Source organism: Nuphar pumila, chromosome 13 (assembly GCF_984573655.1).
Source record: "Nuphar pumila chromosome 13, dmNupPumi1.hap1.1, whole genome shotgun sequence".
Taxonomy (NCBI): Eukaryota; Viridiplantae; Streptophyta; class Magnoliopsida; order Nymphaeales; family Nymphaeaceae; genus Nuphar; species Nuphar pumila.
Genome location: NC_143261.1, coordinates 78,340,176 through 78,803,123, shown reverse-complemented (window position 1 = coordinate 78,803,123; position 462,948 = coordinate 78,340,176). Strand labels below are relative to the sequence as shown.

The 462,948-nt window shown below is 37.2% G+C and overlaps 4 protein-coding genes and 1 non-coding gene across 15 annotated transcripts; 3 read left to right on the top strand and 2 right to left on the bottom strand.

Moving 5' to 3' along the window:
• The first annotated feature begins 63,806 nt into the window (after positions 1-63,806).
• LOC149818818 (U5 small nuclear ribonucleoprotein helicase) lies at positions 63,807-328,006 on the top strand. 4 transcript variants are annotated; one of them, XM_089985540.1, is made up of 49 exons: positions 63,807-64,036; positions 90,917-90,978; positions 93,531-93,699; positions 110,854-111,274; positions 111,382-111,447; positions 112,076-112,180; positions 112,260-112,556; positions 112,966-113,082; positions 113,213-113,272; positions 113,470-113,541; positions 113,621-113,737; positions 113,821-113,982; positions 114,301-114,366; positions 114,479-114,631; positions 114,756-114,839; positions 123,650-123,724; positions 123,808-123,924; positions 124,011-124,076; positions 168,250-168,315; positions 168,394-168,516; positions 178,944-179,093; positions 197,476-197,688; positions 197,771-197,926; positions 199,587-199,811; positions 199,881-199,982; positions 200,077-200,157; positions 200,241-200,321; positions 200,815-201,018; positions 201,153-201,269; positions 201,391-201,513; positions 201,587-201,676; positions 201,767-201,892; positions 202,020-202,082; positions 242,984-243,072; positions 243,464-243,554; positions 278,515-278,664; positions 278,748-278,939; positions 279,037-279,102; positions 279,185-279,340; positions 279,416-279,559; positions 281,654-281,721; positions 281,799-281,964; positions 282,059-282,121; positions 298,129-298,224; positions 298,356-298,523; positions 298,729-298,899; positions 326,614-326,763; positions 326,831-326,962; positions 327,486-328,006. In XM_089985540.1, exons 1-49 carry the CDS (start codon positions 63,930-63,932, stop codon positions 327,558-327,560), a joined length of 6,213 nt encoding a protein of 2,070 aa, XP_089841666.1. In that variant the 5' UTR covers positions 63,807-63,929; the 3' UTR covers positions 327,561-328,006. The 4 variants fall into 4 exon arrangements, with proteins under 4 accessions (XP_089841666.1, XP_089841665.1, XP_089841664.1 ...); XM_089985539.1 differs by having other exon boundaries at positions 123,796-123,924; XM_089985538.1 differs by having other exon boundaries at positions 123,793-123,924.
• On the top strand, positions 202,771-202,851 carry LOC149818819 (small nucleolar RNA Z195/SNORD33/SNORD32 family). Its single transcript, XR_016427513.1, has one exon. It is a non-coding gene; the product is annotated as a small nucleolar RNA Z195/SNORD33/SNORD32 family (small nucleolar RNA).
• A 35,114-nt stretch (positions 328,007-363,120) lies between the features above and the next one.
• LOC149818817 (uncharacterized) lies at positions 363,121-380,668 on the bottom strand. 5 transcript variants are annotated; one of them, XM_089985288.1, is made up of 11 exons: positions 380,571-380,668; positions 379,407-379,515; positions 378,151-378,322; positions 377,804-378,053; positions 374,808-377,695; positions 374,560-374,705; positions 372,244-374,406; positions 372,028-372,076; positions 371,678-371,925; positions 371,445-371,552; positions 363,121-363,418 (listed from the first exon to the last, which is right to left on the bottom strand). In XM_089985288.1, exons 4-11 carry the CDS (start codon positions 378,000-378,002, stop codon positions 363,151-363,153), a joined length of 6,069 nt encoding a protein of 2,022 aa, XP_089841414.1. In that variant the 5' UTR covers positions 378,003-378,053; positions 378,151-378,322; positions 379,407-379,515; positions 380,571-380,668; the 3' UTR covers positions 363,121-363,150. The 5 variants fall into 5 exon arrangements, with proteins under 5 accessions (XP_089841414.1, XP_089841415.1, XP_089841412.1 ...); XM_089985289.1 differs by having other exon boundaries at positions 378,157-378,322; XM_089985286.1 differs by having other exon boundaries at positions 378,249-378,322.
• A 24,419-nt stretch (positions 380,669-405,087) lies between these two features.
• LOC149818816 (chromatin modification-like protein) lies at positions 405,088-414,689 on the top strand. Its single transcript, XM_089984052.1, has 5 exons — positions 405,088-405,277; positions 405,462-405,534; positions 413,156-413,207; positions 413,307-413,376; positions 414,491-414,689. The coding sequence occupies exons 1-5, from the start codon at positions 405,164-405,166 to the stop codon at positions 414,572-414,574; spliced, it is 393 nt and encodes a 130-aa protein (XP_089840178.1). The 5' UTR covers positions 405,088-405,163; the 3' UTR covers positions 414,575-414,689.
• On the bottom strand, positions 414,598-429,626 carry LOC149818815 (14-3-3-like protein GF14 iota). 4 transcript variants are annotated; one of them, XR_016426984.1, is made up of 8 exons: positions 429,482-429,626; positions 427,776-428,082; positions 427,444-427,531; positions 427,097-427,206; positions 426,827-426,975; positions 426,663-426,706; positions 414,970-415,238; positions 414,598-414,864 (listed from the first exon to the last, which is right to left on the bottom strand). XR_016426984.1 is itself a non-coding variant. In XM_089984049.1 (7 exons), the coding sequence occupies exons 1-7, from the start codon at positions 429,552-429,554 to the stop codon at positions 421,401-421,403; spliced, it is 1,017 nt and encodes a 338-aa protein (XP_089840175.1). In that variant the 5' UTR covers positions 429,555-429,626; the 3' UTR covers positions 421,378-421,400. The 4 variants fall into 4 exon arrangements, 3 of the variants coding, with proteins under 3 accessions (XP_089840175.1, XP_089840176.1, XP_089840177.1); XM_089984049.1 differs by lacking the exons at positions 414,598-414,864; positions 414,970-415,238 and adding an exon at positions 421,378-421,646; XM_089984050.1 differs by lacking the exons at positions 414,598-414,864; positions 414,970-415,238 and adding an exon at positions 424,588-424,886.
• Between the last annotated feature and the right edge of the window lie 33,322 nt (positions 429,627-462,948).

Below are 462,948 nucleotides of genomic sequence, written 5' to 3'. Positions count from 1 at the left end.
TCATGAATGTATTATATCTTCAATCTTATTTCAATTCCCTTAAAAAATGAAATATGTTTTTCAATATCCAATTTTCAAAATTCTTTTAACTCATTCATCATTTGGGATAAAATTACATCATTTTTCAAATTATTTCAAGTTATCTTAAAAAATCAAAGTGATTTTGAGATAAATTTCCAAATGTTTTCCTCATTTCTCAAATCAATCTTTAATTCTTATTCAAATTCATCTTTTTTTTATCTTATTTCAAAATTCAAACTTTAATAATCAAATTTCAGAGTTCAATTCAACTTTGAAATTTCAAGTTCATCTCCAAGTTTAAAATTCAATATTCCAAATCAAATTTCAAAGTTCAATTCAACTTTGAAATTCCAAATTCATTTCTGAGTTCAAGATTCAATTCCAAAATCAATTCAATATTCCAAATCAAATTTCAAAGTTTAATTTAAACTTTAAAATTCCAAGTTCAACTCCTAATTTCAAAATTCAAGTTTAAAATCAAGTGTTATTCTCTATTCTCCATTTCAAATTCCAAAAATCTCCAAGTTCTATCTATGATTAGAGTTTGATTCTCAATCCAATTCATTTTTTCCAAAATCAAAGTTTTGAGATTGATTCTGAATCTCAAAAATTGGTTTTCTCTAAATTCAAGGCAGATTTCAAGATTGATTCAGGATTCTCAAATCTAATTCCAACTTTAAAATTCTATTTTGATTTCTCAAATCCAATTCCAATTTCAAATTCTATTTCCAATTCCAGAATTCAACTACATTTCTACATCCCATCCTGATTTTCAATTCCAAATCCATTTTCCATTTCTAAATCAAAATTCAAATTCGAAATCAATTCAAAGTTTCAAATTGAATCTCCAATTCAATTTCCAAAGTCTGAGTTCAAATATCAAATTCAAAGATCTAATCACTATTTCAAAATCAAAAATCGATTTTGAACTCCAGAATCAGATTTTATTCAGACTCCAAGTCTGAAATCTCAAAATCAATATTTTCCCTCAATCAGACTCTAAACCTAGTCTTTCTCCTTCAATTCAACTTATTTTCCAGCCTCTGATTATTTCAAGACTTAGAAACTTCAAAGTCTTTTCTCTCAAAACTATTTCAAATCTTAAGCTTAGATTCAAAGCTTAACTCTTCCAAATCGATTTCAACTTTGTAAAAACCATTTCTTCAAAATATTTTCAAACTTATTTCAAAATCACTTGGAAAATCTCAAAATTTTTGAATTGTTCTTCTCAAAAGCATACATCCTTGCATTTGCATTACACAAGCATGATTCTTTGTGCATTTTAGACTTAGAATAATTTCTTAGGTATTATTTAGGCAAAAAAAAAAGCGTAACTTCGATCCTTGGTTCAATTACCTCCGGTAAAGGCGCCAGGAACGATTGAACCTCGTACCAACGAGTGAATCCCATCTCTCCATTTTTCTCACAAATTTTCAAAAAATGGAGGTAAGTAATTTCAAAATATTTTTAAAAGGTCAAGTGAGACCTTGCAAAAGAGTTCCTCTCTTCTTTCTTTCTTTCTTTCTCCCTCTTCTCTCTTTTTTCTATCTTTTATCCTCTTCAAAAGGGGAAAGAGGGTAGAAATGAAAGAGAAGGAAGAGGAAAAGGGAACAGAGGAAAATTTTTGCAATGATCATAGGAACACAAGACATTTCCTTTAAGAGCATGGAACAAGTGATGCTTCGTTTAAAGAAGAAAAAGAGCATTTCCTATAGCCTGCTTCGTGAGCAAAGAACAAAAAAAATGGCGTTTCCTCTAACCTGCTTCCTTGCAAAAGATGTATCGATGTCGAAGAAGGACGCTACGATTCAGTCGAACGTCCACAAAAAAGAGTACCTTCGATTCCTATAATCTGCTTTATCTTTTTTACGTCATTTACAGTTAGTTTACTGAATATAATGCTACAGATATTTCACTGAATATTCAGCTAATTTTAGTGCAACATCTACAAAACAAGGTGCCAGAAAACTCAGCAAATTGCTCGAAGAGAACATCGACCGGATACGAGATGAATTTGTAGGACTCACTATCAGAAATTGTGTACGTATAAAACCACTACCAGTTATACATTTACGTATGCCATGGGTATGTATATTAACAAGTGCATATTTGTTGTAAACAGACTATACACGATTTCATCATGTATATTCAAAATAAGGGAACAACCTTGTCAGTCCGCGTTGTCACCCCTTATTTTATGGTATATCAGTTTTTATGGCATCAGTACGCATTTCTATATCCAGTTATTAAGATATTTTATAATCGATTTGTAGATATTGATTTCTACATTGTGGCAATCGAAAAAGCATTGGGTCTTATACATGTTGGATGTATGAGAATAAAAAATATGGTTATACAACTCCTTGGACTGTGACATTGGTGTAGATTGTGACATTGTGCATTTGGTAAGTTTCTATCTTTAAGATTATTGTATCCTGTACCGTGGCCCGAAATTTACTTGCTTTTGCATAAACCACAGGTTGGATTTTTCTGAGACATGTTGGGTGTCGTCATTGGCCCGTGGAGGCTTCACGCCGTAGAGGATGCTCCTTTACAAAATAATGTCATTGATTGTGGCATCTTTGTAAGGAAGTATATTGAAGCAATATACTATGGATGAGGATCAGAATTCACCGTTGTATGTTATACACTTAAACATGTTTTATTATCCTATATTATTGGTGACTACATTTTTATATTGGTCTGACTTTCGAGTTTTTTCAGGATGATATATCTGAATTCTGCTGAGAACTATGCAAAAAATTGAAGGATTTTCTAGTTGAAGAAGATACAAAAACCCAGACTAAAGGATTACCTAGAAAGCTACGAAAGACGAGAGGCCCCCAGAAGTAAGAGGAAGTTATTTTAAATGTCTATCTGTTCTCAAGGATAACGTGAAGAGGGTTATGTTCTACTGCTGAGAGAGAGAGAGAGCGATTTTTTGTTCAACTTTCAATTTTCAAATTTTTTGTGTACAGACATTTGTAACAAATTTTTTAAGACTGTGTACAAAATTAACATTGATCCATAAACCAAAATTACAAACCTGGCACGTGTGTTGAATACACAAATCGCCACCTCAAGTGCCCAAATCGCAATAATGCAAATTCTGCAGGCACACGTTTCAAAATCATAATTTAAATATCTTGCAAATTGACACATCTTATAATTTGTAGGATATTATATCAATTTTTATGAGATATTGTTTTATTTGTTAATATCGATTTGTAACATATTATGTTGAATTTCCGTATATCGATTTGTAAGATATTATGTATTTTCTAGTGTCGATTTGTGAGATATTGTTTTGTTTATTATTATCGATTTTTAACATATTATGCTGAATTGTCGTATATCGATTTGTAAGATATTATGTGTTTTCTAGTGTCGATTTGTGAGATATTGTTTTGGTTGTAAAAATCGATTTGTAATATATTATGCTAAATTGTTGTATATCGATTTGTAAGATATTATGTGTTTTCTAGTGTCATTTTGTGAGATATTGTTTTGTTTGTTAATATCAATTTGTAATATAGTGTGCTGAATTATCGTATATCGATTTGTAGGATATTATGCTGAATTGAAGTATATCGATTTGTAATATATTATGTTAAATTGTCATATATCGATTTGTAAGATAATATGTATTTTCCAATATCGATTTGTGAGATATTGTTTTGGTTGTTAATATCGATTTGTAATATATTATGCTAAATTGTTGTATATTGATTTGTAAGATATTATGCTGAATTGCTTAATATCGATTTGTAATATATTATGCTGAATTGCGGTATATTGATTTGTAAGAAATTATGTGTTTTCTAGTGTCGTTTTGTGAGATATTGTTTTATTTGTTAATATCGATTTGTAATATATTTTGCTGAATTGTCGTATATCGATTTATAGGATATTATGCTGAATTGACGTATACCAATTTGTAATATATTATGTTGAATTGTTGTATATCGATTTGTAAGATAATATGTGTTTTCTAGTATCAATTTGTGAGATATTGTTTTGGTTGTTAATAACGAATTGTAATATATTATGTTGAATTGCCGTATATCGATTTGTAAGATATTATGTTGAATTGCTTAATATCGATTTTTAATATATTAAGTTGAATTGTCATATATCGATTTACAATAAAGAATTATAGAATTATAATAAATAATTATCGATTTATAACAAAGAATTAGTGATATGGCAAGCACATAAGAGATGTTGATGGTGAAAGTGAGGGCTCCTGCAATCTCATAGACCACCTTCTTAGAGGCTCCTCCAACACGGGTCTCCTCGACAATGAGGCTTCATGGTACGACAATCTTGGAGGAGAAGACTGAAGTGGGGAAGATGCTGGCTCCAATTTCAACTGCAACCGCCTTCTTGGTGGGTTTGGTTTCTCCAGCATGGGTTTTTCGACGATGTTGGTGTGTCGTGATAAGACAACAGCGAAACAGAGGGTGGAGAAGATGGAGGTTCCTCGATTCTTACATGTGATCGCGTCAATGACACTTCGTATTCAAAAACACCATCTTCCCTCTGTCTCAAATTGAACATTAGCTAAATCAAAAGATAGAAAAGATTGACGATACACTATAGACTAAAAACCACGCAGATAAACAAATGCATTGGGCAGACCACGTTTTAATTCACTATACCTCACATAAATTGCTTAGTATCGATTTGTAATATATTATGTTGAATTATCGTATCTTGATTTGTAAGATATTTTGTGTTTTCTATTATCAATTTGTGAGATATTGTTTTATTTGTTACTATCGATTTGTGATATATTTTGTTGAATTGCCGTATATCGATTTCTAGGATATTTTGCTGAATTACAAAATACCAATTTGTAATATATTATGTTGAATTATCGTATATCGATTTGTAAGATATTATGTATTTTCTATTGCTGATTTGTGAGATATTGTTTTGTTTGTTAATATCGATTTGTAATATATTATGTTACATTTTCATATATTGATTTGTGAGATATTATGTGTTTTCTATTATCGATTTGTGAGATATTTTTTGTTTGTTACTATCGATTTGTAATATATTTTGTTGAATTATCTTATATCGATTTATAGGATAATATGTTGAATTGCCGTATATCGATTTGTAAGATATTATGCTGAATTGTCGTATATCAATTTGTAATATATTATGTTGAATTGTCGTATATCAATTTGTAAGATATTATGTATTTTCTATTGTCAATTTGTGAGATATTATTTTGTTTGTTAATATCAATTTGTAATATATTATATTGAATTGCCATATATCGATTTGTAAGATATTTTGTGTTTTCTATTGTCGATTTGTGAGATATTATATTTTTTGTTTCTATCGATTTGTAATATATTTTGTTGAATTGTCGTATATCAATTTGTAGGATATTATGCTGAATTATCGTATATCATTTTATAATATATTATGTTGAATTGTCGTATATCGATTTGTAAGATATTATGTGTTTTTTAGTATCAATTTGTGAGATATGGTTTTGTTTGTTAAAATTGATTTGTAAGCTATTATGATGAATTTCTGTATATCGATTTGTAATATATTATGCTCAATTGTTGTATATCGATTTGTAAGATATTTTGTGTTTTCTAGTATCAATTTTTATGATATTTGTAGTATGATTTCTATTATAGAATTACAATAAAGAATTATAACATTACACCACAAAATTATCGATTTACAATAAAGAATTATCGATTTACAATAAAAAATTATAGAACTACGTACAACAAAGAATTATAGAATGCTAAACATTATAACGATTTGTAAGATATGAAAGTTAAATGCTACAACCATTTTGTAGCTGAAGAATCCACACGTGATTCTTGTGTTGCAATGCTCACTTTTGAATTGAATAGAGCTTGTCATGAAACAGAACAATGCCAGACACTACATTAAGTTCAACAAGAAATGCAAACATCCTTCCAAAAATGTTACATACCAAAAGACTTGTCAAACTCATGCCATCGTTCCACTCAAATAGGTTGAGTGGATTGCAGGTTTCAACATTGTAGTGCACGTCTGTCTGGTATTGTTGCATGTTGGAAATTACACAAGTTAGATATTGATAGGTTGCACGTAATACAATTTACATGGGAAGCAATATACTGTATTACATACTTGTTCATGCAAAGGGCTTGGTTGCTTAGGGGTTGGTTGTTTCTTAGACATTTTCTTCCCAACCAATTCTAGTGCACCCTTTGTCCTTCGACGACTGCAATCAGAGGCAGATTTCCTTTTGATACCCTTCACTAGGTGAATATTTTCATCATAATCTACAATGTTTACTCCTGACTTGTCAAAGATGATGTTTACGCTTTGATGCAACTTCTCACAAGGGTTAGGGGAAGGGTGATTTTCACCTACATTGTTCAATCTTGTTTTCTTAAATTGGTCTTCACAAGCTGCAACAGACTCATGGTAAATTAACTGCACTTTTTCAAGTAATTCTCTTGACACTTTTCTCATACATACATAGGCTTCTTCATTTTTTGATGCCAAATCTGCAACATGCATAAGTGACCTACATAGTTGTTGGTAACGGGAGGTTATCTGACACTTCTTATCAATACTAGATCTACTAACATTATTTGTATCTAGCAGTTCAATCTTTGCTTGTCTCGTCCATCTTCGCATTATATATGACTCAGGTATTTCTTGTATCTTCTCTTGATTAAGTGTCTTTAATGCATGACGACATGAAATACCTTTGAATTCAAATATTTTGTACGTATATTCAACTGTTTCCTTGTCAACATTGTACGTAACATGTGTTTCTTGCCTTTTTGGATGCTCTCTGCCCTCCCATACAACATGGTATTTGTGCATAGTACATATGTCCTTCTATGTTGCATTTCATGACCTGTATAACCTCCTTCTTAGTCCATTCAAATACAGTTAGTGTATACAGATCTGCAGGTCGCATCAATATTTTCATGCCCAAAGTTACAGGGCGGGTGTTGAAGCATTTCACATCTTGTTCAAGCTCATTCTTTTTAAGACCATCTACAAATAATTCATATTGTTTCATAAAATGAAATATTGTTAAACATGAATACAAGGTTTTTTTTAGTGTGACATGCATAGATTCAGCTCTTTGTGTGCTTATCATACCTACACAAAAGTATTGTCTTCCATATGCCAATGCCCATTTCTCTTTGTCTACATATAAATGTTGTAACTACACACAGTCTTCAAAGTTGTACATCTGAATCATTTGCTCTCAAACAGATATAAAGGTGACCTCGTCTATGCTCTCAAGTACACACTGTCTAAACTTTTTATCAAACCTTGTCTTTTGATTAAAAATGTGTCCTATGTTCTTTACTGTATTTTGAAATATATGCCACAAACACAGGCGATGATGTGCATATAGCCATACATGAGTCACTGCAACTGCAATTGCAATTGCATGATCATCATCTATAAGTATAACTTCCGGGTGTTTCCTATTCATTGCCTGTGTAAATACTCTGAACAACCACTCAAAAGGTTTCTTTGGTCTGGTCATACAAAAAAACAACGCCTAATATGCAACTCCGTGAGTGATGGTTCACTCCGACAAACTACGCAAATGGCCACTATTCTCTATTAATCTTCATTGTCATATAAAAAAAAGCACATCATCGAAGCATTCATAATCCACTCTTGACTTTGAATCTGCCCAAAACATATTCACAACATACTTATCTTCATCCAGTTGCATTGCACTAAAGAAACCAGGGTCAATGTTTGATTTTTTCTGTAGGTAATCAACTAAAGAACATATTCCTTCATTTTTCATATTGTCTGACCTCTTTCTTTCAAATGGTTTCTTAGATCCATATGTGTGAATGGTACATTCTCGCGACCACCATCTATGAGTGCGCATAAATTGTATGTCTTCCTTGGTGCAATGTCGGCGCTATCAGCTATTTCAGCAACTACAACATTTACTCCGGTTACTTTACAATGTGACCTTAACATAGGAGTCATAAAATAAGGGGCTAATTCATGATTATGATCATTGATTAAAGTATGAGCTAGATATTTCCCATTCAGAAGTCTTCTTAACACCATTCTTGTTGGACAACCGCATCTTAAATCTTGCTTGCTCCTTGTTGGATTTCCACTTGACTTCTTTCAACCTTGCTTAGAACAAATATATGCTTTCTCACCACGACACCCTGTGCATGTTTTGCCCAAGAATACCTTCTAACACTGAAGCCAAGTTTTAAGGCATAATCATTGTAAAATTTCTATGCAGTTTCCTCATTATTAAATTGCATTTCCTTTACGGAAACATAGTCGAGTGTACTATCATGTAGACTTGAGGTGCCTGCACCTTTGTCAAGTACACTGTCATGATCGTCTACCTCATTATCGAATTGCATTTCGTCTGCTGGAATATTCAAGTCAAGAATGAATCTAATGTCTGCACCCTTCTTATCATGTGCATCATTAGTGCACATATTCAATTCTTCAGGTGCGTTGATAGTACGGATGTTCGTTGCTCCCTGACTTCCCAATGATTGAGATACATCATCTTCACTGCAACTAGTTGATATGCTCAACACTGTCATGAGCAAAATATCAATTTGCGTTAGCCAGCGCATACGTTTACTACGATTTATTCAGGATGCATATAACAACGGCCACCGATTAGTTAAGCAAAATAACTTACAAATCAATATTAACACACAAAATCACATCTTACAAATTGACACAACAAAACACATAATATCTTACAAATCGATATACGACAATTCAGCATAATATATTACAAACCGGTATACGGCAATTCAGCATAATATCTTACAAATCGATATACGACAATTCAACATAATATATTACAAATCGATATTAACAAACAAAATAATATCTCACAAATCGATAATAGAAAACACATAATATTTTTCAAATCGATATACAGCAATTCAACAAAATATATTACAAATCGATTGTAACAAACAAAACAATATCTCACAAATCGACAGTAGAAAACGCATAATATCTTACAAATCGATATACGACAATTCAGCATAATATATTATAAATCGATATTAACAAACAAAACAATATCTCACAAATCGACAATAGAAAACACATAATATCTTACAAATCGATATACGACAATTCAGCATAATATATTACAAGTCGATATTAACAAACAAAACAATATCTCACAAATCGTCACTAGAAAACACATAATAGCTTACAAATCGATATACGACAATTCAACATAATATATTACAAATCGTTATCAACAAACAAAATAATATCTCACAAATCGATATTAGAAAACACATAATATCTGACAAATCGATATACGGCAATTCAGCATAATATATTATAAATCAATATTAACAAATAAAACAATATCTCACAAATCAATATACATGTTATTATAACCGCGATTTGGTTACATTGCATATACTGAGTGAATGGACGATACCGAATGGGGTAGAGACCCTTGCTCGCATCTGTAACCAAGTATTCTTGTCAGGAGATCCCACCGCCTTACAAATGTCTTCCAGTTTCGAATCGTTGAAACAATATAATCTACCTGCAATAACAAAACAACGCCTTAATGACACTCACGATGACATACGTTCTTCAACAATAACATGATGACATGAAAATGTACTCACGACGCTTTAATGGCACTTGTTGGAATGTTTGTGTGTCATTGCTTTTTTTCATATTGCCTAACGAAAACGAAGAAGAAGAGAAGACTGTAAAAAGAGATGGTTGACAAATCTCCCTTTGACGCCCACCAATGATCGAACCAGTCGTTCGATTTATAATTATCTCCACGAGGTAGGAACGAACCAGGAAAAGTTTTCTATCTAACATAAGGCAGGAACGAGAAGGCGGTCATGTGTTATAGCACAAGCTAAAAACAAAGGCGGAACGTGCAAATCTATATACGGGGAGCGAGAAGACATTTTCGTCCAACGCATATTTATCTTACGGGAGGACATTTCGTCAAAAGCATATCTACCTTTTTATATGTTATTTTATTATAAAGTCATCATAGGCAACATTGGCATATGAATTATTGCGGGTCCCAAGATATTCCTTCGTACACACCAGAACATGCGAATTTGTGTTCCGGGGATAACACACAACACCCTCTCGTTTTTGGAGCACTTGATTCTCATGCATGGATAAGTTTTTACAAGGCTTAAAAAATCAATGGCTTACAAATTTCATAAATTTTTGAGACTCCAAATATCATTTTTTTTCATCCAAAATGCATAATCCAAGTGTCAGTTTCTAGTAAATCAATCATGCTTCTGGAAGGTCAAAAATTTGAAAGCATAAAATCTAATAAAATATTTTTTAGTGAGTAGGTTTGGTAGGTTTTCATTTCCCATATGTGCCGTAACAAGAATTTGTATACATGCATGCATGTTTAATGAGGTTATGCTGGCCTCACCAAGCTGATCGTGTATAGGCATACGAAATTGCAAGCCTAAACAAGCTCTAGACTAGTCGAAACAAGACAGGGGCTGGGAAAGGAGAATCAGCTGCTTTTGGTTATGCTGGAAGCTCATCATGACTTGTAAAATAGGCTCGGCAAGCTGAATGGCTCCATGAGTATACAGATTAGGCATATATAGTGCAGAATATTTTTTTCAAAGTGTTCGGCTTGCAGGTTGAGAGTTAAAATCTTATTGCTTCCAACTTTAAAACAAAGTATTTTCTCTTCTTTGTAAACAAGCCAGCTCAAGCTCCGCTCGACTTGCAGCAAAAATTGAGCAAGTTTAAACACCTCACGTTCAGTTAATTCAACACGTTTACCAGCCCTAAACAAGCCACTGATGTGCTCGTCTCATTTTGCAAACCCTTGGTATCATCTGCTGAGGCAGCAAAATGATCACAATGGATTAATGGATTGTAACTGTGCGGACTTTGAATCCGGTGGATCTCTTGTATTTGGATCCAAAGACAGCACAATGGTAGATGTTTTATTTTGAGACTTGATCTGTTGGTATATGGACAGAGATCCTTGTATTTGGACCCAAGTTGGTAAAGCTGATTCTAGCTCAATCAGAACTGGATCCACAGTAACCTGAGAACCAATAAGACCCGGAAAGCAACCTGAGTGGCATCGCAGTTATAGGGACCATAAATTCATCGAATAAAGATTTTGGTTGAAGGAATTCGTTAGAACCAGATCCCATTCAACTGAGGCTTTGACTGGAAATTTTAAGTAGTAAATCAGAATTCTATTTAATTAGCTTTTTAAGAAAATAGAACTCATAGAGCTCACCTGTTTAGTGGACTTCATAATTTATGTAATTCAAATTATCACATAAATAGGCAATAAAAGTTCCTTTGAAAAAGAATGGGTTAGTTTTTTTTATTTTGTGAAAGGCAAGCTGGGGTTAGGCAGACCCCTACCAGTTATACAAAGATACCATTGGGATTTGAACTTACAATGTCCCAACACAAGGCGACGTGCAGTGGGTGCTCCTACCAGACAAGTGGAGCCCCCGTCGGTGGGTTAGATTTGTTTTTGTTTTAGAGAAAAATGAGCTTTTCCAGTTCTTTTCTCACTTTATTTAAAATAACATAACCACACCCACCTGGGTTGCTCGAGTGGTAGGCCTGTGGAGAAAGTGCTGACCCCTCGGCTCAAGTTCGACTCCCACTGGCTGTGCCGATACCTTTAACTTGAGGGCTCTGCAAGGGCTTGAGTGCCAGTGACCCCACCTAGGGTTTAGTGTTTACCTATCAGGGGCGGGCCAATTAAGTGAAAACATACCTTAAATTCTTCTTTGTGGGTGGATGATGGCCAGAGGAGCTGGTGCTTCGTGGCCTTGGATACCAGTTCTACTAAATTCTTTGCACTTCTGTTCAACTTTGAGGGAAAACGCTTATAGGAATCTAACTCAGTTTTGTGTAGGTGGATTTGGACATAGATCCAGAATTGGATTGCATGATCCAGATTGACATTGCAGGCAGTACAGATCTTGGTATCAAGATATTCTTGGCAAGGTAGAATCTTTTGAATTCCCAAACCAATATTTAGAAAAATGTTGGCATTTTTTAAATAAAATGTTAAAATAAATCTAAATATGAGGAAGCAAATGAAGTAACTGGATCTTGAGGTCGTCATAACCAAGGAGCCTTAGGTTTGAATTCAACAGGGCTAAATCCCCAGTTTCGCTCTCAAAAAAAAGAAAAGAAAAGAATTAACCTGTAAAAATCCCCATTAAACTCACAATATAATAATATTTTGAATTTATGACAATATTATATAAACTTTGTCATATAGTGAAATTCAAATTATTGACGATATTTGTGATATAGGTTGCCGGAAAAGTGGGCCTGGACCAAGTCAAAAGCAATGGCACAAACATAGCCGGCATTTTAAAAATATCACAATTTTATCGCGTTCAAAGACCGATATTATACTGAAATATGTAATATTTTCAAAATATCACTGATTTTGAAACTATTGTGCCTTGCTTTTGTCATGATATGAACCAATAAAAGCTTTTTTCAGAGTTTTAACATTACTCATAGAGTTATTTATATTTTTATAGTATATATGTCGTAAAACTGTGAGGGTCTCTTCCCCTCCTCATTTATTTATTCGTAGGAAGAGGGAGAGGCCCCCACATGGAATAACTCCCTCCCCCCCCCCCCATTTTTTCAAGAGAGGGAGAGGTGTGAGATAAAAAGAAGGAAAGAGGGAGTTCGGGTGAGGTTATATGCCCCCCCCCTCGAACACGCACTGTAGCTACAATGCATGTTCGGGGGTTCCGACTGAGCATCGTGTGGCACTCAGTCGGGTGTACGGAACCCCCCGTACACCATGGTACACCCGCAGGCGAGTGTACGGGGGGGTACCATACACCCAACTGAGCACCACGTGGCGCTCAGTCGGGACCCCCAAACACACACTGTAGCTACAGTGCGTGTTCGGGGGAGAAGACGCAACACCCTCTTGAGGTCGAAGCACCAATGGAGAGCGATCAACAAATAAGTTGATCTCTCTTTCGCATTCCTCTTACATAAGGAGAGAGAGAGGACACAACACCCTCTATCTAGACCTTTGACATCATCGACGTCGTTGTGGGAAAAAAAATAAAAAGAGGGTGAGATAGCCACCAGCGATGGTGCCAAGAGAGAGAGCAAGGGACAGAGGGTGCTGCCCACAGTAAGGAAGAAAGGGGGCAGAGGGTGGCCCTCTGTCCTTGCCACCCACCGTGAAGAGGAGAAGGGGGGGGGGGGGGGCGGGTACAGAGGGAATTCCTCTGACTACGCCGAGCACCATCATCGTAAAGAGGAGCGAGGCAAGGGGGGGCGCCCTTGCCTCAACCACTGGCAATCATGAGGTTGTCGCCTGCCCATAGGCAAGAGAGAGGCCACGAGCGAAGGTCATGGCCTCTGTCTCGGACACTTAAAAGCGGTCTAAACCGAACCAAGTCGGGTAAGAGCCTCAGTCTGGATGCAACCCAGACTAGGTCTCGTGGGTCTGCACTGAAGCCAACTCGGTTTGGGTGTGACCTAGACCGAGTGTGGTCGAAGATATATATATATATACATGTGTGTGTGTGGGTGTGTGTGTGTGTGGGGGGGGGGGGGGACCGAGACAACAATTCTCTAGGTTTTCTATCTCAAACCGAACCAAATAGATCATGTATGGGTTTGGGTCTATTTTGGACCAAACTCAGACTGAATCAAGTTTGGCTTCAGTTTAGTCCAAACCCAAACTGGATTAGGATTGGGTCCATTTAAAGGATCCAGTTTGATTAACATGTGTAAAAGACATAGATTGGATCTTTGCCTCGGGTTTAGTTTGGATCTAAATCAAACCATATTGGATATGGATCTGGTCTATTTAATTGGAAAGAGAATCTAAACCCTTTTATAGGTTTAGTGAATTCAAGAAAAAATATGTGTGTGTAAGGGTGGGGTGAGATTTGAACACCCAACCTCTTATACATAGGGAACTATCTCTAACCAATAGGTCATCATGACTTAGTTGGTTAAGAGTAGTAAACAAATTACACATACTTGTTTTGGGGTTTTACTTATAGGATACAGATCTAGGTTGAATCCAATCCATAATAGAAAATCAGACTCTGAGGATCAGGTGGATCTCCCGTAATTCTGTTATCTAGATCTAAACTCACTTGAGAGGTAAAATGATCGTTTTGCCCTAGTTTTTGTTTACTTTGGTAAAACGAGCATAACTCTTCACCTCGAACTCAGAATCGAGTGAGGTTTAGTGTTTTGGAACCAACACAGAGCCAACTTTGTTTGTCATGTTTTCATGACTAAATATACAACACAAAAAACAAGGACTGACAAAAAAAAATATCACTTTGGTAAATTCAGTGAGTCTCTGTGTACTGAACAGATCTGACTACTCCTACGAGAAACTTGACTGCAGGGTGAAGGATAAATTCTTGCATTCAAGGTAGGTGAACATTTGCAAATAACTTCCTAGATAGTAAGATACAAGTTTGTTCATAATGCATCTTGTTATGTGATTTCATATGCTTTAAAAGTATGTGTATGTTGATTATTTCATGTATGTGAATAGATCGACTCAATTGCATGCTTAGTAATCTATATATTTTTTATTTTTAATAATACACATGTGGATTATGGTGCATATTACATGTTTATCCTAGTACTTGATCATGTCAGTTAGTAGATAATATGATCCATATCATGTATTTGCATGTTGTGAAAGTAGGAATAATGGTTTGACACATGTAATATGTTGCAGGAAAAAGGAAAAGAATGCTAGGCATTAAGAAAATTAAGAATATGGGTTTATTCTGGGAATGACATACTTATACTTTGGGAGGGGTATCATTATCATGATGTGATTAATCATGATGTATCTCTATGATAGATTGTTATCCCTAAACTTGATATTGTGTTCATGTGATTACATGTTGAAAACTAATTAGTGAATTTACACTTAAAATGGTATAATACAATAACATTGAGAAAGAAAATAATAAAAAAAGAATAATGCATTTATGGTAACAACACAGACAGAGATAAGAACTCTACCGGGAATGATATGGTTTAGGGCTTTGTTAGAGGTATGTATACCTAATTTGTGCCTAGGAACTTGAGAAAATCCTAGGTAGCCCTTAGGGGTTAAAAACATTGCCTATTAAACACATATAGGAAGTAGCATGACCTAGAAACCTTGACAACATGTATAGCTCCTTGGACACCTTGGGGCAAGTATAGCTTCTCGGGCTCTTTGGCTAGCTATCAATGAGCATATTGGGCTCTCCAGCTTGCAACCGGTGAGCAAAGCTATAGCGATTGAAAGTCTATATTCTAGACCAATTTGAACTATGTTATTTGTGGAGTGGTTCATATGTTTGGCCAACACCATAGACTTTGAAGTTGTCTACGTGAGTTGCTACGCTCATGAAGCTATTTTTAGAATAATCGCTTTGTTTAGAGGACAACATTGAGAAATGTCTACTCTAAAAATAAATAATGGTTTCAAAAAAGGTTAAGAAAAAGGTAAGAGGGGGATAAAATGTACAAACAAGATATGTGAGAGTTAGATAACTAAACTAGGAATAGGAGATTAGAATTCACTGTAGTTATAATGGTCGTGTATCTTATATTTGTAAATGGAACCTTATTGAGTTTTATACTTACCCCCATTTGAGTATAACTCTAGGATTAGGGAGCGTTGCTAGAGGAAGAAAACAATTCAGTGGACTCAAATACTGGCCACTTGAAGTACTTTATTTTATCTCAGCATTTTTATTATTTTGGACCTGTATTTGGATCTTTATCTTAGATGGACATAGATGGTTTGGTATTTTTGTTAGTATAGATGGACCTGTTGATTATTTAGACCTTGTTATGGCATTGTATTAAACAAATGGCTTAGTTTTGAGGTTGTTTTGGTAAATTTTCTCTGGAGAAGTGACGTCCATAAACCTGGACTCGAGAGGTCTCGGTTTGGGCTGTTACATATACACCGATATTTTCTTGAGACTTTCCTAAGAAAAACTAGATTTTTTAAAATATTGCAAGATTTCCCCTAGCTGGTATTTTCTTGAGTCCTATTTGTGACTATGGTCAACAACACCCAAGATGGGACATGAAGTAGACAGGACCAGATCCCATAGATTCAACATTACGAGACTTTGGATATTAGAATGCAGTAGGTGGGTCCAGGCCCAGATATGGCAGGGGCCAACCTAATGACAGTCATACACTCATACTTTCTTAATTTAACAAGCTTTGTTGCTTTGGCATTTGCATCACTGTGAAAGCGTAAAAAATTGCCATTTTTGTTTTTTTTTTTGTTTTGGGTGAAAGTTACCATTCATCATTGCACCGCACTTAAGTTTCAATGTCATGAAGCATATTGCATAAATCCTTTGCATAATTCATTGGGGGAACTCCAATATCCATTGTGTATGCTTGCTTGTGCCCCGTACCCATATACCTAGTACGAGTGTTGTAACTCAACCATTGATCTTGGAAATTGAGAGCCCAGACTAAGGCTGCAAACGGATCAGATAAGTCTGGATATATAATCTAAATATGACACATTATATCCAGATTCAATCCTTATAGTAAGATATGAATGCAAATTTGAATTAGTATTCTAGGTCAAATAATTTAGATATACATTAAAATCCAATCCAATCTCAATTTTTTTTAACATGTAAAGAGGTCCTTCGAAGTGACGAGCGAGGAAGAGTGTGAGATCACGTAAGTCTGACGAGTATCATCTTTGTTGCATTGATCACTCTCCTTTGCAATATCACACTCTTTCTCACCCGTCGCTTCAAAGGACCTCCTTCCTCCATTACCTGCGCAGAGGATTTAATCCAGAAATCCCCTTCTTTTTCTTTCTCTCACTCCCTTTTCTTCCTTTTATTTGTTACAGGAAAATGAGACGATGCTCGTTGGGTCTCCACTCTTTCTTGTGTGATAACGGTGGAAGCCGAGAGAGGAATGATAGGACAGAAGACGACGTTGCAAAATGAGGGACAAAGAGATCGAGACAGAGAGTGAAGGGGAGAAATGGAGAGAGAGAGTGTGTGTGGGAAGAGGGGACTCGCCCTCGCATGTGGAAGTGGTGAAGACGATGCTCTAGTCGTCTATGCGTGATAATGGTGGAAGCAGAGAAAGAGGAGGTCACTCTCATAGGTGAAAGTGGCAAGACGATGGTCTAACCATCATTTGTGTACAGTAATGGTGGAAGCAGAGAGAGGAAGTTACTCTCACATGTGGAAGTGGCCAAGATGATGCTCCAGACGTCTCCTATGCACAATATTGGACTCTCTAGTTTGCAATCAGTGAGCAAAGTTGTAGCGACTGAAAGTCTATAGTCAGGACCATTTTAAACTACATTGTTTGTGTAGTGGTTCATATATTTCGCCAGCACCATAGACTTTGAAGTTATCTGCATGGGTTGCTATGCCACGAAAGCTATTTTTAGAATAGTCGCATAGTTTAGAGGACAACATTGAGAAATATCTATTATAGAAATAAAAAATGGTTTCAAGAATGATCAAGAAAAAGATAAGAGGGAGATGAAATATGCAAACATGTGTGCTAATTAGAGAACTAAACTTATAATAGGAACTTATAACTCACTACAGTTATAATGGTAGTCTTAAATATAACCTTAATGAGTTTTAGACTCACCCCCATTTGGCTACAATTGTAGGATCAGAGAGCACTGCAAGAGGAAGGAAGTAATTCAGTGGACTCGGCTACTGGCGAATTGAAGTACTTGGAGTATTTTATTTTATCTCTACATTTTTATATTTTGGACATGCATTTGAATCTTTATCTTGGATGGATATAAATGGTTTGGTATTTTTTGTCAGTATGGATGGACCTGTTGGTTATGTAGACCTTGTTATGACAAAAAAAATTGGCTTAGTTTTGAGGTTGTTTTGGTAATCTTTCTCTGAAAAGTGACATCCATGAACCCAGTCTTGAGAGGTTTCAATTTGGGTCATTATAATTGGTATCAAAGTCAGGTTAACAAAAAAAAAATAAGGGTGATAAAAAACTATTAGGAGTAGGGGTGGCAATTGGGTCGGGTCGGTGGGTCAACATACATCAACACGAACTTGACCCGTTTATTAAACGGGTCGGCTGTGGCAAACACGAACCCGACCCATTTATTAAACGGGTAACCCGACACGATACGGTTAACCGTTTAATAAACGGGTCGGGTCGGGTAAACGGGTTGGCAAGCGGGCTGGTGGGTCGGGTTCGAGTAAACGGATAAACGGGTTGGCGGGTGGGTCGGGTCGGGTAAACGGGATGACCCGCCCGCCTAACCCGTATATTAAATGTGTCAGCCGGGTTGGCGGGTTGGCATACCCCTAACACGAACCCGACCCGTTTAATAAACAGGTTAGGCGGGTCGACCCGTTTATGACATGAACCCATTTAAGCCAAACCCAAACCCGGCTAAGAAGCAGGTTGGCGGGTCGTGTCAGATTTTGCCACCCCTAATTAGGAGTACAAGGTCTCATAAAAAAGAAATTATATCATTTAAGTATGGTCCAATAGCCTAAAGTCTTAGGAAAGTCCACATAGTTAGTTAAATTGTATATTTATAAGTTGACCCATGTTAGCATGTATAGATGCTAACGATACCAACGGGAACGACTATGAAGAGGACAAGAACGATGAGAGGTTTAAGCACCTGAAAACAATACAAGCGGATCAGATGATGATAATTTTGGCATTCTTCTTGACAACCCTAATGGATATGACTAGAGTGTTTATACTCATGATGCTTCATATTCCTTCCTCGACTCATCGTAGTGGTTAATGATGACTATTATGAGAGACAAAGGTTTACACCTAGCTACTTAACATCACCCCTTTGACCAACTAGAGGGTTACCAGTGTCACGGGGATGTCCCCCACTTGGACCCTTTAAAAAAAGACCAGTGAGGCATCAAGGACATAGGGGTAAGATGGTTGGTTGTGGAAAATTATGGTAGACCCCGTTACAATCGCTTCACGGTTGGGCAAAGGATAGAAGCAACACCCAAAATTGGTGATGGACAGGAACAACCTTTGGGACGGGGTCATCAACATGCATTTTTTAATCTAGAGGCTACAACGAAGCAAGACAAATGCGTTGCAGGTTCGGATGAGGGGCATGATAGAGGGATAGCACAGCCTGCGCGGGCTACACCTCTACCTAGGAGAGGTAAAGACCATATGAACAAACATCAATATTTTCTTGCCCTTCATGCTGCAACAGTGGCAGCCCAGAGATAGGTTGGAGGTCGAGCAACATGACTTTCAGCTACACCAACACAGGCAAGGGTTCCTTCAATTTTTTAGGATGAAGAGGAACCCATGTACATCGTGAGTACTCGTTAGTTGTCTAATGGGGTTTTAAAACATATATAGTAGTGTGTTCTTTTCTTTTCTTTTCTGGTGTTTATATATAATAAAAGTTATTTTGTAGTCTTATTGTTATTGTGATTCCTGGGTTATATTATGGAAGAATCCGTGAAAAAACTTTATTTGGTTTATCGATTTTTTTTCCTGATGTACTGCATTTATAGAAATAAAATAATATTTTTGTGATGGATGCATTTTGCTTATATATTATGGAATGAATGATATATATATATATATATATGTGTGTGTGTGTGTGTGTGTGTCTACGTGCATGTGTAAGCTTACATATATTATAAATGCAGTATGAGGACCTGACAAGACACATCTTACGAGACAAATGGTTCTTAGAAAAGTAGGAGTCGAGTTACACCCTCACATATGGGACGAGTTGAGGATGCCCTAGTGGTGGTAACTTTTAGCAATGGTATTTTTAAACCATTATTTTGTCGTTGAAAGCGTTTGGAAAATCACCAATCAAGTAATAAAACCGACTTTCCACGAATGTGGCAAGTACGGGTCGATCCACAGGGAACGAGATACACTCAAATTAAATCTAAACTTTGCATTTTATTGATATTGAACTTGTTCAATTACAGAAACTATTACAATGAAATCAAAATTGAACAAGCACAGAAAAAAGACATGCAGTGACTTAAGCTTGCGAACACAAGGGCATTTTCGTCAGTTCACTTGATGCAACACTTGATCACTGGGATAAGATGCTCTTAACTTGCAACTTAATATCACATGCACGATAACAACGAAGTTAGTAAAACTATTTACAGCAATTAAAAACAACTATTTCTATATTAATGCTAAAATTAATTGCTACCCTAATTTTACGTAAAATGAGAAATTACCAGAGTTAATTTTCTACTAATTATCCTAACACTACAATTAACTCTGGACTAATATTAGGAACCTAGAAAGACACTAAAAATTGCAGTTGGAAAACTACGCAAAATGGTTAATGACTATTTTGCCCCCGCGCTATCGAAAATAAATCCTAAAACACTAATTATCGAGCAAACATACATACAGACTAATTATAAACCTACGTAAACTATATAAAGAAATCAAAACATAGAAAGATAATATGAACGAAATGAAATGACAAATTCAAATGAAATCTAATGACAAATAAAACTATATTAAACCTACAATGTGAATATATGCAAACTAACTATAAACTATATAAACCTAATGACAATTCACTAAGTAATTTTAAGAGCTAAATGGAATATCAAAAACAACTAATAGCAATTTGCAACTAAGTAAAACTAACTACAAATTAACTAAGTATTTCTAACTACAAAACAACTATGCAATCTAATTACAAAACACTAAGTGAATTTAGTATCAAAATACTACATTCATCTAATTACAAAGATGCTAATTAGGTGTAACTACTAACTAACTACTAACTAATGACAAAGCACTTAACAATACAAATTAATTATCTTAACAACTAACTAATTGCTTAATTAATCACTAATTGTTCATGAACTAACACTAACTAATCGATTAACTAAAACTAACTAATGATATAACACTAAGATCTAATACTATTATTCACTCAAAATACTTAGTAAAAATTAGTAATGAAAACACTTAGTAAAAATCATTTAACAAATAATACTCAAAACATTAAAATCAAGTGTGAAGACTAATCAATGAAACAACAAACATCAAATAAAACTAAAGTATAGACATTGCAGTGAAACTCGGTTTCCTTCAAACAGTGGAACTTAGCAGTTAGGAGCAATTAACATTTTTCAGTGAAGTTCAGCTAATTCCAACAGTGAAGTTCAGAAAAGAGTTTCAATAAAAAAAATCAATAAAATTGACACATTGAAAATCGCAGCAAAACATATACTAAAAAACGCAGCCACATTCATAAAAACAAACACTAAAACAGTAAAAAAACTAAAGCACAGTAAAGCAAACACTAAAACATGAATCACTATGCTTAAACAAACGGTGAAAAAAGAAAAACAATATATAACACTAAAACACTAAGTAACACAGTAAAAAAAAAACACGCAGCTACTACACTTACTCTCTGCTTAACACACTATTATCACACACACAACACTCTGAACCATACGCACACTCACACAACACTGGTCATATTCACCCATCACTGCTCACATTCACTCTCTACTTAACACTCACACTGCACTATACTTAATACACACACTTAACACTAACTCACACCGCTACTACACTCTCACACACACAGCACTAACTCACTCACAACACCAGTAAGCAACCAGCAAACACAGTAAAACACTATAACTTAGCAAAAACCGTAAAAACAGTAACAAATAAAAACAGACAGTAAAAACAATCAGTAAAAACTCAGCAAAAACTTAACGATACTTTCAAGCAATCAGTAAAAACAAACATAAAACAATAAAGCAATCAGTAAAACAAGAAAGAACAGGGAACAAAAATGAAAAATGAACTCAGTAATAGGAAAATGAAATTTGCTTATCAACTGTAATAGAAATGCTAAAAGAACGAAGCAACTTGCGATGGAAATGCGAATTAGAAACAGATGTTAACTAGAAAGTTAGAATCCAACTACAGGAATCAGAAAGAAACGTATGATTTCAATCAACTATCATAAAGAAACTATCAAATGTTATATGAATGCACAAACAAGAAAGAAAGGCTTGAATCAACGACAGGAAACAGAAATTTGAAATGAAAAAAAAAACAAGAAAAAAAAACATGAATCAAAATAAAAACAAAATTTGTAGAAATAAAAAACAAACATAATTAAAAACAAAACAAACATCGAAATCAAAATAAGAACAAGAAAGAAATCGAACCAAACACAGGAATCAAACTAAAATAGAACACTAAACAAAAATCAACACTAAACAAAACAGGAAAGAACAAGCAAACAGGGAAGAACAAGAATCAACATTTAAACAAAATAAGCATCTATGCAAATCAAACCAGAAAAACAATCAAATCGAATCGTAGCTCAATGACCTCTAAATGCATCTATGTGAGGGTTCTAAACCCATAAGTGATGTGTTTTTGTAATAAAAATATATTCTAATTATGAGTAATTTATGCATCATCAAATACCACCATGCTAGAATATTTGCTAGTCCCATGCAATATACCCTACCCTTGTGATCCAAGGCCCAAATAGTCGTTTTGGATCCGTTTTGACCCGAGGTCCGACCCGCTACACTGTAAATGCGATAACTTTCTCGTTTTAAGTCTGATTCGAACAAAATTCAAATTGTAGTTCAATGACTTCTAAATGCATCTACGTGGGGGTTTTAAACCTATAAGTGATACATTTTTGCAATAAAAACTATTATAATTATGAGTAATTTACGCATCATCAAGGGTAGGGTAAATTACCCTTGTGTTTGCAGGCTTAAGTCATTGCGTGTCTCTTTTCTGTACTTGTTCAATTTTGATTTCATTTTAATAGTTTCTATAATTGAACAAGTTCAATATCAATAAAATACAAAGTTTAGATTTAATTTGAGTGTATCTCGTTCCCTATGGATCGACCCGTACTTGCCACATTCATGAAAAGTCGGTTTTGTTACTTGATTGGTGATTTTTCAAACACTTTCAATGACAAAATAATGTTTTAAAAATACCATTGCTAAAAGTTACCACCAAGTTTTCAGCGCCGTTGCCGGGGATTTTGCTGCAAATATTATTGAAATTCAAATTTGGGGATGGAGTGGGTTGGATTATGGAGTTTTTGCTCAGATCAAAGGCCCAAATGGCCGTTTTGGATCCGTTTTGACCCGAGGTCCGACCCGCTACACTGTAAGTGCGATAATTTTCTCATTTTTAATCTAATTCGAACGAAATTCAAACTGTAGCTCAATGACCTTTAAATGCATTTATGTGAGGGTTCTAAACATATAAGTGATGCATTTTTTTAATAAAAATATATTATAATTATGAGTAATTTACGCATCATCACCTAGCAACAGGGGGTATTACAAGCCCCAATGCTCCAGTCAACCTGCAAGCTTCTAGGAGCATGTCTTATCATAGTGTTGGAGCCGAGGGTGGAGGAGTACCACTAGCATCGCAAGAACGAGAGCAAGCTAGTGTAGAGAGTGGCATGCCACCAGATATAACACTGAAAGAATTTTGTATAAGTTGTTACAAAATTTGAAGCATTAAAGTTAGAGTCAAATGGTGACAGAAAGTAGCTCTTCGACTGAAAAGTTGAAGAACATGAGGGTACTGACCAATGTTATTAAAAACGCGCCTCAAGGTGCAAAGAGCATGCCTCGCCTCAAGGCGAGGGCCTTTGTGCCTTGAGACGCAGGCTTGAAACGCAAATTCATAGAGGCGTACGCCCTGAGGTGAGGCGCGCCTCACGGTGAGGCATGCACGCCTCATGTTTTTGGTCAAATGAGGGTCAAAGCTCTCATTTGACCATAATTAAAATCTTGCCCCCGACCCTAATGAAGGTCTAGGGCCCTAATTAGTCTCTCGCAGCCCCTCCCTCTCTCGTTTCTCGCAATCTCTCTCTCTCTTTGACAGTCTCTCCCTCTCCCTCCCTCTCGCAGCCCCTCTCCCTCTCTCTCACAGTCTCTCCCTCTCTTTGGCGTCTCTCACAGTCCCTCTCTATCGTCTCTCATAGTCTTTCCCTTCTCGGCTTCCTCCTTCTTGCTGGAAGCAACTGCGACGCCGGAAGCAGCCTGACCTCAGGTAACCCCAACCCCCTTCATTCTTTTTCCTTCGTGTCTGCCTCCCTCTCTCCAGCAGGCAGGGGCATGACCCTTGTCGTGCGATTTATTCTGGCAGGCAGGGCCCTTGGCTCCTGCCGATTGTGTCCCTTGCCAGGTAGGGGCCTTGGCCAATTGTTATTTTTTAATCACTACCATCTCTTGTTCAACTGTGTTAAACTAAATTGCTAAGACTTAAAACTGCCTTCTACTTCCATGATACAAAAGCAATTCTAGTTGTTTGACTCAATATTTAGCATCTGTTATTAATGAAGCATACCAATATTGTCTTATCTTTCAGAGTATTAGGACTCGTAATGTTTTAGAAAGATTGGGCATTAGGCAACTATTTTTTTCAATCCATAAATGGTAAGATGGTTATGTTTCTTATCAAATTTTGAGATGTTTTTAGGGGTTCACTGTTGCCAAACATATTAAAATTTCTGCTCATGTTACTGACAAACTGAAGATTTTTGAAAGTAGATTATTAATATACTTGTTATGAGGAAAAATTTGTTGTTGATATCATTCACTATGTTAGATTTTAGTCATTAACAAGATATGGTAGGGGCCTTGGCCGATTGCTAAGTCGTTTATATCGTGGAGCTGCCCATTGTTATTTTTTTAATGTTACTTTTACATGTTAATCTCATATTTTTTCTGTATTTATTTGAGATTTTTTATTTTTTATTGGTTGTTGCTTCATCAAAAAAGAATTTCTTATTTATTTAGAATTTTAGATCATTTTTATAGTTTTTTTAAGTTACAAAAAAATTAATTTGAGGCTTACGCTTTGCGCCTTGAGGCTTATGCCTCGCCTCGGATTTTGGTGGAGCGCCTCGCTACGCCTCAACGCTTTTCACAACACTGGTACTGACGTTCGATGAAACTTCAAGTGGAGAGGTAGCAGAAAAATGGATTATGCAAGATAATAAGGCATTGGATGCAATTCAGTGCCCGAAAGATCAGAAGGCATGGATCACGACATTTAACCTAGTGGGAGATATGACACAGAGTTTGTTTTTTGTACTATTTTTAGGAATAAATTTTATCAATAATTTTTCTCAAGAATGCAGAGGATAGAGAAGGAAGAGAAATTTCAAAAGTTGAGACAAGGGAGTATGAATGTGGCAACCTACACAACCAAATTCAACTCCTTGTCTAGGTTTGCTAAGGCTTCAATATCTATAGAGAATAAAAAATGCAAGTTGTATGAGCAGGGACTAAGGCTTGAGATCCTGAAGTTAGTGGGACCATTATAAATAAGAAAGTCTGATAAGCTAGTGTAGACGGCATCCTGCTATGAGTTTTGGGATACATATATAATGAAAGTGAGGACAAAGGATAAACTGAAGTCGTCCCAATATGGACAATTTAGTTCATCTTCTCGAGGTTTCTTTAAGAACAAGCAAAAAAATAGGAAGTTTTGGAAGTCACAGGAAGAAAATAACATTAAGTAGCAGGTGAAGAGGTCTGATCGCCAAGAAGCTAAGAGGCCTCGACACCAGAGACCAATGCCCAAGGACAGTGGCAATTGTCAGACATAAAGGTCGTTATGAAGACAAGAATGTTCGGTGCTATAACTGCAAACAAACTAGGTGCATCATCAAGAAGTGCCCTCAGTCAATGCGAGGAGATACGCAAGACCCAAGGATAAACCAGTTGCTCTAGGTCGAGTGTATGTGGACACTCTTCAGGAGGCTCTGGTGTAAAACCTGAGATTTTTCTTTGGTAATTAAAATGAATAAATGATGAACTTTATCTGCATCTATGACATGAGTGCAATTTCTTGATTTTTTTTATTTTCTTTATTTTGAATTATTATAAAATTAGGTCTCAAGTTATGAAGAACATTATAAGAATAATTATAAAATTTAAAATATGTGGACTAAATAAGAAAGTAAACGATTTATATATGTTTAGATTATGGATATTGGATTTCGATATAAATCCTAGCATTTGGGTCCAATATGGATTTGACCTTAAATTAGGTAGTAGATTTAATTAATCATATTTGGATCTAACCCAATTAAGTTGGATATAATTCATGACATTTGAATCTAATTAGGGATTAATTGGATTGGATATAACTCAAGATTTTTTAGATTTAATCTGATTTGATTGGACCCATAGGATCAAATACTTTGAACAACATTATTATTGTTTCAACAAAGAATTTAGGCCGATCAGTGACTCACCTATTTAATCATAGCCGACCTTGACGTTCCTCATTTTAAGGGCATTGAAATTGACTATCTACACACCCAAATTGGTGTTGATTTGAGCTTTTTATTATCGATCGAAGTTCATGCTTAATTGTATATCAAAATTTAACAATTTTTGTGTTGACTACATTCTTTTGCCAATTTGTGTATGTACAATTAAATCTAAGACTACCATGATGATGTACATTTCAAGGGCTATCAAATCAACTATTTAAAATTTAAATTATGTTTAGTCTTTGACTATGTAGGCCTCCCGAAAGGTTACCATGTCGTTGAAACTCAAGTCAGGGTAAGAAGTCCCCATCTTTCTACTTTAGCTTAATTAATTTCAAAATTTAATGAATTAGGACCCATAATTTATTTTATTAATAAAGAAAATTAATATACATTAGCCTCTTATATTAGAGATGAGACTCTTGTCTAAGGTATTTAAACCTTATTTAGATAAGTTTATAGTGGTATTTATTGATGATATTCTCATTTATTCAATCAAAAAGGAACACGCAGAATATTTGCAGATAGTGTTGCAAATACTTGTGGAACATAAGTTAAATACTAAGTTTTCTAAATGTGTATTTTGGCTGGATCAAGTCTCTTTTCTATGACACATCATCAATAAAGATGGTGTAATGATGGATCAAGTCTCTTGTCGAAGCTGTAACTAACTGGCCTAGACCCAAGAATGCCATTGAAGTGCAGAGTTTCTTGAGTTTAGCAGAGTATTGTAGTCAATCTGTGGAAGCATTCTCTTTTTTGGCATATCCAATTATCAAACTTACAAAAAAAGAAGCAAAGTTTGAGTAAAATGAGAAGTGCGAATAAAGCTTCAAAGAGATCAAGAAGTGATTGACCACTACACTAGTAGTAATTTCATATTTTGGCACTAACAGATTTACTCTTTAGAGCGATACATCGCACAAGAGATTGAGATGTGCCTTGATGCAAAATGACAGGGTTATCACTTATACATCTCAACAGTTGAAAGTGCACGAGATGAATTACTCAACTCATGACCTTGAGCTGCAGTAATAATGCTTGCACTCAAGATTTGGCAACACTACTTGTATGGAGAATAGTTTAAGGTGTTCAGTGACCACTGGAGCTTGAAATACTTGTTTTTCTATAAGGAGTTAAATATGAGATAGAGGCGGTGACTTGAGTTAATCAAAGACTATGATTTAGAATTGAAATACCATTCAAAAAAGGCTAATTATAGTGGCAGATGTATTGAACCTTATTATCGTCATCGTAGATAAAAAAACAGAAGTCGTGTTTGGTCGACTAATGTTTGTGCAGACAATCTTAAGATCAGAAATTTGGGATAAGATTAAGGAGAAACAACCCTTAGATTCGAAATTGGAGGAGATCAGATTAACAGTATCTAAGGGAGAAATTTTAGACTTTAAAGTGGCGATCAAGGAATTTTGAGATTTCGAGATTTCAAGATCGTGAATGGATTTCTAATGATATAAGAATTAGAAAATTACTACTATATGAGGCTTACACCCTAGCAATATGTAGTATGAAGATGTACACGGATCTGATGGACAAATTTTTGTCTTGTAGAATAAAGAGAAATATTGTTGTGTTTGTCAACAGATGTCTAGTGTGTCAACAACTGAAAATCGAACGCCAAAGACCAGGAGGATTGTTGCAACCGCTATCCATTCCAACATGAAAATGGATGGATATCAGGATGAATTTTATCAATGGATTTTCAAAAGCTGAGGGAATGCAATTGGGATAATTGTTGATAGGTTGACTAAATCTGCACATTTTCTTGCATGCAAGACAACAAGCACTTTTGAGCAGTTGGCTCGCCTCTTTATTAGAGAAATAGTGAGATTACATGAAGTGTCAACTTTAAATTAGGGATTAATTGGATTGGATATAACTCAAGATTTTTTAGATTTAATCTGATTTGATTGGACCCATAGGATCAAATACTTTGAACAACATTATTATTGTTTCAACAAAGAATTTTGGCCGATCAATGACTCACCTATTTAATCATAGTCGACCTTGACGTTCCTCATTTTAAGGGCATTGAAATTGACTATATACACACCCAAATTGGTGTTGATTTGAGCTTTTTATTATCGATCGAAGTTCATGCTTAATTGTGTATAAAAAATTAACAATTTTTGTGTTGACTACATTCTTTTGCCAATTTGTGTGTGTACAATTAAATCTAAGACTACCATGATGATGTACATTTCAAGGGCTATCAAATCAACTATTTAAAATTTAAATTATGTTTAGTCTTTGACTATGTAGGCCTCCCGAAAGGTTACCATGTCGTTGAAACTCAAGTCAGGGTAAGAAGTCCTCATCTTTCTACTTTAGCTTAATTAATTTCAAAATTTAATGAATTAGGACCCATAATTTATTTTATTAATAAAGAAAATTAATATACATTAGCTTCTTATATTAGAGATGAGACTCTTGTCTAAGGTATTTAAACCTTATTTAGATAAGTTTATAGTGGTATTTATTGATGATATTCTCATTTATTCAATCAAGAAGGAACACGCAGAATATTTGCATATAGTGTTGCAAATACTTGTGGAACATAAGTTAAATACTAAGTTTTCTAAATGTGTATTTTGGCTGGATCAAGTCTCTTTTCTATGACACATCATCAATAAAGATGGTGTAATGATGGACCCAGTTAAGGTCAAAGCTGTAACTAACTGGCCTAGACCCAAGAATGCCATTGAAGTGCAAAGTTTCTTGAGTTTAGCAGAGTATTGTGGTCAATCTGTGGAAGCATTCTCTTTTTTGGCATATCCAATTATCAAACTTACAAAAAAAGAAGCAAAGTTTGAGTAAAATGAGAAGTGCGAATAAAGCTTCAAAGAGATCAAGAAGTGATTGACCACTACACTAGTAGTAATTTCATATTTTGGCACTAACAGATTTACTCTTTAGAGCGATACATCGCACAAGGGATTGAGATGTGCCTTGATGCAAAATGACAGGGTTATCGCTTATACATCTCAACAGTTGAAAGTGCACGAGATGAATTTCCCAACTCATGACCTTGAGCTGCAGTAATAATGCTTGCACTCAAGATTTGGCAACACTACTTGTATGGAGAATAGTTTAAGGTGTTCAGTGACCACTGGAGCTTGAAATACTTGTTTTTCTATAAGGAGTTAAATATGAGATAGAGGCGGTGACTTGAGTTAATCAAAGACTATGATTTAGAATTGAAATACCATTCAAAAAAGGCTAATTATAGTGGCAGATGTATTGAACCTTATTATCGTCATCGTAGATAAAAAAACAGAAGTCGTGTTTGGTCGACTAATGTTTGTGCAGACAATCTTAGGATCAGAAATTTGGGATAAGATTAAGGAGAAACAACCCTTAGATTCGAAATTGGAGGAGATTAGATTAACAATATCTAAGGGAGAAATTTTAGACTTTAAAGTGGCGATCAAGGAATTTTGAGATTTCGAGATTTCAAGATCGTGAATGGATTCCTAATGATATGAGAATTAGAAAATTATTAATATATGAGGCTTACACCCTAACAATATGTAGTATGAAGATGTACACGGATCTGATGGACAAATTTTTGTGTTGTAGAATAAAGAGAAATATTGTTGAGTTTGTCAACAGATGTCTAGTGTGTCAACAATTGAAAATCGAACGCCAAAGACCAGGAGGATTGTTGCAACCGCTATCCATTCCAACATGAAAATGGATGGATATCACGATGAATTTTATCAATGGATTTTTAAAAACTGAGGGAATGCAATTGGGATAATTGTTGATAGGTTGACTAAATCTGCACATTTTCTTGCATGCAGGACAATAAGCACTTTTGAGCAGTTGGCTCGCCTCTTTATTAGAGAAATAGTGAGATTACATGAAGTGTCAACTTTAATCATTTCTCACAAAGGTTCAAAATTTACCTCGAAGTTCTAGCGGAGCTTTTAAGAGCTAATGGAAACACAATTGAGGATGAGTATAATTTTTCGTCCTTCAATAGATGGACAGTAAAAAAGAATCATCCAAACGCTGAAACATATGCGAGCTTATGCACTAGAGTATCAAGATTTATGGCATGAGATTCTCTTATCGATGGAGTTTACATATCATAAAAATTTTCAAACTAGTATTTGTATGGATCCCTATAAAGCTTTGTACGAGAGACGTTATAGGACATCTCTATGTCAGGATGAGGTAGGCGATAGAAAGTTGTTAGGCTAGAATTAGTTCAAAAGATGACAAAATAAGTCAGATTCATTCGTGAGAAACTAATGACAACTCTAAGTCACCATAAAAGTTAAGCAAATTGAAGGCAACGAAGTATGAGTTCCAGAAGGGTGAACACATTTTCTTGAAAATGTCATCCATCAAACGAGTAATGAGATTTAAAAAAAAAGGAAAATTGAGTTCAAGGTATACTAGACCCTTTGAAATTTTGCAACGAGTAGGCCCTATTACCTACAGTTTGGCATTACCCGCATTATTGTCAAGGGTACATAATGCGTTTCACTTAACTATGTTACAAAAATATATATCAAACCCCTTGCACATATTAGATACGATCGAGTCAGTGTTAGACATTCAAAATGAATCTTCTTTTAAAGTAAGTTTAAAGACGAATCTTCTTTTAATGAAGGTAAAATTATAAAATCACGAGGGTCTTTTCTGCTCCCTACATCTTTATATGGAGAGGCCCCAACATTAATGGAGAATAACTCCCCTAACCCCATGTATGGAGAAGTGGGGCGAGATGGAAGGCCCCCATTATGAGAGGGGAGGTGAGAGAGACCCTCATGTGATCTATATAAACCCATGAGCCTCACTAATTCCCTTCATTTTTTTGAGAGAGGGAGAGGTGTGAGATAGAAGGAAAGAGAGAAGGGGGGGTTGAAGCATCAATGGGAAGTGACCAACACGTAAGCTCCCTCCCTTTCCCATTTCTTTTACATAAGGAGAGAGAGAGAGAGCAAGTAAAAGGGAGGGCATGACACCCTCTATCTCGAACTCCGACATCGTTGACACTATCGTAAGAAAAAAATAAAAAAAAGGCAGGATAGAGGGTGGGTACTCTTTGTCCCAGCCACCACTAACCTCTGGGTTGCCGATGATGGTGCCAAGAGGAAGAGCAAGGGGCGGGGATAGAGGGTGACCCTCTATCCCTATCGCCCATAATGAGGAAGAGAGGGGGGGGGGGGGAACAGAGGGTGTTCCTATGTCTCCTCCTGACACCACCATCGTAAAGAAGAGGAGCGAGGCAAGGGGGGGTGCCCTGCCTCAACCACCGACAACCATGAGGTTGTTGCCAGTCCTCAGCCAAGAGAGAGGGATAGAGAAGCCACGAGCGAAGGCCTTGGCCTCTATCTCGATCATAGAACGACTTAGTCTGGGTATAACCCAGACTGAGATTGGTGGGTTTGCTCCCAGACTCAGTCTGGTGGTCAGAGAATATATATATATATATATATATATATATATATATATATATATATATATATATATATATATGGAAAATCGAGACAACAAGTGTCTCAGTTTTCTATCTAAAACTGATCTAAGCATATCGGGTTTGGGTTTGAGCCCATTTTGGACCAAACCCAAACTGAATCAAGTTGACCAAACCCAAACAGGGTTGGGCCCATTTATAATGAGACTGGTCTAGTTTGTACCAAACTATATCTGGATCCAGTTTGATTAACCCATGTATAGGACAAAGACAAGATCTTTGTCTCGAGTCTAGTTTAGATCCAAACCAAACCAAATTAGATCTCGATCCAGTCTGTCTAATTAAAAAAAGAATCAAAGACTCGACCTTTTTAGGTTCAATTTGGGATAAACACAAACTAAGTTAGGTCCGTGTTAGGTTTAGTAAATTCAATAAAAAATATATATGCATACGTGAGAGGGTGAGGTGGGATTTAAATCCCCAACCTCTCGCATGTAGGGAATTACCCCTATCCAATAAGCCTTCATGGCTTAATTGGTTAAAAGTAGCAAACAAATTACACATATACCTGTTTTACAATTTTACTTGTAGAATACGAATTCGGGCTAGATTCAATCCAAAATTGAAAATCAGACTTAGAGGGTCGGATGAATCTCTTACAATTTTGTTATCGAGATCCAAACCCACTTGAGAGGTAAAATGATAGTTTTGCCCTAGTTTTTAACCTACTTTGGTAAAATGGGCATAACTCTTCACCTCGAACTCAAAATTCGGCGAGGTTTAGTGCATTGAAACCGGGATGCATAGAGTCATCTATTTACCTATTTTTATGACCAAATATACAACACAAAAAAAGGGGTCAGACAAACCATCTATGAGAAGTGTAGTTTGGTGATTTTATAAAGAAAAAAAATATCAATTTGGTAAATTAAGTGAGTTTTTGTATAGTCAACAGATCTTACTACATCTACGAGAGACTTGATCGCAGGGTCAAGGATAAATTCTTACATTAGTGGTAGGTGAACATATGTAAATAACTTCCTAGATAAGAAGATATAGACTTGGGTCCAGCACCACTTCACCAGCATGCTTGATGGATCAGATCACACATCAAATCTCAAAGTTTTGGGTCGATCTTGGAACCATTCAGGTAGTGTGTAACAATGGTGACGCAGCCCCTAACACGATGAGGGTGACAACATGACGATGGCATCCAACTTGACCTTGGATTTTTCGCTGTCCGCACGACGACTGTTGGTATGGCAAGCTGAGCCAGTGCAACCAGGTTTTGGTGGCTGGTGCGGTTTTTTAGGGTTATAAAAAAAAAAAAAATCTTAATCTGACCTCACGTGTCCCGCCCAGTATTAATTGGACCCGTTCCTTTATTACCAAACCCTAACACTACTGGATCTGGTACATGTCGGGTCAGGGTCATGTCCGACCAGGTGACACCCCGGGGGGATAGGGCCCACCGGCCCAGTACCCAACACCGCCATTTGAGTCGGATCCAGATCAGTTACGAAAAGATCCGAAGAAAACCTGACCCGCTTACTAAGTTGATACAAAGAGGGGAGGATGCAGCCTCATGCAGGAGACGAAGCGGAAGAGCCGTTCCCTTCCCGCCCGCCCTATAAAAGAAAGTCCGGCCTCTCTCTCTCTCTCTAGCACTGAGCGTTTCTACTTTCTAGGGTTTCTCTCCGAGGGCGGGAGGTATGAAGGTCCAGCTTCCACGGCTCACCACATCTCTCAGAGACCACTACGACGTCGATCGGGCCTACCTCGATCGGAAGCGAATCCTTCAGAGCATCGACCTCCGGAGGTACTCCCCGACGCCCTTCTCTCTTCCGATTTTTCTCGATCGGAAAGGGAGAACTGTTGTTGTCAATTCGTTTGTTTGATTGTGCGGCGGAGTTCTCGTTTTCCTCGACGGAATCGGGCGGGACTCTTGTTATCTCTTTCCTGTTTAACAGTTTGGATATTTTTCCAGAGTCTATTTTAGGCTGTGAAAACCGAAATAGTGGTGAATTTCATGAGATTTATGGTGTTTTTTTTGTTTAGGAAGTCAGCAGTTTTGGTCTTTGACGTCGAAATGTGCGATACTTTCTTTCTTTCTTCATTTTAATTTGTGGGGTTGTGATGGATGAATGATTCCATTATTACGTAAATGCACCCTGGAAAGTTGCAGAATTGTTTTGTTGTTAATGTAAGGGTGACACTAATGGGATTGAGCATAGTTTGAGTTCTTATTTCTTTACTCAGAAAATTGATTTGTATTTATTTGCAGTTTGTTTGTTCTTTAGTTGTGTGAAGTTTTCTCGGGGTCTTGATATTGGTAGTCAATGTTGGTGCCTCTCTTTTTGGAGATTGGGTCCCTTGGTGATGTGGATCTTTACTTGAATTTGAGGCAGTTTTTTATTTCAATGGAGATATGTAGTGGTAGGCCTCTCCAGCGTGACCTTGGTATAAAGCTTACTTGGCTGTGTTTGAATCTACCTCTACGGTTTGAAAACTTGTTGTGTTGTTAACTATAAAAGCCATGATCGTGCGATTGTGAGGTCATTTGCATAATGATGTATTTCTATTGTTTAGATAATAATGTGATCTCTGTATGTCATAAAAAAAGTGGGTGCTGCTAGGTGCCAAACCCCTAGAAGGTTTAGTTAGCACCTAGGTGAGACTTGTTGGTCACTTAGTACCTAGCTTTTATTAAGAAAAATAGGTTGCTTTGCTTTATATATATATTAGTGTTAATATAAGGCGCACAGAGAGAGAGAGAGAGAGAGAGAGAGAGAGAGAGAGAGAGAGAGAGAGAGAGAGAGCAAAATGTGTCTTCAGACATTTTTTCCCTTTTTTGCAATTCTGACTCTGCAGATGTGTTCAACATGGTTGATTTGTTAGAAATCAACAATCTGAATCATGTTTTTTATGATTTTTTTTTTTGATTCTCGAAAATTTATGAAGATTCCTAATAAAAACCGAACCATAAGTAGGAAGCGGGGGATCCTGTTGGTTTTGGGTTGGGTCCATTCTCGTTTGCGTGGCCCACCTCCTTTTGAGTCTTTTGTAAAGAGTCAAACTTGGTTGGAATTATGTAAGCTTATTTTTGTCCAGGCTTTAAGTTGTAAGTCTATTAGTCTTGAGTCCTCAATTCTAGTAGAGAGGCAGTGAGAAAGAAAAAGACAGTGTTTGTTCAAGCGGGGATTTTTGTAAGCAAGAGCAATGTTGTAAGTATCGTACGATCTATGTCACACGGACTCGGCTAGGGAGGCGCCGCACCCGAGTCGACATATCCTGACACGGGTGCGGCTTCGGACACGGCCCAGACTCGGTCAACGTCGAGTCAGACTCAGTCAACGAGTTGAGGCCGTCCTTGTTTTGGACTTGGTCAACGTTGACTGAGTCCAAAAATGCTCATTTTTAGGGCAAAAAAAATATTATATATATATATATATTTAAAAAAAATATATAACCAGACTATGCAATGCAGTTCCACAGTCACAGACTATGCAATGCAGTTGCACAGTGACAGACTGTGCAACTGCAACTGCATAGTCACTGCATTGCACTGTCTGTGCAACTGTTAATGTATAGAGCAAGATATTTGGTACTCACTTGGAATGTTATCAACATCAAGACACATGATCTTAGCCGTGTCCCCTAATGGGCTATAGCCGACTTATTATTGATATATATATATATATATATATATATATATATATATATATATATATATATATATATATATATATATATATATATATATATATATATATATATATATATATATATATAGCCGAGCCCCCATGTCCAAAATTTTTGAAATTGCGCCGCACCCGCACCCATGTGACATAGCGTACGATACAGAACGATACATATCGTAACTTTGGAGAAAACAATATGATACACACTCATATCGTGATACGAGTGTATTTCATATCCGTATCGGGTGTATAGTATGATACACCCTTGTACCATACGACACACCTTTGACGCAATTTAAAATGTCCGAAAGTGTTATTTTTCATTTTGGGTTTTAAAGACCTCTTGAGGGCCGACTCCTTCATCTCTGTAGATGCCATTAGAGGACAACCCACATACCCTAGGAGTCGTGAGAACGATTTGTGGCCGATCCATGCTCAAGGGAGAGAGATTTTGTGAATTTCTCAAGTAAGAGTGCATTTCCTTTGCTGGTGCTAGTAGTAGTGCTGCCGCATACACAAAAAGAAGAGGTGGAAAAGGAGGAGGAGGAGTCATCCAGAGGAGGTAGAGCTAGATGCTCTATTAGCAGTTGGATGCAACAATGAAGACTTTTTGTCCTATAGGACTTAGATAGTTTAATTTTAGGATCTTTATAGTTTAGAGATGAAGATTGACATATAAGACATTAGTTAAATGTGATGTTTTTAGTTATCATGAACTCCTAGTAGTTTAGTTATGACTTATGACATCTTAATATGGCTTGATTGTGAATTTAATAATGTTAAGGCTTTAATTGTGTTTAAATTACGTAGTTGCCTTTTATTTACATTGTCAGTTATCTGTTGCATGGTTTGTTTATTAAATTGTTCATTTCTTCTTCTTATAAGTCTATTGTTGCTATTTTTTTTGTTTACATGACTTTATTTTGTGCAATTCATCATTGTTTCATGTGTGATGATTTTTTTAGAACTTTTGCTAATTTTCTTGATTTTTTGGAAATTTTGAGATTTTTTTATTAAAAAATTATAATTATTTATGATACGATATGTATCTTATTTTGGGCCAAACCGATATGGGTAACGATATAATACTTACAACCTTGAGCAATAGAGTGTATCTTCAAGCTTGTGACCTTGAGAAGAAAGCATTGTAACCCGATTTCATATATTGGATTTGTTGTGGTGGCCTTGTAGTTTTTTCCTCTTCTTTTGGATAGGGTTTTCCACGTAAATCAGTGTATTCTTCCCTTTGCTTTGATTTCTTTGTGCCTTGATATTCATATTGCATTGTTTGCATTATACGTTTGCGTTGGTGGAGGTGGTTGCACACTATTTTTTTGTAGATGGGATTTATGTGATTGTGCATACCAAGTGTTTGTTGAATTTCCTATTAGATTCACATAGAGAAGTGCTTTCGCTTATTTTTGCTACTCTTGGTTTCTCCCCAACAGACCCAAGAGCCAATACCCATGAAAACAAGCATATACATCACATTTGTTGGTAGAACTAATAAAGAAACCCCAAAAAACTCATTCTTTTTGTATGCTCCCATTGTAACGCCCCGAAAGGTTAACCCAAAAATTTGAGGATTTTTTTTATACAGCGAAACCATTGTACATTTCGAGGTTAAGCATTCAGAACGGTACAGGAAAGTAAAGACCAAACAACAACACTTTATTTATTTCATTTATGAACATCAGAGTTTTCATATGAATGTTTCCATTTACAAGTCAAATAAAGAAGATTGACAACAAAATATCCCAGGAACCAGTAGATCAAGTCGATAGTCGACGCCCCTCCTGTAGCCGCTTGTGATGACTACTCATGTCCTGAAAAACAGTAAATATATAGGAATTAGATTACACAGTCTAAGTAGAAAAACCGTAACTTTTATTGCAGGTATATTATGAATCTAGTATATGATGTGAGTGTCAAGTGTAATTCTTTAGTATAGGCAAAAACAAGCAAAGCAGATGAATTAACAACAATAATAGATATATCAGTTCTAACATCTACACATTTCAGGATTTAATTATATCACAAGCTCAAAACATAAAGCATGCTGAAAGTATATGATTCCCTTCTGAAAGACTATGAAACTATCTCCCTAACAAATTCTACTAAGTGTGATACCTAAACTGTTCTAATTAGTATTTATCTTATCTTATCCCGCGGGTACACACGGGCCAAGGCAACCATCACAGAAGAGAACGTTCAGGGGTATATTATTCAAGGGTGTTTATTAACCCGAATGTTCTAACTTAGACTGAAATCCCAAGGGAGGGTGAAAACACGTGATTTGTCCTTCTTTTGGATCAGATCTGAACTACATCAGATCTGGTAAGATTTCTTCTGTTCTTCTTTTGGATCATATCTGGCACAAGAGCTTTTGTTTCAGACAACTTTCATTATAAATCCTACAGCCACCACTTGTATACTCGATTGGAGCAGCTCACACTGTTTGGGAACAACCATGAAAGAACAACTTACGCTGTTTGGGAACGTCTGATATCACGCATCAGACTAATTTGTTGGGAATCGTCTGTTATAAAAAAAAGGCATATACAACTACTAATTTGGGTGAACTGCGGGGCAAGTTTCTCATTCATCTTTGCTTTCGTTTCCGTTCTTAATATGGTTTTTTCTTCTTCCCATACTGGTCTTTCTTCAAATTTTCTCAGTCAGCTTGTGTTTGAAAAATTAAACCATTCTAATTTTCTGACTTGGAAAAGACAAATCGTTCCTTTTATAAGGAGTCAGGCTCTGTCTGGGCATCTGGATGGACCAATCCTACCCCACCACAATTTATTTCACAGGAAACAAAGGATGACAAAGGGAATGCATCGATTCAGTTAACACGAAATCCGGAGTTCACAGCTTGGATGAAGCGGGATCAGGCCTTAGTGGCCTACATTACTTCGACCTTGTCACAAGAGGTCTTGATATCGATTCCTGATCATTGCAATGCCGCAGAGTTATGGAATCAGCTTGTTCAAACATATTCCCAAATATCAAAGGCTAGAGTCTTGTTCTTGAAGCGGGAGTTCCAAACTCTCCAAAAGGGCACCATGTCCATTACGGAGTACTTGAACAAAATGAAGGCAATAACGGATCAACTTGCTATTGTTGGAAGTATAGTATCAGACAAGGAGATAATACAACAAACTTTGAATGGCCTCGGGGAAGAATACCCTGCTCTTACCACATCGTTGTTGTGCCGACCAAAATTACCATGTTTTAAAGACTTTCGAGCTAAGCTTTTACAATATGAGATGAGTCTGAACAGATTGACTACCAGGAAAGAACAATCCAATACACAAAATGTTTTGGTTACAAATATATATCAAGGTGATGCTCGTGGTGGGAATAATTTTCGAGGTGGAAGAGGTCATGGTCGTCATGGACAACGAGGTCGTGGGCTTCTTCCTACTACAAATATGTCAGGAAACTCTACAGTGGGAAATCGAAATATTCCTATATGCTTTCTCTACAACAAAAATGGACATATCAAAGCAAATTGTTTGTTCAACCCTCAAAACAAAGGCAGAAATAACATAGCAGAGGGAAAAAGGGAAACTGAGGGATCGAAGCTTTCTGGAGATGTATAACAACTCTTACTTGCAGCCTTTTCACAGATGAATATTAATTAAAACGATCAGGGAGAGTGGTATATAGACTCTGGAGCAGCCACCCACATGACAGGTAATTTGGGTAAGCTCACTAACTTATCTCCTTATTTTAGAAAATGCAGTATTGTTACTTGCGATGGAACATATCACCCTATTACTCACACTGGAAATGCACAAATTCCATTGTCATCTTCTAACCTTAATTTGTTTCATGTTCTTCTTGCTCCTAATATCAAAAAGAATATTATTTTTGTATCTAAACTTGTCGATGATACAAATTTTGCAGTCGAATTTACTCCCTCTTCTGTGCATGTCAAGGATCTTCAAACGAACGAGACGTTTGTTAGAGGGGAGCGATGAAGGAATATGTACGTCTTCAACGAGGATCCTTCTACTGCTATCTTGAAGCCATCTTTTGTCTCAAAGTCGCCGTCACAACTTCTAGAGTCGAGTTCTTCGAATGTTTTGAGTATAAGTCAATGCAATAAGCCATATATATGGCATGGTCGTCTTGGTCATTGTAGTCGTACTTTCATTGAAAAGCTTGTGTCGAATAATCTTATTCCAGAGTCTAGTCTACTTTCTGAGTCCGATGTTAAGAAGTGTTCCAGTTGTGAGTTATGCAAGATGAAATGAAATGGGGATCTTCAAAACACGAGCTTAGATTCACAAGGGCAAGTGTCAAAAATGACACTAAAGCATAACGCTTAAAAAGGGTATAACTGGAAACAAAATAAAATAAAAATGTATTCTTTATTGATATGAAAAACCAATTGCTTAAGAAGCATTGTAATTAAAATACAAGAGGGGCTGCACCCCTTTATATACACAGCTGAAAGAGGACTCAATAGAGCTGTTGGACACAGTCCAACAACTCTATTTAGAGTTGTTGGGCTGTGTCAGTCCAACAACTCTATTAAGAGCTGTTGGACTGTGTCAGTCCAACCGCTCTATTGCTAGTCAAGTCTGGACAGGGCTTGACTAGCAACAGTCATTCTAGTTCAAACTGAACTAGATGACATAAAGACAAAAAAAAAATAAAGGAAAAAAAATACAGAAAAGAAAGAAATGAAAAATATATTTATATATATATATAGTTTTACATTTTAACACTCCCCCTCAAACTTACGGTACATTGAGCGAAAGTTTGTCTAAGAGAAAGTGAAATCGGGGAGCAGCGAGAGGCTTTGTAAAGAAGTCTGCTAACTGATATTCTGAAGTGACATATGGCAGATCAATTATTCCGTGTAGATATTCCTCTCTGACGTAGTGACAATCCATTTCAATGTGTTTGGTGCGTTCGTGGAATGTTCTGTTACTGACAATGTAGATCGCATTTTGTTGTCACAACACATTTGTGAAGCCTTTGTTGCTTCGGCTCCTATGTTAGCAAGCAGTCGTCGGAGCCAAACTACTTTTATGGTCGTGGTTGCCATGGCTCTGTATTCAGCTTCGGTGGATGAGAAAGATACCTTCTGCTGCTTTTTACACCTCCACGAGATCAGTAATTCCCCTAAAAAGACACAAAAGCCAGTGATTGAGTGTTTGTTATTTGGATCACCTCCCCAATCAACATCAGTATATGCAATTAAATCAAGAGAAGAGGAGAAAGATAAGAAAAGTCCTCGTAAAAGAGAGGACTTGATGTATTTGATAATACACATGACTACTCCCATATGAACAGAAGTAGGAGCATGTTGAAATTAACTTGCTGTGTGAACAACATGTGCTATATCTGGTCTGACAATGGATAGATAGGAAAGTGCCCCGACAAGCTGTCTCTAAGGAGTATGGTTTGCAAGAAGTTCTCCGTCATCAATCTTCATTTTAACATTAACAACTTCTAGAGTGTCAACTTTCTTATCATCAGTAATACCAGACCTGAAAATAATATCAAAAGCAAATTTAGTCTGAGATAATAAATATCATCTAGGAGAATAAGCAACTTCAATGCCTAAAAAATATCTCAACAGACCTGAATATATGCAAACTAACTATAAACTATATAAACCTAATGACAATTCACTAAGTAATTTTAAGAGCTAAATGGAATATCAAAAACAACTAATAGCAATTTGCAACTAAGTAAAACTAACTACAAATTAACTAAGTATTTCTAACTACAAAACAACTATGCAATCTAATTACAAAACACTAAGTGAATTTAGTATCAAAATACTACATTCATCTAATTACAAAGATGCTAATTAGGTGTAACTACTAACTAACTACTAACTAATGACAAAGCACTTAACAATACAAATTAATTATCTTAACAACTAACTAATTGTTTAATTAATCACTAATTGTTCATGAACTAACACTAACTAATCGATTAACTAAAACTAACTAATGATATAACACTAAGATCTAATACTATTATTCACTCAAAATACTTAGTAAAAATTAGTAATGAAAACACTTAGTAAAAATCATTTAACAAATAATACTCAAAACATTAAAATCAAGTGTGAAGACTAATCAATGAAACAACAAACATCAAATAAAACTAAAGTATAGACATTGCAGTGAAACTCGGTTTCCTTCAAACAGTGGAACTTAGCAGTTAGGAGCAATTAACATTTTTCAGTGAAGTTCAGCTAATTCCAACAGTGAAGTTCAGAAAAGAGTTTCAATAAAAAAAATCAATAAAATTGACACATTGAAAATCGCAGCAAAACATATACTAAAAAACGCAGCCACATTCATAAAAACAAACACTAAAACAGTAAAAAAACTAAAGCACAGTAAAGCAAACACTAAAACATGAATCACTATGCTTAAACAAACGGTGAAAAAAGAAAAACAATATATAACACTAAAACACTAAGTAACACAGTAAAAAAAAAACACGCAGCTACTACACTTACTCTCTGCTTAACACACTATTATCACACACACAACACTCTGAACCATACGCACACTCACACAACACTGGTCATATTCACCCATCACTGCTCACATTCACTCTCTACTTAACACTCACACTGCACTATACTTAATACACACACTTAACACTAACTCACACCGCTACTACACTCTCACACACACAGCACTAACTCACTCACAACACCAGTAAGCAACCAGCAAACACAGTAAAACACTATAACTTAGCAAAAACCGTAAAAACAGTAACAAATAAAAACAGACAGTAAAAACAATCAGTAAAAACTCAGCAAAAACTTAACGATACTTTCAAGCAATCAGTAAAAACAAACATAAAACAATAAAGCAATCAGTAAAACAAGAAAGAACAGGGAACAAAAATGAAAAATGAACTCAGTAATAGGAAAATGAAATTTGCTTATCAACTGTAATAGAAATGCTAAAAGAACGAAGCAACTTGCGATGGAAATGCGAATTAGAAACAGATGTTAACTAGAAAGTTAGAATCCAACTACAGGAATCAGAAAGAAACGTATGATTTCAATCAACTATCATAAAGAAACTATCAAATGTTATATGAATGCACAAACAAGAAAGAAAGGCTTGAATCAACGACAGGAAACAGAAATTTGAAATGAAAAAAAAAACAAGAAAAAAAAACATGAATCAAAATAAAAACAAAATTTGTAGAAATAAAAAACAAACATAATTAAAAACAAAACAAACATCGAAATCAAAATAAGAACAAGAAAGAAATCGAACCAAACACAGGAATCAAACTAAAATAGAACACTAAACAAAAATCAACACTAAACAAAACAGGAAAGAACAAGCAAACAGGGAAGAACAAGAATCAACATTTAAACAAAATAAGCATCTATGCAAATCAAACCAGAAAAACAATCAAATCGAATCGTAGCTCAATGACCTCTAAATGCATCTATGTGAGGGTTCTAAACCCATAAGTGATGTGTTTTTGTAATAAAAATATATTCTAATTATGAGTAATTTATGCATCATCAAATACCACCATGCTAGAATATTTGCTAGTCCCATGCAATATACCCTACCCTTGTGATCCAAGGCCCAAATAGTCGTTTTGGATCCGTTTTGACCCGAGGTCCGACCCGCTACACTGTAAATGCGATAACTTTCTCGTTTTAAGTCTGATTCGAACAAAATTCAAATTGTAGTTCAATGACTTCTAAATGCATCTACGTGGGGGTTTTAAACCTATAAGTGATACATTTTTGCAATAAAAACTATTATAATTATGAGTAATTTACGCATCATCAAGGGTAGGGTAAATTACCCTTGTGTTTGCAGGCTTAAGTCATTGCGTGTCTCTTTTCTGTACTTGTTCAATTTTGATTTCATTTTAATAGTTTCTATAATTGAACAAGTTCAATATCAATAAAATACAAAGTTTAGATTTAATTTGAGTGTATCTCGTTCCCTATGGATCGACCCGTACTTGCCACATTCATGAAAAGTCGGTTTTGTTACTTGATTGGTGATTTTTCAAACACTTTCAATGACAAAATAATGTTTTAAAAATACCATTGCTAAAAGTTACCACCAAGTTTTCAGCGCCGTTGCCGGGGATTTTGCTGCAAATATTATTGAAATTCAAATTTGGGGATGGAGTGGGTTGGATTATGGAGTTTTTGCTCAGATCAAAGGCCCAAATGGCCGTTTTGGATCCGTTTTGACCCGAGGTCCGACCCGCTACACTGTAAGTGCGATAATTTTCTCATTTTTAATCTAATTCGAACGAAATTCGAACTGTAGCTCAATGACCTTTAAATGCATTTATGTGAGGGTTCTAAACATATAAGTGATGCATTTTTTTAATAAAAATATATTATAATTATGAGTAATTTACGCATCATCACCTAGCAACAGGGGGTATTACAAGCCCCAATGCTCCAGTCAACCTGCAAGCTTCTAGGAGCATGTCTTATCATAGTGTTGGAGCCGAGGGTGGAGGAGTACCACTAGCATCGCAAGAACGAGAGCAAGCTAGTGTAGAGAGTGGCATGCCACCAGATATAACACTGAAAGAATTTTGTATAAGTTGTTACAAAATTTGAAGCATTAAAGTTAGAGTCAAATGGTGACAGAAAGTAGCTCTTCGACTGAAAAGTTGAAGAACATGAGGGTACTGACCAATGTTATTAAAAACGCGCCTCAAGGTGCAAAGAGCATGCCTCGCCTCAAGGCGAGGGCCTTTGTGCCTTGAGACGCAGGCTTGAAACGCAAATTCATAGAGGCGTACGCCCTGAGGTGAGGCGCGCCTCACGGTGAGGCATGCACGCCTCATGTTTTTGGTCAAATGAGGGTCAAAGCTCTCATTTGACCATAATTAAAATCTTGCCCCCGACCCTAATGAAGGTCTAGGGCCCTAATTAGTCTCTCGCAGCCCCTCCCTCTCTCGTTTCTCGCAATCTCTCTCTCTCTTTGACAGTCTCTCCCTCTCCCTCCCTCTCGCAGCCCCTCTCCCTCTCTCTCACAGTCTCTCCCTCTCTTTGGCGTCTCTCACAGTCCCTCTCTATCGTCTCTCATAGTCTTTCCCTTCTCGGCTTCCTCCTTCTTGCTGGAAGCAACTGCGACGCCGGAAGCAGCCTGACCTCAGGTAACCCCAACCCCCTTCATTCTTTTTCCTTCGTGTCTGCCTCCCTCTCTCCAGCAGGCAGGGGCATGACCCTTGTCGTGCGATTTATTCTGGCAGGCAGGGCCCTTGGCTCCTGCCGATTGTGTCCCTTGCCAGGTAGGGGCCTTGGCCAATTGTTATTTTTTAATCACTACCATCTCTTGTTCAACTGTGTTAAACTAAATTGCTAAGACTTAAAACTGCCTTCTACTTCCATGATACAAAAGCAATTCTAGTTGTTTGACTCAATATTTAGCATCTGTTATTAATGAAGCATACCAATATTGTCTTATCTTTCAGAGTATTAGGACTCGTAATGTTTTAGAAAGATTGGGCATTAGGCAACTATTTTTTTCAATCCATAAATGGTAAGATGGTTATGTTTCTTATCAAATTTTGAGATGTTTTTAGGGGTTCACTGTTGCCAAACATATTAAAATTTCTGCTCATGTTACTGACAAACTGAAGATTTTTGAAAGTAGATTATTAATATACTTGTTATGAGGAAAAATTTGTTGTTGATATCATTCACTATGTTAGATTTTAGTCATTAACAAGATATGGTAGGGGCCTTGGCCGATTGCTAAGTCGTTTATATCGTGGAGCTGCCCATTGTTATTTTTTTAATGTTACTTTTACATGTTAATCTCATATTTTTTCTGTATTTATTTGAGATTTTTTATTTTTTATTGGTTGTTGCTTCATCAAAAAAGAATTTCTTATTTATTTAGAATTTTAGATCATTTTTATAGTTTTTTTAAGTTACAAAAAAATTAATTTGAGGCTTACGCTTTGCGCCTTGAGGCTTATGCCTCGCCTCGGATTTTGGTGGAGCGCCTCGCTACGCCTCAACGCTTTTCACAACACTGGTACTGACGTTCGATGAAACTTCAAGTGGAGAGGTAGCAGAAAAATGGATTATGCAAGATAATAAGGCATTGGATGCAATTCAGTGCCCGAAAGATCAGAAGGCATGGATCACGACATTTAACCTAGTGGGAGATATGACACAGAGTTTGTTTTTTGTACTATTTTTAGGAATAAATTTTATCAATAATTTTTCTCAAGAATGCAGAGGATAGAGAAGGAAGAGAAATTTCAAAAGTTGAGACAAGGGAGTATGAATGTGGCAACCTACACAACCAAATTCAACTCCTTGTCTAGGTTTGCTAAGGCTTCAATATCTATAGAGAATAAAAAATGCAAGTTGTATGAGCAGGGACTAAGGCTTGAGATCCTGAAGTTAGTGGGACCATTATAAATAAGAAAGTCTGATAAGCTAGTGTAGACGGCATCCTGCTATGAGTTTTGGGATACATATATAATGAAAGTGAGGACAAAGGATAAACTGAAGTCGTCCCAATATGGACAATTTAGTTCATCTTCTCGAGGTTTCTTTAAGAACAAGCAAAAAAATAGGAAGTTTTGGAAGTCACAGGAAGAAAATAACATTAAGTAGCAGGTGAAGAGGTCTGATCGCCAAGAAGCTAAGAGGCCTCGACACCAGAGACCAATGCCCAAGGACAGTGGCAATTGTCAGACATAAAGGTCGTTATGAAGACAAGAATGTTTGGTGCTATAACTGCAAACAAACTAGGTGCATCATCAAGAAGTGCCCTCAGTCAATGCGAGGAGATACGCAAGACCCAAGGATAAACCAGTTGCTCTAGGTCGAGTGTATGTGGACACTCTTCAGGAGGCTCTGGTGTAAAACCTGAGATTTTTCTTTGGTAATTAAAATGAATAAATGATGAACTTTATCTGCATCTATGACATGAGTGCAATTTCTTGATTTTTTTTATTTTCTTTATTTTGAATTATTATAAAATTAGGTCTCAAGTTATGAAGAACATTATAAGAATAATTATAAAATTTAAAATATGTGGACTAAATAAGAAAGTAAACGATTTATATATGTTTAGATTATGGATATTGGATTTCGATATAAATCCTAGCATTTGGGTCCAATATGGATTTGACCTTAAATTAGGTAGTAGATTTAATTAATCATATTTGGATCTAACCCAATTAAGTTGGATATAATTCATGACATTTGAATCTAATTAGGGATTAATTGGATTGGATATAACTCAAGATTTTTTAGATTTAATCTGATTTGATTGGACCCATAGGATCAAATACTTTGAACAACATTATTATTGTTTCAACAAAGAATTTTGGCCGATCAGTGACTCACCTATTTAATCATAGTCGACCTTGACGTTCCTCATTTTAAGGGCATTGAAATTGACTATCTACACACCCAAATTGGTGTTGATTTGAGCTTTTTATTATCGATCGAAGTTCATGCTTAATTGTATATCAAAATTTAACAATTTTTGTGTTGACTACATTCTTTTGCCAATTTGTGTATGTACAATTAAATCTAAGACTACCATGATGATGTACATTTCAAGGGCTATCAAATCAACTATTTAAAATTTAAATTATGTTTAGTCTTTGACTATGTAGGCCTCCCGAAAGGTTACCATGTCGTTGAAACTCAAGTCAGGGTAAGAAGTCCCCATCTTTCTACTTTAGCTTAATTAATTTCAAAATTTAATGAATTAGGACCCATAATTTATTTTATTAATAAAGAAAATTAATATACATTAGCCTCTTATATTAGAGATGAGACTCTTGTCTAAGGTATTTAAACCTTATTTAGATAAGTTTATAGTGGTATTTATTGATGATATTCTCATTTATTCAATCAAAAAGGAACACGCAGAATATTTGCAGATAGTGTTGCAAATACTTGTGGAACATAAGTTAAATACTAAGTTTTCTAAATGTGTATTTTGGCTGGATCAAGTCTCTTTTCTATGACACATCATCAATAAAGATGGTGTAATGATGGATCAAGTCTCTTGTCGAAGCTGTAACTAACTGGCCTAGACCCAAGAATGCCATTGAAGTGCAGAGTTTCTTGAGTTTAGCAGAGTATTGTAGTCAATCTGTGGAAGCATTCTCTTTTTTGGCATATCCAATTATCAAACTTACAAAAAAAGAAGCAAAGTTTGAGTAAAATGAGAAGTGCGAATAAAGCTTCAAAGAGATCAAGAAGTGATTGACCACTACACTAGTAGTAATTTCATATTTTGGCACTAACAGATTTACTCTTTAGAGCGATACATCGCACAAGAGATTGAGATGTGCCTTGATGCAAAATGACAGGGTTATCGCTTATACATCTCAACAGTTGAAAGTGCACGAGATGAATTACTCAACTCATGACCTTGAGCTGCAGTAATAATGCTTGCACTCAAGATTTGGCAACACTACTTGTATGGAGAATAGTTTAAGGTGTTCAGTGACCACTGGAGCTTGAAATACTTGTTTTTCTATAAGGAGTTAAATATGAGATAGAGGCGGTGACTTGAGTTAATCAAAGACTATGATTTAGAATTGAAATACCATTCAAAAAAGGCTAATTATAGTGGCAGATGTATTGAACCTTATTATCGTCATCGTAGATAAAAAAACAGAAGTCGTGTTTGGTCGACTAATGTTTGTGCAGACAATCTTAAGATCAGAAATTTGGGATAAGATTAAGGAGAAACAACCCTTAGATTCGAAATTGGAGGAGATCAGATTAACAGTATCTAAGGGAGAAATTTTAGACTTTAAAGTGGCGATCAAGGAATTTTGAGATTTCGAGATTTCAAGATCGTGAATGGATTTATAATGATATAAGAATTAGAAAATTACTACTATATGAGGCTTACACCCTAGCAATATGTAGTATGAAGATGTACACGGATCTGATGGACAAATTTTTGTCTTGTAGAATAAAGAGAAATATTGTTGTGTTTGTCAACAGATGTCTAGTGTGTCAACAACTGAAAATCGAACGCCAAAGACCAGGAGGATTGTTGCAACCGCTATCCATTCCAACATGAAAATGGATGGATATCAGGATGAATTTTATCAATGGATTTTCAAAAGCTGAGGGAATGCAATTGGGATAATTGTTGATAGGTTGACTAAATCTGCACATTTTCTTGCATGCAAGACAACAAGCACTTTTGAGCAGTTGGCTCGCCTCTTTATTAGAGAAATAGTGAGATTACATGAAGTGTCAACTTTAAATTAGGGATTAATTGGATTGGATATAACTCAAGATTTTTTAGATTTAATCTGATTTGATTGGACCCATAGGATCAAATACTTTGAACAACATTATTATTGTTTCAACAAAGAATTTTGGCCGATCAATGACTCACCTATTTAATCATAGTCGACCTTGACGTTCCTCATTTTAAGGGCATTGAAATTGACTATATACACACCCAAATTGGTGTTGATTTGAGCTTTTTATTATCGATCGAAGTTCATGCTTAATTGTGTATAAAAAATTAACAATTTTTGTGTTGACTACATTCTTTTGCCAATTTGTGTGTGTACAATTAAATCTAAGACTACCATGATGATGTACATTTCAAGGGCTATCAAATCAACTATTTAAAATTTAAATTATGTTTAGTCTTTGACTATGTAGGCCTCCCGAAAGGTTACCATGTCGTTGAAACTCAAGTCAGGGTAAGAAGTCCTCATCTTTCTACTTTAGCTTAATTAATTTCAAAATTTAATGAATTAGGACCCATAATTTATTTTATTAATAAAGAAAATTAATATACATTAGCTTCTTATATTAGAGATGAGACTCTTGTCTAAGGTATTTAAACCTTATTTAGATAAGTTCATAGTGGTATTTATTGATGATATTCTCATTTATTCAATCAAGAAGGAACACGCAGAATATTTGCATATAGTGTTGCAAATACTTGTGGAACATAAGTTAAATACTAAGTTTTCTAAATGTGTATTTTGGCTGGATCAAGTCTCTTTTCTATGACACATCATCAATAAAGATGGTGTAATGATGGACCCAGTTAAGGTCAAAGCTGTAACTAACTGGCCTAGACCCAAGAATGCCATTGAAGTGCAAAGTTTCTTGAGTTTAGCAGAGTATTGTGGTCAATCTGTGGAAGCATTCTCTTTTTTGGCATATCCAATTATCAAACTTACAAAAAAAGAAGCAAAGTTTGAGTAAAATGAGAAGTGCGAATAAAGCTTCAAAGAGATCAAGAAGTGATTGACCACTACACTAGTAGTAATTTCATATTTTGGCACTAACAGATTTACTCTTTAGAGCGATACATCGCACAAGGGATTGAGATGTGCCTTGATGCAAAATGACAGGGTTATCGCTTATACATCTCAACAGTTGAAAGTGCACGAGATGAATTTCCCAACTCATGACCTTGAGCTGCAGTAATAATGCTTGCACTCAAGATTTGGCAACACTACTTGTATGGAGAATAGTTTAAGGTGTTCAGTGACCACTGGAGCTTGAAATACTTGTTTTTCTATAAGGAGTTAAATATGAGATAGAGGCGGTGACTTGAGTTAATCAAAGACTATGATTTAGAATTGAAATACCATTCAAAAAAGGCTAATTATAGTGGCAGATGTATTGAACCTTATTATCGTCATCGTAGATAAAAAAACAGAAGTCGTGTTTGGTCGACTAATGTTTGTGCAGACAATCTTAGGATCAGAAATTTGGGATAAGATTAAGGAGAAACAACCCTTAGATTCGAAATTGGAGGAGATTAGATTAACAATATCTAAGGGAGAAATTTTAGACTTTAAAGTGGCGATCAAGGAATTTTGAGATTTCGAGATTTCAAGATCGTGAATGGATTCCTAATGATATGAGAATTAGAAAATTATTAATATATGAGGCTTACACCCTAACAATATGTAGTATGAAGATGTACACGGATCTGATGGACAAATTTTTGTGTTGTAGAATAAAGAGAAATATTGTTGAGTTTGTCAACAGATGTCTAGTGTGTCAACAATTGAAAATCGAACGCCAAAGACCAGGAGGATTGTTGCAACCGCTATCCATTCCAACATGAAAATGGATGGATATCACGATGAATTTTATCAATGGATTTTTAAAAACTGAGGGAATGCAATTGGGATAATTGTTGATAGGTTGACTAAATCTGCACATTTTCTTGCATGCAGGACAATAAGCACTTTTGAGCAGTTGGCTCGCCTCTTTATTAGAGAAATAGTGAGATTACATGAAGTGTCAACTTTAATCATTTCTCACAAAGGTTCAAAATTTACCTCGAAGTTCTAGCGGAGCTTTTAAGAGCTAATGGAAACACAATTGAGGATGAGTATAATTTTTCGTCCTTCAATAGATGGACAGTAAAAAAGAATCATCCAAACGCTGAAACATATGCGAGCTTATGCACTAGAGTATCAAGATTTATGGCATGAGATTCTCTTATCGATGGAGTTTACATATCATAAAAATTTTCAAACTAGTATTTGTATGGATCCCTATAAAGCTTTGTACGAGAGACGTTATAGGACATCTCTATGTCAGGATGAGGTAGGCGATAGAAAGTTGTTAGGCTAGAATTAGTTCAAAAGATGACAAAATAAGTCAGATTCATTCGTGAGAAACTAATGACAACTCTAAGTCACCATAAAAGTTAAGCAAATTGAAGGCAACGAAGTATGAGTTCCAGAAGGGTGAACACATTTTCTTGAAAATGTCATCCATCAAACGAGTAATGAGATTTAAAAAAAAAGGAAAATTGAGTTCAAGGTATACTAGACCCTTTGAAATTTTGCAACGAGTAGGCCCTATTACCTACAGTTTGGCATTACCCGCATTATTGTCAAGGGTACATAATGCGTTTCACTTAACTATGTTACAAAAATATATATCAAACCCCTTGCACATATTAGATACGATCGAGTCAGTGTTAGACATTCAAAATGAATCTTCTTTTAAAGTAAGTTTAAAGACGAATCTTCTTTTAATGAAGGTAAAATTATAAAATCACGAGGGTCTTTTCTGCTCCCTACATCTTTATATGGAGAGGCCCCAACATTAATGGAGAATAACTCCCCTAACCCCATGTATGGAGAAGTGGGGCGAGATGGAAGGCCCCCATTATGAGAGGGGAGGTGAGAGAGACCCTCATGTGATCTATATAAACCCATGAGCCTCACTAATTCCCTTCATTTTTTTGAGAGAGGGAGAGGTGTGAGATAGAAGGAAAGAGAGAAGGGGGGGTTGAAGCATCAATGGGAAGTGACCAACACGTAAGCTCCCTCCCTTTCCCATTTCTTTTACATAAGGAGAGAGAGAGAGAGCAAGTAAAAGGGAGGGCATGACACCCTCTATCTCGAACTCCGACATCGTTGACACTATCGTAAGAAAAAAATAAAAAAAAGGCAGGATAGAGGGTGGGTACTCTTTGTCCCAGCCACCACTAACCTCTGGGTTGCCGATGATGGTGCCAAGAGGAAGAGCAAGGGGCGGGGATAGAGGGTGACCCTCTATCCCTATCGCCCATAATGAGGAAGAGAGGGGGGGGGGGGGGAACAGAGGGTGTTCCTATGTCTCCTCCTGACACCACCATCGTAAAGAAGAGGAGCGAGGCAAGGGGGGGTGCCCTGCCTCAACCACCGACAACCATGAGGTTGTTGCCAGTCCTCAGCCAAGAGAGAGGGATAGAGAAGCCACGAGCGAAGGCCTTGGCCTCTATCTCGATCATAGAACGACTTAGTCTGGGTATAACCCAGACTGAGATTGGTGGGTTTGCTCCCAGACTCAGTCTGGTGGTCAGAGAATATATATATATATATATATATATATATATATATATATATATATATATATATATATATATATATATATATATATATATATATATATATATATATGGAAAATCGAGACAACAAGTGTCTCAGTTTTCTATCTAAAACTGATCTAAGCATATCGGGTTTGGGTTTGAGCCCATTTTGGACCAAACCCAAACTGAATCAAGTTGACCAAACCCAAACAGGGTTGGGCCCATTTATAATGAGACTGGTCTAGTTTGTACCAAACTATATCTGGATCCAGTTTGATTAACCCATGTATAGGACAAAGACAAGATCTTTGTCTCGAGTCTAGTTTAGATCCAAACCAAACCAAATTAGATCTCGATCCAGTCTGTCTAATTAAAAAAAGAATCAAAGACTCGACCTTTTTAGGTTCAATTTGGGATAAACACAAACTAAGTTAGGTCCGTGTTAGGTTTAGTAAATTCAATAAAAAATATATATGCATACGTGAGAGGGTGAGGTGGGATTTAAATCCCCAACCTCTCGCATGTAGGGAATTACCCCTATCCAATAAGCCTTCATGGCTTAATTGGTTAAAAGTAGCAAACAAATTACACATATACCTGTTTTACAATTTTACTTGTAGAATACCGGGCTAGATTCAATCCAAAATTGAAAATCAGACTTAGAGGGTCGGATGAATCTCTTACAATTTTGTTATCGAGATCCAAACCCACTTGAGAGGTAAAATGATAGTTTTGCCCTAGTTTTTAACCTACTTTGGTAAAATGGGCATAACTCTTCACCTCGAACTCAAAATTCGGCGAGGTTTAGTGCATTGAAACCGGGATGCATAGAGTCATCTATTTACCTATTTTTATGACCAAATATACAACACAAAAAAAGGGGTCAGACAAACCATCTATGAGAAGTGTAGTTTGGTGATTTTATAAAGAAAAAAAATATCAATTTGGTAAATTAAGTGAGTTTTTGTATAGTCAACAGATCTTACTACATCTACGAGAGACTTGATCGCAGGGTCAAGGATAAATTCTTACATTAGTGGTAGGTGAACATATGTAAATAACTTCCTAGATAAGAAGATATAGACTTGGGTCCAGCACCACTTCACCAGCATGCTTGATGGATCAGATCACACATCAAATCTCAAAGTTTTGGGTCGATCTTGGAACCATTCAGGTAGTGTGTAACAATGGTGACGCAGCCCCTAACACGATGAGGGTGACAACATGACGATGGCATCCAACTTGACCTTGGATTTTTCGCTGTCCGCACGACGACTGTTGGTATGGCAAGCTGAGCCAGTGCAACCAGGTTTTGGTGGCTGGTGCGGTTTTTTAGGGTTATAAAAAAAAAAAAAATCTTAATCTGACCTCACGTGTCCCGCCCAGTATTAATTGGACCCGTTCCTTTATTACCAAACCCTAACACTACTGGATCTGGTACATGTCGGGTCAGGGTCATGTCCGACCAGGTGACACCCCGGGGGGATAGGGCCCACCGGCCCAGTACCCAACACCGCCATTTGAGTCGGATCCAGATCAGTTACGAAAAGATCCGAAGAAAACCTGACCCGCTTACTAAGTTGATACAAAGAGGGGAGGATGCAGCCTCATGCAGGAGACGAAGCGGAAGAGCCGTTCCCTTCCCGCCCGCCCTATAAAAGAAAGTCCGGCCTCTCTCTCTCTCTCTAGCACTGAGCGTTTCTACTTTCTAGGGTTTCTCTCCGAGGGCGGGAGGTATGAAGGTCCAGCTTCCACGGCTCACCACATCTCTCAGAGACCACTACGACGTCGATCGGGCCTACCTCGATCGGAAGCGAATCCTTCAGAGCATCGACCTCCGGAGGTACTCCCCGACGCCCTTCTCTCTTCCGATTTTTCTCGATCGGAAAGGGAGAACTGTTGTTGTCAATTCGTTTGTTTGATTGTGCGGCGGAGTTCTCGTTTTCCTCGACGGAATCGGGCGGGACTCTTGTTATCTCTTTCCTGTTTAACAGTTTGGATATTTTTCCAGAGTCTATTTTAGGCTGTGAAAACCGAAATAGTGGTGAATTTCATGAGATTTATGGTGTTTTTTTTGTTTAGGAAGTCAGCAGTTTTGGTCTTTGACGTCGAAATGTGCGATACTTTCTTTCTTTCTTCATTTTAATTTGTGGGGTTGTGATGGATGAATGATTCCATTATTACGTAAATGCACCCTGGAAAGTTGCAGAATTGTTTTGTTGTTAATGTAAGGGTGACACTAATGGGATTGAGCATAGTTTGAGTTCTTATTTCTTTACTCAGAAAATTGATTTGTATTTATTTGCAGTTTGTTTGTTCTTTAGTTGTGTGAAGTTTTCTCGGGGTCTTGATATTGGTAGTCAATGTTGGTGCCTCTCTTTTTGGAGATTGGGTCCCTTGGTGATGTGGATCTTTACTTGAATTTGAGGCAGTTTTTTATTTCAATGGAGATATGTAGTGGTAGGCCTCTCCAGCGTGACCTTGGTATAAAGCTTACTTGGCTGTGTTTGAATCTACCTCTACGGTTTGAAAACTTGTTGTGTTGTTAACTATAAAAGCCATGATCGTGCGATTGTGAGGTCATTTGCATAATGATGTATTTCTATTGTTTAGATAATAATGTGATCTCTGTATGTCATAAAAAAAGTGGGTGCTGCTAGGTGCCAAACCCCTAGAAGGTTTAGTTAGCACCTAGGTGAGACTTGTTGGTCACTTAGTACCTAGCTTTTATTAAGAAAAATAGGTTGCTTTGCTTTATATATATATTAGTGTTAATATAAGGCGCACAAGAGAGAGAGAGAGAGAGAGAGAGAGAGAGAGAGAGAGAGAGAGAGAGAGAGAGAGAGAGAGAGCAAAATGTGTCTTCAGACATTTTTTCCCTTTTTTGCAATTCTGACTCTGCAGATGTGTTCAACATGGTTGATTTGTTAGAAATCAACAATCTGAATCATGTTTTTTATGATTTTTTTTTTTGATTCTCGAAAATTTATGAAGATTCCTAATAAAAACCGAACCATAAGTAGGAAGCGGGGGATCCTGTTGGTTTTGGGTTGGGTCCATTCTCGTTTGCGTGGCCCACCTCCTTTTGAGTCTTTTGTAAAGAGTCAAACTTGGTTGGAATTATGTAAGCTTATTTTTGTCCAGGCTTTAAGTTGTAAGTCTATTAGTCTTGAGTCCTCAATTCTAGTAGAGAGGCAGTGAGAAAGAAAAAGACAGTGTTTGTTCAAGCGGGGATTTTTGTAAGCAAGAGCAATGTTGTAAGTATCGTACGATCTATGTCACACGGACTCGGCTAGGGAGGCGCCGCACCCGAGTCGACATATCCTGACACGGGTGCGGCTTCGGACACGGCCCAGACTCGGTCAACGTCGAGTCAGACTCAGTCAACGAGTTGAGGCCGTCCTTGTTTTGGACTTGGTCAACGTTGACTGAGTCCAAAAATGGAAACACAATTGAGGATGAGTATAATTTTTCGTCCTTCAATAGATGGACAGTAAAAAAGAATCATCCAAACGCTGAAACATATGCGAGCTTATGCACTAGAGTATCAAGATTTATGGCATGAGATTCTCTTATCGATGGAGTTTACATATCATAAAAATTTTCAAACTAGTATTTGTATGGATCCCTATAAAGCTTTGTACGAGAGACGTTATAGGACATCTCTATGTCAGGATGAGGTAGGCGATAGAAAGTTGTTAGGCTAGAATTAGTTCAAAAGATGACAAAATAAGTCAGATTCATTCGTGAGAAACTAATGACAACTCTAAGTCACCATAAAAGTTAAGCAAATTGAAGGCAACGAAGTATGAGTTCCAGAAGGGTGAACACATTTTCTTGAAAATGTCATCCATCAAACGAGTAATGAGATTTAAAAAAAAAGGAAAATTGAGTTCAAGGTATACTAGACCCTTTGAAATTTTGCAACGAGTAGGCCCTATTACCTACAGTTTGGCATTACCCGCATTATTGTCAAGGGTACATAATGCGTTTCACTTAACTATGTTACAAAAATATATATCAAACCCCTTGCACATATTAGATACGATCGAGTCAGTGTTAGACATTCAAAATGAATCTTCTTTTAAAGTAAGTTTAAAGACGAATCTTCTTTTAATGAAGGTAAAATTATAAAATCACGAGGGTCTTTTCTGCTCCCTACATCTTTATATGGAGAGGCCCCAACATTAATGGAGAATAACTCCCCTAACCCCATGTATGGAGAAGTGGGGCGAGATGGAAGGCCCCCATTATGAGAGGGGAGGTGAGAGAGACCCTCATGTGATCTATATAAACCCATGAGCCTCACTAATTCCCTTCATTTTTTTGAGAGAGGGAGAGGTGTGAGATAGAAGGAAAGAGAGAAGGGGGGGTTGAAGCATCAATGGGAAGTGACCAACACGTAAGCTCCCTCCCTTTCCCATTTCTTTTACATAAGGAGAGAGAGAGAGAGCAAGTAAAAGGGAGGGCATGACACCCTCTATCTCGAACTCCGACATCGTTGACACTATCGTAAGAAAAAAATAAAAAAAAGGCAGGATAGAGGGTGGGTACTCTTTGTCCCAGCCACCACTAACCTCTGGGTTGCCGATGATGGTGCCAAGAGGAAGAGCAAGGGGCGGGGATAGAGGGTGACCCTCTATCCCTATCGCCCATAATGAGGAAGAGAGGGGGGGGGGGGGAACAGAGGGTGTTCCTATGTCTCCTCCTGACACCACCATCGTAAAGAAGAGGAGCGAGGCAAGGGGGGGTGCCCTGCCTCAACCACCGACAACCATGAGGTTGTTGCCAGTCCTCAGCCAAGAGAGAGGGATAGAGAAGCCACGAGCGAAGGCCTTGGCCTCTATCTCGATCATAGAACGACTTAGTCTGGGTATAACCCAGACTGAGATTGGTGGGTTTGCTCCCAGACTCAGTCTGGTGGTCAGAGAATATATATATATATATATATATATATATATATATATATATATATATATATATATATATATATATATATATATATATATATATATATATATATATATATATATATATATATATGGAAAATCGAGACAACAAGTGTCTCAGTTTTCTATCTAAAACTGATCTAAGCATATCGGGTTTGGGTTTGAGCCCATTTTGGACCAAACCCAAACTGAATCAAGTTGACCAAACCCAAACAGGGTTGGGCCCATTTATAATGAGACTGGTCTAGTTTGTACCAAACTATATCTGGATCCAGTTTGATTAACCCATGTATAGGACAAAGACAAGATCTTTGTCTCGAGTCTAGTTTAGATCCAAACCAAACCAAATTAGATCTCGATCCAGTCTGTCTAATTAAAAAAAGAATCAATGGGATAAACACAAACTAAGTTAGGTCCGTGTTAGGTTTAGTAAATTCAATAAAAAATATATATGCATACGTGAGAGGGTGAGGTGGGATTTAAATCCCCAACCTCTCGCATGTAGGGAATTACCCCTATCCAATAAGCCTTCATGGCTTAATTGGTTAAAAGTAGCAAACAAATTACACATATACCTGTTTTACAATTTTACTTGTAGAATACCGGGCTAGATTCAATCCAAAATTGAAAATCAGACTTAGAGGGTCGGATGAATCTCTTACAATTTTGTTATCGAGATCCAAACCCACTTGAGAGGTAAAATGATAGTTTTGCCCTAGTTTTTAACCTACTTTGGTAAAATGGGCATAACTCTTCACCTCGAACTCAAAATTCAGCGAGGTTTAGTGCATTGAAACCGGGATGCATAGAGTCATCTATTTACCTATTTTTATGACCAAATATACAACACAAAAAAAGGGGTCAGACAAACCATCTATGAGAAGTGTAGTTTGGTGATTTTATAAAGAAAAAAAATATCAATTTGGTAAATTAAGTGAGTTTTTGTATAGTCAACAGATCTTACTACATCTACGAGAGACTTGATCGCAGGGTCAAGGATAAATTCTTACATTAGTGGTAGGTGAACATATGTAAATAACTTCCTAGATAAGAAGATATAGACTTGGGTCCAGCACCACTTCACCAGCATGCTTGATGGATCAGATCACACATCAAATCTCAAAGTTTTGGGTCGATCTTGGAACCATTCAGGTAGTGTGTAACAATGGTGACGCAGCCCCTAACACGATGAGGGTGACAACATGACGATGGCATCCAACTTGACCTTGGATTTTTCGCTGTCCGCACGACGACTGTTGGTATGGCAAGCTGAGCCAGTGCAACCAGGTTTTGGTGGCTGGTGCGGTTTTTTAGGGTTATAAAAAAAAAAAAAATCTTAATCTGACCTCACGTGTCCCGCCCAGTATTAATTGGACCCGTTCCTTTATTACCAAACCCTAACACTACTGGATCTGGTACATGTCGGGTCAGGGTCATGTCCGACCAGGTGACACCCCGGGGGGATAGGGCCCACCGGCCCAGTACCCAACACCGCCATTTGAGTCGGATCCAGATCAGTTACGAAAAGATCCGAAGAAAACCTGACCCGCTTACTAAGTTGATACAAAGAGGGGAGGATGCAGCCTCATGCAGGAGACGAAGCGGAAGAGCCGTTCCCTTCCCGCCCGCCCTATAAAAGAAAGTCCGGCCTCTCTCTCTCTCTCTAGCACTGAGCGTTTCTACTTTCTAGGGTTTCTCTCCGAGGGCGGGAGGTATGAAGGTCCAGCTTCCACGGCTCACCACATCTCTCAGAGACCACTACGACGTCGATCGGGCCTACCTCGATCGGAAGCGAATCCTTCAGAGCATCGACCTCCGGAGGTACTCCCCGACGCCCTTCTCTCTTCCGATTTTTCTCGATCGGAAAGGGAGAACTGTTGTTGTCAATTCGTTTGTTTGATTGTGCGGCGGAGTTCTCGTTTTCCTCGACGGAATCGGGCGGGACTCTTGTTATCTCTTTCCTGTTTAACAGTTTGGATATTTTTCCAGAGTCTATTTTAGGCTGTGAAAACCGAAATAGTGGTGAATTTCATGAGATTTATGGTGTTTTTTTTGTTTAGGAAGTCAGCAGTTTTGGTCTTTGACGTCGAAATGTGCGATACTTTCTTTCTTTCTTCATTTTAATTTGTGGGGTTGTGATGGATGAATGATTCCATTATTACGTAAATGCACCCTGGAAAGTTGCAGAATTGTTTTGTTGTTAATGTAAGGGTGACACTAATGGGATTGAGCATAGTTTGAGTTCTTATTTCTTTACTCAGAAAATTGATTTGTATTTATTTGCAGTTTGTTTGTTCTTTAGTTGTGTGAAGTTTTCTCGGGGTCTTGATATTGGTAGTCAATGTTGGTGCCTCTCTTTTTGGAGATTGGGTCCCTTGGTGATGTGGATCTTTACTTGAATTTGAGGCAGTTTTTTATTTCAATGGAGATATGTAGTGGTAGGCCTCTCCAGCGTGACCTTGGTATAAAGCTTACTTGGCTGTGTTTGAATCTACCTCTACGGTTTGAAAACTTGTTGTGTTGTTAACTATAAAAGCCATGATCGTGCGATTGTGAGGTCATTTGCATAATGATGTATTTCTATTGTTTAGATAATAATGTGATCTCTGTATGTCATAAAAAAAGTGGGTGCTGCTAGGTGCCAAACCCCTAGAAGGTTTAGTTAGCACCTAGGTGAGACTTGTTGGTCACTTAGTACCTAGCTTTTATTAAGAAAAATAGGTTGCTTTGCTTTATATATATATTAGTGTTAATATAAGGCGCACAAGAGAGAGAGAGAGAGAGAGAGAGAGAGAGAGAGAGAGAGAGAGAGAGAGAGAGCAAAATGTGTCTTCAGACATTTTTTCCCTTTTTTGCAATTCTGACTCTGCAGATGTGTTCAACATGGTTGATTTGTTAGAAATCAACAATCTGAATCATGTTTTTTATGATTTTTTTTTTTGATTCTCGAAAATTTATGAAGATTCCTAATAAAAACCGAACCATAAGTAGGAAGCGGGGGATCCTGTTGGTTTTGGGTTGGGTCCATTCTCGTTTGCGTGGCCCACCTCCTTTTGAGTCTTTTGTAAAGAGTCAAACTTGGTTGGAATTATGTAAGCTTATTTTTGTCCAGGCTTTAAGTTGTAAGTCTATTAGTCTTGAGTCCTCAATTCTAGTAGAGAGGCAGTGAGAAAGAAAAAGACAGTGTTTGTTCAAGCGGGGATTTTTGTAAGCAAGAGCAATGTTGTAAGTATCGTACGATCTATGTCACACGGACTCGGCTAGGGAGGCGCCGCACCCGAGTCGACATATCCTGACACGGGTGCGGCTTCGGACACGGCCCAGACTCGGTCAACGTCGAGTCAGACTCAGTCAACGAGTTGAGGCCGTCCTTGTTTTGGACTTGGTCAACGTTGACTGAGTCCAAAAATGGAAACACAATTGAGGATGAGTATAATTTTTCGTCCTTCAATAGATGGACAGTAAAAAAGAATCATCCAAACGCTGAAACATATGCGAGCTTATGCACTAGAGTATCAAGATTTATGGCATGAGATTCTCTTATCGATGGAGTTTACATATCATAAAAATTTTCAAACTAGTATTTGTATGGATCCCTATAAAGCTTTGTACGAGAGACGTTATAGGACATCTCTATGTCAGGATGAGGTAGGCGATAGAAAGTTGTTAGGCTAGAATTAGTTCAAAAGATGACAAAATAAGTCAGATTCATTCGTGAGAAACTAATGACAACTCTAAGTCACCATAAAAGTTAAGCAAATTGAAGGCAACGAAGTATGAGTTCCAGAAGGGTGAACACATTTTCTTGAAAATGTCATCCATCAAACGAGTAATGAGATTTAAAAAAAAAGGAAAATTGAGTTCAAGGTATACTAGACCCTTTGAAATTTTGCAACGAGTAGGCCCTATTACCTACAGTTTGGCATTACCCGCATTATTGTCAAGGGTACATAATGCGTTTCACTTAACTATGTTACAAAAATATATATCAAACCCCTTGCACATATTAGATACGATCGAGTCAGTGTTAGACATTCAAAATGAATCTTCTTTTAAAGTAAGTTTAAAGACGAATCTTCTTTTAATGAAGGTAAAATTATAAAATCACGAGGGTCTTTTCTGCTCCCTACATCTTTATATGGAGAGGCCCCAACATTAATGGAGAATAACTCCCCTAACCCCATGTATGGAGAAGTGGGGCGAGATGGAAGGCCCCCATTATGAGAGGGGAGGTGAGAGAGACCCTCATGTGATCTATATAAACCCATGAGCCTCACTAATTCCCTTCATTTTTTTGAGAGAGGGAGAGGTGTGAGATAGAAGGAAAGAGAGAAGGGGGGGTTGAAGCATCAATGGGAAGTGACCAACACGTAAGCTCCCTCCCTTTCCCATTTCTTTTACATAAGGAGAGAGAGAGAGAGCAAGTAAAAGGGAGGGCATGACACCCTCTATCTCGAACTCCGACATCGTTGACACTATCGTAAGAAAAAAATAAAAAAAAGGCAGGATAGAGGGTGGGTACTCTTTGTCCCAGCCACCACTAACCTCTGGGTTGCCGATGATGGTGCCAAGAGGAAGAGCAAGGGGCGGGGATAGAGGGTGACCCTCTATCCCTATCGCCCATAATGAGGAAGAGAGGGGGGGGGGAACAGAGGGTGTTCCTATGTCTCCTCCTGACACCACCATCGTAAAGAAGAGGAGCGAGGCAAGGGGGGGTGCCCTGCCTCAACCACCGACAACCATGAGGTTGTTGCCAGTCCTCAGCCAAGAGAGAGGGATAGAGAAGCCACGAGCGAAGGCCTTGGCCTCTATCTCGATCATAGAACGACTTAGTCTGGGTATAACCCAGACTGAGATTGGTGGGTTTGCTCCCAGACTCAGTCTGGTGGTCAGAGAATATATATATATATATATATATATATATATATATATATATATATATATATATATATATATGGAAAATCGAGACAACAAGTGTCTCAGTTTTCTATCTAAAACTGATCTAAGCATATCGGGTTTGGGTTTGAGCCCATTTTGGACCAAACCCAAACTGAATCAAGTTGACCAAACCCAAACAGGGTTGGGCCCATTTATAATGAGACTGGTCTAGTTTGTACCAAACTATATCTGGATCCAGTTTGATTAACCCATGTATAGGACAAAGACAAGATCTTTGTCTCGAGTCTAGTTTAGATCCAAACCAAACCAAATTAGATCTCGATCCAGTCTGTCTAATTAAAAAAAGAATCAAAGACTCGACCTTTTTAGGTTCAATTTGGGATAAACACAAACTAAGTTAGGTCCGTGTTAGGTTTAGTAAATTCAATAAAAAATATATATGCATACGTGAGAGGGTGAGGTGGGATTTAAATCCCCAACCTCTCGCATGTAGGGAATTACCCCTATCCAATAAGCCTTCATGGCTTAATTGGTTAAAAGTAGCAAACAAATTACACATATACCTGTTTTACAATTTTACTTGTAGAATACGAATTCGGGCTAGATTCAATCCAAAATTGAAAATCAGACTTAGAGGGTCGGATGAATCTCTTACAATTTTGTTATCGAGATCCAAACCCACTTGAGAGGTAAAATGATAGTTTTGCCCTAGTTTTTAACCTACTTTGGTAAAATGGGCATAACTCTTCACCTCGAACTCAAAATTCGGCGAGGTTTAGTGCATTGAAACCGGGATGCATAGAGTCATCTATTTACCTATTTTTATGACCAAATATACAACACAAAAAAAGGGGTCAGACAAACCATCTATGAGAAGTGTAGTTTGGTGATTTTATAAAGAAAAAAAATATCAATTTGGTAAATTAAGTGAGTTTTTGTATAGTCAACAGATCTTACTACATCTACGAGAGACTTGATCGCAGGGTCAAGGATAAATTCTTACATTAGTGGTAGGTGAACATATGTAAATAACTTCCTAGATAAGAAGATATAGACTTGGGTCCAGCACCACTTCACCAGCATGCTTGATGGATCAGATCACACATCAAATCTCAAAGTTTTGGGTCGATCTTGGAACCATTCAGGTAGTGTGTAACAATGGTGACGCAGCCCCTAACACGATGAGGGTGACAACATGACGATGGCATCCAACTTGACCTTGGATTTTTCGCTGTCCGCACGACGACTGTTGGTATGGCAAGCTGAGCCAGTGCAACCAGGTTTTGGTGGCTGGTGCGGTTTTTTAGGGTTATAAAAAAAAAAAAAATCTTAATCTGACCTCACGTGTCCCGCCCAGTATTAATTGGACCCGTTCCTTTATTACCAAACCCTAACACTACTGGATCTGGTACATGTCGGGTCAGGGTCATGTCCGACCAGGTGACACCCCGGGGGGATAGGGCCCACCGGCCCAGTACCCAACACCGCCATTTGAGTCGGATCCAGATCAGTTACGAAAAGATCCGAAGAAAACCTGACCCGCTTACTAAGTTGATACAAAGAGGGGAGGATGCAGCCTCATGCAGGAGACGAAGCGGAAGAGCCGTTCCCTTCCCGCCCGCCCTATAAAAGAAAGTCCGGCCTCTCTCTCTCTCTCTAGCACTGAGCGTTTCTACTTTCTAGGGTTTCTCTCCGAGGGCGGGAGGTATGAAGGTCCAGCTTCCACGGCTCACCACATCTCTCAGAGACCACTACGACGTCGATCGGGCCTACCTCGATCGGAAGCGAATCCTTCAGAGCATCGACCTCCGGAGGTACTCCCCGACGCCCTTCTCTCTTCCGATTTTTCTCGATCGGAAAGGGAGAACTGTTGTTGTCAATTCGTTTGTTTGATTGTGCGGCGGAGTTCTCGTTTTCCTCGACGGAATCGGGCGGGACTCTTGTTATCTCTTTCCTGTTTAACAGTTTGGATATTTTTCCAGAGTCTATTTTAGGCTGTGAAAACCGAAATAGTGGTGAATTTCATGAGATTTATGGTGTTTTTTTTGTTTAGGAAGTCAGCAGTTTTGGTCTTTGACGTCGAAATGTGCGATACTTTCTTTCTTTCTTCATTTTAATTTGTGGGGTTGTGATGGATGAATGATTCCATTATTACGTAAATGCACCCTGGAAAGTTGCAGAATTGTTTTGTTGTTAATGTAAGGGTGACACTAATGGGATTGAGCATAGTTTGAGTTCTTATTTCTTTACTCAGAAAATTGATTTGTATTTATTTGCAGTTTGTTTGTTCTTTAGTTGTGTGAAGTTTTCTCGGGGTCTTGATATTGGTAGTCAATGTTGGTGCCTCTCTTTTTGGAGATTGGGTCCCTTGGTGATGTGGATCTTTACTTGAATTTGAGGCAGTTTTTTATTTCAATGGAGATATGTAGTGGTAGGCCTCTCCAGCGTGACCTTGGTATAAAGCTTACTTGGCTGTGTTTGAATCTACCTCTACGGTTTGAAAACTTGTTGTGTTGTTAACTATAAAAGCCATGATCGTGCGATTGTGAGGTCATTTGCATAATGATGTATTTCTATTGTTTAGATAATAATGTGATCTCTGTATGTCATAAAAAAAGTGGGTGCTGCTAGGTGCCAAACCCCTAGAAGGTTTAGTTAGCACCTAGGTGAGACTTGTTGGTCACTTAGTACCTAGCTTTTATTAAGAAAAATAGGTTGCTTTGCTTTATATATATATTAGTGTTAATATAAGGCGCACAAGAGAGAGAGAGAGAGAGAGAGAGAGAGAGAGAGAGAGAGAGAGAGAGAGAGAGAGAGAGAGAGCAAAATGTGTCTTCAGACATTTTTTCCCTTTTTTGCAATTCTGACTCTGCAGATGTGTTCAACATGGTTGATTTGTTAGAAATCAACAATCTGAATCATGTTTTTTATGATTTTTTTTTTTGATTCTCGAAAATTTATGAAGATTCCTAATAAAAACCGAACCATAAGTAGGAAGCGGGGGATCCTGTTGGTTTTGGGTTGGGTCCATTCTCGTTTGCGTGGCCCACCTCCTTTTGAGTCTTTTGTAAAGAGTCAAACTTGGTTGGAATTATGTAAGCTTATTTTTGTCCAGGCTTTAAGTTGTAAGTCTATTAGTCTTGAGTCCTCAATTCTAGTAGAGAGGCAGTGAGAAAGAAAAAGACAGTGTTTGTTCAAGCGGGGATTTTTGTAAGCAAGAGCAATGTTGTAAGTATCGTACGATCTATGTCACACGGACTCGGCTAGGGAGGCGCCGCACCCGAGTCGACATATCCTGACACGGGTGCGGCTTCGGACACGGCCCAGACTCGGTCAACGTCGAGTCAGACTCAGTCAACGAGTTGAGGCCGTCCTTGTTTTGGACTTGGTCAACGTTGACTGAGTCCAAAAATGCTCATTTTTAGGGCAAAAAAAATATTATATATATATATATATTTAAAAAAAATATATAACCAGACTATGCAATGCAGTTCCACAGTCACAGACTATGCAATGCAGTTGCACAGTGACAGACTGTGCAACTGCAACTGCATAGTCACTGCATTGCACTGTCTGTGCAACTGTTAATGTATAGAGCAAGATATTTGGTACTCACTTGGAATGTTATCAACATCAAGACACATGATCTTAGCCGTGTCCCCTAATGGGCTATAGCCGACTTATTATTGATATATATATATATATATATATATATATATATATATATATATATATATATATATATATATATATATATATATATATATATATATATATATATATATATATATATATATAGCCGAGCCCCCATGTCCAAAATTTTTGAAATTGCGCCGCACCCGCACCCATGTGACATAGCGTACGATACAGAACGATACATATCGTAACTTTGGAGAAAACAATATGATACACACTCATATCGTGATACGAGTGTATTTCATATCCGTATCGGGTGTATAGTATGATACACCCTTGTACCATACGACACACCTTTGACGCAATTTAAAATGTCCGAAAGTGTTATTTTTCATTTTGGGTTTTAAAGACCTCTTGAGGGCCGACTCCTTCATCTCTGTAGATGCCATTAGAGGACAACCCACATACCCTAGGAGTCGTGAGAACGATTTGTGGCCGATCCATGCTCAAGGGAGAGAGATTTTGTGAATTTCTCAAGTAAGAGTGCATTTCCTTTGCTGGTGCTAGTAGTAGTGCTGCCGCATACACAAAAAGAAGAGGTGGAAAAGGAGGAGGAGGAGTCATCCAGAGGAGGTAGAGCTAGATGCTCTATTAGCAGTTGGATGCAACAATGAAGACTTTTTGTCCTATAGGACTTAGATAGTTTAATTTTAGGATCTTTATAGTTTAGAGATGAAGATTGACATATAAGACATTAGTTAAATGTGATGTTTTTAGTTATCATGAACTCCTAGTAGTTTAGTTATGACTTATGACATCTTAATATGGCTTGATTGTGAATTTAATAATGTTAAGGCTTTAATTGTGTTTAAATTACGTAGTTGCCTTTTATTTACATTGTCAGTTATCTGTTGCATGGTTTGTTTATTAAATTGTTCATTTCTTCTTCTTATAAGTCTATTGTTGCTATTTTTTTTGTTTACATGACTTTATTTTGTGCAATTCATCATTGTTTCATGTGTGATGATTTTTTTAGAACTTTTGCTAATTTTCTTGATTTTTTGGAAATTTTGAGATTTTTTTATTAAAAAATTATAATTATTTATGATACGATATGTATCTTATTTTGGGCCAAACCGATATGGGTAACGATATAATACTTACAACCTTGAGCAATAGAGTGTATCTTCAAGCTTGTGACCTTGAGAAGAAAGCATTGTAACCCGATTTCATATATTGGATTTGTTGTGGTGGCCTTGTAGTTTTTTCCTCTTCTTTTGGATAGGGTTTTCCACGTAAATCAGTGTATTCTTCCCTTTGCTTTGATTTCTTTGTGCCTTGATATTCATATTGCATTGTTTGCATTATACGTTTGCGTTGGTGGAGGTGGTTGCACACTATTTTTTTGTAGATGGGATTTATGTGATTGTGCATACCAAGTGTTTGTTGAATTTCCTATTAGATTCACATAGAGAAGTGCTTTCGCTTATTTTTGCTACTCTTGGTTTCTCCCCAACAGACCCAAGAGCCAATACCCATGAAAACAAGCATATACATCACATTTGTTGGTAGAACTAATAAAGAAACCCCAAAAAACTCATTCTTTTTGTATGCTCCCATTGTAACGCCCCGAAAGGTTAACCCAAAAATTTGAGGATTTTTTTTATACAGCGAAACCATTGTACATTTCGAGGTTAAGCATTCAGAACGGTACAGGAAAGTAAAGACCAAACAACAACACTTTATTTATTTCATTTATGAACATCAGAGTTTTCATATGAATGTTTCCATTTACAAGTCAAATAAAGAAGATTGACAACAAAATATCCCAGGAACCAGTAGATCAAGTCGATAGTCGACGCCCCTCCTGTAGCCGCTTGTGATGACTACTCATGTCCTGAAAAACAGTAAATATATAGGAATTAGATTACACAGTCTAAGTAGAAAAACCGTAACTTTTATTGCAGGTATATTATGAATCTAGTATATGATGTGAGTGTCAAGTGTAATTCTTTAGTATAGGCAAAAACAAGCAAAGCAGATGAATTAACAACAATAATAGATATATCAGTTCTAACATCTACACATTTCAGGATTTAATTATATCACAAGCTCAAAACATAAAGCATGCTGAAAGTATATGATTCCCTTCTGAAAGACTATGAAACTATCTCCCTAACAAATTCTACTAAGTGTGATACCTAAACTGTTCTAATTAGTATTTATCTTATCTTATCCCGCGGGTACACACGGGCCAAGGCAACCATCACAGAAGAGAACGTTCAGGGGTATATTATTCAAGGGTGTTTATTAACCCGAATGTTCTAACTTAGACTGAAATCCCAAGGGAGGGTGAAAACACGTGATTTGTCCTTCTTTTGGATCAGATCTGAACTACATCAGATCTGGTAAGATTTCTTCTGTTCTTCTTTTGGATCATATCTGGCACAAGAGCTTTTGTTTCAGACAACTTTCATTATAAATCCTACAGCCACCACTTGTATACTCGATTGGAGCAGCTCACACTGTTTGGGAACAACCATGAAAGAACAACTTACGCTGTTTGGGAACGTCTGATATCACGCATCAGACTAATTTGTTGGGAATCGTCTGTTATAAAAAAAAGGCATATACAACTACTAATTTGGGTGAACTGCGGGGCAAGTTTCTCATTCATCTTTGCTTTCGTTTCCGTTCTTAATATGGTTTTTTCTTCTTCCCATACTGGTCTTTCTTCAAATTTTCTCAGTCAGCTTGTGTTTGAAAAATTAAACCATTCTAATTTTCTGACTTGGAAAAGACAAATCGTTCCTTTTATAAGGAGTCAGGCTCTGTCTGGGCATCTGGATGGACCAATCCTACCCCACCACAATTTATTTCACAGGAAACAAAGGATGACAAAGGGAATGCATCGATTCAGTTAACACGAAATCCGGAGTTCACAGCTTGGATGAAGCGGGATCAGGCCTTAGTGGCCTACATTACTTCGACCTTGTCACAAGAGGTCTTGATATCGATTCCTGATCATTGCAATGCCGCAGAGTTATGGAATCAGCTTGTTCAAACATATTCCCAAATATCAAAGGCTAGAGTCTTGTTCTTGAAGCGGGAGTTCCAAACTCTCCAAAAGGGCACCATGTCCATTACGGAGTACTTGAACAAAATGAAGGCAATAACGGATCAACTTGCTATTGTTGGAAGTATAGTATCAGACAAGGAGATAATACAACAAACTTTGAATGGCCTCGGGGAAGAATACCCTGCTCTTACCACATCGTTGTTGTGCCGACCAAAATTACCATGTTTTAAAGACTTTCGAGCTAAGCTTTTACAATATGAGATGAGTCTGAACAGATTGACTACCAGGAAAGAACAATCCAATACACAAAATGTTTTGGTTACAAATATATATCAAGGTGATGCTCGTGGTGGGAATAATTTTCGAGGTGGAAGAGGTCATGGTCGTCATGGACAACGAGGTCGTGGGCTTCTTCCTACTACAAATATGTCAGGAAACTCTACAGTGGGAAATCGAAATATTCCTATATGCTTTCTCTACAACAAAAATGGACATATCAAAGCAAATTGTTTGTTCAACCCTCAAAACAAAGGCAGAAATAACATAGCAGAGGGAAAAAGGGAAACTGAGGGATCGAAGCTTTCTGGAGATGTATAACAACTCTTACTTGCAGCCTTTTCACAGATGAATATTAATTAAAACGATCAGGGAGAGTGGTATATAGACTCTGGAGCAGCCACCCACATGACAGGTAATTTGGGTAAGCTCACTAACTTATCTCCTTATTTTAGAAAATGCAGTATTGTTACTTGCGATGGAACATATCACCCTATTACTCACACTGGAAATGCACAAATTCCATTGTCATCTTCTAACCTTAATTTGTTTCATGTTCTTCTTGCTCCTAATATCAAAAAGAATATTATTTTTGTATCTAAACTTGTCGATGATACAAATTTTGCAGTCGAATTTACTCCCTCTTCTGTGCATGTCAAGGATCTTCAAACGAACGAGACGTTTGTTAGAGGGGAGCGATGAAGGAATATGTACGTCTTCAACGAGGATCCTTCTACTGCTATCTTGAAGCCATCTTTTGTCTCAAAGTCGCCGTCACAACTTCTAGAGTCGAGTTCTTCGAATGTTTTGAGTATAAGTCAATGCAATAAGCCATATATATGGCATGGTCGTCTTGGTCATTGTAGTCGTACTTTCATTGAAAAGCTTGTGTCGAATAATCTTATTCCAGAGTCTAGTCTACTTTCTGAGTCCGATGTTAAGAAGTGTTCCAGTTGTGAGTTATGCAAGATGAAATGAAATGGGGATCTTCAAAACACGAGCTTAGATTCATAAGGGCAAGTGTCAAAAATGACACTAAAGCATAACGCTTAAAAAGGGTATAACTGGAAACAAAATAAAATAAAAATGTATTCTTTATTGATATGAAAAACCAATTGCTTAAGAAGCATTGTAATTAAAATACAAGAGGGGCTGCACCCCTTTATATACACAGCTGAAAGAGGACTCAATAGAGCTGTTGGACACAGTCCAACAACTCTATTTAGAGTTGTTGGGCTGTGTCAGTCCAACAACTCTATTAAGAGCTGTTGGACTGTGTCAGTCCAACCGCTCTATTGCTAGTCAAGTCTGGACAAGGCTTGACTAGCAACAGTCATTCTAGTTCAAACTGAACTAGATGACATAAAGACAAAAAAAAAAAATAAAGGAAAAAAAATACAGAAAAGAAAGAAATGAAAAATATATTTATATATATATATATAGTTTTACATTTTAACACTCCCCCTCAAACTTACGGTACATTGAGCGAAAGTTTGTCTAAGAGAAAGTGAAATCGGGGAGCAGCGAGAGGCTTTGTAAAGAAGTCTGCTAACTGATATTCTGAAGTGACATATGGCAGATCAATTATTCCGTGTAGATATTCCTCTCTGACGTAGTGACAATCCATTTCAATGTGTTTGGTGCGTTCGTGGAATGTTCTGTTACTGACAATGTAGATCGCATTTTTGTTGTCACAACACATTTGTGAAGCCTTTGTTGCTTCGGCTCCTATGTTAGCAAGCAGTCGTCGGAGCCAAACTACTTTTATGGTCGTGGTTGCCATGGCTCTGTATTCAGCTTCGGTGGATGAGAAAGATACCTTCTGCTGCTTTTTACACCTCCACGAGATCAGTAATTCCCCTAAAAAGACACAAAAGCCAGTGATTGAGTGTTTGTTATTTGGATCACCTCCCCAATCAACATCAGTATATGCAATTAAATCAAGAGAAGAGGAGAAAGATAAGAAAAGTCCTCGTAAAAGAGAGGACTTGATGTATTTGATAATACACATGACTACTCCCATATGAACAGAAGTAGGAGCATGTTGAAATTAACTTGCTGTGTGAACAACATGTGCTATATCTGGTCTGACAATGGATAGATAGGAAAGTGCCCCGACAAGCTGTCTCTAAGGAGTATGGTTTGCAAGAAGTTCTCCGTCATCAATCTTCATTTTAACATTAACAACTTCTAGAGTGTCAACTTTCTTATCATCAGTAATACCAGACCTGAAAATAATATCAAAAGCAAATTTAGTCTGAGATAATAAATATCATCTAGGAGAATAAGCAACTTCAATGCCTAAAAAATATCTCAACAGACCTGAATATATGCAAACTAACTATAAACTATATAAACCTAATGACAATTCACTAAGTAATTTTAAGAGCTAAATGGAATATCAAAAACAACTAATAGCAATTTGCAACTAAGTAAAACTAACTACAAATTAACTAAGTATTTCTAACTACAAAACAACTATGCAATCTAATTACAAAACACTAAGTGAATTTAGTATCAAAATACTACATTCATCTAATTACAAAGATGCTAATTAGGTGTAACTACTAACTAACTACTAACTAATGACAAAGCACTTAACAATACAAATTAATTATCTTAACAACTAACTAATTGCTTAATTAATCACTAATTGTTCATGAACTAACACTAACTAATCGATTAACTAAAACTAACTAATGATATAACACTAAGATCTAATACTATTATTCACTCAAAATACTTAGTAAAAATTAGTAATGAAAACACTTAGTAAAAATCATTTAACAAATAATACTCAAAACATTAAAATCAAGTGTGAAGACTAATCAATGAAACAACAAACATCAAATAAAACTAAAGTATAGACATTGCAGTGAAACTCGGTTTCCTTCAAACAGTGGAACTTAGCAGTTAGGAGCAATTAACATTTTTCAGTGAAGTTCAGCTAATTCCAACAGTGAAGTTCAGAAAAGAGTTTCAATAAAAAAAATCAATAAAATTGACACATTGAAAATCGCAGCAAAACATATACTAAAAAACGCAGCCACATTCATAAAAACAAACACTAAAACAGTAAAAAAACTAAAGCACAGTAAAGCAAACACTAAAACATGAATCACTATGCTTAAACAAACGGTGAAAAAAGAAAAACAATATATAACACTAAAACACTAAGTAACACAGTAAAAAAAAAACACGCAGCTACTACACTTACTCTCTGCTTAACACACTATTATCACACACACAACACTCTGAACCATACGCACACTCACACAACACTGGTCATATTCACCCATCACTGCTCACATTCACTCTCTACTTAACACTCACACTGCACTATACTTAATACACACACTTAACACTAACTCACACCGCTACTACACTCTCACACACACAGCACTAACTCACTCACAACACCAGTAAGCAACCAGCAAACACAGTAAAACACTATAACTTAGCAAAAACCGTAAAAACAGTAACAAATAAAAACAGACAGTAAAAACAATCAGTAAAAACTCAGCAAAAACTTAACGATACTTTCAAGCAATCAGTAAAAACAAACATAAAACAATAAAGCAATCAGTAAAACAAGAAAGAACAGGGAACAAAAATGAAAAATGAACTCAGTAATAGGAAAATGAAATTTGCTTATCAACTGTAATAGAAATGCTAAAAGAACGAAGCAACTTGCGATGGAAATGCGAATTAGAAACAGATGTTAACTAGAAAGTTAGAATCCAACTACAGGAATCAGAAAGAAACGTATGATTTCAATCAACTATCATAAAGAAACTATCAAATGTTATATGAATGCACAAACAAGAAAGAAAGGCTTGAATCAACGACAGGAAACAGAAATTTGAAATGAAAAAAAAAACAAGAAAAAAAAACATGAATCAAAATAAAAACAAAATTTGTAGAAATAAAAAACAAACATAATTAAAAACAAAACAAACATCGAAATCAAAATAAGAACAAGAAAGAAATCGAACCAAACACAGGAATCAAACTAAAATAGAACACTAAACAAAAATCAACACTAAACAAAACAGGAAAGAACAAGCAAACAGGGAAGAACAAGAATCAACATTTAAACAAAATAAGCATCTATGCAAATCAAACCAGAAAAACAATCAAATCGAATCGTAGCTCAATGACCTCTAAATGCATCTATGTGAGGGTTCTAAACCCATAAGTGATGTGTTTTTGTAATAAAAATATATTCTAATTATGAGTAATTTATGCATCATCAAATACCACCATGCTAGAATATTTGCTAGTCCCATGCAATATACCCTACCCTTGTGATCCAAGGCCCAAATAGTCGTTTTGGATCCGTTTTGACCCGAGGTCCGACCCGCTACACTGTAAATGCGATAACTTTCTCGTTTTAAGTCTGATTCGAACAAAATTCAAATTGTAGTTCAATGACTTCTAAATGCATCTACGTGGGGGTTTTAAACCTATAAGTGATACATTTTTGCAATAAAAACTATTATAATTATGAGTAATTTACGCATCATCAAGGGTAGGGTAAATTACCCTTGTGTTTGCAGGCTTAAGTCATTGCGTGTCTCTTTTCTGTACTTGTTCAATTTTGATTTCATTTTAATAGTTTCTATAATTGAACAAGTTCAATATCAATAAAATACAAAGTTTAGATTTAATTTGAGTGTATCTCGTTCCCTATGGATCGACCCGTACTTGCCACATTCATGAAAAGTCGGTTTTGTTACTTGATTGGTGATTTTTCAAACACTTTCAATGACAAAATAATGTTTTAAAAATACCATTGCTAAAAGTTACCACCAAGTTTTCAGCGCCGTTGCCGGGGATTTTGCTGCAAATATTATTGAAATTCAAATTTGGGGATGGAGTGGGTTGGATTATGGAGTTTTTGCTCAGATCAAAGGCCCAAATGGCCGTTTTGGATCCGTTTTGACCCGAGGTCCGACCCGCTACACTGTAAGTGCGATAATTTTCTCATTTTTAATCTAATTCGAACGAAATTCGAACTGTAGCTCAATGACCTTTAAATGCATTTATGTGAGGGTTCTAAACATATAAGTGATGCATTTTTTTAATAAAAATATATTATAAATTTCTGTGAGAGCTTATGAAGTTTGGTTTTTATCAAGGGTATGTTTACCCAAAAGGATCTTGCAAGAGCTTATTTTTTGCAAGAAAAAGTGAGAACCACAAAACAAGGCGACATGAGCATACAAGACTATTATAGTGCTCTAAATCCTTTGTGGGATGAATTGGCTCTTTTAGAGCCTAAATGGGTGGCTATGGAGGATGTGGAACTAAGACAAAAAACAAATGGAATAAGATAGATTGTTTCAATTTTTATTTGGGCTTCGTCCCGAATTTGAACAAGTTAGATCCTCACTTCTCCATAGATCTACGTTTCCTCCTTTAGAAGAGGCTATTGCCGAGATTACTCAAGAAGAGACTAGGCATAGCATGGGTAAAAGTATAGATGAAGTTCTTGCCGTATCTAAACCCGACAATCATGTTAAAACATACAAACTACCTCATTTTGGTAAGCAAGGGAGTGGTGGAAGAAAAATGATTATATGTCATCATTGTTATGAGCCGGGACATATTAAACCCGTTTGCCCAAAGCTAAATGGGGCATTCAAGCCAAAGGTGGCTTCCGTTGAGGAATCATCCACCAAAGAAGATGATGGCAAGAACGGGGATCTCAAAGATATTCTTGGTCAAATCTCCTTCGCTCTCCAACAAATTCTAAAGGCTACTTCTTCCACCTCCGCTGCCGCCATTGCCTCATCATCACCTCTCTGTACGTACTCTTGGATTTTAGATTCCGGAGGCTCTTTTCACATGACTCATCATGAAAATGCATTAACCAACGTGCACACCAATTCAAAAATATCTTGTGTCTCTACGGCCGATGGAACTTTTCTCAAAATAAATGGTATTGGAACTCTTGATTCTAAAAATGTTTAAAATTTTCTTGTTCCAAAAGTTAGAATAGTTCATAAATTAATTTTAACCTCTTTTCCGTTTCTCAAATTGCCGACCATGGATGTGAAATATCTTTCTCATCCCAAGGGTGCTTTGTGCAGGATCTCCGGTCCGGGAAGCGGATTGGGCAAGGCCATATGAAGGGAGATCTTTATTTTATGGATAACTTAATGCTTCCAAATACCTCATTTTGTAATTATGTCCAAGACAAAAATATTGAAACTTGGCATAAAAGGCTTGGACATCCAAGTTACTCTAAAATGTATCTTTTTCCTTTTGGAAACAAGTTTTGTAAAGAAAAAGATATCAATTGCAAAGATTGCATTTTTGGAAAAATGAAGTCTATTCTTTTCCCTATTAGAACCTTTGTGACAACAAGACCTTTTGAATTGGTGCATTCCGATGTATGGGGACCATCTTCGGTTCTATCCAAAGGTGGTTATTCATATTATGTTACCTTTATTGATGATTATACTAGATATATATGGATTTATTTTCTTAACCTTAAATCAGAAGTTTTTAACTTCAAAGAATTTCATGCAAAAGTTCAAAATCAATTTCAAAGTCAAGTATCCATTCTTAGATCCGATTCGGGTGGAGAATACTTATCAAATGAGTTTCAATCATATTTAAAACAACATGGCATTTGTTATCAAAAATCTTGTCCAAGAACTCCTCAACAAAACGACCTAGCGGAAAGAAAACATAGACATATTTTAGAAACCACTAGATCTTTACTCATTTCTAAAAATATTCCTAAAAGTTTTTGGGCCGAACCCGTGTTAACATCCACCTATTTAATCAATAGAATGCCATCTTCAAAATTGAACAATATCTCTCCTTATGAAAAACTTTTCAATATGACACCCGACTACAATCGTCTTCGTATTTTTGGATGTAAATGCTTTGTTCTTTTACATAAAAGAGATAAATTGTCCCCTAAAGCAATAGAATGCGTATTTTTAGGATATGGTGAAAATCAAAAGGGCTATAGATGCTTTGACTATAAAAACAATAAGTTATTTGTCTCCAAAGATGTAACCTTTTTAGAAGATGAAAATGGATTTGAAATATTGGAAAAACCAAATGAAATTGATTATATGTTTATCAATGATCTTTTAGAAGATTCAAATGATGACTCTTTGAGTCATCCAGAATTTTTAGAAAATACTCATGATTCTCATGATAATGATGTATCACCAACTAATGGTGACAATCTCCAAGTATACACTCGGCGTGAGGAAGCACAACCTATTAGTGCTTTAGAAAAATTCTTGCGGCTTAATGAACCCCTAGAAGAAACCTCCCTTAGGCGATCTTCTAGAGAATCAATTCCACCTAATAGGTTTGTCTCATATGAAACTCTCTCACCTAACTATAGAGCTTGTCTAATAGCTTTGCATTCTTACTATGAACCTTCCCATTATAATCAAGCAAAAAATATTCCTCATTGGGTTGAAGCAATGAAAGTTAAACTAGATGCTTTAAATAAGGCTAAAACTTGGGAAATAGTTCAACTTCCTCCAAATAAAAAAGCTATAGGATGTCGGTGGGTCTACAAAGTCAAAACAAAAAGTGATGGTTCCCTAGAACGTTATAAAGCTAGATTAGTTGCTAAGGGATATTCACAAGAATATGACATCGTTTATGAGAAGACTTTTGCCCCCGTGGCTCGCATGACAAGCGTTAGAACTCTAATTGCTGTAGCATCATCTAAGAAATGACCTATATTTCAATTAGATGTTAAAAATGCCTTTCTTAATGGTCAGTTGAATGAAGAAGTATATATGGACCCTCCGCCGGGAATTAGTGTTAACCAAGGTCAAACTCTTCGATTATTAAAAGCTTTATATGGCCTTAAACAAGCCCCTAAGGCTTGGTATGATAGATTTAGTGCTATCATGTTACAATTGGGATTTCGTTCATGTTATACTGACACTGCTCTTTTTGTTAAACGTGCAGGTAATAGTATCATCATCCTTCTGCTTTATGTTGATGATATGATCATCACTGGCAATGATGAAAGTGGTATTCTTAATGTTAAAAATATGTTAAAACATAATTTTGATATGTCTGATCTGAGTTTTCTCAAGTACTTTCTTGGTATAGAAGTAGCATACTCTCCTCGAGGGTATATATTGTCACAAATGAAGCTTGCTGCAGACATATGTTCTAAATCTGGAATTTCAGATGACAAAAAGGTGGAGACTCCCGAGATTATCAATGCTAAACTACGACTGGAGGATGGAGTTCTGCTGGATGATCCTACGCCCTACAGGCAATTCATTGGCTCTCTCACCTATCTGATGATCACCAGGCCTGATATTGCTCATGCTGTGCACTCTGCAAGCCAATTTCAGCATGCCCCTACATCTGTGCATATGAGTGCTGTGCTTCGGATCATTCGATACATCAAAAATACTTTGACTAAAGGGCTATTCCTATTTTCACTCTCTTCCTTAGATTTACTGGCTTATACTGATGGTGACTGGAGAGGAAACCCAAATGATCGAGTCTCAACTACTGGTTTTGTATTTTCTTAGGAGATTCGCTAATTGCTTGGAGGTGCAAGAAACAACAGAAAGTCTCATTGTCTTCTACTGAAACAGAATACAGGGCTATGACAACTAGTACAATGGAGCTTGTGTGGCTTCGAAGTCTTCTTCAAGATATGAGAATCGAAATTACCGGTGCTTCGAAGCTTTGTTGCGACAACAAAAGTGCCATCTATATTGCCAGCAACCACACCTTTCATGAGAGGACTAAACATATTGAAATGGACTGTCACTATGTACGTGATGAATATCTTCGTGGGACAGTTATACTGCCATATGTCACTTCAGAATATCAACTTGCAGATTTCTTTACCAAAGCTCTGCATGCTCCTCGCTTCTTGTTCCTTCTTGGCAAACTTTCGGTCATCTCCCCGTAAAGTTTGAGGGAGGGTGTTAAGACATATGTAATAATACATCTATATATATATAAATATAGATGTATTCACCACAATACCCGATAGGGGTATTATGGTCTTTTCACAAGTACCCAATAAGGGTATTGTTTTATTTCTTTTATTTTCTTGTTTTTTTATTTTTTGTTTTTTTATTTTCTAAAATGTATTTTGGAATACCAAAAGGGGCCCCACAATGGAGTCGTTGGGGCCCCCAACGGTCACAATTGTGACCATTGGGGGCTCCCAACGACTCTATTGGGAGCTCCCTTTGGTCTTCCTTTTCTTATAAATTGGGGGAACCCCCCTTGTATTTGGTATTGCTTTAGAGAGCTCCTCTCCAATAAAAGAGATTCTTTTTATGTGTGTAGCCTTATTATAAGGCCCTTCGTATATCCCTTGGTGGATTTCCTCTCATATGCTTGTTTCATTTGTCCGTGTTGGACATAGTGAATGCTTTGGCATTCTTGGATTCTTCCGCATACTTCATTACAGTATAAGGACAAGATCTTTGACGTGTGATGCTATGCAATTTAAGATAATTTTGAAAATCTGTGGATAAAAACTCTCCCCCTGAATCTGTGCGAAAAATAGTAATATCATTTTGAAACTTGTTTTTAACCATATTATGAAAAGTTTGAAAGTATGAAAATACTTTAGACTTATGTTTGAGAAAGTAAATCCACGTATGTCGAGAGAAATCATCGACAAAAATAACATAATAAACAAATACTCCTTTAGAACTTACTGGTGCAACACCACAAACATCCGAGTGTATTAATTCAAGTGGTCTTGAAGAGAAAAAGGTTCTGTTCTGAAATGTTAATCTTTTCATTTTGCCGAGAATACAATCTTTACAATCAAACGATTCTGTAACGCCCCGAAATTTTTACCCAAATTTTGAGAACTTTTATATATATATATAACAACGGAAAATAAAAATTCTAAGGTTAAGCATTTCGGAACGATACAGGAAGGTAAAAGCAAACCACACCATTTATTTTTATTTCAGTAATAATAGAATCAATCATCAGAGTTTCTACATTATAAGTCTCAAACAGAATCACATCTGAAAGTAAGTAGGACCGCCCAGGAACAAGTAAATCAAGTCTCGATCGATGCCCAATCCCGCAGTCGCTCATAAACTCTACTCTTCTCCTAAAAATGATAAAAATTATAGGAATTAGACTACCACGTCTAAGTAGGAATTCCTGTAACTTTTCTTTCAGATATATCATGTGTCAAGCATGTGATGTGGTGTCGTGGGTGATTTTTCAGCATATACAAGATCAAATAAAGAAACTATACAACAATAGTAACATGTATTTCATTTAACCAACAACTACAACATTTCCAGGGATAACATTTAGCTACACATCAACAAGATTCAAACATCTCACATATTACAATTTCTAAAGAATTACATTCAGGAAGAGATATTGAACTGTAACTACAAGTTTCAATCATACTACTCAGTGTGATACCCAAATTGTGTTAATTAATGTTTATCTTTATTTATCCCGCGGGTACTCGTTGGCCAAGGTGACCATCACAGAAGAGAACGTTCGGGGGTATATTATTTAAGGGTGTTTTATTAACCCGAACATTCTAACTGAGACTGAAATCCCAAGAGAGCGGCCAGTGACCGAGAGAACCTCCCAAAGGCTAAAACCAAAACAGGATGCATCCCTAACTTCTGTAGAAGAACAAAGAGCTACCACCTAGGACATATTAGTAGTCCGGGTCCCCCCAACTCCGATGACTGGGGACCAAGACATTTTAGCTCGAAACAGGAAAACATGTCCCGGAGTTTTGTACCACCTACCCTCTCTAAGGTAAGCCCGAATCTGAGTGAGTTAATTCTTTCATTTAATTATTTTCCCGAAGTATGGGGCGTTTCCCCATCTACCTCCTACTACCATAGTAGTAAGTTCCCAACCTTAGTCTTTTTGCCAATGTACACGTACATCCATTTTTTTTCATATTGATTGCACAAACCCACTCAGAGTGCTCCGGTGCTTTAAACCAATCAAGCACACAAAATTAACCTTAAATTTTCTAACCAGTGTTATTGACATTGAGTGCAAGCTCATTAACTAAAGTACCTGCATCAGGTACCCAATTCATATTGCCCAATTAGGCCAGATTACCAAACTCCCTATCATTCATTTTGAATTCACAGTGGACAAAGAAAAGCAATTCACATAACTTGACTGCATGCAAATAATTGACATTTCATTAATATGTCTCATAGCTCTTCTACAGCAAGCAGTCAAAACTCAGACATTTCCAGATTTGAATGTCAACTGTTTACAAGACAAAATTTCAAATATAACCAAATTGCACCTACGCCCATTTCTATATCAAGTTACAATTAAAACATAGTGTTTCACAAATGGGTAGCATCACATATTTGTAACTACGAGTAGAATGCTCATATGCAATTTTCATAGTGAATCAAAATTCTTAATGGCAGTAAAGATCTAAACACAGTTTTTCACTGATGTATAATATCACCCGGTTTCAGCTATAAGCATAATGCCCAAACACGGGCAACCAAGGACTGACTCATGTTATGCCAATGTTGACTCTCTGGTCTTTCAGGTATGACATAATGCACTATGGGTCAGCTTCCTGAGAAAGGGTTCGTTTCCCATGCGCAGGGTATGGGCACATGTATAGTCATGACAGCAATGGGAAAGCACATATTTAATTATCTATGTATGTGCAGCAGAACATATCAAAGAGGGAGTCCATTCTGTTACTAATGTCACAACAGAAAACATATACATATTTCTGTGGGTGCACAGTAATGTGTGCAGCAAAATGCATACCAACAGAGTGTGTACTGCAACAATACAATATGGATACAATTGAAGATTGGACAAAATTTTTTTTTGATGCATTCCAGAGCAAGTAACTATTGTTATCAATGTTCTACTTTCTACCATCAAATTGCATACAATATCAATTGCTAACCAGATTAATAAATAGAATACAAAGGTTTCTAGTGCACCTCAAATAATAGCAAAACATTTTGAAAGCAGTAATAAGATTCTTGACTTCAGTGTATGACCACCAGGGTTAACAGAACAGAACGACTGGTCAAGGACATCCTTAAACACTGCTATAATTCTAAAGGAAATTACATGAGAGTTAACCACCATATTACAAGTGATGTTAGCACTAATATCATTAAGACTAATCATCATTCAAATTGGTTGTAATTGAAGCCCTAGAGGCTCTGCTAGGTAGGATTAGCTCGTCTAAGAGCCCCCCCCCCCCTTTTTTTTTCAAACATCATTAACGCCAACTATTTCACCAGTTAACCCTACTAACCGAAGTCTGAAATCCCCAAATCGAAGGTATGGGATTTTCGGCAAACCCACATCGACTGCTCGAACACACTTAATACACAAGACAAGTAAAAATGGCAGTAAGACCTACAACACGAAAAGAAGAACTTACCGACACCCCCCCCCCCCCCCCTCTCCATATCAAAGATCTGAATTCCCCAAATCATGAACTTGGGGTTTTCGGTTTAGGGTTTGACAACACTGTATTAAGAATCCGAAACCCCCAAATCATGGGTTTGGGGTTTTCAATTTAGGGTGTATTAAAAATCCGAAACCCCCAAATCATGGGTTTGGGGTTTTCGGTTTAGGGTTTACTGACACCCATCATCGGTATCTCAATCTGAAGAATAGAGAGAAAAAGGACTTTCATCTGATTTGGGGTTCTTGGACTCCCACACCCATACGTGCACACTCAATCACCCGAAAACGAAGGTACAAAATCCTACCATTTTCCGGCGAAGAGGTTGCGGCACCCACGAGGGAAAGTCGGTCGGCCTTGACAGCACCACCACTGGAGAAGAGGTCGGCGTCTCCGATGAGGGATTCGAGCAGCAGGCCGCAGCTCGGAGGGCGATCCGAAGGATAGAGAGGCAGAGGAGAGTGAGGGAGGATGAGGGATTCGGGACCCCGTTTGTAGAAGGGTGGCCCGAAAAAGGAGGAACCCTCCCTGGCGGCTGCGCAACTCTCCCTCACCCCAGCAGCGTCGTGGACTCCCGCTAGGGTTCTGAAAGAACCCTAGCAGGATTTTATCGGGAAGCCCTCTTATCGGGCTTTTTTTTTCTTGTTTCACAGGGTGCAGCCCGGACCCGGACCCGAAATCCGAAAGCCCCTTTGAGTTGGATCCGTGATGGCTTACTGAAGTGGGTCCGCAGGTCGGATCCAAATGGATCCAACGCGGATCCACACGTTAGCTTTCATTTATGTACTATATTATATATATATATATGTGATATTCTATATGGATCCTTTTATGGGTCCTGGATCCGAAACTTGGATCCCCGGATCTAAATTAAGAATTTCGCATAAAAATTTGATTAGAATGAAGGAATAATGTGGGTTTTACAGATTCAGAGTTACAAAATTTTCCTAGATTTGAAAAATGTTGGATTTTGGCTATATGTGCGTGACCAAGTCTCTTATGCCACAGTTCCAACTCTATTTTTTGAATATTATAACAAAAAGCTTTCTTCGGCATTTCCAAAAAATCCATGTAATAGAGTCCTGTTTCTCTATGGCCTTCCCCAATCAGCTTGCCTGACTGGCGATCCTGTACCCAAAAACCACGAGAAGAAAAAGAAATATTACACCCATAATCAGAAATTTGAGATACAAATAAAAGATTTAAATTTAATTTGGGAACATGTCTAATTTCTAGAATAGAAAATTTCTTTGTTTTATAAAATTTTTCAAAATTTCCTGTTCTTTCTATTTTAATTGAAGTCCCATCAGCAGTAAAGACCTTTGACACACTTGCTTTATTTTTAACACATTTGGATAGACTTTGATTATTTGGGGTCATATGAAAAGATGCACCAGAGTCAATGAGCCAAGAAATTTTACCTGGATCAGAAAAAGATGAGGCTGTTGCGTCGGTTGAAGCTTCAGATGAGGAAGAGGCACCTTTGATGAGAGCCTGAAAAAATCTCCATTAGTTGGGTCAGGAAAACTGGTGCATTTGCAGCAATTGCAGCTCTTTTTTCTCTCAACTCCTTAAGTTTGAGACAAATTGGCTTGTAGTGTCCTGGTTCATGACAGTGATGACAAATAACTTTCTTCTTATCATAGTCACCATTTTGTCGGTTAAAGTGAGGAGGCCTATATGATCAAACATGATTCCCTGGTTAAAACAGAATCATCTTCAATTTTTGAAGAACCATTCCGGAGACGATTTTCATCCATTGTTAACTCTTCAATAGTTTCAACAATCGAAGGAATTTTTCCCCGGTGAAGTAGGGCCGATTTAGTGGTTTCAAATTCCGGCCTTAATCCAGTGATAAACTTGTAAAAATGTTCAGCATCGAGTTGTTTCTGACGAAGCTCGATGTCTTCGACACAATGCCACTTTGGTTCTAAAAGGGAAAGTTCTTCCCAAAGTTCGGACAACCCATTGTAATATTCACGAATAGTTTTGTCTCCTTGTGTCATCATTCGAACTTTTTCTTGGAGGTTGCACATGTGTGCAATATCTTTAAGGGAATACATATTTTTAAGGTATTCCCATGCCTTATCGTCATGATCAAATTTGGCAAGACTTGAGCATTTTTTAATTTCAATGTTATTGATAAGCCATGACATTATCTTCGCATGAGATATTCTCCATTTTTTCCATTTCTTCTCGTATGAGGCAATAACCTTGATTTTCTCTTCTTCCGATAGAGGGACTTCTTTATCTCCCTCATTTTTAGCAAGAGATAACTTAGGTTCCGAATCAGAACCATCCACAATCCCTCATAGGCCTTTTCCCCATATATGGTGCTTCATGATTGAAGCCCATGTTACCTAGTTCGTATCACTTAGTTTCATAGGCATGATGGTGACTTTATCATTGTCATCCATCGATTACAAGGAGAGAAAGAATAGGGATAGAAGAGAAACAAGAAGGAAAATGAAAAAGAAAGAAGAAAAAACAATACAACAAGATGTGAAATCTTCCCCAATGAAGTGATAAAACACTTCTCTTCAAGTGACGAACACTTTTGCAAACGGACATGAAAACCGAGGCAACTTTTCCTCAAAATTTAGTACTTCCGCGGCTCTGATACCATGAAATGAAATGGGGATCTTCGAAACACAAGCTTAGATTCACAAGGGCAAGTGTCAAGAATGACACTAAAGCATAACCCTTAAAAAGGGTATAACTGGAAACAAAATAAAAAAATGTATTCTTTATTGATATGAAAAACCAATTGCTTAAGAAGCATTGGAACTAAAATACAAGAGGGGCTGCACCCCTTTATATACACAGCTGAAAGAGGACTCAATAGAGCACAATCCAACAACTCTATTGCTAGTCAAGTTTGGACAAGACTTGACTAGCAACAGTCATTCTAGTTCAAACTGAACTAGATGACATAAAGACAAAAAATAAAAATAAAGGAAAAAAATTACAGAAAAGAAAGAAATGAAAAATATATTTATATATATATAATAATAATATAATATAATATATATATATATGTACAATTTTACATTTTAACACAAGAGTCATGTTCTTCCATTTTCTTCTATAAATAAAAGAACTTCAAGACCTTTTGAAATTGTGTACTCTGATGTATGGGGGGGACCTGTACTCTGATGTATGGGGACCTGCTCCTGTATGTTCCTCTTCTGGACGTCGATATTATGTTCTTTTTATAGATAACTTTTCCCCTATACTTGGATACACTTCATAAAACACAAATCTGTCTTTAAGTTATTCCAACATTTTTGTGCAATGGTTAGAAATCAATTTTCCACCAATATCATGCATTTCCAATGCGATGGTGGTGGGGGGGGGGTGAGTATTCCTCAACCGACTTTATTGACTTTCTTCAAAATAATGGGATAAGTCGGCGAGTATCTTGCCCCCATACACTTCAACAAAATGGAGTGGCTGAACGAAAACATCGCCATATTGTTGAGAGTGCCATGAGCATGCTCCATGACAACAATGTTTCTACTAGTCTTTGGACAAAAGCCTTTCACACTACTATACATGTTATCAATCACCTGCCTATGACAGTTCTTGCAGATAAATCTCCTTATTCTGTTCTTTTTGAGCATCATCCTAACTATAATGATTTGCGAGTCTTTGGTTGTGTTTACTATGTGCACATTGATAAATCTCTAAGAAACAAATTCCAGGATAAGGCCTCCAAATGCAGATTTGTGGGGTATGCAGAAGACTACAAGGGTTATAGATGCTATGATCCCATTACCAAACGTGTTAAAATCTCGAGAAATGTTATTTTTGATAAACAAGATTTTGAAGGTGAGTTTTCATCTCAGCAAAGTCAGCCTTGCAATATAGAAGTCTACGATCCCTGGATGAGTGCAAAACTTATTTGCCAGTGAAAGAGAGTTTAGCCAATCTTCTTGTGACAGAACTGAGATAAGAGAGGAAAATCATCAAGAACAACTCATATCAGAAGAAGTGGCGCCTGCTGTATCTGAAGGTTTTAAAAAAAATTTCAGGCCAAGTATATACTAGAAGAGACAAGAATCCTTTTTCCGACAATGTAGAAGAGAGCATGAACCAACTCACTACAAGGTCTGTAAGGAATCACCATCCAATCTAGAGATGGGTTTGCTATGATAACTTTTCTTTGGATTTTCAGTTATTCATGTCACAGGTTGAGAATCTAGTCGAACCTATTGCATTTCATCAAGCCATCAAGTCACGTAAGTGGATTGAAGCAATGAATGAAGAAATGAAAGCTCTACATGAGTGCCAAACTTGGGTGATTGTTCATAGACCTGAAGACAAAAATGTTGTAGGATCAAAGTGGGTTTACAAAATTAAATACAAGCCGGATGGAAGTATAGAATGTCATAAAGCAAGGCTCGTTGCTCGAGGCTTTACTCAAGAGTATGGACAAGACTATGATGAGACTTTTAGTCTTGTTGTTAAGATGGGAACTACTCGTATCATCCTTTCCCTAGCAGCTGAACATAGATGGACATTGAGTCGGTTAGATGTAAAGAATGCATTTTTGCATGGAGATTTGAAGGAAGAGGTATATATGGAGCAACCTCCCGGCTATGCTGAAGGAGATCCACAAGCATATGTGTGTAGGCTGAAAAGAGCCCTTTATGGGTTAAAGCAAGCATCTAGATCTTGGTTTGAAAGCTTCTCATTCAAAATACAAAATCATGGTTTTCGTAGGTGTTTTTTTGACCATTCTTTGTTCATTTACAGAAATGAAGATGTGACTACTTTGTTGCTCATATATGTTGATGATATAGTCATCACTGAAAATTCTGACGATCACATACAGGTGGTGAAAGGTTTGCTAATGCAAGATTTTAAGATGAAAGATCTAGGGGAATTAAGATATTTTCTTGGTGTTGAAGTGGATAAGAAAGGCGATGTTTTGACTCTTATACAACACAAGTACACCCTTGACTTATTGAGTAAAGTTGGGATGACAGATTGCAAACCCTTGACTGCTCCCAGTGCTATAAACCAAAGGTTAAGTTCGCAAGATGGAGAAATATACCATGACCCCACTAGATATCGAAGCATTGTTGGAATGTTACAATATCTAACAATTACCAGACCAGACATTGTATATGCTGTGAATCAAGTATCTCAGTTCATGCATGAGCCGAGAACTAGACATGTTGAAATTGTGAAGAGAATCTTGAGGTACTTGAAGGGAACCATTGGAGATAGACTTGCTTATCAAAGGAGTTGGTCAAGCAAGAAGGGTCATGAAATACTTATACTGATGCAGACTGGTCAGGTGATCCAGATGAAAGAAGGTCTGTTTCTGGTTATTGCATCTTCATAGGAAATAACCTAATATCATGGAGTAGTAAGAAACAAAAGACTGTTGCTAGATCTAGCACAAAAGCAGAGTATCAGTCCATGCCAGCTGGAACAACAGAAGCAACTTGGGTGAGGCACCTACTACATAATCTAGGAGAAGTTATCACAGACTTATTATTGTTATGTGACAACCAGAGCGCCATCAATATCTCTTTTAATCCGATTCACCACAGCCGCACGAAGCACATTGAGATTGATCAACATTTCATCCGACAAAAGGTGGAGGAAAAAGAAATCATGCCTCCGCATGTTAGGACTGAAAATCAAGTAGTTGACTCGTTTACAAAAGGTCTAACAAAACACCATTATTGGTTCTTAAAGAACAAGTTGTCCATGATTCAAGATCATGCACAACTTGAGGGAGGGTGAAAACACGTGATTTATTCTTGTATTGGATCGGGTCTGAAATAGATCCAAATCCATGTTATCGTGTAAACTTATGTACTGCGTAGGTGTAGGATATACTTTGTAATTTAGTCCTTTTACCAAAGGGCCTTTATGCCTTTTGTAACATAATGTAATATAAAATCATTAGGGCACGCCAAACACGGTGTAGCTGCCGTCAAGTTTCTGTTCTTCTTTCTCTCCTTTCTCATATTCTCCTGCTGGATAAATCTGTGGTGCCACATCGATTTCTGACACCTCCCAAGGGCCGAACCAAAATATGATGCATTCCTAACTTCTGCAGAAGAACGAAGAACTACCACCTAGGACACATAGGTAGTCCGGGTCCCCCAACTCCGAGGACTGGGGACCAACGAGCCATTTTTGCTCAAAGCGCAAAACACATGTCCCCTGAGTTTTGTACCACCTACCCTCTCCAAGGTAAGCCTATGAACTGAGTGGGTTGATCTTTTCATTGAATCAGTTTCCCGTAGTGCAGGGGCATTTTCCGCCAACTACCCTCTACTACCATAGTAGTAGATTCCCAGCCTTAGTCGTTTTAACAAAGTTTATAAGCAATCCCAATCTTTTTTCATATTGATTGCATAAAACCCACACAGACTGCTCCGATGCCTTTAAACCAGTCAAGCATATGACCATTTAGGTTAAGTTTCTCTCCAGATTTATTTTTCATTGTGCACAAGTTATTAGCCTCAAGTACCCGCATCGGGTATCCAATCCATCTTGCTCATTAGGCAAGGCACATGTCTAAATATCGCAGAGTGCACAAGATTACGTGCTGAGTGTGTTGAGACAACCTCTAGTATATACCATCTTTTGTGTATGTTCAACATAGTTTATTGTCATATAGGGCTCAATGTTGAAATGAAAATTTCCCACAAACATGGTAATTACCCGTATCCTCAACAACTAACATGAATTATCGTAGGCATGCTATATCTCACAACATAAAACAAACACAATCGGCTAACAGGAATTTACATAAACAGGTTATGTTTTACAAAATGAAATAGATACAATCGACCAACATAAACATGCTATGTTTTCCAGAATGAAACAATCAAGATCGGCTAATGGAAATTAACATAATCAGGTTATAGAATGAAACAGATGCAATCGGTCAACATAGATTAACACAAGCATGATATATGTTTCAGAATGAAATAGGTATGATCTGCCAACAGAAAATTTACATAAGCATAATTTTTGTTACAGAATTAAACATACAGAAAAATCAACATTCACCCAAACAAATTTGGAAGTAAACCCCCAAATCTGGGGTTATCCAATGCTACATCCAAAAATCCCCAGATCTGGGTTATCTAACACCAAAAATCGGAAACCCCTCCCAAATCTGGGTTTATCAAATCCAAGAATCAGTAAACCCCCACCCCAAACCTGGGGTTTCTTTTTTTTTTCTCACAGATGGGGTTATCCATTGCTTCAGCCGAAAAACTCTCAAATCGAATAGATTTGGGGTTTTTCTTTTTTTTTGAGTTACGGTTAATCAAGAAAATCCCCAAATCGAAATGTCGCAGCTACCGAAAACCCCATCTCACCGACTTGGGTTTTCTCGGCAGCCAAGACTCCCACCAGAGGCTTGAAACAAACGTGAATCAGAGTTTCCCCCTTGACCGATCCAAACACAACCAGACTGAGTCCATACCCAACAATAAAAGGTAAAAAATCCTACCTTTTTTCGGCGGAAAAATGGTTGTTGGCGACAACAGCAGTTGGTGGTTGGGGAGCTCTCTGACGTCGGTGACCTTGCCGGCGTGCGCGAAATCGAAAGAGAGGGAGTGATACTGGGGGACGAGTGGCAGAGGGGAGAGAGAAGTGATTTTAACAGAATGAAGAGGGGCGAGACCCCTCTCCATCCCCTTTTATCGAGCCGAACCCCTACCCCTTCCGAGAAAAGTGGTGGGAGTAACCCTCCGGTGGTTACGCCTTCTGCAACCCCCTTCTTGCAAGAATCGTGCCGTAGGCACGATTCTTGTTTTCATTTTAATATCGTGTAGCCTGGTCCGGGTCCAAACCCCGCGACTCTGGATCCATCTTTAACGTGGATCCGGGTCAGCAAATTAATGATGGATCCACAATTTGGATCCAATTTGGTCCAACTGTGGATCAAACCCTAAAAATGTTAGTTTTGTTCATTTCCTTTTTGTTTTAAATTAATTTTATTTATTTCTTTAGTTTTATTAATATATATATATATATATATTAATAGTATTCCTATGTATGATTCTTATGGATCCGGGAAACGGATCCTAGGCCCAAAATGTATAAAAACCACATAATTTTTTTTGATTATTACACCCATCAATCTCTCTATCTCTAAATAAATAAATAAAACACACACATATATATTATACATGATAATGTTTCACAATTTAAAGAATCTTCACTTATGATGGAGCATTTAAGATATTATCTATGTTTTACTCTTCACAAATTAATGAATCTTCACTTATTTGATGGATGTTTAAGAGATTATCTATGATTAAACTCTTCACAAGTCATCGATTGATATAATCATTTTGGTATGAATATACCTTCTGGTGTGGATGTTTTTCACCAGGCATCTTGTGTGGCCTATTGTATGCATATTCTTAATTTCATGCTATAGATATAGAAATTGGTAGGAATTGATTGAAACTTTAACATCGGCTTATGAACACCTAATCGGCTATAATTTGATTCATTGGATGGATAAACCGATGGTTGTTTCCATTATACATGCAAGATTGATAATTAAGTCCTTTTCTTTTCTTTCTTTTTTTACCATGATAATGTTTTTTAGATGGTTTGGTTCTCGAGTTACACAATTCTGAGGAATTTCAGTTTTGAAAAGGGTTCTCTCCCAGCTTTTATATCAGAATAAAGAAAAAGAAAAAATATTTGACCTCAGTAAGTTGCTAATTCCGACCAGTTCTACAGGTCGGTAAGGTCCTAAGCTATCTGGTGTGACTTGGACCAATTGTTGTTTTCAATCCCAGGAGGTTCCCATCTTGAGTCATTCTGAAAAGTATTTTCTGAAACACTACTGTCGATTTAATTAGTAAATTTCCATTTTTTGTAATTCCACTGTGTTACTCTTTTAGGGGGTTTATTTGAGTATTCAAGATTTGAAGTTTTCGGTGGTGCATAAGATGCTGCTGAATTATGATATTTTGCTTTGAATATTTTGTTTCACATTTTTTTGGTCAATGTGTGGTGCTGTAGTGGCTAAGAGATATGCCTAATTTATGTAATTTTAGTTTCTAGATAAGTAGGTGTCGTGAATTTAGTCACAACCTCAATTTTCTTTTCATACCAAATATCATTTTGTTTTAGTTGCCTGCTGCTGTTATTACATAATTCTTCTACACCAAGTAATGTGACTTCTATCCGTTGAAAAGTGTTTCAATGAGTTCTGAACTGCCATACTTTTTTCGTGTATTAAAGCTTGACATCCAGTTTTTCAAGCAGGTTAGGAAACTCATCTAATGATTCTGAACGTGGACGTAAAATTTTTCATCAATGGGATGAAGGTATGCCAACTATGCAAATTGTGTTGCTTATTACTGGAGATTACAATAATTTTTCTTAAATCACTTGAAAATGTTAGTTTTTTTTTTCTATTTACACGGAGAAACTGCCCCCAGGAACAGAGGCCTAGCCGCGCTGGCTCTGCCTGCCGTGCTTACGCTCACTGTCCTTGTAGCATAAAACTCTGTGGGCTTACCCCTTGCCCCCAGGTTGTCGCCACGCTCTGGCTTGCGCAAGGGGTGACACACATGAGATTTGAATCTAGACCGCCTGCCTAGCGGCCTAGGCTCCATCCCACTATGCCAAACCCCTTTGGGGCTTGAAAATGCTAGTTGACTTTGCTATTTTTAATGTTGATTTTTTTTTTGACAAATGAATGATCAAAATTGAGATTTGATTGGTAATGGACTGCCTAGCCATCTCTGTTAGGTTCCTTCATTTTTCGAGTTGATACCTTTGATACCTTTTTGTCCCAAAGCACAACTTGCCTTTTTCCCTTGGTAACTAGAGGCTTAAGCTGCTTGGAGCTTAGAAACCCTGGTATGCCACAGTACACTCCTGTGTGCAAGTTGCAGCCTGAAATAGGTTACCTAACATTCGAAGTGGGATTGGCCTGGCTTGGCCCAAACATCCCATCATTGGGCTGATGTCCAGGTAGAATTGGCCTGTCAAAAGAACAGGTTAGGCTCAAGACCACAGCCTAGTCCTTCCTCAAGTATGCAGGGGCTTGCAACCTAGCCCAAACCTGGCTGAAGAAAGGAAGGCCACAGCTGGCCAATGCAAGTCCATATTTGTACTGGGTTGATCAGCCTGTTGATGGGCCATAGAAAAGTTGAGTGACCATGGGCCATCAATGGTTATTCCATAAGCCAGGTTTGGGCAGGGTGAGTGTCGAGCTCAGGACTAGTCGTAATAGGCCAGGCCACAAGCGGTTTTTAGGCAATTGGCTTGATGTTTGGCTATAACTAAGGCTGGTAAAGGAGCCAAATGTGTGCCAAGCTTGAGGCGTTTAAAGTTTTAAACTCAGTCATGCTTGTGGTTGTTGCGCAGTGGAAATCCCAACAACTTGGCATAAGATGTCTTTGGACAAGGTAGAGTATATCCATCAATCAGCCCTTGGTCTTTGACTACCCACTCTTAATGCACCGGATTGAGAACCATAAACACTTTCTTTGAGCCATCTTCCTTTGTTTCTTCATGAGTGATGATGGATGTAAGAACATTGTAACACCCATCAATGTGGCCCAATAGCCTAAAAAACTTGATATGTGGGATAATTACACCCTTCCATGTGAAGTAATTGCTATCATTCATCTTAATGGCAATTTTTGGCAAGGAGAGTTGACCGGAATTTAGATAAAGGTGGCTAGGATTAGCGTTTGGGGTATGATGCTTGGATTGGGAATAATATTCACTTTAGGGAATGTGGACATATTGTTTGAGATAGAACCAGATAGGGTTTGCATGGGGAATTTGGGGGTTTTCACCTTCCATTGATAAGACTCAATAATATTGGAAGAGAAAGAGAGAATAAGGGAAGAGGTTGGAAGGCACTCTATTGGGGTATTGTAGGATGTGACCAAAGGGAATACTGAAGGAGACAGCAAGGATGTAGATTTCAGGCAGAAACAAGGAGGAAACTGGCTTAAAGAAGGCAGCAAGAAGAAGAACTAGAGTAGCGTCACACTGCTGATGTCAGAATGTGCAGAGAAGCAGGACTGAGGCTAGGTATTGGACCCAAGGCTAAAGATGCTTAGAAGAGGTTAAAGAAACGTATGATGAATAGGAAGTGAAAGAAGGGGGAAAAGACGAGAGAGGAGAGGTATGGAGCAAAGGAAAATGAAGGGAAGGATAAGAACTTACCTTAGATGATCAGTATAGGGATGTGGTGATACTCTGGTACCATAATAACTTGCTGAAATATGAGAGGGAAGTGCAGGAGATGAGAGACAATAGTGAAGCCTCAAAACCCAATATGTTCCTTATTTATCTTTTAGTGTGTAGAGGCTGCACACTCTTCTTCTCTTTTATTAATGTGGGAGCCCTATGGGGCAGTACGTAAAAGTCAACACAATGACTCCAATTACAACAAGGCCACTAAAGTGGTGTAAAACGGGAAAACAGTGAAGTATACAAGTAGCAAACAATATACTGCAACACAACAAACTAAAAGCAGTAATACTTAATTGTGACAGGTGGCAGCTGAATGTGGGATGAGTCATGATGATAATGTCCTTGGACTAGTACACAAGTTTAGTTTAATAATCTTGACATTGTCTTGATAATATATCAATATAAATTGAAAGCATTGTGTTTTTTAAACATCACATAAAATACTTTACTACTGATTTTAAAAAATATCATCATTATCGTACACATTTTGATACTTTAAAATCATGGTGATATTTGTGTCCATGGTCTAAATTAATTAATTTTCTTGTTGAGGAGAAGGCATCTGATATTGCATCTAATAACATAGCTTATGAGGTTCTTTGTTCCGTAAGTCTGTAAATTCAGTACAATCATTTATATAGTGACTTCTCCATTAATGCAGCCTCTGGTGATGTGAGACAAGCTTACATGCAATTTCTTGGAGCAGTATCTGAGTTGATCAATGGTGATGTAAACTCTGACGAATTTCGAGAAGTTGCCAAAGCAACTTATGAGATTTTCTCTGCCTCAGACATCAATAGTGATATAAAGAAGTGCATTGCTGAGAAGAAGTATTGTTTTAACTTGAATTAGCTATACAATAGTGATATAACAAGTGTCTTCAGTGTCATTGTAAATCATCAATATTGCATTTCTGTGTGCTTAAATGATGATCTCTCTTCTACATGCCATGAACTTGTTTTAAATTTCTATTGCAATGTTTACTTAGGAAAGTTGAGCATCCAATCAAAATATTTATATTCTTTGTGAAGGCATTGTTTATTCAATAATTTATTGATTGTCAGAATGTAACCAGATTTTTGTTTTCTTTTTTTTCCAGTTTAAAATTGTGGTCTTTGTTTCTGTGAAGGTTGTTCTAGATGTATGGGGTTACACCTTCCTTGGTGAGAAATGCTAAGTGCAGGGATTTTAATTATAGCCAGAAACTGTTGGCTCAATGTTTATAGTGATTGCTATATTAGTTTGTGAAACTACTGTAGAAAAGCAACAATAGTTTGACAAGTGAGAACAGTGAAGCAAACATCCATGTTTCAACTTACCTTGCATGAAGATTGTAGCCAATACTAATGTTTGAGCTCTCATCTCGGTCGCTAGAGATGATTTAATATGGTTGAGCTCATGATGCCATAGACCACTTAAATGACCAATAGATATAGTAAGAGTATTGCTAATAGGTTGATTCACGACAGTGAAATAATGTTATATGGTAGGAGTGTTAAATTGTGTCTCTATTTTTTGTATACATATATTTATATATATAAATATATGTATACAAAAAATAGAGACACAATTTAACACCCTCCCTTAAACTTAGGGCGCAATGATCGAGAGTTTGCCGAGAAGAAAGTTGAATCTTGGAGAGCAGAGTGCCTTGGTGAATAAATCTGCCAACTGATACTCTGAGGTCACGTAAGGAAGATCTATAACTTTTCACAAATATGCTTCTCTAACGTAGTGGCAGTCCATCTCAATATGCTTTGTGTGTTCATGGAATGTGTTATTTTTAGCAACGTAGATTGCACTTTTATTATCACAGCATAACTTTGTGGGTCCTTGAACCTGAATCCCAATGTCTTGTAGTAGTTGATGAATCTACACAATTTCCATGGTTGTAGAAGCCATGACTCGATATTCTGCTTCGGTGGATGATAGAGACACCTTCTGTTGTTTCTTACATCTCCATGAGATCAGGGATTCACCTAAAAAAATACAAAAACCTGTAGTGGAGTAACGATTATTTGGGTCACCTCCCCAATCAGAGTTAGTATATGCAATTAAATTTAACTCAAAAGATGAGGAAAAAAAACTCTCTTGTTTAAGGTTCCCCTTATGTATCTGACAATTCAGAGAATGACGTCCATATGGACCTTAGTTACCGGAAGCTTCTTAGATAGGTGGGAAGCTCGCTTCCCGAAAACTTGCATCGGAAGCACGATACTCCACGCTTCCAAAACTTGATGAGAACCTCGATTCCCCCACGCTTCTCCTATGCTTTCTACATGCTTCATCTATTCTTCTTATATGATCTCCTACTCAACTTTTCATGTTTTTTTATGTGTTTTCTCTCACTCTTCTCACTCACTTTCATGTGTTTTCTCTAAATTGGTAGTCATCATTTTTGGATTTTGTTACATTTTTAATTCGTACACTAAAAAAACCATGAAATTTAATATTAGTCACTTTATTTTAGTTTTTATTTGTGTTTCATTTTGATTCTCATTCAATTCTTATATTTCTTTTTTAATATTTCTCGCTTCTCGCTTCCTATACATTTTAAAATACATTGCTTCTCGCTTCCGCTTCCCGTTTTCGCTTCCTAGTCTGGCAACCTTGATATGGACAGATGTAGGAGCATGCTGGAATTGGCTTACAGTGTGCACGACATGCGAGATGTCTGGCCTTGTGATGCTAAGATACATTAGAGACCCCACAAGTTGCTGATAGGGAGTAGGATCCTTCAAAGGAATCCCATCATTGATCTTCATTTTTGATCCCACAATTTCAGGGGTCTCACAGATTTTATTGTCAAAAATACCTGATTTGTCAAGAATCTCACACGCAAGTTTAGTTTGAGACAAGAAATATACCAAGAAAGTATGTCAAATACCCCAAATCTGACATTTCAAACCTTTCTTTTAAAGTGGTTTTAATACTTTTGATGCCCTTTATGTCACTACCTGTTATCAACATGTCATCAACGTACAACAGTGAAGTCATATATCTTGCATTAGACTTTTTGACAAACAGAGCAGTGTCAGTTTAGCATGAAGTAAAACCATCTTGAATCATAACTTCATTAAATCGATCATACCAAGCCTTAGGGGTTTGTTTTAAACCATAGAGCGCTTTTTGCAAACGAAGGATTTTTCCCTTCGGTACGTCCATGCCAGGAGGAGCATCCATGTGAACTCCTTCATTAAGATCTCCATTTAAAAAAATATTTTTAACATCCATTTGGTAAATATTCTTTTTTTTAATAGATGCAATGATGATCAAACATCTTACAATGACTATTCGAGCAACGAGGGCAAAGGTTTCTTCGTAATCAATGCCGTATTCTTGACTATATCCTTTTGCGACAAGACGGGCTTTATATCTTTCAAGAGTGCCATCACTCTTCGTTTTGACTTTAAAAACCCATCTACATCCTATTGATTTCTTTCCTTTTCGAAGATATTGAAAGATCCAAGTTTTGGCTTTGTTGAGGGCTCTAAGTTCGTTATCCATGGCGTCCCTCCATTTTATCATTTTTTTAGCTTCTTTAAAATTCCTAGGTTCTTGACATGAGTGAATGACACTAAGACATGCCCTATGTTTTGGAGAAAAAGACTCATAGGATATAAATCTAGAAGGATTTTTCCTAGATCTTTCAGTTCTTCGAGAGTGGTTGGAAGGTTCACTAGAGTCACTATCCTTCTCTATTGCACTTCTAAAGGTACTTTTATCTCTATGTATAGGTAATTGGTTCAACTATCATTTCTTCTTCATGTTGGATGGGTTGTGGAATACTTTCACTTATGTCCTCATCATCATTTAATTCATCATCGTTAAAAAAATCCTCGTTTCTAGATAATAACTCAAACAAAAAAGAGTAATCGACATTATCTTCATGAGTTTTATGTTCTTCAAAACTACTCATATTTTCTAAAAAGGTTACGTTTCTTGAAACATATAGTTTGTCATTTTTAATATCATAACACCTAAATCCTTTTTGTGTTTTTGAATATCCCCAAAACACACGAGGAATAGCTTTAGGAGATAGTTTTTCATTCTTGTCGGTGAGAACAAAACATTTACAAAAAAAATTCTTAGTCTATTGTAGTCGGGTTCCTTTTTATACAAGGTTTTAAAATGGGTTATTTGATTCAAATTTTTGGATGGAAGTCGATTTATGAGGTAAACCGATGCAAGAGCCGCTTCGGCCCAAAATCTTTTTGGAATTTTTTGAGAAATGAGTAAGATCCTTGTAGTTTCTATTATATGTCTATGTTTTCGTTCGACTAATTAATTTTGTTGAGGTGTTTTTGGGCAAGACCTTTGATGAACAATTCCATTATTTTCAATGTAACTTTTGAAATCATTTAAAAGATATTCTCCCCCGGAATCGGTTCTATATGCATATGTATCTATCATTATATATATAAATATATATATTTTTCACATCATGTAACCCCCAAGGGCATTTAAGTATTTCCCTCTTTTTGCGCATATTCACATTAGTGAGTATGTTTGTAAACTTTTTTCCTTTTTTCTTTTTCTTTCTTTTCTTTTCCTTTTTTCTTCTTTTTCTTTTCTTTCTTGTTGGCTTAGTCAACCCTTGGAGGGGGTCCAACACTAGACGTTGGACCCCTCCAATGGTTAGATTTCTAATCGTTGGAGGGGCTCCAACGTCTAGTGGGGCCCCTCTTTAGTATAAATAGGGGTGAACCTCCCTCATAAATGTATTCAATGCTTGTGCATTATTCTCCAATGGTTCAATAAAATTCTTTATATTTTGACATTTGTGTTCTCCATTTGTACCTTGTGTACATTTTATTCTAAGTGTTCTTGTGCCTTTGTGCACATATTCTTTCATGGAGGTGGTGCTTATTTTGCACATTATCTCTTTTGAGATATTTTCACAAGGAGGGCTATTGCTTGGTGTAGTAGTGTAGCTCTTGGGCTATCACTACGGAGACATTGGTTTGAGTCCAAAGGGTGTCCATTTCTTGCAAAAAGCAGAAAGTTAACATCACTCCTGGTACACCCCTCTCCAGCACCCTGGAGTAGACCACACTAAATGTGGTCCTAGATTATATGATACACAAAAAAAGTTATTAAAAAAATGTTATGAAATGGATATGCACATGCACACAAACTGGATTTAATGGCACACTGGCTGTGAGTTCCTTGTTATATTTTCAAATTTCCTTAGAGGTTTCGGAGAATGTAGGTATGGAGATAAACCAGTGTATGCGAAGGAAAACAAAAATCAAGGTAAAATGAACAGAAAAGGTTGTGAAACTAAACATAGTTAAATAGATAGAAAGAAGCAGGGCACGAAGTGAAGGATTGCAACATGCTAGCTACCAGAGTATAGATACACATCTTTCTTCTAGAAACAAAGAAAAACTATCAGTTGTCCAACAATCAGTGAATAAATCAACAAATTATCAAGTAAAAACTGGCATCTTGTCTATCTGAAGGATGAACTATTTGGCATCATTCAAGACAGAGGGTCAAGTAAACTAATTTCATTCTCAAGCAAAAAAATAGTTAATTAACAAATTTTGGGTAATTTCATGGGGTGGAGGTTGATAATCATTTATATTCATATACTGCATAAGCTAGCCTCTAACAAATATAATTGTGCGGGTCATTGATATAGCAATAGAAAATGGAAGAATATAGACATATGCTGAATATCTCTGATAACCAACAAAAACTTAAAATATGATCCATACAGGTTCAACCTTGAATCCTGAAAGCTGAGGAGATTCAACTTCTCAAGTTCCTAGCATATGATTCCCATCATGCCAAAATTTATCCTTCTCAGGTTCCCGTGTCCAAACACAGGTCATCTTTAACTGTAACGACCCCAACTTATCATCGTAAAAAAAGTGATTTTTTTTAAAACAATTACAGAAACCAAACCTAAGGATTCGAGGTCTCACAAATTTATTATATATACCAAACCACAAGAGATAGTGCATTGAATCAACGAGAAAATAATCAACTTTATTAATCAATAAATAATATGAATGTTAAGTAAGTTGAAATAGAAAATTGTCTATGTCAAGGAGCCACTCTGTCAAGAACCCAGAACATGTCACTCAAAACTCGCAATCTTCATATGGTAAGTCATCCCATCACTGTGTACCCGGTCCTATAAAACAGTTTTAAAAACGAGTAAGAACCAAAGTCCTTTGTACGAATTCCTTTAAAAATCCAAACAGAAAAACTAGCATAAACCAAATTTATGCGTAATTTTAGAGGAATTACACAACAACAATTTGCATAATCAACTTACCATTCAAGCATTTAAATAAGTATCATGCGACATCAAATATCATGCGAAATAGAATAAGCATGAATGCATGAACTAATGCAGAATAATAAAGAACTTGAAATTTATTTAAAAAGGTAAAAGAGACCAAACAATATAATTAATATATTTCTTGATGTCCCCTCTACAGTGTGGAAATCTTGGATAACGGTCATGGGGGACCGTGGGGATACTAAAACTCCGTGTGCGATTGTGCCCCTGAACCCGATATGGTAGTTCACCTGTAACGACCCCAACTCATACCCTTTAAAAAAGTGCAGAATTTTTTTTGAAACAAATGTGAAAACAATCCTAGAGACTCGAGGCCTTCCAGTTGAAATACAACCACCACCACAAGAGATCTTATACTCATCTTTCGTACCAAAACAAATCAAACCAATCTTTATTTATTCAAATGTAAAGAGTCTGAGACATAATTAATTAAAGGTAAAGAAAACAAAAAGAAAGAGCCACGCCGTCCCAAGAACTTGCCATGTAGTCGTGTAGTCCCCTCGTGACTTTTCTCAAAAGCAGGTCACCTCACTAGGCATCTGAGGCTGCGAAAAACACAAAAATTAGATTGTCAGAATCCAAAGAATTCTGCGTACAAGTCTCTCTAATGAGTCAAATAAGAACAAAGAACATAAATAAGATTGATGCAATATTTTAGAGGGACATAAATATATTACATTCATAATTCAAATAACCATACAATTAAATAAAAAGAGGGATCACAGTTTAAGCATTAAAGACATTTAGCATGCATTAAGGAACAACATTAGACATTCACCAATATATTTCAGTTAAAGGAACAAGTGAATATGCGTGATCTAATGTGTAATAGGAATATGTATGATTTCAATGCAATGCATGAATAATTTACTATCTTTAATCAAGTTCTCTTTCATATGCATATCCCTATTAGGATGCACACGCATTTAAGTTTCACTTTTTATTATTATCATTGCCCGCAGATACTCAAAACATGTAAAATCCCCGAGGTCAAGTTAGGTTCCCAGGGTAACTTAGCACACAAGTTGTATTTTATTACTGGGTTCCAAACTTAGCCCTCGACCGATATCAGGAAACATCACCATCCATCGAAACATTGGAAACTAACATCCAATGTTGGGGACACTATGAAAATCAGCATCCACTGGCGCCACTTTCTTGGTGTACCAAAACAACAACTGTGTCTATACACCACTCCCAGGTAAAATGACAAACTCTCCTTAAAACCGTAGTCAGGAGAAGAACCTCAATATTGGGTTTAGGGGCAACAACAACGCACGTTGAGTTTTTGTATCCTCACGGTTTTTTCAAACCGCAATATTTAAGATTCTCACACTAAAGAAGAGATATCAAGAAAACATAAATTACACTGTTCTTTACTTCTTTTTATCTTGTTATTAATTCATCTTTTTTACATTTGCAAATTAGCATGCAAAATTAATAACATAAGCTTGCAAATCAACATACCAAGCTCTTCACGGGACCACAACCCGTGACTTCATGAAACAGTGCAATACAAACAATAATATCACAGTTGATTTTTGCAATGTATAGGACAACCAAAGTAAAGAGCAACACATGCTCAAGGCTCACACAACCCAGGATGATCCATTTGATCATCAATGCATTCATATGCAAAAATCTTGCATAACATGCCATCATGCATACCTTTCTATGTCTCTCAATGCACACTCATTTGTGACAACTTAAAGTTATGCATGAATAATATACATTTACATATGCACGAGTTCACCAATTCATACATATTATTATGATCAATTCCATGCACAAACACCCAAATGTGCACATGATCATATTTATGCAAATACCAAACAAATTTCAGTTTTCATGCGTATGATATGCACAACTGCAAGTTGATCAAATCAAAATCATGTGTATCATTTCAGAAAGAATGCATACATCAATCTTAAACGTGTATATGATCAAATTCATGTACTAACTCAACTATTCGGAAATTTCTCATCGAGCCAACAATTGGGGCTGATCCATGCACATGATCAAATTCCTGTACATACATATTTTCAGCATGCTGGCTAATCTATGTACATGATCAAAATCATGTACATGGGTCGACCAAACTCAAAATTATGTTTATAACAGCATGTACCGGGTGCCGGCTGATTCATTTACATGATCAAGAGCATGTACATGGGTTGGCCAGACCATAAAGCATGTATATATTACCCTACTCATCATGATATATACATCAATGAAACCAAACTAATAGCACTATGCAAGTGCTTGAGCATGTAATTCAAAAATATGGCATTCTGATGCATGAACATAATCAACCAAGTCTGAATCAAGACCACAAATATTCAGATGTATATGCATGTAACGGGACTAATTTGAATCAAACATAGAAAGATCACTTGGCAGATCTGGTACAGATCTGCCTGAGTATCCACTCGACAGATTTGAACCATATTTGCGTATTCACATGAACAGATCTGACCAGATTTGTACACTATGCACACGATAGAATCTGGTCTGATTTGTCAACATATACAAGTCAGCATATCTGCCCCGGTCTGTCTACATGCATGAGCCAACAAATCTGATCCATAACTTCATTCAAGAACATGATAAAAAATATATATTCGTTGACCATCGCAAACATGGCAGATTTGAACCAGATTTGTCATGTTTGAGAAACTGGCAGATCTGTCCAGATCTGCCAACACATGAGAATCGGCAGATCTGACTAGAACTACATGTTGTTGGGTAGATCTGATCCGAAGTAGCATATACATGCTGTTCGACAGATCTGATCTGAAACAGCATATGCATGCTGTTCGATAGATCTGATCCGAAACAGCATATGCATGCTGTTCCACAAATCTGATCCAGAACAACATACCGACAAATCCAAAATCAAGATATTCAGGTACACCAAAATATAATTCAACAAATATGAAATCAGAAAGTATCTCTCAGATGCATGTATATGCGAAACAAACAAATCAAAGACAACAAAATAGGACCAGCTGTATGCATGTGAACTCGACAACCTAAATCAATCAAACATAATCAGATTATCGAATACATATATAACTCGACAAATGTGGTATGAAATAGGCATATTCCATTGCATGAACATAAGACACAACACAAATTGAATATGAACATGCAACTCGTTAAAACTAAAACACACACACATATGTCCAGTTTTGTAGAAATCAACCATCCTGAAATGTGTATATATATATATATATATATATATATATATATATATATATATATATATATATATATATATATAGCTTGCGTGGGCAAGAAAGCTTCACAAGCCTGAATATATGTATATATATATATTCGGATTTGTGTGAGCATGAAATATCACAAAAACTGACCTGCACCAATATATATATATATTCATTAAGTCAAAAATCGACAAAGCTGAATTTATGTTCATATATATATATGTACTCAATGAACAACAACAGAAAAAACAATCATTAACATGTATTACATGCATGTTCCATTTCAAATCAAGAAAAATCAACATATATGAAATTGAAATCATACATATTTTCAGAATTTGATACTCTAGGGAAATCAACAATCTCAAGCGACGAACATATATATGAATATATATATATATATATATATATATATAATTGTCACTTTCTATAAGTATATACATTCTTTTAAGTTAGATTTCCCTTTTCCATCTAATATTTTACATGAACCTGATTTAAAACTTTTTATTCCCGTATGAATCTATAGAGGAACCCGTACCTTAGTTTGGAAATGGAAAAGACCGAAAAAAATGGACGATCGGTGAGAAAGATGAATCTCTTCCTCTCTCTCTTCTTCTTTCTTTTTTTTTTCTCTTTCTTTCTTTTCTTTCTTTTCCCTTTTTCCTTCTCTCTCTCTCTTACTTTAGAAAACGAGATCTAGAGAGAGAGACGAGTTAGACCTTTATATATATATATATACATATGGGGTAGGGTTCTACCCCAAGTAGAACTCTACCTCATCCTTATTTTATTTTAAAGTTGTTTTTAAACTTTAAATGCAAAGTAGTTTTAAAATTGCCATGAATGAATTTTGAATCTAGATTTGAATTCAAGATCCAAATCCGTATTGATCCAACCTGGACCAGATCCATATTTAATATGGGTCTTGGACTAGGTCCAAATTCATATTAACTTGGATTAAACAAAGCGGATCCAGTCCGATCCAATCTGGAAAAGGTAAAAATAGAGGCGGGTCATTTTTGAAAAATGCGATTTTCGGGCCAATCGTAACTCGATTTCAGAAAAACAAGGTACCAACATTCTCAGAATTACGAGACACATCTAACAATATACTTACTTGATTTTCACCTCTGAATTTTGCCTGAATTTAACCTGAATTTTGCTCGATTTTAAATGTTAAAGACAAAAAATCACCCAGCCTCTTTTTGGTAATTCACTTTTAATTTTTAGCATACAAGCCTTAAATTCTTTTAGGATTTTCCATTATTTTTTATAGAAATCAAGGATTTTTCACGTGTTTGAATTCATGTACACAAACACACTCGTGTGTGTGACCAGCTCTTGAATCATCCGATTATGATGCATAAACAAGATTTTTTAGGGCTTTAAAATCAATAACTTATAATCTTCATAAATATTGAAGCATCCTAAAATTTTATTTTTCATTGAAAATACATGATCTAACAGTTGATTCCTAGCAAATTCACCACGCCGAACACATCTTCATGGTTGGATTTGCAAAAATAGTGTTGAAAATGCCGAGTTCACACAGTAGTTCTCATCTATATATATGTCAAAATTGTAAAGTGCACATAGTAACTCGTATAGTAAGAGGGCATTTGATTCACGAATTGCTCTGGACAAGGACACCATATCTTGTCCAGTCAATGAATCAAAGGTGTCCAGGGGGTGTTTTTTTTTTCTAAGGTGTCCAGGGGTGTCTTGTCCTCCCCTGTCCCTTATGGAAGGCTAAACTGCCCTGAACACCAAAACGAGTCCCAGAGGGATGTGCAGGAGGCAGTGTCCCATGTGTCTTGCATTTATGTGGATGCGTGGGCCCCACACAATGTGCGAATGGCGGACACCGCTGTCTGCACATTCAAATGCACCCTAATTGTAAGGAAAAAGTATTTAATCATGACTTATTGTAAAAATCATACATTTGCGTGATAATATAAGTAAAAAATAAAAAAATAAAAAATTCACATAATAATGATTATGAATGAAGCTAAATAAAATGTAATAAATAGGATCAACAAACACAATCATAAATAATTAGAACACAATCTTAACATTCCAGCCGATCTGAAAGATCATAGTTCATGACACAAAATATAAAATATTTGATCTAATCCTAAATGCCTAATATTCTGGTTTTCCAAATTTAACTCTAACTAGTCCAAGACTAACACTAAACTATTTTAAACTTAGAATGTAGATCTCCAACAATTCTTTCAAGAAATTCAAAAGGTCCCCTTGTGGTGGGAATGATAATGGACCTTCATCTACCATTTCATCGTTAGAATCCAGAGAATGACCTCTTGCAGTAGCTATGCTGTGTGTGCATCTGACTGTGGGTTGCGCACACTGCACCTCTGGCAATGCCAGTGCAGTCTAAGCTCTTCTCCCATCTACTTTTAAATTGGTAGCTATTTTAGCATGAATATTGTCTATCTAATATACAGAGAGAGACATGATTGTACAAACTCATTGTGTCTTATGGTACGACATTTGAAATTATTGAGACTGTTGAGACCAATGAGAATCTTTTGCCAACAAAGCTAATGCTTTATAAACCTTCCAAGATCAACTATTAAGATTTTCTATATTATAAGGTATCGTAACATATCATATCTTACACTAAGATACATATTGTATCTATCAGGTAAAACGATATGATACACACCCAAAACCCGATTGAGTTTTTTGTTTTATAGCTAATGCCATTATTTGTTGCATTATGATTTCTTTTGAATTTCTTGATTTTTTATTAAAAACTAAAATTTTGTATGATATAATACGATACGATAGGAAACCTATCTTATTTTGGGCCTACTTGTATGAGCACTGATACAATACGTATCTTATATTTCAATGCAAGGCCTTTTCTTTTTTATATGGCCCTCCATTGATAAATCTTGATTAAAAAAAGACAAACCATTGCCATACTAAATAATTTGAGGCTATCTCACTCCAAAATCTGAAAAATAAGGCAAAAAGAGGGATTTTTACTTCAAATGATTAAACAAAGTGAGGACGTCTTTGTTAAAATATGATGTATATTTATATATATAGATTACGACACATACACATATATATTATATATATATGTCTATGTGTCTATCTATATATAAATATATATATATATATATCTATTTTTGTAAAACCCGATAGGGGTATTTCTGTCATTTCACCTGTACACGCATATCTTTGATATGCTTTCTTTTTTCTTTCTTTTTCCTTTTAGTCTTTTTCTTTTTTGTTTTTTAATTTCTTTTTTTATTCATTGGAGAGGGGTCCACATAGAGTCGTTGGACCCCTCCAACGGTCCACATAGTGCCCTATCCTCTTTATGGGATGAACTTGTTCTTCTCGAACCGCAATGGGAAGGAAGTGCTATTGCCATGAGACAAGAGCAAATGGAAAAAGAGAGGTTCTTTCAATTTATTCATGGGCTTCGTCCCGAATTTGAGCAACTTAGAGGATCTCTTCTTCATACAGCCTCTACTCCTCTAAGCGATATTTTGGCCGATTTATGTCAAGAAGAAACCCGCTTGGCCTTGAAAAGAGATGTTGATGAAGTGCATGCCGTGTCTAGACCCGGCAACAATGTAAGACCATATAAACCACCACATTTTTGGAAGAATAATGGTGGTGGAGGAAGAAAAATCATTTGTCATAATTGTAATGAACCGGGTCATATTCGTCCCGATTGCCCTAAAATTCAAGAAGAAGGTGGCTTCCGTGGGAGAAACTCCTCCAATCATCAATGAAGATTCTAAGAAGGATGGTGACATAAAGGATTCCATCGCTCATCTAGCCGAAACTCTTCAACAATTTATGAAGATGAACGCCTCTACATCATCATCCTCACCTTCCACTTCCGGTGCCGCCATCTCTTCTTTCCCAGGTCTGACTTCTTGGATTCTTGATTCGGGTGCCTCTTTCCATATGACTCCAAATGCATCGTTTTTATCAAAACCAAGTCTCAATAAATTTAAATCATATGTATCCACCGCCGATGGAACATCTTTAAATGTTGAGGGTGTTGGAAACCTAGAGAAAATTTATGACCAAAACAAAGAATTTTTTGTTCCCAAAATCCGGATCATCCCAAAACTTAATTTAAATCTTTTTTCTGTCTCTCAAATTACCGATTTTGAATGTAATGTCTCGTTTTCACCAACCCATTGCTATGTGCAGGATCTCCGGTCCGGGAAGCGGATTGGGCAAGGCCATAGAAGAGGGGACCTTTACTATATGGATTTTTTGTCTTTGCCATCCAAATCATTTTGTAATCATGTTCAATCCAAAGATATTGAGACTTGGCATAAGAGACTCGGACACCCTAGTATTTCCAAATTGTACCTTTTTCCATTTTTGGAAAATTTTTGTAATACAAATACATTTACATGCAATGATTGTATTCTTGGGAAAATTCACTCTCTTCCATATTCTCATAGCAATTTTGTGTCAAAAAGGCCTTTTGAACTTGTGCATTCCGATGTATGGGGACCGTTTCCCGTTATGTCCAAAGGAGGCTTCTCTTACTATGTTTCTTTTATTGATGATTTTTCTAGATACACATGGATTTATATTATCAAAAATAAATCCGATGTCTTCACTAATTTTAAAGAGTTTCAGGCTCTTGTTCAAAATCAATTCCATCACAATATAGCCATTTTTAGATCCGACTCAGGAGGAGAATACATGTCTAAAGATTTTCAAAATTATTTTAAAACAAATGGAATTTTACACCAACGATCTTGTCCTAAAATTCCGCAACAAAATGGTCTTGCGGAAAGGAAACATAGGCATTTAATCGAAACCACAAGAACTCTTCTTGTGTCAAAATGTTCCTAAATTTTTTTGGGCCGAAGCTCTTCTTACCGCAACATATCTTGTGAATCGTATGCCCTCTTCTTCTTTGAAAAATGTTTCGCCCTTTGAAAAATTATTTAAAATTACTCCCGATTTTAATAGACTAAGAATCTTTGGATGCAAATGTTTTGTGCTTAGTCAAGGACAAGATAAGTTGTCACCTAAAGCTATTGAATGTGTGTTCATTGGCTATGGTGAGAATCAAAAAGGCTATAGATGCTATGATATTCGAAACAATAAATTATATGTGTCAAGAAATGTAAACTTTATTGAAGAACAAAATGGTTTTGATATCCACACATCTAAGGAAGACATCGATTATTCTTTTCTATTTGACTTAGCTCCTAGAATCGAGTCTCCTAAGGATATTACTTGTGATACTAGTTGTGATGGAATTTCACATTATAATGATATACCACAACATGATAATATTTCCCAAAATGAAAATCTTAATGATATAAATGTTTATACCCGGCGGATAGGAAATAAACATCAACCTGCTATTGACAGATACTCTCAAGACTTCTCTTTAGAAGAATCTACTGACAACAATCTACCTAGGAGATCTTCTCGTACTAGTAGGCCACCACAAAAATTTGTGTCCTATGAATCCTTTTCTCCGAATTATAGGGCCTGTCTCATGTTAATACATTCGTATCACGAACCTACCTCATTCAAGGAAGCTAAAGATCACCCACATTGGGTTGAAGCTATGAAAATCGAATTAGAGGCTCTTAACAAGGCCCAAACCTGGAGCATTATTCCTCAACCTTTAGGAAAAAAAGCAATTGGGTGTAGATGGGTATATAAAGTCAAAACCAAATGTGATGGGTCTCTTGAGAGATACAAAGCACGTCTGGTTGCAAAAGGCTATGCCCAAGAATATGGGATTGATTATGAAGAAACCTTTGCTCCTTTGGCCAGAATGACTAGTGTACGAACCTTAATTGCTTTAGCATCCATCAAACAATGGCCTATATACCAACTTGATGTTAAAAATGCATTCTTAAATGAAACTTTATGTGAAGAAGTTCTTATGGATCCTCCGCCGGGTCTTGAAATTGGGAAAGGTAATATTCTAAAATTAAACAAAGCTCTTTATGGGTTAAAACAAGCACCAAAAGCTTGGTATGATCTTTTTAGTAAAGTAGTTCTTGATAATGGCTTCTCCTCATGTTACACTGATACTGCTTTGTTTGTTAAATCTTCTAATGAGTATATAACAATTCTGTTATTATATATTGATGATATGATTATCACAGGTAATGATAAGAAAGGTATTGATCTTATTAAAAATATTCTTAAGAAAAATTTTGATATGTCTGACCTGGGTTTTCTAAGGTATTTCTTAGGAATTGAAGTTGCATACTCCCCCAAGGGGTATGTCCTATCTCAAATGAAGCTTGCCTCTGACATTATTGCTAGGTCTGGGCTGACTGATGACAAAAGGGTGGAGACTCCAGAAGTGATTAATGCCAAGATGAGAGCCAATGATGGCACTCCTTTAGCAGATCCCACGCCTTATCGTCAATTGATTGGATCCTTAACATATTTATCTATCACCAGGCCTGACATTTCTCATGCTGTTCATAGTGCTAGCAAATTTCAAACTGCCCCTACCACTACTCACATGGCAGCAGTTATGAGAATTATCAGATATCTAAAAAATTCCATAACTAAGGGAGTGTTCTTATCCTCTTCTTCACCTCTTACTTTACTTGCGTATACTGACTCTGATTGGGGGGGGTAACCCCGATGATCGTATTTCTACCACAGGTTATTGTGTGTTCCTTGGGGAATCGCTTATCTCCTGGAGGTGTAAGAAGCAGCGTAAAGTTTCTCTCTCGTCTACCGAAGCAGAATATCGTGCGATGGCCACTACCACAACTGAGATTATATGGTTAAGAAGTCTGCTTAAAGATATGGGTGTCTCACTCTCAACTCCTTCAAAGCTGTGTTGTGACAACAAGAGCTCCATTTATATTGCTAGCAATCACACTTTTCATGAACGGACAAAGCATATTGAGATGGACTGTCATTATGTTCGAGATGAGTTCTTACGAGGCACCATTCAACTCCCATATGTTTCTACCGAATATCAGTTGGCGGACTTCTTCACCAAAGCTTTGCCTTCGCCTCGCTTCTACTTCCTCCTTAGCAAACTCTCGGTGATTTCACCGTGCGTTTGAGGGGGGGTGTTAAAATATGATGTATATTTATATATATATATATATATATATAGATTACGACACATACACATATATATTATATATATATATGTCTATGTGTCTATCTATATATATATATATATATATATATATATATCTATTTTTGTAAAACCCGATAGGGGTATTTCTGTCATTTCACCTGTACACGCATATCTTTGATATGCTTTCTTTTTTCTTTCTTTTTCCTTTTAGTCTTTTTCTTTTTTGTTTTTTAATTTCTTTTTTTATTCATTGGAGAGGGGTCCACATAGAGTCGTTGGACCCCTCCAACGGTCATAAATATGACCGTTGGAGGGGCTCCAACGACTCTATGGGAGCCCCTCCTTGGGTCCCTTGCTGTGTATAAATAAGGGGCACAGCCCCATGTATTTGTTAAGCTTCTAGTGAAGCATTCAATGAAGTGAAATATATTTTTTTTTATCTCTTTTTGTGCTTGACCACTTTTGTGGTTTATTTTGCCCTTTAGAGGCCTCTTGTGTATGTGCGTGCTTCCGTGCTTTCGCTTGGAGACGTTGCTTTTTTCATTTGGCACTTCATTACAGTCTTGAAGATCACTTTTTTTTGCTTCACTAATTGGAAATAAGGCTCTTTCCCACACAAAATCACTTACATACAAAACTCCAAAAAACCCTAAAATTTGTCACTGCTGGAACCATCAAAACCCTCACACAAAATCCTCTTAAATACACAAATGTGTAAAGGGATAAAAATGAACCCTACGTATTTATAGGCTTATACCAAAAAGGGCCAGACCTCTTAAAAACGATTAAAATTGGCACAGCTTAAGAAAAAAACCATATAGTTATTGTGGCATACAATGTTGTATTGTACAGTACATATGATACGAGTACCATACATCCTGAAACTATTTTCAAGGGTATATTGTGTCGGATCTGAACCGATACAGATCCATATCGTAATGTATTATATAATATGTCACAATTTTTCTAACCATTATATACATCTCCATAATCTTACTTTTAGAAATTCGTGTATTGTACCAGCACCCATACTTGTATCTATGTAACATTGGTTGCAGTATGTAAATGTGTAGGTGGAGTATTGATGTGCAGTTTTGCTTGCTTATAGAAACTATCAGTCTCCAACAGATACACAAACTGATGGTGATGTTGATTTCTTTTTGTGATTTGTGAATGCACCATGTTATGATTGCTATGCAATGTTTTAGCTATGTGCATGTTTGAAGTCATATTATTATTATTATTGATGTTGTAGCTTTCTGTTATCTTCTTTTTCTCTTATGTATAGGACTTGTATTTTGCTGTTGAGATGCTAGCTGTAGCTTGTAATATTCTCATTTAATTGTACATTTAGAGGGATGATGCAGAAACTGTTGGGCTTTACACCTTCTGATGCTAGCATTGAAAAAGTAGCCTTACTAGTACAGAAGCTTTATGCTTTGCAACCAAGTAACATTGGAGATATGCTCAATGCGGAAGATCTGTTGGTTGGACATGGTGAATTTGTAATGGAGTTTGGCAATGGCTTAGATTTTCAAGTGCCTAAGCGCTTTGAAGTTGAGCCCATCTTTACACATAACTTGTTATTACCAGCCAACGAGTCCATTCATCTTGCTCAACAGTACGATTTTATGCATAATGATGGAGCTGTGAGTTTAAGATGGTTGAAGGAAGCATGCGATAATATAGTCAAGAGCGGTTGTTCTCAGCTTTCTGGTGATGAATTAGCCATGACCCTTTGTCGGGTACTTGAGTCAGACAAAGCAGGGGATGAGGTATTGTGAAAATATTCTGGGTTGAGGTTGCTACATTGTTCTCTTGATTGCAAGATTCACTTTGTTCCTGAAATTTTTACTTAAAGATCTTTGCTTTTGGAATGAAGATAGCTGGGGATTTGTTGGATCTTATTGGTGATAGCGCCTTTGAGACAGTCCAAGAACTATTGATGGTAAGAAATCTGAATCTTCCAATGCCAATTTAGATTACTACAAGTTTCGGACTTAGATATCCTAAAATAAAGTAGCTAACTTTTGTAGATATTTTCATTTCAATATCTCAGCAGGTTTATGGATGCATTGATTTCAAATTTTTTTCCATTATCATGCATATAATTTTGTGGTGATTATGAATAATGATGATAAGTTACTGTACTTGCCCATTCTTTTTTTATTTTAATATTTCCTGAATATCTCTAATATTTTGAAATATCACGATATTTTCACAGCAAGGTTTTGGCAAAAAAAAGAGCAAATTATTATTATCTTGACATTCTCTACATTTTATTCTTTTCTACTTTTTCATATTTTTGCAAGAAATCAATTATCTTTTTTCCTTTTTTTTCTTTTTGGAAAAACTTTTCCTCCCTGCAAGATTGCTGAGATCTTCTTTGAGTTTTACTGACATTAACCGAAATTCTCTCTGAACTCAAGGATTGGCTGATACTAAAATTGCTTGATGATTTTTCTTGGGAAACATTGTTTGCTGATTGCTGGAATTCTGTTGGAACCACGTATGACTGTTTTTAAGCAATGTTTTCTGGTTATGGCTTAAATTTCATTGAAACTTTTTGGTTGCAGCACCGAAAGGAGCTGGTTGATTCCATTCGTCATGGGGTCCTTATATTGAAAGCCGAGAAAGCAAATCCAAATGCTCAACCAAGGATGCCTAGCTATGGCACACAAGTAAGCGTCTTGGACTTCAGTTATTGTCAGATACGTTACCTTTTATTTGCATATGTTGAAACATTTTTCAAATGTCTAGGTCACCATTCAAACAGAATCTGAAAGACTAATAGACAAACTTCGTCGCAAGGAAGAGAAAAAGCAGAAACGTGGTGCTGAGAGTGACTTTCTGTTTGGAGTTGGAAGCTTTGCATGTTTACTGCAAGCCAGTGAAAGAAAAAGGCCTTGTGACGATTTAATTGGGAAGGGAGATGATAGCCTCCCTTTATCCATTACTGCTCTTCCTCAAGGAACGATCAGAAATTACTGTAAGGGTTATGAAGAAGTCATAATACCCCCAACCCCGACAGCTCAGATGAAGCCTGGGGAGAAACTGGTATTAGTTTGGGTGTATACTATTCCTACAATTTCATTTTGTGTAAATGTTCTTTGAAAGAACTTATGCAACAAATCTGCTGATTGTTCTATTGTTCCCTTTTGAACTTTGAAGTATTTTGGAGGGATCTAGCATGCATCCTCCTGTTTCGAACTGCTTGACATTGCTTCTAATAACTGACTTTTTATCACTTTCTGAATGACACCTGCTAATATTGGGTTTTAGGCATGGGTTGTTAGTATCATAAAACTGTTTTTTCTTTGTCTGTTTAATTTAATGGTCTGGTAGTTGCTGATTAATGTTTTGTTGTCATTTAATTGTCAGTTATGTAAGTTGTCTACTTTAATACCTCCTGGAAGGTTTATGTTGCTTCCTAACTCTTTTGACTGTATTGTATCCTTCATACCAGATTGAAATTTCAGAGCTAGATGATTTTGCTCAAGCTGCATTTCACGGTTATAAAACTCTAAACCGTATTCAAAGCCGCATATTTCAAACAGCGTATGACACAAATGAGAACATACTTGTAAGTCTGCCTTCTTAAGCAATCAGTCTCTATTTTCATGTACGACTGTTACAGGGTTTGCTATCATGGTAGTTGCTTGGCTCAAGCATATCACTATAACTAACTACTTGTTTACGCTATGTATTTGCAGGTCTGTGCGCCGACTGGAGCTGGGAAAACCAATATAGCAATGATTACTATTTTGCATGAAGTAAATGATCCATTAACATACAGAGTCCTTCAATATTAATGAAATGAGTTGTTTACCATTGGTTCTCTTGCCTGTAGAAAAAACTGTCATGATATAGCTTGTGCTTTGTCATTGAAAAAGAAAACTAATTCCAGCTTTGTTTACAGATTTTATTGCTATTTATTTTTAATGAAACCTAATATAATATTGTGGTGCAGATCAAGCAACATTTTAAGAATGGGATTTTGCATAAATCTGAATTCAAAATTGTTTATGTTGCTCCAATGAAGGTATTGCCTTAAATCTGTTTTTTCGTTGGCCCTGACTTTATCGTATTTTTGATAAATCCATTTTCTTGCCATTTTATAGGCTTTAGCTGCCGAGGTGGCCTCAACTTTCAGCCATCGCTTGGCTCCTTTGAATATGACTGTAAAGGAGCTTACAGGTGATATGCAGCTTTCGAAGAATGAACTTGAAGAGACTCAGGTTTGTGTTGCACCTTTTACTGCAACTGTTGCTTCACCATGGAGTTTTTTTGAATTTGAAGTAATTGATCATTTAACATTCAGATGATTGTTACAACACCTGAGAAATGGGATGTTATTACTCGCAAAAGCAGTGATATGTCAATGTCAATGCTTGTGAAGCTTTTAATCATTGATGAAGTACACTTGCTGAATGATGATAGGGGTCCTGTAATAGAAGCATTAGTTGCTCGGACACTTCGTCAGGTTAGTGTTGAATAGCCATTCTCATATCCAGGCTCCTAGAATCCATAATTTTTGTAGTCATGTGTTGGGCACAAGATTCTTCCTTTTTTTCTTTAAGTTGTTTGACTCTCATAGGTGGGGGCATGTCGACCGTGGGATGTGAAGATTTCCACATCAAATTTGTCTTCCTTTGTCCCAGCTTCTCATGTCTTGTCAACTTGAGAAGTTCAAATTATGAAAATGATTTGCAGCTTATTCTTAAGTCTATTTCTCAATTGCATTAATTGATGCTTGTTTCTTTTCACTGTTTTGATGCTATGCTGTAATTGCATGCATCAGGTTGAGTCAACACAGAGTATGATCAGAATTGTGGGCCTCTCAGCCACGCTTCCAAATTATATGGAGGTATACTGTGTTGTTTTATTCTAAAATCATGCTTAAGGTATTTTTCTGTAAGATTCTGTTTGTTTTTCAGAGATGTAATTGAAATGTAAACTATCTCATTCTTATCATCCAGGTGGCTCAATTTTTGAGGGTTAATCGTGAAACTGGGTTATTCTTTTTTGATTCTAGCTATCGACCAGTGCCTCTTGCACAGCAGTATATTGGAATAAGTGAACGCAATTTTGTTACTCGAAACCACTTGCTAAATGAGATATGCTATAACAAGGTTTTCTAGTTAACAGCTATATCACTGATGAACCATTTCCTTATCACCCAACTTCTTTCCACCTTGTGTATCATTGCTTTTGTTTGTAGCCCTTCAATTTGACATCATACATATGTTTTACTAGGTTGTTGAATCATTGAAGCATGGGAATCAGGTGATGGTTTTCGTCCACTCGAGGAAGGATACTGGGAAAACAGCAAGAACTTTGGTATTGATTCAAAATTATAAGCAATACTGGTTATTTTGATTTCACATTCTATAAAGATTCTGAAAACAGCATAGTCTGACATTGATTTGAAAAAGTGCATCGAAAGAATTGCCCTTTCTGCCATTGGTTATTTTGCTTTGGTGACATTCACCATCCTCGATCTTTGCATGCAATGGTATGAATAGAAGTATATGAGATTGATTATCTGATTGTCGATTCCATTTAGCAATCAACTGTCACGTTATGCTTGCATTTGGAACTCATCGACTATTGACTCCTGTGTGAGACAGAACCACATAATGCTAAATTTCAGTCTTGGGATCAATTTCTTTTCTTCATGTTGCTTATATTTGTGCGTGATTATAATACCATTATGGAGTAGTGTCTCAAATATTAAGTTATTGACCAGTACCTAGAATCCTGATTCTGAAGCAGTTGAAAAATTTTGCTTCCTAATTTGTCATATACGTCAGTTGATAATGTCCATATATATAAATGGAAAAAATCTTGTTAACATCATGATATTTCTAAAATATTCAGTTATTTCAAAATCTTCATCACTATTACCTTTTTAAAAGTACCTAAGGTTTTCATGAGAAAATTCACTTATTTTGAGTTCTCCTGAGACAACCTTGCTGATATTATTGTGATACCGACATTTGTGACCACACATGCATGGATACACACAGACGTTCATATCTGTATGACTTGATCTACAAAAGAATCAATAATTTTGAAAAAAATGGGTGGCTTCTGCTAGAGGGCATGGTACTAATGAGTGTAGAAATGTCAGCTCTCTCTCTCTCTCTCTCTATATATATATATATATATAGGGATAACATTTGGTAGTGGCACCATTACATGCAAATGCCTCTTTTCCCCCCTTTTCTTTGGGTTTTTCATGAAACTAACCTTACAGATGCGATCCACATGTTTTTCTTAGTGGAACTTGGCTCTTAGATCGTCCGATTACGACATGTAGGCAGGTTTTTATAAGGCATCAAAATCAATAGCCTACAATGTGTGATACTTTCCCGGGTCATAAAATCATGTTTTTTTGTTGAAAAAACATGATCTAAAAGCCGGTCTCCACTATATTGAACATGCTGAATCCAGCCATGAGCTTGGAGTGGATCACAACCTGTGCCGTGGAGATCCAAAGGTGTTCGTATAGAATGGCATGATTACCAAATGTTATTCCACACACACACACACACACATATATGATTTTCACCGATATAGGCTTAGTTGTCAAAGGTGCTAGGCGGAGCCCCTAAAAAGACTAGGCGGGGCCTAGGCGGTACCCTAAATAAAAAATTAAAACACACAAAATATGCAAGCAAACTGTTAAAATTAATAACAAACATAAAATCAATCAACAATAAGCAATAGACAAAACATAACATGTTGTCGAACATTGTAAAACAATTATATTAAATAAACCAACCGTACAACTAACAATGTGAATGAACAATATACAAAAAATAAAATCATGTATGCAAACAAATTAACAACAATAGAGATAAAATAGGAAATAGACAACAACAACAACTACGCCTTCATCCCAAAACAATTGGGGTCGACGATATGAACCAACAAAGAAAATCATTCTGGGTCTTCCACATGAATCCTTCTCCTCCAATCATTTCTATCCAATGCCATGTCCTCGGTGAGGTTCAAAGCATTCATATCCTTTCCTATCATCTCCATCCAATTCTTCCTAGGCGTACCCGACCTCTTTTAACCAATATATTTTCCCATTTCTCCATCCTTCTAACTGAGCACCATTAGGCCTTCGTCGAATATGTCCAAACCACCGTAAACGATTCTCTCTCATCTTATTTTCAATAGGTGCAACACCTACCTTCTTACGTATCTCCTAATTTCGAATATTATCTTTTATTGTATTTCCACACATCCATCTAAGCATACGCATCTCAGCTACACTCATTTTTTGAATATGATGTCTCTTGGCAGCCCAACATTCCATACCATATAGTAAAGCGAGCCTAATAGTCGTCCTATAAAACTTTCCCTTCAACCACAATGGCATTCTACGATCGCACAACACTCCAGTTGCACTTTTCCATTTCATCCACCCAACCTTTATCCTATGATTTACATCTCCATCAATTTCTCCATACTTTTGAATGATAGATCCCATATATTTGAAACAATCATCCACCAGTATTTCTTGCTCACCAAGCTTCACTACACTCCCATCACTACTTCGTTGCTTACTAAACCGACATTCCATATATTTTGTCTTACTCTTACTCAACTTGAAACCTCTTGCTTCCAATGTCTGTCTCCATAATTCTAACTTAGCATTAACCCCAGCGCTAGACTCATCAATCAAAACAATATCATCAGCAAACAACATACACCACGACACATTTTCTTGAATTGATCTCGTAAGCTCATCCATCACTATAGCAAATAGGAAAGGGCTTAAAGCAGATCCTTGATGTAACCCAACCGTTATAGGAAAATTGGTTGTCACCCCTCCACAAGTGCGGACATTGGTTACTACTCCTTCATACATATCTTTAATTATACTAATGTACTTGAGAGAAACACCTTTCTTCATCATTGTCCACAAGAGAACATCTCTAGGTACTCTATCGTATGCCTTCTCCAAATCAATAAAAACCATATGCAAATCTTTGTTCCTCTCTATATATCTCTCAATAAGTTGTCTAAGAAGATGTATAGCTTTCATAGTTGATCTTCCAGGCATAAAACCAAATTGATTCTCCGATATCATGACAACCTTCCTCAACCTAGACTCAATCACCCTCTCCCAAAGTTTCATAGTATGACTCATGAGTTTTATACCACGATAGTTTGTGCAATCTTGTATATCACCCTTATTCTTATATAGAGGCACCAACGTACTCTTCCTCCGCTCATTAGGCATCTTATTTGTCCGCCAAATCTTGTTAAAAAGATTTGTCAACCATTCTAAACCTTTCTCTCCCAAGCATTTCCAAGCCTCGATAGGTATACCATCTGGGCCAACTGCCCTTTTTGATTTCATTTTCTTCAAAGCCCCTGCAATTTCTTTCTTTTGAATCTTGCGCATGAAGTCACGATTCATCTCATAAAAAAGAATGGACAAGTCTCCAAGATCTTGAGCATGATTTCCATTAAATAGCTTATCAAAATAATCTTTTCATCTCTCCTTAATCTCCTCATCTTTGACTAAAACCCTTTGTGTTTAATCTTTGATACATCTAACCATATCCAGATCCTTCGATTTCCTATCTCTCATCTTTGCAAGCCTATAAATATCCTTCTCGCCCTCTTTGGTATTCAACTTGTCATAAACTTCCTTATATACCTTATCTCTCGTGTTTCGAACTACTTTTTTAGCTTCCTTCTTTGCTTTCATATACTTCTCCAAATTCTCATTATCACGACTCTTACTTAGATTTCTATAACACTCTCTTTTAACCTTAATAGCTAATTTGACATCCTCGTTCCACCATGATGTATCCTTACCTAGCGGTGCACCGCCTTTAGACTCACTCAATACCTCCTTAGCCACCTTTCTCATGCCACCCGCTATCTTATTCCACATTGATTCTGAATCCTCCTCGAGACACCAATCAACTTCCTTAACTACCTGCTCTATAAACATTCCTTGTTTAGCTCCTTTCAGTGCCCACCACTTAATTCTAGGATCTATCCCTTTTGCGGTATTGTCTAATTGTAAGATCTAAAATGAAGACTCTATGTTGTGTAGCTACACTTTTTCCCGGTATAACCTTACAATCTATGCAACAACCCCTATCTCTCTTTCTAATTAGGAAAAAATCTATCTGACTCATATTAACCCCACTTTTAAATGTTACTAGGTGAGACTCCCTCTTCCTAAACCAAGTGTTTGCTATGATCATATTATAGGGCAAACCAAAATCTAAAATCCTTTCTTCACTTTCGTTTCTTTCTCCTATACCATAGCCTCCACGGATACTCTGAAATTCATCCCTACTAATGCCTACATGTCCATTAAGGTCACCTTCGATGAAAAGCTTTTCTCCATAAGATATCCCTTGTACTACTCCATCCAAATCTTCCCAAAATTGACGCTTAATGGAATCATCTAAACCTACTTGAGGTGAATAAACACTAATAATATTAATAATATCCGTACCTAATACTAATTTAATAAGTAAAATCCTATCACTCTTCTTACGGACCTCAACTATATTATCTATAAACTCACGACTCATAACAATCCCTACTCCATTCCTATTTCTATTTATTCTTGTATACCAAATCTTATATCCCCAAGGTTCTATCACTTTTGCCTTCTCACCTACTCATTTGGTCTCTTGTAGACATAAAATATCAATCTTTCTCCTACACATAACATCTACTAACTCTACCAGCTTACCAGTTAAAGACCCTATGATCCAAGTGGCTAACCTAATTTTATGGTCTTGGACTAACTTCTTTACCCCCACTCGTCCAACAAAGTGAGGGAACCCTTGCCTATTTGACACCACACCCGGGTGCCGGTGTGACGCGTCGCTTCCGGGCGACGACCTAGCAACCCTTGCCCATTTATCACTGCCTCCGGGCCTATAGAGTACAGCGCGTCGCTTAGTAGGGAACGTCCCAACGAAATTCTCATATTGGTTCATATTCATAGGGTATGACTAAGTTTTTATGCTGGCTGTCACTGGCCTACAACAACCCTCCTCCTTTATCCGGGCTTGGGACCGGCGGTGTATAACTAAATAGTTATACACATGCGAAGTTAAAATAGGAAATAGACAAATAAGAAAAAATAACAATTGAATAAACAAATCATGCAACTGATAACCTGCTCAAAAAAATTAAGAGTATGAGCAATTGAATAACCAAACCAGGCAACTACAAAATTTAAACACAATTAAAGCCTATATATGTATGTGAAACTGCACCTATAGATTCTATAAGAATTACGTACACAAATATGTATATATGGCAGTAGATCCTTTAGATTCAATGTCAACTATGCTCCAACCTCGGACCGTTGGCGAAGAACATTACGAAACTACGCAAAGAGTTAAGCAAACTTTACAATGTTACAAATAACTTCATGACATTATAACTATTCTTAGACTGGACGAATTATCCAAAGAGGATCATTTAACCGTAGCAAGAGTGCGAAAAATTGAACGTTTCATATATATAATTATATATAATATAAACACAAAATATTATAAATTCATAATATATATTTATGATATTTACACAGAAAACATATATATGTGGGTGCAACTGCACATCAAAATCAAAGGCTCAAGCCATCAAGAGCTAATAGTAAATGCAAATAAGACAATGCAAAAATCATTGTATGAATATATCTTTTTATATACAATGCATATTTATTTCCACAAAAAAATACCCAACAGTAAATTCATAAGCAGCAGCACATAGCTAACTGATAGTTCGACATAAAACACATATAAGAACTATAATACAAGTATAAATCATCTACATTGTACATACAAACAATAAATAAAAGTATGAAATAAACTAATTCAGTAAAATAAAACTATAAAAATCTAGAACAAACACATAAAATAAATCAGATGAAGGAAATAACAGAAAAATATAAGAACAAATGAAGCATAGAAATGCAAACGCTAGGAATATGATAAAGAGAGGAGCGAGAGAGACGAGAGAAAGAGACCGAGAGAGAATACGAGAGAGGGAGACCATTTTGTTGTGGAGTTTTTGGGCAACAACTTTGATGCAAAATTCCATCATCTATCAAATAGTTTTCAATTTTTGTGTGTTACAATGTATTTAATTCATATATATATATATTCATATATGAATGTATATATTTATATATGTGTGTATATGTATATTATATATTATATAATTTTAAATTGTTTTTCTTCCCTTTGTAATAGGTAATACCCTTTAGGGGTATGATGGTAATTTTATACATGTAATAGGCTCTGCCCATTAGGGGAAAAATGGTAATTCTGTACGTGTAATGTAATAGGTTCTTTCCTTTAGGGGCAGAACTGACCTCTTTTTTATTTTATCCTTTACACTTTTGTAAAGGGGAGTTTTGTCTTTTAGTCAATATAGTTGTTGGGAATCTCTAACCGCTATATTCAATTTTGTATTTTAGTGGACTGTTGAAAATTTCTAAGAACTATATTTCTAGCTGTTGGAGCCTTTCCCAACAGCTGTATACGTCCTCTTGGCCCTCTTGTTTGTATATAAATAGGGACCTTTTGTTCCATTAGATGTAATGCTTCTATTGAGGAACTATCAACATATTCCTACATGCCTTTTCTGATTAGGATTCTTTTGATGGCGGTGGCCCATAGGTTAGTTATTTCCATCAAACTTAATAGGGACCACCGTCACCGCTTCCTTGTTGGCCATTTAAGAGAGAAGAGAAACAAAAAACAAAGTATATAGAACCAAGAAAATTAGAAGGTACTTGGTTTGACAATGCTCCACAAATTTAATATGATGAAGAAAACAGATTTAAATCCAGTTTTAGAATAACCCTCACTTTTGGAACAAAGATTTTTTTTTTTTTGAAATATTGTTGAGGTTTTCTATACTTTTAACTTTTAAAGAGGTACTATTAGCGGTTGATACACATGAAAAATATGAATTAGTGCAATCGGATAATAAAGACTCATTATGAGTCATGTGAAAACAGGCACTCGAATCCAAAATCTATCTCATTTAAAATTATTATTATTTTTTATGTTTTTTGTGTTCTTTTGTGTATGCTCTTTGGTGCCTCTTCTGATCTCATGTATTTGTCATTAATTGGCTTGTGTATTGTCTCTTTGTGGACTTGTGCTTGTGCACATTTAGGCTCTTTGTAGTCATTGTATGCACTTTGGTGCTTTTGTATTGTCTCTTATAGGACTTGTTCTTGTGCTTATGCACATTATGGTTTTCTTACTGCTTGATTTCATTACACTTTGGACATAAATTCCCCTCCCGAATCAAAACAAAATATGGGGATGTTGGTTTAACTCTCTCTCTCTCTCTCTATATATATATATTATATCTTCGAATCATGGTTGGCATTCTAGGAACTCACTCTTGGTTCGACCATGCTTGACTCGGTGACTCGGTTGAGTAAAGATTATTTTATTTAATTTGTTATAAGCAATAAATATATTTTGTTTATATACAAAAATATTTTTTGAAGAGTATATTCATTTGAAATATGAATTTTTCATATATATATAGTACCACCATTATATATTATATATATAATTGTTTCTCACATCCAATTAAGTATGTTGTCTTCAACTAGATATTTAATGATGCACCTAAAACGGTATGAATTTATTAACTTAATTCTTCGAGTTGCATGTAGTTAACATTTCCCCAAAGGGTTTCATTTTCTAATTAAGTCTAACTTGACTAATTCCTATTAAAAAGTGTAGCCGCCATAAACTCATGCTCAATCAAGTAAACCTTCTTTAATTTGGCAATTAATGTTCCTGCTATGTTACATGGACACTTCACCTAAGCTGAAGTGTCAGACACTTCCTGACCGACACTCTTGGACACACCATTTTTACAATTAGTAGTGTCCCAAAATTTGGACATGCGTGTTGAGTGTCCGACACCTTAAAAGCTGTCTCGACATGCTGTGTCCAACCAGTGTCATACCCGTGTCCAGTGTTGGGTATCATATACACGGGTGTCCAGCTTTGTGGACAGTTAAATTATCAAGTATTTTAGAGTTGGAAGATACTTACCTGGGAAGTATCCATCACACATCGAGCATTCGACAGTCCCATTAGTCTTGATGATTTGTTTTGACTTTTTTGCACTCAAAATCTTATATGTTCATATTGCATCATTGACATTTGTGTAAATCATCAAGGATCAGAATGCAAATGAGAAAGAAATGTGCATTTTATATTTTATGGTTTTCTTGCATAATTCTTTAAATCTTTCTTTTCTCTCTCTCTCTCATATATATAGTCGTGTCCAAGTGTCTAGTTTTTTAAGACCCACCATGTCCGACACCGACGCTTGTGTAAGTGTCCAACTAATATAGATGTTCCACTTTTCATCTCACAATTACTTATGGCTCCTTAAAATTCAAAACCTACCCAATTTATACTATATAACGTCTCTCTCTCTCTCTCAAAAGAGATGATGAGACTCGTCTGGCTCAGCCTGAGTCTCGGTAAAACTTGGGCTGACTTGGCCGAGTTTAGGCCCTAACTGAGCCATACCACTTTTTTGACTCTGTTAGGGGCCGATATGATACAATTCGACCGAGTCACGATCCGACTTGTCGAGTTTTCCAACTATGCTTAGAATGTATTTTAGGTTTCAATTTGTATTTTCTTTTCTTTCTTTTATTTATCTTATTTTTGTATTTAGTAATGTCCATTTGAGGCACTTTTGTCATTTTGATTCTAGCCATTTAGGCTGGCTTATGGCTAGTCAATCTAGCCATTAGACTGGCATACTGACTAACTCAACTAGACGTTAGGCTCATTTCATGGTTAGTTGAGCTCTCTCTTTATGTATATATATGGGGCTTCCATTCCCCTTTTGTTTATGTTTCTCTTGATGATTTTTACCATTATCTATCTTGTGTCCTTTGTGGCTTGTGATTGAGTGCAGTTTGTGCATTTGGTAGCTTATTTTTTTTGCTCTTAGTGGCTTTATTATTTTGTATTCTTCAAGGCATCTCATTATATATATATATATATATATATATTGTGCTCATGTGTACATGTATATTTAAATGCAAGATTGAATGCACACAATGTAACTACTGTGTAAAATCTTGGTTACAGATTGAATTTGCCCAGAGGCATGATGATTTATCATTGTTCAGTAATGATGAACATCCACAAATTTCTTTGATAAAGGTAATGTATATTTTTCAGTATGTAATTACTCTTAAATATTGGCCATTATCCATTTTTACTAAATGCAGAAGGAAGTTCAAAAGTCAAGAAACAAGGAACTTGTTGAGCTGTTTAATTCAGGTTTTGGTATTCATCACGCTGGGATGTTACGTGCTGATCGAAGTCTCACTGAGCGACTATTCTCTGAAGGCCTCTTGAAGGTATCCACTTTCAGATTATTTTTATTTGCAGACTGATATTTTACTGCACTTGTAAAAGATTATAATTATGTGGTTTGTCATTTCAGGTACTTGTATGCACGGCAACATTGGCATGGGGAGTTAATCTACCTGCTCATACTGTTGTGATAAAGGTTAGTTTGTGTGTGGATACTGGCTTTCAAACCATACTAAAGCATCACTTTGCCATTAGATAAATAAGTATATATAATGTAGTACGAGGTTATGATTTCATGCTTCCTCCTATAATCTTCATGTTCTGTATTCTATTCATCTATGAATTTCTCTTGAAAAAGCTATCTTTATGGTGCACAAAATGTCAGTGATTTCAAGTCAAACCACACTTTAAATGGAAATAGTTGTATCGAAATTAGAGAAGGAACGAAGACAAGAAATGGTTGGGATATCCAGTTAAAGGTTTAAATTAAGTTTTGGAATAATTCTAATATTTAGAAAAAAAAATTCTTTTGAGTTGCTAAAAATTTTATCGAGGTTCCTTATACCTTTGACATATAAGGATGTATCATCTGCAACGCCCTGAAATTTTACCGTTTTTTTTTTTTTTGAATATTGACAACGAAAAACAATTTAATGTTGAGCCTGGTTTTGATAATTTCGAGCGAGCCACACAAGTGAAGTAACACAAAGATTTTATTAGAGTACAACCAAAATATTATTTACATCGTTTTTTGACAAAATGTACAAAAGGTTCAAAACTTGAGAACGCAAAATATTATGAACCAAAAAGTCTCAAGCTGTGCCCTGCATCCTCGAGAGTGTGCTAGTCCTCGATGCCGCCTGCCTCGTTGCATTCACTGTCCTCTTTTGAACAAAACCCATTAAAGGGTCAAACTTCTGACAATTTGGTAAGCCTATACAATTCTGATAATTCAGAATATTAAACATATTTAGATAATTTAGATAGAGCATTTTTATCGAAAAGTTAGACATAATACATAACATAACTGTTTGCAAAATTAAGGCATATTTTTATTTCAAACTGTGTTTTAAAAGGTCTTTGTTTCAAGAATTAACCATCCAACTTGGTATGTGGAGGATGACAATCGTTGTCAGTCGAAGCATTCTAGGGGTATATTATTCTCAAATGTTTTAAACCCAGGTACTTGACTGTAGTTGACTCAAAGCGGGCGGTCTGTGATCGGAAGAATCACCGCTAAGGCAGAACAGAAAGTAAGATGCATCTTGGACTATTGCGTAAGTTTGGGATCTATCACCTAGGACACGTGAATAGCCCCAATCTTCGAAGACCTACGAGTGAGTGGAGACCACTGGGACACCTCGCTTCGCAAAATTAGAACATAATCACTCGAGGTTGTACCATCTACCTTCTCCAAGGTAAAGATCATAACAGAATGAGTCAGAAGGGTTATCTTTATTACAAGGATTATTTTATGTGCCTTACACTGTATAGGCCAAGATAGGATTCACTATCCCAAGTACCCGTTTTTAGGGTAAAAACCTGAGTCCTGTATGTGTACCCGACCCAATCAGTACTTGCTCTGTATATATAAGCACATCGCCAATGTGGCGGATCTATGTCTTAAGTTTTGTGTGTAGGCATGTTTTATTTATTAGATAGTGCTTTATTTTGCACTTTGAGAGTTAATTTATTTCAAGCTCGTACACAAGCCAATCCCAGAACGGAAGCATGCCCTACACACTACCGTGTACTTGTGACACTAGAAAGGTCTCTCAGAACCTTGGCCTCTTTTGGGCTACAACTATGTACTTGTGACACTAGAAAGGTCTCTCAGAACCTTGACTTCTTTTGGGCTGCAACTATGTTCTTTTTATTCAGTGCAAAATTTTCTATTGTCAGTAGGGTTTTTTGAACCCAGAGCTCTATTCTTGAGCTAAGCAGAGATGCATGTTGTTCTATGCATGCTTCAAATATTTTATCTTTGAAGAGGCGAGTATACAAAAAGTATTATTTTATCCGAAGTATAATAGGTGAATCTTCAAAATATTTTATTCGGAGTATGATGCGTACCAAACTATTATTTTATTCAAAATCTGATTTGCATATGCTATTTTATTCGGAAAGGGTGTATGCAAAAACAATTTTATTTGGAAAGGGTGTGCAAAAACTATTATTTTATTCAGAGAAGTGTATGAAAAACTATTAATTTATTTGGAAAGGTGTAATCAAAACTATTATTTTATTCAGAAACCATGGATATATATTTATATTTATATGATTCAATCATAAGCGAGCATGTACGTATCAAAGATATATTTAACTATTCGGAATTTACACGCATTTGGCGATAGAACTTTGGAAGCACGTTTGTAAGAGACGAAAAAATTTCCAAAAGTCTCAGGGGGAATTTTTCCTCCAAAATAAATCCTTGATATGCGAAGATGAAGCGAGCTGCGTTGCGGACTTCGGTAGAACTGGATCGTGATGATAGCGATTGAACCAGATCGATTTTGCTTTGAAGGAACCGGTGAGGGAACTGGGTCAGCTGTGGTATGAACCGGGTCAGGTAGGTGTAATGACTGGGCTGGGCTAGGTGCACAACGCTGGGTCACCCAACAAGGTGCAGCTGAACTGGTATGAGAAGGGAGGCGAGTTCGGTAAGGTGCAGGCCGGGTGAGAGTGCAAACCGGTGTGAGCCTAAGTGGGTGCAGACAAGTAGGTTTAAACTTTAAACCTAAGTAGGTGCAGACTAGTCTGAGCCTAAGTAGGTGCAGACTGGTTTAAACCTATGTGGCTGCAGACTGGTCTGAGCCTAAGTAGGTGCAGGCTGTATTACCACCACTCTTGGTGGTGGGAGGTGGGAGGAAAGGAAGTGGGAGTGAGGAGAGGGGAGAAGAGATGTGAAGTGGGAAGGGAGGGGCTGACCCCTTTAAACAGGGAAGAGAGGAGGGGCATCGCATGGTTCCCTCTGTTTTTAAGTGTTGAACAAAAATTGCAAAACATAGGGTGCCCCCTAGCTCTTGTATAAATGTGCCTTGGGTTTTTGGGTTGGATCTTGGTGATCCAACCTTAGGTCCAGCTGGCCCTGCTAGTTCAGTTGGCTAAACTAGTTGGTCAGCTACTTAGTTACACTAACTAAGTGAGAACTTAGTTAATGTAACTAAGCCTAAATAGCTTAAATTATATATATATATATATATATATAATACATTTATTTATGCCCCCTTTAATTCATAAAACATGGTTGACTGACTCAGTCAGCTAGGGGATGGATGAAAATGACCCTACTGGTCATAAATGTCCCACGATATTTACAGAAATGATGATTTTACCCTTGAACTTGCTGGGTGAGTTTTGAGAGCACTACAACTCCGATTTCAACGAAATCAAGATCGTCTTTCTTAGAATTTCTATACGAATGCAACAATGCGTTTGAAACTTATAAAATAGATCTTAAAAATTATGATTTTGCCCTTGGGGTTGTCAGGCATGTTTTGTGAGCTTACGAGCTCCGTTTTTTGACGAAATCACTTTCGTTCTTCTCAAAATTTCAATGTGGTCGCAACCGTGCATTAAAAAATCATAAAACAGGTTGTAAAAAATATCCATTACTTTTAATATTTATATTCAGTCATAAATTTTTGAAAATTGTCGGATCTTACATCATCGGTGGTAGAAATAAGAGCTTAAAAGAGTTGATGCGTTGTTTAGATACAGGGAGACATTAAGAGTCATGTGAAAAGAAACACCTGAGTTAAGAATCCCAGAAGTCATACCGAGAGGAGATGAGACCGCGACACCGGATATGTATGGGATAGAAGAGTTTGTCTTAAAAAATTATTGGAGGGCTTCCGTTAATAAATTTTCCTCCCCTTCCATTGTTAGGCCTCCAAAAGTGAGGATGCTTATATGTCTTCAAGTTGTTTCTCGGTCTTGAAACAACATGAACTTCATCAACCTCTTTCGTAGTATCTTCTTGACATATTTCATTATGAGCTTTATTTAAAGGTGGTGGGGATGCCCTATGTATTAAGGATGACTGAACTTGCTCGAATTCCAGGCGAAGGCCATGAAGAAATTGAAAAAAAAAATCTTCTCCATTTGTTTCTGCCTTAGTTCAACATCCGCGGTAGATATCCATTTGCGTTTAAGATGGAAAAGTTCATCCCACAAAGGGGATAATGTTCTAAAGTAGGCACGCACATTCATATCCCTTTGTTTAGTAGCTCTTACTTTTTCTTTAAAAAATATTGCCTTGCTAAGTTTCTTTGGTTTTACATACCCTTTTTGAAATTCCATGCCTTATTGGCTTTTCTAAATTTTGCAATATTGGCACAAATTTGGAGCTTAACATTGCTCATAAACCACACCCAAATTTTGGCATGTTGACTTTCTTAATCTTCAACTTTGGATTGATATTCAATTATGACTTGTTCTTTTTCTTCTTCATCAAGAACCTTTTCTTGATCTCCTTCCTTGGTGAGTTTAAGAATAGGCTCGGGTATGGTACCATAAACATAACCCCAAAGTTTTTTTTTCTTTGAGGTGATTTTTCATGGCGGCCACCCACATTAAATAATTGGAGCCATTTAATTTGAAGGGGAGATCGATCTTTGAATCTTTCTCGGCCATGACGAAGAAAAGAGATAAGAGAGACAAAAATGCGAATTGTTTCACCACCAACACAACCATGACGAGCACTACAAACACTTTCATTAGCACAATCACCAATGCCCAATAGTGAGAACACCGGGGGGGGGGGCTCTGATACCATGTAATGAAACCAATTGTGCTCAAATACAATGTCACTCAGGGTTACAAAGAGTGCACAAACACAAAAGCCCCTAATGGGCAAAATACAATAAGCCACAAGGGCTAGCACAAACAACTCACAAAGAGTATTAGAGAGAGAACACAAAATATAAAGAATATTTTATATTGAAATCAATGTTATGAAAAGTGTTGAGGCATAGTGTAGCACTCCACCAAAAACTGAAGTGAAACGTAAGCCTTTGAGGCGAAAAGTGTAAGCCTCAATTTAAAAAAAAAATTAAAAACACCTTTAAAAATATCTACAAATACAAATAAATAAAAGAAATACTTTATTAATGAAACAACTAATAAAAAATAAAGATCTCAAATAAATGCCGAAAGATATGAGATTAACATGTAAAAGTAACACTAAGAAATAAAATATGAGCATTCAATAATCAACAAAATTAACTATGCATGCTTTTATTGAAAAATAAAAATTTAGATTATATTGTAGAATATACATAATTACATATATATAACTGTATATACGTATATATTAAATTACTCATAACATATCCGTATAATCAACAAAATATGAATTCAGCCTTTCATATAAAAAATCATAGAAGTACAATAACTATGCATATATCAACAAAATTAACATGCTTTCACAATTTTATATATTAATCAACAAAATTAACTACGCACGATTTCACACAAAAATAAAAATTCAACTAATTAAAAAAAAAACATACAAATAAAAAAAAAGAGGCCGGAGGCGAGCAAAAGGGAGGAAGAACAAGGGAGAAGGAAAGGGAAGAAGAGGAGGAAACAATGGGGGAAGAAGCGACAGAGGAAGAAGAAGAAGAGAAAAATGAATAGGGGGAGAAAGAAGAAAGAAGCGGAAGAAGAGAGAGCGAGAAGAAGGGGAAAGAATGGAGCGAAGGGGAGGAAGAAAGTGGTAGAAGAAGTAGAAGAGAGAGGCATACAATACCTGCCTTGATCTTCTTCTTCTTCTTCTTTTTAGAGACGAGATACAAGAAAGAGGTAGAGTCGAGGGGGGAGAGAGAAGATGCAGAGAGAAGGAGAATCGAAAGGCGAGATGTAGAGAGAGAGAGAGGTAGAAGAAGAAGTAGAAGAGAGAGTCATACAATACCTGCCTTGATCTTCTTCTTCTTCTTCTTCTTTTTAGAGACGAGATACAAGAGAGAGGTAGAGTCGAGGGGGGAGAGAGAAGATGCAGAGAGAAGGAGAATCGAAAGGCGAGATGTAGAGAGAGAAAGAGAGGCAGAGACAAGATGCATACAAAGAGAGGGAGAGTCCGAGAGGCGAGAGAGGAGAGTCGGGAGGCGGGAGAAGGGAGAGTGAGAGGCCCGACCCTAATTAGGGTTGGGCTCAACCCCAAATAATGGTCAAATTGGGGTCAAACCCTCATTTGACTAGAGTTAATGAGGCGCGGGCCTCGCCCATAACCCATGAGGCGTGCGCCTTAGGGCCTTTATGAAATTTACTTGCGCCTACAAAGGGCCTCGCCTTGGGGTAAGGCGTTCCTTTTTCGTATAGGCACGTTTTTAACATCACAGTTTGAAATGCTTGAGACAAGCATAAAATGAGAAGGCACGCCTTTTGTGCCTTGAGGAGCATTTTTAACAACATTGATTGAAATGCTTGAGACAAGCATAAAATGAGAGAAGGGGGAGATCCTATTTATATACAAGAGAGGGGCTCACATGGAGCCGTTGGGAGCTCCCAATAGCTCTATTTGGTCAAAAGACCAAATAGCCCTTTAAAAAAGAAAAAAACATAAAAAAGAAAAAAGAAAAAAAGACAAATGTACCCCTAATGGGTACAACCTATTACAGAGACTGAAAATGCCAAAATACCTCTAATGGGTATAACCCAAAGTTGCAAGTCGAGGAAGCGAGAGTGGGAAGCGATACGGGAAGCAGAAGCAGGAAGTGAGGTACTTCTAAAATTTTAGGAAGCGGGAAACGCGGGACGACTTAGGAACGAACTAGGAAGCGTCTTGAAAGCGAACCGAAAGCGACCTAAGCAGCGATGAAGGAAGCGGCATAGGATTCGAATGAGAAGAGAAAGGAAAGCAAATAAGAATCGAAAGGGAAGCGAAAATGTAATTATATTATTTTATTTTATCAAAAAATAAGATTTATGTCATCATTGACAAAATAAAACATGTATCTAAGACAATAAATAATATAAATTGCAATTATCTAACAAATGCATCATTTGCAACTTTCAAGCATTTTAAAAATAATACATCAAAAGAAGATCATAATTCACATTTCTGTTGCAACCATTTAATAAATGCATGCAAGCACTAAATAATACATTAAGAAAACTAATAAATTTGATTAAAAAGCGTACATTTTTCAATGAAAGAATCAAATGACTTAATTGTTGTAAATCTTGTGATCTCTGCAACATAGAAAATGAGAAATCAATAAACTCAAAGATTACATAGAGATATGGTTAAATTTTGAAGCTATAAAGTTCTAAACTGTAAATTATAAGCTATAAAACTATAAATTTAAAATTAACATAATCCACTACTTCACTTTATCATGCAAGGTTCAAAATAAAAATACATATCAAACCAAAAAAATATTACAAGACCATGACAAAAAAAGTAACATAAAAGTTTTTAAGTTGGACTACTCCAACTACATCATCAAAAGAATAATTAAGAATTTAAAAGTTCATTAACCTGTCATCTTTTTCTTTCCCTTTAAGTCAGCAATAGATCGAGAACTTTCGGCATCATCACGTGCTTCTTGTCCTCCACGACCATGCTTTCTGCTCCTTCCTTCATTTCCTATAATGAATATGTTAAAAAATGAAAATGTTCAAAAACCTTAATTTAAAATATAAAAAATACATATATAAAAAAAGTAAAAATAAAAAACACAAGATCAACATACCTTGCCTAGGTCTCTCGCTAAAGAAACGATCAATCCGGCCATGACGAACTGATGGTCACTCTTGTATATCTGCAGTTCTACTAGATCTGTTGGATTGATTTGTATCCTCTTCAACTTCATTTGTACGTATGATTATTGGAGGTAATAGAGCTCTTGGTTGTGCATATTTGGGTTTAGATTTAGAAATAATGCTTGATTGTTGTGCGCTATCATCCAAATCTCTCCAACGCATGTCCTCTAATCTCAACGTATTTTTTTTCTATAATAGGAAGTTCTTGATTGATATCCCATTTTCGATTAGGTCCTTCTTTGTAGCGATCGTTGCACATTTTTATAACAAAAATATAAAATATGAATGCTAATAAACAATCAATGATAGAAAAAGAGAAAAAAAATACCAAAACAAAAGTACAACACAGTTTAATTATACCTGTCAATCAATCGAAGATTGGAATGAATATACATGAAGGTATCAACACGATCTTCACTGAGCCTATTTCTTTTAACATTATGAATATAACTATAGATGCTCCACACTCTTTCTACAGAAGATATGGTAATAGGTTGAGATAAAACCTTAATGGCTAATGCTCTCAATTTAGGTGTATTACCACCATAAAAATGTCACCAATAAATGTCACCAATTAAGCACTGACATTGTAGGATTAAATGCATCTATTCTTGCTGTATTTCGGCTAAATCTTTCACTTCTTGATGCAAAAGCCACAAGTTGTGACCTATAAAGTGTAGAAAGCTCTTCATTTCCAGCACATATGACTTCAAGCACGAGCATTGCACCGTCTAAGATATCATTATCTTTTTCTTCAAAAAAAAAATTTAATAACTATAACAAGAAAATGCAAATGAAATAATAAAATAATTAAATAATTAAACTTTAAACTTTATTAAATAGATAGAATAAAATTTTTACCCGGAGAAACTCGTTTGATCCCTCCTACCGTTGGGATCTTGAGATACTCTGACTCGTAATATTTTGGAGTAAGCATAAGGGCTAGACTATGGAGAGGCACATTCATTCTATCCCATCTATTTGAGACAATCTTATGAATCTTTTCATACAAATCTGGTTGTCCTCTTAGATTCTCTTTGACTTCTCCCAACATGTTGTCCATGCCTTCATACACTTAACCAATTATAAGGCCTTTCTAATCACAAAATTTAATCATCTTATATATGGGTTTTGTTATCAATAATGCTAAACGTACAAAATCCCAATATTCTTCATCAAGAACAGTTGTTTCTGTTGTAACAACTCTTTTTTTCATAGTTTTATCCGTGCATAATTGCTTCCACTCGCTCCATCTATCTGAAATTACTGTGAGCTTCAAGCTCTCCCTCACATTAAGCAAGCGCTTCAAAGTAGTATAATGTGGAGCAAACCTTGTTTTTGCAATCTTTATTAGTTTTAATTTTTCATTGCTTCTAAAGATTGCTAGTGCTTTTGAATGATTTGTGATATACTTCACAATTTTTTTACTCTGCAAATATGTTTCTCCCAACCAATGAAACTCATGTGCCAAATCCTTAAAGATCAAATTAAGTGTGTGCACAACATAAGGTGACCAAAAAATATACTTATACGTTTGTTTTAATTTTTCACCTGCTTACTTGCAATTTGCTGCATTGTCTGTAATCACTTGCACTACATTAGAAAATCCCACAAGTTTAAATCCCGTCTTCAAAAACTCGACAATGTTTGCAGCTGACTGTTGCACATTAGAAAAATCGCTTGCATATAAGAATATCGAGCCAAAATAGTTTGATGCAAGTATATTTTTCAAGTGTTTGTTCTTGATATTTGTCCAACCGTCTGAGACAATGGAAACTCCAAACTCTTCAAACTTTTTTCGAAATTCATTTAACTCCCTGCGAACACACTCTTTTTCACAGTCAAGCAATGTTGTTCGCGCTTTTTCATATGATGGGGTTTATATCCAGGCACTTTACTAACTGCAGATGTCATCTCTTCCCAATATGGTGATCGAAGCACATTGAAGGTATGCCATTTGCACACAAAAATTTGATAATTTTATGATGTACATCATCGCTTTCTACCTTTTTAAAGGTACTACGAATATCAACTGTCTTTCGGCTTCCACTAGATGATGTAGTCATACTAATAGGCTTCTTCGGTTTATCAATTCTTGATTTCCTCAACTCAAATGCACTTGATGAAACCTCCACTCGTCGAACTTGCCTCTTAATTTTTCTTGCCAATTCTGCATTTTTTGCAACTACATGACAAAAGGCAATTCTAACACTTTGTCCCTTTGAAGATCCCATGAGATGTGCAAAAACTCGAGTATATGACCCATGATAAACATTTTTGCAGTGCCTGCATATAAAAACCTGGGTTCCACCTTGCTTTCCTTGCCCACTCTTCTTTTGTTTCAATACATGGCGCCATAAGACGATTGTTTTATGCATGTTAGGTGGTTCATCATTTTGGTCATCTTCAGAATAGTAGTTATCCAAGTCATATTCTTCTTATCTTACTCATCAAAACAATTTTCTTTTCTGTCCACAAATTGATATGGACAATCAGAAGACCCCTTGCCCTTTCTTGCATTGTCATTCCCAACAACACTAGATGATTTATGCTCCAAATTGCAAAAATAATCATCGTCATCATAATTGTCATGATCGTAGTTTGTGATGGTCATTAGTGAAGCAAAAAACAAACAAATATACTTGCATCATAAAAGTATAAGAATCAGTGAAAAGTTGAACAATATTTTTGCATTATTGCATATATGAGATAAGTATAAATTCGACCATTTGCATATGGATAATTTTGATGTTAAGAATTAAGTGCATGTAAACCAATTTCTAAAAGCAAGTGATACCGGTAACAGGTTGCAATTTGCTAACGCATTGATATCCATAATTTCGTTGCCAAATCGTCTGGCATGGGCTTGGAAGAAATTTCGGGATATGATTCCCATTTTTTATTGTTTTTTATTTATTTTATGTTGATGTGCATTGCCAGAGATCGTATACATGAATTTAGTGTTCATCATTGTATATAATTGGCTGAGCATTGGAGATTCAAGATATTGTATTTGTTGTTAATGTCCCTGCACACAAATAGAACACCAAGAAAAAATATGCAGAATATATCTAAAACTCGGCACGCTAACACCAATAAAATATCACACAACTAGCTAGAAAAAATATGCAAAATATATCTAAAACTCGGCACGATAACACCAATAAAATATCACACAACTAGCTTCTTATGAATATGAATACTCAACTATAGACACCAAAAGTAAGCGAGAACTAACAATAAGTTCACATCCAAACTGAGTATATCACAGCCATACTACCACAAATATCATACATGATGATATCCAAGCCATCAATACAATGAGATGAACTTATCTCACAATGCCGATAAGAGCATCAAGCCAAATTCAGGTTATCGCCTCTAGTACCACTTCATAAGCATCATGAGAACTCAGCCAAACATGAATAATATCAACCCAAATCACGTCTGACTGATGGTATACATCAAAACGACCAAAATACAATCCATCCGAGACTCAAACACTCACCGATTGGATTACATTAAACAAAAAAACTAAATCTGGACATAAGAAACCTCAATATCCAAAAATCACCAGAAAATTGATAGAAAATCAACCACTCAACTGATTGCCAAGATTTTTATTACAAAATCTTCTAAAAATGAGGGCTAACAAATCCACATCTTAATCAATAACAGGATAAGAGTTGGGTTGGGGTTATTGTCAACAACGTGGCCTTTTGAAGTGCACTTGGTGCACTTTCATTGGTTGCAGATAACAGGATAAGAGCTAACATGCAGAGCTCTTGAAAAAATCGTGAATCGCTGGTCGGTGGAGAGAAGAGATGGAGAGAGGAGAGAAGAGATGGAGAGAGGAGAGAACGTACCTGAACATCCTCATCGCAGGTCGGTGGAGGTCGCCGAACGTCGGTGAAAGTCACTGGAAGTTCTGGAGGTCGTCGGTCGGTGGCCAAATCTTGAGAGAGAGGGAGGAGGAGACTGGGATGAAGCTTGAAAAAGAAACCCTAAAGCCCTCTTTTGCATTTTGTTTTTCATGAGTTTTTTAAAATCTCCATTTTGTCCTTATTAAAAAAACTCTTATAATTTTTTTGGTAAAAAAAAGTTAACAAAAGGGGCACACTTGTCCATCAAGTAAATCATACCCCTTTAAAGGGATAAAAAACCCCCAAAACAAAAATTTTGTTTTGCTATTCACGGTAACCCACACACACATCGCTTGACATATGGGAACCCTTAAGAAAGGAAACAGGAAATCCTACCTGTTTCGGCGAGGAGGAGGAGGAGGAGGCTGTCGCGGTTGGAAGGTCGCTGGCGCTGGTGGTCTTGCAGTCGTGCATGAAAACGAGAGAGAGAGAGGGATGAGATCAGAGGTCGAGGGGAAGAGAGAGATCTACCGTGGGAGGAAGAGCGAGAAGGTGGGAGAGAAGGGGTTTGGGGTTCCCTTTTCTAGAGGGGTGCCCGAAAAGGGAGGAGTCTCCTCCTGGCGGCTGCGCATACCCCCCTTTCGATTTTTGCACAGCGTTAGGGTTTTGAACCCTAACGCCTCCCCCATCTTTCCATTATCGGGTTCAGCACTGTAGCGGCTGAACCCTTTAACCTATGTCACAGGGATTCAGCTAGCAGGGTGCCGCACCCGCATCGACGCGACTCGACGCGGGTGCGGCACCGGGTGCGGTCAACCCGATCCTGGGTGCGTTGACCGCACCCAGGATCATTTAGGTCCATTTTATTTTTTGAATTTTTTTTTTAAATTTGCCCAAATGGGCTGCGATTTTTTTTTAAAAAAAAATATGCTGACAGCAGCTGTCTGTCAGTTGTTGACAGCAGCTGACAGCTGTGAAATTTGAAAAAAACCCGCCGACCCCCTTTATATATATATATTTACAATTTTGCCCCTACCGCACCCCCGCACCCGGGTTTTTTGGAAGTGCCGAATCCCCGCACCCGCACCCGCACCCGCACCCGCGCCCGCACCCACACCCATGTGACGTAGCCTTTAACATATCATTTTGTTTTACGTATGTGGGACGGGGCTTGGGTCCGGGTCCGATACCCAGGATCCAACCGCATGTTGGATCGGTGTCTCTCAAACGATGTGGATCCACAACAACTTTGCAGAGTGGATTCGAAGGTCAGATCCAAATAGATCCAACTACGGATCCACGCGTTATATTTATTTTATATATATATATATTTGTATAGTTATATATATATATATTTATATATGGTTCTTTTGTAGATCCTTACTTGACTTATCTGGATCCGTTCATGGATACAGATCTCTTTCTTAGGTGTTAAAGTATTATATTTTAAATTTTCGAATGTAACCCCAATTAAATTTTTATTTGGGTGCAATGACCTTGTTATGGATCCCCCATAATTTACTATGGATCCCCCCATCCATCTTGCTCATGAAACCCTTTAAGAAATCCAGATCTAAGGATCTGAAGTTTTCTTCCCACTATGGATCCGAATTAAGATACATGGATCCAGACAAAGCTAGTATGGATCCACACATAAAATTTTTGATTGGATTCTACCCTATTTACCTCTTCGATGTCCAGGATCCAAATGTGGATCCAACCATCGCCTGTGCTACTTCAGATCCCTCTAAAGTGTTATAGATCTGATCAAGAAATATTCTCATTAACGTCTAATTTAAACTTCGCGGATCCATTGAGTTCTGCCTAGATCCAGTATCCAAATATGACCCTGATATTGAGGATCCAATATCAGAGATCCGAAACAAGAGTTTGAAATTTACTATTTGGTATCCACATAATAGGTTTGTGGTCCGATATCTACGATTCAAATAGCATATTAGGGTTTTGACATTGAAGATCCAAACATGATATCCGAGATCCAAATACGTATTAAACACATAAAACAAAAATATCCTGGTACCACCTTAAGGACATAAATTTCAAGTTTATTTCTTTGATAAAAATTACGGGTATTACATTAATGCCTAAAAAGTATCTCAGTAAACCTAAATCAGTCATTTCAAAGTGAGATTTGAGAAGTGTTTTGATGTTTTCAACTCCCTGTTTATCGCTTCCGGTGATGATCATATCATCCACATATAGAAGAAGCACAATAATTCCTGCATCAGAATTCTTAATAAACAAAACAGTGTCAGTCAACCATAATTGAAAACCAATATCAAGCATCACACTACTAAACCTATCATACCAAGCTTTTGGTGCTTGTTTAAGGTCATAAAGAGCTTTTTCTAAGCGAAGAGTTTTACCCTTAGGAATACTAAGACCTGGAGGGGTTTTCATTTAGAAATCCATTTTTGTTATCCATCTGAAATATGAACCATTTCTTGATGAAAGCTAAGACAATTAAGGTTCTGATTGTTGTCATACGAGCAACAGGGCAAAGGTTTCTTCATAATCAATGCCATATTCTTGGCATAACCTTTGGCCACTAATCGGGCTTTATATCTTTCAAGAGTGCCATAACTCTTGGTTTTAACCTTATAAACCTATCAACATCCTAAGGTTTCTTGTCTAGAGGAAGGTCTTGAGTAGTCCATGTAGAAGCGTTTTCAAGTGTATCTAACTCACCTTTCATGGCTTCTATCCATTTGTTGTCATTTCTGGCTTGAAAGTATGAAGATGGTAATTCATATGAGTGAATTAATGCAATGACTGCCCTATATGTAGGTGAGAAGGATTCGTATGACACATTTTCCCGGAGGCCTCGGGGCTCGGGATGACCTTCTGGTTGGAATGTCAGAATATCTTTTAAGTGCACATGGAAGATTAGACTCTCTTCGTCTGGAATATTGTGTACTAGTGTCTCTGTGGATTTCTTCATTGTCAACATTATCAACAAGATCAATAATACTTTGATCATTATCAAAGCTATAGTCGAGATCATATTCATCAGATTTTGATGTCAGATCTAACAAAAAGGAGTACTCAGTAACTTCCTTTGGTTTTTTCAAAATCAAATAAGCTCTCTTTTTCTAAAAAGGAGACATTTCTTGATACATATAATCTATCATTCTTGAAGTCAAAACACCTGTAACCTTTTTGATTTTCAGCATATCCTAAAAAGGCACAAGAAATCATACGAGGAGAAAGTTTATCATTTTTGTCTGTAAATATAAAACACTTGCATCCAAATACTCTCAGCCTACAGTAATCTGGAGAAAGGTTCACCCGTTTTTCGATTGGAGTTATATTTTGCAAAGAAGAGGATGGCATTCGATTAATCAGATAGGTGGCAGTTAAGGTTGCTTCTTCCCAAAAATCTTTTGGGACTTGATTTGCTATTAATAAAGTCCTAGTGGTTTCCATAATATGGCGATGTTTACATTCTGCCAGCCCATTTTGTTGAGGTGTGTATGGGCAAAACCTTTGATGTGTGATGCCATGTAAGTTAAGGTAATTTTTAAAATTTGTGGACAAAAATTCTCCCCCTGAATCTGTGCGAAACATGGTAATATCATTTTGAAATTTGTTTTTAACCATATTATGAAATGTTTGAAAGTATGAAAGTACTTCGGACTTATGTTTAACAAAGTAAATCCAAGTATGTCTAGAAAAATCATCGGCAAAGATAACATAATAGGCAAATCCACCTTTAGAAATTATTGGTGCAGGACCCCAAACATCCGAGTGTACTAATTCAAGTGGTCTTGAAGAAACAAAAGTTCTGTTCTCAAATGGTAATCTTTTCATTTTGCCAAAAATACAATCTTTACAAGTAAATTTTTTAGAATTACAAAATTTCCCTGGATTTGGAAAATTTGGATTTTGGCTATATGTGGATGACCAAGTCTTTTGTGCCACAACTCCAACTCGATTTTTTGAATGTTATAACAAAAAACATTCTTTGGCATTTCCAAAAAATCCATGTAATAGAGTCCTCCCTTTCTATGTCCTTCCCCAATCAGCTTTCCTGACTGGCGATCCTGTAGCCAACAATCATGAACAAAAAAATAAATATTACAATCATGGTCAGATATTTGAAAATTAGATAAAAGATTTATATTTAATTTGGGAATATATCAAACTTCTGTTAAAATATGATGTATATTTATATATATATATCTATATATATAGATTACGACACATACACATATATATGATATATATATGTCTATGTGTCTATCTATATATATATAAATATATATATATATATATTTATTTTGTAATACCCGATAGGGGTAATTCTATCATTTCACCTGTACACGCATATCGTTGATATGCTTTTCTTTCTTTTTTCTTTGTTCTTTTTCTTTTTACTTTTTACTTTTTCTTTTTATTCATTTGAGAGGGGTCCACATAGAGTCGTTGGACCCCTCCAACGGTCATAAATATGATCGTTGGAGGGGCTCCAACGACTCTATGGGAGCCCCTCCTTGGGTCCCTTGCTGTGTATAAATAAGGGGCATGGCCCCATGTATTTCTTAAGCTTCTTGTGAAGCATTCTATGAGTGAAATATATTTTTTTACCTCTTTGTGTGCTTAACCACTTTTTGTGGTTTATTTTGCCCATTTGTGGCCTCTTGTGTATGTGCGTGCTTCCGTGCTTTCGCTTGGAGACTTTGCCTCTTTCATTTGGCACTTCATTACATGGTATCAGAGCCTTGGTTAAGAAGGCTTCATCGAATCCTCTCTTGACAAGTAATACCTCTCCTCTCTCTTGTCTTAAAAATTCTTTTTCTATAAATGGCCAACAAAGATGCAAAAATCGATCTCTCATTCAAATTGGATGGGACCAATTACCGCATGTGGGCGGCTGCTATGGAAAATAATCTCAAAGGTAAAAAGCTTTGGGGTTACGTATGTGGAACCATTTCGAAACCACAATTTAAGTTAACTAAGTTTGAAGGAGATGAGGAAAAAGCATTGAACGAAGAAGAAAAAGAAAAAACTATTCTTGATTACTATTCTAAAATGGAAGATTGGGAAAGTGAGCATGCTAAAATCTTAACATGGTTCATGAACAATGTTGAATTGAAGATTTGTGCAAATCTTGCAAAATTCAAAAAGGCTAATGAAGCATGGTTTTTTATGAAAGACATGTACACCCAAAGAGACCTTGCTAGGCATTTTTTTCTACAAGAAAAGGTAAGAGCTACCAAGCAAGGTGATATGAGTATTAGGGACTACTATAGTGCCCTATCCTCTTTATGGGATGAACTTGTCCTTCTCGAACCGCAATGGGAAGGAAGTGCTATTGCCATGAGACAAGAGCAAATGGAAAAAGAGAGGTTCTTTCAATTTATTCATGGGCTTGGTCCCGAATTTGAGCAACTTAGAGGATCTCTTCTTCATACGGCCTCTACTCCTCTAAGCGATATTTTGGCCGACTTATGTAAAGAAGAAACCCGTTTGGCTTTGAAAAGAGATGTTGATGAAGTGCATGCCGTGTCTAGACCCGGTAACAATGTAAGATCATATAAACCACCACATTTTTAGAAGAATAATGGTGGTGGAGGAAGAAAAATCATTTGTCATAATTGTAATGAACCGGGCCATATTCGTCCCGATTGCCCTAAATTCAAAAAGAAGGTGGCTTCCGTGGGGGAAACTCCTCCAATCATCAATGAAGATTCAAAGAACGATGGTGACATAAAGGAGTCCATCGCTCATCTAACCGAAACTCTTCAACAATTTATAAAGATGAACGCCTCTACAGCATCCTCTTCACCTTCTACTTCCGGTGCCGCCATCTCCTCCTTTCCAGGTATGACTTCTTGGATTCTTGACTCGGGTGCCTCTTTCCATATGACTCCAAATGCATCACTTTTGTCAAAACCAAGTCTCAATAAATTCAAATCATATGTATCCACCGCCGATGGAACATCTTTGAATGTTGAAGGCATTGGAAATCTTGAGAAAACTTATGACCAAAACAAAGAATTTTTTGTTCTCAAAATCCGAATTATTCCAAAACTTAATCTAAATCTTTTTTCCGTCTCTCAAATTACCGATTTTGAATGTAATGTCTCGTTTTCACCAACCCATTGCTATGTGCATGATCTCCGGTCCGGGAAGCGGATTGGGCAAGGCCATAGAAGAGGGGACCTTTAGTATATGGATTTTTTGTCTTTGCCATCCAAATCATTTTGTAATCATGTTTAATCCAAAGATATTGAAACTTGGACACCCTAGTATTTCCAAGTTGTACCTTTTTCCATTTTTGGAAAATTTTTGTAATACAAATACATTTACATGTAATGATTGTATTCTTGGGAAAATTCACTCTCTTATTCACATAGTAATTTTGTGTCAAAAAGGCCTTTTGAACTTATGCATTCCGATGTATGGGGACCGACACACGTTATGTCCAAAGGGGGCTATTCTTATTATGTTTCTTTTATTGATGATTTTACTAGGTACACATGGGTTTACATTATCAAGAATAAATCCGATGTCTTCACTAATTTTAAAGAATTTCACGCTCTTGTTCAAAATCAATTCCAACATAATATAGCCATTCTTAGATCTGACTCGGGAGGTGAGTACATGTTTAAAGATTTTCAAAATTATTTTAAAACAAATGGAATTTTGCACCAACGATCTTGTCCTAAAACTCCGCAACAAAATGGTCTTGCGGAAAGGAAACATAGGCATTTAATTGAAACCACAAGAACTCTTCTTGTGTCTAAAAATGTTCCTAAAAACTTTTGGGCCGAAGCTCTTCTTACCGCAACATATCTTGTAAATCGTATGCCCTCTTCTTCTTTAAAAAATGTTTCACCCTTTGAAAAATTATTTAAAATTACTCCAGATTTTAATAGACTAAGAATCTTTGGATGCAAATGTTTGGTACTTAGTCAAGGACAAGATAAGTTGTCACCTAAAGCTCTTGAATGTGTGTTCATTGGCTATGGTGAGAATAAAAAAGGCTATAGATGCTATGATATTCGAAACAATAAACTGTATGTGTCGAGAAATGTAAACTTCATTGAAGAACAAAATGGTTTCGATATCCACACATCTAGGGAAGACATCAATTATTCTTTTTTTATTCGACTTAGCTCCTAGAATTGAGTCCCCTGAGGCAATTATTTGTGATACTACTTGTGATGACACTTTACATGATATACCACAACATGATAATGTTTCCCAAAATGAAAACCTTAATAATATAAATGTATATACCCGGCGGTTAGGAAATGAACATCAACCTGCTATTGACAGATACTCTCAAGACTTCTCTTTAGAAGAATCTATGGACAACAATCCACCTAGGAGATCTTCTCGTACTAGTAGGCCACCACAAAAATTTGTGTCTTATGAATCTTTCTCTCCGAATTATAGGGCTTGTCTCATGTTAATACATTCGTATCATGAGCCTACCTCATTCAAGGAAGCTAAAGATCATCCACATTGGATTGAGGCTATGAAAATCGAATTAGAGGCTCTGAACAAAGCTCAAACCTGGAGCATTATTCCTCAACCTTTAGGAAAAAAAGCAATTGGGTGTAGATGGGTATATAAAGTCAAAACCAAATGTGATGGGTCTCTTGAGAGATACAAAGCACGTCTGGTTGCAAAAGGCTATGCCCAAGAATATGGGATTGATTATGAAGAAACCTTTGCTCCTTTGGCCAGAATGACTAGTGTACGAACCCTAATTGCTTTAGCATCCATCAAACAATAGCCGATATATCAACTTGATGTTAAAAATGCGTTCTTAAATGGAACTCTATGTGAAGAAGTTCTTATGGACCCTTCGCCGGGTCTTGAAATTGGGAAAGACAATATTCTAAAATTAAACAAAGCTCTCTATGGTCTTAAACAAGCACCAAAAGTTTGGTATGATCTTTTTAGCAAAGTAGTTCTTGATAATGGGTTTTCCTCATGTTACACAGATACTGCTTTGTTTGTTAAATCTTCTAATGAATACATAACAATTTTGTTGTTATATGTTGATGACATGATTATCACAGGTAATGATAAGAAAGGTATTGACCTTATTAAAAATATTCTTAAGAAAAATTTTGATATGTCTGATCTGAGTTTTCTAAGGTATTTCTTAGGAATTGAAGTTGCATACTCCCCCAAGGGGTATGTCCTATCTCAGATGAAGCTTGCCTCTGACATTATTGCTAAATCTAGGCTGACAGATGACAAAAGGTGGAGACTCCAGAAGTGATCAATGCCAAGATGAGAGCCAGTGATGACACTCTTTTAGCAGACCCCACGCCTTACCGTCAATTGATTGGATCTCTAACATATTTATCTATCACCAGACCTGACATTTTACATGCAGTTCATAGTGCAAGCCAATTTCAGACTGCTTCTACTACTACTCACATGGCAGCAGTAATGAAGATTATCAGATACTTAAAAAATTCCATAACTAAGGGAGTATTCTTATCCTCTTCTTCACCTCTTACTTTACTTGTGTATACTGACTCCGATTGGGTGGGTAACCCCGATGATCGTATTTCTACCACAGGTTATTGTGTGTTTTTTGGTGAGTCACTTATCTCCTGGAGGTGTAAGAAGCAGCATAAAATTTATCTCTTATCTACCGAAGTAGAATATCGTGCGATGGCCACTACCACAACTGAGATTATATGACTAAGAAGCTTACTTAAAGATATGGGTGTCTCATTCTCAACTCCTCAAAGCTGTGTTGTGACAACAAGAGCTCCATTTATATTGCTAGCAATCACACTTTTCATGAATGAACGAAGCATATTGAGATGGACTGTCATTATGTTCGTGATGAGTTCTTACGGGGCACCATTCAACTCCCATATGTTCCTACCGAATATCAGTTGGCGGACTTCTTCACCAAAGCTTTGCCATCGCCTCGCTTCTACTTCCTCCTTAGCAAACTCTCGGTGATTTTACCGTGTGTTTGAAGGGGGTGTTAAAATATGATGTATATTTATATATATATCTATATATATAGATTACGACACATACACATATATATATATGATATATATATGTCTATGTGTCTATCTATATGTATAAAAATATATATATATTTATTTTGTAATACCCGATAGGGGTAATTCTGTCATTTCACCTGTACACACATATCATTGATATGCTTTTCTTTCTTTTCTTTCTTTTTTCTTTATTCTTTTTCTTTTTACTTTTTAGTTTTTCTTTTTATTCATTTGAGAGGGGTCCACATAGAGTCGTTGGACCCCTCCAACGGTCATAAATATGACCGTTGGAGGGGCTCCAACGACTCTATGGGAGCCCCTCATTGGGTCCCTTGCTGTGTATAAATAAGGGGCTTTTTTTACCTCTTTGTGTGCTTAACCACTTTTTGTGGTTTATTTTGCCATTTGTGGCCTCTTGTGTATGTGCGTGCTTCCGTGCTTTCGCTTGGAGACTTCGCCTCTTTCATTTGACACTTCATTACAACTTCTGGGATAAAACATTTCTTGGTTTTATGGATTTTATCAAAATTTCCTATTTCTTCTATTTCTACAGAAGTTCCATCAGCTGTAAATACTTTTGACACACTTGTTTTATTTTAACACATTCGGATAAACTTTTATCATTTGAAGTCATATGGAATGAAGCATCAGAGTCAAGAAGCCAAGGGAAGTTAACTGGATCGGAAAAAGATGAAGCAGCTGCCCCAGTCGAAGCTTTAGATGAAGAAGATGCTCCTTTGATGAGTGGTTTGGGAATTTTCATTAGCTGGGCAATAGCAACTGGTGCATCTTGATCTTTGGGCTCAAATCCAGCAATCGCAACTCTTTTTTCTCTGAGTTCTTTAAGCTTGGAACATTGAGGCCTGTAGTGTCCTGGTTTATGACAATGATGGCAAATAACCCTTTTCTTGTCATAGTCACTACTTTGTCGGTTAAAGTTAGCTTTTCTGTATGAACGTACATGATTACGCGGTCTAGATACCGTTAGAACGAAATCATCTTCGGATTTTGGAGTATTTTTCTTGATTCTCTTTTCCTCCATAGTCAGTTCCTCTATATATCGACAATAAAGGAAACTTTTCCCCGATGAAAAAGCGCCGATTTAATTGGCTCGAATTCCGGTCTTAAACCGTTTACAATTTGGTAAAAATGCTCCATATCAAATTGCCTTTGACGAAGCTCAATGTCCTCGGGACAATGCCATTTTGGCTTCAAAAGGGCCAATTCTCCCCAAAGTTCGGACAATTCATTGTAATACTCTCGTATGGTTTTGTCACTTTGGGTCATAGTTCTAACTTTTTCTTGAAGATTGCACACATGTGCAATATCTTTGAGGGAATACATATTTTTGAGGTATTCCCAAGCCTTATCGGCATGCTCAAACTTAGCAAGACTAGATCATTTTTTGATGTCAACACTATTGATTAGCCATGACATGATTTTTGCATGCCCTATCCGCCATTCCTTCAAACTCTTTTCATAGTTGGCCAAAGCTTTGCTTTTCTCTCCTTCGGTTAGGAGAACCTGTTTATCACCTTCCATTTTGGTGAGGACTAGTTTAGGTTCAGAATCGGAACCATCTACTATTCCCCAAAGCCCCTTTCCCCATATGTGATGCTTTATTATCGAAGCCCATGTTACATAATTTGTGTCATTTAGTTTTATGAGTATGATGGTGATTTTATCATGATCATCCATCTCGTACAAAAGGTGATAAAGAGAGAGAGAAAGATAAAAAATAAGACAAAGAGAGAAGAAAAGGGAGAGTAAGAGAAAGCAAACTCAATATTTTGTTGCAACGAATCTTCCTTTCTTCAAAAAGAACTTTACGAGCCTCAACCAAGGTGATGAAACACCTTTGCAATCTTGGCACGGAAAACGAGGCAAGAAATATTTACGATATAGGATTAACCTTGCTTTGATACCATGAAATGAAGTAAAGATCTTCCACAAAAGTACTTAGATCCGCAAGAGAGTGTCTAGAGAGACACTTGAACATAACCCTTAAAAAGGGTATAATAAAAAAGAAATAGAAAATAATCTTTATTGAAAAATGATAAAATGCTTAAGAAGCATTTAGTACATATTACAAGAGGGGATGCACCCCTTTATATACAAGTGAGAAAAGGAGAACTCTTAATGAGCTCTCCTTGTAACCGTTGGACTAGTCCAACGGTTAGAAATGTATACTAGTTAAGTTCCAAGTGGAACTTAACTAGATAGAGTTATCTAGTTCTATTAGAACTAGACACTAAAAAAACTAAAAAGAAAAAATAGAAAAATACAGAAAAAATAAAAGATAAAATTACATAAATATATATATATATATATAATAATAATATGAATATCATTATTATATATATATTTTACATTTTAACACCCATCACATATCCCTAAAGCTTCTTGCCTTTGAGGTTATTTTCCATGGCGGATGCCCACGTCATGTAATTGGTACCATTCAATTTGAAAGAGAGATCAATGTTTTGCTTAATCTTCATTTTGGCTTAGTAGAAGAGGAAAGAAGGATTATGGAAGAACATGGAAGTGTCCCTCCACTTGACTTACCGCAAGCACCACAATCCCCGAGTTACGATCCTTTAATGGTCACTTTTCAAGAGACCAATGGTCACTTTTCAAGAGACCAAGACCTTTATGGCTCTGATACCATATAATGAAGTATGGGGAATTACAAGAACAAAGTACAAAAGCACATACAAGTCTAAGAGTGGACAATTACAAAGGTACAATACAAGCACAAAAGTAAATAAGCAAAAGTCCACTATGGAACAATACAAAGATCCAACAAAGGGCAACACCAACAAGTAAAAGAATAAGATGTTATTAATAATATCTTTGAAAAGCATAGAAAAATATAGGAGAACATCTCCCTTATTTATATTCAACAATCCATGAGGGAGGCCATTTGGAGCTCCCTTCATAGAGACGTTGGGGAGCTCCCTGAAACGAAATGAGGATCTTCCAAAAATGAACTAAGATCCGCTAGAGAGAGTGTCTAAAAAGACATTAAAGCATAACCCTTAAAAAGAATAAAATATATTCTTTATTGAAGTGGGAACTCACAATGCTTAATAAGCATTTTCATATCTTTACAAGAGGGGCCACACCGCTATATATACAAGTGGGAAGAGGGGAGAAGAGGAGAGCTCTTAAGGAGCTCTCATTGTAGCCCTTGGAATAGTCCAACGATTAGAAATGTAACCGTTGGACTTAAGTTCCAAGTGGAACTTAACTAGATAAGGTATGTCTAGTTCTATTAGAACTAGACACTAAAAAGTGCTAAAATAAAATAAAGAAAAATACAAAAAAATATGATAAAAATAAACAAATATATATATATAATAATATAAGTATATATATATATATTTTACATTTTAACACTCCCCCTCAGACTTACGGTACAATGAGCGAAAGTTTGTGTAAATGGAAGTGAAACCGGGGAGCAACGAGAGGCTTTGTAAAGAAGTCTACTAACTGATATTCTGAAGTAACATATGGCAGATCAATTGTCCCATGTAAATATTTCTCTCTGACGTAGTGACAGTCCATTTCGATGTGTTTGGTGCGTTCGTGGAATTTTTGTTGCTTGCAATGTAGATCGCATTCTTGTTGTCACAGCACATTCGTGAAGCTTTTGTTGCTTCAACTCCCATGTCAGCAAGCAGACGTTGGAGCCAAACTACTTCCATGGTCTTGGTTGCCATGGCTCGGTATTCAGCTTCAGTGGATGATAGAGACACCATTTGTTACTTTTTGGACCTCCACGAGATTAAGGATTCACCTAAGAAGACACAAAAACCAGTGGTTGAGTGTTTGTTATTGGGATCACTTTCCCAATCAGTATCAGTATATGCAATTAAATCAAAGGAGGCGGAGAAAGACAGGAAAAGTTCCCGTGAAAGAGATAACTGAATGTATCTGATAATATGCATATGACTGATCCCATGTGAACAGAGGTGGGGACATGTTGAAACTGGCTTGCTGTGTGAATAACATGTGCTATGTCTGGTCTAGTAATGGATAGATAGGAAGTGCCCCGACAAACTGTCTGCAAGGAGTAGGATCTTCAAGAAGTTCTCTATCATCAATTTTCCTTTTAATATTGACAACTTCTTGAGTGTCTACATTCTTATCATCGGTAATGCCTGACCTAAAAACAATGTCAAAAGCAAATTTAGTTTGAGATTATAAATATCTTTTAGGAGAATAGGAGACTTCAATGCCTAAAAAATATCTCAATAAGCTTAAATCAGTCATTTCAAAGTGAGATTTAAGAAGTGTTTTGATGTTTTCAACTCCCTGTTTATCGCTTCCGGTAATGATCATATCATCCACATAGAGAACAAGCACAATAATTCCTGTATCAGAATTCTTAATAAACAAAGCAGTGTCAGTCAAACAGAATTGAAAACCAATATCAAGCCTAACATGACTACACTTGTCATACCAAGCTTTTGATGCTTGTTTAAGTCCATAAAGGACTTTTTCTAAGCGAAGGGCTTTACCCGTAGGAATACTGAGACCTGAAGGGACTTCCATGTATACTTCTTCAACTAGCTTTCCATTTAGAAATGCATTTTTGACATCCATTTAAAAGATGAACCATTGATTGATGGAGGCTAAGGCAATTAAGGTTCTGACTGTTGTCATACGAGCAACAGGGGCAAAAGTTTCTTCATAATCAATGCCATATTCTTGAGCATAACCTTTGGCTACTAATCGAGCTTTATATCTTTCAAGAGTGCCATCACTCTTGGTTTTAACCTTATAAATCCATCGACATCCTATAGGTTTCTTTCCTGGAGGAAGGTCTTGAATAATCCATGTAAAAGCTGTTAAAATACACGTAATCCATATATATATATATTGTCTAATATACCCAATAGGGGTATTTTAGTCATTTCACAAGTACCCGATCGGGGTACTTGTTATTTTCCCTTTCTTTTGTATTTATTTTTGCACTTTATTTTCTTCTTTTTTATTTTGTTTTTTACCCACATAAGGGGCCCCACCATGGAGTCGATGGGGCCCCCAACGACTCCTTGGGGAGCCCCCTATGTGGCTCTTCTTTTAAGGCCATAAGGCCACCCCTCACTCTCCTTTTTTGTGTATATATAGGGGTGAACCCCTCTTGTATTCTTTACTCTTGAGAGCTCTCTCTCTTTTCAATAAGAGACATTTATATTTTTATGTCGTGTTGTCCCTTTGTGGATTTGGGTGTCATCCATTTTGTTTGTCCATTGGTGGACATTGTAAGTGCTTATCGCACTCTTTGTTTTTTCGCATATCTCATTACATAGTATCAGAGCCTTGTGTATGCTCTTGATTCTTAATATAGCTAGTTGAGTAGTTATATATTGTTTTTCTTTTTTTTGTATCTCTCTTTGTTTGTCTTATCGTGAGAGATTAAATGGAAGGGGGAACAAAAGATTGATCTCTCCTTCAAGCTTAATGGCTCCAACTATATGATGTGGGCCGCCGCCATGGAGAACAACCTCAAAGGTAAAAAGCTTTGGGGATACGTTAAGGGCACCGTTCCGGAACCACAACTCTAACTCACCAAGATGGATGGTGATCAAGAAAAAGCTCTTGAAGGAAATGCCCACATGAAGGCCATTGAAGATCACCAATCTAAAGTGAAAGATTGGGAAAGTAAGCATGCGAAGATTCTTGCTTGGTTCATGAACAATGTGAAGCTCAAAATTTGCGCCAACATTGCTAAATTTCGGATGGCTAATGAAGCATGGTTCTTTATGAAAGGTATGTTTACTCAAAAAGACCTTGCTCGTCAATTCTTCCTCCAAGAAAAAATCTGGACTATCAAGCAAGGAGAAATGAGTGTAAGGGATTACGTTAACACTCTTGGACCCTTATGGGACGAGGTATCTTTACTAGAACCAAAGTGGGTTTCTAGTGTGGATGTGGAACTAAGAAGAGAACAAATGGAAAAATAACATTTTTTCCAATTTCTACATAGGCTTAGGCCCGAATATGAACAAGTTAGGTCTTCCCTTCTTCATAGATCTAAGCTTCTTCCCTTGGAAGATGCCATAGCCAAAATATGCCAAGAAGAAACTCGTCTTGGCATGATTAAAGGAGGAGATGACGTTTTGGTCATATCTAAACCCGACAATCATGTGAAAGCCTATAAGCCTCCACACTTTGGGAGGCAAAATAATTATAATGACAACTATAGAAAAGCCATTTGCCATCATTGCCAAGAACCGGGTCATATAAGACCTAATTGCCCTAAGTTGAATGAAGCACCTAAAAATGAGGTTGCCTCCATTGAAGAAGCTACTCAAAAGGAGGAGGAAACTATCAAAGGGAAGGAGTCTTTTTCTCTTGCTCAACTATCGGAAGCACTACAAACTCTACTCAAGATACCATCAACCTCGGGTGCCGCCATAGCTTCTTCCTCTCCTCCAGGTATGTTTTCTTGGATCCTTGTTTCTGGAGCCTCCTTTCATATGACCCCTCTTGAAAATGAGCTTTCCGATTTGTGTAATAACTCAAAAAACTTCTATGTTTCAACTGCCGATGGTACATCTTTACAAGTAAAAAGTTTTGGAACTTTAAATTTTTCCAAAGATTTCTTTGTGCCAAACGTGAGAGTGGTACCTCAACTTAATTTAAATCTCTTCTCTATTGCTCAAATTTGTGATCATGGATGTGAAATCTCCTTCTCAACTAAGGATTGCTCTATACAGGATCTCCGGTCCGGGAAGCAGATTGGGCAAGGCCATAGGAGGGGAAATCTCTATTACATGAGCAACTTGAAACTTCCCACTAACTCTTTTTATAACCATGTCCAAGGTAAAAATATTGAAATTTGGCATCAAAGACTTGCACATCCAAGTTTCTCAAAAATGTACTCCTTTCTATTTGGAAATAAATTTTGTAATGAGAAACATTTTGTTTGCAAGAATTGTATTTTTGGCAAAATGAAATCCACTCCTTTTCCAAATCGAACTTTTGTGTCCAAAAGACCATTTGAGTTAGTCTATTCGGACGTTTGGGGTCCTTCTTCGGTCATGTCTAAAGGAGGATACTCCTATTACGTTACTTTCATTGATGATTACACTAGGTATGTGTGGATCTACTTTCTCAATTTAAAATCCGAAGCCTTTGACTTCTTCAAGAAATTTCACATGATAGTCAAAAATCAATTTTCAAGTAATATCTCTACTTTTAGATCCGATTCGGGTGGAGAATATCTATCAAATGAATTTCAAAATTATTTAGAAATAAATGGAATTTGTCATCAAAGATCGTGTCCTAGGACTCCTCAACAAAATGGTTTAGCCGAAAGAAATCATAGACACATCATGAAAGCCACTAAGACACTCCTTATTTCCAAGGAAATTCCAAAGAGTTTTTGGGCCGAAGCCGCCTTAACCTCAACTTGATAAATAGAATGATATCTTCATCCTTACTAAATACATCTCCATATGAAAAACTATTTGAAAGAACACCCAATTTCAATAGATTAAGAATTTTTGAGTGTAAATGTTTTGTCCTTACACATAAAAGAGACAAATTATCTCCTAAAGCTATTGAATGCGTTTTCTTAGGATATGGAGAAAATCAAAAGGGTTTTAGATGTTTTGACCTTAAAAATAACAAACTCTATGTATCCAAAGATGTAACCTTTTTGAAAAATGTAAATGGTTTTGTGAAAACTAAAGATATTGACGAAAGCGAATATGCTTTCTTATTTGATCTTCTCTCTCAAGAAGATGAGACTCCTCAAGAAGAGGAAATCTCTAATGAGTCGTTGAATGACCTAAATGATATTCCTCTTAACAATGTTGAAAATGAAAGTGATAGACCAATCCAAACCTATGTTAGGCGTGGTCAACAAGCTCAAATGAGCGTCTTAGAAAAATACTCTCAAGGTTCCAACTTAGAAGAAACCTCTTTAAGGAGATCCGACCGAATCTCCAATCCTCCTAATAGGTTTGTTTCCTATGAGTCTCTAACTCCAAGGTATAGAGAATGTCTAATTGCGTTACACCCATTTCATGAACCTTCACATTATAATGAAGCAAAAAACATTCCCTAATGGGTTGAAGCCATGAACTTAAAGCTTAGTGCCCTTGAAAAGGCGAAAACTTGAGAAATAACTTCATTATCCACTGGTAAGAGATCGATTTGATGTAGATGGGTTTTTCAAAATTAAAACTATAACGCCCTATTAGTAGCAAAAGGATACACTCAAGAATACAGTATAGACTATGAAGAAACTTTCACACCCGTAGCTAGGATGACTAGTGTTAGGACTCTTATCGCCGTTGCGTCATTGAAAAAATGACCTATCTATCAACTAGATGTTAAGACTGCATTCCTAAATGGTGAATTAAATGAAGAGGTTTACGTGGATCCTCTACCAGGAGTATGTATTGGTAAAAATAAAATTCTCAAACTTAAAAAAGGCATTATATGGTTTGAAACAAGCCCCAAAGGCTTGGCATGATAGATTTAGTAATGTAATGACAAGTTTGAATTTTCGTTCATGCTATACTGACACTGCTCACGCTTCATCGGCCCTCTCAAATTCCAATATATTTTCACAAGGTTCTTCACACATACTCCCCATTAATAGGGATAAAACTTTGGCATACCAACATCCCATGTTTTAATAATTTTTTCGTAGTCTAAGAGAGCTTTTTCTCTCTTTGTTTTTAAGAGTGTCCTCTTTGATTTCACCATCTTCCCCACAAATATATTTTGTGAGAATAGGTTGAGGTTCCGATATAGGGCCATCAACATAGTCCCACAAGTCTTTGCCAACAAAGATTCTTTTCATGACGGTGACCCACATATTATAGTTTTTTCCATCAAATTTGATGGAAACAACCGTAACTACTTTTTCAGCCATTGTACAAAGAAAAGAAAGAGTAGATAAAGATAAAAGATAGAGAGAAAAGAAGAGAAGAGGAATGCAAAAAATGTGTTGAAGAAGTTTGATGGCATGCTTCTCGAGGCAACAACCAATGAATCAAAGCTTCACTGCTCTTTATGATATTCCTCTTGATCTTCACATATGAGATACAACACAAGAGCACCAATGCTCTGATACCATGTAATGAAAATACAAAAAGAGTACAAGTGGGTGCCTCTTACGAGCATACAAGAACACCAACATACACAATCAAGATCACTTATGGGTCAATACAAGAGCACAACCACACAAGCCACTTAGGGGTTAAAACACAAGTAAAAAAATATAGGAATATTATTAAGAAAATGCTTGTGAACAAGCTTAGCATGCAAGAGGGGTTACACCCCCTATTTATACACAAAAGGAAGCAGAAAAGAGCCATTTGGAAGTGCTCTTGTTGGGAGTACTTCCCAACAACTAGAAACATAGCTATTGAGCGCACTCCCAACAACTCTATTTCAAGGGTATTGTAAGGACTATAATGCTCTTGAGAAAAAAATAAAATACATTAAAAAGGAAAACCCTATAGTGCCCTCTAGGAACACCACTAATTACATAATGTGTAATGACCACAATACCCCTAATGGGTTTCACTTATTATATAAATAAATATATAGGGATGGCAGTGGAGCGGGGTGGGGGCGGGGACAAGGTCTCCACCCCTGCCCCGTCTCAAAATCCTGCCCTCCATCCCTCTACAGGTCTTGATTTTAACCTCCATCCCCATTTCGTGTCCTTCATCCAAACGGGGTGAAGCGGGGCCCCGTTTCCCCTTGGTCCATTGCCATCCCTAAAAATGGATCGGGGACTGAGCAGGGCTAGCCAAGGCAGGGATTGGAGACGGTGCAGGATGGGAAAAAGCGTAAGTCCATCCTGGCCTCCATCCCCACACGATTTCGATTTTAACCTACATCCCCGTTTCATGTCCTCTATCCTCGGTCCAAACGGGGCGAGGTGGGGTCCCATTTCCCCCCGGTCCACTGCCATCCCTAGAAATATATATATATATACACACACTTTAACAATATCTTATTTTATTTTATTTTGGATGCGAGTCACAATGTGATACAAATCTTTCTGGAACCGTATATGAATCCATCGAGCAAGGCCCATCTGGGCCCTTCACCACAATACTCAGATCCAAATTCATATGCAATACACCTAGGGTCTTGGTTGGATCCAATTGATGTTACAAATCCCGAAGAACTCAAATCCAAAATGACATTGAACAGAGCGGATTAGGAAGGTTCCGACCCTCACTTGACATGACATGGATCCAAGGTGAGCTTGGAAGGGGCCAGCTGGCCCTAGTGGGGCCCACATGGAGGTCGATCTCCCCTTGAGAGGAGCCTAGATGGACGTGCAAAGAAGGTCTCTAGGTGTTACTTTGACTCAAGGAAAGTCTTATCTAGAATTAGATTGAGTCCAAGAGGTTTTACTTGAAAAAGCTTTGGGCTTGGGAGGTGTTTACTATAATTGGCTTTGGGGATTATCCATGGTTGAGAGACTAGGAAGCGGAAGCAGGAAACGATACGGGAAGCAGAAGCGAGAAGTGATTGCATCATAAAATGTATAAGAAGCGAGACTTGTGAAAAGTGCAGGGTCTTCAGCAGTTATTCTACTACTTTATGTTGATGATATGATCATCACTGGTAGTGATGAGCAAGGAATTAATGATATTAAGAAAGTGTTAAAAGAAAATTTTGACATGTCTGACCTTGGTTTCTTAAGATATTTTTTAGGAATTGAAGTAGCGTACTCTCCTCGAGGGTACATTCTCTCTCAGATGAAACTTGCCGCTGACATTTGTTCCAAGTCTGGTATCTCCGATGATAAGAAGACAGAAACCCCTGAAGTCATCAATGCAAAGTTAAGGTTGGAAGATGGAACACCTCTCGAGGATCCTACTCCCTACCGTCAACTTGTTGGGTCTCTAGCCTTATCCATTACTCGGCCAGACATAGCTCATGCCGTCCACTCTGTCAGTCAGTTTCAACATGCACCTACAACCGTGCACATGAGTGCAGTCTTAAGGATCGTCAGATACATCAAAAATACCATAACTAAGGGAGTTTTTTTTCCTTCTCTTCATCACTTGATTTAATTGCTTATACTGATGCTGATTGGGGAGAAAATCCAAATGACAGAGTCTTAACTACAGGTTTTTGTGTTTTCTTAGGTGACTATGATTTCTTGGAGATGCAAGAAGCAACACAAAGTGTCTTTGTCCTCAACAGAAGCGGAATATCGTGCTATGACCACTACAACCATGAAGCTTGTATGGCTAAGAAGTCTCCTCAGTGATATGGGCATTGTCATCTCTACTCCTTCGAAGATGTGTTGTGACAACAAAAGCGCAATTTATATTGCAAGTAATCACACCTTCCATGAGCGTACTAAGTACATCGAGATGGACTGTCATTACGTACGTGATGAATACCTAAGAGGAACAATATCACTACCTTACGTCACATCCGAGTACCAGTTGACGGACTTCTTCACTAAAGCCCTTGCCGCTTCTCGTTTTTTGTTTCTCCTTAACAATTTTTCAGCTATATCCCCGTAAGGCTTGAGGGAGGTTGTTAAAATACATGTAATCCATATATATATATATTTATATATATATTGTCTAATATACCCAATATGGGTATTTTAGTCATTTCACAAGTACCTGATAAGGGTACTTGTTATTTTCCCTTTTGTGTTTATTTTTGCACTTTATTTTTTTCTTTTTTATTTTGTTTTTTACCCACATAAGGGGCCCCACCATGGAGTCGATGGCCCCCCCAACGATCACATTTGTGACCGTTGGGGGCTCCCAACGACTCCATGGGGAGCCCCCTATGTGGCTCTTCTTTTAAGGCCATAAGGCCACCCCTCACTCTCCTTTTTTGTGTATATATAGGGGTGAACCCCTCTTGTATTCTTTACTCTTGAGAGCTCTCTCTCTTTTCAACAAGAGACATTTATATTTTTATGTTGTGTTGTCCCTTTGTGGATTTGGGTGTCATCCATTTTGTTTGTCCATTGGTGGACATTGTAAGTGCTTATCGCACTCTTTTTTTTTTCCGCATATCTCATTACAAAAGCCTTTTCGAGTGCATCTAACTCAACTTTCATGGCTTCTAACCATTTGACATCATTTTTTGCTTGAAAGTATGTAGATGGTTCATCGTATGAGTGAATTAATGCAATAACTGCCCTATATTAAGGTGAAAAGGATTCATATGACACAAATTTGCCTGGAGGTCTCGAGACTCGGGATGACCGTCTGGTTGGAATGTCAGAATATCTTTCAAGTGCACATGGAAGATTAGGCTCTCGTCGTCTCGAATATTGTATACTGGTGTCTCTATGAACTTCTTCGTCGTTAACATTATCATCAAGATCTATAATTCCTTGATCATTATCAAAGATATAGTCAAGATCATATTCATCAGATTTTGATGTCAGATCTAACAAAAAGGAGTACTCATTAACTTCCTTTGGTTTTTCAAAATCAAAGAAGCTCTCTTTTTCTAAAAAAGAGACATTTCTTGATACATATAATCTATCATTCTTGAAGTCAAAACACCTATAATCTTTTTTATTTTCAGCATATCCTAAAAAGGCACAAGAAATCATACGAGGAGAAAGTTTATCATTTTTGTTTGTAAATATAAAACACTTGCATCCAAATATTCTAAGTTAAGAGTAATCTGGAGAAACGTTCATAAGTTTTTCAATTGGAGTTGTGTTTTGCAAAGAAGAGGATGACATCCTATTAATCAGATAGGTGACAGTTAAGGTATGGACAAGACCTTTGATGTGTGATGCCATGTAAATTAAGGTAATTTTTAAAATATGTGGATAAAAATTCTCCCTCTGAATCTGTGCGAAACATGGTAATATCATTTTGAAATTTGTTTTTAAGCATATTATGAAATGTCTGAAAGTATGAAAATACTTCAGACTTATGTTTAAGAAAGTAAATCCATGTATGCCGGAAAAAATCATCGACAAAAATAACGTAATAGGCAAATCCTCCTTTAGAAATTACTGGTGCAGGACCCCAAACATCCATGTGTACTAATTCAAGTGGTCTTGAAGAGATAAAATGGTAATCTTTTCATTTTGCCAAGAATACAATCTTTACAGGTAAATGTTTCCGAGCTACAAAATTTTCCTAGATTTTATAAATGTTGGATTTTGGCTATATGTGAATGACTAAGTCTTTTGTGCCACAACTCCAACTCATTTTTCTGAATGTTATAACAAAAGGCATTCTTCAGCATTTCCAAAAAATCCATATAATAGAGTTCTCCCTCTCTATGGCCTTCCCCAATCAACTTTTTCTGTCTGGCGATCCTGTACCCAAAAACCATGAGAAAAAAAAGAAATATTACACCCATGATCAGATATTTGAGAAACGGATAAAAGACTTAAATTTAATTTGGGAATATATCTAACTTTTGGGATAAAAAAATTCTTGTATTTTTTAAAAATTTCTTATTCCTTCTATTTCAAGAGAAGTTTCATCAGCTGTAAAAACTTTTGACACACTTGTTTTATTTTTAATACATTCGGATAAACTTTTATCATTTGGAGTCATATGGAAAGAAGCACCAGAGTCAAGAAGCCAAGGGAAGTTACCTGGATTGAAAAAAGATGAAGCAATTGCCCCACTTAAAGCTTCAGATGAAGAGGAAGCTCCTTTGATGAGAGGTTGGAGAATCTTCATTAGTTGGGCAATGAAAACTGGTGCATCCTGATCTTTGAGCTTCGATCCATCAATCGTAACCCTCTTCTCTCTGAGCTCCTTGAGCTTTGGACACTGTGGCTTGTAGTGTCCAAGTTCATGCAATGATGGCAAATAGCTTTTTTCTTGTCATTGTCACCACTTTGTCAGTTAAAATGAGGTGGTCTATAAGATCGTGCATGATTCTCCGGTCTAGATACAGCTAGAACGGAATCATCTTCAGTCTTTGGAGTATTCTTCTTGATTCTGTTTTCCTCCATAGTTAGTTCTTCTGTAGTATCAACAATAGAGAGAACTTTTCTCCGATGAAGAAGAGCCGATTTAGTCGACTCGAATTTCAGTCTTAGACCATTTACAAATTGGTAAAAATGCTCTATGTCAAGTTGCTTTTGCCGGAGCTCAATATCCTCGGGACAATGCCATTTTGGCTCTAAAATAGCCAATTCACCTCAAAGTTCGGATAATTCATTATAGTATTCTCGTATAGTTTTATCACCTTGGGTCATTGATCTAACCCTTTCTTGAAGACTGCACACATATGCAATATCTCATATTTTTGAGATATTCCCATGTCTTATCAGCATGCTCAAACTTGGCGAGACTAGAGCATTTCTTTATGTCAACTGTATTGATTAGCCATGACATAATTTTAGCATGCGCTATTCTCCATTCTTTCCACTTTTTTTCAAAGTTGGGTAAGACTTTACTTTTCTCTCCTTCGGTTAAAAGAACTTCTTTATTACCTTCCATTTTGGTGAGAACAAGTTTAGGTTCCGAATCAGAACCATCTACTTGTTAAAATATTATGTCTCTTTTATATATAATGAGATGTCACATGGGGTATTTCTCATGTATATATACTTCACTGTAAACTGAAATACCCAATAGGGGTATTTCAGTCCTTTTACTCAATAGGCGCCAGCCACCCTAATGGGCTAACATTTTTACTTTTTCTCTTTTATTTACTTTTGTCTTTTACACCTTTTTCTTTTTGACTGTTGTGAAAGGGATAGCTCCATATAGCTGTTGGAGCTGCCCCAACGGTCATAAATGTGACCGTTGGGTGCAACTCCAACAGTCATATAAAGCTGCACCCTATAGCTTCTCTTTGTATTATAAATAGGCCTTAGTGGCCCTTGTAAACATAATGCTTTTGTGTGAGTGTATATGCAATAACAAATTTTTTTTGTAAAGCCCCTTTTGGGACTCAAGTAATTAAAGTTGATATTTTTTATGCCCTTGTGCATGTGTATCCGTGCCTTTGTGCACTTGTGAGAGTTCTCCTTTATGCCTTTGTGCACACTTCGTGGTTCCGACATTGTGTTTATATACAAAATCTCTTTTTATAGAGATTTTCACATGGTATCAAAGCCTCGTTGAAGAAGGAGGATCGTGCGTATCCTCATTTTCGAGTGCCTCAAAAATTGTGCCTTCAAGATTTTGAAGATTAAAGTGAGTCATCCTTCTTGGGCAATATTTTTGAAGCTTCTCTTGTCAAGAAAGACGTGAAAAACTTTTGAGGTACGTGGTTTTCCTCATCTTCTATCCTCTCTAATGGGCGAAAAAGACTCCCACTTCTCCCTTAGTTTTATACTTAGTGGTTCGAACTATCATCTTTGTGCCGGCAATATAGAAGCCCACATCAAAGGAAAAGGCCTTTGGGGTTACGTTCAAGGTTCGATTCCAGAATCAGAGCCTAAAATCACTTTGGTCGAAAGAGGCGAAAAAAAAATTGTTAAGGGAGATAATCGAACCAGGGCTCTTGAAGAATATAACAAAAAACATGAGTGGGAAATGAAGAATTTCAAAATCTTGTCATCGATCTTCTCCTCCGTTGAGACGAGAATCAATGCCAATATTATAAAGTTCAAAAAAGCATCTCAAGCATGAGAGTATCTTGAAAAGATGTATACCTCTAGGGACTTGTCCCATAAGTATTATCTTCAAAAGAGGGCGTTAACTATTTTCCAAGGAGAAATGACTATAAGGGAGTATTTTACCGAACTCTCTTCCGTTTGAGATGAGTTTGCTATGCTCAAACCAAAGTGGAGTGGAGAGGCTATAGAGCTTCGTCATAAGCAATTAGAAGAAGATCAATTTTTTAATTTTTTGAATGGGCTGAAGCCCGAGTTCGAGCAAATTAGATCATCTCTTATATCCTCCTTCACCTCTCCTTCTCTAGAAGATGCCATTACAAAATTAAGTGGAGAGGAAACTCGGATGGGCATTAGCAAGCAAAGTCCAAGTGTTCTTGCAATGCCCACAAATCAAGAAGAATGTGATGGGGTGAATGTGGTTTCTAGGCCCATAACAACTTGAGGACATATAAGCCTCCACATTTTAAAAATCAAAAGCAAAATCAAGGATCCAATGGAGGACAAGGCGGTAGAAGGGACTATAGCAAAATTGTGTATCACTTTTGCAAGGAACCGGGACATATCAAACTGGTTTGTCCCAAATGGAAGAAATTATTGGCTATGGCTACCACATCCCAACCTCAAAAAGAAGAAGAGCATCTACTTTCACAAATGAAGCTCTCCCTTTGAATCAAATTATGGAAGCTCTTCAACCTCTTCTTAAGGGAGCCATTTCCAGTGCCGCCGTATCTACCCCTTCCCCTCCAGGTAAAACTTCTTGGCTTTTAGAGTCGGGTGCTTCATTTCATATGTCTCCAAACTTTTCTTCTCTTTCCGAATATTCTAAAAGTTTGTCACCATCTTTTGTTTCAACCGCGGATGACACTTCTCTTGAAATTAAGGGGATTGGAAACTTTGAAACTCAAAATTTTTTTATTCCCAAAATTAGATTTATACCTAAATTGAATTTGAACTTACTTTCCGTCTCTCAACTCCAGGACCTTGGATGTGACATTCAATTTTCATCTAATAAATGTTTAATACAGGATTACCGGTCCAGGAAGTTGATTGGGGAAGGCTTTAGGAAGGGAGACTAGTACTATGTAGATTCTCTTCAAATCCCTAAAACCCCTTTTTGTAATGTGGCCCAACATAAAGACTTAAATGTTTGGCACAAAAGACTTGGCCATCCCAACATCACCAAGTTATCCTATTTGCATTTTATTAAAAACCTTTGTAAAAGTACTTTCTCTTGTAATAATTGTATTCTTGGAAAAATGAGAAGTATGCCTTTTGAACAAAGATATATATTTACCACAAAACCTTTTGAAATTGTTCATTTGGATGTTTGGGGACCGGCACCCGTCATATCTAAGGGAGGTTTTGCCTATTATGTGATTTTTGTGAATGATTTTTCTCGATATTGTTGGATATATTTCCTTAAACATAAGCATGAAGTGTTTTCATGTTTTAAATCATATCATATGATAATTAAAAATCAATTTAATAATAATTTAAAGATATTTAGGACCTATTCTGGAGGCGAATATCTTTCCAATGAATTTAAGAAATATCTTGAAGACTATGGTATTGTCCATCAAAGATAACAAAATGGGTTAGCCGAAAGGAAGCATAGACATATCATTGAAACCACTAGAACCCTTCTTATTTCCCAAAGTATTCCATTTTTTTTTGGGCAGAAGCGGCTCTTGCTTCAGTTTATCTTATTAATCATCTCCCATCCAAAAATTTAGATAAAATCTCTCCTTTTGAAACTCTACATGAAAAGGAACCCGATTATAATAGATTGAGACTTTTTTGTTGTAAGTGCTTTATCCTTACAGATAAGAGTGATAAACTCTCACCTAAAGGCATTCCTTGTGCCTTTCTTGGATACTCCGAAACCCAAAAAGGGTTTCGATGTTATGATACTAAAAATGATAAGTTATATGTCTCAAGTAATGTAACTTTTTTGGAAAATGATAGTAGTTTTGAAAAGAATGAATCTCATTTAGAAAATGCCAACTATTTCTTTCTCTTTGATCTTTTATCTAAAGATGATGATATTTCTAGTGACGATGAATAAAGATATAACAGTGACAATGAAGTGGTTGAAATCAATAATAACTCTAACCCTACTACCTCTCAAGAAGAAAATATAACTAAAGACCTTATCACCTATACTCATAGAGATAGACACACTTTTAGAAGTGCTATTGAGCAGTATAGTGAACCTAGCGAATCTATCCCCTCACATGATTCAAACCCTAGAAGAACCGAGAGAACTAGACGAACTCCCTCTAGATTCGTGTCTTTTGACTCTTTCTCTCCTAAATATTGGGCTTGCTTAAGTGCCATTCACTCATATTTTGAACCAAATTTTTTTGAAGATGCCAAACGATGTATTGAATGAAGAGAAACCATGTAAAGTGAACTTAAAGCGCTTAGAAAAGCCAACACTTGGGAATTTCAAACGCTTTCCAGTGGAAAGAAAACTATAGGATGTCGATGGGTGTTCAAAGTCAAAACCAAGAGTGATGGATCTCTTGAGAGGTTTAAAGCTCGTCTTTTAGCTAAAGGATATAGTCAAGAATACAAGATTGACTATGAAGAGACATTTGCTCCAGTAGCTTGCATGGTTATTGTCAGATGCCTCATCACCATTGCTTCCAATAAAAAATTGAATATTTACCAAATGGATGTCAAACATGCCTTTCTAAATGGTGATCTTAATGAAAAAGTCTACATGGATGCTCTGCCTGGTATGGAAATTCCTAAAAATAAAGTTATTCGTCTTCGTAAAGCTCTTTATGGCTTGAAACAAGCTTCCAAGGCTTGACACGATAGGTTTAACAATGTAATGACTGAAAATGGTTTCACTTCATGCTATACTGACACTGCATTGTTTGTTAAGAAATCTAATGCTGGGATTGTTATATTATTGTTATATGTTGATGATATGTTAATAACAGGTGATGATATCAAAGAAATCAAGAACATTAAATCTATTTTGACTTCAAGATTTGAAATGTCAGACTTAGGATTTTTGACATATTTTTTGGGAATTGAGGTTGCCTATTCTCACAGAGGCTATTTTCTGTCTCAAACTAAACTTGCTTGTGAGATTCTTGACAGATCAGGAATCACATATGATAAGGTCTGCGAAACTCTTGAAATAGTAGGTTCAAAGATGAAGATTGATGATGGGATTCTCCTAAAAGATCTCACACCTTACCAACAACTGGTTGGATCCTTAACGTATCTCAGCATTACCTGTCCTGATATTTCTCATGCAGTACATGTTGCTAGTCAATTTCAACATGCACCTACTACAGTCCATATGAGCGCTATTCTTCGCTTCATGAGATCCATAAAGGGTACAATAAACAAGGGTGTATTTTTATCTTCTATGTCTGAATTAAGTTTAATTGCTTATACTGAATCTGATTGGGGAGGTGACCCAAATAACCGTTACTCCACCACTGGTTTATGTATTTTTTTATGTGAATCATTAATCTCTTGGAGATGTAAGAAGCAACAAAAAATATCGCTTTCATCCACCGAAGCTGAGTATAGAGCCATGGCATCTACTACCATGGAGATTGTTTGGATGCACAGCTTTGTGGAAGATATGAATATTCAAGTTTAAGGGCCCACACAATTATGTTGTGATAATAAAAGTGCAATCTACATTGCCAAAAATCACACATTTCATGAGCGCACGAAGTATATCAAGATGGATTGCCACTATGTTCGTAAAGAATATTTAAGAAGAATCATTGACCTTCCTTATATTACATCAGAATATCAACTGGCAGACTTCTTCACTAAGGCGCTGTGTTCTCCAAGATTTAACTTCCTTCTTGGCAAACTTTCAGTTATGTCACCCTAAGTTTGAGGGGGGGGGATGTTAAAATATTATGTCTCTTTTATATATAATGAGATGTCACATGGGGTATTTCTCATGTATATATACTCCACCGTAAACTGAAATACCCATCATGGGTATTTCAATCCTTTTACTCAATAAGCGTCAACCATCCTAATGGGCTAACATTTTTACTTTTTCTTTTTGACTGTTGTGAAAGGGATAACTCCATATAGCTGTTGGAGCTGCCCCAACGGTCACAAATGTGACCGTTGGGTGCAACTCCAACAGTCATATAGAGCTGCACCCTATGGCTTCTCTTTGTATTATAAATAGGCCTTAGTGGCCCTTGTAAACATAATACTTTTTTGTGAGTGTATATGCAATAACAATTCTTTTTGTAAAGCCCCTTTTGGGACTCAAGTTATTAAAGTTGATATTTTTTTGTGCATGTGTATCCGTGTTTTTGTGCACTTGTGAGAGTTCGATTCGGGTTCATGTTGGATCTTGTCAGGCCTATTTTCTAATTGGGTCTGAAAATTAGATATGCACATGACCCAAGTTAGTTCGGGTCTGATTCCATGTTTGGCTATCACTAAAAAAATACCCGCATGGGTTTACTGGTTTGGGTGCAAACGGGTTAGGTCCTAAATACACCTATTTTTTAATTCAATTTTAAAAATTATACCCAAACCCGAGATTGTGATCTGGGTGTAGATCTAGGCATGGCTAAAAACTGAAGACCCATTTGGGTCAACAACTTCAGAGTGGTTCGGGCATCGTGGATACCTACATTCTTCATACCTAAGAACTGACCCAATTTTTAATCTCTCTCTCTCTCTCTCTCACACAGATGGGAAAATAAAAGGCTTGTTCTTTGTGCTCCATGTTGGGGGATTAACGTTGCAAGAAATCACTCAAAAAGTTCAAAACAATGCAATGCTATAATGGATACTTCTTTAATGAAAACGAAAGAGAGGCGACACCTTAAGGCCGCAAAAGCCAAAAGTAAAATTTAATGGGTATGCCTATGAGAGAGAGAGAGAGAGAGAGAGAGAGAGAGAGAGAGAGAGAGAGAGAGATTGCAAACTAGGCAAGTCCCCTATCAAACATCCAACATAAGTGTCGTTGGGAGGTAAATTAGCTTATTGATTGGAGCATAATACACTCATCATTAGTAGTTCCTTATAAACATGGATCTTGGTATGTTTCGGCTAGGGGTGGGCATTGGTCCGTGCTGTGCCGCTAATGGACCGGGCTGTTGACCAGGTCAGTCAGGTCAATAGCCCGACCCGTTTACTAACTGGTCGGGTTTTGGCCTGTTTCTTAAGGGGCTTGGGTTTGAAGATAAGCTCTTTGACTGAAATTATGGGTTAATGAGAGAATAACAAGTTTCTATGCAACTAATTGCTAATTAGTGCAACTAATTAGGCAAATAGTAATAATTAACAAATAGCAAGTTTTCATGCAACTAATTAGGTAAATCATTACAAGAAAAATGTTAATTAGCGACGGAAATTTGCGACGGATTTTTTCCGTCGTAAATTTGCGACGGATTAGCTAGAGAAAACTATCTGTCACTAACATTCGAATGATTTGTGAAATTAGCGACGGAAAAAATTTAGTCATGAATCTGTCGCTACTTAGCGACGGATTCGCGACGAAAAAATTATGTCTCAAACTCCGTTGCAACTTAGCGACAGAGAGGTTTCCATTGCGAATTCGTTGCTAATTAGCGACGGATTAGCGACGACAGTTTTTCGTGGTTCCGGTATTGTGTTTATACACAAAATCTCTTTTTATAGAGATTTTCACACTACTATGCCCCCACAACCCTTTTCCCCATGTGTGGTGCTTCATTATTGAAGCCCACGTTACATAATTTGTGTCGTTTAGCTTCATGGGTATGATGGTGATTTTATCTTGATCACCCATATTTTACAAAAGTGATAAAATGAGGAGAAAAAAGAAATAAAGAAAGAGAAAGAGAAGGTAAAAGAGAGCAAACACGATATTTTGATGCAACGAGCCTTTCTTTTCTCTCCTTCCTTCAAACGAGGCTTTAAAAACCTCAACCAAGGTGATAAAACACCTTTGCAAGCTTGGCATGGAAAACGAGGCAAGAAATCTTCACGATTTTGGATGAACCTTGCTCTGATACCATGAAACGAAACAAGGATCTTTCAAAAACAAACTAAGATATGCAAGAGAGAGTGTCTAAAAAGACATTAAAGCATAACCCTTAAAAAGGGTATAATGGGAAACACAAAAAAAAGAATAAAATATATTCTTTATTGAAGTGGAAACTCACAATGCTTAAGGAGCATTTTCATATCTTTACAAGAGGGGCTGCACCCCTATATATACAAGTGGGAAGAGGGGAGAAGAGGAGAGCTCTTAAGGAGCTCTCCTTGTAGCCGTTGGAATAGTCCAACGGTTAGAAATGTAACCGTTGGACTATTCGAACAGTTACCTTTCTAGTTAAGTTCCAAGTGGAACTTAACTAGATAAGGTATGTCTAGTTCTATTAGAACTAGACACTAAAAAGTGCCAAAATAAAATAAAGAAAATATAGAAAAATAAGATAAAAATAGCAAATATATATATATAATAATATAAATATTATTATATATATATTATATTTTAACACTCCCAACGGTCATATTTATGACCGTTGGGGCCCCTATGCCTCTATGGAGTGCCCCCCCCCCCCAATGGCATGGTAAAAACAAAAGAGAAAAGGAAAAAAATAAGAAAATAAGGAAAAGTAAAATATAACTGTTTATAATAAACAACTATAATTACATGTGAAAAGACTAAAATACCCTGTCAGGCAAACTATTACAGTATATATATATATATATACATGAGTATATAATGCATACATATATATTTTAACAATAGAGTCATTTCGAGTTGGCAGGATAGAGCAACTACCAAGTCAAGCGAGGTGGTATGGTCTGGAGGATGAGGAAAAGGAGTTTCCCCATCTTCATCCTGATTTAGCAGGTGTTTAATCTCCTAAACAGGGTGAGCCATGATCTAGGTAGTTCTAGGGGTAATCCGGATCATTCGGATCATCATTTGGGTCCATAAAGAGTGCAAATTAACACATGCAACTTCATCCGACCATAATTGTGTCATCCAATATGGCATTGGACGATTCTTGAGTCGTTGGAAATCTTATTTTGAGGGTTACCACTGGCAAACGGTCGGAGATCATTTGCCACCTTTTTCGGGCCCATTCGAGCTCATTTAGTGGGTCAAATGGGCAAGTCAAAGTTTTACATATCTATATAGAGTAAAGTTTGATCGGATTTATTTCCTTATTTGATAAGAGTTTGAGGGTGATTCAAAAAGCAAAGTTGATGTAGTCAACAAGCTCTACACATATATGGACTCGTGTAATTTGATTATGTAACTTGCCTAATTGGGTAAGAATTCTCTTTTGTAATTTGTAGCAGGATCCAACCCTAATTAGGAAAGAAATGCATAACCTAATTAGGAAATGGATTCCCACTAGTATAAATAGGGGTACTATGTGTCAAAGCAAACACAGTGTGAGTTTTGGAAGTTAATGAAAGCAAAGAGGGTCTCAATTCAATGCCGTAGTTTCGTTTCTCCCTAATTTTCTTGTGAATCATGTTAATTTTTTCTAATTTTTTGTGATCCGGTTCGAGAGGATTGGAGGAAGGGATTTCTCCTCTCCTAGTTTTGGATCAATGCATTAAGAAAGGTACGCCTGTTTTGACTAGGAGTTTGGATTTTAGTCAATGAAACCCATCAAAGGGTTTTCACCATGGTGGATAATTCTAAAATTATAAGGTACCAACTTCTGCTTCATTGGAAAATCTTCGTCTTAACCATTAAACTTGACCAGTAGGTGGATGTTTATGGAACAAACTCAACTAGGACCTACATCTTGGTTCATAGTGGATTTATGGTTTGCCCCAAAAGTTGTAAGTTTTAGTTCCCTTGTAGCCGCAGGTAGGTTCATTTCCACATATTTTAACTCTTAAAATACATTGTACTAATTGAATTGTTTAATAACATTACATGTTAAGTTCAACCTGCCTTTCATGGTTTGTTCATGTGCATGGATCAATATCAAATATCTGCATATATGTTCAAAAGAATAGCCAAATATGTGTGGAATGAAATTTGCTAATAAGGCAAAATTGAGATTGCAGATTATGGAAAGTGTGAAAATCCTACAAAGTTTAGCCACACACTATTCTGGTTACTCTGTCTACTATTTTCATTTGGTTGCATGTTGTTATTCTTTTGACATGGGATACCAGGGGACTCAGCTATATGATCCGAAGGCTGGTGGGTGGCGTGAGCTGGGGATGCTTGATGTTATGCAGGTTAGGTGTCATCTTGAGAAGATCAGTTCAGCGTTATCATAAGTTTGTAATGTTGTTGCTCATGATTTTCCTTTGCAGATATTTGGACGTGCTGGAAGGCCACAATTTGATAAAAGTGGTGAAGGCATTATAATCACATCACATGATAAGTTGGCCCATTATTTGCGATTGTTGACAAGCCAGCTTCCGATAGAAAGTCAGGTGAGTATGTTTTCCTACTGGATACTTAGAAAAGTGCATCTTGAGATCATTATATTTCTTGATCTTTGTGTTACTTGGCTCTCCATAATTTGATCAATATCACTTCTCTTGCATAGTTTGCAGTGCTCAGGTGTGTAGCTAAAACCATGCTTATGCCTGGATGACTAGGTGCTAGGTAACTGTTTGGAAGGCGCAGCTAGAAAAAAACTTTTATCTCTTTGTTATAATGTTGAAAAAATTAAAAATTGTAATTACATTTTGCATTCTTAGATTTTTCTTATCTGTGGTATTTTATTGGAATTATAGGCTCCTAGGCACTAAATGGCTGGCACTAGGCATTTGATTGGTACATTTGACTGGAGGTTGAAATTACTGTAACCTGTTATATTCATGTTCACAGTGAAAGTTGGCAGTGCATCTGTCTTCGTAGAATTTACAGTCAAATGAAAGATCCTCTTATTCTTGCTTTTTCATCTTCTTTCTTCTAAATCAGCTTTCAAGTTCTGCATGTCGATCTTTTTTGTGCAGGTTTGCCACTCTGAATGATTACAAGAAGGAAAATTAAATTATTTTAATCATAAATATAATTCACAGTGCTTGCCATTGATACTGTGATTGCTTGGTGTAACGACCCCAACTCACCCCTTGAAAATGCAGAATATTTTTTTTTAAACCATTGCGAAAATCTTCTCAGAAATCCGGGGCCTTTACCGTTCCACTCTCAATTGGATAAAACAAACAACCACAATAGAGCTTATAATTATCATTCATACCAAACCAAACCTTTATTAAAAGAATAAGTGATAAGTCTCGAGACAATTGTATAAAGAAAATTCAGAGTGCATAGACAATTAAATATAAAAGAAAAATAATAAAGAAGAATGAACCACGCTGTCTCTCCGTGAACTGTCTAGCAAAAACGTGACACCCGTAGCTCTCCCAGAAGCTAGTCGCTTCACTGGTCTCTTGCGGCTACGAAAAACCACAAAAAGAGAGTGTCAAAAATCAAAAAAATTGTGCGTACGAATCTCTTTAATGAAATAAACGAGCATAAAGAACACAAATAAGATTTCATGCAATAATTTAGAGGAATGCAATTATGACAATTACATAATTCAATTAAGCATTCATGCAACATGGAGCATTTATTAAGCATGAAGGAACATGAATCAATAACATGGATCACAAATTTAGCAATACGATCATTTAATATGCTTTACAGAACAATATTATGCATTCACCAACACTTAACAATTAAAAGAACAGGTAAACATACATGATCTAATGCATAACATGAATATACATGATTTATGTGCAATGCATGAACACTTTATTATATTTTCTTAAAGTTTTCTTTTTCATATGCATGCCCTATTAAATGCATATAGTTTAAGTTTTTCTTTTTAATTACCGTTGCCCGTGGATACACCAAACGAGTAAGATTTTCCGAGGTCAAGTAGGGTTCCCAGGGTAACTTAGCACATAAGTTGTATTTTATTTACTGGGTTTCAAACTTAGCCCTCGACCAAATCACCTTTGGAACATTAGACCTCCACATCTAATGTCGGGACACCAGGGACCTCCACGCCCACAAGTGCCACTTTCTTGGTATACTAAAACAACAACTGTGTCAAACATACCACTCCCAGGTAAAGTGGCAGACTCTCCTTAAAATCGTGGCCATGAGAAAGAACCTCAATATCGGGTTCAGGGGTAATAAATAAAGCACATGGAGTTTTTGTATCCTTTTGGTCCCCCAAAACTGAATCTCTAAGATTCTCATTATTCCGATGGGAGATCTCAAAACGTATATTACACTGTTCTTACTCATTATCTTTTTATTAAAAGCCACTTATCAAGTTTTGCAATTTAGCATTCAAAAGCAAGGGCAAAAGCTCACATCTATCCATGCGAAAACCATCACGGGACTCCTGCCCGTAGAAACACATAGAACAATGCAATATAGTGCAATCAAAATAAATGTGTTTTTTGCGATGCATTTATAATAAATAAAGAATGAGCAAACCAAAACTCGAGGCTCTCCAGGCCCACGATGATTTGTTTTGATCATCGATGCACCATATGAAAAAAAATCGTATCAACGTGCAATATATGCCATGATGCCAACATGCCTCCAAATGCATATTCATATATACCAATTTAACCCATTAACAATGTGCATGAAATATAACGTTCATATGCATATACTCACAACATTCATGTGCATGTGCTTTATGTGTAACCACCCACATATACACTTTCATTCAGGAGAGTCCAAATCAGTGTTATTAAAAGTGCGCCTCAAGGCGCAAAAAGCGCGCCTCGCCTCAAGGCGAGGGCCTTTGTGCCTTGAGGCTCAAGCATAAAGCGCAAATGCCCCAAGGCGTGCGCCTCATACGCCTTGAGGCGCACGCCTCAAGGTAAGGCATCTACGCTTCGAATTTTTAATAACAGGGCCCGATAAATCAAGAATTTGGGCAAGTTTGATCGCCTACCCAAACCCGGTGATCTTCGACAAGTCTGCGATGAGATACATTGTTATGTATGAGTATCAGACTGCTGATGGGAAGACTACCCATTTGTATATAAATGGCAACCGTTTAGAGGATCCAACACAGGAACAATGGGGAGGAGGAGAGCCAGTACACGGTTGACATCTCCGGTTGCCGCGACGATGTCGACGATTCTGTCAGTCGTGGAGGCGGCGTCGCCGAAGGCGAGCGACGAGAGGAGGGAGGTGGCAATTGCTGCACCTGTTGCTGTTTTCAAGCTGATAGAGTTGGTTAAGGACTTGGGGAGGCTTTGGAGGGAGAGAGTTAGCCGACGACGACAATGGGGCTGGGAACCTGAGCTCTACTCGGGCCAGTTCAGATCGGCAGCTGTAGCTAGGCTCGTCCAGAAGACCCTCCGGAGAGGGAGGTATGACGGAAGGGCGGAGAAGGCACCCGAGCTCGGGGGCATCCGGCCAACCCCCTTTCGCCTGGCCGTTGGCATCAACAGGTTTGCTGTTGCTGGCGCTGCCGGGCTGGGGGTGGCGGAGGGGACAAAGAAGAAAACAGAAGATGAAAAGGAAAGGACGAGGACTCACCGGAGTCTGACGGGTGGCGATGCACGAAGGAGAGGCGGTGAGGAAGAACCCCGGTAAGGGGTTTTTTCTAGAAAAAATTTGGGGGGTCCGGTGGGTGTTGGATCCGGGTTGGGTTAAAGAACCCCAAGTTTGAGAGAGAGAGAGAGAGAGAGAGAGAGAGAGAGAGAGAGAGAGAGAGAGAGAGAGAGAGAGATTTGGTATTGCTGACAAGATGTATGACCAAAATTGTTTAATTTACATCCTTAACATACTCATCGTTCGTTACATAGCCCCGAGCCAATTCACGCTATACATTTCTAGTTAAAGGAGGGCCTTAAATAACATAGGCAATCAAAGCTTTCCCTGTGCCACAGGATTTGCTCATGAGACCTATGTCCAAAATTTCTTCACCTTAGCCTCTGCCAGTTTGCTCCCTAAGGTGTGAAAATGTCTCATTTGATCATGTCATGTTACATAAGTTGAAGCCAAGGGTTTTACATGTAGATATGGAAACAGATCGGATTTGCTCCGTATCCAATTAAGTGTATATTTGGTAGAAAGTTTTGATCCAGTTCTAAAGAGAATCTGATAATGTAAGTTCAAATCTGATCCACATATATTCATATCTCCATGTTTGGTAATAATTTATCAGATTGGATTATGGATCCAACTTTGCACCATATCCATTTGAACCCCTAGAATCATTGGTCAGGCACTTGTGGATCGGACTTGAGCAGCACTCGACTTGGAATGACTATTAACCAGATCCAACTACCGATTGGAACATACATGATACTGAGTCTGGACTATCTGGGGCCTTGGGGAGCCCAATGTTGTCGGTCGATATGTATCGTATCTGCAGAAAATCACTATGCATCACCCTGAATCAGCTATTTTTTAATAAATATAAAAAATATGAAAATTCAAAATTTTCATATTTTAAATATCATTTTAATAGTTTTAACACATGTCATGTTCTGTTGGACGCATAATATTTTTTATTATCTTTTGGCTGATAAAAAATGGCTCCCAAGATTTTACCGTTTTTAACTTTTGTCACTATGCATTGGGGGAGCGAAAATCGATACTGGCTTCTATTTTTGGTGTTCTTTAAAGGAATGAAGTGTTGGTGCAGGAAAGATGCATCATGTTTTTCATGCATATTATTTTTATTTATTTATAATTTTAAATATTTTTTATAGTTTTTTTTTAATTTAATTTTTTTTGAGGCTTACGCTTTACGCCTCGTCTTAGATTTTGGTGGAGCGCCTCGCTACGCCTCAACGCTTTTCACAACACTGGTCCAAATAAAAAAATGTGAACATTTATACATCTTCAAAACGTAAACATTTCTTGTATGCACGTGTACTTAAAACAAGTTGCATATGGCGTAATGCTCAATGACGTCACATCAATTTAGACACAAAACTCTTTCATTCACGATGTGTTTCAAAACCAACTCTTTCATTCACGATGTGTTTCAAAACCCCAAACAAGCCACAACATGAACATGATCCATATCTATGTATTTTTGTAAACTGGGCCAATGCCATGGAAATACAATATTTAAATATATATATTTCGAAACCAGATGCAGCCCCAGCCGAGCCCATTCGGCTGGGACCTGCGGGTCCAAGTCACGCCTGTCAAAAACAGGCCTGACGAGGCCTGGCTGCACCTGGACAGGTCTGTCCAGGCATGGCCAGTCGAGCTGGGCTCGACTGGCCTGCCAGCCAGTCTTTTTTTTTTTTTTTTGAATAACCTGCTGCCCATCAGGTCTGGCAGAACCGACCTGCTGGGCTCGGTTCTGCCAGCCTGGTAGGCCCAGCAGGTATCTCCGACAGCGGGTCACGGTCTGGCTCCAGTTTGCCACTGCTGACTCGCTGACCCCTTAATTTTTTTTCAGCTGGAAGTACACAGATTTAACAAGTTTGAATGCCCAATTTAAAACTGTGTTCATAACTAAGTGCATGGTTCATATTCACATGTAGGCATATAAACTTCTCTCTTTTTTTTTCCGGAACTCAAGCATTTATACCGACATCGATTTACAGCCGTTCATAACCATGCTTCCGATTAGGTCAGCCTATGAAAACAAATTTAACTTACAAGTAGGTATGCATATGCTGATTTAAATATGTGCAAATTTGTATACTTATGCACATACCAATATTTTTATTTGAGAGGCATGAATAACCAAATTCTTTCTACTGTATAAGATGCATGCACAACATGATTATGCATCTATTAAAGACAAACACAAACACATGCTAAAAACAGAAATATAGTGCATGCATGCTACGATTTCTACATGGGTATTATTCCATCTTAAATAAGCACTCCATGTACTTTTTTTTCTTATGATATAAAAATCTGTTTCAACATAAAGACATACAGTTTTTTTTTTGTTGAGAAAAGATTAAAAAGGATCACAAATACATTCATGGAAGAGGATCCATGAATCCTCCTCCATGTATTTTAGTGTAACCATCTATATTTACACTTCCACCATGGATTTCCATCAAAACATTACATGGAATCCAACCTACATTCAATTTCTCACATGATTTCAAGAGAGGACACCCATACCATTGATAAAAATAAAAAAATAGGGAAAAACAATAGTGGAAAAGGTGTTGTTGGAGAAGAGAAACCCTCTTCATCTTTTTCTTCTTCTCTTTCCCTTTCTTTCTTCTTCTCTCTCTCTCTCTTTCTTTCCCTTTTTTTTTTTCTTTTATAAAGTGATGGAGAGGGGGTGACTTTCCCCCTTCTCCGGCCCTTTTAGAAAGGGCTGGAGAGTCTCTAATGGGGGAAACTCTCCTCTAGCTTCCTAATTTTCTTGAACTCTTCAAAAAAGTTTACTTTTCCAAGTTTTATGTTTTTAAAAGTCTTTCTTAAAACCACTAAGCCTAGACATGGCTCTATAAAGAGTCCTAATCAACTATCAAAAATAGAATTTCGGAATTGAATTCAATTAATTAATTAATTAATTAATTAGTAATAAATTAGAAATAATTTTCTGAAAATTACCAAAAATTACCAAATTAATAGGAGATGCTTTTTAACACAAATAAACCCCAAATTAAGGCTTTAAATTGAATTTAAAGCTGGAAAACATTGGGCTTGGATTTGGATCCGGATCTAGATCCAAAATCCAAACTCATACCCAAAAAAAATTTGGAACAAGACTTGGATCGAATCCAGATTTGAGTAGGACCTAAATAGAACCAAAATCCATAAAAATTAGGATCCTAGTCCTTGGATCCAATCCAACTCCGGATCCATTTCGACAAACTGCTTACTTTTCAGAAAAATGCGATTTTCAGGCAAACCAGAACTCGAAATCAGGAAAACAAGATATCATGGCTCTCATAATTTCGATATGCATCCAATGATATATTACACGCATATAAAATTCAGCATTTTGCCTGAAAATAACCCGAATTTCGCTTTAATTTAAAGGTCGAAATTAAAATTCTTTCTCATGTTTCGTTTGGCTCGCCTCAACCTTGTCGATGAGACCTGGGTCAAGCCCAGACTCAAAGACATCAGTCTAAAAATCAAGCCTCAAACAATTTTCGACAAAAAATCAAATTTAACTAAGTATAAAAATATGCGATGTTACACTTGATTTGGTATAATAAATCTTAGAAGAAAAGTTTGATATAGGACAGAGTTCCTTGCCATTTGAGCATCTTCCCGTGTAATGATTGATATGGAATTCCATATGTTCTCATGGTAGTCTAATATTCCAGTACCTGTTTCCGTGATATTCCTTTCATGTTTCCAGTGGTAATACTTGAATGCACTTGCTGTATATTGTTCAGATGCTTCTTTTTTAGTTATCCATGGATTTTTTTTTTTGTGTTTTTTGCTCTACTGACATGATGAAAAGAAAATCTGTTACTCATTATAAAAATTTATATTGAATCCATTTCATGGTGTCTGGTTTATCATGGTTTTACAATTTTGTGGTTAATATCTTGGTATTCCATTCATTTTAGTAAAACGTGCTGTTATTAGCTTTCTTTGTAGGATGCGAGATTTTGTTTTAAATTTTAGTAATTCCAACTAGAGGATGCAAGTGTTGTTCCAACTAGAGATTGCAAGAGTAGCTGTGCCTCATAATCTTTTGTCATGTAATCATATGCCCTATTTTAATTTGATAATGCATGTGATGTGATCCTAAACACCAGTGTCTCCTCCAAAGGTGGGGGACAAGAAGTATATCTGGCTGAAGCTCCAGGCTTTGAAGTGATTAACTAATAGTCTGTTAATCTGCCTTTGATGCATGTCATGGTTTTCAATCAGGTTTTGTGGGTTGAGCTCATTAAGGACTTCATGGGTAGTAGCGCAGATGAACTATGAAGTAGATAAGATCTTACATGCTCAAACTCAGTTCTAAAACGTTTAAAAACTGAAAAAACCATTCTTCTTAAAATTGGTTTTGTTTCAAAGAAATATCATGTGCAAATTTCTGCTTAGGCTGAGATCAGCAAATTTATTCCCCCTCACAACATAAGATTCACTAATAGTTTAGACTTCTCGTTTGGTTGTCCTAATATTTTCTTGGATACAAAATTTATTGCCAAATTCACATTTGAAAAATTTTCATGAATCATTAGACCTTCTTTAATTTGGCAAAGCTAACACATATCGAATCACATCCACACTGCTTATTATCCATGATGAAACTCAAGCATTACCAACTCTCCAATATAGTTTGTTGTGCTCAGTCTAATGGGAATACAGTAATCAAATATTTATCTCATTCTCCCAGTCTTTAAGTTCCTCGCCATTACAGAACAAGAGTAGAAGAATCACTAAGGAGCAGACACAACAGTCCCAGCATCTCAACAAATTTTAAGTATAACAGCATTCAACAACCAGCAGGAACTGTTTGAGCAGATATTAAAGTAAGAAACATAAATCCGATTCAGTTAACGGGCAACAGACTTCATAACCCTCACTTATTCACTGTTGCATGGGCGTAGATCACCTGATTTGGGGGGCATGTGTAAAATTAATTTGGTTAATATTTTGTAGGGAACACAAAAGGGAAAATGTGATCCAATATATTTATTGCTGCCATAAGTTATTCTCAATGACCCCAGAAATAAGTTAGTCTCAATGACCCCAGAAATCACAAATCTCAGCATTCACCAGCCAAGATTAGAAAGAAGTCGACCTCAGATATAGAACATCTTCAGACAGAGTCCAATGAAAGCTGAAATGACCAGAGGCAGTACCGTGGGTAAACATATAGCATAAAACATTACTCTATGATTGGCCGAACTTAAAAATAATAGAAGAGGGTGAGGGTAGCAAAGTAGAATTTATGATACCAACTTGATCCAGTAAGAAGTCATACCAGAACATTAACAGATGGGAACAATAGTTATGGTACCAGATTTACTTCAAACACCTTAGGTGTAAGGGAGCCTAAATCATGATTGATGGCATAAAAAAAAAGTGAGAAATTAGTCCAGGTTTGATGAAATACGCAAGCTAGGGATCTGATGCGATCTGCCTACTCTTTGATACCATTTTATCGAGTCTGAGGGCAAGAGAGCAATACTTGTAAAACCATTATTTTATTACATTCAATGGTCAGTAAAACTCTCATATAACTGGACACAAGTAACAATGGTCAATAGAATGAATAGCCCTTGCACACCAGGGTATTTACAAAAGAAAGAGATAAATAAAATGATGAAACTACCCCCTACAAAAATGAAGATATTTACACAGGATGGATAAATACATACAACTTAAAACAAAAGCTTTTTGTTTTAGATACTATCATTGACGGTTCTGCAGATCTCCAAAAAGTGGAAGGAGAACTGGTTCTTAGAGAGAGATTTAAGTAACCACACCACCAGATGTCATCTTAGTTGGAAAATTTGTAATTAGATTAGAGTTTTTCTTCATGTTTGGACATGATCTTCAAAAAAAATCTGAAAAATTGTTTGGCATATGTTGCACCATATTTTGCAATAAAACTATGGCACCTTCTCTTTTCATCCATACGACTGTTTAAGAATAAAGTTGATAGGATCCATTTTGATGCAGAAATTTTTGAATGGATTTATAGTTTGAAATACTGGTGATGTTTTGTAAATCCGACCCTCGATATGTGATCTCTATAGCTGGAAAACTTGTATTGGAGTTTTTAATGTTTGGATAGGACTTCAAAGAAACCTAAAAACTGATGGCATATATTGCACCAAACTTTACAATAACAGTAGCACAGTTTATCTGCTCATCCATATGATTGTTCTCTAGGACAATCAGACTGTTAGGGACATTTTTGATAGAGATTTTAGAAGAGTTTTGTAGTAAAATATTTTAAAAAATTATTGGCTAGAGCATGTGAATATGCTAAAGATTTGGGGCAAAATAAGTTGAAAATTCCAATAACTATCTCCTCAAATATCATGTTGTTTTGAAAAAATTGTAAAGCAAATAACTTTATGTCACGAGTACCCTTGCTTCTCCTTTGTCTATTTTTTATAAAAAAATTGTTTCTTTTGTTCAAATAATTGATCTAAAACATGTTATTTTAGTAAAGAAGCAGTGGTAAACACACCTGCTGGTTCAAATTAAGAAAAAAAACAAAGAAACTGAGGTTTTGAGCTGGTTAGGATTGGTTAGTCACAGAGTGCTTAGGGCCTCTCTCTCTCTCTCTTTTCTCTATCTATATATATTGTGTCCAAAGATGCCTTGATGTTATCACAGTAATATTGTGATTCTTATATTTAACTTTGTTTTGTTCTAAATTTCAAGAAAGTTTTTCTTTTTCTGCATATTTCTTAACAAGATCTATCCTATCTTTTAAACTAATATGTCTGTATCAATGATGTGAGATTTTCTTGTTATTTTTCTAAGTTCTATGGGACCCAACTACCCAAGAAAATGCCTTGTTGAGATATTACTGAAACTGGTATTCGTGACTGTGACATGTACACACACTCGCCCACAAACAAACATATACATGCACACAATCATGCACACACTCTCATGCATACATTATAGATATGTATATATTTATGTATGCATTTTTGTATATAATTGTTACAGATATAGATTTTTGTCCAGAATGATTGTAGAAATGAGAAGGCCAACAAATATTCATTATCGAGATGCACATTTGATTATGATATGTTGTGGGTCTATCTAAAACAATGAGAAAAAAAGAAAATAGGGGAAAAAATAAAAATAGACAAGAGGCTAACCAATAATATATAATTTGTTTTAACTGTTTAGCATGTGTGTGTGTGCACGTGTATGCATGTGTACATGTGTTGATCTTTATCAATTTGTATTTTTCTGTACCTATCTTTACTGTTTTGTTTTGCAGTTTGTGAGTTCCTTGAAGGATAACTTGAATGCAGAGGTGGTCTTAGGAACTGTTACCAATGTTAAGGAAGCATGTGCTTGGCTTGGATACACGTATCTTTTTATCAGAATTAAAGCTAACCCCCTTGCATATGGAGTAGGATGGGAAGAGGTATTTCTAAAATGTTCTGTTCAGCCTACATCAACTTATTGTTATCTTCCAATCTTGGTATAGGGAATTCATCTTGATCGGCGCTGCTTATATCTGGATTGTATGATAATTCATGTATTTTGTTTGTTTTCTGTTACATATATTGTGGTTTCTCAGGATTAATGCTCCATCAGTGTTACTGGTCTTTCAGTATTTACTATCAATAGTTTTTACCTTTAAAGTTTTATATCTGGGATTACTGTGGCATCTTGTTGCTTATATTTCAGATGGATTTTGTGCTTATGTTCTAATATTTAAATATGCAATTTTATGAGCAATCTTGTCCATTCAAATGGATTTTTTCTGTGACTTATTGTAAAGAATGGAGAGCTTTAAGGGCTTGTTTGATGTCTTGTCCAAGATTGGATGGAATGAACTAATAAAACAGACAAAACACACGTTCTGTAACAACTGTAGCAAGTCCAATGCTTTTTTTTTTGCTGTGCGGACTATTGAAAGTCTATAAAATATAGTGTTGTGAAAATCTCTATAAAAAAGGATTTTGTGTATAAACACAATACTAGAAACACAAAGTGTGCACAAAGGCATAAAAGGAGAACTCTCACAAGTGCACAAAGGCACGGATACAAATGCACAAAGGCATAAAAGGAGAACTCTCACAAGTGCACAAAAGCACGGATACAAATGCACAAACGTAAAAAAATATCAACTTCAACATGTTGGGTCCCAAAAGAGGGCTTTACAAAAGTGTAAGTTACAAGGGGGTAACACCCCATATTTATAATACAAGGGAGAGAGGGAATGAGGGAGTGTTGGGCTCCCAACGGCTCTAAATAGAGCTGTTGGGAGTCCAACAGCTCTCTCTACTTTATGCTTTTTGACTTTGGTCAAAAAAGCATAAAGCCAAATAAGTCCAAAAACTAAACTAAAAAAGAAAAAGAAACCTAACCTAGTTAAATAAACTAACCTAATCCTAACTAAACTTAAAAGTAAACTAAAACTATGAAATTACATATTGAATTATGTTACATTATTTAACACCCCCCCTCAAACTTAGGGTGACATAACCGAAAGTTTGCCAAGAAGGAAGTTAAATCTTGGAGAGCACAACGCTTTGGCGAAGAAGTCTGCTAGTTGGTATTCTGATGTAACATATGGAAGGTCTATAGTTCTTCTTAAGTATTCTTCACGAACATAGTGGCAGTCCATCTCAATGTGCTTCGTGCACTCATGAAATGTGTGATTTTTGGCAATATAAATTGCACTTTTATTATCACAACATAGTTTTGTGGGCCCTTGAACTTGAATATTCATATCTTTCAGCAAGTTGCGAATCCAAACAATCTCCATGGTAGTAGATGCCATGGCTCTATATTCGGCTTCTGTGGATGAAAGTGAGACCTTATGTTGTTTCTTGCATCTCCAAGAAATTAAAGATTCCCCTAAAAAAATACAAAAACCAGTAGTGGAGTGACGGTTATTTGGGTCACCTCCCCAATCAGAGTCAGTATAAGCAATTAAATTCAATTAAGAAGAAGAAGATAGAAATACCCCATTGTTTACTGTACCCTTTATGTATCTGATGATGCGGAGAATGACACTCATATGAACTGAAGTAGGTGCATGTTGAAACTGACTAGCAACATGTAGAGCATGAGAAATATCAGGCCTCGTAATGCTGAGATACGTTAAAGATCCAACCAGTTGCCGGTAAGGTGTGGGATCTTTTAAGAGAATCCCATCATCAATCTTCATCTTTGAACCTACTATTTCAGGAGTTTCACAGACCTTGTCATCTGTGATTCCTGATCTGTCAAGAATCTCACAAGCAAGTTTAGTTTGAGACAAAAAATAGCCTCTGTGAGAATAGGCAACCTCAATTCCCAAAAAATATGTCAGAAATCCTAAGTCTGACATTTCAAATCTTGAAGCCAGGATAGATTTAATGCTCTTGATTCCTTTGACATCATCACCTGTTATTAACATATCATCAACATATAACAGTAATATAACAATCCCTGCATCAGATTTCTTAACAAACAATGAAGTGTCAGTATAACATGAAGTAAAACCATTTCCAGTCATTACATTGTTAAACCTATCGTGCCAAGTCATGGGAGCTTGTTTCAAGCCATAAAGAGCTTTATGAAGATGAAGAACTTTATTTTTAGGAATTTCCATACCAGGTGGAGCATCCATGTAGACTTCTTCATTAAGATCACCATTTAGAAATGCATTTTTGACATCCATTTGGTAAATATTCCATTTTCTAATGGAAGCAATGGTGACGAGACATCTAACAGTAACCATACGAGCTACTGGAGCAAATGTCTCTTCATAGTCAATCCCGTATTCTTGACTATACCCTTTAGCTACAAGACGAGCTTTATACCTCTCAAGAGAACCATCACTCTTTGTTTTGACTTTGAACACCCATCGGCATCCTATAGTTTTCTTTCCACTGGGAAGCGTTTGAAATTCCCAAGTGTTGGCTTTCCTAAGCGCTTTGAGTTCATTCTCCATGGCTTCTCTCCATTCAATACATCGTTTGACATCTTCAAAAATTTTTGGTTCAAAATATGAGTGAATGGCACTTAAGCAAGCCCGATATTTAGGAGAGAAAGAATCAAAAGATACGAATCTAGAGGGAGTTCTTCTAGTTCTCTCGGTTCTTCTAGGGTTTGAAATCATGTGAGGGGATAGATTCGCTAGGTTCACTATATTGCTCAATAGCACTTCTAAAGAGGAGTCTATCTCTATGAGTATAGGTGATAGGGTCTCTAGTTATATTTTCTTCTTGAGAGGTAGTAGGGTTAGAGTTATTGTTGATTTCAACCACTTCATTGTCACTGTTATATGTTGATTCATCATCACTAGAGATATCATCATCTTTAGATAAAAGATCAAAGAGAAATGAATAGTCAGCAATTTCTAAATGAGATTCATTCTTTTCAAAACCACTATCATTTTCTAAAAATGTGACATTCCTTGAGACATATAACTTATCATTTTTAGTATCATAACATCGAAACCCTTTTTGGGTTTCGGAGTAGCCAAGAAAAGCATAAGGAATGACTTTAGGTGGGAGTTTATCATTCTTATCTGTAAGGACAAAACACTTACAACCAAAAACTCTCAATCTATTATAATCGGGTTCTTTTTCATATAGAGTTTCGAAAGGAGAGATTTTATCTAAATTTTTGGATGGAAGACGATTAATAAGATAAACTGAAGCAAGAGCCGCTTCGGCCCAAATTTTTTTTGGAATACTTTGGTAAATAAGAAGGGTTCTAGTGGTTTCAATGATATGCCTATGCTTTCTTTCGGCTAACCCATTTTGTTGTGGGGTCTTAGGACATGATCTTTGATGGACAATATCATAGTCTTCAAGATATTTCTTAAATTCATTGGAAAGATATTCGCCTCCGGAATCGGTCCTAAAAATCTTTAAATTACTATTAAATTGATTCTTAATTATCATATGATATGATTTAAAACATGAAAACACTTCGTGCTTATGTTTAAGGAAATATATCCAACAATATCGAGAAAAATCTTCTACAAAAATCACATAATAGGTAAACCTCCCTTGGATATGACGGGTGTCGGTCCCCAAACATCCGAATGAACAATTTCAAAAGGTTTTGTTGTAAACATAGATCTTTGTTCAAAAGGCATACTTCTCATTTTTCCAAGAATACAATCATTACAAGAGAAAGTATTTTTACAAATATTTTTAATAAAATGCAAATAGGATAACTTGGTGATGTTGGGATGACCAAGTCTTTTGTGCCAAACATTTATGTCTTTATGTTGGGCCACATTACAAAAAGGGGTTTTAGGGATTTGGAGAGAATCCACATAGTACAAGTCTCCCTTCCTACAGCCTTCCCCAATCAACTTCCCGGACCGGTGATCCTGTATTAAACACTTATTAGATGAAAATTGAATGTCACATCCAAGGTTCGAGAGTTGAGAGACGGAAAGTAAGTTCAAATTCAATTTAGGTATAAATCTAATTTTGGGAATAAAAAAATTTTGAGTTTCAAAGTTTCCAATCCCCTTAATTTCAAGAGAAGTGCCATCCGCAGTTGAAACAAACGATAGTGATAAACTTTTAGAATATTCAGAAAGAGAAGAGATGTTTGGAGACATATGAAAAGATGCACCCGAATCTAAAAGCCAAGAAGTTTTACCTGGAGGAGAAGGAGTGGATACGGCGGCACCGGAAATAGGTCCCTTAAGAAGAGGTTGAAGTGCTTCCATAATTTGATTTAGAGAGAGAGCTCCACTTGTAGATTCCTCTTTTTGTGATTGAGATGTGGTTGCCATTGCAAGTAGTTTCTTCCATTTAGGACAAACCGGTTTGATGTGACCGAGTTCCTTGCAAAAGTGGCACACAATTTTGCTATTGTCCCTTCTTCCGCCTTGACCACCATTGTATCCTTGATTTTGTTTTTTAAAGTGAGGAGGTTTATATGTCCTCATGTTGTTGCCAGGCCTAGACACGACATTAGCTCCATCACATTCATCTTGATTTGTGGGCATTGCAAGAACACTTGGATTTTGCTTGCTAATGCCCATACAAGTTTCCTCTCCACTTAACTTGGTAATAACATCTTCAATGGAAGGAGATGTGAAAGCAGATAGAAGAGAGGACCGAATTTGTTCAAATTCGGGTCGAAGACCATTTAGGAAGTTAAAGAAGTGATCTTCCTCTAATTGCTTGTATCTAAGTTCAATAGCTTCGCCACTCCACTTGGGCTCAAGCATGGCAAGCTCATCCCAAATAGAGGATAATTCAGCCAAGTACTCACGAATAGACATCTCATTTTGTTGTAGGGTCAAGGCCCTCTTTTGAAGATAGTACTTGTGAGATAAGTCTCGTGAAGTATACATCTTTTCAAGATAATGCCAAGCTTCGGAGGCTTTCTTGAATTTGATGATATTGGCATTGATCTTGGTTTCAACGGATGAGAAGATCCAAGATAGGATCTTGAAGTTTCTCATTTCCCATTCCTCATGTTTCTTTAAATATTCTTCAAAAGCTTTTTGTCTTTCTTCTCCTTCAAGAATTTTGATTTCTCCTCTTTCAACCATCGTAATTTTTGGTTCGGGTTCCGTTATGGAACCTTGAACATATCCCCAAAGCCCCTTTCCTTTAATATGAGCTTCCATATTTTCGGCCCATACATGATAATTGGAACCATTGAGCTTAAAGCCAAGAGAGAAATGAGAGTCTTTTTCACCTATTAGAGAGATAAGATGAACGAGAAAAATACGTACCACAAAGAGATTTTAACTCTTACTTGTTGTAGTAATCTTTCAAAATATTTGATGAAGAGAAGCCTTCACGCCAATCTCGAAAAAATTGAAGGCACACTTTTCGAGGCACTCAATATTGCGAAGAATCACAAGACTTTCCTTCTCAAGCAACCTTGCTCTGATACCATGTGAAAATCTCTATAAAAAAGGATTTTGTGTATAAACACAATACTAGAAACACAAAGTGTGCACAAAGGCATAAAAGGAGAACTCTCACAAGTGCACAAAGGCACGGATACAAATGCACAAAGGCATAAAAGGAGAACTCTCACAAGTGCACAAAAGCACGGATACAAATGCACAAACGTAAAAAAATATCAACTTCAACATGTTGGGTCCCAAAAGAGGGCTTTACAAAAGTGTAAGTTACAAGGGGGTAACACCCCATATTTATAATACAAGGGAGAGAGGGAATGAGGGAGTGTTGGGCTCCCAACGGCTCTAAATAGAGCTGTTGGGAGTCCAACAGCTCTCTCTACTTTATGCTTTTTGACTTTGGTCAAAAAAGCATAAAGCCAAATAAGTCCAAAAACTAAACTAAAAAAGAAAAAGAAACCTAACCTAGTTAAATAAACTAACCTAATCCTAACTAAACTTAAAAGTAAACTAAAACTATGAGATTACATATTGAATTATGTTACATTATTTAACAAGTGTATCATAATTTTATGTAAATTTACTTGTTAGACTAATGTGTACATACCCTGTAAAGAAGGGGTATACTAGCCTTTTTGATTTCTTTTCCTTTTGATGTCTCTAGTAGGGCCGATCCCTTATTTTTGTAACGAGCTCTCATTTTACGAGCGCTATGGAATAGAACATTCTATTCTCTCCTTCGTATTACCTTCTCCACTAACCCTATTCTCTCTCCCTCAATTTTCTGCACATTTAAACATGGTATCAGAGCCTGTTCGAGGTCGTGAGAGGAGGGTTCATCCTGAAGCTGCGCAAAGGCCTGCTGACATCATCTTTGAAGGGTTGGGCTGTATGGACGTTTGAGATTTGTCACATCTGAAGGCAACACCGGGTAGATCATGATTTTAGATGATTTGTGTGTAAAAATCATCTTCGTTGGAGGCATGGTTGATTTAATATGTTTTTGCTTCTGATTTTTCAAAAGTGGCATGAACAATAACCAGATTTGGTTTTTTTGCTCAATCTGTGTGAATCGGTGGGTATTTAAGGCCCATATTGGATGCTTCTAGGTCGTTTTGACCTTGAATCATTATTGTGGTTGTGTGGTGCTCTTGTTTTTCATTTTGGGAGCGCTCTATCGAAGTTTTGGCTTGCTCTAGCTTGCAATAACCCATTTTTCTGCAGTTTTGGTTCAGATTCACTGTGGTACAATGTTGGGTCATTGTTATTTGGTGTAAAATCTGTGTGAAAGTGGTTTGTGAAGGGTCTTGGTGATATTGGTTGTGGTTGTAGTGTTTTTTTAAAAGATTTGAATAAGATTTGGGGCATTTTAGCTTGCAGTAGGCTATTCTTGGGTTTTTTTTCAAGGTGTCTACTGCATGTATATTGGTGAGGTTGTGCTGCATTTGTGTGGAATCAGAATTTTTATGCATAAATCAGCATATTGAGGGGTTCATTTGTGCCGTGTGTTATCCATTTGACTCTTGAAGTGCCTCTAGTTCTTTCTTTTGTTGGTAAACTCAATCCCTTCGACTTTCTTGGTAATATTTATTGTGAGTGGTATCATAGATAAGGAAGAGATTCAAATCATCCCAGTTAAATGGGACCAACTATGCATATTGGGCTGATTTTTTGGAAGTGGTGGTGGTTGGAATAAGGTTGAGAGACTATTTAGATGGTTTAAAAGTAAAACCTGAAGCCTCTCATGAGGGCTTTGATAAATCTATAGAGGAATGGGTTATGAACAATACAAGAGTCAAAGTTTGAATTCTTGGGTTCGTGGAACCAAGAATTACCATGAATATTTCAAAATTTCATGTGGCAAAAAAAACTTGAACATATCTCGGGCAAGTCTATAAACAAGAGAATTGGCCAAGACATTATTAACTCACTCAAGAGTTGATAAGTATGCGACAGGGGAGTAAGTCAATTGAAGAATTCTACTTTGATATGTAGAGAATTTGGGATGCACTTGCATTGATGGAGGGACAAAAGAAATGTGAGAAGTGTACAAAATGTGTATCTTGCACTTCATGTCAAACTTGTTTGGGGATCATTAATCAACACAGGGAGATTGACAGAGTTATTGAGTTTCTCGTGGCTCTTAGACCAGAATTTGATGGGACAATGAGCGCTATCTTGTATCGTTCTCACTTACCACCTATGACCCAAGTCATTGCTCAGTCAATTGCAGAAAGGGCTAATATAGTTTCTTGATTCATTATCTTCTGGGGATAATGTCATGGTAGTCCCTAGGCAGATAGGTGGCAGAATGGGTGGAAGAGGCAGTGGCAGGACTGGAGGACGAGGGGAGATGAGATTTGGTGTAAGATGTGACCTTAGCTTTGTTCAGTGTCACTATTGCAAGGGTTTTGGTTGTACGAAGAATTACTGTCCCATTCTCAGGAAGAAGAATGATGGTGTATATGCGGCTTCTACTGAGAGTGATTATGTAATTCTCAAGGAGGAGCAATCAGGTGGTTCTTCATCAATTGGTGGTAAAGTGATGGATAGTGTGCAACTTTAGAGATTAGAGCAGGTTCAACAGAAAATTCAACATCAAATCCAACAATTGTAGCTTCTTGCTCAATCCGTCGTTTGTCCTTCCTCTGCCACTCCTGCTTCCTCCTCAAGTACTGCTTTCTCAGGTATATTAGGTTCTTCCTCTGGTTGGCTAATAGACTCTGAGCCTTCATGCCATATGATACCTCATGAGTCTGTCTTAGTCGACTGCTGTCCCTGCAGTGACACCTTTCACACTGCAGATGATTCTTCTATGTCTGTTTCAAAAGTAGGTTCTATTACTTATGATTCTTATCCTGATAGTAAATTCAATATTTCTCAAGTTAATCATGTTCCATCTCTTGCCATGAATCTCATTTCTATGGGTCAAATTACCAAACTTAACTGTAATGTCATCTCTTCTGTTGGTTATGCTGTGCATGATCAATCGTCAGGGAAGAAGATTGAGATTGACTATAGAAAAAGAGATTTGTACTATCTGGATTTGATTGATATGAGGAAACATAAGAGAGTTCAAACCAGATATGGAGCTTCAATTTTGGATGAATTTGTTTTGTGGTACCTGAGACAGGGTGCATATTTCTAGCTCTAGGTTGCAAAGTTTACTGTCCTCAAGAAGTTTTGAAAAATACAAGCTAGTTATGTCAAATCATGTTAAGGTTTATGTGTGTTGTAAATTGGCCAAGAGTCATGCTTTGCCATTCAAGTCTAGTGATAGAGAATCAGAAAGTCCTTTTGATTTGGTACATTCAGATGTATGGGGTCCTTCTGTTATGTCAAAAGGAGGATCATCCTATTTTGTGACTTTTGTAGATGATTGCAGAAGGTTTGCATGGATATATTTTATGAAAAATAGAAGTGTTTTTTTGAAATCTTTAAAAATTGTTGTGTGATGGTTGAGAATCAAGTTGTAGCTAAGATCAAAACACTAGTAATGACTCTGGGGTGAATATATTAGTTATGTGTTTGAAAAATTCCTGCAAGAGAGAGGTGTGATTCATCAAAATTATCATCCTTATACTCCTGAGCAAAATGGTGTAGTTGAGAGGAAAACAAACATATGTTGGAAACAACAAGAGCTCTTCTGTTTGGTGGAGAGATACCTAAAGTGCTTTGGGTAGATGCAGTTCAACTAAGCATTTATCAAATAAATCGTATGCCGTATAGCGTACTTAAAAACATCTCCTTTTCAGAAACTGTATGAAAAAGTTTCAAATTATGATATGTTAAAGGTATGTGGTTGTGTATGTTTTGTTTTGTTAGCTGTAAGATACAAGGACAAGTTATCTCCTAAAGCTATCAAATGTTGTTTTCTTGGTTTTGCATAGTGTCAAAAAAGGATACAAGTGCTATTATCCGGTTGGAAAGAGAGTATGGGTATCGAGAATGTCCTATACTTTTGTCAGTATGGAGAAAAGTTGGAAAATGAGACTGACATGTCTTTTTTGGTTCCTTTTAAAGAACGAGAAGGTGAGAGAGAGAGAGGCTAGAGAGTCAAGGGGAGCAAGTTCTAGCTGAAGAAGATAAGTTGGGTTAAACATATTCAAGAAGACGTGAAGGTGTGATTGAAATTCCATTTTTTGATCAAGTGGAAGAGCAGGGAAGTTAAGAGGCCAATCTTGATCCAATTCCTATGACAACTTATTTGGGACATCAGCAACAAAACTTAGAGTTACCATCTTCTTCTTCCACGTCTTCTCAGGTACATAAAATTTCTAGACCTTCTATACTTCTGTCTCATTTGATGTCTTATGAGTCCTTTGCTCCTCATCATCATGTTTTCTTAGCCTTAATCAATTCTTATGTTGAGCCTCAGTCCTATGCAGAGGCAACGGGAAAGGAGTGACAAAAAGCCATGGTTGATGAAATGAATGCACTTAAAACAATGCAGGCATGAGAACTAGTAAAACCTCTAAAGAAAAATATCATTGGTAGCAAATGGGTGTACTAGGTAAAGACAAAGGCAGATGGGTCAGTCGAGAGATACAAAGCTAGATTGGTAGCCAAGGGGTACAATCAGCGTTTTGGCATTGATGTTGCAGAAACTTTTGCTCCTTTGGCTCATATGACCACAATTTGTATACTATCAGCAGTAGCTACAATGCATCAGTGAGATCTTTGGCAGTTAGATGTCAAGAATGCATTCTTCAATGATGATTTACAAGAAGTATATATGGAATTACCACAAGGATACTCAGATCTAGAAGACAGAGTGTGCAAGCTTCGCAGGGCTCTATATGGTCTCAAATAAGCACCTCGAGCTTGGTTTGAGAAGCTTAGTTCAACAATAAAGTCACTTGGTTTTGAGCAGAGTCATCATGATTCTGCCTTATTTGTGTCTTTCTTTGCTCTTTGAAGATGTATATTGCTTCTTTATATAGATGATATGGTTCTTACTAGAGATGATATAAAGAAGACTGAAGAGACCAAAAAGAAGTTGGCCAATATATTTGAGATGAAAGACTTGGGGCGTTTAAAGTATTTTTTTGGCCTTGAGATAACCTACTCTCCTAGGAGACTGTACTTGTCTTAACATAAATATGCTACAGATTTGGTTGTGAAAGCAAGATTGACTGATGACTCCAAACAAGTAAATTCTCCCATAGAGGCAGACTTGAAGATGAGAGCTGTTGATGGTGTTGGGCTAGCGGATCCTGTAGTATACATATTGTTAGTTGGGAGCCTTATATGTTTGACTATATCCCGACCAGATATAATTCATGCAGTTCATGTAGTGAGTCAATTTATGAATACTCCCAAATCAGTTCACTTGGCAGCCGTACTTAGGATTATCATGTATGTCAGAGATTCTATGCACTATGGCATGTTTTTCTCGTCTTCGTCTGACAAAGAGTTGAGAGCTTTCTGTGATGCTGACTTTGGAGGTTGAGCTAGAGATCAACTTTTCACTACGGGATTTTGTGTTTTTCTGGGAAGCTCTCTGATCTCATGGAAGAGCAAGAAACAACAAAGAGTTGCATTTCCACTGCAGAAGCTAAATACAGAGCGATGGTTCAACTTGTAGCTGAGAAGTTCCCAACTAGTACAAACTTCGGATATCCAAAGGAAAATCCGTGACAAAACCCAAAAACATTCAGGATGCGAGCTAAGAGCAGGAAAAAGGAATCTTGAAGTCATTTTGCAATCGCGCCATCGCCCGTGGTGTACCTAATCATCACCTGTATCCATAGAATGTGTTAGTTTTACGAAAAACTAGTAGGTGCACAAGAGAGACTACAAGAAACTGAATTAAGTACATTTAATTAAGCATGGTAAGCAGTTTAAAGCAGATATACAGTTAAACAGGTAAGCAGTTCAAAGATCGATTGAACAAAACGTATGTGTGATTAAACTTTTGTCTTCGCAAGAGTTTATATAGAACCATAAAAGGGTTTAGCAGAAGACTATAAGAAATGTTATCTTCTACTTGATTTGACACAGATGAAGAGACACAATGAGACATTGCTCTAGCTTGTTTTCATTCCTTGAACGGGGTCTCTGTATTTAATCATTATCAGGTCATCGTTTGTCGCTCTCACTATTTCTAACAAACTCTTTGTCCTGAACAACCTTAATTTATTCCCATCTCTCAAGGACTTACGCGACTAACTGTCACCTGTTATGACTCACTTAAGGCGTCATACTTTCTCAAAAAAAATCCGCCCTTCTATAAAAGGTCCAAAACATGATTTTATATCATGATAAAAAATCAACAAAGATCTGATTCTCACATCTGAGTCCAACATGTAATCATGCTAAAACAGAAAGCCAAATCTATAGATTCATAACTGGCTATTTCAATCAATCTCAGAAGATCATCACAACTCACCATAACTTTTTATGGTAATAAAAAATCACAAGTTCCACGTCGGATCACTTGGTTTAAAAAATGTACGACCTCACAAGAAAATTACCGCTTTAGATGGTATACCTGGTCTTGGACAATACACTTCCTCACAGGAGTTCACCGTCCTTGCGGCCACCCGCTCTTGGACAATATGCATCCTCACAGAGAATCTACCACTCTAGCCGATTACCAGATCTTGATCATATATACCCTCACAGAGAATCCTTTGGAAACCCGGTCCTCAACAAATGCCATATCCAATAAAAATTATTGTGATACACGCATCAACACAAATGACCGCTCTCAGGGTCAATAGCCACTATTATAATTAACAAGATTAACGCCGGATCACCTGGTCTGGGAAATGTACAACCTCACAAGGAATTACCGCCCTAGATGGTATACTTGGTCTGGACCATACACTTCCTCACAGGAGTTCACCGTCTTTGCGGCTACCCGCTCTTGGACAATGTACATCCTCACAGAGAATCTACGACTCTAGGCGGTTACCAGATCTTGATCATACATACCCTCGCAGATAATTCTTTGGAGATCAAGTCTTCAACATATACCATACTCAGTGATATATGCATCAATACAATCGATTGCTCTGAACAATTGACTACTCTTGGGGTCAGTAACCATCAATATGGGCACAAGCATGTATACCAGCAATATGCATCGTATCACTTTACATGGTAAAACAAATCACAAGATCACACATTCCTCCAATAAAGTTCCATGAACCATGAACATTTATCGCATGCTTTCAACATTTCTTATCACGTGGCATTTCAATCACATCATACAGAAGCATATAATTCTACGTATCGTATCATTGCCACAAGGAACATTGCATTCCTCAAATAGGACCTCAAAGAATGCATAAACAAAGCATGAGTTTTATACACATGAGAACACACAGATTACATAATATGAATCAACTAAACATCAACATATATAACTCTTACGTAGTTTAATAAATTTACATAGGATTCAAGTTATATGTGCAAATATTCAAGTCAGTGCATCATCATATGCATTCACAATTCTTATCTCAAAGCACATCACATTCGACTTTTCTAGCGTGTAACTCACGCACATATCTTCAAGACATTTTAATCAAATATTTATGATACTTATCAATCATGTTATACATGTATGAGCAATGTTATTAAAAACGCGCCTCAAGGCGCAAAAAGCTTGCCTCGCCTCAAGGCGAGGGCCTTTGTGCCTTCAGGCGTAGCATAAAAGCGTAAATACCCTAAGGCGTACGCCTCAGGGCGAGGCGCGCCTCAAAGTGAGGCATAGACGCCTCAAATTTTTTGGTCAAATGGGGGTCAAAGCACCTGTTTGACTGAAAATTAGGGTTAATATATCGAGGGCCCTCATTCTCTGCTCGTTTCTCTGTGAGGCAAACAGTCTGCGTAAGCTCACCCAACAGGGGGGCATTTAGCCAATCCCTTCCGCCTGGCTTGTGGCAGCAGCAATAGGGTTGCTGCAGTTGTCGCCAATGGCAAAAAAAAGAAAAGCAGAATAAGAAGAAGAAGAAGGGGAGGAGGGCACTCACCTGCGCAGTGGGCAGCGACGACGACTTTCTTGGTGGTGGTAGTGGAGTAGGCAGAGCAGAGAGAGAGGGATCTGAGAGGGAGCGTGGGGGTAAACATAGAGAGGAGTGAACGAGAGAGAGACTATCATGAAGAGGAAGAGTCGGGGGTGGAGGTCGGAGCGTGGGGGTAAACCTCGATCTAAACCCTTTGTTTTAAGAGGGTCAGTTAGAGTGTTTGGATCTGGGTTGAATCTAAGTGGGTCGAACCTTGATCCAAACCATCTTAAGAGAGGGGAAATCAGTTAATGAGGTCGGATTGGGTTGGGCCCATTTGGACCCAACTCAATCTAATTACATATTTATTTAATATATATATATATATCATTTGGGTGTTGTTATTTTAGATTGGATTGGTCATGTTGGATCCAAGATCCGAACAAAACCAAAAATGAGTCTCACATTGAATAGCTTTGGGTTTGGGTCCAAACGGACCCAGCCAAATTCTAAATACAACACAATTGCATTGAATTGGAATTGGATCCAATCCAATCTCAATCCAATGCAATATAACGTAGAGATAGATTTTTAAAATGGATTTGGATTTGTATCCAAATCCAAAACCACACCTACACTATATATATATATATATCATCTACAGTTAGGTCTTTGCATGTCTTGACAATGAGTCCATATCCAATTCTAGACCCATAGTTCTTATCAATATGGACCTAGCTTGGATCCAACCTGTTTTAGAGATTAGATCTATCAAATGGATATGGTTTTATGACATTAAAGGTTTTTTGAGCGGTTCGGGTATCTTAAGAGATCTGGCTATATATATTCTTCTAAACCCGGATAGGGTTCATTGACAGGATCCAAGTCCTTGTTACGATGTTTCACAATTTTGGGCCTATTACTGGATCCCAACACATTTAAATTTTTTTATTCATAATTTTAGATATTTTTTAGTCTTTTTTAAGTTCAATTTTTTTTTTAGGCTTACGCTTTACGCCTCGAGGCTTACGCCTCGCCTCAAATTTTGGTGGAGCGCCTCAACGCTTTTCACAACACTGGGTATGATATATTCACACAAACAATCATAATGCAATCTTCTCTAATACAACTATGTAGGCTTGACGTGTCATTTATCAGAATAAGCATCATCATCATAAGTATCTCGGAGACACCAAAGTCATACGTAATTTCATCAATAAGCTTTTACTTGACAAAAAAATACGTACCCAAAACACACGAAAGTCTTATGACCTATCAACCAGTGTGGACAGACTTATGTTTCATTATTACTGGCCTGCAGGTACGCGCAGACAAATCGTAGAAGCAACTGAGACTAGTTCGAGCGTTTGTTATTCTATGTATTTTCAATAACCCAAATAGCTAGTTGAGTCCGCTCTTAAGGGGACGACTTTAGCCAAGAGAGGATTCAGCAAAGGCAGGTACTTGGCAACGGATGCATCCAACTTCTGCAGAAGTCCATGAGATCTACCACCTAGGATAATGTCTGGTAGTCCCTTCCCCTAACTCCAATGACTGGGGAGGCCGGATCTTTACCCGTGGGGTGGTTGTTAACAACCTGTCCATTGGAGTGTGTACCACTCTGTCCTCTCCCTTGACAGACTACAAGAAGCGAATGAGTGTATCATGGGTAAGTTAACTGACGACTCATTCTATATGCTCTGGTCTTTTGACCAAATGAGCATCTTACCTGTGAAGGCGATCCCATTTTTATGTGTTTACAACATTGTGCATCTGTTACTGTTCGAGGTCGCACGACCGTCTCATCCGATCATCGCAGTACTAGCGTGTAGTGCACAACTACAAGTATTCTAGGATGAAAGGGGTATAGTTCCTCAATAGGAGTCTCAACAAAAGTGTTTCTCAAAGATATAATGTTTCTCAAACTTTACTTTTGACATTCTTTATCTTTTGAAACAACCAACAACTTATGCCAACATTTGACATGTGATTTTCTAGAATCTCATCCGCTATCGGGGTATCTACATGCCTCACATGACTCGATACCGGCCTCGATGAACGAGATACAGGTTTCTCAATAGAACCCCCGCTAAGAAGTTCGCTCAAGCCCCAATTCGGGGTTACCCGAGATATGTCGAATAAATGAACAAAACCAGCAATTCACATCCTTCTAAATACTTCGATTTGGGCAGTCTTGATGCTTTTGCGCAGCTCCTTAAATTCTCAAGTCTACTTTGCAGGACTGCTCACTTGAAAAGACAGGATCCCTGCTAGGGACCCCTCTCCTTCGAAGAGGATGTATCGTTAAGCTCTCGACTCAACTCTTGTCGCAAGAGGAAGAGTGGTAAATGCTTCTTGCATCCTCCACGAGGATGTCTTTGTAGCACATGCAATGAGCGAAAACCTGAGTGTCATCTGCAATGGCAAGGCAGTAATGAAACATTTGCAAAAGCAAGAGCCTGGGCACAAAGTGCGACGACAAAGTAAAGACATGACAGAAAGTAAAGGACAAGGATCGTGAAACCGCGTCCTTGAGTTAAATGTGTACTCGTATAAATATATATGATATATATTTATTTAATTACCCTTTTTAGTTAATTGAACTCAATTCAATTGTCCAAGTCCTTCGTGCAATCTTCCCCTACCTTGGGGAGTTGCAAGCTTGCTGGCGCCTGCGGGTGTAAACAATTGATGGTTCGGGTCGCGGAGCGCGAGTGGGATCCGCCGTACGAGCTGCAAAAGCGACGATCTTAGCAAGCTAATACAAAAAATAGAAGGTCACGAGCATTGTCGCTGTCCTGATGTGAAGGAAGCAGAGACAGGGGTATCGTGCCCTTGCGCATTTGCTATAAGCGCAAGAAGCAGGGGCAGGGGCAGCGAGTCTCTGCTGACCTGCTGTCAGCAAACAACGGGGAGACAGGGTTGCGCCCCTGCCTGACAAAGTAGAAGAGAGGCAACTGTCAACAACAACGGGGAGGCAGGGGGCTTCACCCCTATCTATCGAGCATGCAAGGAGGCAGGGGCGAGGCCCCTGCTCGTCGATCAAAAAGGGGGAGGCAAGGGGCTTTGCCCTTGCCTACCGAATACGCAAAGAGGCAGGGGCCGAAGCCCCCGCCTGACGACAGAGAAGAGGGAGCAGGGAGGGGGATCAACCCCTCCCCTGAACAACGGGGGTGCAGGGAAAAGGAGAAGAAGATCGAGGGGAAAGGGTGCGTACCTGGAGGTCGCCGGAGGGGAGGAGGGTCGTCGGTGGTGGGATGCCGGTGGCCGTGCTCGTCAAAAGCAAGATCGGTAGAGGGGTCGGTCGGGAGAGAGACAAGAGAGCAAAGAGGGGAAAGGGGTTTCGTAACCCCTCTTCTGTCTCGCTATCTTTAAAAGGCACGAGGGAGGCGGTGCCTCCATTGGGTCCGGGTCGGGTCTGGGTCCGGATCCGACCCGAATCCAAGTTGTATTTTTTTCGAGTTTTACACACATGGTCCTTGGGTTGTTTGTTGAGGTTTCTGGATGCAAAGGCTCAAAGGCCATTTTAACCAAAACGGGATGTGCACAATACTTGGAATGCTAGGTTGTTGGCCACAGTCGCTGCTCAAAGTACAGAATCCAGTTACTATGCCTTTAATAAGAATGAAGAAATAGGAGTCCCAAAGTTGATGCCCTATAAATGACTTTCAGCTTCGTTTTGTTGATGGTGATGGTGATGGCATTTGTAGTAATCATTCGTTTTGTTGTTGGTGATGGTGATGGTATTTGTAGTAATCATGTACTCTTGAATGGATTCAACAAAAGAAAACATGTATGAAAGCCATATGCTGCCTTGACAATTGTTTTCTATAGTAGCCTCTTTTGAGCCATTAAAATATGTCCAGAAAATTTCCTTTTTTATGTAGTCTTACTGTTTCCTTTCAGCAAAAGGCACATTATAAGTTACTCTTTTAACCCATCATTTTAAAAGCACTGAAATTGAAAAATCCAGTCCGATATAAGATGTTCTCTGTTTCCATTGTCACTTTCTGTTGTATTTATGAAAGTAAAAAAAGAACTTTATATTAGTCTGATTATAGTCTACTAGCATTTGTCTGTGCTTTAGACAAGCTTAGACCTGGGTGGCCAGTGACCATATGTTTTATATACAAAGAGGTGATGGCAAACAATAAAAAGATGAATACAAGCATACAACAACAACAACAACAACTACGCCTTCATCCCAAAACAATTGGGGTCGGCGATATGAACCAAAAAAGAAAATCATTCTAGGTCTTCCACATGAATCCTTCTCCTCCAATCATTTCTATCCAATGCCATGTCCTCGGTGAGGTTCAAAGCATTCATATCCTTTCCTATCACCTCCATCCATGTCTTCCTAGGCCTACCTCGACCTTTTTTAACTAATATATTTTCCCATTTCTCCATCCTTCTAACTGGAGCATCATTAGGCCTTCGCCGAATATGTCCAAACCACCGTAAACGATTCTCTCTCATCTTATTTTCAATGGGTGCAACACCTACCTTCTTACGTATCTCCTCGTTCCGAATCTTATCTTTTATTGTATTTCCACACATCCATCTCAGCATACGCATCTCAGCTACACTCATTTTTATATTATGAGTTTGTAGCCGAGATGAATACAAGCATGCCACCCTAATATTTATATTATGTTTCTGCATGCATCTGTATGTGCATGTGTCAGTGTGCGTGCGTGGCTTCATGCACACATGTATGTGTGTGAAAAAAAATCATTGAAGTGTGTGTGTGTGAAATATAATTATTTCAATGAAAATGACATTGTTACTCTCCCATTATTACTATCCAGAGGGAGCATAAATATGTATAGCCACATAATATCAAAGATTTCAGAAACTGAATTTATGAAGTTGGTCATATAATTTTTGATCTTCTTTTTTTCCAATTTTCTGTGAGTTCATGTGATACTGCCTTTTTTACTCCCCTATTTTGTGATACCTATATTTGTTTATTTCTGCTGATATATGTTTTTGTAATGTTCCTATAGGTTATTGCTGATCCTTTATTGCTTTCCAAGCAAAGGTCTCTGATAATAGATGCTGCACGAGCTCTTGATACAGCCAAAATGATGAGGTTTGATGAGAAGAGTGGAAATTTTTATTGCACCGAGCTTGGTCGTACAGCTAGTCATTTTTACATTCGATACTCTAGCGTCGAGACTTACAATGAAATGTTGAGGCGCCACATGAATGATACCGAGGTTTCAATATTATCTTAATTTTACTGTTTTTTTTTCTATACATTAGTTGTGGAGACTGATTATGATATGTCTATTTCTTTAGATAATCAAAATGGTGGCACATTCTTCTGAGTTTGAGAATATTGCTGTTAGAGAAGAGGAGCAGCAGGAGTTGGAAACATTGGTTAGAACATCATGTCCCTTAGAAGTTCGAGGTGGGCCAAGTGATAAATATGGGAAAATCTCTATTCTTATTCAGGTACGTGTATTTCTTTTCTACAAGGCTTCTGCCTATTCTGATTATAATTTATTCATGTTATAGGGGCTTGTCTATAGGATTTTAAACCTGCTTTAACAGAGATTTGATTTTATTAAGTCTGGTTTTAATCTTCGATACCTTATTTTGGTTTCATCGTCAAATTTGTTGTTTTATGATGATCATGTCCAACAATAAACATCTCCCAGTAGATTTACTTGTAGCAGTCAACATTGTTCTGTCACAGAGACACATGGACATGAGGACGTGTGGCACATTTTCAACTTGCAAGTTCAATTTTTTTTTGGAAAATAGATGAGGATATGAAGATTTTAAATTTTTTTAATCAATAAAAAGCTATTTTTTTGATATTTTAATGTTAAAAATACATTTTTATTGAAATAAAGCCTTCAAACATAAACAATATTAAAATAATGTCTGTCCACGTGTCTGAGTGTGTGTGCTCATGTCATTAGGGACATGCCACCAAAATGGCGTGTCCCTATGGCATGGATTGTTCTAGGAAACTCCTGTGCAGTTTTGGATTAAAAGTGATTCTTGTACAAGGTCTCTGTGGCTGGCTATGTTTAACAATGCTAACCAGGACTGTTAAGAAAACATCAAAACAAAAATCTTATAAATTATTTTATTTCTGCTGCTTTATACTATTTCCAAAGCTGGTATTTTGTTGCTAAGTTTTGCTGGAATTGATCTTCATTTACTCTTTCCACTGGAAATAGTTAAGCCTTTGAAATTGGCTCATTAGTATTTTCCACCAGATACATTTTCATTGTCAATGTTACTAATTTTTGCTCATTGGTTTTCTTATCTATTTTTGGTGTTATTTTGCATGTTTTAGCTTTGTCATTGCCCATGAACTTGAGAAAAACCATTTTAATTTTTAAAGATAATTCACGATTAGCTTCTTTGGGTCCTGTGATCACCAAACTTGGCAAGGGATTCAAACTTTTCAGCAAAAATAGAAAAACCATCCATATGCCACTTCATATGGACTCAACATAATAATCTTATGACGATCATTTAAACTTTGTGATGACATGGATGCTTTTAGGCTTTATAGTTCCAACATAAAAGTATATGAAAATCATTCATATCATTGTTTATAGAATTTATAGCCTGTAGCATCAAAGTTCCGTTGCTTGGAATTTGCTTGAGAGGTTATTATTATTTATTTTGTACTCTGTAGCAGGAAATTAGTTAACATGCAACCTCCAAGTGCTACAAAAATGCAAATAGAACTCTCGATTATGCATTAAGATGCTTTTGACTTATCTCCAAATTCTGTTTCATGATGGGGTGGTGGTGCTTACTCTGTTTAAGTAGCACTTCAGTTAGTATGTTTAAGAAGCTCTTAGTCCTTTAGCATGGATCTATTCCTCTTCACTTATCACACCTAATTTTTTTTTGGTTGAAAACCAATATTCATATTTATTGTCAAAAACTTGCATCGTTAAGAATTTGCAAAGTTTTGGCACGAGGGTGGGGGCTGTCCATTGGTTTTCCATGTTATCTATGAGACCATGTAGCTTTCTTATATTAGTCTTGGGCTTTTTTCGGTGGTCCACTATGGCAACATGAGTTCTTTATTTCTTGATGTACTTTTTTTTTTCAAAATCTAAAGTGATATTTGATTACTTTTCAGGTCTTTATATCAAGGGGGACACTGGAGAGTTTTTCCTTAATTGCTGATGCTTCATACATCAGTGCAAGTCTGGCCCGTATTATGCGTGCTCTTTTTGAAATTTGTTTGCACCGGGGTTGGTGTGAAATGTCTTCTCTATTGTTGGAATATTGCAAGGCAGTCGATCGCCAGATTTGGCCTCATCAGCATCCTCTCAGACAGTTTGACAAAGACATTTCACAAGATGTCTGTCAGTGGTATATAATTTCTGGTGACTTGAAATTGTCTGTAACATTTTGTATTCTCTCTTCCCAGATATTGAGGAGGCTTGAAGATAGAGAAGCAGACTTGGACCGCCTCCATGAAATGGATGAGAGGGACATTGGTGCATTGATTCGTTACTTTCCTGGGGGGAAGGTAAAACTTTTGTTGGGCCTAGTATGTCGGAAATACATTTATTTATTGTGCAGTTTGGTTGTGTTGTTAATATATTTATCTTCTACACTGGAAGGTGATTAAGCAATATCTTGGATACTTAACATGGATGCAGTTGTCTGCTACTGTCAGTCCAATAACGAGGACAGTTTTAAAGGTGAAACTTTGTGTTTCATAGTTTGTTTTTATTTGCCTGTTTAAAGTTTAGATTCATGAGTATTCATCAAACTCTTTTGACAGGTTGATTTGCTCATAACACCTGACTTCATATGGAAGGATCGTTTTCATGGTGCTGCTGAACGATGGTGGATTCTTGTTGAGGTCTGTTCCTTTTTTTGTTCCACAATTCATCATTATGGCTATCTCGATAGATTTGACATGCAAGACTACTTCAAATATGTATCTGTTGATTGGGAGTGTTTTACACATTTGATTGATATAATGTACCAAAGATTAAATGCGATCTAACATGATTCATACAACAGGAAATTGTGATTTTTATCTTCATTTTGAACATAAAACAACTATCATTTTTTTTCTATAATGAAAAAATAAGTGCATTTATAATTTTTTTTGCCAGTTGGGTTGCAAGGTTTTGGACTTGATGTCAAACTGTTTTGGATTTTAACCTTTAGACTGTTAGGAGGGGATCTTGGACTGAGTTGCCCATAAAATAAGTGGATATATGGGCATCAGTCAACCTTGAACATGCACATTGTTTGTCTGCATATATGAGTGGGATTAAGGTTCGGTTGCTTGTGTGCATATGCACTTTTTATGTGTTATTGTTGATTCTTCTCTTTTCTTTCTGCAGGACTCTGAGAATGACCACATTTATCATTCTGAGCTCTTCACCTTGACCAAGCGGATGGCAAGAGGAGAGTCTCAGAAGCTTTCTTTTACTGTACCAATTTTTGAACCACATCCAGCACAATATTATATCCGTGCCATTTCAGATTCTTGGTTGCATGCAGAGGCTGTTCATGCTATTTCCTTCATAAATCTAACCTTGCCTGAGGTGATATGCAAAAGTGTACTGTTGAATAAAATGTATTTAGTTAACTAGCTTATTCCATCTTTAGTATTGCCAGTAGCTAAGAGTTTTTTTTAGTGCCAGTCATTCTTTCTAAAAGTACTTCATGGTTACTGCAGACATACACTGCACATACAGAGCTCCTGGATTTGAAACCTCTACCTGTAACTGCTGTTGGAAATGAGATTTATGAAGAATTGTTCAGATTCTCACATTTTAACCCCATCCAAACACAGGTGTGCTTGCAGTGCTTTATATTTATCTCTTTCACTGCAGGTTTTGTAAGGCTTGTTATGCTATCTGTACAAGTCTAACCATTTCTGAAGTTGCTAATAAGTTTTGGTCTGTAACCTACAGGTTTTTCATGTATTGTACCACACAGATAACAATGTTTTATTAGGAGCTCCTACTGGAAGTGGGAAAACTGTATCAGCTGAACTTGCAATGCTTCATCTCTTTAATACTCAACCTGATTTGAAGGTCACCAACACTTCTGTTCATCTACCAAATTTGGTTTGCATTACCCTGAGATAGAATAACTGGCTTTGTGCAGGTGGTTTACATTGCACCTTTGAAAGCTATTGTCCGTGAGAGAATGAATGAATGGCAAAATAGACTTGTTTCTGTCCTTGGAAAGAAGATGGTATTTTTGCATACTCATTCCCTCCTTTTGAGGACGTGCCAGTACAAGTTTGGATGCTATTCTATTGTCACTAACACATGTTTCTTTTAGGTTGAGATGACGGGGGATTTTACACCAGATCTAATGGCCTTACTGTCGGCAGATATCATTATTTCTACACCAGAAAAGTGGGATGGCATTAGCCGTAATTGGCACAGTCGAAGCTATGTCACGAAGGTTTACTTTTTTCTTTTTCCCTTCATTGTTTTAACTTTCATAATGATTTGTTTATCCATTTTATGTTAAATCATCTTTTGTGCAAGGCATTTCTACATGTTTGTGGTTACAATGGTTTAGTCCACAGGTAGGGCTGATAATACTGGATGAGATCCACTTACTTGGAGCTGATCGTGGGCCTATTCTTGAGGTATTACTTGTATATTTTTCATTTTATTGGAATGATTTGAGTTTTTAGATCTTTTTGTTTAGTACTGTATTAATCTAGATGACATCGTAAGAGGTGTTAAGTGGTCACCCTTTAGAGAGGATTCCTTGAGCATAATGCTTCTATTTAGGGATGGCAGTGGACCGGGGGACAACGGGGCTCCGCCCCACCTCACCCCGTTTGGACTGGGGATGAAGGGAATGAAACAGGGATGAAGGTTAAAATTCATCCCTGTGCGGGGATGGACTTACACTTTCCCCCGCCCCGCCCCATCCCCGCCCCACTCCATCCCCGCCCCATTAATAATATTACTAAAATACCCTAAGTTAAGTAATAAAATTACAAAACAACCATGCTTATATATACTAGTAACTTACTAACCCTAACCCTAAATCTTATTAGACAAAATAGTGTATCATCCCTACTCACCGTCGCCGCCCAAAGGAGAGAGAGAAGGTAAATTTTCGTTTTCTTCTTTTATACCATCTTTGAGAAGCTGCAGCTAGAAGCCCTTTTTGTTCTGTAGAAGTAGAAAATCTAGCCTTGAGTTCTATACATTTGAAAGGATTACCGTATCTCACTCTTTTTTTGTTTCGCCCTTTTCTATTTCTTTGTGCGAGTTTCTTCATTTCGTACGTTAAATCTTTTTTCAATTTGGGGTACTGAATTGGGGAGACGTGATGATGGTTAAACCCAATCAAATTTGTAACAGAGTGATGAATCTATAACATGCACTACCATCTGATCTCTCTCTCTGCGTTAATTTGTTTTTGTTGCTTCTGTGGGATTTTGAAGGGTCTATTTTGGGTGCGCCCATTTTCTTTAAAATTGCATTGGATCAAGATTTCTATTTGTTGGTACGATAAATGTGTGCAACCAACTGCGACCTAAAGTTTTCTTGTCTGATTTTTTATGTTGGTGTAATCAATGATATCGAGTTTTGTTATTGAGCGTGACAATGATTATTCATTAACCATTCACCATCTTTTGGCTGAGGTTGCACATAAAATTTCTTTTTTTTTTTGGATCTGATTATTATCTGTTCTAGGTTCAGATTATGGTGGAACTACTACTGTTTTGCTTTTCCCGTTAATTGCTTCAACCAAGTCAGCATAGTTTGTTAGATAATCTTTTTCTTGACATAAATATACAGATTTTCAAGTAATGAAATTCTGGTATTTTGTGGGTTGTTTTTCACTGAAAATCTTAAAAAGCTTTCATAAAGTCATGATCACATTATTTAAAATTTGTTTTCTACTCTAAATTAGCAAATATTGTAGCGTTTGATTAAAAATAAACTCAATTTTTTTGAAAAAATTATCTGAGAAAGTTGTGCAGAGTACCGATGGGCTACCATTAACACTTGAAGTATTAGGCTCACTTTTTTTTGATAAGAACAATATAGAGGAATGTGAAAGCATCTTGAAGACCTTAAAGAATCAACATAAAGATATTCATCGGAGTTTAAAAACAAGTTATGATGGACTTGATCAAACAAAGAAGCAAATATTTTTGGACATTGCATATTTTTTTATTAAAAATGGCAAGGAAAATGCAATCTTCATGTGGACGGAGACGGAGACGGGGACGGGGACGGGGACGGGGACGGGGACGGGGATGGGGACGGGGACGGGGACGGGGATGGGGCAGGGCGTGGCGTGGCGGGGACAGGACGGGGTGGGGGCGGGGTGGGGGTGGGGACGGGGATTATTATTTTGAGACGGGGTGGGGGTGGAGGTCCAAAGTCTCCCCCGCCACGGGGTTGGACCGGGGATGAAGGTTAAATTTTTGAAACGGGGCGGGGGTGGAGACCTTGTCCCCCGTCCCTGCCCCGGTCCACTGCCATCCCTACTTCTATTGTCTGGGAATTGAATCTCAACTACGTTTTACAGAAGTGTTGAAAAAATGGAGTATGGACAGGTATGCCAAATCTGGGTGTTAACTCTGCATCATAAGTTTTTAGTCTAGGATAAAATTGCTAGAATTTCCTGCAATAAGAAGAAATAGCAGGTTAGAATCCCTTGCCGTTGCCTCAGATATTTTTAGGATGAAGTTCTGGTTGCCCTTTCTTTGAACCTCGTAAATGATTGAACTTACAGATATGAACCGAGTGCCATTTTATGAGTCATTGAGAACAAGGGAGAGAGATGAAAAGGATGAAGCGATGAAAAGAGGATGTCATTATGGGGGGGGGGGGAATATCAAACCACAATTTATGAAATGAAAATATGATTCAAGGGGAATAGGATTCACGAAGAAATCTAGAAAGCTAGAGTTATATAATAGTAAGTTGGTGATTTGTGAAAGATTGTGAAAAGATTTTGAAAGCAAGCACAAAATAATCTTCGTCATACGACACTTGCACATAACTTGGAGGATGTTCCACATAGACTTCATGCAACTCCTAGATGGAAGTACATTCTTACATCTAATTGGAATAAATGGCAACAAGTAGTCACAACCAATAATGATGCCACACTAATTGTAACCAATGTTGTAATAATCATATCGGGAGCTATATCGGAAGGGCTGACAACATGAGTGTATCATATCATACAAAAAAATCATTTTAAAATTCACAAAAGCATAAAAAATATACAAAAATCAAGATTTTTTTCAAAAACTCAGAGAATACAACAACTACGCGTTCATCCAAAACAATTGGGGTCGGTGATATGAACCAAAAAAGAAAATCATTCTGGGTCTTCCACATGAATCCTTCTCCAATCATTTCTATCCAATGCCATGTCCTTGGTGAGGTTCAAAGCATTCATATCCTTTCCTATCATCTCCATCCAAGTCTTCTTAGGCCTACCCCAACCTCTTTTAACTAATATATTTTCCCATTTCTCCATCCTTCTAACTGGAGCATCATTAGGCCTTCGCCAAATATGACCAAACCACCGTAAACGATTCTCTCTCATCATTAGGCCTTCGCCTACGTTCTTACGTATCTCCTCGTTTCGAATCTTAGAGAATGAACTAAAAAAAAGAAATCAAATTTAAGCATTATGAACAATTTAAACATACACATGTACTACTATAACATGGGAAACATTATTGTAATTAAACTAACAACTAACAAAACAAAAGTTTTATTATTAGTCACATTTGAGAACAAACATAAGAAAAAAATTTTGAGTAAACAAATTATAACAATCACATAATTCAAAAATAAAATAAAATTTAGAATAACTATAAAAATTAATAAAATATGACCACAATAGTAATCATTAAACAAAGGAGTTTCATAATGCATTTCATTAATTAGTTTCACTAATTGCAATAAGCACAAATGTTGAATAATGTGTGCTCTTCCAGAATAATACTTATCTTCTTTCATGTCTTCATTAATCACAATAAATTAAAGCAGAAATTTCTACTTTCTGTTGTCATAGCTTATAAAATAGGTGAATAGGACTCTACTAAAGCCTTATTTATGTAAAAAGTGTTAAAATATATATACATATATTGTATATATATGCATGTATATGTATTATGTACATATATACATATGTATACATATATGTATCTATATATATGATATATATATGTAACTAGGTTAGGTTTTTAGTTTCTTTTATTTTATTTTTTTAGTTCTAGTTGGAGTAGTCAACACAAGGTTGACTTGTCAAAAGGAGTCATTGGAGTAGAGGTCCAACGACTCTATTTAGAGCCGTTGGGCCTACTCCAACATCTCTTTGGAAACTCTACATTGTATATAAATAGGGGTGAAATCCCCTCTCAAAAGCAATGCTTCTTGCATGGATTCCTTTTGAATAAAGTAATATTTTTATATTTGTGAGTGTTCCTTGTGTGCCCATTGAGTGGGTTTTGTATGTGAGCCTATTTTGTGATTCTTTGTGGTGTTTTTGGTGGATCTTATTGTGGCTCTTTTGTGCATCTATTTTCGTGATTTGGAGAACATTGCTGGAGGTTCTCATTTCTTTACATGGTATCAGAGCTTGGTGATCAAGTTGAATTTGTTTTCGGTGCATTGGGAAGCTTGCTACTCAATTTAAAAGAGTTGAAGCTCTTTTGCAATTCCTATTCTAGTGCTTGTGAGATCGTGCTTGTGTTTAAAGTAAAACATTGGTGGCACAATGTTCATGCTCTTTATCGGTGGTGAAGTACTCGTGATTTTCACCTTGCTTTCCTCCTCCTTCCTCTTCTTTATTCTTTTTTTCTCGTTCTATATTCTTTAGCCCTTTAAAAATGGATGACAATGAAAATGTCACCATAAAACCCATCAAACTCAATGAATCAAATTATGTAACATGGGCGTTAATTATAAAGCACCTCATATGGAGAAAAGGGTTGTGGGGACTAGTGGTTGGGACCGATCCGAAACCCAAACTAATCCTTACTAAAATAGAATGTGAGAAAGAAGTACTTTGAAAAAAATAACGCAATGACTACCTATGACAAAAAATGAAAGAAATGAAGAATGAGGCATTTCAAGATTCTGTCTTGGCTTATTAGTAGTGTTGACATTAAGAAGTGCTCTAGTCTTGCTAAATTCGAACATGCAAATAAGGCATAGGATTATCTTAAGAGAATGTATTTTCTTAAAGATATTGCACGCGTGTGTAATTTACAAGACAAAATTAGTACTATGACCCATGGAGGAAGAAGTATTAGAGAATACTTTTGTTAATTATTCGATTTTTACAATGAGTTGACTCTTCTTGAGCCTAGATGGCATTGTTCCGAAGATATAGAACTCTGCCAAAAACAAATAGATTCAAAGCACTTTTATCAATTCGTGAATAACTTAAGACCGGAGTTTGAGTCCACAAAATCGACTATCCTCTATAAAGGAAAAGTTTCCTCTATTGAAGACACGATTGAAGAGCTAAGTATAAAGGAAAATAGGCTTAAAAAAAAAGACTTTTAAGAGTGATGATGACTCGGTTTCAGCCGTATCTAGGCTGAGAAATTATGTTCATACTTACAAACCACCACACTACCTATGTCACAGGGATTCAGCTAGCAGGGTGCCGCACCCGCGTCGACGCGACTCGACGCAGGAGCGGGTGCAGGTGCGGCACCGGGTGTGGTCAACCTGATCCTGGGTGCGTTGACCGCACCTAGGATCATTTAGGTCCATTTTTTTTTTGGATTTTTTTTTTTTAAAATTTGCCCTATGAAATGGGCTGCAGAATTCTTTAAAAAAAAATTTCTGCTGACCGCTGCTGCTGCTTCTGCCTTTTCAAAATCCTTCTTTTTCGTAAAGGATTTTCTCTCTCCATAATAAATGATAATGATGGTGGTAGCCTTGCTCTCTCTCCATAATAAATGATAATGATGGTGGTAGCCTTGCTAATCCTTCTTTTTCGTAAAGGATTTTCTCTCTCCATAATACATGATAATATGATGGTGGTAGCCTTGCTGGCTATTAGCATTCACTGTTCTCCTGACAAACTCTTCTCATGACGAGATGGGTGTGCTATCGTGCAGCTATATATAAAATGAAATTTGAAAAAACCCGCGTCGGGGGAACCCCCAGACCCCCTTATATATATTTTACATTTTTGCCCCTGCCGCACCCCCGCACCCGGGTTTTTTGGAAGTGCCGAATCCCTGCACCCGCACCCATGTGACATAGCACACTACTAAAGGCCAAATGAAAAGAATAGAAAATTTTGAAAATATTTTTCAAAATTCCAAAAGGTTTTCTATTCCAAAAATTAGATATATTCTTAAATAAATTTAAATCTTTTGTCTGTTTCTCAATTATCACCATGGGTGCAATGTTTCCTTCTCTGTTGGTTGTCGAGTGCAGGATCGCCAGTCAGAGAAGCTGATTGGGGCAGGTCATAGTAAAGGACGTTTATACTACATAATTTTTTTGAAAATACCCAAGAATACCTTTTGTTATAATGTTTAGAAACTAGATTTGGATTTATGGCATAAAAGGCTTGGCCATCCTAATGTATCCAAAATTCAGTATTTTTCAAAGATGAAAAACTTTTGTGATTCTGAAAATTTTACATGTGAAGATTGTATTTTTAGCAAAATGAAGAAATTACCATTTTAAGAAAGAACCTTTGTCTCTACATGATCGCTTGAGTTAATACATTCGGATGTTTGGGGCCCAACACCTGTTGTATCTAAGGGTGAGTTTGCATATTATGTATCTTTATTGATGACTTTACTTGTAAAACCCTCGTTTTCGAAAAAAATTCGGAGTCGGGTCGGACTCGGGTCTGACCCGGACCCACTAGGGTTATCGGGGATGAGGATTTCTTTTAAACCCTCTTCTCCCCCCTGCGTCGCACTTCCCCCTACCTCTGCGTTTCACTCTCCAGGCGACGAAACAGGAAACTCTTCGGGGTTTTCCTGTTGGGCTCCTCCCCGATCCCCGTTAAAGGCACGTCGAGGGGAGGGAGGGCTTCCATTGCCTGCGCCTTCCTCCTCCTCTCTCTCTCGCTCCCGGCGTGCGACATCACCCCGGCACCGACGACCTCGCGTCCGACGCCTCTCAAGGGAACCCGATGATGATGCTCGCCGACTCTCAGGTAACCCCCTTACCCTCTCTTCTTCTATTCTTCTTTTGTTTCTTCGTCTTCTTCCATCTTTCCTCTATCTGTCAGAGGGTCGACAAGAGGCCGATAGCCCCCCCTGCCGCACCCTCCTTTTCTCTCTGTGTCGCCAGAGGACCGACAATCCCCTGCCATGGCCCCCTTCTCTCTCGTTGTACGCCGGAAGGCCGATAGGGAGCCGACGACCCCCCTGCTGCGCCCTTCCCTCTTGCCTTGGGTATGCCGGAAGGTCGACAGGAGGCCGACGTTCCCTGCCGAGCCTTTCCCCTCTTCGTTTGGGTCGGCAGGAGGCCAATGGTCCCTGCCACATCCTCCTTCTTCCTCTGCTTATTGTCGGAGGGCCGACAACCTTGTCGTGCCCTCCGTCTCCCTTTGTTTGCCGGAAGGCCGACAGGAGGTCGGCAGCCCCCTGTTGCGCCTTCCCCCTCTCTCTGGTTGCCGGAAGGTCGACAAGAGGCCGACGGCCCCCTGCCGTGCCTTCTCCCTCTCTCTCTCATTCACCCCTCTTTCCCTTTCTGTTGCCGGCAGGCAGGGGTTCGTCCCCTGCCGCCTCTGATTCCAGCAGACAGGGGTGATGCCCTGGCGCTTCTCTGTTTTCGGTAGGCAGGAGCTTGCCTCTTGCCACCTCTGATTCCGGCAGGCAGGGGTGGTGCCCCTGTCGCCTCTTTGTTCTTGGCAGGCAGGGGCTCGCCCTCCTACCACCTCTCTTTTTCGGCCGCCAGGCAGGGGCGATGCCTCTACCTGATTCTCTTCTGGTGGAACCAGCGAGGGTTCCGCTTGTCTGGCAAGAGCAGTTAGTGCACGTTACCTTGTGTTGGGACGTTGCAAGTTCAAACCCCAACTTCGTCAATGCTTGCGGGGTGTTAATAATCACGTTGGTTTGTTTGCAGTTCACACGACGGATCCCGCTTATGCCCCGCAGCCCGTGTCCTACATCGCCTACAGTCGTACGCACACACGACAACACAACCTCCAGAGAGAGAGAGAGAGAGAGAGAGAGAGAGAGAGAGAGAGAGAGAGAGAGAGGGTTCCTCTTCTCCAACAACCCTTGTTCCACCATCATTCTTCTCTATTTTTCGATTTTTATCAAAGGTATGGGTCTTCTCTATTGATTTCAAGTGAGAAATCGAATGCCGGTTCGATTCCATGTAATATTTTGGTTGGAAAATCCATGGAAAAAACGTGTAGAGTATGTGTTCTTAAAGATCCCATGGAGGATGACCCATGGATCGTCCTCCATGGCTGTGTTTTTTTTTGTATACTTTACCCTTTTTATGAAATAGAAATTCTGTACTAGTATAACAGAATTTTTATTCTTGATGGGAGGGGTTCTTTTAGGAGCCCTTTACCTGTTATCGATTTCCAACGGTGGGTTTTGATATGGCTATGTAAAAGCATGAAAGTATGCATTTGAAATCATGTTGTATGCATGTGTTTTTCAGAAAATATTTGTGTAATGGTGTACTTATTGAAACCATTGAATATATATGTATTGTTGAATAAGTATACACAAATAGGCTTAATGTTCATGTTAGATTCTTTTGAACACACACATGATTTGATTTGTTTATGATCATACGTGAATGTGAGCATGTTCGAATCTGCATGTTTGAGTCTTAAAATCTGTACATACATGTTTGAACAAGCCTGAGAATGTTTACAGTAGGTTTCCTTTATGGAAACGTGCATCATTCGGGTATAGTTGGTGTAAAAAAAAATTCTAGATTATATTTTTTTTGTGGACTAGTATAGGCCTCAAGGTCTGGCCGACAGACCAGCCGAGTTTGGCTCGGCTGGCCAGGTCTGGTCAGACCTATGATGTATTGTCAGGCCTGCCAGGACCGGCTGAGCAGTCTCAGGTAAAAAAAAATACATATATATGAAATAAATATATTTATTTGTTTTTTTTTATTGTGGTTGGCGATTCCAGCCCTGACAGCACTCACACAGGCCCGGGCTGGGCCTGTGCATGAGCTGGCTCGGCTAACCCGGGCTGGCTAGGGTCTTCCCAAACCAGACCCAGTCGATCCTGGTCGGCTGGGCCTGTTTTGGTCTTCATTTTTTTTGGGTATTCAGTTATGCTTTTTATTTAAAGACTTGTTAATTAAACTAAAGCTGTCTTGTTGTGTATAAAAGAATAGAGTTTGGTTTCATATGCTCGGAATTGATACGATACACATTAGCAATATACTATTTCAAGTGATTCCACGTGCTCGTGTACACTTAAAAAGAACATGCCTAGTCATGTGATTACTTTCCAGATTATTTGCTAAAGTACGGTGGACTTAATTTGATGAATGAAATTATTCTTAGGCTTTAGTTTGATTTTAGCATATTGCATATGAATGCATGTCTGTTAACATGTTATTGCAAAGTTTGTTTTGGTACAGGTGCATACATGATATGAATGTGTGCAGCCCTGAAATTCAATTTTTAGATTCAGGTTATGTTCATGTGTGTGGATGCTAACACATTTTATGAATGAAAAGTTTCATGTGCCTACATTTATGGGACATGTTTAATTATCATGCATTTATGGATTAGTTTCAAGTGCATGTGCGTTCATGAAATCGATGTGTGTTTAGCATGCATAATCCTGCATAAATGTTCTCATGTACTTATGAATCATGAATGAATGCATGTGTGAAGTGATTATATGAACGCAACTTCACATGGATGGTGAACACATGCATATGACTGTGGTAGCTCATGCCCATTGTTAAATTGGTATGAATGAATGTGCATTTGGAATCATGTTGGTATCATTACATAAATTGTATATTGTTATGATTTTTGCATACGATGCATCGATGATCGAAACGAATCATCATGGGCCTGGTGGGCCTCGAGCGTTGGTTTGCTCTTTCTTTATATATTTTAAATGCATCACAAAAATCACATTTATTTTGATTTCACTATATTGCACTATTCTATGTGTTTCTTCGGGCGGGAGTCCCGTGATGGTTCTCGCAGAAGTAGATGCGAGTTTTTGCATGCTAAATTGCAAAACTCAATAATTGACTTTTAATAAAAAGATAATGAATAAGAACAATGTAATATACTTTCTAGGATCTCCCATCAAAAGAATGAGAATCTTAGAGATTCGGTTTTGGAGGACCACGAAGATACAAAAACTCCGTGTGCTTTACTTTTACCCCTGAACCCCGATATTGAGGTTCTTTCTCCCCGCCAAGGTTTTAGGGAGAGTCCGTCACTTTACCTGGGGTGGTGTGTTCGACACAACTGTTGTTTTGGTATACCAAGAAAATGACACTTGTGGGCGTAAAGGGTCTCTGGTGTCCCGATATTAGATGTGTAGGTCTAATGTTCCGAAGGTGATTCGATCGAGGGCTAAGTTTGGAACCCAGTAATAAAATACAACTTGTGTGCTAAGTTATCTTGTGAATCCTACTTGATCTCGGGAAATTTTACCCGTTTGGTATATCCGAAGGCAACAGTAATTAAAAAGAGAAACTTAAATTGTATGCATTTAATATGGCATGCATATGGAAAGAAAAACTTTAATGAAAAATAATAAAGTGTTCATGTATTGCACATAAATCATGCATAATCCTGCTATGCATTAGAACATGCATATTTTACCTGGTCTCTTAATTGTTACGTGTTGATGGATGTTTGATGTTTAATTTCTAATGCATGTTAAATGTCTTGCTTACTTAAATTGTGATCCCTGTTCTTGATTAATGTTTTTTCATGCTTAATAAATGTTTCATGTTGCATGAACGCTTAATTGAGTTATGTAAGTGTCATAATTGTACTCTTTTGAACTATTGCATGAAATCGTATCTGTGATCTTTAACTCACTTGTTTCATTAGAAGTATCTGTGCTCAGGATTTCAGTTCTGACACCCTATTTCTATGTTTTTTCGCAGTCGCAGGTGATCAGTGAAGCGACTGACTTTTGGGGGAGTTACGAGTGTCACACACTTGCTAGACAGATCACAGATGGACAACGTGACTCAGTCTTCTTTATTTTTCTATAAATTCATAACTAGCTATCTCAATTAACCTTAGAAGATTATCATAACTCACCATAACTTTTTACGTAATCAAAATTCATAAGATCCACGCCGGATCACCTGGTCTAGAAAATGTACGACCTCACAAGGAATTTCTGCCCTAGATGGTTTACCTGGTCTTGGATAATACACTTTCTCATAGGAATTTACCGTATTTGCGGCTACTTGCTCTTGGACAGTGTACTTCCTCATAGAGATTTACCGCTATAGTCGGATTACCTGATCTTGATCATACATACCCTCATAGAGAATCCTTTGGGGACAGGTCCTCAACAAGTACCACATTCAGTGATACATGCATCAATACAATTGACCGCTCTCGGGGTCGGTAGCCACCAATATGGGCACAAGCATGTATACTATCAATATGCATTACATCACTTTATATGACCCTTTAATCATAAAAATCACACATTTCACCAATAAGGTTTCATGAACCATAGTTCACTATTGAACTTAAACATTTATCACATGCATTCAATATTTCATATCACGTGGCATTTGCACCACATCATACAAAAACATAATATCCTATACATTATATCATTGCCACAAGGAATATGAATGTCGAAAATTGAACCTCGAAGCATATGTAACCAAAGTATGAGTTCTATGCATACGTGATCATACACATTTCATAATATGAAGGAACTAAACCTCAACATACGCAACTCCTACGTAGTTCGAGTTATGCACGTATGATTCAAGTTTATATATCTCTAAGACATTCAGTGTATGAATCTCGCTTGTATTGCGCTTGATCTTCTTTGGCTCAAGTCTCTTCTCACTGAGTTTGGCTTTGCTCCTCCACCCATTTTTTGGTGTGATAATATTAGAGCCTTACATCTCGCAGCGAATCTGGTTTTTCATGCTCGTACCAAACATGTTGAAATTGATTTTCATTTTGTTCAGGATCATATGCAAAAGGGTCATCTTCAAGTTCACTTTATCACCTCCTCTAACCAGCTGGCTAACAATCTCACTAAACATCTTCCGTTTTTGAGGTTTGTTTTTATTAGTGACAAGCTCAACATCTTTGAGCTCGCAGGGGCATGATAAGGGTAACGCTCACACGACTTTCTCATAAACCAAAAACGATAAAGGTGTTCAAGATAACTCAAATGCAGCTACAAGAAATTCAGCTCAATCAGGAGGCTCATGAGCCAACACTCCATTTGATAATATGATAATATCGAATTATCAAAAACTATAATTGATAAACCGGTGTTACCGTTTTTGATAGAATTATGGAAAACGATAATTCATGAATGTTCTAAAACAAGGTATTGTAAACGTTGTAAAACTCGAACTCTGTTATTCCATATATTGTAAAACTCGGTTATGATTATAAATAAAGTGCCCGACCTCTCAGTGAAAGAGAGAGTCAACAATCGAGCTTTCCACCCGCCCATCACATGCATTATTAGACAGGGTCCACAATTATAGATCAAAATACTGCAGCAATCTCCAATTCCCATCTTTTGGTTTTCTTACCAACCAATTTCCACTGAAAGAAAAGCAATCGTACCTTGAGATTACGCAGAGAATCTGCAGCCTTCGAATCTCTCTTGACTCCTTCCGCAAGATCCACCCCTCCAGCCTCAGCACCCTCACAAGATACTACCAAACCTCCCATGGCTGATGTTGGTTTTCTCCTTTCACCTGAATTTCTGGTGTTAGTACACTCACATGGGCTCTGAGAGAGAATGAGCGTGGACCCAACATCGAACGTGATAGTGGTGAAAAGATTGCCACCACCATCGTTACCAAAAGGCTGCGAGACAAGAGAGAAGCCAGAAATGGAACCAATAGCCAACATTGCGCTCTCTCCCTCTCTCTCACATCAGACACACACATACGCAACTCCTACGTAGTTCGAGTTATGCACGTATGATTCAATTTTATATATCTCTAAGTCATTCAGATCATTGCATCATCTTCATAAGCATTCACAATTCTTACATCAAATCACATTCGGTTATATTCAGCGTGAATACACACACACATACTTCTTAAGTAATTTTAGTTAGATATTCATGATACTCATCAATCATGCTATACATATTTGATATACTTACTCAGACAATCATAATGTGATCATTTGCAATGAAACTATGTAGGCGTAATATATCATTCACCTAATAAGGAAAATCTAATCATTTGTAGGCGCGATATGCCATCCACCTAATAAGTCGAAACTAATCATTTGTAGGCGTGAGGTGTCATTCACCTAAATGCTAATATAAGCATCACTATCATAAGAATCTGGTGGACACAAAATTCATACGTGATTTTATTGATAACTTTTGCCTAACAAAATTCACACTGAATCACAAAAAGTCTTAACCTAAGACTATCAGAGTCTCTAATCGCTATCCTCTATTTGTTCGGTCATGGTGGCATAGACGTGACCAGACCCTTCCTTTTTGTAGTTATTGTTACTGCTGACCTTCAACTGCGGTTCGTCACAGCCAATCTGTTGCCTTGCAACAATTTTGAGCATAATGCCCCATCTTACCACAATATAGACAACCTCCAATGTCTCGAGGGCACAGTTGTCCAGGATGGACATAATTGCACTTTGGACAAATCTGATTTGGCGGTTGTTGCGACTCAATTCCTCTATCATCATTTTGCTTCTTGAATGGAGGCTTTTGTGTTTTGCTGTCAGTACGTTGCCATTTGTGGTTTCTACCATTCCCATCAGACCTTCTATCCTGTCCACCCTTAACTCGCTCCCAATCGTCATTTAATAGGGTGACTGTTGCAACTGCTGCGGAAAAAGTTGAGGGCATACTGGTCAGGACCCGGTGTCTGAGCCCCTCCTTCAATTCATGAATAAACTTCCCAGCCCACTCGTGGTCATCCCCAAACAGATTGGGACACTAGCGCTCCAACCGCTGGAATTTGACGATGTACTCGCCCAAACTCAAGCTGCTCTGACACAGCTCGAGGAATTTCACCTTCTTTTCCCTCACATGAGGATGAAAGTAGTCCCTTAGGAAAGCCCTCTTGAAGGCCTCCCAAGGAATCACCTCAGAACTCGGAAATTGCTCATCCCGAGCCGTGTCTCACCACTCGCGTGCATCCTCCTTCAGTCGGAAGGACCCAAACATGGTCTTCTTATCGTCTGGTACTGACAGAACTTGAAACACTCGCTCTACCTCCTTGACCCAACTTTCAGCCAAGTCTGGATCAACCTTGCCTGTGAAGGCTGGAGGATCGAGCGTTAGAAACTTTTCGTAAGTCACGATTGGGGTCATCTCTGAAAGGGGAGTTAGGTCTCGCTGTGGGCGAACCTGGCTCCAAATCGCCTCTGCCAAAGTACTAAGAGAATTCATAACGAATCATCGTTGCTCAAACCATTCGCCAGACGGATCACCATTTGTGTTCTTTGCCATCCTTTATTTGCATTAAGTCGAGATTTAATAATGATCATGGAAATAAAACAACATTTATATATTTTATGAAGCATTTACCAAAAACACAAGTATCAATGGACATGGGTGGGGGTGGCCTGCTAGCCCAAAAGTCTGATCAGGACAAATGTCTGCCTCTTTACAGGACAAGACCCCTACCCCCGACTGAGCGGCCATGCGTCCCACGCATGCCCTCACCGTGACTACCATTTGGTCAAGCAGACGGAAGAAGCAAGGATATTAATTTTAGTTTAAGCATGCAAATCAAATACAAAAGACTTACAACGCGATGGGATGCTCGACGGTCAAGATTCACCTCTATCTGAACAACTCTAATACCAAGTTGTAACACCCAAAAAATTTCAACTTGTAAATTTTGAAAACATTTAGAGAGAACCTTTCAAATTTCAAGGTTTGGTTTTAAAGACGTCAGCGGAAGCAATTTCTTTTTAGAAAGGAAAACAAGTTGACAATTCTGGGCACGTTAGCTTACAAACCAACCTTATCCACAAAGAATAGCCAAGACGCCAGCAGAAAGAGGGTGATCTTGAGCCATGTTTGTAACTCCTCAAAAATTTTAGCCTTAATTATAGTTCAAATATTGAAATTTTGAGACCATTTTTTTTATAAGTATAAATAAATCAGATCTTATAATACGACAACAATTTTTAAAAACGGTTAAGACTTTGGGAGTGGTTACACTAAAGATAACAATCAAATCAAAATGTATGAGATATACACATTTCAAACCACGTACAATATAAGACTGCAATATGAAGAACTTTAATTTCATTTCAAATCAGATTATGAAAACAATACTTCAGTCTCTACATGATCAAGTACTTAAAACAAAAAAATCATGAATACCAAGATCGCAAGGTAAGAGTAGACCCTCGAGGATGCAGCTCGACCAACCCTTCGCTCCAACTACTCATCATACTTTACCTGTATTACCTGTCTCTCATAAAATGGGACCAGACTCGTTAAAGTTTGCTAAAGCAACCCAAACTCAAACTTAAAGAAAACATATCAAGCATTTAAAGGTAAAGATATATTATTCATCCATCGTCAAGTGATAGACAAGGGAACAACGTCCTATGAGTCATTCATTTCAAGCATTTGAATATAAATCATTTAAAAGCATTTCATCACTTAATATTCTATTCAACCTTAACTCACGTAATAAAGCATAATCTACATGCATTCAAGTCATACAAGTCATCGCATAAATAGTGCCTAAACATGCTCACTACAAGTTCAGTTAAGGTATCTTACCTTAATAATGTGAAGAACAATGAATCGAAACTCAAAAGACCGAGGAGTTTCGAAGTCCGCAAAGACCGCTACCCAAGTAATACAACGAATCCTTCGTGTGCGATCACACATGCCAAAAACTCAAAAAATGCCAATTATAACAAGCTTAGCCAAAAATAGCAAATTACCCTATAAATCATTACCAAGAGCCAAATAACACACAAATACACTCGAATAATTTACAAACTCCATCAAAAATATATTTAAATACAATATATATAAAGAGTGATTTATAGCCCAAAATAGTTCTATAAATACAAATTATACCCTGATTGACTTGAATGAACAAATGAATATGTAATAAATAAATAAATGAAATTCAAAAGCTAGAAACACATTTCTAATTTGGATATAAAAAAAATGAGTCCTTTATTTATTAATAATCCTTAAAAATTACGGGTTTTACAATGTTGCATCGCGCCATCGGTCGTCAGTAAAGTCCTACTAGCCACCTGCCCATGAAATTGGTCAGTTTAATAACAAACTAGTAGGTGCACAAATAGACAATGTAGAATAAATAAAGTAGAACATCACAAGATGAGTAATTTATTTCATTGAAAGCAGTAGTAGCATTTGTAATTTCGAGAAATTAATTCTGAGCAACATATGCAAAGAACATCTAAACTTAAGGAAAGAGACAACACAAGATGTAAGCAACTTTATGTACAGTTAACTAGCATGGTTAGCTAATTAATACAAGTAAATAACTACATAAGTAGTTTAACTAATAAGTGTAATGCCATAACAAACATGAACAATTCAACTAGCAATGAGAACATGTTAATTTATGTTTCGATATTAGATAACTTTGCGGGTACGCATAAGGCACAAATCGTAGAAACAACTGAGACTAGTGCAGGGGTTCTATTATGCCATGTATTTTCAGTACCCCGAATAGCTAGTTGAGTCCGCTCCTAAGGGGATGGTCGGTGACCGAGAGAGAATTCTCCAAAGGGCACTTGTTTCACTTGTTCCAAAGGATGCATCTAACTTCTGCAGAAGTGCTTAAAAACTATCTTTTGTAGCCCATTTTCCCTAACTTCGATGACTGGGGAAGCCGAGTCTTTTGCTCGTAACTGCCATTAATGGCCTGTTTATCGGAGTTTTGTACCTTTCCGTCCTCTTTTTTGACGGGAGTCAGCGGTTCGAATGAGTGCGTCAGGTGTTAGTTAGCTGAAGATCCATTCTGCATGCTCTAGTCTCTCAACCAACTCGAGCATCTTGCCTGCGAATCATCACCATTTATGTGATCTCAACATTGTATTATTTGCACGCATCGAGGTTGCTACAACCCCACCATCCAATCATCCTAACACCAGTATGACGTACTTGTCTAAAAGTATGGTCATACCTTTTTAAAAGTACGATTACGACGAAAGGGGAACTTTCAATATGTTGCAGTTCATTTAGTTCAAACTTGACATGCATTGCTCTTTGAGCATTTGGCCTGTAGAGGCGAACATCCTTATCTTTATTTATTTCAATAGAGTGCTTATTGCACAGCTTGAGGTGCCCAACGACCTCTCATACTACTCATTATAGTGAATATGCCGTACCTGTCAAAAAAAAAGTTCAGCGATAATAGTAGGTCATGGGTTTCTCGAAGGACAACCCCACACAATGTTTCGTATTACTTAAAAGCTGTAATATACTTGGCATGCTCAATCACTACAAAACAAGAAATCTCAAACAAGTCTTGGGATCGTCGTAGATCCAATGCTCAATCACTATGAAACATGAAATCTCAAACAAGTCTTGGGATCGCCGTAGATCCAATCATTCCCTTCGAGTAACAGACTCAGGGTACAAATAGTTGTATCTAGCAACACACAGATGAAACACAAGCTTTATAGAAAGGATTTGTGCTCAAGAAGTCGGGCCTTGCACAAAGAAGATCCTCTTCTAGAGCTTGTAGTGCCTGGATGCAATTTCACACTTTTTTGAAAGGCGCGAAATGTGGTACGCGCACCTGCACTTTTCGTTGGGCTTGCCTGAGGGCGACAACTAGAACAAAAATGTAATAGCCAATCTAATCACATGCGGTGCAACGACAACAATAAGCAAGTGAAGGAAATTAACGACAGGAACTAACTACAAAACTAAATAAGCATGCAAAATATGTCTGCTACAGGAAGCATATGATTTCAAGGATATAAAGACAAGCACGAAATAGTAAATCACGAGTCATATAAGTATCATATGTCATTATCTCAATTTCCAAAATCTTTATTTAATTCATCCAAAGTCCCTGTGCGACTTTCCCCTACCTCGGGAGGTTGCGTCACTGCGAGCGTAGGTGATGTAGGGCTCGGGCCGTGGGCAAGAGCGGGATCCGTTGCATAAATTTAGAAGGGGGCCGACATTGCCGATGCTGTCTCATGCAGGGAGTGAGAGGGAGAGAGAGCATGATCAAGAGGGGGACTGGAGGAGAGGATGAGGATGAGCAGGGGAGAGGGGGCTACGAGGTGAAGGCCTCCTCTCCCCTTGCGTGTTTTTAAAGCACGAGGGAGGTGAGCAAAACGGGAAACCCTCAAAGGGTTTCCCTTTTCTGTAAGGGAGGAGGTATGCAACGACGCGAGGGAGAGGGTTTTAAAAGAAACCCTCGGCCCTGCGAGTTTTAACTCTAACAGGTTGGTGGATCTGGGTTGGATCCGACCTGTGTCCAAATGTGTTTTTTTAGTGGGTTTTACCTTCTCCAGTCAACTTCCCTGACTGGTGATCCTGCACTTGACATCCACGAGAGGAGAAGAAAACATTACATCCATGGTCAAATAATTGTGAAACAAATAGAAGATTTAGATTAAGTTTAGGAATATATTTAATTTGTGGAATGAAAAATCTTTTTGAATTTTGGAAATCTTTTTCAAAATTTTTTATTTTTTTAATTTAAAGAGATGTTCCATCAACATTTAACACATTTGACCCGCTTGAGTTATGACATTCAGATAACATATCAATGTTTGGTGTCATATGAAAAGAAGCATTGGAATCAAGGAGCCAAAGAGATTTACGAGGATCGGAGATGCCCACGGAAGAGACGACGTCTCCGGTGGATGAAGAAGCTCCTTTGAGCAATGGTTGAAGTGCTTCCATCAATTGCGTTAAGGACATACTTCCGTTGGATGGTTCACTAGATTCTTGAGAAGGTTCGACAGAGGCAACCTTCCTTTCATATGGTTTCTTTAATTTTGGACAATAAGTTTTCACGTGTCCTGATTCTCGATAATAGTAACAAATTACTTTCCTTTTTTCAAACTCATTTCCATGCTTCTCATCATTCGTCTGTTAAAATGTATCTCTCTTTATGTAAATATTTACATATATATATATATAAAGAGATACATATACATATATATATCACGTATATATGTATATGTATCTATCTTTATATATATATGTAAATATGTATGTTTCTTTTTGTTTCTTTTCTTTTCTTGTAAAACCTGCAAGGGTATTTTAGTCATTCAACTTTTGCGCATATTCATAATTATGAATATGCTGTAATTCTTTTTGCTTTTTCACTTTTATTCTTTTTCTTTTTTCTTTTTCATTTTTTGTCTTTTTTTGTGTTGACTCAAAGTCAACTTGGAGGGCTCAACACTAGCTGTTGAGCCTCTCCAACGGTTAGAATTCTAACCGTTGGAGGGGCTCCAACAGCTAGTGGAGCCCCTCCAAGGCTTCCTTTCTCATTATAAATAGGGGAGTTCCCCCTTTGTAATACTTACTTCTTGGAGCTTTTGTTCTTCAAGCTTCTCAATAAAATTCTTTATATTTTGTATGCCTTTGTGCATTTGAGTTTCTTCATTGTACCTTTGTGTACATTTGTTCTAAGTGTTCTTGTGCATTTGTGCACATTGGTGGTGTTGTGCTTATCGCACACTTTATCTCTTTTTGAGATATTTTCACATGGTATCAGAGCTAGGCTTAAAGGAAAAGAAGATCGTGCTCTTTTTTCTCTTCGTTGGAATACCTCGTAAAGCGTGCCATTAAGTTGTGCTGGTTGAAGTGAAGACGCGACTCTTCATTCTATATTTTGGAAGCTTCCTACATCAAGAAAGGACTCATTTCGCATTGTGGTACGCATTTATTTCTCTTTGTATCCTCTCTAATGGGCGAAAAGGATTCTCACTTCTCTCTTGGCTTCAAATTGAATGGAACGAATTATCATGTATGGGCCGGGAATATGGAGGCCCATATAAAAGGAAAGGGTCTTTGGGGATATGTTCAAGGAACTATTCCCGAACCCGTACCAAAAATTACTACCCTTGACAAAGGGGAGATCAAGGTTCTTGAGGGAGAAGAAAGAGAAAAGGCTTTTGAAGATTACAATAAGAAGCATGAAGAATGGGAAATGAAAAACTACAAAATACTCTCATGGTTCTTCTCTTCGGTTGAGACCAAAATTAATGCCAATATTCTAAAGTTCAAAAAGACATGTCAAGTATGAGAATATCTTGAAAGAATGTATACTTCAAGAGATTTGTCCCATAAATACTATCTCCAAAAGAAGGCCTTAACCCTTCAACAAGGAGAAATGTCCGTTAGAGAGTATTTCGCCGAGTTATCCACTATTTGGGATGAGCTTGCCCTCCAAGAACCTAAATGGAGTGGTGAGGCTATTGAATTGAGAGCCAAACAATTAGAAGACGATCATTTCTTCAATTTTTTAAATGGGCTTAGACCTGAGTTTGAACAAACTAGATCCTCTCTCTTATCTTCTTTCTCTTCCCCTCCGTTGGAAGATGTGCTTACCAAATTAAGTGGAGAAGAAACTAGATTGGGAATGAATAAAACTAATCTAAGTGTGTTGGCCGTCCCCTCTAAATATGAGGATGAGGGTGCTTATGCCGTCTCAAGACCGGAGAATAATGTTAAAATCTATAAACCCCCTCATTTTAACAAAAATCAAGGAGGAAGAGAAAATGGTGGGCATTATGGAAGGAGAGATTATAGTAAGATCATATGCCATTTTTGCAAAGAACCGGGTCACATTAAACCGGTATGCCCTAAATGGAAGAAGATGGTGGCTATGTCTACTACTTTCCAATCAACCAAGGAGGAAGGTCCTTCTACTTCCAATCATGCTACTTTGGCTCTCAATCAAATCATGGAAGCTCTTCAACCACTCCTCAAGGGATCCGTTTCCGGAGCCGCCATGACCACCTTCTCTCCTCCCGGTAAGACTCTTTGGCTCTTAGACTCGGGTGCATCCTTTCATATGACTCCAAATGTTTTTTCACTTTCTAAATACTCAAAAAATTTGTCACCCTCTTTTGTCTCCACCGCGGATGGGGCTTCTCTTGAAATAAAAGGAATTGGTGATTTTGAAAGACAAGGTTTTTTTATTCCAAAAGTTAAATTTATACCAAAACTAAATTTAAATTTGCTTTCCGTCTCTCAACTATCGGATCATGGGTGTGATATCAAATTCTCATCAAATAAATGTTGGATACAGGATCGTCGGTCCGGGAAGTTGATTTGGGAAGGCTCTAGGAAGGGAGATCTTTATCTCATGGAGTTTCTTCAAATTCCAAAAACCTCTTTTTGTAATGTTGCCCAACATAAGGATATAAATGTTTGGCATAAACGCCTTGGGCATCCAAATATTGTCAAACTTTCGTATTTACATTTTGCTAAAACCTTATGTAAAGACAATTTCAATTGTAATGATTGCATTCTTGGTAAAATGAGAAGCTTACCTTTTGGACAAAGAACTATGTTTTCAACCAAACCTTTCGAAATTGTGCATTCGGATGTATGGGGATCGGCACCCGTTGTGTCTAAGGGAGGTTTTTCATATTATGTTATTTATGTGGATGATTTTTCAAGGTATAGTTGGATATACTTCCTCAAACATAAACATGAGGTTTTTTCTACTTTCAAGATCTTTCACATGTTAATACAAAATCAATTCAATAGTAAGTTACAAATTTTTAGAACCGATTCCGGGGGAGAATATCTCTCAAATGATTTCAAAAGTTATATTGAAAATAATGGGATTGTTCATCAAAGGTCTTGTCCCAAAACTCCCCAACAAAATGGGTTGGCCGAATGTAAACATAGACACATAATTGAAACTACAAGAACTTTACTAATTTCTCAAAAAATTCCAAAAAGATTTTGGGCCGAAGCGGCTCTTGCATCGGTTTATCTCATCAACCGACTTCCATCCAAAAACTTGAATTAAATATCTCCATATGAAATCTTGTATAAAAAAGAACCCGACTACAATAGGTTAAGAATTTTTGGTTGTAAATGTTTTGTTCTCACCGATAAGAATGATAAATTATCTCCCAAAGCTATTCCTTGTGCTTTTTTGGGATATTCGGAAACTCAAAAAGGGTTTAGATGTTATGATATTAAGAATGATAAACTATATGTTTCAAGAAATGTAACCTTTTTAGAAAACATAAGTGGTTTTGAATAACACAAAAATCATGAAGATAATGCCGATTATTCTTTTTTGTTTGAACTATTATCTAGAAATGAAGATTTTTTTAGCGATGATGAATTAAAAGAGAATGAGGATATAAGTGAAAGCATTCCTCAAACCATTCATGATGAAGAAGAAATGATAAATGAACCCATTACCTATACTCATAGAGATAAAGACACTTTTAGAAGTGCAATAGAGAAATATAGTGATCTTAGTGAATCTTCCAACAATTCTCGAAGAACTGAAAGATCTAGGAAAAATCCTTCTAGATTTATATCCTATGAATCTTTTTCTCCAAAACATAGGGCATGCCTTAGTGCCATTCACTCATATCAAGAACCTAGAAATTTTAAAGAAGCTAAGGAAATGATTGAATGGAGGGATGCCATGGACAACGAACTTAGAGCCCTCAACAAAGCCAAAACGTGGGTTTTTCAATGTCTTCCAGAAGGAAAGAAAACAATAGGATGTAGATGGGTTTTTAAAGTCAAAACCAAGAGTGATGGCACTCTCGAAAGATATAAAGCCCGTCTTGTCGCAAAAGGATATAGTCAAGAATACGACATCGATTACGAAGAAACCTTTGCTCCTGTTGCACGAATGGTTACTGTAAGGTGTTTGATCACCATTGCATCTATTAAAAAATGGAATATTTATCAAATGGATGTTAAAAATGCATTTTTAATGGGGATCTCAATGAAGAAGTCTACATGGATGCTCCTCCTGGTATGAACGTACCAAAGGGGAAAGTCCTTCGTTTGCAAAAAGCGCTTTATGGTTTAAAACAAGCCCCTAAGGCTTGGTATGATCGATTTAATGATGTAATGGTTCAAAATGGTTTTTCCTCATGCTACACTGACACTGCTCTGTTTGTTAAAAAGTCTGATGCAGGAATTGTGATTTTACTGTTGTATGTTGATGATATGTTGATAACAGGTAGTGACATAAAGAGAATCAGAAACATTAAAACCACTTTAAAAGAAAGGTTTGAAATGTCAGACCTAGGGTATCTGACTTACTTTCTTGGTATCGAGGTAGCCTACTCTCATAGAGGCTATTTTTTTGTCTCAAACTAAACTTGCCTGTGAGTTTCTTGACAGATCAGGTATTACTGATGATAAAATCTGTGAGACCCCTGAAGTTGTGGGATAAAAAATGAAGATCGATGATGGGAAACCTTTGGAGGATCCTACCCCCTACCGGCAACTTGTAGGATCTCTAATGTATCTTAGCATCACAAGGCCGGACATCTCTCATGCCGTGCATACTGCAAGCCAATTTCAGCATGCTCCTACATCCGTTCATATGAGTGCCGTTCTCCGAGTTGTCAGATACTTAAAGGGAACTTTAAACAAGGGAGTTTTCCTTTCCTCTTCTTCTGAGTTGAATTTAATTGCATATACTGACTCTGATTGAGGAGGTGACCCAAATAACCGTCACTCCACTACAGGCTTTTGCATTTTCTTAGGTGAATCCCTGATCTCATGGAGATGTAAGAAACAACAGAAGGTGTCTCTATCATCCACCGAAGTAGAATATCGAGCCATGACGTCTACAACTATGGAGATTGTCTGGATTCATCAGTTGTTGCAAGACATGGGGATTCTAATTCAATAACCCACAAAGTTGTGTTGTGATAATAAGAGTGCAATTTATATTGCTAAGAATCACATGTTTCATGAGCGGACAAAGCATATTGAGATGGACTGCCATTATGTCCGAGAGGCATATCTACAAAAAGTCATCGACCTTCCTTATGTAACGTCAGAATATCAGTTGGCAGATTTCTTCACCAAGGCGCTTTGCTCTCCAAGATTCAACTTTCTCCTTAGCAAACTTTCGGTCATTGTGCCCTAAGTTTGAGGGAGGGTGTTAAAATGTATCTCTCTTTATGTAAATATTTACATATATATATAAAGAGAGATACATATACATATATATATCACGTATATATGTATATGTATCTATCTTTATATATATATGTAAATATGTATGTTTCTTTTTGTTTCTTTTCTTTTCTTGTAAAACCCGCAAGGGTATTTTAGTCATTCAACTTTTGCACATATTCATAATTATGAATATGCTGTAATTCTTTTTGCTTTTTCACTTGTATTCTTTTTCTTTTTTCTTTTTTATTTTTTGTCTTTTTTTGTGTTGACTCAAAGTCAACTTGGAGGGCTCAACACTAGCTGTTGAGCCTCTCCAACGGTTAGAATTCTAACCGTTGGAGGGGCTCCAACAGCTAGTGGAGCCCCTCCAAGGCTTCCTTTCTCATTATAAATAGGGGAGTTCCCCCTTTGTAATACTTACTTCTTGGAGCTTTTGTTCTCCAAGCTTCTCAATAAAATTCTTTATATTTTGTATGCCTTTGTGCATTTGAGTTTCTTCATTGTACCTTTGTGTACATTTGTTCTAAGTGTTCTTGTGCATTTGTGCACATTGGTGGTGGTGTGCTTATCGCACACTTTATCTCTTTTTGAGATATTTTCACATCGTCCTCCCATAATTTGGAGGTTTGTATGTGCGAATATGGTTTCTCGGTCTAGATACGGCTAGAACCGAGTCATTATCACTCTTGATGATTCTATTTTTGAGCATATTCTCCTCTATATGCTTAATTCCTCTATAGTGTCTTCTATAGATGGAACCTTTCCTCGATGAAGAAGAATCGACTTGGTAGATTCAAATTCCGATCTTAGTCCATTAATAAATTGGAAAAAGTGCTCTGCATTTATTTGATTTTGGCAGAGTTCTATGTCTTATGGGTAATGCCACTTTGGTTTGAGAAGAGCCAACTCTTCCCATAATTCCGACAAGCTATTGTAGTACTCTCTAATGCTTTTGTCCCCGAACTATATTTCGAACTTGATTTTGTAGATTGCATACATGTGCAATGTCTTTAAGAGAATATATTCTCTTAAGATAGTCCCAAGCGTCATTAGTATGTTTAAATTTTGCAAGACTTTAACACTTCTTGATATCCATGCTACTTATGAGCCAAGACATAATCTTGGCATGCCCCATTCTCCATTCCTTATACTTTTTCTCGTAAGTGGTAATAACTTTAGTTTTTTCTACCTCCGTAAGAGGTATTTCTTTCTCACCTTCAATCTTTGTAAGAATTAACTTAGTTTCCAGATCGGTCCCGTCCACTAATCTCCACAATCCTTTTTCCCATATAAGGTGCTTCATAATTGAAGCCCATGTAACATAGTTTGAATCATTGAGTTTAATGGGTTTAACAGGGACATTATCATTGTCATCCATTTTATAAGGTTTGAAAGAAATAATAAAGAGGAGAAAAAAAGTGAGTAAAAAAAGAAGCAAAGAAGCGAGAATATGTAATCTACCACGGATGGTAGATACGAATGCTCCGCCAAGCTTTTGCATAATCACACTTTCACATAAACTTGAAGAAGAACGTCACTTCTTTTCCAAACTTGAGTTCACTGAAAAAATCGCTTAATCACAACCGAGCTCTGATACCATGTAAGAAGATGAGATCAACAATCGAATCTTGAAATCATACACACAAAAGACTTCTCATAAGAACCAAGAATGGTTCATAAACAAATATCCACAAGAACCACTAAGGTTCATACAATATACCTGAAAAAGGGTATGCAAAGCAAAATAAAAAAATATCTTTTCATTCAAATGGAAAAAAACCCCTAAAAAATAATGCTTTACAAGGGGGAACAAAGCCCATATTTATACTACACAAAAAGGGGCTTTAGAGGGAGTCGTTGGGCTCCCAACGGCTCCAAATGGAGCCGTTGGAAGCCCAACGACTCTCTTAGTAATGATGTCTAAAAAGGTCCAAAAAATGTCTAACCTAATTAGATTCTAACCTAACCTAACTAGAATATATAAGTATACTAAAAAGACAAAAAAAAGATTACATATTTTAATATAAAAGACCAGAGCATATTGAATGGTTTGTTAGATAAAATAAGACCTGACATACCCATTTATTCTTTGGTTTCGTCAAAGGCGAGGATAAGATAATACAAAAACTTCGATGGAAAAGTTGTTAACAACTATGCTCTACGAGTAGCAATGACTCAGTGTCCCTGATCATCGGAGTTAGGGGACTGGGCTACCAAATATTGTCCTAAGTAGTAGATTTCAATGACTTTTGCAGAAGTTTGAATGCATCCCAGAGTAACAAGTGGCCTCTGGGGAATTCTCTCTCGATCATTAGGTCGTTCCTTTAGGAGTGGACTCAGCTAGTTGTCCAGGGTATCAAAATACATAGGATAACACACCCTAGGACTGTTTCAGTTGTTTCTATGTTTATCCTATGCGTACCCACAAGGCAATAATTATCAAAATAAGATTACCATGCTCATTTTACTTATTATTAAAGTGCATATCGCGAAAGGAATAATTCATATATTAGTCTTTCATAAGTCTGACCCATTTTATGGGATACAGGTGATGATTAGGTTGATGCAACAAGCAATGACACGTTGACGTGATGATATCAAGAACCCACTCTCTCTTTGTTGTTGCACTCTTGAGCACGTTTTGTAAATTTGTATAAGGGTTTCTTTTGTAATACCTCATTTTGTGTAAACTTTAATTATCAAAAACCTCGTTTTAAATCTATGTGGTTTCAATGATTATATAGAGATACAAATCCATTGTGTAAAGGAAAGTTCGCCTGTAATGCGCCCAAGGTCCGTTGACTTGTTCTTTCAAATACTATTTTCCGTTGAACTACCATTTTAAACTTTGAAAAAAAATTAATTGCAAAGCTTCAAACTTTTTCCTAAAAAGTTTACAAGTTCGAGATTTTGGGGCATTACAACATGGGTTTCTCTCTAATGACTTCTAAACTAGGGAATTGACCTTAGAGGCTCTTTGAAACCCAAAACCCCAAAAAATAAAATTGGCCTTTTAATTTTTTGGTACAAGTGTATCATATGATACAAGAGTGTATTGTATGATACACTTGATATGGATACAATACACACTCATATTGCGATACGAGTGTGTATTGTATCGTTACTGTAATGAAGTAGATTGAATCCGATACACATGCAAGAACACACTTTCAATCAAGTAAAAATACTTGATTGAATGACGAAACCACCCACACAAGGGTCTACAAACCTGTTATTGCATAGAAGCACTCAAGAATGAGTTGGGAATACAAGGCCACAAGAGGCCAATATATAATACAATGGAGCCAATAGGGTGCAACTCCATATGGCTGTTGGGGCTGCACCCAACAGTCATAAATATAGCTGTTGGGGCAGCTCCAACAGCTATATGGAGCCCCTAATGTGCTGACGCCTATTATAGAGAAAAGACCGAAATACCCCTAATGGGTATTTCAGTTAACAATAAACACATATACATATATGTATATGTATATATACATATATATATATATACACATATATATATATATATATATCTTAACACCCCCCTCAAACTCATGGTGCAACAATCGAGAGTTTGCCAAGGAAATGAAATCTGGGTGAAGAAAGTGCTTTGGTGAAGAAGTCCGCGAGTTGATACTCTGATGGAACATAAGGCAGTGTGAGTCTTCCGCAAAAATTCTTCCCGAACATAGTGGCAATCCATTTCAATGTGTTTTGTCCTCTTATGAAACATATGATTGCTCGTGATATATACAACACTCTTGTTGTCACAGCATAATCTGAAAGGTTTTGTGGTGTGAATTCTCAAATCCTCTAATAGTTGTCGCAACCATACTAACTCAGACGTAGTCGTTGCCATAGCGCGATACTCAGCTTCAGTTGAGGAGAAAGACACCTTTTGTTGCTTCTTGCATCGCCAGGAGATTAGGGAGTCACCTACAAAAACACACAAACCAGTGGTTAAGAGTCTATCATTTACATCCCCTCCCCAATCAGAATCTGAGTATACAATGACTTCTAATAAGGAAGAAGATGATAAAAACAATCCATGACTTATAGAATTCTTAATATATCTAATAATTCTCATTACAACACTCATATGTACTGTAGTGGGAGCATGCTGAAATTGACTGATAGAATGAATAGCATGAGAGATATCAGGACGAGTAATAGAAAGGTAGGACAAAGCTCCAACCATTTGTCTATATGGGGTTGGATCTTGCAGAGGTTCTCCATCATCCTTCTTCATTTTTGCATTTATGACCTTTGGAGTGTCAACCCGTTTTTCATCTGAGAGTCCTGATCTCTTTATGATCTCTGCGACATACTTAGTCTGTGACAAAAAATAACCACGAGGTGAGTAAGCTACTTCAATTCTAAGGAAATAACGTAAAAAGCCAAGATCTGTCATATCAAAGTTGCCTTTAAGCACATCTTTGATATGGTTTACTCCCTGCTTATCACTTCCTGTGATTATCATATCATCTACGTAAAGCAGCAATATAACCATCCTTGCATTGGAAGACTTAACAAATAATGCAGTGTCAGTAAAACAAGATTTAAAATGCAGTTGAGTCATCAAATTACTAAATCTATCATACCAAACTTTGAGAGTTTGTTTTAACCCATACAAGGCTTTTCGTAGACGAAGAGTTTTCCCATGTGCTAAATTCAAACCTGGTGGAGGATCCATGTCGACCTCCTTATCCAGATTACCATTTAAAAAGGCATTTTCACATCCATTTAAAAAATTGGCCATTTTTGGATTGATGCATTTTTGGATTGATGCTATAGAGATGAGAGTTCTGACAGTATCCCTTAGCTACTAGTATAGCTTTATATCTTTCTAATGTTCCATCTCATTTGGTTTTAATTTTATAAACCCATCTACATCCTATAGTTTTCCTTCCTTTAGGTAATGTTTGAATTTTTCAAGTTTTTGCCTTTTTTAATGCTTCTGATTTATCGTTCATGGCTTTAATCCATTCTTGATGATTTTTAGCTTCATAGTAGGATAATGATTCAGAATATGAGTGTATGGCCATTAAGCATGCTCAATATCTTGGTTCAAAGGAATCATGGGATACAAATCTACTAGGGGCTTTTAAAATTCCTACCGATTTTCTAATACTAACATAATCAATATCTTGATTTTGAGAATATCTTTCTAAAGCACATGGTGGGTTCCCTTTGGTCCGCCTAGTATATGTTTATATGTTACTATGGGATGGGTCAACATTGTTAAGTTTGTTGTCTATATTTTCACTTGCATCATGAGAGTCTTCATGTTCACTCTCATGCTCATTATGAAGATTTTCATACCCTTCATGTTCATTGATGAGATAAAAAAGAAACGAATAATCATACTTTTCTTATTTTTTTTGCTTGCTAAAACCATATTCATTTTCAAGAAATATAACATTTCGTGAAACATATAATTTGTTCATTTTCCTGTCATAACATCTATACCCTTTTGATTTTCGGCATAACCCAAAAAAACACAAGGGATTGCTTTTGTGGAAAGTTTGTCGTTCTTATGGGTAAGAACAAAACACTTGCATCCAAAGACTCTCAATCTTTTATAATCGGGGGGAATTTTAAGCAATTTTTCAATAGGGGATATATTTTTAATTGCTTTTGAGGCCATTCTATTTATCAAATAGATTGCCGTAAGAGCTGCTTCGGCCCAAAACATTTTTAGAACATTTCTTGATACAAGAAGTGTTCTAGTGGTCTCAACAATATGTTTATGCTTTCTTTCAGCTAGTTCATTTTGTTGAGGAGTGTAAGGGCAAGATTTTTGATGAATAATGTCATTTGAATCAAGAAATTTTTTAAATTCGTTTGATACAAATTTTCCCCCAGAATCAAATCTAAAAAATTGAATATTGGTTTTGAATTGAGTCTTTACGTAGTAAAAAAATCTTTTAAAACAATCAAATGCTTTTGACTTTTGCTTAAGAAAAAAAATCCAAGAATGTCTACTATAATCATCTACGAATATAACATAGTATAGTCTTTTGTGCCAATTTTCTATATCTTTCTTTTCCACAAAATTACAAAAAGATTGTTTTGATAACTCAAGATTGTCCATTACATAGAGATCTCCTTTTCTATGGCCTTGCCCAATCGGCTTTCCGGACTGGAGATCCTGTATTAAACAATCATTAGAAGAGAATAAAACTTTACAACCATAATCTGTAATTTGTGAAACCGATAAAATGTTCAAATTTAATTTTGGCACAACCCTAATATTTGGTATGTGAAAGTTTGGTTGTTTTTGAAAGATTCCAAAACTTTTGATTTTTAAGGATGTTCCGTCGACGGTTGAAACATAAGAATCATTTGAGTTAGAATGACATTCGGATAATATTGACTCATTTGGAGTCATATGAAAAGAGGCACCGAAGTTCAAGATCCAAGAAGTCTTACCAGAGTCACCACTTGTGGATACGACCGCCCCCGAAAAGGAAGAAGCTTGAGTTTTGAACAATGGTTGTAGCACCTCCATTAATTGAGCTAAAGATAAGGAGCTAATGCATTTGGAGTCGTCAACATCATTCATTTCCACCGAAGCAAGTCTCTTATCATCTCGATGATCTTCTTTCTTTATTTTTGGACAAAACGGCTTGATGTGTCCTGGTTCATAACAATGATAGCATATGATTTTGTCATCTTTTTTGTCATTCCTCTCACAATTGTTAGGATTTCTCCCATTCCTCATTTTTCACAAAGTGAAGAGGTTTATAACTCCTAGTATGATTACCGGGCTTTGACATAGCAAGCAACGTTTCTTCATCCTTTGAAGCGGATGGCTTCTTCAATCTATTTTCTTCCATAGTCAATTTTTCAAGAGTTTCGACTATGGATGACATACCTCCTCTATAAAGGAGAGCCGATTTAGTTCCCTCAAATTCGGGCCTAAGCCCATTTACAAATTGATAGAAATGCTATGTTTTAATTTGATTTTCACAGAGTTCTACATCTTGAGGACAATGTCATTTTGGTTCAAGAAGAGCCAATTCATCCCAAAGGAGAGAAAGTGCATTGTAATATTCTTTAATACTCATTTCTCCTTGGGTCATGGTTCTCACCTTGTTTTGGACATTGCATATGTGTGCAATATCTTTAAGACTATACATGTCTTTAAGATATTTTCATGCATCACTAGCGAAATCAAATTTCGCTAAGATAGAACATTTGTGGATGTCTACACTATTGATGAGCCTGAAAAGAAGACATTATTATCTTCATTGTATGTCTGACCCGATCCATTTGTATAATGGATCGGGTCCAGATCCAGATCATGTATTGTAAATTATCATTTTGTAAAAGGGTATTTTCGTACCCTAATGTTTACACTTTATGTTAAATAGAATGAGAGGGCAGTCACGATGGACTGAACCCTCCTTTCATCTAGAATTTCTCTCTCCCTCTCGTCTCTTCTCTCACTGTAGATTAGGGTTTCATTCTTTCATGGTATCAGAGCAGGGCGTGGATCTGCGTGAAGAAAGCAAGGCGTGGATCTGCGTGAAGAAAGCACAGCGTGCATCTGCGTGTGAATACCCAGCGTGAATACCCAGTGGAGAACGTCTGGTCGTGAATCAGCGTGATTCTGGAAGTTGCATCAGCTATCTGTCTCTTCTCTAACGAAGGTGAAGAAAGCAAGGCGTGGATCTGCGTGAATCTGCGTGAAGAAAGCACAACGTGCATCTGCGTGAATCTGGGTGTGAATACCCAGTGGAGAATGTCTGGTCGTGAATCAGCGTGATTTCAGCATGGATCTGCATCAGCGTGGATCTGCATAGCTATCTGCGTGAATCTGGGTGTGAATACCCAGCGTGAATACCAGCCTTTGTCACCAATCAGCGTGAATCAGCGTGAATACCCTGCGTGATTCTGGAACCTTCATCTGTGTGTTTTTGTCAACAAAATCTGTGTCTAATAAAATTAGGTTCCCCCTTTCCTTTGTGAAAATTCGATCATCTCTCTATCCGTGGTTAATTTCTGCTGTTCTCTTGTTGTTTTTCCTACAGTTAATTTCTGCTAATCATTGCCAATCTACCTCTCTTGATCTGTGATTTCCTCCTGCTGTTTTTCTTACTGATTTTCCCTACATTGAATATGTGTTTTCCTGCTACCTGCTAATCCCTGTCAATCTGTAATTTTCTTTCTTCTACTTTGCATCTTTTGTTGAATCTAAAGAGAATTGTCTGCTAGCAGCCATCTGTCTTTCCTAATCTGAAGAAGTTAGTTGAGTTCTTTGTTTTACCTAAGTGTCAGTTCAATCATATTCATCAAATGGAATTCACTCACGGGCAATCATGCCTGTCCTCAAGTTTTCTTGGTCAACTAGTTTCTGAAAAATTGAATAACTGCAATTTCTTAACCTGGAAAAGACCGATTATTCCGTTTATAAAGAGTCAGGACCTCTCTGGTCACTTGGATGGATCAGTCCCATCGCCTCCAGAATTTCTTTCGCAAGAAAAGGCGGACGATAAAGGAGAACAATCTGTTGTTCTTCACAAGAATCCAGAATATGTTGCTTGGATGAAGAGAGATCAATCGCTAGTGGCATACATCACTTCAACTCTTTCACAGGAGGTCCTTATTGCTCTTCCTGATGATTGTTCGGCAAAGGAACTGTGGGATATGTTAGTTCAAACATATTCACAAATTTCTGAGGCAAGAATCATGTTTCTTAAGCGAGAATTTCAAATGCTGAAGAAAGATTCCATGTCTATTATGGAATACCTGAATAAAATGAAAGGCATCACAGATCAGTTGGCGGTTGTTGGGTGTCTTGTCAGTGAAAAAGATAAAGTACAACAAACCTTGAGTGGATTGGGGCCAGACTATCATGTTATAACGACAACCTTACTATGTCTACCAGAACTTCTAAAGTTTGAAGATCTTCGTGCAAAATTATTGCAATATGAGATGAATCTGAAAGGTTCCTCTGAAACCTCCCATGGGAATTCCGGGACACAAGATGTGTTGGCTATGGGAATGAGTGATGGTCGAGGTAGAGGAAGTTCCTTTCGAGGAAAAGGAGGCCAAGGGAGAAATAACTATGGAGGTCGTGGCATTCTTTCAACACCCAATGTCCAGGGACAACGACCCATTCCCACCTGTTTCCTATGCAACAAGAAAGGGCACATTAAAGCGAATTGTTGGTTTAATCTCCAAAACAAAGGGAAAGCTCCACAAGCAGAGGCTAAAAGGGATGGAGAAGTAAAAGAGTTACTGTTGGCAGCTTTGGCAGGATTAAATATGAAGCAAAATGACAAAGGAATTTGGTATGTTGACTCCGGAGCAGCTACTCATGTTACAGGTGATGTAGGTAAGCTCTTGACTCTTACACCTTATGTTGGAAAGAATAGCATAGTCACAGGAGATGGATTCCATCATGCCATCTCACACACTGGAAATGCCATTATACACATGTCAAAATCCTCTCTTAAACTTCCAAGTGTCATCCATGCTCCTAATATTCAAAAGAACATTGTTTCTGTCTCAAAACTTGTTGATGATGCTAATGCTTCAGTCGAATTTACTCCCTCTTCTGTTTATGTCAAGGATCTTCGCACGAGGAGGATATTCGCTGAAGGACAACGATGGGGCAACATGTACATCTTCCAAGAAGATCCTTCCTTCATTCATTCCAACTATTCATCCTTGAAGCCTCACCAACGTCAAGTCTTTGATTCTGATTTTATATTTAATGTTTCTGAAAGTAATAAGCCAAGACTTTGGCATAGTCGTCTTGGCCATTGTGGTCGTCATTTCATTGAAAAACTTGTCATGAATAATCTTATTCCTAAGTCCAGTCTGAGTTCAGAAGTCGTTGATACAAAATGTTCTAGTTGTCATCTATGTAAGAGTCATGTTTTACCTTTTGCTTCCATTAATAAAAGAGCTTCAAGGCCATTTGAGGTCATTTGTTCAGATGTCTGGGGTCCTGCTCCAATTACTTCTTTTTCTGGCAGTAAATACTATCTTATTTTCATTGATAGTTACTCACGTTACACTTGGATATTCTTTATGAAGCACAAATCAGAAGTTTTTGGATTGTTCCAGAAATTTCACTCTTTTGTTCAAAATCATTTCTCTATCAACATTCTTAATTTCCAGTGTGATGGAGGAGGTGAATTCTCCTCGAGTGATTTTGTTAATTTTCTTCAACATAATGGGATAAAGAGAAGAGTATCTTGCCCTCATACACCTCAACAAAATGGGATTGCTGAGAGGAAGCATCGACATATTGTTGAGACTGCGATGAGCATGATGCACGGGAGCAATCTCCCATTATCATTATGGACTGAGGCTTTCCACTCCACAGTTCATGTGATAAATCGCTTGCCCATGAATATCTTAGAGAATAAGTCACTATACTTCTCGCTTTTTGGCATACAACCTGATTATCATGAATTACGTGTGTTTGGGTCTGTTTGTTATGTGCACATTGATAGCTCTCTCAGGCACAAGTTCCAAGATAAGGCTTTGAAATGCAGGTTTATAGGATATGCAGAAGATTACAAAGGGTACAAGTGCTATGATCCCCTGAGTAAGCGTGTCAAAATATCAAGGAATGTTATTTTCGATGAAATGAACTTTGCCGATCAGGATACTAATTCAACTATGGTAGATACTGATAACTCAAGCTGCAACATTGAGGTATACTACCCATGGTTAAATTCAGAACTCTTCTCCAACAGTACAGTAGACTGTCCAGAAAATTGCAGTCAAAATGAGCCACATGAGGATTCAGCCAATGAGACTCAAACGAAGGAAACTGTCACATATGACTTGGAGCCAACAAGGTATAAGGGAATTGTGTACACTCGGCGAGAGAAAGAGCCCTCATTCATTCCTTGTACGAACATGGATCCATCTGGAGATATCAGAAGATCTTCACGGATTCGACATCCGCTTGACAGGTGGGTAAGTTATAAAAAATTTTCAATGGATTTTCAGTTATTCTTGACATCCATAAGTAAAGAGGATGAGCCTCTTATGTTCTATCAAACTGCGAGCTCTAGAAGATGGGTAGAAGCAATGAATGAAGAAATGGAGGCCTTACATGAATGTGGTACATGGGAGATTGTGCCTAGACCACTGAACAGAAATGTCGTTGGGTCAAAATGGGTGTACAAGATAAAATATAAACCAGATGGGAGCATCGAAAGGTACAAGGCTCGACTTGTAGCCAAGGGATTCACACAAGAGGAAGGCCAAGACTTTGATGAAACTTTTAGTCCTGTTGTTAAGATGGGGACTATTCGTATTGTGTTGAGTCTAGCCATTAAACATGGATGGACATTGAGTCAGCTGGATGTAAAAAATGTTTTTCTGCACGAGGATTTAAAAGAAGAGGTCTACATGGAACAACCCACTGGGTATGCAGAACGAGACGCCAAAAAAATATGTATGCAAATTAAAAAGAACACTCTATGGTTTGAAACAAGCTTCTCGTTCCTGGTTCGACAGTTTTTCTCTAGAAATACAACGGCGTGGCTTTACTAGGTCTCTTCTGGATTACTCATTATTCATTCACAATGAACAAGGAGTTACTGCTCTTCTGTTGATATATGTAGATGATATCATCATCACAGGAAATTGTAAAAGCCACATTGAGCAGGTGAAGAAGTTATTAAATCAGAGATTTAAGATGAAAGATTTGGGAAAGCTGCGATATTTTCTTGGGGTAGAAGTTGATAACAAGAATGATACACTTACCCTTACTCAACACAAATATACGCTGGACATTCTCGGCAGAGCAGGCATGACAGATTGTAAGCCGTTAACAACTCCAAGTGTCATTCATCAGAAATTGAGTTCGCAAGAAGGGGATATATATGGAGATCCCACTAAGTATCGCAGCTTAGTTGGCATGTTGCAATACCTGACTTTTACTAGACCTGACATAGTATATTTGGTTAATCAGGTATCCCAGTTTATGCATGAACCTCGTGTGTCACATATGGAGGCAGTCAAACGTATACTTCGCTACCTAAAGGGTACAGTGGGTGATGGGCTGGTATACAAAGGCAAGGAAGAATTAGATCCAGGTGGGGGCCATGAGATTATTACTTATGCTGATGCTGATTGGGCGGGGGATCCAGACGAACGACGATCAGTATCCGGTTATTGCAGCTTCATTGGGCCAAACTTGGTATCCTGGAGCAGTAGAAAACAAAAGGCGGTTGCTAGATCGAGCACTGAGGCCGAATACAGATCGATGGCCACTGCCACGGCCGAGGGTACATGGATAAGACATCTTCTGACTGAAATGGGAGAGCCGATTGCTCGATCACTGTTGCTGTGTGACAATCAAAGTGCCATCAACATGTCATTCAATCCCATTCACCATAGTCGAGCAAAGCACATTGAAATAGATCAACATTTTATTAGGAAAAAGGTTGAAGACAAAGAGATTGAGCCCATGTATGTGTCAATAAAAGAACAAGTTGCTGATATCCTCACTAAAGGGTTAACAAAGGATAGATTTTGGTTTTTGAAGAACAAGTTGTTCATGGTCCAACACCATGCATAACTTGAGGGAGGCTGAAAAGAAGACATTATTATCTTCATTGTATGTCTGACCCGATCCATTTGTATAATGGATCGGGTCCAGATCCAGATCATGTATTGTAAATTATCATTTTGTAAAAGGGTATTTTCGTACCCTAATGTTTACACTTTATGTTAAATAGAATGAGAGGGCAGTCACGATGGACTGAACCCTCCTTTCATCTGGAATTTCTCTCTCCCTCTCTTCTCTTCTCTCACTGTAGATTAGGGTTTCATTCTTTCAGAGCCATCCAATTATTTTTGAGTGCCCATCCTCCACTCTTTACATTTTTTTTCGTAATCGAAAACGGCTTTACCCATTTCCTCTCCTTGAAGAGCAACCTCTTTCCCATTCTCAATTTTCGTAAGAATGAGCTTGGGTTCTCTTTTGGTACCGTCCACCAAACCCCATAATCCCTTTTTCCATATTTTGTGTTTAACTATGGATGCCCACATCACATAGTTTGTATCATTTAGGCGTACGGGAATGAAGACCATTACCTCTCTTTCATTCTCCATTTCCTTACAAGGCTAAGAGAAAGGGTAGAGAACGAAGAAGAAAGAAAAATGAGTGAAATACAAGATTTATTTGAGAGATGGCATGCTTCCCGATGCAACAATCCTCGATTTGTTGAATCCTCTAAGCGTACGATTCTCCTCTTGATATTGTCACAAACTTTCTTCAAAAACTTGCCTTTAGACCACCAAAGCTTTGATAGCATGTAATGAAGTGGATTGAATCCGATACACATGCAAGAACACACTTTCAATCAAGTAAAAATACTTGATTGAATGACGAAACCACCCACACAAGGGTCTACAAACCTGTTATTGCATAGAAGCACTCAAGAATGAGTTGGGAATACAAGGCCACAAGAGGCCAATATATAATACAATGGAGCCAATAGGGTGCAACTCCATATGGCTGTTGGGGCTGCACCCAACAGTCATAAATATAGCTGTTGGGGCAGCTCCAACAGCTATATGGAGCTGTCCCATCAAATCTGAAAAAGACAAAAGGTGAAAAAAGAAAAAGACAAAATAAATATATGAAATAAAATACAGAAATGTCAGCCCCTAATGGGCTGACGCCTATTACAGAGAAAAGACCGAAATACCCCTAATGGGTATTTCAGTTAACAATAAACACATATACATATATGTATATGTATATCTTAACAGTTACTTGCCACTCATATGATGCTTAGAACACGAATTTTCCCTGAAACTCACAATGGCTAGATGGGAACCATGATCAACCATCATGAGTTTGGAAATGAAAGTGCAAAATTGAATAGTTTATTTATGAATAGTTGGCAAACCTGACAAGTTGACTCGGGAATCGCCCGAGTCGACCCGGATCGGATCCCAACTGGGTTACAGATTCAGGACTGCCGATCTACATGCCTCTTATGTGTTTTTTTTTTGTGATTTTAATGCATTATTCCCATAAAAGAATACTTGTTATAAAGATTTATACGTTTTTAAATCATAAATATTTACAATTATGTATAGTTGAATACTTATATAGTTTAGTCATTGATGTCATGTTTAGTGATTATACAATATGGATTTTGATTTTTTCCATATCTTAACACTAGAAAATGCATAGTCCTAACTCGTCCGAGTTACCTAGTCGACCCGCTGACTCGTGAATCAAGGGTTCTGCCAACCGTCTCTGAGTCACAAGTTTGCCAACTATGTTGATCTTTAGTCACATTGTTTAATGATATCCCCACCTAATATGAGGTGGGTTTTGTAATGAAATAGCAAAAAAATTACAATAACTCAAAGCCACTAAGGGCAATATACATACACCAAGAGAAAATACAAGAGTTCAAGAGAACACAATCACAAGCCACAAATGGGCACAAGAGCACAATGTAAAAATTATGATTTTTGTTATCAAAGAATGCTCATAGAGAAGCATAAATTTGCAATGGGAATAGTCCCCTATTTGTATACAAAAGAGAGGGAGAGCTAGATGTTAGGCAAGTACTAACAGCTAGCTGTACCTGCTGTTAGATAAGTCTAACTGCTAGCCACTAGGCCTAGCTTAATGGATAGCCAACAGATAACAAAAATGCCCTTTAAAGCCATAATAAATACAAAAAATAAAAAATATAAGAAACAGAAAAGATATACAAACATGCCTAAAAATACTATATATATATAGTCCTCTTCAAAATGTCTATCTTAGATATGTTTTGGAAAATCTGCCCATATGGATGTTGATCTCTATCGTTGAAAACATATGAATAGACTCTTGAATCAATCTTTTTTTATGTGTAGATGGGATTTTACAACGGTTCTGAAATTTGTGAAATTTTCTACATTTTAAAATCTTACATGCACATCGAAAAACTTTCATCCAAGAGTCAAATCATATGTTTTCAACCACGGAGATCACATCTATACGGTCATGGCATGCTTATATATATATATAGATAGATAACAGGTTTGTTAGGCATGACATTGTTATGCCTCTTCTTGATAAAAAATAGGTAGCAGCTAATCTGGTTGATCAAGTATGATAAGAGGTAAGGTTGTGTCATGGTTTTTAAGGGCATCTATATGGGCGTTAAAGGCATACACCTTTACACCCTTATTTGACTATAAGCCTTGAGGCTTAAGCCTCCTTACTGATAAATGAGGCCCATGCCTCCTCATCAAGGAGGCTAAGCCTCTCTGTAGAGGCCCACACCTCTTTTTATACATACCATGGGTATGTAGTTACATAAGGCAAGTAACATTCTTACCATTTTTTTGGCTTTTATTTTTCAGATCAATTTACGTTGAAGCCCCCCAAAATTTGTAAAAACCTCACCCACTAATATTACTACAAAATATAAATTATGAAACGATTAATTTGTTCAATTTTGACAATTGTATATTTTCTGTAAAAAAAAAACTACGGTTCCTAAGTTCCTAACTCATATTGTCAAAAGAAGAGCAAAAAACATCAAAGGGAGGATGCTTTCCAACAAAAAAATTAATTGAACACGGTTGAATTTTACTTTTATTTTTCTTATATGTTTTGATAAAATATATCTTTGTGTGAACAATTATTTTTTCATTTTTATGTATTTGTTTGATTTAATTATAGTGTTATGTGTGCTTCCATATTTGTTGAACAAGCCAATTTTATTTTTATTTTGTTTTTATATATTTTCATAGGCTATTTTCTTTGTGTGATCGATTTCCATTATTTTTGTCTTTACTATCTCTGGTTAATTGAAATTTCATTGTTGTGCATGCTTCTATATATGTTTGACACAAATTAAAAGGGTTATTATTTTTATACTTGTACTTATATATTTTATTTCATTTAGTCATATTTGCTATGTATATTAGTGTTTTCATAATTATTTGGAAGGATTGTTATTTATTTATGCTTTATAACTAATAAAGTACTTTATTTTAATAGTTATAGACTTTTGTATTTTTTTGACTTTACACTTAGGAAAATCTTGAGGCTTACCCCTGATCCATAGTTTTTAAAAATGTCTCATTACGCCTCACTCCTTTAAAAACCTTGGGTTGTAAGGATGAATGAGATTGAAAGGTCCTTCTATGTTGTAGGGAGTAATGACTAGACTTTCCGATGCACAGGTTTCTAGTTAAAGATAGTAGTCGTATAGCACTCCTTATAGTTTCAATTCGAGAAGCTCTTTATTCATTGAAATTCACTCGCAGATGATAGCTAAAGACATCTCTTTTAGGATCCTATAAATTCACTTAAGCTTGAAGAAAAGTTTGTCCTATGCATTCAATTGTGTCAGTTTCTTGGTAACTTTTTGACCTTTTAGACACTTATCTTTTCTGGTATGCAAGTACTTCATCTTACCTATAGGACAAGTACATAATCCTTCCGTTGGAATTATTGGAGAAAACATCATAATCAACTAGTTAATATTTTTATTTCATCAAAATAATTACATTCTCAATAACTCATGCAATTATGATGATTTTTGGTTCTCTTTTTTTGGGCCCTAACACTAAGCACGATCCTCTATGGTTAATTCATGATTAATCACTTACTAAGGAAGTGCATGACACTTATTAAAATCTATGTAACACAGACTTTTCTAACAGGGCACTGCACCCGCTCCCAATGTGGGTGCAACACTTGGACACGACTTCCTTTGTGTCAGGTGAAGTCAACCACACTGATGTTCATTTCTGCCCAAAAGTAGATTCAGTTTACCCTAACCAAGTCCAGTTTTATATATATATATATGTACCCTGCCTGCACCCCCGCACCCAAGTTTTTTTAAAGTGCCGCATCACCGCATCTGCACCCATGTCCGCACCCGCACCTAATAGCTTAAAATCTATCCAAGAATAATTCACATTGTATTATATGCATGGATGAATCTACTTGTACCCACTGTATACATGCATAACTCCTCAAGTGCTTATTATATTAACTCTGTATATAGTATATACCCATTACATGGATATCTAACTATATCATTGATTTTTACTAGATCCATGTTGTTACATAATTATGCAAATACTGAGATTACCCGTCAATCCCTTACACTTGACATTTTACCAAAATACTCAATTACATTGACATTTTGTTTCAGTTGTTGTTGCAATGGTTGCTTAATTTCTTGTGTGATACTTGAGTAAGTTTTGTGATTTTTTTTTCCTTTCAGGTAATTGTCTCAAGGATGAGATACATATCGTCACAAACAGAGCGTGCTGTAAGATTTGTTGGACTTTCTACAGCATTAGCCAATGCACGGTATGCACTACCAGCAGAAGCTATGATCCGTTAACAATTTGAAAATTATTTAAGGGTGTCAAAAGTGAACTTTATCATTATAACTAGAATCCTGTGTTCCTTTGTCTCCATTTGTACCGTAAATGGATTTTGGATTATTCATGTACGATAATAAATTGTTTCTAGATATGCATTTTATGTTAATGTATTTTGCAGTGCAACAGTTCCCTTTTTTCTTTTTTTCTTGTGTGTGTATCTGTTCACGTGTAAGTATGCATGTGCTGTGTATCTATGCTTTTGCATGCGTATCTGTATGCGTGAGATGGACTTATATGTATAGTAGCATAATTAGGTATACTAGGTATTACAGTGCTATTGAAGTACTAGTAATTTCAGTGAGCTGTTTTTTCAGGGATTTGGCTGATTGGTTGGGTGTTCTTGACATTGGGCTATTCAATTTCAAGCCTAGCGTCAGGCCTGTACCTCTTGAAGTTCACATTCAGGTAGTTTCCTAGAGTTCTGTGTTACTCTTTTTTTGTGTGACTGTGTCAAGATTTAGGTGACCATATTGTGATGAAGCCATATTGTGTGACTGGAATCTGAGACAATACAATGATCCAAAAGTAATAACTTCTTGACTAACCAAAATCAAATACATTTGCATAATGTATTTGGTCAAAGACAAAAGCAACAAATTATTACATAATAAAAAATATTAAATAATAATTTATTAATCTTGAGATATTTACAATATTTACAAAAGCATCTTCTCTACAAAACACTCATGCACATACATATTTACACCCATACTGTACAACAGAAGAAAAGGCACAGTATATAAAGGAGGTCATCTAACTGCTTGTTTGACTAGCCAAAACTAACCATTAGAGCAAATCCAAACAGTTAGTTTGACTAGTCAAACTAGCCGTTAACGCAAATTCCAACAGTTAGTTAGTCAGACAAAAAATTGTAAATCAGGGATGCATTACCAGAGATTGAGAGAGAAGGAAGAAAAGAAATAAGAGAAGAGGACTGCATCAATACTCCATGCACACCTATGTGGGTTGTGGGTTCCTTTTAACATATCAATGTTACATGTACAATAATGCCCCTAAAGCTAATATACAAAATCTCTTACATAAGAGGGGCAAAACAGGAAACAAAAGAGTACATAAAGGGGCATTACATTAGGGTTGTTAACGATGTCAATCTGGATCGACCCAATGTGTCATGGCTGAATAGCCTCCCTCAAGTTGTGCATGGTGAGAACCATGGACAACTTGCTCTTCAAGTACCAAAATCTCTACTTAGCCCCTTTGTGATAAGATCAGCCACTTGATCTTGAGTCCCAACCAATGTTGCGAAAAGCGTTGAGGTGTAGCGAGGCGCTCCACCAAAAACCGAAGTGAAAGCGTAAGTCTCATTATTTTTTTTTAAAACTTAAAAAATCTTTAAAAAATATCTAAAAGTACAAATAAATAGAAGATATGCTTTATTGATGAAGCAACAACCAATAAGTTTCCAGATTATTTCCAAACTGACTTGTCTTCTTACAGACATTAAGATTCAAAGACTTAACATAAGCATCATAAGTTGGACTGCAATTTCTAGAAGCCGAGCCAGAAAAAGGCTTCAAAGATATAATATAAGAATCACAAGCTGGATAAAAATTGTTTTCCTCAGAAGAAAATCAGTCATAATAGCATACAGAGAAAAATCTCAACTTAATACATGTTCACTAACTTAATACTTGTTTAAAGAATAGCATACAGAAAAAATCCATACTCACCAAGTTACAAGAATGAAAATCTTAACTTAATACATGTCTATGAATCCAGTTTATGAAAATCTTTACACCACTAAACCAATTCCAGTTTATTGATGGCCCTAATGACAATATAATTCAGTTTATGTGTTCTAATATCACAAACATGCATAATTTCAAGGCACTATCAGATCCAGATTTAAATTTTGAAAAGGTGAAAAGTGAAAGTCAATAGAACATTCACGAATAGGATTAGGACACAATCTTTACAAAAATCAACACATACACGGTCAATTACACGTACATACAGAATCACATGCACAATCAATTAATTGCACAGAGGAAGAAAAAGAAGAACAAAGGAAGAAGAAGAAGGAAAAAGGAGGAAAGAAGAAGCGGCAGCAAAGGAAGGGAAGAAGAAGAAGAAAATGAGGAGGGAAGAAAAAGGAAGGAGGAAAGAAGCAAAACATGAAGTGGAAGCAGAGGAAGGGAAGAAAAAGAAGAAGAAAAGGAGGGAGGAAGATGGAAGAAGAATAAGAAAAAAGGGAGGAGGAAAGAAGCGGCAACAAAGGAAGGGAAAAAGAAAAGGGGGAAGGAAAAGAAGAAGAAAGGAGGAAAGAAGCAGAAGTAGAGACGAGAAGAAAAAGGGAGGGAAGAAGAAGAAGAGGGAAGAAGAGGAAGGGAAGAAAACATAAGAGAAGAGAACAAGAAAAAGAAGAATGAGCAGAAGAAGAGGGAGAGAAAGTACATAGCCGTTGGTGGCTGCCTTTGGTGGTAGCTGCCGCCAGTGGTGAAGGGGGTAGGGGTTGGGGAGCAAAAGGGAGGAAAGATGAAAGGGGGATGGTGCCCTAACATCGGGCCTCCCTCCGACTTTACTTTTTATTTTTTTTAATTGAGGCGTGCACCTCACCTTGTTGCACGCCTCGCTGCGAGGCCTGCGCCTCAAGGTGTATGAGGCACACACCTGATACACATTTGTGCCTTAGCCTTATGCTTCAAGGCAAAAAGCCCCTCGCCTTGAGGCGAGGCACGCTTTTTGCACCTTGAAGCGTGTTTTTCATAACATTGGTCCCAACAAATTGAGTTGTAATCTCCCCACTATCTATCTTGTTTCTTATAAACTGTTGATCTGTTTCAATATGTTTGGTCCTTCCATGCTAAATTAAATTAAGTAAGATCTTAATCGCGCTTTGATTATCTCAAAACAATATGGAACTTGGCGGCTGTTGATTTAGATAAGACAATAAATACCTAATCGAAGTTACCTCTCTGCCGCCATTGATCGATATTCAACCTCAATACTAGAACGAGCCACCGCCTTTTGTTTCTTTCTGCTCCATAAAACTAGATTTTTCCAAGAAATGCACAATACCCAAAGATTGATCTTCTTTTATCTAGGTCCCCTGCCCGGTTCACATTTAAAAGGGCCATCACTGATATCATGTTTTCACCACTATCCCTCTTTTGATAACAAAGTCCATCTCCAAGAGTACCCTTTACATATCCAAGTATCCTCTTAATTGCTTCAACATGACTAGTGTGTAGGCAATACATGAATTGTGAAACTTGATTCACTGCATATACAACGTCTGGACGAGTAAATGTGAGATATTGGAGCATACCCACAATGCTCATATACCTTGTAGGATCATCAAAAATCTCTCTTTCATCACATCCAAGTTTTTGCTGCAATACACTTGGAGTTAATAAGTTACAATCCTTCATTCTAACTTTGTTAAGTAGATCAATGGTATACTTGTGTTGAGTTAGTATTAATGCATCTTTTCTCCTATCAACTTCCACCAACGAAGTGTTTGAGATCTCCTTGATCTCATTAATATGCTCTTCAGAATACCCTGCAACTATGATATCATCAACATAAATTAGCAACATAGTTATCCATTTTTGACCTTTATAGATGAAAAGAGTGATCAAGATGGGATATGCAGAAGCCATGTTTTTTAATTTCGTGAAAAGCTTTCAAACCACTATCTGGATACTTGTTTCGGCCCATATATGGCTTTGTTTAGCTTACACACATAATTGGTGGGATCCTTTTCACTATTCCATTTTGTTTGTTCCATGTACACTTCTTTGATGTAACGACCCCAACTCAAATCCCTTGAAAAATGCATATTTTTTTTTAACCATTGCGGAAAACTTTTCATAGACCTAGGGTCCTCACAGTTTCAATTCCAATTGGATAGCCAAACACAACAAAGAGACTTACATTTATCATCTACAAGAACCAAAGCAAACATATTTATTTATGAATCAAAATCCAACTCCAGAGACAATGTTCTACTTAACAGAAAATAAAGTAGCAACTAACTGAAACAGAAGAACTGAAAGAAACAACAAAATTAAAAGAACGAAACAACAAAATCAAGCGTGACTCTCGTGCCCTCTCAGGAGCTAGCCGACTTCACTGATCACCTGTGTCTGCAAAAAACTAATAAAGTAGGGTGTCAGAACCAAAATCCTTAGCACAACTACTTCTTAGTGAAACATGTAAGATAAAAGAGTATAGACAAGATTTCATGCAATAATTGAGGAAAATGTAAATATTACAATTTACAACATTTAAGTAATCATCCATACAACAGGTTACATTAAAGCAGTAGCAAGTAGCACGAACTAAGTAAACACGACTTTCAACATGCACTAGGGAGTAAATAACATACACTCATCATCATGTAATGACTAAGGGAACAATTAAAATATGCATGTTCTAATGCATAACAGGGAAAATGCATGATTTATGTGCAATGCATGGACCTTTTTATTATCTTTCATTTAAGTTTTCCTTTTTCATATGCATGCCTCTATTACATGCATACAATTTTAAGTTTCTCTTTTTAATTACCGTTGCCCGCAGATACACCAAACGGGTAAGATCCCCGAGGTCAAGTTAGGTTCTCAGGGTAGCTTAACACACAAGTTGTATTTTATTACTGGATTCCAAACTTAGCCCTCGACTGAATCACCTTCGGAACATTAGACCTCCACATCTAATGTCGGGGAAACAAGGGACACCCCACGCGCACAAGTGTCACTTCCTTGGTACCAAAACAACAGTTGTGTCAAACACACCACCCCCAGGTCAACTGACGGACTCTCCCTAAAACCGTGGCTAGGAGAAGGAACCTCAATATCGGGTTCAGGGGATAAAATAAAGCCCACAAAGTTTTTGTATCCTCACAGTCTCCCCAAGACCGGACCTCTAAGATCTCCATTCTTTCGATGAAAAATCCTACAACGTAAATTACACTGTTCTTAATTATTATCTTTTTAAAAGTTAATTCTTGAAGTTTTGCATTACTGTATGCGAAAGCAAAGTAAAAGCTCGCATCCACCCCTGCGAGGACCCTTACGGGACTCCAGCCCATGAGGAAAACAAGAACAGTGTAGTAGTGTGCAGTACCAACAAGTGTGATTTAAATGATGCAATTAAATATTTAAAAAAACAACAACCAAACTCACGGCTCTCCAGGCCGGTGATTGTTCATTTAGACCATCGATGCATCGCATGCCAAAACCAAGTATTGTCATTTATCATACAAGTCTCATATTCCAAATGCACCTACATACATGCAACACTTTATCGAACATGCAAATAGACTTTTCATAAGCATGTAATTTCTAAATGTATATGCATCTTCGCTACGTGAAATCTTGCATCAACATACATGCATCCGTGTCAAAACATACTCCCTTGAGTGTATGTGCATGTGAATACACCCATCAATTGTGCATGTTCATGTGAAATGAAACATCAATAATCTAGCAGATGCATGACAATACATTTTACATGTTTTATTGTATAACCATAACATTGCTCATTATAGTCAAAGTCTGCATATATTAAACTCATATTCCTCCTGTCAAAACACACCATTCAACATATAATTGAGCTGCTGGACGGGTATGTCGGTCCTGAAATGAAATGGGGATCTTCGAAACACGAGCTTTGATTAACAAGAGCAAGTGTCAAGAATGACACTAAAGCATAACCCTTAAAAAGGGTATAACTAGAAACAAAATAAAAATAAAAATGTATTCTTTATTGATATGAAAAACCAATTGCTTAAGAAGCATTGGAGTAAAATACAAGAGGGGCTGCACCCCTTTATATACACAGCTGAAAGAGGACTCAATAGAGCTGTTGGGCACAGTCCAACAACTCTATTTAGAGTTGTTGGAATGTGTCAGTAGAGCTGTTGGACTGTGTCAGTCCAACAGCTCTATTGCTAGTCAAGTCTGGACAGGACTTGACTAGCAACAGTCATTCTAGTTCAAACTGAACTAGATGACATAAAGACAAAAAATAAAAATAAAGGAAAAAAAAATACAGAAAAGAAAGAAATGAAAAATGTATTTATATATATATATATAATAATATAATATTATTATATATACATATATGTACAGTTTTACATTTTAACAGGTCCCCGGATTGGACAGCCTGCTGGCCAGCTAACCCAACCAGTCCAAAACACACATGGATACATGGTTGCAATACAAAAATTTAACTCATATGTATACATTTGTATATTTAATATATATATTTTTAAAGAACACATACCCAGCCGATCACTCGACTAGGCCTGTTCAGTCCACACCCAGCCGACCACTCAACTGGGCTCACCTAGCACCCAGGCTCGGCCTGTCAGGCCAACCGATCCAGGCTCGGCTGGTCTGACAGCTATGTCACAGGGATTCGGCTAGCAGGGTGCCGCACCCGCGTCGACTCGACGCGGGTGCGGGTGCAGCATCGGGTGCGGTCAACCCGATCCTGGGTGCGTTGACCGCACCCAGGATCATTTCGGTCCATTTTTGTTTGGATTTAAAAAAAAAAATTGCCCTACAAAATGGGCTGCAGAATTTAAAAAAAAAAATATGGACAGCTGCTTGCTGCTGCTGCTCTTGTTTTATAAAGGGGCACTTGGGTCCACAACATCTGACGAGCTTTGTTGGCATCCCATGCTATTCCTGCCTCCAAACAATTAATTCACAGTGTTGGAAAACATACTGTTAACTTGGAAATAATGATCCATCTTCCTTAAAAATTAAAACCAAAATTCAAGAGCCTTTTGAAGTCCTTATGCTTCAACCAACCAAATCCTTTTTCGTCAAGGATTTTCTCTCTCCATAATAAATGATAATGATGGTGGTAGAGTAGAGCCTTGGTGGCTATTAGTATTCACTTTTCTCTTGACGAGGTGCTCTAGCCGTAGCCTTGTGTAGACCTGTCTTTTCCACATGTCAAATCCAATAAATTTCTTTTAGCTGTCATCTGTGTGCAACTGTATATAAAATGAAATTTGAAGAACCCTAGGCAGTGGCGTCGTAGGCCTCGTGAAGACTCTCTCTCCAACAAACCACGTCAAACCTTTCGCTTATATTTTTTTTTTGTGAAGACCAGGGAGTTTCAGACATGATTGAATCATGACAGTCAGCAGAACGCAGCAGGCTGGGTCGATCAGATTGCCAATCCTTTCGGTTCATCAATTTTGTCCCGTTGAGCTAAAGTACACAACAAGCAGAACGTGGGTAACAAGTCTTCACCTCCGACCCCCTTCTATATACATATATATATATATATATATATATATATATATATATATATATATATATATATATATATATATATATATATATACATATATTTACATTTTTGCCCCTGCCGCACCCCCGCACCCGGGTTTTTTGGAAGTGCTGAATCCTCGCACCCGCACTTGCACTCGCACCCATGTGACATAGCCTGACAGCCAGCCCAGCCCATATGCACATGTATACACATTTGTTATATGTGTTTTTTTTTGTTTTTTTTTTTAAACAATAGAAAAATACATAGTATATAATAGTGGAATCATAGATCTACTATTTCCCCATGGATTTCCATCAAAAGCATGCATGGAATCCATCTACACCCGATTTCTCACCCGGTTCAAAGAGAAGTACCCGTACCTTAGAACCGACGCTTGAAAGAAAAAGCTCAGGGATGCCGATGGCGAGGAATGGCTCAATCGGCGTCGTCGGAGGTGTCGGTCGAACATGGGAAAATTGGTAAACAGCCATTCAACATGCTGGGTTATGCAACACGGTAAGTAAAAAAATAAAAATCTTAGAAGTGCATAATATAATATATATATTGTGGTTTGTTTGGGAAGTACGATCCCCACGTATCCGGGCATATACCCTTATCAAAAACATCTAAGACATTTAGGGAGTTTAATTTGGGGAAATCCCCAAATATACCTCGTTTCCCATGCTACTGAACATCCTTCTGTTCGAAATTTCGGAACACACCGATTTCACATCCCCTTTAGCAGAAATCGAAAAGAACCCTCCTTTATCCCTAATTTTTCCAATTTGGGGTCCGAACTTGCAACGTCTCAACATAGGGTGACGTAGGGATGGCAGTGGACCGGGGCGGGGCGGGGGACAAGGTCTCCCCCCGCCCCGTCTCTAAAATGTAACCTTCATCCCCGATCCACCCCCGTGACGGGGGAGACTTTGGACCTCCACCCGTGCCCCGTCTCAACATTCTAATCCCCGCCCCCGCCCCCGCCCCCGCCCCCGCCCTGCCGCCGCCCCGCCCCGTCCCCTCTCCCGCCCCGCCCCCGCCCCCTATAAGAAAATCATATAGTCATCACCATTCACAAGAATACCCACTTCATGCGATTACTAATAGTAGAATCATAGAAAATCCTCATAATGGGCAACCAACCAGTCACATTCCTCTAAATTTGATAGAAAAATAGAGACACTGTTGATATATACGCAAAAATGATGACAAACACAAAGCATTATCCACTTACAATTCAAGTTTATGGAAAAAAAACCAAGCCGATAAAATTTATATTCATAACAGAAAATCAATAATGAAAACAGATCAATCATCTTCAATGGCAACCATAAAGGACCAAATTTGGGTTTCAAATATGACTATTGTTAGCATCAGACAGCCCAAATGGTACTCCAATTTGAGAACCCATTAAACCATCAGAGAGAGAGGGAGAGAATACCAGAGATGGAATAACAACAATATGACAAAAAATCCAAGTCCTCCAGCAAGAAAGAGGGACTGCAATATGACAGCAAACCAAGATCAAGGCATTGAAGACGGTGAGGTGCTGTGAAAAACTCTCCTCTGTCGCACGCGTGAGAGAGAGAGATGCTTGGGGAGGCAGCGACAGAGATGGAAGGAGGGAGAGATGGTGTCGGCCAACGGTGGTCGGCGACGGCCCGGCTCCAACGATAATGCAGATGGGGAAGCCGGAAGGGAAAGAGGCGATGGCCCGGCTCTAGGGTTAGGATTTAGGAACTTAGGGAGTTAGGGTTAGTAAACAATAAGAGAAAATATAAAGGGGATGGGGCCGGGCGGGGGCGGGGCGGGACGGGGGAACATACCAGTCCATCCCCGCCTACATCCCCGCACGGGGATGAATTTTAACCTTCATCCCCGCCTCCATCCCTGTTTCATGCCCTCCATCCCCGGTCCAAACGGGGCGAGGCGGGGCCCTGCTTTCCCCCGGTCCACTGCCATCCCTAGGGTGACATGCAGTAACTGCTCCTGCCAGACTAGCGGAGCCCAGTTGGTATTCCCCGAAAAGAGGGATCCGGCATATCCCTGCTGGATATACCACTATAGCATTGGGTTTTGAGGCAGCAACGTCCCAACACAAGGAGACATGCCCTAGCTGCTCCTACCGAATAAGAGGAGCCCCTGTTGGTTTCCCGACAAGGGGGGGCGGGGGGGATCAGGCAGGGGGGCCCTGTCTGTTGGTCGGAACAGAGGGGAAAAAAGGGGGTGGGAGGCACGACAGGGGCCTCCGGCGTCCTGTCGGCCTCCTGACGTACACAGGGAGAGGAACAAGGAACACAGCAGGGGGCCACCAGCCTCCTGCCGGACTCCCGAAAAATACAGAGAGGGAGAAGAGCATGACACGACAGGGGGGCGCCAGCCTCCTGCCGGTCTCCCGGCAACCACAAAAAGGCAAAAGGGGAGTGAAGCGCAGCAGGGGGGCCGCTGGCTCCCTGCCGGCCTCCCGGCAACCTCGAGAGCAATAGGGGGAGAGAAGAGAGGGAGAAAAGTATACCTGGTCGGCCGGCGTCGGTGGCTGCCGCACGCAGGGAGGAAGGAAACGAGAGAGAGGGGAAAGAGAGGAGGTTGCACGATGCCTCTCCTCCCCCCTTACGATTTTTAAAAGAGAGAGAGTCGGACGGTTACGGGGGAGGAAAATGAAAGGCCTCTCGCACGCAGATAGCGTTTTTTTTTTTTTTTTTTTTAAACCCTACCAGGCTATGGATCCGGGTCGAGTCCGACCCGGGTACGAGCGTTTAAAAAAAGATCTTTTTCTTTACAAAAACACGGGTTTTACATTTGAGGTCTCCATGTAATAAGACATTTTAGACATCTAACTGGCTCAAGAACCAACCATGTGTTAAATTATATGTATTTGTAAACACACACACACACACACACACATATATATATATATATATATATATATATATATATATATATATATATATATATATATATATTTGTTCTATTTTATTGAAAGATATAGAGAGAGGAACAACGATTTGCATATGGTTTTTATTGATTTAGAGAAGGCATACGATAGAGTACCTAGGGACGTTCTCTGGTGGACAATGATGAAGAAAGGTGTTTCTCTCAAGTACATTAGTGTAATTAAAGATATGTATGAAGGAGTAGTAACCAATGTCCGCACTTGTGGAGGGGTGACAACCAATTTTCCGATAACGGTTGGGTTACATCAAGGATCTGCTTTAAGCCCTTTTCTATTTGCGATAGTGATGGATGAGCTTACGAGATCAATTCAAGAAAATGTACCGTGGTGTATGTTGTTTGCTGATGATATTGTTTTGATTGATGAGTCTAGAGCTGGGGTTAATGCTAAGTTAGAATTATGGAGACAGACATTGGAAGCTAGAGGTTTTAAGTTGAGTAAGAGTAAGACTGAATATATGGAATGTCGGTTTAGTAAGCAACGAAGTAGTGATGGGAGTGTAGTGAAGCTTGGTGAGCAAGAAATACCGGTGAATGATTATTTCAAATATTTGGGATCCATCATTCAAAAGTATGGAGAAATTGATGGAGATGTAAATCATAGGATAAAGGTTGGGTGGATGAAATGGAAAAGTGCAACTGGAGTGTTGTGCGATCGTAGAATGCCATTGCGGTTGAAGGGAAAGTTTTATAGGACGACTATTAGGCACGCTTTACTATATGGTACGGAATGTTGGGCTGCCAAGAGACATCATATTCAAAAAATGAGTGTAGTATGCTTAGATGGATGTGTGGAAATACAATACAAGATAAGATTCGGAACGAGGAGATACGTAAGAAGGTAGGTGTTGCACCCATTGAAAATAAGATGCGAGAGAATCGTTTACGGTGGTTTGGACATATTCGGCGAAGGCCTAATGATGCTCCAGTTAGAAGGTTGGAGAAATGGGAAAATATATTAGTTAAAAGAGGTCGGGGTAGGCCTAGGAAGACTTGGATGGAGATGATAGGAAAGGATATGAATGCTTTGAACCTCACCGAGGACATGGCATTGGATAGAAATGATTGGAGGAAAAGGATTCATGTGGAAGACCCAAAATGAATTTCTTTTTTTGGTTCATATCGCTGACCCCAATTGTTTTGGGATGAAGGCGTAGTTGTTGTTGTTGTTGTTACCCATCAAGGGTATTTCAGTCATTTCTCATATGTTATAGGTGTCAACTTAGTAGAGGCTGATTTTTTTTTTATTTTTTTTCTTTTTTTATTGTGTACATAATATGGAACGGTGATTAATATGACCGTTGACGGCTAGCCTAATGTCTAGTTGGGCTGCCCCCCTCCCCAGGAACTCTCCATTGTAAATAGGGTTTCTCCCCTTTGTCTTGTTCAATGCTTTCTTAAACATTTCATAATCAATTTTTATATTTTTTATCCTTTGTATTGGCCCTTAGTGGCTATTGTGTGCATGTGTTGTGCTACTGAGTTCATTATCACTTTGTGATTGTATTATCTCTTTGTGGATTAGTGTGTGTGCAATTCTTTTGTATTCTCGTTGACCCTTATTGGGTTCTCTGTTGTATTTCCGCTTGTTTCATTACATGGTATCAAAGCTTACTACTCTTGGGATTGTGTAAAGCTTCTCCAAAGATCGTCATTACATAGAAAGGATTTTTCACAAGCCTTGCTTCTCTCACATCAAGATGGGTGAAAAAGAATCTATGATGATAGTCGCATTCAAGCTAGACGACACCAATTATTTGATATGGGCCGCTGCCATGGAGAACCATATTAAGAGAAAGAAGTTATGGGGACAAGTGAGTGGTACATGTAATTCATTCTCACCAAAATAGATGGTGAAGAAGAAAGAGAGAAAGCACTCAAAGATCATCTCATCAAGGTAAAAATTTTGGAAGTCGAAAATGCCCAAATTCTCTCTTGGTTTCTTAATATCTTGAAACTCAAAATATTGACAAGCATTGTTAAATTCAAAAGGCATGTGAGGCTTGGATTTTTCTTAAGAAAATGTTGGTGCAAAAAGATTTGACACAAAAATATTTTCTTGAAGAGAAAATTTATATCATTAAACAAGGTGATAAGTGTGATAGATTGCTATGGTACCCTCTCATCTCTTTGTGATGAATTAGCATTGCTTGAGCCTAAGTGGGATGATCGGGCTATTGAAATGAGGCAAAAGCAACTTGCAAAGGAACACTTGTTTACTTTCCTATTCGGGTTAAGACTCGAATTTGAGCAAGTTAGATCCACCATCTTACATAGGACCACTACCACCTCTCTTGATGATGCTCTTTGAGAGGTACCAAGTGTTAATTTATATTTAATAATATAATTTAGGTTGTCCAACATGGGCATTTTGGTCATTTTGTATGAGGGTAGGTCTGTCATTTAGAAAATAGACCAAGGGTATTTTGGTCATTTTGTATAAGGGTAGTTATGTCATTTAAAAAATAGACCAAGGGCATTCTGGTCATTTGTACAAGGGTACTTTTGTCATTTAAGAATAGACTAGGGGCATTATTGTGCATGCAACCTTATAGCTGTTGGGAGCCTCCCAACATCTATTTGAAGGCTCCCATTTGTCTCCTCTTGTTTATAAATAAGGGCTTAAACCCCTTTGTATTCTTAAGCTTCTTAGAAGCTATTCTTTAATAAAGTTATATATTTTTTATGTTACTCTTGCCTCTTTTTAAGATCTTTTGTGTGTGGTGTGCCTTAGTGCACTAATTCCTTGTTTAGAGATTGTGTTTTTGGTGATTTTATCACCTTTTTGGAGAGCATTCATAATTCATTACTTGGTATCAGAGCTTGGTGTTCAAGCTGAATTTTCTTGGTGCCTCTTGAAGCTTGTAGAAGCGTGTTTGGTGCCCCGGGAAGTGTGCCACTCTTTTATTACCTTAGGGCTCATTATGTGAAGAGTGCTTGGTGTTCTCCTTCTTGCGGGAGTGTGTTTTTTAGGAGCATCCTTTCGGTGAAGTGCTTCTTGTCTCCTCCCTCTTTTATATATAAGTATTTTTCTTATTTACTATGTCACACGGACTCGGCTAGGGAGGCGCCGCACCCGAGTCGACACGGGTGCGGACACGGCCCAGACTCGGTCAACGCCGAGTCGGAGTCGGTCAACGAGTCGAAGCCGAGTCTATCCTTTTTTGGACTCGGTCAACGTTGACTGAATCCAAAAATTGTTTATTTTTAGGGTAAAAAACAAAAAAAAAATGATCTTTTTTATATATTTTTAAAAAATATATATATAGCATGAGTCTCAAACATAAGCCCTATGTCACAGGGATTCGGCTAGCAGGGTGCCGCACCCGCGTCGACGCGACTCGACGCGGGCGCGGGTGCGGCACCGGGTGCGGTCAACCCGACCCTGGGTGCGTTGACCGCACCCAGGGTCATTTTTGTCTTTTTTTGGATTTTTTTTTATTTTTTTTTTGCCCTATGAAATGGACCCGCGCCGGGGGAACCCCCGGACCCCCCTTCCTGCAAGGGCAAAAACAATGAATCAGGCTTCACAACTCATCACTTTCATCTTTGGGGACAACCATATAAGATAAAAAAATGGTAAAAAGCAAGTTGGGCACACATTCAGATATACATCTAAAAAAAATCAATGCCTCTGCAAACATAAAACAAAAGGCTTCTCATGAAGAGGGATTAGTCTTGGAAGTTAATAAGTGTGTTGACTTCCATAGCCATCTGCAGGTGTTAACACATGACCATAAAATACACCCTTGAAGTTTAAAAATGACTTGGCGGTTCCATGCATTAATGGACACCAGTAGCTATTTTTGCAATTTTGTGTAAAAATAAGTTACACACTTATTAGCTGTGCATTCAAAATACACAATTATTAATATGTTTTCCTAATAAAAATTACTAAAATGTCCATAATTGTGACAATTAATACACCTAATCACCATATCAATTTTTAAATTTGTTAGGGGCATAAAATTGTGGTGAACGTGCTAACATGCATAAATGTCATGGACCTTAACAGCTACCATACATTCATACATATACACTATACATGATATATATATATATATATATATATATATATATATATATATATATATATATATATTTACATTTTTGCCCCTGCCGCACCCCCCGCACCCGAGTTTTTTGGAAGTGCCAAATCCCCGCACCCATGTGACATAGCATAAGCCCCAGAAAAAAAATATTCCGGGGGTCAGCGGGACCCATGCCGGGGGGAGCCCCCGGACCCCCTTTTCTGCAAGGGCAAAAGTTTAATTTGCAAAGTTTATAAAAACACTCATGCTGATGCCAAACTTTAGAGTTCAATATCCACATATATGCACACAGGATATATTATTATTATTATTATTATATATATATATATATTAAATATATATATAGCCGAGTCCCCGTGTCCAAAATTTTAAAATTGCGCCGCACCAGTGTCGCACCCACACCCACACCCATGTGACATAGCTTATTTGGCTTTTCCAGGGAGCACAAAGGCAAAATTGAGATTTCTTTCAAGCTCAATGGAAGTAATTATATGGTGTGGGCTGCGGCAATGAAAAATCATCTTAAAGGCAAAAAATTATGGGGATATGTCATGACAACCATTGCCAAACCCAAACTCAAGCTTACTAAGGTTGTGGGTAGTGCTGAAAAGACTCTAAGGAGGGAACCGTACAAAAGCTATTAATGAATACCATGTCAAACTTGAAGATTGGGAAAACAACCATGCAAAAATACTTGCATGGTTTAAGAAAAATGTTGATACAAAAATTTGTGCAAACATAGCCAAATTTAGGAATGCCGATGAAGCATGGTCATTCTTGAAAAGAATGTATACCCAAAAAGATCTTGCAAGACAATATTTCTTGCAAAAAAAGATTATGACAACAAAACAATGTCACCTGTGTGTGTGTGACTATCATAGTGCTTTATCTCCTCTTTGGGATGAGCTTGCCCTTCTAGAACCTAAGTGGATTGCTATTGAAGATGTTGAACTTATGCGAGAACAAATGAAAAAGTAGTATCTTTTCCAACTTTACATGGGTTGAGACCGGAATTTGTGCAAGTACGGTCTTCTTTGCTTCGTATATCCTCATCTATGGGTCTTGAAGATGCATTGGCCAAGATTTATCAAGAAGAAACTCGGTTAAATTTGCAAACTACTAAAGCTAGTGATAAAGTTTTGGTCATATCTATACCCGGAAACATTGTCAAACCTTTTAAACCACCTCATTTTGTAAAGCAATTTAATGGTGGACCAAGAAAGATCATTTGTCATTATTGTAATGAACCGAGTTACATCAAAACCATTTGTCCTAAGTTGAAGAACAAGGTTGCTTCAGTTGAAGGGTCAACCTCAATGAAGAAAGAAGGATGGAGATCTTAAAGATTCAATTAGTCAACTAATAATGGTGCTTCAACAATTTCTTAAGACTTCAACTTCATGAGCCGCCATTGCCTCTTCATGCCGTCCAGGTATGGTCACCAGAGATTGAGAAAGAAGGAAGAAAAGAAATAGGAGAAGAGGACTGCATCAATACTCCACGCACACTGTAACGCCCCAAAATTTCAAACTTGCGAACCTTTCAGAAAACAATCAAGAGACTATAAAAAATCTTTTTCCTTTCAGAGTTTGCTGATGAAATCAGCGCAAGACTATTCTTTTGTTAAATTCAGAAAGGCAGGCTGACAACTTTGGGCACGTTATCTAAAAGAACCAAAACTCACAGTCCATGCTACTTGCAAAACACTTGGAAAAGCCACTTTCATTAAAAGAAGTTCTCAAATAGTACAAAATTCGAATATCCCAAGGAATATCCGTTACAAAACCCAAAAACGTCAAGGATGCGAGCTAAGATCAGGAAGAGAAAATCTTGAAGTCATCTTGCCATCGCGCAATCGCCCGAGGTGTACCTAATCATTACCTGTACTCATAAAATGGGTTAGTTTCGCGAAAAACTAGTAGGTGCACAAGAGAGATTACAGGAAACTGAATTAAGAGCATTTAATTCAGCATGCTAAGCAATTTAAAGCAAAAATTGTCCCCCAAATCTCGAGGTGAACCTTGGATCACGATCGGATATGATAGAGGCTGGCACATCGTGCAATCGCACGATCTCGCGGATATACAAATCCGCTAGGTTGTCCACCGACTGGCCTAGACGATAAGGCAAAAAAAGTGCGCCGAGTTGGTGAGTCGATCGACAATCACCCAAATTGCGTCGTGCTTTCTTCTGGTCCTAGGCAAACCGACAATAAAATTCATAGTAATATCTTCACACTTCCATAGCGGGATCTCGATCTGCTGCATGACTCCACCCAGTCGTTGGTGCTCGATCTTGACCCGCTGGCAAGTCAAGCATCTGAAAACGAACTCCGCTACCTCACGCTTCATACCGCTCCACCAAGAATACCGCTGCAAATCCTTGAACATCTTTTAACCCCCCGGATGTATGGTATATCTGGACCCGTGTGCTTCAGTCAAGATTTCATTCTTCAAAACAGGGTCGTTAGGGACCCAAAGACGGTATTTGTACCATATACTACCATCTGTTAGAAAATGACTTGGAATACATTAGGTTCAACAATGAACCCATACACATGCACATGAAGTGCGAATATACCCATTAAAGGGAACAACACAAGCACATAATGTGCTAACACATAAACCCACAAAAGGGGAAAATGACTTAAAGCCATAAGTTGAATATTATTGAAGAAAGAAAGAGAAGGGGTGAAAACCCCATTACAATGGAGCAAGAGCTCCCTCAAGAAGTATTCTACACAAGGGGGAAAGACCCCTATTTATAAGCCTTAAAGGGACCACCTTGGGGGCTCCCAAAGGAGACGTTGGAGAGCCCCCAACGGTCACATTTGTGACCGTTGGGGGCTCCCAACGTCTCTATTGGGAGGCCCCCAATATGGTACGAAATATAAAAAAAAAAACAAAAAAGAAAAATATTACAATGCATATTCCAATTGGAATATGCGTAAAATGACAAATTACAGAAATACCCTTAAGGGTATTTTAGGAAGAAAAAATATATATATTTATATATATATAAATAGAGATACGTATACATATATATATACGTATCTTTATATATATATAAATATATATGTACATTTAAGGATTATATTTCAATATACATATATATATACTCATACACATATTTTAACACCCCCCTCAAACTTTGCGGGGAAACGAAAAGGTTGAAAAAGGCGCAAGACTCCAAGAGGCTTCGGTAAGGATGCTATTGAAACTTGTAAATGCCTTTCTTCAATTGCCTTCTAATGGTGAACATATGTCCCGATCCATCCGGGGTACTTCTTTTTATCCTATCTCCAAGATCATGTGGAATAACAACAAAGAAACAAGTAAAACATATCTTTACACTTTACTCAAATGGAACATTTCTAACCAGATTAATTGAAACCATATCGGATGACACATCCGCAAAACAATGGTGCAAAAATATAACTTATGCATAGAAATTTGAAGCACATGATAGGATAATTATTTTAGCATGAAAAGTAAATTTAGAAAACCAAAGTTTCAAAATCATACATCATGTTAAAGAGTGAGCGGAAGCAAATTATGCGGAAATGAATTGCAAGAATGCATAATGCATTTATAAGGTCCAACATTGGACAAACATAACCCCATAATGGGGAATAACACAATGGTCCCCTAAGGAACACCACAGTAAGCTTACGAAGAGGCATTAGTTACATATGCTTTATTGAATGAGAGCCTAAAAGGTCATAAAGAGCATATGCATATACTATCATGAAATGAATTAATACTTAAAGGAATCATTAATGAACATGCTCCAAACATATAATGAAGTGCCAAACAAGAGAAACGAAGTCTCTAAGCATACTTTAGACAAAATAAACACAAGAGTTCACAAGGTTTTAAATCCATTTACGAGGCAAAACGAAGAGTGTTATTTGAATAGAGAATCTTACCCATTTAGGAAAATCTCACTCAATTGACAAAAAACACATTTTGCATACAGAAGTGGCCAAAAAAACCATAAGCACTTAATATATAGATTAAATATCAAAATATCAATTTGATTTTAAAATATGCATATCAAAGATATGATTCACTTGAATATCTTAAAACACAAGTCATGAATGAAATTTTGCAAATTTCAACAATAGTTCATCAATTACAAGCAACTACCTCATTAGTCCTCCAAAACCCATAAATCAAGTGTATAAGCTACTAGATCAAGAATATAAATATAATGCCATTAAAGGCCCAAGACACACACAAAGGTCTGCAAAAGAACCTTTTGTCTACATATAATAATACTTAAAATGAGTGCATCTACGACAAGAACAAGAGAATACACGCCAACATGGACCAAAAGCATCTCTTGTCTACGTAAAAATACACTCAAAACCAAGTATGTTCAGCTACTAGAACAAGAGTATCAAGCCAACCATGGGTTAAAACACAATACATCTCTTGTCTACATAAAATGGCACTTGAAATGAGTGAAAGAAGCCAACCATGGGCATACATCTCAGCGACTAGAACAAGGACATAAATGCCAACATAGGCTAAAATCACACACCATGGTGTGAATCAACGTGCCTTGTCTACATATAATAACACTCAAGACAAGTGTGTTCAGCTACTAGACCAAGAGAGCAAAAGCCAACAAAGGGCTACCAACACACAAAGGTGTAATAAAATTCTTGTCTACATATGATGACACTTAAATAAGAGTTATAAAAGGAGAAAACCTTTGAGGCAATAAAACTTGTAATGACAAACATATAAATACAACCTTGAAACAATATTCTTCAAAAAGAATACCCATAGCAATAACATTTTGGAATAAATGTGTGAATATACACACACCAAGAACACTTGTGCACAAAAGCACAAAACATAAATGTGCAAATGCACTCATAGGATTCATAAACAATAAAAGGTTGGGCAATAATGTAAAAACCGAAAAAAATTTTGCTAATAAATTTTGTTTATATTACAAAATATTTCAAAAAAAATACAAATTGGTCCTAGATCCATATTTCGGATCTAGGACCCATAAAGGGGCAATCGGGTATAAATAATATCAACCACAAGGGAATAAAAAAAAAATTTATTATAAGGTTAATCCGGGGATCCACAGTTGGATCCATTTGGATCCAACTTGTGGATCCATATCGTTGGGGTCGGCTTACGGGTCTCGGGTCCGGACTCGAGTCGAGCCCTGTGTAACAGGGCTTATAAGAGTAAGGGGCAACCCGATAAGGGTTGCCCGATAAATCTGAAACGAAAAAAAAAGGAAGGGGGTTAGGGTTCTGAAAGAGAACCCTAACTGAAATCGCAGGAAGGAAAGGGAGGGAGGTTTGAAGCGCAGCCGCTGGAAGGAGGGGGCTCCGATTTTGCCGGGCCTTCCTCTTCAAAAGGGGGATCCCAAGTGGGTCTCTTTTCCCGATTCGTTCATCTCTCTCTCTCTCTCTCTCTCTCTCTCTCTCTCTCTCTCTCTCTCTCTCTCTCTCTCTCTCTCTCTCTCTCTCTCTCTCTCTCTCTCTCTCTCTCTCTCTCTCGGTGTGCGCACGTCGGAGGAAGGAGCCCCATCACCGGCGAATCTTCGGCCATCCGCAGGTGTCAAAGGCCCCTCGAGCATCTCCTTTCACGGCAGTTGGGAGGAGCGTCACCAGTCTACACCCCTCTGCGACGTTTGTCTCCGGCCACCGGAAAACCACCGTAAGAGGTACGGGTCCCCTCTCGTGGAAATGAATGAGCAATCGAACCCCGTTTCGATTTTGTGCTCTTTTTCTTTGGATGGAAACCCTGAAAAAAAAAGGGATTTGGCGGTTTATTAAACCCAATGGAGTAGGGTCGATTGTGTTGTTGAGTGGTCTAAGGTTGTGCAAAACCTTGGTTTGGTGGGGTTACGGGTTATCGTAAAGGGGGTTTTTTACATGTATTGATTTTTTTAGAATCCCAATTCTCTTATCCTCTGCCCCACTCCATTGGAGCGTGTTGGACAGTGTGTGATTGATGATTCGGCGTATGATTGCTGAAATCTAAAGTCGCCAAAATCCTTGTTGGTTCGGCTACATTTAGCTTTCTTTTAATAGACCAGTTCATTTAGTATAAGATTGTGATTCGTAGTTCTGTACTGCCAATTCAAAAAAAGGGGTGTGTTATTTTATCATCCTGCGTAGTTATATGTGTACTGTAATGATCTAAGTTGGCTGACTTGTATGCATAATATGGATTACTTGATCTGTGTTTTGGTCTTGCATATTCGGTTGTTTCAAGTAGGTTGTAGTTATATGCTTTGTTTCAACAGTTGTCGGTGAGGAGATGGATAATAATGACTTATGATTATTATGCGTGCAAACTGAAAACCTGATTTGGTATGAAATTGCTCACTCTTAATTTGCTCGCTGGGTCTTGAAGATTAAATCGATCTATTTTTTTTTTGATCTGCTAGATTTGGACCATGTAACATGTATATTTTCATTCCACCAATCTAGTTAAAACACTACATGTTATGTTAAATCCCTGTAAGTAGGAACACTGAACACTTCTGTTTTACTTGTAAAAGGGCATGTGAGAGGTCCATTATGTGGAAGCAAAATTTACCTGTCTAGTGTTCAGGGTTGGGATAAAATCAGACCCTATGGTTTTCTTTTAAAATGGGATAGTTGTGGCAAACTAGTTGCTACATAAGGAAATACATGCCTGGGTTTGACTGCTTATTGTAGAAGAGTTGTGAGACATTAAAGAAATGTCATTCATTGAAAATGGGTTGTGGCATGTAGTTAAATCAATTGCTGAATGACCAATGGCTGGTAAATAGCCTGGTAGCCACAGGGGTGTAGGAAACAGAGTGTCATTGACTGTGGTTTTCTTACTTGGATGGGTTGTGTGCGTGGGCATATGATAGGGGTTGTCGGATGCAAAAAAAAAAAATTAATAATAAAATAAAATAAAATATGTATATATATAATAAATAAAATAAATACAAAATTTCATAAAGGGGATTTTCTCTATGTTGTTTAGGTCTTGACAGCATACACAGGCCCAGACCGGGCCTGTGCATATGCTGTCAGACCCAGCCGACAAGGTCGGCTGGGCTGGATGTGTTTATTAAAACAAAAAGAAAAAAAAATATAATATATATAATTCCTGCCTCCCTCCTTCAGTGATATATTGTTCGGTTTGACAGGAGGAGTGTGAGTTTTAATAGATGCACATTTTGATAGAAATGAGCAAAGTTATGAGTATACATGTAAACTGTATAGTCATGCTTCTACTAGACTATTGATGTCTCATTTAACATAAGTATGCGAAATTGCGGGGTTTATTCGCGTGCACATACTCGCAGGAGATATGTTTTGGTGGATACCTATATGTGATGGAGGTAGTACATGTAGTGAGAATGTAAAAATGACATGCTTATAATTGGGTTTATGGTTGCATGCTTTTGACACTTTGGCCTAGTGTTATAAATAAAACTCTACTTTTGCTTTTGTTGTGATGCATTGATGGCCTAATGGATCATCACGGCCTCTAGAGCCGTGGACTTGGTTGCTTTTCTTACATGTTTAATAGCATCACTCAAACCACACAAGATGGTATGACACACTACTACACTGTTCCCGTTGTCCTCACGGGCTGGAGTCCCGTAAGGGTTCCCGCAAAGGAGGATGTGGGTTTTCACTTTACCTTTGCATATGGTGTTGCACACTTAAATAATTGACTTTAATAAGAACAATGTAACTTATGTTCTGGGATCTTTCATCTGGAGAATGGAGATCTTAGAAGTCCAGTCTTGGGGAGACTGTAAGGATACAAAAACTCTGTGTGCTTAAGTTTGGTCCCCTGAACCCGATATTGAGGTTCCTTCTCCTGGCCACGGTTTTAGGGAGAATCCGCCACTTTACCCGGGAGTGGTGTGTTAGTCACAGCTGTGAGGTTATGGTACCAAGGAAGTGGCACTTGTGGGCGTGGGGTGTCCCTTGTGTCCTCGACATTAGATGTGGAGGTCTAATGTTCCGAAGGTGATTCGGTCGAGGTCTAAGTTGGAACTCAGTAATAAAATACAAATTGTGTGCTAAGCTACCCTGGGAACCTAACTTGACCTCGGGGATTTTACCCGTTTGGTGTATCCGCAGGCGATGGAATGAAAAAGAGGAACTTAAACTGTATGCATTTAATAGGGCATGCATATGGAAATATGAACTTAAATGAAAGAAAATAAGGTGTTCATACATTTCACATATATCATGCATAATTTTGCTATGGATTAGATTAGGCATGGTCTGTTTCTCTTCCCTGATATATTTTGTTGGATGGGTGATGGTTACTCTTTAATGTATGTAGAATACCCTGCTTACTCAAAGTGAATACCTGTTATTAATTAAAGTTTATGCATACTTAAAAGATGTTGCATGAATGCTTAAGTTGGATTGAGTAGAGGTAATAATTGCTTTTCCTCAAGAAGAATTGCATAAAATTGTACTTGTGTTCTTTATGCTCATTTATTTTCATTAGAGGGATCTGTACGCAGAATCCTTTGGATTTCTGACCCCTCATTTTTATGGTTTTTCACAGGAGCAGGAACTCAGTGAAGCGACTGGTGTTTGGGCAAGTCACGGGTTTTACGCACTTGCTGGATAAATCTTAGAGGGACATCATGGTTTTACTTTTGTTTTCCTTTTTGGTTCATTTAATGGATGTTGCACTTTCAATAATTCATTATGCAAGTGTCTCTAGACGTGTTTATCGGTTTTTCAATAAATGAATAATGGTTTGATGTTGGTTTGGAAGATAAGTGTAAGCTCTATCATGGTGTGTGGTTATCCAACGGTGAGTGGAACTGTAAAGGCCCCAGGTCTCTGGGAATATTTTCACATAAAAAAAATCGCATTTTCGAGGGGATGAGTTGGGGTCGTTACAAATAATCCCCAAAACCTTGATTTTAATATACCTTAAAACATTTAAGGTTTCAAACACCATATATCCATCACATTTACATATAAATAAGAGCATCCATAAGATCAATGGCCAAAAGAGAAAAAAACGAGTGTCACACTCATAATTTGAGATCATATAACAAATTATTTTAGAGTCCCAAGGTGCCCATAACTCACCTCAACAACCATCTTTAATATGGCAAGTGGACAATCTAAAAAGACATAACACGAGGTGCCCATAACTCACCTCAACAACTATCTCTAATATAACAATAAGGCCACAAAGGGATTGATGCATCATATAACAACTTGTGATGGATAAAATAAGTGTCATAAAAGGCAAAAATACCTTTTCAACAAACATAATGACATAAAGAAATCATCTTGGGATAATCAAGAGAAGATAATCAAGCTTTTAATAAAGAAATCACAAGAACCGTAATGGTTTGCAAAGAGAGCTTTAACACAATATCCAAGGAAAAGATAAAAAAAAACTTGAAAATTTATAGAGTTGGGATTAAATCCCATGCAACAAGTTTTAATATTCTTTTGATTGTGATATGCGGAAACGTACAAAGTGCCATAAGCACTTACAATGATTTATAATGATTCGATAAAAGAATCAATATCTAAATTCATTACACTTTCACCAAAAGAAATGTGCACAAAATCTCCACAATGTAAAAATGTCTACGAAGAGACAATACATATGTAAGCACAAAAAGTTTTATAAAAAGATGTGCACGAAGGCACTCATACAATACTTGAACAAATACACACCAAGGTGTAAACAAACATGTACTAAGGCATGTATTTCATAGAAAAGAGGGAATGCATACAAGCGCAAATATTTGAGAAACAAATGTGCACAAAATACAACAAATACACAAAAGTGAGCAAGCATGCACTTTATAAAAAGAGCAATGCTTGAGACTCTCAAACTTTAATTATGCAATTATATGCTTGACAAATGCAATTTAAGACAAAGAAGATCATATTACGGCCAACGTAGACATCTTTAGAGATATAATCAAGAGGTTTTGAACCCTTATGTGAAAAATACAAACCAACAAGTTTATAAAGTTGCATCATTAAAATTAATGAAGTCTTTTATACCAAAAGATGTAATAGATACACTATGCATTCTATATAGTGTGAGAAGTTCTTTTAAAAGATCTTTCCTAATGAACACAATGGTTCATACAACCTATTTATCACAATTTTTTTTTTTTTCAAAATCCTTTAAATAAACCAAAAACATTGAAAGACCTTTAGGAGTTCTCATTTATCATTAACAAGAACTACTTAGGATTCATAAAAAAGTAAACAACAAAGATTTAGATGTGAGAGATTCTTATACAAGAATTATATCAAATTTTTCACAAAAAATGCACTAAAATCCATAAACAAGAGAGGAGCTCAAAACAAATTAGGCTTTATATGAGAGTCAAGAGTTTTTAAGAAATCATATATAATTTTTAAAAGTTAATTTATAGGTCAATCATGAAATACTTATGTAAAAATCATAAATCCCACATAATTGAAGACAATTTTGAAAAACATAAATTACTATTATATGTGATGAGTAATCGATAAACATATAAACAAGAATTATATATTTGAATAACAAACAAGTTTACCAAATTTAAAAGGAGATATTTTTTAAAATATACGAACACGCGAAATGTGAAAAGAAATGATTCCACTATCATAAACACTACATGTACATAGTATATGCAAGAAAGATAGTTTATGCATAGTATGTTAAAAAAAGAGATACATACCGAAAACTTAAGAAAAAAGAGAAGGACAATGAATACTTCACCATTTCTTGAGCAACACGCATTTCGTTGCACTAAAAGACAACCCCATCGTGACCTCGCTCTGATACCATGTTAGAAAATGACTTGGAATACATTAGGTTCAACAATGAACCCATACACATGCACATGAAGTGCGAATATACCCATTAAAGGGAACAACACAAGCACATAATGTGCTAACACATAAACCCACAAAAGGGGAAAATGACTTAAAGCCATAAGTTGAATATTATTGAAGAAAGAAAGAGAAGGGGTGAAAACCCCCATTAAAATGGAGCAAGAGCTCCCTCAAGAAGTATTCTACACAAGAGGGAAAGACCCCTATTTATAAGCCTTAAAGGGACCACCTTGGGGGTGTTAAAATGTAAACTGTAATATATATATATATATATATATATATAATTTAATATTATTATATTTTCTTTTATTATTTTCTTTTTCTATTTTTCTTTATTTTCTTTTTTAGCATCTAGTTTAATAGAAACTAGATATTTGATCCAGTCAAGTTTCTGTTGGAACTTGACTGTGCAAATAGCTGTTGGACTGTAGTCCAACAGCTATAATAAATGTTGTTGGACTATAGTCCAACAGCTATAATAATAAATGTTGTTGGACTGTAGTCCAACAGCTATATTAAGAGACGTTGGAATCCAACGTCTCTTTTGGAGAGCTCAAAATGGGCTCTTCTCTCTCCCACTTTTTTGTATATATAGGGGTGAACCCCTTCAATGTATATTACCATGCTTCTTAAGCATTTTGTTCATGAATAAAGTATTATTTATTTTTTAAGTGTTCTTCCTTTTATACCCTTTCAAGGGTCATGCTTGTAGTGTCTCCAATAGACACTTGTTTGTGAGTTATTTGTGCATTTGTTGAAGACCACCATTTCATTACAGGGGGCTCCCAAAGGAGACGTTGGAGAGCCCCCAACGGTCACATTTGTGACCATTGGGGGCTCCCAACGTCTCTATTGGGAGGCCCCCAATATGGTACGAAAAAGAAAAAAGAAAAAAAACAAAAAAGAAAAATATTACAATGCATATTCCAATTGGAATATGCGTAAAATGATAAATTACAGAAATACCCTTGAGGGTATTTTAGGAAGAAATATATATATATATATATGTGTGTACATTTAAGGATTATATTTCAACATACATATATGTGTACTCATACACATATTTTAACATCATCTTCCCTCAAACGGAAAGGAGTATCATCCTGAGTCGCTCTTGCCTTTAACTCTTCGTAGAGTCGATCATCTCTCTGTCCGACAATAATTCTGGCAGACAAATCCGGAAGAACCACGAGATTTGACAAACGTAACGAGCTTGCTGAGAAAACGAAAGGTTTCCACGAGACAATGACCTCGATCATGTGCCATACAGCAGCCAACGTGCTAACCAAGGCCCCAGAAGATTTGTGGCTGAGGGCATCTGCCACAATATTCGCCTTTCCTGGGTAGTAAGAAAGAGAGAAATCGTAGTCTTTAAGGAACTCGAGTCATCGTCGCTGACACATATTTAGTTCCTTCAGGGAAAAAAGGTATTTGAGACTGGTGGTCAGTAAAGGCCTTGAACTGCACTCCGTACAAATAATGTTGTCATATCTTCAATGCCAAGACTATGGCGGCTAACTCCAAATCGTGTGTCAGATAATTCCTCTCGTGCGGTTTGAGCTGACGGGAGGCATACGCTATTACTCGGCCATTCTGCATCAGGACACCACCGAGGCTCGTACCTGAGGCATCAGTGTAAATCACCAATCCTTCCTGACCAGAAGGCAAGGCCAAGATAGGAGCAGTAGTAAGCCGCTCCTTCAAAGACCGAAAACTTGCCTCGCAACTATCGGCCCAAATGAACTTGGTCTCTTTCTTCAGCAACTTAGTCATAGGCTGAGCAATCTTAGAGAAATCCTAGATAAACCTTCGATAATATCCAGCTAACCCAAGAAAACTTCGAATATCGCACACATTTTTTGGTTATTGCCAGTTCAACACTACATCAACCTTCATAGGATCTACGGACACCCCTTCCTTTGAAATGACGTGTCCCAAAAACATCACCTCCTCGAGCCAAAACTCGCATTTGGAGTACTTAACAAACAAGTGCTCCCTTCGCAAGGTCTCTAAGACAATGCTCAGGTGTTCCCGATGTTGCTCCCAGCTCTCTGAATATACCAGGATGTCGTCAATGAATACGATCACAAAAGTATCCAAGAAAGGCCTAAACACCCTGTTCATAAGGTACATAAAAGTCGTTGGGGCATTAGTGAGTCCAAAAGGCATAACAGTGAACTCATAATGCACGTACCGAGTACGAAAAGCCCTTTTTGAAACGTCGCCCTCCTTGATCCGGAGTTGATGATATCCGGATCTAAGATCGATCTTTGAGAAGACCCTAGCTTTTTGCAGTTGATCGAATAGGTCCTCAATACGTGATAGCGGATATTTGTTCTTGATAGTAACTTGATTGATTATCCGATAGTCGATGCACAACCTCAAAGATCCATCTTTCTTCTTAACAAATAAGACAGGGGCTCCCCAAGGTGACACACTAGGGTGAATGAACCCCTGAACCATAAGCTTCTGGAGTTGCTTTTTAAGTTCCTCGAGTTCTGCGGGCGCCATACGGTATAGGGCCTTCGAGATAGGTGCAGTACCGGGTAGCAGATCAATACAAAACTCCACCACATGAGGCGGAGGAAGACCAGGCAACTCCTGGGGGAATACATCTGAGTAATCACGAACTACGTCCAACTCACCAAGGGGAGTCGGTGCCGCAACTGATTGAATAAGACTTACTAGAAAAGCAGAGCATCCCTTTTGTAAGAAACTCTGCGCCTTCAGTGCTGAAATCATCTTGGTCTCGCGCACCGATGGCGGAATCTGAAATTTCACCTTCGAAAGACCTGGAAGAGACAAAACAATCATGCCTTCGCGACACAAGACCTTGGCATGGTATTTGTGCAACCAATCCTTGCCTAGGACAACGTCGAACTCAGACATCTCGAGTAAGATGGCACAAGCAGGTAAGTGTTGATCTGTCACAATCACGCCTAATTCTGGCAAGTAGGTCGCACAAACTGTATTCTTCCCAATGGGATTGTATACGTCTAAGGCAGAGTCTAACCGAGATACGGGTAATTATAATTGTGCAGCAAAACTTATGGAAATAAACGTATGAGTGGCACCACAATAAAAAAGAACAAAAGTTGCGCGATCAGCAACTAAGATCGTACCTTGCACGAGATCTCCCTTCGTCAGCTGCTCAACGGTGGCAGCATAGACTCGTCCAGGTGTTCTCTTTGCACCGCTAGTTTGCGGTTGCTCCGGTTGCGTCAGCTGCGGTGCCTGTTGCTGCAGTTGGAGAGGCTGGGATGCACCACTGGCTTGCCTAAAGTCGTCTGCCGCCTTCTTGCGACAATCTCGGATGTAGTGGCCTATCTTGCCACAATATAAGCAGCCACCTGTCTCGTGGGGACAGGGCTGACCAACATGCGATCCGCCACACCTTCTGCAGGTGCCTCTGGGAGGCTGTCATGGCTATGGACGGTATTGGTTTCGCTGCCTCTTGGCTGGAGGACTCGACTGCTTCGCCTCCTCGATCTTGACAGGCAGGACTGGTTGCTTTCCTTCCTCGATCTTAACGGGCAAAAACGATTGCTTAGACTGAACGCGGGGTTGAACCTTCTTTCGATCGTTACCTGCCGCAGGTGGCCTCCTGGCTTGAGCGCTCTTCGTACGCTCCCAGTCCTCATTGAGAAAGGCGGTTGTTTCAACAGCCGCAGAGAAGGTTGCAGGCATACTCATGAAAACCCTAGGTCTGAGCCCTTCCTTCAGACCCCTAATGAACTTCCTTGCTCGCTCACGTTCGTCTTCAAAAAGGTTAGGGCAGTGACGCTCCAGTTGCTGAAATCTCGCCACGTACTCGCTCAACGATAGGTTGCCCTGGCAGAATTCCAAGAACTCAATCTTCTTTTTCTCCCTCACATGAGGGGGAAAATAGTTGTCGAGAAACGCCTTCTTGAAGGTCTCCTAAGGCACCATACCCACGCTTAAGAATCGCATCTTTCGAGTAGTATCCCACCAAACACGTGCCTCGTTCTTCGGCCGAAAAGACCCAAACAAGGTCTTCTTCTCATCGGGGACTGAAAGGACCTCGAAGACTCGTTCAATATCACTGACTCAATACTCTCCTGCGTCTGGGTCCACTCCACTGGAGAAAATTTGTGGGTCCAACTTTAAGAATTTCTCAAAAGTGACCCTCTGCTCAGGAGCCTGATCCCTCTACGCAGTACCCTAATTCCAGATTGCCTCGACCAATGCATTGAGGGAATCCATAATAAATCCCCTGCGCTCAAGCCCATTCTCAGTCAAATCCTTGTTCAACTGTCGCGCCATCCTTAACAAAAAACATAAAGTAAAAGTCAGAACGCACCAAGATTAATCAGAAAAACAAAATACTTTATAAATACGTAAGTCATTACATATTCAAAATCCCAGCGATGCTGGTGTACAAGCCAAAAAGAACTTATTCGCACGAGAGTTCGCAGACTCCCTTACAAAAGTTTAACAAAACTATGCAAGCATTATCTCCCTCTAGGGACGATCGAATTGTCTAAGGTACTCCCTCTTATTGCTTGTGCGCCTAAACCTACGTTGAGGGGTGAAAGAGAGTGGCTCATCGGAGGGAACCTCCACTTCGTACATTGGCGTCGAAGGTGTGTAGTCAAGTGAGACTGAACCGCTCGTGGTCGAATCTGAAATGTCGATCGGAGAATCAACAACAGGAATTGGGAGCACCGGGCCCTTCGAGATTACTGGTGGCAAAGGTTGCTCGAAGACCGCCAAAGGTTGATCTAGCGCATTCAGGTCTGGGATGGCAACTTCAGTCGAATCCTGGGCCGCAAGAGCCTCATTGTGCTCCACCTTAAGAAGACAGGAGTCTAAGGTGTGCCCCAAATCTCCACAGAAGACACACTCCACTAGGACCTCGATGGGACTATCGCCCTCGGATGCTTCTGGCATAACCTACCGATTCACTTGAATTCGCGTAGGCACATGCCCACCCATTCGTGCATAAACCGAAGACCACGTCACTTCCAACGGTATCCGAAAGTCTGACAGTAGCAGACTACCCGTCTTGTCCGTAAAGGTCGGTAGGGGTGGGCGGCTAGCCCAATAATCCTCCCAGGACACCCTAAGTCCTCCCCTTTCCACAAAGAGGCCCCTACATCTAACCAGACGAGCACGCATTCTACGCGCACCCCTGTCGTGACAGCCACTAGGACCAGCTAACGGGTCCATCACACAACACTGATCAAAGTAAAAGCAATACATTAATTTATCAAATTCAAAATTAAAAGATAACAAAGGTCTACTTACAGTGCGGTGGAACGCTCGATGATCGACGCTCAACCTTTCTCGTTCTGCTCTGATACCAAAAAGTTGTAACGCCCCAGAAGTTCGACTTAAGACAAGAAGATTTGAATGAAATTACCTTCGAAAGTCAGAGTTTGCGGCAAAGATTTTTAAAGATACCAAAGGTTTTAGATAAAAGCACAAGTCGATTTTTCTGAGCACGTTAGCAAAAAGACCTAGCACAAACTCATTTCCTAACTAAGCCAAACAGTGAGCAAAAGATAGAAAAGAGTTTATCCATAAAAAGGTTTTGCCTGTACAGAACAGGGGGAGTCATCCACCCCTAACAAAAATACAAAACCCAAAGTGAAGTAGTCAGAACGCCGACGAGAGAGGTGAGACTTTGATCATGTAGCATTGCACCACCGCCTGTAAGGAGAGCCTACCTGTCACTTACACCCATAAAAATGGGGTCAGTCCTGAAAACTGGTAGGTGCGCAAAAGAATAAGATGAACAAACAACTAATCTAAAGCATGCTCAATTCTAAGCAGATAGAAACTGATACAACAGGCAGTAAGCAGGTGAATAGCAAAGCTAACAAGAATATCAGCGTGAGCTCAAGCAGGCTAGTATTACAATTATAATAATCTAACTGTAAGCAGTCACAACAAGACTTATCATGCATACCTTCTAACTATTGCAAGTAGCAAACTAGTAGCAAGGTAAAACAGGCAGTCGAAAGCCGGAACGAAGAACAGTTGTGAGCATGCCATATTGTGTTCTGATTATTAGTTGGCTATTGTGGGTACGCACAATGTATAAAACGTAGAAACAGTCAAGATCCATTCGGGGGTCCATTTTGCTATGTATTTTATTATACCTCGAATGACTGACTGAGTCCGCTCCTAAGGGGACGACCAGTGGCCAAGAGAGCAAGTCTCCAAAAGCAAAACAAGGCCCAAGGATGCATCCAACTTCTGCAGAAGTGTCAGGCGACTACCACCTAGGATACTTATGGTAATGCCATTTCCCCTACCTCCGATGACTGGGGAAGTTGAATCTTTGCCCGTAATAGCCAATAATGGCCTGTCCATCGGAGGTTTTGTACCATCTATCCTCTCCCTTGATGAACTATCCCAAACAAGTACGATAAGGGGGTTTTCTTCATCATCGCCTTGCTCTATATGCCCTGGTCTATTCGACCCACTTGAGCATCTTGCCTGTGAAGGCGCATGATTACCATTTAGTGAGATGTCCACAATTATGCTTTTTCACATACCATGAGGTCTATCCACCTCGTGCTACTCATCGTAGCATCGCATATTATCGCCAAGAGATGCGGCTAGGCTCATAGCCACAGGCCACAAGGAGGCACTCAAAACAAGCTCAAAAGCTGTCAGCAATCTCTAGAGATACCTGAGAAATAGAAACAATAGCATGATCGCAATTTACATGACACAAGCAAGAAGTAAAGCAGTAAGAGCATAAGCAAGCAGGTCAAGCACAGGTCCAAGGCGCGTAAAGCGCGGGGCAACAAAAAGTAAAGTGCTGAAACGTAAACAACCAAGGAGCATAAAGCGCGAGGCGACAGAAAGTAAAGTGCTGAAACGTATACAGCCAAGGCGCATAAAGCGCGGGACGACAGAAAGTAAAGTGTTGAAACGTAAACAGCCAAGGCGCATAAAGCGCGGGGCGACAGAAAGTAAAGTGCTGAAACGTAAACAGGACAAGGATCGCGAAACCGCGTCCTTGAGTTAAAAGACAAAAAGTAAAGTCTAGGCATATAAAGTGCGGCGACAACAGAAAGTAAAGTTCTGAAAAGATAAAGAGGACAAGGATCGTGAAACCGCGCCCTTGAGTTAAAGAATGTACATATATAACTTATATGTATACGTATATAATCGTCCTCTTGTTTGATTATTTTTTCTTTAGTTTTAGTTTTGTTTATTCAAAGTCCTTTCACGCAACTTTCTCCTACCTTGGGGGGTTGCGGGTTCTCAAACGCCTGCGGGCGTAAGTACGAACGGTCTCGGGCCATAGGACACATGTGCGCTCCGTCGTGCAACCTGCAAGCGTAAAAAGTTAGCGTGCAAGACAAAGATGAGACAAGGGCTTGGCCACTAAAGAGGGACAGGGAAACAGAGTCCCTGTCGAACAATAAAACAGGTGGCAGGGGGCTCCGCCCCCCTGCCGGCAACAGCAACGGACAGGGGGATCGGCGCCCCCCTGTCAGCTGAAAAAGATGGCAGGGGGCTCCGCCCCCTGCCAGCAAACAGCAACGGACAGGGGGATCGGAGCCCCCCTGTCAGCTGAAAAAGATGGCAAGGGGCTCTGCCCCCCCTGCCGTCAAACAGCAATGGACAGGGGGATCGGAGCCCCCCCTTGTCAGCTAAAAAAGATGGCAGGGGGCTCCGCCCCCCCTGCCGGCAACAGCAATGGACAAGGGGATCGGAGCCCCCCTGTCAGCTGAAAAAGATGCCAGGGGGCTTCGCCCCCCTGCTGGCAAACACAGGGACAGGGAGCGGAGCCCCCTTTCAAAGAGGAGAAGTGGCAGGGGGCTCCGCCCTCTTGCCGGCAAACAGCAACGGACAGAGGGATCGGAGCCCCCCTGTCGACACCTAAATCAGCAGGGGGATCCACCCCCTGCCGGCAAGACAAGGACAGGGGGGTGCGAAGTCCCCCGTCGACACGGCAAGGGGACGGAGCTCCCTGCCGACACGACGAGGTAAAGAGAGGGTTTTACATACCTGGGGGCTGTCGGCGAAGACTCCGATGTCGCAGGCAGACACAGAGGCAAAAAAAGAGAAGGGGGTGGCGGCGTGGACGTCGACCGAGGCTGTCAGTGACGACGGTGGGGGACGTCAATCGCAGACGTCGGAGCGGAAGGTGGAGGCGGCGGCGTTTGCCGACAACCGCGGCCACGAAAAGCGAGAGGAAGGCGGCGGCTCTGGTCGTCGTTGCTCCCTCCCGAGGGTCCGATGTCTGGCGGTGTCCCTTGTCGGCGACAGTGGCCATAGGGAACGAGAGGAAGGAGGAGGCAGTGAACGCAGGGAGGAGAGAGAACAGGCGAGGGCGTTAGCCCCTCGCCCGAGGCGCCTGTGCCTTTTTAAAAGGCACAGGCTTCTCGATCGTTCGAGAAGCCGGGTCCCGGGCTGGGCGTGGATCCGGGTCCAGCTCGGGCGCAGATTCGGGTCCAGCCTGGGTCCGAAGCGGTAGATCAACCGAGGACGTGTCCGACACGTGCCTAGCGCGTGTCAGATACGTGTCCGACTCATTTTTTTTTTTTAAGTGGACTTTACAGCTGCACCCCTGCCTGACAGAGTAGAAGAGAGGCATGGGCAAAGCCTCTGCCTGTCAACAACGAAGGGGAGGCAGGGGGCTTCGCCCCTGTCTGTCGAGCATGCAAGGAGGCAGGGACTTGTCCCCTGCCTGGCGATTATGCGAACAGGTAAGGGGCGAAGCCCTTGCCTGATGCCGGGGGAGAGGAATGGGGCTTTGCCCCTTCCAGCCGAAAAGCAAAGAGGCAAGGGCTAGGCCCCTGCCCCTTAGCTACAGAGGGGGAGGCAAGGGGCTTCACCCCTGCCTGCCGAATACACAAAGAGGCAGGGGCTGACCCCTACCTGACGAACAGGCAGGGGGCGAAGCCCCTACCTGATGCCAGAGAAGAGGGATCAGGGAGGGGGCTCGACCCCCTCCCCTACTATAACAAGGAGGGAGGGAGGGGCTTGGCCACCTCTCCTGCCGATACGGGGAGCAGGGAGGGGCTCGGCCCCTCCCCTGCTAAAAGTGGGCACAGGGAGGGGGTTCGACCCCTCCCGTGACCACACGGAGAGTAAGGAGCAGGGAGGGGGGCTCGACCCCTCCCCTCCCAATAGTGGCACAGGGAGGGGGGTCTGACCCCTCCCTTAGCCACTGGGAGTGCAGGGAAGGTCCTTGCCCCTTCCCTGCAACAAGAGAACGCAGGGAAAGAGGGAGAGAGAGGCAGACGAAGAAGGTGAAGAAGGGGCGGTGCGTACCTAGAGGTCGGCGGAGAGCTCGCGTGGGGGGGGGGGGGGGGTGGAGGAGGGTCGTCGGTGGTGGGATGCAGGTGGTCGTGCTCGTTGAATGCAAGATCGGCAAGGGGGGTCGGTCGGGAGAGAGACGAGAGAGCAAAGAGGGGAAAGGGGGGTTTCGAGAACCTCCCCCCTTTGCCTCGCTGTCTTTAAAAGACACAAGGGAGGCGGTGCCTCCATTGGGTCCGGGTCGGGTCCGGATCCGACCCGAATCCAAGTTATAATAATTTTTTTTCGGGCCTTACACACACACACTATGTGGGTTGTGGGTTCCTTTTAATATATCAATGTTACACGTACAATAATGCCCCTAAAACTAATATACAAAATCTCTTACATAAGAGGGGCAAAACAAAAAACAAGAGTACATAAAGGGGCGTTACGTTAGGATTGTTAAAGACGTTAGTCTGGACCCAAATCCAAAGTGTGAATTCTCAATAAAAATGACTAAAAAAACAAAAAAAAAAGTACAAAAAATGCAAAATTAAAATATTTAGTCATTTCAATAATGATCATAAAAAAATAAAAAACTTAATTTGTCCTAAAATATACATTAAGTATCTTAATCTAAACCTAATAGGTATACGTTTAGTATACCTTGTCTATGCACAATAGGCACACCCTTTATATACCTTGAATATGTAGGAAAAATACAAAAATAAATAAATACAAGGAAAAGTACTTCTAAGTACACTTGAGATACTTAGGTATATACTAATCAAACAAATATTATATATGTCGTAACATGTATTCCTTGTTCATCTGTCTTGTCTTTATGTACTGTTTTTCCATGTGTTACCAGTTATCTTTGCTGTTATATGGAACAGTTTAGTTGTACTTTGCTATTTATTATTATGTTGAGATCTCAAAAGACAGCAGCAGTAAAGCCTATGAATTTCTTGCAGACTGACATGTGCGAGCATGAGTTATGATATCTTTTTTCTGCATGCAGGGATACCCTGGGAAATTTTATTGTCCAAGAATGAACAGCATGAACAAACCGGCATATGCAGCCATATGTACACACTCACCTACCAAGCCTGTTCTTATATTTGTCTCATCCCGGCGCCAAACAAGACTGACAGCACTAGATCTCATTCAGGTGAATCTTTGTATCAGGTTGAAAAAGCCAACTGTTTCAAAATAATTTACTAGGGACTGCTTTACCAAGTGTAAATTTCACAGTTTGCTGCTTCAGATGAACGTCCAAGGCAGTTTCTGAATATGCCTGAGGAGGGGTTGGAGATGGTTCTTTTTCAGGTTACTGATCTCAATCTAAGGCACACGTTGCAGTTTGGCATTGGTTTGCACCATGCGGGTCTAAATGATAGAGATAGAGCTTTGGTTGAGGAACTGTTTGGGAACAACAAAATCCAGGTTGCTGCCATCTTTTTTTTTCCAAATCTTTGCTGCTTTGTGCCGAATGAAAGCTTTAGTGATTGTCCTATTGACTGAATGCTTGCTACTATTAAAGGTCCTGGTCAGTACAAGCACTCTTGCATGGGGTGTGAATCTCCCAGCACATCTGGTTATAATTAAGGTGACAAATGTGTTTTTACTCTCTTCTTGTTTGCTTAATATACTGATCATTTCATCTTACTAGATGGTTATCTTTTCTTCAGGGAACTGAATATTATGATGGGAAAGCAAAAAGATATGTTGATTTCCCAATTACAGATATCTTGCAAATGATGGGTCGTGCAGGTCGGCCACAGTATGATCAGCAAGGAAAGGCTGTTATCCTTGTTCATGAACCAAAAAAGAGTTTCTACAAGAAGGTATCTGAAGCATCTTATTAGAATGTTGCCTTCTTTTTGCCGGCCGAGGAAATGATGCTAATTCCTTATTTCCAGTTCTTATATGAGCCGTTTCCAGTTGAAAGCAGCCTGAAGGAGCAGTTGCATGATAACATCAATGCTGAGATAGTTTCTGGTACTATCTGTAATAAAGAAGATGCAGTGCACTATCTGACATGGACTTACTTATACCGGCGATTGGTATTATGTCCAATTCTCATATAAAATCTTCTTTCAACTGAATTTGTTTTGTCAAGGAGTAATGACCTGATACCATAATTTTCTACTGGACTTTATGTGCTTTCAATTGATAATTATGTTACCTTACTAATTCTGAAATTGATAAGCCACCTCCGTGAATAAACACTCATATGTCGGTGTAATTTTCAAAATCTACTAGTATAATGCATGCTTGTTATTTTAACGTTGGCAGCTCTCTTTTTTTCTTTTTGATATTTGTCGAGGAGGAATCCTCGTTCAGGTTGTAGGGCCCAAGAGAGATTGACACTATGCCATATGGCCTACCCACAAGTGGTTAACCCCCCCCCCCCCCCCCCTTGCCCACTAGGTCTAATGAAATGAGCTCAAGAGTGCAAAAGCACACACAATACCACTAAGGGCAAGAATGCACAAACTCACAATATTAAAAATATTAATTTTATTAGTTCACAAAATACACAAAGAATGCATTGATTTACAAAGAGTCAATGACCCTTATTTAAACAAGAAAGAGAATACTAGCGGTTAGGAATAACCCAAGACTAATTTTCTTGAGTTGAATGCTTGTACACTGTGTAGTGTACATTGTAAAGAAATGAGAACCTCTAACAATGTTCTCCGTCTCACCAAAGTGGATACACAAAAGAGCTACAATAAGATCCACGAAAACACCAAGATAAACACACAAAGAACCATAAAAAGGCTCACACACAAAACCCACTCAATGGGGACACAAGGAACACTCACAAATAAAAAATATTGTTTTTATTCAAGTGGAATCCATGCAAGAAGCATTACATGAAGAGGGGATTCATCCCCTATTTATACACAAAGTGGGAGCTCCATAGAGTCGTTGGAGCTGGTCCAACGACTCTATTGACTAGTCAACCAATGTGTTGACTATTAGAAGCTATGTGGATTACAAAGTGTACATATGATATGACGCAAAGACATAAGCTAGTGTACATAGCTTATGACTATTAGAAGCTATGTGCCCTACAAAGTGTACACAGGTTATGACATAGACATCCTACGTACAAAGTGTATATAGCTTCTGACCAAAAAACATGGGAAAAAGAAAAAAACATATATACAAAGGTTCCCTAAAATACAACCTAGGATAAAAAAGATACAAAAATAGATACATATTTTAACACTAGGGAGCTTGTGGCTTTGGCCTTGAGGCAAGGGACACACATCTCAGGTATTGAACTTGTGACATCCTTCAACTTGAATGCCTACCTAGCTAGGTATGTGGAGCCCTTGTTGGCTGCATAATTTATCTTAGAAGCACCGATTAGGAAGATTAGTAAGTATTCTTTGTAACCTCCTTTGGAAGAAATTTAACATAGAATTGTCAAAGTGAAAAGACACGTAACATAATGAAACATGGCAATAATGCAGATGGTTCATGCTAGATAAAATCTATGCAATCAAAGGTGCTGGGCGACCCTAAGTGCCAGGTTCTAGGCACCAGGATGGGTCTTGCTGTCGCTAAGAAACCAAGATAAAGATTAATCTTTAAATCTTGAAATAAAAAGTGGAATTTTTATGAAACACTATTAGATTGTCTTTTTTTTTTGTGTTGAATTATACAAACAAGTTGTAATATTATATTAAATTTAACATAAGGATAGAAGTTGATAAAATTGTAACATTTGGACATAATAATAGTAAGAATGCATACATTTTCCAAGAAACATTACAAACAACAATGTAACATTATCCAAGAAGTCAAAAGCCCATGCATATGAACAAAGACAAACCATTCATACTTGGAGATGTGTTTATGAATGAGCCTGTGTCTAATGCTAAGCAAAATTGAAGATGCCACAATGGTGAAAATATGGAGAAAAGTATCAAGTCTGAATTATCGTCACTTCCACCAATCTCATCTTCCTTGCCTTGCGCCAAGTGCCTAAGAACCCTTTTCTAGGTGACAGAATTTAGCCTAGGCTGCTCGAGGTTCCTAGGTGACATCTAGGTAATCCATTACTCCACAGGACAAAACATTTTACATGCTTCAATCTACTTCTCATCTTTGAAAAATCTGTTTAAAGGGGATTATTTTTCTAGGTTGTGAACCCTTGCTACTATGGATTGGATGACACTGATTGCAGAACTCTCAATTCATACTTATCAAGGTATTAACTGCAGAGTCTCAACAAATGATTGGTGCCCTTTTTGTTGTTTCTCACTGTTCCCCTTCATTGATGTACAGGTTAGTGCAGAATACACTGGAGGATTTAGAAGATAGTGGATGCATAAAGATTAATGAAGACAATGTTGAGTCTTTGATGCTGGGATCTATAGCATCTCAATATTATCTTAGCTATATGACGGTATCAATGTTTGGGTCAAATATTGGCCCAGATACTTCTCTTGAAGTACGTTCCATTGTGTCCAGGATTTATACTTTTATTTGTGATAGTTTTTGGAAAATTTTGAGCTATCTTTTATGTTGTCACTCTCAACATGCAGGTTTTCTTGCACATTCTTTCTGGTGCTACAGAATATGACGAGCTTCCAGTGAGGCATAATGAGGTAATTTTTGTCATATTACAATTCTTCTGCTGGTCAGCATGATTTTGTTTTTAGTTTACTCCACTAACAACTTTCAATATCATTGTTATTTCATTATGTTCTGAATGGACCCTTGTGAGCACATTCTTGTAATGGGTACCAGGATATGGGATGGGTGCAGCACTGTGCTTGTGCAGACATAGTTTGGTGATGAAATTTTTTGAAAGTTAGGACATGGGGATTGTGTATGTGTTGTGTGTAGTGATAAGAGCGGAAGATTCTGTACATAACTCCTAATAAATTTAAGCACTATAGTTGTTCTCTTGTGACTTACATTGTAAAGTTGCGTCTAGAGTCTGTTTTGCTTTCATTGAGTATGATGTAAGCTGCCCAGTTTAGGTTAATCAATACCCCGAAGGGGCAGCCCGTATACTTGAACTGTAAGAGGCCTACGGGCTAAATTGTGAATGAATTACATGCGTTGAACTTTCTTTTGTTCACCCTCATTGTGATTGCAATTCTTTTCCCTCCATTCTCTCTTGCTCTCTTGCACTCTGATTACAAGCTTCTGCGACTGGCAAGCGAGCGACAAGTAGGCTTGTTGCGGTAAGGAAGGACCGTCGTGCCACGCCAGCCTATTGAAGGAAATAGGCTCGTGACAAGTGGTACTAGAGTATGTTCTCATGCTGGGGAAGGGACTCTGAACTTGGTGTCGACAGACGCACCGACAGGCTACGATTTGTGAGCAAGACATCGTGGTGCCCTATCAAAACTTGGGTAACACCAAAGGCAAGATAGTTGCCGAAGCTGAGGAGATGGGTTCACCTCGGGGCCAAGAGCAGATGGCTGCAACTGTCAACAGGTTGGTGAAAGATATGACTTCGCACGAAGAAGTGATTTCACGCGCAGTTGAATCATTCGGTGGACTGAATGATGTGGTGGCGAGCCTACAAGAGCAGGTGATCTTACTGGTGGAACAGGTCACTTCGTTGACGACAACAATGGTTGACTTGCAGACTGAAGTAGGGGAGCTTCAGTTGAAGAACCGCACATTGCAGCGGACAGTGACCCTAAATGGGGGAAATGGTGAGAGGCCATCAAGGATTGATGTGCCAAGACCAGCAAAGTTCAATGGTTCTCGCGACAGCAAGGCCATTGAGAACTTCTTGTTCCAAGTAGAAGACTACTTGGATATTCAAAACGTGACGCTTGAAGTTCTCAGGATTAAGGCTGCAGCAACCCTACTGGATGGAGATGCTATCGCTTGGTGGATGCGGAAGCGTAGTGACATGAAGAGGGGTCAATACGTGATAGACACCTTTGACAACTTTAAAATAGAACTGCGCAACTACTTCATGTCGAGGAATGCGCAAAGACAGACTTACATGATGATGACAGATCTTAAACATATTGGTTTGTTGCAGGACTATGTCATAACGTTCCAGAAGCTTATGCTTGATGTGCTTAACATGCCAGATGAGGACAAGCTCAACTGGTTCATTGTGGGACTTCAGTCATGGGCACAGTCCGAAGTAGAAAGGTGCAACCCCAGTATTTTAGAATATGTATATGTGACGACTGAGGGCTTAGCTGACACTTAGCGCAAGCCCTTCACCCCATCAACCAATGCTGATAGATTGTTATGCTGATTGGGTCGTTCTAAGCCGACATTCTTGCCTTGACACTGAAGTATCACGCTATGTTGTGATAGCCAATCCTTGCCCAAAATGACATTGTAGAATGTCATCTCGAGTATGACAAGATCGGCTGACAACTCGTGTCCCTCTATAACTACTTGAACTAGAGGGATATACTTCGCACATCGAGTAGACACACCCATCAGAGACATAACATCTAGTGCATTCTCTAAGCTAGATTGTGCAATGTCAAACAATCTAACAAAAGAAGAAGATATAAAAGAGTGGGTTGCTCCCGAATCAAACATGACACAAGCAAGGTGATCAATAACTACAATAATACCTTCGATCAGATCAGTCTGATTGTTCTGCTCCATGGTTGTAGCAGCATACACCCGTCCATTGGTTTTCCTCTGCGCCTGTTGCTACTGAGGCCTCTACTGCTGCTGTGTCTGTTGGTGTTGCTGCTGGCTGCTTTGGGTTCCTAGCTTATTCGGGCAGTATTGTGCAACATGTTCGGACTGCTTGCATTGATAGCAGAGCTCCTTGAAGAGAGGACAAGAACTAAAGGGATGACTCTTGTTGCACCTCCTGCATGTCTGTTGTGCCTTCCCCTGCTTTTGTTGATGACGGTTCTAGTGGTTCCCCTGCTGGGTCTTCTGCTTCTTGTTCTGCACCTCCTGTGCCTTACCATCAGCGGGTGGGTTCTTACGAGCTCAACCTATAGGGTGACATGTCCATAGATTTGTATTTTATGATTCATTTTCTCCCAATTTTAGAACATGTTTGATAACTCTTCACTCTTATTATGGACCATATTTATTATAAAGATGCCAACAATACCCTCATTGCATTGAAGCAATGGAAATGAAGCTTGATGCTCTTAGGAAAGCCAACACTTGGGAAATAGTTAATCTTCTTCTAGGCAAGAAACCTATAGGATGTAGGTGGGTATTTAAATTCAAGACCAAAAGTGACAGATCTTTAGAAAGGTATAAAGCAATATTGGTTGCTAAAGTGCATGCTCAAGAATATGGAGTAGATTATGAGAAAACCTTTGCCTCTGTCGCTAAGATGACTAGTGACCGAACCTTAATTTCCATTGCTTCTATCCAATAATCGCCAATTTATCAACTAGATGTTAAGAATGTCTTTCTAAATGAAGAACTTTGTGAGAAAGTTTAAATGGATCCCTCCGTTGGGAGTTGGTATTAATGGTAAAATTCAAAAACTTAAAAAGGCCTTGTATGGTCTTAAACAAGCTCGTATGGCTTGTTATGATAAATTTAGTAATGTTATGATTGATTTGAGATTTATTTCTTGTTATACTGACATTGCTATCTTTGTCAAGAAAACATGTACTAATATTGTGATACTTATACTATATGTTGATGACATGATCATTACAGGAAATGACAAAGGAGTTATTGAAATTAAATTTGTTTTAAAGAAAAATTTTGATATGTCTGACTTGGTTTTTAAGATATTTTTTGAGGATTGAAGTTGCATACTCACCCAGAGGATATATACTCTCCTACTTGAAATTGGTTGCTAACATATGTGCTAGGTTAGGAATTTCTGATGAAAAGAGGGTGGAGACCCCAGAAGTCATAAATGTCAAATTAAGACTTGAAGATGGCGTACTGCTCGAAAATCCTACTCCTTATTGCCAATTGATTGAATATCCCACCTACCTTTCTATCACCCGACATGATATCACTCGTGTGGTCTATGCAGCAAGTCAGTTTCAGCATGCTCCCACCACAGTACACATGGGCGCAATTATAAGGATTATTCGATATATTAAAAACACAATCTTGAAGCGGATTTTGTTATCCGCATCTGCATCTTTAAATTTAATTACTTACACTGATGCTGATTGGGGTGGTAATCCAAATGATAGAATATTAACTACTGGTTTATGGGAGTTTCCATTTCCAAACCCTCGAAGATGTGTTGTGACAACAAAAGTACAATTGACATTTTGAGTAACTAAATCTTCCATGAAAGAACAAGGCACATTGAGATGGACTGCCATTACGTATGGTGTGAGTTTTATGAAATCGATTTTTAAAACAATATTTTTAATAAAAACAGTGTGAAAGCCAGACACCAAATAATAAAAACCGGCTCGCTCGAGTGGTGGAGTTCGGGTCGATCCTAGGGAATGGGAAAAATACTTTGTATTCCATAAATAACTAAGCTACTCTTTATTGCCAAATAACATAGAAACAATTAATTAATTAATCTAAACAAGAAAGTGTGGCCATCTGTGGAGGGCTTCGACAAATAGAAATAATAATAATAAGTGCCTTATTACAAACCCAAATTGAATTGAATCAAATAAAATAAAAGCCTAAGCTAAAATAATTAGGAAAAGTCTTCAGTGCTCTAAGCTCCTAGTCCCTTATTTGGTAGTTGTGATCTTTCTACTTCTCTTTTACTGATCCTTAAGCGCTCCTTGGGAGGACCTTTTCGGGACCTCGGAGGGCTCGTTTTGGGGCTCACCACACAATCAAACGCTTTCCTGCAAAACAAAAACCACAAAACACAAAACGTGAAAGAAAGCTACACAAGAATCTAAGGTTACTATGAACAAAAATCACAAAAACATGAATTGAACTAACATAAAATGACAAACTACACTAAAAGACAAAACAACATAACTAACTTGTAACAACTAAATTAAAATATAACAAACTGATTGACTAAGTAAAAAACAAGGACGTTAAGTCGAAATTAATTAACCTTACAAGCTAATTAAATCTAGCCAAGCAATGAACTAAAAAAATTTAACTACAAGAAAATCGTTATCTATAATTAACTAATAAACGAAACTATGAAACAAAAACATCTAACCTCATTAATTAATTAAAAACCAAATTAACAATGCTAATCACTTAATGCTGAATTGTTACTAATAAATAAAACAAAACGTAAACTAAACTAGCTAAATCTAACTAACTACAAAGCCGATTAAATTAATCCTAACTAAAAGAATTGCAACTAAATCAAAACACTTTTAACTAATGGACTGAATTGAATCACGCACTAAAGAAGGACTGGTATTGACGCTGATCACACTGGATCGTGATAGACATTAACTTCCAAAAAAAAAAAAAAAATACAGCGTGAAACGTTGTACTAGCCCTCACGCTGGTATGCAAATTATCTGCGGTCTGCTGGACAAAAAAAAAAATCTATTTCGCAGCGGAACTATGCAGGCTCCAGCAAGCTGCAGATTGACGGACTGGATCATGACTAAAGCAACCTGGAAAGATGCAATTTAATGTAGATCTGCAATGATGCACGACCGGCGTGCTAAAAAATTCACGCAGCTTGTTTATTGTTGCGGTTTCAATCCGAGACTTATGAACACGTGGGCTCGCATGTGTCTTGCATCTACACGGGCCTGCCGATCGTGTGTTGCTGTAGCTATGCGTGATTCAATCAAGACCGAAATTACACAAAGAAAACTAAACTACAACAAGCAATGTTCTACAAACTAATTATTGCAGGAAATTAGATTTGAATCTATACTAAGTAAAATAATCAAACAAGAACTGATTTATGATAAGAAAAATCGTCAAAACTACTTTTTACGATGCATATGCTCTACTCTAATATGCTGAAACAAAAATATAAAATTCAGATTACTCTATATGATATAGTGATGCTGAAAGTAAATTATAATGCATGCAATGATTCTGAACTAACTAAAGAGAAGGGGGAGAAGAGGTTTACCTTTCGGCTTTGTAACGACCCCAACTCATGCTCCTTGAAAATGCAGAATTTTTTTTTTTAAACAAGATGTGAAAATATTCTCAGAGATCTGGGGCCTTTACAGTTCCACTCACCACTGGATAACCACACACCACAATAGAGCTTACACTTATCTTCCATACCAAAATCAAATCATTATTTATTTATTGAAAAACTGATAAACATGTCTAGAGACACTTGCATAATGAATTATTTAGAGTGCAACATCCATTAAATAAACAAAAAAGGAAATAAAAGTAGAGTCATGTTGTCTATCTGTGATCTATCTAGCAAGTGTGTGGCACCCGTGACTTTCCCAGACACCAGCCTCTTCACTGATTTCCTGCTCCTGTGAAAAACCATAAAAGAAGAGGGTCAGAAATCCGAAGAATTCTGCGTACAGATCCCTCTAATGAAAAATAAGAGAACATAAAGAACACAAGATCAATTTTATGCAACCTTTCAGAGGAAGGCAATTGTGACAATTTCCTAATCTGATTTAAGCATTTATATCACATTTATTAAGTATACAAGAACCTTAATCGACAGCAGGTATATCAATCTAAGTAGGCAAGGTATTCTACATGCATTTAAAAATTAACCATCATCCAACCAACAACATTTATCATTTAAGGAAAGAAGTAAATTATGTATGTCCTAATGCATAGCAAAATTATGCATGATTTATATGCAATGTATGAATACCTTAGTGTCTTCCATTTAAGTTGATGTTTCCATATGCATGCCCTATTAAATGCATACAAATTTAAGTTCCTCTTTTTAATTTTCATCGCCCGCGGATACACCAAAAGGGTAAAATCTCCGAGGTCAAATTAGGTTCCCAGGGTAGCTTAGCACACAATTTGTATTTTATTACTGGGTTCCAACTTAGCCCTTGACTGAATCACTTTCGGAACATTAGACCTCCACATCTAATGTCGATGACACAAGGGACACCCCACGCCCACAAGTGTCACTTCCTTGGTAGCATAACAATCACAGTTGTGACAAACACACCACCCCCAGGTAAAGTGGCAGACTCTCCCTAAAACCGTGGCCAGGAAAAAGAACCTCAATATCGGGTTCAGGGGACCAAATTTAAGCACACGGAGTTTTTGTATCCTCACAGTCTCCCCAAGACCGGATTTCTAAGATCTTCATTCTCCAGATGGGAGATCCTAGAACATAAGCTACACTGTTCTTTTTCTCATATTTTTATGAAAGTCAATTTTTTAAGTTTGCAACACCATATGCAAATGTAAAGTGAAAACCTGCATCCTCCCTTGCGGAAACCCTTACGGGACTCCAGCCCGTGAGGACAACGGGAACAGTGTAGTAGTGTGCCCTACCAACTTGTGTGGTTAAAGTGATGCAATTAGACATATAAGAAAACAACCAAGTCCACGGCTCTCGAGGCCGGTGATGATTCATTAGGCCATCGATGCATCACACAACAAAACCAAAGTGATGTGTTATATAACATCAAACTATTGTGCCAAATGCATGTGCACCCATACAAAACAAGGTCAATCATAAGCATGTAATTTTTCACCTCAGATACATTTTTGTCATGTGCATTTCCTACATCCATACACATGTATCCATGTCAAGACATACTCCCTGTGGTTGTGTGTGCACATGAAAAAAATTGTTTATTATGCATGCCCCTGGTAAGTGAAACCTCAAACATTTAGTATATGCATACTTTTCTTGAAGAAGTGTATTCATATCAATGCATGGATACATTAAGTAAATGCTCAACAGTCAATGAAATGGTTTCTTTTCAATGAAGTGATTTCTCTTTAGTGTACACATTTGATACATACTCATACCCAATATTCAGACTTAAAGTAAATGCATAATTTCAACTACTACATGGAATCACCATCAGCAAGTAGATACGCAACACTTGTACATATGCTTTAAAATCCCCAGGTTTCGGAGTTCACACCTGCTCCCAGTATATTCATGTAGTCCACTACAGTTGAATATTGAATCATACAGACTTATTTAGTCATAGGCATGTGGAATTTCGTTCCAGCATGTACATAGCTGAAAAACTCTACCATTCGTCCAAGTCTTAAAGTATACAGATATGACCCCTACTACCAGACATATTTTTTTATTTATTTATAGTTTTATTTTGTCATATTTCTTTTATTCATTTCGGCCACGTGGATAGCATTATTCAGATTTTTCCATGCAAGAGGCTCATTTCCAAAGCCTCACATATAAAATATAGCAACAGACATGACTCTGGAAGGATCAACAACCGCAAATCCAAACCAGGAATTTACTGGGGTAGGCAGACATGCTGTTTAGGATGTTCAGTGCTTGGAACATCACTTCCCCTTCTGCTGGGTGTCTAGTTTAACTCAGTTCTACATAGCATAATTTCATACTATCACGGTTGACTTGAGTTAACCCTCAGATTTGGAACACATAATAGTTTGAGTATTCAAAATTTAGAACATGCGCCAATGTAGATATGGGGATATACTCAGAACAGGAATTTTCAGCACAGTATAAGCTTAACATGGACAAAAAATCAAAATCTGCTATAATCTGTACAATAAATGGATAGCACCTACGTATATTCAGGCATCAGTTTAAGCAATTTCATGATCAAAGGAAATACACAGCCTTTATACATTGAAGAGTTAGGCAACTTTGCCAACCTTCTGTGAAAGTTTAATCACTGCTATCACTTAGGGGTTAGGTAAAAGGTAGCACATAAAAAAAAATCATCAGAAGCCTGTGGCCATCTGCAAGTCAAAAGCTATATATGATGTGTAGGGCATGACCCAGCCACCTAATCGGTGGAGCTTATCGTGAAAAAAAAAATCGATCCACCATGAACTCCATCTGTTTCCCAAGGATGTCATCCAAAGAAAAAAACAACATAAAATCGAACCAGGGTTCAATTTCTCAGTCATCTTCACAAGAGGGGACCTGTACCTTTGCCTGGCGTTAGATGGTTGCTGCAACCGCTTGCAGTTTGTCCTGCCGAAACCGATTGCTCACTGAGAAGGACGTGGGCACGATCAAGCACTCCTACCTTCCGATCGCCGGAGATGAGACCGGCGGCACCTCCTTGCCAACGAGAGAGAGAGAGAGAGAGAGAGAGAGAATGGGGAAAAGGGACCAACTCGGGACCCTTTTTTTGAAGGGGAAGGCCTGGCAAAATCGGAGCCTCCTTCCCTCCAGTGGCTGCGCTTCAAACCCCCCTCCCTTTCTTTCATGTGACTTCAGTTAGGGTTCTCTCTCAGAACCCTAGCTCCTTTCTTCTTTTGCTTCAGATTTATCGGGCAACCCTTATCAGGTTGCCTTTTTTTCCCCTATGTGCTTGTTACACAGGGCGCGGCTCGGGTCCGGACCCGAGACCCAAAAACCGACCCCAAACGACATGGATCCAACTGTGGATCCTTGGATTAGCTTTATAATTAAATTTTTATTTATTTATTTATTTATTTATTTATTATTATTATTATTATTAAATCGTGGTTGATATCATTTATATCTAATTACCCCTTTATGGGTCCTAGATCCAAAATGTGGATCTAGGCCCAATTTGCATATTTTGAAATATTTTGTAATATAAACAGAATTAGTAGTGAAAACTTACGGTTTTTACAGGCTTACCTTCGACGGACGGGTTGAGAAGAAGAAACAACTTTTCCACTTGTTGTAGACACCCTTATGACGAAAGAGGGATGAAGGTACAAGCGAAGATCGGGGCTAGAAGAAAAGAAGAAGAGAGGAAGAAGAGGGAAGAAATCAATATAGAGAGAGAGGAAAAGAAGAGGGAAGAGAGATGCAGAAGGGGCGCGTCAACTTCAAGAAGGGAAAAATGTGTGATCTGGTTGGAAAAGGGGTATTTATATTAAGATGATTAGGTTTACATGATTTTTTTAGAAAACTCCTCTTAATTTTCACAATTTTCAAAACAGTGCTTCTAAAAAAAAACGTGTTTCATAAAAATACCTTTCCTTAGCCAAATAAATTACTACTTAAACACTTCTAAGCTAATTAGAACACTAATTAAAAAATCCTAAACAAAATTAAACATTGAAAAACGCAGGGTAAGCTTTGGAATGAGCGATTTTATGATATTTTTCATTTCAATGCGGTTTCTCAAAAATAACGATAAAAATGAGTTTTCAATGTGATTTTTCAACTGATCATGCATAAACTAGTATGAATAAAATGTAAAAATATATGCATGATGAACGTACGTGATGAGTATCTGAAATGAACTATTCAGTTACCGTACGTCACTTTGGAGTACCAGCTTGCAGATTTTTTCACCAAAGCTCTTCCTGCACCTTGTTTTATTTTTCTTCTTAACAAACTTTTGGTGATCTCACCATAAGTTTAAGGGCGATGTTAAGATATATATATATATATACCGTTGTAATAGGTAAATACCCATTAGAGGTATTTTTGTCATTTCACAACATTGTAGTAGACTGTGCCCATTAGGGGCACTTTAGTCTTTCTTTTTCTTTTTTTTGTGTCATTTTAGTTTCAGCTAAGGGCATTATTGTCCTTATCTCTTATAGCCATCCCCAACAGCTATATTTATAGCCGATGGGGGTGGTCCCAAGGGCTCTAGTGGTTCTCTTTTGTCTATAAAAAAGGGGATAATCTCCCCTCTTGTAATCAATGCTTTTCTAAGCATTTTCTCAATACATCAGTATTCATTTTTTATGTGTTCTTGTTCCTCTTGTGAGCATTCTCCTTTGCCCTTTGTGGCTTTTTGTATCTTGCCCGTTAGTGGCTTATTACTTGTGTGATTGTGCACTCCTTATAGCTCTTTGTGGCATCTCTCTTGTGCACTTGTGTTTCATTATAGACTCCTTGTCACCAAACTATTGAACTTGATTAATAGCACTACATTCTTATCATGAACCATCTAATTACAATGAAGCTAAAAATTTCTCCCAAAGAAGAATGACAAGAAAATGGCTGAAGAGTTAAGTGCTCTAGAAAGAATGCAAACTTGGGAGCTTATAAAACTACCACCAAGAAAAAATATTGTGGGGTGCTAATGGGTGTACAAAATCAAGACTAAGGCAGATGGTTCAATTGAGAGATATAAATCCAGGTTGGTAGCTAAGGGATATAGTCAATAATATGTCATTGATTTTGTTGAGGCATTTTGTAACGACCCCAACTCTACCCCTTTGAAAATGCGGAATTTTTTTTTTTTTTTCCTAGAACAGTGCAGAAAACTTCCCAGAGACCCGGGGTCCTCACAGTTCCAATTCCAACTGGATAGCCACAAACCACAAAGGAACTTGCAATTAACATCCATAACTAAACATTACCTTTATTCATGAATGAAAAACTAATCTCAAAAATAAAGTGTCTGACTCAAGTAACTACTGATGACAATAAGCAAATAACAAGAACACTAAATAAAAAAAACAAAACAAAGAGCCACTCTGTCCACATAGAAGACTGTCAAAACTCATTGTGACTCTCGCGCCCTCGCAGTAGCTGTCGACTTCACTGATCACCTGCTTCTGCGAAAAACCAACGAAGTAAGGTGTCAGAATCGAAATCCTGAGCACAGCTACTTCTTAATGAAACAAGTGAGATAAAGAATGAAGATGAGATATCATGCAACAATTAATGGAAATACATACAAGACAGTTTATAGCAATTGAGAATTTAATCATGCAACAATCATAATTGCTAAGCACGCAAAGACAGTAAAGCAGTAGCATCTACTAAAATTTCAGCATGCAACAAGAATTTAACATTCAACATCTACCCTCATGTACTGAGTAAGGAAACCATTAAAGTATGCATGATCTAATGCATAACAGGAAAAATGCATGTCTTTTATGCAATGCATGAATCATTTTATTATCTTCCATTTAAGTCTTTTGTTTCCTTATGCATGCCCTATTAAATGCATACAACTTTAAGTTTCTCTTTTTAATTACCGTTGCCCGCGGATACACCAAACGGGTACAAACCCCGAGGTTAAGTTAGGTTCCCAGGGTAGCTTAGCACACAATTTATATTTTATTACTGGGTTCCAACTTAGCCCTCGACCGAATCACCTTCGGAACATTAGACCTCCACATCTAATGTTGGGGACACAAGGGACACCCCACGCCCACAAGTACCACTTCCTTGGTACCAAAAACAACAGTTGTGTCAAACACACCACTCCCGGGTAAAGTGGCGGACTCTCCTTAAAACTGTGGCTAGGAGAAGGAACCTCAATATCGGGTTCAGGGGACCAAAATTAAGCACACGGAGTTTTGTATCCTCACAGTCTCCCCAATACCGGATTTCTAAGATCCCCATTCTCCGGATGGGTGATCCCAGAAGGTATATTACACTGTGCTTTATAATTCTTTTATTTAAATTTAATTTCTTAAGTTTTGCAACATCATATGCAAAAAGAAAGATAAAAGCTCGCATCTACCTCGCGAGAGCCATCACAGGACTCCGGCCTGTGGAAACATATAGAACAGTGCAATAAAACTGAAATATTAATAAGGCATGATCTTTGCAATGCATTGAAATGAGTAAGGGAAACATTTCCACAACTCGGGTTTACCAAACCCGCGATGATTCATTTGATCACCGGAGCACTAATGCACGAATCACAATCATATGTAAAGTATGCAATGGTATTAACATGTCTGCAAAGTGTAGTCATATATGTAACAAATTAACCAATTGATAATGAACATGAAATATGACATTCCCGTATGCAAATTAAACTGCCCATGTTATGCCCCTTTTCCCCGTGCATATGCATAGTATGCAAGCATCTTTGTGCAATCATTACTACATATACCTTTAACCATGATTTGTGTTGAGATGGGCAAAGAAGCATTCATATATTTATGTATGTGCAACAACACATGTCAAATCCATCGATGTGTAAGTACTCAAAACAAACTTTATCATGGAGTAATGTGTAAACATGTTCCAACAGATATGGAAATCAAAATTTCAAGTACATGACTCATTCTTAAAGTTTATCGTGCTTCAAGAGACTAAAAATTCTAAACTTTACTAATCACACAACAGGCTCTGTTTTCTTAATTTAACACACTCATGTTACTAGCATGTTACCGTATCCACATGAGAAAAATTTTGTATTTAACAGCCCAACCCAGCCGACCCTGTCGGCTGGGTCTGACAGAATATCCACAGGCCCAGCTTGGGCCTATGTATGCTGTCAAAAAGTCCCACCTGTACAGAAAATTTCCTGTATAAAGTATACCCAAAAATTTTCTCAAGGCCAAGGCCCAGGCCAGCACCCACTGACTGGGTCGACTGGGCCTGCCCCAGCCCTGCCAAAACCATCCACTCACCCAGCCAAGCACTTGGCTGGGCCTGTCGGTTCGGCCAGCAGCTGGCAGTCAGCCGAGAGCCACTCGGCTGGCTGCCAGCCAGCCAAACCAACAGCCGATACTTCACAAAAACAGATTTCAAAGTTTTTGTTGTTTTATTTATTTGTTATATTTATTTTTTTGTTGAAAGGACAATGCCCAGCCCAGCCGACCCTGTCGGTTGGGTCCACCAGCATGTGCGCAGGCCCAGTTCGGGCCTGTGTATGCTGTCAAAAAGAACAGCATACCTGTTACAAGAAAACTAAATTTTTTTTTTTTTCAAATGTTTTTGTTGCAACCCTGCCCAGCCCAGCCGACCTTGTTGGCTGGGCTTAACAGCATATACACAGGCCCAGTGTGGGCCTGTGTATGCTGTCAACAATCAACAGCATAAAAAAATTTATTTAAGCACAACTGCCTACTAAAAAATACCATGTGTTCCTTTTTTTTTGAACAAGGGAAGAACACCCAGCCCAGCCCAGCCGACCCTGTCAGCTGGGTCCAAAAGCATACACACAGGTCCAGTTTGGACCTGTGTAGGCTGTCAAAGGTGACAGCAAAACCCACCCCACAAAAACTGGATTTTTTTTTTTGAGAACACACACCTGCCCCAGCCGACCCTGTCGGCTGGGTCCAACAGCATGTACACAGGTCCAGTTTGGACCTGTGTATGCTGTCAACAACAGCAGCACCACTTATTTTGCAAAAACCGAAATTTTCTTTTTTTTTTTTTTTTTAAAAAAGATATCCAGCCCAGCCGACCCTGTCGGCTGGGTCCAAAATATGTACACAGGTCCAAGACCTGTGCATGCTGTCAAAAACAGCAGCAAAACACCTCTTTTGAGAAATCTGCCCCCTAGTATGTCATATATATGTATCTATATATATATTTCTCTAAAACAGCAAAAATACAGCCTATACGAAACGGGATAATGGTGAAAATCGTGGTTCACTGTTCCTCTATGGATTTCCATCAAAAGAAGCATGGAAAATCCAATCTTTACCCTATTTCTCATTTGTTTCAAGAAGAAGTACCCGTACCTTTTTGGAAAAAGAAAAGAATAGAGGCTATGGGGGCGTGTGGCTGAGCTCCAATGCTTCCAACCTCCTCTTCTACCTCCTTCACTCCTCTTTGCTCTCTCTCTCTCTCTCTTCTCTCTCTCTCTCTCTTTCTCTCTCTCTCTCCTATTTTTTTTTTCTCTCCAGCCAAAAGAAAGGAAAAGGGCTGCCGCCCCCCCTTCCTTCTCCTATTTAATGCTGGAAACTCATTAGTGAGTTTCCAGATTTGGGTCTCCCACATTAGGGAGTTTCCAAATTCTAGACTCCTTCCCTAATGTACATTTGGTTGACTATTTGACCTCCTAATCCTAAAAGGTATGGAATCCTCAATACCTTTTTTAATTAGGGAAGAGGGCTAACCCTAAACCCTCTTAACTCTATTCCCGAAATTACTAAAAATCATTAATTTAATAAATACAATTTTTTGAATTTACTTATTAATGGGTACTCAAAAGTTCCCAAAATTGGTCATGTTGACCTTGGAGACTTTTTATATAATAATAACCCCAATTTAAAACTCCCAACTGAATTTAAAGTCATAAAAATGTTAAGCTTGGATTTTGGATCGGATCCGGATCCAAGATCCAAACCCATACTCATACAAGATTTGGATTAAGACTTATATCCATTCCAGATTTTGTAGGACCTAACTAGGACCCAAATCCATAAAAATTTAGATCCTATACCTTGGATTCAATCCGATCCAATTTCGGATCCGTCCCAACAAACTGCTAAAATTTTAGAAAAACGTGATTTCTGGGCCAACCGGAACTCGGATTTGAAAAAGTAAAATACCATTGCACTCGGAATTTTGAGACGCATCCCACGATATATTACATGAATATCAAATTCCGAATTTCGCCCGAAAATAACCCGAACATCGCTTGAATTTCGCTTGAATTTAAAGGTTGAATTTAAAACTCTTTGCCACACATCGATTGGCTTGTCTAGACCCTGATGATGAGACTTGGGTCAAACCCAAACTCTAAGACCTTGGTCTAAACTCGAGCCTCAAACGATTTTCTTACCAGACTTAGCCAAATTTCAAAGTTTTTCATGAAGTGACTAAGGTCTGAAAACACGAGATCTTACACATTTGCTCTGCTGGCTCACATGAGAAACAAAACTTTACTCGTTGTTTCTCTTAAGTCTTGGAGTTTATGGCAGTTAGATGTAAAAACACTTTCTTAAATAGAGACTTAGTAGAAGTCTATATGTTCCTTAAAGATATTCTAATTCTGAAGGAAAAAAGTGTTGTATGGTCTCAAACATGCTCCAAGAGCATGGTTTGAAAAAATCAATTCAACAGTAAAATCACTGGGATTTGAACAAAACCATCATGATCCAACATTGTTTGTGTCATCCTCAAATCAAGGGAAATGTATTCTTTCTCATGCATGTGGGGTCCAAAGATCAAATTGTTGATGTGTTCACCAAAAGTCTTCCACCATGTAACTTCAGAACATTTCTCTCCCAACGTGGAATGATTCCTTTCTTATGTGCTATCATTCATTGTGTATATATGATTATTTATAAGGGTATTTTGTACCTTTACTGTAATCTAGAAGTAGAGTCAACAGTTTTTGTCTTTTAGTAGCATAGGGGGGTCGGCCCCAATAAAGAGTTGTATCTTTCCATTATTTTGCTTAATGAAGTCTCTTTTTGAGAGCCTTTTTCTTTCTCCTCTTTTGTGTGTCTTCTTCTTGGGAGACTATTCTTGTCTTTGATAGAAACAACTCTGCCAGAGAGCCATGAGTGTTTTCATATGTTTGGTTTCTGGCTTTGGTAGAGGTGAATATTTCTAAGGGAGAACCATCCTTTTTGGAAGGAAACACCCTACCCAATGTTATCTTCGGAAACTTGTGGAGACCACAGGAATGCTCATCGCCTTTTCTTTTTTTTTTGGGGGGGGGGGGGGGGCGGGATGGGAATTTTCTGAATTAGGCATTTAAGATGGATTTAGTGCCAGCTGCAAGCTCTGACCTAGTAAACTATAGATCTGATTGTTCCTTGATTATTTTTGAGTTGGGCTCAACAGGCCAACCCAAAGCTGGCCCTAGTCTGTCTCAGCTGCAGACTTGTCTGATATCGATGGGCTATGCAGCCAGATGCCTATGCTTGCTTGTTCTTATTGCAATTCTTTACTTTTATTTGGTTATTTAGGTTTTCAACCTTTTCTGTTAACTGTATGGCGGTTTATGTTCAGGAGAATATCAATGAAGCATTAGCAGAGCAAGTTCCATATGTTGTGGATAAGCATTCTTTTGATGATCCACACATCAAAGCAAATTTGCTTTTTCAGGTGGAAGACATGATCCTTATGAAATGATTATGACTGACCTCACTTTGTGTATCCTTAAATTTTACTTGGAAGGTGCCATGATTATTTGGTTCTTTACTTTTTCCATTTAAATTTATTGTTTTTGTCTGCAGGCTCATTTTTCGCAATTGGATTTGCCAATCTCTGATTATATCACGGACTTAAAATCAGTTTTGGATCAAAGCATAAGGATTGTCCAAGCAATGATTGAGGTATGCGCAAATAGTGGATGGCTTTCAAGTGCAATTACATGCATGCATCTTCTGCAGATGGTTATGCAGGTGTGTTTCCTTCTATTTTACATAATCTGTAATTTTAATAAAATTGTGACAGCAGTTCTGATATGATACATAATGGTATTACAAAATATAGAGAAGAATGCTTACGGACTGTAACAATTGCAGTGCCAACATGTACCTGTCTGGAATACTGGACTTGCTTTTGCTTTCTGTATGCCATTAAGATATTAAAGTTTTCTTGTCCCAGGGGTTATGGTTTGACAGAGATTCTCCATTATTGATGCTTCCATGCATGAATGATGATCTTCTAAGATTCCTCAACATGAAAGGCATTAAGAATGTCCAGCAGTTGTTAGAACTTCCAAAGATGAAATTGCAACAATTGCTTGCCAATTTTCCTGCTGTTCAGCTCTATCAAGTAATATTCATTCCACAAGCTAAAGATCCTTAATGATATGGTTTTGTTTTGTGCCTCTGCTACTACGCAAAAAAATTTGCACAAGCTTCTTGTATTATATGAGTCCAGCTTTGGGTCACATATCACTGATCAACTGTTTTCCATTTCCAACTACTAGTACATGAATTGAGGTTGATAGCATTCATATTTTGGACTCTTTTCATGTGTCTTGATTGAATGCATATCATACATCTGTATATGTTCAAGAGATTGCTACTTTTCTGCGGCTGGTACCAGATGTCATGAAATTTATAGAACTGAACACATGCTCCAGTCATCTTTGTGAGTCAAGCAGGAAACAATCTATATTCACTATTGAGTGGAGTTTAGAAACACACTTGAAGAATAAGCATCTCTCAATTAGAATACCAGGGGTCAATTCCCTACATAGGATGATTTATTCTTTGAACATTTTAGAAGTTTTTGTATGTTTTCTTCTAAAGAAATATGGTTCCTTGCTTGCAAAATGGTTTTCCACATTGAATAATCCTATTCCACAACAGAGTAGTCTCCCCTTTGTTCTTGTTTTGATGGTTTTAATTATGCTCTTCATGTGCCAAAAACAATTATTGTTGGAAAAGGTGGTAAGCTCCAAGAAATATAGACCACTTAAATTTTTTAATATATTCTATGCCATGAAGTGCTTATCTTTGTGAAGCCTTATATAGGTTCGAACATGTTCTGTAACGACCCCAACTCATTGTTAAAATGTATACTCAAAAACATTATTGTAAGTATAAATATATATACTTATATACATAGAGATACGTATACATATATTATATGTATACGTATCTCTATATATAAGTATATATATTTATATAGTTTTCCCTTTTTCATCTTTTTTCTCTTTTACCCAAAAAGGGTATTTCTGTCTTTTACATTTTGCGCATATTCCATTTGGAATATGCTGTATTTTTTCTCTTTTATTTTTTGTAATTCTTTTCTTTTATTTTTTTCTTTTTGCATTATCAAAAAGGTGCATTGGGGGTCTCCCCAATAGAGTCTTTGGGGGGGGGGGGGGCAACGGTCACAATTGTGACCGTTGGGAGCTCCCCAACGACTCCTTTGGGGAGCCCCCTCTTGCACCTCTTCTCTCTTGTATAAATAGGGGTGTTCCCCCTTGTTGTAAAATAAGCTTGAGAGTCTCAAGCATTTGCTTCCATTTTATGAAATACATGCATTATTGCATGTTTATTATTTATACGCTTTTTGCATATTTTGTTCAAGTGTTGTGTGAGTGCTTTCGTGCACTTCTTCTTTAAAGTATTTATGCTTGTATGCGTATTGTCTCTTCGTAGACAATTTCACATGGTATCAAAGCAAGGTTGGTGATTGAAGATCGTGGGATTCTCCTTTTTTTGAGTGCCTCGAAAACCGTGCCTTCGGATCGTTAGAGATTGAAGTGGTGGATCTTGCTTTTCAAATATTTTAGAAGGATCTTGTGCAAGCTAGAAGTTGCAACATTGTGTTGGTACGCCCCTTTTTCTCCTTCTCTTTACGCAATAATGGGTGACAAAGAGTCTCACTTTGCTCTTGGCTTCATGGTGAATGGGTCCAACTATCACATTTGGGTCGGGAACATAGAGGCTCACATAAAAGGAAAAGGATTGTGGGGTTATGTGCAAGGCACAATTCCGGAACCGGAACCCAAAATAACCGTAATGGATGGAAGTGAAATCAAGATTCTTGAGGGAGAGGAAAGGATCAAAGCTCTTGAAGAATACTCCAAGAAGCATGACGAATGGGAAATGAAGAACTTCAAGATTCTTTCTTGGTTCTTCGCATCCGTCGAAACAAAGATTAATGCCAACATTATCAAGTTCAAAAAAGCATCGGAAGCTTGGCATTATCTCGAGAAAATGTATACATCAAGAGATCTATCCCATAAATATTACCTTCAAAAGAAGGCTCTCTCCCTTACTCAAGGTGAAATGTCTATTAGGGAATATTTTGCCGACCTTTCCTGTATTTGGGATGAGCTTTCTATGCTTGAACAAAAATGGAGTGGAGAGGCAATTGAACTCCGCCACAAGCAACTTGAAGAAGATCGGTTCTTCAAATTTTTGAATGGATTAAGACCGGAATTTGAGCAAATAAGGTCATCACTTCTATCCTCATTTACTCCTCCCTCTCTTGAAGATGTTCTCACCAAATTAAGTGGTGAGGAGACTCGTATGAATTTATGTAAACAAGGATCAAATGTTCTTGTGGTTCCTTGTAATCATGAAGAAAACAATGAGGTCAATATCGTGTCAAGACCCGGAAATAATGTAAAGACCTATCGTCCTCCTCATTTCAAATTCCAAAATCAAGGAGGAGATGGTGGACAAAGAGGAAAGAAGGACTATAGCAAGACTATTTGTCACTTTTGTAAGGAACCGGGGCATATCAAGCCCGTATGTCCCAAATGGAAGAAGCTTCTCGCTATGGCCACCACCGGTGTACCACAAAAGGAAGAGGCATCATCAAGTGGGTCACTCTCGTTGAATCAAATAGTGGAAGCCCTTCAACCTCTTCTCAAGGGAGCTACATCCGGTGTCGCCGTGTCTACCTTTTCCATTCCAGGTAAAGTCTCTTGGCTTTTGGACTCAGGTGCATCTTTTCATATGTCCCCAAACATGTTCTCACTTTTCGATTATTCAAAAAATGTTTCTCCATCCTTTGTTTCTACTGCGGATGGAACCTCTCTTGAAATTAAAGGAATAGGTAATTTTGAAACTCAAGATTTTTCCATTCTAAAAATTAGATTTATACCTAAACTTAACTTAAACCTTCTCTCTGTTTCTCAACTCTCGGACCATGGATGCGATATTAAATTTTCATGTGACAAATGTTTAATACAGGATCGTCGGTCCGGGAAATTGATTGGGGAAGGCTTTAGAAAAGGAGACTTATACTATATGGAATCTCTTCAAGTTCCAAAATCTTTTTGTAATGTTGCTCGAAACAAAGATATAAACATGTGGCACAAAAGACTTGGTCATCCTAATATCACCAAGTTATCTTATTTATATTTTGCAAAGGATCTATGTAAAAGCTCATTTTCCTGTAATGATTGTATTCTCGGAAAAATGCAAAGTTTACCTTTTGAGCAAAGAACTATGTTCTCATCTAAAACCTTCGAAATTGTTCATTCCGATGTTTGGGGACCCGCACCTGTTGTTTCAAAAGGAGGCTTTTCTTACTATGTTATTTTTGTGGATGATTTCTCCCGGTATTCATGGATCTATTTCCTTAAGTACAAACATGAAGTTTTTACATGTTTTAAAACCTTTCACTCAATGATCAAGAATCAATTCAACAGTAATATAAAGATTTTTAGAAGTGATTCTAGAGGAGAATATCTCTCCAACCAATTTAAAATATATCTTGAGGATCACAGAATTATTCACCAAAGGTCTTGTCCTAAAACCCCTCAACAGAATGGATTGGCCGAAAGAAAACATAGGCACATCATTGAGACCACTAGGACCCTGCTTATTTCTCAAAACATTCCTAAGAATTTTTGAGTTGAAGCAGCTCTCGCTTCTGTTTATCTGATAAATCGCTTACCATCTAGGATATTAGGAAAAATATCTCCTTTTGAGATCTTATATAAGCTTGAACCTGATTATAATAGGTTACGTGTTTTTGGGTGTAAATGTTTTATACTAAAGGATAAAAATGACAAGCTCTCTCCCAAAGCTATCCCCTGCGCCTTTCTTGGGTATTCCGAAACTCAAAAAGGGTTTCGTTGCTATGATATTCGAGATGATAAGTTATATGTTTCTAGAAATGTAACATTTTTAGAAAATGAGAGTGGATTTGAAAAAAATGTTTCTCAACAAGAAAATTTTGATTACTCATTCCTTTTTTATTTATTGGCTAGTAATAATGTATTATCAAACCACGATGAGGAAAATGATGGTGATGTTGAAGAACATAACCCTCTCAATGATCAAGAAAACAGGATTTCAAGTGATCCGATAACCTACTCTCGTAGAAACCAAGACACCTTTAGAAGTGTCATTGACCAATATAGTGAGCTTGTTCCTACTCTCGAGCACCGAAGATCTGAGAGAAATAGGAGACCGCCAACTCGTTTTGTCTCTTTTGATTCTTTTTCACCCCGGTATAGGGCTTGTCTTAGTGCCATTCACTCTTATTTTGAGCCAAGGAATTTTGAAAAAGCTAAAAAATGTATAGAATGGCAAGAAGCCATGCAAAATGAACTTAATGCTCTCAAAAGGGCTGAAACTTGGGATTTTCAAACTCTACCCATAGGAAAGAAAACTATAGGTTGTTAATTGGTTTTTAAGGTTAAAACTAAAAGCGACGGATCCCTGGAAAGGTATAAAGCTCGCTTAGTTGCAAAAGGGTATGGGCAAGAGTATGGAATTGATTATGAAGAAACTTTTGCTCCTGTAGCCCGAATGGTTACAGTTAGATGTCTTATTACTATTGCATCTATTAAAAATTGGAACATTTTTCAAATGGATGTGAAAAATGCTTTTTTAAATGGTGATCTTAACGAAGAAGTATATATGGATGCCCCATCAGGCATGAAGATTCCTAAAGATAAAGTTTTTCGTCTTCGAAAGGCCCTCTATGGTTTGAAACAGGCTCTCAAAGCCTGGTATGACAGATTTACCAGTGTAATGTTGGAAAATGGTTTTTCCTCATGTTATACTGACACTGCTCTATTTACTAGAAAATCTAATGCAGGGATTGTCATATTATTACTCTATGTTGATGACATGTTAATTACAGGTGATGATGTTCAAGGAGTCAAGGGTATTAAGTCCGTCTTGACTTCAAAATTTTAGATGTCAGACTTGGGTTTTCTGACATATTTTCTTGGAATTGAGGTTTCCTATTCACAACGTGGTTATTTTCTATCTCAGTCTAAACTTGCTTGTGAGATTATTGACAGATCCGGGATTTCTGATGACAAAGTATGCGAAACTCCTGAAGTTGTGGGAGCAAAAATGAAGATTAACGATGGTGTTCCCTTAACCGATCCTACCCCTTACAGGCAGTTGGTAGGTTCTTTAATGTATCTTAGTATTACTCGACCTGATTTGTCACATGCTATACACATCGCCAGTCACTTTCAGCACGCTCCCACAACCGTTCATATGAGTGTTGTTCTTCGCATCATCAGATACTTGAAGGGCACAGTAAATAAAGGAGTATTTCTATCTTCTTCTTCTGATTTAAAATTACTTGCTTATACTAACTCAGATTGGGGAGGTGACCCTAGTAATCGTCACTCCACCACTGGTTTTTGTGTTTTCTTAGGTGAATCTTTGATTTCATGGCGATGTAAAAAGCAACAGAAGGTCTCTCTGTCATCCACTGAAGCCGAATACATAGCCATGGCATCCACTACCATGGAAATTGTATGGATTCGACTCCTTTTGGAAGATATGGGAGTGCCTATCAGAGAACCAACAAAGTTGTGCTGTGACAACAAAAGTGCAATCTATATTGCCAAAAACCACACTTTTCACGAGCGAACAAAGCATATAGACATGGACTGCCATTATGTCAGGGAAGAATACTTGAAGAAGGTCATTGATTTACCATATGTGACATTTGAGTATCAACTTGCGGACTTCTTCACAAAAGCTCTTTGTTCGCCAAGATTTCATTTCCTTCTTGACAAACTTGCAGTTATCACACCGTAAGTTTGAGGGGGGGTGTTAAAATGTATACTCAAAAACATTATTGTAAGTATAAATATATATACTTATATACATAGAGATACGTATACATATATTATATGTATACGTATCTCTATATGTAAGTATATATATTTATATATTTTTTCCTTTTTCACCTTTTTTCTCTTTTACCCAAAAAGGGTATTTCTGTCTTTTTACATTTTGCGCATATTCCATTTGGAATATGCTGTATTTTTTCCCTTTTATTTTTTCCTTTTTGCATTATCAAAAAGGTGCATTGGGGGTCTCCCCAATAGAGTCGTTGGGGGCCCCCCAACGGTCACAATTGTGACCGTTGGGAGCTCCCCAACGACTCCTTTGGGGAGCCCCCTCTTGCACCTCTTCTCTCTTGTATAAATAGGGGTGTTCCCCCTTGTTGTAAAATAAGCTTGAGAGTCTCAAGCATTTGCTTCCATTTTATGAAATACATGCATTATTGCATGTTTATTATTTATACACTTTTTGCGTATTTTGTTCAAGTGTTGTGTGAGTGCTTTCGTGCACTTCTTCTATAAAGTATTTATGCTTGTATGTGTATTGTCTCTTCGTAGACAATTTCACACTCATACCCCGTGAAAATGCGGATTTTTTTTTTAAACAATGCGGAAAACTTCCCAGAGACACGGGGTCCTCACAGTTCCAATTCCAACTGGATAAGCCAGACACCACAAAGGGACTTACAATTATCATCCATAAGAATCAAAGAAAACCTCTTTATTTATGAATCAAGAATCAATTCCAGAAACATTGTCATACTCTACTGGAAATAAAGTAGTAACTGACTGAAATAAAAGAACTGAAGGAAACAGCAAAACTAAAAGAAATAGTCACTATGTCCACTAGTAAAGTTGTCAAGAACCAAGTGTGACTCTCATGCCCTCCCAGTAGCTGTCAACTTTACTGATCACCTGTTCCTGTGAAAAAACAATAAAGTAGGGTGTCAGAACCGAAATTCTGAGCACCGCTACTTCTAGTGAAACCAAATGAGACAAAGAATATAGATAAGATTTCATGTAATAGTTTGAGTGAGTGCAGATATAACAATTTGCAGCATTTAAATAATCACACATGCAACAGGTTACATATCCTAAGCAGGAAAGAACAGTAAAGCAGTAGCATATAACAAGAACTAAGTGGTCAAGACTTTCGGCATGTATTAGAAAGTAATTAACATACACTCATCATCATATAATGATTGAGAGAATAAGTAAAATGTGCATGTTCTAATGCATCGCAGGAAAATGCATGATCTATGTGCAATGCATGAATCCTTTGTTATCTTTAATTTAAGTTTTTCTTTTCTATATGCATGATCTATTAAATGCATACAAATTTAAGTTTCCTCTTTTTAATTACCGTTGCCCGTGAATACACCAAACGTTACAATCCCCGAGGTAAAGTTAGGTTTCCTGGGTAGCTTAGCACACAATTTGTAATTTATTACTGGGTTCTAAACTTAGCCCTCGACCGATATCAGGAAACAACACCATCCATTGAAACATTAGACCTCCACATCTAATGTCGGGGATACAAGGGACACCCCACGCACACAAGTTGTAACGCCCCAAAATTTTAAACTTGCGAACCTTTCAGAAAACATGTAAGAGATTAGAAAAAATCTCTTTCCTTCAGCGTTTGTGTATGAAATCAGCGGAAGACTATTCTTTTATTAAATTCAGAAAGACAAGCTGACAACTTTGGGCACGTTAGCTAAAAGAACCAAAACTTACAAAATTTGGATATCCAAAGGAAAATCCGTGACAAAACCCAAAAACATCTAGGACGTGAGCTAAGAGCACGTAGAAGAAGTCTTGAAGCCATCTTGTCATCGCGCCATCGCCTGTGGTGTACTTAATCATCACCTGTACCCATAGAATGGGTTAGTTTCGCGAAAAACTAGTAGGTGCACAAGAGTGACTGCAGGAAACTGAATTAAGTACATTTAATTCAGTATGCTAAGCAGTTTAAAGCAGATATGCAGTTAAACAGTTAAGCAGTGCAAACGGGTAAGTAGTGCAAGCGGGTAAGCGGTGCAAGCAAGTAAGCAGTTCAAAGCAAGTAAGCAGTGCAACTATCAAAACGTAGCAAGATGATTCATTTGATCGTAAGCTGTGAACTACCACGCAATAAGCTTGTTCTTGTTCCTAGAACGGGGTCTCTGCATTTAATCATTATCCGGTTATCGTTTGTCGCTCTCACTATTTCTAACAAACTCTTTGTCCTGAACAACCTTAATTAATTATCTCTCAAGGCCTTACGCGGCCAACTGACACATGTTATGACTCACTTAAGGCGTCATACTTTTAGAAAAAACCCACCCTTCTATAGAAGGTCCAAAACATGATCATGATCTAAAATCGCTAAAGATCTGATTCTCACATCAGGGTTCAACATGTAATCATGCTAAAACAGAAAGCCAAAACTATAGATTCATAATTGGCTGTCTCAAACAATCTTAGAAGATCATCACAGCTCACCATAACTTTTTATGGTAAGCAAAAACACAAGATCCACGTCGGATCGCTCGGTCCGAGAAATATACCTTACAAGGAAAATCGCCATAGATGGTATACCTGGTCTTGGACCATACACTTCCTCACATGAGTTCACCGCCTTTGCGGCTACCTGTTCGTGGACAGTGTACCTCCTCACAGAGAATCTACCACTGTAGCCGGTTCCCAAAACTTGAAAAGGTACAACCTCACAAGGAATTACCGCCCTAGATGGTATACCTGGTCTTGGACCGTACACTTCCTCACAGGAGTTCACCATCTTTGCGGCTACCTGCTCGTAGACAATGTACATTCTCACATAGATTCTACCGCTCTAGACGGGTCACCTGGTCAAGGATCGTGAAACTGCGTCCTTGAGTTAAATGTGTACTCGTATAAATATATATTTGTATGTATATTTATTTAATTGTCCTTTTTTGTTAATTGAACTCAATTCAATTGTTCAAGTCCTCCGTGCAATCTTCCCCCTACCTTGGAGAGTTGTAAGCTTGCCGGCGTCTGCGGGTGTAAACGATTGACGGCTCGGGCCGCGGAGTTCGAGCGGGATCCGTCGTATGAGCTGTAAAAGTGACAATCTTAGCAAGCTAACACCAAAAATAGAAGGTCAGGGGCGCTGTCATCGTCCTAACGTGAAGGAAGTAGAAGTAGAGGCAGGGGCAGCGTGCCACCGGCGAACCCGCTTTACGAGCAAGAAACAGGGGCTGCGAGCCTCTACTGACCTATTGTCAGCGAACTACGAGGAGGCAGGGGCCTCACTCTTGCCGACAAAAAACCACAGAGTGCTCCCTGCCTGCCAAGACAGAAAAGGCAGGGGAGGAAGCAGAGGCTCCCTACCGGACCTGCCTCAACAGGAAACAGGAAAAGGGGCACAGCCCTTTGCTGAAAACGAGAAAGGCAGGGGCTCTGCCTCTGCCGACAACAAGATCGAGGCAGGGGAGGCTTCGCCCCTTGCTGAGAAACCAAAGGAGGCAGGGGGAGCCTCGCCCCCTGCCGGCAAAACACAAGGCAGAGGGGCGAAGCCCCCTGCCAGGAAACACAAGAAGGTAGGGGCGGAAAACCACAGGAGGCAGGGGGCAAAACCCCCTGCTGAAAAAAAACAGCAAAAGGCAGGGGCTTTGTCCCCTGCCGGGAAAACAAGAAAGAGGCAGGGGCTCCGCCCTTGCCGGAAAAATCCACAAGAGGCAGGGGGCGGAGCCCCCTGTCTGAAAAGCGAGTCGACACAGGGAGCGACTCCCTGCCAGCAAAATGAAAGAAGAAGGGGGAGAAGAAGCGGCAGATGGGCACGCACTTGGGCTGCCAGCGGTAGGTGATCGGACGCAGGGCGAGAACGAAGGGTGCTAGAGCGGAAGGCGGTGGCGGTGGGTTGCTGGCGCCTTCGCTGCAGAGAGAAGGAAGAAGGTGGTGGTCGGCGGCTTCGATCGCCGGTGACTGTGGCCGTCAGTGGCTGCAGGGGGAGAGAGTAGTGATCGCCAGGTGGAGGGAAGGTCGCCGACGTGTGGGGGAGGGGCTCGATGGATGTCCCTCCCCTGCGTGCTTTATTGTTTTAAAGCATGCAGTCAGTGGTAGCAAGGCGGTGCCCGACCCGACTACATGTTTGGATCCGGGTCGGGTCCGAATTCAGATCCAACATTTTTTTTTACGGGTTTTAGATCCTACCTTCCTTAAAATAATTTCGTCCGCGAAATTTCTATTGCATCCATTGGTCAAAATACGTGTCAGGTCACTTAGGGAATCCATCACGAATCCCCGTTGTTCTGACCATTCGTCAACAGAATCTTCGTTCGAGTTCCTTACCATCCTTGAAGTAAACAGGGGATACCAATGGTCAAAAATCTCAGGAAACTCGAGATAGAAGCCAAAAACATATCTACTATTCATGTGTAACATGAGTAGTTTACAAAAACTCAGCAATGCTGGTACATAAGTGTGATCATCGCAAAATTTTTCCTGTCGTTTCTCTTTTCCTTTCTCTTCGCCTTTCTAGCCTCTATTCCCTTTTTGAAGGCGAATAGAAGATAGAAATGAGGAGAAAATGAAGAAGAGAGAGGAACTCTTTTGCGAAGGTCTCACTTGACCTTAATTTTGAAAATATTTAGGAAAATAACTCGCCTCCGTTTTGAAATTTTTGTGGGAAAATTGAGAGATGGGATTCGCTCGTCGGTACGAGGTTCGACCGTTCCTGGCGCCTTTACCAGGGGTAATCAAACCAAGGATCGAATTTATGCCTTTTTGCTTTGCCTAAATATTATCTAAGAATTTATTCTAAGTCTAAATGCACAAAGAATCATGCTTGTGTAATGTAAATGCAAAAATGTATGCTTTTGAGAAAACACTTTTGGAAATCTGAGATTTTCCAAGAGAAAATGTGATGATGGAATGAAGAAATGATTTCTGAATAGTTGAATCTAACTTAGAACTTGAGATAGATCAGAAAAGATGTTTGAAGTTCTAAGTCTTTGAAATAATCAGAGTTGGGAAGATAAATCTTCAATTGAAAAGAATGTTTTGAGGATAAAGTTTCAGAATCAGAAATGGACTTTAAATTTGAATTTTGAACCTGGGATTTGAAGTGGATTTGAATTCCAGATTTAAAGTTGGAAATCAGGACGGGGTTTGGATTTGAGAAATCCAAATGGAATTCAAAAATAGAAATGGATTTAAAAAGTACAGATGGGATCTGAAATTGGATTTGAAATCTGGAAATCAAGATAGATTTGGATTTGAAATCTGGAACCTAAATGGAATCTGGATCTGAAGTCTGAGATCCAAAGATGGGGTTGAATTCTAGAATCCTAAGTGGAATTGGATCCGAAGTCTGAGATCCAAAATGAAGTTGATTTCTAAGATCCTAAATGGAATTGGATCAGAAGTCTAAGATCCAAAATGAAGTTGAATTCTGGGATCCTAAATGGAATTGGATCTGAAGTCTGGGATCCAAAATGGAGATTGGATTTGGAAATCTGGATCCCTAAATGGGGTTGAATTCTAATTTTAGAATTTGGATTTTGAAAGTCCAAATATGGGACTTTTGAAGATGGATCTGGGTTTTTTAAAACGCAAATTGAATTTAAAGCTTTTTGAGATTCAGAATGAATCTCAAAACTTTGATTTGAGGATCAAGACTCGATAGAAGATGGCGAGGCCAAGGATGGATAACCAATGATGAAAAAAAATGGATCCTCTCTTCTTCTTTGTTGTTTTCTTTATATAGAGAGAGGAGAAGCGCCGAAAGGGGAAGCAGTTGGGGATCAATGGTTGAGGAAGAGGCAATCCCCGATCGAAGGGTGGATTGAGCGAGAGGGGAAGCGATGGAGATCAGAGGGGTTGTTGGTGATGAAGGGTGATCTGCGAAGAGGGCAGGCCGTTGGAAATCAAAGGTTGAGATGAAGGATGAAGGTGGATGGTCTGGAGATGGGGAGAGAGGGCGAGACAGGGACACATAGAGTGAATCGGAGGGCGAGACCGAGACGGAGAGAAAACGAGCGAGACAGTTGCAATTTTTTATGATTTTTCAAAAAGCGGGTTCTCCGATTTTTCAAAACAAGGTTCAAAAAAAAAACTTTTTCTAAAAGAGGTTTTCGCAATTTCCCTTGTATTTTGAATTTTTTGTTCATTTTCTTGGTATTTTCTAATTTTTTTGTTATTTTTTTGAAATAAAACTCTAAAATTTACGAGAAAACAAAGGATTTTCGACATATTTTTGTAAAATTTGAAAACATTTACAAAAGAAGGGTTTTTCGAGAATTCAAAGCTATTCTCTGAAAAATTCTTAAAAAAAAACGGGTTTGGATTCAGAATTTGAGAAAATTTTCGAGTTTTGAACCGAGAAATATGGAGCAGTGAATCCAAACGGATGCCGGATGGACTGTCCGAGTCATTCCAAACTATTTTTGGTATTTTTTGTATTTTAATTTGAGAATTGGACAACGTGGCTCAGATTTGGATTTTGAATTGGATCCGGATCCGAAATTGAGTCAGATATAGAAAATTGATTTGATTCCAGTAAATTCACGCAATAAACTGGAATTTTGAGTGAAAATGACTCAATTATACTCCGAAAACGGGAGCCAAGGGCAGAAAGGGAATATTTACAAAGATTTTGAAAAAATTGGGGTGTTTACAATAAGTGGAACGTGTCAAGCCATTTAGCTTAACGATGTAAAAATACAGCGATAAAGCAAGAGGAAATGTATACTCACCGCGATGCGGATGCTCAATGGTCAAGAATCCTTGCTTCCCTTAGCTCTGATACCAATCTGTAACGCCCCAAAATTTCAAACTTGCGAACCTTTCAGAAAACAGGCAAGAGACTAGAAAAAATCTCTTTCCTTCAGAGTTTGTTTATGAAATCAGCGGAAGATTATTCTTTTGTTGAATTCAGAAAGGCAAGCTGACAACTTTCGGCACGTTAGCTAAAACAACCAAAACTCACAAAATTCGGATATCCAAAGGAAAATCCGTAACAAAACCCAAAAACGTCTAGGATGTGAGCTAAGAGAAGGAAAAAGAAGAAGTCATCTTGTCATCGCACCATCGCCCGTGGTGTACCTAATTATCACATGTACTCATAGAATGGGTTAGTTTCGCGAAAAACTAGTAGGTGCACAAGCGAGACTACAGGAAACTGAATTAAGTACATTTAATTCAGTATGCTAAGCAGTTTAAAGCAGATATGCAGTTAAACAGTTAAGCAGTGCAAACAGGTAAGTAGTGTAAGCGGTGCAAGCAGGTAAGCAGTTCAAAGCAAGTAAGCAGCGCAACTATCAAAACGTAGCAAGACGATTCATTTGATCGTAAGTTGTGAACTACCACGCAATAAGCTTGTTTTCGTTCCTAGAACGGGGTCTCTGCATTTAATCATTATCCGGTCATCGTTTGTCGCTCTCACTATTTCTAACAAACTCTTTGTCCTGAACAACCTTAATTAATTCTCATCTCTCAAGGCCTTACGCGGTCAACTGACACATGTTATGACTCACTTAAGGTGTCATACTTTCAGAAAAAGCCCACCCTTCTATAGAAGGTCCAAAACATGATCATATATTATGTATATATATTTATTTATAATGATGTAATAGATAAATACCCTTTAGGGGTATTTTTGTCATTTCAATGCTTATAATAGACTGTGCCCATTAGGGGCACATTAGTACTTTTACTTTATTCTTTTTTTTGTCCTTTTCTATTTTTATAGAGACTAATTGGTCAAATACCAAATAGAGTTGTTGGGTTCTTTCTTGACTAGTCAACATAGAGTTCACTAGTCAATAGAGCTATTGGAACAGTCCAACAACTCTATTGAGATCTCTTTCTTTCTTGTATGTGTATAAATAGGGGCTTTTATCCCCTTTCATTTCTTAATGCTTCTCGTAAGCATTCATGCTCATTAAATTGTATAATTTTTATATTCTTGTGTTCTTTTTTAATTCCTTTATGTCTTGTATGTACTTAGTGCTTGTGTAGTGCCTTAGTGCTCTTGGATTGTTACTTAGTTGGACTTATGAATGTGCACGTTTACTTTGTGTTTATGACAAGCCCTTAGAGGTTTTTTTTGTATTTTTGCATATTTTATTATTTGGTATCAGAGCCAATAAATCTTTCTTGGTCTTGTGCTTTTTTTTGGGTCTTGGGATCCTTTGGTTCAAGTTCGTGCTTCGTGAATGATTTGTGATCGTTGTGTGGCTTGGATTCAAGGGAAATCTTGACTCAGTATGTATATTAAACCTTTAGTGTTATTTGAGTTATCTATCTCATGCATTATGCATGAGAAAACACTCATTTTTTTCTTCTCTTTAAAAAAATATTTGTTATTTTTGTTAAAAACTAAAATCTCTAAATGTTTTTCAAATTATTGTTGGTTTTATTTTTATTAAATGTTTTACAAGGTTTATAATATTTGTTTGATATTGTGAAATGATATATGTGTACGCTTCCATGCGATCTAGTTTGAATCTTAAATTTTTTTTGAACTCGCTTTATTTAAAATGTATGTATATGATATAGTAGTTTTTTAGCATGTGTTGTTGGCATTTAGATGCTTTATTCAAACATTTCATTGGGACAAATGTCAAATCGTGTTCGTATTTATTGTTGTATTGGACTTTGTTTTGGGTTGTTTTAAAAAATTATCAAATATTTTTAAAATTATTTGAAATATTTTTTTTTAAATGGTTTTGTGTGTCATTCACAAGTATGATTTTATGAGATTTTGCTTAACTTGTGTTTGAAATTTTCTTTTTTCTTTTCTATTTGATTTATTTTTTTGTGAAACATAAAATATTTTATGAAGTATTAAAAATTATATGTGGTTAGGATCTTAGTGATCATGGATACCTTGCTATTTTTGAATTTTGAATGAATAATTTGTATATTGATATATGATCCTTGTGCACTTGTGATTGTCTTACATGTTGAATGAAATTATTTATTCGTGCATAAGGTATTGAGCATGATTTCTTATGGGAACCATTCACTTTTATAAATACCTTTTAAATATGTTTTTTTTAATTATTAAAAATAGTTATGCTATTGGGTGTTTCTCTTGTTGGCCCTTTTGTGGTCCTTGTGATTGTATTATTGTCTTAGTCTTATGGCTTTTTAATGAACATTATCTTACATGTTTTGCATGGAATTTAAATATTATATTTTTTTGCATACTTAGTTTTAATAAAATATTAATTTGAGAATTATGAGAATCTTCTTTGTGTTTGCCCTTTGTAGGTGTTATAAGTATTTCTGTCGTGGTTCACTTTGGTAATTATCCATTATTGATTGACATGTTTGTTTGTAATTGAAGACTCTCATTGGTGGACATTTTATCTTATCGTATGATTGCATGTTTTTAATAAAAATTATTTGCTTCATGATACCTCACATGAGTTTTAAGTGTTATGTTTTTATTACATACTTAGGGTATTCAATAAAATATTATTTTTTATATTGTGATACTTCTTGTGTAGCCCTTTATGGGCTTTGTGAGAATGTTCTTTAGAGAACATTCTTTTTTTGTTTATCTACTTAATATTGGTGGACATTTTGGTTCGTGATTGAAGGCTCTATAATTGCATTACTTGGGGATTTCCTTGACTTGAAAATTTTTGTCTTACCAATTATTGTTCCTTGAAATGTGTCTTTCAAGTTTTTTTATTATTTGGCTTTGTATGTCCATCGCTTTTCTTTCGATATATCTATTATTATTTGTTTGGCCTTATCGTGGTGAGTTGTATACACTTCTATGTTGTAGGACCAAATTTAGTTGTTGAGGTGGGTTATGTGTGCACCTCTCTCTTCTTGTTCGTATAGATTGCCAAATGATTTGGTTATGACTAATTGAAAAGAAGTCGTTATTGGGTCTTGGACCCAACTTGTGTATGTACAGGACCCGACCCGATCCATGTACTGAACCGGGTCAAGATCCAGTTATTATGTAATGTAATTTAAGATGTTGCTAGAGGGTATTTTCGTACCCTAAAATTATGTTCTCAATATATTATTAATACATTGATAGACGCAGACTGAGGCTCTGACGTCTTTTCTTCCTGCAGCCTCTTCTTCCATTATTTTGTTCCTTCTTTTCCTACACAGCTGAACGTGAAGACTCCTTTTCTAATATAGTATCAGAGCAGCGTGACTTCTAGGTGTGAAGAGTTGTCTCGGCTTCACTCTGTCAACGTGAAAAGTCGACTTTCTCTCCTCGTCGACAGGTTATTCTCCTTTTTCTTTTTGTGTCAAGTTATTCTTCTCTAGCTTCTATCGCAGATCTGAATCATATTCAGTCTGCTGTCACCTAGTGGATTCTGTTTCTAACTATCTTCCTTTTTCGCAAAAGTCAAAGCCGAGTCCTATTCTCTCACGTGATCTGCCTAATCACGTGAACCTGGCCCTTCTTCCTTTGTTTTACTTTCTAACTCTTCACGTGATTTGCTTAGGCACGTGAATCTGATTCTCTTTCTCCTGTATCACGCAAAAGCCGAGCTTCCCTTTCTACTCCTTTTATTCTTTATACTTGCTGGTTATCTGTCCTTTCTCGTTTCTTTTGTCCACACGAGCTCTTTATTATTTGCCTCACATAACTGAATATTATTTCAGATCTACTGTGTGCCTTACACAATTCTGAAATAGTATATACGATCATCTATTTCATTTTCTATTTGAATATTATCTCATTCCTGTCAAACTTTTATTCTTTGTCATAACTTTCTTTCATATCTCTGTGTCGATTTCTGTCATAATTTACTTTCTTCTCAAATGGATTCCCCTCATCCGCAGTCAGGCCTCTCTTCTAACTTTCTCGGTCAACTAGTCTCTGAAAAACTGAATAATTCCAACTTCTTAACCTTGAAAAGACAGATTGTTCCGTTTATAAGGAGTCAGGACCTCTCTGGTCATCTGGATGGATCGGTCCCACCTCCTCCAGAGTTCACTTCGCAGGAAAAGACGGACGATAAAGGGGCACAATCTATTGTTCTTCTCAAGAATCCAGAATATGCTACTTGGATGAAAAGGGATCAATCGTTAGTGGCCTACATCACTTCAACTCTCTCACAAGAGGTTCTTGTAGCCATTCCTGATGATTGTTCAGCCAAAGAGCTGTGGGACAAGCTAGTTAAGACATATTCGCAGATCTCTGAGGCGAGAATCACGTTTCTCAAGCGAGAATTTCAAATGTTGAAGAAAGATTCCATGTCTATTATGGAATACCTGAAGAAAATGAAAGGCATCACGGATCAGTTGGCTATTGTGGGGTGTCTCGTCAATGAAAGGATAAGGTACAACAAACTTTGAGTGTGTTGGGGCTAGATTATCATGTTATGACGATGACTTTATTATGTTTACGAGAACTTCCAAAGTTTGAAGACCTTCGTGCCAAACTATTGCAATATGAAATGACTCTGAAAGGATCTTCTGAAGACATTCATGGGCATTCAGGAACCCAAGATGTGCTGGCCACGGGAATGACTTATGGTAGAGGTAGAGGAAATTTCTTTCGAGGAAAGGGAGGCCAAGGGAGAAATACTTTTGGAGGTCGTGGTATACTTCCAACGCCCAATATACAAGGACAAAGGCCCATTCCCACCTGCTTTTTATGTAATAAGAAAGGGCATATTAAAGCAAATTGTTGGTTCAACTCTCAAAACAAGGGAAAAGCTCCACAAGCAGAAGCTAGGAGGGATGGAGAAGTAAAAGAGTTGTTGTTGGCAGCCTTGGCAGGCTTGAATATGAAGCAAAATGATAAAGGCACTTGGTATGTCGACTCCGGAGCAGCGACTCATGTCACGGGTGATGCAGGTAAACTGTTGAATCTCTCTCCTTATGTTGGTAAGAATAGCATAGTCACGGGAGACAGTTCTCATCATTTTATGTCACACATTGGAAATGCCATTATACCCATGTCCAAGTCCTCTCTTAATCTTCCAAATTTTATTCATGCTCCTAATATTCAGAAGAACATTGTTTCTGTCTCAAAACTTGTTGACGATGTTAATGCTTCAGTTAAATTTACTCCCTCTTCTGTTTATGTTAAGGATCTTTGCACGAGGAAGACATTCGCTGAGGGAAAAAGATGGGGCAACATGTACATCTTTTAAGAAGATCCTTCATCTGTTCATTCTGACTATTCATCCTTGGAGCCTCACCAACATCAATTTCTCGCTCCTTCTGAGTTTGTGTTTGCCATTTTTTAATGTAATAAGCCAAGACTTTGGCATAGTCGTCTGGGTCATTGTGGTTGTCATTTTATTGAAAAACTTGTCTCGAATAATCTCATTCTTAAGTCCAGTCTGAGTTCAGAAGTTATTGATATAAAGTGTTCTAGTTGTCATTTATGTAAGAGTTGTGTTTTGCCATTCAATTACATTAATAAGAGAGCTTCAAGGCCCTTTGAGGTCATATGTTCTGATGTCTGGGGTCCTCCCCCAATTGCTTCTCTTTCTGGCAGTAAATATTATCTCATTTTCGTTGATAGTTATTCACGTTATACTTGGATATTTTTCATGAAGCATAAATCAGAAGTTTTTGGATTGTTTCAGAAATTTCATTCATTTGTTCAAAACCATTTCTCTACCAACATTCTCAATTTTCAATATGATGGAGGAGGTGAATTCGCCTCTAGTGACTTTGTTAGTTTTCTTCAACATAATGGGATAAAGAGAAGAGTGTCTTGCTCACATACACCTCAACAAAATGGGATTGCTGAGAGGAAGCATCGACATATTGTTGAGAGTGCAATAAGCATGATGCACGGGAGCAATCTTCCTATAGCACTATGGACTGAAGCCTTTCATTCCACAGTTCATGTGATAAATCGACTGCCCATGACCATTTTAGAAAATAAGTCACCATATTTTTCTTTATTTGGCATACAACCCGATTATAATGAATTACGTGTGTTTGGGTCTATTTGCTATGTTCACATTGGTAGCTCATTAAGACATAAGTTTCAAGACAGCCTTAAAGTGCAGGTTTATGGGATATGCTGAAGACTACAAAGGGTATAGGTGTTATGATCCATTGAGTAAACGCGTCAAAATATCGAGAAATGTAGTTTGATGATCAGCCGCCTAATTCAAGTCTTCATGTTGTTAACTCAAGTCCCAGTGTTAGGTATACTACCCATGGTTAAATTCAGAACTCTTCTCCAGTGCTAAGGAAGATTGCCCAGCAGACTGCAGCCAAAAGGAGATATATGAAGAATCAGCAAATGCAACTCAAATAGAAGATATTGTCACACAAAACTTGGAGTCAACAAGGTATAAGGGTGTTGTATACACCCGGCGAGAGAAAGAGCCCTCATCCATTCCTTGTAGAGATACGGGTCCTTCTGACCCTGCTCCACAGATGATGGATATCAGAAGATCCTCACGGATTCGACATCCGCTTGATAGGTGGGTAAGCTATAAAAAAATTTCATTGGATTTTCAGCTATTCTTGACGTCCATAAATAAAGAGGATGAGCCTCTTTTGTTCTATCAAGCTGCAAGTTCTAGAAGATGGGTCGAAGCAATGAATGAAGAAATGGAAGCCTTACATGAATGTGGGACATGGGAGATTGTGCCTAGACCACTAAATAGAAATGTCGTTGGGTCAAAATGGGTATACAAGATAAAGTATAAACCAGATGGAAGCATCGAAAGGTATAAAGCTAGACTTGTTGCCAAGGGATTCACACAAGAACAAGGACAAGACATCGATGAAACTTTCAGTCCTGTGGTTAAGATGGGAACCATTCGTATTGTGTTGAGTCTAGCCATTGAACATGAATGGACATTGAACCAGTTAGATGTAAAAAATGCATTTTTACACGGGGATTTAAAAGAGGAAGTCTACATGAAACAACCCACTGGGTATGCAGAACGAGACGCCAAGCAGTATGTATGCAAACTAAAAAGGGCACTCTATGGATTGAAACAAGCTTCTCGTTCCTGGTTCGAGAGTTTTTCACTAGAGATACAAAGGCATGGCTTTTCTCGGTCCTTTCTTGATCACTCGTTATTCATTCACAATGAACGAGATGTCACTACTCTTCTATTGATATATGTAGATGATATCATCATCACAGGGAACTGCAAAAGTCACATTGAGGAAGTAAATAAGTTATTAAATCAGAGATTCAAAATGAAAGTTTTCGTGGAGCTGCGGTATTTTCTTGGGGTGGAAGTTGATAAAAGATGTGATACACTCACACTTACTCAACACAAATACACGAACATTCTCAGCGGGGCAGGCATGACAGATTGAAGCCATTAGCAACTCTAAGTGCCATTCATCAGAAACTGAGTTCTAAAGAAGGGGATATATATGGAGATCCCACTAAGTATCGTAGCATAGTTGGCATGCTACAATACCTGACTTTTACTAGACCTGATATAGTGTATTCGGTTAATCAAGTGTCTCAGTTTATGCATGAACTTCATACGTCGCATATGGAGGCAGTCAAACGAATACTTCGTTATCTGAAAGGTACCATTGGTGATGGGCTGGTATACAAGAAAAGTGAATTAGATCCAGGCGGCGGCCATGAGATCATTATTTATGCTGATGATAATTGGGCAAGTGATCCAGATGAACGACGATCAGTATCTGGTTATTGCAGCTTCATTGGATCGAACATGGTATCTTGGAGCAGTAGAAAACAGAAGGTGGTTGCTAGGTCAAGTATTGAGGCTGAATACAGGTCGATGGCAGCTGCCACTGCTGAAGCCACATGGATAAGGCATCTCCTAACCGAAATGGGAGAACCAATTGTTCGGTCACTGCTACTGTGTGACAATCAAAGTGTCATCAATATGTCTTTCAATCTCATTCATCATAGTCGAGCAAAGCATATTGAGATAGATCAACATTTTGTTAGGAAAAAGGTTTAAGAAAAGGAGATTGAGCCCATGTTTGTGCGAACTGAAAAGCAAGTTGCTGATATTTTCACCAAAGGGCTGACAAAGGATAAATTTTGGTTTCTAAAAGGCAAGTTGTTCATGGTCCGGGACCATGCACAACTTGAGGGAGGCTGAAAAGAAGTCGTTATTGGGTCTTGGACCCAACTTGTGTATGTACAGGACCCGACCTGATCCATGTACTGAACCGGGTCAAGATCCAGTTATTATGTAATGTAATTTAAGATGTTGCTAGAGGATATTTTCGTACCCTAAAATTATGTTCTCAATATATTATTAATACATTGATAGACGCAGACTGAGGCTCTGACGTCTTTTCTTCCTGCAGCCTCTTCTTCCATTATTTCGTTCCTTCTTTTCCTACACAGCTGAACGTGAAGACTCATTTTCTAATACTAATGGTTGATTGACTTATGGTTCTATGAGTGTGTTGTATCACTCATTTGTTTCTTGTACACATCGATGTTGTGGAGTTACGGTTAGCCGTTGAGGTGAGTTATGTGTGCACCTCATGTCATCTTATCAATCTAGATTCTCAGGGGTTACGAGTGACGTGTTGTAACAACTCCAACTCATACCCCTTAAAAAGTGCGGATTTTTTTTTTAAACTATTGTGGAAATCTTCCTAGAGACCCGGAGCCTTTATAGTTTCACTCACAACCGGATAACTTTGTTAAATTATGTAATCAAACTTGTAATTTCGTATATATATTTTATATATATAAGGTAATACATATACATATATATAATATATGTATATGTATTTACCAATTATATATATAAAATATATATAGTCATAGTAAGGGTAGTTTAGGAATTTTACACATTCTTTTTCAAGAATATGTTTTTTTTGTATTTTCTTTTTTCTTTTTCTTTTTGTATTTTTGTTTTTTGCATTTAATGCATTGTACATGCATTGGGAGGGGCCCAACCCACTAGTCGTTGGACCCCTCCAACGGTCACAAATGTGACCGTTGGAGGGGCTCCAACGACTATGTGGAGCCCCTCCCAAGGCCTCCTCCAAGCCCTATTTATATGGGCAGCTCCTCTTGTATTTTCTCAAGGGATTTGGGATTATAGCCCAACCTCTTTAGTGTTTATGAAACTTATGGGTGCAAGTGCACATTTGTGATTCGGTGTGTTGTGTTGTGCACAAGTGTTCTTGGGTGTGTATGTTCACACATTTATTCTTAAGGTTGTTGTGTTATCGACTAAAGTATCTTGTTGAAGATACTTTCACATGGTATCAGAGCCTCGTTGAAGAAGAAGAATTGCGACTCGCCTTCTTTTGCATTCCTCGGGAAGCGTGCCTTCAAGTTTTTTGAAATCAAAGAGGATCATCTTCTTCGAGCAATATTTTAGGAGCTCCTTTTGTCAAGAAAGACGCAAAAAGTAATTAAGGTACATACTATCTCTTGCATTCTTTCCTCTCTAATGGGCGAAAAAGACTCCCATTTCTCTCTTGGGTTTAAGCTTAATGGCTCAAACTATCATGTTTGGGCCGGTAATATGGAAGCCCATATTAAAGGAAAGGGGCTTTGGGGTTACGTTTATGGATCCATACCGGAACCGGAACCCAAAATTACCATTGTTGAAGGAGGTGATATTAAGATTCTTGAAGGGGATGAAAGACAAAAGGCCCTTGAAGAGTATTCTATGAAACATGATGATTGGGAAATGAAGAACTTCAAGATATTATCTTGGATTTTCTCATCCGTTGAGACCAAGATAAATGCCAACATCATCAAATTTAAAAGGGCTTCCGAAGCTTGGGTATATCTTGAGAAAATGTACACCTCAAGAGATCTATCCCACAAGTACTTTCTTCAAAAGAGGGCTTTAACTCTCCAACAAAATGACATGACCATTCGGGAGTACTTTGCCGAATTATCCTCTATTTGGGACGAGCTTGCAATTCTTGAACCTAAATGGAGTGGTGAGGCTATCGAATTAAGGCACAAACAACTTGAAGAAGACCGGTTCTTCAATTTTTTAAATGGCCTTAGACCCGAATTTGAACAAGTTCGGTCCTCTCTTCTCTCCGCCTTCACATCCCCCTCACTCGAAGATGTTATCACCAAGCTAAGTGGTGAAGAAACCCGTATGGGGATTGGCAAAAATAACCCTAGCATTCTTATTACTTCTTCTACTCAAGAAGATGGTGAAATGGCTAATGCCGTGTCAAGACCGGGAAATAACATGAGGACCTATAGACCTCCTCATTTCAAGAATCAAGGTCAAGGAGGAAATGATCGGTATGGCAAAAGAGACTATAGCAAAGTAACTTGCTATCATTGTAAAGAACCCGGACATATCAAACCCTTGTGTCCTAAATGGAAGAAATTGATTGCAACGGCTATGGCATCTCAAGTTGAAGAACGACCCCCTTTATCAAGTGAGTCTCTTTCTCTTCAACAAATCGTGGAAGCCCTACAATCTCTTCTCAAGGGAGGTACTTCCGGAGCCGCTATGTCATCCTCTTCCTCCGGTAAGACATCTTGGCTTTTAGATTCCGGGGCATCCTTTCACATGACCCCTAGTTATTGCACTCTTTCAAATTTTTCTAAAAGTGCTTTTCCATCCTTTGTATCAACCGCGGACGGTACATCTCTTGAGATTAAAGGAATAGGTAATTTTGAAAAACAAGACTTCTTTGTTCCAAAAATTCGTTTTATCCCAAACCTTAACCTAAATCTTCTTTCCGTTTCCCAACTCTCGGACCATGGTTGCGATATAAAATTTTCTTCTAATAAATGTTGGATACAGGATCGCCAGTCCGGGAGATTGATTGGGGAAGGCTCTAGAAGAGGAGACCTCTACTACGTAGATTTTCTTCAAGTTCCCAAGAGTCAAATTTGCAACGTCGTCCAAAACAAAGACATTCATGTATGGCATAAGAGATTGGGTCATCCCAATATTGTTAAAATCTCGTATTTGCCTTTTGTTAAACATCTTTGTAAAAGTGACTTTTTGTGTAATGAATGCATTCTTGGGAAAATGAAATGTTTGCCCTTTCCTCAAAGATCCATGTTTACTACAAAACCATTTGAAATTGTCCATTCCGATGTATGGGGACCGGCTCCGGTAATGTCTAAAGGAGGTTTTTTATATTATGTAATCTTTGTGGATGACTATACTAGGTTTTGTTGGATCTATTTCCTTAAACATAAACATGAAGTTTTTTCAACCTTTAAAAATTTTCACATGATGATTTCAAATCAATTCAATGGATCTTTAAAAATTTTTAGGTCTGACTCTGGAGGAGAATACCTCTCAAATGAATTTAAGGGTTATCTTGAAAATTTTGGAATTCTTCACCAAAAATCATGTCCAAAAACCCCTCAACAAAATGGGTTAGCCGAACGAAAACACAGGCACATCATTGAAACAACTAGGACTTTGCTCATTTCTCAAAACATTCCAAAAAATCTTTGGGCTGAGGCAGCTCTTACCTCTGTCTATCTCATAAACCGACTTCCATCGAAAAATTTAAACAAAATTTCTCCCTTTGAAAAACTGTATGATAAGGAACCTGATTATAGCAGGTTAAGGGTCTTTGGGTGTAAGTGTTTTGTTCTTACTGATAAGAATGACAAACTTTCTCCAAAGGCCATTCCTTGTGCCTTTCTTGGCTATTCTGAAACCCAAAAGGGGTTTCGTTGTTATGATATCAAAAGTGATAAGTTGTATGTTTCCAGGAACGTGAGTTTTTTGGAAAATGTTAGTGGATTTGAAAGTTGTGACCCCCATAATGAAAATATGGATTACTCTTTTTTATTTGATTTACTGAATAAGGACGATGATACTAGTGATAATGAGTCAGATCAAGATAACCCAAATGAACTTGAAACCGAGGAAAACATCTCCTTGTCCCCTTCGTCACATCAACCTATTGAATTACCTAGAGACCCTATCACCTACTCTCATAGAGATCAAAACAACTTTAGGAGTGCTCTTGACAGATATAATGATGCCAGTTCCAGTGTAGAAGGCCTCCTTCTAGGTTCATTTCCTATGACTCTTTCTCACCAAGATATAGAGCTTGCCTTAGTGCCATCCACTCTTATATAGAACCTAGAAATTTTGAAGAAGCACGTAAAAGCCCTGAATGGATTAATGCCATGGACAATGAACTTGAGGCTCTGAGAAGAGCCAAAACCTGGGAATTCCAAAATCTTCCTAAAGGCAAGAAAACAATAGGGTGCAGATGGGTTTTCAAAGTAAAAACTAAAAGTGATGGATCCCTTGAAAGGTATAAAGCTCGCTTGGTTGCAAAAGGATATAGTCAAGAATATGGTATTGACTATGAAGAAACTTTTGCTCCTGTAGCTCGTATGGTCACTGTTCGATGTCTTATAACCGTTGCCTCTATCAACAAATGGAACATCTATCAAATGGATGTGAAAAATGCTTTTTTAAATGGCGATTTAATCGAAGAAGTCTACATGGATGCTCCTCCTGGAATGGAGACTCCTAAGGGAAAGGTGCTTCGTCTTCAGAAAGCACTCTATGGCCTAAAATAAGCTCCCAAGGCTTGGTATGATAGATTTAACTCTGTTATGATTGAGAATGGTTTTTCCTCTTGTTTTACTGACACTGCTCTATTTGTTAGAAAATCCAATGCAGGGATTGTTATTTTACTTCTGTATGTTGATGACATGCTCATCACTGGGAGTGATTCTAACGGGGTTAAAAGTATAAAATCTATCTTAAAAGATAAATTTGAAATGTCTGACTTGGGTTTTTTAACTTATTTTTTGGGAATTGAAGTGGCATACTCTCTTCGAGGATATTTCTTATCTCAAACTAAGCTTGCTTCTGAGATCATTGACAGGTCAGGTATTACAGATGAGAAGCTGTGTGAAACTCCTGCGGTAGTAGGAGCAAAGATGAAAATTGATGATGGAGTTCCCCTATTGGATCCTACACCTTACAGACAGCTTGTAGGGTCCTTGATGTATCTGAGTATTACCAGACCAGATATATCCCATGCAGTCCATACTGCAAGTCAATTTCAGCATGCGCCTACATCCGTTCACATGAGTGCCATCTTACGGGTCGTAAGATACATAAAGGGTACTCTAAATAAGGGAGTTTTTCTGTCCTCTTCCTCTGATTTAAAATTGATTGCTTATACTGACTCAGATTTGGGAGGTGACCCAAATAACCGTCACTCCACCACTGGTTTTTTTGTGTTCTTAGGAGACTCACTAATTTCGTGGAGATGCAAGAAGCAACAAAAGGTGTCGCTCTCCTCAACTGAAGCTGAATATCGTGCCATGGTCACTACTACCATGGAGATTGTTTGGATTCACCAACTGCTAGAAGACATGGGGATCAAAATTGAAGGACCCACCAAGCTATGCTGCGACAACAAAAGTGCAATCTACATTGCAAAGAACCACACCTTTCATGAGCGGACAAAACACATTGAAATGGACTGTCACTATGTTCGTGAAGCATATCTTCGAGGAGTTATCGACCTTCCTTATGTCACGTCCGAATATCAGTTGGCCGATTTCTTTACTAAAGCCCTGTGCGCTCCGCGGTTTAACTTCCTTCTTGGCAAACTATCGGTCATCTTGCCCTAAGTTTGAGGGGGGGTGTTAAATTATGTAATCAAACTTGTAATTTCGTATATATATTTTATATATATAAGGTAATACATATACATATATATAATATATGTATATGTATTTACCAATTATATATATAAAATATATATAGTCATAGTAAGGGTAGTTTAGGAATTTTACACATATTCTTTTTCAAGAATATGTTTTTTTTGTATTTTCTTTTTTCTTTTTCTTTTTGTATTTTTGTTTTTTGCATTTAATGCATTGTACATGCATTGGGAGGGGCCCAACCCACTAGTCGTTGGACCCCTCCAACGGTCACAAATGTGACCGTTGGAGGGGCTCCAACGACTATGTGGAGCCCCTCCCAAGGCCTCCTCCAAGCCCTATTTATATGGGCAGCTCCTCTTGTATTTTCTCAAGGGATTTGGGATTATAGCCCAACCTCTTTAGTGTTTATGAAACTTATGGGTGCAAGTGCACATTTGTGATTCGGTGTGTTGTGTTGTGCACAAGTGTTCTTGGGTGTGTATGTTCACACATTTATTCTTAAGGTTGTTGTGTTATCGACTAAAGTATCTTGTTGAAGATACTTTCACAAACTTGTTATACCACAAGGGATCTTACATTTATCATCCACATCATAGCAAGACAAATTTTATTAAATAAGTAAGAATAGTCTCGAGACAATTGCATAAGAAAAATCAGAGTGCATGAACAATTAAATGTAAAGAAAAGTAGAGCTACGTTGTCCATCTATGAAGTTGTCTAGCAAACGTGTAGCACTCGTACCTCTCCTCGAAGCGAGTCACTTCACTGATCTCCTGAGGCTGCGAAAATTACAAAAGTAGGTATGTCAGAAATTCGAGGAATTCTGTGTACGAATCCCTCTAGTGAAATAAATAAGCATAAAGAATACAGATAAGAATCTGTGTAATAATTTAGAGGAATACTATTGCAATAAGAATTTGGATCTCTCTCTCTCTCTCTCTCTCTCTCCCTTTCTCTCTCTCCTTTGTTCTGGAATCAAAGCAGAGAGAATATGTGGGTGGGAACTTTTGATTGTGTACAGGCAAAAGCATGCAATGCGCACACACGGGCATGTGCGTGCACACACACACATGAATTCCTAATTCTCATATATATGTATATTTTTTCAGTTGTATCTACTTGAAAATCACATCATTCGGCGTGAATTGATGATGTGCTTTCTAAGATGCTAGTGAAGCACAAATCATGAACCCTACATCCTAAAGCCAATGAATTACCAGACAATGTAACCCACAAGACCCTTCAACTAAACAAGTTTTCATTCTTTTGAAGACATTGCTTTGATTTTCTTCCGGTCAAGGTCCAAGATGATTTCTAGTATCTATAGTCAAGCTGTATTCTAGAAAAATGATATTTATGGATACAGATTTGTGTCTCTGTTCCCAACTATTTGTATGTATCATTCAAGAATTTCCATCGTGTCATGTTATTTCTTCAGGATATAGAGCTTTTTTCTCACGTTCATGTAAAGCTAAGGCTTCAAAGAAATGATGAGGATGGATTAAGGTCCTCAGTTCTTACCATCAAGCTGGAAAAGCTGAACTCTCGGCACAAAACTACAAGAGCCTTTGCCCCACGCTTCCCAAAGGTGAGGTCAACTGCATCAGTGTGGAAGTGAAACCATGATTAGATCAATCTTAACATTTCTTTGACAGGTAAAAGAAGAAGCATGGTGGTTAGTTCTGGGCAACACCACAACCTCAGAGTTATATGCTCTGAAGAGAGTGAGTTTGTCAAAGCCTGTGGTGACACACATGAATTTTCCATCAGAGCTGACTGATCTGAAGGTGATTACTAGTTCTAGCAGGAATCTTTCATATGATCATTTGGGATTACTAGTCAAACTTCATTACATGCCCAAGTTTTTCATTCATTCACAAATAGATTGGTCTCTCTGTTTCATTAAGGTTGGTTAGTCTCTTTAAATCTTGTTACATTTCATAAATATCGTAAGAGTGCTTGTTAGGTGTATTTTCTAGAGTTATTTATGACATCTGAGAAGCAATGACTTAGTATGAGCCATATCCAGGACATGTAATTTTGACCTTGTTATTGGCATCATATGTATAAATAGTGACCTAGGTGTTTTGTTGGCACAAGATGATTGCGTTACAATGTCCATACATTGCCCATTACGCTTGTGAAAGAAAAGGTCCTAGTGTTCTTTGCTTTGTAAAGAATGTGACCAAGCAACCTCTATACAGGCTACATGAATAACCCTAGATTCCCATTGTCTCATAATTACCTATTTCATTGTTTTAAATACAACTTTGACGTTTTGCTCTAATGCTGAAAATGGTTATGTTCCAGGGAGTGAAGCTTATTTTGATATCAGACTGTTACTTGGGGTTTGAACTGGAGTACAACATTGAAGAACAAATCTAGGTCCCCAATACATGCCAACTATTTGTACCATGTGGGGGTTGAGATTCTGGTTCATGTCCCAGTATACAAGCACCTTTCCAGAGTTCATCGTGGATGAACATGATCAATAAACACCCTCCAGCTGCACGATTTTTGACATTCACAAGGTTTCCGGCTCTCAGATTTACCAAACCTATATTGAATGGGGCTTCAGAGAATTCTTGGGGTCTATGTGGTGAAAAGTTAAGATACTCCCTCTGCCCCTCTTCGTTGCTCTTGTAAATAATCGACATTTTATTATTTGATGTCCTTGTTTTTCTTGTCCTTTCTCAAGATTTGGAGCACTTCTGCTTAGATTGCTAAATGAAGGTCTTCACTTAACAAGTTGCTTACAGAGGCTGATGAAAGCCCCATATTATAGAGTTGGTTGTCATTGAATTCCATAATCGCAATCTATAGTTATCAAAGGTTGGGCTGTGGCTGGCTGGTGAGGCCAAATTTTGAGAAAGCAGCAAAAACAAGATCTACACAACATGCTTACCATTTCATGTTAATTCAGCTTGATTCTCCCTATTAAAATTATGGATTAATATTTTGTCATGGCATCATAAGGTACAGCATCATAATTTTGATGGATTTGGACCTCATAGATGGGTTCTGGTCCAAATGTTAGGAATTGGCATTTGGATCATGTTTTTTTTAAAAATGATTGTAACTCTAAAAAACTCAGTTTGCCAAAATCCACCTGATGACCAAAACCGCAAATAGCCAACCACTTTAGAACCTTTTTACCTTTTGCATGTCCCAAACTCATGAAATTTGTGCTATGTTTTTTTCGTAGTCGTACAAAAAATATGTTATTTATGCGGTTTTTTCTATTAATCATAAAATCGTAAATACTTTAATAAAATTAAATATTTTATACTAAAGTTTAATAAAATTGTGTGATCATTTCTTTTTTTTTTAACCGTCACTAATGTGTCCATTTATTTTTTGTCCTCTTCATAAAGCACGTAAAAACAAGTTTTGTGAACCTCTTTATGATTGTAATTTTGTAAATGCTTTATACGAAAACAACCTTATTGCGATAAAATTGTATCACTTGTTGGTTAGTTTCAACTTTCACTTAAATTTAGAATCGTAACTTTTTTTTACGTGGACTTCACGAATTTGCATAAATTTATGTGCAATGTTTTTGTAAAATTGAAACTTCCAAAAATTACAAATATTTTTTCGCTTATATGTCAATATTTTACATAAATATATTTGTGAAATACCTCTCGCAAATATTTTACTTTTTTCATATACTTTTTGAGATTGCATAAATTTATGTGTGAAACTTCACTTAAAGAGAAACAACAAAATCACAAATCTCTTAAATATTTACAATGTGATTTTTCTTAATATTTGAGATTTTGTTGAATCATATATACTGCACTATCACTTACCACTAAATTTTGCAAATAGCCTATTATTCACTTACTGCATGATATTTGTGAATCTTCTTATATTGCATATATCATACTTTAATATTTATGAATTTATGATAAATATGTGATATTTCTTATTTTTTACAGATTTGTTGAATCATATATAATCCCGTTGTTGTCCCCAACCTGCTTATTTTTACTTAATCTAAGGTTTTTTTTGTCTTTTGTCTCCAACTAGTGATCCTCAATCTGCTTCTCTTTCGGCAACTACTTTTAGCAATTATTTCTAACTCATTTGCATATATCAGACTTTTTTGCATATACGTTCTGAAATCACGTGAAGTATATTTGTGAAAATCCTATTGATCGGCAAAAATCTGACGGTTTTGCAAAATTGTTTCTCCATGTATAATCAATATGATTAACATAAAACTAAATACATTCAAGAAATCAGATAACTTGAAGTTTAACAATTACAAAGTTATATTCAATACAAAGTTACAATCAAAGTTTAACTTAGTTTAACTTGATCTATTTAATTATAAAGTTTAACTTGATATATTACAAAGATGTATAATTGTCCACTGCTCAACTAACTAGACAAAATCTTCTAAAACCTCTCTAATCGATGTCTCCGGCTTTTCATTATTTTTTGCACCCTTGAAAGCCTTTTCTTCATGTGCTTGTAGAATTTAATCATACAATTCCTTATATCTGTGACATCTGGCTGAAAATAACCTTTTATTAGCAAACAACTAACTACAGCGAACATCGTAAACTAGTGAACAACTGATATATAAACACATACTTGCGTGAAGTTCAATCTTCAGTTTTTGTCCAATTACTTCATATACTGTATGACAAATAATACAGTGATAATTATTATCACCTTTAAGAGAGAACCAATGATAAATATCGTTAGTGTTATTAAATTTACTCGACGATATTTATCGTCGTATTTAATTACTATAACTGATGATATTTATCATCGGCTATTTGAACATATAAGATATTTCAATATCACTACGATGATAATTATCATCAACTTTTATAATATAATCGATGATATTTATCATCAGTTTAAATTTATATAGTCGACAATACATATCGTCACCTTTAATTCTTATTATCGACGATATTCTAGAGTCAACCATTGTATACCGACTATATTATATCATCGAATTTATTTTTAGATACATGATGATATATAAATATCATCAAAAAATTTATATAAACAATCATAAAGGGCTAATGACCCAGGCGATGATATTTATCATTGTTGATGTTATTGGCTACCATAAATCATTATTGTCGATGATAAATATCGACTTGCTTTCTTTTAGTGACAGGAGTATTTATGTAGGCCTTAAAATTCATCCAGAATGTCTTGAATTTTTTTTAAAGAAATCTTTATATAAAAATGGAAATACATCCCAACGATCCAGGGCACATCACAGATTCAAAGCCCACATTCCACCATCAAACCAACCATCTATTTCAAACCATTGTTGAAATGAAATAGTTCACTCTTAATGAAAATTTAATAAACTTCAAATTAAGATCACAATTTTTTTATTCAACCCCTCTTCTTAGAGAAAAAACACTCCATAATTCATATATCCGTAATCTCCAACATCAGTCCTACCATCATGCCAATCAACTATGTCTGAGTTTCACTACTTGAGAAATATGAAACAACAGGTGAGAACCTTGGTTCTCGTACAAAATTTTACATAATCCAACAATATAGCATAAAGCATAAATCTAACAAACATTAACCTTAGAAAATGTGAAGGTACACAAAATAATTCAGACATGCTTGCAATCAAATAAGATACATAAATCAATGCATGAAGTAACTTTTATTGATACTTACTTTTAAATGTATGAACATGACACTTGCAGTCAATTTAAGTTTTTTCTTGACCCTACTGTGGGTACTGTTCACAGGCAAAAACCAAAGTGCAAAGCAATCCCCATGGTATATTTTTTCAGATATAATTGTGTTTTATTGACCTGGTATGCACTATCCTCTGGGGTGACATAGGGATACAACACCCTAGGATGTCACTTCTTAGTATACCAATAACACTTAACAGTTGAAGCCTAAAACCACACCATTCTTGGGTCTCAATGGAGAAAAATGTCTCCTACTACTGTGGTTGAGGACAATGAGCTCACATATCGTACTCTTGGAGGAAACCCACACCACAAAGTTCAGTGTCATTTTGTCCCCTATGACAGTCATTCAATAATCACACCTTCTTAAAGGGCAACCAAGGAAAAAATTAGTACTCTTTGAATATCTTTTACATATTTAACTTTCATGTGTTCTTTCCACATAAAACGGTTTTAGATCCACAATATTCATAGCATACAATCATGCCACATGAGCTTCATATCAAGCTCAAATGTTCATATCATCTCATGCATCATCCAATTGATCTCTCCCTGCTCGGATACAACAGTGTACCCATCATGTGCTAATATGTGTTGATATATGAAAATATGTGACATAAATCATGTGCATCATGACATGATTTAAACTTTGCAATCAATTTAATTTTTTTGCAAATGATTGCACCAGCACATTGCCTTAATTGGTTTACATGTTGCTCAGCAACACGCCACAAAGTCCATCTGGTTCACTTCTAGAACCATCACATTCATTCAAACCAAAAAAGTTCACACACAAGACTTTTAATGCAATGTTAGAAAATTTCTCATAAATTGTACATAATGATTTAGGCTCTAAGATTTCAACTGAAAGCACATACAAGAAAAAACCTAAACATTAACTCACTATAGAATAGGGAATAAAAATTCTATAACACAAACTGATTTTTTATCATAGAACGGACTTGTCCAATTCTGTCTCTTCAAACAAAATAAGTTACAGATCATTGAGAAAGAATTAGATGGGATTTTTATTGTGGGTGACTTGATATGATAAGTTCAAACTCATAAAATTTTAGAATTTAATTTGATTCTAGCTGAGGGGTAAAAATCTTAAAACACATTGTTTTTGTAAAACCTATAAATTTTTTATATTTTATGAGAAATAAAGGCAAATGTTAAAATATTATTCAAAATTAAGATGAGAATTAAATTATAATTTGAGCTTTAATTTAGATTCAGAATAAATTTTAAATTGAGAATTTATTCTGAATCAGATTTTGGATTTTTAATCAGATTTAATCAAAATTTAATTTAAATGTAATACCTGCAATTCTTCAGGGTATTTTCAATGAATAAAATCATATTAATGGCAAATTTTATGAGAAATGAGTATAAAAATATAAATTAACCTAAGATGAATGATAAAAAATATCTTATGAAAAATTAAAGTTGATTCAAGTTGATTTTAGTGAACTTTGAATTCAAAATTGAATTTATAAAAAATATGAAATTTAATAAAATCATTGGTAAATTTCATTGAAATAAAGTCTAATATGATTTCAAATGAATTTAGGATATATATATGTAATGTAGTTTCAATTTAGTTTTATGAATTTGAAATCTAAAATATAAAATAGTGTTAATTAGTAAATTAATTTTTTTATGGAATGAAAATTTTGATTTAACCAAAATTTATAATTCAGTAGAGGTCCATAGGTCGAGCATCCCCCTATGGGGCTCATCCTATGTGAAACCACAAGTTAAAATTTTAATTCTAAAAGTTTTAAAAACACAAGATATTTTCAAAGTTTCTCTAAAAATAAAACATAGAAAAAAAAGAGTTTTAAGGCAAGCTAGAGAGTTTTCCTCTCTAACATTTTTTCTTGTTAAAAAAAAAAAGAACTAATGGAAGTGGGTTTAGAAACCCACCTCCTTCACACAGTTTAGGCTAGACCTCTAGTGGAAAGAAAGCAAAAAAAAAAAATAGAAGGCAAATCTATAAAATAACAAAATCTAGAAATGTTGTGTTTGTTAAGTAGGAGGCTCCCTAGGATGGGACGTCCCATCCTAGTGGGCCCTCCTTATATGGATGGAAACCCTTTCCTCAAAAGGCTAAGAAAAGTTAAAACTTTTTAAAGTAATTTAGGTAGGCTAAGAGAGAAGAAACAAGACAAAAAATTTTATTTTGGTAAGTTAGAAATGAGACGGGGCATCTTACTTTAGTGGGCCCTCTTGTGCTTGGCTGGAACCTCTTTAAGAGGTAAGCCAATGCATATGGTTAATACATATATACTCTATAGTATAGTATATAGTACATATAAAATAAATATTTTGAAAAACTTAGCAATATTTTATATTTATATATATATATATATATATATATATATATATATATATATATAGTCAAGGGAAAAGAATTTATTTTGAAACAAAGGGGCTGGAAATTTGAGAGGTATATGGAAGGTTTACGAGAGTTAGAGAAAAAAAGAAATTTAAGGAAAGATGGAAACCTCTATAAGAGGAGGGGTTCCCTGCCCCCCCCCCCCCCCCCCCTCTCTTCTCCTTTATGATCTCTCCCTCTCTCTCATCTTTCCTTCTTCTTCTTTCTTCTCTCCCTTTCTTCCTCCTCTCTACTTCATGTCTGAACTATGTCGAACATTGAAGTTCCATTACTGTTCTGGAAAGGGCATCACCGTTTGGGAGGTAGATGCACGCGTGGAGGTATTGTTATAGGGGATGGACCAACAATCAAACCGTTTAGCTCGTCCAAACCTCGTAGCTGCGCTGATTGGACTCTGGCCTTGTCGTCAATGATTCAAGGTAGCGGTTTTGTAACGCCCCGGATTTCCAAAACAAAGCTAAGTTAAAATTTTCATGAATTTTTTTTTTCTTTTGCAACGGAACTTAAAAAAGCTTTTAACAGCGGAATCAGACGATAATGAGTCGTCAGTTTTAGAAAACCCCGGGCACATTACAGGTATCTGGCCAAGCAACTCATTGACCACCAAAATGTTTCATTTTATCGAAAGTCACATGTTTATTACAGCATCACTGCTTGAAAAAGCACCACAGCTTCAATAAAAGTAAGCAATACAACTCTGTCTAGAGAAACCATGGAACTCGATCCCGTCTTGCTCCGCATATCGCAACGCAGGTACAACACCAGAAATCTCCATTAAACGGCATCAGAACCACTGATGGTCTCGTAAGCAAGCAATCGCACATTCATTCAACTCAAGTAAATACGTTTGACCACTTAGGGTCGCAGTTCATAATAACGACACTCAAGCATCCGCGGCTTAGCGTATATCGCAAGAGCCTCCTCAGGGCTATGAGTTAAATCTTCGCTCAAGTCTCTTCAGGGTTGTGATTTGAATCTCTCGCTCAAGTCTTTATACTTGGCACATCTGTATCCCATGCATCTAAGGACAGCTCTTCGAGCTTCGCTTAGTCGTGCGGATACAACATGGGTCTTTCCCTAGCCGGTCTAGTCATATACTGATCATGACACCTTCACAAAGGTTATGCAGGACTGACTCAACAACGTTCATCCACTCATACATTCAAGCATCGCTGAACCTAAGCTAATGCTTTGTTTCGATAATTAACCTCTTCCCCTGGGCTTAAGGGAGGTATATCTGAGCACCAATGTGATGATCTGGGGGTTGATTATTCTATGTATTTTTAGATACCCGAGAGGCCTGTTGACCCCATCCTCCTAGTAGGACGGTACAATCATACCGGAAGAAGTATCTACTAGGTATTCGAATGCATTCTGCTACTGCAGTAGTTGGGTTCAATCCTTAGAATTTAAAGATAATCACGACCTCCATACCTCTGAGTGACGGAGGTCATCATGAACTCTATCTCGCAAATATTTTACTTTTTTCATATACTTTTTGAGATTGCATAAATTTATGTGTGAAACTTCACTTAAAGAGAAACAACAAAATCACAAATCTCTTAAATATTTACAATGTGATTTTTCTTAATATTTGAGATTTTGTTGAATCATATATACTGCACTATCACTTACCACTAAATTTTGCAAATAGCCTATTATTCACTTACTGCATGATATTTGTGAATCTTCTTATATTGCATATATCATACTTTAATATTTATGAATTTATGATAAATATGTGATATTTCTTATTTTTTACAGATTTGTTGAATCATATATAATCCCGTTGTTGTCCCCAACCTGCTTATTTTTACTTAATCTAAGGTTTTTTTTGTCTTTTGTCTCCAACTAGTGATCCTCAATCTGCTTCTCTTTCGGCAACTACTTTTAGCAATTATTTCTAACTCATTTGCATATATCAGACTTTTTTGCATATACGTTCTGAAATCACGTGAAGTATATTTGTGAAAATCCTATTGATCGGCAAAAATCTGACGGTTTTGCAAAATTGTTTCTCCATGTATAATCAATATGATTAACATAAAACTAAATACATTCAAGAAATCAGATAACTTGAAGTTTAACAATTACAAAGTTATATTCAATACAAAGTTACAATCAAAGTTTAACTTAGTTTAACTTGATCTATTTAATTATAAAGTTTAACTTGATATATTACAAAGATGTATAATTGTCCACTGCTCAACTAACTAGACAAAATCTTCTAAAACCTCTCTAATCGATGTCTCCGGCTTTTCATTATTTTTTGCACCCTTGAAAGCCTTTTCTTCATGTGCTTGTAGAATTTAATCATACAATTCCTTATATCTGTGACATCTGGCTGAAAATAACCTTTTATTAGCAAACAACTAACTACAGCGAACATCGTAAACTAGTGAACAACTGATATATAAACACATACTTGCGTGAAGTTCAATCTTCAGTTTTTGTCCAATTACTTCATATACTGTATGACAAATAATACAGTGATAATTATTATCACCTTTAAGAGAGAACCAATGATAAATATCGTTAGTGTTATTAAATTTACTCGACGATATTTATCGTCGTATTTAATTACTATAACTGATGATATTTATCATCGGCTATTTGAACATATAAGATATTTCAATATCACTACGATGATAATTATCATCAACTTTTATAATATAATCGATGATATTTATCATCAGTTTAAATTTATATAGTCGACAATACATATCGTCACCTTTAATTCTTATTATCGACGATATTCTAGAGTCAACCATTTTATACCGACTATATTATATCATCGAATTTATTTTTAGATACATGATGATATATAAATATCATCAAAAAATTTATATAAACAATCATAAAGGGCTAATGACCCAGGCGATGATATTTATCATTGTTGATGTTATTGGCTACCATAAATCATTATTGTCGATGATAAATATCGACTTGCTTTCTTTTAGTGACAGGAGTATTTATGTAGGCCTTAAAATTCATCCAGAATGTCTTGAATTTTTTTTAAAGAAATCTTTATATAAAAATGGAAATACATCCCAACGATCCAGGGCACATCACAGATTCAAAGCCCACATTCCACCATCAAACCAACCATCTATTTCAAACCATTGTTGAAATGAAATAGTTCACTCTTAATGAAAATTTAATAAACTTCAAATTAAGATCACAATTTTTTTATTCAACCCCTCTTCTTAGAGAAAAAACACTCCATAATTCATATATCCGTAATCTCCAACATCAGTCCTACCATCATGCCAATCAACTATGTCTGAGTTTCACTACTTGAGAAATATGAAACAACAGGTGAGAACCTTGGTTCTCGTACAAAATTTTACATAATCCAACAATATAGCATAAAGCATAAATCTAACAAACATTAACCTTAGAAAATGTGAAGGTACACAAAATAATTCAGACATGCTTGCAATCAAATAAGATACATAAATCAATGCATGAAGTAACTTTTATTGATACTTACTTTTAAATGTATGAACATGACACTTGCAGTCAATTTAAGTTTTTTCTTGACCCTACTGTGGGTACTGTTCACAGGCAAAAACCAAAGTGCAAAGCAATCCCCATGGTATATTTTTTCAGATATAATTGTGTTTTATTGACCTGGTATGCACTATCCTCTGGGGTGACATAGGGATACAACACCCTAGGATGTCACTTCTTAGTATACCAATAACACTTAACAGTTGAAGCCTAAAACCACACCATTCTTGGGTCTCAATGGAGAAAAATGTCTCCTACTACTGTGGTTGAGGACAATGAGCTCACATATCGTACTCTTGGAGGAAACCCACACCACAAAGTTCAGTGTCATTTTGTCCCCTATGACAGTCATTCAATAATCACACCTTCTTAAAGGGCAACCAAGGAAAAAATTAGTACTCTTTGAATATCTTTTACATATTTAACTTTCATGTGTTCTTTCCACATAAAACGGTTTTAGATCCACAATATTCATAGCATACAATCATGCCACATGAGCTTCATATCAAGCTCAAATGTTCATATCATCTCATGCATCATCCAATTGATCTCTCCCTGCTCGGATACAACAGTGTACCCATCATGTGCTAATATGTGTTGATATATGAAAATATGTGACATAAATCATGTGCATCATGACATGATTTAAACTTTGCAATCAATTTAATTTTTTTGCAAATGATTGCACCAGCACATTGCCTTAATTGGTTTACATGTTGCTCAGCAACACGCCACAAAGTCCATCTGGTTCACTTCTAGAACCATCACATTCATTCAAACCAAAAAAGTTCACACACAAGACTTTTAATGCAATGTTAGAAAATTTCTCATAAATTGTACATAATGATTTAGGCTCTAAGATTTCAACTGAAAGCACATACAAGAAAAAACCTAAACATTAACTCACTATAGAATAGGGAATAAAAATTCTATAACACAAACTGATTTTTTATCATAGAACGGACTTGTCCAATTCTGTCTCTTCAAACAAAATAAGTTACAGATCATTGAGAAAGAATTAGATGGGATTTTTATTGTGGGTGACTTGATATGATAAGTTCAAACTCATAAAATTTTAGAATTTAATTTGATTCTAGCTGAGGGGTAAAAATCTTAAAACACATTGTTTTTGTAAAACCTATAAATTTTTTATATTTTATGAGAAATAAAGGCAAATGTTAAAATATTATTCAAAATTAAGATGAGAATTAAATTATAATTTGAGCTTTAATTTAGATTCAGAATAAATTTTAAATTGAGAATTTATTCTGAATCAGATTTTGGATTTTTAATCAGATTTAATCAAAATTTAATTTAAATGTAATACCTGCAATTCTTCAGGGTATTTTCAATGAATAAAATCATATTAATGGCAAATTTTATGAGAAATGAGTATAAAAATATAAATTAACCTAAGATGAATGATAAAAAATATCTTATGAAAAATTAAAGTTGATTCAAGTTGATTTTAGTGAACTTTGAATTCAAAATTGAATTTATAAAAAATATGAAATTTAATAAAATCATTGGTAAATTTCATTGAAATAAAGTCTAATATGATTTCAAATGAATTTAGGATATATATATGTAATGTAGTTTCAATTTAGTTTTATGAATTTGAAATCTAAAATATAAAATAGTGTTAATTAGTAAATTAATTTTTTTATGGAATGAAAATTTTGATTTAACCAAAATTTATAATTCAGTAGAGGTCCATAGGTCGAGCATCCCCCTATGGGGCTCATCCTATGTGAAACCACAAGTTAAAATTTTAATTCTAAAAGTTTTAAAAACACAAGATATTTTCAAAGTTTCTCTAAAAATAAAACATAGAAAAAAAAGAGTTTTAAGGCAAGCTAGAGAGTTTTCCTCTCTAACATTTTTTCTTGTTAAAAAAAAAAAGAACTAATGGAAGTGGGTTTAGAAACCCACCTCCTTCACACAGTTTAGGCTAGACCTCTAGTGGAAAGAAAGCAAAAAAAAAAAATAGAAGGCAAATCTATAAAATAACAAAATCTAGAAATGTTGTGTTTGTTAAGTAGGAGGCTCCCTAGGATGGGACGTCCCATCCTAGTGGGCCCTCCTTATATGGATGGAAACCCTTTCCTCAAAAGGCTAAGAAAAGTTAAAACTTTTTAAAGTAATTTAGGTAGGCTAAGAGAGAAGAAACAAGACAAAAAATTTTATTTTGGTAAGTTAGAAATGAGACGGGGCATCTTACTTTAGTGGGCCCTCTTGTGCTTGGCTGGAACCTCTTTAAGAGGTAAGCCAATGCATATGGTTAATACATATATACTCTATAGTATAGTATATAGTACATATAAAATAAATATTTTGAAAAACTTAGCAATATTTTATATTTATATATATATATATATATATATATATATATATATATATAGTCAAGGGAAAAGAATTTATTTTGAAACAAAGGGGCTGGAAATTTGAGAGGTATATGGAAGGTTTACGAGAGTTAGAGAAAAAAAGAAATTTAAGGAAAGATGGAAACCTCTATAAGAGGAGGGGTTCCCTGCCCCCCCCCCCCCCCCCCCTCTCTTCTCCTTTATGATCTCTCCCTCTCTCTCATCTTTCCTTCTTCTTCTTTCTTCTCTCCCTTTCTTCCTCCTCTCTACTTCATGTCTGAACTATGTCGAACATTGAAGTTCCATTACTGTTCTGGAAAGGGCATCACCGTTTGGGAGGTAGATGCACGCGTGGAGGTATTGTTATAGGGGATGGACCAACAATCAAACCGTTTAGCTCGTCCAAACCTCGTAGCTGCGCTGATTGGACTCTGGCCTTGTCGTCAATGATTCAAGGTAGCGGTTTTGTAACGCCCCGGATTTCCAAAACAAAGCTAAGTTAAAATTTTCATGAATTTTTTTTTTCTTTTGCAACGGAACTTAAAAAAGCTTTTAACAGCGGAATCAGACGATAATGAGTCGTCAGTTTTAGAAAACCCCGGGCACATTACAGGTATCTGGCCAAGCAACTCATTGACCACCAAAATGTTTCATTTTATCGAAAGTCACATGTTTATTACAGCATCACTGCTTGAAAAAGCACCACAGCTTCAATAAAAGTAAGCAATACAACTCTGTCTAGAGAAACCATGGAACTCGATCCCGTCTTGCTCCGCATATCGCAACGCAGGTACAACACCAGAAATCTCCATTAAACGGCATCAGAACCACTGATGGTCTCGTAAGCAAGCAATCGCACATTCATTCAACTCAAGTAAATACGTTTGACCACTTAGGGTCGCAGTTCATAATAACGACACTCAAGCATCCGCGGCTTAGCGTATATCGCAAGAGCCTCCTCAGGGCTATGAGTTAAATCTTCGCTCAAGTCTCTTCAGGGTTGTGATTTGAATCTCTCGCTCAAGTCTTTATACTTGGCACATCTGTATCCCATGCATCTAAGGACAGCTCTTCGAGCTTCGCTTAGTCGTGCGGATACAACATGGGTCTTTCCCTAGCCGGTCTAGTCATATACTGATCATGACACCTTCACAAAGGTTATGCAGGACTGACTCAACAACGTTCATCCACTCATACATTCAAGCATCGCTGAACCTAAGCTAATGCTTTGTTTCGATAATTAACCTCTTCCCCTGGGCTTAAGGGAGGTATATCTGAGCACCAATGTGATGATCTGGGGGTTGATTATTCTATGTATTTTTAGATACCCGAGAGGCCTGTTGACCCCATCCTCCTAGTAGGACGGTACAATCATACCGGAAGAAGTATCTACTAGGTATTCGAATGCATTCTGCTACTGCAGTAGTTGGGTTCAATCCTTAGAATTTAAAGATAATCACGACCTCCATACCTCTGAGTGACGGAGGTCATCATGAACTCTATCTCGCAAATATTTTACTTTTTTCATATACTTTTTGAGATTGCATAAATTTATGTGTGAAACTTCACTTAAAGAGAAACAACAAAATCACAAATCTCTTAAATATTTACAATGTGATTTTTCTTAATATTTGAGATTTTGTTGAATCATATATACTGCACTATCACTTACCACTAAATTTTGCAAATAGCCTATTATTCACTTACTGCATGATATTTGTGAATCTTCTTATATTGCATATATCATACTTTAATATTTATGAATTTATGATAAATATGTGATATTTCTTATTTTTTACAGATTTGTTGAATCATATATAATCCCGTTGTTGTCCCCAACCTGCTTATTTTTACTTAATCTAAGGTTTTTTTTGTCTTTTGTCTCCAACTAGTGATCCTCAATCTGCTTCTCTTTCGGCAACTACTTTTAGCAATTATTTCTAACTCATTTGCATATATCAGACTTTTTTGCATATACGTTCTGAAATCACGTGAAGTATATTTGTGAAAATCCTATTGATCGGCAAAAATCTGACGGTTTTGCAAAATTGTTTCTCCATGTATAATCAATATGATTAACATAAAACTAAATACATTCAAGAAATCAGATAACTTGAAGTTTAACAATTACAAAGTTATATTCAATACAAAGTTACAATCAAAGTTTAACTTAGTTTAACTTGATCTATTTAATTATAAAGTTTAACTTGATATATTACAAAGATGTATAATTGTCCACTGCTCAACTAACTAGACAAAATCTTCTAAAACCTCTCTAATCGATGTCTCCGGCTTTTCATTATTTTTTGCACCCTTGAAAGCCTTTTCTTCATGTGCTTGTAGAATTTAATCATACAATTCCTTATATCTGTGACATCTGGCTGAAAATAACCTTTTATTAGCAAACAACTAACTACAGCGAACATCGTAAACTAGTGAACAACTGATATATAAACACATACTTGCGTGAAGTTCAATCTTCAGTTTTTGTCCAATTACTTCATATACTGTATGACAAATAATACAGTGATAATTATTATCACCTTTAAGAGAGAACCAATGATAAATATCGTTAGTGTTATTAAATTTACTCGACGATATTTATCGTCGTATTTAATTACTATAACTGATGATATTTATCATCGGCTATTTGAACATATAAGATATTTCAATATCACTACGATGATAATTATCATCAACTTTTATAATATAATCGATGATATTTATCATCAGTTTAAATTTATATAGTCGACAATACATATCGTCACCTTTAATTCTTATTATCGACGATATTCTAGAGTCAACCATTTTATACCGACTATATTATATCATCGAATTTATTTTTAGATACATGATGATATATAAATATCATCAAAAAATTTATATAAACAATCATAAAGGGCTAATGACCCAGGCGATGATATTTATCATTGTTGATGTTATTGGCTACCATAAATCATTATTGTCGATGATAAATATCGACTTGCTTTCTTTTAGTGACAGGAGTATTTATGTAGGCCTTAAAATTCATCCAGAATGTCTTGAATTTTTTTTAAAGAAATCTTTATATAAAAATGGAAATACATCCCAACGATCCAGGGCACATCACAGATTCAAAGCCCACATTCCACCATCAAACCAACCATCTATTTCAAACCATTGTTGAAATGAAATAGTTCACTCTTAATGAAAATTTAATAAACTTCAAATTAAGATCACAATTTTTTTATTCAACCCCTCTTCTTAGAGAAAAAACACTCCATAATTCATATATCCGTAATCTCCAACATCAGTCCTACCATCATGCCAATCAACTATGTCTGAGTTTCACTACTTGAGAAATATGAAACAACAGGTGAGAACCTTGGTTCTCGTACAAAATTTTACATAATCCAACAATATAGCATAAAGCATAAATCTAACAAACATTAACCTTAGAAAATGTGAAGGTACACAAAATAATTCAGACATGCTTGCAATCAAATAAGATACATAAATCAATGCATGAAGTAACTTTTATTGATACTTACTTTTAAATGTATGAACATGACACTTGCAGTCAATTTAAGTTTTTTCTTGACCCTACTGTGGGTACTGTTCACAGGCAAAAACCAAAGTGCAAAGCAATCCCCATGGTATATTTTTTCAGATATAATTGTGTTTTATTGACCTGGTATGCACTATCCTCTGGGGTGACATAGGGATACAACACCCTAGGATGTCACTTCTTAGTATACCAATAACACTTAACAGTTGAAGCCTAAAACCACACCATTCTTGGGTCTCAATGGAGAAAAATGTCTCCTACTACTGTGGTTGAGGACAATGAGCTCACATATCGTACTCTTGGAGGAAACCCACACCACAAAGTTCAGTGTCATTTTGTCCCCTATGACAGTCATTCAATAATCACACCTTCTTAAAGGGCAACCAAGGAAAAAATTAGTACTCTTTGAATATCTTTTACATATTTAACTTTCATGTGTTCTTTCCACATAAAACGGTTTTAGATCCACAATATTCATAGCATACAATCATGCCACATGAGCTTCATATCAAGCTCAAATGTTCATATCATCTCATGCATCATCCAATTGATCTCTCCCTGCTCGGATACAACAGTGTACCCATCATGTGCTAATATGTGTTGATATATGAAAATATGTGACATAAATCATGTGCATCATGACATGATTTAAACTTTGCAATCAATTTAATTTTTTTGCAAATGATTGCACCAGCACATTGCCTTAATTGGTTTACATGTTGCTCAGCAACACGCCACAAAGTCCATCTGGTTCACTTCTAGAACCATCACATTCATTCAAACCAAAAAAGTTCACACACAAGACTTTTAATGCAATGTTAGAAAATTTCTCATAAATTGTACATAATGATTTAGGCTCTAAGATTTCAACTGAAAGCACATACAAGAAAAAACCTAAACATTAACTCACTATAGAATAGGGAATAAAAATTCTATAACACAAACTGATTTTTTATCATAGAACGGACTTGTCCAATTCTGTCTCTTCAAACAAAATAAGTTACAGATCATTGAGAAAGAATTAGATGGGATTTTTATTGTGGGTGACTTGATATGATAAGTTCAAACTCATAAAATTTTAGAATTTAATTTGATTCTAGCTGAGGGGTAAAAATCTTAAAACACATTGTTTTTGTAAAACCTATAAATTTTTTATATTTTATGAGAAATAAAGGCAAATGTTAAAATATTATTCAAAATTAAGATGAGAATTAAATTATAATTTGAGCTTTAATTTAGATTCAGAATAAATTTTAAATTGAGAATTTATTCTGAATCAGATTTTGGATTTTTAATCAGATTTAATCAAAATTTAATTTAAATGTAATACCTGCAATTCTTCAGGGTATTTTCAATGAATAAAATCATATTAATGGCAAATTTTATGAGAAATGAGTATAAAAATATAAATTAACCTAAGATGAATGATAAAAAATATCTTATGAAAAATTAAAGTTGATTCAAGTTGATTTTAGTGAACTTTGAATTCAAAATTGAATTTATAAAAAATATGAAATTTAATAAAATCATTGGTAAATTTCATTGAAATAAAGTCTAATATGATTTCAAATGAATTTAGGATATATATATGTAATGTAGTTTCAATTTAGTTTTATGAATTTGAAATCTAAAATATAAAATAGTGTTAATTAGTAAATTAATTTTTTTATGGAATGAAAATTTTGATTTAACCAAAATTTATAATTCAGTAGAGGTCCATAGGTCGAGCATCCCCCTATGGGGCTCATCCTATGTGAAACCACAAGTTAAAATTTTAATTCTAAAAGTTTTAAAAACACAAGATATTTTCAAAGTTTCTCTAAAAATAAAACATAGAAAAAAAAGAGTTTTAAGGCAAGCTAGAGAGTTTTCCTCTCTAACATTTTTTCTTGTTAAAAAAAAAAAGAACTAATGGAAGTGGGTTTAGAAACCCACCTCCTTCACACAGTTTAGGCTAGACCTCTAGTGGAAAGAAAGCAAAAAAAAAAAATAGAAGGCAAATCTATAAAATAACAAAATCTAGAAATGTTGTGTTTGTTAAGTAGGAGGCTCCCTAGGATGGGACGTCCCATCCTAGTGGGCCCTCCTTATATGGATGGAAACCCTTTCCTCAAAAGGCTAAGAAAAGTTAAAACTTTTTAAAGTAATTTAGGTAGGCTAAGAGAGAAGAAACAAGACAAAAAATTTTATTTTGGTAAGTTAGAAATGAGACGGGGCATCTTACTTTAGTGGGCCCTCTTGTGCTTGGCTGGAACCTCTTTAAGAGGTAAGCCAATGCATATGGTTAATACATATATACTCTATAGTATAGTATATAGTACATATAAAATAAATATTTTGAAAAACTTAGCAATATTTTATATTTATATATATATATATATATATATATATATATATATATATATATATATATATATATATATATATATATATATATATATATATATAGTCAAGGGAAAAGAATTTATTTTGAAACAAAGGGGCTGGAAATTTGAGAGGTATATGGAAGGTTTACGAGAGTTAGAGAAAAAAAGAAATTTAAGGAAAGATGGAAACCTCTATAAGAGGAGGGGTTCCCTGCCCCCCCCCCCCCCTCTCTTCTCCTTTATGATCTCTCCCTCTCTCTCATCTTTCCTTCTTCTTCTTTCTTCTCTCCCTTTCTTCCTCCTCTCTACTTCATGTCTGAACTATGTCGAACATTGAAGTTCCATTACTGTTCTGGAAAGGGCATCACCGTTTGGGAGGTAGATGCACGCGTGGAGGTATTGTTATAGGGGATGGACCAACAATCAAACCGTTTAGCTCGTCCAAACCTCGTAGCTGCGCTGATTGGACTCTGGCCTTGTCGTCAATGATTCAAGGTAGCGGTTTTGTAACGCCCCGGATTTCCAAAACAAAGCTAAGTTAAAATTTTCATGAATTTTTTTTTTCTTTTGCAACGGAACTTAAAAAAGCTTTTAACAGCGGAATCAGACGATAATGAGTCGTCAGTTTTAGAAAACCCCGGGCACATTACAGGTATCTGGCCAAGCAACTCATTGACCACCAAAATGTTTCATTTTATCGAAAGTCACATGTTTATTACAGCATCACTGCTTGAAAAAGCACCACAGCTTCAATAAAAGTAAGCAATACAACTCTGTCTAGAGAAACCATGGAACTCGATTCCGTCTTGCTCCGCATATCGCAACGCAGGTACAACACCAGAAATCTCCATTAAACGGCATCAGAACCACTGATGGTCTCGTAAGCAAGCAATCGCACATTCATTCAACTCAAGTAAATACGTTTGACCACTTAGGGTCGCAGTTCATAATAACGACACTCAAGCATCCGCGGCTTAGCGTATATCGCAAGAGCCTCCTCAGGGCTATGAGTTAAATCTTCGCTCAAGTCTCTTCAGGGTTGTGATTTGAATCTCTCGCTCAAGTCTTTATACTTGGCACATCTGTATCTCATGCATCTAAGGACAGCTCTTCGAGCTTCGCTTAGTCGTGCGGATACAACATGGGTCTTTCCCTAGCCGGTCTAGTCATATACTGATCATGACACCTTCACAAAGGTTATGCAGGACTGACTCAACAACGTTCATCCACTCATACATTCAAGCATCGCTGAACCTAAGCTAATGCTTTGTTTCGATAATTAACCTCTCCCCCTGGGCTTAAGGGAGGTATATCTGAGCACCAATGTGATGATCTGGGGGTTGATTATTCTATGTATTTTTAGATACCCGAGAGGCCTGTTGACCCCATCCTCCTAGTAGGACGGTACAATCATACCGGAAGAAGTATCTACTAGGTATTCGAATGCATTCTGCTACTGCAGTAGTTGGGTTCAATCCTTAGAATTTAAAGATAATCACGACCTCCATACCTCTGAGTGACGGAGGTCATCATGAACTCTATCAGGTTCGAAGGTAATATAAGTCACTCAAGGCTGCACCATCACCGTCTTCCTCGGAGAGAAATTCTGAAGGGGTCTGCCGGACTGACAAGCTACTTAATGCATGCCTATAGGGCAGCTGTTGAGGAGTATGTACCCGACCCCATTCAGTGTGCCCCTAACACAGTCATCAACCGCGGGGTCTTTTCATTTTATTCATATGCATGCTTGACTCTGCTCTCGGCACTGCGGCCATCGCGAGCATCACTTTTTTCGGGTGGACAATGTACTCTGGCTCTGCGGCCCTTACGAGTCTAGTTGTATATCAGTCTCCTAATGAGCATGCATATGACACGATCACAATGGATCGGTTGCTCGGCGTATTTTTATGTAACGAGCCCACAACCTAGTCAAGGTGCAGTCACTACTCTGACGCAGCGGCCCTTACGAGCAAGGTGCTCTTACAGGTATTAGGCAGACGAGCCAATCTGTCATTGTTCCAACAATGGCATCGTTGTGCCATTTAACCCGTTCTGGCAGCTCTTTTGCTCATCATTTCGTCAGCACCTCCCCTACTCCAACGGCAGGGGTGTGACGATCCTTTCTACGTTGTAGAAAGTGTTCCATGAACTGGGTAGCACTCCGCTATATGACAGAGTATCCTGCTACGTTCTTTTCTGAGCTATTTTTAGCTTCTTCAAAAATTTCTGCAGTACCTTCTCTCTTTGACGGAAAAAGCGTGTGTTTCTTTTATCCATTTCAGCGGCATCTCTCCTCTTTGGCAGGAAATCGCTACGCTTAACTCAGAAAATGGATGTGCACTGTTATGCATACTTTACATCCATCAAGGTTGATTGAAACTTTAGGTCATAGTCAGGTCATACACAAATAACTTAGTTTTTACGTAAAGAGCAGTTTTGCCAAAAAGCGAAGCCTTTCCAATAGGAGCTTCATTCGAAAAGCAGAATCTTGAACGAGGAGCGGTAAGAGAATCACATCGGCGATTTGGAGTTGATCTCCATTTGAACGCTCATTTAAGTATCATATATGTAATATAAGCAGAAGTGTGTGATTTATATGGTGATGGCGTAAATGAAATGCATATACTTATTGTTCGGGGTATGTAACCGAACGAAATATTCTACATATATATTTACAGAAAGCAGAAGTCTTAGCATCATTCAACGCGACGGCGTAAGTAAATACATAATCGAAAATTACAGAAAGTAGGGAGTCTTTGCATTATACGACACGACGGCGTAATATAAATGTATAATCAGAAATTCATAATTGGAAATTGCAGAAAACAGGGAACCTTGGCATCATACGACGCGACGGCAAAGGTAAATTACAAGGCCTTGGCGATATAAGACGCGACGGCAATCACCAGATGATATACATAAAGTTTGGCATCCAACGAGAGTTACGAGGCGAGCGGGTGAACACTGAAGTGTCCTGAAGGGCTCAACCAAGAACTAGGGTAAGATACCATTTTTAAGAATGCATATATTGCGTGTTCAACATATATATCCGACGATAGTTATGAGGCGAGCGGTTGAACACCAAAGTGTCTCAAAGGGATCAACCAAGAACTAGGGTCAGATACTACTTCAGAAAGTATATGCTATATACAAATGAGCAAATACTTGAAAGAGATGGATCAACGAAGCGAACTTACTTCAAATCGCAAAAGAAACAGCTCTGAAACACTCTGACTGCTTCAAACGGGGTTCGAGCCTTCCTTCAAGAGGTCAGACTAGGTCAGACGAGGTCGACCTAGTTGAGAAAGAGGAAGAGTAGGTCAAGCTACTCAACCTAAATGGTTTGAACCAAACTGAGTTCGGTCCAAGTCAACTGGGTTCAGCAGGTTCAGACTTAGCCCAAGCTGGCTAGGTCTAGGTTCAGAAAATCAAACCAGGGTTTGGGACCAAATAGGACTTTGACTTTGACTTCAAACACAACTAGGTTCAAGTCAAGTCAACTAGGTTTGGACCAGGTCAAGTGAGCTAGGACCAGGTCAGGCAGGCTAAGACCAGATCAGGCAGGCTCAAGCCAGGTCAGGTGGGCTCAGATCCACTTGGGCTCACTAGGGGAGGTTTAAGAGAAAGAGAGACGGCAAGAGAGAGAGTGGAGGTCGAAATTATAAGAAGAGAGAGAGTGGGGAGGGCTATTTATAGACCAAGCCCGCCTCCTTTATGGATTTTTCTAGAAAAATCTCATTCCCTTTATACCCTTAGCTTTATTTTAATTCCAAGAGGTTCCTTTTGAAGTGGGGCCCATGAGATATTTTCATAGGATATTTTGTGGGTCCCACAAGATATTTTCTGAGGAATATTTTTGTGGGTCCCACCAACATTTTTGTGGGTCCCACCAACATTTTTGTAGGTCTCGCAAAAATTTCAGGTTTTCGGCGATTTTTTCTGAAAAACTCTGAGTACGTCATTTTCTTCGTATTGACGTAACTAAGAAAGGTGGCTCATGAAAATCTCTTGATTTTGTTCAGGTAAGAAGTTATGACTTCAAGAGTGTTTGAGCATATATTCGCGAAGATACGAATATTCTAAGTATATTTGGCTCGCAGGAATCGGTTCGATTCGTATTTCGGATTCAAATGCTATTTTTATTTGAAAATTCCTCATGAATTTTATTCAGAAATTGTCTAAAAATTTGCAGGTCTTACAGGTTTCTAATCCAATACATGTAGACTAAAACTCGTATGCATGAGCAAAATGCTTCATATGAAATAAACCTCTAAGGTGAATGCTTAGAGCTTCTCATTTGGAATTTCTCATGCTTCTACTAATGGTTTAATTACATCTTTTCTTGTCTTTCTCTTGAAGAGTAACTTCTTAGGATTGCTAGCAATTATATTGGACTAGGCATCTCAGTTCCAAGCCTTTAAATCATGAACATCTTCTCTTGCAATTTTAACGTTTTCTTCACAACCATGTCGAAGTTGATTGATCAGTCATAATATTGCTGAAATTCCTTTGCATGATTATCCTAAAATGTACCCATATTAGCAACTTTCTTCTTTATTCTTTGACTCTCTTATATTAGGCTGTCGGTATACAAGGGTTTGACAGTAGTTATGATTCACTGAATTTAATCATGTCAACTGACTATTTTTTTCATGGAACTATTGCATCCTTATTCGAGCTCAATCATATTTGACGATATGTGAGGCCAGCTTGAATCATTCAGTTGCAGTCCTAGTGGAAAAAAATAATATGCAGACCATCTCCTAACAAGGACTGGTATTGAATATTATATATATATATGTGTGTGTGTGTGTGTGTGTGTGTGTGTGTGTGTGTGTGTGTGTGTGTGTGAATAAATAAGATAGCATCTGGTACAGACCGGTTGGGATCTGCTAATGCCCAGCCGGCTACTCGGATGTTGTCGCACGCCATGCTTACCCAGGACGAACACAGTAGTCCTAAGCTGTTGTGTGGGTCGACCTAACCCGAGTTCGCATAACAGCCCTGGTGGCCAGCAGAGCGACTTTGCTGGCGCGCCTTAGTCGAACTGCAATGGGATGCAGTCTTGCCCAAAGCTTCCTGCAGCTCAGTTGCAGTCCCGATAAACATTTGTTTTATGATAGACTGTGAAGGTGTTTGCATAAGAATTGAAAATTAATATGATGAAAAGTATTATGTGTCTTAGCCGTATTCGGGGAAATTGGGCATAGACGATTAGCCCAAATTCAATGCACGAAGACTTTTCGAATAAAAACTCTTCGTGAATCCAAAGGTGTGTTAGAGACGTAGGGACTGACCAGATCCCACAATGGGGGTCGATTCAGTCCTTAGGAAAAAAAATGAAATTGATGAAAATGCCTAGGGCTTTGTGCAAACGTGTGAAGAATGTCTCAAAAAAAATGGTTGTCGAATTCAATAGGGAGATATGAAACTATTTTTCGTAAAATAAGTTAGTGTTCTTGTTTTAATTCTCTTATTCATGGTATATGTTGTCCATATAGGAAAATTGAAAATATACAATGTTGCTATGAAAAAAAATATGTAAATGCATGAAATTAAAATAAATACTGAAAACTTTTCTAGAAAATATTTTTTGGGAAGATGGATCGATTTCCCAGTCTAATGGTTGTGGAAATGAGATTTGTCTGTAAGAAAAAAATGTGTTGTTATGAGTTGAGATTTTTGGAATGACGTATTACATGCTCTTATTGAAAATTTATGAAAAATTCAATTCGGAAGGCCTATTTTTACTCGCCTGAATGCATATTTTTCGTTATTATGCATGTCCAGCTTGACATCCGTCTGGTAAATCATTTGTATCTTCCTCATCCTGAAGAGTTTTTATGAATGGTTTGTTGCATTTGAAAGATAACAAAATTTCACACGTGTGAAATTTTAGGCTTTGTTCACAAACTATCCATAGAACAGTGATAGTCAAAACAAAAAATTATAGATGAATACTAAACCGGTCATATCTCCCTCATACAGAGGAATTTTTATGAATGGTTTGTGGCATCGAAAGGCTGACAGAATTTTCTATAATTTATAAAAAATTAGCTCTGTTTGCAGACTATACACAGCTTTGTGATAGTTGTAACAGTCAAACAGATTAGAGGACCGATGGATCTCGAACCGGCTAAGGACCGGGTTAGCAATGCATATGATATCTTGCCGACTTTCGAACATATTTTTATGTGAAATGAATGGTACTTCATACGTAATCCTATATTGACTATATACAGGTATTGGGTGTCTAATTAGAGACATGATATGATTATGGTGCTTATGATTTGCATTGAAATTTGATATTAAAGTGAATGAAGTATGCATGGGATGTTAATATTTGAATGCATCTAATTGCTTATGATCATTGCCTATTGATGAATGAGTATTTAAGCCAAAAATAAAAAAAAATATGCAATGATATGAGATTGATGAAGCTTGCATTTTTAAGAATATGCATCCATGGGCCCGAAAAAGGTCGAATCCTCAAATTGGTTTCATATTCTGTGTTGCATAGAATTAAAAAGGTTAACCATGTGACACTAAAATATGATGCTTGCAAGGAGAGGGCAAGCAGTACTTCTGGCTTCATGAATATTGCTTTTTAGCATAGGTTGCTTCTCCACAGCCACGAAGATAGGAAAACCCACTACATTAGACAGCAATGTGGAGGATTGAAACTCATGAGTAGAAAATTGATGCATTAGGATGATGGTGTTGGGAGAGCTCTCTTAATATGCTTGTCTCTCACCTGTAGGACTAGTGAAAGGTGTCTGACAAGGTTAAATCCACAATTGTATGAAAACACTCTTGTATCATAGCTCTAATCCAAGTTTAAGATTGTGATAGTACTCATAGGGATAAGAATTGAAACCTAAATTGATTGTGCATTTAGTTAGGCATAACATCTATCATTTAAAAAAAAAACTAATTAAAGATAAAAAGTCACTCATGTATAAATAGTTGACCATTGTGCAATAGTAAGTGCATGCATCTTTAACTGGTCATGCATAATATTTTAATTGCTTATTAATGATATTTTTGTGATGAAATGTGATGATATGCATATTTGAATGAATAATTGTTTAGATCATTGCATGAGTTTATGAAAATATGATCATGTACATTATTTTTTATTTACCTGAGATGGATGTTTACCTATTTGAATGCATGATAGTATGTCTCATGTATATTAGTTTTGGTTTTCCTATATTGGTAATCCCTATCAAGCTTTCACGAGCCTAACCCGTTTTATGTGTTTTAGGTGAAGTATGATATACAATTGTAGAGTGGATGTGGAATGCTTGGGCGGCGTCGAGCGCCCATTTTTTTCTTTTTAAGGGATAGTTTTAGAAAAATAATTTTATTATTTTAGATTGAAAAAACTGATATAAACTTTAAATTATTGAAATTGAGTTAAATTTTATTAGTAAATGTCATTCATATTTTAATTCAGTTATGATGATTGATCGTATTATAACTCACCCAGAATGTTTAACCCAAAGAAAAGTTTGTTTCTGTTGTTTTAAAAAAAAAATCTCTTGAAATTTCGGGTTAAAATTTTGAGGTGTTACAGTTTTTGTTATTTGACAAAACTTATTCCATAAAATTATAGATTTTGGACTATTTTTTTTACATTTTGTTTCCAAACCATAAGGATTCGATCTCTTAAATTTTAACCATATATTCTTTCATATCTATACTAATACACCTTAAAATTTTAGCTACAGATCGTGAGTATTTTGGGACATATGATTTTTACAAAATATTTTCTCTACAGTCTCACTGTGAGGACAAAATTTATGTGCCAACTTGCAGAGAGCATATCTCTCCATCCTCAACTCATATGAGTCTGAAATTTGATTTGAGACTCCTTCAATATATTTTTAATATTTATGGGTCTATTGTTTGAGAGAAACGAATTTATCTTTCTGACTAGTCAGATCAAAATAAATAAAATAGAATATAACTTTTCAAGAATCAACCAAGAAACTTCAAGATTTTAAAAAGAACTACAATAAAAGCATTAAATGATTTCTAATCCATCAAACACATCAAATTCATTCCTAAAAATATTTGACATATTTTAAATATAGAAATTCAATACATAACATGAATATAACACCCAAAATCAATTGTTTTTCAAAAGAGAACAAGTTTGCCTTATACCATGAATAAAAAACCTTTTTACGAAAGAAATAAAAATAATCCAACCTAGATCATTTATACACAACAACAACAACAACAACAACAACAACAACTACGCCTTCATCCCAAAACAATTGGGGTCGGCGATATGAACCAACAAAGATAATCATTATGGGTCTTCCACATGAATCCTTCTCCTCCATTCATTTCTATCCAATGCCATGTCCTCGGTGAGGTTCAAAGCATTCATATCCTTTCCTATCACCTCCATCCATGTCTTCCTAGGCCTACCCCGACCTCTTTTAACTAATATATTTTCCCATTTCTCCATCCTTCTAACTGGAGCATCATTAGGCCTTCGTCGAATATGTCCAAACCACCGTAAACGATTCTCTCTCATCTTATTTTGAATGGGTGCAATGCCTACCTTCTTACGTATCTCCTTGTTCTGAATCTTATCTTTTATTGTATTTCCACACATCCATCTCAGCATACGCATCTCAGCTACACTCATTTTTTGAATATGATGTCTCTTGGCAGCCCAACATTCTGTACCATATAGTAAAGCGGGCTTAATAGTCGTCCTATAAAACTTTCCCTTCAACCGCAATGGCATTCTACGATCGCACAATACTCTAGTTGCACTCTTCTATTTCATTCACCCAACCTTTATCCTATGATTTACATCTCCATCAATTTCTCCATACTTTTGAATGATAGATCCCAAATATTTGAAAGAATCATCCACCGGTATTTCTTGCTCACCAAGCTTCACTACACTCCCATCTTTATTTCGTTGCTTACTAAATCGACATTCCATGTATTCTGTCTTACTCTTACTCAACTTAAAACCTCTTGCTTCCAATGTCTGTCTCCATAATTCTAACTTAGCATTAACCCCAACTCTAGACTCATCAATCAAAACAATATCATCAGCAAACAACATACACCACGGCACATTTTCTTGAATTGATCTCGTAAGCTCATCCATCACTATAGCAAATAGGAAAGGGCTTCAAGCAGATCCTTGATGTAACCCAACCGTTATAGGAAAATTGGTTGTCACCCCTCCACAAGTGCGGACATTGGTTACTACTCCTTCATACATATCTTTAATTATACTAATGTACTTGAGAGAAATACATTTCTTCATCATTGTCCACCAGAGAACGTTCCTAGGTACTCTATCGTAAGCCTTCTCCAAATCAAATAAAAACCATATGCAAATCTTTGTTCCTCTCTCTATTTCTCTCAATAAGTTGTCTAAGAAGATGTATAGCTTTCATAGTAGATCTTCCAGGCATAAAACCAAATTGATTCTCCGATATCATGACAACCTTCCTCAACCTAGACTCAATCACCCTCTCCCAAAGTTTCATAGTATGACTCATGAGTTTTATACCACGATAGTTTGTGCAATCTTGTATATCACCCTTATTCTTATATAGAGGCACCAAAGTACTCTTCCTCCACTCATTAGGCATCTTATTTGTCCGCCAAATCTTGTTAAAAAGATTTGTCAACCATTCTAAACCTTTCTCTCCCAAGCATTTCCAAGCCTCGATAGGTATACCATCTGGGCCAACTGCCCTTCTTGATTTCATTTTCTTCAAAGCCTCTGCAATTTCTTTCTTTTGAATCTTGCGCATGAAGTCACGATTCATCTCATGAAAAGGAATGGAAAAGTCTCCAAGATCCTGAGCATGACTTTCATTAAATAGCTTATCAAAATAATCTTTCCATCTCTCCTTAATCTCCTCATCTTTGACTAAAACCCTTTGCATTTCATCTTTGATACATCTAACCATACCCAGATCCCTTGATTTCCTATCTCTCATTTTTGCAATCCTATAAATATCCTTCTCACCCTCTTTGGTATCCAACTTGTCATAAACCTCCTTATATATCTTATCCATCGCGTTCCGAACTACTTTTTTAGCTTCCTTCTTTGCTATCATATACTTCTCCAAATTCTCATTATCATGACTTTTACTTAGATTTCTATAACACTCTCTTTTAACCTTAATAGCTAATTTGACATCCTCGTTCCACCACGATGTATCCTTGCCTAGCGGTGCACCGCCTTTAGACTCACCCAATACCTCCTTAGCCACCTTTCTCATGCCACCCGCTATTTTATTCCACATAGATTCTGAATCCTCCTCGAGACACCAATCAACTTCCTTAACTACCCGCTCTACAAACATTCCTTGTTTAGCTCCTTTCAGTGCCCACCACTTAATTTTAGGATCTATCCTATGTCTATCTCTTTTGCGGCATTGTCTAATTCTAAGATCTAAAATTAAGACTCTATGTTGTGTAGCTACACTTTCTCCCGGTATAACCTTACAATCGATGCAACAACCCCTATCTCTCTTTCTAAGTAGGAAAAAATCTATCTGACTCGTATTAACCCCACTTTTAAATGTTACTAGGTGAGACTCCCTCTTCCTAAACCAAGTGTTTGCTAAGATCATATCATAGGACAAACCAAAATCTAAAATCCTTTCTCCACTATCGTTTCTTTCTCCTATACCATAGCCTCCATGGATACTCTCAAATCCATCCCTACTAATGCCTACATGCCCATTAAGGTCACCGCCGATGAAAAGCCTTTCTCCATAAGATATCCCTTGTACTACTCCATCTAAATCTTCCCAAAATTGACGCTTAGTGGAATCATCTAAACCTACTTGAGGTGCATAAACACTAATAATATTAATAATATCCATACCTAATACTAATTTAATAAGTAAAATCCTATCACCCTTCCTACGAACCTCAACTACATTATCTATAAACTCACGACTCATAACAATCCCTACTCCATTCTTATTCCTATTTATTCCTGTATACCAAATCTTATATCTTCAAGGTTCTATCACTTTTGCTTTCTCACCTACCCATTTGGTCTCTTGTAGACATAAAATATCAATCTTTCTCCTACACATAACATCTACTAACTCTACCAACTTACCAGTTAAAGACCCTATGTTCCAAGTGGCTAACCTAATTTTATGGTCTTGGACTAACTTCTTTACCCCCACCCGTCCAACAAAGTGAGGGAACCCTTGCCTATTTGACACCACACCCGGGCGCCGGTGTGACGTGTCGCTTTCGGGCGACGACCTAGCAACCCTTGCCCATTTATCACTGCCTCCGGGCCTATAGAGTACAACGCGTCCTGGATCATTTATATACAATCTATAAAAATAAGGTTTAATGCTTGATGGGCCTAGGTTGAACCCCATACATGCTGAAAAATATAAAAATTGTGTACATTAATGCAGTTTTTGTTCAGTTAAAATACTGCACACGAAAATAAAGCTCAAATTATAATGTAACGCTCTTGAGACCTCTTCGGAACGCAAAAGTGATCGTAGATCCCTTTTCCAACACACGTGGTTATTGTCCATGACCAAGGTACAAACCTCGCATCACCCAACACACAAAAATGAGAGAAAAAATGAATATGATTGGCTAATATGGTCGGTCACCAGAAAAATGTTAGAGATGAAGGCTTACCTAGAAAAAAATGATTTCTATAAGGACCCGCTGAAAGGCTGGTCCTCTCTCTCTCTCTCTCTCTCTCTCTCTCTCTCTCTCTCTCTCTCTCTCTCTCTCTCTCTCAACGTGGTATATGGGAAAGGATGAAGACTTAACCCATTAAATAGAGAAGGTTGGGTTTCATCCTCCTAGGTGACGCCCCTCCCCTTGGAGTTCCCAAAAAAGTCAAACTCCTAATCTTCGTTTACCTCTTGTCTCTTATGTATCCTTGGTAAACTAAATCACTAATGTTATCTAAAACTTTGACTGCTCAAGTGGTTTCATGCATAGACTATGGATCATCTCCATTGTGATCGCGATCCAACATAGGGTCCACTCCTAGGATCCAATGTTTCATACTTACCCTTTTCTCTTGATAAATAATAATTAATTATAATGAACATACACCTTCAAATTTTTTTAAAATAAAAAGCATTTACATCAAAATCTTATTAATTCAAGAAAAAAAATCATTAATTAAATTTTTTCATATTTTAAAAAATGCTTATTATTACAATTTAATTGAGGTTCTTCATTTACATTATCAATACTTAAATAATCTTTATATTTATGAAGTAATTCAAACAAGAAGTAATTATTAGACTCTTGGGCATATTTTGATCAAGAAAACTTCATTTTTTTCAAAAAAAGTCACATTTTGAGAGATATATTGTTTATGATTATGTATATCATAACATCTAAAACCTTTTTGGGTTTCTCTATATCCGAGAAAAATATAAGGAATTGCATGATGAGACAATTTTTTTTTATTGGTAAGAGCAAAACATTTACATTCAAAAGTTCTTAGTTTAAAAAAATCAGGAGAGGTCTTATAAAGTTTTTCAATAGGGGTATTGTTTTGAAGTTTCAAAGAGAGAATATCATTTATGAAATAAACAGTGACTTCGAACTAAAATTTCTTTAGGACATTTTTTGAAATGAGAAGGGTTCTAGTAGTTTCTATGATATGCCTGTATTTTCTTTCTGTCATGCCATTTTGTTGAGGGATATAAGCACAAAATCTTTGGTAAACAATTTCATTTAGTTTCAAATATTTTTTGAAATCATTTGACATAAACATTTCCCCTGAATCGGAACAAAAAATAGTTATATTAGGCTCAAATACATTTTTGACTAAGTTATGAAAGGATTTAAAATTTTCAAATATTACATGATTGCACCTAAGAAAGTAAATCCAAGTGTAATGAGAATAATCATCATTAAAGATTGCATAATAAGCATAATCACCCTTAGATACAATTGGTGTTAGACCCCATACATCTAAATGTATTAATTCAAGTGGTTTAATAGCAAAAAAAATCTATCTTAAAAGGGAATTGACTTTATTTCACTGAAAATATAAACAATTTCATTACAAAATTTTCTCAAATGAAGTATATTAGACAATTTAGATATGCTAGGATAACCTAGCCTTTCATGCCACAAAATTATATTCAAATCATGTACATTATAGCAAAAAATATTATTGAGAATTATCAATCGATTCATGTATTAGGGATCTCCTTCTCTATGACATTCCCCAATTTGTATCCCAGACTTGAGATCTTGCACCAAACATTAGTCTGATGAAAAAGAGATTCTACAACCATGATCGACTATTTGAGAAATGAAAAGAAGATTTAAATTGAGTTATAAAACAAATCTAATTTTTTGTATAAAAAATTTAAAAAATTTTAAAGTCACAAAACCCTTTTATATCAAGAGAGGAGCCATCGACAGTGAAAACATTATATCTACTTGAATTATTTCTACATTCGAAAAGTAAATGATCATGGATAGAGCTAAGAAATTGTACCTTAAAGAGAATAAGAGGATACCACAACTCTTGTGATAGAAGAAGATTAACCTTTGAGAATTAGTTGCAGGGCCCGTCACTAATTGGGATAATGACATAGTTTCAGTGAATTTGAAATCTCTATTGGTTTCATTTTTATCCTCACATGATGCATCTATGTTGAATGCCCTTCGTCAATCCTTTCTTTTAAATTCAAGATAATAATGTTTAACATGCCCCAATTTTCTACAATTATGGCATATGATCTCCTTTATTCCTTCATCATTACGTTGTCTCCCAAAGTTGGGTCTTATGAAGTGAGGAAGCTTGTAAGTATTTGTGTTGGCATCACATCTTTGGACTGGGTTATGGTCTTCAACCTAGTATCTTTCATACTTACTTCAACCAAAACTTCATGAAGTAGAGGTTCATCTTTTTCACGATGAGTAATGGTAGCCCTCATATGTTCGAATTTGGGTCTTAAGCCTTGTCTACAACAACAAACAACAACAACAACAACAACTACGCCTTCTTCCCAAAACAATTGGGGTCGACGATATGAACCAACAAAGAAAATCATTCTGGGTCTTCCACATGAATCCTTCTCCTCCATTCATTTCTATCCAATGCCATGTCCTCGGTGAGGTTCAAAGCATTCATATCCTTTCCTATCACCTCCATCCATGTCTTCCTAGGCCTACCCCGACCTCTTTTAACTAATATATTTTCCCATTTCTCCATCCTTCTAACTGGAGCGTCATTAGGCCTTCGTCGAATATGTCCAAACCACCGTAAACGATTCTCTCTCATCTTATTTTGAATGGGTGCAACGCCTACCTTCTTACGTATCTCCTTGTTCCGAATCTTATCTTTTATTGTATTTCCACACATCCATCTCAGCATACGCATCTCAGCTACACTCATTTTTTGAATATGATGTCTCTTGGCAGCCCAACATTCCGTACCATATAGTAAAGCGGGCTTAATAGTCATCCTATAAAACTTTCGCTTCAACCGCAATGGCATTCTACGATCGCACAACACTCCAGTTGCACTCTTCCATTTCATCCACCCAACCTTTATCCTATGATTTACATTTCCATCAATTTCTCCATACTTTTGAATGATAGATTCCAAATATTTGAAAGAATCATCCACCGGTATTTCTTGCTCACCAAGCTTCACTACACTCCCATCTTTATTTCGTTGCTTACTAAATCGACATTCCATGTATTCTGTCTTACTCTTACTCAACTTAAAACCTCTTGCTTCCAATGTCTGTCTCAATAATTTAACTTAGCATTAACCCCAACTCTAGACTCATCAATCAAAACAATATCATCAGCAAACATACACCACGGCACATTTTCTTGAATTGATCTCGTAAGCTCATTCATCACTATAGCAAATAGGAAAGGGCTTAAAGCAGATCCTTGATGTAACCGAACCGTTATAGGAAAAAGGAAAATTGGTTGTCACCCCTCCACAAGTGCGGACATTGGTTACTACTCCTTCATACATATCTTTAATTATACTAATGTACTTGAGAGAAACACCCTTCTTCATCATTGTCCACCAGAGAACGTCCCTAGGTACTCTATCGTAAGCCTTCTCCAAATCAATAAAAACCATATGCAAATCTGTGTTCCTCTCTCTATTTCTCTCAATAAGTTATCTTAAGCCTTGTCTAAATTAAAAAATATATATTCTTCTAAGATTTGTGTTTCTTAGACTAGCATCATTGGGTGACCCAAATAGACTCTAATTTAGCCATTTTGTCTCAGTCATTTTAAGGATCAATAATATTCATGAACATTTTTGTCATCTTCAGTATTTTTCATTTGTGAGCAATACCTCTTTGGGTATACATTTGCTTGATAAAAATTCAAGCCTTATCAACTCTTTCAAATTTAAAGATGTACTTACACGGCTTCTCACACAAGCTTACCATGAAGAGTGAGGTCACTTTCACATGACTAATTTTCCATGTTTTATAGTTACTTTTGTAATCCAAGAGAATTTTATGTCTCTTGTTTTTTTTAGGGTCTTTTCTTTAGAAGTTTTATCTTTTTCTCTTATTTTCTTTGAGGGTGTTTTCTTTCAAAGTTTTATCTTTTCTCACCACAGCTTTGGTAAAAGTAGGTTGAGGTTTAGAATTAAAACTATCAACCAAATGTCAGAATTTTTTCCTTACTAATATTCTTTTCACCGTAGTGGCCCTCATGTTATAGTTGGTCCCCATTAAAATTGATGAAAACAATGGTTACAACTTTTTTTTATCATAGAAGAAAAGAGAATAAAAAAGATAAAAGAGATGAAGATGATTGATGGCACAGTTTTCAAAATAAACAAACGCTCATACAATCTTCACGGTCTACCACGCTATCTTCAAATACAAAAAACAATCAATGAGCACCAAGACTATGAAACCATGTAATATGTAATGAAGGAACAAAAAATATAAATAGATGTCTCTTATAGGCTAAGAACACAATAACTAGCTATGAGTTAATACAAAACTCATAAAAATAATGAACATTATTAGAGATTGGGTGCTTGAAAAAGCAATACCCATCTAAGGGAAAGCACCTCTATATACACACAAAGGATAGCCAATATGGTTGTTGAGAGTATCCCAATAGCAATGACAATATTGCTCATTACAAAAGCAGGAAGTTACAAAACAGAAAAAATAAAAGAAACAAAAAATATACAAAGACATTAGTACCCCTAATGAGGACCTATGCAGTGAAAAAACTAAAATACCCCTATTAAGTATTATCTATTAAAATGCTATATATATATGATCCAACTTAACAGTAATCACATCTACTCCACTAAAGGCCTAAATTATCAACCCTTGATAGAAATGGGTGGGACCAACCGAGGATCCAACTAAAAGTATAGGCGAAGGCTTTCAATATATACTCAAGGAAAACTAATGTGGAACAGGTCTGAAGCAACAAACCGACGCTTATACCGATCTTCACAGTCCACCAAGATATCTTCAAATACAAAGAACAATCAACGAGAACCAAAACTCTGATACCATGTAATGAAAAACAAAAAATATAAATAGATGTCCCTCATGAGCTTATAAGAATACAAGAACACTAACTACTTATGAGTTGATACAAAACTCATACACATAAACCACATGCGAACTTGAATCACAAGTAAAAATAATGAATATTATTAAGAGATCGGGTGCTTGAAAAAGTAATACCCATCTAAAGGGAAGCACCCCTATATAAACACAAAGAACAACCAATATGGTTGCTGAGAGCATCCAATAGCAATGACAATATTGCTCATTACAAAACCAGGAAGTTACAATACAGAAAAAACTAAAAAGAAAAAAAATATATAGAAAGACATTAGTACCCCTAATGAGAACCTATGCAGTGAAAAAACTAAAATACTCCTATTAAGTATTTTATATTAAAATGCTATGAATATATATATATATATATATATATATATATATATATATGATACAACTTAACACTAATCACATCTACTCTACTAAAAGCCTAAATTATAAACCCTTGACAAAAATGGGTGGGACCTAGGATTCAACTAAAAGTGTAGGCGAAGGCTTTCAATATATACTCGAGGAAAACTAGTGTGGATCAGGTCCGAAGCAACAAACTGACGCTCATACGATCTTCACGGTCCACCATGCTATCTTCAAATACAAAGAACAATCGATGAGCACCAAGACTCTAATACCATGTAACAAAGAAAAAAATATATAAATAAATGTCTCTTACGGGCTTACAAGAACACAATAACTACTTGTGGGTTGGTACAAAACTCATATACATAAACCACTTATGAACTTTAATCACAAGTAAAAAATAATGAATATTATTGAGAGATTAAGTGCTTGAAAAAGCAATACCCATCTAAGGGGAAGCACCCCTATATACACAAAGGAGAGCCAATATGGTTGTTGAGAGCATTCCGATAGCTATATTTAGGCAATGACAATATTGCTCATTACAAAAACAGAAACTTACACAACAGAAAAAATAAAACAAAACAAAAAATATACAAAGACACTAATGCTCTTAATGAGAACCTATACAGTGAAAAAACTAAAATACCCCTATTAAGTATTATCTATTAAAATGCTATATATATATATATATATATATATATATATCCACTAATCGCGTCCACTCCACTAAAAGCCTAAATTATCAACCCCTGACAGAACTGAGTGGGACCAGACGAGGATACAACTAAAAGTGTAGGCCAAGGCTTTCAATATATACTGGAGGAAAACTATTGTGGACCATGACCAAGGCTATGTTTGGGAGCCTTGCAATGGGATGAAAACACAGTTTCAGTGTGTTGCCAAAATATCATGAAGTGGCATTGTTTCAGCAATGCCACTACTCCCAAGCAGCAAGAGAATGACAGAAACCACAACACAACCTCCTATTCAAGGCTCCCAAACATAGCCTAAATGGATTACACCATTTGCTTTGATATGGGCCAAGGGAAACGGCTACTTAAACAAACGCCAACCCACACACAAACAAACACACACAGGAGGAAAGGGTGGGGGGGGAGGAATCAATTAATTTAATGATCAGAGTGAGTGACATTGCAACCCCTCCGGTAGATTCCGAGGCATGGGGACAGCAGTCACGTATCTCTGTGGCAATAACTTTCTAGGCACAACACCAACAGCATCAGAAGATGGAGCAGCAGCCGGGGCAGAAGCAGAACTCTCCACCGCTACTGCCCCCTCTGCCGGGCCCCTCCCATGGAACCTCGCAAAACGGTTGATGATGGAGAACCTCCCCAAATCCTGGCATTCCACTCTGATATCCAGTACTGAAGGGCCCTTCTCCAACCTGAAACACCACCTCCAACAATTAGAACATTTTATGCATCTGAATTTTTGTATACCTACAGGCCTACCAAAATTAGCACTCAGCAATAGCGTAATCCAGAAAAAAATAACATGAATTATATGTAGTTCGTTATCCTTCCTATGCATATTGATGGAAACAAACAACGCTCAGCAAGGCATGAAGTAGGATGTTGCAAATATGTGTGTGCAGCATGAGTGCTGAGTGCTGAGTGCTGAGTGAATCCAAGTAGATTACTCCCTGCTATTACATAATCGAAGGTGACTGTTCAAGAGCAGTTAAGTCTGTACAGTACAAGGCAAATGGTCCCATACTACTCAAGTCAACAACCATGTCACGTAAAGATGTGGAGAAAACCAATTATTGGAAAAGAACTGGTGGAATGGATGCAGAAGCTACAGCCTCCCTCTCTGCTTTCATTTTCTTTTCCCGCACATTCTGCTAGGAGTTTTATTCCTGGTTTTTTCACGCATATGAGAAGAATACTAGAGATAACAGACACGAGAAAACAGCTAATTACAAACCAGGTAGCTGGTGGTGCAATGGAGTATAAGCCCTGAACTTGGACGATGTTAAGATGCAGTCTTTTCAGCAGACTATATTCTGAAGTGTGGGGCCCTCAAGAAATAGCCAGTTGGTGTAATAGTGAGAACTTTTGCAGAGCTGCTCAGTAGTGGGCAAATAAGTCCCCTCCAATCAACTAGAAAGGCAGAAAAACTCAAAAGCACCTAGTCGATGTTGGTAATGCTTTTTGTATCTTCTGATGCAGGGAATTTGAGGCAGCCAATAGGTTAACATTGGCAACAATGAAACTGTGGATGGAACTGGAATCTAGGTAGGTTGACAGAATGGACATGGCAGCAAAACCCAGCTTTGAATCAATGGGTGGTTAAATAGGGAAACAAGGCATTATCAAGATTTTGGAGAACTCAACGGCTTCACGAGCATTCCTTTAGGGTATGTTTGATGGCTTGTCCAGGATGGGATGAAATGAAGAAAAAGGACAAGACAGAACATTGGTTTTGTTCATTTCGTAACAATTGTAGTAAGTGCATCGTTTGTTTGGACCGTACTTGGATGTTGTGTTCCAAATGTCCATTGTTTGATGACGATGTGCGGACAACTTGGAAGGTCATGGATAATGGGTAATGGGTTGAATTACTTCGTTTTGGATCATATGACCTGATCTGCCCAACCATATGAGTGTTTTAACATGTTTATTATGGATTTTAACGTCGGATATAGATATCAGATTGGATCTAAAAACTAAAAAATGTTTAATATTTGGGTAATTTGAGAAAAATAAGAATTGATATTTTTTTATATATAAATGCTTTAATAGGTGCCTTATTAAATCTAATTATGAAATTTTACCTAAAAAATATGGATTTTAGCTTTAAATATAGATCTCAAATTGGATCCAAGTGTGAAAAAAATGTTTAAATTTTGGGTAATTTGAGAAAAAAAAAAGAATTCATATTTTTTATGTACAATCCAAAAACCCTAAAATGCATATTTATATTCATTTTACATACAAACCAAAAACCAAAAATTCAAGAAAATAAATCATATTCATATTTTTATACCAAAAACCAAAATGCAAGAATTCATATTCATAAAACCAAAAACCAAAATGCAATATATTTATATACAAACCGAAAACCAAAACAAAAATAAGAATTCATATTCATATTTTTTATAAATAAATCATAAAACCCTAACAAAATTTTCACATCCATGGCACCACACACGGCGCCCGCAACAAGGGTAGCCAGAACACCCATCAGGTTATTTTTCCTCGACTCCTTTGCGACATCAAAATGAACAACAAAAGCCCTTGAATTTCTGGCCAAGGGCTCATCATCCCGCTAGTCTGAGAGCTCGAATGGGAATCTCCGCGGCCCGAAAGCGAAGGCGAGGTGGTCGCCATTGTCGGGCAAGATCGAGAAAGAGAAGGACAAGAAGAAGGAGATGGGCACCTTGGCTTCCCCTTGGAACATCTCGATGGGGGTTTTGCTCAAAACTAGCCTCGAACTCAGAGACAATCCATTGGTGATTCAGATGGCATAATCGGCCTGAGAGATGCGAGCATCACCAAAAAGAGAGGTACCCAAATCGCTTCCAGTCACTTTAAATTTGGGGAAGGACAAAGATGGTTGGTGGGACAAATTAGGTTTAAGGTTAGAATTGGGGTTCGTTGCAACAATGGGGAAGTGAGAAAGGACAGTGAGGGGAAAGAGGTACCTCAGGAGGAAGAGAAAGAAGGAGAAGGCAGCCATTGCTCTGAAAAAGAGGGAAGGAGAGAGAGAGTCGGGTGCCCCCATCGAGGCATACTTTTTTATAATTTGTTCCCCCCATCCCTGTTAACATGGGGGTGGACCCATTTTTTGACACGGCGGCCAACGTTTGTTAGAATGTGTCTTTTCCATCTTTTTCATCTTGTGCGATAAGCAGGATGAACCATCAAATGTGTCCTTAAAGAACATGATTCCCAAAGTTGTGTCCATTTGTTCTTTTTATCAAATTTGTAAGAACCATGAGCTCCTCTTTAGAATATCTAATAAAAAGTCTTGTTTTTCTTTTGAGTTGGTTCATTCTAAACTCTGGGGACCTGCCTCTGTCCTTTCCTTTTCTAAATCTCGAGACTATGTTACATTTATAGATGATTTCAGTAGATATACTTGGATCTTTTATCTTAAATCTAATGATCAAGTACTCTTCGTCTTTCAGCGTTTTAAAAATTATGTTGAAAATCATTTCTCTCGTAAAATTCTTACTCTCAGGAGCGATGGTGGTGGTGAGTATACATCTAGTGCATTGAAAAAACTCTTACATGATAATGGCACTCTGCATGAGATGTGGTCCTAAAACACCCGAACAAAATAGTGTTGTTGAACGTAAACATTACTATGATGGTCGAGTACAACCCTATGACAGATTTATGGACAGAGGCATTCCATATTGCAACCTTTCTTATTAATTGAATGCCTTTGATGAACCTGAATGGTCATACACCGCATTTCTTAATGTTTGGGAAAGAGCCAAATTATATGTGCATTAAAGTCTTTGGTTGTATGAGTTATGTCCACGTTCATAAGACTCTTAGAGATAAGTTTTCTCCAAGAGCCAGGCCTTGTCAGTTTGTTGGTTATGATGATGAGTATAAGGGCTATAGATGCTTTGACTATGATTCTTGTAAACTTATCATTTCCCGAGACATTTTTTATGAGAATAGGATGGGAAACTATAACAGCTACTCTAATGGTACACAGTCACATTGGTTGTCTACCTTTTGGCCTTCAGCCCATACTGTTCAGTCCATCACACCATTCTGATCAGATTTCACATAAACTCATTGCTGCTGATGGTCCAAACTGCATATCAGATATGTTCTCCACCTTCCTGTTACATCACTCATTTTTCTGGTTCAAATAAGTATATAGCAGACGCACTCAATCAGCCACTGAAGGAGAGAGCACGCATGTTGCATTCTCTCCAGAATTGAACTGTATATAGCCAAGTACAGGTGAAAATCAAAGCAGCATTCAGACTGATTCCCTTGCTCAAGTGAGAAGATCTTCGAGGGTAAGGCACCCTCCAGATCGTTTTGTTACATATAAATCTTTCTCATTGGACTTCAATGTGTTTGCTCCAGCCCTTGAGAATGAAAAAGAGCTTACTTTATATGGTGCAGCTAGCCAAAATCCTTGATGGGTAGAAGTCATGAAAGAAGAAATCAAGGCATTACATGAATGCAATACATGGACTAGCTGACCGACCTCGAGGAAAGAACATTGTCGGTTGCCGATGGGTATACAAAGTTAAATATAAGTCTGTTGGGAGCGTAGAAAGATTCAAAGCACATGTCATTGCCAAAGGATACACACAAGAACACAGACTAGATTTCGATGAAACTTTCAACCATGTATTCTGAATGGGTACGATAAGGGTGGTCTTATCTATTGCAGCTGCTCACAAATGACCCCTATTTCAGCTGGACGTGAAGAATGTCTTTCTTCATAGGAATTAATATGAGAAAGTTTATATGGAGCATCCTCCTGGGTACCTAAAAGGCGATATCAAAGGCTTTTTAGATTAAATAAGGCTATCTATGGGATGGAGCAGGTATCTAGAGCTTGGTTTGAGACCTTCAGTGGTGTGATAACATCTTGGATCCATATGAAGTCATTGTGATTATTCGCTCTTTGTTCATTTTGACAACAAAGGTATGACTATTTTGTTAGTTTATGTGGATGATATAGTCATAAAAGGGAGTGACATTTCAAAAATCAAAGAATTGAAAAGAGTGCTACATGATCGATTTCACATGAAATATCTAGGGTTGCTGACATACTTTCTGGGAGTTCAAGTGGACCAACAAGATGATGCTCTAGTTCTTACTCAATGCAAATATGCTCGTGACCTTCTTCAACAAAGTGGAATGCTTCAATGCAAAACAGCTAAAACTTCCATGGCTCAAAATATGAAATTGTAGGACACACAAGATAGTAATTTGTTACTTGAACAGCCAGACAAATTCAAAAGCATAGTAGGAGCCCTCCAATACATGACTTTCACCAGACCTGATCTTGTTTATGTTGTTAATCAAGTTTCCCAATACATGCATTCTCCCAGACAAAGCCACATGGAAGCTGTCAAGAAAATTTTGTGACATATTAAAGGTACTGTCAGATGGTCTGGTTTATAATATAGGAATTGGAATTGTCGTCCATTCGCCGATCACTATTATAGCATATTCAGATGTTGATGGGACAGGGGACCCAACTACCAGATGATCAGTACCTAGATATGGGGTATACCTCGGAACGCATCTTTTATCTTGATCTAATAAAAGGCAAAGGACTGTGGCCAAATCTAGTACATAAGCGGAATATAGAGTCATGGCAATTGTTACAGCAGAAGTCTTGTGGATTAGACATCTTTTAACAGCATTGCATCAGGGAATAGTGAAGTCAGTGCTATATTGTAACAACCGGAGTGTAGTTGCTATTTCCACTAATCCTGTACAACATGAAAAAATGAAGCATGTTGAGTTAGATCAGCATTTTTTGCGAGAGAACGTTGAGGACAAGAAAATTCACCGTATGTTCATGACCAGTGAAAGACAAATTGCACATTTATTCATCAAACCTCTTTCAGTTCATAGGCATTGGTTTCTGAAGGCCAAATTGTCCATGGTGCAAAACCATGCATAGTTTGAGGGGGAGTGTTGAGAATAGCTGTGAAATAGAAAGGGTTATTTCAATCATTCAAGTTATATCAGGATAAGTTAGTACTTGTTGTAAATGTACATGGGTATTTTTGTACATCTGAAAATATATTAATATAAGAGGAGAACCCCACCAAGAGAGACGTCGCATTCCTTGACTGCAATCCCATTGCACTCCTCATTGAAGGTTACCTATGTCACCCGGGTACGGGTACAAGTGCAGATACGGAGGGTATGACACGGCAATTCCAAAAAATGTGGGTACGGGGACACGGCTATATATAAATATTAAACATCACATAAATACAAAATAAATTGAATATAATCTAAATATATCTAAAAATATATATTATATAATGAAAATATAAAGTTATAAACTAAAATTATAATTATAAATTATAAATTGAATACAAACTTGTATGTACGGAGGGTAAAATGGCGTGTCCAAGTGTCGACACGGGTACGGAGGGCAAAATGGAGTGTTTGTGTGACATAGCAAGTTACGCAGATTCAAAGGCTTCTTCTCAGATGTCACAAAATTAAAGCATACAAGCAACAACACCATAACCAGAAACAGTAAGGAATTGCAGTCTGAAGTCAAGCAAGTCAAGGTGGTACAAGCGACTTCTATGCCCGGTGCCAATCATCCTTTCTAACCACAAAGTAGATAAAATGGTTGACTCAGGCCTAAAACCCTGGTTGACTGCACCCCAAGTACTCAATACTACCACAACAACACAGTACGACACTGGTTTGGGGCCTGAGAGGTGCCCGTGCTACATAGCTATCAAGTAAATTAGCCTAGACTTAAATTGAACAGTTTGAATTGCATAAAACTATAAAAACTATGATAAATGAAGTGCAAAAGCAGACTTTCTTGAAAACCTTGAAGGGGATTTAGTAGACCAGGAGTTGTTCTTCTTACCATTTGGATGACCTTTCCGTTCTTCTCTTATATTTTCTAGTTGGTCATTCCTCCTTGCCTTTGTATGTTGTTATGTGTTATTGCATAATAAACATTCATTCTTGTCAAATTCTCAAGACTTAAGTGACAATAGGCACATGGGAGAGAGGGTGGGGAAGCATCGGCAACTATATTGAAACATGTTAGACAGATGAAAACACAACGAAATTTAGAAAGACAAAATCAAGTACCAAATTAGACAAGAATTAAAAGAAAAAAAGAAAACAAGAGCTAAGAAGAAAAGTAAGGAGAATTCAAGTATGGGTGGTGAAATTACCAATTAAGCATATATTGAAAAGGTTGAAAGAACAAATGGGTGGAAAGCCCCTACAATTTTGGGTAGAACATATTGAAGGATACAAGTTCAACTTAGTCAATGAAACAGCCTCATATCATTTTGAGTAGATAGCTGTGCCATGATGACTGCAAGACCGACAGCGACAATTCTATTCCATCATCTACAGGATACAATTCACAGAGAGGAAAGAGAGAGAGAGGACTCGCAGCTACCATCTACATGGATTGGAACTTGGAAGACTACTGACTGCACAAATATGACCAATGGGTGGATATACCTCAACAGTAAAATTTTGATCAACTGAAGATATTTCCACATGAAATTTTATAGATGCTATACATTTGATGAAGGCATTACCAGATAAAGTAACAATACTAATCAGAGCTATTTTATTTGATGGTGTGCCTCTACTACAGATTTGATTCCACATCACATACATATGCCAACACATATTGGTCTGACTGGTCATAAAACAAAGGAACATCATAACCCACAAGGCATGATTACATACCTCTGTCTCTTTTGATCAATGGAAATATAAACAAGGAAAGAAATGTCTAGGAAGCACTTGCATAATTCCTGAAGGACAAGAAAGAGAATTGTCTTACATCTAAGTAAGCAAAAGGGTTGCATTTGATGTCTTACATCTAAGTAAGCAAAAGGGTTGCATTTGATCATTTGAAAGGAGCAAGACTATGAAAGGAAACAAGGTCCTCCAAAGATATTCACCAAAATAACAAAGTGGACACTCAAAGAGTTCCACCAAAGCATCAAAAGAACACACACAATCCACAAAATGAGCTCACACACAAACACCCACTAAAGGGGCAAACACAAGGAATAGAAAATAATGTTTTATTGAACACTATGCAAGAAAGCCCCATATTTATACACAAAGAGGAAGGGGCTCATAGAGAGTCGTGACCCCAATGGCTCTAAATAGAGACGTTGGGAGCCAGACTACTCCTTATGTTGACCAGTCAACTTATGTTGACCAGTCAACTTATGTTGACTAGTACAAAACCAAAACAAAAAAATAAAAAACCTAATCCTAGTTACTATTTTTAGTTCCTATCTAGTTATATTACATATGACTATATATATATATATATATATATATATATATATATATATATATATATATATATATATATATATATATATATATACACACACACACACACACACTTATTTTTAATACTCCCCCTCAAACTCACGGTTGGATAACCGAAAGTTTGTCTAAGAGAAATATGTACACATATTTTTAACAGACTACAGTTAGCATTTTCTTCTTTACTTTTCAAAAAAAAAATAAAGGAATTTCGAAAAGTAAAGGAATTATATCAAGTCACCAATCTGCAAAAAGAAAACTTAAACATCCAATACACCACGTAACAAGGTAGTTTCTATCCAACCGTGCTAATCAGCAATTTTAGTAAAAAGTGAATGCATATATATGATTTGGTAAAGGAAGAGAAAGAAAGCAAATAAGCTGTTATTCTTCTAGCTGCACTACCTCAGAAAGTCATTTTCCAGGTTCCTTGCTTTGTTGAGAAAGCCTTCCACGAGTTTTGAGACAGATCGATTAGCTAACCATACAAAACTGCCAGGTCTCACAGATGTCCTGGCAAAGGAAGAGAAAGAAAGTTTTCAGAACATCATTACAAAACCAAATGTCAGGAGTTTATAGAATCATGTGATCAGCATTCCTATATATCTTAAAATAGAATTATTCAGATAGGTTCTTACGTGTTATCATTATCAACATGTGCTTCTGAATCAGCTGTGAAGGAGGAGACTAGGCTACATGCATCTCCTAATGACAGTTTCGCCAGAATATATGTTGCTGTCTCGTAGTCTGCACTGGCTGCTGCAGAGAGAACTGATGCTGGTAAGGGACAAATTATTTGCTGCATTAGCTGGGTGGTGACGATTATCCTTGTTCTAGGTCTAAGCATTAGTAGGCCCTCATCAATCATCTCAGCTTCATCATCAATCTGCAGTAAGAACGAAGGAAAAAACAAGAAGTAATTAACATTACCTTTAAACTTCACAGGCACACCGAGTGGGAACCAGAAAGAAATCAGCCAAGTACAAACCTTCTCTATTCGCCGATTCGTCGCATGTGCCCAACGGAGTTCCGCAACACTGAAATAAATCAAGAAAATCTAAGTAGGGAATCATGAAAAGAGGGCAGTTCAGTTGATTCATTAGTCTGATGTAAGGAAACCAGATAAAAATAACAACAATCCCAGCACAGTCATCTTGGTAAAGCAAAAACATGTAAATGAAGAGCTCCTTCAAGGTAGCACCACCTTATACTCTGAAGACTTCGGGAAGTATGTGTAACCACTTTATTCCATGGTTGAAGCTCCAAAGAAGCACTCTTACGCTTCTTATGTTTCACAGTGACCTGAGTTTGATCATTAGCCTCTGGCCGTGATGAGCAACGTGGAGACAGGTGCTCCTTGGCTGCCACAACACTGGCTGAGCTTTGCATAGATGTGTGAGATCCAACTTGGTTTGCATCACTGAAACTTCTTTGCTCAACCACTGTGTGCGAACATGCGCCTTCAGAAACTCTTCCAAAAAAGAACTGATGAGCTGCGGCTTTTGTAGAGTTCTGTGGAACAGCAAATCTGTCAGACGTAGTAACAAACTGTCCATTTTTGTAGGTTCCAAACTGCTCAAACCAAGAGGTCGCCATCTGGTGACTAGGATGAGAATGTCCAATTCCGCTAAGTGATGATTGGGCAGGCATCAAGGTAAAATGGCTAGGAGGATGATTTTGTGGCTTATTTCTTTCTAATGCAACCATATCTTGGGGATGTGAACTTGTGGCTAGAATATGACTGGATGTGTTTGCGTTCTGATTTTTAGTTTCTTCTAAGGAAAAACCTAGACTTTTGGCATCTGCTACTGTATACGGTGCATGTTGAAAAGTTCTTGGGGAATTTCCCATTAAATCACTGCTTGAAGCACCATAGACATATACAGGTTTTTGTCCCATCTTATCAGCCAAATGTGAAACATCAACATCATGTTCTCCCCTCAACCTCTTCATTTCTTTCTTCGGATCACTCTCTGCACTTTTCATGGCTTGCATCTGGCGCAGTAGTGAATAATTTGGTTGTGAACCAGCCACACCATCCAGAGTCCCTTGAAAAGATGCATTACTTGTTTTAGAAGCTAGGGAGTGCTCATGCCCTTGTCTATCTCCAATGTCGTTTTTCTGATGTAGATGATATTCTGTCAAACATTCACGCTCTAATGACTGAAGTGAGGAAGCACTGGGTGACATGACAGCTCTATTAGAGGGAATGTGCTGTGAGGGACTCTCTTTTCTTTGCTGACCTTCGATAGAAGGAAGATGCTGTGTGTTAATAGAACTTGGACAAAGTTCAGAAGCACTACTTCCACCTCTATCACTCGTATGTTGATCATTCACTGCCTGAAAACCCCAAGTTGTTGCAGGACTTACAGACTGAAGAGGGCCTCTTGAAACCATCTGTGGGACTCCTGACATGCTTCTTTGGGATGACACATTGTGCAACATTGTTGAGAAGCTACTCTGCAGTGGCACACCCTGTTGACCAGAAACTTGACTAACTGGTACTGGTTCCAAGATATGAACAGGTTGACTTGAATTTCCTGTGTAGGAAGAGCTTGCATTTGAAGGAAGAAACTGACCATTCATACTACTGTTATCCCTAGCAAGGAAAGATGAACCAGACGAGCCAGTGAAATCAATCTCCCCTCGTGGATTCAGGTCAAAAGAATCAACTTTGCCAGCAGTCTCTGTCCGTAATGCTTGCACCAGTAGTTCACCTGGACATCCATCCTGAGAGTCCCGACTCTGTCTAAAACCAGAACCAGACTTTCCTTGTTTGTTGGGATCAACCTGACTTGGATAAGCAAGAGCAGCAAACTCTTCAGCTACAGCTTGTCCACTTGCATCAGAGTTTTGTTGATATTGTAACTGATTTTGGATATAATGCACTCCGGTTGTAGCCATTACTGCTTGATTTGCCTGAAGCTTTGAACTTGTATCTCGGTTGGCCATTGGTGAGAACTCATGAGCTGTGTCTGTCAAACCAGTCTCATTACACCAGTTGCCTTGCTGAGACCTTTCAGAAGGATGCTGCAAACTCTTTACAGAAGTCTGAGGACGCAACCATATCTCCCCCTTGTCTGAATCCATCTCAATGTCCCTCGAATTAAGGTCGCTATTGGCATGTGAAAAGGCCTGAATTGGCAAAAGGTGCTTTGGAACTGTAGATGCCCCAGATGGAGGAGCGAGATGTAGGCCAAAACCTTGTGAAGAAGATAACTGGTTGCCCTGCAGATGAGCTGCAGTTGTATCAGATGTGGCAGATTCAGACATCTCTAACGATGGGCTATAATCAGGAGAGCCAAAGGGCTTTGCAGCATTCTCCCTTGAATGATCAACCTTGTGAAGAAGCTCAAGCATATTTTGACTGCAACATTCGATCTTTTCTGTTACCAACTATAAATTGCAAAAATTCTACAATATTACAACCATCCTAAACAAAAAAACATTATGTCAACAGAAGAAATGATGAACTCTGAAATTCAAATTGTGCATTACCAAATTATACCATTCCTATTACCTGGTCTCATATCTGTCCTTTGGCGGATAAAATGTCATAGGTCCTTCAAAGGAAGAAGCAGGAGCAAAATCATAACCATGAGTAGATTTAGAAGATACATCCTCAGGTCCTTGTCCACTGTTCTGCAAATTTTTTTCCAGGAACACCTACAAGAGAGGACAATGTGAATATACTAAACTGGGTTAAAAAAATTCCAAAATCAGTGACTATTGCATGAACAGGTAGATCCTCAATCATTATCAACTCACTTTTTCTGAATTAGCAGCACTGTTGGCAGCAACACCACCGAAAGTCTTCGTGTTAGCCATATACCCTAGATCGAGACTTTTTTGTTCCCCAACTGCAGCTTGTAATCCTTGGGAAAGCAGTTCATTCTTCATGGCGTTTGGTTGCTGGGCATTCATGGCCAGCTCTCTCATGGGATGGTATAAAAATTTACGGTTGCCTGCTGTACCAGTTTTCCTGACATGCAAAGGTGCTTTCTGATTTCTGGAGGTCAAAGAACGAGAATCATTCATAGAAGACCAAGTATTATCCATCAGAATCCCTCCCACTGTTGCGTGTTGACCATGATACAAATGATTAGAGGTGGGACCATTGCTAGGAGTCTCATTGAGGTAGCATCTCTCCATATTGTTATCATGTGTTTCACCAGCCTTACCAGAGTGATTTATGGATGACACTTGATTCAAGTGGTGTTGATATTTGTCTACATTCTCACTCCCCTTATTAATACTTGAAGAAGGATCAAACTGATTGCTACTCTGCATTTGTTGATTCTTTTCCAGATTAAGGTTTAAGATGCCTGAACCAGGAGCTGAAATGAAACTATTCACACATGTGTCATCATTGTGCACCTGTGGGCTATTTGAAGATGATTTTGCTTGTTCAAATCTCCCACTCAAATTGGGAATAGATGACAAACACCGACTATCATTCTTTTGCGCATTGACTTGTTCGTCAGCTTGCCACAAATTAACATCACGGCCCCTTCCTAGATGCATGGCAACCATTGACTCATTGCTTTGAGAAGGCTGCAAATTGTTCTCATCATCTTGCATGTTATCGCCATCAGATGGCAGTGATTCATTCATATTCCAACCATTCAATTTGCCGCCAGATTGCCCATCTGTCCAATAAGTGATCATGTTTGGTCGCTGTTGAGGAGCCCAGGAGGATTGCATGCTCAGTGCATCCAAGTCCATGTCCTCAGGACGCGCAACAGTCTCTGACTGATCATATGCCTGACTTCTCCAAGCACCAGTAGAAGCATTTCCTAAAGCCAAGGGAGCTCCATCACCTATAGCATTTTCTTGAGGGTTCTGCTCTAGCCGTCTACCTTCTTTGGGTGATTTTCTAAGCGATTCAGATGGACCCTCATTGTGCATGAAAGCAGGACCACTATGTGCATTACCCTCTGCTTTCCCGCTTTGTTCATAAGTGAGTTTAGGTGTCATCTGTTGAAATCCTGGACTCTGGCCACTGGAGTTCATAGTGGTATCATCAAACAAATGAAAAGGCCTTGATGGCAAAGAATTGGCAGTTTGTGTGTTAGGGTCACCCCATCCTGTGCTCTGTCTCCCATTGTCATTTAAATCTGAAGGATTCCCAGTTGAAAGATCAGTCTTTTGAAAGTTCAAGCGACTCCACTCATCCTGCATCCCAGTATCACTGCTGGAAGCTTCAGCTACAGCTGACTGCATGAGAGCGCTCCAGCTGCCACTTTGAACAGATGGGAACATGTTGAAATAATCAGAACCTTCCAAGTGATTACCCTGCAAAAAACTTCCTCCGCTGATGATACCGGCTCTACCAAAATCATTTGATAAAGGTTGGCCTCTGTGGGTAGAATCCCAAACACAATCATCACCACCATAGAGGATCTTCTCCTCCAAGGGATCTAATGTCACCAAACTCTGTGGAGGACCAGTCTGAAAAGTTATCTTTTCCTCTACATTTCCCGACCAACCAACATGCCCTTGCCTCCCATGAAATTCCTGCATCGGCAAGTTCCTCGATAAAGGGGCCACCTGTTGAAAATTTCCTGAACGGATGCTACTATTTACACCATGCATGACATGAGGAACCTGACCAGGCACATTTTTTCCAAGAAAGCTCTGTTTAGAAACAGATAATCCATCATCTGCAGATGCATGACCAGAAAATGAAGCAGAATGGGCAGCATGAAAAGAACCAAATGCATTAGACTGCATCCCTACTTTCTGAGCCTGGTTCCCAGTTGCTTTGGTAAAAATATCAGCATTATCTTGAATGCCCCACTGAAGATTAGAATAGGAGTTAATAGGGTTGCTAGATGCCTCCTTTACGCCACCAAGAGAAGCACCATACGTAGATTGGCCAAGCTGTTGAGGTACTAAACCCATTGAAGATAATGCGCGCATTTGGTCCTGCGAAAGGACCAGGCCATTGGGGAAACCTTGCAGAGCAGAAGAACCAGCCCGAACCATGTTTGGGTTGCCAAACATAAACATCTGGGAACTATTCATCATCTTAGGGTCACTTCCAATCTGAGGCACCCTCTCACTCGACCACATGTAGTTTGCTGCATCATGAATTGGGGTTCCATTAACCACAGCAGCTGCCTGGTCCCCTGGCATTTGTTTTGCAAGTGCAGAAAACTGACCCACTGAATTCTGTTGTCTTGCTTCTTGATCGAGCTGCTGAAATTGACGTTGGCGTTGCTCTTGCAGCTGCTTGTAGAGATACTGTTGCTGCAATAGCTTCATATCACTGAACCCTGAGAGTGGCCTTGGTTGAGGTTGTGATATGCCCGGTTGTTGATTCCTCATGAGCTGAGGTTGGCTACCAAGAAAATCAAAATTGACTGGAGCTTCTGCAGTTTTCACACTTTCAGAGATCATAGTATGGCCAGATCCATTTTCAGAAGCTTGCCATTTATGTGATTCAAGTCTAGAGATATTTCTCAATGCAGAGTAATGCCTATCAGGTGTTGGATCTTCACCCAGAAACTCCACCTGATTAGACCTAGAGATGAAACCCTGAGGGCCATGTGAAAATCCATTCAGATTTCTAGGTTGATCTTTCAAAATCATCTGAGTGGAGTTGGCACCTAATGGTGTTTGTGAGGCATGCCTTCCACAACCATTCTCATACTCTATGACATACATTAATAAAATTATCAGCAAGGGAACTGGACATTCAAGGAAACCGACATCAACAAAAGAATCACAGGTCAGCAAGCACAATAATACTAATATGATACCTTTCCCAGAGTCAGATGGATGACCACTACTAATATGAGAATACTGAGGTGGAGCACTCTGCCTCTGATTATTGAGCGACAGATTACTGTTTAAAACAGACCAATTCCCACCTGTAAATTGAGACTGATGTGCACCCCGAGACAAGCTGTCTTGCTCAAAGAAGTTATGGACCTTGTCACTAGCTTCCTCAACAGGCATAGATAAGCCTGCTGAAAAATTATCTGTTCCTTTTAAAGAGAAAAAGTCCACCTGGACAGAATAAAAGAAAAGAATAATTAATACAAACCAAGCTCTGACGCTTGTCAAAATCAAGCCCTGAAACCAGACAAGAAAGGGATGACCAAACCAGTACAGCCCCAAACTGAAAGCAGCCCAAAACTTCACATGCACATAACAATACTCTATAACTCAGGTTGACTCCATCAAAAATGTTCTGCAGCTTACTCCTTGTCTATACATGTCAAAAGAAAAAGTATCGCCGCCAGTGTTTCTTTCACTTTACAGAAGGTGTCATCCTGCTGCCGAGAAAAAAAATGATATAAACATCGTGCACGGGTGCACACACACACATAGAAGGAGAGAGAAAGAGAGAGATTTTTCATACACCATACATGCCAAGCAGATGAAAAGAACAAGCATAATAAGCAAAAGAGTTCTCTTTCCTAAAAGGACTAAATATCAATAAGAATTGTGTTGGCATGACAACTTCAAAATAGATCTCATTATTACAAGCTCAAACTGGTAAGTCATAATACTAAAACCTGTATGCAACAGGCACTATTCATTCCAGGTCAACTGTTTGTTGAACTCCAGTCAAAAAGGCCTATCCTGTAGGTGAATGACTGTTTTTCTTTTTTCAAATCTGCTTAAGAGTATTTTATAAATGGTCTACTCTTAGTGTAACATATATTCAAAAACATATAGTTGATCCATTGAAGTCTTAACTTCTTATTTGTTTCCATTCCTATATTTTGTTTCCTTTGCTTGCTATCCCTATTTTAATAGGATTATTGAGCAAAAGCAATTGCATAACCTTCATGGGCCATATGTTATGAACAGTGTGCAGGCAAAACAGCACATTACAAAACTTACCATGCAACACATAATTACTATTCAATTGAAATAACTTGCATCTAAGCAGAATTTTCATGGAAAGAGATCTGACAATGGTGTACCAGTAGGTCCAGTACCACAAAGGGATTTTGATTTTCACCATGGTTATCATGGTTGATGATTGCAGGCTTGATGGTCCTTCCAGGTGTGCTGTATGTTACTAGAGCTACTATTGTAATGTTCCTATGAAATTTTAGCAGAAACTAGATACATAAAAGTGCATGTCTGTGCGTAACTATCCATCCAGATCATGATTCATATAGCTGGATAAACGGTGCACTAAGGAGCCATGGAAGACCATGTAGCAGGACAGGAAACACGGAAAACAGGTTCCGCACCTGAGGTAGAGAACCCAGAAGCCATTCTTTCAGAGCAACATATGACGAATGTAGCAACTGAAGGCAAAACAAATCAACCATGGGCATCATTTGACAAGTATGGGGAAAAGAGGGAAGAAAATGAAACGGACAAATATCATAAAATACTTACATTTCATTCAACAGTCGGCCAGTGTTCATGGTCTTCAATTGATGCGTGTTATAGCTCAGTTAGGGTCTCTAGGTCATGATACAGTTGCACATACCTCACAAAAATGCACCTAAACAAATAAAAAAATGTCACAGAATATCAGCACTACCCTCACAAAGAAAATGGCAATTTATCAGTAGAGGCAACAATAGCATGCAATTAGTAGCATATTCATGGACAAGATCCAAATGGCCATGCTAAATGAAAAATATTAATCATTACTATTACTGCTACCATGGGATTTTATGGACAAAACCCGAGTCATTCCGCAGAAAATTAAGAAAATGTTACAATGCAGAACCTATCCTAATTCAACTGACACAACGCAAGCAAACAACGCTAAAGCTAACACTGACAAAATCAAACATCAAGAAACGTACTCGAGCCAAATTTTCCCCAAAAATCTTAATATTTTCTTCATACTTCCTAGCTGGACACGGGATTAGAATTAGCCAACTATGATGACGAGAAAAAGAAGGATTCCCCAAATTCCAACTTTGTGTGAAGTATAACCGTCAACATTTTCTAGATTCAACCAAAAAGCGGAAAAAAGAGAAAAGAAAAAGAAGGGCATCCATTCGATTTGATCATCCATGATATTTATTCATGCAACGATCATCACACGAAACGAAAACCGGAAACAACAGGGGGCAAGAGAAAAATAGAAGAGATCAAAACGCATTCAATACCTCAAACTACGCTCTAGAATTTCCAAACAAAATCTCCCAAAAAACAACCTAGAAATCCACAAAAGGCACTCAATCCCCTACCGTAACTCCAGCTCAAACAAACAAACACAGAAATTACTCGCGCATCCACGCCCCAAGCAAAACCCTAACCCTAGCACCCGGAAACGGCAGAAAAACGCCCCCAGAAACGAACGCCGACATCCACCGTTCCGACCTATCCCGGTGCCAATCGACCCGAATCCGGCGAGAATTCCGACCATACGGTGGCGAAACCCCGGCGGTGCATCGCCGGAGAGAAGGCTTCCAAATCGGCCGAGGGGAAGGAGCGAAATCGCGAGGGTTCCGAGCGATCGAAAGAGGAAATGGGGAGGGCGACGGAACCCAAAAAAATAAATAAATATAAAAAGAAAAAAATTAGAATTTTTTTTGCGCTTACTGGAAGGGAGGAGGGGGCTCGCCGGCCATCCGGTGGGAGTATTTTGGGAATATGAAAAAGTAAGGCAGTGGGGAAGAGAGAGAGAGAGAGAGAGAGGGTCCCTTCCTATTCGTAGAGAACGCAGAGACAAAGATAAAAGCGGAAAGCCCAACAACAAAAATGGATCAATTTTCAAATACAGACACATTCTTTTCAAAAATTAACAAACTCCTCAAGTTGTCTCGCAACTTTTCGAAAAAAAAAAAACTTTTACGCACTTTTAAGCAAATAACACCCGTCTCTTTCTAACACCCTTGGTTCATCATGGGTAAATTTTTGTCTGCATTTTGCAGGGTTAAGATTATGATGCTTCTCTCTATAGATATTTGTATGTTTTTTTTATCTTAATATAGTTTTTTTGTCTTTCAAGACACGTAAAATATTTATCATTATCAAGCATCGAAGGTACAAGACAGGGCTTTAACTTGTTGATAGGTAAAAACAGATTGTTGATTAAGAAGACAATAAATGGATAAGTTTAATAAAAAATGGGCATTGGTTATTTTGTAAGGATGAATTAATCAGTTTGTTATATATAATTTTAGTTGGGGTTGTTCGCTTAACCCAATTTGAAAACTTTGGGAGGGTGTGCACGTGCAAAATGAAAAAGTATGTGAATATCTAAATTAACTCAAAAGTTTGGTGGTCATTTGAAATTATTTATAATAAAAAATATAATTATTCAAAATGTAGTTAGGGTGGGCATCGAGCGGGCCAGACCCGGCCTGCTAATGGAACAGGCCCACTGAGCCGTTGACTAAGTTGGCATGCCCATTTACTAACAGGCCAGGTTTTGACCTGATTCTTAATGGACTTGGGTTTGAAGAGAAGTCTATGGTTTGGCCCATTGATCGGCATGAGAATAACCTTATGGGTATGGCATCATTTTTTGTGGTTTACACGGCCACAACCTATTTTTAGACTCAGAAAAAAAAAATGAGTCCCAAACAAGCACGATGGCAAGAGTTTCTTGTCTAGTTAGATATGACATTACTCTACAAACTGGGAAGTACCAACTATGTCATCAATGCACTCAACAAGAAGGCCAAGCTGGCGGCCTTGAGTGAAGAAGAGTCTTCTCTTGTTCAGCTAAACAACGGCTTACTTGACCGAATTCATGAGGGGATGTGTTATGACCCCATGGTCCTTCAACTGCGTGACTCATTCAAGGCCAATAAAATAGCAAAACACACTTTTGAAGATGGCCTAATCTTGATGAAGGAACGAGTTTTCGTCCTCAAATGAAGTTTACTACAAAAGATGTTCATCAAAGAGTGTCATAATACTACACCAAATGGGTTGGACACAATGGCCAGCACCACAGTCTTGCTCTCTTCGAAAATGCTTATTACTGGCCCCATATGTGCAATGGTGTTGAAGAATATATGAGGACTTACCTCAATCTATCAGAAACCTAGGGGTCCCCTTCAACCTCTGTCGATTTTCAACCGTCTGTGGAAAAGCATCTTCATAAACTTCATCTTAGCACTTTCTATCGACGATGGATTCAGATCGATCTTCATAGTGGTGGACAGGTTCTCAAAATGTGTTATCTACATCCCTGCTTCGCCTGCGTGCACCGCAGACCACATTGCTCAGTTATTTGACAATAATGTGGTTAAGTATTGGGGACTACCAAAAAATATCGTTAGTGATCACGATCTTTGCTTCACTAACATGCCCTGGATTGAGGTGTTTAAGCTTTTGGGGTCGAAACTTTATTTCTTCACTTTTCACCATCCTTAAACAGATGGGCAGATCTAAAGGATGAATGAGTTGCTTGAAGATTATATGAGACACTTTGTCAGTGTCAATCAAAGAGATTGTGTGTAATAGTTAAATGTTGTCTAATTCAGTTTCAACTTGCAACAAAGTAAATCTACATGCCACAATCCCTTTGAACTCACTACATGCCATCAACTCACATTGTAGTTGGCAAGACCCCCCTTACCCATCAGTTTGTTCGTGATTTGCATAAAATAATAGAACTTGCAAAGGTAAAGTCCATAGAGATGCTATGTTATGCACAAAGGCGGAAGGAGACCCCAGGTTCCTAATTGTTGGACTTGTCAATGTGAAGTGGGTCAGGTTCGGTTATACTCGACCCAGCCCAATCTTAAAATGCATAAATGCTTGACTAAAATTATGGGTTTACAAAAGAATAGTAAGTTTCCATGCAACTAATTAGGTAAATGGTACTAATTAACAAATAACAAGTTCTTGGGTAACTAACTAGGTAAATAATAATAGTTATTCAACTTACCATGTAATAGTTAATTTTAAAAAAAATTATATTATTAAAAAATAATAAATAACTTAGGCCCATCAGACCAAGCCTGGCCCATGTATGTAACGGATTGGGTTTTGGCACAAGCTTAAAATCATGACCCAAAACCTGCCTATGGCAGGCTGGGTCAGCTTGGCCCATAGGGTTGGGAGGCAGTTGCCCACCCCTACGTCTAGGGGTGGCAATCGTGTCGGGTTGGCAGGTCGACCCGACAGGTCAGCATACCTCAACCCGACCCGTTTCTTAAACGGGTTGGCTGTGGCAAACACGAACCCGGACCGTTTAATAAACGGGTAACTCGACACGACACGCCAACTCATTTAATAAATGGGTTGGGTCGGGTAAATGGGTTCTCATGTTCACGGATCAGGTTGGCGGGACGATGGGTTGGCGGGTTGGCAGACGGGTTGGCGGGTTGACGGGTTGACCCGCCCGCCTAACCCGTTTATTAAACTGGTCAGTCGGGTTGGCGGGTTGGCATACCCCGAACCCGAACCCGAACCGTTTAATAAACGGGTTAGGCGGGTCGACCCGTTTATTAAACGGGTTGGCTTAAGCCCAACCCGAACCCGCCTAAGAGGCGGGTTGGCTGGTCGTGTCAGGTTTTGCCACCCCTACCTACGTCTGATAGGTGAAAAAGAGAATTTAAGAATTAACCAAGACTACAAATATCATGTCTTAAATTAGTACAAAAAATATTACCATTTTAACCCTTATTATTGGGACGGTATAGGTCTCATATGGCAACCCGAGTCCAGGGATTAGGGTACTTATGAATTAGATCAGTTTTTTAACATTGAAATATTTCTCCCATGATTTTGGCATTTATGTTTTTTGATTTATTCTTAAAATATACTGATCTTTAGATGACCATCATACCCATCCTGTGACAAAATGGTTCATGGTAGGGGCGACCTGTGAATGCCACCAAAAGTTGATTGGACTTCACAAGTTTGAAACCCATGGCTGGAGTCCCTTGCCGCAAGGTCGAAGCTGAGTTTACTTGCTGGTGGGTCGGGAGACCTTAAGTGGTTTACCAACCGGACACCAGCCAAGGTGTGGTCCCTGACTGGAGGTTTTCTTTTGGATTATCCAAAAAAAAAATTGAGGAAAAGAGAGAGAAAAAAAAAATGCCAAGTGAAACATAGTACTTGAGATTTTGCGATAAATTTAATGCCAAATTCTTCAGTGGTGATTTGATTAACCATAATAAGTTTCAGGTGTAATTACGATTTTTTCTCGGATGCATGTGCATTTTTAATAAAACATAGTTGTGAATTTGAAAAATTCACCCGAACAAATTAAAGTGGAGATAGAAGTTTTCAACGAAGGCAGGTTTGGAATTGGGAGGCTAGCTGAAGCTGCATGCTAGGTCACAGGGGCTGGAGGGTAGGTCTAGGTACGGGAATGTGTAAAATTACATTTTTGTTCATAATCTTTACCTGTTATTACGAGGATTTTTAATGGATCCAAACCAAGACCTTGAGCTAAGTCTCATGGTCCAACTTTGCCCGAAGGTTGAGCCATGAGCTCACCATGCCTTTGGACCTTTGGTTATTGGGATCCAAGCCGGTGGGTCTTGAAGTTCGATCGAACCTACGATTCTTGACCTCGGCTTGTTTTAGTTAAGTCTTGCAGCCTGGCATCGAACTCTCGACCTTCTTCAACTCGACAGCTTTAAGCCAACCCCTTATAGGCACGGATCAAATCTAAGCCTAGGTGGCCTTGGAGCTAAGCAAAATGTCCATAAGCAACCACTGAGGTGGTATTCCATGTGGTAAGCGGCGTCTTGTGTTAACATGAAGACTAGGATCGAATCCCTCTGCCACATGGGGCAGCTGTTGTTCTGGTAGGGGTTCGCCTAACCCCAGTTTGCTTTAAGAAAAAAGAAGTCAAAAAGCAACTCGATTGCTTGTGGTGCACTCATGGGCTCACAAAGTCTTGCGAGTTAGCTCACTGGGTTACACCACTTGTAACTCAAGGGACCTACTTATCAAGCCTACATAAGTCAAACCTCATCTGGGACAGAACGAACCTTAGCCCAAGACCATGTCTGAGGGTTAGGGCCCGTTGTCTACCACATCTTTATAAGGCTGTGGGCGTAGAGGGACAATTGTTATTGCAAATCATTTCATTCGTAAAAATAGAAAGTTCAAGGATATATTTGTCAAAGTTCATAATAGTGGGAGGCCGTCTTTAGGATAATTTTCTCCTTGATTTTGATCAAAATATTCATTTCCATTTTATAGCAAAATTAAATGAAGTATCTCAAATTTTCCAGGTGATCATATCTTTAGTAAAATGACCATAACACCCTTCTTAAAGACGATTACAAAAGTCAAAGCTCTGGGTTCTCTGGTAGTCGTCATGAAGATTTCTTTACTTCAAGAAGGGTATTTTAATCATTAAATGATATTAGGGCTTGTGCGTGTGAAAGCATTTCAAAAAGTGAGGGTGGTTTTATAATTTTAAAGAAATTGCTTTTAGCATAGAAATCTTTCAAAACAAGCCATGTATTTTCCATAATTATTGATATGCCATACCGACTATGGAGATTCTCCATCATGCCGAAAATACCCTCAATTAGACTCGTAAGGGATCAACATGTACGCCCCCACAGCTGCAAGTTAGGTAACTCATGGTAAAGGGTAATGCCCTAGCTTTCACAAATCACAAAACAATCATTCAGTTTTCTTTGTCTTCTAAAATTACACATAAAAATAGGTCTGGTTACAAATTGCATATGGTTAGTGAACGTGCTTGCATCGGCACACTATAGTCGCAGACACTTTGATCTTTCACTTCGTGTTTGGATACGGGAAGTAGCCAGGAGATGACCAAGTTGAGGGCCTGGAGGCCAACACCATAAAATTAGACGAAAAGAAGATTAGAGTCAGATTCTTTTGGAAAAAAGATTAGGGTAAGAATGTAATTTAGTGTAGGGCAATAGAGACGTATGGGTGTAGGGGTGGGCAACGGGCTGGCCCAGCCCGCTAATGGACCTAGCCATTGACCAGGCCGGCCCATTGGGAAACCCCAAGCCCATGGCCAGCCCGTTAGGCCTGTAAGCCTAATCAGGCCAAGTCGGGCTATATATAAGGAATGTAGTAGTAGTGGACGGTTTACAACTGCCAAACCGTCGGACAAACGAGAGCAGCGTGATTGCAATCATTGAGGAAGACACCTTTTAGCGGCGATAGATGTCTCAATAGAAAAATGACCTTTAGCAGCAGTCGAGACCACCGCTGTTAAAGGGCTTTTCCCTTAAAATTAAGGCACGTGCAAACTCATTCATTGTTACTCCCATCCCTATATATACAATCATAATATATAATATATTATATATGTATATATATTATTTATTTATGTACATAAATAAATAATATATGTACATACCAGGCCGCTCAGCGGCCTGCTTCGGGCCGAGTCGAGGCCGAACTTAAGAGTCCAAACTCAGCCCATTGCCCACCTCTAAACGGGTGATATGCTAACAACGGTTAGACTACCATTATTATTATATTTGAGTTGGTAGAATTAGAACTTACTTTTCAACCAATAAATAGGTGTTGTTTGTGAAGATAGATCAGATAAATGTAGACCCAGATCCAGACCCAATTGAACCATATCCTCATCATATTGGTCCTCAAGCTAAGTTGGATCATCCACACGTTGAGCTGAATCTTGAAGTACTTACTCATAAAGACTCTTCATTTTATGAAGGACTCTTTGTCTAAGAAGAAGTCTTGTAATGAGTGTAATGTCAAGTATTTTTTTATGATTTTTTAAAATTGAAAAAATATAAATTTTAAATTATATATATTTAAATTGATAAAATCATGGGAAAATATTCAAAATAAAGGTAACGTCAGCAGGGCCTGAGCATGTCACAGAGTCCATTGACTTTACCTAAATGAGTTAATTATAAGTTGTGAAATTTTTAGTTTTTAACCTTTAAATTCAAGCAAAAATCAAGTTAAATTCAGGCAAAATTCTAGTATGGCCACCATTAGATCTGTCTCGAGATATAGAACGTGTTGGAGTCCTGTTTTTCAGAAATCAGATTACGGTTGGCCCCAAAAATGCATTTTTAAAAAATAACTAACCTCTATTTTTTATATTTTTCTGGATTGGATATGATTGGATCCGCTGTATTTGATCGAAGTTAATATGGATCTGAACCCAATTTAGGATTCATATTGACTAGGATCTAGTCTAGGTTGGATCCATGTAGATTTGGATATGGATATGGATATGGATTTTGAGCTTGAATTCATATTTGGATCCAATATCCATCCATAGCCATTTTAAAACTTTTAAATCAACTTTTAAATTAGAGCTAAGACGAGGTAGAGTTCTACCCCATAGAGCTTTCCAAAGGGGGGTGACACCCTTTGGAATATTCTATTGAATATTAAATTAAATAATAAAAATCAATAAAATAATTAAAATAAATTATTATTTAAAATACATAGAAGATATGATAGAGTAGAGTTCTACATGTAGTAGAACTCTAACCAACTAAGGTAATCATCTAGAGGGGACGTCACCCCCTTATAGATTAAAACACTTAATATATAAAAAGGTTGGATAGAAGTCTCTCTCTAGAATTCGTGTTCCATAGAGCGAGTGTGATAGAGAGAGAGAAAGACAGCTGAGAAAAAATCAAGAAAGGGAAAATCGTATGAGGCTTAGAGAAGAAAAAGAAAGAGAAAAAAATAAAAGAAAGAAGAAGGAGAATAAAATACTTTTTTTCAAAGCATCATTTGGTTTTTCTTAGCTTTCTCGATGTTCGAATCAAGGTACGGGTTTCTCTATAATTTTGTACGAAAAAGAAGAAGTATAAATCTATTTGGGCTTGGATTTAGGGGGGGAAAGAAAATTTTGATTTGTTTTAAAGCTATATATATATTATATAGGTGTAGTTAATATTTTTTTGTATGATTTGTCGATTTCCCCTATTCATATATGCTAAAAGTATGCATATAGATTTTTAAACCATACATCTAGATTCATATTGTCTATTTTCTCATGCTCACACGAATGTCAATATATATATATATTCAGGTGTGACTAGTTTTCTTGTTTACGCAAACCTAAATATCTATGCATATACATATATATTTTAGCTTGGTCAATTTCTATAAATATGAATATATGCATGTGTTTTAGACTTAATGAGTTTCGCAAGCATCCAAATATAATTTTTTTCTTATTTCAGACCTATCGAGTTTGACAAGCATGCATTTAAATATTTTTTTTTTCCAGATTGGTCATGTTTCATATACATGCATATGAATATGGTTTTGATCCAGATTAATCGAGTGCATGCTTATGCATCTAAATATATTCTTTGTATTCAGATTTGTCAAGTTTTGTATGCATGCGGTTGAATATATTTTTACTCAGGTTTGCCAAGTTGCATAAACATGTATCTACATATTCTGTTTTAATTCAGATCTGCCAAGTTACATGCATATACTTGGTTCAGATCTGCCGAGTTATATGTGTATATTGATTTGATTAAGATCTGTCGAGTTTCATGGTTATGCATCAGAACATATTGTTTTGATTCAGATTTGTCTAATTATATGTTTATGCATTGAATTATTTTGTTTTGATTCAGATCTTTCGAGTTCCATGCTTATGCATCGGAACATATTGTTTTGATTCAAATCTGTTTAGCTACATATTTATGTATTGAATTATTTTGTCTTGATTCAGATTTGGCCGAGTTATATGTTCATGCATATGTATATTTTGTTTTGATTCAAAATTATCAAGTTATATGCTCATGTACCTAAATATAATTACATGTTATACATGTTATACACATAACTCTTTTTGGCCTGGCCAAACCATGTACATGATTTTAATCATATACATGGATCAACCAATATGTTGTCCATGTGGTACAGGTCTGGCCGACCCATGTACATGGATCAACCAGCATATTGAATATGGATTTATTTCAGGTTCAACCGACCTATGTACATTATTATGATCATGTACATGGATCAACGAGCATATTGTTAATATGTATTTTTCAACTTAGCCGACCTATATACATGATTTTGATTATGTACATGATCAACCCCAACTATTGTCCCGAATAAGACCAGTTGTGTATGCTTTTGTGATGGCAGTTGCACATACATGATTGTAAATGAATTATATATTTTCTAAATTAATTCATAAACCTGATCCTAATTTGATTAGTTTGTAATTGTGCATATCATACACATGAATTTAAAATTTATTTGATGTTTGTATGACTCTGATCGTATGCATGTTTGGTTGAGTATGCATGAAATCGATCATGAATGGTATGATCTGCAAGCATTGTATTCACATGGGTATGTGCTTAGCTTAATGTGCATTCATTTTGTGTATTTTGAATATGCATTGTAAACTTATTTGGAAAAGTGTGTATGTTGCATGTTTACTAAAATTTTGCAAGTTGCATAAATTACTTTTAAGATATGTTGATGGTCAGATGTGAACCACTACGGGCCGTGTAGGCCAAGAGTATGTGTTGCTCCAATTGTTGTTTATTTTATTTATGCATTGTAAAAATTATTTATGCAAATTATTGATTTTTTAAATTTAATTACATTGTTAAATTGTGAGGGCTAAGGTCCAAAATTATTTTTACATGTTGATTTTCAAAATGATTATTACATAAATAACTTAAAATTTTATTTGAATTGGTAAAAGTGACCACACAATATAATTAATTTCTTCTTTCATGTCTCTTTCACAGTGTCGGAATCTTAGATGGTGGTCATGGGGGACCATAAGGATACTAAAAACTTCATGTGTGATTGTGCCCCTGAACCCGATATAATGGTTCACCTCCCGACCACTGGTTTAGGGAGATTCAACCACTTTGCCTCGGGGTGGTGTTGTTGACTTATTTGTAGTTTTGGTATACCAAGAAAGTTACATCAGTAGATGTTGATTTTCTTGATATCCTGATATTAGATGTTGATTTCTAATATTTCGATGGATGATATTGATTCCTGATATTGGTCGAGGATCAAGTATGAAACTCAGTAATAAAATACAAATTGTGTGTTAAGTTACAACTAGGAACCTAACTTGAACTTCAGGAATTGTGTCGGTTTTGAGTATCTTCGGGTTTAAGAAAAAATAAAAAATAAATTTGTGTGCATTTAATAGACATACGCATGCAAAAGCAACTTTGATAAATAACTTAAATAGTTATCCATGCATGTGCATTGAATCATGTATATTTTACTATTCAGCATTAGTTCATGCATTTATGCATATTTGTTTCTGCATGATATTTGATTGAATGCTTGTATGATAAAGTAGTTGCGGTAAGTTATTGCTTGTGATATTCCTCTAAAATTTATGCATGAATTTATTTATATTATTTCCTTTACTGTTTGAATTTTTAGAGGAATTTGTATGAGGACTTCAGTTCTTACCTATTTTCTGAAAACTATTTTACATGCACAAGTGCTTAGTGATGTCTGAGACTAGCTAACTGAAGGCTACGAGAGTTGTGAATGGTTTATGGGTTCTGACATGATGACTCGTATGATATTGATATAGACAATTTTCTTAATGTCGCATATATTTGACATTTTGATTAAATTAATAAAGTTTGATTTATTCAGTTGCACAATTTGGTTTATAGTTTGGTATAGTAAATATGTGATGCTCCGGATCCTTGGGTGAGTTTTTGCAATTATTTAAAAAAAAAATCACCATTTTTATGAGGGTCGGTTGGGGTAATTAAAATGAGCATAATTGTAAAGAGTCCAACACTATTTTTAAATGGTCGCCTTATGTGAGGAGCGACTCCCAAAATGTGTAAGCCTTGGATCCCATTATAAAAAGAGGAGAGACCTTCTCTGGGGCATGAACTCATAGAGAGATCCTCGATAGACGTAGGTCAACTTGGACCAAACCACTTTAAAACATATATTTTGTCTATGGATGTGTGTTTTCAATCTTTACATGGGTATGAGCATTTGAATTTTTTTTATGCACGTTACCCATATTTAAAACCTTATGTTAACCGAAAATTGTCTCCAAGATCAAAAGCTTGTGTGTTTATTGGATATGGTAGTAATTATAAAGGTTGTGCTTGTTATGATCCTATTAAGAGAATATATGTTGGAACACTCGGGAAGGAACTTGTGCTGAAAAAAAAAAAAACTAGCTCTTGGATTCAAACCTCTAGACACACCCAAGTCTGTTTGAATGACCTTAATGCCACCTCGTCAAACACCACTCTGCATGCCATCTTGCTTGTACCCACGTTACTTGGTCCTAGAAGTAATTTTCCTCAAAATTATGGTTACCACAATCAAGTCCATGTTAGCATGGATTATGACTCTAATTATGTCATATCTCCCATAGAGCCCCATGTTGCATCATCTCTTGATCCAAGTCCTACACCTAGTCCTGAATCATTAAACCTTACAATTGACCTGTCAGAACCCATCACATGATAACCAGGTCCCAAGATGGGACGTTAAAATCAAGAGTGTTTTAAGCCATGAAGTATCTTGTTACAAGAAAAAAAATGCCCAATGATTTTAACCAGGACGTTCAGGATCCTAGGTGGCAGCATGCTATGGAAGATGAAATAACAACCTTGTATATGAATTAGACATGAAAACTTGTTCTCCTTATAGAGTCCAAAATCTTGTTGGTTGCAAATGAATATATAAATTAAAAGACATGCAAATAAGTTCATTGTTAAGTTCAAGGCCAGGTTTAGTTGCCAAGGGGTACAATTAATAGGAAGGAGTAGATTAATTTGACACTTTTAGTCTTATTGTTAAACCCACTTTCATCAGAATTGTTTTCTCTATTGTAGTTAGTTGTGATTGAAAGATACATCAATTAGATATGAATAATGTATTATTGCATGGTTTCCTTATAAAAAAAGTTTATATGAAGCAACCTCTAGGTTTTGAAGATGAATGCATGCCTGATTAGCCTATATGGCTTAAGACATGCCCCCACCTGCTTGGTATGACATATTGAAGATATACTTAGAAAAAATAAAGTTTGTTGAGTCTCATGCGGATTCATCTCTATTTATCTGTCATGATCATGGCATAACAATATATATTTTAACATATGTGGATGACATTATTATAAGAGGAAGCTATCATCAGGAGGTCAAAAATGTCACCCATGCTTTTTGCCAAGAATTCTAAATAAATGACTTAGAGACATTGCATTATTTTCTGGAAATTAAAGTGATTAAGGACTCTTCAAAAATTGTCCTGACCCAGAAGAAGTATGTTACAGACCCGTTACCAAAGACATGCATGATAAACTACAAAAAGTGTTGTGACGGAGGAACTATTGGAAAATGTCTCTCTTTTTAAATTCACGGAGGAACTATTGGAGAATCCTACTCAATATAGAAGTGTTGTGAGAGCATTCCAATATGCCATGTTTACATGCTCATATATTGTCTTTGTTGTCAACAAAGTGTGTTGGTTCATACATGAGTCCATGCAGGACCATCATGTGAAGTAGATCCTAAGGTATACCTCAAAGGAACTCTGAGCTATAGGATCCACATTCGACCAACGAGTGCCCACAAACTTGTTGGGTTATCTGATGTAGATTGGACTGACTGGATGCCCAAATAACTGTAAGTCCACCAGTGGTTACTAACTTTTTTGGGACCCAATTTATTCTTATTGAGCTCTTCTAAACAACATACTATTACTCGGTCTAACACAGAAGCCTAATACAAGGATGCCGTTGGGGCAACCTCAAAATTAATGTGGCTTAAACAAATCTTAAAGGATTGGATATCAATTTATCTCAAATCCTGGTCATGTGGTGCGACAATTTAGGAATGACATACTCGACTGCTAATCTAGTGTTTTATGCCGGAACGAAGTACATTGAGACTGACTATCACTTTGTCAGATAGAAGGTTGCTTGTAGTGACTTGGAAGTCTAGTTTGTCCAATACAGAAACTAAATTTCATAACAAAAAAAGCTACTATTTAGGAAAATAGTAATTTGTACATAAATGTGTTTTTAATGATATTGTAACGTCTACATTGCATAAGATTACAAAAATAATTCAAAGTATACAAAAAAAAATTATTTATAAAACAACATCCTAACATATGCATTTATGATAAGTAAACCATTTGTTGTACAATATAATAAATGAAAAAAATTCCTGTTAGAGAGAGAGAGTTGAGCTTAGTGGTATATTGTTTTATTGCACAAGATTACTATAGCTTAGTGGTATATTGTTTTATCTTTTATAAGTAAAATTCAATAATGAGTTGAGCTAAGTAAAATTAAAGTTCACTTAATCATAGAGATCTAAATATCAAACTTGATGAAAAAACATTATATATACATATACATTTTTACGTTTAAGGTTCGAGTAAATCTCTTTGAGCTCAACTTATGAATATATCATACAAGTGTCTCAAAGTCATACACTTAGCTAGCCTAAGCTTATGGTTAGAGGTGGGCAATGGGCCCGGCCAGACCCAGTCCGAACCAGCAAGTCTGGGCCCATATATATATATATATATGTGTGTGTGTGTGTGTGTGAGAGAGAGAGAGAGAGAGAGCATTTTCATGTATATATATATAAATAAAATGCATATATATATAAACATTAATATATATATTCGGCCTGATTAGGCCCATGGGCCGAAGGGGCAGGTCATGGGCTGGAGATTTTCCAATGGGTGGGTCTAAATCAGGCTTTTGGCCCAGCCCATCAATTGACATGTCGGACTTTGATCGTGCTGGCTCAGTTGGCCCAATTCATTAGCGGGTCGGACGGTTGCCCACTCCTACTCATGGTTATATTCACATTTGATTTTGACTAGATCATGTTTGACCTTTATTAGAATATGTTTCACTTTGTCTCTCTATAAGATTTAAAACTAGTTGTTAGAATGATTGCTTATTGGCTATTAGATACTTAATTGAGTTGGGCATTATCTAACCACTGAATACTAGTCTTTAGGATACGACCTTTAGACATTTATTTTTAATTGCTATTTATTTTTTCACGTTGTATTTAAACTTATATCTGCAAGGATCAGTGACGGGGCCAGAAGTTTTTCGATGGGTGGGCAAACTTTGGGTCTCGGGGACAATGTTATGGTTTTGAAGGACGATCCATTTATTGAGACTAGTGGCAGAGCCATAAATTTTTGCTGGAGAAACAATCGTTCGTGGAGAGATAAAACTTAAATAAGCCTTTGAATTAAAATAACAATTGTTACAAACACAAACAACTAAATTCATATTTTTAAACTAAAATAAAGATTGTTCACTTAAGAAATACAAACAACTGAATTCATGAAAATTTTACAATGGGCATCTTTTTGTTTTTCATATTTTGAAAAAAACTCATAATTACATCATCACTGATGGTATCAAATGTCTCCTTCTCTATGTAAGTAACCAAAGCATCATTGATCCATTCATCTCTCATTCTATTACGTATATGACTTTTGATATTATTCATAGCTGAAAATATTCTTTCAACACTTGTTATTGCAACTGACAAAGTTAATGCCAACTTAATCAATAGATACACATGAGAAAATACAATGTGCTTTTGAGTTGCTACCATCATCTCTGCTAAAGATTTTGAACTTGAAAACTAATCATTGTTTCACATTTCTGCAATATATATATATATATATATATATATCCAATTGATTTTCAAGTCTAATTATGTTTATTCTAAATAAGTCCTTAGGGTAAAGCTCAGCAAGACGAATCAACTTATCTTTATCAAAAGTAGAAAAAGAATTCTTTAGACTCAAGCATGCCATTAAAAGGAGGAGCTCTGTATTTGCTTTAGTGAAACGATCATTCAACTCTTGAAGTTGCAAATCAATAATAGCATAAAACACATCAATACGATAATGATGCAATGTGGTGACCTTTCCAACCTTATGTCTTGGTCGTCCTTAAGGTGTATATGAGTCTCCTAGATCAGGAATCAGAATATCAAATCTCTTATAAAATATGAGCACTTTGTTTATGAGAGAGTCTCATCCATTGTCTCTCAGACCTTGAAGGCACTATTTTGATGTAGTGACTAAACTCATAGTATTCACAATGTCTTGATCTTTTCGCTGAAGTACTTGTGAAAGATCATTAGTTATTCCCAAATCTTTACACATCAAATGTAAGCAAAAAATAAATTTAAAATTTTGCAACTGATAATATAAAATAATTGCATCTAAACTTTTTTCTGAATATGTATCTTCTGCAATGAAATCTAACACTTGAATAACAGAAGAATACATACTGAGTAAATTAACCAAAGCATCGTAATGAGAACCCCACCAAGTATCACCAGGTCATTTGAATCTTATTTCTTAATTTAATCCTCATCTTGTTTCAAGTTCACCCAATGCAAGTGCTTTAGCAATTCGTATAAATTCTGCTTCTCGAATAAGCTCAAATCTCTTACATGAAGTGGAGAAAAAAAGTTGACAACCTGCCTAATATATTGAAAAACACATCAAGCAATGATTTTTTTTAGCAACACCAACTAATGTCAATTGTAGTTGATGTGCAAAACAATGAATATAATATCCAGATGCATTTTCATATAATATAAGACTTTTCAATCCATTAAACTCCCCTCTCATATTACTTGTTCCATCATAACCCTCTTCACGCAAACTTGATATGCTTAATTTATTCTTACAAAATGCTTCTTCAACTGCTTGTTTGAGTGACATGAAACTTGTTTCAAGAACATGCACAAGAGTAAGAAATCGTTCAACCACTCAACCTTTTTCATTAACAAACCGTAAAACAATAGCCATTTGTTCTTTAGTTGATACATCATGAGAATCATCAAGTAAAATAGAAAAAAAAATATCTCTAAGTTTCATTATAATAGCATTTGTGATTTGTATAGAAGCAGCCTTGACAATATCATTTTGTATATCAAGAGATATCAATTTGTTATTTTCTGAAGCACTTTTTAATACAACTTTATTTATGTCATCATTGATCTTTGCAAATATCTTCAACAACTTAATAAAATTTCCTCTATTAAGAGATTCTTCAGCTTCATCATGCCCTCGAAATGTCAATCCTTGACTTAACAAGTATCTGATTGCATTAACAGTTGCCCAAAGGCAAAGTCTATATTCATCTTTCTGTCGAACACTTTATTTATAAAGTATAGCATCAATATGTTGTTTTTGTTGCTTCAAATTTTGACACTTCATTCATGCTGAATTGTGAAAACTGCTAGAGCTTTCCAACATGTTTATCAAACCTCTTCTTGTCTTTCCAATTATCAAATCCTTTAGATACGAATGCCTCTGCACTAATCTTCTCTGTGCTTTTTGGCCTGAAAAGATAACACTCCAAACAATATGCTTTATGCTTACTTGTACTATACTCCAACCAATCCTTATACTCATCATACCAAGCTGGAATGAACCTTCATTTTTTGTGGTTTAGTTGAAACATACAATCTTGAGGTTGACAAGGACCTCAGATCATATATCCTCTACAAACATTATCTTGGTTATTGGGATGATAACTAGAAATAGAAGGATGAAGTGCAGGGTCTACAGGTAACTCTAATTCATCAATTTCTGTTTTGCTTATTTTCTGACTTGGTTCTCCTTCTCGAGTTACAGATGATTTATCAAAGATTGGCCTTTTCATTATAAACTTATCCATTCCTATGCAACGAAAAAAATAAGACAATGTTCTATGAGCCAAATCTCATTGCAAAAAAGGATCGAGCAAAATGAAAATGACAATCTTCTATGAGGTTAGGTATCAAGCTATGTTTTGTAACTAAGCAATGAGTATCAACAACATGATATGAAGTGAATCTAAAGCTCTCAATCATCAAGTGAAAATAAAATTCTAGAGAAGGTGACAACAGGTACCGTAAAATTCTCCAAAATCCAAACCCGATGTGATATCCGGATCTTTCTCTTACATGAAATAATCAGTTTACCTCATCTGAAGTAATGCCAAGTAAGTCCAAACCTGATTTTCAGTTCGCAAGTTCTAGCAAGTAATGCAAATCATTAAAAAGATAAAAAAATTATCCAAGTTCTGCACGTTTCAAGAAAATCACATAAGATAAGCATTCAACCGGTGACTACAAAGGCTTTACCACTATCGATGATCAAAACGACAAAGGGTGCAGTCCCCTGTCCTGCCGAAAAGTTCAAAGGGGCAGAGGGCAAAGCCCCCTGCTGACAGGCTCGAGGACAGGGGCGAGGCTCCCTGTCATGCCGAAAAGATAAAAGGGGCAGGGGGAAGAGCCCCTTGTCGGCAGACACAAGGACACGAGCAAAGCGCTCCCCCCCCCCCCCCCAACACACACACACACACACACACACACACCGACCTCAGCTGGGTGGGGAGGGCCCGACAGAGGCAGTCAGTCCTTGCTGATTCTCTGGCAACCATCGAAGGAAAAGAGAGAGGCGCCGACAAAGGCCACCCAAAATTCTGTCGAACCTCTGACGACCCTAGGGAAAGGGGGAGGCTCCGGCAGAGGCCACCATCCCTCTGTCGGACCTCCAACGGTCATGGGGGAAGGGGAAGCCTCCGGTAGAGGACACTGACCCTCTGTCAATCCTCTGACGATCCAGACCGAACAAGAAAAGAAAAATAGAAGTCAGGGTTTACCTGCGGGAGGCATTGGTGCTCGTCGCAGTAGGGTTGGCCAGGGGGATCAGCTTGCCAGAAATCACAGAGGGGGAAATAGAGAGGACGAGAGGGAGCCGACGATGCTGGGGCTGTCGAAAGCCACAATGAGACAGAGAGATGAGAGTTGTGAGGAGAGGGAACAAGAGGGGAGGGAAGAAAGAGCAGGCGTAGAGCTCCGCCCCTTCCCTCTAATGATAAAGAACCCCTCAGGGGTCTGAATAAGGAAACCCCAAAGGGTTTTCTTTCACGGAGTAACACAACGGCCGACGATGGACATTACGGGAGGTGAGAAGGAAGGGGGAGGGTGGCGCAGGGAAAGGCATTGTGAGCCCTTCCCCGCAACCCTACTCACTTAACCCTATTGGGTTCTTGGATCCGGGTCTGAACCTGACCTGGGTATAATAAGAAATTTTTTCTCACAGTTATTACAATTGGGCACCGAGTCAAGTTGACTCGACTGAGTCCCGAGACGACACAATTTCTAATTCTAGGGTGGGCGACCGCCCACCCCTGGCTCCGCCACTGGCAAGGATATGACCTGCATTCCCCTATATCTCTCCTCTCATATTTTCCATCTAATGCTACTCAAAAGTGACTGAAATTTTCCATTTAATACTACTCAAAAGTTACCATGTTGTGGTAGGCAACTTTCATAGGGTAAGTTAGGGCCATATTTAACACAATAAGAAATTGTTTCATCGTATTCTGAAAGCAATGTTGCGGCCAATTTTATTGCATCAAGAAATCAATCATGGAAGGGCAACTGTTATCTTTAAAAAAAATGCTTAAATGTGTGTTTCCAAGTAAATTCTTGATTTTTTGTGCACAATCTGTAGTGAATTTTTTAAAAAATCTAAAGAAATACTTTTTTTTGAAAGGCAAGCCAGAGTTAGGCAGACCCTACGAGTTATACAGTTATACCATTGGGTTTTGAATGTGCAACGTCTGCACTAGCTGCTCCTACCAGACAAGCAGAGCCCTGTTGGTAATTTTAAAGTAATAATTTTGTCCTATAACAATAAACATATATCCATTAAACAAAGGATTAAGAAGAGTTTGAAGATCATGCATGATGATGTTGGTGATGGTGATAGACACCTTCTTCTTGCATCTTACACCAAAACTGGCAATTGCGCTCTCTAGGGAGGCGTAGGCCTTGAAGTGGATACATTTTTACAACAATTTTAAAGTGATATTTGACATCAATTCGTTTATTATACAAGCCATTTAAAACAATAGTCCACGGTCTTTCTAAGTGGAAAGATGTAAATGGATGGCTAAGGCAAGTTCAAATTCGACAAGTTTTTTTAGAGAATTTAAATGGGTAACACTCTTATTCATTACATTTGATATCTGTATGACTCTCTAAGGCATGCCTAGAGTGCTGGATTGTAAGATTCAAGTTTTTTCAAAAAAAAAAAAACTATTTGGATCTAGGTTGGATCCAACAAGATCCAGGTCACCGCGTGGCCTATTTAAAACCCCGAGTGGTGGTGGTGGTGGTGGTGTGTGTGTGTGTGGGGGGGGGGGGCTCTTTACAAAATCTAAAACCCCTTCCCGCTCATCGACTCTCTCTCCCCTTCCGACTGCTCACTTGAGCTTCAACGCCTCCCTCTTCTTTCCCCCTTTCGTCTTCCTCTTCATGTCGCCGACACACCCGAACCAGGGTCACCTCCCTCAGGTACACAACTTTGACTCTCTTTCTCGTCAGTTGTCGACAAGAGGGGGCTACCCTCCAGCCCCTCTCGCTTTCACTTTTGTGGCTAGCAGGAGGGTGTTGTCCTTCTACCTCTCTTTCTCTCATCTCTGTTGTCGGCAGGACATCTCTCCTACCCCTAATCTTTCTCTCAATTTGTAATGGCGGTGTTGCCGCCCTGCTAGGAGCAACGACACCATGCAGGTGTTGTTGTGCCCCTTTTATCCCTCTTCCACCATGTTCTACCAGAGAGAGGGAGTTGCCCCCTCTCTCTCCTTTGTGTGTTTTTCGGTAGGCCAAAAGTAGGTAGGCACCCCCTTGTCGCGCCTCTCAGTCGAGCTGAGCCACAACAGGGCCGATCCCTATTGCACCCCCTTTGTGTTTCCCTCTCGATCGAGCAGAGCCCCGACAAGGCCAGTCCCTACCGTACCCCCCTGTCGCACCTCTCAACTGAGTTGAGCCCCGACAGGGCCAGGTAGACCAGGTAATCAAGATGAAACATAAAATACTTACTCATATTATTTTACTGCACTTTGCTTTACTTTACTTTATGTTACTACAAATTATTCATGTTTACTAAAAGTTGATAAATTCATGCTCATTGATGTATATCTTATTCTTATCTAGAGTTGATGTTAGCATGCTTAAGATTGTTATTCCATACTTGCTTATGAATTTTGAATTCATGAATAGCTTGTAGAAATTTTACATCTGCCTTGTTGATAGTCGATGCAAATCCTGAGATATTTATATCATGAGAGCTTTAGGTACTATATTTTATATTATCTGTGTGAATTTTACTGGGACTTTCCAAAGTCTCATTCTTTCAAAATAAAATGTTTTTCAGGAGATATGTGATGGCTAGAGCGAGTGCAGAAGGCTGGAGGGGATTGTGCATATTGATATTTTCAATGATCCCAAGGGCTTTATGTTTCGTTTAAATTTTTATACTTTCTGATTATTTAAATAACTATTTAATTAAATAATTTATTTATTGGTTCAATTCTGAATTGCATTTACTTTATGCATAGTCAATTTCTATTCGGGTATGTGATGGTAGTAGTTCTTATAATGTAATGCGTCTAGGAGATTTAACCAAGAAACCAATTTATCAAATTGATTTTTAAAATCAATATTTTTTTGCTATATTTACTCACATAATAATAACATAAGGATTTTGTAATTTGGATGCCTTAACCTTGAACCTTGTTCTACGAAGCTATTAAACGTTGGTGCATGTGCAGACTGACTCCCTAGAGCTTGAATCGATTAACGCGAGTCCAATGATGAAAAACTTGGTTTAATAATTTCTGTGATCTAATGGTTCAATTAGATTCGTTGACGGTGATTTCGTACTGGATCTGTTATTAGGAGACTAAGACACACTTACACTTGCACTCAGGCGGGCCGTCTAGTACTTGGCACGGTTGGAACGAGTTCGTTGAGGAGACCGTTGCATTATTACATTTTAAAAAATATATAAAATCTACATGTTGTAAACTTGAAAAAAAAATCTTGGTATTTCTGGGGTTGAAATATGTTGGGCCATTACATTCAGACACATAAGCAATATGAGAATCCAAGCATGAAGAAATATTCATTTCAAGTGCAAACATGACAAAATTATTCACCCATGACAAAAATTTATTTTTATCCACATGTATGGCACAAAAACAATATTTTTTTAATAACTATGTTTGGCTGTACAATCTTGCCATATTTTGACTTAGCAGCCCACCTATTATGCAAGTGGGGGTAACATGAAAAGTGTAAACAATTTTGTTACATTTTTATCGAGCTAAAATTTGGAATTTTTTGACGACTAGTTGTCTAGTTATGACTCATATTAGAAAACTGATTGTGGACCTAGGTTTTGTCCTACTTGGGATAGATCAGTTAGAGACAGTCCTGAATGAGGCTTAACTTGATTGTTTTTGTCAATGAACAAAATGTAAAACTTGTAGATATACTTGTCAGATGTCCAACAAAATAAAAATAAAAATTTTCTAAGTCCAGATGACCCAGAGACAAACTAAACAGTAGGTTGCATTGATACAGACCTGAACAATCAGCCGAGTGATTGTCCTCTCTATTCCGGGATGTTTTTGATAAGGATAACGCCAAAATTTAAAAGATGGTAAAACACAAAAGTTTTTGATATAATTGTTAGCTATTCAACGCAATAAAAATCAAAATTTTTTGATTTCGAAAGATCCGTATATGGACTTAATGGTGGGCTGGACTGACACAACCCTGGACAATCACTCGAATGGTTGTCTTACGAGTTATATGATGTTTTCGATAGGGATAACACCCGAATTTAGAAAATGGTACAACAAAAAAGTTTTAGGTAAAATTGTTAGCCATTAAATGAAAAAAAATGAATTTTTTGAGTTTAGAAGACCTGCATATGGACTGAACGGAGGGTTGGACTGACACAACCCTGAACAGTCTGCTAAGTGGCTATCCTTCCAATTTAGGAATGTTTTTGATAGTGAGAACATCAAAATTTGGAAAACTGTAAAACACACAAATTATAAAGGTGTTTAATACCTTTTCAACGAGCTAAAATACATTTTTTTTACTACTGACCAAAGAGTTATTACTAAAATACTGATGGTGGTTTTTTCTTAGATAGGATTCAGTCACCCGAGTGACTGTCCTCACTGTTCCGGCATGTTTTTGACTATGATAACGCTAGAATTCGGAAAAAGGTAAAACACAAAGATTATGAGGGTATTCAATAACTTTTCAACGAACCAAAACATAAATCTTTTTTTTTGGACTAAGGAGCTATGACCAAAATACTCACATTGGTTTTCCTTAGACAAGATTCAGTCACCCAAGTGACTATCCTTACTGTTTCGGGTCATTTTTGACAGGCACAACGCCAGAATTTGGAAAAGTGTAAAACACAAGATTAGTTAGGGTATTCGATAGCTTTTTAATGAGCTAAAGTATGCTTTTTTTTTTACTTCATACCAAAGAGTTATAATCAGAACACTGACAATGGGCTTTCCTTAGAAAATTTATTTCTGTTTTGACGCAAATCCCCCCCCCACACACACACACACACACACATATATATATATATATATGGTCATTCAATTTTTTTCTGAACTAGGGAAACAACACAAAAATTGCAAATGTATGAACAATAGCCACACACATGATATTATGTTATTTTTTTGTATTATTGTTTTGAACAAGCAAAACAACACAAAAATAGATCACAATCATCATGGATTTGAAACACACAATCGGACCCGATCAATTCCTAAAACTCAGATTCAAATAAACCAATATACCCACATTTTTCTTTTTAGATTACATAAAAAAATACATAACATTCATGATTTTCACAACATCGAATCAATTTCATTAATTCCAAAAACGTAGATTCAAAATAGTCACAAATTTTTTTTTCAAAGTACTATAGGGCAACATACATATTATTTTTTTTGAATAGGGAAACACTGAATCAAATCCACATTCATATACGTGTATATATATTTTTTTAGCAGAGAGAAAACACTGAATAACATCTCCATCACGTGTTTATATATAATTTTTTTTGACATACAAAAATTGAAACTGCAATGAAAACAGTGTTTCAAATTACCCACGTCCTACGTAAAAGGCCAACACCTTCAACATCTAAGCAAGACTGCTTGCTCAAAGACTCATGATACTCACGACATCTGATTTTTTTTTTTTACATTCAAATAAAAACAAAACTACTGATTCACACATAGATTCCCAACCAACAATGAGACCAAAATCGATCACTCAAAACGCGCCTACGCATGTCACTAATGCGAAGATGGGGCAAGTACCTACCTTTGTTTGCAAAATCCAACAGGCACAATACCTAAGCGTAGTTTCAAGGAAAAGTATGCTTTAAAAATCCGACGCTCGTCCACTCCCTTGTGGGCATACCAACAACGAAAATAAAAAATAAAACAAAATAAAAAAATCATCTTTTGGACAAACATACAACAAAGAAGAGGAGGTGGAAGTGGTCGACCTACCTGGGGTCGACTCGAACTTCACCCAAGACTGAGTATTTTTTCAAACTCGTCCACCCACCAAATTCTTCAGCTGGTTGCCTTCCTCAGCTGCACTGAACAAAAGCCGATTAGAGAGGCACAATCCAAGGAAATCTGAAACTTTAATGCATCTTAAATACAAATTCGAGTTTGGGAAGAGAGAGAGAGAGAGAGAGAGCTGGACGTCCCCTTCCTCTCTTCCCTTTCTCTAAAGCCAAAACCCTTATCATTCTCCTTTATCTTTTTTCCATGTTTTTGTTTCCTTTTTTTCACTTTTTTCACTTCAAAATTTTATTTATTTTAATTTTTTTGAATGATAGATGCTAGTTGGCCAGCTTGGGCGGCACCGTCAACAGCTGCCAATGCATGCATGCATTGGTTCCTACAAGAGGTGCCTACTTATTTTTTTTTTCTAAGGCTATTGATGGTGAAAAAGGGCAGCAAAAGGAGGTTCTTTCATATTTTAGAGAGCCCATTACAACCTCCAGCATGGTCAATGCATGTAGAGCTTGCCCTACACTCATTGGTCCATGAGGAGGTGGGTTTGAACTTCAATACTCCAATTAAATTAAAATGTTCAAACCACCTCAAAATCCAAAATAAATTTAAAACCCTACTTGGTCAAGGTCTGGTCAATGTGTATGAGACCAACATGGGTCTCATTTTGTTGACTTGGTTGGTCAACTCCAATTTAGATGACTATGTTCCTCGAGGTCAAAAATACCCCTACAACCTGTCAAAATTACTTGAATTACCCCCAAACTTGTTGAGGGTATTTCAAAGTCATATCAAGTCAGAATTCAACGAAATAAAAGTCTAAATTCATCAAATTTTTGCTGCAAATTTATTTCCAAGTCTAAAAAATGGGGTTTTCAGGTCACAATGGTGGACTGATACCTCAAAAGAGATTTTTTTCAGGCCAAGGTGGGTACGTGCCCACCGTAGCCCTAATGTGGCTCCACCAATGACAACCAAATCAACTTAAAATTGGAAACTAATATGCGAGTGATGAGAGGAAGAGAAAACCTTCTCAACGCCCTTAATTTAACGACGTGAAAAGTTTTTGAAAAAGTTACAATATGCCACATAACTAAGGATTTTTTTTAAAACTATATAAAAACGGGTAAATAAATATTTGATGACATTGTTAGAACAAGATGTTAATTTAAAAAAGCTCATAAAACAACTATTTTTTGGCACCTATTAATCTCACTTCTTTTGGATGTAGGATAGGACAGGGTAGGATAAGATAGGTTAGGAAAGGGGTCTATGAACTATTCCTCTTTGGGCTATGAGGTTGAAAACGAAACCTAGGCCCATACCAGCACTTGGATCTTGTGGGTATGACCTGAATAGCAGATTGGACCTCTCTCTTCTTGCATCTCCATGCCTCGTTAGAAAAGCATAACAAAAAATAAACTTTCTTATTGAGTTAATATTCCACGAAAACACAATATATATATATATATATATATATATATATATATATATATATATATATATATATATATATATATATATATATATATATATATATATATATATTGCATTTTGAAAACATCACAATAAAATTGCAAATTTAGGATGGTTTAAGAATATCGTCCATATTTGCTACACGATCCGAACTTTTTTTTAGCAGAATCTCATTTGGTTCGGATCAACCAAGATCAGATCCGCATCCGATTCGTTTGCATCAGTTACAAGATACGCGCAAACCGGCTCGGTGCTCGGGTCATGACTTGCAAATTCAAAAGCGCGCGAGAGAGATCGAGATCGAGATCGAGATCCCGAAAACCCTAATTTCCCGAAAATTCCAGAGAAGAAAAGAATGGGAAAAATGAGGAACGCTAGGGAGGAGGAGGAGGAAGAGGAGGATCAGGACGGGCTCTCCGTTCACTCTCCGTGCCACGCCCCTCCCTCCTCGGCGTCGTCGCTTCCCAAAGTAAGCTAAAATTCTCGCCGATTTGTGCATTTATCGTGATATAATCCCGTGGCTACCATCATTTTGGTTCTGTTTTATTTGTTAATTTGGGAAATTCTCGCTAAAATTTTGTATTTTATCGTGTTTGACCCCCTGGTTATCTTTATTTTCACCTCGTTGTGGGTATTTGTTGATTTTCTGGTAGGAACTGTCCCAGGTGGAATTGGAGCTGAGGGTGTTAGAAGCCCTGGAATTTTACCCACCCGTCAAACTGCAAGGTGATTTCTCGATTTTCTCAGATGAATTTCCGATATTTTTGGCCGATTTAGTTTTTTTTTCTTGTTCTGTGATTTGTAGGATTTGAATGTTGAAAGGGGAGAAGATGCTGGTTTAGTTTAGTTTATGTGTTTAGTCTTTGATTTCATTTCTGATTCGTGCAGTGTGGAGAGCGCTAGTTTTTCTTAGGATGTAATCTTTAGTGATTTATTTGGAAAGACAAGGAAATAAATTTAGGGTTTTTATGTATTATCTAGTGATTTATATGGATAGGTAAGAAAATAAAATTTCTGTGATTTTGAATGATCTAATTGGGAAGGTAATAAACGTAGGGGAATTATCTATCTCTGATGCAAAAATGGCGCGTCATTGTTTTAGCTGATTGAGAATTGTTACGTGTAATTGTATGAAGTGGTACAAAGTAGAAACTGAATTGAGTTTCTCATTTTGTTATTGATTTCAATTTTGGGGCAAAGGGTTCATGCATGAATTTTAACTAGTTAGGTGTTATTCTTGTTGTTTGTGCGTGGGCTCGTTTCTCTTGATAAGACCTGATGTTTTATATTGAATTTGGAGCAATTCGCAGTCATTGTTAGCTTATTTTTATTTCCCTATAGAATCGTCTTGGTTCCTTTCCATTTCTGATTGGACCCACATCCCACGTGTTTGCATGGAGTGTAGAAAAGTGTGGAATGGGAGGAGAGTCCCATCAATCTCACAAAATTTGGACATGTTTAGGCTTTTCGATGGTGTTTGATTTGAGTCAATACCTATAGAGGCAAAAAGAGATTTCTCAAAATTTGTGGGCCCATATTATATTTGCAATTCTCACCTACCAGATTGCTGAGATCCCTCGCTTTTGAGGATTCTTTTGTACCACCAAATATCCTCTTAACCAAACACACCATTTGTTTTAAATTATATTCATAAATAGCAGTATCTGTTGTGCTTTTGGTATTAAACATGTTACTCTAACCAAATGGCAAGATAAGCCAAGTCTGAGGTTGTCATACTACTACAAGTTTACCTCATTGGTCATTTGAGATCCAGATTGTCTAAATTGTCTGTTCAATGTTGCCACATCCAAATAATCTAAATTCTTTAACTAGTCCATGTTTATATAAAGATATGGTTTTATAAAATAAATACAAGTGTTGCTTTTGTTAGCATGTATATTGAATTGAAAGTTTGACATCTATTTTTATCTGTCAAAGAATCACATTCTTAATTTGGTGACATGAAGATATGGGAGATTGTGACTTAAACAGGAAAATGTGATACCCTTTGGTCTATGGATAATATTTCTTCATGCATTTCCATGTTTGATCATATTTATTAAATTATGTGTCCATTTTTATCTTGGGGGTGATTCCATGATAATGTCCACTCATACATGTGAATAAACGTGTTGCTTCAGCTTATAAAGAAGCCAAGCTTTTTCCCATCTTCTCCTAGCTTAACAAGCATGCTGTTATAAGTTATAACCATTTTTTTCTGTGTCTCTATCACTCTTCTGCATCCACTTGAATGCATTTCATTACTCCTTGTTCAGTTATCTTATAGCATTTTGATTGCATCATGAGTTTAATGCCATCAGAGCCCCTTTTTCCTCTTAATCACCTTTGGCACCTGCCGTGATTATCTCTGGCCTGTTCTTCAGTAAAAATTTTTCATAGATCATTCTTAATCTTTATTTCTTTGTTTTTCCCGTAAGTCCACACATTCCTTTTCATTGTAAAGTCTATGTTCATAGTCTGTTTTAGAGCTTGTGCTTCCACTCTAACATAACTGTTCTAGCAATGTGATTTGAGTTTTTCCAATGATAAGCTTTGCTTGGGTGACCGTGCACTCTGCACCCTAATTTAATTTTTCTGTTGTCCATCCTTTGTCCTTTTCTTCTTATAGAGTCGAGATATTCTCCAACATCATTGACACTAGGATCAATGGTGATAATATGTTATGGACCCTTTCCTGCTCTAGGTCCGACTCAAAGGATCCGCCTCAGCTTTGGATTTTCCCCGGCCAGGATCCTATATGGAGGAGCCGCCCAGCCTCAGGATCCAATCCAGGGAAACCCGCCCAACCTGGAATCCTACCCAGGCTGGGACTCTAGTGGGACGTCTTCCTAGACTCCCATCTAGTGTTGTAAGTATCGTACCATATCGTACGACATAGTACGATACCTATCATTTCTTTTGGGTTTTGCGATACGATACACACTCGTATCGCGATACGAGTGTGTATCGTACCCACATTGTGCTGTATCGTACGATATTAGAAGTGCATTTTTACCGTTTTTTCACCCAAAGAAATGGGTTAAGGTAAAAAAAGTGCATTTTCACCATTTTTTTACTCAAGAAAATAGGTTAAGGTAAAAAATCTTTATTATGAGTAAAATTGCAAAGCTACTCTTTAAAAAATTCACAAAAATTAAAGATTTATATCAAGGTAGAAATTAGGCTCCACACTCCTTCAACAAAGATGGCATAAGATGATCCAACATGGCAATGACACACTCAAGTAGTGGGTGAAAATCAATTGAAAATTGAGTGCAACTATTGCCATAATATTTTCTTTTATGTAATATGAAAGTATGAGTCTTGTGGCATGTTCTTAATTGCAAGATATTTAATGTTATGCATTATTCTTGTGAGATATGCATGTGATATTATCTTTGATTTAGTTGATGTTTGATGATATCTTATGCGGCTCATAGAGACATAAATGCTTTATATGTGATTTTATGGTTGTATTTTGTGCAATTCATCATTGTTTCATGTGATATGATTTTTTGTAGTTTTTTTGCTATTTTTTTATTTTTCTTGATTTTTTTGGATTTTTTAGAAAATTGTTATTAAAATTTTATGATACGTTTACAATACGATACAATACGATGTTACTTTGGGTCTGATCAATACAGGTAACGATATGATACTTACAACCTTGCTCCCATCTAGTGTAGGATTGTGTTTGTACATTTACTTTTTTGCCACTTGGAAAGTTTATATATAGATGCACTAGCCTAGTTATTTTCTTAATGAAGTATTTGGCCCATGAAGTATCCTTCATTCACCATATTTTAGAAATCCTGTTACTCAGAGGGAAAACCCATTTTCCCTCTACTCTTCCATATTTTCCTCAGCACCAACCCACCCAGAGGGATCAATATTCTCCCTCTGCTTTGTTGTTGACCCTATTTGACGCAGAGCCTAGCCAGATCGAGAACAAATTTCTCTCTTTTCTAGCTTTTCCCTGCGTCAAAGCCTTCCCAAGGTCGGATTTGTAGAAATCATCCCTCCATAGGGTCGAGTTTCTAACATTGGTATTAGAGCCAAGTTTGTCTCGAGACCCCGAATATGCTCTCTCAATCGGAAGGACCTTCGACAACAAGGACCCAAGCCCTTCACGGCTTCGCATGACATATCCATTCACAACCAACAATGATATGCATCAACCGCTTTAATCTGCACCCCGAGATCTCTCCTATGATTGTTCCAAAGAGATCACATCGGCATCAGGTTCTTCGATTATCATATAAACAACAACAACAAACAACAACAACTACGCCTTCATCCCAAAATAATTGGGGTCGGCGATATGAACCAAAAAAGAAAATCATTATGGGTCTTCCACATGAATCCTTCTCCTCCAATCATTTCTATCCAATGCCATGTCCTTGGTGAGGTTCAAAGCATTCATATCCTTTCCTATCACCTCCATCCATGTCTTCCTAGGCCTACCCCGACCTCTTTTAACTAATATATTTTCCCATTTCTCCATCCTTCTAACTGGAGCATCATTAGGCCTTCGTCGAATATGTCCAAACTACCGTAAACGATTCTCTCTCATCTTATTTTCAATGGGTGCAACGCCTACCTTCTTACGTATCTCCTCGTTCCGAATCTTATCTTTTATTGTATTTCCACACATCCATCTCAGCATACGCATCTCAGCTACACTCATTTTTTGAATATGATGTCTCTTGGCAGCCCAACATTCCGTACCATATAGTAAAGCATGCCTAATAGTCGTCCTATAAAACTTTCCCTTCAACCGCAATGGCATTCTACGATCGCACAACACTCCAGTTGCACTTTTCCATTTCATCGACCCAACCTTTATCCTATGATTTACATTTCCATCAATTTCTCCATACTTTTGAATGATAGATCCCAAATATTTGAAACAATCATCCACCGGTATTTCTTGCTCACCAAGCTTCACTACACTCTCATCATTACTTCGTTGCTTACTAAACCGACATTCCATGTATTCTGTCTTACTCTTACTCAACTTAAAACCTCTTGCTTCCAATGTCTGTCTCCATAATTCTAACTTAACATTAACCCCAGCTCTAGACTCATCAATCAAAACAATATCATCAGCAAACAACATACACCACGACACATTTTCTTGAATTGATCTCGTAAGCTCATCCATCACTATAGCAAATAGGAAAGGGCTTAAAGCAGATCCTTCGATTATCGTATATCCAAATTATTTTTTTAATTGCTAGAATTCGATCATTGGTGACTTCGATTCGACTTCCGGGAGTCAGGTCAAATTTCTGCATGTCCTTAGGAAGGAGCAGTACAAACCTGCATCCATTCCTGTTTTCAAAAATTCATCCCTACAGTTTGTCAGACCTAAAAATCCTCAAAAAATCATTGTAGTTAACCTTACTTACGGATTGAAAAAATCAGATCCCGATTTGTAGATGTCATCGTTTTACTGAAAGCTGTCAGATCCAGCGTTTGGATCCTGATGAACTAACATTTGTAAACTTCAAAAAATTCTCTAGGCCTGATCATAGATCCATAAATCTTGAAATTTTTACCCTAATAAGGTACATCTGTTAGCTTTCAAACCCAATTTACAAGTCTCAAAAATGCGTTCGAAACACTGAGATCTTGTTTGATCTTTGGAACCTGTCAGAACCTAGAAAACTGACTAAACTTGTAACATCCTGACCTAACCTAAAAATAAATTAATCCCGACCCTTAGAAAACCCTAAAAAAAATCCCAATTTACATATCTGATACCCCAAACCAGACAACCAAATCCAGAGCCCCCCTTAAACCTTAGTCTACCCCTTAGCACCACCCGAACTTCGGGCCAACAACATTTTGTCCTGCTGGCAGTCAATACTTGACTTGGAAGGTGTAGTCAAGATGGATTTATCGTGATGCAAGATAGACAATGCCTTTACAAATTTGGCAAAGTGGTTATGCGAATCCGCTGTGAAGGAAAAGAATGGATCTGGACTGGATAATTTATTTTGCAAATCTTTTGTTGTTCTTCGTGGGACCTTGTGAACATTGTCAGAAAATGTCTCTAGTTCTCCATGATGCGAATCTTATATCATTCTTCGAAGAAGCATGCATAACCATGCAGACACTCTAACTGATCGAGGAGATGCCTCTACAACAAGGGAACTCTGCAGATATAAAATTGTGCCAAACACTTAAGGGAATATTGCCTAGTGTGGTCATCAACCCTACCTCATTCAGAAGAAATTATGATCAACAAGGACATACACAAGCCCACAATGAATTTGAATTTTTGTTGCAAGCGTTCCATGCCACCAAATGCTCTTCACAAGGATATACGGAAGGTGGTGGAAACCCAAATTTGTGCGAGCCTTGGCTATGAGGACACTAGGTGTTGCATGACTGCATTTGTCATCTTGAGGTTGTAGATAGCTACTAGACACCAGAATAGAGGGAAGGTGTGTCCTCCATCAACAAAAGAGCAGACCATTTTTTATTCAGGTGGAAGGAATTTAGGTCATGCTGCAGTTCATAAAAGCAAATTGCCCGACGAGTGTTCGACTCTGCCCGACCTTGGCGATACTTCACCCCAACCAATCAGGGTCTTTGGAAAGAGAAAACAGAGAAAGGATGGTTGCCTAGTCACAGAGGTAGTAGTTCAGTGGACTGGAAGTGGAGTTGATGAAGCGACCTCGAAAGAGGAAGACCAGTTAACCGCGCAGTATCCGAAATTTCCATCTTAAGGACAAGGCATGTTTGAGAGGGTGGATTGTTATAGACCCTTTCCTGCTCTAGGTTCGACCTAGATGATCCACCCATCCAGGATCCGATCTGGAGGAGCCGCTTAGCCTCAAGATCCAATCCAGGGAAACCTGCCCAGCTTGTAATCCTACCCAGACTAGGACTATGGTGGGATGTTTTCCCTAGACTCTTGTGTTTGTACATTTACTTTCTTGCCCCTTGTAAAATCTATATATAGATGTACTAGCCTAGCTATTTTCTTAATGAAGTATTTTAGCCAATGAGGTATTCTTCATTCACCCTATTTCAGAATTCTTGTTCCTTAGAATGAAAGCTCTTTCTCTCTCTACTCTTCCATATTTTTCCTCTACAGAGGCATCAATATTCTCCTTCTGCTCTGCTGCTAACCCTATCTCATGCAGTGCCTAGCCAGATCAAGAACAAATTTCTTTCTTTCTTGGCTTTTTCCTATGCCAGAGCCTTCTCGATGCCGGATTTATAGAAACCGTCCCTCCATAGGGGGGTTTCTAACATAATAATTTTGTACTGGGCTTGCTTGATGGAGTATGTTCTTAAGGCTTTTTAACTTGTTAAGAGTGAAGACTTGGATGCAGTTTATTTGATGTTATGATCGAGGCTTGAGATGAAAATAAGTGAAGATATAGGATGATTTTTGAATGTGAGGTGGAGAATGCTGCTAAATTCTCTAATGCAAAGGGCATGTTGGTTTATTTTGGATCCGCTTATTTTCGCTAGATCTTGTAGGAGGCTGCACTTTGAACCAAGACATTAATAGGTACGACAGGTAAAAGGTCCACCCAGAGTTCCATTTTTACTAGGCTTGCATTCACTATTATCTTGCTTTTGTGGAGCAAAAACATACTGTGTTTACTTCACATGCACAAGAACACATTTCTTTTTATAAACTAAGTCATGCGGATACTCCATTTTGGCCTCCGTATCATGTCCCCTTATATACTAGTCGTATTGAAAACTTCATAAACATATCTGTATCCTCATATCTGCAGCCATATCCATGTGACAGTTTATAAACACCTCGTCTTTCTGCTTTAAATTTGAGAATGTTAATCAAATTACACTTGGTTTTGCTGATCATCCTTGTGAGTTTATGATTTAGGAGTTTCTCATGCATTCCTCCTATATTAGGACCTCTGTTCTAAACTCAGAACTGTTGCCATTTTCTTTGTGTTTTTCTCATTTTGGTTCCTTCAAATTTATAACAGTGGCCTTGCTGAGATGCTCTATTTGGTTTGTTTGTGCATTACCTGTTTTTCCCTAATATGTATGTCCACAATGTAAAAAGAAATTTTTCTATAGGTCACATGCATGTTTGCTCTTTATCCCTTCCTTTCTTTACCTTTATAGGTACAGATGCCATCTAAAAAAAGGTTGATCTACCTTAGTATAGAAAAGGTAAGACGTGCCTCTGTATGAGAGAGAGAGAGAGAGAGAGAGAGAGAGAGAGAGAGATTATGAAAACATGAGTTTTTCTTTAAGTTACCACATTATTATACCAGCCATGTGTTCTAATATAGGAGTTTTCTTCTCTTTTTTCTGATTGTAACCTGCACTTGTATCATTTGTACTGTAGGTATTCATCGTCATTTTGTTATTTATGGACTCATGGAGTACCTGAAGAGAAGGTTCAATTTCACACTATCTTGGTGTTTCTTATATATCATAATATATCTGTGAGAAATTTATGCATATTTTGTATTTCATTTTGTTCTGTTCTTTCATAGCTTTGACCGGCACTTCTCACCAGATGAAATTTTACAGTTGCTAGACCGTTTCTTCAATTTGGAAATGTTGGTAAGTAAAAACTTAGCCTTGCTTGTTTGAAATTTTTATATGACAGATTGCACACACAGATACTACACATGGTGTCGATCATCATCCTTTGATAAATGGATGATGCTCGATAAGGGATTTAGATAAATAATGGAGACACCATAGAGCATTTAGTATGAGTCTATATACCCTAGAAAAACTTCCCCTCAGAAAGCTAGAACTTGTTCTTACCATTTCACGAGATATTATATCATCTAGGACATGAAAATTTGAGGCACTTGTTTTTGAAAAATCAATTCTAAGAAGTCATGTCGGATTGTGTAGCTGGGGCCTAAGGCCTGTACATTGGTAAATGAGCCCTGAGCATTGTATGTATCATCAGTTTAGCATTGATATTTTTGGACATGCACTAGTGGGTCAGGTCTCATACTGTGGTATGTAAAGATCAACAATGAGACTACTGGAGCACAAATGGACTTTTTTTCAGAACTGAAAAGTCCATATCAAAGATGGTTGGTGTGTTGAACCTCGGAGTGGTCAATGTGTGTGGGCCTGCCAACTGATTGGGGTTTGGGACAATCCTTCATAACGAGCGCGGAGTGCCTTGTGCATATTACAGACATTTATGGAAGTCATCTCTTTTAAGATAGGGGTTCCTTGCCTCCTTATCTGGAATCCTAAATGCCTGTTTCCCAAAGGGTCAACATGTTCGTCCATTGTCTGTTTGCTTCTGAACTTTAGAATATGGTAAAAGACTTTTCTATTCATGACCTGTTCTATTGTTTTATAGAACACTGACGTTTGTTGGCCATAAAAACTTGAGAAGAAAAAATGAATTCTGTACGTATCAGTGGCAAAGCATCACAATTTAAGGGATATTCCTTGTGGCTTTTGCTGGTGGCAATTATTATATTGTCGCCATGGTGGGCCAATTCTTTCATTATAGAATCTGAAGCTATTCCTTTGATGGACAAGTACTGTATCCCAGAATCCTTCGTACTCTTCTGCCACTTGCTGCAGTATTTTAGAAAGTCCAATCCAATGGTTTATATATTTGTAAACGTATATCTCTCTTTTATGCATTCTGACATTTACTGCAATCTTCTCATCTTCCTTTTCTCTTCTGAAAATTCAGAAACCAGATGAAGAAGAGATGGAAGTGTTGAGTCAGGAGGAAGAATTTTCCTTGCCCCAAAGTTTTTTTGTGAAGGATGAATGAAGATGTATATAGATTGTTTATTGAGGTGTATTCCATTCAAAGGGGTAAAGGACAAAGATTCACCATCGACTGGTCCTGACTGACGCCACAAAAATCTCTCTTTCTTCTTTTTGCCTTTATTGTCTTCTCTTTTTCAAGGTTCCACAAGCCAAAAGTTGCATGACCCCATCATGGTTCCTTTCATGATTTATTTTTCTTGTGATCTTCCCGTTGTCAAATAGATAAATCATTTGGTTGGGCGTTGGCATCATGCGACCGTTGTGGCCAAATCTATTTGGACATTGGGTTACCTTGAGTTGCATTGGAAAAAAAAAATGAAAACAAAATAAGATGCAGCGGTAATTGTGAGTTGTTTAAAGGATAAAAGAAAAGAAGGTACCATCGCAGACTACTACCTTTTTCTTTTTCTTTGCAGCGGGCCTTCAGTTCATGGAACCCTTGAGCCCCTCCTACCCAACGGGAGGTGCACCCAGCTTCCTTGTGTCTAGTGATACCCCTCATGGGTTTTGAATTGTGGTCCTCTCATGTCAAGTGACAGACCTCGGTTGCCCATAGAAAAGGGGGCCTTGTGGTCACTGTTGCAGATTGCTGCTGCTGATTTCTATAGGAAGTCAAAGCACTAGTGAACCGTTTGGTTTATCTCTTTGTGGCTTTTTTGTATTTTCTGTCATGAGGGTTGGGTGTTGATCAGTACTCATACAACACCAAGTTAGCAGAAGGGTAGAGATCCACCTTCGGCTATATAAAAAATTAAAAGAAAGGCCAAGGATTTTTTTTTGGCCCTGTTTGGATATGTTTTTATTTATTACATGGATAAATTAAAACAAATTTTATAAAGAAGAATTTTTCTTTGGATTTTTAATTAAGTGAATGCTTGTATCACCAATTATTTAAACTATAATATAGAAATGAAGATAAGTATGACTAATGGTGATGGTGTTGGTGATAGAAGTCGTGGTGATGGTCGTGGAGGTTATAATGGTGGTGCTGGTAGTGGTAGTGATGATGGAGGTGATAATGGTGGTGGTGGTGATGCTAGGGGTGCTTATAAAGAAATAGAGGGGGGTGGTAATGATAGTGATGACATTGGTGGTGTGATGAGGTGGTGAAGCAGTGATGGTGATGATAGTGATAGTACTAAAGAAGTGGCAGTGGTGATTGTGATGGTAATGGCAGCAGTATCGATGATGGTGGTGGTGTTGATGTTGACAGTGGAGTGGAAGAAAATAAGTAGTAAAAAAAAAGTAGGTCCCTTGTTATTTTGAATAAAGTAGTGATTCTTTGTTAAATGTATTAAAATCTCATTTTAAAAAAAGATCCAAACCCCAAAACTAGCTATTTAAAACAGAAAATGATTGTCTGATGCGTTTCTAGAAAACTCTCACAATTTATGATATTCTCCTTCAAGTCTAAAATTGCAAATAGCGGGCACTCAAATGTTCTTTTTACTCTTCTCATGCGCAAAGCTATGCTCACTTCATTATTCGGGTGTTGCATACGTTCACTTAAAATGAGGTTTGCACTTTTTTTTTTCTAAACTTCACGAAGTTAACATAAAATTCTATGCAAACTTTTTGTTAAACTTGAACAAAATGAGAAAGTCTATATATATTTTCTGCGGACTTGAGGATGGCCACAAAATATATGCAAACTCGATGAACTTTATGCGAACTTTGTGAAGTCTGCAAAAAAAAAATGTGCAGACCTCATTTTAAATGTGGGTATGCGACAGCCGAGGAGTGGAGTGATATATCACATGAACTTCACTAGTTTTGTGCATGCGAAGAGTACAAAGGATATTTCAATGCTGACTATTTGCAATTTTGGATATAGAAAGAATATCGCAAATTATGGGATTTTTAGAAAAACATATTTTTTATCATACAATACAATCATTTTTCGTATTTAAAATATGTTTAAATGACATGAAGCTATTTATAAAGTCCTTCTAACGGAGGTTCATGTTTAACAATTTGTAAAAGTCTTTTCTGATCGATGAGTATTTGAATTTGAAAATAACCACTTGCAAGTTCTGCCATGCGTATAGGTGTGAAATTGGTTCTTATGATGTCCATCTTTTTTATTTTCAAAGCTCCCATGTTTTTTTGTACAACTGAGGCAATGACATGGGCCTTGACTTTTAGGTTCCAACATGCTTTCCCAGCGTTGTCACAATGATCAATACATCAAGTTTTATAACTTGGGTATAATTTTCTAAATAATTTCGGATTCTCATCGAGGACGTGTGTGGATTCTATGTTAAGAGAATTCTCTTGCATATGAATTCATGATGCAGTTATCACTGATTCTAGAGTAGAGAAAAAAGAAATGGCGGTGATACTTTAGATTTTTTGTAAAGAGCGAGAGCAAGCAGTCTGGTTCTATCATGTGTCCAATTAACAGGGACAGCTTAAAAAAGGGGGAAAAAAGGTAATAGGTCGACTGCAACTTGGGAGAATTAGCTTGAACAAACGGATTGGTACAAGTTGCACCATATTAGATTTCAATCTGAATCTGAAAAGCGAACACTATGATCCAAAATTGAGCTTTGATTTGAAACATGTCGAATAAGGTAGAGTTGAATCTGGATATGAAATACATATGGTAATATTGGATCTGTTAAAGAAAAAAGAAAGACTAAAAACAAGATCTTTGCATGTAAGAATTGCAATCAGATTTAATTTTGTTCTGAATCTGACTTAGATTTAACCTAAAATACATATCTGAATATGAAAGCAATAACATTAAAAAAATCCAAATCTGAAAATAACTCATAAACTTTTAAGTAGTAACAAATAAATAAAATATACTTGAGATATATTTGACATCACACAGTGTAGTGTTTGGCTTGCAAGCAATATGTTCACAGTTTATAAATCAAAAAATGATTGTATCCGTCAAATGGACAATTTTGCAGGTTTCTATTTTTTTGGACATTTTTACCCTTTTCATGTGTGAACCTCACGAATTTCGCAAGCCCCATGCAAATTTTCTCATAAATTTGCAGAACAACCTATGTTATTAGATCTATATATCTGTCTTATGATATCAAAACCCACATTTTTATAGCCCTTGAAAAGATGAGACACAAATCTCAAACTTTCCGGTTTTGAGTGAGAACCGAAACTCGTCTAGGGTTCTCGTTTATAAGATCCAAAACCGGAACAAAAAAGTGTTCTACAAATTGTTACAACCGAATAGTTTGTGTTGCAGAACACATTTTTTTTTTCAACCGTTCATCAGATCAATGTGATCTTGATGGCATTGGAAAGTTAATGTCTTGGTCTTTCTCTATTATTGTTTCTATTTCTCTAAATTCTTGGCACAGGTGGCAAAAAAAATAGCATATAATTATCGGGATAGGTGCAATTGGACCTGTTCATCTCCTATTTTAGGAACATTTTCGGGGTTGTCTCTCAATGCCTGTTCATCATTTTTTAGTGAATAAATATTATTGAAAATATATTTTCGTGTAGAATCTTTGTTTTTTTGTGTTTTTTTGGATTCCTTTATTTTCTAGGCAAAAAATTAGCGACAAGATGAAGTACCATTGATGTGTGTTTTGCCAAAAACGAAATGTCACATTTAATGTGGCATTAATTTTTCACTGAAAAGGAATTTTGCATCATCGCATGTGAAACTTTTTGAATTTCGCTAATAGTTCAAGAATTTCGCAAACCTTTTAGGAATTTCACAACTAAGAACGTGAAACTCTTGACGAACTTTACAAGTAGTGTCACGATTTTTGTACTATAGATGCAAAAATCATGAGAAATTTTGCCACACCTGAGCAAAATTTTGAATTTCGTGCAAGGGTCATGAATTTTGCATGGGGATTCTAAAATTTAGAATTGCACAAACCCATTCAAATTTCAATTTATTATTTTTAAATAAAAAAGGAATTTTGCAAGGTACATGCAAAATTCTTTTTTCTTGCAAAATTTCTTATTCGCCTCCACCATTCGTAGGAGTTTCACCAAAAAAGTCATTGGAGGGGAGCCAAAATTCGGGTTTGTGAAAATAGGGCATTCAGATGCAAAAAGGGGGTTGAAAAATGAAACATCATTTTTTATAAAATGAAGTCACTTATACATTGCATTCATTCCATCCATTCACAAAATAAAGTTGCTCATACATTGCATTAATTTTATTCTTTCTCAAAATAAAGTCGTGCATACATTGCATTAATTACATTCTTTCAAAAAATAAAGTTGCTCATACATTGTATTCATTCTATTCTTTCACAAGAATGTTGTTTCTCACTATCTCTTTGATGAGGAGAAAGCAGAGTAGACTATGTGTAGATGTACCTCAATCTCTTGGGCCTCAAGAATGTTGTATATCACCATATCTTTGATAAAGAGAAAACATAATATATCATCATTGATTCTATATTCTATGTTGTTATATTGATTTTTTCTATTTCACCCATACCATGTAATCAAACGAACGCTGCATGTGAGATACGTCAACTGTACATCATCATTGTCCACACATCTTTTTAGCTAGCATAGTTTGTTAGAGTGGATACCCTCTGTATCATCATTCTTCATGTTCTCTATGATGAGAATGCAGCTCTCACTAATAACTCCTAGACTTTTGGTTTCCTATCCTACCCATACCATAAGATCTCATCATCAATGCTTTTACCGAAAAAACTCATAATCGATGAAATGTCATCAATCTTTTCAGCGCCGATGTTTTTATTGAAAAAACTCACCATTGATGAAGTGTCATCCATACTTTTATCAAAAAACTTATCGTCGATGAAGTGCCACCCATGCTTTTACCGAAAAACTCACCGTCGATGAAGTGTCGCCCATGCTTCCGGGGGTTACCACTGCGGGTGAACCGCTGTCGATGAAGGTTTTTTGCAAAAGCTTTCATGTCATCGAAATGTCACCAGAATGTTGTCGAAAGATCATCAAAAGGATTGGAGACCAAAATAATCCTAGGGTGACGAAAATAAGAATCTAGATGCAAATAAGAGGCTGAGAAATGAAACGTCATTTATATAGAATATAATTTTGCAAGAAAAAAGAATTTCACAATACCCCTGTGATACTCTTTTGAAATTTCGTAAGGTATGAACTTCTATAACACTTAAAGGATTTTCGTAATGTGCCTTATGATACTCGTCATAATTTTTACAAGTGTTGAAATTTCATACTTTTTTGGAATATCGCAACCTCATATGCGATTTTGTTGATGAGTTTTGTGGGTCCATCTACTTTCATCATCGTGACCTACGAAAATAAAAAAGTCACGGCTGTCAGGGGTAAAACTTTCAGCATCGTGACCTACGAAAATAAAAAAGTCACGGCTGTCAGGGGTAAAATCTAAAAAAAATGAGAACCTACATAATTGTCCATTTGGCATATTTGGTAAATTATAGGGCATTTTTGAAAATACATCATTTTGTCCAAAAAGAAGTGAGAACCTGTGGAATCACCTATGAGAAAACTTATTTAGAGTTAGCAAGTTTTTACCAACATAACTTCTCATCCTCATCTCACTAAGTTAATGAAGCCAAGTTCTAAAAAGCTTACTATTGCTAGAGATAATAATACTAGCATCCCCACGGAAGGTAAGACTTAGAGCATCATCCATCGGCTGAATTTTCGGTAAGAGCTCATCTGAGGATATACACTGAGCCCCTGCCACAATAAACACTTGATTGGTCTTATGAATCACAAAGGCAAGAGCAACTGAGTTTCAAACACCAATTGTCTAGATGGGATTCTTGTTACTACAAATTTGGAAGCGACAAAACTCCATAGTATGAAGGCTATAGGATAGGAGATAAAAAGGTGATGCATCGTCTCTTCTCTAGAGTTGCATAAGTAACAATGGTTAACCCAGGGAATGAATGTCCATAGACATAAGCCTATCTTGAGTAGGCAGATGATTTTCACACACCAAATAGGTCATCCAAACTGCGTGTGGCACATGGTCCTTGTGCCAGAGTGCCTTACGCCATGATTCCTGGGGGTATCTATGCCTGATTTGCTACCAAAGGGCATGACGTGATATCAACTAGGAAGCATGATTCTTCCATATAAGCTTGTCCTGAGTTTGGGATAGTTGTAATTCTTGAAGTTGGATAAAAGGAACTAATTGCAAAAAAATATTATTATTAGTTTGAGCGAGATTATAAGCATCAGCCAAGGAGATACCTACATACTAGTAAATCATTCCAAACTCCGCTGGAGAGAGATCATCTTCTAGAGGATGCTCACACCAAGAATCCCGTTAGAACTTCACATATTCTTCATTGCCCACCTTCCAAGTCAACTGATGAGAGTTGAGATTCCATCCCCATTTAATACCTCTCTAAGACCACGTTCCTCTGATTGTCGAGTTGTGGGGCTAAATACTCTAAACTTGAAGATACTTGCTTTTTATAAAGCAACACCATAGTGAAGGCTTAGTGATAATAGAAGAGCCCAAAAAAACTAGGTTAGCTTTGTTTATGTTGCCAAGGTGTCTTAAGCCAACTCCCCCTTATAATATTGGTCTACACAATAAATCACACCTTATTAAGTGGAGATGGTGATTGGAATCGTTATCATCCACAAAAATTTGCACAATATCCTCTCTAATTCCCTCAAAACCTGAGTTGGTATCTTAAATGCTAGGATCCAGTGTAAGGGTAGACTAGAGAGAACATGCCTTATGAAACATACTCACCCAACGTAAGATAATATGATTTCCAACCTGCCAATTTACTGTTCACCTTAGCAATAATATCTTGACAAAGTTCACCAGAAAGATTGTCATAGAATAGCAGGAGACCAAGATAGCAAATGGGTAAAGTTAAGAGAGTTTATTCAAGTGCACGATTCAGATGTACTTCACTATGAGATATATTGATCGGGATGAATTGAGTTTTCAAAAGGTTTACTTGCATCCTTGCCACATTTTTGAATTCGCAAAAGATGTCTCTAAAAGTCAATATCGATCTCTCATGAGCTTTGCATACAAACAAGGCATCATCCGCAAACAATAGAGAGAAAATGTGAGTCGAAGAATGAGAACTTAAGAATAGGTAGATCTCCCTTATGATAAGAACCTGTCAATGTAGTAGCTCCATCACAATAACGAATAAATAAGGAGAAAGTGGGTCACTGATGACAACAAAAGAGGCCTAAGAGACCATTAACATGATAAAATTGACCCATGATTCATAAAAACTCAGAAGAGAATACCTTTTTTAAGAAAATCTCAATCCACTTAGTCATAGGCTTTAAAAAAACCCTACTAATAAAAAGGGAGTCAATTAGTTCATAAGATAGGATACTCTCTTGGACAGTGCAACCTCTCAAAAAAGCCCTTTGATTGTGAGATATGATGCATGAGAAAATAGCATGCATCCGAACGACCATAATCTTTGATGCAATTTTGTAAAGAAATTTGCATAATGAAATAGGTCCGTAGTTAACAAAATATAATAGATTATTGGATTTAGTGATAAGAATGATATGTGTACCATTAATCCAATGAACAAGTTTACCTTTCTGGAAAATGTTCTTGATGGCTCAAGAAACATTAGCTCCAATAATATCCTAAAAGTTTTGATAAAAACACCTAGGAAAGCCATCTGCCCCGATGCTTTATCACCATTTGAGGCAAACACTGCATGACAAATCTCCTTATCTGTAATAGGTCTAAGAAGATCTTTTTTTCCTTCATATGAGACAGATAAACTCGGGCCCATAACATAGAATATGTTGTCAGTACTGTTGACCATAGTTGGCAAACTAGATGAGTCAACTCGTGTCTTGATTGAGTTGCCCCATATTGGCCCCTAACTGAGTCAAAAAATAAGTATGACTCGATTAAGACTTAACTTGGCCGAGTTTCAATACTCAACTGAGTCTTAGTTGAACTGACCAAGTCATGGGAGTTTTTGTAATACTTAGATTTTTTTCTAAAATTCAGAAATGTATCTAATTCAATTTAATAGCAAATTTTAATGTGAATTCATTAATAATTAATTAATAGTGTTTAATTAATAATATAGGTTAGTATATCACATTAGACCATAAGAGTGGATCCTATATTGGATTGTGGACCCTTTATATAGAATCCATAGTCCATGTAGGAGTCTATTATCCTTACTAATTAAAAGTTTATTTTTTTTAAAAAATTAATTAGAAGCCCTAATTAGGATCAGGTTTCGCTAATTGACCTTCCTGGTAGAGTCTTCTAGAGAGAGAAAGGGGGCATCCCCTAGAAGATCTCTCTAGAAGAGGGGCACCACCTAGGATAGATGTTAGGGAATTTTCTAAAGAGGAGAAGTCCAACTAGGAAACCCTTTAGAGAGTGAGAGATTGAGTTTCAATAGAAAACCCAACCTTCCTCTCTATAAAGGAGGTTGAGCCTCCTTAGACCCATTCACGTTTTGTGAGAAAAATCTTGAGAGAGAAAGAGAGGAAGAAAGCTAGGGAGAAGAAGACTAGCCAACCCTAGGTGAGTTTTCTTTCATTGTTTTTCCAACACACTCTTTTTCTCTTTTGGCTTTAAGTGTTTGATCTGATACAAGGTTTGTACCTTCGCCTTGAACAACAACCATTTGAGTTGAGAAGTGATCTGCGATCTTTTTCATATTCCAACAGTGTTTCGCGAAAGAGTTTTGTCACATTTTGATCTTCGTTCGCATATGCAGTATTTTATTCGTTCATATTCATATCAAGATACAAGATTTTTCATTGTTCATGTTTTAGGATTTAGTATAAGTCGATCAAGCATGAAATCGTGTTCCTATAATTTGATTTAGGTTGCATTAAAATTTAAAACCCTATTTCGCTTTCGTAATATTCATTTTAATTTATAGGAGCGATTTAAGTCATTTTCTGGTAAAAATGATTTTGATTCAGGTTTGAATTCATGTTATATGTTAGATTTGATGTTTACAACATGCTTAAATGTATATATGCATGAATATGATATGTTTTTGAAGAATCAAAATCACTGGATGTATTTTTTTTATGAAATCATGAAGTTCTTGATGTTTGTCTTGAAAACTGCATATTATTCTATATAATTTATTCTGAACTCTTGTAAAACTAAATCTGGTTTTCCAAAACATTGAACCCATAAATCTTGAAAAATTATAGAGATGTTTCAAATATGTGTAATCAATCCTAAAAAAAAACTGGACTCAAATGTGAGAGATACAACCTTTGCAAGTCGACATAGAACTTTTGTCCCGACAGAAAATCTCTACAGGTTACACATTTTTGTAAAAATCATACCTGATTGAGATTTTTATATGTGCTAATTTGTATACGAAAGAACACACGATAAAAATCTTGTAGGCGGATTCTTTACGGTTTGAAAATTAAAAAACATGGCAGTTCGGTCTATAAATTATAATTTCTGAAAAATATTTTGTTAAATAAAAGAAATAGCCTGTATCACAAATTTTTTAATTATTTATGAGAAACAAATTTAAGTCTGGGTTTTTAGAATCTTGTATGGAACGTATCAAGTCACCTACAATAAAAATCCACGAATTTATTTCATTTTGTGCAATGCATGACTGATTTTTCATTGAAAAGACCAAACCTGATAAGACTTTTCTATGAACAAAAAACAATCAGTGTTCTCAATTTTTTTTTCCTTATTTAGAATGCGTTTAGGTCTACATTTTTTTCCTGAAGACAGATAACATGTTGAAGAATCTACAGTAAAAACCCCAGATCCAAAATCATTTTGTATGATTTATAACTGTTTTTTAAAGAACAGGTAAAATTCTATTTTTATAATTTTGCATGTAAACATGGTTGCTGTGATGTGTTTAATTGCATTGAACCAGGTGTATTATATACAACATTATGATATTGAACAACATGACGTGATGTTATATATGCTTATGATGATTATCTAAATGTCCTATCGGCAACAAACCAAGCCCCACGCTTGGTAACCAATTCATATCTTATTCCTTAGATAATTTGATGAGGAACAGACCATTATTATAGAAACGTATGCACAAGTCCTTAATAGAGTGCCAAAAGAACTGAACCTTAAGAAGATGAAGTCAAAATCTAGGCTCATACCATCCAACCCATCCATAAACCTGGCCAGTAGCCTCTGTTGGTAAGAAGAAAGCATTGTCATAATTAGAGGCAGGTATGACTAGTTTTGGATTATCATCGGCCTTATCAATACTTCAAATCGCTTCTCATCCCCTAATATATCTGCCCATGACATCCCAAGAGGCAATGGTTGATCGACCGGGGTGGCCTGCAGAGTGTTCACAGAACAAAGAAACACCTTCCCCAATCCACGGAATGGACCCATCAGCCTATAGGTAAATGTGCAAAGGAATTAGGTAAACAGTCATACCTTTTGCACATTTTTTTTAAAATATTGCAAAAATATTATGATCTTTTCAGGCATTCAAAACATTGCGATATTTTTAAATTTTTGTTAACGGGTTAAGATTTGCTAGTCGTTTGTATGTGCAAACGACCTAGCAAATGTGGTTAGATTGTGTCCGAAACAACTCGCATCATTTTGTACCAAATGTAAACCCTTTGCTAATAATGCATTTACTTTTAATTCCCTTTTAGACATTTTCCCTAAATTTCTAATTCAATCATTTTTACTGTTATTTTACCAATAAAAATAGGAGAAAAAAGAGTTTTAATTTCTTACAAGATCTTAGCTGGAAAGACAATGGACATTAATAAATTTAGCAACGCATAAAAGGGTAGGTAATGCTTATTACCATTCGAACGCAGGTATAGGCACAAACTAATAGTATATTACACAATACAACAAAAAAGGAAAAGTTATGATAGTTACCTAAATGAACATTGCATGAAATTACTATGAAGGTGAAAGCAAGAGACTACTACAGACATGAGGAATGAGAATTTCAAAAGGGGAAGATGACAGAAGCAAAAATCCAGCAGCACCCCTCCTGACAATGACCTATACCCTTACGGAACCGATAAAACATAAAAGTGTTTCATCTTCCAACATTATAACATCAACTCAAGTGGAAAGAGCGGAAAAAGAAATGGTGGGAAAAGCAGAGGCAAAAGACGAGGACAGAAGCAGACATCTCTGAAGAAACTACACGATGCCAAAATACTAAAAAACTGGTCATTAATCGGCATGGAAACTACCCTCCAGGTTATACCCCCAACTGCACCACAGCCATGTCACATTTTGAAGTGGCAAATGAGGCATTGCGAACGTGCACCCTCGTCAATGCTGCACCATTTCAACAGAAACAAGTGTCAAAACATGCACATACATAGAGAGAGATTGTGCGTGTGGTGAAGGATGGTTAAACAGTAAGAAAAGTTTCCCAACTTATGTCAAGATCCTCAGTGACACGGTATATAGCATGGGTATAGAAGCCCAATACGAACTCATAGGGTCCCCATCAACCAAGCTACGAAAGTCTGATGTAGGACCACAACCCACAAAGAATGTGGTTGGAATGATTATCTGATGCCATTATCAGGATGGGGCCAACAACAAACTAGCCCTTCAGAGACATTCTATTTACATGCAATGACCAAGTAATGCACATATATCATAGCAGCAGAACGATTTGGATGACACAAGACTTTTACAGGCTAAGGTTTGAATCCAAGCACATGCAGCTGTCCGTCCTTGAAAGACAGTGGTGGGTGATGGGTTTGACGTGGACCCATTTGCCACGGATCAAGTACCCTTGGATCACCACACCTACATGATATGGCAATATGCCAGCTTACCCTTTATTGAAAATAAAAGGGTGATTTCAATATGAGCGGTTAATGTATGGCAACTTTACAGGCGCCTCGGTTTTCAAATATTTATTTATTTTTGTAGCAACAATTAAGTTCAACTAAAGTAGTTTCAGAGGATAAAAGTGACACAGGCAGGCAGGCAGCAATTTATTAAGATGATAGGTGCTTTCTCTTAAATATTTGAAAACTGAGGTAGTTAAATGTAAATTCACCATACATTAGGCACCTACATGTGTAATGACCTTTAAAAATACTCAATATGATTTCAGTAGACATGGATATGCATAGGACAAAAGAAAAGTAAATGGACAGCACGTAAAATGAATAATTACCTCGGGTTCAGCTTTGCCATCTTCAGCCTTGAGACCATCTTCACCTGCAAGGGCAATCTCTTTGTGAAAAACTCGCATATTGCACTAGGATTTCCTTTTTTCAGGATTTAAAGCAAACTGACATAAAAAGAAAGGCGGATCTTTCAGTTGGTTTTAAGGATTACCTCCATCTTCCGGCAGATCAGAAGTCCAAAGAGTAAGATTATCCCTCAGCAATTGCATGATCAAAGTGCTGTCCTTGTAGGACTCCTCGCTCAAGGTATCCAACTCTGCAATTGCCTCGTCAAATGCTTGTTTTGCCAGATGACAAGCCCTGCAGTTCTAATAATATTAGCCAAAGATGGATAACCAGAGAAGCACTTGTGCTTCTCAGTCTTGTGCTGCAATCAGACATCTTACTAATCCAAATTAGCATGCATGCACGGACAAGTTACCTCTCAGGAGAATTGATAATTTCATAGTAGAAAACTGAGAAGTTAAGAGCAAGGCCAAGGCGAATAGGGTGGGTTGAAGGAAGGTCGGTATTTGCAGTGTTTGAAGCAGCCTAAAAGAAATAAAAAAAATCAGATTATAATAAATACACAAAGCAAAGCGTTCAAGCAGAAAAGACAAATAATCACAGATGACGAAACATATAGTAGGTAATGTAAGAAGTAACAGTCAATCAGGAGGCCACCACTTGGTCACCTGGCCAAGCGCCTAGAGTGCCAACTGTGACCAACCAGATTTTCACCAAGGTTCAGATTAACTACTTCCATAGAAATTGCACATGCACAAATACCTGATAAGCCTTGAGAGATTGGTCTGCTGCTTCCTTCCTTTCTTGATCAGTCATGAATTCTGCAAGATAGCGGCAGTAATCACCTTTCCTGCAGTCACAATAATCAACAAAGAGTATATTACTTTCTTAGGCAAATAAGAAAAATTGGGGATATAGTTCGAGCATTGAAACAGAGGTACACAAGAAAAAGAAAATGAACAGATGAATATCCAGTTAACAAGAGCAACTTGAACTTCCACGTACAGTAAAAATTCACAAAATTGCAAAGCTGGATTTTAGTTGATACGCCAATCTGACAAAGAAAAGTGCCAGCTGAATGTTATGTGACTCACATTTTGTAATAGAAGACAGTGGATTCTCCTGTCCCAGATGAAGGAATCAGATGCTCATCGATAATGGTCAAGATGTCATTGCAAATCTTTGAGAGCTCTTCTTCCACCTTCTGTCTATAGGCCTTGATACGCTTGACATTTTGTTCATTCCCTTTTGCCTCTTCTTTTTGCTCTATAGATGACATGATGCGCCACGAAGCTCGACGAGCACCAATAACATTTTTGTAACCCACAGATAGTAGGTTCCTCTCCTCAACAGTCAATTCTAGATCTAGTTTAGCAACTTTTTTCATGGATTCAACCATTTCTGCACCAACCATAGTGAAAATAACATCAGAAAGCCAGTTACATCAACAAGATTTTTTAGGAGAATATATAATTGTGGTTCACATCATAAGAAAATACAGAGTAAAAGATATGCAAACATAGCACTAACCACTGCAGTAAATGCTTCTAATAACACAAACATTAGCTAATAAAATAGTACAATCTTCCTATAAGTTAAAAAAAGAGAGGGAAGTATCAAACTACATAACACGAGCAAGAAACTCAATCACAAATCAATACACGAACTGCTAAAACAAGTTCAACTAAACGCAGTTTACTAAAATATGTTTTGCAATCCGAAAATGAAATAAAAAAAGGAACATGTTTGATTTCAGAAATAAAGCAGCTGGGTGGAAGGAATAAGAGAAGGCAACCAATCAAATAAGAAATTTGCATCAGGAATGTTCACAAAAAATGATACAGGTCAATAAAAATGGGGGAGGGAACAGAAAAAGTGTTCTCAAGCTTGTAAACACAGCCATTTCCTCTATCACAAGAAATTCTAAGAACCATTTTAAAACCCTATCCAAGTCCTTCTCACAAAACAAAACCCTCAACCATCTCGCATTTCCCTTGTCCTGAAAATACAAAAGCATCACAGGGGCCCAATGAAATACAACAAAAATGAACTACAAAGAAGAGCACGTCGATCGATCCAGGAAGCATCAAGCTAAAGAACATAATAGTAGCTCGACACCTTCACATTGCAGATCAATGCTTTGACATTCCTATAAACGGCCCCGATATATCGATATTTAATGGCAAAATAGGATGAAAACCCTCACCCGAAATCGTTCAACAAGACGAGACTTCCCGAAAATATTCCAACTATTTGTCAAGTAAGCACAACTCAAGACGCATAGATCTCCAAATCCTCGCGAATCAATCAATCAACTGAGATACGGAAACCAAAACAATAACCCTAACCCGACCTCCATCGATCAAACAACTTTCTCTTCCCCTTTTCACCAGCACAGGCCGATCACTTCCATTTCCCTATTTCACAATATTCAACGACACGAGAAACTCTTATTGAGTAAATGATCAAACAGGTCGATCCGAGTCAAGACCGATCAACCGATCAAAAGAGAAAGAAAATTCAACCAAAAATTTAGAAAAAAGAGATCATGAAGCAAAGATCTAAAACATTAAATAAATCAACAACGAAGACCGAAATGTTTACACACAAATTCATGCCAAAAAACACAGAAATCCAATAAAAATCATCAGAAACCAAGATCTAAAAAAACTTAATAATCCGAACGAAATAAAATGGGAACAAACGAATCTTAGTACGGATCTACAGAGAAACAAGCAAAAAAAAATGTGAACAAGAGAATTACAAAAAATACGAAAAAAAATCGAGAACAAAAACTTGCCATCGTATCTTTCGGCTTGCTCTGCAAGCTTCGCCATGTAAACGTGGCTCTCTCTTTCCTTCTCGGTCGACATCGTAATCGCTCACAGAGAGAAGAAGAAGAAACTATCGGGTTAAAAATCGGAGAAACAAAGGGAAAACCCTACAAGTGACGGACGGGGAGGTCTTTTATAGTGGTACTGGGGCCTTGGAACTTCGCGGCCGATGCGGGACCGATGATGCAAATCGGACCGTCCATTTCCAGGGCCGAGTGGCCAGTACGTCCGGGACCCACCGAAAACACATCTTGACCGTTCATCTTTTCTCGCACTGGCATTTGCCAAAATTAGGCAAATCCCTCCGTCCTGTTCAGTCGATGAGTTAGGGCAACGTTACCACTTAAATTACAACAACATCCCTGTGCGAATTTGCGTTCGGCGCGTTATTTAAGAAATGTCTCTGTGCAAACGGATTTGATACTGTCAACCCAAGGGGTTAAGCGTAGTTGGAATGGACCTCGGCAGTCATACGAACAGTCGGGGTTCGATTTCCACGGGGTCATCCCTCTTGCATAAGCCGAAGCAAGTACTAGCCCTGCCGTTTCATGCACCCCGAAGGCAACTATGTCCCAGTGCCAGTGGGGGTTTCCACAAGTTAAACATGAAAAAAATGGATTTGATACATTGATCCAAATCCAAATCCGAACTGCATATTAACCATGGTCACAAATCTCATCATCAGGGTTTTCTCCGCAAAGGAAAATCACACCATAAATTAAAAAAAAATTGTTTTTTGAGAAAAATCTATGAAAAATATCAGTATATCTAATCTAAAAAATACTAGAAAATATAAGGAAAACATTAAAAACATAATATAAATATAGATATCACGTTAAATAATATGAAAATATTGCGATAAAAACATGAAATTTTGAAAATATTGCATTTTTAGGATCATATCGATTTTTTAAAAACGTGCTACAACATTACTAGATTTTCACAAGATGGCTGATATTTGTGACTATGCATGTAACAAGTTGGAATAGTAATTTGGTTCTGAATGGGACCTGAGAAAACTGGGTTGATCCATATCATAAATATACATGGTAACACATATCTCTGTATGAAGACTGAAAACAAATCCAAAACACAGATGACAAATACTGACCCGAACAAGATCCAAATCTGAAAATAAGCTGTCGCAACCCTTAGGTGCGCAGCTAACGATGGAATGCATGTGATCGTCCATCACAGGGCATGATGGACGGCCACAACAAAAAAAATATGAAAAGGGCAAAAAACACGTTTCCAGTGGTTCTTGACTGTCGCTAAAGGTCCCAACAGAACTGGGAACTTTATCGGCAGTAAAAAACCGCTAAAAATCATTTTTTGCGCTGGACGTCCAATAAGCCCCGCAATGGACGACCAGCGCAATTGCGCAGGTAACTGGGCACCTACCAAAAGTTTGGTAGCTGTGCAACCCTTAGATGCACAACTACCGACGGAATGCATGTGGTCGTCCATCACAGGGCGTTATGGACGGCCACAATAAAAAAATGCATATATATATATATATATATATATATATATATATATAGAGAGAGAGAGAGAGAGAGAGAGAGAGAGAGAGAGAGAGAGACGCACAACCCTTCCGTGAAATGATGCTGATAGTCTATCATAGGACGCGATGGATGGCACCTACCAAAAGTTTGGTAGCTGTGCAACCCTTAGATGCACAACTACCGACGGAATGCATGTGGTCGTCCATCACAGGGCGTTATGGACGGCCACAATAAAAAAATGCATATATATATATATATATATATATATATATATATATATATATATATATATATATATATATATAGAGAGAGAGAGAGAGAGAGAGAGACACGCACAACCCTTCCGTGAAATGATGCTGATAGTCTATCATAGGACGCGATGGATGGCCATCGCCAAAAATACACAAAAAAGGCAAAAATGTGAATTTACGTGTTTTATCACTTTATTGGTGATTTTTTACTGTTTTTAAATGCCTGCATAAGGACACAGGTGTTATTACTTAAATTTTATTTAGCGGTCGTCAAAAACTGGGCAAAATGCACAAATTCGCATTTTTATCATTTTTTTCAGTTTTTTTGACTGTGATAGATGGCCACACGCATCCCATCAGTAGCTGCACACCTAAGGGTTGTGGAGCTACCACTCACTATATATATAGCTAAAAATAAATGGTTGGATTCAAATGAAGGTCCAAACCATCCCAATCAATTTGCACCCGCAGTTTGGGGACAACATTAGGGTTGCAAACCAATTGGATGCAGGCCCAATACTGCCTGATTTGAATCCAAATATCATGCACTATCGGAATAAGATGCAATGGTGTAAGGTTGGATCCTAATCCAAAACACTGTGGTGACATTCAATTTGGCACCCACGCAAATACAAGACATGCGGACACTATTGTTGCCTTCCGTGGACACTTATTTGGCATCTCCCCTCCCTCCTCATGGAATAGTGTGTTAGATCATATTTCGGATTACGCAGTTTCACAATCAACATCATGACATAAAGCAGGAAATACAACAGTATGAAAATCATGATTGACAATCGATCGAAACAAGAATAGGGAGCAAGCATGACAGTTTTCGCATAAAACCAAAATCCAGACAGTAGCATATGAACAAACAGATGCATAAAACACAATAAAAACAACGAAAGCATGTTAATATTGTGTAAAAGGCTAAGGCGTATGAAAGTACTTTCCTTAGAGAAGATTCACCCCCACATACAGTGCAATCAGGGTCCAACGTCCTTCCCCCAGGATACAATAGCCTCGGCGATCTGGATCGGTGCACACCGATGATAGATCGCCATTCGAAAACAACCTCAGGAACTACAACTGCATACCTCACAGTTTTAGTAAAGCAAGAGAAAGATGATAGAGTGTACATTCGTCCCATTGAAACCTCTCTAACCACGTTTATATAGACATGAAAGAGATTTGTTCGAAAGGACATGACTCTTGAAGAATTGCCCATTTTGAATAGACATGACCCTTGCAAAGAGTTACCAAATTTGAACAAGTGTGACTATGACAAGGGTCACCAGTTCTAAACGGGTGTGACTCTGCCAAGGGTCACCAGTTCCAAAAGGCATGACTCTTTTTCTTTATATAATCCAAGGAAAAACAGAAAATCGGGGCAAAAGGATACATTGGTCTTGATTGGATATGACCCTAAAGGGCCAATTACCCGAACTCGAACCCGAACCCGAGCCCGGCTCGGCTCGACACGACGGGCGGGCGCACGTATGTGTGGTAGTCATCCCAACCTCTTGTTCTTAGGAACAAGTGTAAGAGTTTACATATGGGTTATAAAGCCCACAACAAACTCAAACACCATCAATATGGGACCATTCCACACCATCAAAACCAAACTTTTTCCAAAAAGGAAAAACACCCCATGTTTCTTCTTGGAATTTTCTCTCCCCTCCCTTCTTGCACCTAACATTTCTCCACAAATTCAAAGAATGAAACGGGAGGAAACCAAGATGCAATATGAGATAATCTGCAACAGGACATATCATGCTTTCAGTAATAGTACCTTCCGGTTTGAACCACTACCTTAGTTGACTAACTTTACCCCCACAAGAACGAAGTGAACTAAAGTCTTAAACTTGAACCTTTGGTGTAAGAGTGTCCATTAGCAACAATATGATAAAGGTTTTGGTTGTAATCTTTAGAGGCGGCGCGTTAAGGTCATGCGCCCGAATCCTGTTTCATGAGTGACTTTAGGAATAACCCAATTCCTTAAAATGCGGCCACACAGTCACACTCACATAGGTGGGTTACTCCAGAGATGCACTGCTAACATCTCTCCTAAAAGGCTTTGAACTCATTCAGAGTTTTAACTCGTCCTTAACTAGCAGCTACAACACCTTTCCAGAGTAAACAGAGGAACAGACACAGATACATAGTATCATATGAATAAGGTGCTATCCAGTTCACCCTACAGCTTGTTATTACCACATTGAACCTACTTTGTGAGATCTCCACTCAGATAGGTTGGGTTGCTACTGTAGATGAACTCAGATAGGCTCATTTAAGACAGAGGTGTTAAAGGCGTATGCCACTTTTATATATATATATATATAACATTTGTGTTCGGGCTTCACTGGTTTAAGCCCGAACTGCTCGTGGCTCAACTCGTCAATTATATAAAGTGATCATGAAAGAACTGAACCAAGCCAAGTCACAAGTTTCATTTCCCAGCCTTATTTCCAAGGATTTAAGTTTATTTCCTTTTTCTCCTCTCTTCTTTCTCTCCCTCTCCCTGTCTCTCTTTCTTTGTCTTGTCGAGTCCATACAAAACAGCAACAAACAAAACTAGTTTGCCATCCGATCGCTTTAGTTTGTAAATGACAAAACCTTTTTGTTGTTCGATTGCTTTAGCTTGTGGACGGAAAAACCTTTTTGCCCTCTGATCTCAAGAGCCTGTGGATGGCGAAGATTTTGTGCAGCAAAATCGTTATGTCATCCAACTCCTTGAGTTTTGTTTATCTTTGGACAACCTATCTCTCTGAAAAGCAAAAAACAAACAAACAAACAAAAAAAGTAAAGATGAGCCAAATCGTTTTTTTTTTTTTTTTTCGTTTCAGTAAGAGAAATATGAGCTTTATGTGCTTCCATATTAAGAGGCAAAAATGAAATTAGACTTCATTATCCAATGAGGTCTATCCAATGAGGTCTATACATTGATGCATGATGAAAAGAAAAAGAAAAAGAAAAAAAAAGATCTAGCTAAAAAGGCAAATCCAAAAACAATAAGGTGAACAGAGGACTAGTATTCTTCCCATGGTTGTTTGGGCACGAATATGATACAGATATTATCATACTTCCAAGCATTTGGTTGGCACAACGAACAAGAAACATCATCTCATCCCATAAGCCATGAATGGATCGCATGCGATAAGCTCACGAAAGTATACTTGATAAAGGGTTGTTTATATGGTACGTCTTGATGCATAGAAAACTGACAAATGCAGCGGTTAGTAAAGTATAGCACTTTATAAAAAGGATCAAGGTTATAAAAGGGAGGGTGTTGCGTGTTGTTCCCCGAAGATGCATTGTTTGCTACAGTGCGTGTTTGGGGGTACGATTGAGCGCCACGTATATATGCACGTGGGGCTCATATTCTAGTGTGTGCTGGCATCACTTAGCATCGGAATCCGGTGTGGTTGCAAAGACTTAAGTACCCTTTCCTGCTATTCTCGCCATGAAACGACGGTTTGAAAAAATAACAAAAATGTCCTCTATTTAAAAAAAAGGAAAACAATGGTTCGAGAAAAGGACAAAAATATCCTCCATTCAGAAAGTTGAGTATGATGTTAACTCTTCAAAGTCCAAACATTTCATTTTCGCCCTAAGCATTAAACTTTTGCACCATCTGCTATAACAGGAGCTCCCTTTGACGACGCAAACTTTGTCATCGTCTGCTGCCACAAGAGGAGCAACCTTTGCCGTCCTCTTGAGTCTAGGTTCCCGCCTTGTTTTTTAGCTTGTGTTACAACACATTGTCGCCTTCTCATTCCTGCCTTGTGTTATAAAACATTCTCGGGTTCACGATCGACTGGTTTGATCATTGGTGAGCGTCATAGGGGCATTTGTCGACCATCTCTTTTTACAGTCTTCTCTTCTTTTTCGTTGTCGTTAGACATTATGGAAGAAAGTAATGACGCACAAACATTCCAACAAGTGCCATTAAGGCGTCGTGAGTACCTTTACATGTCATCATGCTATCGTTGAAGAACGTATGTCATCGTGAGTGCCATTAAAGCGTTGTTTTGTTATTGCAGGTGGATCTTGTCCTTTTGATGGTTGAAAACTTAACGATATTTGTAAGACGCTGGGACTTGTTGACAAGAATGCTTGTTTATAGATGCAAGGAAGGCCCTCTACCCCATCCGGTATCCTCCATTCACTCAGTATATGCAATGTATCGCAAATCGCGGTTGTAGTAACATACTACTGATTTGTGAGATATTGTTTTGTTTGTTAATATCGATTTGTAAGCTATTATGCTGAATTGTCGTATCAATTTGTAATATATTATGCGATATGTATATCAATTTGTAAGATATTATGTGTTTTCTAGTATCGATTTGTAAGATATTTGTAGAAAGACTTTTAAAACATGTGCATGCAGAAATACATTGTTACGTGCTTGCGGTGATAATTTTCGTATTCAAATCGCTGCTTATTTAGCGATTTTTATTGAAATCGCTTCACAGCATCGTAGATATAATTAAATCGCTATCGTCAACACACATATACGACAAATTATTTCTTTTTTTGGCATGGTAAGTAACAACTCAGTGCATAGTATAAGCAAATAACAAATCATTGTTGCTTTTATTCTATGATTCATTCAATCGTTTCTTTGACTTGCTTAACCTTATCAGTATCCATTGTTATATGCATCTTGAATAAATCGTAGTAAACGTATGCGCTTGCTAACACAAATTGATATTTTGCTTATAACAGTGGTGAGCTTATCATTTGGTTGTAATGAAGATGATCTATCACAATCATTTGAAAGATATGGAGAAGTGAACATCTGTACTAATGATGCACCTGAAGAAGTGAACATGTGCACTAATGATGCACATGATAACAAGGGTGCAGGCATTGGATTCACTCTTGACTTGAATGTTCTAGCAGAAGAAATGCAATTCGATAATTAGGTAGACGATCGTGTCAATACACTTGATAAAGGTGCAGGCACTGAGAATGTACATGATAGTACACCTGACTCTATTCCCGTAGAAGGAATGCAGTTTAATAATGAGGATGCTGCATCTAAATTTTACAATGATTATGACTTAAAATTTGGCTTCAGTGTTAGAAGGTATTCTTAGTCAAAAAATGCACAAGGTGTCGTGGTGAGAAATGTTACGACAATGAAGCCATACATGATACTTCAAGTACAAGGTTTTGATGATGAACAAGTAGAATCAACTGCATTTCAGCTAAGGCTATGAAGAAATTGAAGAATTCAGTGAAGAATCCTTGAAGACTAGTGTGCAAATGTTTAATTCATTAAAAGTCTTAGATTCTTGTAAGAGCCTTACTTAGAGTGCATATTTAGGTTGCATTTCACCTTAAAAGTCTTTAGAAAAACTTTTCTAAAAGAAACTCTTTTGAAAATCTTTTTAGAAAACTCTTTTCTTAAATTTTCATGTTTATTAGTCGACCAATAGACTTATCAGTCGACTAATCCTTTCGCGCCATATTTTCTAAAAAGTCATTCTTGTCAAATTAGTCGACCGAAGGTTTTATCAGTCGACTGGACAGAATGTCTGTTTTCTGGAAAATTAGCAGCAGTCGACTAATAGTTTTATCAGTCGACTGAACAGAACATGTGTTTTCTAAAAAAAATTAGCAGCAGTCGACTAATGCTTTTTATCAGTCGACCGAACAGAATGTTTGTTTTTCAGAAGTTTTTAGCAGCAGTCGACTAAAAGGTTTTTCAGTCTACTGATGATATTATCAGTCGACTAACTTTTCTCAAGTAGACTAAGTTTCAAAAGTTCAGATTTTCAAACGGCTCGATTAACAGATCAGTCGACCGACGATAACTGTCAGTCTACTAATAACTAACTATTAGTCGACTAACTGATGTTTCAGTCGACTAATTTTGTCGTTTTCCTGAAACTTCAAAAAGGCGTGTCTTTTCATTTTTCAAAGGTTTTGATCGTTCGAAATGGACCGTTTTGACACCCTTTCATACTCTCAACGTATGGAATCTTTTAACTATAAATATGAGTGCATTTTACACTCAAAAAAAACAATTCAATCGATTTGAATCTTGCTTTTCACTCTTATTTAGTCAAGTATTGATTTTCTCACTCGCGTGATATTTTCACCTCAGTTTTTCACTCAAATCACTTTAAGAGATAGTGAATTCGTGAGTAGAGTGTTTCAACAACCTCAAAAGCCAATTGCATCTCATTTGCATTCAAAAGGAAGGGTCATAGGTTGTATTGTAAGTTGTTATTTCTTTTGTGTAAAAAGGACTCATTGGTGTAAAGGAGTTGTTTGCTTTCAGTGAGATTGTTACTGAAAGTGGGACCGATTATGGTCTGTGTGATCTTGTAGTTTACAAGGTTGATAGTGGAAAATCTCAAGCGGGTTTTGCTTGGGGACTGGATGTAGGTCGGGTTTGACCGAACCAGGATAAAATCTTGTGTTCTTTGTGTGTTTGCTTTGAGATTTGCAAAATCCTTCAATATTCCGCAGAAAGTTTTAAAAGCACTATTCACCCCCCTCTAGTGCTCGTTGCCTCGATCCTAGTGCACTTTCATTTGGTATCAGAGCACAGGTTTGCTATTACTTTGATTTGACCATCATCTAGCATGTCAACTACAACATCTCAACACAAAGAAGGAAGCTCCTCTGTTCGTCCTCCTCTCTTCGATGGAACAAACTATGGATACTGAAAAGTAAGAATGACAATATTCCTGCAATCCATGGATCTCGATATCTAGAGAGTTGTTTCAGAAAAGTACCAAACTCCATCAACTGATTTCAGCCGATGGACCGATGAAGAAAAGAGGACTGCTTCACTTAATGCCAAGGCAATGAATGCCTTATATTGTGGCGTTGACAAGGTAGAGTTCAATCGCATCTCTCAATGCTCTACAACTAATGAAATCTGGCATACTCTTCTCGTAACACACGAAGGTACGTCAAAGGTAAAGGAATCTAAAATTGCTTCTTTAGTTCATAAATTTGAATTGTTCAAAATGAAGCAAAATGAATCTATATCGGATATGGTAACTAGAATGACCGATATAACTAACACTTTGAAATCTCTTGGAAAAGAATATTCACAAGTGGATTTAGTCAGAAAGATTCTAAGGTGTTTAACTCCTGAATGGGAGAGAAAAACCACTGCTATTGAAGAAGCAAATGATCTCAATACTTTCACTCTTGAAGACTTAGTTGGTAACCTAATGGCATATGAGGTCCAACTTCAAGACAGACAAGAAGAAGAGCCTAAAAAGAAATCTCTTGCTTTTAAGACTACTTCTGACTCAGGAGATTCTGAAGAAGATGAAGATAAAGATATTGCCCTCATCACAAGGCAATTCAGAAGATTCATCAAAAAGGGAAGATTTCAAAGAAAGGCAAAGAAAGCAGATTCTTCCATTCCCAATGAAGTAAAGTGCTTTAACTGCAAAAAGGCAGGACATATCAAGAAAGATTGTCCTCTTCTCAAATTCAAGCCCAAGGACCAATTTAAGAAGAAAAAGGCATTTCAAGCATGCTGGGATGATAGTGACTCCTCTTCTGATGAAGAATCAAATAAAGAAGTTGCCAACATGTGTTTTGTAGCACAAGAAGATTCGGTAAGTCAATTTGACTATGATGAGTTATTTGAAGCATTTAATGATTTATATGCTAAATTTAAGAGTCTTAGTTCTAAAAATAAAGAGTTAAAAACTGAAAATTTAACTCTTGACTCTCAAAATAAAGTGTTACTTCAAGAAATAGAAGATCTCAAGAAGGAAAATTCTTGCCAAGCACTTAAGATAAAAGAAATTGGAGTTAGAACCAATCTCTTACAAAATGAAATATTTAGTCTTAAAGAAAAGTCAAATGATCTTCTTTCAATAGTGACCAAATTCACGAATGGTCAAGAGAATCTAGAAAAACTTCTTGGTTCTCAAAGATGCTCGGTTAATAAATCCGGATTGGGATATAGCTTTTTTGATACTCAAAATAGACCAAACTATGTGGTGAAAAATCAAAGACATTATTCTCAACCTTTTGTTCATAAAACTAAACTTTCTAGTTCTAATAGAAATGCATCTAGAAATGATTATTCTAGACATGTTTATTCTAAATCCTTTTATAGAAAGAATATTTATTATCAAAGGAAACCAAAATCCAAATGGATATGGGTTCCTAAGACTAACTCTCATGGACCCAAAAATAGAAAGGGGTCAAATGCTCTGTTTTCTGATTTTGTTGTAGGTACACAACATAAGGAGCAAATGGATATTGGACAGCGGTTGTTCCAAACATATGACTGGAAGGCCGGAGTTATTTTCCACCCTCCAAAATAAGGATGGAGGAACCGTCACCTTTGGTGACAATAACAAGGGAAAAGTGATAGGTATTGGTAATATTGGTAATCCAAAATTTTCCTTGATAGAAAATGTTCTTTTAGTAGATGGTTTAATGCATAATTTAATATCTATTAGTCAATTATGTGATAAAGGTTTTCATGTTTCTTTTGAAAATGATTTATGCTTAATTTCTGATTTTCAATCTAAAAAGATCATTTTTAAAGGTAAAAGAAGAAACAATGTGTATGAACTATATCTAGATGAATTACCCTCTTTTAATGAAAAATGTCTTATTGTTTCAAATGAAATTCAATGGTTATGGCACAAGAGACTTGGACATGTTAATTTTAAAATTATTTCAAAATTATCCAAGAATGATCTTGTAAGAGGCCTACCTAGAATACCATATAAAAAGGATCACTTATGTGATGCTTGTCAAAAGGGTAAACAAATTAAGAGTTCTTTTAAAGCTAAAGATATAGTTTCAACAAAACGTCCTCTTAAACTTTTACATTTAGATCTATTTGGACCATCTAGAATTCAAAGTTTGAATGGTAGCAAGTATGCTTTTGTTATAGTAGATGATTATTCTCGGTTTACATGGGTGATTTTTCTAAAAAGCAAAAATGATGCCTTTTCAGAATTTTCTAAACTTTGTAGAAGAATTACAAATAAAAAATCTACATCTATTATTAAAATTCGTAGTGATCATGGTGGTGAATTTGAAAATGAATCTTTTCTAAAGTTTTGTGATTTACATGGTATATCTCACAACTTTGCTTTTCCTAGAGCGGCTCCACAAAATGGAGTTGTTGAAAGAAAGAATAGAACCTTGCAAGAATGTGCTAGAACCATGCTTCAAGATAAAAATTTACCAAAATATTTTTGGGCTGAAGCAATTAATACAACATGTTATGTCTTAAATCGTATTCTTATTCGACCAATTTTACATAAAACATGTTTTGAATTGTATTATGATCGTATACCAAAGATCTCATATTTCAAAATTTTTGGTAGTAAATGTTTCTTGTTAAATACCAAAGATAATCTTGATAAGTTTGATTCAAAATCAGATGAATCAATATTTCTTGGATATTCTTCTAGAAGTAAAGCATATCGTATTTTCAATAAAAGAACATCTTGTATTGAAGAATCTCTACATGTTGCATTTGATGAGAATTGTGAGCAGGTTATTCCTCTAAGCGAAGAAGAAGAAGCAATACTTCAAGAAGAACCCTTGATAGAGAGTACTTCTCAAGAAAATATTCCTCTTCAACCGGTTTGGAAAGAAGTTCCTAATCATCCACATGAGCAAGTTATTGGTGAAATAAAGAGTGGTGTCCAAACTAGAAGGCAGTTAGAAAAATATATTGCAAATGTTGCTTTCATATCTAAATTAGAACCAAAGAATATCAATGAGGCATGTGATGATGAATTTTGGCTTTTGGCCATGTCTGAAGAACTTAACCAATTTACTAGGAATGATGTTTGGGATCTAGTTGATAGACCAAAGGATCATCCAGTAATTGGAACAAGACGGGTCTTCCGAAATAAGCTGGATGAAAATGGTGAAGTCATTCGTAACAAAGCAAGGCTAGTGGCACAAGGCTATAATCAAGAAGAAGGCATAGATTTTGATGAAACCTATGCACCAGTGGCTCGATTAGAGTCAATTCGTATGATGCTTGCTTTTGCTAGTTACATGAACTTCAAGTTATATCAAATTGATGTTAAGAGTGCATTCTTAAATGGACACATCAATGAAGAAGTTTATGTAGAGCAACCTCCAGGCTTTGAAAATGAGAAATATCCAAAAAAGGTCTACAAATTGAAAAGAGCTCTGTATGGACTCAAACAAGCACCAAGAGCGTGGTATGAAAGACTATGAAATTTTCTAGAACAATTTGGTTTTTTCATTGGTCGGGTAGACTCCACTTTATTTATTAAAAATCTTAATTCAGATATTCTTATTGTGCAAATTTATGTTGATGACATAATATTTGGTTCTACTAATGATTCTCTTTGTAAAGAATTTGCTAAAGCTATGCAGGAAGAGTTTGAAATGAGCTTGATGGGCGAATTAAACTACTTTCTTGGACTTCAAATAAAGCAAACTGAAGAATGAATCTTCATCAACCAGGCTAAGTATACAAAAGAACTTCTCAAGAGATTTGGGATGGATTCATCGAAATCAAGAAGAAATCCTATGAGTACAACTACTTCTCTTGATAAAGATGAAAATGACAAAAATGTAGATACTAAGCTCTACAGAGGTATGATCGGATCTCTATTATACTTAACTGCTAGTCGACCTGATATAATGTTTAGTGTTTGTATGTGTGCTAGATTTCAAGCTAATCCAAAGGAATCTCATTTAACTGCAGTAAAATAAATTCTTCGTTACTTGAAAGATACTTTAGATTTTGGTTTGTTTTACCCAAAATCATCTTCCTTTGATTTAGTTTCATATAGTGATGCAGATTTTGCAGGAAGTAAATCTGATCACAAGAGTACTAGTGGAACTTGTCATTTCTTGGGAAATTCCTTAGTCTCTTGGTTTAGTAAAAAGCAAAATTCAGTATCACTCTCAACAACTGAAGCTGAATATATAGCGGCTAGTTTAGCATGTTCACAAGTACTTTGGATGAAACAGACCTTAAAAGATTTTGGTTTGAATTACTCCACAACAACTATTTATTGTGATAACACTAGTGCTATAAATCTTTCGAAAAATCCTATTCAGCACTCAAGAACTAAGCATATTGAAGTTAGACATCATTTTTTAAGAGATCATGTGTTAAAAGGAGATATTTTGTTAAATTTTATTTCCACTAAAGAACAACATGCCGATATCTTCACTAAACCTCTTAAAAATGAAGATTTTATGAGAATTAGGAGAGAACTAGGTATTTGCTCATTTTTGGATGCTGATTTTTGAACAAAATCTCAAAATCACACTATATTAGTCGACCGATAAAATTCTAGTCGACTGGTGTTTTATATTTTGGAATGTATCTCACCATATTAGTCGACCGATATATTTCTAGTCGACTGATGATATTTTTAGAATAAGTCGCATTTTTTAGTCGACCGATAAAGTTTTAGTCGACTAAATTTTTTTAAAAAAAAATTTAAGTGAAGGGACCCGACACCCCTTGGATTTGTTTTTAAAACCCGTTTTTTTTTTAAAAACAAAAGAGGCATCGTTTCACTTCGTACCTTTTCGTTTTTCTTAAAAAAAATGAAACCCTTAAACCAAAAACCCCTCTTTCTCTTTTGCCTCTCTCTCTCTCTTCCGAAAAACCCTCGGAGTGCCGTTTGACTCCATCATCACCGGGATTTTCTTACCGTAACAGGGAGACGCCGGAATCTTGCGGCCGTAATCTTCAAACGCCGGAATCCTCTTGTAGTGACTGGCGCATCTTCAAAACACGCCGGAACTCTCTTGTCGTGTTTTAAAATAGAGATACGAGTTAAAAGTTTATTTTGCTTATGCTATTTTTGCCCTTACTCTTTTTTGATTCTGACAAAGGGGGAGAAAAAGATAAAGATAGCATTACATTGAAATTGCAGGGAGATCTTGAGAAAAAGATGATAGCAATTACATTACAGGAGATCTTGCATGAGAAATGCAAAATTAAGAGAAAAAGAAAGCTTTGAATGAATGTATTTCTAAATACATGAAGAAATGATGAATGGAAATGCAAACCAATCAATATGTGATATATGTGCTTTAAATGTGCTAACTTTTAATGTTTTGCAGCATATTGATAGGGGGAGTAAAATCTCCATCTATGCATCTAAATGCTTCATCTTTGATTAAGTTTGTCATCATAAAAAAGGGGGAGATTGTTACGACAATGAAGCCATATATGATACTTCAAGTACAAGGTTTTGATGATGAGCAAGTAGAATCAACTGCATTTCAGCTAAGGCTATGAAGAAATTGAAGAATTCAGTGAAGAATCCTTGAAGACTAGTGTGCAAATGTTTAATTCATTAAAAGTCTTAGATTCTTGTAAGAGCCTTACTTAGAGTGCATATTTAGGTTGCATTTCACCTTAAAAGTCTTTAGAAAAACTTTTCTAAAAGAAACTCTTTTTAGAAAACTCTTTTCTTAAATTTTCATGTTTATTAGTCGACCAATAGACTTATCAGTCGACTAATCCTTTCGCGCCATATTTTCTAAAAAGTGATTCTTGTCAAATTAGTCGACCGAAGGTTTTATCAGTCGACTGGACAGAATGTCTGTTTTCTGGAAAATTAGCAGCAGTCGACTAATGGTTTTATCAGTCGACTAAACAGAACATGTGTTTTCTGAAAAAATTTAGCAGCAGTCGACTAATGCTTTTTATCAGTCGACCAAACAAAATGTTTGTTTTTCAGAAGTTTTTAGCAGCAGTCGACTAAAAGGTTTTTCAGTCTACTGATGATATTATCAGTCGACTAACTTTTCTCAAGTCGACTAAGTTTCAAAAGTTCAGATTTTCAAACGGCTCGATTAACAGATCAGTCGACCGACGATAACTGTCAGTCTACTAATAACTAACTATTAGTCGACTAACTGATGTTTCAGTCGACTAATTTTGCCGTTTTCCTGAAACTTCAAAAAGGCGTGTCTTTTCATTTTTCAAACGTTTTGATCGTTCGAAATGGACCGTTTTGACACCCTTTCATACTCTCAACGTATGGGATCTTTTAACTATAAATATGAGTGCATTTTATACTCAAAAACAACAATTCAATCGATTTGAATCTTGCTTTTCACTCTTATTCAGTCAAGTATTGATTTTCTCACTCACGTGATATTTTCACCTCAGTTTTTCACTCAAATCACTTTGAGAGATAGTGAATTCGTGAGTAGAGTGTTTCAACAACCTCAAAAGCCAATTGCATCTCATTTGCATTCAAAAGGAAGGCTCATAGGTTGTATTGTAAGTTGTTATTTTTTTTGTGTAAAAAGGACTCCTTGGTGTAAATGAGTTGTTTGCTTTCAGTGGGATTGTTACTGAAAGTGGGACCGGTTATGGTCTGTGTGATCTTGTAGTTTACAAGGTTGATAGTGGAAAATCTCAAGCGGGTTTTGCTTGGGGACTGGATGTAGGTCGGGTTTGACCAAACCAGGATAAAATCTTGTGTTCTTTGTGTGTTTGCTTTGAGATTTGCAAAATCCTTCAATATTCCGCAGAAAGTTTTAAAAGCACTATTCACCCACCCTTTAGTGCTCGTTTCCTCGATCCTAGTGCACTTTCAAGAAATACATATGTTTGTTCTAAGGAAGGTTGAAAGAAGTCAAGTGGGAATCCAACAAGGAGCAAGCCATAATCAAGATGTGGATGTCCAACGAGAATGGTGTTAAGAAGACTTTCGAATGAAAAATATGTAGTTCGTACTTTAATCAGTGATCATAACCATGATTTATCTGCTTCATTTATGACTCCTATGTTAAGGTCACATCGTAAAGTAACTAAAGCGCATGTTGTAATTGTTGAAATAGTTGATAGCACCAACAGTGTACCAACAAAGACATAATTTGTTCATGCACATAGATGGTGGTCGCGAGAATGTGCCATTCACACTTATGGATCTAAGAAACCACTTGAGAAGGAAGAAGACATATAACATGAAGAATAGAGAAATATGTTCTTTGGTTGATTACTTACAGAAGAAATCAAGCATTGACACTTGTTTCTTTAGTGCAATGCAACTGGATGAAGATGGATATGCTGTGAATATGTTTTAGGCAGATTCAAAGTCAAGAGTAGATTATGAATGCTTCAATGATGTGCTTGTTTTTGATACGACAGTGAAGATTAATACTGAACAGTGGTCATTTACGCAATTTGCCAGAGTGAACCATCACTCACAGAGTTGTATATTAGGCGGCGTTTTTTTGTATGACCAGACCAAGGAAAGCTTTGAGTGGTTGTTCAGAGTATTTACACAGGCAATGAATGAGAAGCAACCTGAAGTTGTACTTACAGACGGTGATCACACAATTGCGACTGCAGTGTCTCATGTGTGGGCAGATGCACATCATCGCCTATGTTTGTGGCATATCTTTCAAAATACAGCAAAGAACTTAGGACACATATTTTATCAGAAGACAGGGTTTGACAAAAAGTTTACAAGGTGTGTACTTGAAAGCGTAGACGATGTCACCTTTATGTCTGATTGAGAGGAAATGATTCAGATATACGACCTTGAAGATTGTATGTGGTTACAAAATTTATATGCAGAAAAAGAGAAGTGAGCATTGGCATATGGAAGACAATACTTTTGTGCAGGTATGATAAGCACACAAAGAGCTGAATCTATGCATGCCACACTGAAGAAAACCCTGTATTCATGTTTAGCAATGTTTCACTTCATAGAACAATATGAATTATTTGTAGATGGTCTTAGACAGAATGAGCTTGAACAAGATGTGAAATGCTTCAATACACGCCTTGTAACTTTGGACATGAAAATATTGATGCGATTTGCAGATCTGTATACACTAACTGTATTTGAATGAATTAAGAAGGAGGTTATACATGTCATGAATTGCAACATAGAAGGATGCGTGCAAACCGAGAATATGCACAAATACCATATTGTATGGGAGGGCGAAGAGCATCAGAAAAGGCAAGAAGCATATGTCACGTATAATGTTGACAATGAAACAATTGATTGTATGTGCAAAAAGTATGAATTCAAAGGTATTTTATGTCATCATGCATTAAAGATACTTAATCAAGAGAAGATACAAGAAATACCTAAGTCATATTTAATGCGAAGATGGAGGAGACAAACAAAGATTGAACTGCTAAATACAGATAATATCAGTCAATCTGGTATTGATGAGCAGTGCCACATAGTCTCCCGTTACCAATAACTGTGTAGGTCATTTATGCATGTTGCAGATTTGGCATCGAAAAGTGAAGAAACCTATGTATGCATGAGAAAAGCGTCAAGGGAATTACTTGAAAATGTGTAGTTAATTCATCATCAGTCCATTGCAGCTCATGAAGACCAGTCCAAGAAAATGGGAGCGACCAACGGAGGTGAAAATCATGCTTCTCTTGACACTCATGAGAAGTTACGCTGAAGCGTAAACATCATCTTCAATAAGTCAGGAGTGAACGCTGTAGATTATGATGAAAAAATTCACCAAGCGAAGGGTATTAAAAGAAAACCTGCCTCTGATCGCAGTCGTCGGAGGACAAATGATGCATTAGAATTGGTTGGCAAGAAAAGGTCTAAGAAACAACCAACCTCTAAGCAAAAACAACCAAACCCTTTGTATGAATAGGTATGTAAGACATTATATTGTTTTCAATGTAAATTGCATTACGTGAAGCTTATCAATATCTAACTTGTGTAATTTTCAACATGCAGCAATACCCTACAAACGTAATTTCCAATGTTGTAACCTTCAATCCTTTTGACCAGTTATTCCAGAATGATAGCTTCAGTTTTACAAGTCTTTTGGTATGTAATCAATGTTGGGAGGATGTTTGCATTTCTTGTGAAACTTAATGTAGTGTCTTATATTGTTTTGTTTCATGACAGACTCAGATCAATTCAAAAGCGAGTTATGGAACACAGAAATCGCGTGTGAATTATGTTTAAGTCTTACCATAAAGTTAGTTGTCATGCCTCTTTGTATGACCCAATTTTCACATTGTCGAATTTGTTAAGAGTTTAACAAAATAGGAGGTGAATATGCTTATACACTAGATGGTCTTATTAAGAAAGAATTTTTGGGTGAAGCCATTTTCATGAATCGTGAGCCACAAAAATAGAATTGTTAATATTTTTGTGGATCACCATTCATGAAAATGGCTTCATCCAAAAAGCTATGGAACAAAGGAATCACGTGTGAACGCTGTTTAATAATGTATCTTTCACATGTATAAATCATTGTAATATGTATCATTCACATGTATAAATCATAGTTAGTGAAAATCATGAAAATTGAATATAAAAATCTGTTATTGTATGTGAACTCAGTACTTATATAATTAGTGAAAATCGTTGTCTCATCTAGCATTCACATATACAAATCGTTATATATAAACTGTAACATCCATATTGTATAGGAGGGATTCTACAACATTCGGTATTATCCAAGAATAATTTGTTCACAAACAAAGCCACACGATATACAGACTTAGTAAAGAACAAATTGAGAATAATTCAACGATACAAATCAATTTCGTTCACAAAGACTAACAAAAATAAAGACATATCGTTGTCGCAGTAACTTTAAAACTACAAATCGATGTGATTTACAACCATAATCATTTATGAAAAAACTTAATCTTTTTTACCAGACCACAATGGTTTGGCTTAGATAAAATACATGACCAACATCATAAAAAAAACATATATCATCAATAGTAGGTAATTAACAGGTTGTCTAATTGTATAAAAAAAATAGACATGTCTTTGTTTGTCTATATGAATGATATCTATATATAATATAACAATTTACTCATAACATTTTGCAACTGTTACTTAAATCAATTTATACTTTACTAAGTCTAAACATCGTGTCGATTGTTGTACACGTGCCTAAAACCCTGCAAAATGTAAAACCCTAATATAGATCTATATATAAAACCCTACCCGACCCGTTGTCCAAGTCTAAAATCCTAATCTATTTAACCTCTCTTCCTCTTTTTTTTCTACGACAACACAACTTCTTCTTCTTCTTCTTTTTTCTCCTCCGCCTTATTCTTTTCTTTCTTCTTCTTCTTCTTCCTTGTATTTTCTTTCTTCTTTATTCTTCTGTGTTCCTTCTACCTGTGCTTGATAGATGGGGTTTGATGCTGATAACGTAGTTGTTTCAGAATGTGAAGAAAGATTTGTATAATCTTCGATGATGATTATGGTGGTTATCTGCATGATAGACAGGGGGTTGATGTAGATGTCCATCTATTTGATTTATTCCTACTACTGGACTCTCCATTGTTCGTAAACCATACTTTATAGTTGAAAAAATATTTGCCTAATCTTTGATATACTTCATGACAAATATGTAAAAGTGATTTATCATGTAGCCCCTCGGCTCCTTCAAGGGGACGGTGCCTGACCTTAAGTTGTGAAGCTTATTGTCAAGAGCGCACCAATGCTAGAGTCTCTATGAATCGGTCTCAGTCCGAGGAAAATGGTGCAGTGGGCTGCCATTACTAATGAGCTCATTTTCTTAGAGGGGATGTATCCTCAGTTGCACATAGAATCACTTTGCAACATAGAAGGACGTGACGATAAATGATACAAATATTTTGGTGATCTCTTCTGTAAAAATGGGAGTCTCTAAAAGATATATATGTGTTTGACGAAAATGTCCTCCATAGATATTGTAACTAAATGCTAACATTTCTTCTATATGAATGTGGTTGTAAATCATGTACATCATGTGGATTTATAGTTATGAAGTTACAACGAAAACAATATGTCTTTGTTTGTATTTGCGAACAAAATCAATTTGTATTTAAGAATTTAACTCATTTTGTATCGTTGAAGTAAAACCCAAAATCCTTAAACCCTCAACCCCAATCGCCCGTAAAAGTGATTAGGAAATATCGTTGACATAGACATTGCTCGTAAAAGCAAATCGCGATACCACATAGCCTTCATACATCATTATGTAAATCGTGATGGTATGTATCGTTCACTTAGACAAAGCTCATTGTCTAAACGACAAACGTTATTGTGTAAATCGCGATGGTATAACGATGTCATTCGAAACAAAGCAAGATTAGTAGCACAAGGCTATAATCAAGAAGAAGATATATATTTTGATGAAACCTATGCACCAGTGGCTCGATTGGAGTCAATTCGAATGATGCTTGCTTTTGCTAGTTACATGAATTTTAAGTTATATCAAATTGATGTTAAGAGTGCATTCTTAAATGGACACATCAATGAAGAAGTTTATGTAGAGCAACCTCCAGGCTTTGAAAATGAGAAATATCCAGAAAAAGTCTACAAATTAAAAAGAGCTTTGTATGGACTTAAACAAGCACCAAGAGCGTGGTATGAAAGACTGAAATTTTCTAGAACAATTTGGTTTTTTCATTGGTCGGGTAGACTCCACTTTATTTATTAAAAATCTTAATTCAGATATTCTTATTGTGCAAATTTATGTTGATGACATAATATTTGGTTCTACTAATGATTCTCTTTGTAAAGAATTTGCTAAAGCTATGCAGGAAGAGTTTGAAATGAGCTTGATGGGCAAATTAAACTACTTTCTTGGACTTCAAATAAAGCAAACTGAAGAATGAATCTTCATCAACCAGGCTAAGTATACAAAAGAACTTCTCAAGAGATTTGGGATGGATTCATCGAAATCAAGAAGAAATCCTATGAGTACAACTACTTCTCTTGATAAAGATGAAAATGACAAAAATGTAGATACTAAGCTCTACAGAGGTATGATCGGATCTCTATTATACTTAACTGCTAGTCGACCTGATATAATGTTTAGTGTTTGTATGTGTGCTAGATTTCAAGCTAATCCAAAGGAATCTCATTTAACTGCAGTAAAATAAATTCTTCGTTACTTGAAAGATACTTTAGATTTTGGTTTGTTTTACCCAAAATCATCTTCCTTTGATTTAGTTTCATATAGTGATGCAGATTTTGCAGGAAGTAAATCTGATCGCAAGAGTACTATCAGAACTTGTCATTTCTTAGGAAATTCCTTAGTCTCTTGGTTTAGTAAAAAGCAAAATTTAGTGTCACTCTCAACAACTGAAGCAGAATATATAGCATCTAGTTTAGCGTGTTCACAAGTACTATGGATGAAACAGACCTTAAAAGATTTTGGTTTGAATTACTCCACAACAACTATTTATTGTGATAACACTAGTGCTATAAATCTTTCAAAAAATCATGTTCAATAAACATCATTTCTTAAGATATCATGTGTTAAAAAGAGATATTTCATTAATTTTTATATCCACTAATGAACAACATGCTGATATCTTCACTAAACCACTTAAAAATGAAGATTTTATGAGAATTAGGAGAGAACTAGGCATTTGCTCATTTTTAGATTTATAAAATGCTAATTTTGTGAACAAAATCTCAAAATCGCACCATATTAGTCGACCGATAAACTTCTAGTCAACTGATGTTTTAAATTTTTTTTTACTGAAGGAATCACACCTTATTAGTCGACCGATAAAATTCTAGTCGACTGATATTTTTTTTAAAAATTTCAACTGAAGGGACCCGATACCCCTTGGATTTTTTTTTAACACCCATTTTTTTTTTAAAGGGCACCGTTTCATTTTTACGCCCATTTGTTTTCCCTTTTCTTAAACAAAACCCTCTCTCTCTCTCTCTCTCTCTTTTGTCTCTTCCAAAAATCCCTCGGAGTGTCGGTCGCACCCCTCCTCGCCAGAATCTTCTTGCCGTGACAAGGTGCCTCTTCAGTCTTCGTCGGAATCCTCTTGTGGCAGCCTCCTCTCACCTGCCGTCAGCCACTGCATCATCCTCTATTTTTGTAGCAGACAGACTCCTCCTCGCATTTTCACTCTTGCCTAAAATCCATGGAAAATCGACATCCCTTTTCGGTGGGTTGTTACTGTCGATTGTTTTGGCCACTACCAACGATCTTGATTGTAGAAGGCACAACGTTCACTTTGCACAAAATGTTTCTATTGCATTGGTTCTCCGCCACGACGTCGAACCACATCTTCCTCCCGCCAGACGTTTTTTTTTAAGCATTTGGAAGCCGACATCAACACCATCTCCAACTGTTCCTCTCAACGACTGTGTTGATCAATCACTCTCTGTAAGTGCGAATTTTTTTTGACAGGTGAATTTGTTTCGTTCCTTATCAACCATGCCTCGTCAGAAGACCGCATCCGCACAAGGTTTTCCTTTAACTACACCACAAGCACGTCATGAATTTTCTCTCAGATTACTCAGAAATCCTCTTTTATATGATACTTTTGGATCGATTTCTGCACTTCCTATTTTACCAGGCCGAAATGTCCTGTTTCACCTATTTTCTCGTTACAAAATAAAAGAATTATTCCCAGGCATTTCCCACCTTTTTGATGTCAATGCAGACCCTCTTCATTATCCTTTACTGATCCACTTGTTTTACACAAATTTACAAATTGATTATGAAACTGAATTTTTTTTTCTCTTGTTCGCAATGTTGAAATTGAGTTTGATTCTAAACTGCTTGGACAAATCCTAGATATTCCACCTTCAGAAACTCTTTTCAATACTATTAAACTTAATGATGAAAGAATTTTTGAACAAATTCTTCTTCCCGGTGCACCTCATTGTCCTCCTTTCAAAAATTCTAATCTTTGAACTCGCGCACGCATTGCTGGACGAATTCTTGCCCACAATGTTCTACCTAAAACTAGATCTTTTGATTGCTATTCCACAAATCTCTCTACGGCTCTTTATGTCTTATTTGGAAATATTTCTGTAAATTGGGTCAATGTGTATTTTACTAATTTGTGGAAACAAAAACCTTTTCTTCCGTATGAATGTCTTCTTACTCGTATTTTCAGATATTTCAAAGTACCCTTAACCAATGAAAAATATATTGAACAAAAGGAGTTCTTTGATCAAACTATTTTTAAACATATGAAAATCAAATATCTGTCTCCTTTAAACTGGTATATTGATCAAACTGAACCATCTGAACCATCATTCTCTGAACCCTCACCATTTTCTGTGACACCTTCATCTCAAGCAAAACGAAAGAAATTCTCTACTAGTCAAGACAATGATGAAGTTTTGCAGCTAATGAAAGCTTTGAAGCTGTATCAACACACTTTTCGTGAAGAAGTGACTCAACAACTTTCTTCAATTCAGAACAATATTGCTGAACTCAAGGAAATGATCAAGCAACACTTCTCTTGATCTTTGATTAATGTCCTTACTGAACTTTGATACTTTATGGGTTGTAATATTTTGAACTTGAATTTGCATTTTTCTTATGCTTTGTCTGCCCTTACTCTTTTTGATTATGACAAAGGGGGAGAAAAAGATAGAACTTGGTAGACACGTGCATTGAAATTGCAGGAGAAATAGATAGAACTTGCATGAGAAATTAAGAGAAAAAGATAGAAATTGCATATTGCATCATGACATGGCAATTACATTATGTGAAAGCATTGAAAATTGCATTTATGAAAAAGTTTTAAAAATGCATGAAGTAATGATGGAAATGCAAACCAATCAATATGTGATATATGTGCTTTGAATGTACTAACTTTTAATGTTTTGCAACATATTGATCGGGGGAGTAAAATCTTCATCTATGCATCTAAATGCTCCATCTTTGATTAGTTTGTCATCATAAAAAAGGGGGAGATTGTTACGACAATGAAGCTGTACATGATACTTCAAGTACAAGGTTTTGATGATGAACAAGTGAATCAACTGCATTTCAGCTAAGGCAATGAAGAAAGATGACAAGTATTGAAGAATTTGATGAAGAATCTTTAAAGACTAGTGTGCAAATGTTATATTCATTAAAAAGTCTTAGATTCTTGTAAGAGCCTTACTTAGAGTGCATGATTCGGTTGCATTTCACCTAAAAAGTCTTTAGAAAAACTTTTCTAAAAGAACCCTTCATGAAAATCTTTTTAGAAAACTCTTTATTTAATTTTTCGTGTTTATTAGTCGACCAATAGACTCACCAGTCGACTAATCCTTTCGCGCCAAATTTTCTAAACAAAATATCATTTTTGTCAAATTAGTCGACCAAAGGATTTATCAATCGACCAGACAGAATGTCTGTTTTCTGGAAATTTAGTAGCAGTCGACTAATGATTTTATCAGTCGATCGGACAGAACATGTATTTTCAGAAAAATTTAGCAGCAGTCGACTGAAAGGTTTTTCAGTCTACTGATGATATTATCAGTCGACTAACTTTTTCTCTAGTCGACTAAGTTTCAAAACTTCAGATTTTCAAACGGCTTGATAAACACATTAGTCGACCAACGATAACTGTCAGTCTACTAATAGCTAATTATCAGTCGACTAACTACTGTTCCAGTTGACTAATTTTGCCATTTTTCCTGAAACTTTTAAAAGGCGTGTCTTTTCATTTTTCAAATATTTTGATAGTTCAAAATGGACTGTTTTGACACCCTTTCATACCCTCAACCTATGAAATCTTTCAACTATAAATATGAGTGCATTCCACAATCAAATCCAATCAATTTGAAAGCAATTACATTGAATTACTCTTTGCTTTTCACTCATATTTAGTTTCTCACTTACTTGATATTTTTCACTTCAGTTTTTCACTCAAATTCCTTTGAGAGACAGTGAATTTGTGAGTAGAGTATTTCAACAACCTCAAAAGCCAATTGCATCCCATTTGCATTCATTAGAAGGGCTCGTAGGTTGTTTTGTAAGTTGTTACTTATTTTTTTTCTGTAAAAGGAAGGACTCCTTGGTTTAAAGGAGTTGTTTGCTTTCAGTAGGTGTGTTACTGAAAGTGGGATCAAATTTGGTCTGTGTGATCTTGTAGTTACACAAGGTTGATAGTGGAAATCTCAAGCGGGTTTTTGCTTGGGGACTGGATGTAGGTCGGGAAAGACCGAACTAGAATAAATTATTGTATTCTTTGTGTATTTGCTTTGCGAATTGCAAAATTCGTCAAAATTCTGAAGATGATATTTAAAAGCACTATTCACCCCCCCTCTAGTGCTCGTTGCCTCGATCCTACTGCACTTTCAATAGTGACGTTATAAATATCGAGCCGTTATTACTCTACTACGGCCATGAATCTCGCCGTTATTGCTCCATCAATAATGGTGAGCTAGACTGGGCCTTGAATGTGTTGCCCCTACATAGATCTTGTCGTTAAACACATATCTATAAAGGTGACATCTGAATGTCATCGTTAAAGATATCTTTATAACAATGAGATTATCTGGATGTTAAATATTATTGTTAAAATACTTTAATGACTATATTTAACAGGCAGAAGATCTCACTATTATAGATCAATAACGGTGAGATCTGAATCCCACTGTTATAGAGTTTTACTGTATAAGGATGAGAGTTATATTATCATTAAAGACATATATATAATGGCAAGATTATCTGCCATTAAATATTGCTATTAAAACACTTTAACGATAATGTTTAATGACTACAGAATCTCGCTGTTATAGATCAATAATGGTGAGATCTTGGACCGTGCCATTATATTTCTCCTTTTCTCTCTCTCTCTCTCTCTTTGCGATATCAAAGCACCCAGAGTCGAGGGGCAACTTCACCATCCTTCTCAACCACATCATCCTCGGCTGCAAGTTTGTATGCTCCTCCATCGACAAGGCCCTTTCTTTCTCTTCCCCCCCTCCCTTTTCTTTTCTCTCTAACAAAGATTTATCCTGAAATTTCAGTATTTTGCTCTCTATCAGCATTTTCTAGAGCTAATTTTGAGGTTTTCCCCTAGTTTCAATTCGGCAACCATTGGAAGATTTTCAAAATTCTTTTGGGAGCTAAAAGCATTCGTGATTTGCATTTCTTGCCTGACAAAATCCAGATCTTTTGGAGTTTTTACTCTCTCAAAGTGGGAGCTCATTGCAAGGATTTCTCCCTATTTTGAATTCATAAATGCCTGATTCTAGGACTTTGTGAGCGCAATTTTCTATAGTGTTATAACAGTGTTTTACAATACCTTTTTTTTGTAATCCTATTTCTTCTAGTGTTAAAACAATGTTTTTCTTTTTTTTTAACAAGCCAGTTCAAACCCAGACACATTTAATCCAGGCTCATTATGAGCTCGAAATCGACTTGGCTCGCCAAAGAAAGAGCCAAGCTTAAAGACATCAAATTTTTTTGTTCGTCTCATTTACCAGCCCCCAATTTTGTGAGTTATTGTAGTTATGATTAGAAACTTGACCATTATTAGTAGTAGAGGAAATGATGGAGTTTGACAACATTTTGTTTCATTTGAATGGTGATTAGCTTATTTTAGATTATTAAACACACAAGTTTTTTAAAAGCTCTCATGAGATTTTCCTTGGTAAGAAAATACCAGAATGAGGCTGGTTGGGTGCGCGTTCATGTCTATGCATTATGTGTCTTCTTAGTTAAGAAAATTGGACTATGCATGTTACAACCACTTTGTTGGATTAAATGCCAAACCCACCATAGTTTCCCACTAGTGGTCATTGGTGTGTACATTTTACTAGAAATAAAAAAGAAATGGGTGCTCCATTGCTTTACAAACCACACTAGTATGACTATGATCGTGAAAATTAAGCATTTTGCACCGAATAGAAGGTGTAGAAGACATTGCAAGAGCATTTAAAATATGCACTGGAAAAACTGAAGGACGTTTATCTAAACCTAATTGTTCTACTCACTCACGTTCAATCAAACATAAACTTAATTATGTTTGGTTGCATTCAAGTGTGATTTTAAATCTCATGCAAATGAGAGAATGAATCTCATTTGCACAGATAACCAAACAATTCCAATCTAAATGTCTCAGAGAGCTGACCCCGGGACCTCTTTTTGCAAAATACTCAAAAATTGGCATTGGGCATGAACTTGTTGGATGATCTCTGCATAGTGGTGATTTTGAAATGAAAGGAACGACAGGTTTTTTAAAGAAAAAAAAGCCAGTGGCATCTGCTTTATCCTCTGAATTTGATTGGCTACCTGAGCCAGTTTTACTTGATAAAGCAGCGACTCCTGGGCCAATAATGATGATGACACAAATCTATCTGAGAGGTTTTGGCATGCATGTAATGTTTCTATGCAAACATATTCATAGATAGGTATAACTATATGCACATAACTGTATGGATTTCATTTTAGCGTTACATAGTAAACTAGGTCTTTGACTGAATTAATTTGATTATCTTGTTGCATCTTATAAACTTGTAAAATCAAATTGGAATGTGAAAATTGCTTTTTGAATGCAATAATTACTTCTTGATTTGTTGAACTTTTAAACATAAATGCCGCCCTATAATTTCTTGTTTTGTTGAACTTTTAAACATAAATGCAACCCCACAATTTCTTGTTTTGTTGAACTTTTAAACATAAATGCACCCATTGATCAAAGATTTTCTTGTTGAATATAGTGGGGTCGTCGTCTATGAATATAGATCAATCGTGGATACACATTTACGATAGAAGTTCTGAACGTTATACATATGAAATTGATCGATTCATTGAAGCATCACATGCTCATGTTGATTCTGCTAGTAGGATGCAATGCCCATGTCGGGACTGCAAGAATAAAAAATATAAAGTTTTACCATTAATCAAACTACACTTGATTAGACGTAGTTCTACCATGAAATATATTCAACCCCATGTGAGTATGACCTAAACCCACATACATGCAGTGCATCTACATCATGATGAGAGCAAGAATACAATAGAGGTTTATGATCGGGCCAAAGAAATGTTGGACGATGTTATTATGAGGACAACATTGGATTCCACTTCAGATGACGATGGCGAACACATGCCCTTTCAAGACTTAATGGGTGATGCCCAGAGCGATCTATATCCAGTCCATACAAAGTTAATAAAACTAGCTTTCATTCTCAAGTTATTACATGTCAAAATAATGAATAATTGAAGTAACATATTGTTCAACATGCTGATTGATTTGTTGAAGGAAGTGTTGTTTGAGTGAAAAAGATTGTCAAACTTTTACTACGGAGCAAATAAATTTGTGAATCGCACCGGCTTTGATTACGTGAAGATAGATGCATGCATGAATGACTACATGCATTTCTAGGAGGAGTATGAGAAGAACGAAACATGCTCAAAGTGCAATGCTTAAAGATGAAAACCACACAAAGGCAAATGAATAAAAGTTCCTCAAAAGGTGTTACAATATTTTTCTGTAATGCCGAGGTTGCAACACACATTTTGACAATGAAAACAACATCAAATATGAGGTGGTACAAGACCCGACATGCAAGCGATGAAAACATACTAATTCATTCATCAGATTCTGTGGTGTGAAAGGAGTTTGACAGAGAACATATATTATTCGCGGTAGAACCTTGCAATGTTTGTTTTGGCTTGGCAATCGGCAGTTTTAAACTATTAAAAATTATGAGTCAGTTATACAGCATGTGACCCGTAGTATTATTATCGTATAATCTGCCTTCATGGATGTGTATTAAAGATCCTTTTATATAACTTTTTCTACTAATCTCTAAACCAAAAGCACCTTAAAATGAAATAGATATTTATATGCAGCCATTAATCAAAGATTTGCAAGTGTTATGAGATAGAGGCATTAGCATGTACGACGCATCAACTAAATAGATATTTCAAATGCGAGTGATAGTAATGTGGACTATCAATAATTTTTTGGCATATGCCAACTTATCAAGGTGGTCTACGAAGGGAAAGCTTACATATCCAGTTTGCAATGTCGATACAGGGTCAGATAGATTGAAGTTTGCAAAAAGACGTGTTACATGACACACCGTCGATTCTTATCAGAAGATCACCCATAGTATCATCAAAAGAAGGAGTTTGATGGTAAAGTCGATCTTAGAGGGCCACCAAATGAATAATCTAGAGGTGAACTAGATGTACAATTAAGTAATGATACTATTGATTTCAGAAAAGTATGGGTTTGTAAAAAAAAAGAACGTGCTGACAACCAACGATATCTAAATTGGATAAAAAAATATATTTTTTTACTACCATATTGATCATTATTGAAGCTATGATACAACTTAAATGTGATGCATGTTGATAAGAACATATGTGACAATATCTTATATACATTGCTCGTTATAAAGGAGAAAATAAAAGACCACAAAAATGCACTGTAAGATTTAAGACTCAGAAAGATACGTCATCACCAGCACTTAGTATAATACCCACAATTTTTTAAGGATTTTAACGAGAATTATTTGGGTATTTTGGATAATTAATTGATGATTAATTATCGACAATATCTCGATATTTAATAAAGATTATTGGATCATTTATTTATGGAAATTAGTGAATTTCTAGTATTTCATAATTATATTTATTTAAATTTTTAATAGGGGAATTATTTGACAATTAAATTAGGAATTTATGGGATTCTGAATGAAGTGTCTGGATCTGGATCTTAAGGAAGATCCAAATTGAGCAACCCTTGTGATCGAGATTGGATAATATTGGTGGACCCAATCCAAGTTTAAAATATTAAGTTTGGACCTATGAAGGGATCTGAACTCAAACAAATCTGTATTGGTTTACACAACTTTGGATCCATACTATTTGAATCTCTGAGTGAGTCGAGTCAACCAAAATGGACTTGGTTAGGGTTTAGACCCATATCAGGGTTTAAACCAGACATAAAAGGGATTTGGATCCATTTGGAGACCCAAATGGATCTCACTAAGAAAATAATATTTTGGATCTATTTGATACCCAAATGTATCCCACCAAGTAAAATAAATTTTAGATCTATTTGAAGACCGGAATAGATCCCATTAAGAAAGGGTATTTTGGGTCCATTTGAGACCCAAATGGATCCCACTAAGTGAAATAGAGATTTTGGATCTACTTGGATACCCAATCAGATCCCACTAATTGAATAAGTTTTTTGGATCTATTTGAAACCCAAATGGATCTCACAATGCAAAATGAGATTATGAATTCATTTGAGACACAAATGAAAATATATATATTAATATATATAATGGATTTGAATTTAATGAGACCCAAATGGGTCTCACTAAATCCAAACCCAAATACACTTCCCCTCAATAGATAGATTAGGGTTGGATCCCATTCAGATTCAATCCAAGGCCCAAATACCCACCCCATCACCTCTCACATCTCGCATTAAAGCCCTACCTATACTCATAGCCCGCTACCTACTTCCTACTTCCTTAATGGTGCTCCCTACCTACTCTCTACCTTTTTAATGGTACACCTTCCCAAGTCCCTACTCCCATTTTTCCTCACCTACTCACTCACTCTCTTTCCTATAAATACCTCTATTCACCCTTCACTCTCACTCACTCATCCTCTCTTCCTCTCTTGCCTATAAAATGATTCTCACTCTCTCTCTTTTTCATATTATACTTTCTCACTCTCTCAAGTCCTCACTCCTCTCCTCGATGATGATTTTTTGGGAGTAAAAGAGCTCATTTTCACAATTTTGAGAGTGACCTCTAATTAAGCTCTCTCTAAATCCATAAAATTTGGGTAGCTCTTAAGTGTGGAAGCTCACTATTGAAGAAGATTGTCATTTTTGGGGTCTTCATAATCTTCAAACAATTAGGGTAAATTTACACTAACTTTGATAGTTGTGCAATTCTAATATATGCACAGTTTTTATGAACTTTTACGTAGGTTTATGATAACTTATGTATATGCATAATTTTAGGTTATTTAAAATGTGTGAATTATATATATATATATATATATATATATATATATATATATATATACCTCTACGTTTCGAGGGCTATCAAATCGACTATTTAAACATCAAATTTTGTTGAGCCTTTGAGTCTGTAGGCCCTTTAGAAGGTTATCATATTATTAGAGCCCAAGTCAGGGTAAGAAGACCCCACCTTTCTTCTCTAGCTTAATCAATTTCAGAATTTAATAAGTTAGGGCCTATAATTTATTTACTTATTTTATTAATAAAAGAAGTCAATAGATATTAATCTCTTATATTAGAGATAAGACTCTTGCATAGGCCTATCTATAAATAGAGACCCTCATGATAGGGAAGTGCATCTCTTCTTTCTTCTTTCTCACATCTCCTTCTTCCTCTAAACCCTTAAGGTAATCCAGACCTCCATTAGAGACATGCAACCTCTTTGGTGAAGGTTTAATTCAGACCAAAACGAGGTACGAGTGAAGAAAAAAGAGATAGTGTCATTGCTAAAAGCATATTTTTTGGTAGGGAATCTCTACTTTTATGATGTTAAGTTTCAGAATGCACTAGCATACTCTCTTTTTGATCCAGGGCTTGGATCTTCATGTAATCTATGCCTAGAACATCTATGACTATTAGATCTACATGAAAAATATTTTCAAAAACCCAAACCGGTATTTTGAAAGATCAGTTTTGAGAAAACAATTTAGAAAAGATTAGTTTTGAAACCCTAAAAAGCAAAAATCATGTGAATAGTTAGATTTGTATTTAATTAGATTATTTAGCATGTATAATGAATATAGGAAGATGTTGAGTGTTTTTTCATAGATATTGATGCTATAAATAGGTCTCTTGCAAAGATTTTAGTTAAAAATACTCAAAAATTATTTTGAAGAAGGTTTTGCCAAAAATATTTTAGAATTTTGATGTTTTATGATAAAGAAAGTTAATATGATCATATATGGTAGATTAGGACATGTATAACATGATTAAACAATATGTTATTGCATAAATAATCCATGATTCCATGTTATTTTTATGTCTCTTATGATCCTTGCATAGATAAAATCATATTTGAGATATTTCATGAAGGTTTTATGATTTTTAGATTATGTTTGTTAATGTTTTAGCAAGATTAGCCTAAATATGATCAAAGATGTATTGTATGATGTTATAAATGTGTTTAGAGCATATACAAATCATGATGGTATGAGTTTCACCATGTTTTTTATTGTTGCTTAATAGATCTTGCATGAGTTTAGATCTTGGTTATTTTGTCATCTTTTTTGTTCTGACCAATCTAAAAAAAAATCGATATCTCTATAAAAACAAGGTCAATAAATAAAAATAAAAATAAAAATAAAAATAGTAAAGTGTTCTACACATCCAGGGCTTGAATTTAGAATCTTGTTTCATTCCATTTGGTTCTGTTTTAAGCTAAAATGTTTATTACAACATATCACAGATTTTTTGCCCTGTTAGTAGGACTGTTTCAACTAAAGATTTTGAAAGTTCCAAAACCTTAATCAAATTTGATCAAAATAAATTATGAAAAATCTGAGTGAAAGGTAATATATATAAAAAAAATTGTAAAAAGGATTTTGTCAAAAGATGTTTCTGTAAATCTTGAGAAATTCATCAAACCAGAATAAATTTCTGCAATTGACAGGATCTGTCTGCTATGTTTTTTGAACATGATTCAGTCCTAAAATTTTCTTGATTTTATTACAATGAATTTTGCAATTCTGTTTCTTGGATTGTGTTACAAAGATTATGGGGCAATCCTAGTAAAATTGTGAAAGTTAAATTCAATACTTGTGAATTTTGGTGGGTTTTCCAAAATTGGATTAACAAGGATCCGAACTGCATAATATGGCATGTGTTGAGGTTGGGTTATATTTTATTTTGTGGAACATGTTTATTGATGTTTAAATGAAATATTGGACTGATATGCATGTTAACTGAATGCATTTCATTACTGATTGTATTGGGCATACCTAAATATCAATGATTAGCCTACCTTGACTATGTACATGCATATTGATTATATTATTATATTAATTTTATGGTAGAGACTAATCAAATGCATGCATTGAGTGCCATGAATATTGTTGCATAAAAACCTTGAATATGATTGCATGTTTGCATTAACACTATTAACAAGAGAGTTAATTCAGAAATCAAAATAAAATTAATTCTCTTAGGGCTTATTGAGAGAGTAAGCATGGTACTTATGGTTCTATGAGACATTTGGCTTAATACAGAAGGTTGCTTTTGTCCCTCATCCACATGACCCGTAATCGGAGCAACTACCATGATTTGTCCCCAGTGTGGTAGGTAAGACTCATGAGAAAAATCTGATATATTGGGATTGCAAGAGTTTGGAACTCTCTCTATAAAAATGTATTTCCTCTCTAGAGTATGCACAGTTGGGGCATTACGCAGACTAATAAGACACAATTGTTTGAAAATACAAATCTGGGTCGTACTTTAATATGAGAGAGTCTGTGTTGTACCCATAGTCAAATATTGATAAGTGAAACAAGATTTTGAATTGCATATAGATAGAACATAACATGCATCATTTAAGCAATAAAACAATAAGCAATAAGAAGTTATTCATGCATGAAGGATTCACAACACTGAAATGGTAAGTTCATGCATATTGTGTATGTTTATGTATTTTATAAATGTTCATGCATATGAATAATTTATTGTATTGATGCAAATCTTAGAATGAATGGTTGTGCATTAAATTGCCTACCAAAATATGTGTTACATGATTGATATATGAGGTTGTGTTTGAATGTATTCTGATATCATGCATTTATTGCAAGTATGCTATTTTCTACCAGGCTTTCATGAGTTTGACTCATTTTATGGGGTTTCAAGTAGATTATGATGAGCAACTGTGGAGCGGATGCAGAATGCTTAGGCGACATTGAGAGCCAGTCTTTTCCTTAATCAGAGATAGTTTTGAAAAAATAATTATT

Coding starts and splice junctions, on each gene's coding strand:
- LOC149818816 (XM_089984052.1), top strand. CDS start 405,164: ATGGGAAAAATGAGGAACGCTAGGGAGGAGGAGGAGGAAGAGGAGGAT. Junction 405,278..405,461: donor CGGCGTCGTCGCTTCCCAAA/GTAAGCTAAAAT, acceptor ATTTTCTGGTAG/GAACTGTCCCAGGTGGAATT. Junction 413,208..413,306: donor ATGGAGTACCTGAAGAGAAG/GTTCAATTTCAC, acceptor GTTCTTTCATAG/CTTTGACCGGCACTTCTCAC.
- LOC149818817 (XM_089985286.1), bottom strand. Junction 377,696..377,803: donor TCCATCTGACTCTGGGAAAG/GTATCATATTAG, acceptor TGTATGTCATAG/AGTATGAGAATGGTTGTGGA. Junction 363,419..371,444: donor CTGGAAAATGACTTTCTGAG/GTAGTGCAGCTA, acceptor GTGGTGTTTCAG/GTTGGAGAAGGGCCCTTCAG.
- LOC149818815 (XM_089984049.1), bottom strand. CDS start 429,554: ATGTCGACCGAGAAGGAAAGAGAGAGCCACGTTTACATGGCGAAGCTT. Junction 428,083..429,481: donor GCAAGCCGAAAGATACGATG/GCAAGTTTTTGT, acceptor TGGTTGGTGCAG/AAATGGTTGAATCCATGAAA. Junction 427,532..427,775: donor ACTGTCTTCTATTACAAAAT/GTGAGTCACATA, acceptor TTGTGACTGCAG/GAAAGGTGATTACTGCCGCT.
- LOC149818818 (XM_089985538.1), top strand. CDS start 63,930: ATGAAGGTCCAGCTTCCACGGCTCACCACATCTCTCAGAGACCACTAC. Junction 113,083..113,212: donor ACACAAATGAGAACATACTT/GTAAGTCTGCCT, acceptor ATGTATTTGCAG/GTCTGTGCGCCGACTGGAGC. Junction 279,341..279,415: donor AAAAGAGTTTCTACAAGAAG/GTATCTGAAGCA, acceptor CCTTATTTCCAG/TTCTTATATGAGCCGTTTCC.